This window comes from Chiloscyllium punctatum, chromosome 24, assembly GCF_047496795.1.
Source record: "Chiloscyllium punctatum isolate Juve2018m chromosome 24, sChiPun1.3, whole genome shotgun sequence".
NCBI lineage: Eukaryota > Metazoa > Chordata > Chondrichthyes > Orectolobiformes > Hemiscylliidae > Chiloscyllium > Chiloscyllium punctatum.
Genome location: NC_092762.1, coordinates 36,854,095 through 37,429,622, shown reverse-complemented (window position 1 = coordinate 37,429,622; position 575,528 = coordinate 36,854,095). Strand labels below are relative to the sequence as shown.

Genomic DNA, 575,528 nt, shown 5'->3' with positions numbered 1-575,528 from the left:
CACAGCATCGCCCTCTGATGTGAGGGGCACTGCTTGTCACTGGCCACTCGGGTGTTTTCCTATCTTCCTGGTGGTGGAAATCGAATAAAGATTCGTGCACCTTGTGTCTCTCACACACACACACCATGGGTGCTGGGAAAAAAATAATAAGCAGTACCACAGTTAGGCAGGAGTGTGGGGGTATGAAAGAAAAAAAAATCTAACAAAGACACCTCCCTCGAGCTGTTCAGGGTGAAGTGGGCACCACAGGGAGTGGAGTGTTTTATTTTAAAAAAAGAAAAAGAAAACAAGATACAGCCTTGAGGGAGAGGGGAGATTGGTGAGAAGGCATGAGAAATGGAGGACCGGTGTCAAATATTGTGGAATTCAGTATTGAGTGCTGGAAACTGTAAAGTGTCTCAGTAGAAAATAAAGTGTTGTTCCTTGAGCTTGCATTGTGATTCTTTGTAATATTACAGCAGGTCCAGCACAAGGATTGTAGGAGAGCAAAGTGTTTTATTAATTCATTCACAGGATGAGGGTATCACTGGCTGGGCCAGCATTTATTGCCCATCCCTAATTGCCCAGAGGGCAGTTATGATTCAACCACATTGCTGTGGGTCTGGTGTCATATGTAGGCCAGAGCAAGTAAGGATGGCAGTAATCCGCCCTAAGGGACCTTAGTGAATTAGATGGGGTTTTCCGACAATTGACAATGGATTCATGGTCATCTTTGGACTCTGAATTTCACATTTATTGACTTCCAATTCCACCGTCGGCTGTGGCGGGACTTAAACACGGGTGCCCAGAACATTATTTGGGTCACTAGATTAACAATCTGGCAATAATACCACTAAGCTGTAATATTCTCCATTCTATTGAATAGCAAGTGATATGGCATCACCTCCCTCGTTGCTTGGCGTGGTCGTCCTGCTAGTTTTCATGAGTATAGGACAGATCCTAGTGGCCCTAAAGCTGGGAGCTGAGCGCTTTGGATACAAAATTGTTCAACCTCCCTGGGTAATCTGCTGACCCTCACTCCCCATCAAATCAGGATGATCGATCTGCTTCAATATAGTTGCAGGTAAGTGACCAATAGCAGCACAGCAGAGGATTTTAATGGATCTCCAGGGTTACCAACAGTGATCAGATGGATTCGGAGAGGTTTCATGACATGACTGCTCCCCCCTCCCCCCTCCCCCCTCCCCACTTCAGCCTTCTGACTTGTTGTATAAACAGCCTTTATTCTTGTTCAGAACATTTTTCCATCTAGTCAAGCGATGCTTTCAAGAAAAATGGCAACGAAACAAAAAAAAAATCCTTTATTCTGTCATAGCTATACAGTCCAGAAAGATCCTTCAGTCCAACCCGTGCTGCTAAAATCCCAAACTAAACCATTCCCCCCACACCAGCTCCTGCCCCACACCTTCAAACCTTTCTTATTCAAAAGGCATTTAGATAAGTACATAAATGTTGTAACTGTATTCACATCCACTATTTCTTCCTATTTTCCCAGGATCACATACAGCAACGATCTAGAGAGCAATTTTCAATCGCTGGAGGATCAAGGCCAATCATTGAGCATTACCGACTCTCTCATCACCCTCAACTTAGTGATGATAGTGGATGCAGATCTGACCATGGAGAGCAGTGAGGTATTCGCATGTTGTTCAGTATTCTGCAGATCAACGGCTTTTCACATCCAGTCAAGAATGGTGGTGGACAAGCAATTGGAGACTTCTATCAAAAAATTGCCATCCCTTAGTTTGAAGGGGCCCAGTATATGAATCAACATCAAGGTCGCCCTATCCAGAGAGATTTGGAGGAATATGCAAAATATTGCAGAGTGTGAACTTGTTCACTTCAGCAGGAAGAATAAGCAAAGTAGCTTATTACTTACATTGAGAAATATTGCAGAACTCTGGTTCAGAGGGAGCTTATTGTCACAAGATGCTTTTATGCAGGTTAGTGTGATCAGGGCAAGGTAATACATGAAGGAAGCAAACAGTAAAAGGGAAATCAACAATAAATGGGAACACAGTGAGAGGAGAAGATGGTATGGAAGCGCACAGGTCCCTAAAAGGTAGCAGTATAGGTAGATGGCATATGGAATGCTCTCCTTCATTGGAGAAGGGATAGAATACAGAATAGGGATGTAATGGAACTACAGGACAGTGGTGAGGCCACACCTGGAGTACTCTGTAGTTCTGGTCACTACATTCCAGGAAAGCTCTAAATTGCTCGGGGAGCCGGGTGGGGTGGGGGGAAAAAAGAGAAGGGAGGAGGAGGAAAGGAGGATTTACAAGAACATTACCAGGGCTGGAGAATTGTCATGACAATAGGAGACTGGAGAGGTTGGGGTTGTTTCCTTGGAATAGAGAAGGCTGAGGATGTGACAAGATTGATGCATACAAAATTGTAAGGGGTAGAAAGGGTGAACAGGAGGAGCCTGTTTTCATTGGCAGAGAGTTCCAAAAACCAGGGATTATAGATTCAAGCTGAGAGGACCTGAGTAAAAACATTTTCTGCAGATGGTGGTGGGTGTCTGGAGGTCACTGGCCGAGTTACCAGTGGAGGCAGAGACTCTAAGCTAATTTTACAAAGTACCTGCATCTTCACTAGTGCTGTAAGCTGCAGTAAGACCTGTTTTGTTCAGGAAGATGGGACTGGAAAAGGGCACCTAGTGTCTTTGGGGCAATAGGGTCACATGGACTGCATGTACCCTTCTGCGCTGTATCATTTCTATGGCTTTGGCATGGAAACTTTTTAATAAACAGCCCACTTTTCTTCAAAGGGAATGGAATATGGTAAACATGTACAGGGCATTGGAGAGACTGCATTCAGATTACTCTGCAGAGTTTTGGCCAATGTATACAATATCTCACAGGACCAGGCTGTTCAGCCCACCACACTTGCACTGATTCCCAATGCTGATGGTTTTTGGCCCACAATTCATGGTTGCTCTCCCTCTGTTCACCTCCTGTCTGTGTGAGGATCAAGATGGCCCTTAACATTGAAAGTAGGTATGGGAGCAACAGCAGTGGTACGTTTCCTAGGCACCAACCATCCTCTTGGGGGAAAGAGGTACAGGAAAAACACCTCCACTTTCCCCTCTCACCTTACTGAAGGTGTACAGTGTTCACTCCCTGGATTCTTGGAGTGAGGTGATTTGGGGAAAGGTTGAACAGGGAAAGCATTTCTTCTTATGTTTAGAAAAGTTAGAGGCAATTAGAAAAGAGATGCTGAGGGGACATGACAGTGTCAGCACTGAAAGAATGTTTCCTTTCATGGAAAAGGACGAGAGTGAGGAGATGTGTTAAAATAGGGGCCCTCTAGTTAAGATGGAGATTAGGAATGAGGTTTTTCTCTTTAGGGTTGAATTATCTTCAGGGAAAGGTTTGGTCATTGACTAGTTTCAGGAGGGTGGAGGAGTGATTTTTTTTGAATACCAAGGGAGACAGTGTATCAGGACTAGGGAGGAAACTAGAGTTGAAACCACAATTAGATCAGCAATCTTACCAAATGCTTCCCTCCTGCTCTTAAAACATGTGCCTGTGTTGGAGGCAAGAAACACCCAGGCACAGGGACTCAGTAAATAGGAGGATACAGAGTAGCATAGAGGAACAAGACAGCCTTTGTGGACACATCTCATCCCTGAGGGATGTTAAAAGACTAGCTCAGTGTAATTAGATTTGTCAGTTCAATCTCAGATATGTTTCTTTAGGGACTGTATTCAATTAATTTTTTTGGAGCAAGGAGATGGAGTCAGGGCTTGCTCTAGCCACTCCATAGTGACCTGGTATTGTAATCTCTAGGCACCACCTCTATCAGGGCAGATCCTGAGCCTTGGAATAGTGGTAGGCTATTCCATTCTGAGCCTGCTTTGTAGCAATCTGCAATAACAGCTGGCCCTATCTTGGCCTCAACTCCATTTTTCTGCCCATTTCCCATAACCCTCCAACCTCTTAATGAATAGGTTCATTATCCCAGCATGCACTGCAGTATGGGGGTGATCAAAGATAGTCATAATCCTAGAGAGTATGAAGGTCTTTTCCTAAGGGATAGGAGGTTATAAAACTAATTGTTGCTTCCTCCTACAGGACATCTGCAGCACAGCTTGCTGTATGGCAAACAGGCCTACAGAAGGAAATTGAATTATGTTAAATAAAGCCACAACAAAATTTTCCTACCTTCTAAAAAAGGAGACCATACACATTCCTGACTAGGCAAGGCAATGGTGATATTTAACCAAAATCAGGAGAGAATGCAGTTCCGGGCCTATGCCATAACTAGACCCAGAAACAGATTGGAGTGGAGTCTATGGTTTATCACCAGGTTACTCCTGTACTGATGACTGAACCAACTCAAATGGAGCACTACAGGGCATTAACAAAGCCAGAATATACCACTCCAGTCAAGCCCCAACAAGGCCAGATCAGAATAAAGCCTCAGCAAGTTCAGGTATCTGTTCCTCACACCAACTGGGAAAGGAATTGCTATCCTGAAGGACACAGCTGCATGAAGCAAGTGAAGCCAGAGTCAATTTGGTGTGTATGAACACAGGACAGACATTAGCCTAAGAATAAACAAGCACAGTAGGCCATTCAGCCTAAGATACTGGGACAGGCTCAGATCATATGACTCCGTATCATGCTCCCATTTTCTTCCTCTACCCTTCAGCTTTCAGAGAACCATCTCAATGTTTTGGTCTCAACTGCTGAGAAAAAAATTCTCTAGTCCCCCACCCAAGTGGTGAGCCATTTCCCCGGACCTCGATCTTAAAAAGTGACCAATTAGGTATCCTTCAGGGAGTGACATCTGATTCTAGATAGTCAGGACTAAAAAACTAATGAGGGAATATGGTTCGTGGCAAATAACATCAAGTGCACACCCATTGTGGAATTCAAAACAATTAGCACCACTGCCAGTGATGTTAAGCAAAAACTCAACCTGCTGGCTGGCCAGCTTTCAGCTGGTGTGGGGGCATTGGTAAATGCAGTGTGGTTATGAAATGGAGGGTTTGTCAATTGAAGTTGAGCATTTAGCCAGTGTAGATTGGCACAACTAGAGGGTCAGTGAAGAGTCCAGGTATATTCATCCAAGTGTTCAGAGCCAAGTCCTGGAGTGGGGGGGGTGGGCGGGCAGTGTTGGGATGGTCATGTGACCAGTGACAAGAAATATTAGACAGGGTCTCACCCATTCACCCACAAATGGTCCAGGAAGGAAAAAAAATATTCAAAATTCATTCAGTCAGGTTTGGACAGCAAGTTAGAACAAGCTAAGGCAGGAAAAAGGAGCACTCGAGTGGGGAATAACCGCCAACCTATTGAGCCAGCTTAGCACGTACTAACATTGCTGAATATCAGCCACTCTAGGGGATCACCACTGACCAGAACCACAAGCATGTTGCTACAAGAACATGGCAAGGCTGGGAATTCCAGTTGGGGAACTCCAAGCCACTCACCATTTGGTCTGACAACTAATTGCTGTCCCTTCCCTAAATACTGAACCACAATTCAAACTCACTTCCAACAAGACTGCACAGCTTTGTTATAGACACACACCAGGGACTGGTTTCTGTCTGGTTTATTTGTATTCAAGGTCTACAGTTCAATCTCATGACACTGGGGACAGACTGGGCTGGGTTCTTCATTCTGTACACTGCAGCCATCAGCATCAACAGGAACACCAGAAACCCAACAGCTACTCCAATCAGAACAGGAGATCCAGCAGCACCTATGGGGAAAGGAGGAAGGGGGTTCAGATATTGGAAAAGATGCTCAGTGAACTAAACAAGGAACATCACTTACCATTCTCATTAAGCAGCAGCTTCGACTGGCTGTTCTCAACTTCCAGGAGAACAACTGGACCACGAGCACTTACCAAGGTCCCCTCATGGAGGAGAGCACTCCTGCGTGTCCCTGTTGGAGGGGGACAGGAGATGGTTAGAATCCATGTTGACACTACAGCCAGGATGCTGTATCCTTGGTCATTGGATATAGGGGGATGTTCAGATCATGGAGGGGTGGGTCTCAGCTTAATAAAGAGAGCATCAAGGAACTCACTTGTGCCACATCTGGTTGTACAGTCATCTTGAGAGGAGGGGGAGCAAACCTCAGCACTGCAGTGCAAGTAAACCTAGAAAGGAAAGAGAGATGTTATGGGAGCTTCCCATAGATCAATAGCCCAGGTTGTAGTACAGAGACACAGCAAGAGGATTTCATGAGCTTGGCCTCATTCCTTCCATTTGGTTACCTGTCCAGAGAGGGGCTGCTCAGACACTCCATCCAAGAAAACAAACGTCTTCACTTCAAACCGCTTGTGATGGGTTGGGAACTGCAGGCCAGAAGAGAGACCTACTGGGTGTAGGAGGGTCAGATAGTCATCACCTTCATAGGGACACCTGAAACACAAGGTCAGGTGACCAAGAGGTTTAAACCAGAAATAGACTGCAAATAAAAAAACCAGGTAGCAACTGCAAGGAGGGGCAAAAATATCACAATCCCATCTTCCACCAGGAAGTAACAGACATGGTCTTGGGTCTTGAGATCTACTTTGTCATAGACTTTTAGAACATAAAGCATATTGAAAAGCTCAAAATGGACAGGCCAGTTATCTTTCAGCTCATTTTGACAGAACTAAAGTTAGAGTCCTTAGTTGCAATCCACAACAGAAATGGATTAGTCATTGGAGGAAACATGAAATAGCACTGATAGGAAACCTGTGATTGTGGAGAGAGATTTCTAGAAACTATATGACAAGGTGTCAGTGTAGGGGCAACATTAACCAAGATAAATGTTTGGTCAGCTGACCCATCAGGTTGAAACAGCAGGGCCTTCAGTCAGTGGAGGGAAGATGGATTTGATCTGAGAATCATAGGAGACTTCACAAAGTGGATGCTGAAGAGATGTTGCTCGAGTGTCCCTAAAATAAGGGAGGAACGAGGAGTATTCTTTTGAAGGTAGGGCAGGAGGTTGAGCTGTCAGTCAATCTTACAATCCTCTTCCAAAGAGGAAAGGCCTTGGCAACATTAAAGCACATTCTTAACTAAAGGACAAGTCCAAGATCATGAAGGAAGATCAAATAGCAAGTGGAATTCACAAATGAACGATGATTGGAAGAAAACGCACAAGTATTGACACTGTACATAATGTTATACACATTTTAGTGACAATTACAAGAATGCACATCACCCCATTCATTCAGAGTCCTTACCCATCCACCAGGAGACTCCACTGCACCTCATGGTCAGGGGCTGGCACAGGAGTTGCCCAGCAGTCACGCAGTCTCAGGACTATCATTGGGTCAGTGCGATCCTTCACACGAATCTCAACAAACACCGACTCCTGAAGGATTCTCTGAATGGGGTAGTCACTGTCCCTGTACCACCAGCTGTAGCTGCCATCTAACAGACAAAAATAAAAAGGAGAACAAACCAAAACACAGTCACTCCCCTGAAGGGATACAATTCCCAGGGCTCCTATTACCAGGGCAGCACTACCTGTTGCTATTCGCAGCTCCAGCCTCAGGATCCCATCTTCAGAAGCAGCTAGTGGTGGAGGGAGGGTGTAAACCGAGACATTGATTTGTAAGCCTGCCTCATGCTCCCCCTTGTACTTGCACTGGATGTGCAGCCTGTCGAGAGACAGAAATAGGTGGAGGAGTTTCAGTCAGTAACACTTCCCTCTCCATACCAACAAATCCCACTGCCCTCTCACCTGAAGGTGCTGTCCCGGGTTATTGAGCCCAGTGGCCCCCTCTGAATCATCCTCTTCCCCAAGACATCCGTTTCATACACAAAGCTCCCATTCTCCTCCTGCAAGGGAAGACACTGTTTAATAGGGAGCTGGCCCGTTCAAAAGGGACAGAATGCTGGAGCCTCCAATACTCACCCGCTGGATCGAGCCACAAGAGGTAATTGGGAAGCGGAAGGCTACAAGTTCTGCTGTGACGAGCTTAGGCCTGCACTCAGCTTCATGTCCATCTTTCACGTACAGAGATGACAGGTTGAGGGCAGGACGGGTCAGGTTCCTGGTGATTGCTACAATGAACTGACCATCTGCTGTGCACACTGCAATGAAATACAAGAGATAAATAATTATTCTGAATTGAAGTCTGTAACTGTCTCACCCAGAGAAAATCATACTGGTTTGTGGAATTGTACAGAGACCTGCACCAAGCAGTGCTGGGTAAAACCAGGACTAATTGGAAATTGTTTGAAGGTGGGAAAGTCACCGTAGAGCATGGAGTCTCAGTTTCTAAAAAGTCTGGATCAGAACAGAGCTGGAGGGAGGCTAAAACTGTTGGACGGGATTCAGAGGGACAAGATTTGTATGCATTCGGAAAGGAAAGACTATTCGAGATGGTCAGCATGGCTTTGTGGAAAGTTCTCACTAACTTGACTTTATTGAAGAGGTGACAAGAGACTGAAGATTGAAGTGTGTTAATCTCTACCATTGTAAGCTTTTACTAAGGTTCATGTGGTAGCCTTGTTAGTAAAGTTAGATCACATGGAATAAAGACAATACAATGCCAAGTTGGCTTCAAAATAGAGCCCGATAGAGGCTTACCTCAAGGGTCAGTAGCCTCCATTTCTCAGCAGCAGAGTGGAGAGAGGGGGTTGGCAGCTGCTAGGAAGGTAAACTCTCCTCAAAAGGAAGAGGGACTGACAGAACTGTTGAGTATAATTTGTGGGGTTGCATTACCTGAAACACTTTAGATGGTATCTCCTAACCATCCTCCAATCAAAAAATGTTTGCGTACTGGATTGCTTAGGTACACAGCTTTCTTTTAAAAAAAAGCACTTTGGAATAGATTTCAAGCAGTTGAATGCTTCTATAGGAGAAGCAAGAGGCAAGGGTTACCAGTGCCTCCACTGACTTCATCTGCAGCAAGTGCACCCAGCTCCTCTGAAACCAGAGAACTGGAGCTGATGGACTTCAGATCATTCAGGAGGCTAAGGGGGGGGGTGGGCGGGGCAGTAATTGAGATGGGTTGAGTTACACCTCATACAGGAAATGGTAGATGGGTTCGCAAGGGGATGGAAAAACAGGTAGAGTGCAGGGATCCCTGTGGCGGGGGGGGGGGGGGGGAAGAAGAAAGAAGATGGAGACTTATCAGGGTAAGCCATGGGGCATGGGGTACAGCTCTCTGGCACACAATCTGTCCCTGTTTCTCAGAATGGGAGAGGAGAACATTAGTCATTGGGGACTAGTTAGGGGGACACATGGGAGATTTGTGGGAACCAGAGAGACTGAGGGTTGGGATGTTGCCTCCCAGGTGTCAGGGTCTGATATCGGATCAGATTTTCAGGATCCTTAAGGGAAGAGAGCAGCCCCAAGTTGTGTTCCACATAGGAAAAAAAGGTAGGAAGGGAATGTGGATGCAAGACAAATTTGGGAAGCTAGGGTGAAAGCTTAGCTACAAAGTTCTGGTTGTTAACTGTGCCATGTTCTAGTGAGGGGAATAGGGAGAGTTGAACAAATGGCTACAGGGATGGTGCTGGAGGTTTCCAGATACTTGGATATTGGGCTCATTCAGGGTAGGTGGAGCCTCTACAAGTGGCATGGTAGAGATCTGACCAAGTGGTACCCATATCCTGATCAGGGGAAATTGGATAATGCTTTTCAGGAAGATTTAAACTAATTCAGCAGGGGAAAGAAACCCAAATTCTCACTGGTGCACAGAAAGTTCAGTGGTGAGGTCAGAAATAAGGTTGAGGCTGTGTGTTTGAAGTGTGGAAGGTGGTTTGAATTGTGCCTACTTCAATGTCAGGAACATCTTGACCTGGCAGCATGGTTGGGTACCTGGGACTAAGATGTTGTGACTATTTTAGAGACAAGGAGAGGGTTGGTGTGACTATTTTAGAGACAAGGAGAGGGTTGTTGCAGGTTCTGGAATTTTAGACATTCAATAAAAACAGGAAAGGTGGTAAAAGAGGGGGGAGGCATGGCATTGTCAGTGACTAGCAGTAGTACAGAGGCAGAAGGGACATTGGAGGACTTTTCTACTGAGTAGTATGGGCTGAAGTTAGAAACAGGAAAGAGGTCACCCTGTTGAGAGAGTTTCCCATAGGCCTCTGAATAGTCCTGGGAGATGCAACAAGGATTCTGGATAGGAGCAAGAGTAACAGTTAAGCCAGATACACCTGTACAAACAGTTGGCATAAACATCTGTTTCCCACTTCTACAGAAACACAGGAACAAACCCCAATTAAAAGGGCTTAGTGATAAGATGCTGTGAGGGAAAGGTACAGATGGAGGGGGTAGATAATGATGAAGAACGAATATGCCTAACAATGACCTACAGTGGGATGAGGTCAAACAGCCATGAGGCCAGAAATAAGCATTTTGTCACAGACAAGGCAAGAGATAAACAGGAGTAATGGGGCTAGTCTTAGGGAAGTGGAGGATGTAACCAGGGGAGGAGCTAGCTAAAACAAAAGAAACCAAAATTATATAAATATTGTGTATGAATTGAATTTGATGTGTGTATGTCCTCTGGACATCACACCCACTTGCAAGTGTGAAATAAATGACACTACTGTTTCAGATCTCGTCTCAAACTGAAATTATTGAAGTGAGTGAGCTTTGTTTCTCAAAGTTAATACAAGAAGTAAACCAGATTTTAGTCCAACTATTACACTAGGTGTGAACATCACTATCTCATGTTTTGATTATACAGCAAAAAGACAACTGGGTTATTTCCCTATCTGCAGAAAGAGCGTCGCTTTCTCGCCCATTCAATCCCGTATGCACCCTTTATCTAATAAAGAATGGCGGGTCATTTCCTCAATCCCAGGAGGATTTGTTGCTCAACTCCCGAACCCCAGACACGGCCATTCGGGGTGGGCTCCTCTCCGGGAGGAGGCTGGGCTCCTTACCTGGGCTGTCTCTCAGGTTGTAGAAACAGGATTGCCCACTGAGACTCGGGGACTGAAAGCAGCAGCCCTGCTTGATGCACTCAGTGCTGTTGATAGTGGCCAGGCCACACGGCAGCCTCCAGCCCGGCTCCGGAGGACACACAGCAGAGACCAAGAAGGGCCGAGCGGCCCAAAGGTACAGACACCAAACCAACCAATGTCCCATCGCGCTGCCTGAATCTGTGCCCGCCCCTGAGCACCAACCCGCTTTATAGCCGCTAATTGGTGAGGAAACCAATCGCAGTGCAGCAGCTCCCTGCCCCACGGGGGTGGTCCCCATCCCAATAAATCGATTCTTTCTGTCTAGGTTATTGCAATCTGTGAGTGACCTGGGAACATACGGCTTATTAAACAATTCAGAGGCACCGTGACTCAGTGGTTAGTCCTGTAGCCTCACAGACCAAGGTACTGGGGTTCGATTCCAGCCTCGGCTGTGTGGGATTTGCATATTCTCCCATCTCTGGGTGGGCTTTCTCCCACTGTCCAAAGATGTGCAGGTTAGGTAAATGCGACATGTGAAATTGCCCATATGTTCAGGGATGTCTAGGTTAGGTGCATTAGTTAGGGTAGTGAACTTGTTGGGCCTGTTCCCACACTATGTGGGTTGTGTGATTTGATTTGCTCATTCGTTTAGGCAAACCATTCCTACTACACTTTAAACTTGATATTTCAGATAATGCATAATTTAATTCAGGTTTTCAACACCAGGTCTATCAATTTGAACTTCACCTGTGGACAGCGAAAGGCAAATTAAAGATGGGGGAAACAGGTCCATTGGGAGGGTCCCTCTTCAGAATTTGTCCTTTGGTATCGAGCTAACGTTTCCCCATGCTACTCTCCCACCAGGGTCACTCAGCTCCTGACCTCATGACAGCCTTGGTTCAAACATGGATAAAAGAGCTGAATTCCAGAGGGAAGGGGAGAGGGACGGCTCTCGACAATAAGGCTGCTTTTGACTGAGTGAGGGAGCACTCACTCAGTCTCAGGGACAAATGGACGGAATCACTGACTCAAGTTCTGGGAAAGATGGTCCGCTCTCTGGTCCTTGATAAAGGGTTACAGAGAGAAGGCAAAAGAATGGAGTACATATTAGCTACAATCGAATGGTGAAGCAGATCGATGGGCTAAATGGCCTGATTCTGCTTCTATCCATTATGGTTTTACGAATCTATCAACCCCTCCTTGGGAAGGATATATCAGCAAGTTTTTTTCCTGGACAGTGCAAATTTTCTATGCTCACTGTTTCCACAGATTGCTTTATCCTCTGGAATGATGGTACTTCACACTGGAAACATCATGCTTTATTCCAGTCAAGACTCTACTTTTCAGGTTCACACGTGAGCTTTGAATTTTCATGTGGGAGTTTATCCCTGATTTTTCTTTGTACACTGTGGTGTTACTGGTGAGTCTGTAACACTAATCCATAGACAGATACATGTTTCTCAAACATTTCATGTCTTACACACGAAGAACAAAAGGCCTAAGGGTACAAGTAGACTAGTCAGTCTGTAATGGCTAATCTATATCCTCAACCCCACTTTCCTGCCTTTCCCCATCATTTACAGATTAAAAATCTGTCTCCCTCCATTGAACAACCTGATCTCAATAGCCCTTGACAGGGAAGAAATTTTGTGGTAAGGATAAATTATACAAGAAGGACAGGTCGCACCTTAATAGGTGGGAGACCATGATTCTGGCAGGCAGATCTGCCACTGCAACAGAGGTATTGGGGCGGGGGGGGGAGATAAACTGGAAATTCAAGAAGGAAGTTAAAGGGAATGTGAGAATAAGAGAAGACAACAGAACCAATGGAGTAGAAGACTCAAGAAGGGATCCTATAGTATGGTCAAGTGAAACAGGAATTGAAAGGAAGAGTGTGGGGAGTAACAAATTTAAAATGTTATATATGAATGCATGAAGCATAAGAAATAAGGTGGTTGAGCTTGAGGCTCATTTGGAAATTGGCAGGCACAATGTTGCGGGGAAAACTGAGACGTGGCTTCAAGTGGACAGGGCCTGGGAAATAAATATTCAAGGCTACACGTGGTATCAAGAGGACAGACTGACGGGCCGAAGGGGTGGGGTGGCCCTGTTAGTGAGGAATGATATTCAGTCCCTTGCAAAGGGGGATATAGATCAGGAGATGTCGAGTCAGTATGGATAGAGCTGAGAAATTCGAAGGGTAGAAAAACCCTTATCTACAAGCCCCCAGACAGTAGTCTAGCTGTAGAGTGAAAGTTGAATAAGGAGTTGAAATTGGCCTGTTGCAAAGGTATTACTACAGTTGTTATGGGGGATTTCAACATGCAGGTAGACTAGGAGAATCAGGATGGTACTGGACCCCAAGGAAGGGAGTTTGTGGAGTGCCTCCAAGATGGATTCTTAGAACAGCTTGTACTGGAGCCTACCAGGGAGAAAGCAATTCTGGATCTGGTGTTGTGCAACGAACCGGATTTGATCAGGGACCTTGAAGTAAAGGAGCCATTGGGAGGTAGTGACCATAATATGAGAAGTCTTAATCTGCAATTTGAGAGGGAGAAGGGAGAATCGGAAGTGTCAGTATTGCAGTTGAACAAGGGGAACTATGGAGCTGTGAGGGAGGAGCTGGCCAAAGATCAATGGTTCAATACCTTAGCAAGGATGGCAGTGGAACAACAATGGCAGGTATTTCAGGGTATAATGCAGAAGGTACAGGATCAGTTCATTCCAAAGAGGAAGAAAGACCCTATGGGGAGGCAGGGGCAGCCAAGGTTGACGAGGGAAGTTAAGGACTGTCTAAAGATAAAAGAGAAGAAGAATAACACAGCAAAGGTGAGCGGGAAGCTGGAGGACTGGGAAACCTTTAAAAAGCAACAGAGGATAACTAAAAAGGCAATACATGGAGAAAAATGAGGTACGAAGGCAAACTGGCCAGAAATATAAAGGAGGATAGTAAAAGCTGTTTAAGGTATGTGAAAAGAAAACAATGTTTAAGACTAAAATTGGGCCCTTGAAGACAGAAACAGGTGAATTTATTATGGGGAACAGGAAATGGCAGAAGAGTTGAATAGGTACTTCGGATCTGTCTTCACTGGGGAAGACACAAGCAATCTCCCAGATGTAATTGTGGCTGAAGGACCTAGGGTAATGGATGAACTGAAGAGAATTTATATTAGGCAGGAAGTAGTGTTGGATAGACTGTTAGGTCTGAAGGCTGATAAGTCCCTGGGACCTGATGGTCTACATCCCAGGGTAATTAAAGAAGTGGCTTGAGAAATTGTGGATGCATTTTCCAATGTTCTATAGATTCAGGATCAGTTCCTGCAGATTGGAGGGTGGCTAGTGTTGTCCCACTTTTCAAGAATGGAGGGAGAGAGAAAACAGGGAATTATAGACCTGTTAGCCTGTAGTCAGTGGTGGAAAAGATGCTGTAGCCAATTATAAAAGATGAAATTACAACTCATTTGGAACCCAGTAACAGGATATGTCAGAGTCATCATGGATTTACGAAGGGGAAATCGTGCTTGACTAATCTTCTGGAATTTTTTGAGGATGTAACGATGAAGATGGACAAAGGAGAGACAGTGGATGTAGTGTACCTGGACTTTCAGAAAGCCTTTGATAAAGTCCCACATGGGTGATTAGTAAGGCTAATAGGATAAAATTAGGGCACATGGTATTGGGGGCAAAATACTGACTTGGATTGAAAATTGGCTGGCTGACAGGAAGCAAAGAGTAGCGATAACTGGGTCCCTTTTGGAATGGCAGGCGGTGAGCAGTGGGGTACCACAAGGATCGGTGCTGACCGCAGCTGTTTACAATATATATTAATGATATGGATGAAGGCACGAAAAGTATTGTTAGCAAAATAGCTGATGACACAAAGCTGGGTGGCACGGTGAAATGTGAGAAGGATGTTATGAGAATACAAGGTGACTTGGACAGGTGAGGTGAGTGGACAGATACATGGCAGATGCAGTTTAATGTGGATAAGTGTGTGGTTATCCTCTTTGGTGGCAGGAACAGGAAGACAGATTACTATCTAAATGGAGTCAAGTCAGGTAAAGGGGAAGTACAATGAGATCTAGGTGTTCTTGTACAGTAGTCAATGAAAGCAAGCATGCAGGTACTGCAGGCAATGAAGAAAGCTAATGGAATGCTGGCCTTCAGAACAAGAGGAATTGGGTATAGGAGCAAAGATATCCTTCTGCAGATGTACAGGGCCCTTGTGAGACTGCACCTTGAGTATTATGTGCAGTTTTGGTCTCCAGATTTGAGGAAGGGCATTCTGGCTATTAAGGGAGTGCAGGGTAGGTTGCAAATGTGTTGCTGGAGAAGCACAGCAGGTCAGGCAGCATCCAAATGGTTGATTGGAAAGTATGCATTCCTGAGCCCCCAATGGTCAAGACCCTCTTACTTAAAACGCATTTGGACACATATCGAGGACACCTTATGACCTTTTCTACTTTTTCATTCCCACATTCATTTTGCAAGTGACATAAGATAATGATACTTTCTGTTTTTGTATTGACAAATTGGTTGTTTGGTCTCACTCTGAAGCAGAATTAGAATTTTTCATCAACATTCTCAATTATTAACATCCACTGGACTTAAAGCCACACCACAAAGAAAACATTCATTTCCAAGACACCATACTATTTACAATTGCTACAAAATAATGCTGTTTTCCCACTTCCTGTGTTTTTTTTGATGCAGGAATGGTACCTGGGGATGCACCAACAGTGAACCACTTTTCTGCTCAACTCAACTGCAGAGCGTGGTCCTGAAGCAGCAGGTTATTGTAAGCTGAGTCCTCACCATAGCTCATCTTGGTGTAAGATCCATCAGGTAGATTTGCTGCCACCACCCTCTTTCCTGGGAGTGACCTACATAGCCACTTTGGTCTGTGTGCTGGAGGGCATAGTCCTGGCATCTAATGAGAAGACAATCTCATCTCAAACACTGTTTTTCCCTCTCTACCTGCTACAGACCCAGTCTAGCAGTGATAACCTTTAGGACTCGATCAGTAACGCTGATCCTGTCCCTCTTCCTTCCCACCTGCCCACTCCACCCTCCTTTCTGACCTATCACCTTCTCCCTCAACTTCATCTACCTTTCTCGTCCTCAGCTACCTTCCCCCAGCCCCACCCTCCTCCTCCTGATATTGCTCACTCAGAGTACATTGTATACCTGTGCCAACATCACTGATTTTTCCCAAATGGTGTCGAAGACAGAAGAATGTGATTTCAGCAGCCTAGGTGTGGGGCACAGTACATGGTAATCAGTAGGAGGTTCCTTGCTCATGTTTGACTTGATGCCCTGAGACTTTGTGGGACCTGGAATCAATGCAGAGGAATCCCAGGATAGCTTCCTCCTGACTCTATGCCATTGTGTTACAACCTTTGCTAGGCCTGTTCTGCCAGCAAGACAAGATGTACCCAGTAATGTCCAGAACATTGTAAGGTATGATTCCAAGAGTATATCAGGCTGTTACTTGACTATGAGACAACTCTCCCACTGTTGACACTAGCCCTGAGATAAGGAAGACTTTGCAGGTTTAAATGGGCTGAGTTTATAATTTAGTTCCAATTTCCAGTATCCACATTTTGTTTTTTTGCAGAGTTTATCTGGTGTCATTTCTAGTGTCACATTATTAGTAAGTGGTCTGTTCAGTTTCATTTTGATACCTCAGTGGTTTGAAACAACCGAAAGACTTACTCAGTCACATGGCCCCAAGCCAAGAACTATCCCCTCGTTATCAAATTTCAATTAAAGATCCTGTGAGCCACAAATCCCATAAAATAATGGAGAACAAAGGACTCTGTTTCACTGAGTACTGATTCATCAGATTGGATTGTGTCACAACTACAGAATCAATCTGCAAAAACATAGGATTATGAAGCCACCTATTCACCCACCAACCCGGTGGCACAGTGGTTAGTACTGCTGCATCACAGTGTTAGAGACCAGTGTTCAATTCCTGCCTCAGGCGACTGACTGTGTGGAGTTTGCACATTCTCCCAGTGTCTGTGTGGGTCTCTTACCACAGTCCAAAAATGTGCAGGTGAGGTGAATTGGCTATGCTAAATTATTAGGTGCAGGGGAATGGACCTGGGTGGTTTGCAGGTCAGTGTGGCCTTGTTAGGCTGAAGGGCCTGTTTCCACACTGTAAGTAATCTAATGTAAAACAAAACATTCCCTACAGCAATCAACTGTCCATTCTGAACAATTCAGAGACTAATGCTGATTTTTTTTTTAAAAGATCACCTACTTGAATTTAATTACTTGTTTTATTACTAGCCCTCACATTGAGTTATTAAAAAACTTAATTCACAAAAATCTATTTAAATGGACACCTTTTAAAAAGAAATGTTCATTTTGTTTTAGAGAGAAACGTAGCCATGAGGGAAGGGCTTTTCTTTTTAAAAACGAATAATGTTGTGCTCAACTCAGCAGAATAGATGAGTCGGTAAAGGAAGCCAGTTTTTCCCCTCTTCATGTAGAGGGGTAATAATTTTGGAACAGCCTGGCTGTCAATGTCCTTCGTTGGGAACTTCACCGGTGGGTCTGATCATAACAGGCAGCTTCTTATTTGGCAAAGGTTCAAAGTGGAATGATCAGAATTTCTCCTTTGCCTGTATTGAGCAAGGCCTGTTATGTAAGTGAATCATTCTGCAAGCCTAATTAAATCTTAAATTGGTTTGTCTCTTATAGCACAGTCAGGATTTATTAAATATTGTCCAAAAGCAGAACCATCTCATGGCAAATATGACTTAAGATGTACAAGCAAATGCTGATTGTGGTGGTACCTTTTTCAACCAATGCCTGTTACAGTCAAAGGGATAAGCTATTTACCAATCTGACATGTATAATTTGAAACAATTATGGTTCACAGCGAGATATTGCTAACCCGATATGGAAGGTAGGAAAAAAGGGCGGACTGGTGATGCTGAAGATCAGAGTCGAAGAGTGTAATACTGGAAAAGCACATCAGAGGAGCAGGAGAGTCAACGTTTCAAGCACAAACTCTTCATCTGGAATGAGGGAGTGGCCCAAGCAGGCTGAGAGATAAATGGGAGGGTGCAAAGGTAACTAAGGATGTGATAGGTAGATGAAGTTAGGGGAGGAGATGATAGGCTGGAGAGGAGGGTGGAGCAAACAGGTGGGATAGGTCAAGAGGGCACTGTTAAGGGAATGAGAAAACTAGTGAAATCCACATGGAATCAGAGGATCCCAAGATGGAAGATAGGCATTCTTCCCCCAGGCTTTGGCAGTGGAGGTGGCCCTGGGCCTGCATGTCCTTGGCAGAGTGGAAGGGGGAATTAAAGTGTTCAGCTACAGGCTGGCAGGACAACAAGCCACACACACATGAACCAACCCCACTGGCCTGTGGCTGAACACTAACTTCCACTTTTTGTGTCATCTGCAAGCTTACGAACCAAGTCTTATGCTCACATCTAAATCATTTACATCAATGACGAAAAGTGGAGGATTCAGCATTGATCCTTGTGGCACTCTACTGGGCACAGGCCCCCAGTCTAAAAACAACCCTCCACCACCCTCCTTGGTCTTCTACCTTTGAGCCAGTTCTACATCCAAATGGCGTTGGGAGAGTTCCTCAGCTTCTATGAGGAATTACTGTTGCATTGTTTTGAAACTTTAATGAAAAGGAGAAACACATCAGGGGTTTACACGAGAGGAATTCAGACAAAAAGATCATAACCACATGGTCAGAGACAGTAACTGACAGCAGTGAATCTCCATAGTTACTGCCTTTGCAGTTGGAGTTCAATATCTCTGGACATCCCGAGTGCATCTAGGAAAAATAAAACAGTGACATTAGCTGCTGACCTTGGAGGAACAGAAATTCCTAGTTGAAGTGTAACCTTGCTGCAAGTCTACAGTAGTAGACAGGGGGGTTTTGATTATATGTTGAGATCTGTGTATCGATTAAGTTTTAAAAATCAAAACTAGAAGTACTAAGTTAACTTGGAACAGTGATTTTTTTTTTTAAAAAAGTGTAATATGGTGCTATTTCAGTCTAGCTTGTGAGCAAAGTACAGGGATGCACTCTTCCTGTAAGATGGGAGATTAGGGAGAGAGTTTCCACATGACTGATTATGTCTGCAGGATGTGCCTTGGGTTGCAAAGGCTCCGATCCCATGGATTTGCAGTTAAGGGCATGAGGAATTTACACAAGCTCGGGATTGATGGATGGCAGTTATAGGAAGGGAGAAAAGCCACAGATCAGTCAGGTAGCTGGGTTACACCAGGAAAGGTAGTAAGGGGAGACAGGTAGTGTAGGAGGCTGGTGATCCCAACCTCAAGTCCATTTTGTGAAACAATATAAAAGGGGGTGATGGACTCTGGAATGTCACATGAACAGCCAGGTTTCTGGTATCAAGATCACATAGGAGCCAATGAGGGGTATAGCAGGTTCCAAGCAATCAATTATTACAGGGGACTCGAGTCAGAGATGCAGAGAGGTTTCTGCAGCCAGAGAGAGAGAGAGAGAGAGAGAGAGAGAGAGAGAGAGAGAGAGAGAGAGAGAGAGAGAGAGAGAGAGAGAGAGAGAGAGAGAGAGAGAGAGAGAGAGAGAGATCATCCCTGGTGCCAGAGAGGGTGCAAAATATTCTCAAAAGGAGAGGGTCCAGCAGGAGGACCTGGAGGGTAGTAATATTGGATTACTCCTGGTGCTACAAGCTAGTGAGGGTAGGAATATTAGAATAAAGCAAATAAATGCTGACTGAGGAGTGGTGCAGTGTAAAAAGTGTTATTATTTTGGATTATTGGAAATTCAGGGTGGAAGTGGCCTGAGTAAGTAGACTAAGGAGGGCTTAAAAACCCAGGATATGCATGTTAGATAGAGGTGAGTTACTGAGTGGTGCATGGATCACTTCCAACAGTATTCTGTTGGTAAGGTGGAGCAGAAAGCAAGAGCGAGCACTTTGCAAGGGGCAATGAAGCCCAAGTGACTTCATTTTACACAAGACTGCAGAGTAGAATGGATAAAGAGTAGCCTAGGTAGGGAGTCCTCAAGTGAGCCCAAAGCTAGTCTATGCTAATCGGAAAGTGCTAAAAAGGCTTTTCAGGCTACACTAGACATGGTCAGAAGTTGGACTTCCTGCTGGAAGCGTCAGTGCTTCCAAAGCTTAGTGATTAAAGTAAACTTGTTGGACGAGACATTTGGTGTCATATGACTTACCTTGTCTAACACCAGCACCTCCACATATACACTAGGCTTGGCAGGGGGCAAGATCAATCTCAAATGAGACTCCTACATAACATCAATCATGATGGCTGTATACACTGAGGGGGGGGGGGAAGAAAGGAAGCACACTTGGGTAATTTAGCAATTTAAAGATTAAATTGAAATGGAACTGTTATTGTGGATAGATTCTGAGGAGTGGCTGGGGGTTCAGGACAAGCAAGAATGATATCAAGGGACAGAGTAGGCCTGACAGTGCAACACATTCAAATACAAGCTGAAAATCATCAAGCTGGATGCAAGTTTGGAAAACTCCATTCAAATAACTAATCCAAGCTGTCTGAAGGTGTTTAACGTTTAGAATTAAAACTGGAATAGAATGTTGCTATCTCTAATAGAGATTAGTTTCAGCCCATCCCTCACCAACAGGATTTGCTGATTGCTTTGACAGTTCATAAAGGACTCCTAACACATTTCCCCATCAGATTTATTTCTGTTCAGGGTTTACAATTCATCACATGGAGAAACAGCAGCAGCTCTTTGTCTCATGTACATTGCAACCATCACTACCAGCAGGGATAGAGACACCATCAGGAGGCCAATAGCTGCTCCATGAAGGACCCAAGGGGTCCCAGCAACATCTATGGAGAGAGGAGAAGAAACAAAATGAGATCAGAGGATGGTTTCCTTTGCTAGAGGTCACAGGTGACCTATTGCAAAGGCTTCACTCACCATTTGCTTCAAGTTGATTCTTTGCAATGTAACTGCTCCCTCCCAGGAGGATCGGGCCAGGTGCACTCACTACTGTCCCCTCATGGTCATGGGTACTCCTGCGCTGCCCTGTTGGAGACAAAGTTAGACTGTTCTGACCCAAGCTAGGGGAGTTAGTATGAGAGCTTGCTCCAAGATCAGAAACGTGGCTGTGGAGAAACATCTACATCATCCAGCTCTGCAACAGGTAGCAATTAGAAAATGCTTGCCTACCTCCTCCAAAGTTGGAATTTAGTGAAAAAACAGATACTGGCAGGGTTAAGTTGTTGATTTCAGTCAGACTGCACAGGACTCCAAACAAGAAATTCAACCATTGATATTGAGAAAACCCCTTGTAATTATGACAAGTGACAGACTTAGTGTACATAACCATTGTTAATCAACATTGGTTGAGTACTGGTTCATGTTCAACACCATTCATTCAATTTGTTTGACCATGAGGGTTAATTTAGTAAAAAATAGGCAGAGCAGCTTTTATTCAATTCCATGCTGGGAGCTTGTTCAAGCTCATGTTCCCCTTTGGGAAGGAACAAGTTCCTGCCAGACAGTTACATCTCCAATGGGATTCCTCAGATCAGTAGCATGCATTCCTATTTTTGCAACCATTAAATGCAGGCCTGTTTACTTATGCGTATTGAAGGGGACAAGTCAGTGCTCAGATGGATTATGTTGCCTTTTACATATAGCAGGATCAGGCCTCCGTTATTAGAAACTCCTTAACAAGGAAGTTACTCAAAATTCTAAGCTGAACATTGTCCTCCTGTTCAGTCCCTCTGAAGCATTCAGCAGCCCCTCAACCTATTCTACCATTTGGCAACACAGTGGCTGTTTGGATTGAACAGAGTGGAGTCACTTCTAGTACATGGATATTGCCGACTGGTCAGCATTTATTACCCATCCCTAGTTGGGAAAATCAGTGATGTGAGCTGCTGGAGTCCATCATGCCCAGAACTGAACGTGGAGGAAATCTTGACCTTCAGAACTCATTGTTAAACTGAACCTAGCTCTTGTCTGAAAGAATCCTTCAGCGGCCTCCTTTTCAGACCCCACCCAGCCTTGGAGTCACTATGATCATCTCATTCTAACTTTTCAGGAGAGACGCAACTATTTTTGATCACTCATTATCCTAGGAGTCAATAGGAAGTTTGACCTGTTTCTATAGTGTCTTGAAAGAGGACTACTAATTCTTACCCACTGGGCATTACATCCTTTTGTAAAAATGGACAGTTCAGAGGATGTGGGCATCTCAGGCTGGGCCAGAATTTATCACTAATCCCAGTGGTCTAGAGTCAAACAAACATCAGGATAATACAAGGGAGAGACATCCTTCTCAAGAGCTTTTTTGAAAAACAAAGTTGACAGCAGTTAGATGGTCACCATTAGGGAGCTTTTTATTCTAGCTCCTCCTTGACATCCAGTTTCATCACTGTTTAGATTAGAACATTAGCCTGGAGGTCTGAATTGCTAGGCCAGTGACATTACCCGCCACCATTTCTCTCTTCACACCTTTTACCCAACTCAAATTTAGCTATTGCACAGTCACCTGAAATGGAGGAGTCAAGGGATTTAATGAACTGAATCCCAACATCCACTTAGTGCTAGCTTAGATAACCAATTCATGCTTTGTTTTAAAAAAGGCCCTTTTCCTATATTACACCCCTGCACTGGGAAGTTTGATAAGCTTTAATGGGGCATCTTCAGGTCATATGATATCTACAGGTCATCTTGAACCATAGCTCACCACATTCTCAAAGGCCAAACACCATTTGTCTTTAAATAAAAAGAAGAAGGAACTCACTTGGACCACATATGGGTGTACAGTCGTCCTGAGCAGAGGGAGAGCAAACCTCAGCACTGCAGTGCAAGTAAACCTAGTAAGGAAGGAGAGATGTTATGGGAGCGTCCCATAGATCAATAGCCCAGGTTGTAGTACAGAGACAGCAAGAGGATTTCATGAGCTTGGCCTCATTCCTTCCATTTGGTTACCTGTCCAGAGAGGGGCTGCTCAGACACTCCATCCAAGAAAACAAACGTCTTCACTTCAAACCGCTTGTGATGGGTTGGGAACTGCAGGCCAGAAGAGAGACTGACTGGGTGTAGGAGGGTCAGATAGTCATCACCTTCATAGGGACACCTGAAACAGGAAGGTTTAGTCACTGACAGGAGTGAGTGATCCACTGCAAGACCATCTTGGTAATATTAGTCAGCAGTAACCAAGACTAGAGTGATGCTTTTGAAAGGCAGAGTTTTCCCTTGTTCTAACCCAGTTGGTTCTTCCTGGGTGAAGAATGTGGGATATCAAGAAGTTTTAAATGGAAATTCTGAACTAAGAATTGTTACAACTTATGTCCTGATGCACAAGTCAGGTGATAAGATGTGAAGTGAGTGCTCCAAGTGACCCCAAAGTACATTTGACTCGTCTTTCCAGAACACTCATGCACAGGCTTAGCCAGCTACAAGAGCCTTTAAGTGGCAATGGTGGTGTCCTTAGTACTGGGATGGTGGTCTGCATCCAAGTTATACCTATTCAGGGTCGGGTCAGGATCATTAGTAGGACAGAGTCCAATTACAACTACAAGGAACTGCAAAGGATCTCAGGTTACAGAGTTTCTCCAGTGTCCATTGTTCCTGGTCTTTATTGGGCTAGACAGCAAGTTGAGCTGTTCTTCCACTAGATGTTCATTCCAGGAGAACATGAGCAGTTGCTAGTTTTTAAAAATGTGACCCGATTCGGTGCAAAGTTTTGCTGTTGTTGATTAGATCAGATCTAGATTAGATCCCCTACAGTGTGGAAACAGGTCCTTAAGCCCAACCAATCCACACAGACCCATTTCCTGCTGACTAATGCCCCTAATACTATGGGCAATTTAGCATTGCCAATTCACCAGACCTCCACATCTTTGGATTTGAGGGGAAACCCAGAGACATGGGGAGATCGTGCAAACTCCATGCAGACAGTCACCCGAGGCTGGAATCAAACCTGGGATGCTGGTGCTGAGACACAGCAGTGCTAACCACTGAACTGCCCCTGATCTACTGCAATTCAGCCACTATTAAGCAGGCTGATAGTTGGAGATTAGTTCATGACTCACTGGATCAATTGCTTTAGTGTAATGGCTTTGACTGAGGACATAGAAACATTTACCCAGTAACCCTGACAGGGAGTAGAATGATGTTGGCGTCTGATAAACTAAAGCCATTAGCCTATCCATTTACTTACCCATCCACCAGGAGACTCCACTGCACCTCATGGTCAGGGGCTGGCACAGGAGTTGCCCAGCAGTCACGCAGTCTCAGGACTATCATTGGGTCAGTGCGATCCTTCACACGAACCTCAACAAACACCGACTCCTGAAGGATTCTCTGAATGGGGTACTCACTGTCCCTGTACCACCAGCTGTAGCTGCCATCTAACAGACAAAAATAGGAAGGAGAACAAACCAAAACACAGTCACTCCCCTGAAGGGATACAATTCCCAGTGCTCCTATTACCAGGGCAGCACTACCTGTTGCTATTCGCAGCTCCAGCCTCAGGATCCCATCTTCAAAAGCAGCTAGTGGTGGAGGGAGGGTGTAAACAGAGACATTGATTTGTAAGCCTGCCTCATGCTCCCCCTTGTACTTGCACTGGATGTGCAGCCTGTCGAGAGACAAATAGGCAGTGGAGTTTCAGTCAGTAACACGTCCCTGTCCAGACCACAAATCCCACTGCCCACTCACCTGAAGGTACTGTCCCGGGTTATTGAGCCCAGTGGCCCCCTCTGAATCATCCTCTTCCCCAAGACATCTGTTTCATACACAAAGCTCCCATTCTCCTCCTGCAAGGGAAGACACTGTTTAATAGGGAGCTGGCCCATTCAGAGGGACAGAATGCTGGAGCCTCCAATACTCACCCGCTGGATCGAGCCACAAGAGGTAATTGGGAAGTGGAAGGCTACAAGTTCTGCTGTGACGAGCTTAGGCCTGCACTCAGCTTCATGTCCATCTTTCACGTACAGAGATGACAGGTTGAGGGCAGGACGGGTCAGGTTCCTGGTGATTGCTACAATGAACTGGCCATCTGCTGTGCACACTGCAGTGGAATACAACAGGTCAGGACAATAAATCTGTTCTAATTCAAGCTGGTAGTCTCACTCACTGAATAAAAATCCTTTTGGACTGCAGAAAGGTCAGTGTACAGGGGCTCTACAGTCACCGTGCTGGTGAAACCAAACTAGTTAGGAACTAGACTGAAGGGAAATCAGAGGGTCAGAGAAAGGGGATCTGAACTGAGCCAAACAAGACAGCAATATGTTAAGGGGATTCTATGTGATAAAATGTAGATCTCTGGAAAGAATGACTATTGGGGATAGTGAGAATTTCAGTCATGTTGACTAAGCTTTTTTTTGAAGAGGTGGCAAAGATTAAAGAATGACAAATGTTGTCTGTGCAGCCTCAGCTAGAGTCTGCATGATAGACTGGTTAGCAAGGCTAGATTACATGGGATCCGGTGCAGCTAGTCAATTGGATACCAAATTGGTATGAAAGTAGATACAGAGGGTATGTTTTTCAGACAAGGTGGTGATCAGTGCAGGGTCCACTGCTTGGTTATTGATATAATTAATCCAGACATGCATACAGGAGACTTGGGTTTGACACCAGAATAGTGCCATGGACAGTGAAGATTCCCCTCAATGTAACAGAACCTGGATCTCATTGACCAAGGATAGACAAGTGCTGTTTAATTTAACAAGCTGATGCTGCATTTTTGCAAGTCCTGCCCTTGTTTGCCTTGCACAGTAAGGCAGTAGAGTATTGTCAAACAGACCTAGGGTGCAGGTACACAGTTCCTTGAAATGCATCACAGGTCGACAGGGTGGCATTTAGTAGGCTTGCCTTCAGACAACATTGCATATGGAGTTAGGATGCCATGTTTGACTGTATAGGATTGGTGAGGCTACTTTGGAACATGCATACAATTATGGTCACTCTTCTGCAGAAAGGATTTGTTAGTCTTCAGAAGACGCCGAAGAGATTCTGAAGGGCGTTACTTCAAAAAGAGGGAGACTATAGATTTATAATCAGAGGGGCATCAATAAGGTGATTAGTCAAGGTCTTTGTACCTGGGTTGATGTCTAGAACAAGAGGGCCTAGGTCTAAGCTGAGGGGAAAGGCTTCAAAAGGGACTGGAGGTAGCTTTTTCATGCAGAGGGCATTGTGCAAGCTAGAGGAGAAGTAATAGCTGTACACACCTCCACAACATTTAACACCATCTGAATGGCAGTATGATGAAAGGGTTTAGAGGGATACAGGCCAGATTGCAATGTCAGGTTGGACAATTTGGGCTGAAGGGTCTGTTGCCATGCTATGTGGCTCAATCTAAAATGAAATATTGTACACAACTGGGCACAGCACACCATGTGGAGTCATACATACAGCACAGAAACAGACCCTTCGCTCCAATTTGAACATGCTGACAAGATATCCCAAACCAGTTAGTCCCACCTGCCAGCACCCAGCCCATATCTCTCCAGACCCTTCCTATTCATGTAGCCATACAGATTCGTTTAAAAGGTTGCAATTGTACCACTTCCTCTGGCAGCTCATTCCATACATTTAACACCTTGTGTAAAGATGTTGCCCTGTAGGTCTCATCCTTCCCCACCTCACTAAATCTATGCCTTCTGGTTCTGGACTCCCCCAACCCCACAGGAGAGACTTCATCTCTTATCCATGCCCCTCCTATTTTAGAGACTTCTAAAAAGGTCACCCCTCAGCCACTGATGCTCCAGGGAAAACAGCCTCCACCTATAGCTCAAACCCTCCAATCCTGGCAACAGGATAAGTATTTTCTGAACACTCAGTGTCAGATCCTTCCAATAGGATGGAGACCAGAATTGCACACAATATTCCAACAGTGGCCTAACCAATGTCCTGTATAGTCACAGAAATGCAGCCCCTCCTTTATCTGAATGCAACTCCATCTGCCACTCCCCAGTCCATCAGGATCTTGATCAGATGGGCTACTAATCAGAGGTAAACTTGCTTTGTTGTCCACTACACTTCTAGCTTTAGTGTTATCTGCAAGCTTATTAACTATACCTCAGTTAAAGCCAAAATCATTTATATTAAGCAAAGCAAACTAGTGGACCCAGCACCAATCCTCAAGTTGATAGAGATAAGATTCAACTAGGTAAAACAATTGCAGATGCTGGAAACCAGAGTCTAGATTAGAGTGGTGCTGGAAGAGCATAGCAGGTCAGACAGCATCGGAGGAGCAGGAAAAGTGTTTCAGGCAAAAGCCCTTCAGCAGGAATAGGCCAAGTCATTAGAGCATCTTCATAGTTCAGGGTTCCTTGATTGATCTGGAATCAAGTATTGCTCCTCAAGCAGCAGGTTTTTCCATCAGTCTATTTCTGATTTCATTTTTGTTTAAAAACCTCAAAGGGAGTCAGTTATTCATTCATGGGACATGGATATCACTGGCTGGCCACATACAAAGTGAAGTTACTTTCATGCAAGACTTACTGGGAATAAAGCAACATTTGTTATTCACTCAAGGTAGTGAGGTATTACTACATGTTAACATCAAAGCTAGTTTGATCTTTCTAGAGATGACATCCAGAGGAGACCACCACCTTAGCACACCATGACAAGTCATTGTCAATTTGTTTTTTTTTGGCTAGAACATACTCCTGTAATGGAGAAAAAAAAAGACAGTCCACAATTACTTTGAACCATTAATCTCATCAACCTGGAAATCTCCATAAATTAGATCAGAATCATGTTTTTAGGGGGAAAAACACACCCTTAAGCAGAGCAAGAAAAACAGGTCGAGCCTTCACAGCTGAAGTCAATTCCTCAGAACAGGCTGAGGGGATATTTGTAGTGAAGTGTTTATATACCCACTATTCTCTATTGTATAACAGGACAGTAACAAAATCTTCCATTATTTCCTCATCAACTAGTTAGTTTCCCCCTTGAAGTTCCCGCAAGGAGATCACAGGTTCAAGTCCTAAATTTAAAACAAAGTTACTGTTGTCACATGTAAGATATGACAGCACACTATCCAGTCAAGCCATTATAAATATATAGGGAACAGAATGCAAGAGTAAAACAGATGTTAAGAAAGATTAACTTGAATAAGGAGCTAGCCCCCAACAGTATTTCCACTCTTCCCTGCAATCCCCCCCCCCCCAGTAGAGAGCAGGGGCAGAAGGCAAACAAGACAACTCCACATCGAAGAACAAAAATAGTATAACCCGGATTATTTCTTCAGTATTAGGGTGAAGTGTCCCCCTCAACTCCCGAACCCCACACTCGGCCATTCGGCGTGGGCTCCTCTCCGGGAGGAGGCTGGGCTCCTTACCTGGGCTGTCTCTCAGGTTGTAGAAACAGGATTGCCCACTGAGACTCGGGGACTGAAAGCAGCAGCCCTGCTTGATGCACTCAGTGCTGTTGATAGTGGCCAGGCCACACGGCAGCCTCCAGCCCGGCTCCGGAGGACACACAGCAGAGACCAAGAAGGGCCGAGCGGCCCAAAGGCACAGACACCAAACCAACCAATGTCCCATCGCGCTGCCTGAATCTGTGTCCGCCCCTGAGCACCAACCCGCTTTATAGCCGCTAATTGGTGAGGAAACCAATCGCAGTGCAGCAGCTCCCTGCCCCACGGGGGGGGTTCCCCATCCCAATAAATCGATTCTTTCTGTCCCGGTTATTGCAATCTGTGAGTGACCTGGGAACATACGGCTTATTGAACAATTCAGAGGCACCGTGACTCAGTGGTTAGTCCTATAGCCTCACAGCCCAAGGTACTGGGGTTCGATTCCAGCCTCGGCTGTGTGGAGTTTACATATTCTCCCATCTCTGGGTGGGCTTTCTCCAAAGATGTGCAGGTTAGGTAAATGCGACATGTGAAATTGCCCATATGTTCAGGGATGTCTAGGTTAGGTACATTAGTTAGGGTAGTGAAGTTGTTGGGCCTGTTCCCACACTATGTGGGTTGTGTGATTTGATTTGCTCATTCGTTTAGGCAAACCGTTCCTACTACACTTTAAACTTGATATTTCAGATAATGCATAATTTAATTCAGGTTTTCAACACCAGGTCTATCAATTTGAACTTCACCTGTGGACAGCGAAAGGCAAATTAAAGATGGGGGAAACAGGTCCATTGGGAGGGTCCCTCTTCAGAATTTGTCCTTTGGTATCGAGCTAACGTTTCCCCATGCTACTCTCCCACCAGGGTCACTCAGCTCCTGACCTCATGACAGCCTTGGTTCAAACATGGATAAAAGAGCTGAATTCCAGAGGGAAGGGGAGAGGGACGGCTCTCGAAAATAAGGCTGCTTTTGACTGAGTGAGGGAGCACTCACTCAGTCTCAGGGACAAATGGACGGAATCACTGACTCAAGTTCTGGGAAAGATGGACCGCTCTCTGGTCCTTGATAAAGGGTTACAGAGAGAAGGCAAAAGAATGGAGTACATATTAGCTACAATCAAATGGTGAAGCAGATCGATGGGCTAAATGGCCTGATTCTGCTTCTATCCATTATGGTTTTACGAATCTATCAACCCCTCCTTGGGAAGGATATATCAGCAAGTTTTTTTTCCTGGACAGTGCAAATTTTCTATGCTCACTGTTTCCACAGATTGCTTTATCCTCTGGAATGATGGTACTTCACACTGGAAACATGATGCTTTATTCTAGTCAAGACTCTGCTTTTCAGGTTCACACGTCAGCTTTGAATTTTCATGTGGGAGTTTATCCCTGATTTTTCTTTGTACACTGTGGTGTTACTGGTGAGTCTGTAACACTAATCCATATGTTTCTCAAACGTTTCATGTCTTACACATGAAGAACAAAAGGCCTAAGGGTACAAGTAGACTAGTCAGTCTGTAATGGCTAATCTATATCCTCAACCCCACTTTCCTGCCTTTCCCCATCATTTACAGATTAAAAATCTGTCTCCCTCCATTGAACAACCTGATCTCAATAGCCCTTGACAGGGAAGAAATTTTGTGGTAAGGATAAATTATACAAGAGGGACAGGTCGCACCTTAATAGGTGGGAGACCATGATTCTGGCAGGCAGATCTGCCACTGCAACAGAGGTATTGGGGCGGGGGGGGCGGGGGGGGAGATAAACTGGAAATTCAAGAAGGAAGTTAAAGGGAATGTGAGAATAAGAGAAGACAACAGAACCAATGGAGTCGAAGACTCAAGAAGGGATCCTATAGTATGGTCAAGTGAAACAGGGATTGAAAGGAAGAGTGTGGGGAGTAACAAATTTAAAATGTTATATATGAATGCATGAAGCATAAGAAATAAGGTGGTTGAGCTTGAGGCTCAATTGGAAATTAGCAGGCACAATGTTGCGAGGATAACTGAGACGTGGCTTCAAGTGGACAGGGCCTGGGAAATAAATATTCAAGGCTACACGTGCTATCAAAAGGACAGACTGACGGGCCGAAGGGGTGGGGTGGCCCTGTTGGTGAGGAATGATATTCAGTCCCTTGCAAAGGGGGATATAGAATCAGGAGATGTAGAGTCAGTATGGATAGAGCTGAGAAATTCGAAGGGTAGAAAAACCCTTATCTACAAGCCCCCAAACAGTAGTCTAGATGTAGAGTGTAAGTTGAATAAGGAGTTGAAATTGGCCTGTTGCAAAGGTATTGCTACAGTTGTTATGGGGGATTTCAACATGCAGGTAGACTAGGAGAATCAGGATGGTACTGGACCCCAAGGAAGGGAGTTTGTGGAGTGCCTCCAAGATGGATTCTTAGAACAGCTTGTACTGGAGCCTACCAGGGAGAAAGCAATTCTGGATCTGGTGTTGTGCAACGAACCGGATTTGATCAGGGACCTTGAAGTAAAGGAGCCATTGGGAGGTAGTGACCATAATATGAAAAGTCTTAATCTGCAATTTGAGAGGGAGAAGGGAGAATCAGAAGTGTCAGTATTGCAGTTGAACAAAGGGAACTATGGAGCTGTGAGGGAGGAGCTGGCCAAAGATCAATGGTTCAATACCTTAGCAAGGATGGCAGTGGAACAACAATGGCAGGTATTTCAGGGTATAATGCCTAAGGTGCAGGATCAGTTCATTCCAAAGAGGAAGAAAGACCCTATGGGGAGGCAGGGGCAGCCAAGGTTGACGAGGGAAGTTAAGGACTGTCTAAAGATAAAAGAGAAGAATAACACAGCAAAGGTGAGCGGGAAGCTGGAGGACTGGGAAACTTTCAAAAAGCAACAGAGGATAACTAAAAAGGCAATACATAGAAAAAAAAGAGTTACGAAGGCAAACTGGCCAGAAATATAAAGGAGGATAGTAAAAGCTGTTTAAGGTATGTGAAAAGAAAACAATGTTTAAGACTAAAATTGGGCCCTTGAAGACAGAAACGGGTGAATTTATTATGGGGAACAGGAAATGGCAGAAGAGTTGAATAGGTACTTCGGATCTGTCTTCACTGGGGAAGACACAAGCAATCTCCCAGATGTAATTGTGGCTGAAGGACCTAGGGTAATGGATGAACTGAAGAGAATTTATATTAGGCAGGAAGTAGTGTTGGATAGACTGTTAGGTCTGAAGGCTGATAAGTCCCTGGGACCTGATGGTCTACATCCTAGGGTAATTAAAGAAGTGGCTTGAGAAATTGTGGATGCATTTTCCAATGTTCTATAGATTCAGGATCAGTTCCTGCAGATTGGAGGGTGGCTAGTGTTGTCCCACTTTTCAAGAAAGGAGGGAGAGAGAAAACAGGGAATTATAGACCTGTTAGCCTGATGTCAGTGGTGGAAAAGATGCTGTAGCCAATTATAAAAGATGACATTGCAACTCATTTGGAACCCAGTAACAGGATATGTCAGAGTCAACATGGATTTACGAAGGGGAAATCGTGCTTGACTAATCTTCTGGAATTTTTTGAGGATGTAACGATGAAGATGGACAAAGGAGAGCCAGTGGATGTAGTGTACCTGAACTTTCAGAAAGCCTTTGATAAAGTCCCACATGGGTGATTAGTAAGGCTAATAGGATAAAATTAGGGCACATGGTATTGGGGGCAAAATACTGACTTGGATTGAAAATTGGCTGGCTGACAGGAAGCAAAGAGTAGCGATAACTGGGTCCCTTTTGGAATGGCAGGCGGTGAGCAGTGGGGTACCACAAGGATGGTGCTGACCGCAGCTGTTTACAATATACATTAATGATATAGATGAAGGCACGAAAAGTATTGTTTGCAAAATAGCTGATGACACAAAGCTGGGTGGCACGGTGAAATGTGAGAAGGATGTTATGAGAATACAAGGTGATTGGACAGGCTAGGTGAGTGGACAGATGCATGGCAGATGCAGTTTAATGTGGATAAGTGTGTGGTTATCCTCTTTGGTGGCAAGAACAGGAAGACAGATTACTATCTAAATGGAGTCAAGTCAGGTAAAGGGGAAGTACAATGAGATCTAAGTGTTCTTGTACATCAGTCAATGAAAGCAAGCATGCAGGTACAGCAGGCAATGAAGAAAGCTAATGGAATGCTGGCCTTCAGAACAAGAGGAATTGGGTATAGGAGCAAAGATATCCTTCTGCAGATGTACAGGGCCCTTGTGAGACTGCAGCTGGAGTATTATGTGCAGTTTTGGTCTCCAGATTTGAGGAAGGGCATTCTGGCTATTAAGGGAGTGCAGGGTAGGTTGAAAATGTGTTGCTGGAAAAGCGCAGCAGGTCAGGCAGCATCCAAATGGTTGATTGGAAAGTATGCATTCCTGAGCCCCCAATGGTCAAGACCCTCTTACTTAAAACGCATTTGGACACATATCGAGGACTCCTTATGACCTTTTCTACTTTTTCATTCCCACATTCATTTTGCAAGTGACATTAGATAATGATACCTTCTGTTTTTGTATTGACTAATTGGTTGTTTGGTCTCACTCTGGAGCAGAATTAGAATTTTTCATCAACATTCTCAATTATTAACATCCACTGGACTTAAAGCCACACCACAAAGAAAACATTCATTTCCAAGACACCATACTATTTACAATTGCTACAAGATAATGCTGTTTCCCCACTTCCTGTTATTTTTTTTGATGCAGGAATGGTACCTGGGGATGCACCAACAGTGTGCCACTTTTCTGCTCAACTCAACTGCAGAGCGTGGTCCTGAAGCAGCAGGTTATTGTAAGCTGAGCCCTCACCACAGCTCATTTTGGTATAAGATCCATCAGGTAGATTTGCTGCCACCACCCCCTTTCCTGGGAGTGACCGACATAGCCACCTTGGTCTCTGTGCTGGAGGGCATAGTCCTGGCATCTAATGAGAAGACAATCTCATCTCAAACACAGTTTTTCCATAAGACCATAAGACATAGGAGTGGAAGTAAGGCCATTCGGCCCATCGAGTCCACTCCGCCATTCAATCATGGCTGATGCGTATTTCCGCTCCACTTACCAGCGTTCTCCCCGTAGCCCTTAATTCCTCTAGACAACAAGAATCTATCAATCTCGGCCTTGAAGACATTTAGCGTCCCGGCTTCCACTGCACTCCGTGGCAATGAATTCCACAGGCCCACCACTCTCTGGCTGAAGAAATGTCTCCGCATTTCTGTTCTGAAATGACCCCCTCTAATTCTAAGGCTGTGTCCACGGGTCCTAGTCTCCTCGTCTAACGGAAACAATTTCCTAGCATCCACCTTTTCCAAGCCATTTATTATTTTGTACGTCTCTATTAAGTCTCCCCTTAATCTTCTAAACTCCAACAAATACAATCCCAGTATCCTCAGCCGTTCCTCATATGCTAGACCTGTCATTCCAGGGATCATCTGTGTGAATCTCCGCTGGACACGTTCCAGTGCCAGTATGTCCTTCCTGAGGTGTGGGGACCAAAACTGGACACAGTACTCCAAATGGGGCCTAACCAGAGCTTTATAAAGTCTTAGTAGTACATCTCTGCTTTTATATTCCAACCCTCTTGAGATAAGAGACAACATTGCATTCGCTTTCTTAATCATGGACTCAACCTGCATGTTTCCCTTTAGAGAATCCTCGACTAGCACTCCCAGATCCCTTTGTGCTTTGGCTTTATTAATTTTCTCACCATTTAGAAAGTAAATGTGCCAACATCACTGATTTTTCCCAAATGGTGTCGAAGACAGAAGAATGTGATTTCAGCAGCCTAGGTGTGGGGCACAGTACATGGTAATCAGTAGGAGGTTCCTTACTCATGTTTGACTTGATGCCCTGAGACTTTGCGGGACCTGGAGTCAATGCAGAGGAGTCCCAGGATAGCTTCCTCCTGACTCGATGCCATTGTGTTGCCACCTTTGCTAGGCCTGTTCTGCCAGCAAGACAAGATGTACCCAGTAATGTCCAGAACATTGTAAGGTATGATTCCAAGAGTATATCAGGCTGTTACTTGACTATGAGACAACTCTCCCACTGTTGACACTAGCCCTGAGAGAAGGAAGACTTTGCAGGTTTAAATGGGTTGAGTTTATAATTTAGTTCCAATTTCCAGTATCCACATTTAGTTTTTTTGCAGAGTTTATCTGGTGTCATTTCTAGTGTCACATTATTAGTAAGTGGTCTGTTCAGTTTCATTTTGATACCTCAGTGGTTTGAAACAACCGAATGACTTACTCAGTCACATGGCCCCAAGAACTATCCCCTAGTTATCAAATTTCAATTAAAGATCCTGTGAGCTACAAATCCCATAAAATGATGGAGAACAAAGGACTCTGTTTCACTGAGTACTGATTCATCACATTGGATTGTGTCACAACTACAGAATCAATCTGCAAAAACATAGGATTATGAAGCCACCTATTCACCCACCAACCCGGTGGCACAGTGGTTAGTACCGCTGCCTCACAGTGCTCGAGACCGGTGTTCAATTCCTACCTCAGGCGACTGACTGTATGGAGTTTGCACATTCTCCCAGTGTCTGTGTGGGTCTCTTACCACAGTCCAAAAATGTGCAGGTGAGGTGAATTGGCTATGTTAAGTTGTTAGGTGTAGGGGAATGGACCTGGGTGGTTTGCAGGTCAGTGTGGACTTGTTAGGCCGAAGGGCCTGTTTCCACACTGTAAGTAATCTAATGTAAAACAAAACATTCCCTACAGCAATCAACTGTCCATTCTGAACAATTCAGAGACTAATGCTGATTTTTTTTTTGAAGATCACCTACTTGAATTTAATTACTTGTTTTATTACTAGCTCTCACATTGAGTTATTAATAAACTTAATTCACAAAAATCTATTTAAATGGACTCCTTTTAAAAAGAAATGTTCATTTTGTTTTAGAGAGAAACGTACCCATGAGGGAAGGGCTTTTCTTTTTAAAAACGAATAATGTTGTACTCAACTCAGCGGAATAGATGAGTAGATAAAGGAAGCCAGTTTTTCCCCTCTTCATGTAGAGGGGTAATAATTTTGGAACAGCCTGGCTGACAATGTCATTAGTTGGGAACTTCACCGGTGGGTCTGATCATAACAGGCAGCTTCTTATTTGGCAAAGGTTCAAAGTGGAATGATCAGAATTTCTCCTTTGCCTGTATTGAGCAAGGCCTGTCATGTAAGTGAATCATTCTGCAAGCCTAATTAAATCTTAAATTGGTTTGCCTCTTATAGCACAGTCAGGATTTATTAAATATTGTCCAAAAGCAGAACCATCTCATGGCAAATATGACTTAAGATGTACAAGCAAATGCTGATTGTGGTGGTACCTTTTTCAACCAATGCCTGTTACAGTCAAAGGGATAAGCTACTTACCAATCTGACATGTATAATTTGATACAATTATGGTTCACAACGAGATATTGCTAACCCGATATGGAAGGTAGGAAAAAAATTGTGGCTCGAAGAGCTGCTTTTTTTGAGGTATTCTACGACATCGAGATGTACAGCATGGAAACAGACCCTTCGGTCCAACACATCCATGCCAACCAGATATCCCAATCAAGTCCCACTTGCCAGCACCCGGCCCATATCCCTCCAAACCCTTGCTATTCATATACCCATCCAAATGCCTTTTAAATGCTGAAGTTGTACCAGCCTCCACCCCTCCCTTTGGCGTGTGCGTGCGTCTTTCCCCTCTCATCCTAAACCATGCCCTCTAGTTCTGGACTCCCCCACCCCAGGGAAAAGACTTTGTCTATTTATCCCTCAATTTTGTAAACCACTATAAAGGTCACCCCTCAACCTCTAATGCTCCAGGGAAAACAGTCCAGCCCTATAGCTCAACTCCTCCAACCCTGACAACATCCTTGTAAATCTTTTCTGAACCCTTTCAAGTTTCACAACATCTTTCTGATCGGAAGGAGACCAGAATTGCACACAATATTCCAAAAGTGGCCTAACCAATGTCCTGAACAGCTGCAACATGACCTCCCAACTTGAATACTCAATACTCTGACCAATGAAGGAAAGCATACCAAATGCCTTCTTCACTGCCCTATCTACCTGCGACTCCACTTTCAAGGAGCTATGAACCTGCACTCCAAGGTCTCTTTGTTCAGCAACACACCCTAGGACCTTACCATTAAGGTGTATAAGTCCTGCTAAGATTTGCTTTCCCAAATGCAGCACCTTGCATTTATCTGAATTAGACTCCATCTGCCACTTCACAGCCCATTGGCTGATCTGGTCAAGATCCTGTTGTAATCCAAGGTAACCTTCTTCACTGCTGTCGCAAAGCCACTCGCTGATGGACATTGATAATTCTCAGGAAGAAAGGGCGGACTGGTGATGCTGGAGATCAGAGTTGAAGAGTGTAGTACTGGAAAAGCACATCAGAGGAGCAGGAGAGTCAACGTTTCAAGCACAAACTCTTCATCAGGAATGAGGGAGTGGCCCAAGCAGGCTGGGAGATAAATGGGAGGAGGGTGGCTCCGGGGGGGGGGGGGGGGGAGGGGTGCAGAGGTAACTAAGGATGTGATAGGGAACTAAAGATGAAGTTAGGGGAGAAGGAGATAGGTTGGAGAGGAGGGTGGAGCAGACAGGTGGGATAGGTCAAGAGGGCGGTGTTAAGGGAATGAGAAAACTAGTGAAATCCACATGGAATCAGAGGATCCCAAGATGGAAGATAGGCATTCTTCCCCCAGCCTTTGGCAGTGGAGGTGGCCCTGGGCCTGCATGTCCTTGGCAGAGTGGAAGGGGGAATTAAAGTGTTCAACTACAGGCTGGCAGGTCAGGACAGACACACATGAACCAACCCCACTGGCCTGTGGCTGAACACTAACTTCCACTTTTTGTGTCACCGGCGAGCTTACTAACCAAGTCTTATGCTTACATCCAAATCATTTACGTCAATGACTAAAAGTGGAGGATTCAGCATTGATCCTTGTGGCACTCTACTGGGCACAGGCCTCCAGTCTAAAAACAACCCTCCACCACCCTCCTTGGTCTTCTACCTTTGAGCCAGTTCTACATCCAAACGGTGTTGGGAGAGTTCCTCAGATTCTACGAGAAATTACTGTTGCATTGTTTTGGAACTTTAATGAAAAAGAGAAACACAGCAGGGGTTTACACGAGAGGAATTCAGACAAAAAGATCATAACCACATGATCAGAGACAGTAACTGACAGCAGTGAATCTCCATAGTTACTGCCTTTGCAGGTGGAGTTCAATATCTCTGGACATCTGAGCACATCTAGGAAAAATAAACAGTGAAATTAACTACTGACCTTGGAGGAACAGAAATTCCTAGTTGAAGTGTAACCTTGCTGCAGGTCTACAGTAGTAGACAGTGGGGTTTTGATTATATGTTGAGATCTGTCTATTGATTAAGTTTTAAAAGTCAAACTATAAGTACTAAGTTAACTTGGAACAGTGATTTTTTTTTTAAAAAAAAGAGTAATATGCTGCTATTTCAGTCTAGCTTGTGAGCAAAGTACAGGGATGTGCTCTTCCTGTAAGATGGGAGATTAGGGAGAGAGTTCCCACATGACTGATTATGTCTGCAGGATGTGCCTTGGGTTGCAAAGGCTCCGATCCCATGGATTTGCAGTTAAGGGCATGAGGAATTTACACAAGCTAGGGATTGATGGATGACAGTTATAGGAAGGGAGAAAAGCCACAGATCAGTCAGGTAGCTGGGTTACCATCAGGAAAGGTAGTAAGGGGAGACAGGTAGTGTAGGAGGCTGGTGATCCCAACCTCAAGTCCATTTTGTGAAACAATATAAAAGGGGGTGTTGGACTCTGGAATGTCACATGAACAGCCAAGTTTCTGGTATCAAGATCAGCTCTAATGTAATGAGGGGTACAGCAGGTTCCAAGCGATTGATTATTACAGGGAACTCGAGTCAGAGGTGCAGAGAGGTTTCTGCAGCCAGGTAGAGAGATGTCAGAATGTTGTGTTGCCTCCCTGGTACCAGGGAGGGTGCAGAATATTCTCAAAGGGAGGAGGGTCCAGCAGGAGGTCCTGGAGGGTCGTAATATTGGATTACTCCTGGTGCTACAAGCTAGTGAGGGTAGGAATATTAGAATAAAGCAAATAAATGCTGACTGAGGAGTGGTGCAGTGTAAATAGTGGTTTTTTTTGGATTACTGAAAATTCAGGGTGGAAGTGACCTGTGTAAGGAGACGAAGGAAGACGTAAAACCCAGGATATGCATGTGAGATAGAGGTGAGTTACTGAGTGGTGCATGGACCACTTCCACCCGTATTCTGATGGTAAGGTGGAGCAGAAAGCAATAGCGAGCACTTTGCAAGGGGCAATGAAGCCCAAGTGACTTCATTTTACACAAAGGCTGCAGAGTAGAATGGATAAAGAGTAGCCTAGGTAGGGAGTCCTTAAGGAGTGAGCCCAAAGCTAGTCTATGCTAATAGGAAAGTGCTAAAAAGGCTTTTCAGGCTACACTAGACATGGTCAGAAGTTGGACTTCCTGCTGGAAGCGTCAGTGCTTCAAAAGCTTAGTGATTAAAGTAAACTTGTTGGACTAGACATTTGGTGTCATATGACTTACCTTGTCTAACACCAGCACCTCCACATATACACTAGGCTTGGAAGGGGGCAAGATCAATCTCAAATGAGACTCCTACATAACAATCATGATGGCTGTATACACTGAGGTGGGTGGGGGAAAAGAAGGGGAAGAGAAGATTGGTGTGAAATTGAATCAGAAAGTTAAGGGTAGGTTAAGGTGTTGGAGGTGGGGGGGGTAAAAGGAAGCAAATTTGGGTAATTTAGCAATTTAAGATTAAACTGAAATGGAACTGTTATGGTGGGTAGATTCTGAGGAGCGGCTGAAGGGTTCAGGACAAGCAAGAATGATATCAAGTGGCAGAGTAGGCCTGACAATGCAACACATTCAAATACAAGCTGAAAATCATCAAGCTGGATGCAAGTTTGGAAAACTCCGTTAAAATAACTAATCCAAGCTGACGGAAGGTGTTTAATGTTTAGAATTAAAACTGGAATCGAATGTTGCTATATCTAACAGATATAGTTTCAGCCCATCCCTCACCAACAGGATTTGCTGATTGCTTTGACAGTTCATAAAGGACTCATAATACATTTCCCATCAGATTTATTTCTGTTCAGGGTTTACAATTCATCACATGGAGAAACAGCAGCAGCTCTTTGTCTCATGTACATTGCAACCATCACTACCAGCAGGGATAGAGACACCATCAGGAAGCCAAGAGCTGCTCCATGAAGAACCCAAGGGGTCCCAGCAACATCTATAGAGAGAAGAAACAAAAATGAGATCAGAGGATGGTTCTTTTGCTGGAGGTCACAGGTGACCTATTGCAGAGGCTTCACTCACCATTTGCTTCAAGTTGTTTCTTTGCAACGTAACTGCTCCCTCCCAGGAGGATCGGGCCAGGTGCACTCACTACTGTCCCCTCATGGTCATGGGTACTCCTGCGCTGCCCTGTTGGAGACAAAGATTAGACTGTTCTGACCCAAGCTAGGAGAGTTGGTAGGAGAGCTTGCTCCAAGATCAGAAATGTGGCTGTGGAGAAACATCTACATCATCCAGCTCTGCAACAGGTAGCAATTAGCAAATGCTTGCCTACCCCCTTCAAAGTTGGAATTTAGTGAAAAAAAAACAGATACTGGCAGAGTTAAGTTGCTGATTTCAGTCAGACTGCACAGGACTCCAAACAAGAAATTCAACCATTGATATTGAGAAAACCTTTTAGTAATTATGACAAAGTGACAGACTTGAAGTGTACATAACCATTGTTAAATCAACATTGGTGTTAGGAAATATTAAGTACTGGTTTGTGTTCAGCACCAATTTGTTCTAATTGGAGGTTTAATTTAGTAAACATTAATACGCAAAGCTAGCTTTTATTCATAATTCCATGCTGGGAGCTTGTTCAAGCTCATGTTCCCCTTTGGGAAGGAACGAGTTCTTGCCAGACAGTTACATCTCCAATGGGATTCCTCAGATCAGTAGCATGCATTCCTATTTTTGCAACCATTGAATGCAGGCCTGTTTACTTATGGGTATTGAAGGGGACATGTCAGTGGTCAGATGGATTACATTTCTTTTTACATATAGCAGGATCAGGCCTCTGTTATTAGAAACTCCTTAACAAGGAAGTTACTCAAAAATCTAAGCTGAACATTGTCCTCCTGTTCAGTCCCTCTGAAGCATTCAGCAGCCCCTCAACCTATTCTACCATTTGGCAACATGGTGCCTGTTTGGATTGAACGGAGTGGAGTCACTTCTAGTACATGGATATTGCCGACTGGTCAGCATTTATTACCCATCCCTAGTTGGGAAAAACAGTGATGTGAGCTGCTGGAGTCCATCATGCCCAGAACTGAACGTGGAGGAAATCTTCACCTTCAGAACTCATTGTTAAACTGAACCTAGCTCTTGTCTGAAAGAATCCTTCAGCGGCCTCCTTTTCAGACCCCACCCAGCCTTGGAGTCACTATGATCATCTCATTCTAACTTTTCAGGAGAGACGCAACTATTTTTGGTCACTCGTTGACTCCGAGGAGTCAATAGGAAGTTTGACCTGTTTCTATAGTGTCTAGATAGAGGATCACCTAGACTAGATTGTTTGTTTACGTGTGGTTTGAAGAACTGTTGGGAAAGCTCCTGTACATTCATTCAAATAGTTGCTCTACCTGCAAACCAACCATGGTCCATAGGAGACAGATCCTGTCACTGCTGTTATTTCTTGACAAAAGTCACTTCTACTCCTGCTAAAGGAGGATAGCTCGTTCTGCAGTGCTATACTAATTCTTACCCACTGGGCATTACATCCTTTTGTAAAAATGGACAGTTCAGAGGATGTGGGCATCTCAGGCTGGGCCTGAATTTATCACTAATCCCAGTGGTCTAGAGTCAAACAAACATCAGGTCATGCAAGGGAGAGACATCCTTCTCAAGAAGATTTTTGAAAAACAACGTTGACAGCAGTTACATGGTCACCATTAGGGAGCTTTTTATTCTAGCTCCTCCTTGACATCCAGTTTCATCACTGTTGAGATTAGAACATTAGCCTGGAGGTCTGAATTGCTAGGCCAGTGACATTACCTGCCACCATTTCCCCAACTCAAATTTAGCTATTGCACAGTCACCTGAAATGGAGGAGTCAAGGGATTTAATGAACTGAATCCCAACATCCACTTAGTGCTCGCTTAGATGACCAATTCATGCTTTTGTTTTAAAAAGAGAGAGGCCCTTTTCCCATATTACACCCCTGCACTGGGAATTTTCATAAGCTTTATGGGGGCATCTTCAGGTCATATGACATCTACAGCTCATCTTGAACCATAGCTCACCACATTCTCAAAGGCCAAACACCATTTGTCCTCAAATAAAAAACAAGGAACTCACTTGGACCACATATGGTTGTACAGTCGTCCTGAGCAGAGGGGGAGCAAACCTCAGCACTGCAGTGCAAGTAAACCTAGTAAGGAAGGAGAGATGTTATGGGAGCTTCCCATAGATCAATAGCCCAGATTGTAATACAGAGACAGCAAGAGGATTTCATGAGCTCGGCCTCATTCCTTCCATTTGGTTACCTGTCCAGAGAGGGGCTGCTCAGACACTCCATCCAAGAAAACAAACGTCTTCACTTCAAACCGCTTGTGATGGGTTGGGAACTGCAGGCCAGAAGACAGACCTACTGGGTGTAGGAGGGTCAGATAGTCATCACCTTCATAGGGACACCTGAAACAGGAAGGTTCAGTCACTGACAGGAGTGAGTGATCCACTGCAAGACCATCTTGGTAATATTAGTCAGCAGTAACCAAGACTAGAGTGAAGCTTTTGAAAGGCAAAGTTTTCCTTGTTCTAATCCAGTTGGTTCTTCCTGGGTGAAGAATGTGGGATATCAAGAAGTTTTAAATGGAAATTCTGAACTAAGAATTGTGACAACTTATGCCCTGATGCACAAGTCAGGTGAAAAGATGTGAAGTGAGTGCTCCAAGTGACCCCAAAGTACATTTGACTCGTCTTTCCAGAACACTCATGTACAGGCTTAGCCAGCTCCAAGAGCCTTTAAGTGGCAGTGGTGGTGTCCTTCGTACTGGGATGGTGGTCTGCATCCAAGTTACACCTATTCAGGGTGGGGTCAGGATCATTACTTGGACGGAGTCCAATTACAACTACAAGGAACTGCAAAGGATCTCAGGCTACAGACTGTTTCTCCAGTGTCCATTGTTCCTGGTCTTTATTGGACTAGACAGCAAGTTGAGCTGTTCTTCCACTATGTTCATTCTAGGAGAACATTAGCAATTACTAGTTTTTAAAAATGTGACCCAACTCAGTGCAAAGTTTTGCTGTTGCTGATTAGATCAGATCTAGATTAGATCCCCTACAGTGTGGAAATACGTCCTTAAGCCCAACTAATCCACACAGACCCATTTCCTGCTGACTAATGCCCCTAATACTATGGGCAATTTAGCATGGCCAATTCACCAGACCTCCACATCTTTGGATTTGAGAGAAAACCCAGAGACATGGGGAGATCGTGCAAACTCCATGCAGACAGTCACCCGAGGCTGGAATCAAACCTGGGATGCTGGTGCTGAGACACAGCAGTGCTAACCACTGAACTGCCCCTGATCTACTGCAATTCAGCCACTATTAAGCAGGCTGATAGTTGGAGATTAGTTCATGACTCACTGGATCAATTGCTTTAGTGTAATGGCTTTGACTGAGGACATAGAAACATTTACCCAGAAACCCTGACAGGGAGGAGAATGATGTTGGTGTCTGATCAACTAAAGCCATTAGCCTATCCATTTACTTACCCATCCACCAGGAGACTCCACAGCACCTCATGGTCAGGGGCTGGCACAGGAGTTGCCCAGCAGTCCCGCAGTCTCAGGACTATCATTGGGTCAGTGCGATCCTTCACACGAACCTCAACAAACACCGACTCCTGAAGGATTCTCTGAATGGGGTAGTCACTGTCCCTGTACCACCAGCTGTAGCTGCCATCTAACAAACCAAAACACAGTCACTCCCCTGAAGGGATACAATTCCCAGTGCTCCTATTACCAGGGCAGCACTACCTGTTGCTATTCGCAGCTCCAGCCGCAGGATCCCATCTTCAGAAGCAGCTAGTGGTGGAGGGAGGGTGTAAACCGAGACATTGATTTGTAAGCCTGCCTCATGCTCCCCCTTGTACTTGCACTGGAGGTGCAGCCTGTCGAGAGACAGAAATAGGCAGTGGAGTTGTAGTCAGTAACACGTCCCTTTCCAGACCAACAAATCCCACTGCCCACTCACCTGAAGGTGCTGTCCCGGGTTATTGAGCCCAGTGGCCCCCTCTGAATCATCCTCTTCCCCAAGACATCTGTTTCATACACAAAGCTCCCATTCTCCTTCTACAAGGCAAGACACTGTTTAATAAAGGAGCTGGCCTGTTCAGAGGGACGGAATGCTGGAGCCTCCAATACTCACCCGCTGGGTCAAGCCACAAGAGGTAATTGGGAAGTGGAAGGCTACAAGTTCTGCTGTGACGAGCTTAGGCCTGCACTCAGCTTCATGTCCATCTTTCACGTACAGAGATGACAGGTTGAGGGCAGGACGGGTCAGGTTCCTGGTGATTGCTACAATGAACTGGCCATCTGCTGTGCACACTGCAGTGGAATACAACAGGTCAGGACAATAAATCTGTTCTAATTCAAACTGGTAGTCTCACTCACTGAATAAAAAATCCTTATTGGACTGCAGAAAGGTCAGTGTACAGGGGCTCTACAGTCGCCATGCTGGTGAAACCAAACTAGTTAGGAACTAGACTGAAGGGAAATCAGGGTTAGAGAAAGGGAATCTGAACTGAGCCAAACAGGACAGCAATATGTTAAGGGGATTCTACGTGATTAAATGTAGATCTCTGGAAAGAATGACTATTGTGGATAGTGAGAATTTCAGTCATGGTGACTAAGCTTTTTTTGAAGAGGTGGCAAAGATTAAAGAATGACAAATGTTGTCTGTGCAGCCTCAGCAAAGAATCAGCTCGAGTTTGCATGATAGACTGGTTAGCAAGGCTAGATTACATGGGATCCAGTGCAGCTAGCCAATTGTATACCAAATTGGTATGAAAGTAGATACAGAGGGTATGTTTTTCCAGACAAGGTGGTGATCAGTGCAGGGCCCACTGCTTTTTGTCATTGATATAATTAATCCAGACATGCATACAGGAGACCTGGGTTTGACACCAGAATAGTGCCATGGACAGTGAAGATTCCCCTCAATGTAACAGAACCTGGATCTCATTGACCAAGGATAGACAAGTGCTGTTTAATTTAACAAGCTGATGCTGCATTTTTGCAAGTCCTGCCCTTGTTTGCCTTGCACAGTAAGGCAGTAGAGTATTGTCAAACAGACCTAGGGTGCAGGTACACAGTTCCTTGAAATGCATCACAGGTAGACAGGGTGGCATTTGGTAGGCTTGCCTTCAGACAACATGGTGTATGGAGTTAGGATGCCATGTTTGACTGTATAGGATTGGAACATGCATACAATTCTGGTCACGTCTGTAGAAAGGATTTGTTAGTCTTCAAACGACTCCAAAGAGATTCTAAAGGGTATTACTTCAAAAAGAGGGAGACTTTACATTTATAAATCAGAGGGGCATCAATAAGGTGATTAGTCAAGGTCTTTGTACCTGGGTTGATGTCTACAACAAGAGGGCCTAGGTCTAAGCTGAGGGGAAAGGCTTCAAAAGGGACTGGAGGTAGCTTGTTCATGCAGAGGGCTTTGTGCAAGCTAAAGGAGAAGTAATAGCTGTACACACCTCCACAACATTTAACACCATCTGAATGGCAGTATGATGAAAGGGTTTAGAGGGATACAGGCCAGATTGCAATGTCAGGTTGGACAATTTGGGCTGAAGATTCTGTTGCCATGCTGTATGACTCCATCTAAAATGAAATATTGTACACAACTGGGCACAGCACACCATGTGGAGTCATACATGCAGCACAGAAACAGACCCTTCACTCCAATTTGAACATGCTGACAAGTTATCCCATACCAGTTAGTCCCACCTGCCAGCACCCAGCCCATATCCCTCCAGACCCTTCCTATTCATGTAGCCATACAGATTCCTTTAAAAGGTTGCAACTGTACCACTTCCTCTGGCAGCTCATTCCATACATTTACCACCTTGTGTAAATATGTTGCCCTGTAGGTCTCATCCTTCCCCACTCACTAAACCTATGCCTTCTGGTTCTGGACTCCCCCAACCCCACAGGAGAGACTTCATCTCTTATCCATGCCCCTCCTATTTTAGAGACTTCTAAAAAGGTCACCCCTCAGCCACTGATGCTCCAGGGAAAACAGCCTCCACCTATAGCTCAAACCCTCCAATCCTGGCAACAGGATAAGTATTTTCTGAACACTCAGTGTCAGATCCTTCCAATAGGATGGAGACCAGAATTGCACACAATATTCCAACAGTGGCCTAACAAATGTCCTGTATAGTCACAGAAATGCAGCCCCTCCTTTATCTGAATGCAACTCCATCTGCCACTCCCCAGTCCATCAGGATCTTGATCAGATGGGCCACTATAATCAGAAGTAAACTTGCTTTGTTGTCCACTACACCTCTAACTTTAGTGTTATCTGCAAGCTTATTAACTATACCTCAGTCTCAGCCAAAATCATTTTCATTAAGCAAAGCAAACTAGTGGACCCAGCACCAATCCTCAAGTTGATAGAGACAAGTTTCAACTAGGTAAAACAATTGCAGATGCTGGAAACCAGAGTCTAGATTAGAGTGGTGCTGGAAAAGCATAGCAGGTCAGGCAGCATCTGAGGAGCAGGAAAAGTGTTTCAGGCAAAAGCCCTTCAGCAGGAATAGGCCAAGTCATGAGAGCATCTTCATAGTTCAGGGTTCCTTGATTGATCTGGAATCAAGTATTGCTCCTCAAGCAGCAGGTTTTTCCATCAGTCTATTTCTATTTCAGATTTAGTATTTGTTTAAAAACCTCACCAAAGGGAGTCAGTTATTCATTCATGGGACATGGATATCACTGGCTGGCCCCATACAAAGTGAAGTTACTTTCATGCAAGACTTACTGGGAATAAAGCAACATTTGTTATTCACTCAAGGTAGTGAGGTATTACTACATGTTAACATCAAAGCTAATTTGATCTTTCATTCTAGAGAGCAACCAGATGACATTCAGAGGAGATCACCACCTTGACAAGCCAAAAACAAATTTACAATGACTAGAATATACTCCTGTAAATGGAGAAAAAAAGACAGTCCACAATTACTTTGAACCATTAATCTTATCAACCTGGAAAGCTCCATAAATTAGCTCAGAACCATGGTTTTTAGGGGCAAAAAAAACCACACCCTTAAGCAGAGCAAGAAAAACAGGTCCAGTCTTCAGAGCTGAAGTCAATTCCTCAGAACAGGCTGAGGGGATATTTGTAGTGAAGTGTTTATATACCCACTATTCTCTATTGTATAACAGGACAGTAACAAAATCTTCCATTATTTCCTCATCAACTAGTTAGTTTCCCCCTTGAAGTTCCCTCAAGAGATCACAGGTTCAAGTCCTAAATTTAAAAACTGTTATCACATGTAAGATATGACAGCACACTATCCAGTCAAACCATGATAAATATATAGGGAACAGAATGCAAGAGTAAAACAGATGTAAAGAAAGATTAACTTGAATAAGAAGCTAGCCCCCAACAGTATTTCCACTCTTCCCTGCACTTCTCTCCCCGCCCCAGGAGAGAGCAGGATCATAAGGCAAACAAGACAACTCCACATCGAAGAGCAAAAATACTATAACCCGGATTATTTCTTCAGTATTAGGTTGAAACGTTCCCCTCAACTCCCGAACCCCAGACACGGCCATTCGGGGTGGGCTCCTCTCCGGGAGGAGGCTGGGCTCCTTACCTGGGCTGTCTCTCAGGTTGTAGAAACAGGATTGCCCACTGAGACTCGGGGACTGAAAGCAGCAGCCCTGCTTGATGCACTCAGTGCTGTTGATAGTGGCCAGGCCACACGGCAGCCTCCAGCCCGGCTCCGGAGGACACACAGCAGAGACCAGGAAGGGCCGAGCGGCCCAAAGGTACAGACTTTTTTTTTATTTCAAAAATATACTTTATTCATAAATGATTTGATGGTCTGTACATTGGATCATGCCATACATATGTCCATATTTACAAACACAGATTCGACTTTATTCTTGTCCTTTACAATCCTGTGCATTTTTTCAATCTTGTATATATACATATATTTGGCTGAGGCATCAGCAGAGCCCAAAAAAACGTCTGTATGGGCCCCCTGTTCTCCAAAGGTACAGACACCAAACCAACCAATGTCCCATCGCGCTGCCTGAATCTGTGCCCGCCCCCTGAGCACCAACCCGCTTTATAGCCGCTAATTGGTGAGGAAACCAATCGCAGTGCAGCAGCTCCCTGCCCCACGGGGGCGGGGGGGGGGGGGGTCCCCCATCCCAATAAATCGATTCTTTCTGTCCCGGTTATTGCAATCTGTGAGTGACCTGGGAACATACGGCTTATTAAACAATTCAGAGGCACCGTGACTCAGTGGTTAGTCCTATAGCCTCACAGCCCGAGGTACTGGGGTTCGATTCCAGCCTCGGCTGTGTGGAGTTTACATATTCTCCCATCTCTGGGTGGGCTTTCTCCCACTGTCCAAAGATGTGCAGGTTAGGTAAATGCGACATGTGAAATTGCCCATATGTTCAGGGATGTCTAGGTTAGGTGCATTAGTTAGGGTAGTGAACTTGTTGGGCCTGTTCCCACACTATGTGGGTTGTGTGATTTGATTTGCTCATTCGTTTAGGCAAACCATTCCTACTACACTTTAAACTTGATATTTCAGATAATGCATAATTTAATTCAGGTTTTCAACACCAGGTCTATCAATTTGAACTTCACCTGTGGACAGCGAAAGGCAAATTAAAGATGGGGGAAACAGGTCGATTGGGAGGGTCCCTCTTCAGAATTTGTCCTTTGGTATTGAGCTAACGTTTCCCCATGCTACTCTCCCACCAGGGTCACTAAGCTCCTGACCTCATGACAGCCTTGGTTCAAACATGGATAAAAGAGCTGAATTCCAGAGGGAATGGGAGAGGGACGGCCCTCGACAATAAGGCTGCTTTTGACTGAGTGAGGGAGCACTCACTCAGTCTCAGGGACAAATGGACGGAATCACTGACTCAAGTTCTAGGAAAGATGGACCGCTCTCTGGTCCTTGATAAAGGGTTACAGAGAGAAGGCAAAAGAATGGAGTACATATTAGCTACAATCAAATGGTGAAGCAGATCGATGGGCTAAATGGCCTGATTCTGCTTCTATCCATTATGGTTTTACGAATCTATCAACCCCTTCTTGGGAAGGATATATCAGCAAGGTTTTTTTTCCTGGACAGTGCAAATTTTCTATGCTCACTGTTTCCACAGATTGCTTTATCCTCTGGAATGATGGTACTTCACACTGGAAACATGATGCTTTATTCTCGTCAAGACTCTGCTTTTCAGGTTCACACGTCAGCTTTGAATTTTCATGTGGGAGTTTATCCCTGATTTTTCTTTGTACACTGTGGTGTTACTGGTGAGTCTGTAACACTAATCCATATGTTTCTCAAACGTTTCATGTCTTACACATGAAGAACAAAAGACCTAAGGGTACAAGTAGACTAGTCAGTCTGTAATGGCTAATCTATATCCTCAACCCCACTTTCCTTCCTTTCCCCATCATTTACAGATTAAAAATCTGTCTCCCTCCATTGAACAACCTGATCTCAATAGCCCTTGACAGGGAAGAAATTTTGTGGTAAGGATAAATTGTGGGTGGCACGGTGGCACAGTGGTTAGCACTGCTGCCTCACAGCGCCAGAAATCCAGGTTCAGTTCCCGCCTCAGGCAACTGACTGTGTGGAGTTTGCACATTCTCCCCGTGTCTGCGTGGGTTTCCTCTGGGTGCTCCAGTTTCCTCCCACAGTCCAAAGGTGTGCAGGTCAGTTGGATTGGCCATGCTAAATTACCCGTAATGTTAGGTAAGGGGTAGATGTAGGGGTATGGGTGGGTTGCGCTTCGGCGGGGCGGTGTGGACTTGTTGGGCGGAAGGGCCTGTTTCCACACTGTAAGTAATCTAATTTAATCTAAATCATACAAGAGTGAGACCATGATTCTGGCAGGCAGATCTGCCACTGCAACAGAGGAGGGGGGGGGGGGGGGAGAGATAAACTGGAAATTCAAGAAGGAAGTTAAAGGGAATGTGAGAATAAGAGAAGACAACAGAACCAATGGAGTAGAAGACTCAAGAAGGGATCCTATAGTCTGGTCAAGTGAAACAGGGATTGAAAGGAAGAGTGTGGGGAGTAACAAATTTAAAATGTTATATATGAATGCATGAAGCATAAGAAATTAGGTGGTTGAGCTTGTGAAAAGAAAACAATGTTTAAGACTAAAATTGGGCCCTTGAAGACAGAAACGGGTGAATTTATTATGGGGAACAGGAAATGGCAGAAGAGTTGAATAGGTACTTTGGATCTGTCTTCACTGGGGAAGACACAAGCAATCTCCCAGATGTAATTGTGGCTGAAGGACCTAGGGTAATGGATGAACTGAAGAGAATTTATATTAGGCAGGAAGTAGTGTTGGATAGACTGTTAGGTCTGAAGGCTGATAAGTCCCTGGGACCTGATGGTCTACATCCCAGGGTTATTAAAGAAGTGGCTTGAGAAATTGTGGATGCATTTTTCAATGTTATATAGATTCAGGATCAGTTCCTGCAGATTGGAGGGTGGCTAGTGTTGTCCCACCTTTCAAGAAAGGAGGGAGAGAGAAAACAGGGAATTATAGACCTGTTAGGCTTAAGTCAGTGGTGGAAAAGATGTTGTAGCCAATTATAAAAGATGAAATTACAACTCATTTGGAACCCAGTAACAGGATATGTCAGAGTCAACATGGATTTACGAAGGGGAAATCGTGCTTGACTAATCTTCTGGAATTTTTTGAGGATGTAACGATGAAGATGGACAAAGGAGAGCCAGTGGATGTAGTGTACCTGGACTTTCAGAAAGCCTTTGATAAAGTCCCACATGGGTGATTAGTAAGGCTAATAGGATAAAATTAGGGCACATGGTATTGGGGGCAAAATACTGACTTGGATTGAAAATTGGCTGGCTGAGAGGAAGCAAAGAGTAGCGATAACTGGGTCCCTTTTGGAAAGGCAGGCGGTGAGCAGTGGGGTACCACAAGGATCGGTGCTGACCGCAGCTGTTTACAATATATATTAATGATATGGATGAAGGCACGAAAAGTATTGTTAGCAAAATAGCTGATGACACAAAGCTGGGTGGCACGGTGAAATATGAGAAGGATGTTATGAGAATACAAGGTGACTTGGACAGGCTAGGTGAGTGGACAGATACATGGCAGATGCAGTTCAATGTGGATAAGTGTGTGGTTATCCTCTTTGGTGGCAGGAACAGGAAGACAGATTACTATCTAAATGGAGTCAAGTCAGGTAAAGGGGAAGGACAATGAGATCTAGGTGTTCTTGTACATCAGTCAATGAAAGCAAGCATGCAGGTACAGCAGGCAATGAAGAAAGCTAATGGAATGCTGGCCTTCAGAGCAAGAGGAATTGGGTATAGGAGCAAAGATATCCTTCTGCAGATGTACAGGGCCCTTGTGAGACTGCACCTGGAGTATTATGTGCAGTTTTGGTCTCCAGATTTGAGGAAGGGCATTCTGGCTATTGAGGGAGTGCAGGGTAGGTTGCAAATGTGTTGCTGGAAAAGCGCAGCAGGTCAGGCAGCATCCAAATGGTTGGTTGGAAAGTATACATTCCTGAGCCCCCAATGGTCAAGAACCTCTTACTTAAAATGCATTTGGACACATATCAAGGACTCCTTATGACCTTTTCTACTTTTTCATTCCCACATTCATTTTGCAAGTGGCATAAGATGATACCTTCTGTTTTTGTATTGACAAATTGGTTGTTTGGTCTCACTCTGGAGCAGAATTAAAATTTTTCATCAACGTTCTTAATTATTAACATCCACTGGACTTAAAGCCACACCACAAAGAAAACATTCATTTCCAAGACACCATACTATTTACAATTGCTACAAGATAATGCTGTTTTCTGACTTCTTGTTATTTTTTTTGATGCAGGAATGGTACCTGGTGATGCACCAACAGTGTGCCACTTTTCTGCTCAACTCAACTGCAGAGCGTGGTCCTGAAGCAGCAGGTTATTGTAAGCTGAGTCCTCACCATAGCTCATCTTGGTGTAAGATCCATCAGGTAGATTTGCTGCCACCACCCTCTTTCCTGGGAGTGACCTACATAGCCACCTTGGTCTCTGTGCTGGACGGCATAGTCCTAACATCTAATGAGAAGACAATCTCATCTCAAACACTGTTTTTCCCTCTCTACCTGCTACATACCCAGTCTAGCAGTGATAACCTTTAAGACTCGATCAGTAACGCTGATCCTGTCCTTCTTCCTTCCCACCTGCCGACTCCACCCTCCTTTCTGACCTATCACCTTCTCCCTCAACTTCATCTACCTTTCTCATCCTCAGCTACCTTCCCCCAGCCCCACCCTCCTCCTCCTGATATTGCTCACTCAGAGTACATTGTATACCTGTGCCAACATCACTGATTTTTCCCAAATGGTGTCGAAGACAGAAGAATGTGATTTCAGCAGCCTCGGTGTGGGGCACAGTACATGGTAATCAGTAGGAGGTTCCTTGCTCATGTTTGACTTGATGCCCTGAGACTTTGTGGGACCTGGAATCAATGCAGAGGAGTCCCAGGATAGCTTCCTCCTGACTCTATGCCATTGTGTTGCCACCTTTGCTAGGCCTGTTCTGCCAGCAAGACAGGATGTACCCAGTATTGTCCAGAACATTGTAAGGTATGATTCCAAGAGTATATCAGGCTGTTACTTGACTATGAGACAACTCTCCCACTGTTGACACTAGCCCTGAGATAAGGAAGACTTTGCAGGTTTAAATGGGCTGAGTTTATAATTTAGTTCCAATTTCCAGTATCCACATTTTGTTTTTTTGCAGAGTTTATCTGGTGTCATTTCTAGTGTCACATTATTAGTAAGTGGTCTGTTCAGTTTCATTTTGATACCTCAGTGGTTTGAAACAACCGAATGACTTACTCAGTCACATGGCCCCAAGCCAAGAACTATCCCCTCGTTATCAATTTTCAATTAAAGATCCTGTGAGCCACAAATCCCATAAAATAATGGAGAACAAAGGACTCTGTTTCACTGAGTACTGATTCATCAGATTGGATTGTGTCACAACTACAGAATCAATCTGCAAAAACATAGGATTATGAAGCCACCTATTCACCCACCAACCCGGTGGCACAGTGGTTAGTACTGCTGCATCACAGTGCTAGAGACCAGTGTTCAATTCCTACCTCAGGCGACTGACTGTGTGGAGTTTGCACATTCTCCCATTGTCTGTGTGGGTCTCTTACCACGGTCCAAAAATATGCAGGTGAGGTGAATTGGCTATGTTAAATTGTTAGGTGTAGGGGAATGGACCTGGGTGGTTTGCAGGTCAGTGTGGGCTTGTTAGGCCGAAGGGCCTGTTTCCACACTGTAAGTAATCTAATGTAAAACAAAACATTCCCTATAGCAGTCAACTGTCCATTCTGAACAATTCAGAGACTAATGCAGATTTTTTTTTTGAAGATCACCTACTTGAATTTAATTACTTGTTTTATTACTAGCTCTCACATTGAGTTATTAATAAACTTAATTCACAAAAATCTATTTAAATGGACACCTTTTAAAAAGAAATGTTCATTTTGTTTTAGAGAGAAACGTAGCCATGAGGGAAGGGCTTTTCTTTTTAAAAACGAATAATGTTGCACTCAACTCAGCAGAATAGATGAGTAGATAAAGGAAGCCAGTTTTTCCCCTCTTCATGTAGAGGGGTAATAATTTTGGAACAGCCTGGCTGACAATGTCATTAGTTGGGAACTTCACCGGTGGGTCTGATCATAACAGGCAGCTTCTTATTTGGCAAAGGTTCAAAGTGGAATGATCAGAATTTCTCCTTTGCCTGTATTGAGCAAGGCCTGTTATGTAAGTGAATCATTCTGCAAGCCTAATTAAATCTTAAATTGGTTTGCCTCTTATAGCACAGTCAGGATTTATTAAATATTGTCCAAAAGCAGAACTATCTCATGGCAAATATGACTTTAAGATGTACAAGCAAATGCTGATTGTGGTGGTACCTTTTTCAACCAATGCCTGTTACAGTCAAAGGGATAAGCTATTTACCAATCTGACATGTATAATTTGATACAATTATGGTTCACAACGAGATATTGCTAACCCGATATGGAAGATAGGAAAAAAATTGTGGCTAGAAGAGCTGCTTTTTTTTAGGTATTCTAGGACAGAGATGTACAGCATGGAAACAGACCCTTCGGTCCAACGCATCCATGCCAACCAGATATCCCAATCAAGTCCCACTTGCCAGCACCAGGCCCATATCCCTCCAAACCCTTGCTATTCATATACCCATCCAAATGCCTTTTAAATGCTGAAGTTGTACCAGTCTCCACCCCTCCCTTTGGTGTGTGCGTTCGTCTTTCCCCTCTCATCCTAAACCATGCCCTCTAGTTCTGGACTCCCCCACCCCAGGGAAAAGACTTTGTCTATTTATCCCTCAATTTTGTAAACCACTATAAAGGTCACCCCTCAGCCTCTAATGCTCCAGGGAAAACAGCCCAGCCCTATAGCTCAACTCCTCCAACCCTGGCAACATCCTTGTAAATCTTTTCTGAACCCTTTCAAGTTTCACAACATCTTTCTGATCGGAAGGAGACCAGAATTGCACACAATATTCCAAAAGTGGCCTAACCAATGTCCTGAACAGCTGCAACATGACCTCCCAACTTGAATACTCAATACTCTGACCAATGAAGGAAAGCATACCAAATGCCTTCTTCACTGTCCTATCTACCTGTGACTCCACTTTCAAAGAGCTATGAACCTGCACTCCAAGGTCTCTTTGTTCAGCAACACTCCTTAGGACCTTACCATTAAGTGTATAAGTCCTGCTAAGATTTGCTTTCCCAAAAGGCAGCACCTTGCATTTATCTGAATTAAACTCCATCTGCCACTTCTCAGCCCATTGGCTGATCTGGTCAAGATCCTGTTGTAATCCAAGGTAACCTTCTTCACTGCTGTCGCAAAGCCACTCGCTGATGGACATTGATAATTCTCAGGAAGAAAGGGCGGACTGGTGATGCTGGAGATCAGAGTTGAAGAGTGTAGTACTGGAAAAGCACATCAGAGGAGCAGGAGAGTCAATGTTTCAAGCACAAACTCTTCATCAGGAATGAGGGAGTGGCCCAAACAGGCTGAGAGATAAATGGGAGGAGGGTGGCGTCGGGGGTGGGGGGGCAGAGGTAACTAAGGATGTGATAGGTAGATGAAGTTAGGGGAGAAGGAGATAGATTGGAGAGGAGGGTGGAGCAGACAGGTGGGATAGGTCAAGAGGGCAGTGATAAGGGAATGAGAAAACTGGTGAAATCCACATGGAATCAGAGGATCCCAAGATGGAAGATACGCATTCTTCCCCCAGGCTTTGGCAGTGGAGGTGGCCCTGGGCCTGCATGTCCTTGGCAGAGTGGAAGGGGGAATTAAAGTGTTCAGTTACAGGCTGGCAGGTCAGGACGGCCACTCACATGAACCAACCCCACTGGCCTGTGGCTGAACACTAACTTCCACTTTTTGTGTCACCGGCGAGCTTACTAACCAAGTCTTATGCTTACATCCAAATCATTTACATCAATGACTAAAAGTGGTGGATTCAGCATTGATCCTGGTGGCACTCTACTAGGCACAGGCCCCCAGTCGAAAAACAACCCTCCACCACCCTCCTTGGTCTTCTACCTTTGAGCCAGTTCTTCATCCAAATGGCATTGGGAGAGTTCCTCAGATTCTACGAGAAATAAAGTTCCAAAACAATGCAACAGTAAATGAAAAAGAGAAACACATCAGGGGTTTACACGAGAGGAATTCAGACAAAAAGATCATGGCCACATGGTCAGAGACAGTAACTGACAGCAGTGAATCTCCATAGTTACTGCCTTTGCAGTTGGAGTTCAATATCTCTGGACATCGGAGCGCATGTAGGAAAAATAAACAGTGAAATTAACTGCTGACCTTGGAGGAACAGAAATTCCTAGTTGAAGTGTAACCTTGCTGCAGGTCTACAGTAGTAGACAGGGGGGTCTTGATTATATGTTGAGATCTGTCTATTGATTAAGTTTTAAAAATCAAAACTATAAGTACTAAGTTAACTTGGAACAGTGATTTTTTTTAAAAAAAAAGATTAATATGCTGCTATTTCAGTCTAGCTTGTGAGCAAAGTACAGGGATGTGCTCTTCCTGTAAGATGGGAGATTAGGGAGAGAGAGTTCCCACATGACTGATTATGTCTGCAGGATGTGCCTTGGGTTGCAAAGGCTCCGATCCCATGGATTTGCAGTTAAGGGCATGAGGAATTTACACAAGCTCGGGATTGATGGATGGCAGTTATAGGAAGGGAGAAAAGCCACAGATCAGTCAGGTAGCTGGGTTACACCAGGAAAGGTAGTAAGGGGAGACAGGTGATCCCAACCTCAAGTACATTTTCTGAAACAATATAAAAAAGGGGGTGGTGGGACTCTGGAATGTTGCATGAACAGCCAGGTTTCTGGTATCAAGATTGGCTTGAATGCAATGAGGGGTACATCAGGTTCCAAGCGATTGATTATTACAGGGGACTCGAGTCAGAGGTGCAGAGAGGTTTCTGCAGCCAGGTAGAGAGATGTCAGAATGTTGTGTTGCACCCCTGGTACCAGAGAGGGTGCAAAATATTCTCAAAGGAAGAGGGTCCAGCAGGAGGTCCTGGAGGGTGGTAATATTGAATTACTCCTGGTGCTACAAGCTAGTGAGGGTAGGAATATTAGAATAAAGCAATTAAATGCTGACTGAGGAGTGGTGCAGTGTAAATAGTGGGTTTTTTTTGGATTACTGAAAATTCAGGGTGGAAGTGACCTGTGTAAGGAGACGAAGGAGGGCTTAAAAACCCAGGATATGTATGTTAGATAGAGGTGAGTTACTGAGTGGTGCATGGACCACTTCCAACAGTATTCTGATGGTAAGGTGGAGCAGAAAGCAATAGCGAGCACTTTGCAAGGGGCAATGAAGCCCAAGTGACTTCATTTTACACAAAGACTGCAGAGTAGAATGAATAAAGAGTAGCCTAGGTAGGGAGTCCTCAAGTGAGCCCAAAGCTAGTCTATGCTAATAGGAAAGTGCTAAAAAGGCTTTTCAGGCTACACTAGACATGGTCAGAAGTTGGACTTCCTGCTGGAAGCGTCAGTGCTTCAAAAGCTTAGTGATTAAAGTAAACTTGTTGGACTAGACATTTGGTGTCATATGACTTACCTTGTCCAACACCTCCACATATACACTAGGCTTGGCAGGGGGCAAGATCAGTCTCAAGTGAAACTCCTAGATAACATCAATCATCATGGCTGTATACAGTGAGGTGGGGGTGGGGGTTGGGGGGAGAAGATGGAGGAAGTGGTCAAAGATTAGTGTGAAGCTCAAATGGCAATTGAGGGCATAGAAGTAGAATCAGAAAGTTAAGGGTAGGTTAATAAGGTGTTGGAGGTTGGGGTGGTGGGGGGGGGTGAGGAGGAAGCACATTTGGGTAATTTAGCAATGTAAGATTAAACTGAAATGGAACTGTTATTGTGGATAGATTGAGGAGTGGCTGTAGGGTTCAGGACAAGCAAGAATGATATCAAGTGGCAGAGTAGGCCTGCCAGTGCAACACATTCAAATGAAAGCTGAAAATCATCAAGCTGGATGCAAGTTTGGAAAACTCCATTCAAATAACTAATCCAAGCTGACAGAAGGCGTTTAATGTTTAGAATTAAAACGGGAATAGAATGTTGCTATATCTAATAGAGATATAGTTTCAGCCCATCCCTCACCAACAGGATTTGCTGATTGCTTTGACAGTTCATAAAGGACTCATAATACATTTCCCCATCAGATTTATTTCTGTTCAGGGATTACAATTCATCACATGGAGAAACAGCAGCAGCTCTTTGTCTCATGTACATTGCAATCATCACTACCAGCAGGGATAGAGACACCATCAGGAGGCCAATAGCTGCTCCATGAAGAACCCAAGGGGTCCCAGCAACATCTATGGAGAGAGGAGAAGAAACAAAATGAGATCAGAGGATGGTTTCTTTTGCTAGAGGTCACAGGTGACCTATTGCAGAGGCTTCACTCACCATTTGCTTCAAGTTGTTTCTTTGCAACGTAACTGCTCCCTCCCAGGAGGATCGGGCCAGGTGCACTCACTACTGTCCCCTCATGGTCATGGGTACTCCTGCGCTGCCCTGTTGGAGACAAAGATTAGACTGTTCTGACCCAAGCTAGGGGAGTTAGTATGAGAGCTTGCTCCAAGATCAGAAATGTGGCTGTGGAGAAACATCTACATCATCCAGCTCTGCAACAGGTAGCAATTAGCAAATGCTTGCCTACCCCCTCCAAAGTTGGAATTTAGTGAAAAACACAGATACTGGCAGGGTTAAGTTGTTGATTTCAGTCAGACTGCACAGGACTCCAAACAAGAAATTCAACCATGGATATTGAGAAAACCCCTTTTAGTAATTATGACAAAGTGACAGACTTAAAGTGTACATAACCATTGTTACATCAACATTGGTGTTAGGGAATGTTAAGTACTGGTTTGTGTTCAGCACTAGTTTGTTCTAATTGGAGGTTTAATTTAGTAAACATTAATAGGCAATGCTAGCTTTTATTCATAATCCCATGCTGGGAGCTTGTTCAAGCTCATGTTCCCCTTTGGGAAGGAACAAGTTCTTGCCAGACAATGAGATTCCTCAGATCAGTAGCATGCATTCCTATTTTCGCAACCATTAAATGCAGGCCTGTTTACTTATGGGCATTGAAGGGGACAAGTCAGTGCTCAGATGGATTATGTTGCCTTTTACATATAGCAGGATCAGGCCTCCGTTATTAGAAACTCCTTAACAAGGAAGTTACTCAAAAATCTAAGCTGAACATTGCTTCAGAGGGACTGAACAGGAGGACAATCAGCAGCCCCTCAACCTATTCTACCATTTGGCAACACAGTGGCTGTTTGGATTGAACAGAGTGGAGTCACTTCTAGTACATGGATATTGCCGACTGGTCAGCATTTATTACCCATCCCTAGTTGGGAAAAACAGTGATGTGAGCTGCTGGAGTCCATCATGCCCAGAACTGAACGTGGAGGAAATCTTCACCTTCAGAACTCATTGTTAAACTGAACCTAGCTCGTCTGAAAGAATCCTTCAGCGGCCTCCTTTTCAGACCCCACCCAGCCTTGGAGTCACTATGATCATCTCATTCTAACTTTTCAGGAGAGACGCAACTATTTTTGGTCACTCGTTATCCTAGGAGTCAATAGGAAGTTTGACCTGTTTCTATAGTGTCTTGAAAGAGGATCACCTAGACGAGATTGTTTGTTTACGTGTGGTTTGAAGAACTGTTGGGAAAGCTCCTGTACATTCAAATAGTTGCTCTACCTGCAAACCAACCATGGTCCATAGGAGACAGATCCTGTCACTGCTGTTATTCCTTGACAAAAATCACTTCTACTCCTGCTAAAGGAGGATAGCTCATTCTGCAGTGCTATATTAATTCTTACCCACTTGACATTACATCCTTTTGTAAAAATGGACAGTTCAGAGGATGTGGGCATCTCAGGCTGGGCCAGAATTTATCACTAATCCCAGTGGTCTAGAGTGAAACTAACATCAGGATAATACAAGGGAGAGACATCCTTCTCAAGAGCTTTTTTGAAAAACAACATTGACAGCAGTTACATGGTCACCATTAGGGAGCTTTTTATTCTAGCTCCTCCTTGACATCCAGTTTCATCACTGTTGAGATTAGAACATTAGCCTGGAGTTCTGAATTGCTAGGCCAGTGACATTACCCGCCACCATTTCTCTCTTCACACCTTTTACCCAACTCAAATTTAGCTATTGCACAGTCACCTGAAATGGAGGAGTCAAGGGATTTAATGAACTGAATCCCAATATCCACTTAGTGCTAGCTTAGATGACCAATTCATGCTTTTGTTTTGTTTTAAAAAAGACCCTTTTCCTATATTACACCCCTGCACTGGGAAGTTTGATAAGCTTTATTGGGGCATCTTCAGGTCATATGACATCTACAGGTCATCTTGACCCATAGCTCACCACATTCTCAAAGGCCAAACACCATTTGTCTTCAAATAAAGACAAAAGGAACTCACTTGGACCACATATGGGTGTACAGTCGTCCTGAGCAGAGAGGGAGCAAACCTCAGCACTGCAGTGCAAGTAAACCTAGAAAGGAAAGAGAGATGTTATGGGAGCTTCCCATAGATCAATAGCCCAGGTTGTAGTACAGAGACAGCAAGAGGATTTCATGAGCTTGGCCTCATTCCTTCCATTTGGTTACCTGTCCAGAGAGGGGCTGCTCAGACACTCCATCCAAGAAAACAAACGTCTTCACTTCAAACCGCTTGTGATGGGTTGGGAACTGCAGGCCAGAAGACAGACCTACTGGGTGTAGGAGGGTCAGATAGTCATCACCTTCATAGGGACACCTGAAACAGGAAGGTTCAGTCACTGACAGGAGTGAGTGATCCACTGCAAGACCATCTTGGTAATATTTGTCAGCAGTAACCAAGACTAGAGTGCAGCTTCTGAAAGGCAGAGTTTTCCCTTGTTCTAATCCAGTTGGTTCTTCCTGGGTGAAGAATGTGGGATATCAAGAGGTTTTAAATGGAAATTCTGAACTAAGAATTGTGACAACTTATGCCCTGATGCACAAGTCAGGTGATAAGATGTGAAGGGAGTGCTCCAAGTGACCCCAAAGTACATTTGACTCGTCTTTCCAGAACACTCATGCACAGACTTAGCCAGCTCCAAGAGCCTTTAAGTGGCAGTGGTGGTGTCCTTAGTACTTGGATGGTGGTCTGCATCCAAGTTACACCTATTCAGGGTGGGGTCAGGATCATTACTAGGACAGAGTCCAATTACAACTACAAGGAACTGCAAAGGATCTCAGGCAACAGACAGTTTCTCCAGTGTCCATTGTTCCTGGTCTTTATTGGGCTAGACAGCAAGTTGAGCTGTTCTTCCACTATACGTTCATTCTAGGAGAACATTAGCAATGGCTAGTTTTTAACAACGTGACCCAACTCAGTGCAAAGTTTTGCTGTTGCTGATTAGATGAGATCGAGATTAGATCCCCGACAGTGTGGAAATAGGTCCTTAAGCCCAACCAATCCACACAGACCCATTTCCTGCTGACTAATGCCCCTAATACCATGGGCAATTTAGCACAGCCAATTCACCAGACCTCCACATCTTTGGATTTGAGAGAAAACCCACAGACATGGGGAGATCGTGCAAACTCCATGCAGACAGTCACCCGAGGCTGGAATCAAACCTGGGATGCTGGTGCTGAGACACAGCAGTGCTAACCACTGAACTGCCCCTGATCTACTGCAATTCAGCCACTATTAAGCAGGCTGATAGTTGGAGATTAGTTCATGACTCACTGGATCAATTGCTTTAGTGTAATGGCTTTGACTGAGGACATAGAAACATTTACCCAGTAACCCTGACAGGGAGTAGCATGATGTTGGTGTCTGATGAACTAAAGCCATTACCCTAAACATTTACTTACCCATCCACCAGGAGACTCCACTGCACCTCATGGTCAGGGGCTGGCACAGGAGTTGCCCAGCAGTCACGCAGTCTCAGGACTATCATTGGGTCAGTGCGATCCTTCACACGAACCTCAACAAACACCGACTCCTGAAGGATTCTCTGAATGGGGTAGTCACTGTCCCTGTACCACCAGCTGTAGCTGCCATCTAACAGACAAAAATAAAAAGGAGAACAAACCAAAACACAGTCACTCCCCTGAAGGGATACAACTCCCAGTGCTCCTATTACCAGGACAGCACTACCTGTTGCTATTCGCAGCTCCAGCCGCAGGATCCCATCTTCAGAAGCAGCTAGTGGTGGAGGGAGGGTGTAAACAGAGACATTGATTTGTAAGCCTGCCTCATGCTCCCCCTTGTACTTGCACTGGATGTGCAGCCTGTCGAGAGACAGAAATAGGTGGAGGAGTTTCAGTCAGTAACACTTCCCTCTCCATGCCAACAAATCCCACTGCCCACTCACCTGAAGGTACTGTCCCGGGTTATTGAGCCCAGTGGCCCCCTCTGAATCATCCTCTTCCCCAAGACATCCGTTTCATACACAAAGCTCCCATTCTCCTCCTGCAAGGGAAGACACTGTTTAATAGGGAGCTGGCCCGTTCAAAAGGGACAGAATGCTGGAGCCTCCAATACCCACCCGCTGCATCGAGCCACAAGAGGTAATTGGGAAGCGGAAGGCTACAAGTTCTGCTGTGACGGGCTTAGGCCTGCACTCAGCTTCATGTCCATCTTTCACGTACAGAGATGACAGGTTGAGGGCAGGACGGGTCAGGTTCCTGGTGATTGCTACAATGAACTGGCCATCTGCTGTGCACACTGCAATGAAATACAAGAGATAAATAATTATTCTGAATTGAAGTCTGTAACTGTCTCACCCAGAGAAAACCATACTGGTTTGTGGAATTGTACAGAGACCTGCACCAAGCAGTGCTGGGTAAAACCAGGACTAATTGGAAATTGTTTGAAGGTGGGAAAGTCACCGTAGAGCATGGAGTCTCAGTTTCTAAAAAGTCTGGATCAGAACAGAGCTGGAGGGAGGCTAAAACTGTTGGACGGGATTCAGAGGGACAAGATTTGTATGCATTCGGAAAGGAAAGACTATTCGAGATGGTCAGCATGGCTTTGTGGAAAGTTCTCACTAACTTGACTTTATTGAAGAGGTGACAAGAGACTGAAGATTGAAGTGTGTTAATCTCTACCATTGTAAGCTTTTACTAAGGTTCCATGTGGTAGTCATGTTACCAAGGTTAGATCACATGGAATAAAGACAATACAATGCCAAGTTGGCTTCAAAATAGAGCCCGATAGAGGCTTACCTCAAGGGTCAGTGGCCTACATTTCTCAGCAGCAGAGGGGAGAGAGGGGGTTGGCAGCTGCTAGGAAGGTAAACTCTCCTCAAAAGGAAGAGGGACTGACAGAACTGTTGAGTATAATTTGTGGGGTTGCATTACCTGAAACACTTTAGATGGTATCTCCTAACCATCCTCCAATCAAAAAATGTTTGTGTACTGGATTGGTAAGGTTACCTGCTTTTTTTAAAAGCCAATCACTTTGGAATAGATTTCAAGCAGAGGGGAAAGATGGAGACTTACCAGGGTAAGCCATGTGGTACACGTCTCTGGCACACAGTCTGTCCCTGTTTCTCAGAATGGGAAGGGGGAACATTAGTCATCAGGGACTAGTTAGGGGGACACATGGGAGATGCGTGGGAACCAGAGAGACTCAGGGTTGGGATGTTGCCTCCCAGGTGTCAGGGTCTGATATCGGATCAGATTTTCAGGATCCTTAAGGGAAGAGAGCAGCCCCAAGTTGTGTTCCACATAGGAAAAAAGGTAGGAAGGGAATGTGGATGCAAGACAAATTTGGGAAGCTAGGGTGAAAGCTTAGCTACAAAGTTCTGGTTGTTAACTGTGCCATGTTCTAGTGAGGGGAATAGGGAGAGTTGAACAAATGGCTACAGGGATGGTGCTGGAGGTTTCCAGATACTTGGATATTGGGCTCATTCAGGGTAGGTGGAGCCTCTACAAGTGGCATGGTAGAGATCTGACCAAGTGGTACCCATATCCTGATCAGGGGAAATTGGATAATGCTTTTCAGGAAGATTTAAAACTAATTCAGCAGGGGATAGAAACCCAAATTCTCACTGGTGCACAGAAAGTTCAGTGGTGAGGTCAGAAATAAGGTTGAGGCTGTGTGTTTGAAGTGTGGAAGGTGGTTTGAATTGTGCCTACTTCAATGTCAGGAACATCTTGACCTGGCAGCATGGTTGGGTACCTGGGACTAAGATGTTGTGACTATTTTAGAGACATGGAGAGTGGGTTGTTGCAGGTTCTGGAATTTTAGACATTCAATAAAAACAGGAAAGGTGGTAAAAGAGGGGGGAAGCATGGCATTGTCAGTGACTAGCAGTAGTACAGAGGCAGAAGGGACATTGGAGGACTTTTCTACTGAGTAGTATGGGCTGAAGTTAGAAACAGGAAAGAGGTCACCCTGTTGAGAGAGTTTCCCATAGACCTCCGAATAGTCCCGGGAGATGCAACAAGGATTCTGGATAGGAGCAAGAGTAACAGTTAAGCCAGATACACCTGTACAAACAGTAGGTATAAACATCTGTTTCCCACTTTTACAGAAACAAACCCCAATTAAAAGGGCTTAGTGATAAGATGCTGTGAGGGAAAGGTACAGACGGAGGTGGTAGATAGTGATGAAGAAAGAATATGCCTAACAATGACCTACAGTGGTATGAGGTCAAACAGCCATGAGGCCAGAAATAATTATTTTGTCACAGATAAGGCAAGAGATAAACAGGAGTAATGGGGCTAGTCTTAGGGAAGTGGAGGATGTAACCAGGGGAGGTGCAGTGTAAAACAAAAGAAACCAAGTTTTATAAATATTGTGTATGAATTGAATTTGGTGTGTATGTCCTCTGGACATCACACCCACTTGCAAGTGTGAAATAAATGACACTGTTTCAGACCTCGTCTCAGACTGAAATTATTGAAGAGAGTGAGCTTTGTTTCTCAAAGTTAATACAAAAACTAAACTACACCAGATTTTAGACCAACGATTACACTAGGTGTGAACATCACTGTTTCATGTTTTGATTATACAGCAAAGAGACAACTGGGTTATTTCCCTATCTGCAGAAAGAGCGTCCCTTTCTCGCCCATTCAATCCCGTATGCACCCTTTATCTAATAAAGAATCGCGGGTTATTTCCTCAAACCCAGGATGATTTGTTGCTCAACTCCCGAACCCCAGACACGGCCATTCGGGGTGGGCTCCTCTCCGGGAGGAGGCTGGGCTCCTTACCTGGGCTGTCTCTCAGGTTGTAGAAACAGGATTGCCCACTGAGACTCGGGGACTGAAAGCAGCAGCCCTGCTTGATGCACTCAGTGCTGTTGATAGTGGCCAGGCCACACGGCAGCCTCCAGCCCGGCTCCGGAGGACACACAGCAGAGACCAAGAAGGGCCGAGCGGCCCAAAGGTACAGACACCAAACCAACCAATGTCCCATCGCGCTGCCTGAATCTGTGCCCGCCCCTGAGCACCAACCCGCTTTATAGCCGCTAATTGGTGAGGAAACCAATCGCAGTGCAGCAGCTCCCTGCCCCACGGGGGGTTCCCCATCCCAATAAATCGATTCTTTCTGTCCCGGTTATTGCAATCTGTGAGTGGCCTGGGAACATACGGCTTATTAAACAATTCATGAGGCACCGTGACTCAATGGTTAGTCCTGTAGCCTCATAGCCGAAGGTACTGGGGTTCGATTCCAGCCTCGGCTGTGTGGAGTTTACATATTCTCCCATCTCTGGGTGGGCTTTCTCCAAAGATGTGCAGGTTAGGTAAATGCGACATGTGAAATTGCCCATATGTTCAGGGATGTCTAGGTTAGGTACATTAGTTAGGGTAGTGAACTTGTTGGGCCTGTTCCCACACTATGTGGGTTGTGTGATTTGATTTGCTCATTCGTTTAGGCAAACCGTTCCTACTACTCTTTAAACTTGATATTTCAGATAATGCATAATTTAATTCAGGTTTTCAACACCAGGTCTATCAATTTGAACTTCACCTGTGGACAGCGAAAGGCAAATTAAAGATGGGGGAAACAGGTCGATTGGGAGGGTCCCTCTTCAGAATTTGTCCTTTGGTATCGAGCTAACGTTTCCCCATGCTACTCTCCCACCAGGGTCACTCAGATCGTGACCTCATGACAGCCTTGGTTCAAACATGGATAAAAGAGCTGAATTCCAGAGGGAAGGGGAGAGGGACGGCTCTCGAAAATAAGGCTGCTTTTGACTGAGTGAGGGAGCACTCACTCAGTCTCAGGGACAAATGGACGGAATCACTGACTCAAGTTCTGGGAAAGATGGTCCGCTCTCTGGTCCTTGATAAAGGGTTACAGAGAGAAGGCAAAAGAATGGAGCACATATTAGCTACAATCGAATGGTGAAGCAGATCGATGGGCTAAATGGCCTGATTTTGCTTCTATCCATTATGGTTTTACGAATCTATCAACCCCTCCTTGGGAAGGATATATCAGCAAGTTTTTTTTCCTGGACAGTGCAAATTTTCTATGCTCACCGTTTCCACAGATTGCTTTATCCTCTGGAATGATGGTACTTCACACTGGAAACATGATGCTTTATTCTAGTCAAGACTCTGCTTTTCAGGTTCACACGTCAGCTTTGAATTTTCATGTGGGAGTTTATCCCTGATTTTTCTTTGTACACTGTGATGTTACTGGTGAGTCTGTAACACTAATCCATATGTTTCTCAAACGTTTCATGTCTTACACATGAAGAACAAAAGACCTAAGGGTACAAGTAGACTAGTCAGTCTGTAACGGCTAATCTATATCCTCAACCCCACTTTCCTGCCTTTCCCCATCATTTACAGATTAAACATCTGTCTCCCTCCATTGAACAACCTGATCTCAATAGCCCTTGACAGGGAAGAAATTTTGTGGTAAGGATAAATTATACAAGAGGGACAGGTCGCACCTTAATAGGTGGGAGACCATGATTCTGGCAGGCAGATCTGCCACTGCAACACAGGTAGTGGGGGGGGAGATAAATTGGAAATTCAAGAAGGAAGTTAAAGGGAATGTGAGAATAAGAGAAGACAACAGAACCAATGGAGTAGAAGACTCAAGAAGGGATCCTATAGTATGGTCAAGTGAAACAGGGATTGAAAGGAAGAGTGTGGGCAGTAACAAATTTAAAATGTTATATATGAATGCATGAAGCATAAGAAATAAGGTGGTTGAGCTTGAGGCTCAATTGGAAATTGGCAGGCACAATGTTGCGAGGATAACTAAGACGTGGCTTCAAGTGGACAGGGCCTGGGAAATAAATATTCAAGGCTATACGTGCTATCAAGAGGACAGACTGACGGGCCGAAGGGGTGGAGTGGCCCATTTGGTGAGGAATGATATTCAGTCCCTTGCAAAGGGGGATATAGAATCAGGAGATGTAGAGTCAGTATGGATAGAGCTGAGAAATTCGAAGGGTAGAAAAACCCTTATCTACAAGCCCCCAAATAGTAGTCTAGATGTAGAGTGTAAGTTGAATAAGGAGTTGAAATTGGCCTGTTGCAAAGGTATTACTACAGTTGTTATGGGGGATTTCAACATGCAGGTAGACTAGGAGAATCAGGATGGTACTGGACCCCAAGGAAGGGAGTTTGTGGAGTGCCTCCAAGATGGATTCTTAGAACAGCTTGTACTGGAGCCTACCAGGGAGAAAGCAATTCTGGATCTGGTGTTGTGCAACGAACCGGATTTGATCAGGGACCTTGAAGTAAAGGAGCCATTGGGAGGTAGTGACCATAATATGAGAAGTCTTAATCTGCAATTTGAGAGGGAGAAGGGAGAATCGGAAGGGTCAGTATTGCAGTTGAACAAAGGGAACTATGGAGCTGTGAGGGAGGAGCTGGCCAAAGATCAATGGTTCAATACCTTAGCAAGGATGGCAGTGGAACAACAATGGCAGGTATTTCAGGGTATAATGCAGAAGGTACAGGATCAGTTCATTCCAAAGAGGAAGAAAGACCCTATGGGGAGGTAGGGACGGCCATGGTTGACGAGGGAAGTTAAGGACTGTCTAAAGATAAAAGAGAAGAAGAATAACATAGCAAAGGTGAGCGGGAAGCTGGAGGACTGGGAAACCTTTAAAAAGCAACAGAGGATAACTAAAAAGGCAATACATGGAGAAAAAATGAGGTATGAAGGCAAACTGGCCAGAAATATAAAGGAGGATAGTAAAAGCTGTTTAAGGTATGTGAAAAGAAAACAATATTTAAGACTAAAATTGGGCCCTTGAAGACAGAAACAGGTGAATTTATTATGGGGAACAGGAAATGGCAGAAGAGTTGAATAGGTACTTTGGATCTGTCTTCACTGGGGAAGACACAAGCAATCTCCCAGATGTAATTGTGGCTGAAGGACCTAGGGTAATGGATGAACTGAAGAGAATTTATATTAGGCAGGAAGTAGTGTTGGATAGACTGTTAGGTCTGAAGGCTGATAAGTCCCTGGGACCTGATGGTCGACATCCCAGGGTAATTAAAGAAGTGGCTTGAGAAATTGTGGATGCATTTTCCAATGTTCTATAGATTCAGGATCAGTTCCTGCAGATTGGAGGGTGGCTAGTGTTGTCCCACTTTTCAAGAAAGGAGAGAGAAAACAGGGAATTATAGACCTGTTAGCCTGATGTCAGTGGTGGAAAAGATCCTGTAGCCAATTATAAAAGATGAAATTACAACTCATTTGGAACCCAGTAACAGGATATGTCAGAGTCAACATGGATTTACGAAGGGGAAATCGTGCTTGACTAATCTTCTGGAATTTTTTGAGGATGTAACGATGAAGATGGACAAAGGAGAGCCAGTGGATGTAGTGTACCTGAACTTTCAGAAAGCCTTTGATAAAGTCCCACATGGGTGATGAGTAAGGCTAATAGGATAAAATTAGGGCACATGGTATTGGGGGCAAAATACTGACTTGGATGGAAAATTGGCTGGCTGACAGGAAGCAAAGAGTAGCGATAACTGGGTCCCTTTTGGAATGGCAGGCGGTGAGCAGTGGGGTACCACAAGGATCGGTGCTGACCGCAGCTGTTTACAATATATATTAATGATATAGATGAAGGCACGAAAAGTATTGTTTGCAAAATAGCTGATGACACAAAGCTGGGTGGCACGGTGAAATGTGAGAAGGATGTTATGAGAATACAAGGTGACTTGGACAGGCTAGGTGAGTGGACAGATACATGGCAGATGCAGTTTAATGTAGATAAGTGTGTGGTAATCCTCTTTGGTGGCAAGAACAGGAAGACAGATTACTATCTAAATGGAGTCAAGTTAGTTAAAGGGGAAGTACAATGAGATCTAGGTGTTCTTGTACATCAGTCAATGAAAGCAAGCATGTAGGTACAGCAGGCAGTGAAGAAAACTTATGGAATGCTGGCCTTCAGAACAAGAGGAATTGGGTATAGGAGCAAAGATATCCTTCTGCAGATGTACAGGGCCCTTGTGAGACTGCACCTGGAGTATTATGTGCAGTTTTGGTCTCCAGATTTGAGAAAGGGCATTCTGGCTATTGAGGGAGTGCAGGGTGGGTTGAAAATATGTTGCTGGAAAAGCGCAGCAGGTCAGGCAGCATCCAAGGAGCAGGAGAATCGACGTTTCAGGCATGAGCCCTTCTTCAGGAATCCCGAAACTTCGATTCTCCTGCTCCTTGGATGCTGCCTGACCTGCTGAGCTTTTCCAGCAACACATTTTCAGCTCTGATCTCCAGCATCTGCAGTCCTCACTTTCTCCTGCAGGATAGGTTCACAAGGTCAATTCCCGGAATGGCAGGACTATCATATGTTGAAAGATTGGAGTGACTGGGCTTGTATACACTTGAGTTTAGAAGGATAAGAGGGGATCTGATTGAGACGTAGAAGATTATTAAAGGATTGGACACTCTGGAGGCAGGAAACATGTTTCTGCTGATGGGTGGGTCCAGAACCAGAGGACACAGTTTAAAAATAAGGCGTAGGCCATTTAGAGCAGAGTTGAGGAGAAACTTCTTCACCCAGAGAGTGGTGTATATATGGAAAGCTCTGCCACAGGAATCGAGGGTTATTGGGCTAAGGCAAGGATACTGTTTGTGAATGGTCAGCCATGATCATAATGAATGGTGGTGCTGGCTCGAAGGGCTGAATGGCCTACTCCTGCACCTATTGTCATAAATTCTCCTTCATCTGCCTTACATATTTGACCACTCTTCTTCTGAGAATGTGGCTTCTGGCTTTAGAATCTCTCAGGGAAACAATCTTTCCACACATCTTTCCTGAAGAAGGGCTGATGCCCGAAACGTCAATTCTCCTGTTCCTTGGATGCTGCCTGACCTGCTGCGCTTTTCCAGCAACACATTTTCAGCTCTGATCTCCAGCATCTGCAGTCCTCACTTTCTCCTCGAATCTTTCCATACATGCCTTGTCAGACTCCCCCCAAAACATTTTATGTTTGGTTCAACAAAGTCACCCCCCATTCTTAATTCTAGTGAACAGCATATTTCTCCAAACAAGGACAAAGAATTCAAAACAGTTGAAAAGTCATGCACTGAAGAGGGTTTACTTATTACTTCAATGATACATCACCCTTAAGCCCTTCCAGTTTAAGTGTGATTCACAAGTTGGGACTAATCTGTCTAAAGACAAAAATAAATTCATTCATCAAGGATGTGAACATCACAGAACAAGAGGCCAAGCTTGTGTTCATACTTTACTGCAAGTCAAGGTGAGATAGGGAAAGCTGAGTGACACACAGTCTTCAAGATCAAAGGATGACATACTTGCATCTGAAAGCATTAATATTGATCAAATGCTGCAGCTGACAATGACAATTGGCATAGAGTCTAACTAAGGATGGTGAAGAATCGAATCCAATTCCTCCTATCAGTGTCTAATGTAGATCAAATCATTGTCATGTATAAGTGGTTACAAAGATTTAATAAAAAATAATCTTGCTAATGACAGTTCTCTCTTCTAATTAGATCAGAGGTAGCCATTCTCATTACACTTGGTTACTTGAGTCTTGGAAAGGATTGGTAATGGTGAAGCCAATGACAGATGATGGAGAGCAACAGAGACAATGTCATTTTTAAAATCAGAACAATCCACACTCTGAAGGAATGTGAGGCATTATAGTTACTCAAACAGTTTGATTGTCAGTCATTAGTGATTGTCATTAAATGAGCACTTACACTTAATGACGAAATGTCATTCCAGGAAGTGCATTTAGCGTACAAATGGGGAAATTTCAGTCAAATCACAAGGAGACTACGGACAAACTACTGTTTCAGCATAAAATGGCAGGGGTCACAAATTAGCAATTGGTGATTTGCAAATCAAGCCTATGTGTTACTGCAAGCTGCTTTATTTTTTAACATCAATAACATTCATTCTACACACTGCCAAGTTTCTCTAGCACCAAGCCATGAACATGCACCCTTCATAATCTCCAGGCCAGTGAGGACAGCAGCCAAATGGTTGGTTGGAAAGTATGCATTCCTGAGCCCCCAATGGTCAAGAACCTCTTACTTAAAACGCATTTGGACACATATCGAGGACACCTTATGGCCTTTTCTACTTTTTCATTCCCACATTCATTTTGCAAGTGACATAAGATGATACCTTCTGTTTTTGTATTGACAAATTGGTTGTTTGGTCTCACTCTGAAGCAGAATTAGAATTTTTCATCAACGTTCTCAATTATTAACATCCACTGGACTTAAAGCCACACCACAAAGAAAACATTCATTTCCAAGACACCATACTATTTACAATTGCTACAAGATAATGCTGTTTTCCCACTTCCTGTTATTTTTTTTGATGCAGGAATGGTACCTGGGGATGCACCAACAGTGTGCCACTTTTCTGCTCAACTCAACTGCAGAGCGTGGTCCTGAAGCAGCAGGTTATTGTAAGCTGAGTCCTCACCACAGCTCATCTTGGTGTAAGAACCATCAGGTAGATTTGCTGCCACCACCCTCTTTCCTGGGAGTGACCTACATAGCCAACTTGGTCTCTGTGCTGGAGGGCATAGTCCTGGCATCAAATGAGAAGACAATCTCATCTCAAACACTGTTTTTCCCTCTCTACCTGCTACAGACCCAGTCTAGCAGTGATAACCTTTAGGACTCGATCAGTAACGCTGATCCTCTCCTTCTTCCTTCCCACCTGCCGACTCCACCCTCCTTTCTGACCTATCACCTTCTCCCTCAACTTCATCTACCTTTCTCATCCTCAGCTACCTTCCCCCAGCCCCACCCTCCTCCTCCTGATATTGCTCACTCAGAGTACATTGTATACCTGTGCCAACATCACTGATTTTTCCCAAATGGTGTCGAAGACAGAAGAATGTGATTTCAGCAGCCTCGGTGTGGGGCACAGTACATGGTAATCAGTAGGAGGTTCCTTGCTCATGTTTGACTTGATGCCCTGAGACTTTGTGGGACCTGGAGTCAATGCAGAGGAATCCCAGGATAGCTTCCTCCTGACTCTATGCCATTGTGTTGCCACCGTTGCTAGGCCTGTTCTGCCAGCAAGACAAGATGTACCCAGTAATGTCCAGAACATTGTAAGGTATGATTCCAAGAGTATATCAGGCTGTTACTTGACTATGAGACAACTCTCCCACTGTTGACACTAGCCCTGAGATAAGGAAGACTTTGCAGGTTTAAATGGGTTGAGTTTATAATTTAGTTCCAATTTCCAGTATCTACATTGTGTTTTTTTGCAGAGTTTATCTGGTGTCATTTCTAGTGTCACATTATTATCAAGTGGACTGTTCAGTTTCATTTTGATACCTCAGTGGTTTGAAACAACCGAATGACTTACTCAGTCACATGGCCCCAAGCCAAGAACTATCCCCTAGTTATCAAATTTCAATTAAAGATCCTGTGAGCCACAAATCCCATAAAATAATGGAGAACAAAGGACTCTGTTTCATTGAGTACTGATTCATCAGATTGGATTGTGTCACAACTACAGAATCAATCTGCAAAAACATAGGATTATGAAGCCACCTATTCACCCACCAACCCGGTGGCACAGTGGTTAGTACCGCTGCCTCACAGTGCTAGAGACCTGTGTTCAATTCCTACCTCAGCCGACTGACTGTGTGGAGTTTGCACATTCTCCCAGTGTCTGTGTGGGTCTCTTACCACGGTCCAAAAATATGCAGGTGAGGTGAATTGGCTATGTTAAATTGTTAGGTGTAGGGGAATGGACCTGGGTGGTTTGCAGGTCAGTGTGGGCTTGTTAGGCCGAAGGGCCTGTTTCCACACTGTAAGTAATCTAATGTAAAACAAAACATTCCCTATAGCAGTCAACTGTCCATTCTGAACAATTCAGAGACTAATGCAGATTTTTTTTTGGAAGATCACCTACTTGAATTTAATTACTTGTTTTATTACTAGCTCTCACATTGAGTTATTAATAAACTTAATTCACAAAAATCTATTTAAATGGACACCTTTTAAAAAGAAATGTTCATTTTGTTTTAGAGAGAAACGTAGCCATGAGGGAAGGGCTTTTCTTTTTAAAAACGAATAATGTTGTACTCAACTCAGCAGAATAGATGAGTAGATAAAGGAAGCCAGTTTTTCCCCTCTTCATGTAGAGGGTTAATAATTTTGGAACAGCCTGGCTGTCAATGTCCTTAGTTGGGAACTTCACCGGTGGGTCTGATCATAACAGGCAGCTTCTTATTTGGCAAAGGTTCAAAGTGGAATGATCAGAATTTCTCCTTTGCCTGTATTGAGCAAGGCCTGTTATGTAAGTGAATCATTCTGCAAGCCTAATTAAATCTTAAATTGGTTTGCCTCTTATAGCACAGTCAGGATTTATTAAATATTGTCCAAAAGCAGAACTATCTCATGGCAAATATGACTTTAAGATGTACAAGCAAATGCTGATTGTGGTGGTACCTTTTTCAACCAATGCCTGTTACAGTCAAAGGGATAAGCTATTTACCAATTTGACATGTATAATTTGATACAATTATGGTTCACAACGAGATATTGCTAACCCGATATGGAAGATAGGAAAAAAATTGTGGCTAGAAGAGCTGCTTTTTTTTAGGTATTCTAGGACAGAGATGTACAGCATGGAAACAGACCCTTCGGTCCAACGCATCCATGCCAACCAGATATCCCAATCAAGTCCCACTTGCCAGCACCAGGCCCATATCCCTCCAAACCCTTGCTATTCATATACCCATCCAAATGCCTTTTAAATGCTGAAGTTGTACCAGTCTCCACCCCTCCCTTTGGCGTGTGCGTTCGTCTTTCCCCTCTCATCCTAAACCATGCCCTCTAGTTCTGGACTCCCCCACCCCAGGGAAAAGACTTTGTCTATTTATCCCTCAATTTTGTAAACCACTATAAAGGTCACCCCTCAGCCTCTAATGCTCCAGGGAAAACAGCCCAGCCCTATAGCTCAACTCCTCCAACCCTGGCAACATCCTTGTAAATCTTTTCTGAACCCTTTCAAGTTTCACAACATCTTTCTGATCGGAAGGAGACCAGAATTGCACACAATATTCCAAAAGTGGCCTAACCAATGTCCTGAACAGCTGCAACATGACCTCCCAACTTGAATACTCAATACTCTGACCAATGAAGGAAAGCATACCAAATGCCTTCTTCACTGTCCTATCTACCTGTGACTCCACTTTCAAAGAGCTATGAACCTGCACTCCAAGGTCTCTTTGTTCAGCAACACTCCTTAGGACCTTACCATTAAGTGTATAAGTCCTGCTAAGATTTGCTTTCCCAAAAGGCAGCACCTTGCATTTATCTGAATTAAACTCCATCTGCCACTTCTCAGCCCATTGGCTGATCTGGTCAAGATCCTGTTGTAATCCAAGGTAACCTTCTTCACTGCTGTCGCAAAGCCACTCGCTGATGGACATTGATAATTCTCAGGAAGAAAGGGCGGACTGGTGATGCTGGAGATCAGAGTTGAAGAGTGTAGTACTGGAAAAGCACATCAGAGGAGCAGGAGAGTCAATGTTTCAAGCACAAACTCTTCATCAGGAATGAGGGAGTGGCCCAAACAGGCTGAGAGATAAATGGGAGGAGGGTGGCGTCGGGGGTGGGGCAGAGGTAACTAAGGATGTGATAGGTAGATGAAGTTAGGGGAGAAGGAGATAGGTTGGAGAGGAGGGTGGAGCAGACAGGTGGGATAGGTCAAGAGGGCAGTGTTAAGGGAATGAGAAAACTAGTGAAATCCACATTAAATCAGAGGATCCCAAGATGGAAGATAGGCATTCTTCCCCCACGCTTTGGCAGTGGAGGTGGCCCTGGGCCTGCATGTCCTTGGCAGAGTGGAAGGGGGAATTAAAGTGTTCAGCTACAGGCTGGCAGGACAACGAGCCACACACACATGAACCAACCCCACTGGCCTGTGGCTGAACACTAACTTCCACTTTTTGTGTCATCTGCAAGCTTACGAACCAAGTCTTATGCTCACATCTAAATCATTTACGTCAATGACGAAAAGTGGAGGATTCAGCATTGATCCTTGTGGCACTCTACTGGGCACAGGCCCCCAGTCTAAAAACAACCCTCCACCACCCTCCTTGGTCTTCTACCTTTGAGCCAGTTCTACATCCAAATGGCGTTGGGAGAGTTCCTCAGCTTCTATGAGGAATTACTGTTGCATTGTTTTGAAACTTTAATGAAAAGGAGAAACACATCAGGGGTTTACACGAGAGGAATTCAGACAAAAAGATCATAACCACATGGTCAGAGACAGTAACTGACAGCAGTGAATCTCCATAGTTACTGCCTTTGCAGTTGGAGTTCAATATCTCTGGACATCCCGAGTGCATCTAGGAAAAATAAAACAGTGACATTAACTGCTGACCTTGGAGGAACAGAAATTCCTAGTTGAAGTGTAACCTTGCTGCAGGTCTACAGTAGTAGACAGGGGGGTCTTGATTATATGTTGAGATCTATCTATTGATTAAGTTTTAAAAATCAAAACTATAAGTACTAAGTTAACTTGGAACAGTGATTTTTTTTTAAAAAAAAGAGTAATATGCTGCTATTTCAGTCTAGCTTGTGAGCAAAGTACAGGGATGTGCTCTTCCTGTAAGATGGGAGATTAGGGAGAGAGAGTTCCCACATGACTGATTATGTCTGCAGGATGTGCCTTGGGTTGCAAAGGCTCTGATCCCATGGATTTGCAGTTAAGGGCATGAGGAATTTACACAAGCTAGGGATTGATGGATGGCAGTTTATAGGAAGGGAGAAAAGCCACAGATCAGTCAGGTAGCTGGGTTACACCAGGAAAGGTAGTAAGGGGAGACAGGTGATCCCAACCTCAAGTACATTTTCTGAAACAATATAAAAAAGGGGGTGGTGGGACTCTGGAATGTTGCATGAACAGCCAGGTTTCTGGTATCAAGATTGGCTTGAATGCAATGAAGGGTACATCAGGTTCCAAGCGATTGATTATTACAGGGGACTCGAGTCAGAGGTGCAGAGAGGTTTCTGCAGCCAGGTAGAGAGATGTCAGAATGTTGTGTTGCACCCCTGGTACCAGAGAGGGTGCAAAATATTCTCAAAGGAAGAGGGTCCAGCAGGAGGTCGGTAATATTGGATTACTCCTGGTGCTACAAGCTAGTGAGGGTAGGAATATTAGAATAAAGCAAATAAATGCTGACTGAGGAGTGGTGCAGTGTAAGTGTTTTTTTTGGATTACTGGAAATTCAGGGTGGAAGTGACCTGTGTAAGGAGACGAAGGAGGGCTTAAAAACCCAGGATATGTATGTTAGATAGAGGTGAGTTACTGAGTGGTGCATGGACCACTTCCAACAGTATTCTGATGGTAAGGTGGAGCAGAAAGCAATAGCGAGCACTTTGCAAGGGGCAATGAAGCCCAAGTGACTTCATTTTACACAAGACTGCAGAGTAGAATGAATAAAGAGTAGCCTAGGTAGGGAGTCCTCAAGTGAGCCCAAAGCTAGTCTATGCTAATAGGAAAGTGCTAAAAAGGCTTTTCAGGCTACACTAGACATGGTCAGAAGTTGGACTTCCTGCTGGAAGCGTCAGTGCTTCAAAAGCTTAGTGATTAAAGTAAACTTGTTGGACGAGACATTTGGTGTCATATGACTTACCTTGTCCAACACCTCCACATATACACTAGGCTTGGCAGGGGGCAAGATCAGTCTCAAGTGAAACTCCTAGATAACATCAATCATCATGGCTGTATACAGTGAGGTGGGGGTTGGGTATTGGGGGGAGAAGATGGAGGAAGTGGTCAAAGATTAGTGTGAAGCTCAAATGGCAATTGAGGGCATAGAAGTAGAATCAGAAAGTTAAGGGTAGGTTAATAAGGTGTTGGAGGTGGGGGGGGGTGGGGGGGGGGGTGAGGAGGAAGCACATTTGGGTAATTTAGCAATGTAAGATTAAACTGAAATGGAACTGTTATTGTGGCTAGATTGAGGAGTGGCTGAAGGGTTCAGGACAAGCAAGAATGATATCAAGGGACAGAGTAGGCCTGACAATGCAACACATTCAAATGAAAGCTGAAAATCATCAAGCTGGATGCAAGTTTGGAAAACTCCATTAAAATAACTAATCCAAGCTGACGGAAGGTGTTTAATGTTTAGAATTAAAACTGGAATAGAATGTTGCTATATCTAATAGAGGTTTAGTTTCAGCCCATCCCTCACCAACAGGATTTGCTGATTGCTTTGACAGTTCATAAAGGACTCCTAACACATTTCCCCATCAGATTTATTTCTGTTCAGGGATTACAATTCATCACATGGAGAAACAGCAGCAGCTCTTTGTCTCATGTACATTGCAACCATCACTACCAGCAGGGATAGAGACACCATCAGGAAGCCAATAGCTGCTCCATGAAGAACCCAAGGGGTCCCAGCAACATCTATGGAGAGAGGAGAAGAAACAAAATGAGATCAGAGGATGGTTCCTTTTGCTGGAGGTCACAGGTGACATATTTCAGAGGCTTCACTCACCATTTGCTTCAAGTTGTTTCTTTGCAATGTAACTGCTCCCTCCCAGGAGGATCGGGCCAGGTGCACTCACTACTGTCCCCTCATGGTCATGGGTACTCCTGCGCTGCCCTGTTGGAGACAAAGTTAGACTGTTCTGACCCAAGCTGGGGAGTTGGTAGGAGAGCTTGCTCCAAGATCAGAAACGTGGCTGTGGAGAAACATCTACATCATCCAGCTCTGCAACAGGTAGCAATTAGCAAATGCTTGCCTACCCCCTCCAAAGTTGGAATTTAGTGAAAAACACAGATACTGGCAGGGTTACGTTGTTGATTTCAGTCAGACTGCACAGGACTCCAAACAAGAAATTCAACCATGGATATTGAGAAAACCCCTTTTAGTAATTATGACAAAGTGACAGACTTAAAGTGTACATAACCATTGTTAAATCAACATTGGTGTTAGGGAATATTAAGTACTGGTTTGTGTTCAGCACTAGTTTGTTCTAATTGGAGGTTTAATTTAGTAAACATTAATAGGCAATGCTAGCTTTTATTCATAATCCCATGCTGGGAGCTTGTTCAAGCTCATGTTCCCCTTTGGGAAGGAACGAGTTCTTGCCAGACAGTTACATCTCCAATGGGATTCCTCAGATCAGTAGCATGCATTCCTATTTTTGCAACCATTAAATGCAGGCCTGTTTACTTATGGGTATTGAAGGGGACAAGTCAGTGCTCAGATGGATTATGTTGCCTTTTACATATAACGGACACCTGATCCTGCTATTAGAAACTCCTTAACAAGGAAGTTACTCAAGAATCTAAGCTGAACATTGTCCTCCTGTTCAGTCCCTCTGAAGCATTCAGCAGCCCCTCAACCTATTCTACCATTTGGCAACATGGTGGCTGTTTGGATTGAACGGAGTGGAGTCACTTCTAGTACATGGATATTGCCGACTGGTCAGCATTTATTACCCATCCCTAGTTGGGAAAAACAGTGATGTGAGCTGCTGGAGTCCATCATGCCCAGAACTGAACATGGAGGAAATCTTCACCTTCAGAACTCATTGTTTAACTGAACCTAGCTCGTCTGAAAGAATCCTTCAGCGGCCTCCTTTTCAGACCCCACCCAGCCTTGGAGTCACTATGATCATCTCATTCTAACTTTTCAGGAGAGACGCAACTATTTTTGGTCACTTGTTGACTCCTGGGAGTCAATAGGAAGTTTGACCTGTTTCTATAGTGTAGAGAAAGTTGATCACCTAGACTATATTGTTTGTTTACGTGTGGTTTGAAGAACTGTTGGGAAAGCTCCTGTACATTCAAATAGTTGCTCTACCTGCAAAGAAACCATGGTCCGTAGGAGACAGATCCTCACTGCTGTTATTCCTTGACAAAAATCACTTCTACTCCTAAAGGAGGATAGCTCATTCTGCAGTGCTCTAATTCTTACCCACTGGACATTACATCCTTTTGTAAAAATGGACAGTTCAGAGGATGTGGGCATCTCAGGCTGGGCCAGAATTTATCACTAATCCCAGTGGTCTAGAGTCAAACAAACATCAGGTCACGCAAAGAGAGACATCCTTCTCAAGAGCTTTTTTGAAAAAACAAAGTTGACAGCAGTTAGATGGTCACCATTAGGGAGCTTTTTATTCTAGCTCCTCCTTGACATCCAGTTTCATCACTGTTGAGATTAGAACATTAGCCTGGAGGTCTGAATTGCTAGGCCAGTGACATTACCCGCCACCATTTCTCTCTTCACACCTTTTACCCAACTCAAATTTAGCTATTGCACAGTCACCTGAAATGGAGTAGTCAAGGGATTTAATGAACTGAATCCCAACATCCACTTTGTGCTAGCTTAGATGACCAATTCATGCTTTGTTTTGTTTTAAAAAAAGACCCTTTTCCTATATTACACCCCTGCACTTGGAAGTTTGATAGGCATTATTGGGGCATCTTCAGGTCATATGACATCTACAGGTCATCTTGACCCATAGCTCACCACATTCTCAAAGGCCAAACACCATTTGTCTTCAAATAAAGACAACAAGGAACTCACTTGGACCACATATGGGTGTACAGTCATCCTGAGCAGAGGGGGAGCAAACCTCAGCACTGCAGTGCAAGTAAACCTAGAAAGGAAAGAGATGTTATGGGAGCTTCCCAGAGATCAATAGCCCAGGTTGTAGTACAGAGACAGCAAGAGGATTTCATGAGCTTGGCCTCATTCCTTCCATTTGGTTACCTGTCCAGAGAGGGGCTGCTCAGACACTCCATCCAAGAAAACAAACGTCTTCACTTCAAACCGCTTGTGATGGGTTGGGAACTGCAGGCCAGAAGAGAGACCTACTGGGTGTAGGAGGGTCAGATAGTCATCACCTTCATAGGGACACCTGAAACAGGAAGGTTTAGTCACTGACAGGAGTGATCCACTGCAAGACCATCTTGGTAATATTAGTCAGCAGTAACCAAGACTCGAGTGAAGCTTTTGAAAGGCAGAGTTTTCCCTTGTTCTAACCCAGTTGGTTCTTCCTGGGTGAAGAATGTGGGATATCAAGAGGTTTTAAATGGAAATTCTGAACCAAGAATTGCTACAACTTATGCCCTGATGCACGAGTCAGGTGATAAGATGTGAAGGGAGTGCTCCAAGTGACCCCAAAGTACATTTGACTCGTCTTTCCAGAACACTCAGGCACAGGCTTAGCCAGCTCCAAGAGCCTTTAAGTGGCAGTGGTGGTGTCCTTAGTACTTGGATGGTGGTCTGCATCCAAGTTACACCTATTCAGGGTGGGGTCAGGATTATTACTAGGACAGAGTCCAATTACAACTACAAGGAACTGCAAAGGATCTCAGGCTACAGACAGTTTCTCCAGTGTCCATTGTTCCTGGTCTTTATTGGGCTAGACAGCCAGTTGAGCTGTTCTTCCACTATACGTTCATTCTAGGAGAACATTAGCAATGGCTAGTTTTTAACAACGTGACCCAACTCAGTGCAAAGTTTTGCTGTTGCTGATTAGATCAGATCTAGATTAGATCCCCTTCAGTGTGGAAACAGGTCCTTAAGCCCAACCAATCCACACAGACCCATTTCCTGCTGACTAATGCCCCTAATACTATGGGCAATTTAGCACAGCCAATTCACCGGACCTCCATCTTTGGATTTGAGGGGAAACCCACAGACATAGGGAGATTGTGCAAACTCCATGCAGACAGTCACCCGAGGCTGGAATCAAACCTGGGATGCTGGTGCTGAGACACAGCAGTGCTAACCACTGAACTGCCCCTGATCTACTGCAATTCAGCCACTATTAAGCAGGCTGATAGTTGGAGATTAGTTCATGACTCACTGGATCAATTGCTTTAGTGTAATGGATTTGACTGAGGACATAGAAACATTTACCCAGTAACCCTGACAGGGAGTAGCATGATGTTGGTGCCTGATGAACTAAAGCCATTAGCCTATCCATTTACTTACCCATCCACCAGGAGACTCCACTGCACCTCATGGTCAGGGGCTGGCACAGGAGTTGCCCAGCAGTCACGCAGTCTCAGGACTATCATTGGGTCAGTGCGATCCTTCACACGAACCTCAACAAACACAGACTCCTGAAGGATTCTCTGAATGGGGTAGTCACTGTCCCTGTACCACCAGCTGTAGCTGCCATCTAAGACAAAAATAAAAGGAGAACAAACCAAAACACAGTCACTCCCCTGAAGGGATACAATTCCCAGTGCTCCTATTACCAGGGTAGCACTACCTGTTGCTATTCGCAGCTCCAGCCTCAGGATCCCATCTTCAGAAGCAGCTAGTGGTGGAGGGAGGGTGTAAACAGAGACATTGATTTGTAAGCCTGCCTCATGCTCCCCTTTGTACTTGCACTGGATGTGCAGCCTGGCGAGAGACAAATAGGTGGAGGAGTTTCAGTCAGTAACACTTCCCTCTCCATACCAACAAATCCCACTGCCCACTCACCTGAAGGTACTGTCCCGGGTTATTGAGCCCGGTGGCCCCCTCTGAATCATCCTCTTCCCCAAGACATCCGTTTCATACACAAAGCTCCCATTCTCCTCCTGCAAGAGAAGACACTGTTTAATAGGGAGCTGGCCCGTTCAAAGGGACAGAATGCTGGAGCCTCCAATACTCACCCGCTGGGTCAAGCCACAAGAGGTAATTGGGAAGTGGAAGGCTACAAGTTCTGCTGTGACGAGCTTAGGCCTGCACTCAGCTTCATGTCCATCTTTCACGTACAGAGATGACAGGTTGAGGGCAGGACGGGTCAGGTTCCTGGTGATTGCTACAATGAACTGGCCATCTGCTGTGCACACTGCAGTGGAATACAACAGGTCAGGACAATAAATCCATTCTAATTCAAGCTGGTAGTCTCACTCACTGAATAAAAAAATCCTTACTTGCTTGTAGAAAGGTCAGTGTACAGGGGCTCTACAGTAGCTGTGCTGGTGGAACCAAACTAGTTAGGAACTAGACTGAAGGGAAGTCAGAGGGGCAGAGAAAGGGAATCTGAACTGAGCCAAACAGGACAGCAATATGTTAAGGGGATTCTATGTGATAAAACATAGATCTCTGGAAAGAATGACTATTGGGGATAGTGAGAATTTCAGTCATGTTGACTAAGTTTTTTTGAAGAGGTGGCAAAGATTAAAGAATGACAAATGTTGTCTGTGCAGCCTCAGCAAAGAATCAGCTCGAGTCTGCATGATAGACTGGTTAGCAAGGCTAGATTACATGGGATCAGTGCAGCTAGTCAATTGGATACTAAATTGGTATGAAAGTCAATACAGAGGGTATGTTTTTCAGACAAGGTGGTGATCAGTGCAGGGTCCACTGCTTTTTGTCATTGATATAATTAATCCAGACATGCATATAGGAGACTTGGGTTTGACACCAGAATAGTGCCATGGACAGTGAAGATTCCCCTCAATACAACAGAACCTGGATCTCATTGACCAAGGATAGACAAGTGCTGTTTAATTTAACAAGCTGATGCTGCATTTTTGCAAGTCCTGCCCTTGTTTGCCTTGCACAGTAAGGCAGTAGAGTATTGTCAAACAGACCTAGGGTGCAGGTACACAGTGCCTTGAAATGCATCACAGGTAGACAGGGTGGCATTTGGTAGGCTTGCCTTCAGACAACATTGTGTATGGAGTTAGGATGCCATGTTTGACTGTATAGGATTGGTGAGACTACTTTTGGAACATGCATACAATTCTGGTCACTTCTGTAGAAAGGATTTGTCGGTCTTCAAAAGACTCTGAAGAGATTCTGAAGGGTGTTACTTCAAAAAGAGGGAGACTTTTGATTTATAAATCAGAGGGGCATCAATAAGGTGATTAGTCAAGGTCTTTGTACCTGGGTTGATGTCTAGAACAAGAGGGCCTAGGTCTAAGCTGAGGGGAAAGGCTTCAAAAGGGACTGGAGGTAGCTTTTTCATGCAGAGGGCATTGTGCAAGCTAAAGGAGAAGTAATAGCTGTACCCACCTCCACAACATTTAACACCATCTGAATGGCAGTATGATGAAAGGGTTTAGAGGGATACAGGCCAGATTGCAGTGTCAGGTTGGACAATTTGGGCTGAAGGGTCTGTTGCCATGCTGTATGACTCCATCTAAAATGAAATATTGTACACAACTGGGCACAGCACACCATGTGGAGTCATACAGCACAGAAACAGACCCTTCACTCCAATTTGAACATGCTGACAAGATATCCCAAACCAGTTAGTCCCACCTGCCAGCACCCAGCCCATATCCCTCCAGATCCTTCCTATTCATGTAGCTATACAGATTCCTTTAAAAGGTTACAATTGTACCACTTCCTCTGGCAGCTCATTCCATACATTTACCACCTTGTGTAAAGATGTTATTCATTCATGGGACATGGATATCACTGGCTGGCCACATACAAAGTGAAGTTACTTTCATGCAAGACTTACTGGGAATAAAGCAACATTTGTTATTCACTCAAGGTAGTGAGGTATTACTACATGTTAACATCAAAGCTAGTTTGATCTTTCTAGAGATGACATCCAGAGGAGACCACCACCTTAGCACACCATGACAAGTCATTGTCAATTTGTTTTTTGGCTAGAACATACTCCTGTAATGGAGAAAAAAAGATAGTCCACAATTACTTTGAACCATTAATCTTATCAACCTGGAAATCTCCATAAATTAGCTCAGAATCATCGTTTTTAGGGGCAAAAAAAATAGCACACCCTTAAGCAGAGCAAGAAAAACAGGTCCAGCCTTCACAGCTGAAGTCAATTCCTCAGAACAGGTTAAGAGGATATTTGTAGTGAAGTGTTTATATACCCACTATTCTCTGTTGTATAACAGGACAGTAACAAAATCTCCAATTATTTCCTCATCTACTAGTTAGTTTCCCCCTTGAAGCTCCCTCAAGAGATCACAGGATCATGTCCTAAATTTAAAACAAAATTACTGTTGCCACATGTAAGGTATGACAGCACACTATCCAGTCAAGCCATTATGACTATATAGGGAACAGAATGCAAGAGTAAAACAGATGTTAAGAAAGATTAACTTGAATAAGGAGCTAGCCCCCCAACAGTATTTCCACTCTTCCCTGCACTCTTTCCCCCCACCCCCCCCAGTAGAGAGCAGGGGCAGAAGGCAAACAAGACAACTCCATATCGAAGAAAAAAATTGCATGACCCGGATTATTTCTTCAGTATTAGGTTGAAGTGTCCCCCTCAACTCCCGAACCCCAGACACGGCCATTCGGGGTGGGCTCCTCTCCGGGAGGAGGCTGGTCTCCTTACCTGGGCTGTCTCTCAGGTTGTAGAAACAGGATTGCCCACTGAGACTCGGGGACTGAAAGCAGCAGCCCTGCTTGATGCACTCAGTGCTGTTGATAGTGGCCAGGCCACACGGCAGCCTCCAGCCCGGCTCCGGAGGACACACAGCAGAGACCAGGAAGGGCCGAGCGGCCCAAAGGTACAGACACCAAACCAACCAATGTCCCATCGCGCTGCCTGAATCTGTGCCCGCCCCTGAGCACCAACCCGCTTTATAGCCGCTAATTGGTGAGGAAACCAATCGCAGTGCAGCAGCTCCCTGCCCCACGGGGGGGTTCCCCATCCCAATAAATCGATTCTTTCTGTGCCGGTTATTGCAATCTGTGAGTGGCCTGGGAACATACGGCTTATTAAACAATTCCGAGGCACCGTGACTCAGTGGTTAATCCTGTAGCCTCACAGCCTCAGGTACTGGGGTTCGATTCCAGCCTTGGGTGTGTGGGATTTACATATTCTCCCATCTCTGGGTGGGCTTTCTCCCACAGTCTGAAGATGTGCAGATTAGTTGAGTTGGATATGCTAACTTGCCCCCAGTGTTCAGGGATGCCTAGGTTAGGGGAGTGGGGACTTTTTGGAGGTTTGGTGTGGCATGTTCCCACAGGTGCCACTAACTCTGACTAAACCCCCTTAGGAAAGCGTAGTTGCCGACTATGGCGTTTTCACGTATTTTTGGCGTATAGTGTGTGTCATGCCTCCCCGCTGGCCCCACCCGTAAGCCCAGCAGTCCTGGCTGTTGGGTGACCAAACAACCAGGAAAAGTACGAGACTGCCGTGGTCTAGACCGACCTGCTCTCAAAAAACCAGTATGAGTCTTCCATTTTCAATGGAGCTGTCCGGCTGGGAAGCGTCCCGGAAAAACAACCTCCCTGCAGCCTCACCCACAGCCACGAGCTGTGATAAGTCATTAGGTTGTGCATGTTTAAAACCTGCAACAAGGTCCATCTCGGTGCTGACCGAGACAACGATCTTGAGACGTTACCTCCTACCTTACATGGAGCTGAGACCGGTCACCCCTCCCAGGGAGCTGGCTCACCCTGTAACGGGTGACATAGATAACATTGAAGAAGGCACCATAAGGGCAGCCCACCCTGTGGTTGAGACAAGCATAACCACCCAAACCTTCGACAACAAAAGTTATCGAGACATAATGCAGGGCACAGACCTAAAAAAAGACTATAAATGAGACTGGCGAGGAAACAGCTGATGCAACTGCCTTCATGGAAGGAGTTGTTATCGAGCCACTATGCGACAGAACATCTGTCTCGGAGGTAATCATCCACTATCCCATCGATGGGCTGTTCTGCAAGGACTGGGACACCCTCTTCCCCACAGTGAGTCTGTTTAAGACCCATGTGACTAAAGTGCACAGAATAAAGAACATCCGAACAAAATGTTCACGCTGCAATAAAGCAGGAGATTACCATTCAATCACCTGCCATTATCCAAAATGCAAGGGATCAAAACAACCCCCAACTGGGGACTTTGCAGCACGTGTGACCAACGGTTTTCAACTAAGTCGGGCCTTGGTCAACACGAGAGGCACAGACAGCCGGTTCTACGAAACGAGAAACGCCTCAAACCGGCACCCAAAGTCAAGAGCAAACCTGGGAGAAGTGACTGCAGGAGGAGGTGGCACTCTGAGGGATTTGGAGGTGAGACTTGCAGGATGCAAATTTATAAACCAATCCATCGCTAGTATCCTTAAAACCACAACACCAAAGCAAATCTCAGACAAACGCAGGCTCCTGGCAAACACCCCGACGGAGGTCACAACCATCAGCGAGTCAACGACAGGTATAGACTCACACGATTCTGAGGCAGAGAGTGTCCAGGAAAATTCCGACAATAAAGCCCAACGCTAAAGAGCCAGCCGAAGAACACTGGCTTCGATCCCTAAACATAGGGACGTAGATGACCAGCTTTCACAAGCTGAGGAGCTCTTGAACGCAAGGAATGACCCGGACACACTTGCCCTCGGAATCGGACTAGTGGGGAGTATTACCGACCTACGAATGAATAGTAGGAAAAGACAGGACAAACACAAGAGGCCTCAAAAAGATCGGGCCAAGAGAGACAAAAGGCCCAGCAGCAGTACCGGAGCCAAAGAATGGTGGGCAGCACGTAAAGCGCTGCTTCGAGCAACACAGCAGCTTTACAAAACCAACTGGAGCCAACTAGCTCACGAGATCATGGGGGCGCCGACCTCATCCACTTGTCCTCTCTCAAAAGAGGAGTTGGTGACATGTTTCCCTGAGAAACTGTCAGCACCAAATAAAAAATCAAACATAAATAAGTGTGCCCCATACACTGGCAGAGTTGATGACGGGTCCTTGATGAAACCCATAGAGGTAGAGGAGGTTGAAGCGGCCATCAAGGGGATAGACGAGAACAGTGCCGCTGGACCAGACGGCCTGAAACCGCAGGACATAAGAACAATCCATGAGTAAGGGGAAACTCATCTACCCCGCCTCTTCTCCCTGTGGCTAAAGTCAAACACGATACCTGATTCACTAAAAAAAGAGTCAAACGGTCCTGATTCCTAAATGTAGGGCCCTGATTCCTAAATGTAGGGTCCTGATTCCTAAATGCAGGGGTTCTGATTCCTAAATGTAGGGCCCTGATTCCTAAATGTAGGGCCCTGATTCCTAAATGTAGGGGTTCTGTGATTTGTTCATTCGTTCGGGCAAACCCTTACTACTTTTTCAGATAATGCATAATTTAATCCAGGTTTTCAACACAAGGTCTATCAGTTTAGGCTTCATCTGTGGGCAGCGAAAGGCAAATTAAAGATGAGGGAAACAGGTCCATTGGGAGGGCCCCTCTTCAGAATTTGACTGAGTGAGGCATCAAGGATTCTGAGCATGGACACAGACTCCAAGAAGCTCCAGGAAGGATGGACTCACGCTCTGGTCCTTGGTAAGGATTACAGGCAGAAAGCAGGGGAATGGAGTTGTGAAACATATTAGCTGCATCAAATAGTGCAGCACACCTGGGTGGCCAAATGGTCTCTTTCTACTCCCATATATTATGGTCTTCTGAATCTGTCAACAGTTCCTGGGAGGGTTATGTCAGCAAGGTATTTTCTGGAGAATGCAAATTTTCAAATCCCACTGTTTCCACAGCTTGCTTTACCCTCTGCAATGGCTATAGTTCGCACTGGAAACATGCTTCGTTATTCTAATCAAGACTCTGCTTTTCAGAATGATATTTCAGCTTTTGAATGTTCATCTGGGAGCTTATCCTTGATTTTTCTCTGTTATGGTGTTACTGTTGTGTTTGTAACACCAATCCGCAAGAAATCCCTTTTCCTCGAATCTTTCATGTCTTAAAGGTGAAAGCTATAAAATCTAAGGGTGTAAATTGGCTCTTCAGTCCACTGAATCATGGAATTATGGCTAATCTGAATTCTCAACTCCACTTTACTGTTTTTCCCCATCATTTACAGATTAAAAATCTGTCTCTATTTAACAACCCAACCTCAACAGCTCTCTGCTAGTCATTCTTCCATTGATTATCCTAGATGCACAACACCAGTTAACATGTCACATGTAATGGAACAATTGACAGCACTAACTCAGTACCCCTGTATCCCACAAGGGATAGTGTGAGATGGGGAAAGCTGACTGACACTCTCAGTCTTCGTAATGTCTTGAGACAAGATCAAAGGATGATAATGTACTTCCATCTGAAAGCATTAATATTGATCAAGTGCTGCAGCTGGCCGATGATTGGTTCAGAGAGTAACTATGGATTGTGAAGAATCTGATCTAAGTCCTCCCACCAGTCTCTAATGTAAATCAAATCATTGCCACATGTAAATGGTTACAGCGATGTAATAAACAATAGCCTTACTACCTACAATACTCTTCCAGTTATGATGTGGAGGAGCAGGTCATGGACTGGGGTGGACAAAATTAAAAATCACACAACAGCAGGTGCTCCTTCGGCAGCGCTCCGAAAGCTAGTGCTGCCAAATAAACCTGTTGGACTATAACCTGGTGTTGTGGGATTTTTAACTCTTCTAATTAGATCAGAAGGTGGCCATTCTTAATACACAAGGCCACTTGGGTCCTGGATAAATGAATTAGTGTATTAGTTATGTGAAGCCAATGACATCATGTAAAGCACTAGTGACATAATCTTTTTATAAAGATATTTTTATTGAAAAGGAAAAGATTTTAGGGTTTTTTTACAAAATTACAAACTAACACAAAATAGTGTAACCACTTTACAATATAAATGGAGAAAATTAACAACTAATTTACTATACAAACTACCAAAATAAAAAGTAAGAAAAAAGACTATATATAAAAAAAACGACAGTATCGTACATTACTAACAACAAAACAAAAAAAAGGGTAAGTAAATAAATAAGCATTCAAAATAAAATTATATCAAGTCAGGGCAACTTTTCACGCACAGGGTGGTACATGTATGGAATGAGCTGCCAGAGGAAGTGGTGGAGGCTGGTAAAATTACAACATTTAAAAGGCATCTGGACGGGTATATGAATAGGAAGGGTTTGGAGGGATATGGGCCGGGTGCTGGCAGGGGGACTAGATTGGGTTGGGATATCTGGTCGGCATGGACGGGTTGGACCGAAGGGTCTGTTTCTGTGCTGTACATCTCCATGACTGTATGACTCTAAATCACAACAAGACCCGTATTTATATGGGATTTTTCCTCCTAGGGGCCCAAGAACCAACAAACATCAACCTCACAGCTAAACAAAGACCCAAGACAGTAAGGCCAATACATCTGCATCGGTGTAGTTCAAGAAGGGCCGCCATGTTCAATAACATAAGTCCATTTTTTGGTGCACCATATTCGTAAGGAGGTCCAGGGGAATATGTTCCATAACTATCCTACGCCAGTTCGAAAATCCTAGGGGACTTTCCCGATACCCAGCTTACTAAAATATTTTTCCTTGCACAGAAGGAGAGGATAGTAAACAGTTTGTTCCCATATGCATCTAGCAGTCATTTTTCTAAATCAGGGACAATTTGCACTCTGACAGAATGTGATGCATTATAATTGCTCAGACAACTTGATTGTCAGTTGTACCTAATGGCGAAATGTCATTCCAGGTGTAGTGGGAATTTAGTGTAAAAATGGGGAATCACAAGCAGGCTGTGGGCCAGTTACTGTTTCAGCATAAAATGTTAAGGTCACAAATTACACAAACAGAAGACTAGAAGAACACCAGCAAGCCAGGCAGCATCAGGAGGTGGAGAAATCCTTGTTTTGGATATAACCCTTCTTCAGGAATGGAGGTAGGAGTAGGGGAAGTTGCAGATAAAGAGAGGTGGAATTATTATGGGTGGGAAGAGGGGCATAGTATTGAGGGAGTGATAGATGAATACAGGTGGTGGGTACGACCTGGTTAATCGATGGGATGGATGAATCCAGTTGGTGTCTGGAAGGAAGGGTCGGTAGGTGGAATAGAAGGGAGGAGGGAGGAGGCAGGGCTGGAAATGGAGTCAGGGGATGGGAAGGGAGGTTATTTGAAATTGGAGAACTCAATGCTGAGTTCTTCGGGCTGTAGGCTGTCCAGGCAGAAGATAAGGTGTTGTTCCTCCAGTTTGCGGTTGATTCACTGTGGTAATTGAGGAGGCCGAGGATGGACATGTAGGAGACGGAGTAGGAAAGGGAATTGAAATGGGCGGTGACCGCGAGGTCAGGTCGGCCCCTGCGGGCCTGGTTGAGATGCTCAGCAAAACGTTGCCTAAGTTTACAAATTAGTCCTCAGCCTCAATAACTTTTTCTTAACTCTTTCCATTTCCTTCAAATCCAGGAGGTGGCCATGGACACTTACATGGATCCTAGCTACACCTGCCTCTTTGTAGGCTACGTTGAACAATTCCCCTTCAGCACATACACAGGTACTGTTCCCCAACTCTTCCTCTGCACTGATGACTGCATTGGTTCTGCATCCTGCACCCAAGCTGAACTGGAGCAGTGAGAGCCATAGAGATGTACAGCATGGAAACAGACCCTTCAGTTCAACTTGTCTATGCTGACCAGATATCCTAACATTCTGTATCCAAATGGATAGTTCTCCCTGTGTTCCATGAGATCTAACTTTGCTAACCAGTCTCCCATTGGGAACCTTGTCAAACACTTACTGAAGTCCATATAGATCACATCCACCATTCTAGTTCATCAACTTTACCAACAACTCCACCCTGCCTTGAAATTCACTTGTCACCTCCCTCCCCTTTCTTGATCTCTCTATCTACGGTGACAGTTTACAGACCAACATTACCTACAAACCCACAGAGTCCCATAACTACCTGGACTACACCTCCTCCCACACCATAACCTGCAAAAGCTCCAACCTGTTTTCCCAATTTCTCGGTCTCCATCATGCCTGCTCTGATGAAAAGAGGTTCACCTCCCAAGACTCCCAAATGTTCACCTATTTTAAATAATGTGCTTTCCAGCCCTGTCATCCAGACAGCTTCTGCTGCACCTCCTTCATTCCCTGCTCCATTGCTGTAAACCCCACCCTCCCCTACAAATATAATAAAGACAGGGTTCCCCAGTCCTCACTTTCCACTCTAAAATTCCACGCATCCATGGCATCATCCTCAAACACTTCCACAACTCCAACTAAACTCTACCACCACTATTTTCCCCTTCCCACCCCTCTCTGCCTTCCAGAAGGACTGTTCCCTCCTTCTCTCCTTTTTTAACAACACCCTCCCCACCAAAACACTCAGCATCTACGTTCCCCCCACCCCCACAAGTACCTTTGTTCTGAACCAGGCCACACCCCCTCAAAACATTTCAAGAAGGTAGCCTAACGTTTCTACTTGTTTTGAACAGGTATCGAGTGAATATTCCAGGAGGGATGCAGCTGGTCAAAACCCCTTAGTTTTAAACAAAGCTGAATTTATTTACAGAGTACCAAATGAAATACAAACAAAAGAGAACAGAATGCAAAATAACTTAACCTATCCAAAAACCCAATCGACTCCATTGCAACTTATTAACGCTGTTCTACCTAGTTGCAACATCCTCATACAAACCCCCTTGGCAAAAAAAGGTCAAGTCAAACACAGGTACCAACAGGAGAGATATCAGAGAGAGAGAGAATCAGCATGGAGCTGTTTCCTTGACCAACAGCCTCAAAACTGACTGTATACTAAAGCCAAACCAAAATAACCAGAGAAAAGCTGAGCTGGGTGAACTGACCACTCCCCTTTCACTGTACAAGTTTTTTTTAATTAAAAAAAACTTCTTCAGATAGATAAACCCAGACATTTCGGAACCTGTGTCTTTACAACCCCTCTGAAAAAAAAACAAGGACAACATAACCTTGTTAAAAGGAGCAGCAACATCACACCTTTCCCTGCAACTGTGAAAGATGCAAAACCTGCTGGTACACACCTCCTTCATCTCCATCCAGGGCCCTAACATTCTTCCAGGTGAAACAGAGGTTCAGCTGCCTCTCCTCCAACCTAGTTTACTGTATCCAGTGCTCCCGATGTGGTCTTCTCTGCACCGAGGAGACCAAACGTAAACAAAGGGAACATTTCACTGAGACTCTCAGCTGGGCCCACAGGGGCTGACCTGACCTCCCAGCCATCATGCATTTCAATTCCCATTCCCACTCCCTCTCCCCCTCCGACATGTCTATCCTCAGCCTGCTCCATTGCCGCAATGAATCAGACTGCAATTTGGAGGAACACTTTATCTTCAACTGGGCGGCCTACTGCCTAGAGGACTGAACATTGAGTTCTCCGATTTCAAACAACCTTCCCACCCATCCCTGGACTCCATTTCTAGCCCGGCCTCCTCCATTCCATCCCTCCAATCGACCCTTCCTTTCAGCTACATTGGTCTGATCCAGCCCATGTAGGAAAGGAGCCAAATGGCTGATTGAAAAGTGTGCATTACTGAGCACCCCATGCTCAGGAACCTCTGATTTTAAAAGTACTCGGAGACCTATTCAGGGCTCGTCTTAACATTTTTTACTTTTTCATTCCCGCGAACTCATTTAGCGGGTGATACTCGACTCAATACCAGCTGCAGAAAGCAGTCCTGAAGCAGCTAGTTATTAGAAGCAGAATCCTCACCACAGTTCATTTTGGTGTAAGATCCATCAGGTAGATTTTCTGTCACCATCCTCTTTCCTGAGAGGAATCTATAGAGCCACCTTGGTCTCTACATTAGAGGAAAACCTCCTGGAGTTAAAGAGATGACACTCTTGGCTTAAACAATATCTTTCTCGCTCCACCTACTGCTGACCTAGTCTAGCAGTAATATCCTTTCGGACTTGATCAGTAGTGCTACTGCCAAGCCACTCTTGGTGGATGACATTGATATTCCTCACCCAGGGTATATTCTATACCGTTGCTAACGTCTTTGATTTTTCAAAATGGTGTTGAACATAAAGGACAATGGATGCAGTAGCCTAGAGGTAGGTATAGGACATGTTAATCATCAGGAGGTGGTTTCCTTACCTATGCTTGATTTGATGCCATGAGACTTTGTGCGGAGTATGCCTAGGATAGCTCCCTCTCCACTGTATATCACTGTGGTGCCAGGGAGACAGGACTAGCCAGGGCTGGTGATAGTGTCATCCAAAACATTGAGGTATAATTCGGAGAGTGTGAAACAATTAGGCTGTTTCTTGACCAACCATCAATCATTTCTCCGAGTTTTAGCACTAGCTCTCAGCTAAGAAAGGCTGGGCAGGGTTAATAGGGCTATGTTTATAGATTGGTTTCTTATTTCCACTAGCCAGGATTCTTTATTTTGTTGCTGAGTTTATTTTTATCCCATCTCTCCTTAAAATAATTTAGGGAACTCCAACCAGAATGTTATGAATTTGCCCAGGTATCCAACAGTACAAACCAGTACCAAGAGAAGAGTCCCAACTTTATTAGGAACAAAGTTACAATAATCATCACCAATCAGCTCCTGAAGATTGCAATACTTCCCAAGTCTCTTGTAGATCTATGCCATTGCTCTCTCCTGGACTCTGCAAAGCTTTCTCTCCATCCTGCACCCCTCCCTTCTCTCTTCCCTCCCCCTATCTCTGCTGGTTGCCATGTTGGTCTCCTTGGTAGGTCTCAGACAATTCCAACAGCAACTTCAGGTGAACCCGGTTTAGTGACTTTATTTTCTGGAACTTTCTACAATTCTGGCCAAATTGGAGATTACTTAAATCATTTACAGTAGTCAGTCAGTTTTTTGGATGATATGCTACAGTTAGTTTCTGGATGTAGCAAGAATCAATACCTTAGATCAGGGCCCTCCTTTGCTCCATGGATAAGTTATTGGGGTATGTCTGTCATGATGACATCAATATCATGTAAAAGTTATTCGCATCTGGCTGCTGTGTGAGATTTGTGATTGGTGAGTTTGACTTAGCAAGGGATGCTGGGTACACTAGCAGATTGGCAAAGCTAATCATCTGCATTTTTAGGCAGGAGGCTACTACAGCTAAATAGCTTACTCAGGCAAGTGACACCAGCCAGAGAACTCTCCCCTAGTTATCTCCTGATTTTCAGGGACAGATCCTCAGTGCTACAAGTCAAAAAAGGTAGGACAAAAGGATTCTTGACTCACCCTGAGCACTGATATTTTTTGATGTGGAGGGTGTTGGAACTATAGAATCTCAACCAAATCTGGAGTCTTGAAGGATTGTGAAGCCACCTATTAACATTCCTCATAACCTCAAATGCAATGGCAGCAGTATTCAACTATCCATTCTGAACTATCTTTCAGAGACCCTCTTGAAATAAATTGCTACTAATCCTCATTCAAACCAATCAACTCCTTTTATTCACAAAAGCTAGTTAAATTGGCACCTTGTTTAAAAAAAATTACCTGGTTTTTGGGAAGAATGTCCACATGAGGGAAGGGGTTATTGTTGAAGAAGATCTTCTGTTCAACTAAGGGGGTAGGTGAGTAGGTAAGGGTCATCTGTCTGCAGCTGGAGCTTCAGTAATTTTAAAGAGCCTGCCTGACACCGTTACTAGGTAGAGAACCTCATGCTGGGATCTGATCCTACAGGCAGAATCTCATGCCTGCTATATTTAGCATGGTAGCCTTGACACAAAAAGGCTGAAAGGACAATAGCAGAGTTTTTGCCTACAATAGCAAGAACTGTTATTAAAAGTAAGTGAATCATACTATGAGCCCAGTTATACATTCTGCTTTTGGACAATCATCTCATAGCAAATATGATCTTGACATGTACAAGCAAAAAGACTGGCTTGTTGTAAAAGCAACACCCTAATGCCTGCTACAGTCAAAGGGTTGTGGTTTGCAATCATCTGAAGTTTGGGCAGCTGCTGCCAAGGCAGTGGGGAGAGACCACTGACATCTGTCTGCCAATGAACAGGGGGCCCACTCAGTAATTGGGCTCCATGGAAGCCTCAGCTAGATATATGGATGGTAAAGTGTACAGACCTGTATATAATGAATGATTAATTCCAACCTGTGTACAGAAATGCAAGGTGCACCTATGAATGGCACCAATTGTACAGATTAAGATATCTTATGAATAAAGTATATTTTTGAAATAAAAAAATCTGTCAGCAGGTGATGAGGGATTCTGACCTGACATCATTGGCATAAACTATCCCCCATTCACCTGGTAGGTAACATTTGTGCCTTGCATGGATGGCAGCTGTTGTCACCTACATAGAAGGATCATCCTAACCAGATCTACAGCTGATTAGACCATAAGACATAGGAGCAGAAGTAAGGCCATTTGGCCCATTGAGTCCACTCTGCCATTCACTTATGGCTGATGGGTATTTCAACTCCATTTACCCATATTCTCCCTGTAGCCCTTAATTCCTTGTGACATCAAGAATTTAATCAATCTCTGCCTTTAAGACATTTAGCGTCCCAGCCTCCACTGCACTCTGCGGCAATGAATTCCACAGACCCACCACTCTCTGGCTGAAGAAATGTCTCCGCATTTCTGTTCTGAATTTACCCCCTCTAATTCTAAGGCTGTGTCCACGTGTCGTAGTCTCCTCACCTAATGGAATCAATTTCCTAATGTCCACCCTCTCCAAGCCATGTATTCCCTTGTAAGTTCCTATTAGATCTCCCCTTAATCTTCTAAACTCCAATGAACACAATCCCAGGATCCTCAGCCATTCCTCATGCTAGACCTACCATTCCAGGGATCATCTGTGTGAATCTCTGCTGGACATGTTCCAGTGCCAGTATGTCATTCCTGAGGTGTGGGGACCAAAACTGGACACAGTACTCCAAATGGGGCCTAACCAGAGCTTTATAAAGTCTCAGTAGCACAATGGTGCTTTTATATTCCAACTAGAGATAATTGACAACATTGCATTCACTTTTGTAATCACAGACTCCACCTGCATGTTTATCTTAGAGAATCCTCAACTAGCACTCCCAGATCTCTGTACTTTGGCTTTGAATTTTCTCACTATCTAGAAAGTAGTCCATGCTTGTATTCTTTTTCCAACTTGCTCACAATTGTCCAGGAAATGACTGATGGAATTCTCTCCCAAACCGTCTAGATCCTTCTGCAGCTTTCCCACTTCCTCAATGCTACCTGCCTGTCCACTTAACTTCATATCATTGGCCAACTTTGCTAGAATGTCCCCAGTCCCTTCAGCCAGAAGATTAATATAATGTGAACAGCTGCAGCCCCAACACTGTATCCTGCGGGACACTGCTTGTCACCAGCTGCCATTCCAAAAGAGAACCTTTTATCCCAACTCTCTGCCTATTGTCAGACAGAGAATTGTCAATCCATACTAGTAGCTCACCCTGAACACCATGGGCCCTCACCTTGCTCAGTAGCCTCCTGTGTGGCACCTTAGAGGCCTTTTGGAAGTCTAGGTAGATAACATCCACTGGGTTTCCCTGGTCTAACCTACTTGTCACCTCTTCAAAGAATACCAACAAGTTTGTCAGGCATGACCTCCCCTTAAATCCATGTTGACTTGTTCTAATCAGACCCTGCTCTTCCAAGAACTTAGAAACCTCATCCTTAATGATGGATTCTAGAATTTTACCACCAACGACTGAGGTTAGGCTAATTGGCCTATAATTTTCCATCTTTTGTCTTGATTCTTTCTTGAAAGAGGGGGTTACAACTGATCTTCCAATCATCCAGGACTTTGTGACTCCAGTGACTTTTGAAAGATCTCAACCAATGCCTCCACTATTTCCTCAGCCACCTCCCTCAGAACTCTAGGATGTACCCCATCAGGGCCAGGAGATTTATTAATTTTAAGACCTTTTAGCTTTTCTAGCACTTTTTGTAATGGCAACCATACTCAACTCAGCCCCCTGACTCCCTTAATTGTTGGGATATTACTCATGTCTTCCACTGTGAAGACTGAGGCAAAGTACTTGTTAAGTTCTCCTGCTATTTCATTATCTCCCATCACTAGTCTTCCAGCATCAGTTTGAAGTGACCCAATGTCTACTCTTGCCTGTTCTCTCATGTATGGAAAGAAACTTTTACTATTGTTTCTAATATTACTGGCTAGCCTACCTTCATATTTGATCCTCTCCTTCCTATAGGGCGGCACGGTGGCACAGTGGTTAGCACTGCTGCCTCACAGCGCCAGAGACCCGGGTTCAATTCCCGCCTCAGGTGACAGACTGTGTGTGGAGTTTGCACATTCTCCCTGTGTCTGTGTGGGTTTCCTCCGGGTGCTCCGGTTTCCTCCCACAGTCCAAAGATGTGCAGGTCAGGTGAATTGGCCATGCTAAATTGCCCGTAGTGTTAGGTAAGGGGTAGATGTAGGGGTATGGGTGGGTTGCGCTTCGGCGGGGCGGTGTGGACTTGTTGGGCCGAAGGGCCTGTTTCCACACTGTAAGTAATCTAATCTAATCTATTTCTTTGTTATCCTCTTTTTGTAGCCTTCCCAATCTTGATTTCCCAGTGCTCTTGGCCACTTTATGGGATCTTTCTTTATAGATTTCCTGACTTCCTTTGTCAGCCATGGCTGTCTAATCCCTCCCCAGATAATCTTTTCTTGGGGGATGAACTTCTGTACAGTGTCCTCAATTATACCCACAAACTCCTGCCATTTTTTCTGTCTTCCCTGCTAGGCGCTGCTTCAAGTTGATTTGTCAGTTCCTCTCATGCCCTCATAATTACCTTTATTTAACTAACACCATTACATCTGATTTTGCCTGCTTTCAAACTGCAGACTGAACTCTACCATATTATGATGCTGCTTCCGAAGTGTTCCCTTACTTTAAGATTTCTTTATAAAGTCTGGTTCATTACATAGAACTAGGTCCAGAATAGCCTGCTCCCTTGTGGGCTCCATGACAAGCTGTTCCAAAAGAATCCATCCTGTAAGCATTCCATGAATTCCCTTTCTTTGGATCCACTGGCAACATTTACCCAGTCCACCTGCATATCGAAGTCTCCCATGATCACTGTGACCTTGCCTTTCTGACATGCCTTCTCTATATCCCGGTACATGTTGCGTGCCTGCTCCTGACCACTGTTGGAGGTCTGTACACAACTCCAATTATGGAGTTTTGCCTCTGTGGTTCCTCAATTCCACCCACACAGACTCCACATCTGACACGGTCATTCAGTGCAATAGATTTATTGTTTTTAACTAAAAAGGCAACCCTGCCCCCTCTGCCCACCTCCCTGTCTTTTTGATAACAATCTAGGGTTTTCAACTTAACTGCCAGTCCTGACCACCCCCCCTGTAACCACATCTGTGATGTGTACCACAATCATTTACGATTATGGTGAACAGAGAGATGGCATGGGGCAGGGTGACACCAGGCACATTAGACACAAGATGACCACTGGATCACAATGGAGAGAAACAGCAGAGCACATATGGACAGTGTGTAGGGCTAGAATGCCAGCATAATACACTCAACCCAGTTGATTAGTTTGAGGATGTGTGTTGGTGAGGAAGGAGGAAGAAAGAAAACACATGAATAATGAACACTGCCCAGCGTGTCTGGGCCCAGCCAACACCTCTTATAGAAATGCAAAGAGGTTGATACAGACTCAACACAAAATGCTAATAAGGTAAAAACAATGACTACAGATGCTGAAAATCAAATACTGGATTAGTGGTGCTGGAAGAGCACAGCAGTTCAGGCAGCATCCAACGAGCAGCGAAATCAACGTCTCGGGCAAAAGCCCTTCATCAGGAATAAAGGCAGTGAGCCTGCAGCATGGAGAGATAAGCTAGAGGAGGGTGGGGGTGGGGAGAGAGTAGCATAGAGTACAATGGGTGAGTGGGGGAAGAGATGAAGGTGATAGGTCAAAGAGAAGAGGGTGGAGTGGATAGGTGGAAAAGAAGATAGGCAGGTCGGACAAGTCAAGGAGACAGTAAGTGAGCTGGAAGTTTGAAACTAGAATGAGGTGGGGGAAGGGGAAATGAGGAAGCTGTTGAAGTCCACATTGATGCCCTGGGGTTGAAGTGTTCCGAGGTGGAAGATGAGGCGTTCTTCCTCCAGGCGTCTGGTGGTGAGGGAGCGGCGGTGAAGGAGGCCCAGGACCTCCATGTCCTCGGCAGAGTGGGAGGGGGAGTTGAAATGTTGGGCCACGGGGCGGTTTGGTTGATTGGTGCGGGTGTCTCGGAGATGTTCCCTAAAGCGCTCTGCTAGGAGGCGCCCAGTCTCCCCAATGTAGAGGAGACCACATCGGGAGCAACGGATACAATAAATGATATAATGATATTGGTGGAGGTGCAGGTGAAACTTTGATGGATGTGGAAGGCTCCTTTAGGGCCTTGGATAGAGGTGAGGGAGGAGGTGTGGGCACAGGTTTTACAGTTCCTGCGGTGGCAGGGGAAAGTGCCAGAATGGGAGGGTGGGTCGTAGGGGGGTGTGGACCTGACCAGGTAGTCACGGAGGGAACGGTCTTTGCGGAAGGTGGAAAGGGGTGGGGAGGGAAATATATCCCTGGTGGTGGGGTCTTTTTGGAGGTGGCGGAAATGTCGGTGGATGGTTTGGTTGATGCGAAGGTTTGTAGGGTGGAAGGTGAGCACCAGGGGCGTTCTGTCCTTGTTACGGTTGGAGGGGTGGGGTCTGAGGGCAGAGGTGCGGGATGTGGACGAGATACGTTGGAGGGCATCTTTAACCACATGGGAAGGGAAATTGCGGTCTCTAAAGAAGGAGGCCATCTGGTGTGTCCTATGGTGGACCTGGTCCTCCTGGGAGCAGATACGGCGGAGGCGGAGAAATTGGGAATACGGGATGGCATTTTTGCAAGAGATAGGGTGGGAAGAGGTGTAATCCAGGTAGCTATGGGAGTCAGTGGGTTTGTAAAAAATGTCAGTGTCAAGTCGGTCGTCACTAATGGAGATGGTGAGGCCCAGGAAGGGGAGCGAGGTGTCAGAGATAGTCCAGGTAAATTTAAGGTCAGGGTGGAATGTGTTGAAGTTGATGAATTGCTCAACCTCCTCACGGGAGCACGAGGTGGCACCAATGCAGTCATCAATGTAGTGGAGGAAGAGGTGGGGAGTGGTGCCGGTGTAATTACGGAAGATCAACTGTTCTACATAGCCAACAGAGAGACAGGCATAGCTGGGGCCCATACGTGTGCCCATGGCTATGCCTTTGGTCTGGAGGAAGTGGGAGGATTCAAAGGAGAAATTGTTAAGGGTGAGGACCAGTTCAGCCAAACGAATGAGAGTTAGTGGAAGGGTACTGTTGGGGATGTTTGGAGAGGGAAAAAACAGAGGGCTTGGAGGCCCTGGTCATGGCAAATGGCGGTGTAGAGGGATTGGATATCTATGGTGAAGATGAGGCATTGGGGGCCAGGGAAACAGAAGTCTTGGAGGAGGTGGAGGGCGTGGGTGGTGTCTCGAACATATGTGGGGAGTTCCTGGACTAGGGGGGATAGGACAGTGTCAAGGTAGGTAGAGATGAGTTCAGTGGGGCAGGAGCATGCTGAGACAGTGGGTCGGCCAGGCTTGTGGATCTTGGGAAGGAGGTAGAACCGGGCAGTGCGGGGTTCCCGGACTATGAGGTTGGAAGCTGTGGGTGGGAGATCTCCTGAGGTGATGAAGTTCTGTATGGTCTGGGAGATGATGGTTTGGTGATGGGGGGGTGGGGTCATGGTTGAGGGAGCAGTAGGAAGAGGTGTCCTCGAGTTGGCATTTGGCTTCAGCAGTGTAGAGGTCAGTGTGCCAGACTACCACTGCGCCCCCTTTATCCACTGGCTTGATGGCGAGGTTGGGATTGGAGCAGAGGGATTGGAGGGCTGCGCGTTGTGAGGGTGAGAGGTTGGAGTGGGGGAGGGGGAACGACAGGTTGAGGCGGTTAATGTCCCGGCGGCAGTTGGAAATGAAGAGGTCGAGGGCAGGTAATAGGCCAGCGCGGGGTGTCCAGGTGGATGCAGTGTGTTGGAGGTGGGCGAAGGGGTCCTCAGAAGGTGGGTGGGAGTCCTGATTGTGAAAGTAGACTCGGAGGCGGAGGTGACGGAAGAATTGTTCGATGTCACGTCGTGTATTAAATTCATTGATGCGTGGATGGAGGGGGATGAAGGTGAGTCCTTTGCTGAGGACTGATCGTTCGTCCTCAGTGAGGGGGAGGTCTGGGGGAATGGTGAAAACTCGGCAGGGCCGGGAGCTGGGATCTGGTGTGAGTGTGGAGCTGGGAGTGGGGTCGGAGCCAGTACCTGGAGTGGGTGTGATGGTGGGGGGAATGGGGGTGGAGGCATGAGCTGGGGTAATGTTGCCCTCGGAGTTCGGGGTGTGGGGATAGTGAATGCTAATAGCCAGGGCTGAAGTATAGTCCTTCTCAAGAGCACCCATTACTACAATGGATTTCCATACCCACACTGAAACTGCAAGGACTATTGAAACTATGATTCTACAAGGATTACCATAAACTATGTTACAGGTCAGTGACTTGTATACATCTTGTATCACAAGATGAAAGTTTGACATGTACTCTGGGTTGACAGAAGACTTGCAGCTAACCACATGTCTCCCCAGAGCTCAGTTTATTGCACAAGGAAATACCAGTCATTGAGTCCTGATTCGACTCTGTTTTCCATCCAACAATGGCATTCCCAATGCTAGATGGGAATTCAGAGCAATCCTGCCATGGCACTTAATGTGCTAGTATAACCAGACAGTAAATCAAATGAGGACAGCCAACTTAATGCTCTAGATCCAAAACTAGGACATCTACAGATTCAGGATATTTGGTGGAAAGGTGACCCAGCTCTGAAACCCCGCATATCACTAAGACATGGCTGCAATGGAGTAGCTATCTTCTGCATGGAAACTGGTGATTGAAGGTCAGAGTCAGATGTACAGCACAAACAGACCTTTTGGTCCAACTCCATGCCAGCCAGATATCCTAAAATAATCTTAACCCATATCCTTTAAACCTTCCTATTCATGTACCCATCCAAGATGGCTTCTACAGGCTGCAATTATACCAGTCTCTCCCATATCCTCTGGCACTTTGCCATACACACCCTCAGCATGATGTTGCTCATTAGGGTAAGATTTAGGTGCCTTTTAATCCTATGCCCTCCTGACTCCCCACCCCAGGGAAAAGACTATCCTATCCATGCCCCTCAATTCTAAGCCTCTATGAAGTCACCCCTCAGACTGACTCCAGGGAAAAAACAGCCCCAGCCTATTTAGCTTCTCTTTATAGAAATCCTCCAACCCTGGCAACATCTTGTTAATCTTCTGAACCATTTCAAGAATGCACCAATATTCCAGAAGTGACCAGTGTCCTGTACAGACAAGACTTCCCAACTCAATGCTCTGACCATTAAGTAAAGCATACCAAACACCTTCACTATCCTATCTACCTGGGACTTCAGGTCCCTTTGTTCAGCAACACTGCTGAAGACCTTACCACTAAGGTATACAAGTCTTACATGGATTCGCCTTTCCAAGAATAAAAATGCAGCACCTCATTTAAAACTCCATGTCATTCCTAGACTCACCTGATCAAGATCTTGTTCTGAGGTAACCTACACTGTCCACACCTCCAATTGAGAGGGCATGTGCAAACTTATGTTCACATCCAAATCATTTAAATACAAAAACCAGTGGACCCAGCAAAGATCCTCATGGCACACTGCTGGTCACAGGTCTCCAGTCTGGAGTAACCCTCTACTGTATCAGAGTCTTAGTTTTATCAATTGGCTAGTTTGCTCTGTATTCCAGGGAATCTAACCAATCAAGCATGAGGAACCTTGTCAAACACTTGACTGAAGTCCATGATGTGAAGTCCATAAAATAGGAGATGGTAACTACTTTTGTTGATTAGGACTCAGATCCCAAACATAAGGGCAAAGCTAAAAAGGTAGAAGTTGGGATTAGTTGATTTGGCAGTAGTAAATAGCTACAAACCAGGATGGGGATAATTATGTAATAAAAACAAGTTACATATGGGAGTAGTGTACAGTGCCCCTCTAGTAGACCTTGGAGAAAGGAGAAGCATAAAGGAATAATTACTTGAGACACAAGGACGACTGGGGTGATTTCACACCAAGCCTGGAAAGTAGAGAAAGAGTAATGGGCACCCAAATTGGGAGGCCTCAGCATAACTGAACTAACTTCATATTAAAACAGGATGCATTGAAAACTAGTGAGCAGGCTGTATACTAGACTGGGCATGGAGCCATGGGGAAAGACCATTCCTGCGGCTCCTTGTGGTCATGGAATTATGCATTAGCTTGAGGCTACTCATGCTGGAGGGCCATTACTGTATAGAAGCTGGTTGATAAATTCAGGACAGATCAATAAAATGCTGTGGCAGATGTCTAAAGTGTTCAATGTAAGCCATCCTGGGATGACACGTTACCAAATGCTGGATCCACACTTTGAAGGGAAAGATGCACAAGGAGAAAAAGAGTGTGCAAAGGTACATAGCAATCAGGTTTGGACTGAGTGGAGATTAGAGGGTACCAAACATAAAATAGCAACAAGTTTCCTTTGTCTCATACCTCATCAGGAATGATCCTGAGACTGGATGATGAGTCTTTTGTAGATCTCAGGATACAGTGAGACATCCCAGATTTAAGCTAGGAAATGGTAGCAAGGAGAAAAATGCAAAGATGAGCAAACAGTTAGAGCTACAGGCTGGGAAATGTCCAGGTCCTGAGAGCCTTCACCTTCTGGAGATAGAGGAATTGGTTTTCATTTCCAAAATATTCTTCATTTGAGTTTAATATATGCAACTAATTCAGAAGGAATTAATCTGGAAGGAAGCAAAAAACTACAGGCTGGAAGACTGATAAGACAACTAGGTATTATCCTGAGGAGAAGAATATGAGGGCAGCTAGAGGTTTAAGATCAAACCCTGATATGGAGTGTTATGAATGAGGAAAGGCTGGACATGCATCTAATAGCATGGAATCTCAATGATGTTGGGTGAAGATTTCAAATTGGGGTTTGCCATTTAAACCTAAATTTCCCCTCCCTATTTTAGGATCTCTGGAACATTCCTTGATGAGTTAGTCAGAATCTATCCACACCTGCCTTCAATATTAGTAATCCAAGTAAGTAGTGGGTGAAAACATTTCAGGGTAAATAGGAATGATATTCAAGGGGAGTGTTATTAACCTGTATTCAGTGGCTAAGCAGCTCCAAACACTATTGTTCCAATGGAGGCCAAACTATTGGATTGGTTTAATTTGCTTTGGAAGATTCCACAAATCAGTTCAAGTAACTGAACCAAGCTGACTGAAGTGGTGTGATGTTTGGTGGATTCTGGATTAGATCCAACAGCATAGCTTCAGTTCCCAATCCCTCAAGCAACAGAATTTGCTGATGTTTGCTCTGACAGTTCAAGGACTCATAACATTTCCCCATCAGATTTATTTCTGTTCAGGGCTTACAATTCGCCACATGGAGAAACAGCAGTAGCTCTTGGTTTCTTCATGTACATTGCAACCATCACTACCAGCAGGGATAGAGACACCATCAGGAAGCCAATAGCTGCTCCATGAAGAACCCAAGGGGTCCCAGCAACATCTATGGAGAGAGGAGAAGAAACAAAATGAGATCAGAGGATGGTTTCTTTTGCTAGAGGTCACAGGTGACCTATTGCAGAGGCTTCACTCACCATTTGCTTCAAGTTGTTTCTTTGCAATGTAACTGCTCCCTCCCAGGAGGATCGGGCCAGGTGCACTCACTACTGTCCCCTCATGGTCATGGGTACTCCTGCGCTGCCCTGTTGGAGACAAAGATTAGACTGTTCTGACCCAAGCTAGGGGAGTTGAGAGCTTGCTCAAAAATCAGAAATGTTACTATGTGAAGAACCATCTGTACGTCATCCAGTTCTGGAACAGGTAGCAGATGCTTACCTACCCCCCCCCCCCCCCCCCCCCCCCACTCAATCTGATGTTTTAGTGAAAACTGAAACCTTCATACTTTGAAGTCACTGCTTTCACTCAAGCGGCACTGGCCACTGAAGTTGGAAAGAACCCCTTTTATGCAACTGTATTTCACTGGTCAGCGAAAAAGAAATATACTTAACTATTGTTCAGTGGTTTATTTGGGAATGGGAAGTGCCAGGAAGGAAGCTCAATATTGCTGTTGGTCTCACCTGGAGGTTTGTGACAAGCAAAGCAAGCATTCACAATGCTTGTTCAAAACAACTATTCCCTCACATACAGTTGAGCAAGTTCTTGCTGTGGATGGTTATATCTCTGGTCCTTCAGAGAAGGGCCATGATTCTGTGACCATTAAATCCAGGCCTGTTTTCTTATTGACATTGAAGGGGACAAGCCAATGCTTCAGACATGGATTTCAGTTCCTATTGAAATAAAAACCCCTTTGTCTGTCTGTACAAGAGGGATCAAGCCTCAGACAGGACAGCAGAAATTCCTTCAACAAGCAAGCTACTCCAAATCTGAAGCAGATGGCTTCCCAAGTCAGTGACCAGGAGGACATTCAGCCCCTCAGCTTATTCTACTATTTGGCAGTAAATCAGATTGGGTTCTTGACTCCTTCATTCACTTGTGGGACATGGCCCAGCCATTTGTGCTCATTTATTGCCAATCCCAAAGTTGCCCAAAGGTGATGAGCAACCATTGTCTACCCCTCAATCATGCCTAAAGTCTGCCTTAGTGGGCCTGCTATTGAATTGCAACAGTTTAAGGGGGCCTGAATCTCCAGTGGATCACTCATTTGATAGAGTGAGCCTAGCTCTAACCAGAGGTCATCCTACAGCAGTCACCTTATCTGACCCCTCCCCCTCAGCACCACTATGATCATCCATCATTCTAGCAGTCCATACAAACCTTCTGAATGGGTTTGTATGGGAGTGTTTAGAAAGGCAGTGACCCAGACTGTACAGTTTAGAATGTCATCTCACTGGTGAGTGAAGGAACTGTTGGGAAGCCTTCAAGGTGCAGCAGTCACTTGGGAACAAACTATGATCCATATATGGTGAGTCTTTTATTGCTGTTCTTGTCTTCCTGCTAAAGTGGAAAAGCTCATTGTTTGAGCAACAAGAACACTTGCCCACTTGGTGTTATGTGCCTTCAACTGGTCCAGCCAAAGTTCTGACCCATCTGGAAGGCAAAATTCAGCCACTTTGCAGTGGCTCTGGAGTAGTCAAATGAAGGTCAGACCCAGCAAGGACAGAAGACTTCCTGGAAGGAAAGAACTTTTTGAAGAGGCTGACAGTTATATGGTCACCATTAACTAGCTTTAATCTAGAGACTTCTGGAATTAGCTACCGGTTTGGGGGGGGGGGGGGGGGGGGGGGTGTTGGATATTTGACCCAAGATCCCCAGAATATTTACCCTGGAGTGGTATTGCTAGGTCAGTGACATTAGCATCTATTTCTCTTTTCAAACCTTTACCCATCTCTGCAATCAAATTTAGCTATTGCACATTCACATGAAATGGAGGATCCAAAAAGGGATTTAGTGAACTGAATCCCAACAGTCACTTAGTGCTAGCTTAGATGACCAATTCATGCCTTCAGAGGAGAGCTACCTCCCTGACTTCATGTTATACTCTTGCACTGGAAAGTTGTTTTGTAACCTTTAAATGTTCAGTAAAGGTGACATCTGCCAATTTTCCTTTATTCATATGGCTCATTACATTCTCAAGAGACTGAAATACCCTTTGCTTCCCACAAAAGGGGAACTCACTTGGACCACATCTGGTTGTACAGTCATCCAGAGCGGAGGGAGAGCAAACCTCAGCACTGCAGTGCAAGTAAACCTAGAAAAGGAAGGAGAGATGTTATGGGAGCGTCCCATAGATCAATAGCCCAGGTTGTAATACAGAGACAGCAAGAGGATTTCATGAGCTTGGCCTCATTCCTTCCATTTGGTTACCTGTCCAGAGAGGGGCTGCTCAGACACTCCATCCAAGAAAACAAACGTCTTCACTTCAAACCGCTTGTGATGGGTTGGGAACTGCAGGCCAGAAGAGAGACCTACTAGGTGTAGGAGGGTCAGATAGTCATCACCTTCATAGGGACACCTGAAACAGGAAGGTTTAGTCACTGACAGGAGTGAGTGATCCACTCCAATAATACCTTGGCCATTTATGACAGCAGTAATCAAAGCTAGAGTGAAAGTTGGGGATTTTTCCCTTGTTGCAACCCAGTTGGTTCTTCCAGGTTAGAGAAAAGAACATTGTAAACTCACTACAAACTGATTCTAATTCAGCCATCAAGTTAGAATTGGTCCTATGGTGGTATTGTCCAAACTCAGGCCCTGATGCACACCAGTTGGAAAGATCATTTGGATCTTAATGATCAATTATTTCAACTAGTCTTTACAGAGTGCAGGTTTAGCCATGTTAACCAGGGCCATTTGTGGCTGCTGCATATATAGTTACTACTTGATCTGAAGAGAGGCATCTGTTCAGAGAGGAGTGGGTATAACATGGACAAACAAGTGGATTAATAAAAGGACTACATCGGATTCCTGGTTACAGATGCTGTGTTTCTCTAGCACAGATTGTATTGGACTTATTTCAGGAAAAAAAACAGCTGTTGAGTTGTGTACATCTGCACTAGTGGGAGATCACCATCTATACTAGTTTAGAGTGGGAAGTTAATGGAGTTCAGTATTTCAGCAATCAGGTGGGCTGATATGAGGTTAGATTGAGAACCTAGAGATGGATCAATTGCTTTGAATTTGTTGGACTCCAAGGCCATGGAAACATTTATCCATTAACCTGGGCAGGAACAGCTGATCATCATGGTCTGATGAACTAAAGCCATTACCCTATCCATTTACTTACCCATCCACCAGGAGACTCCATTGCACCTCATGGTCAGGGGCTGGCACAGGAGTTGCCCAGCAGTCCCGCAGTCTCAGGACTATCATTGGGTCAGTGCGATCCTTCACACGAACTTCAACAAACACCGACTCCTGAAGGATTCTCTGAATGGGGTAGTCACTGTCCCTGTACCACCAGCTGTAGCTGCCATCTAACAGACAAAAATAAAAGGAGAACAAACCAAAACACAGTCACTCCCCTGAAGGGATACAATTCCCAGTGCTCCTATTACCAGGGCAGCACTACCTGTTGCTATTCGCAGCTCCAGCCTCAGGATCCCATCTTCAGAAGCAGCTAGTGGTGGAGGGAGGGTGTAAACCGAGACATTGATTTGTAACCCTGCCTCATGCTCCCCCTTGTACTTGCACTGGATGTGCAGCCTGTCAAGAGACAGAAATAGGTGGAGGAGTTTCAGTCAGTAACACGTCCCTCTCCATACCAACAAATCCCACTGCCCACTCACCTGAAGGTGCTGTCCCGGGTTACTGAGCCCAGTGGCCCCCTCTGAATCATCCTCTTCCCCAAGACATCCGTTTCATACACAAAGCTCCCATTCTCCTCCTGCAAGAGAAGACGCTGTTTAATAGGGAGCTGGCCCGTTCAAAAGGGACAGAATGCTGGACCCTCCAATACTCACCCGCTGGATCGAGCCACAAGAGGTAATTGGGAAGTGGAAGGCTGCAAGTTCTGCTGTGACGAGCTTAGGCCTGCACTCAGCTTCATGTCCATCTTTCACATACAGAGATGACAGGTTGAGGGCAGGACGGGTCAAGTTCCTGGTGATTGCTACAATGAACTGGCCATCTGCTGTGCACACTGCAGAGAGAATGGGAATGTTCAGTTTCCCCATTGTGGAGGTGACCTCAATCATTGAGGGATGAAGCCTCAAAACTCCAAAAAAAAAAGCCAAAGTTTGAGTCTTTGGAGAGATTTAAAAAGACAGTAATCCAACATTTGCATGCAATCAAAACATCTTACATGATATCTATTACACAGTCACAGGATTCTAAATTTGAGACAGTCCTGAAGGGTTACACTTCACTTCCTGATGCTGCCTGGCTTATGTTCTTCCAGCCTCCTGCTGGTTTATTTTAGGTTCTTGCATCTGCAGTTTGTCTCAAATTTGAGACAGGCACACACGAGTTATCTGCACAGCAGAAAGATCTTTTGGTCCACCCCATCCACAAACTAGTTTAGCACCATATCCCTCCTGGAGGGATACACTTCAGCAGTGAAGGACATTCAGCCTCAGATCTTTAGGTCAATGTATGAGTGATTTCAGGGATACACAATGTAGTGTTGCTAAGCAGAGACAGTTCAGTATCCATGATCTTCATGGCTTCAAAGATCTTGGATTGTGTCACACTACATGTGGCCCTTCGACACAAGTAGAGGGGTCAATTTGCCATTCTTTAACAATAGAATTAATCAGCAATCTGTAGGCAGTTATAACCCCCCCCCCCCCCCCCCACCCCAGAGAAACAGACCTTGGTGTTCACCCTATCCATACCTGTCTAATGTTATAAACCTATAAGGTCACCCCTCAACCTGACACTCCAGGGAAAACAGCCCCAGCCTATTCAACCTCTAGCTCAAACCCTCCAACCCCAGCAACAGCCTTGAAGTCTTCTGAACCCTTTCAAGGATTCACCACACCCTTCCAATAGAGGGACAATTGGATACAATATTCCAATAGTGGCCTAACCAATGTCCTGTACAGCTACATGACATTCCAACTCCTGTACTCAATGCTCTGAGTAATAAAGGGAAGTATAGCAAACACCACCTTCATTTTGCTATCTGACTACTTTTAATTATAAACCTGCACTAGGTGATCTGTTCAGCAACACTCCCCAGAACCTTACTAGTGTCTAAGTCCTGTCCTGATTTGCCTTTCAAAATACAACACCTCACATTTAGAGACTAAGTCATGAGGGGCATGGATAGGGTAAATAGACAAGGTCTTTTCCCTAGGGTGGAGGGTCCAGAACTAGAGGAGCATAGGTTTCGGGTGAGGAGAGGTATAATAAGGGACAACTTATTCCAGGAGGTGGTGCAAGTATAGAATGAGCTGCCAGGAGGTAGAGTGCAGTTTGGTACAACTACATTTCAAAGACATTTGGCTGAGTATATAAATAGGAAGGGTCGAGAGAGATGCAGACCAAGTACTAGCAATTGGGACTAGTCAGTATATCTGGTTAGCATAGACAAATGGGACTGAATTCTTTCCATGCTGTACCTTTATAACTGTTAGTGTAATACCAGTTTTACAATAAGCAAGCTTCTGCCTTGTCTTAGAAGAAAAAGTTTAATACTGTGTTTGAAATTTCAATAGACAGGGACCAAACATGCTAAATTCAGAACACTACCTAGTATTGTCACAGGCACTGACAGATACTCAAGACAGTTTGATTAAAACAAGTTAGACATTCATGTTTAAAGAATCAATGCTGGAAGAAACATTTCATTATAACCCCCAAGAGGTAAAGATTTCAGGAAGCATAGGAATGTTTCAGTACAATATTACTGACTGTAGTTTTAGAGAAGCAAAAAGAAACACACTTATGCCAAAACATCCATCTTAACTAAACCAGTTGGTCTCAAAACAGGGGGGGCAGGTGAAAAGTGTTTGGGTTCCTGGCAGTGTCTATGTCCTGTGCAGATTCATGAAGGTGACAACAAGTGAACCCAGCAGCATCAGCAAGCTGGGCCCAAAGCAGACTCAGGAAGCGGGTTCAGGTCAGTGTAGTACCTGGTGGCCTCTGCACTGAGTGATAGTGCCAGAGAGAATGGTGACTTATGTCACAGCAAGGGCAGCACAGTGGCTCAGTGGTTAGCACTGCCTCACAGCACCAGGGTCCCAAGTTCAATTCCAGCCTTGGGCAACTGTGAGAGTTTGCACATTCTCCCCCATCTAATGGGTTTCCTCCCACAGCCCAAAGATGTGGGGGTTAGGGTGAATTGGCTATGCTAAATTGCCCTTAGTGTTAGATGCATTAGCCAGAGTGAACTAGGTCTGGGTAGGTTGCTCTTCAGAAAAGAGTGGGCTGGTTGGGCCAAAGGGCCTGTTTCCATTCTGTAGGGAATCTAATCTAAATGCAGCATGGCAAAGGGACATGACAGATCACAGAAAGGCTGAAGATAAACACTTCTGGCTTTTGTGATGTTTTGCTTTATTTTTCCATCTTACGTGATAGAGAGTAACCATGTGACTTTTTTTCCCCAAGACACAGTATATCAAATTAGAAATTGTGATAGCAGTTTGACAAGTCCTATCCTATTTATAGGCTCATTAAGATCTCCAGCATGAAACCCATTATAAGTCTCAATCCCCATTCCATAAGTTTTGCTTTCAACAAGCAATAATTATCCATGCTTTCTTAGAAAGCTAGAATACTACAGCATGGAAACAGATCCTTCAGCCAAAAGGAATCCATGCTGATCATGATACCCAGCTTGTTCCAATAAGCTGCATTTGGGGCATTATCCCCACAAACCCTTCCCATTTATGTACCTTTCCAAGGTTTTATCATGAACTGTTACTATTGTACCTGCCTCACTTTCTGACAGTCCATTCCATATAGATACCACTCTGCCCAAAGAGATTACCCCTCCAGTCATAAGTTTTTGCCTTATCTTGTAAGGGGAATACCCACCATTTGTGTTAATGGAAAAACATTTAGACTAATAGTTTGCCAATCACAAACAAGTGTTTAATTCACTCAAGTCTCTACTTGAAGTTCAAGATCTGATTTGCTTAAAGTGTTTATAGAAACACCCACTGTTAGGCAAACTGGCCCATAGCTGCTAGCACTTCCCTCAGACACCCAAGCTCACTGAAGGTTGATTTACAGCAATTTATCCCCAATGTGGGCAGGCAGGCTACATAGGCCCTGGCATTTATCTACCTAAGCACAATCTTAGGTGACATTCTCCATTGCCTCTACATGGAGGTTTTCAGATTCTTCCTTGGGAAGAAGAAGTGTTCCAAGCAACAACAGCAAATGTGGAGTTTCTACCCTCACAGTGAACAAAAATACCCTCTTAGCAGTTACAGCAAGTGATAACCACCTCAACACAACAAACTTTTATAGTATCATCACAAATTAACCTCTTTCAAAGAGATTATTGTTATTAAAAGTCTGCTTCTAAAATAATCTAATGAGACCAGGATAACATTATCCATCATCAAACCAACCAGCCGCTTCACTCGGGATTATCCCCTACTCGACGAGGGAGGGACAGAGTCATGTTCCCGGGTTATTTCCTCAGGGACAGGTCCCTTTACCTCCCTCCCACTGACTCCCCACAAACAGCCCGTCACCATTGCACAAGGAAACACCAACAAGTCCCGGGTTATTTCCTCAGTGCCAGCCTGGGGTGGTCCTCATGCTTCCCTTCCCTCCCCATTCGGGGTGGGCTCCTCTCCGGGAGGAGGCTGGGCTCCTTACCTGGGCTGTCTCTCAGGTTGTAGAAACAGGATTGCCCACTGAGACTCGGGGACTGAAAGCAGCAGCCCTGCTTGATGCACTCAGTGCTGTTGATAGCGGCCAGGCCACACGGCAGCCTCCAGCCCGGCTCCGGAGGACACACAGCAGAGACCAGGAAGGGCCGAGCGGCCCAAAGGTACAGACACCAAATCAACCAATGTCCCATCGCGCTGCCTGAATCTGTGTCCGCCCCTGAGCACCAACCCGCTTTATAGCCGCTAATTGGTGAGGAAACCAATCGCAGTGCAGCAGCTCCCTGCCCCACGGCGGGGGGGGGGGGGGGGGTCCCCATCCCAATAAATCGATTCTTTCTGTCTAGGTTATTGCAATCTGTGAGTGGCCTGGGAACATACGGCTTATTAAACAATTCCGAGGCACCGTGACTCAGTGGTTAATCCTGTAGCCTCACAGCCTCAGGTACTGGGGTTCGATTCCAGCCTTGGGTGTGTGGGATTTACATATTCTCCCATCTCTGGGTGGGCTTTCTCCCACAGTCTGAAGATGTGCAGATTAGTTGAGTTGGATATGCTAACTTGCCCCCAGTGTTCAGGGATGCCTAGGTTAGGGGAGTGGGGACTTTTTGGAGGTTTGGTGTGGCATGTTCCCACAGGTGCCACTAACTCTGACTAAACCCCCTTAGGAAAGCGTAGTTGCCGACTATGGCGTTTTCACGTATTTTTGGCGTATAGTGTGTGTCATGCCTCCCCGCTGGCCCCACCCGTAAGCCCAGCAGTCCTGGCTGTTGGGTGACCAAACAACCAGGAAAAGTACGAGACTGCCGTGGTCTAGACCGACCTGCTCTCAAAAAACCAGTATGAGTCTTCCATTTTCAATGGAGCTGTCCGGCTGGGAAGCGTCCCGGAAAAACAACCTCCCTGCAGCCTCACCCACAGCCACGAGCTGTGATAAGTCATTAGGTTGTGCATGTTTAAAACCTGCAACAAGGTCCATCTCGGTGCTGACCGAGACAACGATCTTGAGACGTTACCTCCTACCTTACATGGAGCTGAGACCGGTCACCCCTCCCAGGGAGCTGGCTCACCCTGTAACGGGTGACATAGATAACATTGAAGAAGGCACCATAAGGGCAGCCCACCCTGTGGTTGAGACAAGCATAACCACCCAAACCTTCGACAACAAAAGTTATCGAGACATAATGCAGGGCACAGACCTAAAAAAAGACTATAAATGAGACTGGCGAGGAAACAGCTGATGCAACTGCCTTCATGGAAGGAGTTGTTATCGAGCCACTATGCGACAGAACATCTGTCTCGGAGGTAATCATCCACTATCCCATCGATGGGCTGTTCTGCAAGGACTGGGACACCCTCTTCCCCACAGTGAGTCTGTTTAAGACCCATGTGACTAAAGTGCACAGAATAAAGAACATCCGAACAAAATGTTCACGCTGCAATAAAGCAGGAGATTACCATTCAATCACCTGCCATTATCCAAAATGCAAGGGATCAAAACAACCCCCAACTGGGGACTTTGCAGCACGTGTGACCAACGGTTTTCAACTAAGTCGGGCCTTGGTCAACACGAGAGGCACAGACAGCCGGTTCTACGAAACGAGAAACGCCTCAAACCGGCACCCAAAGTCAAGAGCAAACCTGGGAGAAGTGACTGCAGGAGGAGGTGGCACTCTGAGGGATTTGGAGGTGAGACTTGCAGGATGCAAATTTATAAACCAATCCATCGCTAGTATCCTTAAAACCACAACACCAAAGCAAATCTCAGACAAACGCAGGCTCCTGGCAAACACCCCGACGGAGGTCACAACCATCAGCGAGTCAACGACAGGTATAGACTCACACGATTCTGAGGCAGAGAGTGTCCAGGAAAATTCCGACAATAAAGCCCAACGCTAAAGAGCCAGCCGAAGAACACTGGCTTCGATCCCTAAACATAGGGACGTAGATGACCAGCTTTCACAAGCTGAGGAGCTCTTGAACGCAAGGAATGACCCGGACACACTTGCCCTCGGAATCGGACTAGTGGGGAGTATTACCGACCTACGAATGAATAGTAGGAAAAGACAGGACAAACACAAGAGGCCTCAAAAAGATCGGGCCAAGAGAGACAAAAGGCCCAGCAGCAGTACCGGAGCCAAAGAATGGTGGGCAGCACGTAAAGCGCTGCTTCGAGCAACACAGCAGCTTTACAAAACCAACTGGAGCCAACTAGCTCACGAGATCATGGGGGCGCCGACCTCATCCACTTGTCCTCTCTCAAAAGAGGAGTTGGTGACATGTTTCCCTGAGAAACTGTCAGCACCAAATAAAAAATCAAACATAAATAAGTGTGCCCCATACACTGGCAGAGTTGATGACGGGTCCTTGATGAAACCCATAGAGGTAGAGGAGGTTGAAGCGGCCATCAAGGGGATAGACGAGAACAGTGCCGCTGGACCAGACGGCCTGAAACCGCAGGACATAAGAACAATCCATGAGTAAGGGGAAACTCATCTACCCCGCCTCTTCTCCCTGTGGCTAAAGTCAAACACGATACCTGATTCACTAAAAAAAGAGTCAAACGGTCCTGATTCCTAAATGTAGGGCCCTGATTCCTAAATGTAGGGTCCTGATTCCTAAATGCAGGGGTTCTGATTCCTAAATGTAGGGCCCTGATTCCTAAATGTAGGGCCCTGATTCCTAAATGTAGGGGTTCTGTGATTTGTTCATTCGTTCGGGCAAACCCTTACTACTTTTTCAGATAATGCATAATTTAATCCAGGTTTTCAACACAAGGTCTATCAGTTTAGGCTTCATCTGTGGGCAGCGAAAGGCAAATTAAAGATGAGGGAAACAGGTCCATTGGGAGGGCCCCTCTTCAGAATTTGACTGAGTGAGGCATCAAGGATTCTGAGCATGGACACAGACTCCAAGAAGCTCCAGGAAGGATGGACTCACGCTCTGGTCCTTGGTAAGGATTACAGGCAGAAAGCAGGGGAATGGAGTTGTGAAACATATTAGCTGCATCAAATAGTGCAGCACACCTGGGTGGCCAAATGGTCTCTTTCTACTCCCATATATTATGGTCTTCTGAATCTGTCAACAGTTCCTGGGAGGGTTATGTCAGCAAGGTATTTTCTGGAGAATGCAAATTTTCAAATCCCACTGTTTCCACAGCTTGCTTTACCCTCTGCAATGGCTATAGTTCGCACTGGAAACATGCTTCGTTATTCTAATCAAGACTCTGCTTTTCAGAATGATATTTCAGCTTTTGAATGTTCATCTGGGAGCTTATCCTTGATTTTTCTCTGTTATGGTGTTACTGTTGTGTTTGTAACACCAATCCGCAAGAAATCCCTTTTCCTCGAATCTTTCATGTCTTAAAGGTGAAAGCTATAAAATCTAAGGGTGTAAATTGGCTCTTCAGTCCACTGAATCATGGAATTATGGCTAATCTGAATTCTCAACTCCACTTTACTGTTTTTCCCCATCATTTACAGATTAAAAATCTGTCTCTATTTAACAACCCAACCTCAACAGCTCTCTGCTAGTCATTCTTCCATTGATTATCCTAGATGCACAACACCAGTTAACATGTCACATGTAATGGAACAATTGACAGCACTAACTCAGTACCCCTGTATCCCACAAGGGATAGTGTGAGATGGGGAAAGCTGACTGACACTCTCAGTCTTCGTAATGTCTTGAGACAAGATCAAAGGATGATAATGTACTTCCATCTGAAAGCATTAATATTGATCAAGTGCTGCAGCTGGCCGATGATTGGTTCAGAGAGTAACTATGGATTGTGAAGAATCTGATCTAAGTCCTCCCACCAGTCTCTAATGTAAATCAAATCATTGCCACATGTAAATGGTTACAGCGATGTAATAAACAATAGCCTTACTACCTACAATACTCTTCCAGTTATGATGTGGAGGAGCAGGTCATGGACTGGGGTGGACAAAATTAAAAATCACACAACAGCAGGTGCTCCTTCGGCAGCGCTCCGAAAGCTAGTGCTGCCAAATAAACCTGTTGGACTATAACCTGGTGTTGTGGGATTTTTAACTCTTCTAATTAGATCAGAAGGTGGCCATTCTTAATACACAAGGCCACTTGGGTCCTGGATAAATGAATTAGTGTATTAGTTATGTGAAGCCAATGACATCATGTAAAGCACTAGTGACATAATCTTTTTATAAAGATATTTTTATTGAAAAGGAAAAGATTTTAGGGTTTTTTTACAAAATTACAAACTAACACAAAATAGTGTAACCACTTTACAATATAAATGGAGAAAATTAACAACTAATTTACTATACAAACTACCAAAATAAAAAGTAAGAAAAAAGACTATATATAAAAAAAAACGACAGTATCGTACATTACTAACAACAAAACAAAAAAAAGGGTAAGTAAATAAATAAGCATTCAAAATAAAATTATATCAAGTCAGGGCAACTTTTCACGCACAGGGTGGTACATGTATGGAATGAGCTGCCAGAGGAAGTGGTGGAGGCTGGTAAAATTACAACATTTAAAAGGCATCTGGACGGGTATATGAATAGGAAGGGTTTGGAGGGATATGGGCCGGGCGCTGGCAGGGGGACTAGATTGGGTTGGGATATCTGGTCGGCATGGACGGGTTGGACCGAAGGGTCTGTTTCTGTGCTGTACATCTCCATGACTGTATGACTCTAAATCACAACAAGACCCGTATTTATATGGGATTTTTCCTCCTAGGGGCCCAAGAACCAACAAACATCAACCTCACAGCTAAACAAAGACCCAAGACAGTAAGGCCAATACATCTGCATCGGTGTAGTTCAAGAAGGGCCGCCATGTTCAATAACATAAGTCCATTTTTTGGTGCACCATATTCGTAAGGAGGTCCAGGGGAATATGTTCCATAACTATCCTACGCCAGTTCGAAAATCCTAGGGGACTTTCCCGATACCCAGCTTACTAAAATATTTTTCCTTGCACAGAAGGAGAGGATAGTAAACAGTTTGTTCCCATATGCATCTAGCAGTCATTTTTCTAAATCAGGGACAATTTGCACTCTGACAGAATGTGATGCATTATAATTGCTCAGACAACTTGATTGTCAGTTGTACCTAATGGCGAAATGTCATTCCAGGTGTAGTGGGAATTTAGTGTAAAAATGGGGAATCACAAGCAGGCTGTGGGCCAGTTACTGTTTCAGCATAAAATGTTAAGGTCACAAATTACACAAACAGAAGACTAGAAGAACACCAGCAAGCCAGGCAGCATCAGGAGGTGGAGAAATCCTTGTTTTGGATATAACCCTTCTTCAGGAATGGAGGTAGGAGTAGGGGAAGTTGCAGATAAAGAGAGGTGGAATTATTATGGGTGGGAAGAGGGGCATAGTATTGAGGGAGTGATAGATGAATACAGGTGGTGGGTACGACCTGGTTAATCGATGGGATGGATGAATCCAGTTGGTGTCTGGAAGGAAGGGTCGGTAGGTGGAATAGAAGGGAGGAGGGAGGAGGCAGGGCTGGAAATGGAGTCAGGGGATGGGAAGGGAGGTTATTTGAAATTGGAGAACTCAATGCTGAGTTCTTCGGGCTGTAGGCTGTCCAGGCAGAAGATAAGGTGTTGTTCCTCCAGTTTGCGGTTGATTCACTGTGGTAATTGAGGAGGCCGAGGATGGACATGTAGGAGACGGAGTAGGAAAGGGAATTGAAATGGGCGGTGACCGCGAGGTCAGGTCGGCCCCTGCGGGCCTGGTTGAGATGCTCAGCAAAACGTTGCCTAAGTTTACAAATTAGTCCTCAGCCTCAATAACTTTTTCTTAACTCTTTCCATTTCCTTCAAATCCAGGAGGTGGCCATGGACACTTACATGGATCCTAGCTACACCTGCCTCTTTGTAGGCTACGTTGAACAATTCCCCTTCAGCACATACACAGGTACTGTTCCCCAACTCTTCCTCTGCACTGATGACTGCATTGGTTCTGCATCCTGCACCCAAGCTGAACTGGAGCAGTGAGAGCCATAGAGATGTACAGCATGGAAACAGACCCTTCAGTTCAACTTGTCTATGCTGACCAGATATCCTAACATTCTGTATCCAAATGGATAGTTCTCCCTGTGTTCCATGAGATCTAACTTTGCTAACCAGTCTCCCATTGGGAACCTTGTCAAACACTTACTGAAGTCCATATAGATCACATCCACCATTCTAGTTCATCAACTTTACCAACAACTCCACCCTGCCTTGAAATTCACTTGTCACCTCCCTCCCCTTTCTTGATCTCTCTATCTACGGTGACAGTTTACAGACCAACATTACCTACAAACCCACAGAGTCCCATAACTACCTGGACTACACCTCCTCCCACACCATAACCTGCAAAAGCTCCAACCTGTTTTCCCAATTTCTCGGTCTCCATCATGCCTGCTCTGATGAAAAGAGGTTCACCTCCCAAGACTCCCAAATGTTCACCTATTTTAAATAATGTGCTTTCCAGCCCTGTCATCCAGACAGCTTCTGCTGCACCTCCTTCATTCCCTGCTCCATTGCTGTAAACCCCACCCTCCCCTACAAATATAATAAAGACAGGGTTCCCCAGTCCTCACTTTCCACTCTAAAATTCCACGCATCCATGGCATCATCCTCAAACACTTCCACAACTCCAACTAAACTCTACCACCACTATTTTCCCCTTCCCACCCCTCTCTGCCTTCCAGAAGGACTGTTCCCTCCTTCTCTCCTTTTTTAACAACACCCTCCCCACCAAAACACTCAGCATCTACGTTCCCCCCACCCCCACAAGTACCTTTGTTCTGAACCAGGCCACACCCCCTCAAAACATTTCAAGAAGGTAGCCTAACGTTTCTACTTGTTTTGAACAGGTATCGAGTGAATATTCCAGGAGGGATGCAGCTGGTCAAAACCCCTTAGTTTTAAACAAAGCTGAATTTATTTACAGAGTACCAAATGAAATACAAACAAAAGAGAACAGAATGCAAAATAACTTAACCTATCCAAAAACCCAATCGACTCCATTGCAACTTATTAACGCTGTTCTACCTAGTTGCAACATCCTCATACAAACCCCCTTGGCAAAAAAAGGTCAAGTCAAACACAGGTACCAACAGGAGAGATATCAGAGAGAGAGAGAATCAGCATGGAGCTGTTTCCTTGACCAACAGCCTCAAAACTGACTGTATACTAAAGCCAAACCAAAATAACCAGAGAAAAGCTGAGCTGGGTGAACTGACCACTCCCCTTTCACTGTACAAGTTTTTTTTAATTAAAAAAAACTTCTTCAGATAGATAAACCCAGACATTTCGGAACCTGTGTCTTTACAACCCCTCTGAAAAAAAAACAAGGACAACATAACCTTGTTAAAAGGAGCAGCAACATCACACCTTTCCCTGCAACTGTGAAAGATGCAAAACCTGCTGGTACACACCTCCTTCATCTCCATCCAGGGCCCTAACATTCTTCCAGGTGAAACAGAGGTTCAGCTGCCTCTCCTCCAACCTAGTTTACTGTATCCAGTGCTCCCGATGTGGTCTTCTCTGCACCGAGGAGACCAAACGTAAACAAAGGGAACATTTCACTGAGACTCTCAGCTGGGCCCACAGGGGCTGACCTGACCTCCCAGCCATCATGCATTTCAATTCCCATTCCCACTCCCTCTCCCCCTCCGACATGTCTATCCTCAGCCTGCTCCATTGCCGCAATGAATCAGACTGCAATTTGGAGGAACACTTTATCTTCAACTGGGCGGCCTACTGCCTAGAGGACTGAACATTGAGTTCTCCGATTTCAAACAACCTTCCCACCCATCCCTGGACTCCATTTCTAGCCCGGCCTCCTCCATTCCATCCCTCCAATCGACCCTTCCTTTCAGCTACATTGGTCTGATCCAGCCCATGTAGGAAAGGAGCCAAATGGCTGATTGAAAAGTGTGCATTACTGAGCACCCCATGCTCAGGAACCTCTGATTTTAAAAGTACTCGGAGACCTATTCAGGGCTCGTCTTAACATTTTTTACTTTTTCATTCCCGCGAACTCATTTAGCGGGTGATACTCGACTCAATACCAGCTGCAGAAAGCAGTCCTGAAGCAGCTAGTTATTAGAAGCAGAATCCTCACCACAGTTCATTTTGGTGTAAGATCCATCAGGTAGATTTTCTGTCACCATCCTCTTTCCTGAGAGGAATCTATAGAGCCACCTTGGTCTCTACATTAGAGGAAAACCTCCTGGAGTTAAAGAGATGACACTCTTGGCTTAAACAATATCTTTCTCGCTCCACCTACTGCTGACCTAGTCTAGCAGTAATATCCTTTCGGACTTGATCAGTAGTGCTACTGCCAAGCCACTCTTGGTGGATGACATTGATATTCCTCACCCAGGGTATATTCTATACCGTTGCTAACGTCTTTGATTTTTCAAAATGGTGTTGAACATAAAGGACAATGGATGCAGTAGCCTAGAGGTAGGTATAGGACATGTTAATCATCAGGAGGTGGTTTCCTTACCTATGCTTGATTTGATGCCATGAGACTTTGTGCGGAGTATGCCTAGGATAGCTCCCTCTCCACTGTATATCACTGTGGTGCCAGGGAGACAGGACTAGCCAGGGCTGGTGATAGTGTCATCCAAAACATTGAGGTATAATTCGGAGAGTGTGAAACAATTAGGCTGTTTCTTGACCAACCATCAATCATTTCTCCGAGTTTTAGCACTAGCTCTCAGCTAAGAAAGGCTGGGCAGGGTTAATAGGGCTATGTTTATAGATTGGTTTCTTATTTCCACTAGCCAGGATTCTTTATTTTGTTGCTGAGTTTATTTTTATCCCATCTCTCCTTAAAATAATTTAGGGAACTCCAACCAGAATGTTATGAATTTGCCCAGGTATCCAACAGTACAAACCAGTACCAAGAGAAGAGTCCCAACTTTATTCGGAACAAAGTTACAATAATCATCACCAATCAGCTCCTGAAGATTGCAATACTTCCCAAGTCTCTTGTAGATCTATGCCATTGCTCTCTCCTGGACTCTGCAAAGCTTTCTCTCCATCCTGCACCCCTCCCTTCTCTCTTCCCTCCCCCTATCTCTGCTGGTTGCCATGTTGGTCTCCTTGGTAGGTCTCAGACAATTCCAACAGCAACTTCAGGTGAACCCGGTTTAGTGACTTTATTTTCTGGAACTTTCTACAATTCTGGCCAAATTGGAGATTACTTAAATCATTTACAGTAGTCAGTCAGTTTTTTGGATGATATGCTACAGTTAGTTTCTGGATGTAGCAAGAATCAATACCTTAGATCAGGGCCCTCCTTTGCTCCATGGATAAGTTATTGGGGTATGTCTGTCATGATGACATCAATATCATGTAAAAGTTATTCGCATCTGGCTGCTGTGTGAGATTTGTGATTGGTGAGTTTGACTTAGCAAGGGATGCTGGGTACACTAGCAGATTGGCAAAGCTAATCATCTGCATTTTTAGGCAGGAGGCTACTACAGCTAAATAGCTTACTCAGGCAAGTGACACCAGCCAGAGAACTCTCCCCTAGTTATCTCCTGATTTTCAGGGACAGATCCTCAGTGCTACAAGTCAAAAAAGGTAGGACAAAAGGATTCTTGACTCACCCTGAGCACTGATATTTTTTGATGTGGAGGGTGTTGGAACTATAGAATCTCAACCAAATCTGGAGTCTTGAAGGATTGTGAAGCCACCTATTAACATTCCTCATAACCTCAAATGCAATGGCAGCAGTATTCAACTATCCATTCTGAACTATCTTTCAGAGACCCTCTTGAAATAAATTGCTACTAATCCTCATTCAAACCAATCAACTCCTTTTATTCACAAAAGCTAGTTAAATTGGCACCTTGTTTAAAAAAAATTACCTGGTTTTTGGGAAGAATGTCCACATGAGGGAAGGGGTTATTGTTGAAGAAGATCTTCTGTTCAACTAAGGGGGTAGGTGAGTAGGTAAGGGTCATCTGTCTGCAGCTGGAGCTTCAGTAATTTTAAAGAGCCTGCCTGACACCGTTACTAGGTAGAGAACCTCATGCTGGGATCTGATCCTACAGGCAGAATCTCATGCCTGCTATATTTAGCATGGTAGCCTTGACACAAAAAGGCTGAAAGGACAATAGCAGAGTTTTTGCCTACAATAGCAAGAACTGTTATTAAAAGTAAGTGAATCATACTATGAGCCCAGTTATACATTCTGCTTTTGGACAATCATCTCATAGCAAATATGATCTTGACATGTACAAGCAAAAAGACTGGCTTGTTGTAAAAGCAACACCCTAATGCCTGCTACAGTCAAAGGGTTGTGGTTTGCAATCATCTGAAGTTTGGGCAGCTGCTGCCAAGGCAGTGGGGAGAGACCACTGACATCTGTCTGCCAATGAACAGGGGGCCCACTCAGTAATTGGGCTCCATGGAAGCCTCAGCTAGATATATGGATGGTAAAGTGTACAGACCTGTATATAATGAATGATTAATTCCAACCTGTGTACAGAAATGCAAGGTGCACCTATGAATGGCACCAATTGTACAGATTAAGATATCTTATGAATAAAGTATATTTTTGAAATAAAAAAATCTGTCAGCAGGTGATGAGGGATTCTGACCTGACATCATTGGCATAAACTATCCCCCATTCACCTGGTAGGTAACGTTTGTGCCTTGCATGGATGGCAGCTGTTGTCACCTACATAGAAGGATCATCCTAACCAGATCTACAGCTGATTAGACCATAAGACATAGGAGCAGAAGTAAGGCCATTTGGCCCATTGAGTCCACTCTGCCATTCACTTATGGCTGATGGGTATTTCAACTCCATTTACCCATATTCTCCCTGTAGCCCTTAATTCCTTGTGACATCAAGAATTTAATCAATCTCTGCCTTTAAGACATTTAGCGTCCCAGCCTCCACTGCACTCTGCGGCAATGAATTCCACAGACCCACCACTCTCTGGCTGAAGAAATGTCTCCGCATTTCTGTTCTGAATTTACCCCCTCTAATTCTAAGGCTGTGTCCACGTGTCGTAGTCTCCTCACCTAATGGAATCAATTTCCTAATGTCCACCCTCTCCAAGCCATGTATTCCCTTGTAAGTTCCTATTAGATCTCCCCTTAATCTTCTAAACTCCAATGAACACAATCCCAGGATCCTCAGCCATTCCTCATGCTAGACCTACCATTCCAGGGATCATCTGTGTGAATCTCTGCTGGACATGTTCCAGTGCCAGTATGTCATTCCTGAGGTGTGGGGACCAAAACTGGACACAGTACTCCAAATGGGGCCTAACCAGAGCTTTATAAAGTCTCAGTAGCACAATGGTGCTTTTATATTCCAACTAGAGATAATTGACAACATTGCATTCACTTTTGTAATCACAGACTCCACCTGCATGTTTATCTTAGAGAATCCTCAACTAGCACTCCCAGATCTCTGTACTTTGGCTTTGAATTTTCTCACTATCTAGAAAGTAGTCCATGCTTGTATTCTTTTTCCAACTTGCTCACAATTGTCCAGGAAATGACTGATGGAATTCTCTCCCAAACCGTCTAGATCCTTCTGCAGCTTTCCCACTTCCTCAATGCTACCTGCCTGTCCACTTAACTTCATATCATTGGCCAACTTTGCTAGAATGTCCCCAGTCCCTTCAGCCAGAAGATTAATATAATGTGAACAGCTGCAGCCCCAACACTGTATCCTGCGGGACACTGCTTGTCACCAGCTGCCATTCCAAAAGAGAACCTTTTATCCCAACTCTCTGCCTACTGTCAGACAGAGAATTGTCAATCCATACTAGTAGCTCACCCTGAACACCATGGGCCCTCACCTTGCTCAGTAGCCTCCTGTGTGGCACCTTAGAGGCCTTTTGGAAGTCTAGGTAGATAACATCCACTGGGTTTCCCTGGTCTAACCTACTTGTCACCTCTTCAAAGAATACCAACAAGTTTGTCAGGCATGACCTCCCCTTAAATCCATGTTGACTTGTTCTAATCAGACCCTGCTCTTCCAAGAATTTAGAAACCTCATCCTTAATGATGGATTCTAGAATTTTACCACCAACGACTGAGGTTAGGCTAATTGGCCTATAATTTTCCATCTTTTGTCTTGATTCTTTCTTGAAAGAGGGGGTTACAACTGATCTTCCAATCATCCAGGACTTTGTGACTCCAGTGACTTTTGAAAGATCTCAACCAATGCCTCCACTATTTCCTCAGCCACCTCCCTCAGAACTCTAGGATGTACCCCATCAGGGCCAGGAGATTTATTAATTTTAAGACCTTTTAGCTTTTCTAGCACTTTTTGTAATGGCAACCATACTCAACTCAGCCCCCTGACTCCCTTAATTGTTGGGATATTACTCATGTCTTCCACTGTGAAGACTGAGGCAAAGTACTTGTTAAGTTCTCCTGCTATTTCATTATCTCCCATCACTAGTCTTCCAGCATCAGTTTGAAGTGGCCCAATGTCTACTCTTGCCTGTTCTCTCATGTATGGAAAGAAACTTTTACTATTGTTTCTAATATTACTGGCTAGCCTACCTTCATATTTGATCCTCTCCTTCCTATAGGGCGGCACGGTGGCACAGTGGTTAGCACTGCTGCCTCACAGCGCCAGAGACCCGGGTTCAATTCCCGCCTCAGGTGACAGACTGTGTGTGGAGTTTGCACATTCTCCCTGTGTCTGTGTGGGTTTCCTCCGGGTGCTCCGGTTTCCTCCCACAGTCCAAAGATGTGCAGGTCAGGTGAATTGGCCATGCTAAATTGCCCGTAGTGTTAGGTAAGGGGTAAATGTAGGGGTATGGGTGGGTTGCGCTTCGGCCGGGCGGTGTGGACTTGTTGGGCCGAAGGGCCTGTTTCCACACTGTAAGTAATCTAATCTAATCTATTTCTTTGTTATCCTCTTTTTGTAGCCTTCCCAATCTTGATTTCCCAGTGCTCTTGGCCACTTTATGGGATCTTTCTTTATAGATTTCCTGACTTCCTTTGTCAGCCATGGCTGTCTAATCCCTCCCCAGATAATCTTTTCTTGGGGGATGAACTTCTGTACAGTGTCCTCAATTATACCCACAAACTCCTGCCATTTTTTCTGTCTTCCCTGCTAGGCGCTGCTTCAAGTTGATTTGTCAGTTCCTCTCATGCCCTCATAATTACCTTTATTTAACTAACACCATTACATCTGATTTTGCCTGCTTTCAAACTGCAGACTGAACTCTACCATATTATGATGCTGCTTCCTCAGTGTTCCCTTACTTTAAGATTTCTTTATAAAGTCTGGTTCATTACATAGAACTAGGTCCAGAATAGCCTGCTCCCTTGTGGGCTCCATGACAAGCTGTTCCAAAAGAATCCATCCTGTAAGCATTCCATGAATTCCCTTTCTTTGGATCCACTGGCAACATTTACCCAGTCCACCTGCATATTGAAGTCTCCCATGATCACTGTGACCTTGCCTTTCTGACATGCCTTCTCTATATCCCGGTACATGTTGCGTGCCTGCTCCTGACCACTGTTGGAGGTCTGTACACAACTCCAATTATGGAGTTTTGCCTCTGTGGTTCCTCAATTCCACCCACACAGACTCCACATCTGACACGGTCATTCAGTGCAATAGATTTATTGTTTTTAACTAAAAAGGCAACCCTGCCCCCTCTGCCCACCTCCCTGTCTTTTTGATAACAATATAGGGTTTTCAACTTAACTGCCAGTCCTGACCACCCCCCCTGTAACCACATCTGTGATGTGTACCACAATCATTTACGATTATGGTGAACAGAGAGATGGCATGGGGCAGGGTGACACCAGGCACATTAGACACAAGATGACCACTGGATCACAATGGAGAGAAACAGCAGAGCACATATGGACAGTGTGTGGGGCTAGAATGCCAGCATAATACACTCAACCCAGTTGATTAGTTTGAGGATGTGTGTTGGTGAGGAAGGAGGAAGAAAGAAAACACATGAATAATGAACACTGCCCAGCGTGTCTGGGCCCAGCCAACACCTCTTATAGAAATGCAAAGAGGTTGATACAGACTCAACACAAAATGCTAATAAGGTAAAAACAATGACTACAGATGCTGAAAATCAAATACTGGATTAGTGGTGCTGGAAGAGCACAGCAGTTCAGGCAGCATCCAACGAGCAGCGAAATCAACGTCTCGGGCAAAAGCCCTTCATCAGGAATAAAGGCAGTGAGCCTGCAGCATGGAGAGATAAGCTAGAGGAGGGTGGGGGTGGGGAGAGAGTAGCATAGAGTACAATGGGTGAGTGGGGGAAGAGATGAAGGTGGTAGGTCAAAGAGAAGAGGGTGGAGTGGATAGGTGGAAAAGAAGATAGGCAGGTCGGACAAGTCAAGGAGACAGTAAGTGAGCTGGAAGTTTGAAACTAGAATGAGGTAGGGGAAGGGGAAATGAGGAAGCTGTTGAAGTCCACATTGATGCCCTGGGGTTGAAGTGTTCCGAGGTGGAAGATGAGGCGTTCTTCCTCCAGGCGTCTGGTGGTGAGGGAGCGGCGGTGAAGGAGGCCCAGGACCTCCATGTCCTCGGCAGAGTGGGAGGGGGAGTTGAAATGTTGGGCCACGGGGCGGTTTGGTTGATTGGTGCGGGTGTCTCGGAGATGTTCCCTAAAGCGCTCTGCTAGGAGGCGCCCAGTCTCCCCAATGTAGAGGAGACCACATCGGGAGCAACGGATACAATAAATGATATAATGATATTGGTGGAGGTGCAGGTGAAACTTTGATGGATGTGGAAGGCTCCTTTAGGGCCTTGGATAGAGGTGAGGGAGGAGGTGTGGGCACAGGTTTTACAGTTCCTGTGGTGGCAGGGGAAAGTGCCAGAATGGGAGGGTGGGTCGTAGGGGGGTGTGGACCTGACCAGGTAGTCACGGAGGGAACGGTCTTTGCGGAAGGTGGAAAGGGGTGGGGAGGGAAATATATCCCTGGTGGTAGGGTCTTTTTGGAGGTGGCGGAAATGTCGGTGGATGGTTTGGTTGATGCGAAGGTTTGTAGGGTGGAAGGTGAGCACCAGGGGCGTTCTGTCCTTGTTACGGTTGGAGGGGTGGGGTCTGAGGGCGGAGGTGCGGGATGTGGACGAGATACGTTGAGGGCATCTTTAACCACATGGGAAGGGAAATTGCGGTCTCTAAAGAAGGAGGCCATCTGGTGTGTCCTATGGTGGACCTGGTCCTCCTGGGAGCAGATACGGCAGAGGCGGAGAAATTGGGAATACGGGATGGCATTTTTGCAAGAGATAGGGTGGGAAGAGGTGTAATCCAGGTAGCTATGGGAGTCAGTGGGTTTGTAAAAAATGTCAGTGTCAAGTCGGTCGTCACTAATGGAGATGGTGAGGCCCAGGAAGGGGAGCGAGGTGTCAGAGATAGTCTAGGTAAATTTAAGGTCAGGGTGGAATGTGTTGGTGAAGTTGATGAATTGCTCAACCTCCTCACGGGAGCACGAGGTGGCACCAATGCAGTCATCAATGTAGTGGAGGAAGAGGTGGGGAGTGGTGCCGGTGTAATTACGGAAGATCAACTGTTCTACATAGCCAACAGAGAGACAGGCATAGCTGGGGCCCATACGTGTGCCCATGGCTATGCCTTTGGTCTGGAGGAAGTGGGAGGATTCAAAGGAGAAATTGTTAAGGGTGAGGACCAGTTCAGCCAAACGAATGAGAGTTAGTGGAAGGGTACTGTTGGGGATGTTTGGAGAGGGAAAAAACAGAGGGCTTGGAGGCCCTGGTCATGGCAAATGGCCGTGTAGAGGGATTGGATATCCATGGTGAAGATGAGGCATTGGGGGCCAGGGAAACAGAAGTCTTGGAGGAGGTGGAGGGCGTGGGTGGTGTCTCGAACGTATGTGGGGAGTTCCTGGACTAGGGGGGATAGGACAGTGTCAAGGTAGGTAGAGATGAGTTCAGTGGGGCAGGAGCATGCTGAGACAGTGGGTCGGCCAGGCTTGTGGATCTTGGGAAGGAGGTAGAACCGGGCAGTGCGGGGTTCCCGGACTATGAGGTTGGAAGCTGTGGGTGGGAGATCTCCTGAGGTGATGAAGTTCTGTATGGTCTGGGAGATGATGGTTTGGTGATGGGGGGTGGGGTCATGGTTGAGGGAGCAGTAGGAAGAGGTGTCCTCGAGTTGGCATTTGGCTTCAGCAGTGTAGAGGTCAGTGTGCCAGACTACCACTGTGCCCCCTTTATCCACTGGCTTGATGGTGAGGTTGGGATTGGAGCAGAGGGATTGGAGGGCTGCGCGTTGTGAGGGTGAGAGGTTGGAGTGGGGGAGGGGGAACGACAGGTTGAGGCGGTTAATGTCCCGGCGGCAGTTGGAAATGAAGAGGTCGAGGGCAGGTAATAGGCCAGCGCGGGGTGTCCAGGTGGATGCAGTGTGTTGGAGGTGGGCGAAGGGGTCCTCAGAAGGTGGGTGGGAGTCCTGATTGTGAAAGTAGACTCGGAGGCGGAGGTGACGGAAGAATTGTTCGATGTCACGTCGTGTATTAAATTCATTGATGCGTGGATGGAGGGGGATGAAGGTGAGTCCTTTGCTGAGGACTGATCGTTCGTCCTCAGTGAGGGGGAGGTCTGGGGGAATGGTGAAAACTCGGCAGGGCCGGGAGCTGGGATCTGGTGTGAGTGTGGAGCTGGGAGTGGGGTCGGAGCCAGTACCTGGAGTGGGTGTGATGGTGGGGGGAATGGGGGTGGAGGCATGAGCTGGGGTAATGTTGCCCTCGGAGTTCTGGGGTGTGGGGATAGTGAATGCTAATAGCCAGGGCTGAAGTATAGTCCTTCTCAAGAGCACCCATTACTACAATGGATTTCCATACCCACACTGAAACTGCAAGGACTATTGAAACTATGATTCTACAAGGATTACCATAAACTATGTTACAGGTCAGTGACTTGTATACATCTTGTATCATAAGATGAAAGTTTGACATGTACTCTGGGTTGACAGAAGACTTGCAGCTAACCACATGTCTCCCCAGAGCTCAGTTTATTGCACAAGGAAATACCAGTCATTGAGTCCTGATTCGACTCTGTTTTCCATCCAACAATGGCATTCCCAATGCTAGATGGGAATTCAGAGCAATCCTGCCATGGCACTTAATGTGCTAGTATAACCAGACAGTAAATCAAATGAGGACAGCCAACTTAATGCTCTAGATCCAAAACTAGGACATCTACAGATTCAGGATATTTGGTGGAAAGGTGACCCAGCTCTGAAACCCCGCATATCACTAAGACATGGCTGCAATGGAGTAGCTATCTTCTGCATGGAAACTGGTGATTGAAGGTCAGAGTCAGATGTACAGCACAAACAGACCTTTTGGTCCAACTCCATGCCAGCCAGATATCCTAAAATAATCTTAACCCATATCCTTTAAACCTTCCTATTCATGTACCCATCCAAGATGGCTTCTACAGGCTGCAATTATACCAGTCTCTCCCATATCCTCTGGCACTTTGCCATACACACCCTCAGCATGATGTTGCTCATTAGGGTAAGATTTAGGTGCCTTTTAATCCTATGCCCTCCTGACTCCCCACCCCAGGGAAAAGACTATCCTATCCATGCCCCTCAATTCTAAGCCTCTATGAAGTCACCCCTCAGACTGACTCCAGGGAAAAAACAGCCCCAGCCTATTTAGCTTCTCTTTATAGAAATCCTCCAACCCTGGCAACATCTTGTTAATCTTCTGAACCATTTCAAGAATGCACCAATATTCCAGAAGTGACCAGTGTCCTGTACAGACAAGACTTCCCAACTCAATGCTCTGACCATTAAGTAAAGCATACCAAACACCTTCACTATCCTATCTACCTGGGACTTCAGGTCCCTTTGTTCAGCAACACTGCTGAAGACCTTACCACTAAGGTATACAAGTCTTACATGGATTCGCCTTTCCAAGAATAAAAATGCAGCACCTCATTTAAAACTCCATGTCATTCCTAGACTCACCTGATCAAGATCTTGTTCTGAGGTAACCTACACTGTCCACACCTCCAATTGAGAGGGCATGTGCAAACTTATGTTCACATCCAAATCATTTAAATACAAAAACCAGTGGACCCAGCAAAGATCCTCATGGCACACTGCTGGTCACAGGTCTCCAGTCTGGAGTAACCCTCTACTGTATCAGAGTCTTAGTTTTATCAATTGGCTAGTTTGCTCTGTATTCCAGGGAATCTAACCAATCAAGCATGAGGAACCTTGTCAAACACTTGACTGAAGTCCATGATGTGAAGTCCATAAAATAGGAGATGGTAACTACTTTTGTTGATTAGGACTCAGATCCCAAACATAAGGGCAAAGCTAAAAAGGTAGAAGTTGGGATTAGTTGATTTGGCAGTAGTAAATAGCTACAAACCAGGATGGGGATAATTATGTAATAAAAACAAGTTACATATGGGAGTAGTGTACAGTGCCCCTCTAGTAGACCTTGGAGAAAGGAGAAGCATAAAGGAATAATTACTTGAGACACAAGGACGACTGGGGTGATTTCACACCAAGCCTGGAAAGTAGAGAAAGAGTAATGGGCACCCAAATTGGGAGGCCTCAGCATAACTGAACTAACTTCATATTAAAACAGGATGCATTGAAAACTAGTGAGCAGGCTGTATACTAGACTGGGCATGGAGCCATGGGGAAAGACCATTCCTGCGGCTCCTTGTGGTCATGGAATTATGCATTAGCTTGAGGCTACTCATGCTGGAGGGCCATTACTGTATAGAAGCTGGTTGATAAATTCAGGACAGATCAATAAAATGCTGTGGCAGATGTCTAAAGTGTTCAATGTAAGCCATCCTGGGATGACACGTTACCAAATGCTGGATCCACACTTTGAAGGGAAAGATGCACAAGGAGAAAAAGAGTGTGCAAAGGTACATAGCAATCAGGTTTGGACTGAGTGGAGATTAGAGGGTACCAAACAAAATAGCAACAAGTTTCCTTTGTCTCATACCTCATCAGGAATGATCCTGAGACTGGATGATGAGTCTTTTGTAGATCTCAGGATACAGTGAGACATCCCAGGTTTAAGCTAGGAAATGGTAGCAAGGAGAAAAATGCAAAGATGAGCAAACAGTTAGAGCTACAGGCTGGGAAATGTCCAGGTCCTGAGAGCCTTCACCTTCTGGAGATAGAGGAATTGGTTTTCATTTCCAAAATATTCTTCATTTGAGTTTAATATATGCAACTAATTCAGAAGGAATTAATCTGGAAGGAAGCAAAAAACTACAGGCTGGAAGACTGATAAGACAACTAGGTATTATCCTGAGGAGAAGAATATGAGGGCAGCTAGAGGTTTAAGATCAAACCCTGATATGGAGTGTTATGAATGAGGAAAGGCTGGACATGCATCTAATAGCATGGAATCTCAATGATGTTGGGTGAAGATTTCAAATTGGGGTTTGCCATTTAAACCTAAATTTCCCCTCCCTATTTTAGGATCTCTGGAACATTCCTTGATGAGTTAGTCAGAATCTATCCACACCTGCCTTCAATATTAGTAATCCAAGTAAGTAGTGGGTGAAAACATTTCAGGGTAAATAGGAATGATATTCAAGGGGAGTGTTATTAACCTGTATTCAGTGGCTAAGCAGCTCCAAACACTATTGTTCCAATGGAGGCCAAACTATTGGATTGGTTTAATTTGCTTTGGAAGATTCCACAAATCAGTTCAAGTAACTGAACCAAGCTGACTGAAGTGGTGTGATGTTTGGTGGATTCTGGATTAGATCCAACAGCATAGCTTCAGTTCCCAATCCCTCAAGCAACAGAATTTGCTGATGTTTGCTCTGACAGTTCAAGGACTCATAACATTTCCCCATCAGATTTATTTCTGTTCAGGGCTTACAATTCGCCACATGGAGAAACAGCAGTAGCTCTTGGTTTCTTCATGTACATTGCAACCATCACTACCAGCAGGGATAGAGACACCATCAGGAAGCCAATAGCTGCTCCATGAAGAACCCAAGGGGTCCCAGCAACATCTATGGAGAGAGGAGAAGAAACAAAATGAGATCAGAGGATGGTTTCTTTTGCTAGAGGTCACAGGTGACCTATTGCAGAGGCTTCACTCACCATTTGCTTCAAGTTGTTTCTTTGCAATGTAACTGCTCCCTCCCAGGAGGATCGGGCCAGGTGCACTCACTACTGTCCCCTCATGGTCATGGGTACTCCTGCGCTGCCCTGTTGGAGACAAAGATTAGACTGTTCTGACCCAAGCTAGGGGAGTTGAGAGCTTGCTCAAAAATCAGAAATGTTACTATGTGAAGAACCATCTGTACGTCATCCAGTTCTGGAACAGGTAGCAAATGCTTACCTACCCCCCCCTCCCCCAAAATCTGATGTTTTAGTGAAAACTGAAACCTTTATACTTTGAAGTCACTGCTTTCACTCAAGCTGCACTGGCCACTGAAGTTGGAAAGAACCCCTTTTATACAACTGTATTTCACTGACCAGTGACATAGAAATATACTTAACTATTGTTCAGTGGTTTATTTGGGATCGGAAGTGCCAGGAAGGAAGCTCAATATTGCTGTTGGTCTCACCTGGAGGTTTGTGACAAGCAAAGCAAGCATTCACAATGCTTGTTCAAAACAACTATTCCTCACATACAGTTGAGCAAGTTCTTGCTGTGGATTGTTATATCTCTGGTCCTTCAGAGAAGGGCCATGATTCTGTGACCATTAAATCCAGGCCTGTTTTCTTATTGACATTGAAGGGGACAAGTCAATGCTTCAGACATGGATTTCAGTTCCTATTGACATAAAAACCCCTTTGTCTGTACAAGAGGGATCAAGCCTCAGACAGGACAGCAGAAATTCCTTCAACAAGCAAGCTACTCCAAATCTGAAGCAGATGGCTTCCCAAGTCAATGACCAGGAGGACATTCAGCCCCTCAACTTATTCTACTATTTGGCAGTAAATCAGATTGGGTTCTTGACTCCTTCATTCACTTGTGGGACATGGCCCAGCCATTAGTGCTCATTTATTGCCAATCCTGAAGTTGCCCAAAGGTGGTGAGCAACCATTGTCTACCCCTCAATCATGCCTAAAGTCTGCCTTAGTGGGCCTGCTATTGAATTGCAACAGTTTAAGGGGGCCTGAATCTCCAGGGGGTCACTCATTTGATAGTGAGCCTAGCTCTAACCAGAGGTCATCCTACAGCAGTCACTATCTGACCCCTCCCCCTCAGCACCACTATGATCATCTAGCAGTCCATACGAACCTTCTGAATGGGTTTGTATGGGAGTGTTTAGAAAGGCAGTGACCCAGACTGTACAGTTTAGAATGTCATCTCACTGGTGAGTGAAGGAACTGTTGGGAAGCCTTCAAGGTGCAGCAGTCACTTGGGAACAAACTATGATCCATATATGGTGAGTCTTTTATTGCTGTTCTTGTCTTCCTGCTAAAGTGGAAAAGCTCATTGTTTGAGCAACAAGAACACTTGCCCACTTGGTGTTATGTGCCTTCAACTGGTCCAGCCAAAGTTCTGACCCATCTGGAAGGCAAAATTCAGCCACTTTGCAGTGGCTCTGGAGTAGTCAAATGAAGGTCAAACCTAGCAAGGACAGAAGACTTCCTGGAAGGAAAGAACTTTTTGAAGAGGCTGACAGTTATATGGTCACCATTGACTAGCTTTAATCTAGAGACTTCTGGAATTAGCTACCGGTTTGGGGGGGGGGGGGGGGGGGGGGGGCGTTGGATATTTGACCCAAGATCCCCAGAATATTTACCCTGGAGTGGTATTGCTGGGTCAGTGACACTAGCATCTATTTCTCTTTTCAAACCTTTACCCATCTCTGCAATCAAATTGAGCTATTGCACATTCACATGAAATGGAGGATCCAAAAGGGATTTATTTAGTGAACTGAATCCCAACATTCACTTTGCTAGCTTAGATGACCAATTCATGCCTTCAGAGGAGAGCTACCTCCCTGACTTCATGTTATACTCCTGCATTGGAAAGTTGTTTTGTAACCTTTAAATGTTCAGTAAACTGACATCTGCCAATTCTCCTTTATTCATATGGCTCATTACATTCTCAAGAGACTGAAATACCCTTTGCTTCCCACAAAAGGGGAACTCACTTGGACCACATCTGGTTGTACAGTCATCCAGAGCAGAGGGAGAGCAAACCTCAGCACTGCAGTGCAAGTAAACCTAGAAAAGGAGGAGAAGAAATTTTAAGGGGATCGTCCCATAGAAGAATAGCCCAGGTAGTACAGGGACAGCAAGAGGATTTCTGAGTGGGGCCTCATTCCTTCCATTTGGTTACCTGTCCAGAGAGGGGCTGCTCAGACACGCCATCCAAGAAAACAAACGTCTTCACTTCAAACCGCTTTTGATGGGTTGGGAACTGCAGGCCAGAAGAGACACCTACTGGGTGTAGGAGGGTCATGTAGTCATCACCTTCATAGGGACACCTGAAACAGGAAGGTTTAGTCACTGACAGGAGTGAGTGATCCACTCCAATAATACCTTGGCCATTTATGACAGCAGTAATCAAAGCTAGAGTGAAAGTTGGGGATTTTTCCCTTGTTCCAACCCAGTTGGTTCTTCCAGGTTAGAGAAAAGAACATTGTAAACTCACTACAAACTGATTCTAATTCAGCCATCAAGTTAGAATTGGTCCTATGGTGGTATTGTCCAAACTCATGCCCTGATGCACACCAGTTGGAAAGATCATTTGGATCTTAATGATCAATTATTTCAACTAGTCTGTACAGAGTGCAGGTTTAGCCATGTTAACCAGGGCCATTTGTGGCTGCTGCATATATAGTTACTACTTGATCTGAAGAGAGGCATCTGTTCAGAGAGGAGTGGGTATAACATGGACAAACAAGTGGATTAATAAAAGGACTACATAGGATTCCTGGTTACAGATGCTGTGTTTCTCTAGCACAGATTGTATTGGACTTATTTCAGGAAAAAAAACAGCTGTTGAGTTGTGTACATCTGCACTAGTGGGAGATCACCATCTGTACTAGTTTAGAGTGGGAAGTTAATGGAGTTCAGCATTTCCGCAATCAGGTGGGCTGATATGAGGTTAGATTGAGAACCTAGAGATGGATCAATTGCTTTGAATTTGTTGGACTCCAAGGCCATGGAAACATTTATCCATTAACCTGGGCAGGAACAGCTGATCATCATGGTCTGATGAACTAAAGCCATTACTGGATTAGTGGTGCTGGAAGAGCACAGCAGTTCAGGCAGTATCCAACGAGCAGTGAAATCGACATTTCGGGCAAAAGCCCTTCATCAGGAATAAGCTATCCATTTACTTACCCATCCACCAGGAGACTCCACTGCACCTCATGGCCAGGGGCTGGCACAGGAGTTGCCCAGCAGTCCCGCAGTCTCAGGACTATCATTGGGTCAGTGCGATCCTTCACACGAACCTCAACAAACACCGACTCCTGAAGGATTCTCTGAATGGGGTAGTCACTGTCCCTGTACCACCAGCTGTAGCTGCCATCTAACAGACAAAATAAAAAAGGAGAACAAACCAAAACAGTCACTCCCCTGAAGGGATACAATTCCCAGGGCTCCTATTACCAGGGCAGCACCACCTGTTGCTATTCGCAGCTCCAGCCTCAGGATCCCATCTTCAGAAGCAGCTAGTGGTGGAGGGAGGGTGTAAACCGAGACATTGATTTGTAAGCCTGCCTCATGCTCCCCCTTGTACTTGCACTGGATGTGCAGCCTGTCAAGAGACAGAAATAGGTAGTGAAGTTGTAGTCAGCAACACTTCCCTCTCCATACCAACAAATCCCACTGCCCTCTCACCTGAAGGTGCTGTCCCGGGTTATTGAGCCCAGTGGCCCCCTCTGAATCATCCTCTTCCCCAAGACATCCGTTTCATACACAAAGCTCCCATTCTCCTCCTGGAAGAGAAGACACTATTTAATAGGGAGCTGGCCCGTTCAAAGGGACAGAATGCTGGAGCCTCCAATACTCACCCGCTGGGTCAAGCCACAAGAGGTAATTGGGAAGTGGAAGGCTGCAAGTTCTGCTGTGACGAGCTTAGGCCTGCACTCAGCTTCATGTCCATCTTTCACGTACAGAGATGACAGGTTGAGGGCAGGACGGGTCAGGTTCCTGGTGATTGCTACAATGAACTGACCATCTGCTGTGCACACTGCAGAGAGAATGGGAATGTTCAGTTTCCCCATTGGTGGAAGTGACCTCAATCATTGAGGGATGAAGCCTCAAAACTCCACAAAGACAAAGGTTGAATCTTTGGAGATTTAAAAAGACAGTAATCCAACATTTGCATGCAATCAAAACATCTTACATGATCTCTATTACACAGAGACAAGATTTGAGACAGAGTCCTGAAGGGTTACACTTCTCTTCCTGATGCTGCCTGGCTTACATTCTTCCAGCCTCCTGCTGGTTTATTTTAGGTTCTTGCATCTGCAGTTTGTCTCAAATTTGAGACAGGCACACACGAGTTATCTGCACAGCAGAAAGATCTTTTGGTCCGCCCCATCCACAAACTAGTTTAGCACCATATCCCTCCTGGAGGGATACACTTCAGCAGTGAAGGACATTCAGCCTCAGATCTTTAGGTCAATGTATGAGTGATTTCAGGGATACACAATGTAGTGTTGCCAAGCAGAGACAGTTCAGTACCCATGATCTTCATGGCTTCAAAGATCTTTGTTTGTGTCACACTACATGTGGTCCTTCTACACAAGTAGAGGGGTCAATTTGCCATTCTTTAACAATAGAATGGATCAGCAATCTGTAGACAGTTATAACCCCTACAGTGTGGGAACAGGCCATTTGGCCCAACAAGTCCACACTAACCCATTTCCCTACCCTATTGCTCAATATTCCCTGACTAATGCACCTAGCCAACATATCCCAAAACATATGGGCAATTTAGCCTGTCCAGTTCACCTAACTTGCAGGCCTTGACTGTGGGAGGAAAGCAGAGCACCTGGAGCAAGCCCTGCAGACATGAGGGAAGTGTGTAAACTCCAGTCACCCAAGGCTGACACTGAATCTAGATTCTGGTACTGAGGTAGTGCTAACCACTGAGCTGCTAGTATGGCATTATACAATTCCGACTTTGGAAGTGAAACCAGTCTGACTTCATGTTAGGAGTCATGGAAACTAACTAAGGCATCCCTTAAACATCTGACTGAAGAGGTCTGTCTTCTGCTGACAAAGAGTAGTTATCTTGGGACAGTAACTGAAATCCCACAATTTCTTTGAATCAAAACCTGCATCTCCACTCATGCTGATCAAAACCACCAACATCTAGGTTTGTTCAATAATTTGAATCTACTGTATGACCCTTTCATCTTTTAGTTACCAAGCAAGTGTCCAATACATTCTCCTCCCTAACACCTGAAAAAAAAGGAGCAGAGCTCTGAAAGCTGGTTTTTAAACTAAAGCTGTTGGATGATAACATACTGTTATTTTATCTTGGGCTGGCCAAGCCTGGCCAACTCAGGCACCTCCACATCATTCATACCCATCCAGATGCCTTTTAAATGTTGGCAAGGCACTAGCCTCCACTGCCTCTGGCAGCTCATTCAATACACCACCTGCTACCCTCAGGCCCCTCTTAAGTCTTCTGGATACCCCCCCCACCCCAGAGAAAGAGACCTTGGTGTTTACCCTATCCATACCTGTCTAATGTTATAAACCTATAAGGTCACCCCTCAACCTGACTCCAGGGAAAACAGCCCCAGCCTATTCAACCTCTAGCTCAAACCCTCCGACCCCAGTAACAGCCTGAAGTCTTCTGAACCCTTTCAAGGATTCACCACACCCTTCCAATAAAGGGACAATTGGATACAATATTCCAATAGTGGCCTAACCAATGTCCTGTACAGCTACATCATGATATTCCAACTCTATTACTCGGAGCATTGATTACAGAAGGAAAGTACAGCAAACACCACCTTCATTTTGCTATCTGACTATTAATTATAAACCTGCACTTGGTGGTCTGTTCAGCAACACTCCCCAGAACCTTACTAGTGTCTAAGTCCTGTCCTGATTTGCCTTTCAAAATACAACACCTCACATTTAGAGACTAAGTCATGAGGGGCATGGATAGGGTAAATAGACAAGGTCTTTTCCCTAGGGTGGAGGGTCCAGAACTAGAGGAGCATAGGTTTCGGGTGAGGGGGAGGTATAATAAGGGACAACTTATTCCAGGAGGTGGTGCAAGTATAGAATGAGCTGCCAGGAGGTAGAGTGCAGGTTGGTACAACTACATTTCAAAGACATTTGGCTGGGTATATAAATAGGAAGGGTCGAGAGAGATGCAGACCAAGTACTAGCAATTGGGACTAGTCAGTATATCTGGTTAGCATAGACAAATGGGACTGAAAATTCTTTCCATGCTGTACCTTTATAACTGTTAGTGTAATACCAGTTTTGTAATAAGCAAGCTTCTGCCTTGTATTAGAAGATAAAGTTTAATACTGTGTTGTTTGAAATTTCAATAGACAGGGACCAAGCATGCCAAATTCAGAACACTACCTAGTATTGTCACAGGCACTGACAGATACTCAAGACAGTTTGATTAAAACAAGTTAGACATTCATGTTTAAAGAATCAATGCTGGAAGAAACATTTCATTATAACCCTCAAGAGGTAAAGATTTCAGGAAGCATAGGAATGTTTCAGTACAATATTCCTGACTGTAGTTTTAGAGAGGCAAAAAGAAACATTTATGTCAAAACATCCATCTTAACTAAACCAGTTGGTCTCAAAACAGGGGGGGCAGGTGAAAAATGTTTGGGTTCCTGGCAGTGTCTATGTCCTGTGCAGATTCATGAAGGTGACAACAAGTGAACCCAGCAGCATCAGCAAGCTGGGCCCAAAGCAGACTCAGGAAGCGGGTTCAGGTCAGTGTAGTACCTGGTGGCCTCTGCACTGAGTGATAGTGCCAAAGAGAATGGTGACTTATGTCACAGCAAGGGCAGCAGAGTGGTTAGTACTGCCTCACAGCACCAGGGTCCCAAGTTCAATTCCAGCCTTGGGCAACTGTTAGTTTGCACATTCTCCCCCATCTCATGGGTTTTCTCCAGGTGCTCTGGTTTCCTCCCACAGCCCAAAGATGTGGGGGTTAGGGTGGATTGGCTATGCTAAATTGCCCATAGTGTTAGATGCATTAGCCAGAGTGAACTAGGTCTGGGAAGGTTGCTCTTCAGAAAACAGTGGGCAGGTTGGGCCAAAGGGCCTGTTTCCATTCTGTAGGGAATGGAATCTAAATGCAGCATGGCAAAGGGACATGACAGATCACAGAAAGGCTGAAGATGAACACTTCTGGCTTGTGATGTTTTGCTTTATTTTTCCATCTTAAGTGATAGAGAGTAACCATGTTACATTTTTTCCACAAGACACAGTATATCAAATTAGAAAATGTGATACCAGTTTGACAAGTCCTATCTTTTTATAGCCTCATTAATACCTCCAGCATGAAACCCATTGGAAGTCTCAATCCCCATTCCATAAGTTTTGCTTTCATGAAGCAATAATTATCCATGCTTTCTTTGCAAGCTAGAATACTACAGCATGGAAACCGACCCTTCAGCCAAAAGGAATCCATGCTGATCATGATACCCAGCTAATTCCAGTAACCTGGATTTGGGGCATTATCCCCACAAACCCTTCCCATTTATGTACCTTTCCAAGGTTTTATCATGAACTGTTGATGTTGTACCTGCCTCACTTTCTCTGACAGTCCATTCCATATAGATACCACTCTGCCCAAAGAGATTACCCCTCCAATCATAAGTCTTTCCCCTTACAAGATAAAAGCAATACCACCATTTGTGTTAATGGAAAAACATTTAGACTAATAATAGTTTGCCAATCACAAACTAGTGTTTAGTTCACTCAAGTCTCTACTTGAAGTTCAAGATCTGATTTGCTTAAAGTGTTTATAGAAACACCCACTGTTAGACAAACTGGCCCATAGCTGCTAGCACTTCCCTCAGACACCCAAGCTCACTGAAGGTTGATTTACAGCAATTTATCCCCAATGTGGGCAGGCAGGCTACATAGGCCCTGGCATTTATCTACCTAAGCACAATCTTAGGTGACATTCTCCATTGCCTCTACATGGAGGTTTTCAGATTCTTCCTTGGGAAGAACAAGTGTTCCAAGCAACAGCAGCAAATGTGGAGTTTCTACCCTCAGTGAAAAAAAATACCCTCTTAGCAGTTACAGCAAGTGATAACCACCTCAACACAACAAACTTTTATAGTATCACCACAAATTAACCTCTTTCAAAGAGATTATTTTAGAAGCAGACTTTTAATAACAATTTAATGAGACCAGGATAACATTATCCATCAAACTAACCAGCCGCTTCCCCTACTCGACGAGGGAGGAGCAGAGTCATGTTCCTGGGTTATTTCCTCAGGGGCAGGTCCCTTTAACTCCCTCCCACTGACTCCCCACAAACAGCCCTTCACCATTGCACAGGGAAACACCAACAAGTCCCGGGTTATTTCCTCAGTGCCAGCCTGGGGTGGTCCTCATGCTTCCCTTCCCTCCCCATTCGGGGTGGGCTCCTCTCCGGGAGGAGGCTGGGCTCCTTACCTGGGCTGTCTCTCAGGTTGTAGAAACAGGATTGCCCACTGAGACTCGGGGACTGAAAGCAGCAGCCCTGCTTGATGCACTCAGTGCTGTTGATAGTGGCCAGGCCACACGGCAGCCTCCAGCCCGGCTCCGGAGGACACACAGCAGAGACCAGGAAGGGCCGAGCGGCCCAAAGGTACAGACCCCAAACCAACCAATGTCCCATCGCGCTGCCTGAATCTGTGCCCGCCCCTGAGCACCAACCCGCTTTATAGCCGCTAATTGGTGAGGAAACCAATCGCAGTGCAGCAGCTCCCTGCCCCACGGTGGGGGGGGGGGGGGGGGTTCCCAATCCCAATCCCAATCCCAATCCCAATCCCAATCCCAATAAATCGATTCTTCCGGTCCAGGTTATTGCAATTTGTGACTGGTCTGGGAATATACGGCTTATTAAACAATTCAGAGGCACCGTGACTCAGTGGTTAGTCCTATAGCCTCACAGACCAAGGTATCTGGGTTCGATTCTAGCCTGAGGTGACTGGCTGTGTGGGATTTGTAAATTCTCTTTGTCTCTGGTTGGGCTTTCTTCCACTATCCAAAGCTGGGTGAGATTGGACGCTACATTGCCTATTGTTTTCCGGGATGTGTAGGTTAGGGGTACTAGTCAGTAGAAATGGCGGGTTGGTGTGGACTTGTTGGGGCCAAACACTCAGGGATTCTGTGGTTCCTTCTGCATTTCTTTGTTCAATCTCCTAACCTGTCTAAATCTTTCAGCAGCCTCACTATATCCACAATACTACTTCCCCTCCACCCATCATATGCAAACTTAGCCAAAGTAGTCTCAGTTCCTTTATCCAGAACATTAATATATAAAGTGAAAAGTAGGTTATGGCTAATCTGTATTGCCAACTCCACTTTCCTGTCTTTCCCCATCATTTGCAGATTAAAAATCTGACTCCTGCTATATAAGAATCCAGTATCAATAGCTCTCTGCTGGTCATTCTCAACAGTTCATCTTAGATACGCACCACCACTTAACATCCCACCTGTAAAGGAACAATTGACAGTACTAACTCAGTACCCCTGTATCCCACAAGGGATAGTGTGAGATGGGGAAAGCTGACTGACACTCTCAGTCTTTGTAATGTCTTGAGACAAGATCAAAGGATGATAATGTACTTCCATCTGAAAGCATTAATATTGATCAAGTGCTGCAGCTGGCACGATGATTGGTTTAGAGAGTAACTACAGATTGTGAAGAATCTGATCTAAGTCCTCCCACCAGTCTCTAATGTAGATCAAATCATTGTCACGTGTACAGTAAATGGTTGCAGAGATGTAATAAATGGTAGTCTTACAAACAACAATATTGTCTTCTGTTTGGATTGGAAGGTGGCCATTCTCATTACATTAGGCCACTTTGGTCCTGGGTAAGTGAATTGTTAAAAGTGAAGCCAATGACAGATCACACATAGCAATAGAGATACAATCATTTTTTAAATCAGGAACAATTTGCTCTCTGAAGGAATATGATCATTATAATTGCTCAGATAAGTTGATTGTCAGTTCCACTTAATGAGTAAATGACATTCCAGGACGTTCAGTGGGAAATTAATGTATAAATGGGGAAATTTCAGTCAAATCACAAGACTACAGGCAAATTACTGTTTCAGCATAAAATGGCATAGGTCACAAATTAGCAGTTGGTGATTTGGAATCCAAGCTGATGCCTTAAAGTCAGCTGCTTTATATTTTAACATCAATGACATTCATTCTACATACTGCCAAGTTTCTCCAGCACTGAGCCATGAACATGTACCCTTCATAACTTCAGGCCATGTAGGGCAGCAGCCAAATGGTTGTTTGGAAAATGTGCAATACTGAGCATCCAATGGTCAGGAACCTCTTATTTTAAAAAAAGTATTTGGACACCTATTGAGGGCTTGTCTTGACATTATCTACTTTTGTGTTCCCTCTAACTCATTTAGTAGGTGACTTGACTCAAAACTGACTGCAAAGTGTTGCCCTGAAGCAATTGGTATTCTCACCACAGCTCATCTTGGTGTAAGATCCATTGGGTAGGTTTGGTGCCATCATTCTCTTTCCTGGGAGGGACCTACAGGGTTGCCTTGGTCTCTATGTTAGAGGGAAACCTGGAGTCTAACAAAAAGACTGTCTCTTCCTTCCCTCTCCACTTGCTGCAGACCCAGTCTAGCAGTAATGTCCTTTTGGACTTGATCAGATATGCTGCTGCTAAGCCACTCTTGCTGGTGGACATTGATATTCCTCATCTAGAATACATTCTATAACTTTGCCCATGACATTGAGTCTTCCAAATAATGTTGGACATCGAGGAATACGGATTCAGCAGCCTAGGGCACAATACATGGCAACCATGAGGACATTTCCTTGCCCACCTGATGCCATGAGACTATGTGGGATCTGGAGTCAATGGTGAGCAGTCCCAGAAAAGCTCCCTTCTGACAGTATACCACTATGCTGCCAGTGAGACAGACATGCCCAGCGCTGGTGATAGTTTCATCTAGAATACTGTGAGGTATGATCCTGAGTGTATGAATCAATTAGGCTGTTGCTTGACTGACTGAGTTACCTTTCCCAATTTTGGCACCAACTTCCAGATAAAGAAGACTTTGCAAGGTCAATGGAGCTAAGTTTATAGTTTGGTTTCTGATTTCCAGTATCCAGAGTTCTTTATTTTGTTGCTGAGTTTGTTGTTTCTCTTCTCTCCTTAAAATAATTTGGAGAACTCCAATCAGAATGTTATGAATGAATTTTCCCAGGTGTCCCCAATAGAGCATAGAACATTACGGTGCAGTACAGACCCTTCAGCCCTTGGCGTTGCGCTGTGGAGCCAATCTGAAGCCCATCTAACCTATACTATTCCATTTTCATCGAATATATTTATCCAATGCCTATTTAAATGCCCTTAAAGTTGGCGAGTCTACTACTGTTGCAGGCAGTACGTTCCACAGCCCTACTACTCTTGAGTAAAGAAACTACCTCTGACATCTGTCCTATATCTATCACCCCTCAATTTAAAGCTATGTCCCCTCGTGCTAGCCATCACCATCCAAGCAAAAGGGCTCTCACAGTCCACCCTATCTAACCCTCTGATTATCTTATATGTCTCTTATATACCTCTAAAAAAGGAGCCTCAAGTCCCTCAGCCTTTCCTCTTAAGACCTTCCCTCCATACCTGGCAACATCCTAGTAAATCTCTTCCCTTTCCAAAGCTTCCACATCCTTCCTATAATGCAGTGACCAGAACTGTATGCAATACTCCAAGTGCGGCTGCACCAGGGTTTTGTACAGCTGCAGCATGACCTCGTGGCTGAAACTCAATCCCTCTACTAATAAAAGCTAGCACACCTTATGCTGCCTTAACAACTCTATCTGAACAATACTGAAGCAATACAAACACAAGCCGCTACCAATGTAAAACAGTCCCAACTTTATTAGGAACAAAGTTACAACAATCTTTAATACTAAACATACTATCTCTAATCCTATTTAGCCCCTTAATGTTACAGTATTTCATTAGTCTCTTGTAAATCTATGTAGTTACTCTCTCTGCCTCTGTGAAGCCTCCTTCCTCTCTCTCTGGATGGAGAGCTAGCCTCATTGGAAGATCTCAGATGATTCCAACAGCACAGTTTGCTGTTTTTAATACCTGAGATGGTTTTCTAGAACTTTCTATAGTTCTGACCAATCAGGGAGATCATTTAATAGTTTGAAACAGTTAATCATTTGGATGGCTTGCTGCGGTTAGTTCCTTTGTGTGGCAGGATCCAATGTCTTTGTTTCGGCCCTCTTTTGTTTAGTGGATAAGTTGTGGGGGTATGTCTACCCAGGATAACTGCTGCCATTTACATTATGCTGATGTCATCACCCAGTTGCTGTGTCTGCACTTTGCCTGGGGTGTGTGTTACTACAACTGACTGGCTTACTCAGTCCAAGTGACCCTAGGCAAAGAACCATCCCCTATTTACCCCCTGATTTTCAGGTAAAGATCCTTGGAATGCTACAAATCACAAAAATGTAGGACAAAGGATTTTTATCTCACACCCTGAGCACTGAACTACAGGATCTCAACCAATCTGCAAAAAACCAAAGACAATCACCTGATGAAGGAGCGACGCTCCAAAAGCTAGTGGTGCTTCCAATTAAACCTGGTGTACTATAACCTGGTGTTGTGTGATTTTTAACTTTGTACACCCCAGTCCAACACTGGCATCTCCAAATCATTTTTTGAAATCAATTGTGTTACTAACTCTTCTCACTTTAGTAATTAATAAACTCACTTCATTCACAAAAGCCTAGTTAATTCGGCACCTGGTTTAAAAAAAAAGCATATCTGTACCCATGAGGGAAGGTGTTCTGTTTAAATTATCCATCTTGTGTTCAACTGAGGGAGTAACTGAATAGATAAGGGAAGTCAATTCATCCTGCTTCACTTCAGGCTTTAATGTACTGGGAAACAACCTGTCTCAGAATGACAGTGGAACAGCAATGGCAGGAGTTTGTGGGAGGGTAGGGGGTGGGGGCAGATAGGTTTGGGGGGAGGGATGGGAGTGGGGTGGGGGACAGGCAGGGGTGATGTTGGACAGGATGGGGGGCGGGGAGGGGTGGTGTTGGACAGGGCTGGGGTGTGGGGGCGGGGGCACTGTTGAACAGGGTTGGGCGTGGGCAGGGACGGTGTTGGACAGGGTTGTGGTGGAGGGCAGGGGGTGGTGTTGGACAGGGTAGGGGCACTGTTGGACAGGGTTGGGGGACGGGGGTGTTGTTGGACAGGGTTGGGGGGTGGGGAACGGAGGTGTGGTGTTGGATGGCATTGGCGGTGGCAGGGGTGGGGGTGGTGTTGGACGGGGTTGGGGTGGGGAATGGGGGGGCGGTGTTGGATGGCATTGGCGGTGGCAGGAGTGGAGGGCGGTATTGGACAGGGTTGGGGGTGAGCATGGTGTCAACGATTGATGGAATTGGGGGCAGGTGGGGATGGGAGTGGGGGTGATGTTGGACAGGTTTGTGGGGCGGTCGGGTGGGCGGGAACTTGCGTGCAGTGTCCTGCTGCCTTGACCCCTGAGCGGTGAGCGGACAACAGGAAACTCCGAGCTCCTGAGGAAAGGGATTGAATCAATTAACCAAATAATCAATTATCCGAATGAAATGTCTGCCCATCTCCTTCGGTAATCGAAGTTCCTCTGTACTTGGAGGTGTTTGGTAAAATAGGACAAAGTCAGCATGGTTTCATCAAGGGGAGGTCATGGCTGACAAATCCGTTAGAATTCTTCGATGAAGCAATGAGCAGGTTAAATCAAGGAGAGCTAAGGGATGTTATCTACCTGGACTTTAAGGAAGCCTTTGACAAGGTGCCGCATATGAGGCTGCTGGGTCCATGGTGCTAGCATGGAGAGAAGATTGGTTGTCTGACAGAAAGCAGAAAGTGGGGATATAAAGGTGTTTCTCAGGATGGCAGCTGGTATCAAGTGGTGTTCTGCAAGGCTCAGTGTTGGGACCATAACTCTTCACTTTATACATTAATGATCTAGATGAAGGAACTGAGGGCATTCTGGCTATGGTTGCAGACATTATAAAGATAGGTGGAGGGACGGGTATCATTGAGGATGCAGGAAAGCTGCAGAAGTATTTAGACAGGTTAGGAGAATGGGCAAAGAATTTGGTAACGTCATGGATTATTTTGTAAATGGTGAGAATATTCAGAAGTCTGAAGTGCATAGGGCCTTGGGAGTTTTAGTCCAGGATTCTCACAAGGTAAGTTTGCAGGTTGAGTCAATAGTTAGGAAGGGAAATGCAATGTTGGATTTATTTTGAGAGGACTTTTATATACAAGTGGAATATACCTGAGGCTTAAAAGACTCTGGTTAGACCACATTTGGAGAATTGTGCAGTTTTGGGCCCCATATCTCTGGAAGGATGTACTGACCCTGGCATGTGTTCAGAGGAGGTTCACAAGAATGGTCCCTGGAATGAAAAGCTTAACAATTGAGGAATGTTTGAGGACTTTGGGTCTATACACAGTGGAGTTTAGAAGAATGAGGGAGGATCTGATTGAAATATACAGAATACTGAGTGGCCCGGGCAGAGTGGATGTTGGGAAGATGTTTCCATTGGTAGGAGAGTCTAGGACCCAAAGGTACAGCCTTAGACTAAAGGGAAGACCTTTTAGAATAGAGATAAGGAGAAATGTCTTCAGCCAGAGAGTGGTGAATCTATGAAATTCATTGCAACAGAACGCTGTGGAGGCCAGGTCATTGAGTAGATCTAAGATGGAGACAGATAGGTTCTTGAGCATGAAGGGGATCAAGAATTACAGGCAGAAAGTGGGAGAATGGGTTTGAGAAATTTATCAGCCATGATTGAGTGGTGGAGCAGACTTAATGGGTTGAACGGTCTAACTTCTTGGACTTATAGTGGGAACCTCACTGGGGTTCTGGTCATAATAGGCAGCATCTTCTTGGTCACAACATTGAGAATGCCTGCTATATTTACTACGGTAAGCACTACAACCCTTTTCACAAAAATTGAGTGGACAATAAGCAGATATTTTGCTTACAAAGAGCAAGGTTTGTGAAGTAAGTAAATCATACTGTGAGCCCAATTAAATGTTAAATTAGTTTGTGGGTCTCTCTTATAGCACTGTTAGGATTATTTGCTTCATGTTGTCAATATCTGCTATTTGATTCTGCTTTTGATGTTCAGAGATACACAAGCAAAGGCTGCCTGTGTTGAAAAGTAACACCCTGATGCCTGCTACAGTCAAAGGGATCAGCTGTTTGCTATCATCTATCACTCTGGCAGCAGGTAATGTGGGCTAGAGCCTTGACATCATTGGCACAACCTCACCCCATTAGTCTGGTAGGCAGCAGTATAGATAACAGCTGTTGTCATTTACTTAAGGTAAAGGCTCATCCTACAGAACTACAGCTAGATCAGAGGCACGTTCAGCAAGAAAGCCATAGTCATTATGTACAATGACAGGGAACGTTTAGTGTGCTAGTATAACCAAAAGACAGATCAAATGAGGACACCAACTTAATGGCCTATATCCAGAACATCCTTTGATTCAGGAATGACCTGGCTCAGAAACTCTGCATACTGTTAAGACTGGCATTCCATGAGTTGCTATCTTCCACGATGGAAGTTCCTATGATTAAAGGTCAGCCACTCGTGGAGAAGCTATTTGAAAAGGCAGGCTTTAAGGGTGCTCCATGTAAGGAGGGACATGCAGGGTGAACAGGAAGGGATTCCATGTAATGGAGGGACATGCAGGGTGAACAGGAAGGGATTCCATGTAATGGAGGGACATGCAGGGTGAACAGGAAGGGATTCCATGTAAGGAGGGACATGCAGAGTGAACAGGAAGGGATTCCATGTAATGGAGGGGCATGCAGGGTGAACAGGAGGGATTCCATGTAATGGAGGGACATGCAGGGTGAACAGGAAGGGATTCCATGTAATGGAGGGACATGCAGGGTGAACAGGAAGGGATTCCATGTAATGGAGGGACATGCAGGGTGAACAGGAAGGGATTCCACGAAGGATAGCAAAGATTAAAAACTTCTGGCAGAGAGTGTTTACAGTTACATTCAGAGATGGTGCATGAATGGAATAAGCTGCCATAGACTGATCCAGTTACATTTAAAAGGCATCTGGATGGATACATGAATAGAGGGGAATAAGTGCCTAGATTTATCTAGGATACCTGGCTGGCATGGACTAATTGGACCAAAAGGTCTGTTTCTGTGCTGTATCCTTGACAGATAGAAGCACTGCATAAATCCCTAGGTTTTTCAAATTTAAACATTTAAACTGCTACAAAAAGTAGGATGAACTGATCACAAAATGAAGTGGGAAATGGTAACCATATTGGGACTCCATACAAGTATGTAACACTAAGGGTAAAGTTGGAAGCTTGACATGAGTAGTTGCTTTGGCAACAGTGATAAATGGCTCCTGTTCAAAACCCGGATGGATATATAATTATGTAATAAAGACATAATTAGAGGGTCTATGTGCACCACACCCATAGTAACCTTGCAGTAAGGTGGAGCATGAAGGAAGACTGAGCACTTCACAACAGACTGAATGATAATCACTGGGGACCTTATTCTATACCAAGCCTAGAAAGCAGCATGAGTAATGATAGCCTAACTGGAGTCCTTAGAATAGCTTTGGATTAACTTCCTAGACTAAGGATGCTCTGAAAACTAGAGAGCAGGCTGTGAAGTAGACCTTACAAGGAGCCATGAGGCAAGATCAATCATTTGAATTCAGCCTCTCCTCAGTAGGCAGTTATGGAATTACTGAGGGGTGCGAGTGGTCAAAGATTAGCGTCAAGCTCAAGAGCAATTGAGGGCATAGAAGCCAAGTTAGCAAATTAAGGGGTAGGTCAATAAAATGCTGTGGCAGACATTATCTCAGTGATCCATCCATTCCAGAATGGAAAATTACCAAATATTGGATCCCCGGTTTGGAAAGGGAAGATGGAGAAGGAGGGTTGTGCAAAGGTAAACAGCAATCAAGTTTGGGAAAAGTTGAGATTAAACGGTACCAGAAAAATGATAACACCAATAGCCACATGTTTCATAAATCTTCCCTTAGAAAGTCTTGTACCTCATCAGGAATGATCCAAATATTGGGTGATAATGGGTATTTTGTAGTTCTCACTGAGGATACAATGTAACATCCCAGAATTGGTTCTAAACTAGGAAGTGGTAGTGAAGAGAAGCAAATTAATACTAAATAAACAGTTGGGGCTACAGGCTGAGAAGGATCCATGTCCCGAGAGCATTCATCCTTTGGAAAGATACTGGATACATTTGTTTTAATTTGAAATAGCCTTCTTTTGGGAGAGGGACTGGAAGAGAAATGCAATCAATTAAAGAAACTACAGGCTGGAGGAGTGACAAAGATATATCTAGGTACTCTATGTAGTGAAGTACATTAGTGTAGTTGGGAGATTTGAGATCAAACCATGAAATGGAGGAATGCTATTGAATGAGGAAGGCTGGACATGCACCTGAAGAGCAAGTTGTCTCAATCAAGTTGAGAGGGTGGGCTGTGTCTAGTTAGATATCAGCACATTTCCTCTTGGGTGGGTGTGAGGAAGGATTTCATATTAAAGATTAGTCATTTAAAATATTGTCGGGTAAAGAATGTTGTGTTCGACTCTTAGTCCTTTCTGGGTGAATTATTCAAGAGTACTCAGAGCACATGATAGAAACATAGGTGGAGATCATTCAGTCCTTGAACCTGCTACGCCATTCTGGATCACAGCTGCTCATCTACCTCAATACCATATTCCTGCCCTATCTCCATATTCCTTGATGTCGTTCATAGCTAGAAATTTATCAATCTCTGTCTTAAACTTACTGAGCTCCAAGAGCCCTCTGGGATAGAGAATTTCACAGATTCACCACCCACTCGGTAAAGAGGTTTTTCCTTATTTCAAACCCGAATTGCCTGCCTGTTAATCTGAAGACTGTCTACCTGGCAGCATTCTCTGTTAGCTGTGCAATTATGTTGCCACTCCAAGGGTCCACTCCGGGTGCTCAGGTTTCCTCCCACAGTCAAAAGATGTGCAGGTCAGGTGAATTGACCATGCTAAATTGCCCGTAGTGTTAGGTAAGGGATGAATGTAGGGGTATGGGTGGGTTACGCTTCGGCGTGTCAGTGGGGACTTGTTGGGCCAAAGGGCCTGATTCCTCACTGTAATGTAATGTAATCTAATCTAATCTAATTGGCATGGCGATGCCATACCCAACCTGGATTTCCGGTTTCAGAAGTTACTGCCCTCTGGCAGAAGAAAACAAATTAATGAGAAATAGTCCTTTGGTTGTCCTGTTAATGAATTTTGTAAAGAAGTGAAGGCTTCAGAATGATGAATGGGTTTGGGGAAATTAATCAGTGTATGAGAGTCAGGTCTCATTCTTCTCCTGGGGATTAGTTTAATACACTTTTTGTTTTCTGTCAACTGTGGGCATCCAGTCATTTTTTACAATGACAATACTCCAGCTGAGATGGTACAACTATCAGGAAAGCTGGAAATAGACTGGGGCTCTCACAGTAGGAAATAGAGATTGAGCGGTGACTTGAAGATCTTTGCAATTATGAAAGGCTTTGATTAGGTGGAAGTCACGTGGGTGTACAGTACTTAATACAAAACAAATCCAAATGTAGCATTTACAATATTTTGCCTTGACATTGGTATTATTTCATGGGACAGAAACCCTAAAGTGGAAGTTGGGACCCAAAATGGAATCACGAGCTGAAATTGCTTGCTCCCCTCCCACTGGCCTTCTCCCTCCACAACACTCAACAAGGAATTGGAACAACGTTTATTGGAAATGAGGTCATAGTAGGAAGAGATTTGGGAAGCATTGCTGTAGGCACTGGTTGTCTTACTTGAGCCTGTGAGAGACTGCGTTGTCTCCTTTTGGGATGTCCCATTGAGCATGAAGTGCCAAATCAGGTTAAAAATGCTGGTGACCAATCAGAGGCCGGCAGCAGGGCGTTGCCTCAGGAGATGGGCGTGGGGCATGAGATTCCACCTGATGTTCCCATTTGTAGGAGAATCCAAAGTGGTGAGTGGGGGGGGTGGGAGGAGCATGAATACAAAATAGTCACCGACCAATCAAGCAGGGAACTCTGGAGAAACATCTTTACACAGAGATAGTGAAATTGTGGAACTGGCTACTAGATGGATTGATTGATAGGCATATATATATGTATGCGTGTGCATGCACATAAGTCAAAATGTGTGGTGCTGGAAAAGCACAGCCGGTCAGGCAGCATCCGAGTAGCAGGAAAGTCGACGTTTCAAGCATGAGCTCTTCATCAGGAATGATGATGAATCCTGATGAAAAGCTTATGCTCGAAACACTGATTCTCCTGCTCCTCGGATGCTGCCTGACCTGTTGTGCTTTTCCAGCACCACACTCTTGCTTCTGATCTCCAGCATCTGCAGTCCTCACAAACTGCCTGAATGCACATAATTAAGGGTATAGTTGTAATCAGCAACTTCTGCTACATGTGGCAGTGAGTTCAGAAGAGCTTCCAACTAACAGCCAGGTTCAGAAATCTTTCAATCCTTAGACATTGTGAAGATTACACCCCATTGCTTTCCCAAACCAATCTCTCCCATTGGTTAAAATATTAACTTGTAATGAAATGTGTGAAGAGATAGAAAGTTTGCAGGTGTGTGAAAGACAACGTAATCATATCACAGTGGTGAGGTTTTCTGTGAATCTGTGCCAGTAGTTGTCCATTTTTTCTTCATCTGTGGGAGATTGCATCACTGACTGGTCCCAGCATTGATTGTCTGTCCCTAGTTGCCTCTTGAGAAGGTCGTGGTGAGTTGCATTCTTGAACTGCTGCAATCCCTGTGCTGTAGGTTGACTCACAATGCCCGTTGGGAGGGAATTCCAGGATTTTGACCCAGCGACACTGAAGGAACTGAAGGTGATATATTTCTAAGTGAGGATGTGACTGGCTTGGAGGGGAATTTGCAGGTGTTGGTGTTCCCATGTACCTTGTCCTTCGAGATGGAAGTGGTCGTGGGTTTGGAAGGTGCTGTAAGAGGATCTTTGGTGAATTTCTGCAGTGCGTCTTATGGATAGTAATAATCACATGACACCAGGTTATAGTTCAACAGGTTTATTTGAAAACACAAGCTTTCGGAGTGTCACTCATTCTTCAGGTAGTTCGTGGGAGAGGATGCGTCGGACACAGAATTTATTAGTAAAAGATCAAAGACTCATGCAACTGATGTGAATGTAACAAGCAAACCTAAGTGTTGTTAAATCTTTAATCAGATGGAATGGAGAGGCAGTTTTCAATTGATTAATGTGTAACTCTCAGAATTTGTTTCAAGTCACAGCCCCGAGATAATTTAAGGTCTTATCAGTATAAAAGAGTGACATCTCAGGTCAGAATAATGCATTTAATGTCTGAGGCCTTGATTAGAATCTGTCTGTGTCTTAACCTGGAGTTAGACTGGTTTTATTTCCAATGTAGGAATTTATAAAATGCCATTTTGACTGACTGTCTACACATTGTATGCTTTTTGAACAATATAGCATGTACCTGCAAATACAAATTCACCACAGAGATTTATGTGCGCATGTGTGTGTATGTGACAGAGAGTAGTGTGTGAGTGCTTGAGAGAGAGTGTATGTGAGTGTGAGGAAGTATGTGTGTGAGGGAGTGTGCATAAGCGTATGTGTGAGTGTGTGTGTATATGTGAGAGTATGTGTGTAAGTGTATAGTGTGGAGTGACATGAACCCAAGATCCCGTTGAGTCCGCCCTCATGGGTACTGAACTTGGCTATCAGCCTCTGCTCTACGTTGTTGTGTATCCCAAAGTCCACCATAGAGGATGTTTATCCAAAGATCCGAGGCCGAATGTCCTTGACTGCTGAAGTGATTTCCCCACTGGGAGGCAACACCCCTGTTAGGTGATTGTTGCACGGTGTCCATTCATCCATTGTTGTAGTGTCTGCTTGGTGTTGCCGATGTACCATGCCTCTGGTCATCTTTGTCTGCAGCACATGAGATAGATGACGTTGGCCAAGTCACCTGCTGTGTACATGGTGGGTGGTATCCTCACGTAAAACGGTAGTATCTATGTCAATGCTTTGTCATATCTTGCAGTGATTTCCATGACAGGGTTGTATGGTGAAGTTGATGTTGAGGCCATTGGGCTGTAAGATTACCAGGCATCCTCCACTGTCAGAGTGACATCAAACAGAAACCTGAAGAAGAGCACCTTATACTTCGCCTGGGAAGCTTACAGCCCAATGGCCTCAACATCAACCTCACCAGCTTCAAGGTCCCTCCTCCCACAATCTGATCCTATATCTAGCCCCACCCCTCTTCCCCGCCTCCTTGACCTGACTTCACCTGTCCACCTTCGTACTCACCTATCTGCTCCACCCTTCCCACTGATCAATCACAATAATCCCCTACCTGTATCCACCTATCACCATCCTACCTACCCTTCCCCTAGCCCTGCCTCCTCCTTCAATTTAATTCCTGGCTCCCCTCCCCCTTCCCAGTCCTAATGAAGGGTTTTACCCTGAAGCATTGACTTTGCTGCTCCTCGGATGCTGTCTGACCTGCTGTGCTTGTCCAGATTCACACCTATTGACTCATTCATCCCCATGACTTGGCCCCATGTTCCAACTATTCATTGACAAACTCATCCATTGATGTGACATACCTGCTTTCCTGCTTCGAATGCAAAACAGAAAGAATCAGTATCCATTTGGATGACACTTGGTCAAACAGAAATTTTACTCTCATTTCCAATATTTTTATACCTGTTCAGGAGAAATGTTCAAAGAGAATGGAAGCACTTCTCTTGTTTTGGGGCAGTTTATTGGGACTCAGGCAAGCCCTCCATGAATTTATTCAATGGCAGGAAACAAAAAAAAACAATGGCCTGCTGTTGTTGGAAATCTGAAACAAAAACTAGAAACAGCATCTCATTTTCCGCTTGGGGACCCTGAAGCCTTCAGGACTCAATATCAAGTTCAATGATGTTAGGCCCTGAGCACCTTCTCCCATGTCCTTACCCCAAAGCCCACACCCCTGTCATCACAGAGGCTACATTCATCCACCCAAGGTCCCTAATAGTAGTTTTTCTTTCTCCCTGGCTCACCATCATCCATTAGCCATTTCTTTGCCTGAAATGACAGCACAGAGGCTGGTATCCCTTCACCAAGTCACTCTTCATTAACATGTGCACTGTACATGGGCTCTGACCAGCCAGCTCAGAGCCACTCCCTAACCTGAGTATCTTGCTGAATCCCCTGTTTATGTCTGTCAGCCAGGGTTCCCTGATTGGCCCAAGCTAACAACCCCAATCAAGGATCTCATCATCGATGAGATCAACCTGACCCTTGTTCCAATCACTACACTGCCCAGTTGCCTTTTTCTCTCTCTTTGGGCTCCATTTCCACCCATCATTTACTGCTCTGCCTAGCCCACCCCAACCCCTTGTCTTCAGCATTTATACCAATCTTTTCCACAGGTCCAGTCAGTTCTGAAGGGTCATTGGACCCAAAACATTAACTCTGCTGATGCAGTCAGGTCTCCAGCTATTGCGATTTTTGTCACTGAATGGCAGTGTAAGGTCAAAGGGCACAGTGCCCTGCACTTGTTCCTGATTTGTATATTCAATGATGATACTGTGGCTCTAAGAGGTATATTTTGTCTTTTTTTTGAAGAGAGGTTTTAAGGCCAAGGTGCAAAGCTGTCTATTGAAAGCCTGTTAAGCTTGGTTTTTTAAAAAAAAGTTGGAACAATAGAAGCAGTCTGAATGGGTGGGATCAAACTCCCACAGAACCAGGATTTTTAGTTTCAGTTTTTTATTCACAGTGGTTTTAGCTGGGTCTTGAAGTTGGGTGGAAGCTGCAGTACATCTCTCCCTGCTATTCTCTCTCTCTCATAGTTATCACTTGATGTTTTCCTCCTAGCCTGTGAGACAGTCAATTTTACTAAACTTGCCTTTTGCCAAGGGGGTGTTGATGGATTGTTTCAAAATTGGAACAGTTACTGGCTAGTACTGAAATGTTCTATTATTCTGTTAAGTTTTCCAATAGAATTGAGTTACTCCAATTTCTCTTTCTTGTGTTGTATTTTAACTATACTGTATAAATAAAGTGTGTTTTGAGTAGTTGGACCAATCAAGTTGCATCTGGAATTCAACACCTCACACACCTTTAAAACAAGAAGAAGTTAAGACCTGGACTATTTTCTGAATATATTTTAAGGGGGTTTGGTCTGGTCCACAGCAGCTCATAGAATGTCACATTACAACATCACTGCTGAATATGGGAGCTTGTTGTGCACAAATTGGCTACTATATTTCCCACTTTATAACAATGAATGTGCTTCTGAAGTATTTCACTGACTATTAAATGCTTTGTGTTGTGAAAGATGCTATACAAATGCAAGTTCTTTCTTTTTTTCCTTTGTTGTTTCACACTGAATGTAGCTCCAAAGCTGTCCCAAGTTCTGGTTGATTCTTTTTAAGGCCACTTTTGGGATGGAAGGGGTAATCAGGAGTATATTTAGCATGAGGGATGTGAGGACTGCAGTACCAGCATCTTTTGAGGGTTATGGATCTTGCGAATGAGTTTGATTGTGGAGAATTACTTCAAGCTGCATGGAGCTTTGAGAAAAAGAACAGTTGGTCAATTTTTAAACATTTCTTTGTACCCGGACTACACAATGAGAACGATGGTGCCAATTGTATTCAGTGATCTGGGGTACGAATAAGAAGGATGCATTGACTGTGATGATGATTGAGCAGCCAGTGTAGCTGTGTTCTGTACCATCTACCCACACAGCAAGTTCCTCTGACAGACTCTCGCAAACCTGTGCTCTCCGCCACTAGAAAGAAAGGCTTCAAAAGCAGGCAAATACCACCATCCAAACCACACTCACTTCCACATCACCATTCATTCACTGTCACTGGGTCAATAGTCCAGAGAGCCTTACTCAACAACACTGCAGGAATATTTAACACCACAATTGTTCAAGCTTTCTCCCCACCCCTTCTCAAGCATATCCAAGATGGGTAAAGCGCTGCCAGTGATAGACATTGGAATGAATAAAAAGTATTAATACTGTAATGGATGCAAGGGCCCAGCTTTGCTCTCAATTTATGAATAAATAAACTCTGATGAAGCAAAGTATGGTGACAGGAGAGGAACTGAAATTAAAGCTGATACTGCGGTGTTTTGAACTGCCCAGTCTAGAAACTGACCCTTCAGACACGGGCTGAGAGTTAGAGCCATTAATAGGAATTAGATTGGCTCTAGCCCTGTCAGGACAATCATAGCTGTTGGACAGTCACTGAACAGCCGTAAAAGCAATCAACTCTTCCGGTTCCGAAGAAGTGTAACTGGTGTTTCTCTCTGCACGATACAGCAATTTCTGTTTCTGTAACTCTGCCAGGTTATTACCCAGGCAGGGAACTTAAAAGTGATACTAATCATTGACCTTTGTGTTTGAATGTTATTACTGTGTTCTGATGGCCCTCTCTCTCTGTGTCTTAGTCCTGGTTGTAGTGGTGACCTGTGTGCTGACAGTGAGCAGTATTTAAGGAGCATTAATAATAAACTCTTCATTTGGTTGGCACTGTATCTGAAACTTCAAAACCTTGCAATTACACACCACACACCAGGATTGTAAAACACTTTATTTGAATGACTCAGCAACTTAATTTCTCAGCAAAATTATATTTAAGCCCGATGCAGTGATCCATTTATATGTTTAATGATTGTTCTGCTTTTCACAGGTTTTCTGGGACTGAGCTAATTACTGATTCACACCAGATGTCAGTGGGATGCTGTATACACGTTCTTATTTTTAAGGCAGTGTCAGCTCTGAGTCAGATACTGGTAGGTTTCATGTGTGCACTAAAATGACTTTTTGATGCCAGATTGAGGCATTGACTCATTGTAACAATGGTTAGCCTTTCAGTGAGACATTATTCCCGAGATCTTTCTGTGTTCAGTGGTTTCTGGTATCTCCTTATACAGTCAGTTCGCAGAGTGTCCTGACCAGCAATATTCATTGCCAATCCATCACTCTATTTGAGACTCAGTTCTGCAAAGTGGATCACAATGTGGAATGACAGTGCATTCAATGCTGTTCATATTATGTCAAATGTTTGGAGATGTTTGTGAGAAAGAGAATGGTGTGGTAAGTGTTTTGTAAGTTCAATTCTCTTTTGACATTTTTGATTGGCCAATGATGGGGGCATTAATGGTCTAATTTCATTTTAGTGGCTAATCCAGTATGATCCCATTGAAGGCAGATCTCCTCTCTTGCCTAGGGTTGAGCGGGTGCCTGGTCTCTAACAGTCCCCTGAGTGCTGCGGGAGCTGTCACAGTGAGGTGCTCACCAGATTGTGCTCCCACATGCTCGGGGTGCTGGAGGCAGCCATGCTAATGCTTCCTCTGAGGCCTCAGTACTTTCATCCTCAGAGATCAAGGAGGTGTCTTCTTTCCCTGTGGAGCTGTTAAATCAGCTTTGAGTACCAATTGGAAAAAGCACGGAGGGTGGCAGTATATCCCAGCATCACGAATGACAGTCTTCAGCCAATTCAGTATTGTGTTCTGTTTTGGTCACCTTGCTGTAGGAAGGATATTATTAAACTGGAAAGAGTGCAGAAGAAATTTACAAGGATTTTGCCAGGACTCAAGGGACTGAATTATAAGGAGAGATTGGACAGGATAGAACATTTTTCTTTAGAGCATAGGAGAGAAGTTCTAAATTGGAGAAAGGCTAATTTTGACGGTATTAGGCAAGAACTTTCAAAAGCTGTATGGGAGCAGATATTCGCAGGTACAGGCATGGCTGGAAAATGGGAAGCCTTTAGGAATGAGATAACGAGAATCCAGAGAAAGTTTATTCCTGTTAGGGTGAAAGGAAAGGCTGAGAGGTATAGGGAATGCTGGATGACTAAAGAAATTAAGGGCTTGGTTAAGAAAAAGAAGGAAGCATATGTAAAGTATATGCAGGATAGATTAAATGAATCCTTAGAAGAGTATAAAGAAAGTAGGAGTATACTTAAGGGGGAGATCAGGAGGGCAAAAAGGGGACATGATATAGCTTTGGCAAATAGACTTAAGGAAAATCCAAAGGGTTTTTACAAATACATTAGGGACAAAAGGGTAACTAGGGAGAGAATAGGGTCCCTCAAAGATCAACAAGGCGGCCTTTGTGGGGAGCCGCAGAAAATGGGGGAGATACTAAACGAGTATTTTGCATCAGTATTTACTGTGGAAAAGGATATGGAAGATACAGAATGTAGGGAAATAGATGTTGACAGTTTGCAAAACATCTATATTACAGAGGAGGAAGTGCTGGATGTCTTGAAATGCGTAAAGGTGGATAAATCCCCAGGACCTGATCAGGTGTACCCGAGAACTCTGTGGGAAGCTAGAGAAGTGATTGCTGGGCCTCTTGCTGAGATATTTGTATCATCGATAGTCACAGGTGAGGTGCTGGAAGACTGGAGGTTGGCTAACGTGGTGCCACTGTTTAAGAAGGGTGGTAAAGACAAGCCAGAGAACTATAGACCAGTGAGCCTGATGTCGGTCGTGGGCAACTTGTTGGAGGGAATCCTGAGGGACAGGATCTACATGTATTTGGAAAGGCAAGGACTGATTAGAGATAGTCAACATGGTTTTGTGCATGGGAAATCATGTCTCACAAACTTGATTGCGTGTTTTGAAGAATTAACAAAGAAGATTGATGAGGGCAGAGTGGTAGATGTGATCTATATGGACTTCAGTAAGGCGTTCGACAAGTTTCCCCATGGGAGACTGGTTAGCAAGGTTAGATCTCATGGAATACAGGGAGAACTAGCCACTTGGATACAGAACTGGCTCAAAGGTAGAATATAGAGGGTGGTGGTGGAGGGTTGTTTTTCAGACTGGAGACCTGTGACCAGTGGAGTGCCACAAGGATTGGTGCTGGGTCCTCTACGTTTTGTCATTTACATAAATGATTTGGATGTAAGCATAAGAGGTACAGTTAGCAAGTTTGCAGATGACAACAAAATTTGAGATGTAGTGGACATTGAAGAATGTTACTTCAGATTACAACAGGATCGTGACCAGATGGGCCAATGGGTTGAGAAGTGGTAGATGGAGTTTAATTCAGATAAATGTGAGGTGCTGCATTTTGGGAAAGCAAACCTTAGCAGGACGTATACACTTAATGGTAAGGTCCTAGGAAGTGTTGCTGAACAAAGAGACCTTGGAGTGCAGGTTCATAGCTCCCTGAAAGTGGAGTCACGGGTAGATAGGATAGTGAAGAAGGTTACTTAGATTAGATTACTTACAGTGTGGAAACAGGCCCTTTGGCCCAACAAGTCCACACCGACCCTCCAAAGCGCAACCCACCCATTCCCCTACATTTACCCCTTTACCAAACACTACGGGCAATTTAGCATGGCCAATTCACCTGACCTGCACATCTTTGAACTGTGGGAGGAAACCAGAGCACCTGGAGGAAGCCCACGCAGACACGGGGAGAATGTGCAAACTCCACACAGTCAGTCACCTGAGTCAGGAATTGAACCTGGGTCTCTGGCGCTGTGAGGCAGCAGTGCTAACTACTGTGCCACCATGCCGCCGTGTTTGGTATGCTTTCCTTTATTGGTCAGAGTATTGAGTACAGGAGTTGAGAGGTCATGTTGTGGCTGTGCTGGATATTGGTTAGGCCACTTTTGGAATATTGCGTGCAATTCTGGTCTCCTTCCTATTGGAAAGATGTTGTGAAACTTAAAAGTGTTCAGAAAAGATATACAAGGATGTTGCCAAGGTTGGAGGATTTGAGCTACAGGGAGAGGCTGAACAGGCTGGGGCAGTTTTCCTTGGAGCATCAGAGGTTGAGGTTTATAAAATCATGAGGGGCATGGATAAGATAAATACACAAAGTCTTTTCCCTTGGGTCGGGGAGTCCAGAACTAGAGGGCATAGGTTTAGGGTGAGAGGGGAAAGATATAAAAGAGACCTAAGGGGCAGCTTTTTCACGCAGAGGGTGGTACATGTATGGAATGAGCTGCCAGAGGAAGTGCTGGAGGCTGGTACAATTGCAACATTTAAGAGGCATTTGGATGGGTATATGAACAGGAAGGGTTTGGAGGGATATGGGCCAGGTGCTGGCAGGTGGGACTAGATTGGGTTGGGATATCTGGCTGGCATGGACGGGTTGGACCGAAGGGTCTGTTTCCAAGCTGTAAATCTCTATGACTCCATGACTCTATGATGTAGGGGGGTTCTTATAGAAGTGTATAAAATCATGAGAGGCATGGATGGGCTGAATCCACTCAATCTTTTTCCTAGGGTTGGGGAATAAAAGCCTAGAAGGCATCAGTTTAAGGTTAGAGGGGAAAGAATAAAAGGGAACCTGAGGGACAACCTTTTTACACAGAGGATGGTACACATATGGAATGAGCTACCAGCAGAAGCGGTTGAGGTGGGTACATTAACAACATTTAAAAGGCATTTGGACAAATACATGGATAGGAAAGGATTAGTAGGATATGAGCCAAGTCCAGGGGAAGAGCGTTAGGGACCAGTTAGGGCTGTGCTGTGGGACACCATTCACTCCTTATTGAGAAATAGCTGACGACATTGCAGACTGCAAATATACTGAAGATGTGCACTCCAGAATTAGCCATGCTTCCAGCCAAGCTGTTCCAGTATAACATTGGTATCTTCTCAGCAAGGTGGAAAATTGACTAGTTATGTCCTGGACACAAAAAAAAAATCCATACTTAGCCAATTCCTGCACCATCATCCGAATCTCAATCATTAGCAAAGGTCTGCAATGTGTCATTCTCACTGCTAAGGTTTGGTCAGCAGAATAAAAACACGTTGTAGGAAGAAGTGGGCCAGACTCACCTTCGCAGGCTGTGACTTGCAGGTATTGTGAATCCTGTATCACTAGTTATGGTTCTGTGGGTCAACCCTAAAGCCACATCTGTGACTGCACATCTGGCAGGTGTTTCCAAGTGGGTGGAATTGGTCTACAGCCGTGAAATCACCGGTGCTTCTTTCTCTGGTTCCTTTTCCACCCTTCAACTTGTTGGCGAATATTCTCAAAGATTTGTGTCTCTTTGCACCGAGTTTCTTCCAAGTCTGTTTCTTCTGAACAGTGGTCTCCCATGCATTGACACTTGTGGTGCATTTCTTGAGAGAAGGCCTCAAAGGAGTTTTTTAAACATTTTCCTTCATCTTTCTCTCAATCAAGTGCCTCCCTTGAGCTGGATGAAGATGATTAGCTTTGGAAGTCAGAACTCTGACGTCTTAAGCACATGGCCAGGCCATTGGAGTTAGTTTTGGATGATCATGGCCTCAATGTTGCTGAAGGAACAATGATGTTAGTGTGCCTATCATCCAAGCTGGTGCAGAGAATCCATCTCAGTGTTGCTGGTTCGTCTCAAGGACTTTGAGGTAGTCCAAGTTTCAGAACCATATTGAAGAGCAGGAATGATGACTGATTATATAAAATAAATAATTTGTCAGAGAGTTAACATCTTCACATTTATGTATGATACAAAGCTAAGCAGGAATGTGAGTTGTGAGCAAGACATAAAACAGCTTCAGGGGGATTTGCACAGACTTAGTGAATGGGCATGAACATGGTAGATAATGTAATGTGGAAAGCTGGGAGGTTGTCCACTTTGGTAGGAGTAGCTGATGTGCAGAGTAATTCTTAAATGGTAAGAAATCTGGAAGTGCAGATACACAGAGGAACGTGGGTGTGCCCTTGTCAATAACTTACATCAAAGTGCAACGAGCCATGTGGAAGGCGAATGGAATGTTAGCTTTTATTGCAAAAGAATTTGAGTGCAGGAGTTGTGAAAACAAAACAAAATGTTGGAAATCACAGCGGGTCAGGTAGCATCCATGGCGAGAGAGAATGATAGAGAGCAAGCTAATATTTCAAGTCCACATGACTCTTCATCAGAGCTGAGGAGGGGGAAGCATTTATGTCATAGTGGGTTGGGCTGGAGCTCTGGGGGAGGAAGACTACTGATTGTGCAGATTGAGTGATCAGAATGTGAGAAGGGCAGAACAATGGTAAGTCAAAAGGCCAGATTGGAAAGACCAGCTTGTCCCACTGGAGTGAGGGAAGAGGAGAGAGGATATGGTGAGAGAGAATGCAACAAGTAAAGCTCAAAGGGAAGGACTGCTATGTCACACTCACTTTATCTCTGCTACTGTGCCTACCGCCCACCCAACCTCAGGATCTACACCCTCACTGTTCCATGTAGCATATTCCCTCACTTGCACCTCACCCATTTCGCCCCGGCTATGGATTCCGTATGCCCTCTGCACTGCCTCCTTACCTTTCCCCAGCACCACCAACTGTGCCACCCACTGTCATCTCACTCAATCCAGTCATGGTGCCAAGAACAAAGAGAAGTATAGCACAGGAAGATGCCCTTCAGCCCTGCAGATCTGTGATGATCATAATGCCCTAACTAAACTAATAAACAAAACCCTCTACCTTTATTCAGTCCTTATCCTTCTATTCTCTTCCTATTCATGTAACCATCAGATGCCCCTTAAATGTCCCCAATGTGCCTGCTTCCACCACCTCTTCTGGCATGTGTGTTCCAGACTCCTATCACTCTCTGCATGAAAAACTTCCCTAACACATCTCCCTTAAACTGCACCCCCACCTTGAACCTGTACTCCCTTGTAAATGAAACTTCAACTCTGAGAAAAACCTCTGATTACCTATCTATCTATGCCTCTCATAATTATGTAGACCTCTACCAGGTCTCCTCTCAGCTGCCGTCTTTCCGGTCAAAATAATCCTAGCTAATGCCTCAACTTTTCCTCATAGCCAGTGCCCTTGAGACCAGGCGACATCCTGGTGAACCTTCTCTGCACTTTCTGTGAAGCTTCCACATCCTTCTGGTAGTGTGGCGACCAAAACTGCATGCAATACTCCAAATGCAGCCGAACAAGGGTTTTATATTGCTGCAACATGTTTTGCCAACTCCTGTACTCCATGCCCGGCTGATGAAGGCAAGCAAGCTGTATACCTTCTTAATCCCCCCTGGACACCTGTGTTGCCACTTTTAGGGAACTGTGGATTTGCACACCCAGATCTGTCTGTATGTTAATGTCTGTAAGGGTTCTGCCATTCATAGTATCATTGTGCAGACACAAACAGCTAATGATAGCACAGAGGGGGATGGTGAGGTGCCGGACTCTTTGCTCTTTACCCTCCTGTGAGGCCTTCAAATGGGACTTTTCAATTTCAATGTTGGAAGGGTCCTTGCTGGACATCTCACCCAAATTTCCCATCACTCAAATTGTTCAGGGGCCTGGGAAGATTCTGTCAAACATTTCTATCAAGCAGAACTCATCCATCGATTAGTTGCTCACTGACACTCTTACAGCCTACAGTATGGAAGCAGGCCATTCAGCCCATCAATTCCACATCGACCCTCTGAACAGTGTCCTACCCACCCTAACCTATACCTATAACTCTGCATTTCCCAAGGCAAATCCACCTAACCTGCACATCATTGGACTATGGGAGGGAACTGGTGCCCCCGAAGGAAACTCACGCAGACACAGGTAGAATGTGCAAGCTCCACACAGACAGTCACCCGAGGCTGGAATTGAACCCAGGTCCCCGGAGCTGTGAGGCAACTGCTGGCACTTTCTCAGTTTCCACTTTGTTCTCACTGAATTGGCTTTGCTGGATTCTGGTTCATTTTGGTCACGTGAAGCAATTCTTTCATGCCATAATGAGTAATCTCAACAAGTCCCTTCTCTTAGGATTCTGCCATGGGTCTATAGATCATTCTGCTATAACGCAACAGTTGTGTTCCTCTGCCACATCACGCATTAGGAAATGGCGCTGTTGAAGATCCCTAAAAGAAAATCACTATACCCGTTCAGCAGAAAGTTTTCTTCATCCAACAACAGCCCCAATTCATCAGTCACATTATAGCCAATTTGTGCTGATGAAACGTGCATTATAGCAGAACAATCTGTACAAAGCCCAGTGAAATCCTCAAATGGTTGTCCTGACCATTTGGTTGATAATGGTTCATTCCTGGACCAGTTGTTCCTTGGTATAAATCAAGCTTCTTCTGCTACTTATGAGATCATGACATATGAGCAAACTCAAAGTGAGATGTGTTGATTGTGAATTGCATATACATTTTTGACACCCATTGCTCTTTGTGTTGGACCTGTCCATAAACGATTCCTGTCAAACTCAAGTTGGCTGAATCATCGCTTACCCACAAAAATTCCTCTGGTGTCACATTTTCTTGAAGTGACCTATGTGACGATGCTGCTCCTTTAACGAGGTTACGCTGTCCTTGTTTTTTTTTCATGGGGTAGTAAAGGCAGAGGTTCCAATATGTCTGGATATATCTACTTGAAAAGGCTTTGAAGTTTTTGTTTAAAAGCACTTATACAATGAAAGGAGTTTGGCCAGTTGTCCCAATTCAGGGTTTTGTTTTCTGGTTTGGTTTTAGCAAGCAGTCTGTCTTGAAGCTGCTTGTCAAGTTTTAGCTGACGTTCCAAAGAAACAGTTTGAAGCTTATTCTCTCTCTCTTTCTCTTTCTAGCATCTGTCTCCTGTGAGAACCTGTGTTTGATTTTACCCGCTTTTTGCCAAGGGGGTGTTTATGGGAATGTTGCAGCATTAAGCTGCAATGGAGTCGAGTGGGTTTTCAGATAGGTTGTTATAAATTCGGTTCTCTTTTGTTCAGGTTTTATTCAGTAGTGTAAACAAACTCTGTTTTGTTTTAAACCTAGTGATTGGGCTAGCTACAACACACCTGGAGTATTCACTTTACACCTGCTTAAAGCAACTATCAAATTTAAGATTTGGGCTACTTCCTTAAAATGTTTTAAGGGAGTTTGGCCGGGTCCATAATACCTTTAGTTTTGTAGAAGTAACATTCTTTTGTTATAGCTGGGCACTACTTGTGCTTATAAGACACCTGTTCCATAGTGCTGTCACTTATTCTTAGTGTCTATTGATTGGCTATGCTCTGTATATCTTTAGAATCTCTATAACTGATAAGATGAATAGGTTCTGGTGCTCTCCTGTGGTAATACTGGCCGCCTCCTCTCAGGATTTGTCAGTGACTGTTACTGGTTTCCGCTTCAAATACAATTTGAACAACTTTTTCCAAAGTAAAATCTTTTATGGATTGTAATAACTTCAGAATGGCCCATTGACTCGCACACGTGTTAGACTCCTTGGTCCGGACTGGGCGGCATGGTGGCACAGTGGTTAGCACTGCTGCCTCACAGCGCCAGAGACCTGGGTTCAATTCCTGCCTCAGGCGACTCTCTGTGTGGAGTTTGCACATTCTCCCCGTGTCTGTGTGGGTTTCTTCCAGGTGCTCCGGTTTCCTCCCACAGTCCAAAGATGTGCAGGTCAGGTGAATTGGCCATGCTAAATTGCCCGTAGTGTTAGGTGAAGGGGTAAATGTAGGGGAATGGGTCTGGGTGGTTTATGCTCTGGCGGGTCAGTGTGGACTTGTTGGGCCGAAGGGCCTTTTTCCACACTGTAAGTAATCTGATCTGATAAAGATACAAGAATCATTCCAACAACAATTCTATCTCTGAAGAAATAAAAACAGAACTCCACAGATCTAGCAGTGTCTTTGAAGAGAGAAACCAAGTTAACATTTTGAACTTGAGATAACTCTTTGGATTTAATCATGTATTTACTTGTTCAGCTTAAGATTTAGTATTTATGTTGGCAGCAATTCTAAATATGTCAAATTCTATGTTCCATTTGGGGCATCCCTGATAATAAATTATAATTATGTTTCCGACTATGTCTATTAAGGTTGATTATTGCTATTCCTTTAAAGATGTTTCAGCATGGATGAGTTGGACCGAAGGGTCTTCTTCCACGCTGTACATCTCTATATTTCAAATTCTGCAGTGTTTAAATGCTGCTGAACTTCTGGCTTGAAAGCTTTTAATCTTGTAGTACGTTAACACTGTTTTAAACTCTTTCTTTGAAAGATTTTACTTCCACTGTGTTTCCTTTATTTTACAAACTTTTAATCCATGCAGTATGATAAAACTGAAAATGTGTTACTGCAGCAGGTCAGGCAGCATCCAAGGAGCAGGAGAATCGACATTTCGGGCATGAGCCCTTCTTCAGGAAGAAGTGCCTAACCAATGTTCAATTCTAGTCTCCTTTCTATCGGAATAATGTTGTGAAACTTGAAAGGGTTCAGAAAAGATTTATGAGGATGGTCTGAGCTATAGGAGGAGGCTTAATAGGCTGGAGCTGTTTTCTCTGGAGCACGTGGAGGCTGAGGGGTGACATTATAGAGGTTTATTAAATCATAAGGGGCATGGATAGGGTGAATAGCCAAAGTCTTTTTCCCAGGTTAGGGGATTCCAAAACCAGAGGGCATAGGTTAAAGATGAGAGGGGAAAGATTTAAAAGGGACTTGAGGAGCAACGTTTTCATGCAGAGAGTGGTGTGTGTGTGGAATGGGCTGGCAGAGGAAGTGGTGGAGATGGTACAATTACAAAGTTTTAAGGCATCTGGATGGGTACATAAATAGGGAAGGTTTAGAGGGATATGGACCAAATGCTGGCAAATGGGACTAGATCAGTTTACGACATCTGGTCAGCATGGATGAATTGGACCGAAAGGTATTTTTTCGTGCTGTATAAGTATGACTCTATAGGTAATTCCTCCTCATCTCTGTTGCAATCTGTGACCCATATCCTAAAACTATGACCTCTTGTTCTAGACTGTCCCACATGAGAAAACATCTGCTCTGTGTCCACTTTATCAGTCCCCTTTAGCCAATTAGATCTCCTCTCATTCTCCGAAGACTATTAACCTAAACTGTTCAATTTCTCTGAGACAAGCTTTTCACTTCTGGAATTTATCATCTTTGAACTGCCTCCAATGCAATTATGTCCTTCCTCACATAACAGGGGCCAGAACTGTTCACAGTACTTCACATGCTGTCTCACAATTGCAACATTACTTCCCTACTTTCATACTCCATTCCTTTCGCAATAAATGCCAAAACTCCATTTGATCTCCTTAGTTTTGCACTCCTTCTGCAGGTAAAATGGAGGCTTCCCTACCTTTCATGGTCTAAATCATGTATGTTTGCCCTCCACCAAATTTCCATAAAATATTTTATAGTTGCAGCCATAATAAATCTTCCTAGGGGTGAGGAAATCCTGCCAACAGCTGGGGTCACCATTTACAGATTGGGTTCCCAATGGTCTTGGTTGATATTAAGGGTTTTCATGTTTCTTTAGAGAATATCCTTGAATCTGGGTATAGGCTCCTTCTCCCACACAGCATGTCCTTGGGGAATACAGCCAACTGCTATTCTGTGAACATCAGAGAACATCTCTGGGACACACGCATAACACAACCCACCACTCTGTGGCCGAACACTTTATCTCCCCCTCCCACTTCCACAGGGACATGCAGGTCCTGGGCCTCCACCATCGCCAAACCATTATCACCCAACGCCTGGAGGAAGAATGTTCCACCTTGGGGCCCTCCAACCACATGGGATCAATGTGGATTTCACCAGTTTCCTCATTTCCCCTCCCCCCACCTTATCACAAATCTAACCTTCCAACCCAGCACCGCCCTCTTGATATATCCTACCTGTGCATCACCTTTCCAATTTGTCACCTTCACCCCCAACTTCATCCACCTATCACATTCTCAGCTACCTTCCCCCAGCCCCAACATCCTCCCATTTATCTCTCAGCCCCCTGGCCCAAAAGCCTCATTCCTGATGAAGAGTTTATCCTCAAAATTCCAATTCTCCTGTTCCTCGGATGCTGCCTGACCGGCTGTGCTTTTCCAGCGCCACCCTCTCGATCCTGTGAACTTGTCCAGTGAAGTCTTTGGCGGCAAATTTTCAAGTAATGTCAAGATGGAAAAAAAAACATCTTTAAAGATATAAAAAGGCAGAGGGAGCCCAAAGTAAGCCTAGGTGCCTTAGGGAATGAAGTTGGAGAAATAATAACGGGGAACCAGGAAATTCCAGAGGAGTTGAATAAATACTTTGCATCAGTCTGAAATTCCAAATTTGGAAATTGCTACTTAGTCAAGGGGCAAATGAAGGAGAAGAGATAAACATAATAACTGTCACTGGAGAAAAGGTGTTGTGAAACTAATGGGGATAAAGACCAACAATCCCCCTGGATCTGTTGGGATACATGCTGAAATAATGAAAATAGTAGCCACAGAGATAATGGATGCACTTCCAAGAATCCTTAACTCTAGAAAATTTCCAGAGGATTGGAAAACTACCAATTTATCACATTATTTGCAAAGAGATGGAGACAAAAACAGGTAACAATATTCAAAATGTTAGTTTGCTTTCTCTCCATGGATGCTGTCTGACCTGCTGTGATCTCCAGCAATTTTGTTTTCACGTAACTATAGGTTAGTTAGCTGTATTCATTGGAATTTAGAAGAGTGAGAGGCAACCTTACTGAAATATACAAGATATTTAGAAGAATCCAAAGATGCGCAGGTTAGTTGAATTGGCCGTGCTAAATTGCATAGTGTTCATGGATGTGTAGGTTCGGTGAATTGGCCATGCTAAATTGCCCATAGTGTTCATGGATGTGTAGGTTAGGTGAATTGGCCATGCTAAATTGCCCATAGTGTTCATGGATGTGTAGTTTTGGTGAATTGGCCATGCTAAATTGCCCATAGTGTTCATGGATGTGTAGGTTAGGTGAATTGGCCGTGCTAAATTGCCCATAGTGTTCATGGATGTGTAGTTTTGGTGAATTGGCCATGCTAAATTGCCCATAGTGTTCATGGATGTGTAGTTTTGGTGAATTGGCCATGCTAAATTGCATAGTGTTCATGGATGTGTAGGTTCGGTGAATTGGCCGTGCTAAATTGCCCATAGTGTTCATGGATGTGTAGGTTAGGTGAATTGGCCATGCTAAATTGCACAGTGTTCATGGATGTGTAGTTTTGGTGAATTGGCCATGCTAAATTGCCCTTGGTGTTCACAGATGTGTAGGTTAAGTGAATTGGCCATGCTAAATTGCCCAGTTAGGTGCATTAGTCAGAGGCAAACGTGAGTAATAGGGTACGGGAATGGGTCTGGGAGGATTACTCTTCGGAGGGTTGGTGTGGACTTGTTGGGGTGTTGGTTTGGTTGGTTGAAACAGCGCTCAGATAGCAATGGCTCTTTCAGTCATCTGGAGGTGGAAGAAGTGACTTTGGGTTTTTTTTTTACAAAAGGCAAATAAGACCAAGCTGTGGGAATTAATAGACAAGCTGGATTTAAATTTACCTCCCAACATGAGGAAAGATGAGATGGTTACAGCGATAGCTCAGCATTTAAATTTACTGGAAACATCATCTGGATCAGTCGAGATGGCTAAAATTCAATTACAAATGACATAGCTTTGATTGGCGGGGAGAGATGAGGAAAGAGCAGCAGAAATGGAACAGTTCGAGTTACGCTTACAATCGCAAGACAGAGAAAAAGAACAAAGGGCTCCAGCAGAAGAGAAAGAAAAAGAGAGAGAGTTTGAACTTCAGAAATTAGCACTTAAAAAGGGAAGTCAGCTTAAAAGGCTGGAGATAAAGGCTGAGGGTAAACTTAGTGAGGAAGAGAGTGAGGATGAGAGTTCCCCTGGTAGTTAGAAGCCTGGTGAGAAATTGTTTAAGTATATTAAAGCATTGCCTAAATTTGATGAGAAGGACGTGGATGCCTTTTTCATCTTATTTGAAAAAGTGGCTAAACAAATGCAGTAGCCAGTGACCATGTAAGTTTTGTTGATCCAAACCAAACTTGTAGGTAGGGCTAGTGAAGTATTCACATCACTATCAGAGGAGGTATCTGGGGAGTGTGAGGAGGGGAAGAAAACCATCTTAAGTGCATATGAGCTTGTACCAGAAGCCTGCAGACTTCAGGAATCTCAGGTGGGACCCTGGTCAAACCCACATTGAGCTTGAAGGGATCAAACAGTACTTTTGATAGATGGATAAGAGCTTTAAAAATACAGCAAACTTACTTAGAGAAACGATTATTTTGGAGGAGTGCAAAAACTCACTGCCTGACATACTGTGAATTCATGTGGAAGAGCAGAGAGTTAAAACAGCAAGGTTAGCAGCTGAAATGGCTGATGATTATGAGCTGATCCATAAAACACAGTTTGGCTTCCAGATTCAATTTCAATCCATGAGGGATAGAAGTTGTGGAAAAGAGAAATCCTCATATGGAAAGGGAATGATAGGTCTCGGTGAAGATCATAAAGAGAACTTAGAGGGGGTAATAAGGAAACCCTTGAAGGGGGTCAAAGAAGGTAAAAAGCTCCAATATTTTCATTATGATAAAGTAGGCCGCATGAAATCACAGTGCTGATAGGCTAGGTGAAGCACTGGGAAGCCAGATATAGGAAGACAAGCTTAGCCTGGGAGGTTTGTTGGCATGGTAACAGAAAGCACAGTGGAGGCTGGATAGCTGCACCAGAATGTACAAGCTGATTGGAGGTTGGTTAAGGAGAAAGTGCTAGATCTGCTTAAAACATATACATGCAAGGGTAAAGTTTATTCACACAGGCCAGGAGTAGCAGGTAAAGAGATTACAATATTAGGGGACACAGGATCCGTTCAGCCTGTGATACTGAAGAATGAGGTGATATGTACTCCTGAAGGACTATTGCCAGAAAAGGTATTGGTAATGGGAATTCACGGAGAGACCAAAAGCACTCAATTATGTAAAGTGAGGTTAGATTGTCCAGAGAGGAGTGGAGAATTTGTGGTAGAATTACTGGATAAACTGTCAGCTCCAGGAATACAATCAGTCGTTGCAAATGATATAGCTGATTCACCGGTAGGCATGCTGCCTACTGTAGTTGAAAAGCCAGTTGAGACTCAAGCAACTGAAGCAATGCAGGATTCTTATCTGGGAATCTTCCCTGACTGTGTAGTAATGAGGTCACAGAGTCACCAGCTGAAGGAGGAGAGATCAAAGGGTACAGGTAAGGAAACTGAAGTAGCTTTAGCAGAGACAGTGTTCAATCAGTTAGTTGAGATAAATAAACAACCATACAAATATCTTTACCTCTGCAAAGTTCGTTGAGTTGCAGTAGAAAGATGAAAATTTAGAGTTGCATCAAAAGACATACGCAGAGAAAGAGTCTGAATATATCTGTGTGTGTTATTACCTGAGAAATGGTGTCTTATTGAGGAACTGGTGACCATCACATATTCAAGCAGATGAGAAATGGGTAGAAATTAATCAAAATATCTTGCCAGTGGGGTATAAAAAGGAGGTGCTGCGAGTGGCACATGAGCTTTCACTTGGAGGTCATTGAGGGGGGAGGAAAACACAGGCTAAAAGACACTTTTACTGGCCTGGACTACACAAAGATGTACAGAGGAGCCTTGATTATCCGAACGACAAGGGCGGGCAGTATTTTGTTTGGTTCATCGAATTCTGGATAGTCAAATGTCGGATAACATTATTTAGCTGAGCATCAGGACCTTGTGATTTTGCCAGATAATCTGATATTCGGATAATTGAATGCTGGATAATCGAGGTTCCTCTGTAGTTGAATTTTGCCAGATGGGCAGGTGGGACTAGATTGGGTTGGGATATCTGGTCAGCATGGATGGGTTGGACCGAAGGATCTGTTTCTGTGCTATGCATCTCTATGATTCTATAATTGGAAAACAACAGGCAGTAATAAAACCTGCACCTTTAATACCTATGCCAGCACTTGAGGAACCTTTCACAAGAATCTTAATTGATTGTGTAGGTCCCCTGCCTCAAGCAAAAAGTGGGAATCAGTACTTGTTAACAATAATAGATGCATTGACGAGATTTCCAGAGGCTGTTCCATTACACAATATCACAGCTCAAAAGATTGTAGAGGGATTAATCAATTTTTTTACTACATATGGACCAGAGATAGTCAGGTAAAAGATCAAACTTTACATCCAAACTATTTAAGGAATTTTGTTTAGATTAGATTACTTACAGTGTGGAAACAGGCCCTTCGGCCCAACAAGTCCACACCGATCCGCCGAAGCACAACCCTCCCAGACCCATTCCCCTACATTTACCCCTTCACCTAACACTATGGGCAATTTAGCATGGCCAATTCACCTAACCTGCACATTGTTTCGACTGTGGAAGGAAACCGGAGCACCCGGAGGAAACCGATGCAGATACGGGGAGAATGTGCAAACTCCACACAGACAGTCGCCTGAGGCTGGGAATTGAACCCGTGTCTCTGGCGCTGTGAGGCAGCAATGCTAACCACCGTGCCGCCCAGTTATGGAGAGCTTAGGCATAAAACAATTCAAATCTACTGCAAACCATCCAGAATCATAGGGAGCGCTAGAAAGGTAGGATCAAACACTAAAGGCCATGTTGAGGGCTTACAGTCAGGATTATCCCGATGATTGGGATGATTGTGCTTTTTACCATCAGAGATGCACCAAATGAATCAACCAAATTCAGTCCATTTTAATTAGTGTTCGGGGCATGAAGTGAAAGGACCATTAAAATTGATTAAGGAGAAATTAGTAAGTCAGAATTCAGAGACCACCCATTTGGATTACATATTACATTTTAGAGAATGATTAAGTAGAGCTGGAGAGTTGGCTAGGCAGCATTTAAAAGTATTACAACATGCAATGAAACAGGAAGCAGATAAGAAATCAAAAATCTGCAATTTTGCAATTGGAGCTAAGGTATTAGTGTTACTTCCAGTAATAGGTGAACCTTAAAAAGCAAGGTTTAGTGGACGTTATCAAAAGGAAAGGAAATTGAGTAAGGTGAATGACTTTATAGGATTCCAGATGGGAAGAAATCTCAGAGAGTGTGTCACGTGAATATGCTGAAAAGGTATTTTGATAGGGAAAGAAAGCAAGAGGAGAAGGTAATAATGATTACAGCACAGAAAGACGAAGCAAATTCAGAGGATTCTAAATTGGACATTCCTCAAATTAAACTAGACAATGAGGAAATTGTCAAAAATTGGGATAAGAAAACCTAAATGACCTGAAAGAGTAATTACTATCACATGGGGAGATATGTGGAAATAAATTGGGAAGTATGAACCTAAATGTGCATGATGTAGATACAGGACATGCTGTTCTGATTAAACAACATCCTTATAGGCAAAACCCTCTAAAGTTGGCACAGGTTCAGAAGGAGATAGAATGCATGCTCCAAGATGGCATAATCAAAGTGAGTTACAGTGACTGGAGCTCACCCATAGTAATGGTGCCAAAGCCAGACGTTATCCAATGATTATGTGTGGACTATTGCAAAGTCATGCCATTACAAATACTAATGCACATCCATTTCTGCAGTTGGAGGACTGTATTGAAAAAGTGGGACAAGCAACTTACATTTCTAAGTTGGACTTACTCAGAGGCTACTGGCAGGTACCCCTGTCGGAGAGAGCAAAGGCAATTTTGGCTTTTGTAACGCCAAATGGACTGTATCAGTTTAAAGTCATGCCATTTGGTATGATAATGCTCCAGCCACATTTCAGACACTAACCAATAGTTGCTGGATTACCCAACTATGTTGTGTACACAGATGACCTGGTGATTTTTTAGTCACTCATGGAAGGAACATTTACAGCATTTATCAGACTTGTTTGATCGACTTCGGAAGGCAGGCTTGGTGGTAAACCTGGCTAAAAGTGAATTTGCCAAAGCCCAAGTCACCTTCCTGGGCCATGTTATTGGACACAGACAAATGGCCCCATGGGATTAATTGGGGAAATTCCCATCCCATCGACAAAAAGAGCTGTTCCTGAGATTGAGTGGATTTTATCAAAAGTTTGTGCCGAACTTTAGCAGTGTGGCTACTCCACTCCCAGAATTGCGAAAGAAAGGCAAGAAGTTTCAGTGGACAGCGAACTGCCTGAAAACGGTGTTAACTACTGTATTAGCCATGCCTAATAACGCAAAGTCGTTCAAGGTGGCTATTGATGCCAGTGCTCCTGCTGTGCTCCTGCAGGAAGACAACGAGAAGATAGAAAGACCTATCGGGTATTTCTCTGGGAAATTGAATGTTCATCAGCAGAAATATTCAACAGTTGAGAAAGAGACTTTATGCTTGGTGTTGGCACTACAACATTTCAGTGTTTATGTTACCAGTAACGCGTCTGAGACAATCGCATATATTGATCATAACCCATTGACGTTTGTGGAGACATTTAAGGATAAAAATGCCAGATTGTTTTGATGAAGCTTGGAATTACAGCCATTCAATTTGACAATTGTGCATGTGGCAGGTCGAGAAAACGTGATTACTGATGACTTGGATGTGAAACAGAGACATTCAGTGGTGGGAGAACCACAGACTGAATCCGAATGTGGTTGTGCATGTTTGCATGTTTATAGTTAGTGAATGTATAGTGTGTTTAAGTACTAACCAATTGAAAAAAATTTTTTTAGGGTTTTGAAAGTGAAGCCATATTTAGATATTGATGGTTCATTTTTCTTTTAAGGGGGATGATGTCACAACGCTTTTTGCACGTTCTCCCGTGTCTGCGTGGGTTTCCTCCGGGTGCTCCGGTTTCCTCCCACAGTCTAAAGATGTGCAGGTCAGGTGAATTGGCCATGCTAAATTGCCCATAGTGTTAGGTAAGGGGTAAATGTAGGGGTATGGGTGGGTTGCGCTTCGGTGGGTCGGTGTGGACTTGTTGGGCCGAAGGGCCTGTTTCCACACTGTAATGTAATGTAATATAATCTAATCTAATCTAAAAAAAATGCTGGTCTGGTACAAGGTTACTTTGCTTTTGAGTTTTTTTTAAGAGAGGGAGTAATTGGCCAGGCTCCATTGTGCCTGAAGTTTGAAGGGTTCATTGGGACCTTGTTGTTTACCCGAACAGATAGAGCTTCAGGCCAAAAGCTCGAAAAGCCTTTCGAAAAAAAACTGATACAGTCAAGGGGGTGGGGCCAACTCTCCAGCTGTGTAGTTCAATTCAGGAGAGAGTTGAATAAGAGTCACAGGGGAAACTGGAGGCTTCTGTCTGTCCTTCTGCCCTTATGATTTAGAACTGTAGGTTGCCTGTGGTCATTGTTTACTGGTTGTGCGAAAGGATGTGTGTACTGGGGCTGTTGCAAGTATTTTTGGAACTGTATCACTAAGTCGGGTTTGGATAGGATAAGTTATCCGGTATTCTGTTTTCTGTTGTCTTTCATTCCGCAATTTTGTAAATAACTTTTATTTGTTTAAAACCTGGTAGTCTACCTAACTAATTTACTCCGGGAATATCCACTATACATCTAGCTCAACAAATAGCAAAGCTACGGTTTTGCCTACCTGCTTATAAGTGTTTCGAGGGGTCTGGCCGAGTCCATAACACGGGAGGTTGTTTCTCCTTGTGGGAGAGTCTGGGGAAAGGGAGCACAATCAGAGGGTCACACATTTACGACAGAGATGGGGGAAGAATTCCTCTTCTCAGAGGGTTGTGAGCCTGTAGAATTTTTTTTACTGCAGAAAGCAGGCACAACTGAGTCACCTAAAAGCAAGGGAGAGGCAAGTGTTGACGTGGAACTGATGAGAAATGGGAGTGGAGTAGCAATGGTGGAGAGCAAAGAAATGGCATCGAAACTAAGTTTTCACATCAGTTTTCACAGTGAGAAGAAACAACCAGCATACTAGACTTCAAGAGAGTCAGGGAACAGAGGTGACTACATTAACCATCACTAAGGGGAAGGTGCTGGTGAAGCTGAAAGCTCTGAAGACGGATAGATCAGCCGCTCAGGCTGGACTACATCCCAGGATTCTGAAGGAAATAGCTGAGAAAATGTGGAGGAATTGGTGGTGATCTTTCAGGAATCACTGGTGTCAGGAAGGATCTCAGAGAACTGGAAAATAGCTAATGTTTAAAAAGGGATGGAGGCAGAAAATAGGAAGCTATAGGTCAGTTAGCCCAGGAAGCTATAGGTCAGATAGCCCAGGAAGCTATAGGTCAGATAGCCCAGGAAGCTATAGGTCAGTTAGCCCAGGAAGCTATAGGTCAGATAGCCCAGGAAGCTATAGGTCAGTTAGCCCAGGAAGGTATAGGTCAGTTAGCCCAGGAAGCTATAGGTCAGTTAGCCCAGGAAGGTATAGGTCAGATAGCCCAGGAAGCTATAGGTCAGATAGCCCAGGAAGCTATAGGTCAGATAGCCCAGGAAGCTATAGGTCAGTTAGCCCAGGAAGGTATAGGTCAGTTAGCCCAGGAAGCTATAGGTCAGATAGCCCAGGAAGCTATAGGTCAGTTAGCCCAGGAAGCTATAGGTCAGTTAGCCCAGGAAGCTATAGGTCAGATAGCCCAGGAAGGTATAGGTCAGTTAGCCCAGGAAGCTATAGGTCAGTTAGCCCAGGAAGCTATAGGTCAGTTAGCCCAGGAAGCTATAGGTCAGTTAGCCCAGGAAGCTATAGGTCAGATAGCCCAGGAAGCTATAGGTCAGTTAGCCCAGGAAGCTATAGGTCAGATAGCCCAGGAAGGTATAGGTCAGTTAGCCCAGGAAGCTATAGGTCAGTTAGCCCAGGAAGCTATAGGTCAGTTAGCCCAGGAAGCTATAGGTCAGATAGCCCAGGAAGCTATAGGTCAGTTAGCCCAGGAAGCTATAGGTCAGATAGCCCAGGAAGCTATAGGTCAGTTAGCCCAGGAAGGTATAGGTCAGTTAGCCCAGGAAGCTATAGGTCAGTTAGCCCATGAAGGTATAGGTCAGTTAGCCCAGGAAGCTTGGTCAGTTAGCCCAGGAAGCTATAGGTCAGATAACCCAGGAAGCTATAGGTCAGTTAGCCCAGAAAGCTATAGGTCAGTTAGCCCAGAAAGCTATAGGTCAGTTAGCCCAGGAAGCTATAGGTCAGATAACCCAGGAAGCTATAGGTCAGTTAGCCCAGGAAGCTATAGGTCATTTAGTCCAGGAAGCTATAGGTCAGTTAGCCCAGGAAGCTTGGTCAGTTAGCCCAGGAAGCTATAGGTCAGATAGCCCAGGAATCTATAGGTCAGTTAGCCCAGGAAGGTATAGGTCAGTTAGCCCAGGAAGGTATAGGTCAGTTAGCCCAGAAAGCTATAGGTCAGTTAGCCCAGGAAGCTATAGGTCAGATAACCCAGGAAGCTATAGGTCAGTTAGCCCAGGAAGCTATAGGTCAGTTAGCCCAGGAAGGTATAGGTCAGTTAGCCCAGAAAGCTATAGGTCAGTTAGCCCAGGAAGGTATAGGTCAGATAACCCAGGAAGCTATAGGTCCGTTAGCCCAGGAAGGTATAGGTCAGTTAGCCCAGAAAGCTATAGGTCAGTTAGCCCAGGAAGGTATAGGTCAGTTAGCCCAGAAAGCTATAGGTCAGTTAGCCCAGGAAGCTATAGGTCAGATAACCCAGAAAGCTATAGGTCAGTTAGCCCAGGAAGGTATAGGTCAGTTAGCCCAGGAAGCTTGGTCAGTTAACCCAGGAAGCTATAGGTCATTTAGTCCAGGAAGCTATAGGTCAGTTAGCCCAGGAAGGTATAGGTCAGTTAGCCCAGGAAGCTTGGTCAGTTAGCCCAGGAAGCTATAGGTCAGTTAGCCCAGGAAGCTATAGGTCCGTTAGCCCAGGAAGGTATAGGTCAGTTAGCCCAGAAAGCTATAGGTCAGTTAGCCCAGGAAGGTATAGCCTGACCTTAGTTGTTGGTTAGATTTTTGAGTCTGTTATTAAAGATAACATTTTGGAGTACTTGCATGTACATGGGAAACTAGGGCTGAGTCAGCACGACTTTGATAAGGAAAGGCCATACCTGACAAATCTTTTAGAAGTTTTGAGGAGGTAACAAGCAAGTTAGACAAAGGAGAGTCAGTGGATGTGATCTACAGAGGAGCCTCGATTATCTGAACGACACAGCTGGGGAGTATTTTGTTCAGATAATCAAATGTTCGGATAATTGAATGTTCGGATAATCAAATGCCAGATAACACAATTTAGCCCAGCATCAGGACCTTGCGATCTTGTCCAGATAATCTGAAATTCGGATAATCGAATAATTCGGATAATTTGAGGCTCATCCATATTTGGATTTTAAGAAGGTCTTTGACAAGGTTCTGCACAGGAGGCTGCTAAATATGAGCCCCTGGTGTTCAGAGCAAGGTACTTGCATGGATAGCGGATTGGCTGACTGGCAGAAGGCAGAGTGTGAGGATAAAGGGGTCTCCTTCTGGATGGCAGCTGGTGACTAGTAGAGTTCTGCAGGGCTAGAATGCAAGGGCAGAGATGTACTGCTAGGGTTGTGTAAGGCTCTGGTCAGACTATATTTCGAATACTGTAAGCAGTTTTGAGCCCCGTATCAAAGAGAGAACGTGGTGGCCTTGAAGGGGGTCCAGAGGAGGTTTACAAGAATGACCCCAGAAATGAAGGGTTTGTCATATGAAGACCGGTTGAGGTCTGTACTCTTTGCAGTTCGGAAGGATGAGAGGGGTTCTGATTGAAACAGAATACTGAGAGGCCTGGATAGAGTGGACATGAAGAAGATGTTTCCCACAGTAGGGAACTAGGAGCCGAGGGCATAGCCTCAGGGTGAAGGGATGACTCTTTAGAACTGGGAGGAGGAGGAATTTCTTCAGCCAGAGGGTGGTTAATCTATGAAAGTCATTGCTGCAGAGGGCTGTGGAGGCCAAATCATTGAGTGTATTTAAGACAGAGACAATTAGGTTGTTGTTTAGTAAGGGGGAATCAAGGGTCACAGGGAAAAGGCAGGAGAATGGGGTTGAGACATACGTCAGCCATAATCAAATGACGGAACAGACTCGATGGGCCAAATAGCCTAGTTCTACTTCCACGTCTTATTGTTAAATGTAGTCAAGGTTGAGACAGAGTTTTAATCATGAGGAAAAGGCAGAAAATGGAGTTGAGGATGATCAGATCAGCCAAGATCACACTGAATGGCGGAGCTGACTTGCCTGTTCCTACATCTTACTGTCTGATGGCCTTGTCTTTCCAATTGTCGCTGTAGATACCAGAGACAGACATTATTGAGCCTTTTTTCTTGGCGGGTGTTGGTTGGGTTTCCTGGTCAGAAAGCTGAGGGTGCAGACCTCCTGGAAAAGCACCTTGCTCCTGAAAGTCACTTGGTTGTTCCTAGCTGCCCATTTTGTTGGGAGTGACTCCCTGGTCAATGAGCCTGCAGAGTTCTGTCAGTGATACCAAAATATTTTTAATCAACCTCTTCTGAGATGTTATTACACACCTCTGGCTCAGGTGGGACATGAACCCAGGCCTCCTGGCTCAGAGATAGAGACACTACCACTCTGCCAGAAGTTGAGTCTGAGCACGGTGGGAGACACCTTTGATACTCAGTAGCACAACAGAATCTGTGTTTCTGTAGGATACCACTGTTGCAACCTTTACATCCTCTTCTCTCCACCAACATTGCACTCCCACAACAACTCTGCCTGTTCATGTCCAGCTTCCGGACTTTGTGCTGCTGGTTGAATCCCAGCCAACATCTTCCCATTCCACATTACCTGCACAGCTCAGGAAAGCTTATCAACTAGGTTAGTACCCAAGTCCCTACTTGCCTATGGGAGACAAGACTTATACAATGGGCTGGAAAGTTCAAGAAAAGATTACTTTTAAGCATGGAATTCAGAAAAAGGTCACTGAATGAGTATAATCCAATTTCCAGAAAACCATGAAAATGAACAACCAGGACAGTCAAACAAAACAGAAAGTGGAACCAACATGAAAAACCAAGTTGCTTAACAAAACCAAGTGTGCAAATTTCAGCCATGGAATCAAGGTACAAATCTGATTAACAGAGAAACTATTCAGAGTGTAAGTGATTTGGAAAAATCTCCAGGATAGGAATTGAGTGCTTCCAAGAAATCTTTGGATGCATTCAATCACATGAAGAACAAAAGACATATTTTTCAACATACAAGACTTTGCAAATGGAGACCAACTCATCTGGAAAGCTAACAGCAAAAGGGATCATTAAAACTACAAAACTGCCATGAGAACATTTACTTAAACCAGTTGAGAAATAATCAATTGTACTTCAAAATTTTTTTATATTCCCATTCCAATTCCTCGGATTTAGTCACATTAATAACATTTCCATTTAATCACATCTAGATTTTATTTTTGATTACTATACAGTTTTGCATATTAAATTTCACATTGTTCCAAACAGTTAAATACAGTCGACTCCACTTGGGTGCATGTGGCAAGAGCAGTTTCAAGTTCTATAATTTAGCTTTGTTAATTTTCCTTCCATTTGTTTACAGTCCCAATCCTCTAATGAAACATTGGCATTTAATACTTGTTTTTCCCTCTTACAAATTGGTGGATTTCTGCTAACCATCAATGGGAGTAAACTGTCAGGTTATCCACATCAGTGGTACAGATAGTCAAGTTCTTTGATCTTCTAATTAGAACTGTACAATTTCATTACCACATGACATCTCAGTTAGTTGTTGGAAGATGGTCCACTTGTGAAAGTGAGCCTTAAGGAGAACAGTTCTGCATGCACAAGGTGAAAAGGACAGCAAGTTTTATTGCCAGATGCTTCGAAGGGGGGTTGACTGTAATGCACACCTCAAACAACTTCCCTCACACAAAACAAAACATTCTGTTGGTGTTGGATTCTTTAATATAGAGCAAACATTGTACAGCGTGTATAATTTGTCCCGTATGAGTCCAGAGACTATGTATCACCAAATAAGCATTTGGACACCTCAGACAAGCATATTGTGAGGTGTGTGTGTGTGTGTGTCTGTGTGTGTGTGTGTGTCACCACAAATTAACAGTAATTATAAGATGTCATAACAAAAATATATGCATTAAATTTTCTTTTACTAAAGTTGTCAATGGGAACTGATTCTTCTTGTTTTAAAAAAAAACACAAAGCATTTTTAACATAAAAGTTAGACAATCATTTGCAATTTGTATTCCAAAGTACTCATTGTCCATGCTCCAATATGTTTTAATACTAGGTATCTGTTTATCTGGCTGAATGTTGTAAAATAGTCTTTTGGACAATGTGTTTAAAAGCCCCTCAAGAACCAATGTATGCTATAGGATTTTGGAAGGGGTATAATACAGAAGAAATTACTAAGGGTTTCCAACCCTTTACAACACCAGCACTAAACAACAAAGAACACAAATTGATTACAAAGCCTAATGCCTGACACATGAAGGGAATCTGCACTCTGATATTGATTTTGCCTCTCAGCTACAGAGAGCTGGAGTCCCAAAGTCTCAGAAATCCAGAAGCACATTACAGACATGGTGCTCAGACCTTCAGGGAAGTGCACATCACGCTTACACATGTGCTACACCGAAGAATTTATGTGAGATCACTCGTGCCACAGGCCTCTGGAATGTGTTGAATAAAATGGGACTACTTTATTAACTAATGAGCATGCTCGCACTATCGTATCCATCTCTAACCAGGTTAGGGAAATCTAAACATGGTCCAAAGCCATTCCCAAGGCATTGTGTTCAAAAATAGATATATGTGTTTATAGATCTATACATATACTGATTTCTCCAATAATAGGCTGGGAATTTTCAATAATAGTTCATGGAGAGCAACAAAATGGGAAAGCATTTTAGAGAAATTTGATTGTCTTGCTTACTCCCATTTTTAATGAAGTTTCCATTAACAAAAACAATAACAACAACTTTTGTAGTGATATCGTTTGGTGCAATCTTTGGTAATGCCTGGAATCACCATGGAAACAAATAATGTGATCAGGAACATGAGAGGAATGAAGTGAGTTCCCAGGATTTCTGAGTTACTCTCTCACACAAATACACACCGTACACACAAACACACTCGTACACATAAATACACACCTGTACACACAAACACACACCCGTACACACAAAGACACTCGTACACATAAATACACACTCGTATACACAAACATACAGACAGGCTGTCTACAGGCAAACTCACATACAAATGCACACACACACGCACACACTTATGCAAGTACAGGTGTACGCACAAACGGGTAAATACAGATGGACTCAAGCAAACTTATAAAGGGAAATGCATACAAAACTTTATTCAAACACAGGAGCACTCACACATTCAAACACACACACATACATTCTAAAAAAACATAAACACGCAGGCACTTCAGCAAACACATTCAAACCAAGTGAACTCAGCTCAGCTCAGGAACAATCAGATCCACAGCTTCAAGTGGTGTACTTTTTAAAATCAAGTTTGGACACTTGCACAAGTCAGATTTGACCTGGATTGTATTTAGAATGACTTAAGAATCACTAAGTTTGCATGACACCATTTGTATCTGAATCTTTAATCTGGACAATCAGTTGATTCAGATTTGAACTGATTAGAATCTGGAGCAGAAAGTGGACTGAGAATCTTCACCTAAACAGCAATGTTGCAATTGGTCTCTAGGCTCATTGAGCCTTTGGATAGATGTAAAAAGGAATTGCAGACAGATTGCAGTCGGATTAAAAAAAACACCATCAGTTAACTACTTTTACAATGATCTGTAATCAGCTTGGAGCTATAGAACATGCAGACAAAAATAAAATTGTCCCATTGTATCACGTCATACATATACGCTGAGAGTAGTGCATGGTGCCTGGCAGTGTATAGAATAGGTTGATCTGGTTCAAGACTAACTGTGATGTAGAAAAGTGTTTCAAAATTAGGGATGCAATGATTCAGAAAATCCAAACTGTACAGACAAATTTTCAGGCTGACTAAAAGATCTCAGCTGCCAGTTTGACATTGATAATACCGAAATCTCAATGTAGAAAAACCAAAGTTGATTTAACATTGACTGTATATATACATTAACAGAGTCTTTCAAAGTTAATGAAAATTCAGTGGTCAACCATCTTGTATGCCTAAGAAAGGAGTTCAGTGCTCAGTTAAAGATCAGTCAATGTATGGTCTGGAGAAATGGACTAAGCAGTACATGCGCTGAAGGAATCCAGTCAAATGGTTCCTGGCTGTGGAGGAATTACTGGTTTCATTTCACTAAAACTGTAGCTGGAGCAGCAAGAAATAAAAAAGCATGTCGGACAAAAACTAGCATTAATCTAGTTTCAGGGGTTTTCGTGAATGATTTAGCCCATTATTTAACAGCAAGGGTACCCCACATGATGCTGAATATTCCTCTACTAACCCCACTATGTTTGTTCAGCAATAGATTCTCTACAGGATATCATAACCCCTTTGGCAAACTGGTTATGATCCAAAATGACCAAACGACAGTATTAACATTAGTTTATTTTTGCTTATTCGGATCATTTAAGGCATCATATATCACCAATAAGTAGAGAGATTGAACTCAATGGCACTGTGGCTCAATAAAGGACAGAACTTATTCACATTGATATGACTTAGATGAGAAAAGGTGGGACTCACTGTACTAAAGCGAAATTCCAAGCATCATATATTTGTGTACAGTACAGTTTCCAAGTTGATCAGATGACAGAAGAATGAACTTGATGAGAAAGTTTTACTATGAGTTTTGACTATGTACTTTTTAACCCTTAGATTACCAGCAGATTCCCAGAAACATCTCCTTTGGCTGACTTAGTCTGTTTTTGGTTGAGGTTTTAGAAATTCATTCAAGTATGTGAGTAGCATTGGCCAGACCAGCACTTATTACCCATCCCTAATTGCCCAGAGGGCAATTAAGTGTCAATCTGTAGGTATGGAGTCACATGTAGGCCAGATCAGTTAAGGATGGCAATTTCCTTTCCTAAAGGACATTAATGAACCAGATGGATTTTTGTGACAATTGACAATGGTTTCATGATCATCATTAGATTCCTAATTCCAGATATTTATTGAAATCAAATTCCACCATCAGCCATGGCAGGATTTGAACCTGGGACCCTAGAATATTAACAGCGTCTCTGGATTAATTGTCCTGTGATAATATCACTAGATCATCACCTCCCCTAGAGATCAGCTACAATACAAACCTATTTACAAAAGGTAGGCCTGGCTTTATTACTGTAACACTATGACCCAATTATTACATGACACAATTAAATTCTGATTTTGAAGAAACTAAAATGATTCAATCCACCCATCCCTTTTCTCCCCGGTCGTGAGGCCTTCACTCTGTTTTGAAATTTGAACTTAATTTATGTTTGAACTTAAAAACAAAACCCTTTTGTTTTTAAAAAGAGGTTTAAGTCCTCTTTAAAAAATGTTCAAGTCCTTCCTCTCAACTGTTCACTTTTGGTGAGAGACAAAGAAAGAAAAAGTCCCAAAGAAATGTAGGCTAAGGTTGGATTGGCCATGGGACATTGCCCATAAAGTTCAGATATGTGTGGGCGAGCAACGGGGAATGTAGGGTTACAGGGATAGGGTGGGTCTGAGTGGGCAGTGTTTCGGCAGGTCAGTGTGGACTCGATGGGCCAAATGGTTTGTTTCCACACTATAGTAATTCTGTGATTCTATCAGTTACTTTTAAAGGACATAGTTTAAGCCATTTCTGAACTCTGGGTCTGCTGACTTACAGAGTGATCAGGGCAACCTTTGATCACTGACAAGCACTGCTTCCTGCTCAACAGCTTGGACAGGCGTCACTTTACAGAGATCAATTGTGAGTTTGTTTTCTTTCTGCATTGAGAGATGGTTGCCCATGGCTTGTTTATAACAACTCTCATATTGCTCGTGGATGATTGCAATGGGACATTACAGCACCATCATGTCATCGCCAAGGTAGACTCAGTGAAGCTCTACTGTACTCAATGGATGATGTTTCGGGTACCATTCAGCTAATTAGCTCTCAGCTTTTATTTAGGCCCTGACCGAATGCCAATGAAAATGCAGGTCTTTGCTAAATTGCGATGGATTGGCTGCAATCCTTGCATCCCCAATTAAAGCATGTGTTACGTTAGAAGACATACAGTGCATCTGAAGACTATGAACATATAACATTCCGACTGTACAATGAGAAGGATAAGACAGGGCGCGATCACATCACGACGCAGCACTGACAACGTTGCTTCTCCTTCAAATCCTCCACCTCGTCTACTGCCTCTTTACCCTTCCCAGCCGCCTTCTCCTCAGCACCCTGGGCAGCGGTGGTGCCATTGGGAGGGGCCTGGCTCTCCCCTGGCCTCTCGCTCTTGCCATCAGCATCCTCAATCACCACAAGCTCTGCTTTGCCTGTTCCATCATACCCAAGCACCTTCTTGGTCTCATTCTCGTCCTCGACGTCCTGGTAACCCATGAAGATCATGGTAACCGGCTGGTCTTTGCTAGGCTCTGCGCCATCCCCCGGAGTTTTCTGAAGGATTTTAAGGCTCTCTCCGGCCATCCCATCCGGCTTTAGCTTCTCTGGGGTCTGACCGTCGGCCTGGAGCTGACCATGAGGTCCTTTCCCCTCAGGAGCCAGTGCTTTATTGAAGTCTGTCACCTTGTCAGCCTTCTGTATCAGCTCGTCCACCTCGGTGCTAGTGAGAAGGTGGACTCCGTTCTCCACTGCTCCGTCACCTTTGCGCATCTCATGGATAACCTTGAGGTCATCCTCATAGACCTTGACTCCTTGTTGCTTGAGGTTCTTGGGAGACACGCTGCTGGTGGACAGGACTTTGGTCTCCCCTGTTACATTGTCCTTCTCCACCGTAATTTCCACCGCAAACATCGCTGCAAATAACAAAAGGAGCTGAATGTCAGCAAATAGGGAACAAAAAAATACAGTCACTGCATGTTAAGGACTGGTGGCAATGGTTCCATAATCTGATGGGTAAATCTCTCCCACCACAGCTCTTCAAATAACAAAAGACAGCAAACTTTGTTTGAACCGACACCTTCCCCAATGACCTGAAATCTCATGAGCCGGCAAAACATATAAACCTTAAATGCATATTTATTGTATTATTGCGATCTCCCCAGTGTCTGAGTAATCAGATGAGGGTGCAAATGAGAAAGCTCTCTACTGATAATATTTAAGGCAAGGTTAGATCATTATTTATGCTGTAAATAAAGTATAACGGTCATATGTTATGTTTGTATTACTTGGCATGTTTTTATATTGATTAGGCGTACCTCTCGATTATCCGGAATATTGCTTCAGCAGGTACACTACTTGTTCCCCAGGTGCTGGTTAATAAAATATTTGTAGTAATAACTCAAATGTTCCATAGACAACACCTTCCAAACCCATATCATCTATCAGGTAGCTGGCCAAATGCAGCTAATGCATGGAACACTACCCTCTGGCAAGCTCCCCTCCTAGTCACTCACCTCCCTGTGTTGTTCCTTCGGTGTCACTGGGTCAAATTTCTGGAACTCCCTTCTTCACAACCATGTGGGCGCTGACAACCCATGGACTGTAGCAGTTCAAGAAGGTGGCTCACCCCAAAGGGCAATTCATAGAATCCCTACAGTGCAGAAAGAAAGCCATTCGGCCTACACCAACCCTCTGAAATGCATCCCACCCAGACCCACCTCTTACCCTATCCCCGTAACTCTGTTTCCCCATGGCTGTTCCACTTAGCCTGCACATCCCTGGACAATTCAGCGCGGCCAATCTACCTAACCTGCACATCTGAATGTCCAAACTCCACACAGACAGTCACCCGAGGGTAGGATCGAACCCGGGTCTCTGGAACTATGAGGCAGCAGTGCTAACCACTGAGCCACCCAATGAAGGACAGCAACAAACACCAGCCCAACCAGTGAAACCCACATTCCATGAGTGAAGAGAAGTAAAACCAATTTGGTCTTCCACATTGACCTGAAAGTGAAAATCAGGTCTGAGCTTAGGTCCTCACTGAAACAACTGCAGCTTCAACGGTGCAGCACTCCCTCAGCACCTTAACTCACAGAAGTTTCATCCCAATCTACAAGCTGAAGTGACTGCAGTGGGGCCAAGAGCGAGAACCTGCTAGGTTAAGGATCAGATTGTCACTTCTGAAACAATCGACGTTTCGGGCAAAAGCCCTTCATCAGATTCCTGACTAATAGAGTTTTAGAGTCATTATTGCAGTGAGGAGGTCATTCTATCCATTGAGATTATACTAACCCTATGAAGCAAACCTGCTAATCCTATTCCCTCACTCCATCCACACAGTCCTGTTACAAATGTCCATCCGATTTTCTTCTGACATCACTACTCTGAATTCACTGCTCTCACAGGCAGTCAGTCATCGTTAATTGCTGTGTCTCATTCCAAAAATCTTCGAGCTGTGTCCCCTTGTCATTGGACCATCAGGTAATGGAACAATTTCTCTTTGACCATTTTAAACATAGAACTTCGACCATTCTAGTGCAGTCCAGGCCCTTCGGCCCTCAATGTTGCGCCGACCTGTGAAACCAATTTGAAGTCCATCTCTCCACCACTATTCCATTTTCATCCGTATGTCTATCCAATGACCATTTCAATGCCCTTCAAGTTGGCAACTCTACAACTGTTGCAGGCAGTGCGTTCCATGCCCCTACTAATCTCTGAGTAAAGAAACTACCTCCGACATCTGTCCTATATTGATCACCCCTCAATTTAAAGCTATGTCCCCTCATGCTGCCCATCACCATTGAGGAAAAAGGCTTTCACTGTCCACCCTACCTAACCCTCTGATTATCTTGTATGTCTCAATTAAGTCACCTCTCAACCTTCTAACGAAAACAGCCTCAAGTCCCTCAGCCATTCCTCGTAAGACCTTCCCTCCATACCAGGCAACATGCGAGAGGTTCCCATGGGGGACTGGTTAGCAAGGTTAGATCTCATGGAATACAGGGAGAACTAGCCATTTGGCTCAAAGGTAGAAGACAGAGGGTGGTGGTGGAGGGGTGTTTTTCAGACTGGAGACCTATGACCAGTGGAGTGCCACAAGGATCAATGCTGGGTCCACTACTTTTCTTCATTTATATTAATGATTTGGATGTGAGCTTAAGAGGTATAATTAGTAAGTTTGCAGATGACACCAAAATTGGAGATGTAGTGGACAGTGAAGAATGTTACCTCGAATTACAATGGGATCATGATCAGATGGGCCAATGGACTGAGGAGTGGCAGATGGAGTTTAATTTAGATAAATACGAAGTGCTGCATTTTGGGAAAGCAAATCTTAGCAGGACTTATACACTTAAGGGTAAGGTAAGGTCCTAGGGAGTGATGCTGAACAAAGAGACCTTGGAGTGTAGGCTCAAAGCTCCTTGAAAGTAGAGTCGCAGGTAGATAGGATAGCGAAGAAGGCGTTTGGTATGCTTTCCTTTATTGGTCAGAGTACTGAGTACAGGAGTTGGGAGGTCATGTTGTGGCTGTACAGGACATTGGTTAGGCCACTGTTGGAATATTGCAAGCAATTCTGGTCTCCTTCCTATCAGAAGGATGTTGTGAAACTTGAAAGGGTTCAGAAAAGATTTACAACGATTTTGCCAGGGTTGGAGGATTTGAGCTATAGGGAGAGGCTGAACAGGCTGGGGCTGTTTTTCCTGGAGCATTGGAGGCTGAGGTGGTGATCTTATAGAGTTTTATAAAATCATGAGGGGCATGGATAGGATAAATAGCCAAGGTCTTTTCCCTGGGGTTGGGGAGTCCAGAACTAGAGGGCATAGGTTTAGTGTGAGAGGGGAAAGATATAAAAGAGAACCAAGGGGCAACTTTTTCACGCAGAGGGTGGTACATGTATGGAATGAGCTGCCAGACGAAGTGGTACAATTGCTACATTTAAAAGGTTTCTGGGTGGATATATGAATAGGAAGGGTTTGGAGGGATATGGAGGGTGCTGGCAGGTGGGACTAGATTGGGTTGGGATATCTGGTTAGCATGGATGATTTGAACCGAAGGGTCTGTTTCCGTGCTGTGCATCTCTATGACTCTGTGACTCTATCTTTCCTATAATGTGGTAACCAGAACTGTACGCAATACTCCAAGTGTGGCTGCACCAGAGGTCTGTACAGCTGCAACATGACCTTGTGGCTCCAAAACTCAATCCCTCTACCAATAAAAGCTAACACACCGTATGCCTTCTGAACAACCCAATCAACCTGGATGGCATCTTTCAGGGATCTATGTACCTGGACACAGAGATCTCCCTGCTCATCTACACTACCGAGAATCTTACCATTAGCCCAGTACTCTGTATTCCTGTTACCCTTCCAAAGTGAATCACCTCACACTTTGTTGCATTAAACTCCATTTGCCACCTCTCAGCCCACCTCTGCAGCTCATCTATGTCCCTCTGTAACCTGCAACATCCTTCGGCACTACCCACAACTTTACCGACCTTAGTGTTATTTGCAAATTTACTGACCCATTCTTCGACACCCTCATTTAGGTCATTTATAAATATGATAAACTGCAGAGGGCCCAAAACAGATCCTTGTGGTACACCACAAGTAACTGAACTTCAGGATGAACATTTCCCAACAACCACCACCCTCTGTCTTCTTTCAGCTAGCCAATTTCTGATCCAAACCACTAAATCACCTTCAATCCCACGCCTCTGTATTTTGTGCAACAGCCTACCATGTGGAACCTTATCAAACACCTTACTGAAATCCATATACACCACATCAACTGCTTTACCCTCAACCACCTGTTTGGTCACCATCTCAAAGAACTCCAAAAGATTTGTGAGCACGACCTACCTACACAAAACCATGGTGACTAACCCTAATCAACCTATTCCTTTCTAGCTGATTATAAATCCTATCTCTTTTAACCTTTTCCAACACTTTACTCACAACTGAAGTAAGGCTCACTGGTCTCTAATTTCCAGGGTTGTCTCTACTCCCCCTCTTGAACAAGGGGACAACATTTGCTATCCTCCAATCTTCTGGCAATACTCCTGTAGACAATGATGACATAAAGATCAAAGCCAAAGGCTCTGCAATCTCTTCCCTGGCTTCCCAGAGAATCCTTGGATAAATCCCATCTATCCCAGGGGGTTTATCTATGTTCACACTCTCCAGAATTGCCTTGTGAACCGCAATCTCGTAGCCTGTATCTCAGTGTTCTCCTCGACAACATTTTTACAGTGTAAAAATTTTCCAGAGGAAAAATATTCATTTCGCGCTTCTGTCTCCTCGGACTCCAAGCGCAACTTTCCACTACTATTCTTGATTGGCCCTAATCTTTCTCTTGTCATTCTTTTATTCCTGATATACTGATAGAAAACTTTAGTGCTTTCCTTGATCCTATCTGCTAATGACTTCTCACGTCTTCTCCTTGCTTTTCTTAGCTCTCCCTTTAGGTCTTACCTGGCTATCAAGCACCTGAACTGAGTCTTTGGTCTCATCTAACATAAGCCTTCTTCTTCCTCTTGACAAGAGATTCAACTTCTTTCATAAACCACAGTTCCGTCACTCAACCACTTCCTCCCTGCCTGACAGTTACATAATTATCAAGGACACGTAGAGCTGTTCCTTGAATAAGTTCCACATTTCAACTGTGCCCATCCCCTGCAGTTTCCTTCCCCATCTTATGCATCCTAAATCTTGCCTGATCACATCATAATTGTCTTTCTCTCAGCAATAACTCTTGCTCTGCATTATATACCTATTCCTTTCCATCACTAAAGTAAACATAACCGAATTGTGGTCACTATCACCAAAGTGCTCACCCATCTCCAAATCTAGCACCTGGCCCAGTTCGTTACCCATTACCAAATCCAATGTGGCCTCGCTCCTTATTGGACTGTCTACATACCGTGTCAGGAAACCCTCCGGACAAAAACGGACCCATCTAAAGTACTCAAACTATCGTACTTCCAGTCAATATTTGGAAAGTTGAAGTCTCCCATAACAATTACCCTGTTACTCTCACTCCTATGCAGAATCATCTTTGCTATAGTTTCCTCTACATCTCTGGAACAATTTGGAGGCCTATAGAAAACAGGGAGACCTCTCCTTTCCTGTTTCTAATCTCAGCCAATACTACCTCAGTAGATGAGTCCTCAAACATCCTTTCTGCCATTGTAATACTGTCTTTGTCTAACAATGTCACACCTCCCCCTCTTTTACCATATTCCCTGTTCTTACTGAAACATCTAAACCCTGGAACCTGCAACAACCATTCCTGTCCCTGCTCTCTCCATGTCTCCGAAATGGTCACATCATTGAGGTCCCAGGTACCAACCCATGTTGCATGTTCATCCACCTTATTCCGGATGCTCCTGGCGTTGAAGTAGACACACTTCAAACTACCTTCCTGCTTGCTGGTACACTCTTGTGACCTTGAACCGTCACTTCTGACCTCATTACTCTCAACCTCCTGGACACTGGAGCTTCTATTCAGGTTCCCAAACCCCTGCTGGGTTAGTTTAAACCCTCCCAAAGAGCATTAGCAAACATCCCTCCCCCCCCCACGCCCAGGATATTGGTACCCCTCTGGTTCAGGCGTAGACCGTCTCGTTTGTAGAGGTCCCAACCACACCAGAATGAGCCTCAATTATCCAATTATCAGAAACTCTCCCTCCTGCACCATCCCTGTAGCCATGTGTTCAACTCCTCTGTCTTCCTATTCCTCTCCTCACTGGCATCTTACCTTGAAGACCTCGATTAGATCTTCCCTTTGCTGCAGGCACATCTCCAACTACATTTTGTAACTAACATCCCCAATCCCTGAAACTATTCCAGTAAATCTTCATATGAATCTCTCAAGGACCCTTCTATCCTTGCTAAACATTAGTGAATAGGATTGGGTGCAATTCTTATTAAGGCCTCAGTCGAACTTAACAAAGGACCGCAGAAACTTGTCTGCTTTTGTTTTCAATACCCCAGTGTTGGAAACTCAAGAACCCACATTAATTTACTCACCACCTTCTCACTAGATCACCCCGAACAGTTCAGGAATCTCCAGGTCCCTCTGCCTCCGATTTAACGACCATAGATTTAAATTGACCCACCCAAGAAAGTGAATCTCTTTTGAGAAAATGAGGGAAACGTTTTTTACCTCTCCAAAATCAAAAGAGAAAATGCTGGAAAATCTCAGCAGGTCTGCTAGAGCTGAGATTTTCCAGCATTTTCTTTTTTGGTTTCAGAATTCAGCATCTGCAGTAATTTGCTTTTATCCAGTTTTTTTTCCTCTCAGAGGGTTGTGAGTGTTTGGAACTCTCTCCTTGACCAGACACTGGAAGCAGAATTGGTGAATCTTTCTTAAGGCAGAGTTAGACAGATCCTTGTTCAGAATGGGGTGGGGGTGGGGTAGGAGAAGTTAGGAATGAGGATTTGAGGTTACAGTCAGATCAGTTATATTCTTCTTGGAGGGTGGAATAGGTTCAAAGGGCTGAATGGTCGACTTGTCCTCACTGCTCAGTGACAGAGAAGGAAGAGCGATGTCGCTCCAAGTCAAGATGGTGACTGAGGGGACAGGGGGCTTGGCGATTTTCTGCCCTTATCCTCCTGGTTGACAGAAGATGGGAACTTGGAAGGCATAGTCTATGGAAGTTTTGTGAGTTATTTTGTTACTTGAAGAGCAGTAGGGGAGGTATCCAAGGGATTTTATGTTTGTTTCTCTATTCTGTAAAATTGTTCCTTTATCTTAAGGAGCTCTGAGACTAGAAACCGAGGGCACAGCCTTAGAGTGAAGGACAACTCTCGAACTGAGATGAAGAGGAAATTCTTCAGTCAGAAGGTGGTGAATCTGTGGAACTCATTGCCGCAGAGAGCTGTGGAGACCAAGTCATTGAATGTATGCAAGACAGATGGACATGTTCTTGATGAGTAAGGGTATCAAGAGTTATGTGAGAAGGCAGGGGAATGGGATTGAGAAAAATCTCAGCAATGATCAAATGGGCCGAATGGCTAATATCATGTGGTCTTGTGGTGTGTACAAGATCAGCTGTCAGTATTTTCATTTTGAGGCTCTGTCATGTAACTTGAATTACCTCAACAGAATGGTGCTTGTAATTATTGCTGCACAGAGGAAACATAATACACTGAACCAATCACAACTCTGAGCAATACTTCACAGAGGGATATCTTCTTCCTCCTGATTGTTGTTTATCTTTGATATATGATTGGAGATAGTTTTCTGCAGTCACTGATTAAGGATATGATCAAAATTAGCTACTGCAGAGAGACGCTGCACAGGAACATGTGATGACATTTGCAATTTTTAAACATTTAACTTATCCTCCGTTGCCACGGAGAATACATCCTTCCCCGACCTCCTCACTTCCTATCGATCCCTCAGTCCCTGTTGATCCCTTACTCCCTATAACTCTCTCAGTCCCTGTAACTCTCTCAGTCCCTGTAGCTCTCTCAGTTCTCTCCCTGTTGATCCTGGAATATGTCACTGCAGCTTGCAAGCAGTTTAGCCATCCAGCAGTACGAGCACAGCTCCAGCAGGTGGCAGACATTACCACTAATCCATAGAAAGTGACGACTGTAGATGCTGGAGATAAGAGTGGAGAGTGTGTTGCTGGAACAGGTCAGGCAGTGTCCGAGGACCAGGAGAGAAGACGTTTTGGGCGTAAGCACTTCATTAGGAATCTTGGAGGGATTGGGGGAATGGGGTGGAGTGGAAGGATGGGTGCCCAAAGGGGCTGAGAGATAAATAGGAGGGGGCTGGGGTTTGGGAATGTGATAGGTAGATGGAGGTGGGGGGTGATGGTAATAGGTTGGAGCAGAGGGTGGAGCGGATAGGTGGGATAGGCTTGGATTTGGTGGTGGAAGTGGCCAAAGGCTTGCATGTCCTTGGCAGAGTGAGAGGGGGAGTTGAAGTGTGGAGTGGTGGGGTTGTTTGGTACGTGTGTCCTAGAGATGTTCTTTGAAACATTCTGCAAGTTTGCATCCAGTCTCCCCAATGTAGAGGAGACCACATCGAGAGCAGCAGTCCCGCAGCTTGATACTGGCCAAATACCACAGGACTAGGCTGGACTGGGCTGGGCTGGGCAGGACTGGTCTGGTCTGGTTTGAGCTGGTCTGGGCAGGGCTGGTCTGGTCTGGGCAGAGCTGGTCTGGTCTGGTCTGGTCTGGTCGGGGTAGGGCTGGTCTGGTCTGGGCAGAGCTGGTCTGGTCTGGTCTGGTTGGGGTAGGGCTGGTCTGGGCAGGGCTGGTCTGGGCAGGTCAGAGCTGGCCTGGTCTGGTCTGGTCTGGGCAGAGCTGGTCTGGTCTGGTCTGGTCTGGGTAGGGCTGGTCTGGGCAGGGCTGGTCTGGTCGGGGTAGGGCTGGTCTGGTCTGGTCTGGTCGGGGTAGGGCTGGTCTGGGCAGGGCTGGTCTGGTCTGGGCAGAACTGGTCTGGTCTGGTCGGGGTAGGGCTGGTCTGGTCTGGGCAGAGCTGGTCTGGTCTGGTCTGGTTGGGGTAGGGCTGGTCTGGGCAGGGCTGGTCTGAGCAGGTCAGAGCTGGCCTGGTCTGGTCTGGTCTGGGCAGAGCTGGTCTGGTCTGGTCTGGTCTGGGTAGGGCTGGTCTGGGCAGGGCTGGTCTGGTCGGGGTAGGGCTGGTCTGGTCTGGTCTGGTCGGGGTAGGGCTGGTCTGGGCAGGGCTGGTTCTGGGCAGGTCAGAGCTGGCCTGGCCTGGGCTGGGCTGGCCTGGGCTGGGTTGACTGGCCTGGGCTGGCCTGGGCTGGGTGGACTGGTTGCTCTGCAAACAGATTGGGCTACAAAATCTGAAATATCCTGTTGTCCCAGGGGCTTTCAGAGCCAGGGTCATCTCGAGGGTATCTCCTTTATAGCAAACACTCAAACGTACTGCAGAGTGATACAAGACATTTACTGAGATGGAATATGTCGGAGCTCAGGCATGAATACCCCGATCTCATATCCCCAGCAAATATCCCCCAGCTAATATCCCACACCTATTGTCCCCCTTCAGCCACCAGGCTGCTCCCTGCTTGTTTACCCTCACACCCTGTTACAACAAATAGGAAATCAACAGGTTTCATTTTAACAAGTACTATTCATAAGTACCAGGGAGTGTAACTTCCTGCCGTTGGTTATAATCTCTGCCCACTGACTGTGACCGGTGGATATGGTGACAACTCTCCTGACCTTCTGGACAGGGTAAAGACTCTCTGACCTTTGACCCTCTGGACAGGGTGAAGACTCTGCTCTGAACAGGCAGGATGTCCCAAATGTCGTCAAGACTTGAACTAACAGGGGTCAGTGTGACACTGCAAGACTATGTAGTGAGCTGACAATTCTTACAAGACCACACAGAGACTCACATAATAACATTCAAAGGGCCCACGCACTACAAAATAAAACTGAAGTTACATTCAAAGTTTGTGAGAAGATTTGTAGCTCGGGTGCTTGTTGTTGTGGTTCTGTTCGCCGAGCTGGGAATTTGTGTTGCAGACGTTTCGTCCCCTGTCTAGGTGACATCCTCAGTGCTTGGGAGCCTCCTGTGAAGCGCTTCTGTGATCTTTCCTCCGGCATTTGTAGTTCTATGAACACCAACTAGCCACGAAACGACACGACCAGCTATCCTTAGTAGCCACACATTCAGATGACAAGCAACATGGGTTCGACTGGAACAACATTACTATTATAGGACAAGCCAAACAGAGAACAGCCAGGGAATTCCTAAAGGCATGGCACTCATCCACAGATCCAATCAATAAGCACATCGACTGGACCCAATATACCGACCACTGCAGTGGACAGCTGGAACTGACAACCGGAAGCGGCAGATTCAAATCACTATAAATGCCGGAGGAAAGATCACAGAAGTGCTTCACAGGAGGTTCCCAAACACTGAGGATGTCACCTAGACAGGGGACGAAACGTCTGCAACACAAATTCCCAGCTCGGCGAACAGAACCACAACAATGAAGTTACATTGGCCCTGGCCTTTGACTGAGCTGTCTGAATGTCTTTGTGTTTATCATTTCATGGGATGTGGGTAGCAATGTCTGGGCCAGCATTTATAGTCCATCTCCAATGCCTTGAAGGAGGTAGTGAGGAGCTGCCTTCTAGAATGGTTGCAGTTCTGAGGGTGTAGGGCATCCACAGTGCTGTTCCACCAGGAATTTCATACCAACGTTTAAGTACAGTCTCTCTGGCATATGAAAGATGCATTTTCACCTGATAATGTTACTGGAAACCCAAACCTCGTCAGTAGATTTTGTAATTGTTTATGAGTGGGAGTCACTGGCTGGGTGGAGTGATATATGTTTGCATGTTTCTTTGAGTGTGTGCTTGGCTGGGGGTTTCTGGGTATAGGGGTGCATGTCAGCATTGGCGTGAACGTCTGTTGCGGGAGTACACGTGTGAGCACATATAATGGGACTCTCGGAAGGTATACTGCCTCCCAGGTGCCAGGGTCCGGGATGTCTCTGATTGAATCTACAAGATTCTGGCGGGGAGGATGAGCAGCTAGAGTTGGGGTACACATTGGCACCAATGACATAGCTAGGAAAAGGAATGAAGTTCCAAAAAGTGATTTCAAAGAGTTAGGTTGGAAGGATGAGTAGAGTAGTAATCTCAGGATTGCTACTGGTGCCATGTACTAGTGAGGCGAGGAACAGGGAGCGAGTGCAGCTAAACACGTGGCTACAGCGCTGGTATAGGACGGAGGGCTTCAGATATGTCGATCATTGGGGTACCTTCTGGGGAAGGTGGGAACTGTACATGAAAGACGGGTTGCACTTAAACTGGAGGGGCACCAACATTCTGGGCAGATTTGCTAAAGCACTTCAGGAGGGTTAAAACGAGTTTGGCAGGGGGATGGGAACCAGAGGTACAGGTCAGATCAGAAGAGAAGCTAGTTGTTGAATGGGCAGAAATAGAATGCAGAGAGTTTGTGAGAAAGGATACACAGTTGTTAGAGCAAAGGGATGGGTTAAAGTCTGTCTGTTTCAATGCAAGGTGTGTCAGGAATAAGAGTGATGAACTTAGAGCATGGATTAGCACTTGGAACTACGATGTTGTGGTCATAACGGAGATGTGGATTTCACAGGGGTAGGAATGGTTGCTGGATGTTCCGGGGTTTAGATCTTGTGAAAAGAACTGGGAGGGGAGCAAAAGAGGAGAGAGAGGAGCATTGTGAGAGAGTGCATCACAGCTGCAGAAAAGGAGGCTGTTGAGGAGGATTTGTCTACTGAGCCAGTATGAGTGGACGTCAGTAACAGGAAAGGAGCAATCACTTTATTGGGTGTTATCTATATACCCCCCAGTAGCAGCAGAGAGATGGAAGAACAGATTGGACAGCAGATCTTGGAAAGGTGCCGCTGTAACAGAGTTGTTGTTGTTATGGGTAGCTTCAACTCACCCAATATTGATTGGAACCTCGTCAATGCAGATGGTCTGGATGGAGCCAATTTTGTCCGGTGTGTCCAGGAAGGATTCTTGACTCAATTTGTAGATAGGCCGACTAGGGGAGAGGCCATATTGAATTTGGTGTGAGGCAACAAGCCAGGCCAGGTGTCAGATCTCTCAGTGGGAGAGCATTTCGGTGACAGTGACCACAACTGCCTCACCTTTACCATAGCCATGGAGAGGGATAGGAACAGACGGCATGGGAAGGCATTTAATTGGGGGAAGGGAAATTATACTGCTGTGGTGAAGGAGGCTTGGATGGTGAGAAGAGGAGCTTCTCATCAAGCGGAAGAAGGAAACTTACTTAAGGTTGAGGAAGCAAGGTTCTGGCACAGCTTTAGAGGGTTACAGGGTGGCTAGGAAAGAACTCAAAACTGCACTGAGGAGAGCTGGAAGGGGCCATTGAAAGCCTTCGGAAAGGATTAGGGAAAACTCAAACCATTCTACACTTACGTGAGGAATAAGAGAATAATCAGAGAGAGAAGTAGGGCTGATCAAGGACAGTGGAGGGAACCTGTGCCTGGAGTCTGAAGAGGTAGGGGAGCCCCTAAATCAGTTTTTTGCTTCAGTATTCACTAGAGAGAGGGACCTTGTTGATAGTGAACACACCGTGGACCAGGTTAATAGGCTTGAACAGGAAGTAGATGTACTGGAAATTCTGGGAAGCATCAAGATAGGATTCTTGGCAGTGTGGAGGAACAGTGGGATCTTGGGGTCCAAGTACATAGATCATTCAAAGTAGCCACCCAAGTTGATAGGGTTGTTAAGAAGGCAGATGGTGATTGAGTTTAAGAGATGCGAGGTTTTGCTGCAACTCTATAAAACCCTGGTTAGACCACACTTGGAATATTGTGTCCAGTTCTGGTGCCTCATTATAGGAAGGACGTAGATGCTTTAGAGAGGGTGCAGAGGAGATTTACCAGGATGCTGCTGCCTGGATTGGAGGACATGTCTTATGAAGAGAGGTTGAGTGATCTTGGGCTTGTCACACTGGAGAGAAGAAGGAAGAGAGGTGACTCGGTAGAGGTGTACAAGGTAATGAGAGGCATAGATAGATTAGATAGCCAGAGACTTTTCCCCAGGACAGCAATGGTTGTCATGAGGGGTCATAGTTTTAAGGCGATTGGAGGAAGGTGTAGGAGAGATGTCAGAGGTAGGTTCTTTACACAGAGAGTGGTGGGTGTGTGGAATACACTGCCAGAAACATTAGGGACATTTAAGCGACTGCTGGACAAGCACATGGGCGGCAGTAAATTGAGGGGTGTGTAGGTTAGATTGATCTTAGACTAAGTTAAGTCCTCGGCACAACATCGTGGACAAAGGGCCTGTACTGTGCTTTATGTTCTGTGTTCTATGTTCATATGAACATGGTTATATGTGCAAGCATGTGTTTAAGCATGTGAATATGTGTCTGTGTGTGAATAAGTGTATGTGTGTGAATATGTGTACATGAATCTATGTGTGTGTGAGAATATATATATGTGTGTACATGTATTTGTGTCATACAGTCATAGAGTCATACATGGAAACTGACCCTTTGGTCCAACTAGACCCACCAACCATGTTGCCAAAGTAAACTAGTCTCACTTGCCTGCATTTGGCCCATATCTCTCTTAACCTTTCCTATTTGTGAACTTTTCCAAAGATCTATTAAATATTCTAACTGTACCTGCATCCACCACTTTCTCTGGGAGTTCATTCCACATACAAACCATTCTCTGTATAAAATAACCTTAAAAATACACCTCCTAGTTTTGAACTTCCTCACCCTAGGGAAATGACCTTTGCTATTCACCTTATGTATGCCCCTTATGATTTTATAAACCACTATCAGGTTGCCCCTCAACCACCTGTGCTCCAGTGAAAAATATCTAAGTCTACCCAACCCATTTTTATAACTCAAATCCAGTCCCAGCAGCATTCTGATAAACCTTTCCAGTTTAATAATATCCTTCCCATAGCAGGGCAACCAGAACTGTACACAGTATCCCAGAAAAGGTCTCACCAACATCCTGTACAAACTCAACATAGAACATAGAACAATACAGCACAGAACAGGCCCTTCGGCCCTTGATGTTGCTCCGACCTGTGAACTATTCTCAGTTCGCGCCCCCTACGCAATCCCAAAATCATCCATGTGCTTATCTAAGGACTATTTAAATCTCCCTAATGTGGCTGAGTTGACTACATTGGCAGGTAGGGCATTCCACACCCTTACCATTCTCTGAGTAAAGAACCTGCCTCTGACATCTGTCTTAAATCTATCACCCCTCAATTTGTAGTTATGCCCCCTCGTACACGCTGACATCATCATCCTAGGAAAAAGTCTTTCACTGTCTACCCTATCTAATCCTCTTGTATGTCTCTATCAAATCCCCCCTTAGCCTTCTTCTTTCCAATGAGAACAGACCTAAGTTTCTCAGCCTTTCCTCATGAGACCTTCCCTCCAGACCAGGCAACAACCTGGTCAATCTCCTCTGCACCTTTTCCAATGCTTCCACATCCTTTCAGCATTTTGTATAGTTGCAGCATGACATTGCGGCTCCAGAACCCGATCCCTCTATGAATGAAACCTAACACATCATATGCCTTCTTAACAGCACTATCCACCTGGGTGGCAACTTTCAGGGATCTATGTACATGCACTCCAAGGTCCCTCTGCACATCCAGACGACCAAGAATCTTTCCATTGATCCAGTAGTCTGCCTTCCTGTTATTCTTCCCAAAATGCACCACCTCACATGTAGCTGCATTGAACTCCATTTGCCCCATCTCAGCCCAATTCTGCAGTTTATCCAAGTCCCCTGCAACCTGTAACATTATTCCAAACTGTCCACTACTCCACCGACTTTAGTGATGTCAGCAAATTTACGAATCCATATATGCCTGCAGCTAAGTCATTTAAAAAATGACAAACAGCAGTGGTCCCAAAACATATCCTTGTGACACCACACTAACAACTGGACTCCAGGCTGAATATTTTCCATCAACCACCACTCGCCGCCTCCTTTCAAAAAGCCAGTTTCTAATCCAAACTGCTAAATCACCCTCAATTCCATGCCTCTGCATTTTCTTCATCAGCCTACCGTGTGGAACCTTATGAAAAGCTTTACTGAAGTCCATGTATACCACGCCAACTGCCCTACCCTCATCTACATGCTTGGTCACCTTCTCAAAAAACTCAATGAGGTTTGTGAGGCACGATCTGCCCTTGACAAAACCATGTTGACAATCTGAAATCAAATTTTTGCTTGCTAGATGATTATAAATCTTATCTCTTATAATCTTTTCCAAAACCTTTCCTACACCAGAAGTAAGGCTCACTGCTCTATAATTACCTGGGTCATCTCTGCTGCCCTTCTTGAACAAGGGCACAACATTTTCAATCCTCCAGTCCTCAGGTACTAAACCCATAGACAATGATGACTCAAATATCAAAGCCAAAGGCTCTGCTGTCTCCTCCCTAGCTTCTAGGTAAAAACAATGACTGCAGATGCTGGAAACCAGATTTTGGATTAGTGGTGCTGGAAGAGCACAGCAGTTCAGGCAGCATCCGAGGAGTAGCAAAATCAACGTTTCAGGCAAAAGCCCTTCATCAGGAATTCCTGATGAAGGGCTTTTGCCTGAAACGTCAATTTTGCTGCTCCTCGGATGCTGCCTGAACTGCTGTGCTCTTCCAGCACCACTAATCCAAAACCCTCCCTAGCTTCCCAGAGAATCCTCGGATAAATCCCATCCGGCCCAGGGGACTTGTCTGCTTTCACTCCTTTGCGAATTGATCCTTTCTAGTCTAATATCTCGTACTTCATTCTTCTCCTCTGTAATATTCTCTTTTTCCTGAGTGAACACTGATAAAAAATGTTCATTTAGCACCTCTCCGATCTCTACAGGGTCCACACTTAACCTCCCACTTCCTATTCCTATCCTAGTCATCCTTGTAGTCCTTACATACCTACAGAAAGCTTTCGGGTTCTCCTTTATTCTATTTGCTAAAGACTAATGTCTTCTCTTTGCTCTTCTTAACTCTCTCTTTAAATCCTTCCCAACTGATCTGTAACTCTCCATCACCTCATCTGAACCATTTTGCTTCATCAACACATAAACCTCCTTCTTCCGCTTAACAAGAGATGTAATTTCTGATTAAACCACGGTTCCCTTACCTTATCACTTCCTCCCTGCCTGACAGGGACATACCTATCAAGGACATGCAATATCTGTTCCTTAAACCAGCTTCGAACGTCTGCATCCCCTGCATTTTGCTACCCCATTCTATACATCCTAATTCTTGCCTAATCCCATTGTAATGGCCCTTGTCCCATTGATAACTCTTGACCTGTGGCATGTACCTATCCCAACTCTTATACTCAATGGTTTGAGCAATGGTGGCAATCGTGTTAAACTCTTTCTTAACCACCCTGTCTACCTATGATGCAAATTTCAAAGAATTATTCCTGAATGCTTGAGTCTCTCTGTTGTACAAAACTACCCAGGGCCCTACCATTAATTGTATAAGTCCTGCTCTTGTTTGTTTTACCAAAATGCAATACCTCGCATTTCGACAAATTAAGCTCCATCTGCCACTCCTCAGTCCATTGAATGTGTGTAAATATATATGTGTATGTGTGTGAATATATATGTATGTATGTGTGCGTGTGAATATATATGTGTATATGTGTGAATATATATGTCTATATGTGTGCATGTGTGTGAATATATATGTATATGTGACTGAATATATGTATATATATGTGCGAATATATATGTATATATGTGTGCGTGTGTGAATATATATGTGTGTGTGAGCGTGTGTGTGTGTGCATGAATGTGTGTGTGTGTGTGTGTGTGTGTGTGAGCGTGTGTGTGAGCGTGTGTGTGTGTGTGTGTGTGAGCGTGTGTGTGTGTGTGTGTGTGTGTGTGTGTTGGGGTGTGGCGGGTGTCTGAATGTGGGGCAAGAGCTACACTGGTGCCTCAGTCTGTTCCCTATACTTTCTGACCTTCAGTCAGTGTACTATTGTATTTAATCCTGGTCTGATCCACAATGTTCTCTCTCCTCTGCCCCTTTTCTATCAATAGTTTCCTTCAGGTATTTTGTTGTGAGACAGTTGAAGACCTAATCTGATGGAGATGGTGAAATGGCATGAATCCAGTGACCTTTTGACCCATTGTGCCCCCAGCAGCACTGAAGGGACTGGTCTCACGTTGTTTGATTGGGTCCTGCTGAAGGGTCCCGCTATGGGTGGGCCCAATGCCTGCTTGGTTGGTGCTTCTCAAATTGACTTGGGGCGGGGGGTGGTGGTGAGACAGGGTCTAGAAGAGGATGACACCATTGTAATGCACCTATTGCAGGATTTAGGGTGCTGCTAGGGAGGCCTGGGAAATGTTTTACCCTCATTTTCCAGGGGATATTCTGTAAATATTTCTGCATCGTAGGCTCCTGATCCTGGAATTGAGCCATTGTTGCAGTCAGTGTACATTCAATAATCCCAGCCTGGTGAGATTTCAAAGACTGACACAGTTTTATTTTGCGAATCAGGCATTCAAATGTTGTTGAGTGAGTTACACAAGATGAACAAGTGCACTTTAATTGTTCCTTAAACTGTTGCCCCAGTTCCTTAAGGTTTTCCTTGTTTCCCCTGTTCCTTAACCTGTTCTTTCTGTATTCCTTAAGATTTTCCCTGCTCCTACACCTGTTTTTCAAGTTCTTCAATTTTTTTTCCCTGTTATTGAGCCTGTTCCTTTCCCTATTCCTGTCTTGTGTTTCTTGGACAGTATGCAGGGGCCTGGGGCTGCATGTCTGTGTGCCAGCCAGCAGCATGAAGAACTAATAACTCCTCAAGATACCTTGTAGAAGTCTTGATTGCATTAAACATCCTCCATCCCCATCGGCTCACGCTCAATTAGTCACCATCACCCCTTCTCTTTTGGTCCACAATCAGCGTACCCTTTTAATTTGCTTTATCAGGGTTGGTCACCCTGGTTTCATGTTAAGATAGACACCCCAGAGCTGGTCAATAGGGTGCAGCTGGTTACTAGTCACTGGTTACTGGTTACTAGATGTTCTTACCAGCTTTCAGCTTCTCCGTGCTTCCTTCAGGTTTGTTGGCCAATGGGCTGCTGTGATGCTTTGCCGACTCTGTAAGAGTAAGGTGGAATTAGACAAGCCGACAGGACTGGGTGGTTGCCTGGTGTGACAGAGCCATCTATGGGTTATCTCAAACTCTCAACTTGTTAAAGCTGAACTCGTGGCATTCATTCTACCAACCTGCCAGGTTCAAAGGTTGCAATCTGAGGTCACCTTAAAAAAACATGCTATTGGTAAATAAAGTTTCCTATCACAAGGGAACTTTACACTTTGCTGAAGTTTGATAGGAACAGAGGTTGTGATATGTTTGAAGACTGCAAAAAGGACCTATTGTGCACATTAATCCTCAGTGAGATTGTCCGGTTTATACATGATAAAGTCTGCAGAGTATACAAGGACTCTGAGTAGGCGATAGTCCATCAGGTTGCATTCAATTTTATTTTGAGTTTTAACTGCAGGTTATGAGTTATATGACTCCCATATTTCATTTCATAGACTCATAGAGCATGGAAACTGGTTCAACCGGTCCATGCTGACCATACTTCCAAACTAAATGAGTCCCACTTGCCCTTATTTGGCTCACATCTCTCCAAACCTTTTCCATTCATGAACTTATTCAAATGTCTTTTAAATGTACCTGTATCCACCACTTCCTCTGGAAGCTTGTTCCACACATGAACCAGTCTGTGTTCTTTTTAAATCGTTGTCCTCTCACCTTAAAAATATGCCCCCTACTGTTGAACTCCTCACCTTTCGTATTCACCTTATCTATGCCCCTCATGATTTCCTTCGTGATTTGTTTGAAGATGCTCAGGAATGACTGTGAGCACTGTTAGAGCTTGTTGATCATGTGCCTATGACTTAATCAAAACTTATAAAACTTGGGAATGATGCAAACTGCCTTGCCCACCTCAGAACAGTGTTCCAGCATAACCAGTATCTTCATTTACTAGTGTTACTGGTGAATTGCTACCTTATCTCTCTGCACTTGCTATTTGAATGGAGCTTCTAACCTGTTTATTTCATGCAATCCAGCTTATTTCAATCAGGTTAGCCTACAGAGCAGGAAACATGAAGCTGTTGGATGAGGTCTGGGATTATTAGTTCTGCACTCCGAGTGGGAACCCAGACACATGGGGATTACAGTGTTCCCAGCTCTTATTTGTTCCCTGTGTGAGTGGTGCCTCCATAATTGAATTAAGTATGATGTAGTGTTCATCACTATCTGCTAATTAAAGAGATTAGAGAAGGGAGATGAGCAGAGAGAGAGAGAGAGATCGTTGGAAAGATACAGAGAACTAGAGAGGGAAAAATGGAGAGAATTAGGCTGAGACAGACAAGGATGACAGTCATGGTTTGGAGATGCCAGTGTTGGACTGGGGTGTACAAAGTTAAAAATCACACAACACCAGGTTATAGTCCAACAGGTTTAATTGGAAGCACTAGCTTTCGGAGCGCTGCTCCTACATCAACCACCTGATAATGGAGCGGCGTTCCAAAGGATAACAGTGATATTAATGCAGATATAGAGAAAGAGAGAGAGAAGGAGAGAGACAGCAAGAGAGAATTAGTGAAGAAAGACAGAGAGAGACAGGATTGTGGGAAATAGATGGAGAGGGTGAGTGACAGAGAAAACGAGAGAGCATTAGTGAAGAGAGACATGGACAGACACAGATTTGATGGAGATAGAGAAAATAGGGGAGAATTACTGAAGACAGCAAGTCAGAGACAGAATGAGACTGATTAAGTGAGTGAGAGAGGAGTACATGTGAAGCCATCATTGGATATAAAGCATACCTTATGTTGTGATTACCTGGTTTACTAAAGGAAGGGTTAACCCCAGAGAGATGGAGATTGAGTGAAAGCACTATGAAAACTCTGCTTGTCCCCCAGGAATGGTGTGATATGAGGTTGAGTTTGGTGTTGTGATCGCAGTGGTGATCTCATCTGGGGCAGCAGGTGCATCGAGCCAGCTTGTTGGTTCATTGTTGGGTATCAACCTACCTTGGCACCAGATAGTCTAGACCAGACACAGGCACACAGGGTATAATTACACATTTTGCAAAGACACTGGCACTGCGTAGCGTCACATTATCACGGAGTCACACCTTAGGGAGACCATCTCAAACTTAAACTCAACAAAAACTCTGCTGACTGAGAGTGTTGCTCAGCTTTAACCTCTAGGCCTGTTTCTACTGCCCAAGCTCTCAGATACTCTGATAAAAGACAGTTAGGCGAAGGTGAGGACTGCAGACACTGGAGATTAGAGTCGAGAGTGTGGTGCTGTAAAAGCACAGCAGGTCAGGCAGCATCCGAGGAGCAGGAGAACTGACGTTTCGGGCAAAGGCTCTTCATCAGGAATGAGGTTGGGAGCCTTAGGGGTGGAGCGATAAATGGGAGCGAGGTGAGGCCAGGGGAAAGGTAACTGAGAGTGCGATAAATAGATGGAGGTGGGGGGTAAAGGTGGAACGGATAGGTGGGAAGGAAGATGGACAGGTAGGACAGGTCATGAGGATGGTGCTGAGCTGGAAGGTTGGAACTGGGATAAGGTGGATTTCACCACCTTCCTCATCCACCTTACCTGCCCATCCTCCTCCCCACCTATTCACTCCACCCTTCCCTCTGACCTACCACTTTTACTCCCACCTCCATCCACCTATTGTGCTCTCAGCTACCCTACCCCAGCCCACCCCCTTCCCATTTATCACTCTGCCCACTTGGCCCACAAGCCTCATTCCTGATGAAAGGCATTTGCCCGAAAAGTCGTTTCTTCTGCTCCTCGGACACTGCCTAATTTCCTGTGCTTTTCCAGCACCACACTCTCGGCTCTAAAAGACAGTTAGCTTAAAATGTTCACTCCATTTCTCTCTCCTCTCTGGCCTCGTGACCATTTCCAGTATTTCTGACTTTAATCTATATCACCTCTTCCTGTCCCCAACACATCGAATCCAAAACATTGAGTCTCATTCACAACTGCCTCCACAAGTCTAACCCAGTCCTCCAGCCATTACCATCAGCCTGTGTAATTCTGACTCCCCCATTAGCCTCGCTCCCTGAGACTCCCTCTCTGATTCCCTCTCAATTGCTGCATCTATTCTCACCTTTGACCTCCATTGTCTGTAGTGTGCGTGCTCTAAGTGTTGCTTGTTTATATTCATGATTTCTCCCTCTCATTCTCCCAATACTCGGCTCCCCTCATGGATGATCCCGGATTCTCGGAGCGGAGCCGAGCTTCATAGGTATATGAAGTGGGTGATTCCTGATCTTCAAAATACAGCCTCAACATCCTGGAGGTGCCATGGAAACAGCTCCCCCAGCCTCCTGTGCATTTGGCAGCTCTAGCTCAAATTTGAGCTACAGGGATAGACTAAATAGGCTGTTTTCCCTGGAGTGTCAGAAGCTGAGGGATGACCTTATAGAGGTTTATAAAATCATGAAGGGCATGGATAGGGTAAATAGACAATGTCTTTTCCCTGGAGTGGACGAGTCCAGAACTAGAGGGCATAGGTTTAAGGTGAGAGGGGAAAGAGATAAAATGGATCAAAGGGGCAACTTTTTCACGCAGAGGGTGGTGTGTGTATGCAGTGAACTGCCAGAGGAAGTGGTGGAGGCTGGTACAATTACAACATTTAAAAGACATCTGGATGGGTATATGAATAGGAAGGGGTTGGAGGGATATGAGCCAAGTGCTGGCAAATGGGACTAGATTAGGTTGGGATATCTGGTCGGCATGGACGAATTGGACCGAAGGGTCTGTTTCTGTGCTGCACATCTCTATGACTCCATGGCAGGTGAACCTGGACATTCTACCATCTAACCCTAGCCCATTCTGCAAAGGATCCTTTTGCTGACCTGTATCATGTCAATGATGCCAATCCAGCTTTTAAGCCCATCATAAAACTGCTAACTGAAAACAACTAAACATTCACACAGAAGGAGGCCTTTCGGTCCATCAGACCTGCACCAGTTCCATCCTTTGTGCCAATCTCCCGCCGATTCCCCTATCCCTGTATCCCATTTCTATCCAAATAACCGTCCTCTCAAATGCCTCAATTGAATCACATTTCCAGGCAATGCATTCCACACACTAACTACTCACTGAGTGAGAAAGTATATCCTTGCTTCAGCCTTGCTTCATTTCCACATCCCTTTCATTTTATACCCTCTTATTCTTGTTCCTTTTACAGTTTCTCCCTTTCTACTCTATCCAGCTCGGTCCTGATTCTGAAACCATTGAACAGACCTCCTATCAACCTCTTCTCTCCACGGTCAACAGCCCCATCTTCTCCAGTCCTCAAAACTGGAATTCCTGGGACCACAATGATAAGTCGCTGGGCCTTTACCAATACATTCACATGCACAGTAACGTTTTCACATTAATAATTCACAACCACTGCCCACTGCAGTGGGAGGGCAGGGACTAAACAAAGACTGAGTTGGAGGGGAAAATAATATACTCCAGCCCCCTAAGGTGCCCACCTCTCTCTACAGGCATCAAGGGTATTAGTAATTTGATGTGGGAGACGGACACTAATTAGATGACCTTTGGCTTTCTGGTCAACAATACACTTCATAACAGACCAGTGCTTCCCAGACTGTCACTATGGAAGTTCTGTTTAGTTAGGAAATGAGAGACATTTTTGAATTAATCTGACCAGGGATATCATTACACTCCTCTGGAGCATGTTGGACTTGGAGCTGGGCATCCCGGTCCAGGGGTAGGGTCACTGCCACTGCACCACTAGAGACTCCGTTGGAAGTGAAAATCAAGAGAGAAATTGCAAATCCAATTTTATCTAATTAATCAACTTACACCCATCTCTGCCTGGAGTTACTGAGTTAACATGATTAATATCTGCTTACTCATGGGAATAAGCTTCAAGCCGGGGTGAGAGTTTAACTGCGGCTCCATTAACCCTCTGTATACACTTCTTTACAAAAATTTGAAGATGATTGCACCTTACAGTTTCTGTGCGCTGCGAGAGAGTGTGATGATAATTGACTGCTGTTTACAAGCTTTTTGGCATTCTCATCTATTCCAGCTGACGGAGGGTCACTGTAACAGATACTCAATCTCCCTGAGCCAAACATCAACCGCCAAAAGCAGGTGCAAACAACCCCAATGAGGTGGTGTGTTTAACCTGAAAGAAAGACCATGCTCTCAGGTTGTTCAGCAAATATATAATGAGGGCCTGGGATCCTGTTGCTGCTCTAATGGGAATATGAATGGTCCTTCTCAGGTCTCTTTGTTGTAACTGGATTCTAATGAGGAATATCAAATTCCACTATATTTTCTCCAAAGTCTATATGGAAGTGCTTTGGATCTTTATTATGAATGAAGTCTGCACAGAGTAAATGTGAAGTCCTATAAACACGTTCCACACTCTGCACGATTAGCATCAACTGTTTCAAATTGTCATGAATAAAACTACTCACCACTGCCTTTGTTTGGAGAAACCTGTGAGGGGAATAACGAGACGGATGTTAATGGACATTTGAAGTTATATTTATTTATCAAATGGCACTGTTCTCTCACTGGACCATCTCTCAGAGATGTGGAACATTAATCTGGGCATTAACCTTTCAGTGACCCAATATGAGTCAGAGCCAAAGCTGGAGACACAGGTGCACATAGGCAGGGGGTGTGAGTGTAAGGAGCCAAAAGAGGCAGAAGAGGGTAGTGACGGTTCTTAAGACTGTGAGGAGGACTTCCCCTCTCAGTGCCATCCCATTATACCATTTGTGAGGTCAGTATTGCAGCCACCCTGTCAGGAAATTAGGACCAAAGTCAAGCCATGATCTGATATGGACCACCACAAATTCTGAGGGTTGCATTGACATGGTTTGTACTGCCCTGAGTGTTGAGGGTGACAAAGTGATCTAACTGAAATACTTCAGCATTTTGATGGAGTGATGGGTGAAATTGGGAAGCATTGCTCACAGAAAGGTCAGTGAAAAATGAAAAACTGTTCAGGAACAGCATAGAATCAAAGCAGTGAATGGAGGTGGAGATAAAGATCAGCCAGGACACAACTGAATGACAGTATACCTTGAAGCACTGAATGGCCTCTTCAAAACCATCCCTTCCCACAACTTGATTCATTGAATCATAGAATCCCTACAGCATGGAAACAGACCCAACAAATCCACAACAACCCTCTGAAGGATATCCCATCCAGACCCATTCCCCTATTACTCTACATTTGCCCCTGACTAATGCACCTAACCTACACATCCCTGAACACTATGGACAATTAAGCATGGCCAATTCACCTAACCTGCACAGCTTTGGACTGTGGGAAGAAACTGGAGCACCCGGAGGAAACCCACGCTGACACAGGGAGAGTGTGCAAACTCCATACAGACAGTCGCCGAAGGCTGGAATTGAACCTTGGTCCTGGCACTATGAGGCAGTAGTGCTAACCACTGAGCCACCGTGCCACAGTTTCAAAGGTCCCTGTGTGAAAGGGGTGTATTATAAAATTGTCTAATGCCCAGAGAGAGTGCAGTGCTGTATTCTCAGCCAGCATGCACAGGGAATCGCTGAGCTGTTTTCCAAGACTGTCAGAGTGCCATGTTTGGTCAGGGATGTGACGGGAGATCCTCGGCAATGTTTGGCGAGCTCTTTGTCAGGCCTATATAACAGGCTGCACCATCGTTGACAGGTTCTGTGTTTGGTTTATTGAGGAGAATATTTCTGGCCAGTGGGCTGTATAGGAGGCTCAACACCCAGAGGCAAGGCTCAGGAGGGTGGGCAGGAGTGTTCAGTCACTTGGTGTACACTGCTCACAGTGTGGACCTGTCTGTGCCTGGACTGGGAATGAAGTTAGATGGAGTTGTCATGCTTGGGTCAGCCTGATTTCACTGGAGGATTTGGATTGTTGGAACTGAGTTGAAAGTCTGGTGACATTTCATAATTTAATAACCCCACCCTCCCACCCTCTGTTCCCTCCAGTCTGGGGCACTAAGGCCCAGTCAGGACCTCCTGGCCACCAAACCGCATCACTGCAATGAAAACTGTAACAACCTGACACACTGTCACTGGGGGGTGAGAGAACTCCCCTTCCTCCTTCCTGTCCGGAGAGTCTAAATGTGAATGGGGTTGGCGGGTGGAGGGAGGGGTTGGTAAATCTCTCCTGCCGAACCCTGAGGAAACATCGCCAATTGCTTCAGGTATCTGCCTGTTGTAGTGATGCCATTGTGTCTGTCGTCAAAACTTTGTTTGGAAAGGAATAACATTTGAACCCTTCAATTGTCATGATGTGAAGTGCTTTAATCGTTGTTTGCTGGCATATAGGTTCCTGCAGGTAGGCACCTGCCATCAATGCCCCAAGCTTGGCATCTCTCAGAGGGTCTTCCTAATTTTCCACAGGTCATTCCCATTGGGAATCTCCTGGCGCCATTAAATTGCACTTGTTTGGGGAAAAGCATTGGAGCATACATTGTGTGTTTGCAAGCAGTACGGTGACTTGCAGTGCTTTAGAAATGTAAAAACTTTCTAAGAATTGCCACTTCAAGACACAGTGAACTCTTCACTGCCTCAGGATCATCCCCATTGCCTAACAACCATGGCTCACCACTTCCCACCTAACCCCTCCCCCTTCTTATGGGAAGAGTCAGTTTCCATTGGGTTAGGACTTCCTCTTGCTTGCTCCTCTTTATACAAAGGCAGGGAGGGTCGGCAGGAATCCCAAGCTCAAGCCTATTCGACATGGGGTTGCGTCACCAATTCCTGAGCTTGGCGGCTCCAATCTAACCAGTGTTTTTAAGAAGAGAGAAAAATTGCTACATTTCCAATGCACTGATCACTCAGATGGAGGTCATACCCACAACAGACATTGCCCCATTCCCTCCTCCATTATCGAATCCTCCCCCTCGGTACACACCTTCTCCTCAGCTTTCAGCTTCTCCTCAATGCTGTTTTCTTTCGAGATGACAATTTCGCCATTTTCAAGTAATTCAAGCTCCCTCTCCAGCCTGAAAGGGATTAATGTACTTTCATTAACAGAGGGATTAATGTACATCAATATGCCAGAAGCATTAATCCATTAAGACACAGGCACTTCCCAGGGATCCTGTTGCCGTGGGTTACCTATTTAGTTAGTTTGATGAATTAGAACATGGAATGGCTTCTGCCCTCACTAACGGAGTGACCTTCTAATGGTTTCATCCTCTTGCTATCTGGCTCAATGCCAACTGGTAATATTTTTCTCTCTTTTATTTTTACACTCTCAAAATACTGCATGATAAATCACGACACACACACACACACACAAACACACACAGAGACATAGACATAGACACACACACACAAACACACACACACATACACACACAGACACACACACAAACATAACTGAATTCCAATGGCAATCATCATTTACTACTGCACAGCAATATTCACCCTGAATAAACAATTTAATTGGCCAAACGAATCAGAAAAGATTTAACAGCGTGTTACCAGGACTGGATGGTTGCAGCTATAGGGAGATGCTGGATAGCTGTGGTCTATTTTCCATGGAGCATTGGAGGCTGAGGGGTGACCTCGTAGAGATTTATAAAATCATAAGGGGGCATAGATAGGCCAAGGTCTTTTCCCTTGGGGGTGGGGGAGTCCAAAACTACAGAGTGTTTCAGGCGAGAGGGGTAAAATTTGAAATGGGACCTGAGGGGAAACCTTTTTACATAGAGGGTGATGCGTACATGAAATTAATTGTCAAAGGAACTGGTAGATGCAGGTACGGTTACACCTTGAAAAAGACATTTGGACAGGTACATGGATCCAACATGGGACATGTTTAGAGGGCTAAAGGCCAAACACAGGCAAGTGGGACTAGTTTAGTTTGTAAACATGGTCAGCATGGACATGCTGTAGTGAAGGGTCTGTTTCCGTGCTGTATGACTCTTATGACTCTATTCTGTTTGTTGGGATCTTGCTGTAGGTGAATTGGCTGAAATTGACTAAATTGAGTGAATGTACTGTAACCGTGAAGTTCTCTCGGTCATCTTGAGACTGTAAAAGATGCTGGAGTTTGTTCTATCAGGAAAGTGTCTGATGCTGGTTACTCCAATCGCCAAACTATTGTCAACGCATGCACTGCTGGTGTCTCACCTCGCACAATGACATCAGCTCCAATGCACGTGCAGACCACCCCTCCCTTCCTTCATGGCAATTTGTTTTCAAAAGCAGAGACAAATCTCCCCCAAGTTCTCTTGGTTGCTTCTCACCACTCAGTCTGTGAAGGGGGAGGGCGTGGAAGGTGAAAATCTCTGTGAAGACTGGTATCTCTTCAGCAAGTCCCCCTCTATGTACACATAGGTAATACATGACACTGACCCAGCTAGCTCTGAGCCAGCTGTCAGAGTGAGCAGAACCCTTGATACTCCTGTCAGCCAGGGCTCCTTGATTGGATCAGGTTAACAGCCCCAATCAGGGAACTCATGTTCTATGAGGTCCACCTGGCTGACCTTGTTACATTCACTACACTGAGGCCAAGTGGAACGGGGCAATGGCTGGTGGTTATAGGTCATTTGAGAGTAAGGGAGTGAGTGTGATGCAGTGGTTGTGCCCCTGCCCTGGACCAAGACGCCCAGTTTCAATCCTCCCTGTTCCAGACGTGGAACATCTCTGACTAGGTTGATTAGAAAAATAGGTTCAAGTGAAATTTAAGGTAGTGTGACAGGCTCTTGTGCCACAGTGGTAGTGTTCCTATCTCTGAACCAGGATGCTTGGGTTCAAGTCTGACCTGTTCCATTGGTGTGTAACAGCATACCTGAGCAGATTCATTAAACATATCTGATTGAGTGAGGGATCAAGTAATTGGTGATTATGGAGTTGCTGGTGTGTGAGTTGGAATAAATGCTGACAGGAAAAGCATATGCCTGGACTCTGTCTAACCAACAATGTAATCTCTGGTGTTTATTGAAGGGAGTTTAGTTGTAATAACTTACTCCTTTGGTACTGCAGATCAGTGTCAGTCTAGAGTGTGAGTTCAAATGGTCATCGGACTGATGATGGAGGAGGGTATAGAGCGTTATAATGGGAATGGAGAGAAGATGGGAGGAGGCAGACTGCAGCATTAACACTGGCATGGAGTGGTTGGGCCAAATGGCCTGCTTTCTGGGCTGTATATCCTGTGACTGACTGCCTTAGGGATAGGAGGGCTCCCACTTCGTTGTCAGGTTTTGTGATGGAGAAATGTAATTGATATTTGCTGGGCTTTCAGACATTAACTGGTTGCTGGATCTACAATTCTTAAAGCTGATCTTACAGGGAACATCGCAAATCATCATACATGGCACAATGGGTGGCATGGTAGCTCAGTGGTTAGCATTGCTGCCTCACAGTGCTAGGGACCCGGTTTGATTCCAGCCTCGGGTGACTGCCTGTGTGGAGTTTGTACATTCTTCCCGTGTCTGTGTGGATTTCCTCCAGGTGCTCCAGTTCTCTCTCACAATCCAAAGATGCGCAGGTCAGGTGTATTGGCTATGGCAAATTGCCCATCGTGTTAGGTGCATTAGTCAGGGGTAGGGGAATGGTTCTTAGTGGGTTACTCTTTGGAGGGTCGGTGTGAACTTGTTGGGCCAAATGGCCTGTTTCCACAGTGTAGGGATTCTATGAATAGGTTGGGCACTTCCTTAGTGGCTGGTATGCCTGACCAAATGGATATTGGTCACTTTGCGTTTGTCAACTGGAGTATCTAATAACAATCCGAGAGCTGGTGAGAAACGAGTTCAGCTTGTGCTGTTAGTTCCGTCTGGTTTTACTGGGTCTAGATTGGCTGAACCAAGTGAACCAGCATTGTTGTAGCCAATAACAGCTCTGAGAGGCTAGGAGGACCTCGAAATAGGCCAAAGAGACCACAGGTCGCTGTGGGTCTTGGTACCTCCCACCTCCTCTGCCCCATCTCCCACTGTCCCAGGACTGACCTGCAGCTAGATAACTGGACGAACAAAATTGGGAGTCATCCGACTGGTAGCTAAACTATCAGAGTCCAAACAAAGAGCAATGCTGAACGTAGCTCGGGCCCCACACTGGGCACATATTGTGATAACAGGCCCCTGGGGCAGTAGGGATTGAATATTCCCCTCCACAGGTTTACACACCCGGTGATTTTCTCTTAAAAGCAAATTTCCCACATTCGACTCCATAGCAACTGGGAGATTGTGAATACTCCTGAATGCCTTCATCTGCCCTTCACACTCATAAGCCTCAGTCTAACACATTCCTGCGTGCTGAGTGTGACTGAACGAATTTGTCACGTTTGGCAGGAGCAGAGAAGATTGGACAGACAATGTGATCTCCCTACATTGGGGAAACGAGATGTAGACTGGGTAACTGCTTTTCAGAACACCTACATTGTGTCCATAAAAAATGACTGTGAGTTTCCAGATGCCTGCCACTTCAACACACCACCCTGTTCCCTGGCCAACATCTCTGTCTCAGGCTTGCTGCTGTGCTCCAGTGAAGCTCAGCGCAAGCTGGAAGAACAACATGTCATTTTCCACTCGGGAACTCTACAGCCTTCTGGACTCAGGCTCGAGCTCAACAACTTTAGGGCTGGAGGCACCTTCTTCCATGTCCTTACCCCCCCACACCAGGCCTTGTTATCACAGGTGAAAATGTGTTGCTGGAAAAGCGCAGCAGGTCAGGCAGCATCCAAGGAGCAGGAGAATCGACGTTTCGGGCATCAGCCCTTCTTCAAGAAAGGCTCTTAAGCCCTTCTTCTCTCTCCAGCACCTGAAGTCCTCACTTTCTCCTCGAAGATTTTAATCTACTGCGAATCCTCTTGCAAGGATGCCTTCCTTGAAGAAGCTCTCTTCCTCCCTCTACAAGGATTTCAGTGAGTCCCTCTCTCATTGTACACCCCAGGTCATCTCCTCTTGGATGCTGCCTGACCTGCTGCGCTTTTCCAGCAACACATTTTCAGCTCTGATCCCCAGCATCTGCAGGCCTCACTTTCTCCTTGTCATCACAGGGTCTGCTAATACACACAACTCATTGTTAGCCACTAATAGTCCCCATTTGTAGCTACTCATTCTCCGAAGTAAAATCTGAAAGAACTGTGGATGCTGTAAATCAGAAACAAAAGCAAAAATTGCTGGAAAAGCTCAACAGGTCTGGCAGCATCTGCAGACAGAAATTGGAGTTATCGTTTTGGGACCCTTTCTCAGAACTCTGATTTCTCTCCACAGATGCTTCCAGACCTGCTGAGCTTTTCCAACAATTTCTGTTTTTGATTCATTCTCCTAGGTTGATAGTTATCTACTCCTTTGTCTGTCCAACTGTTCTTCACTCTCTTTGGGTTCTATCTCCACCTGAACTGAACTGTGACCAGAGTTCGAGTGAAGAGGGTAAAGTCAACAAGACTTTAAACTAGGAAGTCGGAGGAAAAGGAAGGGTACAACTCCAAGAAACAGAATAACCAATGGGAAGCAAAGCTGCAGGTTAATGTCTGTGGAGGTGGATTCAACTGCATGGGAAAACATGATATAATTGGAACGAAAGGAGAACTCAGGAGAGATTATTAAAGTCTCCAGCACACAAAATAGGACAGTGTTTGGAAAGGGCTAGGAATTATGGAGGATGTGGCTGCAAGGGGATCAGGACTGGGGGCTAAATATCCCAGAATATACATCCTATCGAAAAGAGAGGCAGGTGGGCAGAGGGGGTGGGTTGTCTTGTTAGTAAGAAATGAAACTAAATCAACAACAGTAAGTGAAATAAGGTCAGATGATGTTGAATCCTTGAGGGGAGAGGTGAGGAGTTGCAAAGGTAGAAAAAGCATAATGGGAGTTATGTCCAGGCCACCAAACTGTGGTCAGAATTTCAGGCACAAGATATACCAAAAGATAGAAAAGATGTGTTAGAAAGGCAAGGTTACAATGTTCACGGGGGACTTCAATATGCAGCTGGGCTGGGAAAATCAGGTTGGTAGTGGATTGTAAGAAAAGGAATTTGTGGATTGTCGATGAGATGGCTTTTTGGAGCAGTTTGTGGTGTAGCCCAGTGGGGAACATGCATTACTGGATTTAGTGACATGCAATGTGGCAGACTTGATCAGGGAGCTTAAGGTGAAGGAATCCTTTGGAGGCAGTGATCATAATATTGAATTTACTCTGCAATTTGAGGGGAGAAGGTGGAATCAGATGTAAAGATATGACAGTTGAGAATGTGTTGCTGGAAAAGCACAGCAGGTGAGGCAGCATCCGAGGAGCAGGAGAATTGGCGTTTCGGGTGAAAGCCCTTCATCAGGAATGAGGCTGGGAGCCTCGGGGGTGGGCAGATAAATGGGAAGGGGTTGGGGCTGGGGTGAAGGTAGCTGAGAGTCCAATAGTTGAATGAAAGTGGGGATAATAGTGATAGGTCGGAGGGGAGGTTGGAGTGGATAGGTGGGAAGGAAGATTGACAGGTGGTACAGGTCATGAGGACAGTTGTGAGCTGGAAGATTGGAACTGGGGTAAGGTGGGGGGAGGGGAAATGAGGAAACTGCTGAAGTTCACATTGATGCCCTGTGGTTGAAGGGTGCTGAGGCGGAAGATAAAGTGTTTGTCCTCCAGGCATCAGGTAGTGAGATAGCGACAATGGAGGAGGCCCAGGACCTGCATGTCCTCGGCAGAGTGGGAGGGGAAGTTGAAATGTTCAGCCACGGGGCGGTGGGTTTGATTGGTGCGGGTGTCCCGGAGATGTTCTCTAAAGCTCTCTGCGAGAAGGTCTCCAGTCTCCCCAATGTAGAGGAGATCGCATCGGGTGCAACGGATACAATAAATGACATGTGTGGAAATGCAGGTGAAACTTTGATGGATGTGAAAGGCTCCTTTGGGGCCTTGGATGGAGGTGACGGGAGAGGTGTGGGCGCAGGTTTTGCAATTCCTGAGGTGGCAGGGGAAGGTGCCAGGCTGGGAGGGTGGGTTGTTAGAGGACGTGGACCTGGCCAGGTAGTCGCGGAGGGAACGGTCTTTGCGGAAAGCGAAAAGGGGTGAGGAGGGAAATATATCCCTGGTGGTGGGGCCCGTTTGTAGGTGGTGGAAATGTCAACGGATGATGCGATTTGACCGTTGAGAAATGGCAACTACAGAGGCATGGGGGAGGAGCTGGGTAGAATTGACTGGGAGAGGAGTGTATCAGGAAAGACAGTGGAACAGTAATGGCAGGTGTTTCTGGGATTCATCCCGAGGGAAAAGAAACATGGTACAGGGAGGATGAGGCAACCATGGCTGACTAGGGAAGGCAGGGATAGCATAAAAGCAAAAGGAAAAACAGATAATGTGGTGAAGGGCAGTGGGAAGCCAGAGGATTGGGAAGCTTCGAAAGATGAACAGAGAGCAACAAAGAAAGAAATAAGGAGAGAGAAAATTAAATATGAGGGCAAGCTAGCCAGTAATATTAATAAAGATTGCAAGAGTTTCCTGTTGATATATAAAGAGCAAAAGAGAGGTAAAAGTATGCATTGGGAAACTGGAAAATGATGCTTGAGAAGTAGTAATGGGGAACAAAGAAATGGCAGAGGCTGAGGGGTGACCTTATCGAGGTTTATAAAATCATGATGGGCATGGATTGGGTAAGTAGACAAGGTCCTTTCCCTGGGGTGGGGGAGTCCAGAACTAGAAGCCATAGGTTTAGGATGACGGGGGGAAGATTTAAAAGGGACCTAAGGAGCAATCTTTGACACAGAAGGTGGTGCACCTATGGAATGAGGTGTCAGAGGAAGTGGTGGAGGCTGGTACAATTAGAACATCTAAAAGGCACCTGGACGGGTACATGAATAGGAAGGGTTTAGAGGGATATGGAGGACGTGAGGACAGCAGATGCTGGAGATCAGAGTCGAAAAATGTATTGCTGGAAAAGCACAGCAGGTCATGGAGCATCCATGGAGCAGGAGAATCGACGTTTCGGGCATAAGCCCTTTGCCACACGTTTCAATTTTAGAGGGCCAAGTGCTGGCAAATGGGACTAGATTAATTGAAATGTTGGGTCGGAATGCACAAGTTGGACCAAAGGGTCTGTTTCCATGTTGTACATCTCTGACTCAATGACTGTATGACTGAACAAATACTTTGAGTCAGTCTTTGCAGTGGAAATCATGAGTAATATCCCAAAATGTCAAGAGAGGTGGGAGGTAGAGCTGAGTATGCTGGCCATCACCAAGGAGAAGGTGCTAGAAAAACTGAAAGTTCTGAAGATGGATAAATCACCTGGACCTGATGAGGTCTGAAGGAGATAGCTGAAGAGATAGTGGAGGCTTTAGATGATCTTTCAGGAATAACTGGAGTCTAGAGGGTAAAGAGGACTGGAAAATTGCTAATGTAACCCCGCTGTTTAAGAAAGGAAAAGGAAGATGGGAAATTATAGGCCGATTAGCCTGACCTCAGTTGTTGGCAAGATTTTGGAGTCCATTGTGAAGGATGAGATCTCTGAATACTTGGAAGTGCACAGTAAAATAGAGCAAAGTCAGCATGGTTTCATCAAGGGAAGGTCATGCCCAACAAATACATTAGAATTCATTGAGGAGGTGACGAGCTGGTAGACAAAAGAGAACCAATGGATGTTAACCATCAGGACTTCCAGAAGGCCTTTGATAAGGTGCTGCACAGGAGGCTGCTGGGTAAGCTAAGGGCCCATGGTGTTGGAGGCAAGGTGCTAGCCCGGATAGAAGCTTGGCTGTCTGGCAGGAGGCAGAGAGTGGGGATAAAAGGGTCCTTCTCAGGATGGCAGCAGTGACAAGGGTGTTCTACAATGATCAGTGTTAGGACCACAACTTTTCACTTTATACTGTACATGAATGATTTGGATGAACAAACGCAGGGCATTCTGGCTAAATTTGCAGATGATACGAAGATAGGCGGAGGGACAGGTAGTGTTGAGGAGGCGGGGAGGCTACAGAAAGATAGACAGATGAGGAGATTGGGCAAAGAAATGGCAGACAACATGGTAAAGAGTGAGGTCATACACTTTGGTAGGAAGAATTGAGGCAGGGACTATTTTCTACATGGAGAGAAAATTTATAACTCTGAAGTACAAAGTTACTTGGCAGTCCTAGTCCTGGACTCTCTCAAGGTAAACGCAGTTTGAGTTGGTAGTTAAGAAGGCAAATACAATGTTGTCATTAATTTTGAAAGGACTAGAATATAAAAGCAAGGATGTATCTGTGAGGCTTTATAAGGCACTGGGTCAGACAACATTTGGACTATTGTGCTCAATGTTTGGGCCTATACCTCAGGATGTATTGACCCTGGACCGTGTTCACAGGAGAATGATCTGAGGAATGTAAAGCTTAATATATGAGGAACATTTGAGGGCTTTGGGTCTATCCTTGATGGAGTTTAGATGAAGGCATTCTGACTGAAACTTATAGAATACTGAAAGGCCTGGACAGAGTGGATATTGGGATGATGTTTCCATTGGTAGGAGAGTCTAGGCCCCAAGGGCACAGCCTTAGAGTAAAGACCTTTTAGAATGGAGATAAGGAGAAATTTCTTTAGCTAGAGAGTGATGAATCTGTACAATTTACTACCACAGAAGGCTGTAGAGGCCAGGTCATTGAATATATTTAAAACTGAGATAGGTAAGTTCTTGATTGCCAAGGGGATCAAAGGTTATGGGAAGAAAGTGGGAAAATGGGATTGAAAAACCTATTGGCCATGATTGAATGTAGAGCAGATTTGATGGGCTGACTGTGTTAAAGAGTGTGGTGCTGGAATTGCACAGCTGGTCAGGCAGCATCCGAGGGGCATGAGAGTCAACGTTTCTGGCATAAGCTCTTCATCAGGAATGTGGGGGAGGCCCAAGGGGGCTGAGAGATAAAAGGGGGGTTGGGGGGGGGGGGGGGGAGCTGGGAATGCAGATGAAGGCAGGGGGTGATGGTGATAGGTTGGAGAGGATTGTGGAGCGGATACATGGGAACGGAGATGGACAGGTAGGACAGTTCAAGAGGGCAGTGCCAAGTTGGAGGGTTAGATCTGAGATAAGGTGGGGGGGAGGGGAGAGGAGGAAACTAGTGAACTCCACATTGATTCCGTGTGGTCGGAGGGTGCCAAGGTGAATTATGAGGTGTCGGGGGGGTTCTGTCCTTGTTGCAATTGGAGGGGTGGGGGTCAAGGGCGGAGGTGTGGGAAGTGGATGAGATGTGCTGGAGGGCATCGTTGGCCACGTGGGAGGGGAAATTGTGTTCCTTGAAGAAGGGAGCCATCTGGGATTTTCTATGTTGGAACTGGTTCTCTTGGGAGCAGATGCAGCGGAGGCGGAGGAATTGGGAATAAGGGGTAGCATTTTTACATGAGGAAGGGCGGGAGGAGGTGTCATCCAGGTAGCCATGGGAGTTGGTGGGTTTGAAATAGATACCCATGTTGAGTTGATCATCAGAAATGGAGTTGGAGAGGTCCAGGAAGGGGAGGGAGGTGTCCGAGATTGTCCAGGTGAACTTGAGGTCAGGGTGAAAGGTGTTTGTGAGGTTGATGATTCGTTCAACCTTCTCATGGGAGCACGAGGTGCACCAATACAATCATCGATGTAGCGGAGGAAAAGATGGGGAATGGTGCTAGTGTAGCTGCAGAAGATGGACTGTTCCACATACCTGACGAAGAGGCAGGCATAACTGGGGCCCATGTGGGTGTCCACCGCTATGAGGATTCAAAGGAGGAATTATTGGGGGTGAGGACCAGTTCAGCCAATCGAACGAGTATGTTGATAGCAGGGTAATGGTTGGGTTGGTGGGAGAGGAAGAAAGGGAGGGCTTAGAGGCCTTTGTCATGGCAGATGGATGTGCACAGGGACTGGATGTCCATGGTGAAGATGAGGCATTGGGAGCTGGGGAACCGAAAGTCATGGAGGAGGTGGAGGGCGTAGGTAGTGTCTCAAATGTATGTGAGGCTATCCTGGATGAAGCGGGAAAGCACGGTTTCAAGATATGCAGAGATAGGTTTGGTGGGGCAGGAGCAGGTGGAGACGATTGGTCGACTGGGGCAGTCAGGTTTGTGCATTTTGTGTAAGAGGTAGAACTGGGTGGTGCGGGGATCCCGGATTATGAGGTTGGAGGCTGTTGGTGGGCGATCCCCTGAGGATGAGGTTGTAAATGGTCTGAGAGAGGATAGTTTGGTGATGGGTGGTGAGGTCGTGGTCGGGGGGGGGAGGGCACAATAGAAGGAGGTGTTTGTGAGTTGGCGCCTCTCTCCAGTGGTGTTGAGGTCGGTGGGGCCAAACTACCACAGCGCCCTTGTCTGCTGATTTGATGGTGAGGTTGGGGTTGGAGTGGAGGGAGTGGAGGGCTGCACGTTGTGAGGGCAAGAGGTTGGAGTGAGGGAGGGATGTGGACAGGTTGAGGTGGTCAATGTCACGGCGGCAGTTGGAAATGAAGAGATTGAGGGCAGGTAACAGACCAGCACAGGGTGCCCAGGTGGATGAGGTGTGTTGGAGGTGAGCGAAGGGGTCCTCGGAGAGAGGGCAGGAGTCCTAATGGAGAAAAGTAAACATGGAGGTGGAGGCAGTGGAAGAAACGTTCAATGTAGCAATGTGTGTTGAATTCATTGATCCGGGAGCACAGTGGGATGAAGGTGAGGCCTTTACTGAGGACTGATCATTTATCCTCAGTGAGGGGGAGGTCTGGGGGGATGGTAAAATATGGCAGGGCTGGGAGCTGGGACCTGATGTGGGCTGGAGTTGGGAGTAGGGGTGGACACTGTCTCTCAAGTGGCTGTGCTTATGATATCATCGGCGACATCACCAACAGAAGTGCCACACACCATAGGGATCATGGGTGTGGAGGCGGTACATTCGGTGGCATCCGTGGGGGCGGAAGTGACGTTCTGTGTGACATTCATGCGGTGGCTGCGTGTTCATTGGTGGTGTTCCAGTGAGTGACGTTGGAAGTCGCTGAGATGGTGGTAACTGCAGGGGTGGAAGTGACATGCTGGGTAGACTTTGCGGTAGTTTCGGTGACAGTGGTTCTTGCATCGCTCACGGAGGTGATTTTCCTGCACCTCCACATGTCATCTACTGTGTCCGTTGCTTCCGATGTGGTCTCCTCTACATTGGGGAGACAAGACGCCAACTTGTGGAACGTTTCAGAGAACATCCCTGGGACACATGCACTAAACAACCCCACTACCCAATGGCTGACCACTTTAACTCCCCCTCCCACTCCGCCAAGGACATGTACGTCCTGGCCACCTCCACTGCCAGATACTAGCTACCCGATTCCGGGAAGAACAATGCCTCATTTTCTGCCTTGAGAACTTCCAACCGCATGAGATCAATGTTGATTTCACCAGTTTACTCATCTCTCCTCCTCCCCCACCTTATCCCAGATTCAACCCTCCAACTTGGTACCGCCCTCTTGAACCTGTCCATCTTCTTCCCCACCTATCCGCTCCACCCTCAACTCCGACCTATCACCATCACCCCCCACCTTCATCTACCTATCGCATTACCAGCTACACACCCTCCAGCCCCACACTCCCCCTCCCATTTATATCTCAGCCTCCTTGGGCCTCCCCCTCATATTCCTGATGAAGGGCTTATGTCCAAAATGTTGACTCTCCTGCCCCTCAGATGCTGTCTGACCGGCTGTGCTTTTCCAGCACCACACTTTTTAACTCTGATCTCCAGCATCTGCAGTTCTCACCCTGCTCCCAGTTGATGGGCCGAATGGCCTAATTTATGCTCCAATGTCTTACGGTCTTATGGCCTTAGCCCCACCTCTCGTTTACTCCTTACTCCTTACCCTCACCTACCTTCTGTATTTAAAAAAAAATTACCCTAGTTGCCATCAGTTCTGAAAAAGAGTCACTAGACCTGAAATGTTAATTTTGATTTCTCTCCACAGATGCTGCTGGACCTGCTGAGTTTTCCCAAAAATGTCTGTTTTGTTTGTGAGAGGAATATTTAATCTGGGTTACCTGAACATAATCCACAGCATACTGTCACACCTCTCAAACCTCCGGGCTTCAACATAATGCTCATTGCTATTTCTGGCTTTATGTTCAAGCAGAACTCTATACCTGTAGTGCATAGTATCAATACTGTCACATATTCGAGCACATGAATGCAATATGAGTGAGCAATATCGCTACTTTCCTTCTTATTGCCTGTTAGTTTAATAACATGCAAATATTAATCCAGTATCACTGACCTTTGTATTAACCTATCACTGCTGGGATCGTAATGCAGTAGGGATGAATATGTTAGTCCAGTGAGCTGGTGCGATCTTTCATCCATCCACCCACCACCCCCTCACACTGTCTCCCAGCCTGCCCCCTCTCATCTCCCTCCTCAGCATCAAACTCCATTTCCAACAGCAAATTCGGTCTCCCTTTCTGTGGATTATGGGACCAAAAGAAAACTGTAACCTTTGATCCCTTTAACTCCAGGAACTGCTGCCTGTTCTCCAAGTGGGTTGAATATTCCATATGATGCTCTCTTCTTGAGCATCAGCAGCTCACAAATGGGTTGGGAGTTAAAGTCATCCTTTATATCTTCCACGTTTCTTGCAGATATAGCTTAAGTGGAAACCAGTCTTCTCCTTGAGAATATCCTGCCTCTTGTCTCCATGAATCACAACTGTGAGACCAACACACAGCCAGGCTCACACTCCAGGCTGGACTTGGCAGCAGCTTCATTTGGGAGACTGCAAGGTAACTAGGGTAACTGTGCATTTCTGAAAATGTCCCCCATCAAGACTGGTTTCAAATGTCAAGGGAGAAAATGACTGCATTTATATGGAGTCTTTCACAGCCTCACAATATCACAGCCAATCAGCGACTTTGGAATTAGAGTAACTGTAATAATGTGGAAATCAATTCAAGCTGAGCAATGTCCTCAAGCAGCCATGACATACTGTAGTGCGTTTTGTGTGTGTGTGTTTGCATGTGAATGTTTATGTGCATTTGTGTGTGGCTGTGTGTGTAACTGCATGTGTGTGTGAGACTGTGCATATGTGACTATGTGTGTGTATCAAGCTATCTACAGCACATGGAGTGCAGTGGTTCAAGAAGGCAGTACACCATCACCTTCTCAAGGGCAACTAGGGATGGGCAATAAATGCTAACCCAACCAGCACTGTTCATATCCAATGGAAAGATTAACCTTAACCTCAAAGTGCTAATCCTAACCAGTAAACCATAACCATAATCATTAAGCTAAATCAATTGTCCTCAACCAATCAACGAACCTTAACCATGACTGCTCAACCACTGCATCAAACAAACCACTAACATTAACCACCAAACCCATCCAATAACCTGGACATATTAACCTCGTGGCACTAACCTTAGTTCACATTGTGAACAGCGAATACAGTAAACTAGATTGTGTGAAGTGCAGAGAAAGCTCTGCTTCACCTGAAGGTTTATTTGGGGTCTTGGATATGAAGAGGGAGGAAGTAAATGGGCTGGTATTACACCTTTTGCAACTGCTTCGGAAGGTGATGTGGGGAGGGGTTGAGGCATGGACCAGGGTGTCCTGGAAGGGTTTATAGGGGATTTGGGCCAAATGCTGATAAATGTGACTGGATTAATTTCGGATATCTGATCGGTGTGGACGAGTTGGACTGAAGGGTCTGTTTCTGTGCTGGATATCTCTATGACCTTGGGTTGGCATGGACAGGAAAGGGAGGGGGTGGGGGGCATTGTTGGAGTAGTGGGAGTAGTGCCTGAGAGGGATAGGTGTAAATTGGGTTTGGCTGCATCTTGCAGTGACATTGTGGAGCACTCTGTGACTCACACTTTGACACAGAAAATGCTGACCGTTTTTACGGGTAGCATCCAGTTCCATCGATCCTTTTATGAGAACAGAATGAGCCAAAAACTAAAATGGAGTAGAACAGCCCGGTCTCTGCATCATCAAACTTTGACTAACCTTTGTAGACAGGCATCATGAGGTCGACCTCGAGTACATGCCCATGAATGTGTGAACCACTTCTTTAAGTGGCTCCGAAAATGGTCCATCAGTTGGCACCTTATTCCCATCTCTCTGTTGGGATGTAGAACATTGGCCCCCACATTAGAGCTCTCCTGCCTCTCCTCCCCACTCCAGCCTCTCCCAATTCGCCTGCCACGAGGTCCAGTTTTTATCTGGGGCCCTCTGGAAAGGACAACAGGGCTAAGGGTAGCAACACTGACCTTCAGATTCCACACAATACCAGCTTCAAAGCGCTGTTGGAAGATATCAACAGGACCTGCAGCTTATTAGAGCTAATTGCTTCCATGCAGCCAAGCCAACAATTTATAAATCATTCCAGTCGCTGTTATGTGTAGCCTGTGTACAATGAACTGGCACCACAAAACACAGGCCTCAATGTCACTATGGAAACAGTCAGCCTTGTCTTTGACAATCTACATTCCAAGCATCCCTGAGCTGAGTCCGTGACTTTGATTGGAACTGCATTTCTGATTGGGCAGGTTGCCATGTGGATTTCTCATCTGAAGACCTTGCAGCTAAATGTTCTTTTCTGACAAAACATTCACTTTGTCTTATGGCCTTCAGGAAATTGAGGGGAGGTGATCGCCTGACACTGTCAAAAAGTGTGGCACTGGAAAAGCAGGTCAGGCAGCATCCGAGGAGCAGGAGACTCAATGTTTCGGGTGTAATCCCTTCATCAGGAGTGTGTTTAGATTAGATTAGAATATTTACAGTGTGGAAACAGGCCCTTCAGCCCAACAAGTCCACACCGACCCGCCGAAGCGAATACCACCCAGACCCATACTCCTACATTCACCCCTTCATCTAACACTACGGACAATTTAGCATGGTCAATTCACCTAACCTGCACATTTTTGGATTGTGGGAGGAAACCGGAGCACCCGGAGGAAACCCACGCAGACACGGGGAGAATGTGCAAACTCCACACAGAGAGTTGCCTGAGGCGGGAATTGAACCCAGGTCTCTGGCGCTGTGAGGCAGCAGTGCTAACCACTGAGCCACCGTGCCGCCCACAAATCTAGGTTTGTGTTAATCTAGGTAATGTTCTGCAGACCCATTTTGAATCCCACCATGGCTCAGATGGTGGAATTTGAGTTCAATAAAAATCTGGAAACAAGAGTCTAATGACCATGAATCCATTATCAGGAAAATCCCATCTAGTTCACTAATGAAGGAAACTGCCATCCTTACCCGAACTGGCCTATATGTGACTCAACACCCACAGCAATGTGGTTGACTTTTAGCCGCCCTCTGGGTAATTAGGGATGGGTAATAAATGCTGACCTAGCCAGTGATGCCCTCATCCCATGAATGAATAATTTTAAAAAAGCGAGTTTGTGTATCCTTTGACATCAGACCATCGTATCTGGTTTAACACAGACATCATTTGTTCTTTGGCCCTTAACTAAGACAGAGCTTAAAAATGTGTTGCTGGAAAAGCGCAGCAGGTCAGGCAGCATCGAAGGAACAGGAGAATCGACGTTTCGGGCATAAGCTGATGCTGCCTGACCTGCTGGGCTTTTCCAGCAACACATTTTTAAGCTCTGATCTCCAGCATCTGCAGTCCTCACTTTCTCCTCCTTAACTAAGGCACAAAACTTTGGATTAATTGGGAACATTCAGCCCCTTACGCCTGTTACCATTCAGTTACGTTGTCTCTGATCTTTACTATTATTCCATCCTCTATACCAAAAATCCACCAATCTCCACCTTGAATGGTCCAAGTAAGAATTCCACATGTCTACCAGTCTCTGTGCAAAAAGGTTTATCTTGATTTTTTTCCTCTCGCCCAATGGCCCAACTTTAATTCATAAGCCATCAAGAGTTTCTAATGGGCAGCTTTTATTGTTGATTTGTTTAAACAGTAGAAAGGGGATTGGTGAGAGCTGTCTGCCCTGACTATTAGGTTAAAAACAAGGACTGCAGATGCTGGAACCCAGAGTCTAGATTAGAGTGGTGCTGGAAAAGCACAGCAGGTCAGGCAGCATCCGAGGAGCAGGAAAATCGACGTTTCGGGCAAAAGCCCTATTAGAAAGTGTGGATTAGTTCCATAGATGGGGTTTTCTGAAGGTTTGTTTACTCAACTCAATCACTGGTAATCAGTACAAATGGGGAAACAATTCGCCTTTACCAATAAACAAGTCAGTCAAATTGTTCAATTTTTATTGAATGCCAGCCAAACTTTATAATTCAGGTGTGTGTTTGAAAAATTCCCCTCAAATACATTTTTGCAGATTTTGATTCTAAAAGATGTTATACCATAACAGATATCATGGATGACAACAGGTCAATAGCTTCCCTGAAATTCCTGTTTTTTCCAGTGGATATACACTGAAGAGTATCCTCAGCGTGCAGGGCTAGGGGAGGGCATGCAAACAGTGCTGGTCACTGGGCTACATGAGGGAGTGTATCTGAGACAGGGACCACATGTTTGTATCAGAGTGAGAGCAGCAGAATGTGAGTGTCTGAGAGAGAGAGAGAGAGAGAGAGAGAGAGACAGGATGTGAGTTTGAGAGAGGGAGAGACAGAATGTGAGTCTGAGAAAGAGAGAGACAGGGACACAGAATGTGAGTCTGAGAGAGGGAGAGACGATGTGAGTCTGAGAGAGAGAGAGAGACAGAATGTGAGTCAGAGAGGGAGAGAGACAGGATGTGTGTCTGAGAAAGAGAGAGAGAGAGAGACAGAATGTGAGTCTGAGAGAGGGAGAGACAGAATGTGAGTCTGAGAGAGAGAGAGAGAGACAGAATGTGAGTTTGAGAAAGGGAGAGAGACAGAATGTGAGTCTGAGAGAGGGAGAGAGAGAATGTGTGCAAGAGAGGGACACAGAAAGTGTGTGTGTGAGAGAGGAAGAGAGATAGAATGTGCGTCTGAGGGAGAGAGAGAGATAGAGAGAATGTGTATGTGAGGGAGGGAGAGACACTGAATGTGCGGGAGTGTTTCCTTTTGCATATATGAGAGAATGTGGATACACACAAGCGCACACACACAGATACGCACACACATAAACGCACACACACACACACATAAACACACACACACACATAAACACACACACAGGTACATACACATAAACACACAGACATACACACAGATACACACAGCCCACCCCACACACACACTCCAACACACACAGATACACACAGAGACACACACAGCCCCCCCACACACACACACTCCAACACACAGATACGCACACACATAAATACAAACACACACACATAAACACACAGACACACACACAGATACACACACACACTCCAACACACACAGACACACACACAGATAAACACAGACACACACACAGCCCCACACACACACACACACTCAAACACACACACAGCACCCCCCAACACACATACCTACATACACACACACAGCTCCACACACGCGCACACAGAGGCTCCCCCACACATGTGGTATCACTGGCAAGTGCAGTTGCTGCTGCCTCCCTTGAACTGGTGGTCAACCACCTTGTTGAACTGCTGCATGGACAACCAGATGAGGCTGTGGGTGGGGGTTCCTGGATTTTAAATGGAATGGTGTGTGGCTTAGTGGGGAAATTGCTGTAGGCGATGTTCACCACATCTGCTGCCCTTCTTCTGCTAAGTCTTTACAAAGGTCTTATGACACTAATCTGAAAGAGATTGGGTGACCTCTGCCTGGTGTTTAGTCTTGGTCACTGTCTTTATTGCTGGTTGCGGGATCTCAACGTATACAAACTGGTTGTCACCTTTCATGATTGTGCACTGTTGACTACACTTCAAGAAGAAATGATTGTCAACCACTTTTGGGATGGCTTTTGAAAGGTGCTATCAAAATGAATGTGGTTCGAGAGAGGGAGAGAGACAGAATGCGGGTGTGAGAGAGGGAGAGAGAGAGAATGTGTGTGTGAGAGAGGGAGAGAGAGAGAATGTGTGTGTGAGAGAGGGAGAGAGACAGAGAATGTGTGTGTGAGAGAGTGAGTGAGAGAGAGAATGTGTGTGTGAGAGAGGGAGAGAGAGAGAGAATGTGTGTGTGTGAGAGGGAGAGAGAGAGAACGTGTGTGTGAGAAAGGGAGAGAGAGAGAACGTGTGTGAGAGAGGGAGAGAGAGAGAGAATGTGTGTGCGAGAGAGGGAGAGAGAGAGAGAATGTGTGTGTGAGAGAGGGAGAGAGAGAGAATGTGTGTGTGAGAGAGGGGGTGAGAGAGAGAATGTGGGTGTGAGAGAGGGAGTGAGAGAGAGAATGTGTGTGTGAGAGAGGGAGTGAGAGAGAGAATGTGTGTGTGAGAGAGAGAATGTGTGTGTGAGAGAGGGAGTGAGAGAGAGAACGTGTGTGTGAGAGAGGGAGAGAGAGAGAATGTGTGTGTGAGAGAGGGAGAGAGAGAGAATGTGTGTGTGAGAGAGGGAGAGAGAGAGAGAATGTGTGTGCGAGAGAGGGAGAGAGAGAGAGAATGTGTGTGTGAGAGAGGGAGTGAGACAGAGAATGTGTGTGTGAGAGAGGGAGTGAGAGAGAGAATGTTTGTGTGAGAGGGAGTGAGAGAGAGAATGTGTGTGTGAGAGACGGAGAGAGAGAGAACGTGTGTGTGAGAGAGGGAGAGAGAGAGAATGTGTGTGTGAGAGAGGGAGAGAGAGAGAATGTGTGTGTGAGAGAGGGAGAGAGAGAGAGAATGTGTGTGTGAGAGAGGGAGAGAGAGAGAATGTGTGTGTGAGAGAGGGAGTGAGAGAGAGAATGTGGGTGTGAGAGAGGGAGTGAGAGAGAGAATGTGGGTGTGAGAGAGGGAGTGAGAGAGAGAATGTGTGTGTGAGAGAGGGAGTGAGAGAGAGAATGTGTGTGTGAGAGAGGGAGTGAGAGAGAGAATGTGGGTGTGAGAGAGGGAGCGGGAGAGAGAATTTGTGTGTGAGAGAGGGAGTGAGAGAGAGCATGTGTGTGTGAGAGAGGGAGTGAGAGAGAGAATGTGTGTGTGAGAGAGGGAGAGAGGGAGAATGTGTGTGTGAGAGAGGGAGAGAGAGAGAGAATGTGTGTGCGAGAGAGGGAGAGAGAGAGAGAATGTGTGTGTGAGAGAGGGAGAGAGAGAGAATGTGTGTGTGAGAGAGGGAGTGAGAGAGAGAATGTGGGTGTGAGAGAGGGAGCGGGAGAGAGAATTTGTGTGTGAGAGAGGGAGTGAGAGAGAGAATGTGTGTGTGAGAGAGGGAGTGAGAGAGAGAATGTGTGTGTGAGAGAGGGAGAGAGGGAGAATGTGTGTGTGAGAGAGGGAGAGAGAGAGAGAATGTGTGTGCGAGAGAGGGAGAGAGAGAGAGAATGTGTGTGTGAGAGAGGGAGTGAGACAGAGAATGTGTGTGTGAGAGAGGGAGTGAGAGAGAGAATGTGTGTGTGAGAGGGAGTGAGAGAGAGAATGTGTGTGTGAGAGAGGGAGAGAGAGAGAACGTGTGTGTGAGAGAGGGAGAGAGAGAGAATGTGTGTGTGAGAGAGGGAGAGAGAGAGAATGTGTGTGTGAGAGAGGGAGAGAGAGAGAATGTGTGTGCGAGAGAGGGAGAGAGAGAGAGAATGTGTGTGTGAGAGAGGGAGAGAGAGAGAATGTGTGTGTGAGAGAGGGAGTGAGAGAGAGAATGTGGGTGTGAGAGAGGGAGTGAGAGAGAGAATGTGGGTGTGAGAGAGGGAGTGAGAGAGAGAATGTGTGTGTGAGAGACGGAGTGAGAGAGAGAATGTGTGTGTGAGAGAGGGAGTGAGAGAGAGAATGTGGGTGTGAGAGAGGGAGCGGGAGAGAGAATGTGTGTGTGAGAGAGGGAGTGAGAGAGAGAATGTGTGTGTGAGAGAGGGAGTGAGAGAGAGAATGTGTGTGTGAGAGAGGGAGAGAGGGAGAACGTGTGTGTGAGAGAGGGAGAGAGAGAGAGAATGTGTGCATGAGAGAGGGAGTGAGAGAGAATGTGTGTGTGAGAGAGGGAGAGAGAGAGAATGTGTGTGAGAGAGAGGGAGTGAGACAGAGAATGTGTGTGTGAGAGAGGGAGTGGGAGAGAGAATGTGTGTGTGAGAGAGGGAGAGAGAGAGAACGTGTGTGTGAGAGAGGGAGTGAGACAGAGAATGTGTGTGTGAGAGAGGGAGAGAGAGAGAATGTGTGTGTGAGAGAGGGAGAGAGAGAGAGAATGTGTGTGTGACATTCCCTGTAGAGGTCTTGCCTCAGGAAAATGCTGTGCTTATATATAGCCAATAGGTGTCAGTGTAATCAGACTGAAGCCAGGAGAGAGCCTGAGGCTGGTGTCATTCCAGAAGCTTATGTTTGCCAGGACATCAATGGATGTTGTAAAGGGAGCAGTGGGAAGACTGTCCAACAATATAAAAAACAAGAGGAAATAGATAAATGGGACAAGACTAGTGTCAGCAACTTCCCCTCAACAGCAAATACAAGACAAAATTGCTATTTTGAGATAAGATCAAAATGTGTTGTGTTTTATTTACACAGAGACTGTAATGGTTCAATTACTACTTTCTTCAGTCAAATATAAAGCTGCTGCTCGAAAACCAGGGAGTTTGTCAATTACATGTTTTCAGTTTTAGCATCTGAAATGCCAGAGATAGTCCTTGTTCCCTGGTCTGATGTAGACCACAGAGTCTCGCTGCCTGGTCATTTAAATTGCAGGAGTTCAGTCTGGGTACATCAATAACAGTGACCCATTCACAGAAATGGTGTTTTTACGCAGGCAGGGTGTACTATTTTTCATTTTGTGTAGTGAGGGAATATTGATGGCTATGACAATGGTGAGGTATTCAAGTACATTTGTAATTAAAATCAATTATTCTGTTTCACTCCATTGGGTACTTTAGCAAGCGTTGAAGAGGATACACTCTCTGTCCCTAGTTAGTGACCAGTCCATTCACAACACTGAGGGATCAGCCCATTCACAACACTGAGGGATCAGCCCATTCACAACACTGAGGGATCAGTCCATTCACAACACTGAGGCATCAGTCCATTCACAAGACTGAGGGATCAGTCCATTCACAACACTGAGGGATCAGCCCATTCACAACACTGAGGGATCAGCCCATTCACAACACTGAGGGATCAGTCCATTCACAAGACTGAGGGATCAGCCCATTCACAACACTGAGGGATCAGTCCATTCACAACACTGTGGGATCAGCCCATTCACAACAATGAGGGATCAGTCCATTCACAACACTGAGGGGTCAGTCCATTCACAAGACTGAGGGATCAGTCCATTCACAACACTGAGGGATCAGCCCACTCACAACAATGAGGGATCAGTCCATTCACAACTCTGAGGGATCAGTCCATTCACAACACTGAGGGATCAGTCCATTCACAACACTGAGGGATCAGTCCATTCACAACACTGAGGGGTCAGCCCATTCACAACACTGAGGGATCAGACCATTCACAACAATGAGGGATCAGTCAATTCACAACACTGAGGGATCAGTCCATTTACAACAGTGAGAGATCAGTCTGTTCACAACAATGAGGGATCAGTCCATTCACAGAGTGATCATTCCATTCAGAAACGTAGGCCATGGGGGAAGGAGAAGAATGCCATCTGAAGCGAACACAGTGTTTAAACACACAGTTAACTACATCTGCTGGCAGACTCTGTGTGGATTTCCCCCTCCCTCCCATGGGGTTACTGAGGCAGCCTCTAGTGTCAACAGTGAGGCTGATCCCGAGATGGTACTCCCAGTGGCTTACTGTTACTTGGCCATTCCAAAATGGCCAAAACAAAAATTTCAGAGGTGGTGAGCCTGATGGCAGTGGGAAGAGATCTTTGCCCTCGTGACGCTGCCAGCACATTGGGAATTAGGCATGGCACCTTAGTGTTCATCAAAGTGGAGCCATAAGATCATATGTTTGATATCCCTCCACGTCCAGGTGTGAATTGATGAATCTGGTTACTTGTGTTGGTAGCATAGAATTTGGATGGAGATCATTCAGCTGTGCTGGTTCTCTGGGAAAGACATCTAGCCCTGATCTGATTTAATGATGGAGTGGGCTCAAAGGGCCAAATGGCCTACTCTCATTTGTATGACACTGCAATGCCCATTGTCTAATGAGACAATGAGTGGATCATCTCATTTAGAATACAAAAGCAGTCACGTGATGTGTATCCTCAGATCAAGGCTCTAGCTTCGTGATTTGAAAACAGGTGAGCAAGGCTATTAACTCCACCTTAAAATCCTTTTAGGGAAGCTCAACTTTCATATTTACAGCATCCAGCTATTTCCCAAAGGATTCCAGAACACCCCCCTCACTGCTGTATCTCCATGATCCGTGTCCCAAACAGCCCTTGTTGAAAAGAGCTTGCCAATTTAAGAGCTAAATCTTTCCTTCACTCATTGGAGACGACCCCCCCCCCCCCCCCCCCCCCTTGCGTGTTAAGGCTGAGTTCTGGAACTACCTTTCTTTCTTGTCAGCTATCTCACAAACCAGTCAAGGTTGAAAAGCCTCTTCAGTCTTTCCTCATTTTTCTCACTGTTAGCTTTTCATCCTGAGTAGAAGGGTATCCAGAAACTATGATGAATAGTCCTCAAGTCCTCCTTCTCCATGCCACAGCTTCATTCAAGGACTTAATTATCTCCATCACTCCAGTAGCAAGGCTGCTCTGAGGAAACTCCACTCTTTTTGGAGAGGGGAGACAATTGACAAGAATGGTATTTGATATGGATTGTTAAGAAGGATGAAAGCAAAGTTGGTTTTGGCACAAAGCAACAACTAACTCTTGTGATTCTGATGACATTGGCGCTCAACTGCTCCTTGCTGTCTCACTGCATCAATTATCCTCTATGAGGAAGCAATTATTCTATTTACTCTATGTGCAACATGCAAGCTTTGGAGTAGAAAATAAATTAGGGATGCTTTGCTTCAGTTACACAGGGAATTGGTGAGACCACATCTGGAGTACTGTGCACAGTTTTGGTCTGCTTATTTAAGAAAGAATATAAATGCATTCAAGTCCAGAAGATTAATTTCACCATTATCTGGGATGGAGGTGTTATTTTATGAGAAATATTAGATAGGCTTGGCCTGTATCCATTGGAGTTTAGAAGAATGAGAGGTGATCTTATAAGAGTCTTGACAGGGTGGTTACCGAGAGGACTCTTCAATGTGTAGGAGACATTCAAACTAGGGGATGCAGTTTTAGAAAATTAGTCATTTAATACCAAAAGGAGGAGAATTTCTTTCTCACAAAGGGACATGAGAGGGAAATGGGTCAAATGCTGGCAAATGGGGTTAGATTAATTTAGGATAACTGGTCAGCATGGATGAATTGGACTGAAGGGTCTGCTTCTCTGTTGGACATCTCTATGACTCTATAAGTCATTAGAGCATTCTTTTCTCAATGGCAGAGATTGGGCCACTGAATATTCTTAAAGTGAAGGTTGACCAACTCTTGACTAACAAGAGAATCGAGAGGTGAGAGCGAAAGGTGGCAATGTGAGATGGAGGCGATAATTGGTTCAGCCATGATCTTGGAGAAAGTGAGGACTGCAGATGCTGGGGATCAGAGCTTAAAAATGTGTTGCTGGAAAAGCGCAGCAGGTCAGGCAGCATCAAAGGAGAAGGAGAATCGACGTTTTGGGCATAAGCCCTTCTTCAGGAATGAGGAGGGTGTGCCAAGCGGGCTGAGATAAAAGGTAGGGAGGAGGGACTTGGGGGAGGGGCGTTGGGAATGCGATAGGTGGAAGGAGGTTAAGGTGAGGGTGATAGGCCGGAGAGGGGGTGGGGGCGGAGAGGTCGGGAAGAAGATTGCAGGTCACGAAGGCGGTGCTGAGTCCGAGGGTTGGGACTGAGAAAAGGTGGGGGGAGGGGAAATGAGGAAGCTGGAGAAATCTGTATTCATCCCTTGTGGTTAGAGGGTTCCTAGGCGGAAGATGAGGCGCTCTTCCTCCAGGTGTCGTGTTGCCATGGTCTGGCGATGGAGGAGGCCAAGGACCTGCATGTCCTTGGTGGAGTGGGAGGGGGAATTAAAGTGCCCGCCCATGGGGCAGTTGGGTTGGTTGATGCGGGTGTCCCAGAGGTGTTCTCTGAAACGTTCCGCAAGTAGGCGGCCTGTCTCTCCAATGTATAGGAGGCCACATCGGGTGCAGCGGATGCAGTAAATGATGTGTGTGGAGGTGCAGGTGAATTTCTGATGGATATTGAAGGATCCCTTGGGGCCTTGGAGGGAAGTGAGGGGGGAGGTGTGGAACGTTTCAGAGAACACCTCTGGGACACCCGGACCAACCAACCCAACCGCCCGTGGCTGAACACTTTAATTCCCCCTCCCACTCCGCCAAGGATATGCAGGTCCTTGGCCTCCTCCATCACCAGACCATGGCAACATGACACCTGGAGGAAGAGCGACTCATCTTCCGCCTAAGAACCCTCCAACCACAAGGGATGAATACAGATTTCTCCAGCTTTTCTCAGTCCCAACCCTCAGATTCAGCACCGCCTTCTTGACCTGCTTCTTCCCGTCTTCTCTGTCCCCACCCCCACTCCAGCCTATCACCCTCACCTTAACCTCCTTCCACCTATCGCATTCCCAACGCCCCTCCCCCAAGTCCCTCCTCCCTAACTTTTATCTTAGCCTGCTTGGCACATCCTCCTCATTCCTGAAGAAGGGCTTTTGCCCGAAACGTCGATTCTCCTTCTCCTTTGATACTGCCTGACCTGCTGTGCTTTTCCAGTAACACATTTTTAAGCTCGGCCATGATCTTACCAAGAGCAGGTATGAGGGGCTACATGGCCCACTCCAGCTCATTTGTTCAGGCAGAAATAGAGCAAGCTGGTCAAAGCAGTGGATATCCAACCATGATGGTGCCCAGATTATATCTCCAAAATGGGAGCGCTGAGTTAAATGCTATTATATTCTCCATAGTTCAATATCCTCATCCAATAAAAATAACAGGCATCTCAGAGCTTGTTGATAAAACAGCAGCAGAAATCAACTCAGAGTCAGCTCAGACAGTTGGGAATGCAATTGATGTCCAGTGACTGAGTATGAAAGTCCATTAACATCTCATACAACCTTGTGCTTCAATGTAGAGCAATATTAACTTCCAATTAAAGAAAAATCTATGCAAGATATACCGCACAAGGTCAGGCAAAGAGAAGAAAACTTGTCCTCATAAACTACAGATGGTTAAAGACATTGGTTTATAGTAAGAGCTTCCATTGCAAATGAATCTTCCAAAGTGCTCCGTGATTGCAAATGGTAATTGAGCAGATGGCTGTGGAAAAGTGACCTTGCTGAATGTTTCATTACTTTGGTAAGTTGGATCCAATGTGGGTTTACAAACAGTAAGGTGAACTATCTGACTCCGTGATCTCAGTTATCAGATATTCCACAGACAATAACTTTTGCGAAATGAATGCCCTGCTTTTATACATTAATTTTTCTTCTACTCACAAAGTGGGAACTTCCTTGTGCATGAGGACAATAGTGTCCTGTTGTTTATTTATTTGTATGAAATGAGGGTGTCATTGGTCAGATCAGCATTTATTTCCCACCCCGAATTTCCCTCAGGAAGGTGACAGTGAGTCAACATTTTAAATTGCTGCTGAGCTTGTCTTTTGGTACACTCGCAATGCTGTTAGCGAGGGATTTTCAGGATTTTTGACCAATGACACCGATGGAATGGCGATAAAGTTCCTAATCTGTATGGTGAGTTCCTGTCTATCTGCTTTGTCACAGTGTTATCAAAGGAGACTTGGTGAACTTCTGCATTGCATCTTGTAAGCAGGACACACTGCTGCTACTGAGCATCGGTGGTGAAGGGCATGAATACGAAGGTGATGGATGTGGTGCCAATCAAGCGGCTGCTTTGTTCTCAATGGTGTCAAGTTTCTTGTGTGTTGTTGGAGTTGCACCAATCCAGGCAAGTGGGGAGTATTCCATCACATTCCTGACTTGTGCCTTGTAGATGGCTTTAGGGAGACAAGAGGTGAGTGACTCACTGCAGGATTTTTAACCTGTGATCTGCTGTTGTAACCACAGCATTTAAATGGCTAGTCCAGTTCAGTTTCTGGTCAATGGTAACCCCCAAGGATGTTGGACCTGAGAGATTCAATTGTAAGGCAATTGATTGTCAAGGGGAATGATTAGACTGTCTTGTACTGGAGATTGTCATTGCCTGGTGTTTGTGTGGTGTGACTGTTACTTGCCACTTTCAGCCCAAGCCTGGATATTGTCCAGATCTTGGTGCAGTTGAACTTGGACTGCTTCAGTATCTGAGGAGTTGGCAATAGTGCTGAACATTGTACAATCATCAGAGAACATCCCCACTTCTGACCTTATGTCGGAGGGAAGGTCATTGATGAAGCTGTTGAATATGGTTGGACCTAGGACACTACACTGAGGGGCTCCTGGAGCTGCGACAATGGACTTCCAAAAACCACAACCATCTTCCTATGTGCCAGGTATGACTCTAATCAGCAGATAATTTGTCTCCTGATTTACATTGACTCCAGTTTTGCAAGGGCTCTTTGATCAAATGCAGTCTTACATCAAGGGCTGTCAGTCTCCACTCACCTCTGGAGTTCATCGCCATATTTGGATCAAGGCAGTAGGTTCAGGGAACTGCACTTTAGAACAGACTTGATGGCTTAGGAAAGGTTATAGAAAAGATTTACTGGAATAGTTTAATGTGAAGAAAGATTACACTCAGTTGGACATCAAGGGTTCTCCTTCTAGCTCAAAATAAGCGGAGATGTGGCACTAGGGTGGCACGGTGGCTCAGTGGAGAGCACTGCAGCCTCACAGTGCCAGGGGTCCAGGTTCGATTCCAGCCTTGGGCAACTGTGTCTGTGTGGGTTTCCTTCAGGTGCTCCGGTTTTCACTCACAATCACAAAGTGATCCCCATAGTGTTCGGCGCATTAGTCAGAAGGAAATGGGTCTGGGTGGGTTGCTCTTCAGAGGGTCAGTGTGGACTTGTTGGGCCGAAGGGCCTGTTTGCACACTGTAGGGAATGTAATCTAATGTAATCATGCAATTGAGATGGTTAAAATCTGACAGGGTTTAGAAAGAGCAAATAAAGAGGAATTGACATGGTAGCTCAGTGGTGAGCACTGCTGCCTCACAGCACCAGGGACCAGGGTTTGATTCCAGCCTCAGGCAACTGTCTGTGTGGAGTTTGTACATTCTCCTTGTGTCTGCGTGGGTTTCCTCCCACAATCCAAAAGATCTGCAGGTTAGGTGAATTGGCCATGGGGAAATTGCCCATAGTGTTCAGGCATGTATAGGTTAGGTGCATTAGTCAAGGGTAAATGTAGAGTAATAGGGTAGGGGAATGGGTCTGGGTGGGATATTCTTCAGAAGGTTGGTGTGGATTTGTTGGGCCGAAGAGCCTGTTTCCACACTGTAGGGATTCTATGGTTCTATTCTCAATGGCAACAGCTCACAAGGTGATCGGCCCAAAGACTAGAGGCAAAATGATGAGAAACATTTGCATTTTGTGTGTAGTAAGAATTGGAATTACACAGGCTGCTGGAGTGGTGCAGCAACATTTCTAAGAATGTGGGGAATTGGGAAACAATTGGACGAATCAGATTGCTTTTTAAAAGGGCTAGTACAGATTTGATGGTCTGAATGGCCTCTTTCTTTGTTGTACTGTTCTATGGATTTGCTATCGTATGACTTAGTGATACAATGGGTGAATTTGTCCCCAGTACTGGCCATTCCCCACATGTGGTCAAGTCACATACTGCGGCTGAGAATAGTGTAGGTTTGAGCTCTGCTGTCCCATAGCTTATAAGTGTTCACAGCAGCTTAAACAATGCCCATCTGAATAGCTGGTCCCCATCAACTGGTCTTGTAGTATTTATGAAGGGGAAAAGCATTGGATAGGAGAACGAGTCAAAGTGAACTGGATGTTTACTTAACATCGTTGGCATAGAGTACATTCACTTCTCAGGCTTATTCCTCCAATCAATAAGATCATGGATACTCTGAGCTCCAGGTACAGACCTCGCATTACACAGGCCTCCCACACCAGTGTGTCTGTCAGAGAGCTGGCCTGGCACTGAATGGCCTTACTGAGCTGTGGTTCTGGAATGGTCCACGTCTTAGGGATATTTGCTATCAGAGTCTGCCCTTGTCTCATCTGGAATTGCAGAATAAAATGGAGTTTGGGAGTCAGAAGCTCATTGTGAGTGCCTCACTGTGGGCCTTGAGAACAGACATCACCCTGTCTCACAGACGGAACAATGACAGCTTAGAATGTGATCTCAAACAGGACTGGAGAGTGCTGTCTGCCGTTCAAACTGATTTCAGGCTGCCCTGGGGGACAATGGGATTGGGTGGGAGGGCTAGACACCAGCCCTACTCAATGGCCAATGTCACTACTTCCCAGGGGAGTCCAGAACCAGGAGGTCACCATCCATGGAGATTGGATAGACCAATATGGACTAAGATGAGGACAAATTCCTTCACCCAGAGAGTCGGGAGCCTGTGGAATTCTCTGCTACAGAAAGCGTTGAGGCCAAAACATTGAATGTTTTCAACAGGAGTTAGATATAATTCTCATGGCTAAAGGATCAAAGGGTGTGAAGGAGAAAGCAGGAACAGGATTGGGTGATCAGCCATGATTGTAATGAATGATGGAGCAGGCTCGAAGGCCGAATGGCCTACCTTTGCTCCGACTTCCTCTGTTCCAATGTCTACAGGAAGGAAAGAAGGAGGGACACTTCTTGTGATGCTCAGGGGTGCCCTCTCTGAAGACATCACTCTGTAACTGCCCCATTCAATCTCTGAAACCACAATCTCTAACCACCTCCTTTACTAAGGTCCCTGATCCCTCGCTGATTAAGAACCCCAAAATTATCTCTAATTCTTGTTGTCCTGGATGGTGGTGGAAATGTGATGGTTGCATTGTTAAAGCTGCTTCTAGTGTATTATTGGTGTGAGGAAGCCATTTTTAGCCGATCAACCATTTTACAGGAGGGACGGGGTGCGGTTGACTTGATGAGGGCCCTGGATTATAAACCCAGTGATGTAACCATTTCACTGCTGTAGCAGCAATTGCTGATTGGTTAATATTCTCAAGTCACAGCAGTAAAGCTCTGGGTCCAGTCCTTGGACATAAAATTCAAAGTCACCACTTCCACTGAGGGAGGTTTTGGTTCTTGTCTGGGGAGGGAGGGATGTTTTACCTGTTTCAGGTGAATGTAAAATACCCTAAGACATTATTTCAAGAATGGCAGAAGCCTGACCAACATGTATCCCTCAATCTAAAACCCAGAAAAACTGTCTGTTCAGTTATCAGACCATCTCACTGCTTCAAATATATGTAAATATTGTCCTGCACAAGGAAGAAACACTTTGGGTTTTGTTTTGGTAACTGCAGGGATGCGAGATTTCCATGTTTCATGGGGATCACTGAATCCCTAGAGGATTCCAGAAAAAGTGGCCATTTGGCCAATTGGATCTGAACCCCTTCTGTCAGACCCACCTTATTCCTGTAACCTCACATTTACTTGTATCCTCACATTTACCCTGGGGTTAATCCAACTAATCTCACATCCCTGGACACTATGGGCAATTTAGCATGGCCAATTCACCTGACCTGCACATCTTTGGACTATGGGAGGAAACCGAAGCACCCGGAGGAAACCCACCCAGACACAGGGAGAATGTGCAAACTCCATACATATAGTCACCCGAGGCTAGAATTGAACCTGGGACCCTGGTGCTGTGAGACAGCAGTGCTAACCACTGTGTCTTGCTTTAGATTAGATTAGATTAGATTACTTACAGTGTGGAAACAGGCCCTTCGGCCCAACAAGTCCACACCGCCCCACCGAAGTGCAACCCACCCATACCCCTACATTTACCCCTTACCTAACACTACGGGCAATTTAGAATGGCCAATTCACCTGACCTGCACATCTTTGGACTGTGGGAGGAAACCGGAGCACCCGGAGGAAACCCACGCAGACACGGGGAGAACGTGCAAACTCCACACAGAGAGTCACCTGAGGCAGGAATTGAACCCAGGTCTCTGGCGCTGTGAGGCAGCAGTGCTAACCACCGTGCCACCGTGCCACCTTTGCTTGTTCTTCATATGCAACGACTGTACAGAACTATTTTAATAACTGTGTATGTACATAAAGATTTTTAATGAATAAAGTATGTTTTGGCAAATAAAAAGTCCCAGATGATTTGACCATTGTCACATTGTGGTATGTGGGATCTTTCTGTGCGTGAACTTGACTGCCAGCTTTCCTATATTGCAACCAATTAATAGTACTTAATGAGCTTTGACAAGTCTGATGGTCACAAAATAAATACTTTTCTGACCAAAACAAAAAACCAAAAACAACCATGGAGGCTGAGAATCAGAAACAAATTCAGGAATTGCTGGAAAAACCCAGCAGGCCTGGCAGCATCTGTAGGAATAAAAACAAAGTTATTGTTTTGGGTCCAGTGCCCTTTCTTCCGACTCTTTTGTTTCTAGATACTCTTCTCCTAGAGTGTGAGTCTGTGCAACCTTCTACACTTAGAGGCTGAAGCCCAGTCATAGATTGATACATTGGTAGGGCCTGTTTATGCAAAAGCCCTCAACAGCAGTTCAAGCCATTGCCCTTAATCACCTCTCCTCACACAGCAGCCTGTAACCCTATCTGTCTCCCTTCCAGCATCTCACGGCTACGGACAGGGAAATCTCTTTCACCAGCTGAAACGCAGCAGCCAAGGAGCAGAACAAACCGATCTTACCTTCAACATCCTACCCTTCCCAATCTCCTAATCCTGTCCCTTCTAGCCCACCTCTGCAGTGCATAGTTCAGAGTTTATTGCAGATAATAACTGATTCCCAATGAAAGATCGAGATGGCTCATGAGGACAGATATAAAATGCATTCTAGCGAATCTAATGTTAGACAGTTCACCAAAACTGCTTCTGACAGTTTGCAAAGAGCTCTCAAAATACCTCTGAAATCGTTTTGAAATATCGAACAGAAATATTCAGAAAGAGTGTACCTGTTCATTAAAGGAAATAAGGTTTCTCCACAGAAGCATTAAATCTTGTATAATTGAGGAAAGAAGATAGCAAATTAAAAATGACCATTTCTGAGAGACCATTATAGGATCTTGAAATTCATGTTGTGTCATTATTAGACTGTGAGAAATAGGAACAGGAGTAGGCTATTCTGACCATTGAGCCTGCTCCACCATTCAAAAAGATAATGCCTGATCTGATATGTGTCATGTCCACTTTCCTGCCCTTTCCCTATATTGGTTGATTCCCAGACTGATCAAGGATCCATCCATCTCAGTCTTAAATATACAGGAGGACTAGCCCTGTCCCACAGCTCTCTGGGGCAAGGAGTTCCAAAGACATAAATTTAAGGTGAAGGGTGGAAGATATAGGGGGGATGTCAGGGGTAGGTTCTTTAACCAGAGAGTGGTGGGGGCATGGAATGCGCTGCCTGTGGGAGTGGCAGAGTCAGAATCATTGGTGACCTTTAAGCAGCAATTGGATAGTTACATGGATAGGTGCTTAAGCTAGGACAAATGTTCAGCACAACATTGTGGGCAGTATTGTTCTATGTTCTATGTTCTAACCCTCTGAAAGAAGAAATTCCTCCTCATCTTAGTCTTAAGTTAGCACCTTTTAATGCACTCAATACAACTATTTACAACAATTGAAGCACACCTGGATAATATTTAATGGATCACTAATGAGTGGGGTGTGAAATGCCTTTATCTTATTTTCTGTCTTTCCTTGGCTCCCACTATTAAAGACTGAAAGAATTCAATTTGGAACATAAATCTGAATCCTATTTCAACAACAAATGAATAGATGCCACTTACCCAGTGCTTCTGACCAGAGTTGCTAACTCTTGTTGGCCATAATCCTGCAGAATTTGTCATGTGATCTTCTGTCGCCAATGCCTCCCACCTCCCCCCAACCCCCGGCCCCGCCATCACCCCGCCTCCCAATCACAGACTGCTTGTCAGAAATAATTTTCACCAATATTTCTTTCACTAAGAAACAAACATGAGAAAATGGACACATTGTTTTTCATGAATGACTCAACGACATATTTGTCTCCCGACCTGCTCTCAGTGGTGCACTGGTGGTTAACTTACAACTTCATAGACTCCAGTGCAAACTTAGAAGTTGCAAAGTGAGCTGAGGGGCTTCGTGAGGATAAAGTGGAAGCCAGAACAAGTTGGCGAGATCAGGAATGATGTGCAAGAGGTAGAGGACTTGATCGAAAAGGGTGTGTATTAAGAAGAGTTCTAAAGGTGCACTAAACATGGTGAAGCAATGGGCACCCAGAGGGACAAGCTAGTGAAAAAATAATGACATTTGGAAATGAATGTACTGGATGTCCATTCTGAAATATTCAAAATAAGTTGGACCGGATTGTCTTGTTTGCTAGTTTTCCCTTTTGGACTATGGGGTGAGCCTGAGGCCTTGGCAGCTGAGGACTTTCAGGATGACAGGCCTTCTGCATATTTCCTATTTCCCATACTTCCTATTTCTAAACCTGTAAATCAACTCCTGTATGTTTGCAGGCCCAAGTTTGAAAAAAAGTGGTTCAATGTTTAAACCTCGCTTAGATTTGCCACAACGCAACAGTCATACTCTGTCCTTTCCTTTCCCAACTGGAAAAAGATTTGACCAACATTCCTCCACATTTAGAAATTTCGGCATGTGATAGGATCTCTGTAAATGACTGGTTTTGTGTTATGTCTGAGTGTTCCAGAAGTATTTGTGTTACTACTGCAGGAGATTTGAGATGAGTCCATAGGTTGCTGATAGAGCATGGCTATGTAATGTGTTAAAACATCCGACTGGATCAGCAGGAGTTGACAGCTCATGCAGGGCTCCCTGTTGTTCAGTGCCACCTTAGTAGTCATGGTTACAAGTGTGTGTGAGCCATGTGTCTCAATTCTTGTGCAATTTAGTCCAACCTGCACTTTCCTGTGTTAGTCAGAGGCTGTAAATCAATACTGAGGAGATGATGGTAATGTCACTGGGTCAGTAATCCAGAACCTCAGGATAATATCTGGGCACAACAGTTCAAATCCCATCATAGCAGATGGCAAAATCTGAATTCAATATTAAAAAGCTACTCTGATGCCAATCTGCCATCCTTACGTGGTCTGGCGTCCATGTGACTCCAGCGATATGGTTGGCTCTTAACTGCTATCTTGCCAATAAATATTGGCCCAGCCAGCATGAGAAAAAGGATCTGCCAACGTTACCTGGTCTGACTGAACATGACCCATACTCAAAGTAGTATGAAGTAGGAGATAGTGAGGACTGTAGATGTTGGAGAGTCAGAGTCAATTAAGTATGGTGCTGGAAAAACACAGCAGGTCAGGCAGCATCTGAGGAGAAAGAGGGTCAACGCTTGCAGCATAACGCTTTCATCAGGATCTTTGAAATGGACTAACCAGCCAGTTATCTTAAGTGCTGTTATAGATGGGTGAATCAGCGAGCTGTATCTCTCAGATGGTTTCCTACACTGCATCTCCATCCCTCCATTGCCATGTAATCTCTTGAGAGACATCAAAACCCAAGGCAACTAAGAGGACACCAGGAGACAGTACCAGTTGTGATTAATGATAAATGATTCTTCAAACATTCACTCCTGATACAGAAACAGGCCCATGGTTGAGAGAATTAAAGAATCTGGTTCTGACCACATCAAAAGACCACATGCCCATCTTTTTAGCTTTATTTCTAATTTTCCTAACCTATGCGATGTATATCTAGAGCGTAGCGTAACTTTTGTTTCTTCATTTTCTCTTTTTTTTGTACCTAGGATTTGTACCTAAGATGGCATCGTGTGTTGTACCATAAGACCATAAGATACAGGAGCAGAAATTAAGTCATTCAGCCTATTGAGTCGGCTCTGTGATTCGATCATGGCTAAAAGTTTCTCAATCCCATTCTCCTGCTATCTCCACATAACTCTTGATCCCCTTGATCCCCTAGATCAGTCTTAAATATATCCAATGACCTTCCCTTCACAGCCTTCTGTGGCAGTGAATTCCATAGATTAATTACTCTCTGGCTGAAGAGGTTTCTCCTTATCTCCATTCTGTGCCCTTGGGTCCTAGTCTCTCCTACCATGGAAACATCTTCCCAACGTCCGTTCTGTCCAGGCCATTCAGTATTCTGTAAGTTTCAATTACATCCCTCTCTCCTCCTTCTAAACTCCATTGAGATTAGACCCAGAGTTCTCAAATGTTCATTAGCTTTTCATTCCTGGGATCATTTTCGTGACCCTCCTGTGAGCACTGTCACTGAAGGAGCAGAAGACCCTATTTTAGATAAAGCATTCCACTTGGTACTAATTATAGGATAGCGGTAACTTGGTCTTTTCAGCTTTATCTCTCTTACATAGGAATTAAGGATAAGATTGCCTGCCAGTTACCTCTGGATGGTTTCCTCCATCTGTTTAGTTTTGTCATTGTCCTCCTGGAGCTGTTTCTTCATCCCCTCGTCTTCCTCTGCCACCGATGATGGAGTTCCCTCCAGCAGCCATCGTTCCCGCAGAGCCTTGGACTGTGATAGGAAAGCAATGAAAATCAGGTGGATTCATAGTAACAGGACATGGTGCTGTCTGACCTCCACATCTGCCTCAATTTGAGTGCGGTTCCAATTTCTAAATCCCTTCTAAATTTGAAAGTGTGCCTGCAGATTTTAAACCCCATTCTATACTGAGAAAGTTCCCAATAGAAAATTAGGAAACTTCTTATTATCTATAATGAAATAAAACCTTTGCACCTGTGCAATTTTCTGACTGCATTTTACTTGGCCATTTCATTTCTTTGTCATACTTCTGCCTCAATTTCTAATTTGTAATTGCCAAGGAGACTGCCCTTGTGAACATGCCATGCTGCAATTACACCCAACAATCAGTGTCGACATTCTCGTCCCTCTGTCTTTCAAATTTTTTGTGCTTCCTCAAATGCCAAGCTTTTTGTCATTTAACGGTAACCATAACGCCAAATCAAAGTATCAGACAGAAACAAGGATACAGTGTACAACATTTAAAATGGGGATTGTATTACATCTTTACAACTTCATCCCTTTATTTCCAGCCATCAAACCCTGCTGCACACACTCATCCCCAAGATACAGAGTATCACAAGAGATTGGTTTGCACATCATTATTGGTCAGAAGGGTCAGAATTTCAATAGATATTTCTTCTGCACATTTTAGTGTTTGAAGAGTAGGCTATATTTTGACACTGCTGATTCTAATGAACTGCAGTCAAAATGCCAGTCACAATAATATTGTTTTTCAAATCATCTTCACATCTATTTGTACATGGACTCAGCTCTACCTGTGCAGCATCTCTGTCAGAATTCCTGTTCAATTCAAAGCCAATGGATTGAGCCAGGTCTTCCTCCAGTTGAAGACTCCTGTCTCACAATAAGTTCCACCACTCACCCATCTCCCAGTCCTCATGGATCTTCATGGGCTACATTCCCTTCAAATCTTCAGCACATTCTAATGCTGTGAACTCTTCCAGCCTCTTGCATGGCCCTAATTCCTCCAAAGGCCTTACAACTATGCAATCCCCTCTCTTTAATAATAGATATAGCATCAAAAAATGGATTAGACAACTTGGCCTGTCGAGCCTGCTCTGCCATTTAGCAGGATCATTGCTGATTGCATTTGAATTCCATATTCCCGACTACTTACTGATTCCTTCTGCCATAAAGGTGTTTAATCCATCACCCTCTGGGGCAATGAGTTCCAAGGTCTTACAGCCCTCTGAGAAAGAAAAAAAATCCTCATCTCTGTTGTAAAAGGGTTACTCCTAAATCTCTATACAGTTGTTCCTAATTCTGGTCTCATCAACAAAGGGAAATAACTTTTCCACATTCCCATTGTGAAGACCATTCAATACTCTACATTCTTCAGTCAAGGCATTCCTTACTCTAATAAACTCCAGTGCAACAAGCCCAATCTATTCAAGCTGTCCACTGATTTCAGGTACCAATCTAGTAAATCTCCTTTAAATCACCTCCAAACACATTTATACCTTAAGGAGACCAAAACTACACACAGTGTTCAAGATGCGGTCTCACTAATGCCCTATATAAATGAGGAATAATATCCTTGTTTTTATGTTCAATTCCTCGATAAGGATAGCATTATTTTAGCTTGCTTAATTACTTGTTGTACCTTCATGCACTAAAACACTTCAATCTTCGCGTTTGATGCAGTTATTATCTGTTTAAGTAAAACTGTTTTTTTATATATTCTTCCTGTAAAAGCGAACAACCTGTAATTTTCCCACAGTTTACTCCATCTGCCAGGCCCTTCTTCCCACTCACTCAATCTACCTATATCTGCCTGCAACCTTCTTCTCTCCTCTTCATACTTTCCTAACCATCTTTGGGTCACCGGCTGATTTCACCCCCACGCATTTGCTTCTCCTACACAATAAACTGGAAGAAGTTGAGGCCCTGGCACAGACCCTTGCCAATCAGGCGTTGGACCATTTATGAGATATTCCCTGTTTTCTGTCAGCCAGCCAATCTTCTATTTGAAGTAACCTGCTTCATGATTGATTGAGACATGTCTCCTAAGACCCATGTCAAACTAACGAGTTTATTTTTTTCCGTATCTAGTCCCTTCTTGAACAGAGAAGTAATCTTGCTAATATTCTGCCTCTCCAGAATCTAGAGACTCAATACAGCACAGTGGCTCAGTGGTTAGCACTGCTGCCTCATAGCACCAAAGACCTGGGTTCAATTCCAACCTCGGGTGACTGTCTATGTGGAGTTTGCACATTCTCCCTGTGTCCGTGTGGTTTTCCTACTGGTGCTCTGGTTTCCTCCAATAATCCAAAGGTTTGCATGTCAGGTGGATTGGCCATGTTAAATTGCCCATAGCGTTCAGGAATGTGTAGGAATAGTGCATTGGTCAGGGTTAAATATACGATGGGGAAATGGGTCTGTGAGGGTTACTCTCTGGAGGATTGGTGTGGACTTGCTGGGCCAAAGAGCCTATTTCCACACTGTAGGGATTCTACAAAAAAAATTTCTAAAGTTGTTAATCTTTGGTGCTTCTTTATTCAATGCCTGCCAATGAAAGGTCAATGCCTGTCTCTTTATAAGTTGCACTGGTGAATTCCTTTAGAAGATAGTCTCTTGTGGTGTAAGGGTAGTGTCCTCTACCTCTGGCCCAAGGGTTCAAGTCTTAATTGCCCTGGGGATGTGTTATAGAACATAGAACATGACAGTGCAGTACATGCCCTTCAGCCCTTGATGTTATGCCAACCTGTGAAACCAATTTGAAGCTCATCTGACCAACAATATTCCACTCTCATCCACATGCTTATCCAATGACCATTTAAATGCTCTTAAAGTTGGTGAGTCTACGACTGCTGCAGGAGTGTGTTCCACACCCCTACTACTCTCTGAGTAAAGAATCAACCTCTGATATCTGTCCTATATCTATCAACCCTCAATTTAAAGCTATATCCCCTCATGCTAGCCATCACCATCTGAGGAAAAAGGTTCTCCCAGTCCACCCTATCTAACCCTCTGATTATCTTATATGTCTCAATTAAGTCACCTCTTGACCTTCTTCTCTCTAAAGAAAACAGCCTCAAGTCCCTCAGCCTTTCCTCATAACACTATCCCTCCATACTAGGCAACATCCGAGCAAATCTCCTCGGAACCCTTTCTAAAACTTCCACATCCTTCCTATAATGTGGTGACCAGAACTTTACGCAATACTCCAGTGCAGCCTCAGCAAGACCTCATAGTTCTGAAACTCAATCTCTCTGCTAATAAAAGCTAACACACCGTATGACTTCTTAACAACCCTATCAACCTGGGTGGAAACTTTCAGGGATCTATGTACATAGACACCAAGATCTCTCTGCTCATCTTTACTACCAAGAATTTTACCATTAGCCCGGCACTCTGTATTCCTGTTACGCTTTCCAAAGTGAATCACCTCACACTTTTCCGCATTAAACTCCATTTGCCACCTCTCAGCCCAGCTCTGCAGCTTACCTGTATCCCTTTGTAACCTACAACATCCTTCGGCACTACCCACAACTCTACCGACCTTAGTGTCATCCACAAATTTACTAACCCATCCATCTACGTCTTCATCTAGGTCATTTATAAAAATGACAAACAGCAGTGGACCCAAAACAGATCCTTGTGGTACACCACTAGCATCTGAACTCCAGGATGAATATTTCCTATCAATCACCACCCTCTGTCTTCTTTCAGTTAGCCAATTTCTGATCCAAAATCCCATCCCTCCGTATTTTGTGCAATAGCCTACCATGGGGAACCTTATCAAATGCCTTACTGAAATACATATACACCACATCAACTGCTTTACCCTCATCTACCCGTTTGGTCACCTTCTCAAAGAGCTCAATGAGGTTTGAAAGGCATGACCTGCCCTTCACAAAATCGTGTTGACTACCCCTAATCAACTTATTCCTTTCTAGATGATTATAAATCCAATCTCTCATAGCCATTTCCAACATTTTACCCACAACCGAAGTCAGGCTCAGTGTTCTATAATTACCAGGGTTGTCTCTACTCCCCCTCTTGAACAGGGGGGCAATATTTGTTGTCCTCCCATCTTCTGGCACTATTTCTGTAGACAATGACGACATAAAGATCAAAGCCAAAGGCTCTGCAATCTCCTGTTAAGCTTCCTAGAAAATCTGAGGATAAATCCCATCCAGCCCAGGGGACTTAACTATTTTTACACTTTTCAGATATTGCTAACAACTCCTCTTTGTGAACCTCAATCCCATCTAGTCTAGTAGCCTGTATCTCAGTATTCTCCTTGACAGCACTGTCTTTTACTAATCTGAATACTGAGGAAAAATATTCATTTAGTACTTCCCCTATCTCCTCAGACTTCATGCACAATTTCCCACTACTATCCTTGATTGCCCCTAATTTTACTATAGTCATTCTTTTATTCCTGATATACCTATAGAAAGCTTTAGGATTTTCCTTGATCCTATCTGCTAATGACTTCTCGTGTCCCCTCCTGGCTCATCTTATCTCTCTCTTTGGGTCTTTCCTGGCTGATGTGTAACACTCAAGCGCCCGAACTGAGCCATGACATCTCATCCTAACATAAGCCTTATTCTTCCTCTTGACAAGAGATTCAACTTCCTTAGTAAACCACAGCTCCTTTGCTCAACAACTTCCTCCCTGACTGACAGGTACATACTTATCAAGGACATGCAGTAGCTGTTCCTTGAACAACTCCACATTTCAATCGTGCCCATCCCCTGCAGTTTCCTTCCCCATCCTGTGCATCCTAAATCTTTCCTAATCACCTTAATTGCCTTTATCCCATTCCATCACTGAAGTAAACATTACCGAATTGTGGTCAGCATCACCAAAGTGCTCACCTACCTCCAAATCTAACACCTGGCCAGGTTCATTACCCAGTACCAAATCCAATGTGGCCTCTCCCCCTGTTGGCCTGTCTACGTACTGTGTCAGGAAACTCTCCTGCATACATTGGACAAAAACTGACCCATCTAAAGTACTTGAAGTATAGTATTCCCAGTTAATATTTGGAAAGTTAAAGTCTCCCATAACAACTACCCTGTTACTCTCACTCTTATCCAGAATCATCTTTGCTATCCTTTCCTCTACACCTCTGGAACTGTTCGGAGGCCTACAGAAAACTCCCAACAGGGCGACCTCTCCTTTCCTATTTCTAACCTCAGCCCATACTACCTTAGTAGATGAATTGCCAAATGTCCTTTTTGCCGCTGTAATACTGTCCTTGACTACCAATACCAACCCCCAACCCGAACAGTGGGTTTAAACTAATTATAATGTGCCTCAGCAGGTTGATTGAAAGAAGGTGCTTGGTTCCTTAAGATGAGAGGCTGTTCTGGCACAGTTATTGTGTTCCTATCTCTGGGCCAAGAGGCCAAGGCTCAAGTCCAACCTCCTTTATAGGTGTGTAACAATAGCTCAGAACAGGTTTATTAGTAAATCAGAAAGAAGGCTCCTTTGGACATAGGAATCTTTGATCTATCATTCGGTAATCACAGGTATTAAAATTGGGGCAGTGTATCAGTTGGTCAAGGTTAGATCCTATCTGCCACACTAAAGTTACTGGGGAATTTTCAATGAAGTAGTGGTAATAATAAACTACCAACTTGGAACAGCTGTATTTCTGAACTGCGAACTATCTGGATACTTGGCAGAGGATTTCCAACAGGACATCACTCAGGGATACTTCTGAAATGAAATGTGAGCAGCAAAGATATTAATTTGAAGTTTCTCCATTACTCAGTCTGAAATAACTTGTCAGGTGACACAAACAGGTTAAAATAACAGGATGAAGGGGTTCATTGCCAATACTGACAGCATGACACACCTTTATCAAGAACATATGCTGCAATTTCCCATATTGCCATTGAACCATAGCATTATCTATAAACGTACACAATGACACCTTTGTGATGATATACTATAGATTAACAGCATTCAATAATAATACCATTACATAATGTTATGATGCACGGGTAACTCCCTATAGTAACTCCATTATATAATGTTATATACAGTCAGAAACTCTGTATCACGACAGGTTATTAAATACAGATGTTGACTTCCTATCGTAACTAAATGGGTCAATATTGTTACGTACAGACACTAACTGTTATAATGTTATTGCATATACTGTAGTTAGCAAATACCTTTAGTAATATTATGATAGATTATGGTACACAGATCGTGCCTCCCTACAGTAACATGATGTATATAATGTAGCATAGTCAGGTAACCACAAATGCTTATGGTAAACAACTTTAAGATAACTAGTGGGCGGCACAGTGGTTAGCACTGCTGCCTCACAGCGCCAGCGACCCGGGTTCAATTCCTGCCTCAGGCGACTGACTGTGTGGAGTTTGCACGTGTCTGCGTGGGTTTCCTCCGGGTGCTCCGGTTTCCTCCCACAGTCCAACGATGTGCAGGTCAGGTGAATTGGCCATGCTAAATTGCCCATAGTGTTAGGTAAGGGGTAAATGTAGGGGTATGGGTGGGTTGCGCTTCGGCGGGGCGGTGTGGACTTGTTGGGCTGAAGGGCCTGTTTCCACACTGTAAGTAATCTAATCTTAAAAAAAAACTAGATCAAGAAACATAGAAAATGTGAGCTAATGCACTTTGCCAGACCTGTTACATGCAAAGATTGTATCTTGTAAATGACTAGCTATTCTATCCATAGCTGCAGAAACGTTGAAAGGCTGCAGAGCAAGTTGAGAAAGATGGTGAAAATTGTCTGTGAGTTAATAAACAGAGGAGCACAATGTCACGTCAGCTGGTAACATTTTTTTCACTGGGTCAAGAAGGTTTTGGGTTCATGTCCAATTTCACTGCCATTAGAACAAACTTTCAATGCTGACACTGCTTTCAATGCTGTACTGTCGGAGGCACCGTGTTTAATGTTTGATCATGAACACACACGTAGTGATTCCCAATGGTAAAATCATGCTGAAATATTATGTCAAACTGGGCCTGTAGGACCCTGTAGGAACATCATGCTACAATACTACTGTGTACTAACATAGTGTTATAATAGTCTCATATTCTTAGCCATTGCTCACTGTAACACCAATACACAATGTACACACACATTTCCTGTGGCACAGTATTGTCCCACACACTGGCCCAATCATTCACTGTGTTAACATCATTATACAGTGGCCTGGATCTTTTGATAGAAATAGTTATGAGACTACCAGCATTCACACTTAGTAAGGAGTAAATTGTTCAGTGACCTCTGGAATGTACACACGCAAAGTTAGATGTGTGAATCTGAAAGTAGATGTCTGATTTCTCCACTTTGTCTAAAGGCTTTTCTACAGTGGAACCTCACTGAGAGACTGACATTCAAATATACAAATGGCAAGACATTCATGCATTTACCCATTACTTACTTCCTAAACAAATCGGCATAGTCAGATATAAATTGTTTTAATTCATTTAAAATTTTTGATTATATTAGTAACAGTCAAACAACCTCTCAGGCACTTATTTTTGCAATTACTTCAGAGATTAATCATTGCTGGAGATACCTTTTCTCAGGAGGTTAAGGAATTATAGGTTGGATTTTCACAGCATTGGGAATTCTAAGTAGATCTTTAAAAACGGGGTGGTTCGTGCCTAGATGTGGGTCTCTTAACCTGATTTCAGCTATATCCAGGTTTTGCCAAGTTGTGATTCACACAAGAGGGAATTCTAAACTCACCTTGGCCAACTTGAACTCAATACTGAGTTCAAACAGACCCAATTTTGGCCTTAACCCTCAGTTCTAGGATCATGAATTGATGGAGTAGATGTAACTGAATGAATAAATGATTTATTGTCAAATATAGTGAGGCAGATACAGCGAAGAGTGTTCTGTTGCCACAATAGAGCACCATTTTGAAGTACAAAAGGGGGAACAGCAAATACTTAAACAGAATTCATCTTCATCAGCCAGGTTCCTAAACATGGCTCCAGGACAACAGGAAGGTCCCCTCTTTGGGTCTACTGCTGCCAGGGGTCCCTGCTCCTTCATGCCTTGCTACCAATTCCAGGAGTCTACATATTGGGCCTGGGAAGCCAGGAATCCCTGGTCAGGTCATCATCGATGTTGTTGCAGCCTCCCTGCAATGTCAAGAAGGTGAAGAAAAGAAGAAGAAAAGAAAAAAGGATGAAAAGGGAGAGAGAGAAAAGAAAAGGCCGTGGCTGGCTTTAAACAGATGGGCCCACCATGCCTGTGCTGCCATCTTGAATAGCTAGGCCCGTTGTCTCCTGCTGCATGCTTCGTACTACAGGGCCCTGTTTTGAGGATGCGGTAAAGGCCTTAAAAGAGAAGGAAACAATAGAAGCAAAAGAAAAAAAAAAGAAGCAGATGGAGGTGGGTGAGCTCCAGAGCAGGAGCTCAACCATAGCTTCTCCTTCTCCATCACAAGACCAAGGAAGTTCTGCACAACTGCTGAGATCTGGAACATTTTTAAATTCCCCATTCTTTAAATTTAAGAAGAAAGACTCTCTGCTCGATCAGCAGGTGTAGGTTAAAAACAAAACCCACCAGCATCTGACAGTTTCACTGAGAATATTCAGTTTCAGACAAGCTCTTTGTTCACATTTCCCCAAGACTATCATCATGTCATTACGAATGCTTGGCTAAGTTTCAAAAGATACAATTATCTCAGTGATGGATCTAAGTTCACGGATTGACACACAACTTCAAGAGGCTATTAAAGGATTAGCTGTCTTTGATGTTGGGTCTGAAAGACACCTATTTTTATGAGAAATTAACCATTTGAGGAGATTGGATAGATTTTGTGAATGGGAGTTTTTTTTTCATTATCAAGTGTGCACAAATGAGAGCAAAATGAGTTTATTTTTCATCTCCACATTACTCTGGGGGATCTGTACATGGTAGGCAGAAGTGAGGACTGCAGATGCTGGCAACCAGAGTTTAAATTAGAATGGTGCTGGAAAAGCCCAGCAGGTTAGGCAGCATCTGAGGAGCAGGAAAATTGACATTCGAGCAAGAGCCCTTCATCAGGAATGTGTACATGGTGGCTACTGGGTAAGTGGTTATGAAAAGACCATGGGATATATAAAGGGCCATAGGAAATGGGAGGGAGTGCTGAGGAGTGGTGAGGGCCTAACAGTTATTAGAACAATTGAAAGGAAATGCCTCAAAACTAGCCTTTTAACTAGGCTGCCTCAGCTTGGTGGCTGAAATCTGGCTTTCTAGAGACTCATTACAGTACAGGAGGGAAAAATTCAGCTCAATGCGGTATCTCTGAGCCTATCCAAATAATTCATCAAGCTTTCAATATTCCTGAGCTATGGTCTCAAGTCATGTTTTGAACATGAAAGTTGGAGTCAAAAAGTGTGATGCTGGAAAAGCACAGGAGGTCAGGCAACATCCGAGGAGCAGGAGAGCTGACATTTTGGGTATAAGCCATTCATCTGACACGAAAGTTGGATCTGACCGAATGTAGCTGCATTTTAACATATGCCTCTGTAAAGGTGTGCAAATGATGACCCTCTCCCATTCCCAGTGAAACTGTCAGGTGCTGGGACCTCTGGAGCTCGCTGTCAGTCACTATCTCTGATGCTACAATATTTTAGGTCGTTATCTGTCTCAGGAAGGATTCTTTGAGCTTATTGTTTGAGGGGCCACTCTCCCCTTTGCTTTGCTCCCACACAACTCTGATCCTCATGAGGCAGCAAATCACTGGAAAGAAATGCCAACAGTTGCTGCTCAAAATGCCAATCATCCCAATGGGCAACGTTAAATAATGACAAACCTTGTTCCTTCACCACTGACCATAAAATCAAGGCAACTATTACTAATGTACAACCACAGCAAATCCCCCTTCACAGTATCATTGAGCAATGTTATCCTATACAGACACCGTGAATAATCATAGTAATGACAGTATCCATATCTATAAACATAATTCCCTGCTGCAATGGCCACAGCCCAGTGTAGTAATGTAAGATTTACAGTGATTCAAGCACTGTGGAGGTAGACATATGTTTTCGTAAAGGTCAATGTGAATCTTGCCTCGTATATTGCACCATTAGGGTCTCCATGGAGACAGTGCAGAATATTTTTGAGGGGGTGGTGGGGGTAGGGGTGGGGGCGTGTGAATGTCACAGTACACATAGGAAATAATAGAAAGGATTGAGTTGATTTCCTTCACAGTTCAGGAATTATGGAGGAAATACAAGAGCTGGACCTCTGCAATGATTGGAATGAGGTAGGCAGGTGGATCTCAATGAATATGAGTTCCCTGATTAGCCCAAGGTAACAGCCCCAATCGGGGAGCCCTGGCTGTTAGATATAAACAGGAGTTTTAGGGATTCTCCTCTCTCTAGGGATTGGCTCTGAGCTAGTCAATCAGAGTCCACGTACTTGAAGAGTAGCATACCCTTTTGGATAGACTCAGAGACACCTTATTGGGTTGAATAGTCCCTTCCTGTACAGTAATGAGTCTCTAGAAAACGAAACTTTGGTCACCATGCTGAGGCAGTCTGGTTAAAGGCTAGTTCTGAGGTTCATCTCCTTTGTTTTAATAATTGTCAGGCCCTCACCACTCCTCAACACCTATTCCAACTCCCATGTAAATGAAGGGTCACTTGGTGATTGGATACAAGTGTCTGTGGAGTTATTTCAACCTCAGTCCTTGGTTCAGTCCCTCACCCATACACTTGTGAGTGAAGGTATCGGATGTGGCTGTAGAAATGGAGAAATAAGAAGGATGCTTTCAAGTTAATGGGTTAGAGAAACATTTCTACTGCCTGTTCAAGGCAGATACATAGCACCTTACCTGGGACTGAATTCCTTCGGACGCTGGCGATGGGGTGGGATGGGGGAGGGTAGGTTCACAAGTATTATGACAAAACGTTCATAGAGGGATGGATATCAGTCTGAGATATGAGAGAGAAGAATCAAAGTGCTTTCCATTCTCCAAGCCTCCAAGAACTGGACATTTTTCACTACATCATTAAACCTATCGTGGCTCAGTATTATACTTACTTTTATATGAACACTTTTGCGAATCACCTTCAAAGATTTCTTTACATTAAAGTCACTACACAGATATAAAGTTGGGAGTCGTGCTGGGATAAAGAGTAGTTCAAGAAGAGGAGGGATCTTACAGGGACTAATGGGAAGCACATTAATATGCCATTGGACTTCAGGCAGATGGAATGTGCATCATACAGTTGGTGAGCTGTAGACACAAGTCACCAAATGGAATGATAATATGGTGGTGAAGACAAAGATCTAATTCTAAGACAAGGAGGATTGGCAAGTTAATATTCCCAGCATTAAGATAATCTGGAATGATAAGGAAACTGAAAAAAGGAGGTGGAGAGACAGTATTCATTTAAGAAATTATAGCACTGGGCAGAGATTATGTTGCTGAGGGGTGAAAAACAGAATATATTAGGTTAGAATTAAAGAACAATAGAGTATTAAAGTATGAGTGTATATTACAGGCAGCAAATAGTCACCTCCATCTCACTCAATGTCCCTAAATGATCTAAGCAGTTCTCTGACATTCAGCACTGGATGATCAGGGCGGCACGGTGGCACAGTGGTTAGCACTGCTGCCTCACAGCACCAGAGACCCGGGTTCAATTCCCGCCTCAGGTGGAGTTTGCACATTCTCCCCGTGTCTGCGTGGGTTTCCTCCGGGTGCTCTGGTTTCCTCCCACAGTCCAAAGATGTGCAGGTCAGGTGAATTGGCCATGCTAAATTGCCCGTAGTGTTAGGTAAGGGGTAGATGTAGGGGGTGGGTTGCACTTCGGCGGGGCGGTGTGGACTTGTTGGGCCGAAGGGCCTGTTTCCATACTGTAAGTAATCTAATCTAATCTAATCAGATACTCACTGTAATAAATATTTGGGAGAGGAAACCATTGCCTTCCACACCAGTCACACACTCCATTTCTAAATCATTACCTCCATCCTGTTTCTGCGAATTATCTGAGAGTAAACCACTCACTGCTCATGACCTTGGTGTAAAACTTGACTCTGGGATGAGTTCTGACCACACCTACTAGCATCAATGAAAAACTATCAATTCCCACCTCTGTATAATCACTCAAATCCACGCCTGCCTCAGTTCAATCAGCTGCAACCCTCATTCGGGCCTTTGTTAGCTCTAGACCTCTCTACGTCAATGCATTACTCCTGCACATCTTTGGACTGTGGGAGGGAACTAGTGCACCCAGCAGAAATGGGGAGAATGTGCAAACTCTGCACAGATGTCTGAGACTGGAATCAAACCTGTGTCCCTAGTGCTGTGAGGCAGCGGTGCTAATGACTGATCTATTGCATTGTCCAAAGGTGTAAGTACCTTTAGTTTATCTCCTCAAACCAATGGCCTTGTGGAAATCTTCGACAAGACCCTCGAAAAGTTAGAAAAGAACTGAAGACAAAGCACGGATGAAACTGGGATCCCCTCCAGCTGTGTCTCAGATTTACTGTTAAGAAGGAAAGAGAGAGAGAGAGAGAGAGAGTGAGAGAGTGAGAGAGAGAGAGAGAGAGAGAGAGAGATAAAGAGAGGGGGAGGGAAAGTCAATAACTGATGGCATAAATTTCCAAAGTCCAGTGGAAGATGGCTACCCTGGAGATGTCAAGGGCGTGGAGATTCAGGGTGACTAAAGAATCACCTGACAATGGAGTTGCCTCGTGGTTTTATCTTCAAAACCTGAATGAAACAAACAGTTCTTTCAAGACTTTCAGAATGAGGTATCCAAATTGGTAGTTGAGGGCTTATGGAAAGCCAATTATCACAACAACTTGGACCTAACCCCAAGTGCTGCTGGCAGATATTTACCCAAGGATGAACACGCCAATGGGAGTTGGAAAGGGTCTTCACAGGAATCATTACAATGTTTGGATTGCTTGCAGCCTCATGGACCCAGTGAAGATATCACAGAGAATCCCTACAGTGTGGAATCAGGCCATTCAGCCCATCATAAAAAACATGAAGAAACTGTATTAGACCGGAAACGCTCACTCTTTCTCTCCCCACAGATCTGCTCAGTTTCTCCAACGCTTTATGTTTTCATTTCTGATATGCAGCATGTGCAAAATTGCACTGTCATTGATGTAGTAAACTCACACCCAATACACTGTGACCCTTCAGATGTTATTACTTATAGTACAGGATGAAGGCTCATCTGTTGCAGGGAGGGGATTGCATCTGTCAAATTTGGGGCCATGACAAACTTGGAGCTATTACTTTGGATTGTTGCTGGAGATGGGGTGATGAATCCTCAGGAAAACAAAGTCATAACTAATAAACCTGGGCCTCACCCAGGGAGCGAGCCAGGCTCTTTTGGATTATTCTCATTACTGATGGTTTATTTCAGATTTTAAGTCATACCTCCTCTTACTAATCCAGTCGTGATACGTCTCACAGTTAGTATGTAGTTAAGAGACATGCATCTGATAATCATAGGATCCCTATAGTGTGGAAGCAGGCCATTCAGCCCACCAAATCCATACCACCTCTGTCAAGAGTGTCCCACCCAGACCCATCCCATCCCTGAAATCCTGTATTTCCCATGGCCAAACCACCTGACCGGCACATCTTTGGACTGTGGGCAGAAACCAGAGCACTCGGAGGAAACCCACGCATACACGGGGAGAATGTGCAAACTCTACACAGACAGTCACCCGAGGCTGGAATCAAACCCGGGTCCCTGGTGTAGTGAAGCAGCAGTGCTAACCACTGAGCCACTGTACCACCCTTGTGCTATCATCCTTCTGTTATAGCTTGTGACCTGAGGGGATAAAACAGGGCTTTCCAATGTGGAGCTGAGGAAACTGAGTGCTGAAATTGAGCTGAAATGTTGGGATTGTGAATTCTCTGGTTGCAATAACTGAGCCACCTCCTGACTTCCTTCCGCCCCCAATTCTCACAGCGGATTCACATCAGTTTTCCAACATCAAAATAAGGAGACAATGGGATAAAGTTTGGGAAGCACTAGTGTATAGGTTTCATACTCCATCTGAACTGGCCACACACTGATGGAAGCATCTTGTTCTTTGTAATCGAATACTTAATGGCAGCCCAGATATGGAGGTGCTGGGAAATATAACATGTGTACATACTAATGCACTGTAATGAGCATTTATTGGATCTTTCATGTTACCTAAGTCCCAGTTATGAGGGATAACATAAGCATTGCCACAGTTGGTAAATATACCCTGCTGCAGGCAAAACACACACCAAACCAGACCAAAACAGAGGAACCAACTGGTTCTAGTGAAGCTCTGAGCCAGAGGCTATTTCCTGGGCGGTGAGCCATGTGCTCTGTAATAATCTCCTGCTCACAGTCACAGACTTCCCACAAACATTTGTATTTATAGCAAAGCCTCAAGAGAGACTCTGTCAGTGGAATAGTGGAGGAACAGACAGGAACAGAGTGTTTTCTCTTTGGGCAGTCACTGTTGTTTCGGGGGCAGCTGTGAGATATGGTCCATCCATTTCATGGGCACAGAAACCCCAAGGTGCTGCTCACTGAAGTGCCAACTGTCCTGGTGACATGCCATGTACCCCTCAAATTGAAGGAAACCTAGGGAAGGGAAAGATGCCGTACTGTCTGGTAATCTTGTCAGCACAGCTTTATTATTTATGAGACGGAGCACCGCAGGGTAGAGGCACAATGATATGAGGCTCAATGGAACTAAAGTGTCGTGCTCAAAAGAGGATGTGTAACAGGGCGATTGAGAGTCAGTCTGGTCACTGCATGCTGATCAGGCCCATGTTAAGTAACAATACATGGCCTTTTTAAATAATAACATATTTAGATCGCAAAAAGTAAACTTTTCCTTGAAAGCTAAACGCAAAGCAAGTTTCAATGGAGAGAAGAAAGGGCTATGAGGCTTGCTGAGTCTCATGCTTATAGTGAGCTGTCTCAAAGTAGGATTGTTCAAGGGTTGTTTCTAGGGTAAAGGAGCCTCAGACATGCAAGGATCTTCTACAGATACACAGAGTCAATCCTGTACTAATACAACTAGGCAATGATATCTCCTACACTCATACTCTCACACAAACACAAGCACACATATACACGCTCTCATACACAGGCACACAATCACATTCTCAAACACACAACACACGCACACTCTCACGGCACTCACATATATTTCCCACACCACCCTCTTACACATATACACAAATACACATACACACTATGATACACATACTCACACACTCACTCTCTTTCTCTCTCTCTCACACACACACACACACACAAAGATACACATACTCACTCTCATAAAAACACACAAAGATACACATACTCACATATTCACTCTCTCTCTCACACATGCATACATGCACAAAGATACACACATGCACATACACAGACACACACACACACACAGACACACACACACACACACTCACACACACTGATTGAAATACCCAGTGCTGCTTCACAGCCAGAGTGGAGACTGAGTGCCCTTGTCAGTTTTGAATATGCCAGATCAGAGCCCATTTTCCTAAGATACAGGCCACACTGTAGAGAACCACAATGGCCTGTATTTATGTCTCAAATATTTATACAAGTTCTTCCTAGTTTACACCTGATTTACCATTTTATACTTGATCGTAAATTCTGTCAACCAGTATTGTTGGAATAAAATGGAGGGATTCCTGATGAAAGGTTTATCCCCGAAACGACGATTCTCCTGCTCCTCGGATGTTGCCTGACCTGCTGTGTTTTTCCAGCACTACACTTTTCGACTCTGATCTTCAGCATCTGCAGTCCTCACTTCTTCACGTTCTCCCTGTGTCTGTGTGAGTTTCCCCCAGGTGTTCCAGTTTCCTCTCACAGTCCAAAGATATGCAAGTTAGGTGGACTGGCCACGTTAAATTGCCCATTGTATCCAGGGATGTGCAGGCTAGGTGGGTTAGCCAAGGAAAATGTGAGGTTATGGGATTGTGTAGGACTGTGGGTCTGGGTTGGATGCACTTTGGAGGGGTGATGTGGGCTTAATGGGCCGAATGGCCTGCTGCCACACTGCAGGGATTCCATAATAAGGGAGTTGGGATAGGAGGAGACAAGAAAAGGAGAATGAACAAAATGTTAGATTTACGCAACACCTTTCACTTCTTCAGAAAGTGCAGCCAAAGTGCTTTACGGTGAATTATTGCAGAAGTGAAGTCACTCTTTGTGGACAGGCATGACACATAACTGGTGCACAGCAAGATCCCACAAACTGCAATGAGGTAAATGCATTTGGTGCCATGGGTTACATATCGATTGGGTAATCCACTTTGAAGAGTGTCATAAATCTTTAACACAGCCAGGTACAGGTTCTTTATGGGGGCTAGAACTCCGGAAACCCAGATTCAAGGGCAATTGTTGGAATTTAAATTAATAATTCTGGAACTGAAGCTGGTTCTTTTGTGATGGGTGATCTTGACAATTATCCAAGAGCTGTGTAAAAACCAATCTGATTTGCTGATTCTCTTTAGGGATGCTGTTGTCACTTGTTCAGGTCAACATGTGACTCCAGACTAAAGACAGTATGATTGGCTCTTGACTGTCCTCTGAGGTTACTAAGCAAGCAGCTCAATCCAATTTGGGATTGGGCAAAAAATCTGGCCTTGCTACATCTCATGAAGATATTTATATGTGAAAATGGCACGTCTGACAATACAGATCTTCATTTCAGTATGAACTTAGGATCCTCCAGATTTAAGGAGCTGGAACTGATCACTTGACCCAACTAATTTAGACTCCACACAAACCTCCTCGTCAAGTAATGACCTGCTCCTTGCCTGCATTTCAGCATTCCCATTCTGAACTGAGCTATTAATCTGTTCAAAGTTATGGTGTCATAGAGATGTTACGTTTAGTGTAACGATGGAAAGGGATAGGTACATGCCACAGGTCAAGAGTTATCAATGGGGCATAGGCAATTATAATGCGATTAGGCAGGAATTAGGATGAATAGAATGGGGTAGCAAAATTCCGGGAATGCCGACAATGGAAATGTGGAGCTGGTTTAAGGAACAAATGTTGCATGTCCTTGATAGGTATGTCCTGTCAGGCATGGAGGAAGTGATAAGGTAAGGGAACCATGGTTTACAACAGAAATTGCATCTCTTGTTACAAAGAAGAAGGAGGCTTATACGTTGATGAGGCAAGATGGTTCAGATGAGGCGATGTAGAGTAACAGATCAGCTCAGAAGGATTTAAAGAGAGAGTTAAGAAGAGCAAAGAGAGGACACGAGCAGTCTTTAGCAAATAGAATAAAGGAGAACCCTAAAGCTTTCTGTAGGTATGTGAGGAATAAAAGGATAATTAGGGTAGGAATAGGGCCAATCAAAGACAGAAGTGGGAAGTTGAGTGTGGACCCTGTAGAGATCGAAGAGGTGCTAAACAAACATTTCTCATCGGTTTTCACTCAGGAAAAGAAGGGTATTGTAGAGGAGAAGAATGAGGTACGAGATATTAGACTAGAAAGGATCGAGGTTAGTTACAGGTGTTATAAATTCTAGAAGGAGTGAAAGTAGACAAGTCCCCTGGGCCAGATGGGATTTATCCGAGAATTTCTTCTGTGAAGAAGGCATACGGTGTGTTAGGTTTCATTGGTAGGGGGATTGAGTTCCGGAGCCACAATATCATGCTGCAACTATACAAAATGCTGGTGCAGCCATACTTGGAATATTGTGTACAGTTTTGGTCCCCATATTTCGGGAAGGATGTGGAAGCATTGGAAAAGGTGCAGAGGAGATTTACCAGGATGTTGCCTGGTCTGGAGGGTGGGTCATATGAGGAAAGGCTGAGAGACTTGAACCTGTTCTTGTTGGCAAGAAGAAGGCTAAGAGGGGATTTGATAGAGACATACAAGATCAAATTAGATTCCTTACAGTATGGAAACAGGCCCTTCGGCCTAAGTAGCCCACACCGACCTCCGAACAGTAACCCACCCAGACCCATTCCCCATATTTACCTCTGACTAATGCACCTGACTATATGGACAATTAAGCATGGCCAATTCACCTAACCTGCACATCTTTGAACTGTGGGATTCAACTGGGCCACCCAGAGGAAACCCACGCAGACACGGGGAGAATGTGCAAACTCCACACAGACAGACACCCAAGGTTGGAATCAAACCCAGGTCCCTGGCGCTGTGAGGTAACCACTGAGCCACCATGCCACCCTTGATCAGAGGCTCAGATAGGGTGGACAGTGAAAGTCTTTTTCCTAAGATGATGACGTCAGCTTGTACGAGGGGACATTAGTACAAATTGAGGGGTGATAGATTTAAGACAGATGTCAGAGGCAGGTTCTTTACGCAGAGATTGGTAAGGGTGTAGAATGCCCTACCTGCCAATGTAATCAACTCAGCCACATTAGGGAGATTTAAACAATCCCTAGATAAGCACATGGATGATTTTGGGATAGTGTAGGGGGACGAGCTGAAAATAGTTCACAGGTCAGCACAACATTGAGTGCTGAAAGGCCTGTTCTGCGCTGTATTGCTCTATGTTCTATGTACAGCACAGAAGCAGACCCTTTGATCCTACCCTTCCATGCTGACCAGGTAACCCAAACCAATCGAGTCCCATTTGACAGCATTTGGTTCACAAACCCTTCCAATTCACACTCCCATCCAGATGCCTTTTAAATGCTGTAATTGTACCAGCCTACACCACTTCCCCTGGCAGCTCATTCCATTCACGCATTACCCTCTGTGTGAAAACAATGCCCCTCAGGTTTCTTTTAATTCTTGCCCCTCTCACCTTAAATCTATGTCGTCTAGTTTTGGATTCCCCTACTCTGGGAAAAATACCTTTGTTATTCTCCTTATCCATGTCCCTCATGATTTTATAAACCTCGATAAGGTCATTCCTCAGCCTCCGATGCTCCGGGGATAATAACACCAGCCTATTCAGCTTGTCTCTATAGCTCAAATCCTCCAACCCAGGCAGCATCCACATAAATCTTTCCTGAATCTTTTCAAATTTAACAACAGCCTTCCTAAAGCAGGGAGACCAGAATTGTACGCAGGATTCTAAATGAGCTAAAACGAGTTTAAATACAATTATTTATGTCCATTCAGAGAAGTTCTGACTTGGGAGAAGGCAACCTTTCAGTGGCAGTGAAGGAGCAGTCTTTGCACACAAAACACACCAAAGCTGTCTTATTGCAGTGGAAGTGAAATCACCTGATCCGGTGCCAAGGGGCGGTGATGTACTGAGGAGACTAGGATCTGCAACTTTCCTGCATATTCCCATGGGGTCATGTCTCAGCTGGAATGAAATGAAACACCTGCCAATGAGCAAGTAGTTGGCAGTCACAAGAGAAAGTTCAGAACCTGGAATATCTGCCTCTCAATCCTTTAATTGCTTTTGGCCGCCTGTTTTAATTTAAAAGAATCTTAAAGGGACACTCTCTCTCTCTCATTGAAGACAGCCAAAAAACCAAAAGCTTTTGCATTCATTTAGCACCTTTGGCAAAGTCAGGACTCTCTGAAGTACTTTATAGTCAATTAAGTAAACTGTAGCAAAAACAGAAATTGCTGGAGAAACTCAGCAGGTCTGGCAGCATTTGTGGAGAGAAAGTGGCGTTATTGTGTCGGGTCCAGTGACTCTTCTTCAGAAATAAACTGCAGTATTGTATAAAAGTAGCACACAGCAATGTGATAATCCGTTCTCGGGTGTTAGACTCCAGAAGATCACCTTCCGTGGTTTCTCTTCCTGCCCCAACCTTGTAATCTCTGGAATCTATTCTCTCAGGGATCGATCCTTGGCCCTCTTCTACATCTCATCTCATAAAATCTCAGCAAAACAATTGAAGAATAAAGGTAAGCCATTCAGGACTGAGATGAGGAAGAATTTCTTCTCTCAGAGAGTTATGAACTTGTGGAACTCTCTACCTCAGGAAGCTGTCGGGGCCAAATGTTAGATATGTTCAAGAGGGAGCTGGACATGACCTTTGCAGCTAAAGGGATCAAGGGGTATGAAGAGGAAGTGGGAATGGGATACTGAAATTGGATGATCAACTATGATCATATTGCATGATAGTGAAGGCTGGAAGGGCTGAATGGCCTACTCCTGGACCTATTTTCTACGTTCTATGTAACACAACGCAAGGGTCTGCATGCACTCTGATGACATAGCACCACCTCACCAGTTCAATCAACACAATCCTACTGCTGCCTATGAGTGGAATTCCTGGCCTAGATTTTAAAACAACTTAATTTGCTGTGATCTCCCAAAAGTTTTATATAAACCCAAGGTCTTTTTTTCTCTCTCTTAAGTGCTGCCTTCTAGTCCTCCCAGGCGACCATGACTGTCTTTCTCCATAAAAGTAAACACATCTAAAGCTCTACACTCAATATCCAAACCTACACTAAATCCCATTCACCTACTACCCTTATGCATAACTAACTCTTATTCTTACGTGAAAATTCCTTAATTGACTCCACTCCCTGTCTCCATGTACTCCGCCAGTGCTGCATTCCTCCCAGATCTTTGCATTGATCTAATTCTGGCCCCTTGAAATTTCTCAGTTACCTTTATTCCACCATTGACTGCAGTGCCTTCAGGTGCTTAAACCTCAAGGCCTCGGATTCCCTCCCTATCTCTATCTCATTAAAAATCACTGCTTTAAAAGCTGCATTTCTTCAGGCTTTCCGCTACCAATCCTAAAATCTCCTGATGTCAGATTTTGTCTGATAACATTCCTGCAAAGCCTGGTGGGACATATTCATTACATTAATGGCGCTAGATAAACACCAAGTTGTTGTTGAATCGAGATGCTTTGAAACTGGAGTACCCACCAGCCATGCCCCTGTCAGGGGTCAAGAATCAGCCCCTTTGACCCTTAACCTTCAAATTCCGACCCATCTCTCTCCAGTGGGTGTAACCATCACAAAGCAAGATTTATTTTACACTGCTCGTTCATTCATCTTGTAACTGCTGCTCCTCAAAACGCAGATCCATGCAATAGCTGGAATGTGTTTAATTAGTGGAAAATGAAACAAGATGTTCAAGGTTGAGGTAGTGTCCAGAATGACTCAGCCTTTGTATTCAATTCACTGCATTCAAGGAAGTATCCCTTACTTCCAAGAATTGACTGAGTTATTTAACATATTGGAGTAATTGCCAGTTTTGGGGAATTATAGCCTGTGGAAGTGGGAAGTAGGAGGGTGAATGGGATAGTCTGGGTAGTAATTCCAGATGGAGAATGGTTGCAAGCTGATTGGCCCAGTATTCCCATACAGAGTTACTGTCTGGGGATAGGAAGATTAAAATCCATATCCTGGCATCACGCAAAGATGCTCTCTCTATATTATAGGACCTCTCTGATTTTATCCTATTGTCTGAATTTTGCCAAGTGGGTTAACTAAATCTTCGCTGAGTCAGCTTGGGGTTAAATGCTTTCCCCTGTCAGTGCAGTTAAAAGGGCAACGTAATCTTCAGGGAACAGTGCTTAACCACTGTTCCACTGCCACCCCTATCCAAAACATCCTGACTCCAAACCTCATCTAGAATATTGCAGAATACCAACAGCTTGATGAATGATTGGGTATTTATGCAGGTGATTCCCAACCTTATCACCAAGGTAACTGAAGGCGCAGTCATCAGTGGTGAAGTGATACAAAGTGGGCATCATGGACTGCAGTGTGTGACAGTGCAAAAGGAGGCCACTCATCCCATCATGACTGCACCAGCTTTCTGAATGAATGTTAAGACTCAGTGCCATGCTCCTGCCTTTTCCCCATGGCCAAGCTCATTATTTCCATTGAATCCAATGACTTCTTGAATGCCTCCATTGAACCTGTCTATACTACATTTCCAGGCAGTGCTCTTGCTGAGTGAAAAAAGTATTCTGTCACCTTGTATTTGATTTTGCAAATTACCTGATATTTATGCATTGTTCTTCCTGAGTTTCTCTCTATTTACACAGTGCAGACTCCTCACGATTCTGAAAAGTTTTGTGAAATTGCCTCTGAGCTGCCCTGTCTCTAAAGAAAACAGTCCCAACTGCACCAAGCTATCTTCATAGCTAGCACAAGCAGCAGTTTGAGGGGGTGGATGAGATGACAGTGATGGGGAGGGCTGACACCGTGAAGAAAATGGAAAACAAAGATAAACATTTCAAACCGGAAGTGTTGCCAGGCCAGGAGCCAGAATATAGGAGTAATAGGTGAACAGGAGTTGGTGCAATTGAATTTACAATCAATCAGGGAAGATTTGCTTGAGTTCAAATCTACAGAGAGCAGTATGTAAGAAACTAACCTGGGAACATTTCATTTCACAAGATCTCTCTCAGCAACATCATCAAGTACTACACATCAGGGTCTACATAGACTCTGATGCCATAGTGCCACCTCAATCAACTTCTGTTGCCTCTGGTTTCACACATTGGAAACATTTGAGTAATTGTCTAAAAGTTACAATGGAGGTGGAGTTAAACAATGTTATACAGTTGGAAGACTGAATTCTTGGTGCTGGAAAGAAGAGGAGTTGGAAGTACTTATTCAGTGTCAAATCAGACAACTTATTGTGAATGGTCTGTGAAGGAGATGAATGACTATTTTGTAATGGCAACCAAAGATGGTGGTCTTCTCAACCATTAACCGGAGGAGATTTGTACTTGCCCAGTTGTAGAGATTAGAAACACAAGGTATAAAACCTTGAGTGAGTGGTGGGAATCTGGAAAGGTAGTGGAGGCTGGAAACTTTACAATCCTTAAAATATATTTGGATGAGTACTTTGAATATTGTAACATTCAGAGGTCTGGGACAAGTGCAGGGAATTGGGATTAGCGCACTTTTAGAGGTAGTTATGTCAAGTTCTGAGTGACCTGCAGTCTGTATATTTCTATAGGCCTACTCCGATAGAATTCCCACTATCCTTCCTCTTGCTCACAATGTCCTGAGGGAACTTATTTTTTAATTTCTTCATGGGATATGGGCACGTTGGCGCACCCAATAATTGTTGCCCATGCCTAAGTTCTCTGGAACTAAGTGGCTTGCTTGGACCATTTTCAGAGGGCAGTTCAGAGTGAACCACTTTGCTGTGGGTCTGGAGTCACATGTAGACCAGACCAGGTAGGGGCGGCAGATTTTTTTCCCTAATGCACATTGGTGAACTAGATGGGCTCATATACCAGTCAATAGTTGTTTCACAATCACCATTACTGATAGTAACTTTCAAATTACTGATTAAATTAATGGAATTTAAATTCCAAATGGTGGGATTGGAACCATGTCCTCAGAGCTTTAGCCTGTACCTCTGGACTATGAGTACAGTGACACTTTCACTTCATCACCACTGCTCTCCTCCCTGCAGTTTGCCAACACAATTCCCACTTGTGAAGCTGTGATAGCCCAGGCTGAGGGGGCGAAGGAAAGAGACTAAATTCTCTGGATGAAGTAATGAAATCTGTGCCCTTACTGACCTTACTCAAAGGCAAAAGTGAGGACTGCAGGTGTTGGAAATCAGAGTCTCGAATAGACTGGTGCTGGGACAGCACAGCGAGTCAGGCAGCATCCGAGGTGACCTTCTCCCCAGCCCCACCCCCCTCCCATTTATCTCTCCACCCCGGAGGCTCCCTGCCTTCATTCCTGATGAAGGGCTTTTGCCCAAAACGTCGATTTTCCTGCTCCTCGGATGCTGCCTGACCTGCTGTGCTTTCCCAGCACCACTCTAATCCTGACCTACACAACGGACATTTCCTCACATTCCAGTGAGTTTTTTTTTTCTCTGTTTCCTGCTGTGTTTTTAGTCTGCTCAGGCTGAGGTTTAATTTCTTTCCTTCATTACACTTGAAGGAGACAGATACACATTAGAATGATCACATACTTCTGAATACTGTACTGCACAGTGGGATGAGAATTTCCCAATTATCCCTCCTAACCCATAACCTGCTGAGAAAGGGCTTAGACTGGGAGAATCTGTTCCCCACTCAAGCTGAGAATAATCATCAAATTCGAGCACCTTCTCACACAATGTGGCGGAAATCCAAAAGTCTCTGGGGCAATTATAAATTTCAATCTTGAGATATGATCAATCGATTTTTGCCTTTTGCTTGGTGATGGAATCAATAAAAACAAACAAATATGTTAAAGAGAAATGAGCTCCAGCATGAATACGATTGAAATCAGTGTTGGGACCGAGCTGCTGACTGTGATGAATTAATTCCTGGAGGGTTCATCATGTGATATTTCCCATGTTCTACAGTCAGCCAATCTACCATCCTTGTGATACACTGGGCCTTCTCATGCTAATTTGAAAACATTGCTTAAACCTTTTGAGCATAAGAGATGGGGCATCATGTTGAGGTTGTACAGGATATTGGTGAGGTCTCTTCTGTGTGCAGTTCCAGTCACCCTGTTATAGGAAAGATATTAACCTGGGAAGGTTCAGAAAAAAAATTACCAGGATGTTACCGGGAATGGAGGATTTTAGATATAAAATTAGACTGGAAAGATTGGGACTTTTTTCACAGGAGTGTAGGAGGTTAACGGGTAACTTTATTGAGGTTTATAAAATCATGAGGGGCTTTGATAAGGTGCATGACAAGGGTCTTTTCCACACAGTGTTCAGAAACAAGGGGCGTATTTTAAAGGCGAGAGGAGAAAGATTTGAAAAGGACCTTAGGGGCAATTTATTTTACACAGAAATAGGTCGGCGTGTGGAATGAATTCCAAGCAAAAGTGGGGGATGTGGGCACAATTAGAATGGTTAAAAATTATTTGGTTAAGTTACACAGTCATAGAGTCATAGAGAAGTACAGCACAGAAACAGACCAACTCGTCCATGCCGACCAGCTATCCCAAACTAATCTAGTCCCATTTGTCAGCACCCAGCCCATCTTTCCTATTCATATACAGTACCCATTCAGATGCCTCTTAAATGTTGTAATTCTACCAGCCTCCACCACTTCCCCTGGCAGCTCATTCCACACACCTACCACCCTCTGCATGAAAATGTTCCCCCTTAGGTCTCTTTTATGTTTTCCCCTCTCACCCTAAACCTATGCCTCAAGTTCTAGGCTCCCCACCCCAGAGAAAAGGCTTTGTCTATTTATCCTATCCATGCCCCTTATGATTTTCTAAACCTCTATTCAGCCTCTCCCTATAGCTCAAATCCTCCAACCCTCGCAGCTTCCTTGCAAATCTTTTCTGAGCCCTTTCAAGTTTCACAACATCCTTCCAATAGGAAGGAGATCAAAATTCCAAAAGTAGCCTAACCAATGTCCTGTACAGCCACAACATGACCTCCCAACTCCTGTACTCAATGCTCTGACCAATAAAGGAAAGCATACCAAACACCTTCTTCACTATCCTATCTACTTGAGACTCCATTTTCAAGGAACTATGAATCTCTGCTCCAAGGTCTCTTTGTTCAGCAGCCCTCCCTAGGACCTTACTATTAAGTGTATAAGTTCTGTTAAGATTTGCTTTCCCAAAATACAGCACCTCACATTTATTGAAATCAAACTCCATCTGCCACTTCTCAGCCCATTGGCCCATCTGATCAAGATCCTGTTGTAATCTGAGCTAACCTTCTTCGCTGTCCACTACACCTGCAATTGTATTGTTATCTGCAAATGTATTAACTATATCGCTTATGCTCACATCCAAATCATTTATGGAAAAGCACAGCAGGTCAGGCAGCATCCAAGGAACAGGAGAATCGACGTTTCGGGCATAAGCCCTTCTTCAGGAACCCACAGAGTTGTTGGGTACACCTGATCAGGTCCTCCCTATTTCAGAGTACACTCTGCTTCATAGCCCTTCTTCCTGAAGAAGGGCTTATGCCCGAAACGTCGATTCTCCTGTTCCTTGGATGCTGCCTGACCTGTTGCGCTTTTCCAGCAACACATTTTCAGCTCTGATCTCCAGCATCTGCAGTCCTCACTTTCTCCTCCAAATCATTTATATAAGTTATGTAAAGTAGTGGACCCAGCACTGATCCTTGTGGCACTCCCCTGGTCACAGGCTTCCAAGTCTGAAAAACAACCCTGCACCACCACCATCCTCTGTCTTCTACCTTTGAGCTGGTTCTGTGTCCAAATGGCTGGTTGTCTCTGTATTCCATGAGATCTAGCGTTGCTAACCAGTCTCCCATGGGGAACCTTGTTAAATGCCTTACTGAAGTCCATCTAGATCACATCTACTGCTCTGCCCTCATCAATTCTCTTTGTTACTTCTTCTAAAAACTCAATCAAGTTTGTGAGACATGATTTTCCATGCACAAAGCCATGCTAACTATCCTTAATCAGTTACTGTCTTTCCAAATACATGTAAATCCTGTCCCTCAGGATTTGCTCCAACAACTTGTCCACCACCGATGTCAGGCTCACTGGTCTATAGTTCCCTGGCTTGTCCTTACCACCTTTCTTAAACAGTGGCACCACATTAGCCAGCCTCCAGTCTTCCGGCACCTCACCTCTGATTATCGATGGTACAAATATCTCAGCGGGGAGCCTAGCAATCACTTCTCTAGCTTCCCACAGAGTTGTTGGGTACACCTGATCAGGTCCTCCCTATTTCAGAGTACACTCTGCTTCATAGCAAAGACCTTTCACTGTCTTCCCCCCAGCCCTCTCCAAGCCTGTCCCGGGGAGGGGTTACCAATGCTCCAGGATTGGTCTGGAGCCAATAGGAAAAATTTAGAGGGATATGGGACCAAGCACAGGCAGGTGGGAGTAGTTAATTTGAGATTATGGTTAGTGTGGTCTGGTTGGATTTAAGGGCCTATTTCCATGCTGTATCACACAACGACTATATGATATTTGACTGTCAACCAAACACTTGCTTCTCCTTTTTAAATGTTTTTACATCTGGCGATTCGAAACTTTCAAATAAAATGGCAAATAAAATTCCATTCTTTAAAATGTGATTTATGTGATCTTTCTGCAAGATCATACTCAGCAGGTATTTGGGGATTAATCTTCAATTCCTGGAGAGTCCAGGCCAATCCTGAATCACTGGCAATCCTTCCCCTGGGACGGGCTTGGAGAGGGCTGAGGGTGAATGGTCTTTGCTATGAAGTAGAGATATTTTTAACAGCGTACTTTGAAAATGAGGAGGATATTCCAGGCTATAAATCTAAAATAGTTATTAATTAATCCAATTATTCTTTCTACTACTTTTTATCGCTTGTTAGGGGTAGGAATGATTCATTGTAAGGTTTGCCTCAAATCAGGCTTTAGCCACAACAGAAATAGGGTTTTAAACACTTCAACCTTTTAATAAACCTCCTTCCCACAGAACATGCTTACAGTGAGGCACACATTGCCATAAGGGGTAGCTGAGGCAGTTACATGGTAATTTAGATGAGCAATGAGGAAGAAGGGAATAGAAGACTTTCTTAATCATGTTGTATGATAGAGGACTGGGAAGTGTGCAGAGATGCAGGAGCGGTTTCATGTAGACCATAAACACTGAAGGGCCCAGGTCTGGGTACCAGGATCAGATTGTTCCAAAATCCTGGAACTCCCTCCCCACCAAGAGCATTATGGTTCTTGCCGAGGCACATGGACTGCAGCGGTTCAAGAGGGCAGCTCACCATCACCTTCTCAAGGGGCGGGCAATAAGTAGGAGAAAGTGAGGACTGCAGATGCTGGAGAGTCAGAATCAAAACGTGTGGCGCTGGAAAACCACAGCAGGTCAGGCAGCATCCAAGGAGCAGGAGATTCGATATTTCAGGCATAAGCCCTTCATCAAGAATGCTTATATCGACTCTCCTGCTCCTTGGATGCTGCCTGATCTGCTGTGCTTTTCCTGTGCCATACTTTTCAACACAGTAGCCCAGTGATGCTTCCATTCCATGAGTGAATCACAACAAAGCGGTGGCTAGCCCCAAGCTGGGAAATTCCACAAGCTACTAATCCCAAAGCACACATTGCAGCCCTCTTTGTGGTGAATACCCACAGACTAGATTACTTTGCTAGAGACTATTTCTTGCTTTCCACAGAGTTTGTATCTCCACTCTAGCCAGGGGCTGGGCTGGCTTGCTCTTCGTTATGTACATAAACAGTCTGTTCAGAAACGTTATGCCACACCTCAGGAAGCAGGTAGGTTTTGAACCAGTGCATCATAACAGCCATCATTAACTATTCAAGTAAGGTTTGTCTGTGAGGTGACTGACTGTATGGAGTTTGCACATTTTCCCCGTGTTTTTCTCCAGGTGCTCCGGTTTCCTCCCACAATCCAAGGATGTGCAGGTTAGGTGAATTAGCCATGCTAAATTGCCCATAGTGTTCAGGGATATGTAGGTTAGGTGCATCAGTCAGGGGAAATGTACAGTAATAGATGTAGAGGAATTGGTCTGGGTGGGATACTCTTCTGAGATTCAGTGAGGACTTGTTGGGCCAAATGGCCTGTTTCCACACTGTAGGAATTCTAATTCTAATATCTTTAAACACATCCATCAACAAAATCCCTTTTAGATGCTGACAGAGGCTCACTGACTCCAGAATCAAAACAACAGTGACTACACTTCAAAAGTAATTCACGAGCTATAGTGTTCTTTGGGACATTGTGAGGCTGCAAGAAGTGTTGTACAAACACAAGACTTTCTTTGTTTCTTCAGCCAAGTTATCAAAACAGCGGGTCATTCTGAAGTAAAACCAAAACAGACACCAGGTCAGTCAGAGTCCACAGAGGGAAGACTTTTGTCAAAGTCTCACTTGTTCCAAACATTGGCTTGTACTGAGAACAAACAGTTTTTCTCTCCACAGATCCTGGCTGACCTATACTTTGTTCTTATGTGTTATTTTAAAAAAAAATTGCAATTAGATCAACAATGATGACAGACATCCCAGACCTCCCAATAATAGGGTAGGGAATCCAATATAGACACAGTGACTGACTTTAAATAAACAATGTTGAATAATTTAGTAGTTTGAGTGGTGAACACTGTTCAGTTCCTGACTAAGTTAAATATTTCTTTGTCATGTAGAGTCTATGGGCCTCAACCTTAATTTGAGAAATGTTGCTTTTTGCCAGTACAATTGGTGGGAACTCATAATATTGACATGGGGAGAGGGTCTATTGAACAGGCAGGGTCTGATCCAGACAGATTGAATCTTGAATATTAAAACAGCCCAGAGACTTAAGAGTGGGTGGTTTTCGTGTGGTTTGCTTTGTGTTTCAAATTTCTCACTCTTTCATTCGATACAACTAAATGAGTGAAAATGCTGCTGCACTGCTTTACCTGAAGTGGGGGGGGGGGGGGTGGGGGGTGGGGGGGGTGGGGAGGGGTTGTCCCTCAGTATACATCAAAGAAATGAAACCTTATTTTTAGTCAGAAAATAAGATTTCCTGTTTCCTGCAGTAAGAAAACTAGAATGCGGATCAGATTGTGCAGGAATCAACAGGAGACATTCTGAGGGACCAAGCGGCTGCTGTTGTTTTGATTTCCTTCATGTTGTGGGCTGCAGCTGACTGTCATTAAAGCCAGCTCAATGCTTCCTATCTCGAGTCATGCCTCGTAAAAATGTCCCATTAGCAGCATTTCCACCACATACCAATCAATCATCCTTCATTACTGCCAGCACTTTGAAAACAAACTGCGATATATTCTTTCTGAAGGCAAACAAATGTGACAATCAGTCACGCCCCATTCTGGAATCACAATGGCATAACCACCCTCAATGTCAACATCTTGGGGGTTACTATTGACAACTAACTGATTTGGACTAGTTACATATAAACACAGTGGCTACAACAGCAGTTAAGGCTAGGAATACTGCAGGGAGTAACTCACCTCCTGACTCCCCAAAGCCTACCCAACATGGCACAAGTCAGGAGTGTAATGAAATACTCCCCAGTTGCCTGGTGGCCGTAGCTCCAACAACACTCAAAAAGTTTGACACCATCCAGGACAAAACAGCATCACATCCACAAATATTGACTCCCATTCCCGTTGACACACAGTAGAAGCAATGTTTAGATGTTTTGCAGAAATTCGCTAAGGGTCCTTAGACAGCACCTTTCAAAGCATGACCACTTTCATCTCGAAGGACAAGGGCAGCAGATAGAGAACACTATCATATGCATGTTCCCCTTCAATTCATTCACCATCCTGCTCTGGAACTGTATTATCATTCCTTTCCCGTCACTGGGTTAAAAATCATGGAACTCTTTTCCATAAAGGGTTGTGGGTGACCCTATACCAAATAGACTGCAGCTATTCAAGAAGGCAGCTTACCACCACCTTCTCAAGGGCTACTAGGAATGGGCAAGAAATGCGGGTCCAGGCAGTGACACCCACAGAAGAATAAATAATTACCCATCTCACAGTATAAGGACCCTCTGTTCAGTGACTGCTTTAGCAAGACACAAGATGCAACAACAATGCCAGTTCTTCCTCAGGAGGCTTAGGAAACGTGGCATGTCTATAAGGACCCTCACCAACCTTTACAGATGACCCATAGACAGCATACCTTCCAGGCCTGGTATGGCAACTGCTCTGCTCAGGACCGTAAGAAACTACAGAAGGTGGTGTGCACAGGCCAGACCATCACAGAAGGCAACCTTCCATCTATGGACTCATTGCCGTGGAAAGGCAGCCACCATCATCAAAGACCCCCCCCCCCCAACCTCAGCCCAGTTATACTCTCTTCCAAATTCTTTTATTGGGTAGATGATGCAGAAGCTTAAACACACATCCCAACAGGTTCAAGAACAGCTTCTTCCCTGCTGTTATTAGCCTTCTGCATGGACCTAGGAGAAAGTGAGGACTGCAGATGCTGGAGATCAGAGCTGAAAGTGTGTTGCTGGAAAAGCACAGCAGGTCAGGCAGCATCCAAGGAACAGGAGAAGCGATGTTTCGGCCATGAGCCCTTCTTCAGGAATTCCTGAAGAAGGGCTTATGCCCAAAACGTCAATTCTGAATGGACCTCTCTAATTTCAAGCCCGATGTTGATCCTGCTGTGTGCCCCTCCTGTGCAGCTGTAACCCCATATGTCTCGCTCTGTCTGAGCACCCTGTGATCTGTATGTCCTTGTTTGCTATGATCTGCCTGTACTGCTTGCAAAACAAACTTTTAAATCAAATCAAATCCACAACAATGTGAAAGACTCTAAATGTGACAATGGTTAAGCATATCTTGGTTGGATAGACTGTGAGTATACATTGGTTAATGATGGATAGATGAATAAGGGGTATGCGTTGGTTATAAGCTGAGAATGCACGGGGTGCAGAGACAGTGAGTTAGCTAGGACACCCTGTCTAACAGCAGGAGGTTATGAGAGCACTGGCAGGGAGTGGGACTTTAAATCTGGGAGCAGCACTTGGCACAGCAGTCCCAAGATAGTGCTTTTAAATATTTGAAACCCCCCTTTACAAATTCCATTATCATATGAGATTGCAACACTAGCAGGGAAAGAAATGTAAATGCTAGACTCGCATTTTAATCACGATGTCAGCTCGTTCTTCATCTACTTGAAGGGAGATGAACTTCAATCCCATTGAAAATCTATTCTTAATCCAATGTTAGGTTTATCCCACATTAAACTGACACTTCATCTCAGACAGACATCAAAGATTCTGCCATTCTATTAAAAAAAATGATTTCTCTCTGGCGTCCAGGCCAATATTTATCCCTCAACCATTATGATTACAATAGATTAACTGCTCATGCCTCTCACTGTGTTTGATGTGTTCAACTTGTGTTTTTACATTCTAAAGATGACTAACACTATGCAGCGACTGTAAACCACTTTGGGATGTGCTGAGGTTTGGAGCTACCCAAATGCAACTCTTGCCTTCTTGAGTTCCCGTAATATTCCTCCTTTTCCAGCAGCTGTTTAATTCCTTTTGGCTGAAGGGTTTTGGACTCTTGTTTTGTGTAGGGTTCGTAGCAACAGGGGTTTCCACATTTTAACTAGCCCCTGTGGTTGGGTGTGGTGATAACATGTGGAACAAGAGTTATCCAGTCACTGGACAGAGTCCCAGCCAGAGACAATTGTTTAATATTTGCAGAAAGTGCTATATTTGCGTCTTCCGAAGTTGTTCCAAAGGTTAAACCAAATGTGCTCCAATGACAAACATTTTTTTTTATTCTGTACTTGGCCCATATTCAAGAAAAGCAATAAAATTTTTGATGAGCTGAATTTGTTTTTGGAAGGAACAGGGTGAGACCATTCAGCCCTCTCATTTCAGTTCGCTGAAGCAGTTCTTCAGGTTTGATTTCAGTTCCTTCATCATATAATGGAGTCGGTTACACCTTTACACTCATCTCTTTGTCTAGTTCCTCTTCAGAATGCAGTGGTGAACTGTGGCAGTCCATGTGCTGTAGTAGATCCAAGTGCTGTTAGGGACGGAATTCTAGGATTTTGACACTGCCATGCTGAAGGAGTGGTGTTATATTTCCAAGTCAGGATAGTGCGTGGCTTGGAGGGGAACTCGCAGGTGGGGGTGTTCACATGTATCTTCTGCTCTTATCCTTCTCAATGGAAGTAGTTGTGGGTTTGGAAGGTGCTGTCTAAGGATCTTTGGTGAATTTCTGCAGTGTATCCTGTCGATAGTACACACTGCTGCTACTGAGCGGTGGTTGTGACGGGAGTGGATATTTATGGATATGGTGACTGGTGCCAAGCTTCTTGAGTCGTGTTGGAGCTGCACCCATCCAGGCATGTGGGGAGTATTCCATCACACTCCCGACTTGTGCCTTGCAGATGGTGGACAGGATTTTGAGTCAGGGGGCGGATTACTCGCCACAGTATTCCCAGCCTTTGACTTGCTATTATAAGCACATTATTTTCATGGTTAGTCCAGTTTAGTTTCTGGTTAATGCAAGCCTCTGATGGTAGTGGAGGCGGTGGGGGGGGGGGCGGGGGGGGGGGGGGTGTGGTAGAGTCATCAATGGTAAGACCATTGAATGTCAAGTGTCATGGTTAGATTTTCTCTTATTGCAGCTGGCTGCCATTTGTGTGATGTTAGTATTAGTTGCCATGTATCAGCCCAAGCCTGGATGAGGTCCAGGTCTTGCTGCATTTGATATTGCTTCAGTATCTGAGGAGTCACGAATGGTGTTGAACACTGCACAACCATCAGCGAACATCCCCACTTCTGACCTTATGGTGGAGGGAGGGTTATTGATGAAGGAGCTGAAGACGTTTACAGATAGGACACTGCCCTGAAAGTGGTTAACACTGTTACCTCACAGTGCCAGGGACCTGGGTTCGATTCCACCCTCAGGCCACTGTCTGTGTGTTGTTTGCTCATTCTCCCTGTGTCTGCGTGGGTGCTCTGGTTTCCTCCCACAATCCAAAGATGTGCAGGTTAGTGTCTGGGGATGTGCAGGCTAGGTGGGTTAGCCGTGGGAAATACACAGTTACTGTGTCTGGGTGGGATGCTGTTCAGAGGGTTGGTGTAGACTTGATGGGCTGAATGGCCTGTTTCCACACTGTAGGGGATCCTATGATTCTGAGCAACTCCTGCAAACATGTCTTTGAGCTGAGATAACTGACCTCCAACAACCGCAGCTCCTTTCCTTTTGTGCCAAGTATTACTCCAATCAGCAGAGAGCTTTCCCCCTGTTTTTCATCCCTATAGTTTTGCCAGGACTCAGCCCACCCAGAAGAATGAAGACAGCAGATGCACGGCAACATCATTATCTCTGAGCTACACAGCCTGACTTAGAATCATTGAATCCCTGCAGCGTGGAAGCAGGCCATTCAGCCCAACAAGACCACACCAAACCCACTGTACAACATCCCACGCAGACCCAACCCTACATTTCCCATGGCTAACCCACCTAACCTGCATCCCTGAATACTATGAGCAATTTGCATAGCCAATTCACCTAAGCTGCATATTTTCCGACTGTGGGAGGAAACCTGGGTATCTGGAGGAAACCCAAAGGGTTATGCGGAGAATGTGCAAATGCCACACAGACGGTCCTCCGAGGATGGAATCAAACCCAGGTCCCTGTTGCTGTGAGGCAGCAGTGCAAACCGCTGAGCCACTGCATCACAACTTGGAAGCATATGGCCATTCCTTCACTGTGTCTGGCTCCAAATCCTGGAATTCCCTTCCTAACAGTGTAGAGCACATTGCAATACCACAAACACGACAGTAGCTAAAACGCTGCAGCTCACCAACACCTTCCCCAAAGCAATAAATGTTGCTCTAGCCAGTGACACCCACCAATTGTTTTTAACAACAGACCATTTTGGTGCATTTTGATTTTGTTCAAAACGTTTTCACCTGAAGAATTGCACAATCTGCTATGCGCATTCTCCATTATAGTTTAATCAGGTCTTGCTAATTTTAGATACTTTTATGATGTATTTGTTCACAAGCCCTGGAATGCTGTTCATGCATTGATATCACCTGATTATACTTAAATACACAAGGTCATAAGTTGTTTGAGACTGAGCTATTCCCGGGACAGTAAACAGGTTTTTAAGCACACGGAGACTCCCACTCTAGTACAACCTTCACCAGACATAAGGGTCCTTATTCTGCTTCATTAAAACCAACTAAATCACAATGAGACAAGTTGGCATGCAAATAAAAATAAAACACAGCCAATCACAATTCACATTTAATGATCCTTTACTTCTAAAGAAAGTACAACGTCTGATTCTACGTCATATGAAGTAAGTTAAAAATCACACAACACCAGATTATAGTCCAACAGGTTTACTTGGAAGTACTAGCTTTCAGAGCGCTGCTCCTTCACCAGGTAGCTGTGGAGCAGGACATTAAGACACAGAATTTATAGCCTTATGGTCCTGCTCCATAGTTACCTGATGAAGGAGCAGTGCTCTGAAAGCTAGTACTTCCAAATAAACCTGTTGGACTCTTACCAGGTTTTGTGGGATTTTTAACTTTGCACACCCCAGTCCAACACCGGCACCTCCACATCATACAAAGTAAGAGACATTTGCGTTCAAGATCTTCCAAAGTGACATCTAATGAAATATTCATTGAATCTGGTCGGCCGTACATCTCTATGACTCTAAGTGTCATCACTGTTCAGATGTAAGAAACGTGGCAGCCAACGTCTGCAGAGCAAGTTCCCACAAGCAGCAGTGAGATAATGGCTAGATAATTAATTGGCTTTTAGATGTCGGTTAAGGAACAAATGCTGGCAAACGATAAAAGTTAAACTCCCTTCTTTTCTTTGAATAATACCAAAGTATCTTTCACATCCATCCAAGAATGCCGACATGGTCCAACATCTATCACAACACCTCCCTCAGTACTCAATACAAACAAATCCATGTTTTATTTGCTCATTAGATGTGGGTTAGAGTCACTTCAGGGCCAGACTGGGTAAAGACAGCAGATTTGATTCCCTACAAGGACATTAGTGAAGCAGATGGGTTTTTGCAATCATCAACAGTGGTTACCATTAGAGGCCAGTTCTTTTTTTTATTGAATTGGTTTCACTACAGAGGTATTCAAACCCATGCGGCCAGAACCTACCAGTCCAGGGACATTACCACAACATGGCCACTTGCGTCAAGGCCCAACTCCTTCAATCAGTCTTCGTAACTGAGGTTTCTCCAACCTGGAACCATTCTTATAAACCATACCTGCATTCCCTCCAAATGTATTCACATCTTTCTTCTAATATGGTGCCTACAACTCTACATAATACTCCAGCAAGGGTCTTGCACAAGTTCAACATCACCACTTTGTTTTGGTACTCTATGACTCCTAAAGATGAGAACACGGAATTCTTTATTAACTGCCCTCCTTACCTGTCCTGCCACCTTCAATGATCTGTGCACATACACACATGGGTCCCTCTGCTCCTTTCGAGTCACACCCCCTATCTTATATCGTCTTTCAGTGTTCTTCCTGCCAAAGTACATCACCTTGTCCTTCTCTGCATTGCAACTCATCTGCTATCAATCACCCACTTTACCAACATATTCATGTCCTATGGAATTCCACACTGCCCTCCACACAGTTTATAATTCCTACAGCATCTGTTCCATCTGTTAGTTTTTTGTAATAAAAACCAAGGTCTGAGTGGTATAAATCAGAGGACTGTTGGCACCACTAGTGGCAGAAAGGTGTAGCAGCACCGTGACACGTTTACACAGAAAGCTCACATTATAAGTGTTGGTGTAGGAATAGATCATGGAAAAGTGTTATTGAGTCTTTGAGGCTAGGATGGTGAATATATAAGATGGTGAATAATGGGGGCGGTTAGTAGCCCTGATCAAATGCCTGTTTGCATGAATGTTGGTGTTTACTTTCTTGTGGAACTAATTCTGTGTGCGGAGTTATGGTTCTCATGAAAAACAACTTGGTTTGGATTATATATCAATGGAAGCATCAAAACCTAAACTACCATCTCATTCTGCCCCACAGCAGGACTATGATGTGCATTTTTTTTTTGACTTAGGGTGAGTCATGTTTGACACCGAGTGTAGAAAAATACATCCTAGGTGAGGAAGACACAACTTTTGACACAAGCAGCAAATTGCATTTATATAGTGCCATTAATTTTTTTGAGCCATCCCAAGGTGGGCATAGTCAGACAAACTGTTACACTGAGTCAATGAAGGGACACAGCCAAATGCTTCATTGAAGAGGTTGGTTTTTTGAAAGAACTTACAGAAGCACTGAGAAAGAAAGAGGCTGAGAGTTTTTTTTTTGGGAGGGAATTGCAGAACCTGGTGTCGTGAGCTGGACCTCAGAATATGAGTTCCCTGATTGTGGCTGTTAATCTGGTCCAATCAGGGAGCCCTGGCTGACAGAAAAGAACAGGACTGTCAGAGGTTCTGTTCATTCTGACAGCTGGCTCTGAGGAAGCTGGACCAATGTCAACTGCTATGTATATATAAAGAAAGGGTGACTTGGTGACGGGATACTGGCCTCTGTGGAGTTATTTCACCTTGCACCAAGATAGCTCCAGAGCTTGGTTCCCAAAGGGTGGGGACACACAGATATTGTTGCAACCATTAATGCTGGGAAGGCTGCAGGTGATTACAGCATTAGGGACGGATGAGGACGTCACAGAAGAGACAGAACAGGACATTACAAATCCTAAAAAAGAGGTGATGGTCGGCCAGAGGCCAGTGTCAGTCAACGAGAGTGATTTTGGGTAATTAGGCATTAGACTTGATCCGAACACTATTGTGTCTTTGATGTGCTGTGATATTGTGTTCATTATGCTGTCCTTCAATCAGTGGCCTTGACTGAGCTGTCTGTGGTCATTCAACCAATGATAATTTCTCAACCATTGTTTTATTGCAAGTCTGACTTGAATGAAATCATCAAAACTTTGTCTGTCTAGCTGCAGTTCCTCCAGTCAATCAAATCTTGTTCCTGGCGTGCACCTTTGATTGGTAAAAGCCATTAGAGCTTAACATCCAAATGAACAGTCTGTGCAATAAGCAAAGTGGAGGCTTACGTGTCATTAATGTATGTCTTCATACCTCCAAATCCTTAGGGTGACATGGATCCCGACAGAATGTTACAACTTTGTAAGATCAAAGTGACGGGCAACATTCATGTCTCTCAGTCCTCAGGCAGCTCTAGGACATTTGTGTTAAGGAGAAGAGAAATGTGTCGCTGTAATCCATCTAATAATTCCTTGTGACGTTTTAAGTATTCATTTATCAAACTTCGCATCGCTGTTTCTTGGCAAGTGCAGCTGCAGTTCGGATCATTACATCATGCAGGCGTTGTCAAATCCTTGTGTGCAATGTCATAGTAGCCGTAACAGTGAGAAGGCACGTACACACTGACCTTTAATGTTTCTATATATTCCACCAATCCATGAGGCTAGTGAAAATGAACAACTACATGGGTTATGATCCCAATTGGTCTGAGTTAGAAAGTTAACATTTCAAATTGCACTCCACAGAGAGCTAAGCTAGGCCATTATTGTGCCGCTATTTGTGGGACTTCTGTTACATGCAAATACATCACAACAGTGACTACACTTCAAAGGTTCTTCAGTGGGTGTAAATCATTGATGTCCTGAGGCTATGAAGGGTGCTATATGAATGCAAATACTTCTACCTTTCTTTCTCCTATCTATCAGTTAAGGTTTTGCTACTGACACTGAAATAACTCACAGAGGCCGGAATCCCAGAACCAAGTCACCTTTTATTTACACATGGAGAATCCTTGACACTGATCCAACTCCCTCAGAGTCAGCTCCCTGTCTGAGCAGAACCACTGTCACTCCTATTCTATCTGTCAGGCAGGGCTCCCTAATTGGACCAGGTTAACAGCCCCAATCAGGGAGCTTGTATTCTATGAGGTCCACCTGGCTGACCTCATTACACAGAGTCCGAGCACACAGGCTATTTCTTTTTCTTTGTTGCTTCTCCTGGGGTATTTTAGCACTGGGTCAGGCTCTTCTGACTCTGACTTGGATGCGGGTGACGTGTAACACACAGTAACTCATCTCTTGCACCCAGAACATCTCAGAAGAAATTCATTCCCTTCTTCAGATGGCAAAGGCATTGAGACCGCAATGATCCGCTGGGTCCATCTCTGATATTGAGGTATCTTCAACGCTTGACGGAGAGGGAGAACTCACGGGTTTAAGAACAGTTGAAAAAGCAGTCGAGGAGCCGGGCACGTCTTGCTCCCACACCGTTTGTCATTTTGCAGCTTTCATATGGTTCACGTGTTTGGTCAGCACTGACCTGGATTTTATACATCATTGAACCTGACTTTGCATCAACCATGTCTCCTACCCATGGAGGGCCATGCCCGTGGTTCCTGCACCAAACATCGTCTCCTGAAGTCAACTGCCTCTCTTACTTAGCGGAATCTTGTGTCCAGCATTGGTGTTCCTGATGCCATTTCACCCTCCCCTCTCTCAGGTCCAGGAAGATCAGATTTAACCTGCTACTGGAGCTATCCCTGTAGTTGGATGAGGAGTGGTCCTATAATCAAATAGAGACCAGGGCACTCTGGTATCAACTGAAGCTAAATGCTGTTTCTTTAAGCCTACCTTCAAAGTTTGGACTGCTCTTTCTGTCAGGCTATTGGATAATGGATAGTATGGAGCTGACATTATGTGTCGAATACCATTCAGCTTTAGGAAATACTCAAATTTCCTGCTGGTAAATGTTATCTGTGACCAAAGCCTCAGACAGCCCGTATATTGCAAAAGATGCATGTCGGTTTTCTCTTGTGCTCCCTGTGTTTGACAAGTGAACTCTGCATGTCCAGCCACTTTGAGTGGGCGTCCACATAACTGAAACATTGAGCCTATGAAAGGACCTGCATAGTGAACGTGTAACCAAGTCTAGGGTTCACCCGGTCATTCCCATGGATATAGGGGAGCTGCTGATGATAATTGTTGTCTTTGTTGGCACCCCGGGCACTGCCACACCAATGCAGCTATGTCTGCATCCAATCCTGGCTACCAGACATAACTTCTCACCAACATCTTCCATTGTCAAGACCCCTGAATGATCCTAACGGAGTTCAGCCAGTATCTGGCAGCGTCCTTTGCTCAGGGCAATCACTCTTGTTCCCTAAAGCAATATGCCGTCCTTTAATTAATCTGGTCCCTCCGGGTCCAAAAAGCATTTGACTCTGGTTGTGACTGCCCTACGGTTTCCCCCGTCACACCCATCTTTTTCCAGTTTTGCAAGGACTGGATCTTTCTGCATCCAAAGCCTGATATTGTCAGCTTTGACTAGAAGAGTGTCTGGAAAATCTAAAACCATCATGTACTCTTCATGTGGCCGCACCACCGGGGGTGTATCTGCCAGCAGGAGGCAGCTCAGTGCAACCACATCTGCGACTTGGCCTCCCAGGTACTGTCCCGAATTGTAATTACATGCACTTAGGATGAGAGCCCAGAATTTGGCCGAAGCTATGGGTGGCACTGTTGTCTTTAGGTAGATTCAGCAGGGGTTTGTGGTCTGTTATTGTGACACATTTACATCCATAAAGCTAGTGGTGGAACCTCCTGATTCAAAACATGACTGCCAGACCTTCCTTCTCTCTCTGGATGTATTTACACTCTTCATTAGCCAAAGTCAAGGATGCACATGCTGTTGAGTGCTCCCCTCCAATGGGCTACATATGAGCTAATACTATCCCAATGCCATACAGGGAGGTATCGCATGTCAATACCGGATCTCACTTGTGATCATAGTGTGCCAGCACTTTAGAGGATGAGAGCTGTTTCTTCACTTCCCTGAAAGCTATAGCTTGGCCATGTGACCATTTCCAAGGTTGACCCTTTTTGAAGAGGTGATTCAAAGGTACCAGGATAGAGGCCTGATTATGTATGAACTTTCTGTAATAATTCGCCAGCTCAAGGAAAAACCTAAGTTTCGGTACAGACATGGGAGCTAGGGCACCTTTGATCGCCCTTACTTTTATCCTCCAATGGATGTAGCCAGTTCTAGTCGACTCTGTAGCCCCAGTAAGTCACTTCGGGTGCCTGGAACACATATTTTTCCCTTCTAAGAACTAAGTCCAAGTTCTCTGAGTGCCCCTTATTGATCCTCCCTGTTACTGGCGCATCATTGATATAAAAGGTGACCTCGGGTAGACCTTGTAAAATGTTCTCCATTGTCCTCTGGAAAATGGCACAGGCTAACAATACCCCAATATGGCAGTCTCATATATTTGTACAAACCTTTATGGGTATTAATTGTGGCATACTTATGTAACTGCTATTGCAAATACATATGGCTCCTGTCCAGCAATGTGAAGGTCAGCTCCCCCGTGCCAGTTTTGGGTATAAGTACTCGAAGCGAGGTGTGTATCTGGCTGCGAGAAACCATTTGCCATTTGTTTAAAATCCCCACAGCAGCAAACCGAGAAGTCAGGCTTCACAATCAATATAACTGATGCTGCCTGTTCCACAAACTAGACTGGTTCGATAGTTCCTCTGCTTTCTTGCCTCCTGACTTCTCCCTCTACTTTTTCCTGTTAGACAAATGGCACTGGGTGGGCCTGGCAGAATTGTAAAATTTGCCTTATGGTCAACAGATAAGGTGGCATTCCTCTTATTTATTCATTTTGTTTGATGTGGGCATTGCTGGCTGGACCAGCATTTATTGCCCATCCCAAGTTGCCCCTTGTGAAGGTGGTGGTGAGTTGCCTACTTGAACCGCTGTAGTCCACTGGCTGTGGGTTAGAACATAGAACATAGAACATAGAAGAATACAGCGCAGTACAGGCCCTTCGGCCCTCGATGTTGCACCGATCAAAGCCCACCTAACCTACACTAACCCACTATCCTCCATATACCTATCCAATGCCCGCTTAAATACCCATAAAGAGGGAGAGTCCACTATTGCTACTGGCAGGGCATTCCATGAACTTACGACTCGCTGAGTGAAGAACCTACCCCTAACATCAGTCCTATATCTACCCCCCCTTAACTTAAAGCTATGCCCCCTTGTAATAGCTGACTCCATACGTGGAAAAAGGTTGTTCCACAACACTCTTTGGGAGGGAATTCCAGGATTTTGACCCAGTGACAGTGAAGGAACGGCAACATACTTCCAAATCAGGATGGTGAGTGGCTTGGAGGGGAATGTAAAGGTCCTGGTATTCCCATGTATCTGTTGCCTGTGTCCTTCTCGATGGAAGTGGTCATGAATTTGAAACGTGCTGTCTGACAATCTTCGGTGAATTTCCGCAGTGCATCTTGTAGAGAATACGCACTGCTGCTTGGATCCTTTGATAGTCCCCAGACCTTCCTGAAAAACCTCTGGGCATTCGGACTTTACTCAGGCAGCTATTTTCGAATTGAAAAATGTTGAGCCAATCAAGGTGAATCTTTCTCAACTAATTTCGCCCCATGAAGCTTGTGCCTTTGCCTTTTACTGCAAGCAATGGGAACTGAACCAGCTGCTTCCCAGAAGAAACTGGGAACTCTGTAAAGGTACCCCAGTATAGGTTCACAGTCTGGTCAAGGTTTTGTGCAAACTTAAGAGTTGGAGTCCAGAGTAAATTTTGTTAAAGACTGTTCTGCTATCACTGAAATGGCTGTGCCAGTATCAACCTCCATTGGAACTGGCTGACCATTTAAACAGACCTTTATTTTGATCGGTTATGATTTGGATGTTGCTATGAAATTTAGCTGTTCCAAACCAGGTGTAGGTGGACTTTCCAGGATGTGAACTCTCATGAAAACTGGTCTATGGTTCTTTTACTCATTTTAGGTCTAGTGGGATTCTTTTGCTGTCTCAAGTCTGCATATGGTAGCAATTACAAAGACTTGCTGACTTGGATCCTGAAGAAAATTTTAACCATTTGGCCGAGGCTTTGTTTTGGAGTTTTGCTGTAGATTGACCTAGAGTCCCTCTGCTCAGGATATGTCCTGAGTGAGGCTATACAATTGCCTTTACTCAAGTGGTACGCCTCAAGCTCAGTTGGACTGGAGAACATGTCACCTCCATTGGAATACATTGTAAGTCATGTGCCCCACTTGCTGCATTTTCCAATGATAAAGCCATTTATAGTGCCTGGTTGAAGTCCAATTAGGAACCGCTATTAGGCACTTTTGCATGTTACATCATTACTCCCGCATACCAAACGGTCTCTCAGCATCTCATTAAGGTTAAATCAAACTTGCAGCTGCCAGTCATCTTAATCTCATCACAAATCCTGATTCCCCTGATTCTTGAATTACTGAATAAGTCTAATAGGGTCTTAGAATTAGAAGACGTTTGGTGTCATAATATTCCTTAACTAACCCTGCCAACTCTTGAAAGGTTTTAGTACCTGGTGCCTTAGGTTCCTAATAACCAAAAGGCTGCGGGTCCACAAGCTGTCAGGAACCTGGAACAAGTTACACATTCTTTTACGTCCGGCACCAGTCTTCAACGGCGGGATCAAGCTTCCCAAATAGCAACATGATGCCAGAAATGCTTACCCTAACTCAAAGATGAGTATTGAAAGACAATTTCTTCAGGAGCATGCTTTTCACTCGTCACCACTGAAATGACTCCACAGAGGCTGGTATCCTGTCACCAAGTCACCTTTTCTTTATACAAGGAGAATCCTTGACAATGATCCAGCTCCCTCAAAACCAGCTCTCAGAGTGAACAGAACCTCTGACACTCCTGTTTATATCTGTCAGCCAGGGCTCCCTGGGACAAGATTAACAGCCCCACTCAGGGAACTCATATTCTATGAGGTCTACCTGACTGACTTCATTGCCATCATTGCAGAAACAATTTCCATTCACACACTAAAATGATTGGCGAAAACCCAACTATAAAATACAAAATGAACATGACATTTAAATAACACCTTTCCCACTCATGAGGTGTCCCAACCAATTAACTACACTGAAATTCAGTTCCTGTCATAATGTCGGAAAAATCGCAGCCAATTTGCTCACAGCAAGCTCCCACAAACAGCAAGGTGATGATAAACAGCTGACCTGTTTCAGTGATGTTGAGTGATTGATATTAATTTCCTTCTTCAATTAGTGTCACAAGAGCTTTGATTGCCATCTTGCAGCTGAGTGGAGGTGGACTGAGGCATGATGGGTAGTCCAGAAGGACCCTGGGTTTAACAACTCATCGACGGGATCACTCCGACAGTACAGCACTCAGTCCTGCACAAACACGTCAGCTTTGATGCTCAAAGTTTGGAGGTGGACTAACTCACAACAAACCAGCTCATTAAAGTTCATTTGATAAACAAAGTTGAAATTTCATCTTACACGTTGTAATTTAACTCCCGCTTTACAAATCCAGTGTGTGAGAGGGAGTATGTGTACGTGTGTGTGTGTGTGTGAGTATATGTGTGGGCAACAGGGTAGATACTTCCTCAGAGACCAGAGATCAACAATGGCAATCAATCAAGGCAAGTACAGGGTGGCATTTGTGATCGTTTCTCTGCTGATTTCAACACTGTCCTTGTCATCCTTTCTAAACTGGAGCTCATCTCCTATATGTGTCTGAATTTGTATCACGTTGGTCCACACATCATCCCTGAAATAGACAGATCAACATCAGTTCATGTGTTGACCAATGCCTTGTTTTTAATTTTCAATCTCATTTTTCAAATCCCCCCATGACTTCAAATCCCCACTGTGTGGAAAGAGGCCATTTGGCCCACTGTGTCTGCACCGACACTCGAAAGAGCATCCCATCATCACCCACCCTCAACCCTATCCTTGTAGCCCTGCATTTCCCATGACAAATCCACCTAACCTACACATTCCTGGACACTAGGGACAACTTAGCAACCCATTTAACCTGCACCTCTTTGGACTGCAGGAAGAAACCAGAGCACCTGGAGGAGATCCATGTGGACACGGGGAGAAATTGAAAACTCCACACAGACAGTCGTCCAAGGCTGGAATTGTATCCAGGACGTTGGAACTGTGAGGCAAATGTGCTAACCACTGTATCCACTCCACCCCTTCCTATCGCTGTAATCTCCTCCCAATCCATGTTGTCTGCATTCCTCTCATTATAGCCCCTGGTGCATCCCAGATTTCTTGTGCTCTACTGATATTAGCTGTGCCTTCATTCACCTTGGCTCCAAAGCTCTGGAATTCCCTGCCTAATGTTCATTTTACCTTACAATCTCTGAGCTCAGTTCAGGCCACCTGTTTCCTTATGTGGCTCAGTGTTAAAGTTGATCATTGCATCTCTGAAATTGATGACACTAAAGTCACTATTGAAATGTAAATTGGTGTGGAAATTTTGGTTGCATTCAAAAGGGTAGCAGCAGAGAAGTAAATTGGCAATGTCATTTTTCTCTCATTTTCTAACTAGTGGAGTCATCAAGCAAGGACTGAAGGTAATGGAACCAAGGGAAGGATGTTTAACAGCAGTGATATCAAGATCATCCAATATTACTCACACACCCAAAGGAAAAACTAACTTCATGTGGACGAACACTCACTTGTCAACTCACTTTCGCTCACCTCAACTTGTGTAACAATGAAGTTTATTTCTATCCTGATCTAATACTTCCCTAACCTTCGATGACTGTTTTGGCCTGGCTAAATTAATTTCCATTACCAACAGATTGTCAGATTAATGAAAGGAAGTCAGCCTTATGTGTCTGCGTTTGTCCCGTGTCCCTTGGACTCAAATCGAAAGCAGATGCTTTGAAATGTCTTGGCTGTGAGTATTACGCAGATCTTACAGGAAACCAGTGAATCCAGCTCCAAGCATACTGTTAACCCTGAAACTCATTTTAATGATGGGGCAAGATTAATTCACAGAGCTAGGGATTCAGATACATAGTTTCTCTTAAAGTTGCATTGCAGGTAGACAGGGTGGTGAAGAATACTGGATTAGTGGTGCTGGAAGAGCACAGCAGTTCAGGCAGCATCCAACGAGCAGCGAAATCAACGTTTCGGGCAAAAGCCCTTCATCAGGAATAAAGGCAGTGAGCCTGAAGCACGGAGAGATAAGCTAGAGGAGGGTGGGGGTGGGGAGAGGTACCAGGGTGGTGAAGAAGTCATTTGACATGCTTGCCACCTTTGCTGAGACCACTGAGTGTAGAAGTTGTGAGGTCATGTTGAGGCCGTACACGACATTGGTTCAGCCACAATTCTGGTCTCCCTGCTATAGGAAGGATGTTATTAAATTAGAAAGGGTACAGAATAGATTTACGGGGATGTTACTGTGAATGGAGAGTTTGAATTATAAGGAGAGGCTGGATAAGTTGGGACTTTTTCCCTGAGTATAGGAGGTTTAAGTCCTTATAAAATCATGAGTGCATGGATAAGGCAAATGCCAAAGACCTTTTCCCTTGGGGTGGGAAATTCAAAACTAGACAGCATAGGGTTTAGGGTGAGAAGGGAAAGATTTCAAAGGGACCTGAGGGGCAACTTTTTCACTCAGAGGTTAATGCATTTATGGAACGAGCGCCAGAGGAAATTGGAGATGTGGGTACAGTTACAACATTTAAAAGTCATTTGGACCGGTATATGAATAGGAAAGGTTTAGAGGGATATGGGCCAAAAACAAGGAAATGGGAATTGTTCGGATTGGGAAACTGGGTCAGCATGAACGAGTAGGGCCGAAGGGTCTGTTTCTGTGCTCCATGACTCTCTGAGGACTAAGGCTGTCCAAACTGAGGTGGTGGCAATGAGGCAGTTTAACTAAGAGTTGGGATACGCTGAAAATCTTTCATTGACATGACCTCCATTTAACAGAGCTGATAACCTAGTGATATTACAGCATTCCCTAGCTGAGCCATGTGAAAAGACCGCAAACTCACCAAAGCAGGAGCATTGATAACAGAGGACGAACTTTTCTCTGGGCCTCAAAGGAAGCCTTTCTCCCTTCCCCAAGTTTCCTCTTGGAGCCTGTTCACTGGGCTATCTCCTCCCTTGCTCTCCGTCATGGCATCCTACTGGCAAATTTTGATGGCCAGAAAATAGCTTTGCATGGACTGCGTAATCAGAAAGTCTGCTGATGGCAGATAGGTCATAGGTCAACAAGGCCATAGTGAATACAAACTACAGGCTCTATTTCCCAAGGGTTAAAATTGAAAAGTACGGCCATTATCCTGAACCCATATCAAACCTTGTTCGATCACAGAGAGAGCATGGTTTGTAGTCCTACATTATAAAATGGATCATGAGGGCCCTGGAGCAGGTGTTCAGACGGTCTATAACGATGATTTCAGAAAGAAGTGTCGCTTGTCATGACTGCGATCATAAACCTAGGTCACCTAAGAACAGATCCAAGTTTTAAATTTCAACATGTGTTATTCCTTAAAAGGGTGACTGAAACAACAAAAAAAGATGCAAATCCGTGGCTGTCTGGATGGAGAAACTCTGGAATGCCACACCTGTAGGTGTCAAAGAAACTTCAAAGGGAGAAAATGCAGCACAAGGTGAACTGTAATCACAAAGAATTTATCTCCAACTGTGAACTGCTTGGAATAAAAGAAATGACAGTCCGGCAAGAGCCCTGTTTTGACTCTTCCCCTTTCAGTAATATTCAACCCTGGTTGATGTGTTCTCGTGGGAGAAGGTGGGCTAATGAGCTGAGATCCTCCTGGTGATAGTCTCGATTTGTGTGCCACTGTGCAGTGAAGGTCACAGTTGAATAATCACCACTAGCCACATCTGTATGGCAGTTAAATATTCTCTTGTCCTGAGCACTAGAAGCTACCTAATCTGTCAAAAGAATTTCAACTGACCTGTAAAACCAAGAATCCTAAAATCAATTTCCAACTATCAACGTTCCACTAACTATCTCTCATGAACAATTCAAGGACAGAATTGTATATCTTTTAACTTGTTTTTTTCAGACGCACCTCTTCTCTAATTTGTGTGTAAATTATTATCTCTTTGTGCGTTTTGTCAATAATAAACTTATTCTTTTATCCACTTGAGAAAGTTGGGTTATATTGGCTCCTAGTAAAACAGAAAATTACTTGTGTCTGGGAGAAAGTTGTCCACAAAGGAAGGATGCTTCTAGGATTAACCGTGCAATGACCAAACAAGGGGCCCCATTCCCCATCACCTTGGGACCCAGCTCTCCACCCGGGAATGTAACGATTTGGTGTCTCCTGCCTGGACTGGGGATCTTTTCCTAAAATCTGATTGTATTGGGTTACATTCCAGGAAAGGATCTAAAGGCTGGCTTTCCTTCCTTTTAGAGGCTGAGGATTGACCCAACAGTGGTTGTCGCAATCAATTCAGACTTTAATAGAATGGAGAGGAGAGAGACAGCACTGATTCGGCCTGGTTAGAATGAACCTGTTTTCTCGCTTATTTCTGAGGTGCTCCTAGGTATACATGGTCTTCAGGCCACACCTTTCAAATCAAGTTCAGGTAAGTAATGAAGTCCACTAACGGTTAGTCATGCCCGTGACATAATTGGGATGATACTTCTCCTGCCAATACTCCAGAAAGTAAGGAATCTATTCAAAACAAAAAACAGAAATTGCTGGCAAAACTCAGCAGGTCTGGCAGCATCTACGGAAAGAAAGCAGAGTTAATGTTTCGAGTCTGGTAACTCTTCATCAGAACTGTTAGCAATGAGGAAATAAATGTGATCTATTCATGTTGGCTAAGGTCCCACCTGTGCCTCAGTTACTGATAGGGCTTCTGTGCTTCCTGAAGACAATTCAGACATGGGAGACTTCACAGGCATGCTCAAATCTGGCTTTGCCTCACAATAATAATGCTATGCATTGTGATAGGGAATGCTGATCTTTGACCTTTCCTCAGCAAATGGCACAGACATTAGTCAAGGGTAAATGTTGAGTAATGGGGATTAGGTTTGGGTGGGATACTCTTCAGAGGGTTGGCATGAACCTTTTGGACCGAAGGGCCTGTTTCCACAATGTAGGGATTCTAAGATTCTCAGAAATATCTTGGCCTCTCCCAAGTCTGGACTCTTGAGAATCTTTGATTCTTACCAGGTCAGCGTTGGTGGTAACTCCTCCAGCCACCGAAGCCCTTCGGCCTGAAATTTCTTCCCTAAACCACGCTAACATTCTCTCCTTCATTGGATTGCTCTGTAAATTCTACAACTTTGACTATGCTCTTAGTCAGCTGTCCCCATATCTGCTTAAGTGGCTCAGTGTCACACCCTGTGGGACAATTTTTCTGTAAAGAGTCACATTATGCCTGACCCTGCTAAAGGCACAATGTAAATGCAGGTCCTTGTCAGGCAAAGTGAAGAAAAAGGGATTGATGTCAATGCTCTGAAAGACCAGGACTCGACGGCTGAAGCCAGTGCTGTCAATCAAGCCTAATACATCGTCCCATTGAGCAAGTGTTCGACTCTTACCAGTATTTATAGAAAGCATTCTGAATGTATGCATCACAGAGTGGTACGGCATTTGCTCTGCCCAGGACCATGAGAAACTACAGAGAATTGTGAACACAGCCTGGTCCATCATGGAAGCCAACCTGCCATTCATTGACTCCATCTATAATTCTCAATGCCTAGGGAAGGCAGCCAACATCATCAAAGATCCCTCCCACCCTGGTTATACTCTCTTCTACCCTCTTCCACTGAGCTGAAGATGCAAAAGCTTAAAACAAAATAAATGCTGGACATCACAACAGGTCAGGCAGCATCCGCACAGAGAGCTCTGATGTAGAGTCATCGAGACTTGAAACGTTAGCTTGCTTTCTCTCCATGGATGCTACCTGACCTGCTGTGACCTCTAGCATTTTTTGTTTTCAGATCAGATTCCAGTAGTAATTTGCTGATACTAAAGCTTAAACAGATTCAAGAACAGCTTCTTCCCTGCTGTTATTAGACTGCTGAATGGACCTCTCAAATCTCAAATTTAATATTGATCTCGCTCTTTATGCACCTTCTCTGCAGCCGTGACATTGTATTCCTCGCTCTGTTCGATTACCCTAACACACTTTTTCTGGTATGATCTGCCTGTACTGCATGCAAAACAAAACTTTTCACAGTATCTAGGTACGTGACATTAATAAATCAAATCAAATTAAAAAATTAAGGAATACCATTAAAAAGAACTGCCAGAATGTTTTCCCATCAGATCGTTATCCAATTCCCTTTCAGAAGCCCAGATTTAGCTTGGTTCCAGCACACTGTAGGTGGAACATTCCAGACCCACTCGCTGTGTGGAATTGAAATGTTGACATAAGACCACGGTCTGTCAGTTCATTTGCTCCATTCTGGCAGTGGCTTGATAATGGAATCCTAATCAATCTCACTCACTGAGTGTAGAACAGACCCAGACAGCAAGTGAGGGAAAATCCAGTGGCAGAGAGCTTTCCGAATCTTAGCTCCAGAGTCACTCAATCCTCCCACACATGCTACACTCATATGTTATAATGTGGACGTACCAATGTTGGACTGGAACGGACAAAGTTAAAAATCACAGAACACCGGGTTATAGTCCAACAGGTGTCGTGTGATGTTTAACTCATATGTCATGTCACGTCTCTAGTTACCAACAGTTATCCAAAATTTTATTTGCCAAAAGACATCCATTTTTAAATTTAAAACAAATGCATCAAGCTCGTCACAATATCTGTTGTTTATTTACTCTGGTCTATCCCTTTGACTATGTTTCTTTTAATGAGGGGTGAGATAGGGGCCTCACAGTCTAAGGGAATTTAGGAATCCCTGTCCAGCTTGAACGGTAACAGAGATCTATGGCTGGCACATAATCTCAAAATTCTGGTTGTCTCTGCATCGTTCAGGTGTTGGGGTGGCATGGTGGCTCACCGTGCCAGGGACCCGGGTTTGATTCCAGCCTCGGGCAACTATCTGTGTGGTGTTTGCACATTCTTCCCGTGTCTCCATGGGTTTCCTCCCATAATCAAAAGATGTGCAGGTTAGGTGAATTGGCCATGTTAAATCGCCTATAATGTTCAGGGATGTCTAGGTTAAGTGCATTAGTCAGGAGTAATGGGGAATGGGTTTGGGTGGAATACTCTTAGAGTGTTAGTTTGGACTTGTTGGGCTGAAGGGCCTGTTTCCACATTGTAGGGATTCTAGGTTTTCCTATTGAGCTCTAGCTGACACCAATATAGGGCTGAAGTGTGTAGTGTATTTTTTTCTGAAATGTTTTTGAATAGTTTATCTTATTGTGGCTGCACTCCACATTATGTTCTTGTGTTCTGTGTTTATCTGTTTCACTATACTCTGTAGGGACCAGACAGAATATTATAACTTGGTTTATTCAGCTCAGCTCTGTGAAGGCTCCCTTTATGAATATTCAAAGAGGTTTTTTTCTCTCTGTTCAGCCTATTAGCCAAATCCCTCTAAAGTAAGCACTTAACTCAGAGCTGTTCGATAGAAGTCACTTCCTATTTCACATCCGCCCATCAAACACTATCGGGAAGGACTGAGTGAGTGCTTCAAAGGAATTCTGAGGCTTTTAAAAGGATTTGGCTGGTGAGAGTTAGATTTCTCTGCAGGGGTTGTTGAACTGAGTGAGTTCTAAAACCACAGATACCCTCTTAGCGAATATTTTAGATGAAAGTAAAATTAAACAATGACAAGAAACAAACCCACAGTGTCTGCAAAGTGCCAGTCATGACAGAGCCAAGGATACGGGCAACAGGGAACTGTGCCCAACTATTCAATGCCACTTACAGACTATGCTCCAATAAGAGGGAAATTGACAGTAATTTCACTGCTGTCCCATTTATCACAGAATGACTGGGAAAGGTCAACTGTTTTATAGCTTCCATAAGCTTATTACATCTGCAACAGCACTCTGCATTGCCCATGTTGTTTGTTTTTGATTCATTTATTCAACTCCCTGAACATACATTTCTCATGCATTTCTTATACCTCTTCAATCAGCTTGAGCTGAGTATTACGACTCTTGCTTCCACATATCATGGGATCATGTTCCACTTCGGAGCACAGTTTAATACTCCAGTGCAGTACGAAAGGAGGGCTGCAGTCAGAAGGTTCACTTATTTGAATGAAATGTTGACTTGAGGTCCCATTTTGACCCATAGGTGGACCTATGGCAACATCAACAGAAGGGGAAGTGTCCTGCAACCTTAGCATAAAATGACAATAAAGACATCTGGAACTTTACTAATTATTGTAAAGAGATAGATTCCTGTAACTTTATCCCACTAAGTGAGAAAGTTGAGTGACTTTACCTCCCTAAATGAGGAAGAAGAAGGCTTATGTTAGGATGTACAAAGTTAAAAATCACACAACACCAGGTTATAGTCCAACAGGTTTATTTGGAAGCACTAGCTTTCAGAGTGCTGCTCCTTCATCAGGTGATTGTGGAGCATAACATTATAAAAAACTTCACAGACCAAGTACAGTAATGCATTCCTCGTAATACTATCTTTTAAATGAGAGAGTCATCTAAGGTTATTGTACAAATAAGTGTATACTGTAACTTTCCTGTGACACAATCCTGTAGCTTTACATGACTAATTGGGTTGAATGATTTGTGGAGTGGAGGGGGATTTGTGGGAGGGAGGTGACTGTCAGGAGTTGCTATAGATTGGGGAGTGATTGGGGTCCACGCAAACAAACAAGAGGCTTTCTCACACAGTGAGCAGTTAGTGACTCTGGAATGCAATGCCTGGAAATGTGGTGCAGACAGGTTCAAGAGGACATCAAACTTTTTTTATGGATAATAGTAGTGTGCAGGAATTTGGGAGAAGGTAGGGAATTGATACCAGATCATAGGCCAGACTAGATAACAGAGCTAGAACAGGCACGATGGGTCAAATAGTCTCCTTCTACCCCCTAATGATTGTGTGAATCTCTGATGACCTGGGGAAATTCATTGAAGAAGGGGAAGATTGAATCCCTTTATGTAGCTCCTGACTTTTCTTGTTGTAGGGTGATCAGCTCCTACCTTATCACTTTCCAGTCATGGATGGGGAGGCTCAGAGAGGGAGAAGGCACACAAATCAGTTTTTGGTTGCTGAATACAGTAAACAGTGTACTTCCAACTGCGATGCATACTTGCTGCCTGTATTTTTGGATTGTTAGTGTAGTGATTGTAACAAAGTCAGCTAGCTGGACCTCACAGATTAAGAGTTCCCTGATTGGGGCTGTGAGGCAGCAGTGCTAACCACTGAGCTACTGCTTGAAACAATAACTTTGTTTTTCTCTGCACAGATGCTGCCAAACATGCTGAGTTTCTCCAACTTCTTCTGTGTGTGTTTCAGGTTTCCCACATCTACAGTTCTGATAAAGTGCGATAGTTCTGTTCTCATGTGATCTTGTGTTTTAGGAAAATTGCGCAATACTAGCACCATTTAATCTAACGGTTTTGCAACTGCACTATATCCAATTCAGGTAAGGGAATTTGTGTTCTACAAATAACGGTCTAAATTCTTCAATCGCGTTAAAGGCAACTTGTGTTGAAGAAACATGCGTTTCAGCAGATCAGACTGTATTTGGCTTTCACTTCAGGATTTTTCATTGTACTGGTTTGTCTTTCCATGCTAGATGGCCAGTGTGAATCAGATCGGTGTCCGAATTTGATCATTGTTCCAGCTGGGGATCTGCATCCTTGTCCTGTCCCCAACTGGACGACATTCTGCTGTGTGAACCCCATGGGAGCAGTGCTTCAGGAGCTTTGGAGACAATACAATAGTTGCTCACTTTCACACAGTACAGACTGTGGCTAAACCCAATGATCAGCTACTGTCCCTCTGCATCATAAGAACTAGGAGCAAAAATACTCCAGTCCCTTCAGCCCACTTGACCATTCAATCCAATCATGGCTGATCTCATCTCAGCCTCAACCCCATTTTCCCGTCTGCTTTCCATTACTAGCTAAAGATCTATCTCCTCCTTAAATTGATTCAATTTCCTGGCATCTAACACAATTTAGGGCAGTGAATTTCACAGATCCACAAAGCTTTGACAGAAATAATTCCTCCTTCTATCGGTTTTAAATCTGATACCTCTCATCCTAAAACTATGACCTCTTGTTCTCGGGTTGTCAATCCCCTTTATCACTTTATATATCTCTCTTTTGTCATTGGGTGTCACAATGGTTTCCCACTGCCAGGGACCCAAGTTCAATTCCACCCTTGGGCAATAATCTGTGTGGAGTTTGCACATTCTCCCCAAGTCTGTGTGGGATTGGTCCGGTGCCCTCCCCCAGTCCAAAGATGTGCAGGTTAGGGTGGATTGCCCATGCTACATTGCTTACGGTGACCAGGAATGTGCATGGTAGGTGGATTAGCCACATCAAATGCAGGGTTACAGGGATGGGGCAGGGGTCGGGTCTAGGGGAGATACTCTTCAGAGGGTTGATGTGAACTCGATAAGCTGAATGGTCTGTTTCCATGCTGTAAGGATTCTATGCTTCATTTAAATTCTGAACAGCGTAAGCCTAAACTACTTAATCAGTCTTCATAACACACGCCTTTCAGAATCAGAGGAAAGATTAATCTGATTGGCCACAATACATTGCTTATAATTAGTCCTTTCATATAATTAAAAGGCCTAGGGTTTCAAAAGAGCTATGAGATCAATTTATTCTTCCTTCCAATGATTTGAAAATGTGTTGTGTTCTGTCATTTAGAAATCCTGAGTTTCATGAATGTTCCAAAGATTAAAATTTCTGATCTTTTGTCTAATCTGGAGCTATCCTGTAATGAACCGTATCCACCAATTCTCCTTCCTTTCCAGCTCACCTCCCTCCCTGCTATGACACCCCCAGCACTGCTTTAGTGCTGCCCTGCAGCCAGCATCCTTTCAAATGAATTTCGAATGATAAATGTTGCTATAACAACATTCAGGCTTTGAGATGGTTGTTCCTGTCCAACTGTTAAAGGACCATGAGCCTTGTTGGGAAATACTTGGCATATCAATTTAAAGGAAAAAACCTGCAATTATGTATTATTTCACAAACTCAGGATATTGCAAAACAAGTTACACTCAATGAATTATAATGACCAATTTGGGTACAACATTGCCTGAGTGATAGCAAACAGGGAGAAATGATTAACAACTATTTATTTGAGCAGGAGGAGGATGGTTTGTCCTGGGGTTCTGCAGAGTAAACACTGAGACTGTTTTGTTTTCATTAAATATATTAATGCTCTGAACCTTAATGCGCAGGGGACAATTGAAAGTTTGCACATAGTAGCAAAACTTAAAAGCATTGCAAACTGAGCAGGACAGTGTACAGCTTCAAAGAGATTGACAAGTTGTGGAGCATGGAGAGACCAGTTAATCCAGCAGACAGTATCCTCGGCTTTATCAATAAATTCTAGAGTCAGACAGCACGGAAACTGACCCTTTGGTCCAACTCATCCATGCCGAACGGATATCCCAATAAGACCTAGTCCCACTTACCAGCATGTAGCCGATACCCTCATCAACACTTCCTATTCATATACCCCATCCTTTTAAATTGTATCAGCCTCCACCACATCCTCTAGCAGCTCAGTCCATATATGCGCCACTCTCTGCACGATAAAGTTACCCTTCACGTCCCTTTTGAACCTATGCCCTTTAGTTTTCGACTCCCCACCTCAGGAAAAAGATCTTGGCTATTCATCCTATCCATGTACCTCATGATTTTATAAACCTCTATAAGGTCACTCCTCAGCCTCTGATGTTCCAGGGAAAACAGCCCCAGTCTGGAGTTCAAACCCTCCAGTCCAGGCAACATTCTTGTAAATCTTTTCTGCACCCTCTCAAGTTTAGCATCTTTCCTCAAGAAGGGAGACCAGAATTGTAAGTAGCATTCCAAAAGTGGCCTCACCAATGTCATGTACAGCCACAATATGACGTCCCAACTTCTATATTCAATGCTCTGACCAATGAAGGCACACATACCAAATGACTTCCTCACCAACCTGTACACCTGTCGCTCCACTTTCAAGTAACTATGTGCCTGCACTCCGAGGTCTCTTTGCTTGGTAACACTCCCCAGGGCCATACCATTAAGTGCATAAGTCCTGCTCTGATTTGCCTTTCCAAAATGCAGCACCTCACATTTACCTAAATTAAATTCCATCTGCTACTCCTCAGCCCATTGGCCCTTTTGATCAAGATCCTGTTGTATCTGAGGTAACATTCTTCGCTGTCACTACACCTCCAATTTTGATGTCATCTGCAAACTTACTAACTATATCTCCTATGTTCACATCCAAATCATTTACGTAAATGACAAAAAGCAGTGGACCCAACACCAAACGTTGCGGCACACCATTGATCATGGGTCTCCAGTCCGAAAAACAACCCTTGATCACTGTTCTCTGTCTCTTACCTTGAAGCCAATTTTGAATCCAATTGGCTTGCTCCCCCTAGATCCCATGTAATCTAAACTTGCTAACTAGTCTTGTTCAAGAAGGGAATAGGGATAATCCTGGGAATTATAGAGCAGTCAGTCTTACATCTGTGTTTCTGAGAGACAGGATTTATGAATACTTAGAAAAACAGAGTTTGATTAGAGATAGTCAGCATGGCTTTGTGAGGGGCAGGTCATGCCTCACAAGACTTACTGAATTCTTTGAGGATGTGACAAAGCACATTGATGAAGGTAGAGCAGCGGATGTGGCCTACGTGCATTTTAGCAAGGCGTTTGATGAGGATCCCCATGGTAGGCTCATTCAGAAAGTAAGGAGGTATGGGAAACAGGGAAATGTGGCTGTCTGGATACAGAATTAGCTGGCTGACAGAAGATAGAGAGTGGTAGTGGATGGAAAGTCTGGTATTCGATAACCTGTGGTGTTCCACAGAGATCTGCTCTGGGACCTCTGCTGTTTGCGATTTTTATAAATGGCTTGGATGCGGAAATGGAAGAGTGGGTTAGTAAGTTTGCCAACAACACAAAGCTAGAGGAGTGGTGAAAGGTATGGAGGGCTGTTGTCGGCTGCAAAGGGACAGTGACAGGATGCAGAGCTGGGCTGATAAATCGCAGATGGAGTTCAACCTGGAAAAGTGCGAAGTGATTCATTTTGGAAATTTGAATTTGAATGCAAAGTTGCCACTCAAGTCCATAGGGTTGTTAAGAAGGAGTATGGTGTGTTGGCTTTCAATAATGGCGTTATTGAGTTTAAGAGCTGTGAGGCTATGCTGCAGCTCAATACAGCCCTGGTTAGACCACACTTGGAAAACTGTGTTCAGTTTTGGTCACCTCATTATAGGAAGGATGTGGAAGCTTTAGAGAGAGTGCAGAGGAGATTTACCAGGATGCTGCCTGGACTGGAGGGCATGTTTTATGAAGAAAGGTTGAGGTTGTTAGGGCTTTTCTCATTGGAGCAAACAAGGGTGAGAGGTGACTGGATAGAGGTGTACAAGATGATGAGAGGCATAGAGTGGATACCCAGAGACTTCTTCCCAGGACAGAAATGGCTATCATAAGGGGGCATAATTTTAAGATGACTGGAGGAAGGTATAGGGGAGATGTTAGAGGCAGGTTCTTTACACAGAGAATGGTGGGTGTGTGGAATGCACGACCAGCAGTGGTAGTAGAGTCGGATACATTAGGGACACTTAAGAGACTTGGATAGTCACATGGAAGATCGCAAAATGAAAGTAATGTAGGTTCGTTTTGATATTAGAGTAGGATAAATGGTCGACACAACATCAACAGCCGAAGGGCCTGTGCTGTGCTGTACTGTTCTATGTTCTGTGTTCAGTCTGCCTTTGTCAATTAACTTGCCAAAGTCCATAAAGAAACCATCTATTGCTCTGCCTTCATCGACCTCTTTCTCCATAGAGCAGACCATTGTGGTTCATCTTCAGCTGAATGATTGTGTACAGTTCTGCATCTACAGTTAGGAAGGACATTGGAGATTGGAGACAGTTTGAAGAGGTTTATGAGAATGATTCTAGGATTGAAAAACTTCAGTTATGTCAACGCACTGAAGAGGTTGGGACTGCTTTCTTTGGAGAGGGGAGTGCAAGAGGTGATTTAATCAAAGTTTTCAAAATCATGAAGGGCCTGGACAGAATAGATAGGGTGCAGCCACACTTAGAATATTGTGTACAGTTCTGGTCATCATATTTCGGGAAGGATGTGGAAGCATTGGAAAAGGTGCAGAGGAGATTTACCAGGATGTTGCCTGGTCTGGAGGGAAGGTCTTATGAGGAAAGGCTGAGAGACTTGGGTCTGTTCTCATTGGAAAGAAGAAGGCTAAGGGGGGATTTGTTCGAGACATACAAGATGATCAGAGGATTGGATAGGGTAGACAGTGAAAGTATTTTTCCAAGGATGATGACGTCAGCTTGTATAAGGGGCATAACTACAAATTGAGTGGTGATAGATTTAAGACAGATGTCAGAGGCAGAGAGTGGTAAGGGCGTGGAATGCCCTACCTGCCAATGTAGTTAACTCAGCCACATTAGGGAGATTTAAACAATCCTGAGATAAGCACATGGGTGATGATGGGATAGTGTAGGAGGACAAGCTGAGAATAGTTCACAGGTCGGTGCAACATCAAGCGCTGAAGGGCCTGTTCTGCGTTGTATTGTTCTATGTTCTATGTTCTAAACTGCTCCTACTCGTAAAAGAATCGAGAATGAAAGGGCACAGATTTAATGTAATCGGTGAAAGGATTAAAAGTGATAGGAGACAAAGTATTCTCACTCAGCAACTAGCTCAATTATGGATTAGCTTAGATTCCCTACAGTATGGGAGTGGGCCCTTTGGCCCAACAAGTCCACACCGACCCTCTGAAGAGTAACCCATCCCCCCTACCCTATATTTACCCCTGACTAATGCACGTAACATAATGGGCAAGTTAGCATGGCCAATTCACCTGACCTGCACATCTTTGGATTGTGGGAGGAAGCCAGAGCACCTGGAGGAAACTCACATGACATGGGGAGAACGTACAAACTCCACACAAAAAATCACCTAAGGCAGGACTTAAACCTAGGTCCCTGGCACTGTGAGGCAGCAGTACTAACCACTGAGCCACTGTACCACCCAATGGAATTCATTGCCTGGAATTGTGAGGGAAGCAGGGTTAATTGAGGCATTCAAGAGGGCATTAGACAATTATATGAACAGAAACTATGTACAGAGTTGTGACAGGACAGTGGCATGAAGTGAAATGCTCAAAAACATAAGAACTAGGAGTAGGCTATTTAGCCCGTCATGCCTGGTCTGCCATTTAATACTGCCATGGCTGATCTGAACTCGGTTTCAACTCCACTATCCTGCCCACTCCCAATAATCCTTCAACCCGTTGCTAATTAAAATTCTGCCTATCTCCTCCTTAAATTTACTCAATGTCCCAGCATCCCCTGCACCTTGGGGAGGTGAATCCCACAGATTCATGACCTTTTACTTGAAGTGATTTTCCCTTTCAATTTGCTACCCATTATCCTAAAACTATGACCTCTCTCCATCTAGATTGTCCCACGTGAGAAAACATCCATACCATACTGACTTTGCCAACATCTTTTAGCATCTTCTACACCTCAGTTGGGTCTCTTATTCTTCCATGAGAGAACAGATGCAGACATGGTGGGCTGAATGGCCTTCTTGTGTACCATTACAATTCTGTGAAGTGCTTTTCAACTACTGCAATGAGGACTTCCAGCATAGCAAGATCCCAACAGCCAAAATGTAATGGATAATCAGTTTTAGTGATGTTGATTGAGGGATAAATATTGGGCAAGGACACTGGAGTAAATCTCCAATGACCTTCTCTGAAGGATGCCATCTTGTCTCAACCTGGGGATCAGCAAGACCCTGGTTTTTACATATCACCCAAGTCAGGCACGTCCGAGTTACAAATGACCAAGTATGCCACACTAGACTCTGCCATTCAGCTCAATCAGTCCATTCTATCCTGAAGCATACAATGTTGCCTTGATCTGTGAGCAATTACACCCAAACTGGTGGGAAGGAATCGGTGGAAGCTTTCCTGGAAATTGGAGCCCAGCCAAGGTGTGACGCCAGAGGGAAATGGAAAGGTTTGCCTCCCTTCACATTCCAAGTCTCTGTACAATGTTCATGTAGCTGGGCTGGAGTCAGACTTTCATTTCTGCTCGATAGCTGTTCCTGCCTTGGTTGATGCAGCTGTGTTTTGTCATTGTCCTAACCGAAAGGACAGGAAAGAGGAAGACAATTTTAACACCTCCTCACCACTCTGGGAACTGTCAGTTGGCTGCACGTACATAGTCAGACTGTGGCGACGGCTCCAGGAACCATAAAAAAATGCTGTTGATTGATGAGCCTAAAGCCTGTGTGTGAAACCGAAGGGAACAGACACCAATGTTATTGCTGAATTCAAAAGGTCAGGCTGTGATTTGGCCTTGCATCCCCTCCAGAATGACATGTTTTACAGGAAAGGATTAGATCTCTTCAATGTTGAACAGAAGACCACATCTCCAGATCCATTCCTGTGGAGGGTGGTTATGCCTTTCAGATCTGCTGGGAGCCACACAGACTCAATGAGCCAATTGTGCACTACATCCATTCTGGGTACACCATTCGATAGCTTCATCACATTGAGGAAACTGACTATCAGGAAAACTGTAAGAGTTTTTTTTAGATATATAATGTGCAAATGAGAGGTAAAAGTGGACATTGGGCTGCTGGAAAATGTTGCCAGAGAGATAGTCATGGGGAACAAGGAAATCACTGAGGAACTGAATAATTACTTTGTTTCAGTCTTCACGGTGGAAGCCACAAGTAATAGCCCAAACATTCAAAAGAGTCAGGGGGCAGAGCTGGGTATGGTGGCCATCACTAAGGAGAAGGTGCCAGAAAAACTGAGAGCCCTGAAGGTGGATAAATCACCTGGACCAGATGGACTACATCCTAGAGATCTCAGGAAGACAGCTGAAGAAATAGTGGAGGCATTAGTAGTGATCTTTCAGGAATCACTGGAATCAGGGACGGTCCTAGAGGACTGGAAAATCGATAATGTGACACCCTTGTTTGAAAAGGGAGGAGCAAAAGAAGGAAAATTCCAGACTCAAGTGTGGGTAAAATCTTGGTATCCACTGTGAAGGATGAGATTTCTGAATACTTCTCAGAACAAGTGGTGTTCTGCTGGCTTAGTGTTGGGATCACAACGTTTCACTTTATACATGTGTGATCTAGATGAAGGAACTGAAGGCATTCTGGTTAAGTTTTGCAGACCATACAAAGACAACTAGAGGGACAGGTAGCATTGAGGAGGTGGGGAGGCTGCAAAAGGATTTGGACAGGTTAGGAGAGTGGACAAAGAAGAGGCAGATGGAGTACAACGTAGAAAAGTGTGAAGTCATGCACTTTGGTAGGAAGGATAGAGGCATGGACTATTTTCTAAATGTGGAGAAAATTCAGAAATCTGAAATGCAAAGGGGCTTGGGAGTTCTAGTCCAGGATTCTCTCAAGGTAAACTTGCAGGTTGAGTCAGTAGATAGGAAGGCAAATGCAATGTTGGCATTTCTTTTGAGAGCTGAAAATGTGTTGCTGGAAAAGTGCAGCAGGTCAGGCAGCATCCAAGGAGCAGGAAAATTGACGTGTCGGGCATGAGCCCTTCTTCAGGAATGAGGAGGGTGTGCCAAGCGGGCTAAGATCAAAGGTAGGGAAGAGGGACTTGGGGGAGGGGCGTTGGGGATGCGATAGGTGGAAGGAGGTCAAGGTGAGGGTGATAGGCCGGAGTGGGGGTGGGGGCGGAAAGGTCAGGAAGAAGATTGCAGGTTAGGAAGGTGGTGCTGAGTTCGAGGGTTGGGACTGAGACAAGGTGGGGGGAGGGGAAATGAAGAAACTGGAGAAGTCTGAGTTCATCCCTTGTGGTTGGAGGGTTCTTAGGCGGAAGATGAGGTGCTCTTCCTCCAGCCGTGGTGTTGCTATGGTCTGGCGATGGAGGAGTCCAAGGACCTGCATGTCCTTGGTGGAGTGGGAGGGGGAGTTGAAGTGTTGAGCACGGGGTGGTTGGGTTGGTTGGTCTGGGTGTCCCAGAGGTGTTCTCTGAAATGTTCCGCAAGTAGGTGGCCTGTCTCCCCAATATAGAGAAGGCCACATCGGGTGCAGCGGATGCAGTAAATGATGTGTGTGGAGGTGCAGGTGAATTTGTGGCAGATATGGAAGGATCCCTTGGGGCCTTGGAGGGAAGTAAGGGGGGAGGTGTGGGCGCAAGTTTTGCATTTCTTGCGGTTGCAGGGGAAGGTGCCAGGAGTGGAGGTTGAGTTGGTGGGGGGTGTGGACCTGACAAGGGAGTCATGGAGGGAGTGGTCTTTTCAGAATGCTAATAGGGGAGGGGAGGGAAATATATCCCTGGTGGTGGGGTCCGTTTGGACGTGGCGGAAATGACGACGGATGATACGATGTATATGGAGGTTGGTGGGGTGGTAGGTGAGGACCAGTGGGGTTCTGTCCTGGTGGTGATTGGAGGAGCGGGGCTCAAGGGTGGAGGAGCGGGAAGTGGAGGAGATGTGGTGGAGAGCATCGTCGATCACGTCTGGGCGGAATTTGCGGTCCTTGAAGAAGGAGGCCATCTGGGTGGTACGGTTTTGGAACTGGTCCTCCTGGGACCAGATGCGGCGGAGACGAAGGAATTGGGAATATGGGATGGCGTTTTTACAGGGGGCAGGGTGGGAGGAGGTGTAGTCTAGGTAGCTGTGGGAGTCGGTCGGTTTATAGTAAATGTCCGTGTCGATTCGGTCACCCGAGATGGAAATGGAAAGGTCTAGGAAGGGGAGGGAGGAGTCTGAGATGGTCCAGGTGAATTTGAGGTCGGGGTGGAAGGTGTTAGTAAAGTGGATGAACTGTTCAACCTCCTCGTGGGAGCACAAGGCAGCGCCGATACAATCATCGATGTAGCGGAGGAAAAGGTGGGGGGTGGTGCCAGTGTTGCTGCGGAAGATGGACTGTTCCACATATCCTACGAAGAGGCAGGCATAGCTGGGGGCCATGCGGGTGCCCATGGCTACTCCTAAAAAGGGAAGTACTTTTGAGGCTTTAAGATTCTAGTTAGACCAAATTTGGAGTGTTGTGCACAGTTATGGGCTCCATATCTCAGGAAGGATGCACTGACTCTGGAGTGTGTTCAGAGGAGGTTCATAAGAATGGTACCAGGAATGAAAAGCTTAACAACTGAGGAATGTTTGAGGACTCTGGGTCTATACATAATGGATTTTAGAAGGATAAGGGGGTATTTAATTGAAACATTGAATGGCCAGGACAGACTGTATCTTGGGAAGATGTTTCCATTGGTAGGAGAGACTAGGACCCGAGGGCACAACTTAGAATAAAAGGAAGACCTTTTAGAATGGAACGTCTTCAGCCAGAGAGTGGTGAATCCATGGAATTCATTGCCACAGAAAGCTGTGCAGGCCAGGCCATTGAGTGTATTTAAGACTGAGATAGCTAGGTTCTTGAAGATTAAGTGGATCAAGGGTGATGGGGAGAAAGCAGGAGAATGGGGTAGAGAAACTTATCAGCCATGATTGAATGGTGGAGCAGACTTGATGGGCTGAATGGGCTAATTTCCACTCCTCTCTCTTATGGTCTCATCCATACTGTTACAATCTACATGAAACTGCATAGCAATTTATTCCTGTGAAGGTGGTGACCTGGGCCTGACATATAGCCAGCTGCAGGAGATCTTCCTTCCTTTATTCTTTTGTGGGATGTGGGCATTACCATCGAAGTATGTGGGTGCAGTACCACATGTGGACCAGGTTGGGTAAGGATGACAGATCTCATCCCATAAGTGAAGCAGGTGGGTTTTTGCAAAAATTGATGATAATTATCATGGTCACCATCACTGAGACTAATCTTTAATTGTGTGTTTTGTTGAGGCTCCCCAGTTGAAGGGTCTCGATCATGTAGAGTCCCTACTTCAGGGAGCTGGAGGTGAGACAGAGTCAGCCCTGTCGATCTCAGAGACGGATTGGAAGCAGTCACTGGGGTGGATGGTCAGTCTGTACTCAATCTCAGTTGATTAGAAAACCCCCTTTGGACTGCACACAAGTTATGGGATGGAGTTTGAACCCATAGCCCACAGCTTTAATTGAGACCTCAAGATTATTTCGACCTTCATCCTCAACACCCAAGTTTTCAGGAAAGAGCCGTACCTCCCAAAATAACTCAGCAGATCCCCAACAGTCTATACCAATCACTTTGAGTCATATATACAAAAGGAGGTAGAGTTTGGAACTCTCTTCCACAAATGGCACCGGATGCAGGATCAATTGTTAATTTTAGATTTGAGATGGATAAATTATCTTATTAAGTTAAGGTATTCAGGGATATGGGTCCAAGGCAAGTCTGTGGAGTTAGACCACAGATCAACCTTGATGTCAATGAACGGCAGAACAGGGTCAAGGGGCTGAATGGCGTACTCCTGTTCCTATGTTCGATATTGATCTGAAGCAGCGCTGTACATGCAATCAGGAGCCATTGGTTGAAATAAGCCCTTTCCAGGAATTAAGCTTGGAACAATCTTCTCAATAAAGAAGACAATGAGATGAGAGAGAAGCATGCATGATTTCCAATCCTGGTTGGACATGTCAATGTGCTGGGATGGATATTGGAACGTGGACTGAGTTATTGTTCCAATGTCATTTCCCATTGGCTCCATACAATGACACCACAGTCTTCCAACATTGTACTGCTGGAGTGATTGTTGCTGATTTTAGGGCTAGGTTTTATGCCAATGTACAGTCCACTCTCTCCCACCCCCCCATCCCCCATCGCAGCAATAACCCGCTGGCCAGGCCATCAATGGCCTCATAGAGACAGAGGAGCTGAGAGTGTGGGAGGAGTGAGAGCGACAGGCCCAAACTGCTTTTGATATACCCTGTATGCAGTTCAAAGGAGCCAAGGTGGGTTTTCTAATCTACTGAGCTCGACAACAGATTGACCGTCCACCCCAGTGACTGCTTACAATCCATCTCTGAGATTGACAGGGCTGACTCTCTCTTGCCTCCAGCTCCCAAGAGTGGGGACTCTGCATGACCGAGATCCTTCAACTGGGGCAAATGTCTTGAATCAGGGTATTTCCTGACTTGAAAGAAATGTCCCATTAGCGAAAATGCAGCCCAGATTGGAAAACTCCTGCCCCGAAAAAGAAGGACAGAGTTAATATTATGCCCAGGACTGAAATCATACTGACTCAAGGATAGTGAGATGTTGCTAGGCACCTTGAAAGCAGAGTGAGAGATACGGTTGGTGGTCAATTCTCAATTCAGATTGGCTTTGAGGTTCATCTGTGATCAGCTCAATTTGGTGTGATCAACACAGGGATGTTGTTATTTTAAATGGCAGGCGGTATTTGATCCTCTCTGTTTGGTACTACTGGGTATCATCGAAGACAAGTCCTTGGAACAGGAGGGAGCCACTGAGTGCCTTGGGCATTCTCTGCTATCCAATTTGATCCCAACTGACCCACAGCCCAATTCTATTGAACTGAGCTTGTTCACTAACATTGTCCTTTTTGTCTTAAAAACTTCGGTCAAACATCCACAATGTTTTGAGGAAGTTCTACAGGCCAACTTTGTTTTCAAAAAATTCTTTCCTGAATTTGACCACTGGTCTTGTCAGACATCTACTAATTATAAAAACAAACTATGTAAGTCAAGAAAGGGATTGTTTCTTGTCCTTGCCAACAGTTTTACAGTTCTTCTATGGGACGTGAGCATCGCTGGTCAAGCCTGCATTTATAGACAGGCCTGTCTACAATTGTTCTGGAGAAGCTTTGCTGAGATACCGTCTCGAACCTCCATCTGATGCAGATATGTCCACAGTGTTTTTAGCAAGAGATCAATGAACATTAATATAATTTAATGGATCAATTCTCTCGTTGTGGCTTGCTAGGTTTTGTGGTGGAAAAAGGTGTTGTTGCATTCATTAATTATTTCAAGAATTTTTATTTTAATTCATTGCTGGTTTGATCAGCAATTATTGTCCATCGCTTTGCCATGAGTCTGGAGTCACGTGTAGGCCAGACCAGGTAAAGGGGAACAGGTTTACTTTCCAAAAAGGTTCAATTTTTTCTTTGCAATAATCAACAACGGTTACCTGGCCACCATGAAATCAGCTGTTAATTCCACACACTGATTTAATACAGCTTTCACCACTGGGGGATTTGAATCCAAATTGGCAGAGAATTAGCCCTGGGGTGGGTTGGAACCAGTTGTCCAGTGACATTGACACAGTTGATTGATTACAGATGATTGACTGTTACATGCTTTGTGTTGATCAATAATTGTAGAAGATAAGGGTTCTGAAAGAGTTAATGCCTATGCAGTCTGGAGCTCCACCCAGTTTGATGAAGTCACACAACATTTGGGTGGAGAATGATTTGAAATCTGTCTTCTCCACCTTCTGTTAATAATATTTAATATGCCTAAGAGGGAATGTAATCCCTACATACTTAACATTACGTAATCAACTACATTCTATCATGATAGACAAGTATTGCTTCAGCTTGTGATCCATTCTCCACCCTGGACTATGGAAGAACCTCTTACACCTGGATAGGAGGGTGGATTGGTGGTAACGTGCACTCGGTCCAACCACAGACCAACAGTGGTTGATCGCAAGAGATAGAATATAACATGGTGACCATGCTGGGTATCATGGATCACTACAAAAGATGGTTTAGAAGGGACTCTCATGTACGTGGGGGACTGCAGGTCACACACTGGGGACTTTCAACCTAAAAATTACAGTCAGACTTTTCAGGAGTGAAATCAGAAAACACATCCACACATGAAGACTGAAAGATGGGGTGGCTGGTGACTTAATGTTGCCTCACAGCATCAGGAACTCGGATTCAATTCCATCCTTGGGTGACTGTCTGGGTGAAGTTTGCATACTCTCCCCAAGTCTGTATGGGATTCCTCCAATGATGTGCTGATTCAGTTGGTTGGCTATGGGAAATGCAGAGTGAGGGGGTGGGACTGGGAGGGATACCCTTCAGAGGGTTGGTGTGGACTGAATGGCCTGTTACCACACTGTAGGGATTCTATGCTTGGAATTTTCATCTGAAAATGACAATCAGTTCTGGGCGATTGTGACATTTAAAGCTGAGACAAGTAGACTTTTGCTCACCAAAGGTATTAAGGGAAATGGAGAAAAGTGCAGTGATCCTTGCAGACCAACAAGGATCTCATTTACACTTCCTTCTCCTAGCCACATGTATACATCTTTATCAAGCAATGTTTTCTGGTGAGACTGTTGTGAAGAGGGAAGCACCTACTCATGGCAGAAGATGAACAATAGATTAGATTACATTACAGTGTGGAAACAGGCCCTTCGGCCCAACAAGTCCACACCGACCCGCCACCCACCCATACCCCTACATTTACCCCTTACCTAACACTATGGGCAATTTAGCATGGCCAATTCACCTAACCTGCACATCTTTGGACTGTGGGAGGAAACTGGAGCACCCGGAGGAAACCCACGCAGACACAGGGAGAATGTGCAAACTCCACACAGTCAGTCGCCTGAGGCGGGAATTGAACCCAGGTAGTCTGGCGCTGTGAGGCAGCAGTGCCACTGTGCCACCCATGAGTTCATCAATCTGAAACTTTAAATTTGTTTCTCTCTCCACTCTTAATGTAGTTCCCACATTTTCTGTTTCTAATGGTGCGATCCTTTGTCCCTGCAGGTAGTATCTCAAATCCCACTATTAGAATTCATACTCAATTCTCAAAAAACTAAGAGTTTTAGATTTTTTTAAGAGAGGTGGTGATTGCTGGCTAAGCCAGTGTTTGTCCCTATTGCCTGCTTACCCCGGAGAAGATACTGGTGAGATGCTTTCTGGAACCGCTGTATCACAGTCCTGTTAGGGAGGGAATTCCAGGATTTTAACCCTGCAACACTGAATGAACTGTGATATATTTCCAAGTCAAGATGGTGCGTGGCTTGGAAAGGAACTGGAAGGCGGTGGTGTTCTCATCTATCTGCTGTCTTCAACCATACGGGAAGTGTCTTGTATTGTGAAGGGAATTGATGCAAGTGTGTGGGAGTTATGCTTCAGTTGTACTGGCCAATAATCAAATTGTATCTGGGGTGCTGTGTACAGTATTGGTCACCATACTTATAGAAATATGTTAATGCACTGGAAACAGTTCAGAGAAGGTTTACTCGACTAACACCTGGAATGAGCAATTGCCTCATGAAGGAAGGTTGAATATGCAAGACTTGTGTCCTCTGGAATTTAAAGGTAGAGGTGATTCAATGGAAATAAATAAGATCCCTGAGGGGACTTATCTGGGTGGATGTGGAAATGATGATGTTTCCTCTTTGGGAGAATCCAGACTAAGCGGTCACTTATTTAAGATAGAGGTGAGGAAAGATATTTTTTTCTCATGAGTCTTTGGAATTCTCTTCCTCAAAAGACAATGGATGCAGAATGTTTAAATATTTTTAAGGCAGAGGTAGATAGATTCTTGACGATCAAGGGTCTGAAAGTTTATCAGGGATATGCAGCAATGTAAAATCAGAACAGCCTTGATCTTATTGAATGGTGGAGCAGACTTGAAGGACCAAATGGCCTACTCCTGCCATGCAGTGTGATAGTTCTGTGGTAAAGGCAGAAGCCACAATGTGCAATACTCCTGCACAAGGAATCTCTTGCATCATGAGGGGATCCCTGCCCATGGAGATCTTCCTGACTGAAGGATCCTCCCACAGAAAACCAGGCAGGCCTCTATTCTGACTCCAGGTAGAAGGCAGCTGTCATCATGTTTTCCTACTGCCTGATCTTCATGGCTGTAGTTATTTCCTTTCAACCCATCGATGAAAAAGCTCTTGTCACCTGTTAAAATCTGATGATGCAAATGATGGGGTTTTTGACTTGAATCCTTATGCTCTTTCTGATTCATTTACTTGTAAAGTACTGGTTTAAAATACCAGATTCGTAAACAATATAAACTCTCATAAAGCGAAGCAAGTTTGTGGGATTATAGTAAGCTGTACAAACGTTGGAGTGTTTTTAAGGTTGTTCTTGTTGTTAGTTGAACTAGTCTGGGGAAGATTTGGTACAGGCTGGAATAGGAATGATATCCTCGGTGATCAATATTATATAAAAACAATGTCAAACAAGATGGGGGAGGAACTCTGATTGAGAACCAGTTCAGAGACAGTGAACGGTGGTGATTCGAGGCTTCTATTCCTGCCTTCAGCTGGATCTAGCAGACTCAGTTGCTTTTGAATGATTCTTTTGTCAACTCTGTGATTATGGACACTGCATAATCCCAGTTATCAACCCCATTTTTGGATTGAAAATTGCTAAATGTTCATAACAGATCCACTGATATCTGACATGGCAGGGAATAAGAGTAACAAATGATCTCCACCCAAAATGTAGATCCGTCTGTTCTTCCCAGGGCCTGTGAAGTATTTTCTGCCTTTGTTTCAAGCTTCCATGATTTGAAGTTGCTCGCTGTAATCTCCATTTCGGAAATGTTGTTGCTTGTCGGCATTTCCCTTTATTGTGTGCATTTCGAAAGCTACTAAGACCGTTCTGAATGTTTTTAACTTGAGAAGAGAGCTTTACAGAGAAGAAGATAGCTATGGAGCAAACACAGTCTGCTTCAGAGAAGTCTGAGGGGATTTCAGGAATTTGACTCAGTACAATAAACTCCAGGGAACACATCTGCTCCATTGCTGGCTGACTCTATTAATCTCACCTCTACATGAATGGGAAACCAAACAATATCACAGAAGTTTCCAGAAACGTTAGTGCAGCCATATAGTGCAATAGTACTGGAGGCCTCTAATGTGTCTAGGATGTGGTAATCAAGAAAGGACAGGTGCAGACTTACCATAGACTACTCTCTAGTATCTGTCTCATTCTTAGATACTTGCATCTGCATCAAGAATGGGCACCTCAGCACCTCACTCTACCACAAGCCCATGGATAACCTCACAATGCTATACTACGCATACACAGAATCTATTCAGATGAGGAGGAACGTGACAGACACCTGAAGGTACTCAAGGATGTCCTTATAAGAACAGGGTATGATGCTCAACTCATCATCCACCAGTTCTGATATGCCACATCAAGAAACCATAATAAGCCCCTCAGGAGACAGACACGGGTTGCAACCGATAGGGTACACATCGTTGTCCAGTACTTTTGGGGATCTGAAAAACTATGCTATGTTCTTTGCAGCCAGTACACATTATCGATGAGGATAAGCACCTCGCCAAGACCTTCCCTATGCCTCCACTTCTCACCTTTAAACAACCACCAAATCTTAAACAGACCATTGTTTGCAGCAAACTGCCTAGCCTTTAGGACAACATCAACCACAACACCATACAACCCTGTCATGGCAACCGCTGCAAGACGTGTCAGAGTATCAACACGGGTAACACCATTACATGTGGCGAAACCACCCACCGTGTACGTGGTACGTACTCATGTGACTTGGCCAACGTTGTCTATTTCATATGCTGCAGGTAAGGATGTCCCGAGGTACATTGGTGAGACTGAGCAGACTGCTATCACAACGGTTGAATGGACACCACACAACAATCACCAGGCAGGAGTGTTCCCTTCCAGTCGGGAAACATTTCAACAGTCTGGGACATTTGGTCTTGGATCTTCAGGTGACCATCCTCCAAGGTACACTTTGAGATAGGCAACAATGCACAGTAGCTGAGCAGAGGCTGATAGCCAAGATCAGGACTCATGAGGATCACCTCAACTGAGACCTTGGGTTCATGTCACACTACAGGTGACCCCACTACACTATATACACTCTCTCTCCCTCTCACACACACACCCACACACCCACACTGTTATATACTCACACATTCATGCAGACCCTCTCTCATCCACACACACATACAGCACCCACAATCACACCCACGCACGCATTCTCTCACAGGCTTATACTCCATCACATTCACACACCCACTTTACCAAGCTTGCACACATGCAAACACACGCTGTCTCATGTGCACTCACATTCATACACACGCACTCAGATGGACACACTCTGTCTCTCTCCTGCACGCACACACACGGACCCCTTTATGGGGGGAATTTGTATTTGCAGAATGATACTAACAGGTACATTCTCCTTTGCTCAAAAAATGCAAAACCTGCAAAAAGTCAATGCAGGCAGCGAATCCATGTAGTATTTGTAAATTCTACTTTGGAAATAGAAGTTATCTGGCTCAAGATTGGTCTGACTTACACCATTAAGGCATTGTCTGAGCTGAGATGTCACCTATTGTTATAAAACCTTAAGTTATCTTGAAAATGTGGCTTAAACATTGTTCTGGGATTTACATATTAAAAGACCGAAACTAGCAAATCCATTCTAAAAGATGAAAGACTTAACAATCTAGGTTTGTTCAATGTATCACTGTGATCCTTTGCTATAAATTCTGTGTCCTATGGTCCTGCTCCACAGCTACCTGATGAAGGAGCAGCGCTCCGAAAGCTAGTGCTCCCAAATAAACCTGTTGGACTATAACCTGGTGTTATGTGATTTTTAACTTTAGTTTTGGGATCCACAGTGTATGAAACACAGCAAGATAGGAAATAGGATGATAAGGAGGCCATCAGCCCTTTGAGCCTGCTCCACCATTCAAAATGATCATGGCTGATCTTCCAACTCAGCCCCCTTTTCCCACTTTCTCCCCGTATCTTTGATCTTCTGAGCCCTCAGAACTATATTAAACCCCATCTTGAAAATATTCAATGCTCGTACCTCAACCACTTTCTGTGGTAAAGAGTTACCCTTTGTTCAATATAGACATTTATCTTTACTAATGAAACACCAGTAAAAGGCATTGGGAAAACTAGCAACCACAAAAGCCAGGCTTGCGCAAAACCACACATTTAGAGCTGCTCAAATTGGTTTGGACAAAGCCGTAATATCAGGGGGCACCAGCTGCACCTGGTGATAGTGCTCAGTCAATGTCATCTGGATGCCATGTTGTTTCTCATGGCAACTGGTAAAAAGACATCAGCAACACGAGAAAACCTAAACAGTTCAGTTCAACACAGCACAGGAACAGGCCCTTCAGCCCACAAATTCGCAAAGAGCAAATCATTCTGTAAATTTGAAATCATCTGATGATGTTGGTACTTCAAGGACAACAGCCTTTTTTAGATCTGGATGTGGCCCACAGTTCCAACTCACTGTCCCCCACCAATTCCTCCCCTACCCAGGGCAATTGAAATGAAATAGGAAATTAACCCAGTTCTTTCTTGATCTAACCCACTCTGCCTTCAAACAGTAGGCAACAAGACTAAGACTAGGGTAGTCCCCTTATTATCTGGACTGGGAGTTGATGGCTTCATTGGAACTGGACATGCTCGTTTAACCTGGATCTGGGCAGGTTAAGGTCGGGCGGGGTTTACTGCTCAGTCAAGCTGCACATGAGAACCTCCCAAAGAGAAAATGTTTTACCATTTTATTCAAGTTCATCGGCCCTGGGGAGCAGCAATCCTCTCTCATGCTCATTCCTCAAGGTAGCTCGCTTGTCAAGTTTCTCTTTTGCTTCCATGATCTATTTACTTGATGGAGAGAGTCAATCTCAGCTCCCACCAGCTGGATAGACAGGAATTCCGGCCTCAAAGAAAGAAACTGTAAAACTTGGGGAATGACACAAGCCTTCCGTACCTGAAAATGGAACTTGGATTTGGACCAGTATGTTCACTTCCCAGCTCTACTTTATTTCACTGTTTCTGTTTCATTTGAACCAGAGTAATGGCCTGAAGCCTGAAGAAGAGGGTACAATAGTTTTTTGGAGGTAAGCACATGAGCTGCTTGCTCACTGAGCTTCCCATTCTGACCAAAAACTGTAAACTTGTAACCTTGAATTTTGATAACTGTCAGAAATCTCTCCTGCTGTAAATCCTGGGAGTGATGGATACATGATGTGAATGCTGCTCAGTATTTTGAAATTAAAAATCACACAACACCAGGTTATAATCCAACAGGTTTATTTGGAAGCACTAGCTTTCGGAGCACCGCTCCTTCATCAGGTGATGAAGAAGCAGCGCTTTGAAAGCTAGTGCTTCCAATTAAACCTGTTGGACTATAACCTGGTGTTGTGTGATTTTTAACTTTGTACACCCCAGTCCAACAATGGTGTCTCCAAATCAGTGTTTTGAAGAGAGATATTGCTTTTGGCTTATTTGTTTCTCCCTCTGGTACTTCGTCCACGTGATGCACTGGTATCTGACAATCCTTTGCAGATAGTACTCAAGCAGGAGGCTGGAAGAACACAGCAAGCCAGGCAGCATCAGGGGATGGAGAAGTCAACATTTCGAGTATAATCCTCCTTCAGGAATTCCTGAAGGAGGATTATACCCTAAATGTTGGCTTCTTCACATCCTGAAGCTCTGTTGCTTGCTGTGTTCTTTCAGCCTCCTGCTTGGCAATTTTGGATTCCAGCAGTTGCCGGGTTTTTTTTGCCTCTAATTCCTTGTAGATTACTGCGGTGACCCAGAGTGCTATACATGACCAATAGCAGTCCCAAGGGAATTCTCCAGATTTTTATTTTCCACTAATGGTCTCTCCCAGGAGATTACTCTGGGAGGTAGGAAGGTGTTTATACGTCTGGCATTATAGTTGTGAAACAGGTCTGATGGTATATCCTGATGAAGGGCTTATGTCCGAAACATTGATTCTCCTGCTCCTTGGATGCTGCCTGACCTGCTGAGCTTTTCCAGCACCACACTCTTGACTCTGATGGTATATCTGACCTTTTCCTGTTCCTTGTTGCTGTAGATTTGGAATGAAGGTGGTGGAGTGATATTGTCACTGGTGATTCTGAGGCCCAGACTAAGGTTTTAGGGACATGGATTCAAATCTTGCCCCACCAGCTGGTTAGTACATCCAAATAAAAAGCCAGTCTTCTTAATTGTGACCACGATAATGTGACGATACAATGGCTTTGAGAGGTTATTCTGTTTTTTTTTAAAGAGAGGTTTTAAGACAGAAGTGATGAGCTGTCTGTTTGGAAAACCAGTAGACTAAATAGCTTGTGCAGCCTTAGAGTTTTTTTTTTATTTGGAATAATAGAAGCAGCCTGAATGGGTGTGGTCAATCTCAAATCAAATAAGTTTTAGTTTCTTAGTTTTTCACACATAGCAATTGTTTTGGGATCCACTGCTGCAGTATTTCAGAATTTCAGTCATTTAGAATTGTCTTGATGTTTCTCCTCCTGGGCTTCTACAGTTGCACATGAAATAATCTGTTTGCTTGAATTTGTCTTTAGATAAGGCTGTGTTTATGGAATATTACTATATTGGAACAGTTAATTAGTAATAGCTACTGGATCAATTATTATGTTAAGTTGTCCAATAGAGTCATAGCTAAGCCAATTATTGTCTTTATTCTTTCTTTTCTCTATATTGACCACAGTTTATGAATAAAGTGTGTTTTATTTTACGCTGGTTAGTTTGACTAACTGAATTGCATCTGGAATGCAAAACTTTGTATATTTATCTTTAAAATAAGAAAAAGTTGAGTTATAGGTTACCTTCTTAATATATTTTGAAGTGGTCTGGTCTGGTCTATATCAACAACTATCATTCATTTATAAAAATCCATCTTGTTCTTTAATGTCCTTCTGGGGTGGAAACTTTCCATCCTAACTCCATATCCAAAACAGTGTGCTTCATTCTTAATCGCCCTTTGAAATGGCTGAGGAAGCCTTTCAGTTCCAGGACAATTAGGGATGAGCAATAAATGCTGCCCTTGCCAGCTGCTCCCATGTCTCATGTAAGAATCCAAGAGATACTTTTCAAGCTGGGATCTCGATCCTTGAACACCAGTTACTGATTCCACACTCGTCTGGCCAACCGTGATGAGTTGAGATTAGATAGTGCCACCATGATACATTTAACGGTAATGGCTGCCTCAAGTAAGGGACTCCTGCCTTTGGTCATGCCTCCTCCTGTTGAAGGAGGGGGGAGACCAGAGATAGAGGCGTAGAGTGACAATCCTCCAGTGATTCCTTTTACTTCTCTTGGACTTGAGCATCTCACTTTGGGCTGCAAACTCTAAATGAATGACAGAGAGGGGGAGCAGTTTCGTCCAATGACCTCCTGCATTTATCTGCCTCAGCTGGTAAAACAACCTTCTTCCTGGCCTACCCTACATTCTGGATATTTTTATAACTCGTATAGGAAAGTATTCAGTGATAATTGAGGGAAAAAAAACACACACACATGAATTATTGATAACTCGATGATTATTCTCCAGATTTGCCCTGGAGATCAGTTGTCAATTTCTGGAGACTTGAACTCAATCCGTGAGCATTCGGCAATGACAGCCTTTCTCCCTCCTGGTTAATACCAACCAATTCAAACCGGGAACAGATGGAGTGTGGCTCCCCATTAGTCTGCAGCATGCACCATGGGACATTCCTTCACTAAGCCATCAGAGACTCCAACTCTTTGCAGATACAATTGCAATACCAAAAAAAAAATTTGCTGGGTCACCAAATGATTCTTGATGACATTTGCAAGCCACTGTGCTGTTCTGAAACTGCCTTCTAAAGGATAGGGTTCAATGTGGTTAACCAGATCAGAGCCGGTTTGACTGCTATCCGGCCAGGGTAGAGTTACTAGACTGAGAAAGCTATCGTGGTTGGGCACATCAGAATTGGGAGGGGTTCAGAACCAGAGTTTTGAATTTCCTCAAAGACTCCTGTCATTTCCATTAGGTCATGGCAGGGTCACCACCTGCACTCACTTAAAGTGGGGCGGGAACATGCAGGAAATTAAAATTTCTCTGTCTTTGGCATTTTGTATAGCTGAGTGAGATCCGAAGCTTGTGCTAAGTGAATTCATGCACCATGGCAGGGGACTACTGAAGAGTCAGGAACCTTTAACAGGTCAGTTTGAAAGTTGCTGCCAATGCCTCCTCATGTCTCACGTGTCCCCACCATTTTCTTTCATATGCCCAAACCACCCCTGGGGTCTTCTATCCCTAATGTCCTTTCCATACCCCCTTCTGTGACCACTACCCATCCATATTCCAGGCCCACTCTCCCAATGGACATTATATAATTCCAATCACCCACTCAGGTCTGGACCATCCTCGAAGCAGTCATCATATGCATTTGAGAATGTCCCTTGGGGAAAAGAAACTATTGAGATCTTAAAAGTACCAAACAGCCACCGTCATTCATCGTTTCAATGTCAAAAGCTTTCATCAAGCCCATATCCCTTAATCTTGTGTAAGCATTAAAAACCAACATCAAAGAAATAATTACTTATTATAAGATAATACGTATGTCAATCAAACAAGCTATACAATTCCCTGCTAGGCATGTGAATGTTGCCTGCTGAGCTGAGGGCAGTATCTGTTCCTGGAGCTTAGCCAAGCAACTGGATCTGCAGCAGTAGTCCGAGTAGATGACCAGATGACTTTTCCAGATTACCACATTTCCATTTGTCTTCCTAATTATTTGCTGTGCCTGCAGGCTAACGTTTGTGATTCAGTTACCACAACACTCAAAATCCTCTTTACTACAGCGTTCAGTCTTTGTTCTCTATTTAAATATTGTGTTTTGCTCATTCTGCTACCAAAGTGAACAGCCTCACATAGTTTTCACATTATACTTGATTTAACAAGTTTTAGCACTCACTTAACTTATGTTCCTTATATAGTTATGAAAAACGTAACTAATCCTTATAGTTATAAGGAATAAGTTTGTATCACCCTTCCAAGTTGCTTTCCCACCTAATGTTATATCACCATCTATTGTGGCTACAATATACTCACTCCCTTTATTCACCTCATCAATACAGACTGTAAACACTTCAGCCACAACACCATAAGCTCTTAACTTGTGTGCTGACGTTTTATGTGGTAATTTTTTGCATTTCAGAAACCCAAATTCATTACATTTACTGGTTCCCCTTTATTGCCACTGGTTATTACATACTCAAAGAGCTTGAATAAATTTGTCAGATATGGTTATCCTTTTAGAAAACCACTTGGCACTACTTGATTGAATTATGATTTCCTAAATGCTCTACCATTAATTTTATATTGCAGCACTATCCCAATGATAGATGTTAGACTATCTGCCCCGATTTTTTCTCTCTCCATCCTTTCTAAACATTGGTTTAGAAAATCTGTCATTTTCTAAAACATTGAGAACCTGTCACAATCTATGGATTTATGGAAGATTACAACCAATGCATCTATTACATTTGCTGCCACTTCTTTCAAGACCCTAGGAAGCAGATAACTACAGACTTGTTAGCCTTCTGTCACATCAAGTTTTGAGATTCAATTAGATTCCCTACAATGTGGAAACAGGCCTTGCAGCCCAACAAGTCCACACTGACCCTCCAAAGAATAACCCACCCAGATCCATTTTCCCTCTGACTAATGCACCTAACACTATGGACAATTTAGCATGACCAATTCACCTAACCTGCACATCTTTGGCTGTGGGAGGAAACCGGAGCACCCGGAGGAAACCCACGCAGACACGGGGAGAATGTGCAAACTCCACACAGACAGTCGCCTGAGGTTGGAATCGGATCTGGTCCCTGTGCTGTGAGGCAGCAGTGCTAACCACTGAGCCATCGCCCCTCTAGTTAATGCAATTGTTTTATTTTTCTCTTTGAGATGGTACTACTCTTGAGATGATTTGAATATCTTATGCTGTGAAGATAGATACAAAATACTTGTTCAAAGTCCTTATGATTGCTTCATTTACCACTAATAATTTCCAAGTCTCACTCTTTACAGGGGACAAAGTTAAAAAAATCACACAATACCACGGTATAGACCAACAGGTTTATTTGGAGGTAGTAGCTTTCGGAGCGCTGCTTCATCATCAGGTGGGTTTTGCAGTGCTTTGAAAGCTAGTACCTCCAAATAAACCTGTCGAACTATAACTTGGTGTTGTGTGATTTTTAACTTTAAGCACCCCAGTCCAACACTAGCTCCTACAAATTTTTAAAGGGGGGTGCTGACTTTAGTTATTCTCCTCTTTTTCACAAAAGCGTAGAAGCTCCTACTGTCTATCTTTACACTTCTTGCTCGTTTATTCTAATATTCCAATTTCTCCCTGTATCAGTTCTTTAGTCATCCTGGCTCAGTTTCTGAAAGTCTTTTTACTCAGCATCCCTATGGTGGAGTCTTTCTTTCTCTGACATCAATGACCCTCACTAGATTGGGCTTTTTGCAACAGTGTGGAGTTTCTTGATCACATAGCCCAGCCAGGTAAGTACAGTAAATATAGAACATAGAACAATATAGCGCAGGAGGAGAATGGGAGCACTCCCATAGGATTATTACCGTTTAGATTTATTCAAGGTACTACACACGTTTGCCTGAGCATAAATTTAGTTAAATAAAATGGTTGGCATCGATCTTCAATAAGGGGGTGTACCTTCAGGTGCTGGAGTTGCCTTCGCTCATCCTCCAGCTGTCGTTTCTTGTTTTCTATCTCTGTCTGCCGCTTCCTCTTCTCCTGGGAATGAGAGAGAGCAAGAAGGAATCAGTTCAAAAGACTTGCTAAATAATTCCCCGTTCACTTACTTAGTCTGTTGTCTCTCTCAGTTTTCCTGAAAAGAACATCCTGAATGGGGAACTGCTGCTGGATTCGCATTATGTTGCATTAAATTCAGTGATTGGTTAATTGTGGATTTTCACACAGAAGGTGATGAATGAATTCATACAGGCTTTTAACATCAGGGATTGGTTTCAGTTAAACATTATTATCGTGAAATATCGCTTTTTTTAAAAAAGGTTCCAGTAAATTCTGAGTAACAATGGCAGCTTTTAATAATTCCAAACAAAACTGCTGCTTCAACCGCCTGTCTCCCCTCCCCACTCCCACATTGTCCCAATACACCCCCTTCCCCTCTCCCTCCCATCCCCACTCTCCCACCCCCCTCCCCCACTCCCTCCCAGCCCCACTCTCCCACCCCCCACTCTCTCTCCTCCCCACTCTCACACTCACTCCCCTCTCACTCTCTTCCCTCCCCACTCCCAACACCCACTCCCCCACTGCCCCACTCCCTCCCCTCCCTACTCTCCCAACCACCCCACTCCCTCTCCTCCCCACTCCCCCATGCATCCACTCCTTCCCCTCCCCACTCACCACCCCCATTCCCACAGTCTCTTCCCCAATCAGAGAAGGAGAAATCAGATACATGTAGTTAAGGTATTACTCCAGGTTGCTGAATCTAAAATCGAGGGACATTAGATAAGGATAAGGGGAGTGACACTTCAGTCTGAAGTGAGAAGAAATCCTCTTACTCAGTGTTGTAAATCTTTGTCCTTCTCTCCCAGCATGCTATGGAAGCTGAATTGTTGAATATGGTTAAAGTTGAGACTGATAGATTTCTGCTGACCAGAGTGTCCAGGATTATGGGGCTGGGGTGGGTAAAATACAATGAATTCTTCAATTAGCTAGGATTGCACTGAACGGTGAGGGAAGCCCCATAGGCAGTATGGTCTACTCCTGCTCTGATGTGCTATGTTCCTTGATCCATCATTCTTAATATCCAGGAGAAAAATGCAAGATGATCCCCATCGTGATTACTGAGCGAACTGACTAATAGCTTAGGAGTGGGTCTGGGTGGGTTGCCCTTCCGAGGGTCAATGCAGACTCAATGGGCTGAATGGCCTCCAACTGCACTGTAGGGATTCTATGATTCTATAAAGACTCAGTTAGGCAGATGTTTGCTGACACCATTGTAAAGGGGACTTTGTTTGATTGACAGATTTATTACTGTTGAAGTCCGTTTTAATTAGTTGTGTGTAGTTTTAACTAAGGTCAAAGTTTCTTCAATGAAATTTAGGAAATAATTCACTTATGAGACATGGCTGTCACTGACTTGGCCAGCATTTATTGCTCATCCCCAACTGCACTCAAACTAAGTAGTTTGCAAAGCTATTTCAGGGGGCAATTAAGAGTAAACCATAATGCTGTGAGTCACATGTAGGTCAGACTGGTTAAGAGTGGCAGATTTCCCTTCTTAAAGGACATTAGTAAACCAGACGGCTTTTTATAAAAATGAACAGTGGTCATCATTAGATTCAGTTTTTAATTTCAGAATTTATTGAACTTTTTTGGGCGGCACGGTGGCGCAGTGGTTAGCACTGCTGCCTCACAGCGCCAGAGACCCGGGTTCAATTCCCGCCTCAGGCGACTGACTGTGTGGAGCTTGCACATTCTCCCCGTGTCTGCGTGGGTTTCCTCCGGGTGCTCCAGTTTCCTCCCACACTCCAAAGATGTGCAGGTCAGGTGAATTGGCCATGCTAAATTGCCCATTGTGTTAGGTAAGGGGTAGATGTAGGGGTACGGGTGGGTTGCGCTTCGGCGGGGCGGTGTGGACTTGTTGGGCCGAAGGGCCTGTTTCCACACTGTAAAGTAATCTAAACTCAGATTTCACCAAGGTGAGATTCAAACCCGTGCCCCAGAACATTAGCACGGGATTCTGGATTATTCGTCGGTGATTTTATCACTACACATCCACCTCTCCATTTCACAGGTAGCATTTCAATGACAGTTTTATTACGTTCTATGATGTCAGTTTTCAATATCTATCTGCTTATTTGAACAATATCAAAGGTTCTTTTTTCAGTGAGATGCTCATTGGCTGTGTTTGATTGACAGTTTTATGATCAAGTGGGCATCAAAGTGGAACAGGAGGCCATGCGTATATCCCATTTCATCGTGCCAATGTGGGGTTGCTCAGTGTTGGAAAACTCAGGGGCCAGCTCACCAACTTAACTTTCGAGGTAGGTCATCCGGATTGGAAAACAAGAAGCACTTTTTGACTTGATGTAAAAACCTGGAACTCACTCTCCCTAGGTATTTAGATACTAGGGAATAAATGGAGCTTTCCAGACTGTGATTAACGGAGCTGGTTAGTTAATGTCATGGAGCCAAAATGTATAAGGTTGCAAAAGGATTTGCAAAAATGGTTTCAGAGATGAGGATCTGAGGTAGAGGTTTGGAGAAGTTAGGACCAACTTCCTTGGAGAAAAGAAGGTTTGAGAGGAGATCTGATTGAGGTGTTCAAAATCTTTGGTAGGTCAGGACAGAGTATATAGGATCAGGGATCAAGAATGAGAGGACACAGACCTAATGTCATTGATATACTATGATGGCCATTGATATGTACCAACAGATTCAGGAGCAGCTTCTTCCCTACTGTTGTTAGACTTCTGAACAGACTTCTCAAATTTTAAATTTAATGATGAACTCACTCTTCCTCTGCAGCTGTAACACTGCATTCCTTGCTCTGTTCTATTACCCTAACGCACTTTGGTATGGCATGATCTGCCTGTACGACATGCAAAACAAAAGTTTTCACTATACCCAGGTGCACTTGACATTAAAAAATCAAATCAAAAAAACATTGAATAATAATATCAGATCAGATGAATGAAAACTAATTTTCCTAAACAGTTAAAGTTTTCCTGTGGAAAGTGTTCAGCTGAGGCATTCAAAAGGGAATTGGCCTTTTAGATTAGATTACTGACAGCATGGAAACAGGCCCTTCGGCCCAACAAGCCCACACCGACGCGCAACCAACCCAGACCCATTCCCTTACATTTACCCCTTCACCTAACACTATGGACAATTTAGCATGGCCAATTCACCTCACCTGCACATCTTTGGGTTGTGGGAGGAAACCGGAGCACCTGGAGGAAACCCACACAGACACAGAGAGAATGTGCAAACTCCACACAGTCAGTCACCTGAGGCAGGAGCCGAACGCGGGTCTCTGATGCTGTGAGGCAGCAGTGCTAACCACTGTGCCACCTTGCCGCCCACATTTAAAAGGAAACAAGATTCAAGGTTTTGGGGGTGGGGGTAAGGCAGAAGAACAGCAGTAAATGTCTCAGCCCAAGAGTTGGTGTCACAAAGATGGGTTTAGTGCCTCCTTCTGCATCACAACAAATCTGTGAATTGGTTTCAAGGTGTCAATTAACCATGACCTGCTGGAAGAATGGAGCAGAATTGAGGGGCTGAATTGTGACTCCGACACTTACGGAGCTTATTCAGGGTGGAGGAGAGGATACTGGTGAGGAGAATCTCCTTTAGAGCAACAAACGTGGGACAATGGTTCCAGCACTGGTGGCCATGAAGTAAACGTAGTACCAGCCTCTGTTGAGGCATCTTTCAATGTGTGGGACCACTGGCCCACCTTGAAACAAAGCTGGTTTGATGATACCATTCCTTTTGAGCTCAGGTCATTAACATATTGTCGGCTTCACCCTGAGCCAATTCTCTTGGCCGTTCGCCATTGTCTTCCACTCTCGGGGGAAGGCTGAGGGGGCAGGTCCCAATATCAGATATTGGCCAAATGCTGTTGGCACTGCTCTGTTCCGTACACTAGCAATTTGGCAACTGAGTAAACTGGTGTGTTGGTGTGATGAGCATGCTTCTTTAATCTGTATTTCAGTTCTTTCTACAATGCAGTCTGCTCAACAAAAGGTTGAAAGAAGCCTTTCAGGTTAAGAGTCTCAAATCTTTCAAAGCTTGCTTGAAGACTCATTTATGAAGGGGGATTGATATACATTACATCAGAAAATTCGCAGCATTGAATGAAATATTAGGGCTCATATCAGCACTTTTCACATTTCAGAAGAACATAGCACTCAAATAGTTATCTGATTTCAGTTTTCACTTTGCCATTTCCAACTCAATGCCCTTGTCCTCCTGTCCCATTGAAAATGGGAATATGTTTCTGATCAAACCCTCATCTTTATTCTTTCATCAGATGTGTCAGGATTTGTTGCTCATCCCCAATTGCCTTTGAACTGAGCAGTCGCTATGTCAGTTCAATGAGAAGTTAAGAGTCAAGCACATTGTTGTGACTCTGGTGTTACATGTAGGCCAGGATGGTAGGTTTCCCTCTAGAAACAATATGAGTAAACTGATAGAACATTTTTTTTAAAGCAGTCACCATTACTGAGGTTATCTTAATATTCCAAATTTATGAACCAAATTCAAATTAAACCCACAGCTATTGTGGGATTTGAACCCATGGCTAAGTAAAATCGAGGTTTCTGGATGACTAGTAATTACCATTAGGCCCCATCTTCCCAAACTCTTGTCACTAATTGAGGGCGGTATCTGGTTCTGGTGATCATGACATGGTGCAGGTGACCGAACTCTGTATTCAGAGGAGAGAAACCCCATAAGATTCATCCCTTGTTCCAGGAGCCTCAGTTATGGAGAAAGACCAGAGAGATACTTGCAAATAATGTTCATGGCAATAACAGAAGTAAGGGAAAGGGCAGGAGGTTTCCTGAAGATGTGAGGAGAAACCTTTTCACTCAGAGGGTGGTGGGAATCTGGAACTCACTGCTACTAAGGCAGAAACCTTCAAAACGATTGACCAGTTGGGTCAATGGGCTAAGGCATGGCTGATGAAGTTCAATTTGATAAATGTGAGGTAATGTATTTTGGTAAAACAACCAAAGGCAGGACTTTGAATTAAAAGTAGAGCCTTGGGTATAAAAGAGAGGTAGGGGTTTAAGTGCACAATTCTTTGAAGATTGTGCCACATGTAGACAGGTTAAGAAGGCATTTAGTACGCTAGCCTTCATTGCTCAGACTTTTGGGTATAGGAGTTGTGATGTCATGTTGAGGTTGTACAGGACGTTGGTGAGGCCTCTTCTGGAGTACTGCGTCTAGTTCTGGTCACCCTGTTGTAGGAAGGATATTATTAAGCTGTAGAGAGTTCATCAGAGATTTACCAGGATGTTGCCAGGAATGGAGCATTTGAGTTATAAAGAGAGGCTGGATAAGTCGGGACTTTTTTCATTGGCGTGTATGTGGTTGAGGGGTGACCTTACAGAGGTTTATAAAATCATGAGGGGTATGGATAAGGTGAGTGGCAGATATCTTTTCCCTTGGGTCAGAGATTTCAAGACTAGGAGGAATATTTCTAAGGTGAGAGGAGAAAGATTTAAATAAGGCATGAGGGCAATATTTTGGAGTGGTTTGTGTGTGGAATGAACTTCCAGAGGCACAGTTACAATGTTTGAAGACACTTGGATAAGTATATAAGTGGAAAATGTTTGGAGGGATATGGGCCTGGAGCAAGCAGGTAGGATTCGTTTAGTTTGGGATTATGTTCAGCATGGACTGGTTGGATCTGTGACACTATAAGTATTTAGATATGCACTTATAATGTCAATGCAGGCAAGACTATGGGCTAAGTATTGAATTGGAATACTTAGGTGGCTGATGGGCCAAAGGGCTTTATACTGGCTGTAGATCTCTCTGACGTTATGTATGAATTGAAGCACGTGGAACTCATATACATCCCTCCATTGCATCGGCTGCGTGGTAATTATTAACAAAGCTCCCTGGCTGGTTATGAGCAAAGACAATTATTTCTCAAACGAAAACATTTTCACAGATTAGAAGTAGATAATTCCCAGGAAAACACAAGGAGGTTCCACACACAATAAAAGGAAACAAAGGTCGCTGTTAAATCTGCAAAAAGGTTAACAGGAAAAGGGATCGTGCACAACAGCAACAGCCTGAGAAAAAAGAATTTTTCTAACTGCATTAAACACCAGAAACCCAACAGACATGTTATATCATTAAGAGATTCACAAAGACTGATTTAGACGGAACGTTCAATGTACAGTAGAAATAGCAAATGAATATTTTATATTAGCCTTTACTTTTGAAGAAAAAGATCAAATAGTGCTGTTAAAATTAAAATTATTCACATTAATAGATGATGAATCTGAAATAAGAAGCTTTCAATAGAGATCAGGCAGTCTACCTACATGCTAATACTCATGAGTCCGTCAAGATAGAAGGAAAGCACTGAGACTATCATTTACCTCAACGGGAACACTGTTCTGAGACCAGAGGATTGGCAGTACCAAGCAGTTACCACAGGGACATTTTGTGTGTGCACATCTGTGTCTGTGTGTATGTTCCTATGTGTATGTTTGTGTTTCTGTGTGCATGTCTGTGTGTATGTTCCTATGTGTATGTTTGTGTTTCTGTGTGCATGTCTGTGTGCGAGTGTGCCTGTGTGTATGAACCTGAATTGTAGTTCCAGTGTCCAGGAGTTTAAGAGTAGTGAGGTCAGAAATAAGGTTTCAAGGTTGAAAGAGTTGACCGGCGTGCAGAAAGGTGGTTTGAAGTGTGTCTACTTCAACACCAGGAGCATCCGGAATAAGGTGGATGAACATCAGCATGGCTTGGTACCTGGGACCTTGATGTTGCAATATTGTGGCCATTTCGGAGACATGGAAAGACTGGGACAGGAATGGTTGTTGCAGGTTCTGGGGTTTAGATGTTTCAGTAAGAACAGTGAAGATGGTAAAGGGGTGTGGGGGTGTGGCATTATTAGGCAAGGACATTATTACGGTGGCCGAAAGGACATTTGAGGACTCATCTATTTAAGTAGTATGGGCTGAGGTTAGAAACAGGAAAGAAGAAGTCACCCTGGTGGAAGTTTTCTGGAGGCCTCTGGATTGTTCGAGGGATGTAACGGAAAGAATAGCAAAGATGGATAGGAGTGAGAGTAACAGGGCAGTTGTTATAGGGGACTTTAATTTTCCAAATATTGACTAGAAACATGATAGTTCGAGTACTTTAGATGTGTCAGTTTTTGTCCAATATGTGCAGGATGGTTTCTTGACATGGTATGTAAACAGGCCAACAAGGGGTGAGGCCACAGTGGATTTGGTACTGGGTAATGAACCCAGCCAGGTGTTAGATTTGGAGGTAGTGACCACAATTCGGTCATGTTCACGTTAGCGATGGAAAGGGATAGGTATATAATGCAGGGCAAGAGTTATTGCTGGCGGAAAGGCAATTATGATGCGATTAGGCAAGGTTTAGGTTGCATAGGATGGGGAAGTAAACTGCAGGGGATGGGCACAATTAAAATGGGGAGCTTGTTGAAGGAACAGCAACTGCGTATCCTTGATAAGTATGTACCTGTCAGACAGGGAGGAAGTGATCGAGTGAGGGAGCCGTGGTTTACTTAAAGAAGTTGAATCTCTTGTCAAAAGGAAGAAGAGGCTTATATTAGGATGAGGCATGAAGATTCAGGGTGCTTGAGAGTTAAGTGCTTGCCAGGAAAGATCTAAAGAAAGAGCTAAGAGCCAGGAGGGGACATGAGAAGTATTTGGCAGCTATGATCAAGGAAAACCCTAAAGTTTTTTACAGGTATATCAGAAATAAAAGAATGACCAGAGTAAGATTAGGGCCAATCAAGGATAGGAGTGGGAAGTTGTGTGTGGAGTCTGTGGAATGTGGAAAGTGTTAAATGAATATTTTTCATCAATATTCAGACTGGAAAAAGACAATGTTGTTGAGGAGAATACTGAGATACAGGCTACGAGACAAGACGAGATTGAGGTTCATAAGGAGGTGTTAGCAATTCTGGAAAGTGTGAAAATAGATAAGTCTGCTGGGCCGGATGGGATTTATCCTAGGATTCTCTGGGAAGCCAGGGAGGAGATTGCAGTGCTTTGGCTTTGATCTTTATTTTGTCATTGTCTACAGGAATAGTACCAGAAGACTGGAGGATAGAAAATGTTGTCCCCTTGTTCAAGAAGGGGAGTAGAGACAACCCTGGTAATTCTAGACCAGTGAGCCTTACTTCAGTTGTGGGTAATCTGTTAGAAAAGGTTATAAGAGATAGGATTTATAATCATCTAGAGAGGAATAATTTGATTAAGGGTAGTCAACACGGTTTTGTGAAGGTAATTCGTGCCTCACAAACCTTTTGAGATCTTTGAGAAGGTGACCAAACAAGTGGATGAGGGTAAAGATGTGGTGCATATGGATTTCAGTAAGGCATTTGAAAAGGTTCCCCATGGTAGCCTATTTCACAAAATACAGAGGCATGGGATTGAGGGCAATTTAGCAGTTTGGATCAGAAATTGGTTTGCTGTCAGACAACAGAGGGTGATGGTAAATGGGAAATGGTCATCCTGGAGTTCCGTTATGAAGTGGTGTGCTGCAAGGATCTGTTTTGGGAGTACTGCTGTTTGCCATTTTTGTAAATAACCTGGAATGAGGGTGTAGAAGGATGGGTAAGTAAATTCACAGATGACATTAAGGTCGGTGGTGTTGTGAATAATGTGGAAGGATGTTGCAGGTTACAGAGGGACATAGGTATCTGCAGAACTGGCTAAGAGGTGGCAAATGGAGTTTAATGTGGAAAAGTGTGAGGTGATTCACTTTGGAAGGAGCACTAATGACAAGACTCTGGGTAGTATAGATGAGCAAAGAGGTCTTGCTGTCCATGTACATAGATCTCTGAAAATTGCCACCCAGGTTGATAGGGTTGTTAAGAAGGCATATGGTGTGTTAGCTTTTATTGGTAGAGGGATTGAGTTTTGGAGTCACGAGGTCATACTGCAGCTGTACAAAACTCTGGTGCAGCTGCACTTGGAGTATTGCATACAGTTCTGGTCACTGCATTATAAGAAGAAAGTGGAAGCTTTGGAGATGGTTCAGAAGAGATTTACTGGAATGTTATCTGATATGGAGGGAAGGTTTTATGAGGAAAGGCTGAGGAACTTGAAGCTGTTTTCATTCGAGAGAAGAAGGTTGAGAGGTGAATTAATTGAAACATATAAGATAATCAGAGGGTTAGATAAGGTGGACAGGGAGAGCCTTTTTCCGACGATGGTGATGGTTAGCAAGATAGAACATAACTTTAAATTGAGGGGTGATAGATTTGGGACAGACGTCAGAGATAGTAGCATGGAACGCACTGTCTGTAACAGTAGTAAACTCAGTAACCTTAATAGCTTTTAAATGGTCATTGGATAGACATGTGGATGAAAATGGAACAGTTTAGGATAGATAGACTTGAGATTGGTTCCACAGGGCGGTGCAACATTTGAGGGCCAAAGGGCCTGTACTGCGCTGTAATGTTCTATGTTCTATGAGGTGTCCATTACCAGTCCTGCTGGGATTTACTAATGTACAAATGCAGTAGCATTGGCTGGGCAGAATTCCAATCTGATTCCAGAGTTCTCTGCTCCCACCACATGCCCTGGATATTAAGATCAAATCTATTAATGGTAACAATACATATATATTTTAGTAGGGGCTTATTATTGTGATGCATTGTAATTACTAATATACTTCCAATGATCCAATGATCACTGCTAGAAGTTGCTGATAGACATCAATGAAGGACAACATTGGGCTTGGTTATATCCCCAAAACCCCGTAGAAAACCCAGCTCCCCCACCCTCCCTGGAGTCCAGTGCTCTTCCACTGCCCAACACCATCTCTCCCAAGTGTGAAAGTGGATCCTTATGTGAGGTTGTACAGCTCTTCTCAAACGGTGGCCCAGTAGCAGACTGAAAAGGAGGGGAAGAGAATGGGCGATGGGAAGGAGAGGTGAAAGGTATGCACTGACCAGGTCACCATGCACCTTGTAACAGCCAATCAGGAGACGCATGTCCCAAAATTGAGTGGGACGTTGCTGGATGGGTTGATGTAGGATAAGGTCCATGTTCTCATGGAGAGTAAATGTATCAGTTACCAGTTTGATCCATCCCATTCCACAGGCAGTTTAAACTATAATCCAGACTCACATCCCAGCCAGCAATTAAAGCCAAGTTTCATTTATTCATTCACAGCCTATTACTTATACAGGTGAGATATTACAACATCTGGAGGGGACACTCTATCTTCGAAATGGAGTTCTGTTGGAAGCAGATATAGGAGGAGATGGAGATTGTTGATTAAAGTACTTTCATTGAGTGGGGTGATCAGTCAAACTCATGTCATCCTCTGGCCAAAAGCCAGGATTAAATGGTTCTCATATTGATTACCATTCTCCCATGGGCTGAACCAGAACCACCCTCAGTCTGTACTGAGACAGCTGGTTTTGGAAGTGGGAGAGACGGTTCAGGACATTGGGTAACTGACAATGCCCAGTATTCCCTGATTAATCATTTGAGATGTTGGGAACTGTCGAGGTTGAGAGAGAGGAACATCGTTTCCAGTTGTAGCATCCGTTTATTGGGCTGCATGTTGGGTGTGGGTGGGGCGGGAGGGGGTGTCAGCTGAGGAGGGAACCGTTTAAAAAGAATATAGGTGCTTCAGGATTTAGGCATTGTTGGCAAAACTGTATCTGTAGCTCGTCCCATGGGATGGAGGGCAGCTGCTGGTGGTGCAGGTTGTACCAGCTCAGTGGGAAGTGAAGGGTCACTCATCTTGGTATTTGACTGGAATCACATCCAGGCCAGACCAGATAAGAACAGCAGTATCCCTTCCCAGTGCAGCATAAGTCAACCAAGGAGATGCCTTCCGTCTCTGTGATTACACCTCACCTCACATCAGTTTTGTTTCTGGAACCTGAGAACCGTATCTCAGCTGACAGACCCAGTGCAAACATTTACCACAGACAGCAACTTCCAAACCCACAACCACGTCCATCTAGAAGGTCAAAAGCAGCAGATACGTGGGAACAACACCTCCTGCAAGGACCCCTCCTGCAAAAACTCTTTGTCCTAACTTGGAAATATACTGCTGTTAAAATGGGTTCAAATCCCAGAATTCCATTGTGGGTCAACAAACACCAAACGGACAGCAAAGGTTAAGTCAGCAGTTAACCACCACCATTTCAAAGGCAATTGGAGAAGGGAAGCAAATACTAGTCCAGCAACTCATGTCCTTATCTTGGAAAAAAACTTGTAAAAAGTAGTGAGCGAGTGCAATGCTGTTGCAGAGACAACCTCGAGGGAGCACCGCACTATCGGAGGGCCAGTGTTGAGCAAGCACTGCATTGTTGGAGGGTCAGTGCTGAGGGAGTGTCACATTGTTGGACGGTCAGTGCTGAGGGAGCACCGTACTGTCAGAGGGTCAGTGCTGAGGGAGTGTCGCACTGTCAGAGGGTCAGTGCTGAGGGGATATCGCACTGTTGGAGGGTCAGTGCTGAGGGAGCACCACACTGTCGGAGGGCCAGTGCAGAAGGAGTGTAGAACAGTTGGAGGGTCAGTGCTGAGGGAGCACCGCACTATCAGGACGTCAGTGCTGAGGGGGCACTGCACTGTCAGAGGGTCAGTGCAGAGGGAGTGTAGCACAGTGGGAGGGCCAGTGCTGAAGGAGCACCGCATCGCACTGTCAGAGGGTCAGTGCTGACGGAGCACCGCACTGCCAGAGGGTCAGTGTTGAGGGAATGCTGCACTGTCAGATGGTCAGCGCTGAGGGAGTGCCACACAGTCGGAGTGTCAGTACTGAGCGACCACTGCATTTTTGTAGAATCAGTATTGAGGGACTGCCGCACTGTCAGAGGCTCAGTGCTGAGGGAGCACCATACTGTCAGAGGGTCAGTGCAGAGGGAGTGTCTCACTGTCAGAGGGTCAGTGCTGAGGGAGCGCTGTACTGTAAGATGGTCAGTGCTGAGGGAGTGCTACACTGTCAGAGGATCAGTGATGAGGGAGCGCCTCACAGTCATAGGGTCAGTGCTGAGGCAGTGCTGCACAGTCAGAGGGTTAATGCAGAGGGAGTGTAGCACAGTGGGAGGATCACTGCTGAGGGAGCACCACACTGTCAGAGAGTCAGTGCTGAAGGAGCATCGCACTGCCAGAGGGACAGTGTTGAGGGAATGCTGTACTGTCAGAGGTCAGTGCTGAGGGAGTACCACACAGTCGGAGTGTCAGTACTGAGAGATCACTGCATTTTTGTAGAGAGAGTACTGAGGGACTGCCGCATTGTCAGAGGGTCAGTGCTGAGGGAGTGCTGCACTGTCAGAGGATCAGTGCTGAGGGAGTGTCTCACTGTCAGAGAGTCAGTGCTGAGGGAGCACCTCACCGTCAGAGGGTCAGTGCTGTTGGAGTGTCGCACAGTTGGAGCGTCAGTGCTGAAGGAGCGCTGCACTGTCAGAGGGTCAATGCTGAGGGAGTGCTGCACTGTCAGAGGGTCAGTGCAGAGTGAGTGCAGCACAGTGGAAGGGTCACTGCGGAGGCAGTGCTGCACTGCCAGAGGGTCAGTGCTGAGGGAGTGTTGCACGTCAGAGGGTCAGTGCTGAGGGAGCGATGCACTGTCAGAGGGTCAGTGCTGAGGGAGTGCCGCACTGTCAGAGGGTCAGTGGTGAGGGAGCACCGTACTGTCAGAGGGTTAGCGCTGAGGGAGTGTCTGACTGTCACAGGGTCCATGCTGAGGGAGCGCTGTACTGTCAGAGGGTCAGTGCTGAGGGAGCGCCTCACTGTCAAAGGGTCAGTGCTGAGGGAGCACTGTACTGCCAGAGGGTCAGTGCTGCGGGAGCATTGCACTGTCAGAGGGTCAGTACTGAGAGAGTGCCTCACTGTAAGAAGGTCAGTGCTGAGGCAGCACTGTATTGTCAGAGGGTCGGTGCTGAGGGAGTGTCGCACTGTCAGAGGGTCAGTGCTGAGGGACCACCTCACTGTCAGAGGATCAGTGCTGAGGGATGTGCTGCACTGTCGGAGGGCCAGTGCTGAGGGAGCACTGTACTGTAAGAGGGTCAGTGCTGAGGTAGTGCTGCACTGTCAGATGGGTTAGTGCTGAGGGAGCGCCTCACTGTCAGAGGATCAGAGCTGAGGGAGTGCCGCACTGTCAGATGGTCAGTGCTGAGGGAGCGCCTCACTGTCAGAGGGTCAGTGCTGAGGGAGTGCTACACTGTCAGAGGATCAGTGATGAGGGAGCGCCTCACAGTCATAGGGTCAGTGCTGAGGCAGTGCTGCACAGTCAGAGGGTTAATGCAGAGGGAGTGTAGCACAGTGGGAGGATCACTGCTGAGGGAGCACCACACTGTCAGAGAGTCAGTGCTGAAGGAGCATCGCACTGCCAGAGGGACAGTGTTGAGGGAATGCTGTACTGTCAGAGGTCAGTGCTGAGGGAGTACCACACAGTCGGAGTGTCAGTACTGAGAGATCACTGCATTTTTGTAGAGAGAGTACTGAGGGACTGCCGCATTGTCAGAGGGTCAGTGCTGAGGGAGTGCTGCACTGTCAGAGGATCAGTGCTGAGGGAGTGTCTCACTGTCAGAGAGTCAGTGCTGAGGGAGCACCTCACCGTCAGAGGGTCAGTGCTGTTGGAGTGTCGCACAGTTGGAGCGTCAGTGCTGAAGGAGCGCTGCACTGTCAGAGGGTCAATGCTGAGGGAGTGCTGCACTGTCAGAGGGTCAGTGCAGAGTGAGTGCAGCACAGTGGAAGGGTCACTGCGGAGGCAGTGCTGCACTGCCAGAGGGTCAGTGCTGAGGGAGTGTTGCACTGTCAGAGGGTCAGTGCTGAGGGAGCGATGCACTGTCAGAGGGTCAGTGCTGAGGGAGTGCCGCACTGTCAGAGGGTCAGTGGTGAGGGAGCACCGTACTGTCAGAGGGTTAGCGCTGAGGGAGTGTCTGACTGTCACAGGGTCCATGCTGAGGGAGCGCTGTACTGTCAGAGGGTCAGTGCTGAGGGAGTGCCATGCTGTCACAGGGTCAGTACTGAGGGAGTGCTGCACTGTCAGAGGGTCAATGCAGAGTGAGTGTAGCACAGTGGGAGGATCACTGCTGAGGCAGTGCTGCACTGCCAGAAGATCAGTGCTGAGGGAGTGCTGCACTGTCAGAGGGTCAGTGCTGAGGGAGTGCCGCACTGTCAGAGGATCAAGTGCTGAGGGAGTGCTGCACTGTCAGAGGGTCAGTGCTGAGGGAGCGCTTCACTGTCAGAGGGTCAGTGGTGAGGCAGTGCTGCACTGCCAAAGAGTCAGTGCTGAGGGAGAGCTGCACTATCAGAGGATTAGTGCTGAGGGAGTCCTGCACTGTCAGAGGGTCAGTGCTGAGGGAGCACTGTACTGTTAGAGGGTCAGTGTTGAGGGAGCGCCTCACTGTCAGAGAGTCAGTGCTGAGGGAGCACCGTACTGTCAGAGGATTAGTGCTGAGGGAGCACCGCACTGTCAGAGGATTAGTGTTGAGGGAGCACCGCACTGTTGGAGGACCAGTGCTGAAGGAGCACTGCACTGTCGGAGGGCCAGTGCTGAGGGAGCACCGCATCGCACTGTGAGAGGGTCAGTGCTGAGGGAGTGTTGCACTGTGGAGGGTCAGTGCTGAGGGAGCACCGCACTGTCGGAGGGTCAGTGCCGAGGGAGTGTTGCACTGTGGAGGGTCAGTGCTGCGGTAGTACTGCACTGTCAGAGGGTCAGTGCTGAGGGAGCGCCTCACTGTGAGACAGTCAGTGATGAGGGAGTGCTGCACTGTCAGAGGGTTAGTCCTGAGGGAGCACTGAACTGTCGTAGGGTCAGTGCTGAGGGAGCACCGCACTGTTGGAGGGCCAGTGCTGAGGGAGCACCGCATCGCACTGTCAGAGGGTCAGTGCTGAGGGAGCGCTGCACTGTCAGATGGTCAGTGCTGAGGGAGCGCCTCACTGTCAGAGAATCAGAGCTGAGGGAGTGCTGCACTGTCAGAGGGTCAGAGCTGAGGGAGTGCTGCACTGTCAGAGGGTCAGTGCTGAGGGAGTGCCGCACTGTCAGGTGGTCAGTGCTGAAGGAATGCTGCACTGTCAGAGGGTCAGTGCTGAGGAAGTGCCACACTGTCAGAGGGTCAGTGCTGAAGGAGTACTGCACTGTCAGAGGGTCAGTGCTGAGGGAGTGCTGAACGGTCAGAGGGTCAGTGCTGAAGGAGTGTCACACTGTTGGAGGGTCAGTGCTGAGAGAGTGGGCACTGTCGGGGGGGCAGTGCAAAGGGAGCATCGCACTGTCAGAGGGTCAGTGCTGAGGGAGTATTGCACAGTTGGAGGGTCAGTGCTGAGGTAGCACCGCACTGACAGAGGGTCAGGGCTGAGGGAGTGCTTCACTGTCAAAGGATCAGTGCTGAGGGAATGCTGCACTGTCCAGGGTCAGTGCTGAGGGAGTGCTGCACTGTCAGAGGGTCAGTGCTGAGGGAGTGTTGCACAGTTGGAGGGTCAGTGTTGGGAGAATGCTGCACTGTCGGAGGGATGGTGCTGAGGGATTGCCACACAGTCCGAGTGTCAGAACAGAGAGATCACTGCATTTTTGGAGAGGTAGAGCTGAGAGAGTGTTGCACTGTCAGAGGGTCAGTGCTGAGGGAGCGCCTCACTGTCAAAGGGTCAGTGCTGAGGGAGCACTGTACTGCCAGAGGGTCAGTGCTGCGGGAGCATTGCACTGTCAGAGGGTCAGTACTGAGAGAGTGCCTCACTGTAAGAAGGTCAGTGCTGAGGCAGCACTGTATTGTCAGAGGGTCGGTGCTGAGGGAGTGTCGCACTGTCAGAGGGTCAGTGCTGAGGGACCACCTCACTGTCAGAGGATCAGTGCTGAGGGATGTGCTGCACTGTCGGAGGGCCAGTGCTGAGGGAGCACTGTACTGTAAGAGGGTCAGTGCTGAGGTAGTGCTGCACTGTCAGATGGGTTAGTGCTGAGGGAGCGCCTCACTGTCAGAGGATCAGAGCTGAGGGAGTGCCGCACTGTCAGATGGTCAGTGCTGAGGGAGCGCCTCACTGTCAGAGGGTCAGTGCTGAGGGAGTGCCGCACTGTCAGATGGTCAGTGCTGAAGGAATGTCGCATTGTCAGAGGGTCAGTGCTGAAGGAGTGTCGCACTGTCAGAGGGTCAGTGCTGAAGGAGTGCTGCACTGTCAGAGGGTCAGTGCTGAGGGAGTGCTGAACGGTCAGAGGGTCAGTGCTGAAGGAGTGTTGCACTGTTGGAGGGTCAGTGCTGAGGTAGCACCGCACTGACAGAGGGTCAGTGCTGAGGGAGAACTGCACTGTCAGAGGGTCAGTGCTGCGGGAGCACTGCACTGTCAGAAGGTCAGTGCTGAGGGAGTGCTGCACTGTCAGAGGGTCAGTGTTGAGGGAGCACTGCACTGTCAGAGGGTCAGTGCTGAGGGAGTACCACACAGTCGGAGTGTCAGTACTGAGAGATCACTGCATTTTTGTAGAGAGAGTACTGAGGGTCTGCCGCATTGTCAGAGGGTCAGTGCTGAGGGAGTGCTGCACTGTCAGAGGATCAGTGCTGAGGGATGTGCTGCACTGTCAGAGGGTCAGTGCTGAGGGATCACCGCACTGTCGGAGGGCCAGTGCTGAGGGAGCACCGCACTGTCAGAGGATCAGTGCTGAAGGAGCGCCTCACTGTCAGAGGATCAGTACTGAGGGAGTCCCGCACTGTCAGAGGGTCAGTGCTGAGGGAGCGCTGCATTGTCAGAGGTTCAGTGCTGAGGGAGCACCACACTGTCAGAGGGTCAGTGCTGAGGGAGCACCGCACTGTCGGAGGGTCAGTGCTGAGGGAGCACCGCTCTGTCAGAGGGTTAGTGCTGAGGGAGTGCCACATTGTTGTACGGTCAGTGCTGAGGGAGAGTCGCACTGTCGGAGGGTCAATGCTGATTGAGTGCTGCACTGTCGGAGGGTCAGTGCAGAGGGAGCACCGCACTGTCGGAGGGTCAGTGCAGAGGGAGTGTTGCTCTGTTAGAGGGTATGTGCTGAGAGAGTACCGTACTGTTGGAGGATCAGTACTGAGGGAACAGGAACTGTTGGAGCGTCAGTACTGAGGAAGTGCTGCACTGTTTTTAGGGTCAGTGCCAACTATAATTAATTATATTTCCCCACACTCTGCTTTCCATCAGGACTCCATTCACTCGTCCAGCTTTTCCATCTCTGTCACTTCTGAACTCCAAGATACAATCTTCACCGGGATGTTTCTGAAAAACTTTTTACTTTGCCTGACCCATCTCACACTCCTGTTCTCCCTCCTTCCTCTTCCTCTCAGAACAATAGGGTTCCCCGTGTTTTTACTTTCCACCCCACCGGACTCCACAATACCCCTCCTCCATTTTCACCACCTCCATGGGGATGTCACTAGCAAACACACCTTGCCATCCCTCCATTGTTTGCATTTTGCAGGGACTGTTCCCTCTGTGACTACCTGGTCCCCTCCTCCATCACCTTCTCATTCCCCCATCACACTTTCCCATCCAGTCACGGGAAGTGTAACACTTGCCCTTTGCCTTCCTCCCTCTTCACTTCCTGCCCAGTGAAGGGTGGTACAGTGGCTCAGTGGTTAGCACTTCTGCCTCATGGTGCCAGGGACCTGGGTACAATTCCACCATCGGGTGACTGTCTGTGTGAAGGTTGCATGTTCTCCCTATGTCTGTGTGAGTTCCTCTGGGTGTTCTGGTTTCTTCCCACAGTCCAAAAAGTGCAGAATAGCTGGATTGACCATAGTGCTCAGGGGTGTATAAGTTAAATGTATTTGCAATGGGAATTGTAGAGTGGAGGGGTGAGTCTGGGTGGGATGCTCTTCAGAGGGTTGGTGTGATTCAATATGCCAAACAGCCTGGTTCCATGCTGAAGTAGCATTTCACTTCACTGTTTCTTAACCTAGTCTTCTGTTTTGCCACTCACAAGGTGGTTTCCTTAATAGCAGGGAGATAAAACACAGACTGGGTACTGCTTTCCTTCTCCCTCTGTTTTGTCCATGACAGTGACCCTGACCTTCCAATTGCTCACCAAGTGAATGCACCATCTTGTTCTCATTCTGTCCTGGACCTGTTACAATGTTCCAGCGAATCCCAGTGCGAGCTGGAGTTACAACATCTCATCTTCCATGTTGTCACTTTACAGCCTTCAGAGCTGAACGTTGAGCTCAACGACTTTAGCATGAACTCTGTCCTCTGCGTTGATTACAGCCCTCCCCTCCTCCAGTGTCCTGTCTGTGTGGATTTGCTGTTAGCAAAACCAATCTATTTTTGACTGTCCACAGCTATCATTACTATCTCTCCATTCCATTATTAGCACTCACTTCATTGTTCACTCTCGGAACCCTGATCATATGTTCCACTCACTCCTACTCCCCAACAGTACCATCATTCCCCAGTGCCCTTCAGTGCTGAAGAAGAGTCATATTGAACTCAAAATGGTAGTTCTCTTTCTATCTTCACAGATGCTGCTGAGTTTCTCCAGCATTATGTTTTTATTTTGGATTTCTTGCACCCATAATAGTTTTCTTCTAGTTAAGGGTGTCACGGTCCCTTTAAATTATATTTAAAAGCAGCTCGATAACAGTAAATTCTTATGAGTGGAAGTTTTGTGGCAATCTGACAGATGGTCACCCTACTGCTTCTTATATCCTCTGTCATTTTCTGAATTCTTATTTCTCGATTTTACTAATTTATTACTGATTTTTTATTTCTTTATTTTTCTAATTTTTGCCACTGAAAATTTGTACTTAAGATGCTGTACCTAGGGACCTTGGTACCTTATATGGCTCCATAAGTGGTGACTTATAAAGTTTTCATTGTACTTGAGTACATGTGACAATCAAGCTCATTCTAATTCTGAGGAAGGCTCACTGGACCCGAAACATTAACTGATTTCTCTTCACAGCTGCTGCCAGACTTGCTGAGCTTTTCCAGTAATTTCAGTTTTTGTTTCTAATTCCAATTCTAACAAGATAAGATTTAAAGGGCAGGACTTTTAACTGCTTTAAGAGTCTGACAGCTCTCTTTGACAAGTGTTTTTGTCAAAATGTCTTGACATATTTGACAGGTCCTTTTGCAGGGTGCTTCTGAAAGTTTTAACAGGTCTGTTCAGAGCTCCATTGAGCATGGCTCATTGATATGTTTATGCATTTTATACACATATTTATACCTACTTTTAATAAACCCAGAAAGGTCCTTACCTCCCTTAAAAGGGCACCATGCCACTCCCAAATGTGTCTAATGAATCAGGCCAGAAAGGTACACCACCACTTCAATCCTTTAGGTTTCACACTCCAAGGCTGACAAAATCCCATTTCAATGGTTGTAAATGTTAATTTAAATGACTAGCTGCCCACAAAAAGGACATGTCACATCCCAACCCAACCACTTTCCTGCTCCCACTAAACTGGGAAATGCTGTGTTTGGGAATGAGAATTACAAGTTGGGCCTCATCCATTCTGGTCAGGCCTCTCTCCACTGTGGTGATAAATCTAGGCCTGGGTTTGGGATAATGATCTAAAATGCCCGACTGCTTTCTGCTCCAAAGCAGTAAAAGTCAACTAATCAGCCCAAATTCTCTTACAAATTCCTTTGAATCAGGAGGTAAAGGATTTGCTCTGTAATCCTTTCATTTAACTCGACAAATAGAAAGATCACCTGCTCCCTGCAACATTCCCCAACTGATATTTTTTCTGTTAATTTGAAACACTTCTTGCTTATCTGACTATTAATTCCCTCAATTGTATCTGAAAAATGGAGCCTTCAGGATTTCAAGATACTTTAGTCAGAATCATTGGCGACCTTTAAGCAGCATTTGGATGGGTACATGGATGGGTGCTTAATCTAGGTTAGAAGTTCGGCACAACATCGTGGGCCGAAGGGCCTGTTCTGTGCTGTATTGTTCTATGTTCTATGTTCTATGTTCTATTTTATACATCTATCTCATTAAACAAACATTTCCAAGGAATGCCTTTTGTTTGCTTCAGACCCTCAAAGAACATAGGAGGGCTACGTTCTAATGAAGCCCGAAACATCGATTTTCCTGCTCCTCAGATGCTGCCTGACCTGCTGTGCTTTTCCAACACCACTCTAACCTAGACTCTGGTTTCCAGCATCTGCAGTTCTTGTTTTTACCTCAAAGAACATAGAACGATCCAGCACAGGAACAGGCCCTTTGGCCCACCATGTCTGTGCCATCCATAATGCCATTCTCACCTAGTCTTATCTGCCTGCGCATGGCCCATATCCCTGTATTCCCTGCCTATTCATGTACCTGTCTAAATGCCTCTTGAACTTTGCTGTTGTATCTGCTTCTACCCACCTCCCCAGCAGTGTGTTTCAGGCACCTAACAACCCTCTGTCTAAGAAACCTTTCCTCGCACATCTTTGAACGTTCCCCCTCTCACCTTAAACCTGTGCCTCCTAGTACTCAACATTTCTACCCTGGGAAAGAGACTCTGATTATTCATCCTATCCATGCCCCTCATAATTTTATAAACTTCTATCAGGTTGGCCCTCAGAGTCTGATACTCTCGCGACAACAATCCAACTTTGTCCAGCCGCTCCTTATACCTAACGCACTCTGATCCAGGCAACATCCTAGGAAACAAAAACAGAAATTGCAGGAAAAGCTCATCAGGTCTGGCAGCATCTGTGGAGATGAATCAGAGTTAACCCTTCATCAGAACATGTCCAGTAACCCTTCATCAGGACAAAGCCCCCACATTCTTCCTAGAGTGCAGTGACCAGAACTGCACACAATACTCCCAACTGTGGCCTGACCAAAGCCTTATACTGCTCGTTGGATGCTGCCTGAACTGCTGTGCTCTTCCAGCACCACTAATCCAGTATTTGGTTTTCAGCATCTGCAGTCATCGTTTTTACCTTGTAAGGTAAGTGTGCCTTACGCCTCCTTTACCAACTTATCTACTTGTGCTGGTACTTTCGCTCGATTGGAATTGTGCTCCAGGCTTGAATAGAGGCCTAGAGTGTCAATGAGGAGAAAGGCTGGTCTGAATCCAAGAATCCGAACTCATTCTCATTATGAGGCTGTCTGTCTGTCACAGCTCCACATGTGGTTTGCCCAGTAGCTGCAGAGGTGGGTGGTGACACATGAAATACGGGAGGGATGTACAGTGGGGACTGGTGGTAGCATAGTGAGATACTGGGATGTTGGAGGGTGCAATCCTGCTCATCCTTAAGCAGAGCAATTTGTTTTTTTAATTGAAAGTGGAGTCACAGGTAGACAGGGCAGTAAAGAAGGCTTTTGGCAAACTGCCCTTCATCAGTCAGGGCATTGAGTACAGAAGTTGGGAAGTTATTTTGCAGTTATACAGGTCATTGATAAGGCCACACTTGGAGTATTGTGTTCAGTTTTGGTCACTTTGCTCATGGAAAGATGTTATTAAACTGGAAAGAATACAGAAGGAATTTACAAGGATGTTGCCAGAACTCAAGAGTCAGAGTTATGGGGAGAGATTGGGCAAACTAGGAGTGTGGGAGACTGAGGGGGGATCTTACTGAAATGTAGAAGATCATGAGAGGCAAGGATAGGGTGAATGCACTCAGACTTTTTCCCAGGGTTGGGGAATCGAGGACTGGAGGGCATCAGTTTAAGGTTAGAGGGGAAAGAATAAAAGGGAACCTGAGAGGCTACATTTTTACACAGAGGGTGGTATGCATAGGGAATGAGCTGCCATTGGAAGTGGTTGAGGTGGGTACGTTAACAACATTTAAAAGGCATTTGGACAAATACATGGATAGGAAAGGATTAGAAGGATATGGGCCAAGTGCAGGGAAATTGGGTTAGTGTGGATGGATATTTTGTTCGGCATGGACCAGTTTTGGCTGAAGGTCCTGTCTCTGGACTCTATGAAAGGAAAGCAAACATCTGCTTCAGGTGGTAAGGAGTGTGTGTGGTTCTTATTCTATGGTAAATGGTGGATTAGTGACCTCAGGCCTGTATTAGCTAATGGCTTGAGTCAGCTTTGTCTGGGAGACTGATTATTGAAGATCTGGTGTAGCAGGTCCCAATCCCTGAATGTGGATGTCGATCCTCCTGTGCAGAATTGAGAAGCTACTGAGTGCTGGAGCTGCCATCTTTTAGATAAGACATTAAACCGAGATTCTGCAGCTAAATTTGAAGAGATAAATAATCCCAGCAGCTGCCATACTGACTCCCTGGCTCCATTAAGACATTGAAGCACTTTAATGGATGCCTACAAAAAGGGTATTGTGTGTTGGCAGTGCAAGTTTCTATTCACTTGTGGGATGTGGACATTGCTGGCCAGGCCAGCATTGGTAGCTGTCCTTTGAGAAGGTGGTGGTGAGCTGCCTTCTTGAACCACTGCAGTCTACCTAGTGTGGGCTGACTCATAATGCCTTTAGGGAGGGAATTCCACGATTTCGACCAGTGACAGTGAAAGAATATATATTTCCAAGTCAGGATGGTGAGTGGCTCAGAGGGTGGTATTCCCACGTATCTGCTGCCCTAGTCATTCTAGACGGTAGTTGTCATGGGTTTGGAAGGTCTGAGGATCTTTGGTGAATTTCTGCCGTGCATCTTGTAGATAGTACACACTGCTGCTACTGAGCGTCGGTGAGGCACAGAGTGGATGCTTGTCGATGCAGTGCCAGTCAAGGGCGCTGCTTTGCCTTGGATGGTGTCAAGCTTGAGTGTTGTCGGGGCTGCACTTATCCAGAGCAAGTGGGAAGTATTTCATCAGACTCCTGACTTGCTCCTCATTGATGATGGACAGGGGGTTCAAGAGGCGAGTTAGTTGCCGTAGGATTCCCAGCCTCTGACCTTCTCTTGTAGCCACTGTCACTGAGGGCAATTGAAGGAAGACATCGTTGACAGATTTTTCAATCAGGCTTCCTGTTCGGACAGGAAAAAGCCCATTTCAGGCTTGGAGATGAGTACCCAGTGGTTGGCCAAGGGCAGAGCTCCAAATGAGGGACCCTTTCTGTCTGTCCATCCAGCCTTGTGTAGGTGCAGCTACTGCCTCCAATGTGGTCATTAAGGATTTAAGGATATTGCTGAGATCCATCTCCATTTTGAAGCAGCCTTACCTTCCAAGCTGCAAGACCTTTGGTCAAGCCACCACCTCTAAGAGCCTGCCCACCATCTGAGTAGTGATTGGCTGCTCTGGGGGTTGGATTAATCACCTGGAAACAGCTCCCATCTCTTGTTAAATAACAGAGCACTGCGAAGATTTTAAATAAAAACTGAAAATGTCGCAGACACCGAGCAGGAGAGAGAAACAAGAGTTAACATTTTGAGTCCACTCTGACTTTTTTGGGATCTGAAAGGGGCCAGAAAACAATTTTTCTTGCTGTCAAGAAAAGTGGAGGAGGAGCAAGTGGAACAAATGGTGCCCATCGCAAAAACCAAGTGCTTGCTAATGGCAGTACAGGAGCGATATAGATGAAGAAAAGGTGTTAATGGTAGGCGTTAATAGGACTGCTACACTAAGAGCAAACTCATACAAGCAATATGGAAAGAGAGAGGGTGCAATCAAAATGCAGGACTATCAGAATTTGTTTAACAATCTTGAGTCCTCAAGGTTGTAATGTGACTGTGAAAAATGAGGTGTTGTTCCTCCAGCTTGCATTGGGCTTCACTGGAACAACAGACCCAGGACAGGTAATGTCAACACAGGAGCAAAGGTAGCTTATTGTAATGTCAAGCAAGTGGATGGTCAGGGTCATTCTCCCAGACAGAATGGAGGCATTCCAGCAAAGTGGCCTCCTCTCTACTCACAGAAATCTCAGCTGGTAAGTTAGCTGCAAACCGTAAACTCTACCATGAGAAAAAGAAGGTCACAATTTGGACATTGCAACATAAAATGATGGGCCCTTTTTTATCTCAACACTGTCAGGAGCAGAGGTAACACGCTGAAGAATTGCTTAAGCACTGGATAGCACTGGCCCTCCCCAGCGCCTGTGTTCTGAATCCCAGCCCCCATTATGTATCCTCAGTAGATTGATGGCAATCGATGGTGTATGGAAATCCCAGGGCTGGAGCTTGACTATGGAGGCAGCTCGCTTAAGTTGCAAAATTCCCCAAGTTATTGAAGCTAACTCACGTGACAGTGAGGCAAGGAATAGGGAGAGAGTGCAGTTCAACACGTGGCTGCAAGGGTGGTGTAGGAGGGAGAGTTTCAGGTATTTGGACAATTAGACTGCATTCTGGGGAAGGTGGGACCTGTACAAACAGGACGGGTTGCACCTGAACCAGAAGGGCACCAATATCCTGGGGGGTAGGTTTGCTAGCACTCTTCGGGGGAGGGGGGGGTTTAAACTAATTTGGCAGGGGGATGGGATCCGGACTTGTAGTCCAGCAAGTAAGCTAGCTGTGTGTCAGGATGTCCAAGACTGTAGGGAGGCTGTGGAGAAGGTAGCACTGACAGGGAATACTTGTGGACACAGAGATGGGCTCAAGTGCGTATACTTCAACACAAGGAGTATCAGAAATAAGGTGGGTGAACTTAAGGCGTGGATCGGTACCTGGGACTACGATGTTGTGGCCATCACGGAAACGTGGATAGATGAGGGACAGGAATGGCTGTTGGAGGTTCCTGGTTACAGATGTTTCAATAAGATTAGGGAGGGTGGTAAAAAAGGAGGGGGAGGTGGCATTGCTAATTAGAAATGGTATAACGGCTGCAGAAAGAAAGTTTGAGGGGGATCTGCCTTTGGGGGTAGTATGGGCTGAAGTCAGAAATAGGAAAGGTGCAGTCACCTTGTTGGGTGTTTACTATAGGCCCCCCAATAGCAGCAGAGATGTGGAGAAACAGATTGGGAAACAGATTTTGGAAAGGTGCAGAAGCCACAGGGTAGTAGTCATGGGCGACTTCAACTTCCCAAATATTGATTGGAAGCTCTTTAGATCAAGTAGATTGGATGGGGCGGTGTTTGTGTAGTGTGTCCAGGAAGCTTTTCTAACTCAGTATGTAGGTTGTCCGACCAGAGGGGAGGCCATATTGGATTTGGTACTCGGTAATGAACCGGGACAAGTGATGGGCTTGCTAGTGGGTGAACATTTTGGTGATGGTGACCACAATTCTGTGACTTTCACCTTGGTTATGGAGAGAGATAGGTGTGCACAACAAGGTAGATTTTACAATTGGGGGAAGGGAAATTACGATGCTGTTAGACAGGATTTGAGGAGCATAAGTTGGGAGCATAGGCTGTCAGGGAAGGATGTGGTGGAAATGTGGAACTTTTTCAAGGAGCAGATACGACGTGTCCTTGATATGTATGTACCGATCAGGCAGGAAAGAAATGGTCGTGTGAGGGAGCCTTGGTTGACGAGGGAGGTTGAATGTCTAGTAAAGAGGAAGAAGGAGGCTTACATAAGGTTGAGGAAACAGGGTTCAGACAGAGCAGTGGAGGGATACAGGATAGCCAGAAGGGACCTGTTGAAAGGGATTAGGAGAGCTAAGAGAGGGCATGAAAAATCTTTGGCGGATAGGATCAAGGATAACCCCAAGGCATTCTATGCGTATGTGAGAAACCTGAGAATGACGAGAATGAGGGTAGGTCCGATCAAGGACAGTGGTGGGAGACTGTGTATTGAGTCGGAAGAGATAGGAGAGGTCTTGAACAAGTACTTCTCTTCAGTATTTATGAACGAGAGGGACCGTATTGTTGAAGAGGAGAGTGTGAAACAGACTGGTAAGCTAGAAGAGAAACTTGTTAGGAAGGAAGATGTGTTGGGCATTTTGAACAACTTGAGGATAGACAAGTCCCCCAGGCCTGACGGTATATATCCTAGAATTATGTGGGAAGCAAGAGAGGAAATTGCAGTACCGTTGGCAATGATCTTCTCATCTTCACTGTCAACGGGGGTGGTACCAGGGGACTGGAGAGTAGCGAATGTTGTGCCCCTGTTCAAAAAAGGGAATCGGGATGACCCCAGGAATTACAGGCCAGTTAGTCTTACTTCTGTGGTAGGCAAAGTAATGGAAAGGGTACTGAGGGATAGGATTTATGAGTATCTGGAAAGACACTGCTTGATTAGGGACAGCCAGCACGGATTTGTGAAGGGTAGGTCTTGCCTTACAAGTCTTATTGAATTCTTCGAGGAGGTGACCAAGCATGTGGATGAGGATAGAGCAGTGGATGTAATGTACATGAATTTTAGTAAGGCATTTGATAAGGTTCCCCATGGTAGGCTTATGCACAAAGTCAGGAGGCATGGGATAGAGGGAAATTTGGCCAATTGGATAGAAAACTGGCAAACCGGTCGAAGTCAGAGAGTGGTGGTAGATGGTAAATATTCAGCCTGGAGCCCAGTTACAAGTGGAGTTCCGCAGGGATCAGTTCTGGGTCCTCTGCTGTTTGTCATTTTTATTAATGACTTAGATGAGGGAGTCGAAGGGTGGGTCAGTAAATTTGCAGATGATACGAAGATAGGTGGAGTTGTGGACAGTGAGGAGGGCATTTGTCGTTTGCAAAGGGACTTAGATATGATGCAGAGCTGGGCTGAGGAGTGGCAGATGGAGTTCAACCCTGTCAAGTGTGAGGTTGTCCATTTTGGAAGAACAAATAAGAATGTGGAATATAGGGTTAATGGTAGGGTTCTTAGTCAGGTGGAGGAACAGAGGGATCTTGGGGTCTATGTACATAGATCTTTGAAAGTTGCCACTCAGGTGGATAGAGTTTGTAAGAAGGCCTATGGTGTATTAGCGTTCATTAGCAGAGGGATTGAATTCAAGAGTCGTGAAGTGATGTTGCAGCTGTACAGGACTTTGGTTAGGCCACATTTGGAGTACTGTGTGCAGTTCTGGTCGCCTCACTTTAGGAAAGATGTGGAAGCTTTGGAGAGGGTGCAGAGAAGATTTACCAGGATGTTGCCTGGAATGGAGAATAGGTCATACGAGGATAGGTTGAGAGTTCTCGGCCTTTTCTCGTTGGAACGGCGAAGGATGAGGGGTGACTTGATAGAGGTTGAGAAGATGATCAGAGGATTAGATAGAGTCGACAGTCAGAAACTTTTCCCCGGATACAACAGAGTGTTACAAGGGGACATAAATTTAAGGTGAAGGGTGGAAGGTATAGGGGAGATGTCAGGGGTGGGTTCTTTACCCAGAGAGTGGTGGGGGCATGGAATGCGCTGCCCGTGGGAGTGGTAGAGTCAGAATCATTGGCGACCTTTAAGCGGCATTTGGATAGGTACATGGATGGGTGCTTAATCTAGGATAGAAGTTCGGCACAACATCGTGGGCCGAAGGGCCTGTTCTGTGCTGTATTGTTCTATGATTCTATGATTCTATGATTCTAAGCTGCCTCAGCAGAAAAGACCCTGAAACATTCTCTGGGTCTGTGATAGTTGCGATTACCAACCCTGGAAGCACAGCTAAGCAGCTCCACTGTAGATACAGACCATTTTAGAAAGCTTACCTCTGCCTTCTGGCACTTAATCCTAATAGCTTTAATAATTGCTAATCCCTCTAGCACTCATATCCCCCATACCCCTTCATCCTCTCACCCGCATCTCAATGGCTTCCCAACGTCCAAGCCTACTCACACCATTCTAACATCACCCTCTTACTCACCATGCCTCCTCCATACCAATCACCCAGGATCCAACATCTCAGAAGTCTTGGAGAGCTAAACATAATAGGCTACCTGATATAGCTCCTGCTTTTAGACATCTAATGGCGATAAAACCCTCCTTTCATAAAATCCATTCAAAACCCTTAAGTCTCAGCAAATTGTTCATCTCTGGTTTTAAAAAAAAACTTTTATTCAGACTCCAATTCAAAGACAGCCCTAATCAGAGTCAGAGTCAGCCTTTTAATAATCTTTCAAACCTGTCAAACGAAGTATGAATTCAGAACTCTGGCTGAGATAATTGTAACTTTGGAAATTGAGTCAAACATTCATAATGACAACCTTTGGAAAATGTCAAGAAAGACTTCTATTGAAACTGCGGAACTTTCTTAACCTATGCCTATCAATAAAAGCAGCCCAGCAGAGGATGTTACTTTACCCCTGAGTGTCAGCAGCTTTTATTAAAGAAAGAGGGGGGTATTTTTAAAAAACTGCTTTTTATGACAATTACACAGAAACTTATTTGCCAGATTATGACAATTCAGTCGACAAAATGGAGCTCCAATGAGTTTGGGTAGCTCTCCTCATAGAATCACACACATTCTCTTTTCCCCCACCAGCAAAAATTGAATCTCCAAGACCATAACACCTACAAACAGGAGCATTCAGTCCCTCAAGCCTGCTCCATTATTCAGTGGGGATCACGGCTGACCTGACACTCTCTGCGCCCACTTCCCTGCCTTTTCCCATCCCTCCCTATTCTCCTCCTCTCAAGAATCTCAGCCTTAAATATACACAAGGATTCTGTCCCCATAACTCCCAGTGGTAAGAAGTTCCAAAGACTCACAACCCTCCAAAGGAAGAAATTCCTCTTCATCTCAGTTTTAAATTGGCTCTCCTTTATTTGGAGACTGTGCCCTTTGGACCAAGACTCTCCCACGAGGGGAAACACCCTCTCAGCATTTATCCTTTTGAAACATGCAGGATTCTTATGGAACTTAAAAGAGATTGTGTCTCATTCTTCCAAGCTCCAGTGACTACACTCTCAACCTGTTGAACCTTTGCGCAAAAGACAATCTCTCCATGCCAGTGGTCATCCTAGTGAACCTTCTCTGTACTGACTCCAATGAAATAATATATTTTTTGAAATAAGGGAACCAAAACTATTCACAGTACTCCACATGTGAAGTTGCAGTAAGACTTCCCTGCTCTCATATTCCAAACCCGTTGAAATAAGGGCCAACATTCCATTGGCCTTCCTGATTACCTGCTGCCACTGCATGCTAGCTTTCTGTGTTCTGTGCCTAAGTCCCCCCAATTCCCTCTGTGTTGCAGCTTTCTGCAGAATTTCCCTATTGAAATAATACTTTCTTCTTCCTTCCAAAGAACAAAGAACAAAACAGCACAAGAACAGGCCCTCCAGCCCTCCAAGCGTGTGCCAACACATTTTGCCCCTCCATATTAAAACTGTCTTCACTTACAGGATCAGTATCCCTCCATTCCCCTCCTATTCATGTATACACTCATGGACTTCTTGAAGGCTGCTATTGTGTCTGCTTCCACCACCTCCTCTGGCAGTGCGTTCCAGGCACTCAGAATTCTTTGTGCGAAAAACTTGCCTTGCACATCTCTTTTAAACTTGCTCCCCCCTCCCCCTGCACCTTGAACCTCCCCACGCACCTTGAACCTGTATCCCCTAGTAATTGACCCCTCAACTCTGGGAAAAAGCCTCAGACTTTCCACTCTAACTGTGCCAGTCACAATCTTATAAACGTCTGTCAGGTCACCCCTCAACCTTCTATGTTCAAGTAAAAACAATCCCATTCTATCCAACCCTTCCTCATTGCTAAAATCCCCCATACTAGGCAACATCCTGGTAAACCTTTTCTGTACCCTCTCCAAAGCATCCACATCCTTCTGGTAGTGTGGTGACCAGAACTGTGCACAATATTCCAAGTGTGGCCTAAAGAAAGTTTTATAAAGCTGCAGCATAACTCGTCCCTCCTTATATGCAAACCCCCTTCCAATGAAGGTAAGCATGCCATAAGCCTTTTTTACAACTTTATCTATCTGCGCTGCCACCTTGAATGATCTATGGACCTAAACACCCAGATCCCTCTGCATATCAATACTCCTAAGAGTCTTAGCATTCACTGTATAATTTCCACCTGTACTTGACCTTCCAAACTGCATCACTTCACATTTGTCTGGATCAAACTCATCTGTCATTTTTCTGCTCATGCCTCCAACTGATCTATATCCTGCTGTATCCTTGGAAAATCTCATTATCTGCAACTCCACCAATCTTTGTATCATCCAACTTACTAATTAGACCAAATCATTTCTGTGGACCATGAACACCAGAGGTCCTCTATGGAACACCACCAGCCACCATCCTCCATCCCAAAAAGCATTCTTCCCCTGCTATCGTCTGTCTCCTATGACTAAGCCAACTCTGTATCCATCTTGCCAGCTCACCCTGGTACCATGTGACTTTTGTACCAGTCTGCCATAAGGCATCTTGTCAAAGACTTTACTGAAGTCCACGTACACAACATCAACTGCTTTTCCCTTAATCATCTTCACCACCTCCTCAGAAAACCCAATCAAGTTAGTGAGGCACAGCATCCCCTGCACAAAACCCGCTGTCTATCATTAATAAATCTATTTGCTTCAAAATGCTTGTAGATCTTGTCCCTGAGAACCTTTTCTAATAATTCTCCTACCACTGAGATGAGGCTCACAGGCCTGTAATTTCCAGGATTATCTCCGTGACCCTTCCTAAACAATCGGATAACATTGGCGATTTGCTAGTCCTCTGGGACCTCACCTGTGGCCAAAGAAGATACAAAGATGCCTGCCAATGTTCCAGCAACTGCCTCCCTCAATATTCTGGGATAGATTCCATCAGGACCCCAGAACTTAGTCATCTTTTTTCTTTCCCACAGTGTGGAAGCAGGCCACTCAGCCTATCAAGTCCATAGTGACCCCGCAAAGAGCACCCCATCCATACCTACCTCCCTAGCCTCTCCCTGTAACCCTCTATTTCTCACAGCTAACCCACCTAGCCTGCACATCCCTGGACACTATGGGTAATTAAGCATGGCCAATCCACCTAACCTGCACATCTTTAAACTATGGGAGGAAACCGGAGCACCCAGGGGAAACCCACACAGAAACGGGGAGAATGTGCTACCTGTACACAGTCACCTGAGGTTGGAATTGAACCCAGGTTCCTGATGCTGTGAAGCAGAAGTGCTAACCTGTATCCACCTTAATACTTTTTAAGATGCACAACACCTCTTCCTTTTTAATAGCAACTTTGTTTAGAAATTCGAAACTCCCTTCCCTGAGATCATCCTCCACCATTTTCTTTTCTTTGGTGAAAGTACTCATTGAGGACCTCACCAACTTCTTCTGGCTCCACACATACAATCCCTCCTTTGTCCTTGAGTGGGCCGACCCTTTCCCTGGTTACCTTCTTGCTTTTCTTAATCCTGTTTGCTAATAGCTTTTCACAACTTCCAAAATGAACAGCTTCACATTTTCCCACAATATACTCCATTTGCCAACTTTCTTCCAACTCTCTTAACCTATCAATATCTCTCTGTAGCCTGCTTAATTGGAAATACACTAGCTTTCGGAGCAACGTTCCTTCATCAGGTGATAGTGGAGGGCTCGATCATAACACAGAATTTATAGCAAAAATTTGCAGTGTGATGTAACTGAAATGAGACATTGGAAAAATTGATTGTCTGTTAAGCCTTTCATCTGTTAGAATACAGTGATAGTTTCACTACTTTCATGTGTAAATCACAAAACCCTTTTTTAAAAAGTTGTATTCTCGGGTTAGCTGTTAACAATGGTGATAGCTAGACAATATGTTGAAGGTGTTAGCCCCCTACACTGCAAATGTTTGCTATAAATTCTGTGTTACGATCGAGCCCTCCACAATCACCTGATGAAGGAGCATCGCTCCGAAAGCTAGTGTGCTTCCAATTAAACCTGTTGGACTATAACCTGGTGTTGTGTGATTTTTAACTTTGTACAGCCCCGTCCAACACCGGCATCTCCAAGTCTCTGTAGCCTGTTTGTATTCCTCTTGCGACCTGAGTTTCCACCTATTTTAATGTTGACTCCAAATGTGGCTACAGTACATTCACTGCCTTCCTCTAAGTCATTAACACATATTGTCTATCCATCTGATGGAAATGGAGGTGCAACCTCCTCAGCTAAGCAATGTCCACCATCTTTAGAAGTTCTGCAGAACCTACCAGCCTCTGTAAAAATTCAGCTCCTCAGGATCAGACCCATTCAAGGTTAATATTTCTTAACATAAGTCACAAGTGAATAATGACCCTACACTGGGTGACAATTGACAAGGAATCAGCACTTTGTTTTTTTTGCACAGTTTGTGCTTCCACAGATGGAGTTGCTATACAGAGACTTGCAGACTACAGCAAATTCTGAGGAGACATCAGTACACACTTCCGACAAAACCACCCGGAGAACAGCGGCACGCATGTAGCATTCTCACACTTGCAACAAGCCCCTCTTAGCTGTGACTCTATTCTCCCAGCTGTGTTAGTCATCCCACCAACCTCAGAGTCATAGAGTCATAAAGATGTACAGCATGGAAACAGATCCTTCAGTCCAACCTGTCCATGCCGACCAGATATCCCAACCCAATCTAGTCCCACCTTCCAGCACTCGGCCCACATCCCTCCAAACCCTTCCTATTCATACACCCATCAAAATGCCTCTTAAATGTTGCAATTGTACCAGCCTCCACCACTTCCTCTGGCAGCTCATTCCATACACGTACCACCCTCTGTGTGAAAAAGTTGCCCCTTAGGTCTCTTTTATATCTTTCCCCTCTCACCCCAAACCTATGCCCTCGAGATTTGGACTCCCCAACCCCAGGGAAAATACTTTGTCTATTTACCCTATCCATGCGCCTCATAATTTTGTAAACCTCTATAAGGTCACCCCTCAGCCTCCGAAGCTCCAGGGAAAACAGCCCCAGCCTGTTCAGCCTCTCCTTGTAACTCAAATCCTCCAACTCTGGCAACATCCTTGTAATTTTTTTCTGAACCCTTTCAAGTTTCACAACATCTTTCCGATAGGAAGGAGACCAGAATTGCACGCAATATTCCAACAGTGGCCTAAGCAATGTCCTGTACAGCCGCAACATGACCTCCCAACTCCTGTACTCAATACTCTGACCAATATAGGAAAGCATACCAAACGCCTTCTTCACTATCCTATCCACCTGCAACTCCACTTTCAAGGAGCTATGAACCTGCACTCTTTGTTCAGCAATACTCCCTAGGACCTAACCATTAAGTGTATAAGTCCTGCTAAGATTTGCTTTCCCAAACTGCAGCACCTCGCATTTATCTGAATTAAACTCCATCTGCCACTTCTCAGCCCATTGACCCATCTGGTCAAGATCCTGTTGTAATCTGAGGTAACTCTCTTTGCTGTCCACTACACCTCCAATTTTGGTGTCATCTGCAAACTTACTAACTGTACCTCTTATGCTCGCATCCAAATCATTTACGTAAATTACCAAAAAGTAGAGGACCCAGCCCCGATCCTTGTCGCACTCCACTGGTCACAGGTCTCCAGTCCGAAAAACAACCCTCCACCACAACCCTCTGTCTTCTACCTATCAGCCAGCTATGTATCTAAATGGCTAGTTCTCCCTGTATTCCATGAGATCTAACCTTGCTAATCAGTCTCCCATGGGGAACCTTGTCGAATGCCTTACTGAAGTCCATATAGATCACATCTACTGCTCTGCCCTCATCAATCCTCTTTGTTACTTCTTCAAAAAACTCAATCAAGTTTGTGAGACATGATTTCCCATGCACAAAGCCATGTTGACTATCCCGAATCAGTCCTTGCCTTTCCAAATACATGTACATCCTGTCCCTCAGGATTCCCTCCAACAACTTGCCCACCACTGAGGTCAGGCTCACTGGTCTATAGTTCCCTGGCTTGTCTTTACCGCCCTTCTTAAACAGTGGCACCACATTAGCCAACCTCCAGTCTTCCAGCACCTCACCTGTGACTATCAATGATACAAATATCTCAGCAAGAGGTCCAGCAATCACTTCTCTAGCTTCCCACAGAGTTCTAGGGTACACCTGATCAGGTCCTGGGGATTTATCTACCTTTACACGTTTCAAGACATCCAGCACTTCCTCCTCTGTAATCTGGACATTTTGCAAGGTGTCACCATCTATTTCCCTACAATCTATATCCTCCATATCCTTTTCCAGAGTAAATACCAATGCAAAATACTTGTTTAGTATCTCCCCCATTTTCTGCAGCTCCACACAACGGCCGCTTTGCTGATCTTTGAGGGTCCCTATTCTTTTCCTAGTTACCCTTTTGTCCTTAGTGTATTTGTAAAAACCCTTTGGCTTCACCTTAATTCTATTCTCCAAAGTTATCTCATGTCCCATTTTTGCCCTCCTGATTTACCTCTTAAATATACTCCTACTGCCTTTATACTCTTCTCAGCATTCACTCGATCTCTCCTGTCTATACCTTACATATACTTCCTTCTTTTTCTTGTGGGTTTGAGTCCTAATCCGGCAACTTCAGCACCAAAGCTAGGTTAATGCACCAGACGAGCACTGAAGGCATGCTGCAGTGTAGGAGATGCTGTTTTGTTGACAGAGATTTGAAATGGAAGCACTGTTTGCTGCCTCAAAAGGCTATCTCCCTGATTTCCAAAACAATATTGATCACTCAACCAGCAGGTCATTTGATAGCATTGCATTGGTAAGCAATTCAGGGAGCAACTTTGTTCCCATGATGTTTCATCCAGGGACAGCGACAGACATCATGGAGCCTGGAACTGCTTTTGGCCTGGGAAGCCTCACCCCCTCCCTACCCCAAGCACAGCCACTCCACCCCGGTCCTGGTTATTAAATGTTGATGCCTTGTGCCCAGGTTACGTTCCAATGGAGACTAAGTTCACTAGCTGGTGTTTGAGGGCTCAGAGATCCTGCCAATTTGAAGTATTCCAGGCTTCGGCTCCACCTTCTGACCGCTCCACATATCCCCTCATTCTCCAAGACAGCAAAAAGCTGTCCATTCTGACCCTGAACACATTCAATGGCGGAACAGCCGTAACCCCTCTCGAGGGGGGAGAGGAATACAGTGGATTTGTAACCTGTTGATTTCTGCTCATCTCAGTGAGTGTTAACTGAGTCTCTTTCCCTAGGCAGGAAGTGGGTGGGTCAATCAATGACCTCCTTTCAACATCCAGTCCCCCTGGACACAATGTCCACCCCTTACAGATGTCCCTTCAGTTCCCCTCCCGCTTCTGGTATTCCCACCAATAGGTCCATCACCCTTTTGTTTAACCACCGCAGTCACACTCCCCCACACCCCTCACTGTCCTGAGCAACCCCCAATATCTGTCCCACTCCTGGACTCTCAGAGACTCCAATGGTTTGTTGTGCCCTGATTGGCTGAGATTAGACTGCTACTGGCCAATCATATGGGCTGGTAGCTGTCAAAGTGAGGATCTGACTCTCCAATGGAGGGTCTGAAGTCGCACCAACTCTGGCCCTTCATGTTCATTGGCTGTGGGGCAAGTGGTCTCGGTGGTGCAGTGTCTGACAACCAGTCTCTGAAGGTCGGCAGAATTTTAAAAACCATAGAATGCCTACAGTGTGGAAGCAGGCCATTTGGTTCGAGTCCATACTGACTCTCCGAAGAGCATCCCCACCCAGGCCCATGCCATCCCTGTAATCCTGCATTTCTCATGGCCAATCCACCTAGCCTGGACATCCATGCAGACACGGGGCAAATGTGCACACTCCATACTGACATTTGCCCGAGGCTGGAGTCGCACCCAGATCCCTGGTGCTAGAAGGGCTAACCACTGAGCCACTGTGTCACCCCAGCGCCAATCACAGCCTCAATCCTCTGACAAATCTTGTGTCCTAACAATGGAATGGAATTGGGATGCAATTTGTATGTTCCTCCATCAGAATCTGAGTACATCTTGACATTCTGAAAACCCAACCAGGAAAGGGAGATGACATTTATCTTGCTTGAGTGGCAAATTATCGATTCTGCACTCCTTAAATAAAATTCTGCATCTCTGCAGCAATTACAGGGACATCTGGAAAGAGTCTGCTCAAATGGAATATTGTATGCAATTCTGGTTTATAGGAAGGATGTTGTGAAACTAGAAAGGATTTAAAAAAGATTTACAAGGATGTTGCCAGGGTTGGAGGATTTGATCTATAGGGAGAGGCTGAACAGGCTGGAGCTGTTTTCCCTGGACCATCAAAGGCTGAGGGGTGACCTGATAGAGGTTTATAAAATCATGAGGGACATGGATAGGGTAAATTGACAAGGTCTTTTCCCTGGGGTGGGGAAGTCCAGAACTAGAGGGAATAGGTTTAGGGTGAGAGGGGAAAGAATTAAAAGGGACCTAACTTTTTCATGCAAAGGATGGTGCGTGTATGGAATGAGCTGCCAGAGGAAGTGGTATGATTACAACATTTAAGAGGCATCTGGATGGTATATGAATAGGAAGTGTTGAGAGGGATATGGGCCAAGTGCTGGGAAATGGGACTGGATAAGTTTCGGAAATCTGGTCAGCCTGGACGAATTGGACTGAAGGGTCTGTTTCCGTGCTGTACAGTTCTACAACTCTATGTCTTTGGGATCCAGACCTCCTCCCTTTATAAAGCTGTCAGATTTGTTAGCTGTGTTAATTAATCATTGAGACTTGCTGCTTTGTGCTTTCCTCTACCAGCCCCACATCAGCACTTTCCCCAGTGCTTCAGCACACATGTTACAGCTATCCCTGAATTCACAAGGTTAACTTAACTGGCAGGTTCCTTCACAAGAAAGTGATTAATTTTGCAGCACGCTTATCTCCAGACTTGTGCTTTCTAAGTCAGCAAGGTGAGATATGAAAAAAAGTTCTTTAATCAAACTGAAGCAGATGGGTCTTGAACCCGAGACTCTGGGTCCATGGGTAGGGATGCTGCACCACAATAGGGCCCTAGAAGGGGAGGAAAGGAGTGCCATACATTGGCTGGGAATCAAACATGGGCCTCCCATGTGGCAGGCAAGAAATCTACCACTGAACTACCAACATAATTCCCACTAGGCCCAGATAATTTGATTGACTCAATGCAATTGAAAATACCTTGAAAATATTTCAAATATCATTTAAAAATCAGGGATACAGAAGAATAATGGTGATTTCACTGGGATAATGATAACCCAGTAACCTCAGGTTAATTTTCTATGCGTACAGGTTCAAATTTCACAATGGTACTGGTGAAATGTCAATACATAAAAATGTGGAATAAAAAAATGCCAAACATGTCACCACTATTTATCAGAAAAAACTCAACTTGATCAACTTTAAAAAGACAATCTGTTGGCTTGGTCTGGCCTACACATGACCCACAGCAATGGGGTTGAATCCTACTTACCCCTGAAATGGTCAAACAAGGGATGGGTAATAAATGCCAGCCCAGTCCATGATGCCCAATCTCAATTGTACTTTGGAGTCATTGTTGCAAAAACTAACAGCTTCGGAAGAGGAGAGAAAAAATCTACAACAAAATAGATTCTGAAAGGGAAACACAGAATCCCTACAGTGCAGACAGAGGCCATACAGCCCATCAAATCTGCACTGACCCTCTGAAGAGTATCTCATTCAGACTCTCCTGTCACCACGTTTCACAGAACTAATCCACCTAACTTGCACATCTTTGAACTCTAGGAGGAAACTAGAGCATCTGGAGGAAACCCACAAGACACAGGGCAAAAGTGCAAATTCCACACAGACAGTTGTCTGAGGCTGGAATCGAACCTGAGTTCCAGGCGCTGTGAGGCAGTAGTTGCTAACCACTGAGCTACCACACTGTAAAGTAGAAACCTCGCTTGAAAGGCATATACATAGCAACCATCACAACCACCAGTACTCTCTCAACACTTCAAAGTTAATGGGGCACATTTTCTCATGTGTGATCCCCATTTGAATGCACTGGAACCACAGCAACCAATCTACATTCAGCAAGCTCCCACAAAACAACACAAGAATGCCCATGATTTACATCTTTTGTGAGGCTGTTGATTGGGATACAAATATTGATCAGGGAACCAGGGAAAGCTCTCCTGTTCTTCTTCAGCATAGGACAGAGGAATACACTCAACTAGGCACATGAGGCTTCAGTTTACCATCTCCTTTGGAAGGGGAGCTGCTCTCTCAGCAATGTATTGGGCTATCATAGACTCCCTATGATGTGGAAACAGGCCTATCAGCCCATCACCAACCCTCCAAGGAGCATCCCACCCCATCCCTGTGACCCTGCATTTCCCATGGCCAATCCACTGAACCTGGAGATCTTTGGATTGTGGGAGGAAACTGGAATACCAGTGAAAACTCACATAGACATGGGGAGAATGTGCAAACGTCACACAGTCACCCGAGACTGGAATCGAACCCAGGACCCTGGTGCTGTGAAGCCACCGTGCTACCTTCATCTTAACGTTCATGCATGAGGAGTGGGACGTGAACCCGGAGTCTTAGGATTAGAAGGTGGTGGCTGTGCGACCAAGTTGGCATCTAAAGCTGTGAGGCAGGTGGCACAGATGCTGTGACATCTACATCATGGGCCAGCATTAATGATGTGCCTGTCAGCACCTTCCTAATTTTAGTTAGCCCAACCCCGCTCCTAATCTTCACCTGGACATAAACAAGGTTCACTAACAATGTGAATGGTCTAAACTGGAGTGTTCCCACAGTCGTGAGAGCTTCACTGTACAGATAGTTCATTAGTTAGATAATCTATTTTCAATTTTCAACCATGTTTATTTTCAGTTTTATTATTTATACAAAGGAAAACAAATAAATGTTGTATGCCAGAGATATAGACAGACAATAATGGGGTCTACACCTAAAGGTCTTTAATTACAAGTGTTGGGCTGAAAATACAGATGATAGTGAGCGGGGGGATTTCACTGGAGAAAGTTAGTTATTGCTGGTGGCAAAACGTGAACCCAACGATGTGCATTGAAGCAGTAGGGTGCCATGGAAAGCAGCTTCCTGATTCATAATGGCACTCCTCACAGAAGGCTCGTTTCAGCCCAACCTCCACCCACCAGAATACAAACTAGGAGCAGGAGTCGACCATGCAGCTCCTTCAGTGAGCCTCCTCTGCTAATTTGTAAGACCGTGGTTGACTTCAGGATTCAACCCTACCTCTCTGATTGTTCCACATATCCCTTCATTCCCTGTATCAAAATTCTATCCATCATGTAAACCAACCTTCCATCCACTGACTCCATCTATAACTCCATCCACTGACTCCATCTGTAACTCCATCCATTGACTCCATCTATAACTCCATCCACTGACTCCATCTATAACTCCATCCACTGACTCCATCTATACCTCCAAGCACTGAATCCATCTATAACTCCATGCACTGAATCCATCTATAACTCCATTCACTGACTCCATCTATAACTCCATCCACTGGCTCCATCTATAACTCCATGTACTGAATCCATCTATAACTCCATCCACTGACTCCATCTGTAACTCCATCCATTGACTCCATCTATAACTCCATCCACTGACTCCATCTATAACTCCATCCACTGACTCCATCTATACCTCCAAGCACTGAATCCATCTATAACTCCATTCACTGACTCCATCTATAACTCCATCCACTGGCTCCATCTATAACTCCATCCATTGACTCCATCTATAACTCCATCCACTGACTCCATCTATAACTCCATGTACTGAATCCATCTATAACTCCATGTACTGACTCCATCTATAACTCCATCCACTGGCTCCATCTATAACTCCATGTACTGAATCCATCTATAACTCCATGTACTGACTCCATCTATAACTCCATCCAATGACTCCATCGATAATTCCATGCACTGAATCCATCTATAACTCCATTCACTGACTCCATCTATAACTCCATCCACTGGCTCCATCTATAACTCCATGTACTGAATCCATCTATAACTCCATGTACTGACTCCATCTATAACTCCATCCATTGACTCCATCGATAATTCCATGCACTGACTCCATCTATAACTCCATCCAATGACTCCATCTATAACTCCATCCACTGACTCCATCTATAACTCCATCCAATGACTCCATCTATAACTCCATCCACTGACTCCATCTATAACTCCATCCACTGACTCCATCTATAACTCCATGTACTGACTCCATCTATAACTCCATCCATTGACTCCATCGATAATTCCATGCACTGACTCCATCTATAACTCCATCCAATGACTCCATCTATAACTCCATCCACTGACTCCATCTATAACTCCATCCACTGACTCCATCTATAACTCCATCCATTGACTCCATCGATAACTCCATTCACTGACTCCATCTATAACTCCATCCACTGACTCCATCTATAACTCCATCCACTGACTCCATCTATAACTCCATCCATTGACTCCATCTATAACTCCATCCACTGACTCCATCTATAACTCCATTCACTGACTCCATCTATAACTCCATTCACTGACTCCATCTATAACTCCATCCACTGACTCCATCTATAACTCCATCCAATGACTCCATCTATAACTCCATCCATTGACTCCATCGATAACTCCATTCACTGACTCCATCTATAACTCCATCCATTGACTCCATCTATAACTCCATGTACTGACTCCATCTATAACTCCATCCATTGACTCCATCGATAATTCCATGCACTGACTCCATCTATAACTCCATCCAATGACTCCATCTATAACTCCATCCACTGACTCCATCTATAACTCCATCCAATGACTCCATCTATAACTCCATCCACTGACTCCATCTATAACTCCATCCACTGACTCCATCTATAACTCCATGTACTGACTCCATCTATAACTCCATCCATTGACTCCATCGATAATTCCATGCACTGACTCCATCTATAACTCCATCCAATGACTCCATCTATAACTCCATCCACTGACTCCATCTATAACTCCATCCACTGACTCCATCTATAACTCCATCCATTGACTCCATCGATAACTCCATTCACTGACTCCATCTATAACTCCATCCACTGACTCCATCTATAACTCCATCCATTGACTCCATCGATAACTCCATTCACTGACTCCATCTATAACTCCATCCATTGACTCCATCTATAACTCCATCCAATGACTCCATCTATAACTCCATCCAATGACTCCATTGATAACTCCATTCACTGACTCCATCTATAACTCCATCCACTGACTCCATCTATAATTCCATCCACTGGCTCCATCTATAACTCCATCCAATGACTCCATTGATAACTCCATCCACTGGCTCCATCTATAACTCCATCCACTGACTCCATCTATAACTCCATCCACTGGCTCCATCTATAATTCCTGCTGCCTTGGGAAAGTAAAGAATAATCAAAGACCCCTCCCACCTTGGTTGTGTATTCTCTTCCATTGGGCCGAAGGTGTAAAAGTTTGAATACACTTGCGAACAAATTCAAGACCAGGTTCTTTCCCCCTGTTATCAGAGTTTAGAACAGACCTCTCAAATGTTAATTCTGATCTCTCTCTGTGCACCTTCTCTGTGTCTGTTACACTGTATTGTGTTTTGCTACTCTGATACATTTTGAATGGCACAATCTGCCTGTGTAACATGCAAAACAACACTTTCCGCTGTATCTCAATGAGACAATAAAATAATTAATCAATCTACATTATTCAATGGGGGGAACAACCATAGCCCTTTGGGGGAGATAATACCATAGCTCACAACTTTCTGATATCTCTTCATCTCAGTTCTAAATGATCAGCCTCGCATCCTAAAACTGTGCCCCTGTGTTCTAGATATTTTAAGAATTGAACCATTTCTCAGCATCTTTCCTGTTAAGTCCCTTCAGACCTTTGTCTCAATGAGATTGGTTCTTACTCTTTGAAACTCGAGACACACTGTAGAAATTTGCACAGGCTGTCATCCTAGCACTATTGCATACTTACCTTACCTTTAATAAAGTTTACCTTTAAGGACTCCATGAACAATGAATGTACAATATTGCAAAGGTGCTTGACATTGTGTCTACTCTGGGTTTGCAACATGCGCTCACAGAAATCAGTTGCCTTGCTGTTCTGCTTTGTTACTTATAATGTGTTTTAATGTTTTCAATAAACTAATCCACACTGTTAATCAATATCCAATGAGGGATTAATGATGGATGAGGGCTTGATTATGGGATCATTATCAATAATAGCATGGAAACCTCACTCAGAGGAGATGTGGTCTCGTGGTAATGTCACTGGGGTAGAAATCTGGAAACCCTTATAAATTCTCTGGATTGAAGTCACCCCATTGCAGATGCTGAAATCTGGATTCAATAAAAACATGGACTAAAAATCAGACTAATGGAAACTATATAACCACTCGAATAAAAGCAAGGTACTCGCCTGCTGGAAATTAAAGAAAAACAGAAAATGCTGGAGAAACTCAACAGGTTATGTAATCTCTTTGGAGAGAGAAACAGAACTGACATTTCAAGTCCGATAAGACTGTTCTTCAGAGGTTCAGAGCTCGGACCAGGTAAAACTCACAGATTTCTATTCTGAAAGGACATTAATAAACCAGATTGGTCTTTATGACAATTGTCAGTCATTGAGTCATATGGCATGGAAACAGACCCTTCGGTCCAACTTGTCCATGCTGACCAGATTTCCCAATCTGATCATTCCACACACACACCACCCTCTGTGTGAAAAAGTTCCCCCTTTGCTCCCTTTTAAATCTTTACCCTCTCACTTTAAATGCTCTTTAGTTCTGAATTCCCCCACTCTAGGGAAAAAAATCTTTGCTATTCCCCTTATCTAATCCCTCATGATTTTTATAACCTCTGTAAAATCACCCTTTGACCTCCTGTGCTCCACGGAAAAGAGTCCCAGCTTGCCCAGCTTCTATTTCAAATTTTCAATTGAATTCAAATTTCACCATCTGCCAGGTAGGATTGAACCCTATGTCCCCAAAACATTAACCTAAGGTTCCAGATTTCTAGTCCAGTGACAATTCCACTCCCTGTGTTGTTGCTGTTGCAATACCCTGTCCCACCTCTGACTTTAAGGTACATTATTTATTTAGCCACTTTGGACATATTAATATCCTCACTCTCATCGATCAAACAGATCCCTCCATCAGCATTAAATTATTATAAATAAAATCGCCTTGCTCTTCTTCCCCTCTCAGAATACGATTGCTGCCAAGTAAAAGGGATAAATAATCTTTTGCATCCTGAAACTTCCCTTTTATGTAATATTCACATGGCATGCTTTTAATTCTGAAAATGGACAGAGAAATTAATTCAACATTGATAAGAAAGTTGTTTTGAAATAGAGAACAACACAGAGTCAATGTCAATACATTCACAACCCTTACAGAAAATGATTGGAAACAGTGCCTAATGCTGGAATGTGCAGAATCTCAATCAATGTTTGCAGGAAGACAATAAAAACAAGTGTTTTCAGTCAGGACCCTTTTAAACAGGGAAGGCCTTCAACAAAAAATGTATCCTATTCTAAAGATTAATGCAAAGATTAATCCCGCTCAGATACCTGAGCGATAGGTTAAGGCCTATAGGATGCAGCCAAGGTTAATAAGCAATGATAAGGTGACTCTGGACCTCACTGTTCCTGAGGTTGCCAATGAGCTGCTGGGTGGTACCATCATTTTTTAAAAATGTGATAATTTCACACATTTGCTCCATTTTAATCTCACTGGGGATCAGGAGCACCAGGAAATGGCTAGAGTGGGCTTTCCCTGGACAACACCTCTTTAGCAGAACGGGGTGAGGATCAGAGAAAGAAGAGAAGTTATATATAGACTCACCGCGATAGCTTGGAGCCTCTCCTGTTGAAACAAAGTCTCGGACATCCTGAGAAAGCAAGAAAGAAAAGGATTACTCGATGAGACAATGACAAAAAAAAACTGTGTTGCTGCAAGAAGGAAAGAGATATTGAGATAATTCATCAGTAATCTTAAAAAAAAACATTCAAACCTGTTCTGGTCCAGCCTCATGATGCCTGCCTGCATATGATCCAGCAGTAAAATGCAGTCTAAGTGACCACCAATACTTGACAATATTATTCAGCCAGTGTCTCGCATTACCATAATACCCAGAGTAGAAGTTGAGTCTCAAATAGAAGCAGCCCATTCTGACCTGCAGGACTGCCATACCAATCAATCACCGCAGGAATCACACCACCATTTTAGCTACAAGCTGAACAAATAAATGTAGATACTTGGAATCAGACTGCACAGAGGAGGCTCTTCAGTCTTTTGGCACATGCTTGCTCTTTATGAAAGCAATTCAATTAGCCACCTGCTCCTTCCTTATATATTCACACAAATTTACCTTTCAAACTATTTATCCAATTCCATTTTGAAAGTTTGCATTCACTCTGCTCCTACCTCCTCCCTGATTGCCAGCAGTGTATTCCAGGTAATACCAACTCACTGTGTAAAAACATTCAGATTCATCCACCCCTTGATTATTTTGTAAATTCTCTGCAATGTGCACTCTCTGACTGCCAATCCTCCACTAAGTTTCTCCTTATTTGTCAACCCCCCTCCCAGTTTTGAACAACGTAGCACAAGTATGATTTGAAGGAATTTGACGATGAGAAGGCTGTAGGATTTTAATGTGCTCCTGCAGTCAATAGCAGCAGCGATTTGTAAACTCCATGATGCATTAAGGTAACAAAGAAGCCAGTGTAACGAGTGAAGGAACAGCTCCTGTTCAGTGGAGGGGATTGACAGATATGAAGCTGAGATCACAGCGTGTAAAGTTCACCAGTGACATCTTTCCAACTTGTTTGACTGAGCCATGAGGATTAAACTGCACCCAGGGAGCAGTGTCAACATATCATAGATAATCATAGATTTTCAACAGTCTGGAGACAGGCCATTTGGCCCAACAAGTCCACACCGACCCTCCAAAGAGTAACCCACCCAGACCCATTCCCTATCTTACTACTCTACATTCCTCTGACTAACCCACTTAAGCCTACACATCCCAGAACACTATGGCCAATTTAGCATGGCCAATTCACCTAAGCTGCATATCTTTGGGCTGTGGGAGGAAACTGGAGCACCCGGAGGAAACTCATGCAGACACAGCGTAGTTACCAATTGGACAGAGAGACTCTCTGGGACTTTCACCCTTCATACAAACACAGAGTTAGATTGGGTTATAAACATGAGAGAAATTCAACTGGATAGTGCTGTGTTTGACTCTGGACAGGCTTCCTCCCTCTCACTGTGTAGAACTCCTCCCAGCTTTATTGGTCTATGAGGCAGACAAAGCATGTGCTTCCTGAGGCAACCATTCCTTGAGCAGCTCATCAGAGACTACAGCTTCAGAGGTGCTACTCCACATCAAACAGAGCTGACCAGGAGACTCCTCCACTGCCATGCACAGCAGAAGAAAGTGAAGTTTGATCGTTGACCTGGTTGGCGACATTAGGAATACACCTTTAGGCCATCCAGTCTGAGAGTGGGCCTTGAACCTGGAATTTCTGGCTCAGAGGTCAACCTGTTACCCACTACCCTATAGGGACCACTCTTCACCTCACTGCTATCAACACCCCTTTCCACTTCTTACTGTTTCACATGCTTGTCTGGCTTCCTGATTAATTCCACTCCATTTTTCTCCTCAGCCTGTCACCCCCAAGCGCGTTGAGAGGTTTGTTTTACAATCAGGAGTGGGATTCCCAGCTGACCTCCATCCCAGTTCCCAGGCATAGGATGTGCTGGGATGCGTTGCAGGAATGGGATCCAGCAAAACAACACAAACCTGCGAATGATCCTAGGGTTTCTGTTGCCTGTGCGGGTCTTGATGATATCTCAGCTGTTAGTGGCGAACTGAATCATTCAGCATTTTCCATCAGTTAACCATGACTTCTACTTGCCAGTCTTTGCCAGTGGGTTGTGAATCTTTGTGGTTATGGAAGGACAGCTTTGGCAATGTCTTGTCTCTCAATGATGGAGATTTTTAGGAAATTGTCCAACCACTCAGAGGAGCAGATTCCTTTCAGCAGAAAACACCAGAATATCGCTTCCCTTCTATGACTAACAATACCAAATGGCACAGATCTAGATGATTTCTCAGAAGAATTTTGTTGGTGGACTGTTTATTAGAGAGATACTGTTTTTCTGTTTTGGACTAAAGAGAGAATTTTAAAGTAGGTGAATACAAGGCACTGTCATGTGGTGTCTAACAGCACATTCCACCATGTTTTCTTGACAGAGACCTCCCTACACCACAAACATCCTCTGCCTGTCTCTAAGGCGTATTGAGGAAGTGTTGGGTAGCAGTAATACTGCCTTCCATTTTGGCTCCTGAACTTCCCAAGGGCACCATGAGTTTAGGAAGGCCTCTTAGGGGGAATATAAAGTGCAAAACCCATGATTAGTAAACACTCTCCTCCCTTGGAAATACCCTTGTGTTTCTCTTGGTTCTTTTTATTTCAGTTCCTTTGCTTATTTGTGAAATAACTTCACAGAGGCTGGTATCCCGTCACCAAATCGCTCTTTTTTCGCACATGCATAGTATTTGACACTGGTCTGGTTTCCTCAGAGCCAGCTGTCAGAGGGAACAGAAACTCTGGACTCCTGTTCATATCTGTCAGCCAAGGCTCCCTGATTGGTCCTGATTAACAATACCAATCAGGGAACTCAAATTCTATGAGATCATCTGGCTGACCTCATTACAATCACCGCAACTTGGTTCTGAAAATTGTCTCACTATTCCAAATCCAACCCCTTCATCAGACAGCTTGGTTGATTTGTATGATTCAAGGCTGGTAGCAGAATTTAGTTGGTTGGAGGATGGTACCAGAGCCTATCAATGAGAGAATGGATTCTCACAGTTCGCTATACATCGAAAGGACTTGATCAAAGAGCATTGATTATAGGAATTGGGATATCATGCTATGGTTGTACAGAACATTGTTGAGGCCACTTTTAGAGTCGTCTGGCTGCCCTGCTGCAGGCAGGGTATTATTAAGTTATAAAGGGTGTAGAAAAATTATACAAGGATGTTGCTGGAACTGAAGGGTTTGAGTTATAAGGAGGAACTAGGAAGACTGGGACTTTTTTCCCTGGAATGTAGGAGGTTGAGGGGTGATCTTGTAAAAGTTTATAAAATCATGAGGAGCATAGATAAGATGATTAGCAAAGATCTTTCCCCATGGAGTATAGAGTACAGAGTACAGAGGTTTAAAGTGAGAGGGGAAAGGTTTAAAAGGGACCTGAGGGACAACGTTTTCACGTAGAGGGTGGTGCGTGTGTGGAATGAACTGCCAGGGGAAATGGTAGAAGCAGGTACAGTTAAACATTTAAATGGCATTTGGACAGGGACAAGAATAGGAAAGGTTTAGAGGGAGATGGGCCAAAGGATTGGATTAGTTTGGAAAACCTGGTTGAATACATGGGTTGGACCGAAGGGTCTGTTTATGACTCTGTGACGCTATTTGACGTTCTATTGGACTGTGTGATTGAGAGCTAGATATTTTGTTAATACTGGTTTGCCAGTCTGTGTGATTGGGAGCTGATGAGCTAGTTATCAAATTATCTGAACATGATATGAATGTGGCAGTGATGTTGGGAGGACTGTTTTTACAAACCAAGCAGTTCCATTCTGTAGCAGAACACTGACATGCCCTCGTGTTTCAGATCGCTCTCCAATGCAGCAGTTCACCAGTACCCTGCAGAAGAATATTAACTTCATATATTATTCACATTCGTCAAGGCTACCTAATATCAGATTCGAAAAAGGGGTCCAATTGAATTCCCCACTGAAGTGGTTCTGCCTCGGAAGAAGTGTCACTTGTTCCCAAAACGGAGTACACCTTGATTGGGTTTACAGTAGATATTCCATCACTTCTCCCACCCCAGCTTGTGTGGGAGAGTCTGTGATCAGACAGTGAGTGGTTTACTCAGACAGAGGCTTCAGAGCTGAGAAAGTGAGGACTCCAGATGCTGGAGTGCCAGAGTTGAAAAATGTGGTGCTGGAAAAACACAGCAGGTCAGGCAGCATCTGAGGAGCAGGAGAATCGACGTTTCGGGCATAAGCCCTTCTTCAGGAATGAGGCTGGTGTGCCAAGCGGCCTGAGATAAAAGGAGGGGGGAGGGAATTTGGGGGAGGAGCGCTGGGAATACAATAGGTGGAATGAGGTGAGGGTGAGGGTGATAGGCTGGAGAGGGGGTGGGGGCAGAGAGGTCGGGAAGAAGATTGCAGGTCAAGAGGGCGGTGCTGAATCCGAGGGTTGGGACTGAGATAAGATGGGGGGAGGAGAAATGAGGAAGCTGGAGAAATCTACATTCATCCTGTGTGGTTGGAGGGTTCCCAGGCGGAAGATGAGGCGCTCTTCCTCCAGGCGTCGTGTGGCCAGGGTCTGGCGATGGAGGAGGCCAAGGACCTGCATGTCATTGGTGGAGTGGGAGGGGGAGTTAAAGTGTTCAGCCACGGGGCGGTTGGGTTGGTTAGTGCGGGTGTCCCAGAGGTGTTCCCTGAAATGTTCCGCAAGTAGGCGGCCTGTCTCCCGCATGTATAGGAGGCCACATCGGGTGCAGCAGATACAGTAAATGATGTGTGTGGAGGTGAATTTGCGACGGATCTAGAAGGATCCATTGGGGCCTTGGAGGGAGGTGAGGGGGGAGGTGCGGGCGCAAGTTTTGCACTTCTTGCGGTTGCAGGGGAAGGTGCCGGGAGTGGAGGTTTGGTTGGTGGGGGGTGTGGATCTGACGAGGGAGTCGCAGAGGGAGTGGTCTCTCCTGAATGCTGATAGGGGTGGAGACGGAAATATATCCCTGGTGGTGGGGTCTGTCTGGAGGTGGTGGAAATGACAGAGGATGATACAATGTATCCGGAGGTTGGTGGGGTGGAAGGTGAGGACCAGTGGGGTTCTGTCCTGGTGACAATTGGAGATTCAAGGGCGGAGGTGCGGGAAGTGGAGGAGATGCAGTGGAGAGTGTTGTCGACCACGTCGGAGGGGAAATTGCGGAGGGGAGCTGAGGCCCAGAATGGGAGTCAACAGCATTTCTTCCTAATGTCAGATATCTCCGGCATGGGATCTGTGGTCACTCAGTAACAGGAGTGTTCAGGAGCACCCCAGCCATCTCTCCACTCACTATTCGAGATGGGTGAGACTGGCAGTGTGAGTTGCACTGTGAGACCCATACTGAGATTACTCCCGACAGGAATTGCTGTCAGGCTTCCCTTTGAGAATCTGCCAGATTAACGCAAGAGCGAGAAAAACGGAAAGTGTTTTCATTTGTATTGCACCTTTTGCACCACCTTAGGACATCCCAAGGCACAGGTGAGTGCTGTAAACACAGCACCACCTTTATGCAGACTGCAGACTTGAGGGAAAATCCCTCTGGGTGTGTTACTTGTTAGGTGTCAGGGTAAGGGCATATCTTGTCGTGACCAGAAGAGAAAATTGGAAAGGAAGGAGGATAATCCAGGGTAGGGCAGCCAAGAACATAGTGTAGGAACAGGCAGGACTGATAATTAGAGTTAGGGTTAGGGTCAGTTAGGCACTATATTTGAAAGCAATGACATTGAGGATTGTAGATTTATTGCACATGTCACGTGCAAATTGGCAGAGAGAAGATTATTCAGGGAAGTTACCATGTGGAGAAGTCTGGCAGAGACAAGGCAGGGATTAGCCAGGAAGGTCATTGTATCATTATTGAAAAGGATAAATAGGGAGGGGACCAAGGTTTTTAAATTAGTAACAAAGTGACATGCAGCAGAGGGCGGGGGGAGTTTATGCAGAGAAGATGAAATTAATCTGAACATCAACAGAACAGAAAATACTAGGGTAAAGCACGTTCTCCCCATGGGTTACCTCCGGATGCTCCGGGTTCCTCCGGCAATCCAACGATGTGCAGGTTAGGTGGATTGACCATAGGAAATGCAGAGTTACAGGGACAGGGTAGATGGTGGGGTTGAGTGGGGTGGGATGGTGGAGGGAAGCATGGGTCTGGTGGGATGCTGTTCAGAGGGTTGGTTCAGACTCGATGGGCTGATTTGCCTCTTTCTGCACTGTGGGGATTTTCTGATTCTAAGAAAAGACTAAACTTAAGTGAGGAGTTAATTTATTGAGCTTGAATGCAAAAAAAAGTTAAAAATCAAATAAGAAGAACTGCTATTTAGAAGATTTAAACTCTCTGTAGTGTAACACACAGTGTCTTTAATGATTAAGGGATATTTTGGCTATCATATTTTGTGAGGAACCAGACTTAATAGGGATTACTGAGAAATATCTAGAGAAAAAAAAATCAGTGCTTGGATTTAAACATTTAACATTTAAACAAAGCAGGATACAACACATTTCAAAAGATAGAGAGGGATAAAAGGGAAGTGGAGGAGTTGTGTTTATTCAGGTGCACAGAATGGCTATCATCAAAAGTGTCAGCAAAGTCGACATTAAATCCATTAGACTACAAGACAAAGGAGCAGAAATTAGGCCATTCAGCCCATCATGTCTGTTCCGCCATTCAATCATGGCTGATAAGTTTCTCAACCCCATTCTCCCGCTTTTTCCCTGTAACCCTTGATCCCCTTGACAATTAAGAGTCTATCTATTTCAGTCTTAAATATACTCAATGACCTGGCCTCCAAAGCCCTCTGTGCCAGTGAATTCCATAGATTCACCACTCTCTGGCTGAAGACGTTTCTCTTTACCTCCGTTCTAAAAGGTCTTCCCTTTACTCTAAGACTGTGCCCTCGTTCCTCATCTCTCCTACCAATGGAAACATCTTCCCAACATCCACTCTGTCCAGGCTATTCAGTATTCTGTATGTTTCAATTAGATTTCCCCCCCCACCCCATCCTTCTAACCTTCATTGAGTATAAACCCAGAGTCCTCAAATGTTTCTCATATGTTAAGCTTTTCATTCCTATGACCATTCTCGTGAATCTCCAATTCAATAAAGAGAAACTAAAAGATTAATCAGACCAATTACTGTAGTCTACAGACTCACTGTTAGCACAAGGCAGTGTACCTTTAAGACAGTTAGATTGATATCATGATGTGTGATGTTTAAACATATAGGACCTAACTTCACTTCTAACATCAGTAGCAGTATATGAACCACAGGAATATTTTGCTTGCAGTTACTCTGTCTTTTCTTTATACATTCACTGCGCTCAGAGCCGAGTCCATTTGTCAGTGTGGGATTTCATTGCAGCGTAAGAGTGAATTATGGCATTCTGTCTCAACCTTACCCCAATCTTTATGTTATGTAGAAATAGATAGAAATTGCTGGTCTTCGGCAGTGGCCGGTTTGTGAAACCAAGAGGGTGTGAAATGAATAAAAAAGGATTTTTGTCTCCTTTTTAAAATAAATAGTTTGTGAAATTAAATGGTGCTGTTTTTTGTGGCGACCTATATGCATTTTACTGTATTTTCATAAATACAAGTAGCAATAAATTTCTTCCTACCTAATTCTTGAAGTAGCTAATCCCGTATCGGTCCTTACCCTAGTCTGGCTTCAGCTGTGTCTCGAATTGGTTGTTAGTGAATGACATGATTGGCATAACATGATGAGATAAGAGTGTGGATTGACACATCAAATTGTGATACTGTTGCCAACACAGAGACAGGGTTGAGGGAGAGACAGGACTGGCAGCTGAACATGCTGGGGTATCGGAGCTTCAGGCAGGTCAAGGGAGGATATCGAAGTGGAGGTGGTGTCATATGATTAATTAAGGAGTCGGTTACTGCAGTGAGGGATAATATCCTGCAGGAGTCTTCACATAAGGTTTGCTAGGTAGAACTTAAGAATAAAAAAGGTGGCATTCACATTGCTGGGAGGCCCCAGTCAGTGTTAATGTATCAAACATTCACTAAAGTGTGTAACAATAATAGGGTAATTACATTAAAGGATTTCAACTTTCCCAACATTAATTCAGGTTATCATAGTGTAAAAGGTTTAAAGGGAGAGGATTTCTTGAAATACATTCCAGAGAGCTGTTCATGTCCACACAGAAGGTCAAGCACATAGTGGTGACAGTGCTGGATGGAATTCTGGGTAATGAAAGTGATGGGTGACAGTGCGGGAGCGTTGTACTGACAGCAACAACAACACTGCACCTTCGAGGTTGATTTTGTGAATGCTCTGCAGAAAAGGGGTCTTGGATCGGGGTAAGGCAGATTTCATTAAATAAGGCAATAGCTAGCCAATATAGACAGGGATCAGCGAGTTCACTGCTTTTTGTCATTTATATAAATGTGAACATCGGAGGCATAGTTAGTAAGTTTGCAGACATCATCAAAAGTGGAGGTGTAGTGGACAGCAAGGAAAGGGTTACATCAGAGTACAACGGGACCTTGATCAGATGGGCCAATGGGCTGAGGAGTTTAATTTAGATAAATTTGAGCTGATGCACTTTGGAAAGGCAAATCAGGGCAAGACTTGTACACTTAATAGTAAGGTACTGGGGAGTATTGCTGAACAAACTGAACTGGGAGCGCAGGATCATAGTTCCTTGAAAGTAGAGTCACATGTAGATAGGATAGTGAAGAAGGCATTTGGTATGCTTGCCTTTATTGGTCAGAGTATTGAGTATAGGAGTTGGGAGGTCATGTTGCAGCATACAGAACTTAGGTTAGGCCACTTTTGGAATACTGTGTGCAATTCTGGTCTCCCTCCGTTGTGAAACTTGAAAGGGTTCAGAAAAGATTTACAAGGATGTTGCCAGGGTTGGAGAGTTTGAACTAAAGGGAGAGGCTGAATAGTCTAGGGCTGTTTTCCATGGAGCGAGGGACGCTGAGGGGAAACCTTATAGAAGTTGATAAAATCATGAGGGACATAGATAAGGTAAATAGACAAGATCTTTTCCCTGGGATGGGGGAGTCCAGAACTAGAGGGCATGGGTTTAGGGTGAGAAGGGAAAGATTTAAAAGTGACCTAAGGGGCAACTTTTCCACGCAGAGGGTGGTGTGTTTATCGAATGAGCTGCCAGAGGAAGTGGTGGAGGCTGGTTAGGTATATGAATAGGAAGAGTTTACACCCAGGACTGCTGTCCCTGGAGCAAACCAACATAAAATGGACTGGTCTCCTTTGAAAACAAGCTCATATCAGAATGAGGGAGAAAACTCATGAAGAGGAAAGACTGATCTAGCAACTCTCCAAGTGTCTGTCCTATCCTGTCCTATTTGCAGCAGAATCCATGAAGTCAGATCATTCACAGCAGCCACCAGCAGAATCTTCCCAAACATCCCACATGGTGGCAATAATTCTCTCCTTCTCAAAGGATGAACAAGATGGATTGGCAGAAACATGGAGGGTAAAAAACACAAATGGGGGACTTCAGTAAAACAACATAGAATAATATTCATCAAGGATTTTAATTATCCTCATATAAATTGACCAGAAGTTGTAGATAAAAGGGTTAAGGGAATAGTGTTTCTACCATGTGTACAGGACTCTATTCTCAAGGTAGAGGCTTATAGAGTCCTTCGGCCCAACGTCCCCATGCTGCCCATTTTTCACAATTTAAACAAGTCCCATTTGCCTGCATTTGGTCAATATCCCCCCATTCCTATCCCATTTACGTACCAGTCCAAATGTTTCTTAAATGACTAAATTGTATTCACCCCCGTATTCTATAGGTGTATAAGGGATATAAGAATTACCAGAGTAAGATTAAGGCCAAACAAGGACAGTGTGTGGAGTCTGAAGAGATACGGGAAGTGCTAAATGAATATTTTCGACAATAGTCACACTGGAAAAAGACAATGTTGTTGAGGAGAATACTGAGAAACAGGCTACCAGACTAGTTGAGATTGAGGTTCACAAGGAGGAGGTGTTAGAAATTCAGTGAAAATAGATAAATCCCCTGGGCCGGATGGGATTTATCCTAAGGATTCTCTGGAAGCCAGGGAGGAGATTGCTAAGCCTTTGGCTTTGATCTTTACATAATCATTGCCGACAGGAATAGTGCCCGAAGCAAACGTTGTCCCCTTGTTCAAGAAGAGGATTAGAGACAACCCTGGTAATTACAGACCAGTGAGCCTTACTGTGGTTGTGGGTAAAGTGTTTGAAAAAGTTATAAGAGATAAGAATAAGTTGATTAGGGATAGTTATCACGGTTTTGTGAAGGGTACGTTGTGCCTCACAGACCTCTGAGTTCTTGGAGAAGGTGACCAAACAGGTGGATGAGGGTAAAGCAGTTGATGTGGTGTACATTGATTTCAGTAAGGTGTTTGATAAGGTTCCCCACGGTAGGCTACTGCACAAAATACAGAGACATGGGATTCAGGGTGATTTTGCAGCTTGAATCAGAAATTGGCTGGCTGAAAGAAGGTGGTGGTTGCTGGGAAATATTCATCCTGGAGTTCAGTTACTAGTAGAGTACCGCAAGGATCTGTACTGGGTCCACAGTTGTTTGTCATTTTTATAAACAATGAGGGTTTAGAAGGATGGGTTCGTAAATTTGTGGATGACACTAAGGTCGGGACAGCTATGGATAGTGCTGAATGATGTTGCAGGTTACAGAGGGACATAGATAAGCTGCAGTGCTGGGCTGAGAGGTCGCAAATGGACTTTAATGCGGAAAAAGAGCAACAGGCATGCAGAGTACTGGGCAAATGGTAAGATGTTTGGTCGTGTAGATGTGTACATGGATCCCTCAAAGTTGCTACCCAGGTTTATAGGGCTGTTTAGAAGGCATATGGTGTGTTAGCTTTTATTAGTAGAAGGATCGGGTTTCTGAACCACGAGGTCATGCTGCAGCTGAGGTCATGCGGCTGCACTTGGAGTATTGCATGCTGTTCTGGTCACCGCATTATAGGAAGGATGTGGAAGCTTTGGAAAGGGTTCAGAGGAGATTTACTAGGATGTTGCCTGCTACGGGAGGGAAAGTCTTACGAGGAAAGGCTGAGGAGGGACTTGAGGCTGTTTTCATTAGAGAGAAAAAGGTTGAGAGGTGACTTAATTGAGACATTTAAGATAATCAGAGGGTTAGATCGAGTGGACAGTGAGAGCCTTTTTCCTCAGATGGTGATGGCTAGCATGAGGGGACAGAGCTTCAAATCGAGGGTGATAGATATAGGACAGATGTCAGAGGCAATTTCCTTACTCAGAGAGTAGTCGGGGCGTGGAATGCACTGCCTGCAACAGTTGTAGACTTGCCAACTTTATGGACATTTAAATGGTCATTGGATAGGCATAATGATGATAATGGAATAGTTTAGGATAGATGGGCTTCAGAGTGGTTTCACAGGGCGGCGCAACATCGAGGGCCAAAGGGTCTGTACTGCGCTGGAATGTTCTTTGTTCTATGTTCCACCACTATCTCTCACAGCTGGTTCCAGGCACTCACCACACTATGTGAAAAGATAGTCCCCTGGACTCTTTTGTATCTTTCCCCTCTCACCTTAAACCTATGCCCTTTAGTTTTATACTCCACAACTCTTAACTGCCTCTGGGTAATTAGGGATGGCCCAGCCAGCGACACCCGCATCCCATTGAAGAACAGAAATGAAGTTGATAATAAAGAGGGAGAAATATGACAAAACCAAACTAGTAGATTGGAGAAAAGCTTTTTTTGAGGGTTTTTATCTGAGGGGCCAAAACATTTTCTGAAAAAAAATAAAATGGGCAAAATGATGGGCAAACAAAGATGTAAAACACCAATGGGAAAGATTAAAAACAATGTTTCAACAAAGAGCAGTAGGAATATATGCTGTTACAAAGAAGCCCAAGCTAATCATTAATGAATCACCACACATGAATAAAGACATAATGGTACAATTGTGGGAAAGGACACAGATATACATTAGATGCACAGACAACAGTTAGCATCATGGAGAACACAAAAAATTAAAAGATAAGCCAAAAATAACAATTAGGAAGGTAGAGACACTACAAAATTAAATTGTCAAGGAACAGAAAACAAAATAGTAAACCATATGGCTGTTTAAAAACAATCCAGGGAGGAGATAACAAAGTTAAAACTGTTCATTTTTAATAATCTATTTTAGAAAGCTTTAGTGCCAGAGGCCTGAAAGATAGCCAGTGTAATTCCTATATTTACAAAGTGGGGGATGCAGAACATTTCCATAAAATTATAGACCTGTCAGTTTAATTTTAGTGGTAGGAAAAATAATGTCACCCTTACTAAATGATAGAATATCTAGAGGACAGGGCTATTCCAATGACTAGGCACCACGGATCTCAAAAGGAAAATCCTTGCTCGCTGTCCTTATGAATTTTTGAAGTGGTCACAGATAAAGTAGACAAAGGCAACACAGTAGACATCATTTATCTGGCTTTTCAAAAGGCCTATGACAGGCTTCCACAAAACAGGCTATGAATAAAATAATGGACAGTCAAAAGACAAGCAGCAGAATGAATGTCTGCCTGTTTCAAGACTGACTGCTGAGAAAATGGTTAAATGTGAGTTATTTGGAGTGTGGTGTACGGCAAGGATCAATACTGGGGTTACTGCTTTTCACAATTTACATCAATATGAACATTGAAAACTTACAATGCAATTTTTAAGTTTCCAGAAGCTGCCAAATTAGGGTGAGGTCAGTACTAAAAATCAAAATCACAGAATTTGTACAATGCACAAGAAGCCCTTTGGCCTGTCATGGATTAGTGGTGCTGGAAGAGCACAGCAGTTCAGGCAGCATCCAACGAGCAGTGAAATCGACGTTTCGGGCAAAAGCCCTTCATCAGGAAGGGCTTTTGCCCGAAACGTCGATTTCACTTCTCGTTGGATGCTGCCTGAACTGCTGTGCTCTTCCAGCACCACTAATCCAGTATTTGGTTTTCAGCATCTGCAGTCATTGTTTTTACCTCATTGTTTTTACCTTTGGCCTGTCATGCCTGTCCTAACTCTTCCAAAAGATATTTCACTTCATGCCCCTTCCCTGCTTTCTCTCCTTAACACCGCACATTGTTCCTTTTAAGATAATAGCCAAACTTCATTTTCAATGCACTCTCAGGCAGGGCATTCCAGATCTTAAGCAGTCATTGCATTGGTGTATCTCTTTTGCTGCTTTTGCCAATTACATTAAGTATGTTCTCTTTCACTCTGTGTCCTTTCATTCAGAGGAGGTTCACTAGATTAATTGCAGGGCTGAAAGGTTTGTCTCATGCAGTGAGATTGAGCAGTTTATGCCAATTCTCTCTGGCATGTAGAAGTGTAGGAGGTGATTTATTTGAGGTATATAGGATACTAGAGGTGATTGACAAAGTATACATAGAGCAGATGTTTCACATTGTGGGACAATCTAGAATGAGAGGTCAAATTTTTAGGATCATGTTAAGGCAGACTTAATACAGAGATAAGGAGGAATGGTTTATCTTAAAGGGTTGAGAACCTGCGGAATTCATGACCCCAGAACAGCAGTGGACACTGGGACCCTGAATACGTTTAAGGAGACAGAGTTTTAATCAGTAATAGGTTGAAGGATTATGGAGAGTGGGCAGGAAAGTGAAATTAAGGCTGAAATGAGATCAGCCATGATCATATTAAATCGTGCAGCAGGGTTGAATGACCTAATCCTGCTCCTACATAAGAACATAAGAAATAGGAGCAGAATTCGGCCATGTGGCCGTTTGAGCCCACTCCATCATTCAATAAGATCATAGCTGATCTTTTTGTGGCCTCATCTCCATTTATCCACCTTCCCACCATAACCCATAATTCCTTTGTTGTTCAAAAATCTATCTTTGCTTTAAAAACATTTAACCAGGTACCCTCAACTGCTTCACCGTACAGGAATTCTACAGATTCACAACCCTTTGGAAGATGTTCCTCTTTAACTCAGCCCTAAATCTATTCCCCCTTTATTTTGAGTCTCTGCCCGTAGTTCGAGTTTCACCCTTCAGTGGAAACAGCCTCCCTGCTTCTACCGTATCTATTCCCTTCATAATGTTATATGGTTCTAAACGATCCCCTCTCATCGTTCTAAATTCCATTGGGTATAGTCCCGGTCACTAATGATAGGACCTTGGGTAGTGTTGTAGAACAGAGAGACCGAGGGGTTCAAGTACATAATGTTTTGAAGTTTGCATCACATACAGACAGGGTGGTTAAGAAGGTGTTTCACATGCTTGCCTTCGTTGCTCAGACCTTTGAGTATGGGAGTTGGGAAATCATGTTGAGGTTGTATGGGACATTGGTGAGGCCTCTTCTGGAGTATTGTGTCTAGTTCTGGTTGCCCACTTATAGAGAGGATATTATTAATCTGGAGATTGTTCAGAACAGATTTACCAGGATGTTGCTAGGAATGCACGGTTTGAGTTATAAAGAAAAACTGGATAGGTTAGACATCTTTGACTGGAATGTAGGAGGTTAAGACGTTTATAAAATAATGAGAGGTATAGATAGTTGTCTTTTACCGAGAATGGGAGATTTTAAGACTAGGGGGCACATTTTTAAGGGGAGAGGAGAGAGACTTAAAAATGACACAAGGAGCAAACTTTTCACACAGAGAGTTGTTCACGTGTGGAGTGAACTTTCTGAGGAAATGGTGGATGTGGGTACAGTTACAACGTTTAAAAGACATTTGGTTGAGAATATGGATAAGAAAGGTTTGGACGGATATAGGCCAGGAGCAGGCAGGTGGGACTAGTTTAGTTTGGGATAATGGTTGGCATAGACTGGTTGAACCAAAGGGTCTGTTTCCATGCTGTATGACCCTATGACTCCATAAACCAACTCTCTATATACCAACTCATAAATCAACTTAGTGAACCTCCTCTGCATCCCCTACAGTGACAGTCCGAGTTCTTATGATTTCTAGCAGCTGACTAGCAAGCTACCAAAGGTCATGTAGCCAACTTGGAAAAACATTCCTGTAAACAGCCTCAAGGATATTTCTGGCTGAAACAATTTGGATGCATTTATCAGGCACACTCGGGAGTCTTTTTTATATAAAAACAACATCAGTTGATACTAAATAGCCTCCTAACACTGGAAAAGCTGATTTGTGGTCTTATTGCAGCCAAACCTATCACAAGTTCTTCTTAAAAGGAACATTCCTGATAAAAAGATCAGATGTTTCAGACAGAAAAATAATTTAACTTATGAACTCTCCTAAGAATTTTCCAAAGTACTGACAATAAACTGCTTTGAAATGCAATCTTTTTCTCCTTTGTTCATTTATGGGATGAGTATATCATTGGCTCGGCAAGCACTTAATATTCTTGAAAGTCAGCGGTGAAGGACTATCTTGAGCTGCTGTGAATCATGTAACAAAGAGGAATATGGCAAGTGATTCTTATTCAACAGTATCACACCAACGGTATTAAGATGAATAACTGACTTGCCCATCTGTTTCTTTTGGTGATGTTGGTTTAGGGAGGATCATTGTTCAGGACTTTGGCCAAATTACCTGCTACTGTCAGACAAAGACCCAATGATCTTCACTGTCAATCTGAAGGCTCAGGCATACTTTCAGTGACGTCTCACCCAAACGATGAGTAAACAGTAAAGATGGTGACAGTACTATTTGAATCTATACCTATCATGAGTGGTGAAACAGATGCTAGCTTCACATTAATTCAATGAAAACTCATTGTTGAGTCCATTCATTCCTTCTCCTGTTTTAAAATATCATTAATTACCACCATGTGACCATGAGAATAGCCATTGCACCGGAAGTGATCATCTGAAGTTTTGTAAAGTTATTCTCAGGACATGGGTGGCACAAGCTGTTGTGCGAGGGCAACAGGACCCTGGAGCAGCCTTGAAATTATGTCACAGAGCTGCATATCATTGAGTATAAATAGCACAGCATGGGCAGAGTTAATGCCCTCTGGAGGATGATTGCACACTACAACAACGCACTGCAGAATGAGACAGAGAGTCTTAAGAGGACATGCATGAAGAAGATAGTTTAGCCCTTAATCCATGTAACTGTAACTCAGAACCGGAATCGATCTGATTACCACACCCAAACAATAGTTAGTGTCAATGTATAATAGATAGTGTTACTTTGTGTTAGCCTAAATACAGTCTTAAAATTTACCTTCTCAATAATCTGTAACAAACCCAAGCTGACAGTGTGGCATCAAGCTACATGATAAAAGACTTGCAAAGCCTCATTTACTACCAATTCCTAAATGCCCACAGCCAATTGTGCGATTGTAATTGGAGTCACAGGGAGGCTCAGGTCAGATAAGAAGGGACTATCAGGTTTCCTTCTTCTATTCTGTGCTATTGGATTTTTATGATAACATGGCAGCTTTGTGTTTTTGTTTTGGTGTTAGCCCACCATTCAGGACATTAATATATATCAGAAAAAGAAAAGGTCCCAGTACCAACCCCTTCCTCCAAAAACCTTCCTCCAACCCAAAAAATATTCATTATCCATTTCTCTCTGATTTCTAGCACTCAATTAATTTGGTATCCATGTTGCTCTTGTCCCTCTTATATCACAATCTAGAACCTTCCTCCTAAGTCTGCTGTGTGGCGTTGTATCAAATGGTTTCTGGAAATCCATGTACACCACATCCACAACATCATCCACATTGAGCCTTTCTATTACTTCTTCAAAAATCTCCAGTAAGTTCGTTAAACATGATTCCCCCATTAGAAATGTATTTTGCGTCTTCTGAATCAACCTTTCTCCTATTAATTTTGCCCCAAATAATTGTCTCTCAATGTTTTCACCCACAACAAAAGTTAAACTGACTGGTCTGTAATTTCTGGGATTATCCTTGCAATACTTCTTGAACAAAACCGCTGTTTGCAATTCTCCAGTCTCCTGGAACTTTCTCCAGTCTCCTGGAACTTTCTCTGAGTCTGGGGAAGACTAGACCAGTGCCCCGCTGCAATTTCACACTCATGTCTTTCAAATGCATCACATCATGCTTTGTCAACTTGAAGTACTAACAGGCTATCCAACATTCCTTGCTTATCAGTGTTGGACTCTTGCCAACAGAGTTTCCTCTTCAGACACCTTCATCTGGGTAGAATCTCTCTCTTTGGTAACGACAAATGCAAGCATTCATTTAATACCTCATCCATTTGTAAATCTTGTTTCTTTACTCCTCCTTTTATCACTCTTATTATTTATAAGCCTATTGAAGACTTTGGGACACCAGCTTAGGTTTACTGCACATTTTTTCTCATAATTTCTCTTTGCTTCTCTTATTTGCTTTTTCACCTTCCCTCTTAACCTTTGTATTCATTATAGAGTCAAACCAGCATGAACACAGACCCTTTGGTCTGACCAGTCCATGCTGAACATAATCCTAAACTAAACTAGCCCCCCCTGCCTGCTCCTGGCCCGTATCCCTCCAAACCTTTCCTATCGATGTACTTATCCAAATGCCTTTCAGGATTGTATCTTATGATGCCTGTCACAAAGCGCACTTGTGCTTCTTTATCTGGATCTCTGTCTCTTTTGTTATCCATGGAGATGTGGATTTATTTGTTTTACCTTTTCCATTTGAGGCAATTTACCCCAACTGCCCCTGATTTGTCTCCTCTTTGAAGGGCGCCCGTTTTTCAGTTATTGTTCTTCCCACCAACCTCTCATTCCAGTTAATCTTGTTCAACTTTGTCCTTACTCCACTGAAGTCAGATCTCCATCAATTGAGTTGCTTACTCTGGATTAACCATTATCATTCTCCGTCGTGATCCTGAGCCTTCTGATACAATGATCACTGTCACTTAAACAATCTCCCATTGATGTTCGATTTAATTGGCACACTTCATTCCCAAAAACCAAGTCTGACAGACATCCTTCCTTGTTGGCCAGGACGCATACTGCTGTCGTGAATTCTGAACACAATCTAGAAACACATGTCCCTCACTGCCCATTACACTACAACTACCTCAGTCTTCTATGGATATTTAAAGTCTCCCCACTCTTTAATGCTGGCATGTCTCTGTAATTTCTTGTAGATTTGTTCCTCTAACTTCTTGCCACTAGTTGATGCTCTCATAGATTAGATTGGATTAGATTCCCTACAGTGTGGAAACAGATCCTTCAGCCCAACCAGTCCACACCGACCCTCCAAAGAGTAACCCACCCAGACCCATTTCCCTCTGACTAATGCACCTAACACTATGGACAACTTAACATGGCCAACTGGAGCATCTGGAAGAAACCCACGCAGGCACAGGGAGAATGTGCAAACTCCACACAGTCACCCGAGGCTGGAATTGAACCTGGGACCCTGGTGCTGTAGGGCAGTACTGAGCCACCGTGCCGCTTCTAAATAGACATAAAGGAGCATCCCTGGGTGGGCACGAGCCACCAACCTTTCGGTTAACAGCCACTTCACCCAGCATTGCAATCTTTTTGTTCCTTTGCTCCAGCCAAATAGATCCTGTCCTTGAAACCTCTGAGACTTCCTCTTTCTCCAGAATTGCAATGGTCTCCTTAACCAGTACTGCACTTCTAGCTATTCTGAACACATTACACCCAGGAATACTTAACATCCAGCCCTACCCTTCCTTGAGACATGTTTCTGTTATTGCTACAACATTTTTCCACATAGCAATCTGCGCCTGTAACTCCTCAAAATTATTTACTGCACTCCCCACATTCACAAAAATCCACATGAACCCTGATTTACACCTCATTTCTTACTTCCTTAGTCTGACCTCACCGATTAATTTGCTGCTGGCTCTACACCCATGATAACTGCATCTCAAAGTATTTGGCGAACCCTAGCATTATCCTCTACTGTCTTCCTTTGGTTCCCACTCCCCTACCAAGTTAGTTCAATGTCCTCTGAACAACACGAACAAAATGTCTGTCGAGGAACTTAGTCCCAGCTCTGCCCATCTGATTTGTCCAGGTACTATCTTCCCCAGACCCAGTCCCATGGCCCAGGAATCTAAAGACCTCCCTCCTGCACCATCTTTCCAGACACTCATTCACCTGTGTTATCCTTTGAATCCGTATTCACTCGCACATGAAACTGGAAGGAATGCTGAGATTACCACACCTGAAATCCCTAAATTCTGATTGTGGGACCACATCCTCATTCTTCCCATTTTGACACAATCTTGATGGTGTCAAGATTTTGAAGTGTTGTCGGGGCTGCACCCATCCAGGCAAGTGGGGAGTGCACCATCACACTCCTGACGTGGTTAAAAATCACACAACACCAGGTTATAGTCCAACAGGTTTAGTTGGAAGCACACTAGCTTTCGGAGCATCGCTCCGAAAGCTAGTGTGCTTCCAATTAAACCTGTTGGACTATAACCTGGTGTTGTGTGATTTTTAATTTTATACACCCCAGTCCAACACCAGCATCTCCAAATCATGACTCCTGACGTGTGCCTTGTAGATGGTGGACAGACTTTGGGAATTAGGATGTGAGTTATTTGGTAAGGATTCCTAGGAACGTAATGTTTGTGTATACTAGTTAGCTGTACTAAATTACTGTTCACTGTCACCATCTCCACTCAGTTTCAGACATTATGGGTGATCAGGTCAACATACAGCTGGAGGCAAATTCACATCACTTCAGGCTAAAGTTTATCCCCCAGTCACCATCACAAAAAAAAATGAGCTGATCATTTAACTCTTTCCAGGGCCTTAGTGGGTGATAGTGGCCATATTACAACAGTCATCAATATCACCTTGTAACCTAAGGGTGCCCTATTTACCACCATGCCAATTTGTTTTTATCATGAATACATTTCAGAAGTAGCATAGAATCCTTACATTGTGGAAGCAGGCCATTCATTCCATCAAGCCCACACTGACCCTCCAAACAGCATCCCCCCCAGACTCACCATCCTACCTATATTTCCTATATTTCCCATGGTTAATCAACCTAACTTGCACATCTTTGGACTGCAGAAGGAAACTGGAACACACCCATGCTGGCACTGGGAGGATGTGCAAACTCCACACCGACAGTTGCCCGAGGATGGGATTGAATGCAGGTCCCTGGTGCTCAGAGGCAATAGCACTAACCACTGGGCCACCATGCCACCTCAAAGTGCTATCCCTCTGTGGTATCCTCCAAATTTGCAACTCTCCAAGTTATCTGTGCCTTTTAATTTAGGTCTCTTATCATTTCCAATTGGCTGTGCATGAAGTTTTCTGACCATAAGCTCTGACAGCTCTAATGAATTGTCCTGTTGAGATCTGTTTGACACTGCCAGAGCTGCTGAGTTTTTCAAACCCTTCCTGTTTTATTCTGTAACTCCTGTGTTTGGCTGCAGAGGTGGGGTCACTGCTATGTCAGTCAGCAGTGCAGGCACAAAAAGGATCTAGAAGGCCACAAAGTGACCCAATCACTTTGTCCAGTAATTTTTACCTCGTACCAGGATTGGTTAGAGTCTTAGAGTCATAAAGTCCTCCAGCATGGAGATAGGCCTTTTGGCCCAAATTGGTCCTTGCTGACCAAAATGTCTATTCACGCTAATTCCATTTCCTTGCACTTGGCCCAAATCTTTCTGAACCTTTCCTATCCATGTGTTTATCCAACTGCCTTTTAAATGTTGTTAATGTACCCGCCTCAACTACTTCCGCTGGCAGCTCATTCCATATGCGTACCACTCTGTGTGTAAAAACATTGCCCCTCAGACTCCCTTTTATTCTTTCCCCTCTAACCTTAAACTGATGCCCTCTAATCCTCAATACTCCAACCCGGGGAAAAAGACTGAGTGCATTCACCCTAACCATGCCTCTCATGATCTTGTACACCTCCAAAAGCTCCCCTCTCAGTCTCCTACGCTCTACAGAAGAAAGCCCTAGCTTGTCCAACCTCTCCCCATAACTCAGACCATTGAGTCTTTGTAAATTTCTTCTGCACTCTTTCCAGTATAAGAACATCCTTCCTATATCAAGGTGACCAGAACTGAACACAATACTCCAATTGAGGCCTCTCCAGCTTGCAGTACAATTACACCATAACTTCAGTGTCTTAGACACACACTCTTTCCGAGACTTTCACCTGAAAGATGATAAAGGAAGGTCTCACACTGCAGCTGCTACGTTGTTTTTGGCAAATTAATTTCACACCGCCCTGGGCGCGAATGCACATTCACAGGACAGACTGTTCACATCACAAAGGGTTGCAAACCGCTGTCTTACCTCTGATCCCTTGCTGAATCCATCTGGCCAGCAGAGACAGTTGAGAGCTGGGGGGGGGGGATGAGAGGCAGGGTCACAGAGGATTGGAGTATTAGGGAGGCAGATGACTGGGTAAGAGCGACAGGGCATAGGTTAGGGGAGTATGGGGTGCGGTGCGTATCATGTAGCAGGGGGTTACTGAGAAAGAGCTGTTGATTAAGGGGCAGAGAGTGAGGGAGGGCATAGTGAGAGAGTGTGTAAAGCGAAGTTGGTATAAAGTGAGTGAGTGAGTGATAAAATGAGAGGGGTATATATTGAGGAGGGTATAAAGTGAACGGTTATACAGTGAGGGGTTATAAAGAGTGGAGGAGCTGCGCAAGGGGATACAGACTGAAGGGGACACAGAGTGAGGAGGGTATAAAGTGAAGGGTTATACAGTGAGGGGTTATAAAGAGTGGAGGAGCTGCGCAAGGGGATATAGACTGAAGGGGACACAGAGTGAGAAGGTATAAAGTGAAGGATAGGGTCGCCCATGGGGTAATGCTGTTGGATGGTACCAGGCTGGAGGACACAGAATCAGAGTATTTTTGGCCTGATCCCAGGATACTCCCTACTGAACGCCATCAATCAGGCTGACAAGGAGCAACTCTCTTCTACATTCCAGCCGACAGAGCTGGGGTTAGGCTAGGAGCTTTAGCAACACACTGCAGCAGCTGAATGTTTATTATCCCAGCACATTGGGGGCAGGGCCTGCTGTCTGTCCCCTTCATGTGGTTCTGATTAAAGTTCATGTCTTGGTCAAAGGAGGCAAGAGAGGAAACACAGGGAGAAAGAGCTGTAATTGGCGATGAGGGGTGCTGCAGCAACTCTGCAAGGTAGACCCAGCAGTGTGATCGTCCTGAAGAAGGGCTTATACCCGAAACGTTGATTCTCATGCTCCTTTGATGCTGCCTGACCTGCTGCGCTTTTCCAGCAACACATTTTTCAGCTCTGATCTCCAGCATCTGCAGTCCTCACTTTCTCCCAGCAGTGTGATCGACAGTAAAAAGTGGAAGTGCCTATTCTCACAATTGTACTTACCTCCATAGGAATGAGACCTCATTGACTTAGCATTAATTAAATTGTCAAGTGCTCAATGGTAAAGTAGTTTTTTAATTCTTTCATGGGATGTGGACATTACTAGCGAGGCCGGCATTTATTGTCCACATCTAATTGTCCTTGACCTGATTGGCTGGCACAATCATTTCAGAGGGCAGTTATGATCAACTACAGTTTTAAGATAAGGAGTAGGAGGTCTATCGAGGATTTGAGGAAAATTATTTCACCCAGCAGTGAGTGGATATTGAGAACTCAATGCCTGAAAGGGTGGCACAGGCGTGAACCATCAAGAAGTATTTAGATGAGCAGTTAAAATGCCATCTCATACAGGGCTATAGGCAGATGGATGATTGATATAACTGGTGCAGATAAGATGGGCTGAAGGGCCTTTAGCAGTTCTATAAAAGCTCACAGTGCTGTGAGTCATTGAGTCCTAGAGTCCTACAGCATGGAGACAGGCCCTTTGGCCCAAACTGGTCCATGCCAACCAAACTGTCCATCCATGCCAACGCTATTTCATTGCATTTGGCAGATATCCTTCTAAACGTTTCCTACCTATGTCTCTGTCCAAATGCCTTTTAGATGCTGTTAATGTACCCGCCTCAACTACTTCCACTGGCAGCTCATTCCAGCTCTGTGTTAAAAAAATTGCCTCTCAAGTTCCCTTTTATTCTTTCCCCTCTAATCTAAATTGATTCCTCTAGTCCTCGATTCCCCAACCCTGGGAAAAAGATTAAGTGCATTCACCCTATCCATGCCTCTCATGATCTTATGCACTTCTACAAGTGTCTGGAGTCACGTGTAGGCCAGACCAAGTAAGGATGGCAGACTTCCTTCCCTGAAGGACATTAGTGAACCAGACTTTTTAAAAATAAGATGACAGTCACCAACAGAGAGATGAGTTTTCCCAGATCAATTTTTCAAATCTCACCCTTGCCCTGATGGGATTTGAACCAGGGTCCGCAATGCATTAGCCTGAGCCCCTGAATTACTAGCTCACTGACGTTATCACTATGCCACCCTCCACCCTAAAGCAATACTACAGATCACAGGATGCACCACAACTCTTTCCAGTCAATGTGATACTTCTTAAAGTGTGAATGCAGGGAGCTGACAATATCACATTAGTTAAGTTCAGCTGAATGTCAGGGGCTGGGAGGGTGGCAGGATTAGTAGCTGGACAATAATCTTATTGTGGGAGTGAGGGCGTGGGGAACTGCAATGGGAAAACCTTCCTTTTCTGAAACTTATGCTCATGTTCATGGACTTGACTAGCATTAAAAAATCACCAAAAAAAGCCTCTGACCTAGAAATGACCCCGATGTTAGTATATGAATACTAAAGGCACTGGTGAGACTGCCTGAAAGCTGATGAGTTAACCTGCTCATCTTAAACAGGTACCAAACTGCTTTACCATACCAACTCGCAGTCCGTTCAGTCTGAGTTCCTGCCACTGTGTCCTTATCGGAGTGAATGGAGAAATGAAGGAAGACAACAGAAAGCCACAGAACAGAGGGACTTGTGAGTCTTCATCCACAAATCACAAAAAGCTAGTATCTCAGTTCAGTAATTAAAAGGGAAGACTAAAATGTTGGTCTTTGTTTCAAAGGAAATGGAGTATAAAAGTCAGGAGGTCTTGCAAAAACTGTACAAGTCAGACCCCAGGTACAATGCTTGTGAACAGTTTTGGGCTCTGTATATAAGGAAAGGTATACTGGCATTGGAGGCGATCCAAAGAAGGTTCACTTAGCTGATCCTGAATATGGAGGGACTGTCTTATGAGGAGAGGTTGAGGAGGTTGGACATGAACTCACTGGAGTACAGAAGAATGAGAGGCAATCTTATCGAAACGTACAAGGTTCCTATAGGAATTGACCAAGTAAATGTGGAGAGTGTGTTTCTCCTTGTGGGAGAGTCTAGAACAACAGGGAATAATCTCAGAGTAAGCGATCACACAGGGAAGACAGGGATGAGGAGGAATTTCTTCTCTTAAAGCGTCGTGAAAACGTGGAATTCCTTACCATTGAGGGCTGTAGTGGTTGGGTCATTAAGTATAATATTCAAGGCTGAGAATGATAGATTTTTAATCAGGAAGGGAATCAAGAGTCATGGGGGAAAGGCAGGAGTTTAGGATGATCAGATCAGCCGTTGAATGGTGGAGCAGACTCAATGGGTTGAATGGTCTACTTCTGCTCCTACATCTTATGGTCTTATGGTTGTACACCAACAATGGACACAGCCAGGATTTCCGGGACAATCCAATCAAGGAATAGGAGATTCCCCGCTAAATACTAACACCTCTGTTTGTATCATTTGTGACAGAAATCAGTATCGAAGTATTTTGATGTAAGTACTGTAAATCAGAACTTCCACAGGGCAAATTAATCTTTAACGAAACTAGATGGAGATCAGGAAGTCTCATATTTGTACAGCAACTTTGTGATGTCTCAAAACTCTTTACAATTAACAGCATACTTGCAAAATGTAGATATTCTTGTCAGAAACACCACAGCCAATTTGCACAAAGGAAACTCCAGCAGGCAGCAATATGGAACAATCCAAATTATGTTTATGTTAACAATGCTGATTGAGGGAGAGACGCTGGCGCACTAGAACTCCTCTGTTCTACAGTAGTGTAACAGACTCTTTCTCCTCCCACCTGTTAGGACAGATGGAACCTCCACGTAAGGTTTCTTTTAGAAAAACAACTCCAACAATGTAGCAATGCTTGGCTGCTGAGCTGGGAGCGGCACTCAGCCTTATGTGCCGAAACCTTTGGAGCAGGAGGCTTCGGAACAAAACGTATTTTGAGATATCTCACAGTTTTAGCCAATATCCAGCACTCCAGAGCAAAATCTAGAAATAGAACTGATAAGATTAAACAATCCTATGGATAAGGACGTGCTCAGGATGGATAAGGAGGATTTGTTTTGGCAAATCCATTTACCAACAATATTTCCCCAGCCAATGCAGGGAGTGAGACAGAATTCCCAACCTCTTTCCAGACTGCCAAATAATTTATGGATTGGCAATAAACGGACACCTACACTCACACATGCATGCAAAAACATACAAACAAGAATACACACAGAAACACACACACACACACACACAGAAACACGCACACACACACACAGACACACACACACACACACACACACGCACACACAAAATCAGCTTCATTAATTCTGATCTCACTCCAAAGTTCGGAACTCAGAATGTGGAGAAAACAGTTTTGAAAGCCAAAAGCGGTGACTATGGCAACTTTATTCTGCGAGCTCTAATCCCATCGCTGTGGCCAACTGTGAGCCTGCTAAAGCTTTCAACACAGCACTCAACACTGCAGAGGCTTCCTCTTCCTTCAATATTGTTTTGTCTGTTATTTTTGTTACAACTCCAATTTGCAGCTGGGCTGACTTTTGTATTGAGTGATCTCTGTATTATATGAACTGGGCAGGGGGCCTCAGGAAATGAAACCTTTCTGGAATTGAAGTCTGTGCTGGGCACAAAAAGTCCAGACTGTTGTGCCATAACGCTAGCAATCCATATTGGTGAGCTAATTTCCTTGCCCAAGTCCACTCTGCACAATGTCCAAGTTTAAGAGAGGCCTCAGATTTTAGGCATCCTCTCATTTTTCTCTGGTGTAGACCCAGGGGTGTGTGTAAGGGCCCAAGGAAGTGCTTTTGCTGGCTCAAAACCTTCTATTGTCCTTTTCTCTACCATAAAAGGTTTCAGAAAAGTGTTGTCAGTGTTGGAGACTTTGAGCTATAGGGAGAGGCTGAATAGACTGGGGATATTTTCCCTTGAGCATCGGAGGTTGAGGGGTGACCTTATAGAGGTTTATAAAATCATGAGGGGCATGGATAGGGTCAATAGCCACAATCGCTTTCCTAGGATAGGGGAAAACTAGAAGGCAGAGGTTTAAGGTGAGAGGGGAAAGATTTAAAAGGAACCTAAGGGGCAACATTTTTCATGCAGAGGGTGGTGTGTGCACATGATGAGCTGCCAGAGGAAGTGGTGGATGCCAGTACAATTACAAATTTTAAAAGGCATCTGGAGGGTATATGAATAGGAAGGGTTTAGAGGGATATGGGCAAATGCTGGCAAATTAATTTAGGATATTTGTTCAGCATGAACAAGTTGGACCGAAGGGTGTGTTTCTGTGCTGTATATCTCTATGACTCTATAACCTCTAGATGACATCAAGAACTACCAACAAAAAGACCAGAAGCAGGAATAGACCATTCATCTGTCGCATCCCCTCTGCCATTAAGTACAATAATGAGCAATCTTCTGTTTCAGCCCAGCTTGCCCCTTAGTTCCCCAACTGCAATATTTAAGAAGCATTTGGATGGGTATATGTTTAGGAAGGGTTTGGAGGGATATGGGGCAGGTGCTGGTAGATGGGACTAAATTGGGTTGGGATATCTGGTCGGCGTGGACAGGTTGGACTGAAGGGTCTGTTTCCATGCTGTACATCTCTATGACTCTATATTCCACAATTCCCTAAGAGAGCAAATTGCCTGACCCAGCCTTGAATCTATTCAACAATGGAGCATCCATAACCCTGGGGTCGACAATTCCAAAGATCCCGTTGGATGAAGATATTTCTCCCCATCTCAGCCATAAATGATCGACACCTCATCCTGAGACTGTGCCTCTGTATTTCTGATTCCCCGGCTAGAGGGGAAGCATCTCACAATGTGTGCTCTGTCAGAATCATTTGTGTATCAACGAGCTCACCTCCCATTCTTCGCAACTCTCGAGATTATAGACACAATTTTCTAAACAGCTCATCATAAGTCAGCTCATGAATCAATGTCAGGAACCTGTGCAGTCCCATCTTCAGGAAATTAAGAGCATAGGATCATAGAATCCTTACAGTGCAGAAGCAGCCCATTCAGCCCATCAAGTCCAAACTGATTCTCTGAAAAGAATCCCATCCAAACTCAGTCCATCCCTGAAACCCTGCATTTCCTATGGCTAATCCCCCTAGGTTGCACATCCATGGATACTCGAGGGCAATTTAGCATGGCCATTCCACCTACACACCTTTGGACTGAGAGAGAAAACTGGAGCACCCAGAGGAAACCCATGCAGACACGGGGAGAATGTCCACACAGTCACTTGAGGATGGAATCAAACCTGGGTCCCTGGTTCTGTGAGGCAGCAGTGCTAACCACTGAGCTACCCGTACTGCCCCACCGCCCCATCCTATATCTTTCCTTAAATATGCAGTCTAAAATTCCTAATATGTTCTTACCAAACTGCAATGCATTAGTAGCAAGGTTTACTTGCTCTTGTAATCGAAATCCCTCACAATAAAGACACACAGGTAACTTGCTTTTCTAATTGCTGGCCAAGACATTGTTCGAGCCTTTTGTCCTTCTTTTATGAGGTCAATCAAAGTGAATAAGTTCACACTTTGCTAAATAATATTCTTACTGTCACCTTGATGCCACTCACTTAACCATTTTGTACTGTTTTGTGTCTGCCTCACGGTTTACATCCCTAATTCATTTTGGATCATCAGCAAACTTGGATTCCTTGTCTCTTTGTCTAGGTCTGGAATATCGCTTGCAAATAGCTCAGATTCTATAGCATTGATCCTTGTGACATGTCACTAGTACAGGTTAGAAATACCACCTGTATTCTTCTCTCTAGTTCCTGTTATTGTGTACAATCATCTTTGGAACTGATATCCTTTTAAGAACTGAATGTACATATGAGCCAGGCAGCAGGATGTTCTCACAAGACCACAGGCTCTCTGCAATGTAACACTCAAGGCACAGACTGTGTCTGAACAGTACTCTCAAATGTATGTCACACTTTAACTGTAAATAAGTGTTTGATTTTGGTGAAATTATTTGTGTGGTTTCTGATTGCTCCCCTCCTCCTTTGGGGCTCGCAAGATTTCTTCCCTTTGCTGGGCTTTTGCCCATGGAGCCAATCACAATGAGCATTATAAAACCTCTACCTAAAACGGCAATCTGTGTCCTATTTACAAAAGTCAAAAATCACACAACACAGGTTGTGATTTCAAATAAACAGTTACATCTGAAATCACAAGTTTTCGGCGTGCAGCCCCTTCATCAGGTGTAAACCTGTGCCTGAGGAAGGTGCAATGCTCTGAAAGCTAGCGTGATTTGAAATTAACCTGTTGGACTGTGTCATGTGACTTCTGACTTTGTCCACTTCAGTCCAACACCAGTACCACCACATCAGGCACCACACAGGTGCCTGAAACAGGCAAATGCTTTGGACACCCATTGTCTAGGCCTTTTCAAAATGGTTGAAAAATGTGTTGCTGGAAAAGCGCAGCAGGTCAGGCAGCATCCAAGGAGCAGGAGATGCTTGGATGCTGCCTGACCTGCTGCGCTTTTCCAGCAACACATTTTTCAGCTCTAATCTCCAGCATCTGCAGTCCTCACTTTCTCCTTTTCAAAATGGTGCCAGCCATGTTACTTGGACAATAGATTATCTGAGTATCACTGTTTGTAGATCTTGCTGTATGCAAGTTGACTGCCACAATTTCCAATATCACAACAATGACTACACTGTACTCCATTGATTTTGCATAGCAAGTAACTCCTCTCATTCTCCTTCACATTATTTTCCTAATTAGTTAAGCACATGAAGTCACTGTCAGTAGACAAAGTCTGTGTCAGCTAAATTGATCATCATTTACTTTCGTCAGTGAAACAATGGTGTGATAAAACAGTGGAACTGCTCACCTTCCTCAGCTTTTTCTTCTTCCACTTTTACGAACTTTTAAATATCAAACCTCGTGTCACTGAGACTCAGTGTTTTGATCAGTCTCATCATGTCTTCAACTAAATTCAGCTAGAGTAAGATTTGAACTTTGAACCTTTGGCTGGCTTTCTCATTAAAAGCTGATTTATTCACTGTTTAGTCATCAAGGTTAGAGAAGCTGTCAACATAGTATCCAGTCCAGTTGGTAATCTGCTTGTTAAATTGGCTGCCTGTGTTTACATGATGTTGACATACTGGAACCTCACCACTGAGTTTGTCTACAAACTCTGTTCCTGGCGAAGTCCCGGCAATGAGATTTCTGGCTCTCTGCATAGACCAGATGTCAGGAAATTCATGGATACTGATAAACTTGAGCCCTGTTGATAAATGCTCTTAACTCAAAACCTAGCAACGAAATACCAATTGTGTGGAAAACAGATTGGATCAGTCATTCTTGTGCTGACCTGTACTGTTCCCTTTTCCCATTCCCACAGAACAATTTAAACTCTTCCATCCTCAGTTTTAAATCTGTCCAAGACCTCATTTGATTTAACTCTATGTTCCGTCTCCCACACTCTGCCACCAAATCAGAGGGCATGCCATATGCAGTGAGTTGAAACTGAACTGAACAGGTAAGTATTGTGGTGGCAACAGGAATTCAGAGATTGTAAATTCTGTGATAGGTAACTCACTTTCTGCCTTCCCAGTGCTTGTTCACCTTCTATATGTCAGGAGTGAGATATCGTCCGGTTCCCTGGATTACAGCAGTTCCAACAACACAGCACCACCCTATATAAATCAGCCTATTTGATTAGTACTCCATTCACCACTGTCTCATTGTGGTGAGTGAAGTGAGTATGTGCATGTGTGTGTACAACTGTTTATGTGTGTGAATGTGAATGTGTGTGTAACTATGAGTGTGTATCAATGTGTATGTGAGGGTGTGTAATAGTGTGACTGTGTGTGTCAATGAGTACAAGTCTAAATGTGAGTTAGTATGACTATGAATGTGAGTATGTTTGTTAGAACAAATATATTAATGTCTTTGTGTGAGTGAGTACGTATGAGTGTGTTTGAATGTGTGAGTGTAAATGTGTGTGCACGTGTGTGTGTGAATGTGTGTTTGTGTGAAAGCGAATGTGAATGCGTGTGCAGGCCCAATGTGTGTGTGCATGCGTGAGTATGTATCAATGTGTGTGTGAGGGTGTATATGTGTGAGTGTGAATGTGTGAGGGTGAATGCATGAGTTAGTATATATCTCTATATTTGACATGGGCAGCCAAAATAATTGTTAAAATCAATGGAGGTGGAGTTGAGGTTTATCAGATCAGCCATTCAATGGTGAAGCAGACTCGCTGAACTGAATGGGCTGAATAAACTGCTCCTACTTCTTCTGGTCTTATTGCATCATTTTTATGGAAAATATATGAGTATTTTAATATTGAGGAAAATGAATCAAGAGAGTCAGATGAAATTGTACAGTTAGCTCAAGTCATGTCTTTCAACACAAGTTGTGAATTTAGTTGTGTTTGGCTCTGTATTCTTCGCGCGTCAGGTTTAGTAACAGGTTCCATTGAAATGATTGACTCACAAATTGAAGGAGGATGGTGCAACTGGCAGTGAAAAACAGAGGCTCTGTCTGCTCCATGATGGATAATCCCATGACATTACTTTGAATGGAAGCCAAAGAGTTAAATCTGATGTCCTGACCAATATTTGTCCCTTAACCAACTTATGGAAACAGGTTATTCTATCATTATCACACTGCTGTATTGGGAATCTTGTTGTACACACATTACAAAAGAACTTAATTGGCTGTAAAACACTTTTGCTGAGGTTGTGAAGTTCAAGTCTTTACTTTTCCATTGTGTTGTCAATGAAAGCAAAGTCCTTTTAAGTTGCACAGGCTAGAGCTGGGAATAAAGGATGGAAAGCTGAAAGAAAGGAACATTCTACATTCCTACTGTGTACTCCCTTGCAGCTTTGAAACACTTGTAGTCATTCCAATATTAAACTATCACTGCAGAATGCAGTGCTGGAAATTCAATTAATAGACTTGGATCATAAGCTGGAAAAGACTGGCTGCTTTAACAATGTGGTTAGCTGGTTATTATATTAGATTCTGGGCTGAAGAAATTGATTTAAAGAATTGAAGAAGAAACCAAAATACCTTATAGAGGAGGTGTAAATCTTTAAAGAGATAGTTTTTTTTATATTGTGGGGTGTATTAAAGGAGTGAGATATTGTATGATGTCACGCTATGGACATAGAATAGTACAGCACAGGAACAGACCCTTTGGCCCATTATGTTGTGCTGAACTTGACACCAAATTGAACTAATCCAATCTGCCTGCACACAATCTATATCCCTCCATTCTTGCTTATTCATGTGCTGATCTAAAAGCCCCTTAAAAGCCCCTATCATATCTGCCTCTGCCACCAGACCAGGCAGAGCATTGCAAGCACCTGCCACTCTGTTCAAATTCTTGCCCCTCACATCTCCTTTAAATTTCCCCCATCCCACCTTAAATGAATGCCCCCTCAAATTAGACATTTCAACTCTGGAACAAAGATTCTGTAAACCCTAACTATTCCTCTCATAATTTTATCGACTCCTATCTATTATAAGAAATGCATTGTTAATCTTCTACACATCTGCTGGCAACTCTTCCCCTGTCAAATGAAAATTGTCTATATTAACTTATCATTCTGTAGTTACACCCTTCTGCCAGTGGAGGCATATTATTCTTCATATAGCAGCTATGGCTCAGTCATAGTATTCTTGTCTCTGTGCCAGAAGGATGCAGTTTCGGGAAATGTTCACGTGAGGTGTTACACAGCTCTGTGCTCTGAGGGGCTTAAAAAAACCCAAGGCACTTTTCACAGAGAGCTCATTTATATCACTATCATCATCTAAAGCAGTTGAACTGATGATTTATCAGAGTGGCATTTGTGGGAACTTGCTCCTGTAGTGTAATAGTGACAACAGTCCATGAAATGTACTTAACTGAACTTGAGGTGCTTTAGACAAAATGAACTCCAGAAATACAAGTTTTTTGTTCCTTTACTGTGGCATGTTTCACTCTGTAGGAATTGGTAACACAGATGGGTTGCAGAATGAACCTTCAAACACTATCTACTTGACTCAACTTATCCATTGATTAGATTGATTACAATAAAACCAAGAACTTCATCGCTCAGAACTTTGAGTATAGGAGTTGGGACCTCATATTGAGGTTTACAGGAAGTGAGGCCTCTTCTGGGGTACTGTGCCCTGTTATAGAAAGGAAATTATAAAGCTGGAGAGGGTACAGAAGAGATTTACTAGGATGTTGCCAGGTCAGGAGAGTTTGAGTTAGAAGGAGACACTGGATAGACTGGGACATTTTTTCACTGGAATGTAGAAGATTGAGGGGTGACCTTATAGAGGTTTATAAACTCATGAGGGGTATGGTAAGAGCATTTGCAGATAGCTTTTCCCTATTGTGGGGTATGTCAAGACTAGGGTGCATATTTTTAAGATGAGAGGATGAAGATTTTAAAAATATACCTTTTTACACAGAGAGTGGTTTGTATGTGGAGTGAACTTCCAGAGGAAGTCACAATCACAGCATTTAAAGTACATTTGGATAAGTACATGGATATGAAATGTTCAGGGGAATATGGGCCAATGCAGGCAGGTGGGGCAAGCTTAGATGGGATTATGGTTGGCATGGACTGGTTGGAACAAAGAATTTATTTGTGTGCTGTATGACTCTATGTCTCCGTAACTGCGGATGCTGGAGATCTAAATAAATTAAAATAAAAATTGCTGGTGAAACGTTTCAAGTCCAGTGACCCTTCTTCTGTTTCCTCTCCAAGGATGTGGCCAGACCAGCTGAGTTTTGCCAAGAATTTCTGGTTTTATTTGATTAGACCGACTGTCTGTTTTAACACACTGAATTTTCTTTCTCATTGAAATCCAACAGTGGATGGTTGGAACCCACCATTAGATGGGTCAAATTGAAATCACCCCATTACGTAGTCTCAGGCACTTTAACTGGAGCATGCCCATTGAGATACACACCAAATGCATTGATAGTTTACTGAATTACTGCCATTCATTTTTTTTTTGTCTTCTGGCTTGCTCAAGAATGGTTACAGAGAGAAAGCAAGGACACAACAAGTTCAAACCCCCTGAGATTCTCCTCTCTCTCCTAATATTAATCCGGACAGTGCGTTCATTTGAAGCTCTATGTTTGAGCTGTCACTCAGTCTGTTAAAATAATAAGATCAGGTTTTGAAAACTTAACTGTGAAGCTTCAAAACTGTACCGGCAACAGGACTGAAAGAACATGCCAAGTGCTACGTACTCACACGAATGTACCTGAATTATCCTTTCATCTTTTCATGAACTCATAACAACACCAACTTCATTGTCTACCCTGCAGACTGGACAGATTATTCCACCTCCAAGCACACATGCCAGTTTAGATTGAGCGAGTGCCAACTGAAACTTTATCTTCAAGCCTCCGCAGAATGAAAGATCCGTGCCCTACCCCCGAAATATTCTTGGCATTCTGCCTCTAACCTCAGCTGCAAATGTTCACTGGCTGCTGAGGAGAAATAGTTTGAGAATCAGTTTGAGTGGACAAATGCTTTCTTCAAATGGAAAGATGCAGCTAACTCCTGTAGGAAGTTTAGCAATGCAAGCAGGAGGAGGCGTCATAGAGTTTTACAGCCCTTCAGCCCAATTTGTCTATGCCACCCAGTTTTCACAATTAATCTCGTCCCACTTGCCTGTGTTTTTTCCATATCCCTCCATATCTATTCCATGTTCTTGTCAAATGTTTCCTAAATGATAAAACTGTACTTGCCTCCACCTCTACCTCTGGCAGCCTGTTCCAGACATTTGTTTTGTTTTTAGTATAGATTCCACCACCTGCAACAATTTGCTCTTACATTTTGTTAATCGACTGCTATGTCTCTTTGAAGAATACTCACCCTGAAAAAGATTTGCTCTTCCGCTAGACACTCACCACTCTCGTGTGAACAAATTCCCCTCTGGACCCTTTTGTATCTCTCCCCTCTCACTTTAAACCTATACCCTCCAGTTTAGACTTCCCCCACCATGGGAAGGCTGTTGGCTATCTACCTTATCTATACCTCTCATCATTTTACAGACCTCTATCAGGTCTCCCCTCAATCTCCTGCACTCCAGGAAAAGAAGTCCCAACCTATCCAGTCTCTCTCCTTATAACTCAAAACTTCCAGTCCAGGTAGCATCCTGGTAAATCTTTTCTGTACTCTTTCTAGTTTAATACGCTTAAGCTAACTTGCGATGGAAGCACAGCTCCCATCCTGCAGAAAACGGAACATTTCAGCAGCCTTGCACTTTAAGATATGGCAGTGATTATAGAGAGTACGTTGTTAAAGCAAAGTGGTTCGTTTTTATACCCACAAGCTGGAGATGGACCCTTCCCAAGCTCTTGTCTCTTCTGGTCCCTCAGGATATAAAAGCCAGACTAATCTGATTTTTATGGTCAAATATTAATGGACATGTGATCATTGACAAACTGAACTAATCTCGTCAACTGATCCTTCCAAAAGGATTCACCATTGTATCTTTTATTTAATTGGTGAACAGTTCTTTATTTCATAGTCTGATTAACTCGCTATGTGTATTGCTGTTTAACTGGTCTTCTGTTGAGTTATGATCAGACCCTCTGAAAATTGCCTCTGTTATGCACAAACATCACATTGTGAAGTCTGTGAAAGTCTTGTTTTCTCCCTGAAATTTTTGGACCATGATAAAATATGGTTTTTTTTAGCTCATTGTGTGCTGAATAAACTGAGGGTGATTATATCTCCCTGGGAGATGTTCACGATGAATTAGAGGTGATCCTAATGTGTGAATCCTGAAACATATTGAAAAAAACATGACATTATGTAAGCCTGCAGAGGCTAGATATTAATAAACTGTTATAGCTTGTATCATTGATATTTACACACAGCTGAATACTAGATGTCAAAGGTCATTGTTTTCAGCCACAATCTCCCATGGCCAATCCATCAGCACATTACTGGGCTATGGGAAGAAACTAGGGCACCCAGAGGAAACTCACACAGATGCAGGGAGAACATACCTGGGAGTGGAAGCGACCTCCAGTCCCTGGCGCTTTGAGGCAGTAGTGCTAACCACCCTTCACACCCACTGATGGATGTCTTCTGTTGTTACAGTCTTTTCTCTGCCAATCTCAACCAAAATCCCTTCACAAGAACACAGGAAAAAGGCAAAAGCAGGCCATTTGGCCCCTCAACCTTGGTCTTCCATTTAATATGATCATGGCCAATCTTGGGCTTTAATCACACCCCTGCACCAAATCACTGAATCCTTGATTCCCTCAGAGGCTAAAAATCTGTCTAACCTAGCCTTGAATGTATTCAACAATCACATCCACAACCTCCCAGGAGATAAAATTGCTAAGAATCACAGCCCTTCAAGTGAAGTCATGCAACTCCTACTATTTGGAGGCAGGTCATTTAGCTCATCAAGTCCACACTGAACCTTAGTACAACATCTATTATTCCCCTGGGTAATCCACCCAGCCTGCACATTCCTGGACACTATGTGGAATTTACTACTTAACCAAATCATCTTTGAACTGTGAGAGGAAATCAGAACACCCGGAGGAGACCCACACAGCAAATGCATAAACTCCAGACAGACAGTCGATTGAAGCTGGAATTGAACCTGGGTCCCTGGCACTGAGAGGTAGTGGTGCTAATCACTGAGTCACCATGGCATCGCAAATCATTTCTCCTCATCTCTATGCTAAATAGGTGGCATGGTGGCTCAATGGTTAGCGCTATTGCCTCACAGCACCAGGGTCCCAGGTTCGATTCCAACCTTAGGTGACTGCCTGTGTGGAGTTTGCACATTCTCCCTGTGTCTGTGTGGGTTTCCTCCCACAGTCTAAAGGTGTACAGGTCAGGTGAATTGGCCATGCTAAATTGCCCATAGTGTTCGGTGCATTAGTCAGAAGGGAAATGGGTCTAGGTGGGTTACTCTTCAGAGGGTCGGTGTGGACTGGTTGGGCTGAAGGGCCTGTTTCCACACCGTAGAGAATCTAATCTAAATAATTTCAGCTGTCTGCCTTTCCATCTATGTTTCAAAACTCTTAAAATCAATGTTAGTTCACCAAGCAATTAGTGGCCTCGCCGATCTCTTTTACCATGGCACTGACACTTTGTTTCTTTGATCTATTTGCCTATTTGCCTCTGCAAAATGCATTGGGATGCTTTTCTATATCAAAAATACCAAACAAGCTCAACATTCGTATTGTGATGTCTGTGTAATCATATATAAATCTGACTGTAAGACTTAACCGGGAAGTGATAATAGTCAGATATTTATCATCTTTGGGAATGGAGAGCATGTCAGAAATGTCTGTTGTGCTGTAAGCAACACCATAAAAAGGGGAGCTACATTATTATCATGGCATCAGATCATAAACAATTATCTGATAATAGATAATATCTGACAATGGTTAACTCTGCTGCCTCACAGCTCCAGGGAACAGGATTTAGTTCCAGCATTGGGTGACTGTCTATGTGGAGTTTGCACATTAGAACATAGAACATAGAACAATACAGCACAGAACAGGCCCTTCGGCCCTCAATGTTGCACTGACCTGTGAACTATTCTCAGTTCGCCCTCCCCTACACTATCCCAAAATCATCCATGTGCTTACCTAAGGACTATTTAAATCTCCCTAATGTGGCTGAGTTGACTACATTAGCAGGTAGGGCATTCCACACCCTTACCACTCTCTGCATAAAGAACTTTCCTCTGACATCTGTCTTAAATCTATCACCCCTCAATTTGTAAGTTATGCCCTCTCGTACAAGCTGACGTCATCATCCTAGGAAAAATTATTTCAGTATATAATTCTCGCATCACCTTGTATGTCTCTATCAAATCCCCTCTTAGCCTTCTTCTTTCCAATGAGAACAGACCCAAGTCTCTCAGCCTTTCCTCATGAGACCTTCTCTCCAGACCAGGCAACATCCTGGTCAATCTCCTCTGCACCTTTTCCAATGCTCCCACCCACATCCTTCCTGGAATGGGGCGACCAGAACTGTACACAATATTCCAAGTGTGGCCACATGGGCGTTTTATATAGTTGCAACATGATATTGCGGCTCCAGAACTCGATCCCTCCACCAATGAAACCAAACACACCGTATGCCTTCTTCACAGCATTATCCACCTGGATGGCAACTTTCAGGGATCTATGTACATGGACTCCAAGATCCCTCTGCACACCCACACGACCAAGAATCTTTCCATTGACCCAGTACTCTGCCTTCCTGTTATTCTTCCCAAAGTGCACCACCTCACATTTACCTGCATTGAACTCCATTTGCCCCATCTCAGCCCAATTCTGCAGTTTATCCAAATCCCCCTGCAACCTGTAACAGTCTTCTAAATTGTCCACTACTCCACCGACTTTAGTGTCATCCACCTATGCCAGCGTCTAAGTCATTTATAAAAATGACAAACAGCAGTGGTCCCAAAACAGATCCTTGTGGCACACCGCTGGTAACTGGACTCCAGGCTGAATATTTTCCATCAACCACCAATCGCTGCCTTCTTCCAGAAAGCCAGTTTCTAATCCAAACTGCTAAATCACCCCCAACCCCATGCCTCTACACTTTCTCCATCAGCCTACCATGTGAAACCTTATCAAAGGCTTTACTGAAGTCCATGTATACAACGTCAACTGCCCTACCCTCATCTACATGCTTGGTCGCCTTCTCAAAAAACTCAATGAGGTTTGTGAGACACGACCTGCCCTTGACGAAACCATATTGACTATCTGAAATCAAATTGTTGCTTGCAAGATGATTATAAATCTAATCTCTTATAATCCTTTCCAAAACCTTTCCTACAACATAAGTAAGGCTCACAGGTCTATAATTACCTGGGTCATCTCTACTGCCCTTCTTGAACAAGGGCACAACATTTGTAATCCTCCAGTCCTCCAGGTACTAAACCTGTTGAAAATGACGACTCAAGTATCAAAGCCAACGGCTCTGCTATCTCCTCCCAGAGAATCCTCGGATAAATCCCATTCAGCCCAGGAGACTTGTCTACTTTCACTCCTTCTAGAATTGATAACACCTGTTTGTAACTAACCTCGATCCTTTCTAGTCTAATATCTCATACCTCATTCTTCTCCTCTCCAATATTCTCCTTTTCCTGAGTGAAAACCAATGAAAAACGTTCATTTACCACCTCTTCGATCTCTACAGGGTCCACACTCAACTTCCCACTTCTGTCTTTGATTGGCCCTATTCCTACCCTAGTCATCCTTGTATTCCACACACACCTACAGAAAGCTTTATTCTATTTGCTAAAGACTGCTCATGTCCTCTCTTTGCTCTTCTTAACTCTCTCTTTAAATCCTTCCCAACTGATCCGTATCTCTCCATCGCCTCATCTGAACCATTTTGCCTCATTAACACATAAACCTCCTTCTTCTGCTTAACAAAAGATTCAATTTCTGTAGTAAACCACGGTTCCCTTACCTTATCACTTCCTCCCTGCCTGACAGGGACATACCTATCAAGAACACGCAACATTTGTTCCTTAAACCAGCTCCACATTTCGTTTGTCTGCAGCCCTTGCCTGCATTTTGCGACCCCATTCTATGCATCCTAATTCTTGCCTAATTGCATTATAATTGCCCTTACCCCATCGATAACTCTTGACCTGTGGAATGTACCTATCCCTTTCCATCGTTAAACTAAACATGGCTGAATTATGGTCACTCTCCCCAAAGTGCTCACCAACAACTAAATCAAACACCTGGCCTGGTTCATTACCAAGTACCAGATCCAGTGTGCCCTCCCCTCTTGTTGGCCCTTCGACATTCTGGGTCAGGAAACCCTCCTCTATACATTGGACAAAAACTGATCTATCTGACGTACTAGAGCTATAACATTTCCAATCAATGTTGGGGAAGTTAAAGTCCCCCATAATGACCACCCTGTTCCTTTCACTCCTACTCAGAATAACTTTGCTAATTCTCTCTCCTACCTCCCTGGAACTCTGCGGAGGCGATAAAAAACTCCAAGCAGTGTGACCTCTCCTCTCCTGTTTCTGACCTCAGCCCACACTACCTCAGTCGACGAGTCCTCATCAAAAGTTCTTTCAGCCACCGTTATACTATCTTTGACTAACAAGGCCATGCCTCCATCTCTTTTACCGCTTTGCCTGTTTTTAATGAAAGATCTAAACCCTGAAACCTGCAACATCCATTCCTCACCCTGCTCTTATCCATGTCTCCGAAATGGCCACAACATTGAAGCCCCAAGTACATATCCATGCTGCAAGCTCACCTACCTTATTTCGGATACTTCTGGTGTTGAAGTAGACACACTTCAAACCACTTTGCTGTCTGCTAGCACATTCCTGTGACCCTGAAATCTTGTCCCTGTCCTTCGTACTCTCATCCTCCTGTGCACTGCAACTACATCTCCAGTTCTCATCCCCCTGCTGATGAGAACCCATCCGAATAGCACCAGCAAATTTCCCACCCAGGATATTAGTACCTCTCTGTACATTCTCCCTGTGTCTGCAAGAGTTTCTTCCAGGTGCTCAGGTTTCCATAGATGTGCAGGTTAGGTGGAGAGGCCATGGGAAATGTAGGATTACATGTATAGGATGTGTGGGTGGGATGCTCTTTGAAGGATTGGTATGGATTGATGGGTCGAATGGTCTGTTTCTACACTGTAGGGATTCTATAAATATCGGAAGCCTTGGTTTCCTGATGGAGTTTCCCATATGTGGGAGGATAGGTGAGCAGAATAATCCTATTAGTTTTTGTTTTCTGTGCTGGACTGGAACCTAGTCTAAGATCAGGATTTGAAGACTTGCTACTTGCCAATGACAATATCCTTCGCTCTAAGAACAGGGGCTGTGCGTTCAAGGCCTTAGCACCAAGTTTCTCAATACCATTCTCCTGCTTTCTCCCTGTAACCCTTTGATCCCCTTGATACTGAAGAAGCTATCCATCTCAGTTTGAAATGTACCCAATGACCTGGCCTCAGCAGCCTTCTGTGGCAATAAATTCCATCGATTCCCCACTCTCTGGCTGAAGCCGTTTCTCCTTATCTCTGTTCTAAAAGTTCCTCCTGTTACTCTAAAACTGTGCCCTCAGGTCCTAGTCTCTCCTACCAAGGGAGACATATTTCCAACACCTACTCTGTCCAGGCAATTCAGTATTCCGTATGTTTCAATTAGATCCCCCGTCATCCTTATAAACTCCATTGAGTATAAACCCAGAGTCCTCAAATGTTCCTCTTATGTTAAGCTTTTCATTCCTGGGACCATTCTCGTGAACCTCCTCTGAACACAATCCAGGGCCAATACATCTTCCTGAGATATGAGGCCCGAAACTATGCACAATACTCCAAATGTGGTCTGACCAGAGCCTTATAGAGCCTCAGAAGTACATCCTTGCTTTCATATTCAAGTCCTCTCAAAATAAATGCCATCATTGCATTTGCCTTTCTATCTACTGACTCAACCTGCAAGTTTACCTTGACAGACTCCTGGACTCCTTTAGATTTCTGAATTTTCTCCCCATTTAGAAAATAACCTCTATTCTCCCTACCAAAGTGCATGGCCTCACAGTTTCCCACATTATACTTCATCTGCCACTTCCTTGCCCACTCTCCTAACATGTCCAAATCCTTCTGCAGTCTCCCTGCCTCCTCAAAGCTATTTGTCCCTTGACCTATCTTTGTATCATCTGTAAACTTAGCCAGAATAATCTCAGTTCTTTCACCTAGATCTAGGGACAGTGGGAGGAAACCAAAGCATCTGGAGGAAACCCATGCAGACATGGGGAGAGTGTGCAAACTCCACATTACAGTCGCCCGAGGCTGGAATGGAATCTGCGCTGTGAGGCAGCAGTGCTAACCACTATTGAACGGTGAACAAGATTGACAGGTCTATTCCTAACTCATGGACCCAAATGTACCTCCATGTATTTGCAAGGATGTTTAAAGGTTAAAAAAAGACAAAAGAAAGTAAAGAACTATGGATGCTGGAAATGAAACAAAAACAGAAAGTGCTGGAAAAACTCAACAGGTCCGGCAGCATCGGTGGAGAGAAAACAGAACAGTGACCCTTCTTCAGAACTCTGTTAAAAGGTAGGTGAGGAGGATGGTTGAAGTTGTTGGTGTGATGTTGATCAAATAGGTTACTTCATCCTGATTGGTGCCGAGCTTTGTGAGCGTTGTAGGAAGTGTTACTAACCACACAAGTATTCTATCTCACTCCTGCTCCCTATGTGGTAGATTGTAGAGGCTTTGGGGAATCAGAAGGACAATTACTTGCCACAGATTTCCCAGGCTTCGAATATCTGTTAGAGCCTCGGTTAACCTCTTCCTCAGCCCAATAGAGATTTTATGACACACTTCTGGAGCATGTAGGATTTGAACACTGGCCTCCTGGCTCAGAGGTCGGGGCACTACCACTCAGACACAACAACACCCACAGTCCAGTTACTTTTCTGGTTGTTGATAATGGTAAATGAGGGGTTACGGGAATGGGGTGAGGGTGGGGGTGAGTCTAGGTTGGATGCTCTTTGGAGTGTTGCCGAGGACTCAATGGGCTAAATGGCCACTTTCTGCACTCTAGACTATTCTGTAATGCTAAGGGCATTGATGACTGGTAATTGTCATATAAAGTACATTGTTACAAGGGTCATTGTTACATTGGTTCATGCAGTCTGAGGGTAGAGTCAAGGAGTTCATCTCCAGCTTCCAGAGAGAGTAGACATATCTGTACCAACCCCCTCAGCTCTTAATCACTATCCTGACCAAATCCTGACCATTGCTAGCATTCAAAAAGCCTTTTTGTTATCTAAGAACAGTGCCCGTTCTTTAGATTCTCTGAAGTGCTGTAACACGAGATAGACTCAAGACTCAAAGACGAAGGAGGATTGGCAACCTTACCCAGTGCCATCTACCTAGAGAGAGATGGAAAATACCAGAAGGTACCAGCTGTGGTCATTTGGGAAAATAGCACAGTCATGCTACTTAATATCAACAGAGTTTAGATTCGGTTTCTTGTGCTGGTTGGTGCCTGATACTTGTGTGCCATGAATGTTCAGCCCAAAGGTGAATGTTGTCCACGTCTTATTGTATCTGCATACAACAAGATTGCTGCAGTGTTAGAGGAGTTATCAAAGGAATTGAGTTGGAGTTTGAATGGCAGTGTCTTTTCCTACTGACTGTCTCAGGCTATGTCACTGACAATGAAACTAACAGTGTTAATGCCTTTAGCGATTGAGGGCCATATACACACACTATACATGTACTGTATACACAGCACTGTACAAACACACTGTATATACATTCACACTATACATGTACTGTATATACACACACTGTACAAACACACTGTATATATACACACTATATATGTACTGTATACACACACACTGTACAAACACACTGTATGTACATCCACACCATACATGTACTGTATACACATACACTGTACAAACACACTGTATATATATACAGACACTATATACGCACTGTGTATACACACATTGTACATACTGTATACACATATAAACACTACACATGCACTGTATATACACATACTATACAAATACACTGTATACACACTATACATGCACTGTATATACACACACTGTACATACATTTTGCATACATAATGTATATATAGGCATTATACTTACACATTACACACTATACACACTGCATACCCATTGTACACAAATGCTATAAACACTGTACTAGCGTTGTACACAGCCACTGTACAGACCCTTGCGATTCCATCCATTCTAAAGATTCTGTTATTGAGTTGCATCTGAAATTCACTCCAGCTGCATTGTTGGATTTACTGCAGGGTTTGTCCTGGCTCAGGATTCTTTGCTGCAGTTAATGCCACTTCATTGCAAAATCTACTTATGTGATTTGGTTGTATCCTCCATAAAACTGAATACTAATGCCATTAAATATGCAATAATCTCATGAATGAGTGTACACATAAAATATGGAATATCACAGTACGGTGTTGGGTGAGAAATCCGGCTGCTGGTTATTTTTGGCTGGCATTGTTTTGTGACTGGAAATTCAGAGTTTAGGTCAGAGGTATAAGTCCAACCGTAATCTTGATGGAGATTGTCCACTTACAGTCAGTTCTTCTATAAAGCTATTCTGTTCTGTTCTCGTGCAATCCCATGTTATAAGAAAATCGCATAATAGCAGCACCATTTAAAATAATGGAGCCAGAATATAACCAATACAACCAATAGCAGCTTTAAAATCTCATGCTTTAGAAACAGTGTCTGCAATTCATCAATGGTGTTAGAGAATTTGTGTGAACGAAGCATGTATTATAGCAGAATGACCTATACCTGTCAGTGAATTGTCCAGCCAGATTTCTGAGCAACGCCTGTTTTGAGTATCTCCAACGTAGGAAACTGCCACAGAACCCACTCAGCACAGGATTAGTGTTAGATGCCAAGACATGTCCTTTTTTTTGGAATTAGCTTCGAATTCTGGCTTCCAGAGGAGAGGTGGTGGCCTGGCGGCATTATCATGGGACAATTAATTCAGAGACCCAGATAATGTCCTGGGGATCCAGGTTCAAATCCTGCCATGGCAGATGGTGGATTTTGAATTCAATTGAAAAAATAATCTAGAATTAAGAGTCTAATCATGATCACAAATCGAGTTATTTGGAGGGCTGGGAGGAGCATTTGGTTAATTAATGCCCTTTAGGAAGGGAAACTGCCATCCTTACCTGATCTGGCCTCCATGTGACTCCAGACCCACAGCAATGTGGTTGACACTTTACTGCCCTCTGGGCACTGAGGAGTGGGAAATTAATGCTGGCCTAACCAGTGATGCCCTCATCCCATGAATCAGTAAAGGAAGAATCAAATTCCAGTAAATACAAAGTCCAAAAGCCACTTCAACAGCTATTGAGAATGAAATTAAGTGTTTAGACTTGCAAATGAGTGAGTGAGGAATTAGAATGGCTGGATTGTTGGGTGTAGGCTGCATGGTGAGTGAGGAGATATGATGACAAGTGGGTGCAGGATGAGGCTGGTAAATAGGTGAGAGGTATAGCGCACCAGTTGGGTAAGGAGGTAGGATGTCAGGTCTGTAAAGGGTAGATATAGGATTAGAGTAAATGGGTGATGGAATAAGGTGACAAGTGAGGGAGTACGATAGTGAGTGGGCAAGGTCTAGGGTGTGAAGGGGGTTGCAGGGTGGGTCAAGTGTTGGAGAGGGTCTCAAGATCCCCAGGGTGGGGGCTGGGCTGTGTGCTGGGGAGGGGTGAGTGATACGTGTCCAGGTTGCGTGGGCGGTGGGTGCAGTCACAGTGAGTGATCGATGCCGGGGTGGCCACTTAGCCTGGAGTTAGCTCCACCATTTCCTGGGGATCTATTCAGATGAGTCAATTTGAACCCTATTATGTCTCTGACTCTAACTCCAAATTTGAGACATTTGTGGAGGGCTTTTAGATCCAGAGTAATGACCCTTCTCAAGTTTAAACATCTTGGATAACTATTGCATATGACTTCCAAGAGGTCTCAGTGTGTATCTTATAGGATATGTCTGAAGACTGAAGGATTTGGGACAATGTGTCTGTCCCTAAAACAATGGGAATATGACAACAGGGCATTATGAAAGCCAAAAAGACTTACTTGGAAATTTTGCCATTACACCAGAAGGTTGACAGTGTGGGTGAGGAGCAATTTCTACACAATGTATCAAAGCAAAAAATGGTTGATTTTGTTAAAAACATCAACTTCAACTGAAGCATTTAAGACTCATTCCTTAGCTGAACCACACAGGGAAGTTCCAGTATGTTAACTTGCAGCAGTTTCAGGTAGGGAAATCTATTGTTTCTGGATTGCTGCAGAGTAATACATATCACTCCAGAATCTCAGAAAATTAAATCAGTCTTTGAGACATTTCCTCTTGTTTTCCTACAGTCAGACTCTTAACAAGCAGCAGGGTCACAACATGACCTCTGGATGCAACATGATCTTGGCATGTTGAACAATTAACACCATTCAATGGATAGAGCACATTTGGGAATGCAGAAGATTATGGGCATTAGAGCCTCCATTATTGACTATTAACCAATGGGTATTTATTCCCACAATAGATAAATTCATCTCAGGCAGAATGGACTATAATGGAGATATTTTTAATTAATCTGTCTAGATATATAATAAAACACCTTTGGAGCATGTGGGACTTGAACCCAAGCTATCTGGCTTAAAGATGGGTGGCACAGTGGCACAGTGGTTAGCATTGCTGCCTCACAGCACCAGAGACCCGGGTTCAATTCCCACCTCAGGTCTCTCTGTGTGGAGTTTGCACATTCTCCCCGTGTCTGCGTGGGTTTCCTCCAGGTGCTCCGGTTTCCTCCCACAGTCCAAAAATGTGCAGGTTAGGTGAATTGGCCATGCTAAATTGCACTGTAGTGTTAGGTGAAGGGGTAAATGTCGGGGAATGGGTCTGGGTGGGTTGCTCTTCGGAGGGTCGGTGTGAACGTGTTGGGCTGAAGGGCTTGTTTCCACACTGTAAATAATCTAATCAAGATAGGGAGATTTCCCCTGTACTCTTGTGGATCAACCACCCATATCAAATGGTATGGTTAGATATCAGCCAATGGAATTAAACATCAGGAGCAGGATATAATGCTGGCCAATCCAATGCCCACTAAGACAAATTATTATCTCCTACTTCTGACAGAACGAAATGCGATTTTCTATGGCTATCTTGCAGACCCAAAAGGCAGCAACTCCAAGAGTTCTGCAGTCCTTGTGTTCAGTCTCACGAAAAGTACTTTAACAGGATTTGAACATATAACCACCTGCTTCAGAGGGGCAAGTGATACCACTGGTTACAGCAAACACCAACCATCTTCCGCCTAGGAACCCTCCAACCACAAGGGATGAATGCAGTTTTCTCCAGCTTTCTCATTTCCCCTCCCCCCACCTTATCTCAATCCCAACCCTCGGACTCAGCACCGCCATTTTGACCTGCAATCTTCTTCCCGACCTCTCCGCCCCCACCCCCTCTCCGGCCTATCACCCTCACCTTAACCTCCTTCCACCTATCGTATTCCCAACGCCCGTTCCCCAAGTCCCTCCTCCCTACCTTTTATCTCAGCCTGCTTGGCACACCCTCCTCATTCCTGAAGAAGGGCTTATGCCCGAAACGTCGATTCTCCTGTTCCTTTGATGCTGCCTGACCTGCTGCGCTTTTCCAGCAACACATTTTTAAGCTCTAAACACCAACTGTACCAAACGTGGGAATGAGATACAGTCATCCTAGTTAGAATGAAGAGGCAGAATCTCGCATTCCTAAGTAAAAATATCCTCTCCTTCATAAATTGAAACATGTCATGCAGTAAATTAAACATTTCACTTTGCCAAAGAAACGGAACAGCTCATTCCATTGCAAACCAATGATTGAGAAATCTTACCTGTTGCCCAAACTCAGCGCCAGCTTTACCTGAGGTTAATTACTGTTGGTTGGTGTAAACTCTCAGTGCAAGATATGCAACACTGGAGTTCAATGGTCTGACACAGAGAGCATCAAAGCCAATTTATGGTAATGTTTTCAGCAAAACCTTGCCACAAAGCTTGTAGAAAACAGCCCCAATCAGATCGCCTGCAGAGGGGGAGACTCATTTCCCTGTCAGCAGCTCAGTGACATAACAAGGAAGCTTTCCCAGGAAGCATATTTCAAAGGTCAGCAGGGGTTAGGCAGCAGAACCCGCTGTAGGAAGACCCTTTCCACTCTCCCAACGTAATGGCTGTGCACTTGCACGGATTCTCTGCTGGTGGGAGATGCTTGACTTCTTCACAACCTGAGTCTGGCCCAGTTTACACGGATGATGATCAGTGAGGGGAGAGGAGAGGAAGACTACAGCCAGCTCATTCAACTTGAACTTTAAGGCTGGCTGATTCAGAAGTGTGTGGCAGTGTTAATCGTGTCGCATTTTGCAAATGTTCCCTGCAGCTTTTGAGAGAAAATTTAAAAGTAAACATATGGCACATCACTGTAAAATCATGTAAATCCAGCAAAGCACCCTGAACCTCAGAATGCTTTCAACAGACAAGACTTGGAGGTGCCAGTGTTGGACTGGGGTGGACAAAGTTAAAAATCACACAGCACCAGGTTATAGTCCAACAGGTTTATTTGGAAGCACTAGCTTTCAGAGCGCTGCTCCTTCATCAGGTGGTTGTGGAACAGGATCATAATACACAGAGTATATAGCAAAAGGGTTACAGTGTCATGGAGGTGCAATGATAAATTAAACAAATTTAGATTAAGTCTTTCTTCTTTTAGAATGGGATATGCTAGTTAAAGAATCGAAACTAGCATAACCCATTCTAAAAGAAGAAAGACTTAACCTAAAGTTGTTTAACATATCATTACATCTCTATGACACTGTAACCCTTTTGCTATATACTCTGTGTATTATGGTCCTGTTCCACAACCACCTAACGAGGAGGCAGCGCCTTGAAAGCTAGTGTTTCCAAATAAACCTGTTGGACTATAACCTGGTGTTGTGTGATTTTTAACAAGAGACAAGACATAAGGACCGAAGGGCTTGTAATGCGCTGTAATGTTCTATAACCAGTAAGAGAAACACATGTCTAGGGTCAATAGGAGGAGAAATTGTCACTGTTCTGAGAGGGAGGAGGTGGTTTGGAAGAGCTGGGATGAAGGCCTCCTCCATGACACACAGATGAAAACTACCATCCTGCGGTCACTGCTGACTCAGTTCACTGCACCGCAATCCCAGCACTGATCTGCTGGTGAGCTATGATCTTCAGGAAGTTCCAATGATTTCCCATCCTCCCAAAACACGGCCAGCAGCAGCAGCAAAGATACTCATTTTCTATCTCTAACAGCTACTGATTTTTAATTGTGACTGAGCAGAACATTTGGTGAAAGTCTCGGGCCTGCATGAGCCCAAATCTCAGAACTATTCAGTATCAAATTGAGCCAGAATGTTTGGAAGAAATAGCAACGTGGACTGAGGAGATGGTGGAGTGGTTTTCTGTTCTATTTCCTCACACCAGACATCAGATGGTGAGGCCTCAATTCATTGGGATCAGAAGGCCCGAAATGCTGTCAGGCTGCATGATGCCAATTATTCTATACCTTGCCACTGGCCATTCCAATATCTCCCAGCAGTTTGATTACTTCATTAGCTATCTCTGACAATATTGTCATTGTCCATCTTGCTGATCAACAATTCCAGGGTGCAGAGTGTAGGATAGTTGTCAGACCTACATTTACTTCATAATTTAATTAAGGTAGAAATTGTCATCATGCCTCAACTGACTACTGGTAAGACCATGCATGATGGATCTCACCTGCCTCACCAGATTGGTGAGCTCCAGTCAGTTCACAGCTTGCAGCAGGCTGGATCCAGAATGGCTGTTTGGATCTGACAGCAGGTCGGAGGTTAGGAATACTACAGCATGTAACTCAACTCCTGACTCCCTAAAACCTGCCCACTATCCTGCAAGGTACAAATTAGGAGTTTAATGGAATACTCCCCATTTGCCTGGATGAGTGCAGCCCTGACAACACTCAAGAAGCTTGACACTATCCAAAACAAAGCAATCCCTCTGATTGGAACCACATCCACAAACATCTACTCCCTCCACTACCAATGTTCAGTAGCAGCAATGTGTACTATCTACAAGATGCAGTGCAGAAGTTCACTAAAGATCCTTCTAAACCCATGACTACTTCCATCTAGAAGGACAGAGGCAGCAGATTCTTGGGAACACCACCCCCGGCAAGTTTCCCTTCAAGCCACTCACCATCTTGACTTGGAAGTATATCACCGTTCCTTCACCACCGTTGGGTTAACATCCTGGAATTCCCTCCCCAGTGGCATTGTTGGTCAACCCACAGCACGTGGACTGTAGCAGTTCAAGAAGGATGCTCACCATCACCTTCTCAAGGGCAGCTAGGGACAGGCATTAAATATTGGCTCTATCAGTGATGCCCACATTCCATGGACGAATGCTAAATGGGCTCTGTTCTCTAACCCTGGGTAAGTGTTGCAAGTCACAGGGTGATGATTACGCCAATAGCAACCTTCAGATTTAATCTGGAGCTGTGGACAGCACTCCATTAATGCTTACGCTCAGTAAGTGCAGTTTGCAATTCCTATTGGGCTGTCTCAATAGCAGCCTCAAAGTGAATTAAATTTGTAGTGGGGTTTGAATCAGTCACCGGGGCCTCTGTTCACATAGACAAGGGGTTAAATGCCTGTTTCAGAGGGGTCAATAAAAATGGGTTGAGGAAAAACTGTATTCCCTAGACTTTCAGCAACTACTTTCTGTTAACCACATTGGAGGCTTGGGAGGTGAATCAGGCCAAACAAATAGCCTCTGCATTGGCTGAATTATTGGGTCATCATCTCACACAATGGAAACACTGGACAGGAAAATATTTCAGCTGCTGTTATCAACGGATGATTGCTTCATCTGATTTTTCTCTTATTCTTAATGATTCTCAAAACTATTCTGTTTCAAGAAGAAAACTGAATATTGCCCACATATTGATAAGTAGCTGTGTACTCTCACTGTCTATTAAATGTGAAAATCCCCTTCATCTGTGATTTCAACATGTTCAGAAGATGCTTGATGTATTATGTCTAGCTCTGCTATAGGAAAGCAGAATCTTGAAATGCTTACAACATTGAGCAAAGAATCTACTAGGCTGGTAGCAGAAAGCAAAGGGCTAAAATTAGCAGAGCATTAGTGAGAACCATTTACTGATTCAAAAGATAACTGTAAACAGAAGTTAAATTGAATCATTCTGACCTCAGCCCTCAATCTGATGTAAACTGTCATGGTTGATATGCAAGAGAGGAAATGTCTAAGGTCAGGAACCATTAGTGCAGCCATTGGTGATATTGATTTGAGAATTGGTCCAAAATGCTGAGTTAGAGATCACAACTAAATGTACTGAGCGAAGGAACAGTTCCTCCACTGTTTATCTTCCACTGCGGCTGCAGTAGGTAGGAAGGAAAGAGCAGATGGAGCTGCCTCTCCTTTCCTTCGGTGCTGAACTACAGATGGAAACTCAACCATGAGGCTGCAAGGCACAATCTGATTATTTCTTAAAGAATTCCAGGATAAAACTCCACGATTTCCTCCAGATTTCAGCACATGCTCACATCGATTATCCAGGCCCTCCCTCATCAGGGGTCTCCATCAGCTGCTGGCTGTAGTTTACAAAACTAACATGGGGAAGGAGGGATTGGTAAAAGATGTGTGGGCTAGGAGAGGGGGAGACACAGACTGAGAGAGAGAGAGAGAGAGAGATACACACAGACTGAGAGAGAGAGAAACACAGTCTGAAGAGGAAGAGAAAGAGAGAAACACAAATTGAGAGAGAGACAAACGGACTGGGAGAGGGAGAGAGAGACAAACACAGACTGAGAAAGAGATATACAAACTGTGTGAGAAAGTTTGAGAAACAGATCGAAGAGGAAAAGAGAAACACAAATTGGGAGAGAGACTGAATCCTAAGTCAGGTCTGACTTCAGATGTGCCTTGTACAATGTGTCTATTTTGTGAATGGGTGATTTTGGTGCTGCTTCTCCTGAGGACTGAATCTCACCTCTTTGAAGCTGGAGCAGTCAGTGTGTGGTATTTCAGTCAGTGAACTGAATTGATTTTCAGTTTAATTCATAAACTTATAACTTGCTGTGCACTGTGAAAAGCCATCATTCTGTCCAAAAACTTTGATCAGAAGTTATTTCTAACACGTATTTTGTTAGATTGGTGTTTCTCCTGGTGGTTGACACTGAAAGTGTCAAAGTAGTTTGAATTAAAAATTACTTCTCCTTAAATCTTTCTACCTCTTTGACTTAAAAATGCTGTTATCCATCTCGTGATAAACACTGCCAGTATTTTATTTGGGGCACAGTGATACTAAGACACAAAGGTAAATGGAACAACATTTTACAAACACAAGGCCCTATCTCAAATTCAAATGCCATGTGGTCAAATGTCACATGATGAAAACTTCAGAACACCTCCAATCAGAGTTAGCAACCATTTCTTTGCTGATGCTAACAGAATGTAACAACCTCAAGATACTGTTGGTGATTTCACCATCTTGTCACCCTTTCAGGCAGCCATATTGAAAATGACTGACTTATACGAATATTGCTGAGGTCAATGTTTTTGTATTGGCTGCAGAGTACAGAAAAGCAAGAGGGATTTTTATTTTTAGTTTATTCATGGGACATCAGCATCGCTGGCTAGACCAGCACTTATTGGCCATGCCTAATTGCTGTTAGGGAAGTTAAGAGTTGCTGTGGGGTCATGTGTGGGTCAGAGCAGGTAAAGATGGCAGTTTGCTTCCCTAAAGTACATGGGTGACAGATAGATTTACCCCCAGCAATTTCACGTCACCATTGGAGTCTTAATTCCAGCTTGTTTCAAATTCAAATTACATCATCTTTCGCTGCCGGACTCAAACCCCCAGAACATTACCTGGGTCTCTGGATTAACAGTCCCGCAACAATACCACGAGGACGTCACCTCCCCACAACACAGTCACCATATGACTCCCATTATCATGTGTTAACTCTGATATCCGGTTTGGGGGTGGCACGGTGGCTCAGTGGTTAGCACTGCTGCCTCATGGTGCCAGGAACCCTGGTTCAATTCCTGCCTCTGGCAACTGCCTGTATGGGGTTTGCACATTCTCTCCGTGTCTGCGTGGGTTCCCTCCAGTTGTTCCAATTTCCTGCCACAGTCCAAACAAATGCAGATTTAGGTGAATTGGCAGTGCTAAATTGCCCATAGTGCCCAGGAATGTGCAGGCTGGGTGGGTCAGCCATAGAAAATGCAGGGCAGGGCTACAGGGGTGGGGTTGGTCTGGGAGGGATGCTCTTCAGAGAATTGGTGTGGACCAAATGGCCTGCTTCTACACTGGAGGGATTCTATGACCTCAACTGACTTAAAACAAACAAGGTCTCTGACTGATTGTTGTCACCTCAAAACCCATATCATACATCAAGCTTATCTTATCACAACATGCCAACTAGAAATTAGGACTTTGCTCTGAAGCTAGGCCCCATTTGATAATGAAGATTTTTAAATCAGCTATTATTGTGAATACATTAGATCTGATTGATTTGTTTTGAAGGGAAAGCTAAGACATTTGCACTCAGCGCTAATTTTAACTAATCTGTTGTTTGTTTGAGACACAGGTTGAACTCTGGCCCCTTCTGATACCAACACAGATCCCAGGTCCATCACATAGTGGCTTCAAAGACATCCCCTCATCCTCTTGGCCTCAGAACTGACCAAGGCGTGACTTACCCTCCTGTTGCCAGGTTTGTGCTTCTTCCTAAAAACGTAGTTCTGGGATACCTCATCCAAATACAACAAAAAAAGTAACACAAACGGAATGCAGACCTTGTATCTTCATGACCTCATAACGTCACAAAGCACTTTCCAGCCAATGAAGTCCTAGTGACGTACAATTACTGCTGTCAATTTAAGAAATTTGGCTGCCATTTTAATATACGAAAATTGGCAGCCATTTTGTGCAAAGGCCTAATAAACAATAATGGAATAAATTACCTCTAGTGTTGGTTGATAGATAAATATTGACTAGGAGATGAAGGGAACTCTTCAGCTGTTCTACCTAAAATGCCATGGGATCATTTATGTGAACACAAGAGAGCAGATGGAGTCTTGGTGTAATACTTCACCTGAAAAGTAACATCTCCAACTATGCAGCCCTCCCGATTGAGTTGTGAGTAGATTAGTTCAGTTTAGGAAACTTGGTCGGCATGGACCAGTTGGGCCGAAGGGTTGATTTCCATATTGCATGACTCTATGAAGCTATTCAAGCTTTTGGAGCAGGATTTGGAAACACAGCCTTCTGACTCACAGACAAAAAAGACCTCCTACGCTGCCGAGTATCACGATCTGCTGTTGTACCCGAACTTAGCTCACTTCAGAAGAAAACAATTCATTCTATGCAGCTATCCAAAGTAAAAAAAACAAGGTTCTAACAACTCAGCCACAGGTTCAGCTGAGACTGGATAAACAAAGCATTAAATCAATTGTAGTTTTGCTTTTGGTTGACGAATTCCTGATAATTTCTTTGATATCTGCTGCCTTAGGACAGAGTCTATAAATACATTCCTCAGCCCTTGGGATCTCCAGTTCATTCCACCCAGGACCAAAATTATTTTAAAATAAAGAGGCCAGCTGTACTTACGTTGCTGGGTGCTTGTTCAAGCATGACCATCCCCAAGTGAACCCAATCTTTACAGAGTTGAAATAATGTTCTGTGCTTTTGATTCACTTCAGCAATTCAAGAAAACTTTCACAGGGCACTGTTTGTTTATGTTTTGTGGGTGGTTATACAATCCAAACTCCTGGATGGTGAGGCCTCAGTGGATCCTGAAATTAGCCCTAGGCCTCAATAACATCAGTCTAATGGGCTTCAGATACGTGGCATCACCCAACAAGAAGAGCCATTTACTGCCATTTGCAGCTGAAATATTGCAGTTAGATCAATGAAATGTTTGGTCAATTGAGTCTGTCCACAACAGATGAGACATAGTGAATGAATTTGATGGGGAAATAGCACTGGTCATGAAATATGAGAACACCATGGACTAGGTTAATAGGCTTGAACAGATTAAGGAAGTGAACGTGCTGAAAATTTTGGGAAGCATCAAGGTCCCAGGGTGGACCAGATACGTCCAAGACTACTACGGGAAGCGAAGAACGAGATTTTTGCACCTCTGGTGATGATCTTTGCATCCTCATTCTCGACGGGAGTAGTGACGGCTGATTGGAAGGAGGTGAATGTTGTTCCGCTGCTCAAGAAAAGCAATAGGGAAATTCCTGGCAATTACAGACCAGTCAGTCTTATGTCTGCTGGACTGAAAAGGATTCTAAGAGACAGGATTTATGATTATTTGGAAAAAGATAGTTTGAACATAGAACATAGAACAGTACAGCACAGAACAGGCCCTTCAGCCTACGATGTTGTGCAGACCACTGATCCTCATGTATGCACCCTCAAATTTCTGTGACCATATGCATGTCCAGGAGTCTCTTAAATGTCCCTAATGACCTCACTTCCACAATTGCTGCTGGCAACGCATTCCATGCTCTCACACCTTTCTGTGTAAAAGAACCCGCCTCTGACATCCCCTCTATACTTTCCTCCAACCAGCTTAAAACTATGACCCCTCGTGTTAGTAATTTCTGCCCTGGGAAATAGTCTCTGGCTATTGACTCTAACTATGCCTCGCATTATCTTGTATACCTCAATTAGGTCCCCTCTTCTCCTCCCTTTCTCCAATGAAATATGTCCGAGCTCAGTCAACCTCTCCTCATAAGATAAGCCCTCCAGTCCAGGCAGCATCCTGGTAAACCCTTTCTGAACCCTCTCCAAAGCATCCATATCTTTCCTATAATAGGGCAACCAGAACTGGACGCAGTATTCCAAGTGCGGTCTAACCAAAGTTTTATAGAGCTGCAACAAGATCTCACGACTCTTAAACCCCTGTTAATGAAAGCCAAAACACCATATGCTTTCTTAACAACCCTGTCCACTTGGGTGGCCATTTTAAGGGATCTATGTACCTGCACACCAAGATTCCTCTGTTCCTCCACACTGCCAAGAATCCTATCCTTAATCCTGTACTCAGCTTTCAAACTTGACCTTCCAAAATGCATCATCTCGCATTTATCCAGGTTGAACTCCATCTGCCACCTCTCAGCCCATCTCTGCATCCTGTCAATGTCCCGCTGCAGCCTACAACAGCCCTCTATACTGTCAACGACACCTCCAACCTTTGTGTCATCTGCAAACTTGCTGACCCATCCTTCAATCCCCTCATCCAAGTCATTAATAAAAATTACAAACAATAGAGGCCCAAGGACAGAGCCCTGTGGAACACCACTTACCACTGACTTCCAGGCAGAATATTTTCCTTCTACTACCATTCGCTGTCTTCTGTTGGCCAGCCAATTCTGTATCCAGACAGCTCAGTTCCCCTGTATCCCATTCCTCCTGACCTTCTGAATGAGCCTACCATGGGGAACCTTATCAAATGCCTTGCTGAAATCCATATACACCACATCCACAGCTTGACCCTCATCACTTTTTCTAGTCACATCCTCAAAGAACTCGATAAGGTTTGTGAGGCATGACCTGCCCGTCATAAAGTCGCGTTGACTGCATTTAATCAAGCCATGCTCTTCCAGATGGCCATAAATCCTATCCCTCAAAATCCTTTTTAACACCTTGCAGACGACAGACGTGAGACTTACTGGTCTGTAATTGTCGGGGATTTCCCTATTTCCTTTCTTGAAAAGAGGAATTATATTTGCCTCCCTCCAGTCCTCAGGTACGACTCGAGTGGAGAGCGAGGATGAAAAGATCTTCGCAAGTGGCGAAGCAATTGCATTTCTCGTTTCCCAAAGCAGCCGAGGTCAAATCTGGTCCGGGCCTGGCGACTTGTCAATCTTAATGTTTGACAAAATTTGCAGCACATCAGCTTCCTCTATCTCTATCCATTTCAGCATGCACACCTGCTCTTCAAAGGTTTCATTCACTACAAAGTTCGTTTCTTTCATAAAGACAGAAGCAAAAAACTCATTTAGGGCTTCCCCTACCTCCTCAGACTCCACACACAAGTTCCCTATGCTATCCCTGATCGGCCCTACTCTTTCTTTGACCATTCTCTTATTCCTCACATAAGTGTAAAATGCCTTTGTGTTCTCCCTAATCCGTTCTGCCAAGACTTTCTCGTGCCCCCTCCTGGCTCTCCTCAGACCATTTTTAAGCTCCTTCCTCGCCTGCCTGTAATCCTGTAGAGCTGAGCTTGACCCTAGCTTCCTCCACCTTATGTAAGCTACCTTTTTCTTTTTGACGAGAAGCTCCACCGCTCTCGCCATCCAAGGTTCCTTTTTGCCACTTCTTGCCTGTCTCAGAGGGACATATTTATTCATCACTTTCAATAACTGTTCCTTAAACAGTCTCCACATGTCTATAGTGCCTTTACCATGGAACAATTGCTCCAAATCCATGCTTCCTAACTCATGTCTAATCGCATCATAGTTTCCTCTTCCCCAATTAAATATCCTCACATTTTGCCTAATCCTCTCCTCCTCTATAGCTATGTAGAATGTGAGGCAGTTGTGGTCACTATCACCAAAATGCTCTCCCACCACAAGATCTGATACCTTCCCTGGCTCGTTTCCGAGCACTAAGCCTAGAATGGTCTCTCCCCTCGTCGGCCTGTCAACGTACTGAGTTAAGAAACCCTCCTGAACACATCTTACAAAAACAGCTCCATTCAAATCTTCTGCTTGAAGGAGGTTCCAATCAATATTAGGAAAGTTAAAGTCACCCATTACAACAACCCTACTACGTCCACACTTTTCCAAAATCTGCTGACCTATGCTTTCTTCCATCTCCCTACTGCTACTGGGGGGCCTGTAGTAAACCCCTAATGAGGTGACTGCTCCCCTGCTGTTCCTAATTTCCACCCATACTGACTCGGTAGGCAGATCTTCCTCGATAATGGAAGCTTCTGTAGCTGTGATACCCTCTCTGATTAGTAGTGCTACACCCCCTCCTCTTTTCCCCTCCCCCTCCCTATTCTTTTTAAATGCTCTAAACCCTGGAACATCCAGCAACCATTCCTGCCCCTGAGAAACCCATGTCTCTGTTACGGCCACAGCATCATAGCACCAGGTACTGATCCATGCTCTAAGTTCATCACTTTTATTCCTGATACTCCTTGCGTTAAAGCAAACACACTTTAACTGATACCTTGGTTCCTTGCCAGGAAAATCCTTCCCACTATCCGCTCTACCTCATGCTATTGTTTGATTAAAGAAAAATTAAAGATAAGGTTCCCATGTTAGGCTCATTCATAAAGTCAGGAAGTATGGGACACAGGGAGATTTGGCTATCTGGATTCAGAATTGGCTGGCTGACAGAAGACAGAGGGTGGTTGTGGATGGAAAGTATTCTGCCTGAAGGTCAGTGTTGAGTGGGGTCCCGCGGAGTTCTGTTCTTGGGCCTCTGCTCTTTGTAGTTTGTATAAATGACTTGGGTGAGGAGGTTGAGGGGTGTGTTAGTAAATTTGCAGATGACACAAAGGTTGGAGGTGTCGTTGATAGTATCAAGGGCAATTGCAGGCTGTAGTGTGACATAGACAGGATGCAGAGCTGGGCTGAGAAATGGCAGATGGAGTTCAAACTGGATAAATGCGAAGTGATGCAATTTGGAAGGTCGAACTTGAGTGCTGAATATAGGATTAAAGACAGGATTCTTGGCAGTGTGGAGGAACAGAGGGATCTGGGTGTGCAAGTACGTAGGCCCTTCAAAGTTGCCACCAAAGTGAATAGGGTTGTTAAAAAAGTATATGGTGTTTTGGCTTTCATTAACAGGGGGATAACATCGTGGGCCAAAGGGCTTGTTCTGTGCTGTACTTATCTATGTTCTTTCTATGTTCTATAGTCAGCATTGTTTTGTGAGGGGCAGGTCATGCCTCACCAGCCTTAATGAGTTCTTTGAGGATGTAACAAGACAACTTGACGAAGGTCAAGCGTCGATGTGGTGTATATGGATTTTAGTAAGACATTTGATAGGTTCTTCAGGTAGGCTCAATCAGAAAGTTAGGAGGGTATGGGATACAGGGAAATTTGGCTGTCTGGATACAGAATTGGCTGGCTGAAAGAAGACAGTAAGTGATGGTGGATGGAAAGTATTCTGCCTGTAGGTCAGTGACCAGTGGTGTCCCGCAGGGATCTGTTCTTGGACCTCTGCTCTTTGTAGTTTTCATAAATGACTTGGATAAAGCAGTGGAAAGGTGGGTTAGTAATTTTGCCGATGACACAAATGTTGCTGGTGTTGTAGATAGTATTAGGGGCTATTGCAGGCTACAAGATGATATTGGCTGGATGCAGAGCTGGTCTGAAAAGTGGCAGATGAAGTTCAGCCTGGATAAATGTGAAGTGATTTTTCATTTTGGAATGTCAAATTTGAGTGCTGAATACAGGGTTGAAGACAGGATTCTTGGCAGTGTGGAGGAACAGCGGGATCTTGGGGTCCATGTGCATAGATTCCTCGAAGTTGCCACCCAACTTGATAAGGTTGTTTAGAAGGCATATGGTGTTTTGGCATTCAGTAAGAGGAGAATTGAGTTTAAGAGCTGCAAGGTTTTGCTGCATCTCTATAAAACCCTGGTTAAACCATACTTGGGAATTTTGTGTCAAGCTCTGGTCGCCTCATTATAGCAAGTATGTCGATACTTTCGAGAGGGTGCAGAGGAGATTTACCAGGACATTGCTGCCTGGATTGGAGGGCATGTCTTATGAAGAGAGGTTGAGTGAGCTAGGGCTTGTCACACTGGAGAGAAGAAGGAAGAGAGGTGACTTGATAGAGTTGTACAAGGTAATGAGAGACAGATAGATCGATAACCAGACTTTTCCCTAGGGCAGAAATGGCTGTCATGAGGTGACATAATTTTAAGGTGATTGAAGGAAGGTATAGGGGAGATGTCAGAGGTGGGTTCTTTAGGCAGAGAGTGGTGGGTGTGTGGAATGCACTGGCAGCAGTGTTGGTAGAGTCAGAGACACCAGGGACATTTAAGCGACTGCTGAATAAGCACATGGACGGCAGTAAATTGAGGGGTGGGTAGGTTAGGTTGATCTTAGATGAAAATAAATACTTGGCACAACACAGTGGCCAAAGGGCCTGTACTGTGCTGTACTGTTCTGTGTTCTGTGAAATTGAACAAGGAAGGTAACGATTTTGAGAAGAGGGAGGATGGTGTAACTTTGAGAAAAATGAGTTCATGAAGTGAAAGTCTCTGTTTATACCATTTATCCAGAGCTCCACCAATCAGCCACTGAAACACTGCCAAGTTTCAAGGCCATTCTTTTCAGAAGGTCACAAACTCTCTAAACTACAAACCTTCAATCAATGACCTCACCAAGATTTACCAAGATGTCACCGTGACTGGAGGAATTGAAATATAACGAGGGGCGAAATAGGCTGGGACTTTTTTCCCTGGAGTGTAGGAGGTTGAGGAGTGACTTATAGAGGTTTATGAAATTGTGAGGGGCATGGATAAGGTTAATAGCCAAGGTCTTTTCCCTAGGGTAGGGGAATTCAAAACAAGGGGGCATAAGTTTAAGGTAAGGGGGGATAGATTTCAAAGGGACCTGTGGAGGAACCTTTTCACACAGAGGGTGGTGTGTGTACGAAATGAATTGCCAGAAGAAGTGGTAGATGGAAGTGCAGTTACAACATTTAAAAGTCAGTAGGACAGGTATATGAACAGGAAAAATTGAGAGGGATATGGGCCAAGAGAGCAAGTTACAGAGAGACACAAGAAAGACAGAGACAGAGAGAGAAGTATTCTATTCTTCCTTGCTCAGGAGCGATCTCACTTGTCTCTGCAGTCAAAGCACATTGTAATGTGTGACTTTTAGAGATTAGTTATAAATGAACTGGCCACTTGTGTCTGTTGCCAATGAACCAAAGCATCTTGAGAAAGACAACGGAAGCAAGGCATTGGCCAGCAGAAGAGTCATAAAGATCATCTCAATAACTGAACTGGGCAAAAGTGACCAGTGAACTGTCTTGCTTGTTGTTTTTCTGTGTCTGTGTGTGTGTGTGTGTGTGTGTGTGTGTGTGTGTGTGTGTGTGTGTGTGTGTGTGCATGTGCATGCATGTGTGTAAAGTGCACTTTATAAGGGAATTAATGTTTTAATCAGTACTCTTATGTGCCAACAGCTTCTAACTGTTTACATGTAACTAGAGTCTAATTACGAATAATAAATAGCAACTTTTGTTAAGTACAGAAACCTGGCCTGTGCTTTTTGTTAATCTGAAAGTCAGGTAAATTGTGAAACTTTGCAAAGTTGGTAAAATCTTGAACTTTTGTGTTAAATTTGGGAATAGCAGTTCACTTCATCAGTGAGATGTAATTATGAATTCTGTCACACGGGTGGAGTTGAAGGCAGAGTCATAGAGTCATAGAGGTGTACAGCACGGAATCAGACCCTTCCATCAAACCCATCTATGCCGACCAGATATCCTAAACTAATCTAGGACCATTTGCCTGCATTTGGCCCAAATCCCTCTAAACCCTCTATTTATGTACACATCCACATGCCTTTTAAAAGCTGTAATTGTACCAGCCTCCACAACTTCCACTGGCAGCTCATTCCATACACGCACCACCTTCTGCATGAAAACATTGCCCCTTAGGTCCCTTTTAATTCTACCCCCCCACCCCCCACCCTAAACCTATGCCCTCTAGTTCTAGATTCCTCCAACCCAGGGAAAAAAACCTTGTCTATTTACCCTATCCATGCCCCTCATGATTTTATCAACCTCTATAAGGTCCTGATGCTCCGAGGAAAACAGCCCCAGCCTGTTCAGCCTCTCCCTATAGTGCAAATCCTCCAACCCTGGCAACACCCTTGTAAATCTTTTCTGAACCCTTTCAAGTTTCACAACATCCTTCCGAAAGGACCAGAATTGCACACAATATTCCAAAAGTGGCCTAACCAATGTCTTGTACAGCCGCAACATGACCTCTCAACTCATGTACTCAATACTCTGACCAATAAATGAAGGCATACTAAACACCACCTTCACTATCCTATCGACCTGCGACTCCACTTTCAAGGGTAGAAAGTGTACTGACAGTATGTAAAAACTGTGTGGTCCGATTAAATAGATGGCGAGCTGTTTCTGTGTGACAGAATATGGAATGAGCTCGCATTATTTGACAAGTACTGAGTACTGTACACAGTTCTGGTCTCCTTACGTGAGGAGGGATGCACTGGCACTGGAGGGGGTGCAGAGCAGATTCATTATGTTGAATCCAGAGTCGAGGGGGTTGGCTTATGAGGAAGGTTTAACTGGTCTGGGACTATAGTCATTGGAATTTAGATGAATGGGGGGGATGTTACAGAAACAATTAACATTATGAAGGGAATAAATAGGATAGAAGCAGAGAGGATATTTCCACTGGTGGGTGAAACTAGGACTAAGAGGCGTAGCCTCAAAAAAGGAGAAGCAGATTTCAGACTGAGTTGAGGAGGAATTTCTTCTCCCAAAGGATTGTGAATCTGTGGAATTCCCTTCCCAGTAAAGTAGTTGAGGCTACTTGGTTGAATGATTTTAAGGCAAAGATAGATTCTTGAACAATAAGGGAATTAAGGGCTATGCTGAGCAGGAGGGGAAGTAGAGCCAAGTACATGAAAAGATCAGAATCATATGTGTGGTGTTAGAAAAGCATAGCCGTCAGACAGCATCCAAGGAGCAGGAGAATCGATATTTCGGGCATAAGCCATGAAACGTTGATTCTCCTCTCCTTGAATGCTACTTGACCTGATGTGCTTTTCCAGCAGCACACTTATGACTCTGATCTCCAGCATCTGCAGTCCACACTTTGTCCTACATGAAAAGATCAGCCATGATGTTATTGAATGGCAGAGTAAGCTCGATGGATCAGATGGCCTATTCCTGTTCCTATGCCTTATGTTCTTAGGACAACTGCATTGTCTATGGGACCTGAACAGACATCACCAAAGTATTGCACCTTGCCCATGCAGGACATCTAGGTGCTGTTACAATCAAACAATATTCCCATAAAGAAGGCTGGTGGTCAGCAATGGATTGCTGTATAAAATAATTGATTAGAAATTGTGTAGTTTGCACACTAACTGGAAAAACCTGTTAAAATCATTTCCTGAACCTTTACAACTGACACCATGGTCAACAAATCGATAGCAACCATTCCAAGTTGACAGGATGTGGGCCATCGCTGGCTGGCCAGCAGTTATTGCTCATTCCTAGTTGTCTTTGAGAAGGTGGTGGTGAAGAGCCTTCTGGAACTGCCTTTAGGGAGGGAATTGCATCATTTTGACCCAGCGACAGTAAAGGAACGGCGATATATTTCCAAGTCAGGATGGTGAGGGGCTTGGAGGGGAACTTGCAGGTGAAGATGTTCCCATGTAAATACCACTCTTGCCTTTCCAGATAGTGGGTTTGGAAGGTGCTGTCTGAGGATCTTGGGTGAATTTCCAAATTGTTTTGGAGAAGGCTAGTTGTTCTGAGGAATCAAAGTTCTTTTTGCTTGTTGTTGATGTTGTAGTTAGAATACGGCTAGAAATTGCTTCACTTTCCACAGTCATCAGATTATTGAGTAGTGGTCTCGAGCAAGTTAACCAGAGTACATCAGAGGGGAAAATGTTCAAACAATCCATTCCTATCAACAATTCCAGAAGACATAAGAGCAGAAATAAGTCATCCAGCCCAATGAGTCCACTCACCATTCAATGAGGTAAAGTCTGATCTGATAAACCTTAACTACACCTTCCTGCCTTATCACACTCCTACCTCATGCACATTGATCCACCCCCATTCTCAAACCAGATAGATTCCAGCAGAGCATATGATTGGCTTATAAGTGTCACATGCCACTGACTTCAACTGTCTCCACTAACCTACTTACAGGGAGAATGCAGAAAAGTGGACATGAGGAATGTCACATCAGCAATGATTCTATTGAATGGCGGAGCAGGATCAAAGGGCTGAATGGCCTACTCCTGCTCCTGTTTCTTATGGTCTTTCCAGTAAGAATGTCAGGGAAAAAGAAAAATAAATCACAGAGTGACAATGTAGAGTAAAACTGTCTTTAGACAAGTGAAGAGACAGAGATGGAGCTGGCAAAAGACACAGGAGGAGCTGGGAGTAGGTACAGCAGGAGCTGGGAGGAGGTACAGGAGGAGCTGGGAGTAGGTACAGGAGGAGCTGGGAGTAGGTACAGGAGGAGCTGGGAGTAAGTACGGGAGGAGCTGGGAGTAGGTACAGGAGGAGCTGGGAGTAGGTACGGGAGGATCTGAGAGTAAGTACAGGAGGAGTTGGGAGTAGGTACAGGAGGAGCTGGGAGTAAGTACAGGAGGAGTTGGGAGTAGGTACAGGAGGAGCTGGGAGTAAGTACAGGAGGAGTTGGGAGTAGGTACAGGAGGAGCTGGGAGTAAGTACAGGAGGAGCTGAGAGTAAGTACAGGAGGAGTTGGGAGTAGGTACAGGAGGAGCTGGGAGTAAGTACAGGAGGAGTTGGGAGTAGGTACAGCAGGAGCTGGGAGTAAGTACAGGAGGAGCTGAGAGTAAGTACAGGAGGAGCTGAGAGTAAGTACAGGAGGAGTTGGGAGTAGGTACAGGAGGAGCTGGGAGTAAGTACAGGAGGAGCTGAGAGTAAGTACAGGAGGAGTTGGGAGGAGCTACGGGAGGAGCTGGGAGTAGGTACAGGAGGAGCTGGGAGTAAGTACAGGAGGAGCTGAGAGTAAGTACAGGAGGAGCTGGGAGTAGGTACAGGAGGAGCTGGGAGTAGGTACAGGAGGAGGTGAGAGTAAGTACAGGAGGAGCTGGGAGTAGGTACAGGAGGAGCTGGGAGTAAGTACAGGAGGAGCTGAGAGTAAGTACAGGAGGAGTTGGGAGGAGGTACAGGAGGAGCTGAGAGTAAGTACAGGAGGAGCTGGGAGTAAGTACAGGAGGAGCTGAGAGTAAGTACAGGAGGAGTTGGGAGGAGCTACGGGAGGAGCTGGGAGGAGGTACAGGAGGAGCTCGGAGTAGGTACAGGAGGAGCTGGGAGTAAGTACAGGAGGAGTTGGGAGGAGCTACAGGAGGAGCTGGGAGGAGGTACAGGAGGAGCTGGGAGGAGGTACAGGAGGAGCTGGGAGTAGGTACAGGAGGAGCTGGGAGTAAGTACAGGAGGAGCTGGGAGTAAGTACAGGAGGAGCTGGGAGGAGGTACAGGAGGAGCTGGGAGTAGGTACAGGAGGAGCTGGGAGTAGGTACAGGAGGAGCTGGGTGTAAGTACAGGAGGAGCTGAGAGTAAGTACAGGAGGAGCTGGGAGTAAGTACGGGAGGAGCTGGGAGTAGGTACAGGAGGAGCTGGGAGTAAGTACAGGAGGAGTTGGGAGTAGGTACAGGAGGAGCTGGGAGTAAGTACAGGAGGAGCTGAGAGTAAGTACAGGAGGAGTTGGGAGTAGGTACAGGAGGAGCTGGGAGTAAGTACAGGAGGAGTTGGGAGTAGGTACAGGAGGAGCTGGGAGTAAGTACAGGAGGAGCTGAGAGTAAGTACAGGAGGAGCTGAGAGTAAGTACAGGAGGAGTTGGGAGTAGGTACAGCAGGATCTGAGAGTAAGTACAGGAGGAGTTGGGAGTAGGTACAGGAGGAGCTGGGAGTAAGTACAGGAGGAGTTGGGAGTAAGTACAGGAGGAGCTGAGAGTAAGTACAGGAGGAGTTGGGAGTAGGTACAGGAGGAGCTGGGTGTAAGTACAGGAGGAGCTGAGAGTAAGTACAGGAGGAGCTGAGAGTAAGTACAGGAGGAGTTGGGAGTAGGTACAGGAGGAGCTGGGAGTAAGTACAGGAGGAGCTGAGAGTAAGTACAGGAGGAGTTGGGAGGAGCTACGGGAGGAGCTGGGAGTAGGTACAGGAGGAGCTGGGAGTAAGTACAGGAGGAGCTGAGAGTAAGTACAGGAGGAGCTGGGAGTAGGTACAGGAGGAGCTGGGAGTAGGTACAGGAGGAGCTGGGAGTAAGTACAGGAGGAGCTGAGAGTAAGTACAGGAGGAGCTGGGAGTAGGTACAGGAGGAGCTGGGAGTAAGTACAGGAGGAGCTGAGAGTAAGTACAGGAGGAGTTGGGAGGAGGTACAGGAGGAGCTGAGAGTAAGTACAGGAGGAGCTGGGAGTAAGTACAGGAGGAGCTGAGAGTAAGTACAGGAGGAGTTGGGAGGAGCTACGGGAGGAGCTGGGAGGAGGTACAGGAGGAGCTGGGAGGAGGTACAGGAGGAGCTGGGAGTAGGTACAGGAGGAGCTGGGTGTAAGTACAGGAGGAGCTGGGAGGAGGTACAGGAGGAGCTGGGAGTAGGTACAGGAGGAGCTGGGAGTAGGTACAGGAGGAGCTGGGTGTAAGTACAGGAGGAGCTGAGAGTAAGTACAGGAGGAGCTGGGAGTAAGTACAGGAGGAGCTGGGAGTAAGTACAGGAGGAGTTGGGAGGAGGTACAGGAGGAACTGGGAGTAAGTACAGGAGGAGTTGGGAGGAGGTACAGGAGGAACTGGGAGTAAGTACAGGAGGAGCTGAGAGTAAGTACAGGAGGAGCTGGGAGGAGGTACAGGAGGAGCTGGGAGTAGGTACTGGAGGAGTTGGGAGGAGGTACAGGAGGAGCTCGGAGGAGGTACAGGAAGAGCTGGGAGTAGGTACGGGAGGAGCTGGGAGGAGGTACAGGAGGAGCTGGGAGTAGGTACAGGAGGAGTTGGGAGTAAGTACAGGAGGAGCTGGGAGTAGGTACAGGAGGAGCTGGGAGTAGGTACAGGAGGAGCTGGGAGTAGGTACGGGAGGTGCTGGGTGTCGGTACAGGAGGAGCTGGGAGTAGGTACGGGAGGAGCTGGGAGTCGGTACAGGAGGAGCTGGGAGGAGATACAGGAGGAGCTGGGAGGAGGTACGGGAGGAGCTGGGAGGAGGTACGGGAGGAGCTGGGAGGAGGTACGGGAGGAGCTGGGAGGAGGTACAGGAGGAGCTGGGAGTAGGTACAGGAGGAGCTGGGAGTAGGTACAGGAGGAGCTGGGAGTAGGTACAGGAGGAGCTGGGAGTAAGTACAGGAGGAGCTGAGAGTAAGTACAGGAGGAGCTGGGAGTAGGTACAGGAGGAGCTGGGAGTAAGTACAGGAGGAGCTGAGAGTAAGTACAGGAGGAGTTGGGAGGAGGTACAGGAGGAGCTGAGAGTAAGTACAGGAGGAGCTGGGAGTAAGTACAGGAGGAGCTGAGAGTAAGTACAGGAGGAGTTGGGAGGAGCTACGGGAGGAGCTGGGAGGAGGTACAGGAGGAGCTCGGAGTAGGTACAGGAGGAGCTGGGAGTAAGTACAGGAGGAGTTGGGAGGAGCTACGGGAGGAGCTGGGAGGAGGTACAGGAGGAGCTGGGAGGAGGTACAGGAGGAGCTGGGAGTAGGTACAGGAGGAGCTGGGAGTAAGTACAGGAGGAGCTGGGAGTAAGTACAGGAGGAGCTGGGAGGAGGTACAGGAGGAGCTGGGAGTAGGTACAGGAGGAGCTGGGAGTAGGTACAGGAGGAGCTGGGTGTAAGTACAGGAGGAGCTGAGAGTAAGTACAGGAGGAGCTGGGAGTAAGTACGGGAGGAGCTGGGAGTAGGTACAGGAGGAGCTGGGAGTAAGTACAGGAGGAGTTGGGAGTAGGTACAGGAGGAGCTGGGAGTAAGTACAGGAGGAGCTGAGAGTAAGTACAGGAGGAGTTGGGAGTAGGTACAGGAGGAGCTGGGAGTAAGTACAGGAGGAGTTGGGAGTAGGTACAGGAGGAGCTGGGAGTAAGTACAGGAGGAGCTGAGAGTAAGTACAGGAGGAGCTGAGAGTAAGTACAGGAGGAGTTGGGAGTAGGTACAGCAGGATCTGAGAGTAAGTACAGGAGGAGTTGGGAGTAGGTACAGGAGGAGCTGGGAGTAAGTACAGGAGGAGTTGGGAGTAGGTACAGGAGGAGCTGGGAGTAAGTACAGGAGGAGCTGAGAGTAAGTACAGGAGGAGTTGGGAGTAGGTACAGGAGGAGCTGGGTGTAAGTACAGGAGGAGCTGAGAGTAAGTACAGGAGGAGCTGAGAGTAAGTACAGGAGGAGTTGGGAGTAGGTACAGGAGGAGCTGGGAGTAAGTACAGGAGGAGCTGAGAGTAAGTACAGGAGGAGTTGGGAGGAGCTACGGGAGGAGCTGGGAGTAGGTACAGGAGGAGCTGGGAGTAAGTACAGGAGGAGCTGAGAGTAAGTACAGGAGGAGCTGGGAGTAGGTACAGGAGGAGCTGGGAGTAGGTACAGGAGGAGCTGGGAGTAAGTACAGGAGGAGCTGAGAGTAAGTACAGGAGGAGCTGGGAGTAGGTACAGGAGGAGCTGGGAGTAAGTACAGGAGGAGCTGAGAGTAAGTACAGGAGGAGTTGGGAGGAGGTACAGGAGGAGCTGAGAGTAAGTACAGGAGGAGCTGGGAGTAAGTACAGGAGGAGCTGAGAGTAAGTACAGGAGGAGTTGGGAGGAGCTACGGGAGGAGCTGGGAGGAGGTACAGGAGGAGCTGGGAGGAGGTACAGGAGGAGCTGGGAGTAGGTACAGGAGGAGCTGGGTGTAAGTACAGGAGGAGCTGGGAGGAGGTACAGGAGGAGCTGGGAGTAGGTACAGGAGGAGCTGGGAGTAGGTACAGGAGGAGCTGGGTGTAAGTACAGGAGGAGCTGAGAGTAAGTACAGGAGGAGCTGGGAGTAAGTACAGGAGGAGCTGGGAGTAAGTACAGGAGGAGTTGGGAGGAGGTACAGGAGGAACTGGGAGTAAGTACAGGAGGAGTTGGGAGGAGGTACAGGAGGAACTGGGAGTAAGTACAGGAGGAGCTGAGAGTAAGTACAGGAGGAGCTGGGAGGAGGTACAGGAGGAGCTGGGAGTAGGTACTGGAGGAGTTGGGAGGAGGTACAGGAGGAGCTCGGAGGAGGTACAGGAAGAGCTGGGAGTAGGTACGGGAGGAGCTGGGAGGAGGTACAGGAGGAGCTGGGAGTAGGTACAGGAGGAGTTGGGAGTAAGTACAGGAGGAGCTGGGAGTAGGTACAGGAGGAGCTGGGAGTAGGTACAGGAGGAGCTGGGAGTAGGTACGGGAGGTGCTGGGTGTCGGTACAGGAGGAGCTGGGAGTAGGTACGGGAGGAGCTGGGAGTCGGTACAGGAGGAGCTGGGAGGAGGTACAGGAGGAGCTGGGAGGAGATACAGGAGGAGCTGGGAGGAGGTACGGGAGGAGCTGGGAGGAGGTACGGGAGGAGCTGGGAGGAGGTACAGGAGGAGCTGGGAGTAGGTACAGGAGGAGCTGGGAGTAGATACAGGAGGAGCTGGGAGTAGGTACGGGAGGTGCTGGGTGTCGGTACAGGAGGAGCTGGGAGTAGGTACGGGAGGAGCTGGGAGTCGGTACAGGAGGAGCTGGGAGGAGGTACAGGAGGAGCTGGGAGGAGGTACAGGAGGAGCTGGGAGGAGGTACGGGAGGAGCTGGGAGGAGGTACAGGAGGAGCTGGGAGGAGGTACGGGAGGAGCTGGGAGGAGGTACGGGAGGAGCTGGGAGGAGGTACGGGAGGAGCTGGGAGGAGGTACAGGAGGTGCTGGAAACAAACAGGAGGAGTTGGTGATTGAGTTGAAATGACATTATCACAAACCTGCACCATTTCCACCAGGATCGAAGCAGCTCAGGTAGTTACACATGTGTAACCCTTGTGTCTAGCATGATGACACATTGTAGAAGGTAAGATGCTGTATGGTGAGCAGGCCAGGATAGTTTGACAGTGATTAGAAAGATAGATTACGACTGAATAAGTGGCTGCAATGTTGATCATCCATCTTGTCCAGTTGATTTTTTTATTCCTGATGAAGGGCTTTTGCCCGAAACGTCGATTTCGCTGCTCGTTGGATGCTGCCTGAACTGCTGTGCTCTTCCAGCACCACTAATCCAGTATTTGGTTTTCAGCATCTGCAGTCATTGTTTTTACCACACAAGACCACAATCTGATCTTCGTAGTTCCCAGTATCATCCTCAGGAGATCTTTCTATCTGATTCAAGTTAAGATCACAACAGGGCTCGAGTATTTGATTCACGCTCAACATTTCCAAAACAGTGAGGCCTATTATGTAAGGCCTTGAAAACCGAGGTTAAAATGATGCTGGTGTCAATACAGCAGGAAATACTATCCAGCAAGTTAATCCCCGACTGATCCCAGATAACTTATCACCTCAGGAGTAAAATCAAGACTTCATCACTTCCTTCTGTTCCTTTAAAAACCTTCTCAAAATTTGAGAGTTTGATCATACTTTTGACTCTCATTTCAATCTCATTTCCACTGACCTCTTGATGCCCTCTTTGAACGGTTTGAAGGATTTTTTCCATGTGATGAATACTGTGTAAATATTTGTGGTGTTTTTGCTGTTGTGGGAATACAAATCATCATGGTTTCAAATTCACCTGTTGCAAATATCGGTCAGAAAGCCTTTTGGTGGTCTAACGTAATTCAGAGAAGATCAAACTGGATTAAGTTCCAATTGCACAATACTAACTATGGGTTAAGTCAACAAGTTTAGTGCACAGGATTAATATTTGATATGGCCTGGAAAGACAGAAATGAGATTGCTACTCATTGAACCAAGGCTGACTCGATCAGTTCATGCTGAATGAGCCAACACTGTGCCAGATTCACAGATGGTTGCCACATCCATATTCGTCACAGTCCCAGTTGAATAATGGAATTCTTACTCAGGAGCAAAATGCCACAGGAAGTGTTGCATAAGTGCAATTTTACTGAGGTACTCAAAATTAAAAGGTGTCTTAGTAAGGTGTGGTGGTCCACATTAAAAAACATAGAACAGAACAGTACAGCAGAGTACAGGCTCTTCAGCCCTTGATGTTGTGCCAACCTTTTATCCCACTGTAGATCAAACGAATCTACACACCCTTAATTTTACCATCATTCATGTGCCTATCCAAGAGTCGCTTAAATGTCCCTAATGTTTCTGACTCTAGCACCACTGCTGGCAGTGTATTCCACACACCTACCACTCTGTGTAAAGAGGTAAAAACCTGATGAAGGGCTTTTGCCCGAAACGTCGATTTCGAGGCTCCTTGGATGCTGCCTGAACTGCTGTGCTCTTCCAGCACCACTAATCCAGACTCTGTGTAAAGAACCTACCTCTGACATCTTCCCTAAAACTTCCTCCAATCACCTTAAGATTATTTCTCCTTCTGATAGTCATTTCTGCCCTGGGGAGAAGTCTCTGACTATTCACTCTCTCTATGTCTGTCATCATCTTGTACACCTCTATCAAGTCACTTCTTATCCTTCTCTGCTCCAATGAGAAAAACTGTGGCTCCTTCAACCTTTCTTCATAAGACATGCCCTCCAGCCCAGGCAGCATCCTGGTAAATCTCCTCTAAAGCTCCCACATCCTTCCGATAAGAGGCAATCAGAAATGAATATAATATTCCAAGTGTGGTCCAACCAGGGCTCTACAGAGCTGCAGTATAACCTTAAACGCAATCTCCCTGCTAATGAAAGCCAACACATTGTATGCCTTCTTAACAACCCCATCAACTTGGGTTGTTGAGAAAAGCCTGTATTTTCTTTTGTTTAACGTCCCTTTAAGACTAAGTGGACTGGGGGTATTCTGAAAGAGGGCTAATTGGTTAATTCCTGATAATGAAATCGTGAGGTTTAAAGAAATGTCCATGTGAGCTGAGGTTGCCATGGCAATGAGCAGGTAAGAATCAAGGCATAAATAGAAGACTAATTGCAGTGATGTTGGATTTTTCTGCCTGTTTTAGTGACTGACACCAAAAACACACAAGTAATTTGCATAAAATGAAAACAAGTAAGATTTTCTTCAAGTTTTTTTTTGCTTGACACTCTCATGAACGGACACAGGCATTGAAGAAAGCATCCAATAAAACAGCAGGGTGTGTGTGTGAGATAGAGTTGGAAACTGGAAAGAGTTGAAGATAGGGAAGAAATTCAATTATGGATTTGGCAAATCTAGAGAAGTTGGAGAAATGACCCTTGAGGACTCTGTGCCATCAGGGTTGGTGTGATCTGAGTGGAAGAGACTTAGTAGATGTGCCCTTGTCAATGGTAACCCTGGCCTGGGTTTTGAATGGCTGATAACTGCTAGCGAAAGTGGTTTAACAGCAGAAACAATTAGATGGGCAGTAAGAAATCTTACATAGCAGAGGCCAGGTTGGGAATGTGAGATTGCAAATGGGTGCCATGCTTCTGTTGGAGTTAATGTAAGTTCTTGGATTCAGCATACCTTTGTTGTAGGAACAATTCAAAGTGAAATTTACCTTTTTGTCCAAAATAACCTTCGCCAGCTAATTAATTATGCTGATTTTAGTTCATTTGTTAAAGTCAAGACTTTTATCCACGAAATCCTGTCCAACCATTTTCTTTCTATGGTGAGGATTACTTTTTACAAGGTATTGACTCTCTTTGCGGATGACAGCAAAGGTAACTTGACAAACACATTCCACCTTTGGAAGAAATGTATAAATCTATCATTGCTAAAAGAATAACGGGGAGACGAGGAGACATTTTTTCAACATTTAGAGAATAGAACTCTCTACCACTAGCAATGATGGAAGTTCAATCTAGGATAGCTTTTATAAGGGAATTAAATTTAAATGATGGGTCAGTTTTCGCCGAGAGAGAATTAATATAACACTCCATCAGTCATAGTTGGTTGAATTTACTGACAGTCTTTGTACTGTAGATTCATCAACCGTTCTATCCCTCCCTGCTTCCATCTTACTTCCGATCCCATTTTTTTCTGGTCGAACTGATTGCCTGTCAAAACCTCCACAACATACTCCCCGTAAACATTTCCTTTAATGTTGATTAAATTGGGCTGAAGTAATCTCGATAAGCCTCGGGGCTGACTTCATTCAATTAGTTAGCATCTCAGACACTCTGTGGTCTTCATCATTTGACCTTTCAAGGCCTACTGTCAAATTCAGAGCCTCACTCTGGAATAGGTGGCTGCCAGCCGATGTTACACATCGAGAGCTTGAAGTTACTTTGAAATCTTTGTCTGAGGAAGAAATGGGAGGCGACTGGGTCAGTGTGAACTGGTAAAGGGTGAGGGAAGGATTGGCAGAGAGTGCCAACTGGAAGAATCAAAGGAGATCACTGACAGGAACTAGGAATACAAAAGATGAGAAACAAATACGAAAACAAAGTGTTGGGGATCACAGTGGACCAGGCAGCTTTCTCTCCGCACATGCTGCCTGACCCGCTGTGACCTCCAGCATTTGTTGTTTTCAGAACAGATTCCAGCATCTGTAGTAATTTGTTCCAACACTAGAAACAAATAAGCACAGGGAAGACACGAAGAGAACACTGCATGCAATTCTGGTCTCCTTCCTATCGGAAGAATGTTGTGAAATCTGAAAGGGTTCAGAAAAGATTTACAACGATGTTGCCAGGGTTGGAGAATTTGAGCTATAGGGAGAGGTTGAATAGGCTGGGGCTGTTTTCCCTGGAGCATCGGGGCTGAGGGGTGACCTTATGGAGGTTTATAAAATCATGAGGGGCATGGATAGACAAGGTCTATTCCCTGAGGTGGGTGAGTCCAGAACTAGAGGGCATAGGTTTAGGCTGAGAAGGGAAAGATATACAAGAGGCCTAAGGGGCAATGTTTTCACACAGAGGGTGGCGCATGATTGGAATGAACTGCCAGAGGAAATGGTGGAGGCTGGTACAATTGCAACATTTAAGAGGCATTTGGATGGGTATATGAATAGGAAGGTTTTGGAGGGATATGGGCGGGGTGCTGGCAGGTGGAACTAGATTGGGTTGGGATATCTGGCTGGCATGGACGGGTTGGACCGAAGGGTGTGTTTCCGTGCTGCACATCTCTATGACTCTATGACTCAGTATGATTCATAAGTAACCACCAGTCATTTCCTTTCTAAAGCAAAAAGCAGGGAGAGTAATCTGCTGAATTCCTTGATATTCCAGAATTTCTTGAAGGAGATACCCAACACACTCCGTTCCTTCTTACCTTACCCTGTGAGGCAAGATCTCAAAACTCTTCTGTACAATATTTTACAGAGTTAGCGTTGAAAATAAAAGGAAGAAATGCAGTCAGCAGGGCAGACAAAGAAGATCAAATTCATCCAGAACAGAGCCATTTGATTGATCAACAGCGTAGCGACATAAACACATTTGAAGAAAATCTTCCCCTCTCCATTAGTAGGGAGTCCAGAATTACAGAGGGAGGACAGCAGCAGCAAGATTTCCTTCGAAGGTACTCAGTGAGGTTGCAAATGAACCAATTTCTAACAGAAAATTAACCTTCTCTGACAAGTTTCAATTAGTTTAGTTCAATTAGACTGGTGCAGAATTGATGTGCCGAAAAGCAGAATTCTTAAAGTTTGACTTGAAGTTTAATTCCGTGCAAAGAAAGCCCAGATACTCTCACGTTGCTGTTGTGAAGCAATTGACCTCTCCAGATAAACTAACGATGATTTGCAGAATGGAGCCATGCAGTAACTGTCAGTCAGAAACGCTCATCCCCTCGGTTCAGAAAGTACAGCCAAACAATGATCAATTTGGAAGCAGTTGGCCTGCATTGACCAGTCAAAGATTTGCAGAATGTATGTTTGACAAGGCAAGGGATGTCAAGGATTAAAGAACACGACACAATCACAGCTGAAAAGACTGAGAGGAAATGAAACAAATCAGGAAGTAGTAATTCTGAGAACCCAAGGTTTGTTTGAAAACCCTGTTGATTAAGGCTGGAAAGGGTCCCACGTTTTGTCATTAGCCAGAGATCCAGCTTCTGATAACTGACGAGTAACTGCTGTTTGAATTTGCTGTGCCTGGATGATGGATGAGAATAGCACTCGGATGTGATAGCTTTCATAGTCAATTGGTTCACCACCATTTCTTAATGAGGCTCACACATCAATCTCGGCTATCGCTGGAAGATATTGGAGATTGACCAACAACTGGGGAATTGGTACCAATTTCAGGAAAGTACAGAAGAAAATATCAGCGAGTGAAATCTAAACGTTACTTCAAAATGTTTGCATTATGAAGGCAGAGGATGAATTTGTGTAACACCCTTCACCATCTCAGGGATTCAACAAGATTCAAAATGTAATTACTGCTGTAATAAAGGAAAAGTGGTAACTAATGCGTACAGAGCAATCTCCCACAAATGGCAACGTGAAAGTGACTGTGACCTGTTTTGTAATGATGATTGAGGGATCAATATTCAGATATGACACCAGGAAAGATTCCCTTTCTTATCTTTAAAAGTAGAGTGGTGGATTCATTTAAAATCAGACAAGAGAGTTCAGTGTAGTGCCTATTTCTAAAGATATTGCTTCTGGTAGTGCAGCACTCTAAGTACCAACTGTGACTGTCAGACAAGGCATTGTGTTGAAATCTCTGGTATGGAACTTGAGAGTTCCCGCAGATACATTTTAGGCATCATTTGTAAAGTTCTATGCCTAATTTCAATGAGATATGGCCCTCTCCAAAGACTTGCTGTGCCTCATGTTGCTGTCACATGATGCAGTCCAGAAAGCCTCTTTGAAATGCAGTTTTATGCCTTGTAGGATCTTCGATCTGCTATGGAAACTGGTTGGTAATCCAGCAGTGTCAGAGGTCAAACCTACTGTGGTGGACCACTATGTAGACTGAGCAGTGGTCAGCGCCACTGAGCTCAATCAATATAGCAACAGCATGTCTGAGACTGGGTTTCGGTGTTTGACAGGGAATGGGCAAGGGAAGAGGGCATCAGTTTCTCCTGTTTGCAGAGCAAATGGGTATCCAAGAGCAGATGCTTGTGGTTTGACAGCACTGGATTTGTGTGTGTTAGGCCTCTGGTGGAATTTAGCACCAGGGAGCTCATCTTCAATGTGAAATGGCATCAGAGGTTGGTGAAACCTAAGATTAAGAAGATGAAGGAATGATTGATGAATGGCTTGGCTAGAGGAAATAAGGGGTAGACGAGTAACCAGACAACATTGCTTTAAAGTTTTAGGCAAAAGAGCAGGAGGAAAATGAAGATTTTGGTGTGTAGCAAATAATTGTGATGTGAAATGCACTTCTTTATAGGACAGAGGCATCAGATTCAATAAGGATTTATAAAAAGGAATTGGATAATAGAGGAAAAGACTGCACAGCCAAGGGGTCACAGCAAGAAGAATTGGATAGATTACTCAAAGCTGAAAATGTGTTTCTGGAAAAGCGCAGGTCAGGCAGCATCCAAGGAACAGGAGAAACGACATTTCGGGATGAGCCCTTCTTCAGGAATGAGGAATGCCCCCTGTAAAAATGCCATCCCATATTCCCAATTCCTTTGTCTCCGCCTCATCTGCTCCCAGGAGGACCAGTTCCAATACCAAACAACCCAGATGGCCTCCTTCTTCAAAGACCGCAATTTCCTCCCAGACGTGATCGACGATGCTCTCCACCACATCTCCTCCACTTCCCGCTCCTCCGCCCTTGAGCCCCGCCCCTCCAATTGCCACCAGGACAGAACCCCACTGGTCCTCACCTACACCCCACCAACCTCCATATACATCGTATCATCCGTTGTCATTTCCGCCACATCCAAACGGACCCCACCACCAGGGATATATTTCCCTCCCCTCCCCTATCAGTGTTCAGAAAAGACCACTCCCTCTGTGATTCCCTCGTCAGGTCCACACACCCCACCAACCCAACCTCCACTCCCGGCACCTTCCCCTGCAACCGCAAGAAATGTAAAACTTGCGTGCACACCTCCCCCCTTACTTCCCTCCAAGGCCCCAAGGGATCCTTCCATATCCACCACAAATTCACCTGCACCTCCACACACATCATTTACTGCATCCGCTGCACCTGATGTGGCCTCCTCTATATTGGGGAGACAGGCTACCTACTTGCAGAACGTTTCAGAAAACACCTCTGGGACACCTGCACCAGCCAACCCAACCGCCCTGTGGCTCAACACTTCAACTCCCCCTCCCACTCCACCAAGGACATGCAAGTCCTTGGACTCCTCCATCACCCGAAACGTCAATTCTCCTGCTCCTTGGATGCTGCCTGACCTGCTGCTCTTTTCCAACAACACATTTTCAGCTCTGATCTCCAGCATCTGCAGTCCTCACTTTCTCCTAGTAGATTATTCAAAAAGCTAGCACAGGCTTGACTGGCTGAAGGGTATCCCTTCATCCTACCAGATTTCATGTTTCCACAGGACAGCATTAAAAAATAAGGAACTACAAAAGGCAGAAAAATGACAGCAATCAACGGAAGATTTTTGATGAGGTATTTTTTGTTCTTGGCATGAAAATGGAAACAATGCTTTCGAACACTTCCGGGTCATTTGCTGCTTCTAAATCTCTTCTGCAGGTCACACTTGATCATGTCGTGCTTAATATTGCATTAAGATATGAACCCTGGGGAAACCGTGAATCAGACTACCTGACTCACAACTGCTTTAGCTCCTGTCTGACTTTATTCTGCTCTGGGATTGGGATAACAGAATGGAAGAATGTTCGCAGGCAGATACTGTCTCCAACGGTTGCTCAGTGAGATTAGCCAAGCTAATAACCTCATAACCTTATAACCTCATAAGGTTCACTTGCTTCAGGTAAATATCAATGCTCCTCTATTAATACTCTTCACCAACTTTAAGGAATTATTTGTCTTTCTACAGTGCCCCTTTCACAATCAGCAACTCACCAAGGCTCTTTCAACAACTCTACCACCATTAAGGATTCGGGCAACAGCCACATGGGAACATCACAACCTGCAAATTCCCCTCCAAGCCACTCACCGTCCTGAGTGTATCAATCTTCCTTCACTTTTGTTGGGTCAAAATTCTGCAACATCCACTCAAATAGCACTGCAGATCTACCGACACCACATGGACTGCAGCGGTGCAAGACAGCCGCTTACTTTCACCGACTCAAGGGCAATTAGGGATGGCAAATAAAAGCTCATCTTGTCAGTGAATCTCACATTCCCTGATTGAATAAATAATTTAAAGAATAAACCTTTGGCTATCACAGAGAATTTTCCATCCAATGACTAATATCTTTGGAGTACAGTTAGAGACATAGAATCATAGAGTACAGAAAATTACCCTTCGGTCCAAATTATCCACATTGATCAGATGTCCTAAAATGCTCCAGACCCATTTGCCAACGCTTGGCCAATATCCCTCTATACCCTTCCTATTCATGTTCCCATCAGATGACTTTTAAATGTTGTAATTATACCAGCCTCCGCCATTTCCCCTGGCAGCTCATTCCATACATGCAACACCCTCTCTGAATGAAAAAGCTGTCCATTCGGTCCCTTTTACATCTTTCTCCTCTCACCTTAAACCTATGCCCTCTAGGTTTGGACTCCCCTAACCCAGGGAAAAGACCTTGGCTATTCACCCTTTTTATGCCCCTTAGGATTTTGTAAACCTCTATAAGATCACTCCTCAGACTCCAACATTCCAGGGAAAAAAGCCCCAGCCCATTCAGCCTCTCTCTATAGCTCATATACTCCAAACCAAATCTTTTCTGCACCCTTTCAAGTTTAGCAACATTATTCCATAATGTAGCAATTACAGCAGTTTTTTTTACAAATTCCACAAATAGCAATGAGATATCAAAGAGATAATCTTATTTACAGTGAGGTCAACTGAGCGAAATAAATGCTGTCCAGGACTTCAGGGACAACTGACCTGTTCCTCATGAAATTGTACGGTCAAGTCTTCTGTGTCTCCTCAGAGCACAGAAGGATAGTGGGTTTGTGCAGCATTTCCTCAGTCTTGTAGCACAGGATCAGGCAAGATTATCTACTCAGCTATGAGAAGTGAGATTTAGAACTTCACTCTTTCGACGCAGAGACAAGAATGTGACATGCGATACTAATGATTGTTGGATTATTAATAAATTGGTTATATTGTATCACAAAGGATGAACTCCTGCAGTCTGCTTGCTTGGGGGTTTAATCTAACAGATGCAAAGCTCAGAGCTCACATGAATTGCTTCCCCACTCCTTTTGCTCATATAAGGCTTCCCATAGTGAGATTTTGGTTGCATCTGGAATTTTGCAGTCACAAGCTGGAATTTTGAGCTGGAATTTGGGGATTTGTGGAATTTTGAGACTGTGAGTTGGAATTCAGGGGTAGACAGGTCAGCATCGAGCAGCAGGAGAATCGACGTTTTGGGCACAGGCCCTTCATCAGGAATGTGGAAGGGGAGAGGGTGCTGAGAGATAAACAGGAGGTTGGGGGTGGGGCTGGGGTAAGGTAGCTGGGAGGGCGATAGGTGGATGCAGGTGGAGGATGATTGTCAGTGGGGAGGGTGGTGCAGATAGGTGGGAAGGAAGGTGGACAGGTAGGACAGGTCAAGAGGGTGTACCGAGTTGGAGGGTTAGATCTGGGATGAGGTGGGGGAGGGGAGATTTGGAGACTAGTGAAGTCAATGTTGATGCCGTGTGGTGGAAGGGTCCCAAGGCAGAAGATACTGTGACTAGCTGTTCATGTGCAATAACTATATCTTGTTACCTACAAGAAAACCTTCTAGTTAGACCAGTAAGTGATCTTCCTTGACTACACTAACACTGCAGTGTGCCACATGTAAAGGGGTTGGTGGGAGCAACCATCATAATGAACAACAGCTCATACAATATAGAGAGCTGTCACTGCCATATAACAGGAATGTACACATAGCGGAGTTGCTATATATTTGCTGTCCTTCTAGGTGGTAGAGGTTGCAGGTTTAGAAAGTGCTGTGATAGGAGCCTTGGTGAGTTACTGCAGTCTATCTTGCAGATGGTACAAATTGCTGACACAGCACATCCATGATGTAAATGAATGTTGAAAGTGATGGATGTGGTGCCAATCAAGCGGCTGCTTTGTCCTGGATGGTATCAAGTTTCTTGTGTGTTGTTGGAGCTGCACCCGTCCAGGCAAGTGGGGAGTATTCCATCACACTCCTGACTTGTGCCTTGTAGATGGTGGTCAGTCACTGGGGAGCCAGGAGGTTACTCATCTCAAAGTTTCTAGCCTCAGACGTGCTCTGGCAGCCACAGTATTTAGAACATCGAACATAGAACATAGAAAAGTACAGCACAGAACAGGCCCTTTGGCCCACGATGTTGTGCTGAGATTTAATCCTAATGTAAAATATAGTAACTTAACCTACACACCCCTCAACTCACTGCTATTCATGTGTATGTCCAGCAATCGCTTAAATGTCCCCAATGGCTTCGCTACCACCACCACACATTCCATGCATTCACAACTCTCTGCGTAAAGAACCTATCTCTGACACCTCCTCTATACTTTCCTCCTAATATCTTCAAACTTGTACCAGTCAATCCTGCTCTGGCGAAAGGTCTCTGGCTATTGACTCTATCTATTCCTCTCATTATCTTGTACACCTCGATCAGGTCTCCTCTCTTCCTCCTTCTGTCCAGAGAGAAAAGTCCGAGCTTATTCAACCTTTCTTCATACGGCAAGCCCTCCAGTCCAGGAAGCATCCTGGTAAACCTTCTTTGCACCCTCTCCAAAGCCTCTGTATCTTTCCTATAGTAGGACGACCAGAACTGGACACAATATTCCAAGTGTGGCTCACCAGGGACTCTTAGAGCTGCAGCAAAACCTCGCATCTCTTAAACTTGATCCCCCTGTTAATGAAAGCCAAAACACCATATGCTTTCTTAACAACCCTATCCACTTGAGTGGCAACTTTGAAGGATCTATGTACTTGCACATCCAGATCCCTCTGTTCCTCCACTCTGCCAAGAATCCTGTCTTTAATCCTATATTCAGCATTCGAGTTCGACTTTCCAAAATGCATCACTTTACATTTATCCAGGTTGAACTCCATCTGCCATTTCTCAGCCCAGCTCTGTATCCTGTCTATGTTGCGCTGCAGCCTGCAGTAGCCCTCTATACTATCGACGACACCTCCAACCTTTGTGTCATCTGCAAACTTACTAACCCACCCCTCAAGCTCCTCATTCAAGTCATTTATAAAAACTACAAAGAGCAGAGGCCCAAGAACAGAGCCCTACGGGACCCCACTCAACACTGACCTTCAGGCAGAATACTCTCCATCTACAACCACTCTCTGCCTTCTGTCAGCCAGCCAATTCTGAATCCAGATAGACAAATCTCCCTGTGTCCCATACTTCCTGACTTTATGAATGAGCCTACCATGGGGAACCCTGTCAAATGCTTTGCTGAAATCCACATACACCACATCCACTGCTCTACCGTCGTCAACCTGTCTTGACACCTCCTCAAAGAACTCAATAAGATTTTTGAGGCATGACCTGCCCCTCACAAAGCCATGCTGACTGCCTTTAATCACACTGTGCTTTGCCAAATATTCATAAATCCTATCCCTCAGAATTCTTTTCAAAACTTTGCTGACCACAGGCGTAAGACTGACTGGTCTGTAATTACCAGGGATTTCCCTATTACCCTTCTTGAAAAGTGGAACAACATTCGCCTCCTTCCAATCCTCCGGTACGACTCCCGTGGAGAGTGAGGAGGCAAAGATCCTCGCCAGCGGCTTAGCAACCTCCTTTCTCGCTTCCCGGAGCAGCCGAGGATAAATCCGGTCTGGTCCTGGGGACTTATCAATCTTAATGTTTTCTATATTCACAGTTCAGTTTCTGATTAATAATAACCCCTCTAGTGTTGGTAGTGGGGCATTTAGCAATGGTAATATCAAGTATCAAGAGACAATGGTTGGATTATCTCATGCTGGAGATGGTCATTGTCTAGTTACAGAGTTGAACATTGCAATTATATTCAACAACAACAAAAACACAAAGAACTGCTGTTGCTGGAAATCTGAAACACAAACAGGAATTGCTGGAAAAACTCAGCAGGTCTGACAGTATCTGTGGAGAGAGAAACAGAATTAATGAGTTGACTCCAGTGAATTTATGTCATAGAGTCATAGTGTCCCACAGCAGAGACAGGCCCTTTGGCCCAAACTGGTTCATACCGACCAAAATATCCATCCACAGAAGTCCCATCTCCCTGCACTCGGGCCAGATCCTTCCATCCCCTCCTATTCTTATATTTGTCCAAATGCTTTTTAAATGTTAATAATGTACCCACCTCAACCACTTCTGCTGGCAGTACATTTCAATGAGTACCACCCTCTGTGTAAAAATGTTGCCCCTCAGGTTCCCTTTTATTCTTTCCCCTCTAACCTTAAACTGAGTACAGACATTGGGAGGTCATGTTGCGGCTGTACAGACCATAGGTAAAGCCACTTTTGGAATATTGTGTGCACTTCTGGTTTCCCTCCTATTGAAAAAATGTTGTGAAACTTGAAAGGGGTTAGAGAAGATTTAGAAGTATGTTTCCAGAGTTGGAGGGTTTGAGCTATAGGAAGAGGCTGAACAGGCTGGGGCTATTTTCCCTGGAGCTTCAGAGGCTGAGGGGTGACCTTATAGAGGTTTATAAAATCATGAGGAGTCTGGATAGGGTCAATAGACAAGGTCTTTTCCCTGGGATGAGGGAGTCCAGAACTAGGGGGTATAGGTTTAGAGTGAGAGGGTTAAAATTTAAAAGAGACTGAAGTGGCAGCTTTTTCACACAGAGAGTGGCGCGTGTATAGAATGAGCTGCCAGAGGAAGTAGTGGAGGCTGGTACAATTACAACATTTAAAAGGCATCTGGATGGATATATGAATAGGAAGGGTTTAGAGAGATATGGACCAAGTGCTGGCAAATGGAACTAGATTAGGTTTGGACATCCGGTCGTCATAGAGGAATTGGACAGAAGGTTCAGTTTCCATGCTGTATATCACTATGACTCTATGATCTCCTCTCGTCCTCGATTCCACAATCCTGTGAAAAAGACTGAGTGCATTTACCTTTTCCATGCCTCTGACGATCTTATACACCTCTATAAGGTCCCCCCTCAATCTCCTATGCTCTAAAGACAAAAGTCCTAGCTTGTTGAATGTTACCCTATAACTCAGACTATTGAGTCCAGTCAACACTTTTGTAATTTTCTTGTGCACTCTTTCCAGTTTAATAACAACCATCGTATAACAATGGGAACCAAATCTGAACACAATACTCCAAGTGCTGCCTCAACAACATCCTGTATAACTGCAGCACATCTTCCCAATATCTATACTCAGTACCCTGACTGATGAAGGTCAGTGTGCCAAAAGTCTTCTTCACTGCCCCAACTACCTTTTTCATTTACACTGAGTACCTGAGGATAACACTTCAGTAATCTGTTTACATGGACACTAAACCTCCACTATTTCTAACTTCTACCATCTCTATATCAGAGCTATCCGTACAAGAATCAAGAGCCTCACGTGAGATCCATTTGCTACAATTTCACCCACTTACTTCATCTGTCAGTGTCTCTTTGTTATTTTTTGCTTCTGTCTACTTTACTTCTTGCACCTCACATCTTGAGTCTCAAACAAGCCTGGATAATGTCTTTTGTTGTTGTTATCCAAGCCATTACTAAACAAGAGTTTTGGCTCCAGCCCAAGTCCCTTTAGGATACCACGAACTGAAGTTCCAGCCCTGGGTCTTCATTCCAAAGGCAGGATCAAATGGGGAATCCAGAAATGTTGGGATCTGAGAGGTTATCTTGAAGGAGCTCATTGTGGAATTTTCTTGAGTGTTGCTTTTCCTTTCTCTGATGAGGCTATGTTTTCTGTTTGTGGGGATTATTACGACAAAGCAGAAAGTGCAGTAGAAATAATGAAACTTGACTAATTGCCAATTCCCTGATGAATATGAAGGAGGGGAAAGGAATTTCCCACTTGAGATTTAAAACTCAATAAAGAGTAGATAGCTGTGGGTTGAGATTAACCTTCGTCCCAATGATGGGCAGGAGTGGGCTGTGGAGTGTAAAGGGTTAATATGCAAATATGACAATTGTGAGCCAGTCATGATGGAAGAGATTACATAATAATGATATTCTAGAGGGTCATGGTACTGCATGGAATTCATGTGAAATCCAAGAATGTATAGAGTTCACAGAATGTAGAATAAACAGTCATCATAAAAATAATATATACTCTCTTCCACCCCCTTCCCTCAGGCAGAAGATATAAAAGTTTAAAAACACATACCAATGGATTTAAGAACATTTACTTCCCTGCTGTTAGCAGACTTTTGAATGAACTCCCGATATATTAGAGTTGATCTTTCTCTGCACTTTCTCTGTAACTGTAACACCAAATTCGGCATTCTGTTCTATTATCCGATGTACTTAAGTAAGATGTGATTTGCCTGGTTAGCACGCAAAACAATACTTTTCACTGTATCTCAGTTCAGTTCATGTGACAATGATAATAATAAATTCAATCAAGTAAATATAGACTCCAGCAGTCTCTCAAAAGTGATGTAGAACACTCAGTCTCTTTCAGCATTAAAAGGTGTGGGTGCTGAGGGGCTGGTTAAAGACTAAAGTTCAGGAGCCCATGCCCACAGCACCTATAATCAGCCTGCTGTTAATGTGATGATGGATTGTGCAGCGTACATGCAGCCTGCTCAGTGAGAGGAGTACCATATTAAATCAGGACCTTATAGAAATAGCTCCACAGAAGCCTGTATCCCGACACCAACTCACCCTTTATTTGCACCCGTGGAGCCCTTGACACTGGCTCCTCAGAGCCATCTCTCAGAGGGAATAAGATGTCTGACACTCCTTTTTCTGTCTGTAGCCAGTGCTCCCTGATGGCATCGGGAACTCATATTCTCAGAGGTCCACCTGGCTGACCTTGTTATAATCGCTACACTTTCACTATAATGAGGAGGTGGATTTAAATTTACCATCAGCTGGTCCCAGTTTCCCAGCGTTGGGGAAATCGAGTAGAGAATTAGAGGCATTGAAACAATGAGGTCTGCTCCCCCGCCATTAAATTTGGCAAGTCTCCACAAGGCGATGGCGGTATAGTGGTGAGCATAGCAACCTTCCAAGCAGTTGACCCAGGTTCGATTCTCAGCCGTTGTGGTGCAGTGCTTTCTAAACTGACTTTTAATGTGTGGGCTAGTGGCTCAATGGATATCATGTCTGATTACGGGTCAGAAGATTGTAGGTTCAACTCCTACCTAGCTTGATTGAGTTTTGTAACAACATTTAAAAGGCATTTGGATGGACATATGAATAGGAAGGGCTTGGAGGGATATGGGCCAGGTGCTGACAGGTGGGACTAGATTGGGTTGGGATAACTGGTTGGCATGGACGGGTTGGACCAAAGGTTCTGTTTCCATGCTGTACATCTCTATGACTCTATCTTTGGGTCTCCCTACTGTTTCCCTCTCAATTCTCTGAAAATGTCAGGGCAATGCTGTGAGGTTGGAGTTTCCTCAGGCCTCCAGGTTTGCAATAATGCTGATCCGAAAGTAACTCCAGGAATGAAGAATGTGGTTTACAAATGTAGATTCTGCATGAGTGAGTGATGGAAGAAGATTCACTTGATGTTAAGGGTTGGAATATTGTCTGTAAAGGAAGAATGTGCAGGGCTGCAGGAAGAAGGGCAGGAAGTGACACTCAAGTTGTTCCTTTGAGACAGCCAGTACATCATGATGGGCTTAAATGGTCTCAATCTTTACTATAACTCTTCTGTCATTTTTAAGTTAGGGCCAATTCTGCAGAGTATATGGAGAAAAACACCAGAAATCTCCAAACCTAGTTATCCAAGTCCTGTGCTCACTGCTCGAGAAAGTTAATTCTAGATATTGGATGTAGATTAGATCAACTGCAATCCCCACCTGTGAGGAAGAGAGACTGGTTGGTCTCTCCTCCTGTTGGCATAGGCGGAAAATTGTTCAACGACCAAGTCACCATAGCCATCCCAGAAACATCTCAGGGTGGATAAACAACGGGCAATGACCCACCCATGGTACCAACAGACACATGACTTCCATGGAACTGTACCTCAACACAAAAAGACAGGCACAGAACAGGGAGAAAACTGGACAAGAAAAGACGTATCAAAACTTCATTGACAGCAACTCCATCACCACGTGGCAACCATGCATCAGGGAGTAGGCAATGAGCAGGGGGACTATACATGAAGTAAAGGTGGGAAAGGATTGAAGTTAAAAAATAATGAGAAACCATTGAGTTGTCTCCTACATTGTGTTCAAAATTGAAAACCATTCTCTCATGATCATGTGGTGGCCTGTCTCTTGGTGTCACTCGTCCTTCGTGCGCCTGTCCCTAACCATGTCGAGTCAAGTAAAGATTAGATTAGATTACTTACAGCGTGGAAACAGGCCCTACGGCCCAACAAGTCCACACCGACCCGCCGAAGCGCACCCATTCCCTACATTTACCCTGCACCTAACACTACGGGCAATTTAGCATGGCCAATTCACCTGACGTGCACATTTTTTGGACTGTGGGAGGAAACCGGAGCAAACCCACGCAGACACGGGGAGAATGTGCAAACTCCACACAGACAGTCGCCTGAGGCAGGAATTGAACCCGGGTCTGTGGCGTTGTGAGGCAGCAGTGCTAACCACTGTGCCATCGTGCCGCCCCTAAGAATCTCCCTGATAGTGCCTCCTCCCAAATATTGACCCTTCTCTCCTGTTCAAGCTGCTGGTGAATTGTATTTCATTTGGGCCCACCTTAAGAGCAGTGACGACATTCTTCAAACTAAAGGCACTTAGTTTAATAGAAGGTCACCAGAAGCGATAGTAACATTGACCTAGACTCTCAACAGAGAGCTGTAGATCTGAACTCAATCAGAATTTGTCACCCTGATTAGTTCTGACTTCCCAGACAAGAATAAAGTTGGCTCAAAGAAAAATACCACAAATAGTGGAGCTCTGAAATAAAAACAGAAAGTTCTGGAAACCTTCAGTGGGTCCTGCAGCTTCTCTGAAGAGAGAAAGAGGGAAAAACATTTTCTTAGAGTCATAGAGTCATAAAGATGTACAGTATGGAAACAGACCCTTTGGTCCAACCCGTCCATGCCAACCAAATAACTCAACCCAATCTAGTTCCAACTGTCAGCACCCAGCCCATATCCCTCCAAGCCCTTCCTATTCATATACCCATCCAGATGCCTCTTAAATGTTGCAATTGTACCAGCCTCCACCACTTCCTCTGGCAGCTCATTTCATACATGTACCACCCTCTGTGTGAAAATGTTGCACCATAGGTATCTTTTATATCTTTCCCTTCTCACCTTAAACCTATGCCCTCTAGTTCTGGACTCCCCGACCCCAGAGAAAAGACTTTTCCTATTTACCTTATCCATGCCCCTCATGGTTTTGTAAACCTCTATAAGGTCACCCCTTAGCCTCCGACGCTCCAGGGAAAACAGCCCCAGGCTGTTCAGCCTCTCCCTATAGCTCAAATCCTCCAACCCTGGCAACATCCTTGCAAATCTTTTCTGAACCCTTTCAAGTTTCACAACATCTTTCCGATAGGAAGGAGACCAGAATTGCACACAATATTCCAACAGTGGCCTAGCCGATGTCCTGTACAGCCACATCATGAACTCCCAACTCCTGTACTCAATACTCTGACCAATAAAGGAAAGCATACCAAATACCTTCTTCACTATCCTTTCTACCTGCAACTCCACTTTCAAGGAGCTATGAACCTGCACTCTTTGTTCAGCAACACTCCCTAGGACCTTACCATTAAGTGTATAAGTCCTGCTAAGATTTGCTTTCCCAAAATGCAGCACCTCGCATTTATCTGAATTAAACTCCATCTGCCACTTCTCAGCCCATTGGCCCATTGGTCAAGATCCTGTTGTAATCTGAGGTAACCCTCTACACTGTCCACTACACCTCCAATTTTGGTGTCATCTGCAAACTTACTAACTATACCTCTTATGCTCGCATCCAAATCATTTATGTAAATGACAAAAAGTAGAGGGCTCAGCACCAATCCTTGTCGCACTCCACTGGTCACAGGCCTCCAGTCTGAAAAACAACCCTCCACCACCACCCTCTGTCTTCTACCTTTGAGCCAGCTCTGTATCCAAATGGCTAGTTCTCCCTGTATTCCATGAGATCTAACCTTGCTAATCAGTCTCCCATGGGGACCTTGTTGAATGCCTTACTGAAGTCCATATAGATCACATCTATTGCTCTGCCCTCATCAATTATCTTTGCTACTAAACTCAATCAAGTTTGTGAGACATGATTTCCCACGCACAAAGCCATTTTGACTATCCCGAATCAGTCCTTGCCTTTCCAAATACAGGTATATCCTGTCCCTCAGGATTCCCTCCAACAACATGCCCACATCAGGCTCACTGGTCTATAGTTCCCTGGCTTGTCCTTACCACCTTTCTTAAACATTTTCATTCAAATACGACTTCTTCAAACTTGACAGGAGATAGAAATGCGATGGGATTTTTGTTGATAGGAAGGAGGGGATGAAAGGGAATATTGGGATAGGAAAGGGAATGAGAGAGATTAAATGAAAGAAGATGTCATGGTACTAAAGGCAAAGGGATTGGAGCCGATTATAGGAAAGAAACGGAGGGCTAGTTCGTTCAGTTAGCTGGCTGTTTGGTCTGCAATGTAGCATAACAGCAACAGCATACATTCATTGCTTGCATTGGCTAGGGTTACCCTCTTTATCAACCCTCTTTTGCAAGGTGTGGTCACCCTCTGGTTAAATCACTGCCATTTCTCACACACACACACACACACACATGAGAAGCAAGATTCAGGCAGGCACATGTGAGTGAAGCATCATTAATAGACAATAGACAATAGACATAGGTGCAGGAGTAGGCCATTCAGCCCTTCGAGCCTGCACCGCCATTCAATATGATCATGGCTGATCATTCCTCATCAGTATCCTCTTCCTGCCTTATCTCCATAACCCTCGATTCCACTATCTTTGAGAGCTCTATCCAACTCTTTCCTAAATGAATCCAGAGACTGGGCCTCCACTGCCCTCTGGGGCAGCGCATTCCACACAGCCACCACTCTCTGGGTGAAAAAGTCATGGAGGACAGAGCTCCTGGTCTGAAACTACAGAACTCCATTTGAATCCTGAAGGCTACAAAATGCCCACACAAAGGACGAAGAGTTCTTTCAATCTGTGTTGGGCTTCACTGCATGAGGACTGAAATGTGAACCAGGTGGTACATCACAACAGTGAGTGATTAGAAGGTTAGGGACTGAGTGAAGGTGTTCCATAAGGCAGTTATCCAGTCTTTGTTTGATCTCCCCAGTTGCAAGGTTCACACCATAGACACCATAGATTGAATTGAAAGGAACATAAGCCTTGGTGGTGGATGAGGGCAGAGGTAAAAGGGCGAGTGTTGTACCTTGAAGTTTGGGAATGATCGAGGAGCAGACAGGGGTATCATGGAGTGAACAGACCCCTTTGAAATGCTGACAGGGGAAGGGAGGATATGGTCAGTGCTGGAAGTGGTGGCAGATGCATACACAACATTAACCTGATTTCTCTTTTTGTAGTTGATTCCAGATCTGCTGAGTTTCTTCAGGGCCTTCTGCATTGATAACGACCAGAGACTCTGCTCGAATAATACTGACTGGAAGTTGAAAGCTGGCAAGGTCACCAAACTTGCATGAGTTGTGTCATGCTCCAAGCTGGAGACAGGCTTCTCTATGTCATTTACAGTCGCAATAAATTTATAATCTGGAAAATGCCAATCAAATGTTTGGCTAGCACTCTGTAATGGTAGTTAAAACCTTGCTGAGTCATTGTCAAATCTAATCTTTTAATCTCCCCCTAAATCAGTCAAGGTGGCTCAGTGTGTGGCACTAGAAATGGTTTATTGCGAGTTCAAATCCCATTCTAAATGCTTGAGCATATGACCCAACTGAAACTCCAGCACAATTTAGACAGAGTACTATCCTACTGGACACACTGTCCTTTCGATGAGAGATCACTGTCACTGGTGGTGCAGCACAGTGCCTCAGTGGTGAGCAATGCTGTCTCACAGCACTAGGGACCTGGGGTTCAATTCCAGCCTGGGGGGGCAACTGTCTGTGTGGAATTTGCATCTTCTCTCAATGTCTGTGTGAGATTCCACTGGGTGCTCCAGTTTCCTCCCATAGTCTGAAGATGTGCAGGTTTGGTGGATTGGCCAGGTGTATGGTGTGTTAGCTTTCCTTGGTAGAGGGATTGAGTTTCGGATGCATGAGGTCATGTTGCAGCTGTACAAAACTCTGCTGCATCCGCACTTGGAGTATTGTGTACAGTTCTGGTTTCCGCATTGTAGGAAAGATGTGGAAGCATTGGAAAGAAGGCAGACAGGATTTACCAGGACGTTGCCTGGTATGGAGGGAAGATCTTATGAGGGAAAGCTGAAGGACTTGAGGCTGTTTTCATTAGAGAGAAGAAGATTGAGAGGTAACTTAACAGATACATACAAGATGATAAGAGGGTTAGATAGGATGGACAGTGAGAGCCTTTTTCCTTGAACGATGATGGCTCGCATGAAGGGACATCGCTTTAATTTGAGGGGTGATAGATATAGGACAGATGTCAGAGGTAGGCACTTTACTCAGAGAGTAGTAAGGGTGTGGAATTCCCTGCTTGCAACAGCAGTAGATACACCATCTTTAAGCGCATTTAAATAGTCATTGGATAAATATGTGGATGATAATAGAATAATGTAGGTTAGATGGGCTTCAGATTGGTTTCAGGGGTCGGCAGAACATTGAGGGCCAAAGGGTCTGTACTGAGCTGTAATGTTCTTTGCTCTATCTGCTATGCTAAATTGCCCATTGTGTGCAGGGATGTATAAATTAGGTGGATTAGTCATGGGAAATACAGGGTGACAGGGATAGGGTAGGGAGTGAGTCTGGGCGGGATAGTCTTCAGAGAGTCAGTGTGGACTTGTTGGGCCGAATGGTGTGTTTCTAAACTGTAGGGATGCTAAGATGTGTCAGATGAGAAAAGACTGAGATCCATCTTAGTTTCCTTCCACCATGTCGGCAGTCACATGGTACACCAATCATTTAGTCCACACCAGACTCTGGTCTGAGGTGAGAAACGCCCAGTGGAAATCACAGGTTTCTTTGTGGAATCTTGCTGAACGTTAATTGGCTTCCATCAGCTACAGTGAAACAATTAGATTAGATTACATTACAGTGTGGAAACAGGCCCTTCGGCCCAACAAGTCCACATCGACCCGCCGAAGCGCAACCCACCCATACCCCTACATTTACCCCTTACCTAACACTACAGGCAATTTAGCATGGTCAATTCACCTCACCTGCACATCTTTGGACTGTGGGAGGAAACCGGAGCACCCAGAGGAAACCCACGCAGACACGGGGAGAACGTGCAATCTCCACACAGTCAGTCGCCTGAGGCGGGAATTGAACCCGGGTCTCTGGCGCTGTGAGGCAACAGTGTTAACCACTGTGCCACATGTCTGAAATACATGGCTACATGTCTGAAATATTTCAGACATCAATGAAACTCTGCATAGGTGAAAAATGCAAACTTTGGACTTCTATTGAGTGCAATCCTTCTCCAAACTCACTGACCTGGCAAACTATTTGCAATTTAATGGAGAGTAATTCAGTCCTTTTCACCCCAGGTTCCACATTGCACACTCACTCCCCTATCACCGATGCACAGTGTGTGTCCTCTGCCAAATACAAAGTTGCCATGCCTCCTTCCAAACCCATGGACTGCTCCCAGCCTGAAGTGTTCCATCTCTAACAGCCAGATGGTGAAGTAGGAAGCCAAATGCCAATCTCATACTCAGTGCGACATTTATTTTGAGAATAAACAGTACAAAGGTCTACACCTCCACCATCAACAACAAGTGTTCCAGCAGTCACTCTTATATATGCCCAAAGTAGTTAATCAATCAATAACACACAATATTTGGAAACAATTTACAAATATTGAATTTGCGTGTTATACCATCATAAAACATGACATTCCTTTTCAAGAACCTCCAACATTGTCTTAACACAAGCACTCCTTTTTGCAAAGCAGGCGTGCATTAACCCATTTTATTTTGGCAATCTCTTTTTTTTTAAGCAGAAACGTCAGAAGCTGAGGGGTGACCTTATTAGAGGTTTATAACATCATAAGGGGCATGAATAGGATAAAGAGACAAGGTCTTTTCCCCAGGGTGGGGGAGTCCAGAACTCGAGGGCATTGGATTAGATTACATTACAGTGTGGAAACAGGCCCTTCGGCCCAACAAGTCCACACCGCCCCGCCGAAGCACAACCCACCCATACCCCTACATTTACCCCTTACCTAACACTACAGGAAATTTAGCATGGTCAATTCACCTGACCAGCACATCTTTGGACTGTGGGAGGAAACCGGAGCACCCGGAGGAAACCCACGCAGACACAGGGAGAACGTGCAAACTCCACACAGTCAGTCGCCTGAGGTGGGAATTGAACCCAGGTCTCTGACTCTGTGAGGCAGCAGTGCTAACCACTGTGCCAACTGTGCCGCCCACTAACAGTTTAGAATGAGAGGGGAAAGACTGAATGGGGATCTAAAGGGCAACTTTTTTCACACACAGGATGGTGTGTGGACAGAATGAGCTGCCAGAGGAAGTGGTACAGTTACAACATTTAAAAGGCATCTAGATAGGTATATGAATAGAAAGGGTTCAGAGGGATTTGGGCCAAGTGCTGGCAAATGGGACTAGATCTACACAGGATATCTGGTCGATATGGATGAGATGGACCGAAGGGTCTGTTTCTGTGCTGTATATCTCGATGATTCTATCTGTTATCATGAGCAATCATTAACCACTTTGTCACACCTTTTTGTGAGATGTAAATTATTCTGCAGATTGTGATTGTCTATACAGTATAAAGTCACACTCTTTAGGCTTACATTCTTCAAAAACCTTATAAACAGCGCTTTTCACAAGTACCAAATTTCTGCCTCTTTGTTGGATATTTGGAACAGTCCATCTTCCGCAGCTACACTGGTACCACTCCCCACCTTTTACTCCGCTACATCAATGACAGTATCAGCGCTGTCTCGTGCTCCCACGAGGAGGTTGAACAGTTCATCCACTTTACTAACACCTCCCACCCCGACCTCAAATTTACCTGGACCGTCTCAGACTCCTCCCTCCCTTTCCTAGACCTCTCCATTTCTATCTCGGGCGACCAACTCAACACAGACATTTACTACAAACTAACCGACTCCCACAGCTACCTAGATTACACCTCCTCCCACCCTGCCCCCTGTAAAAATGCCATCCCATATTCCCAATTCCTTCGCCTCAGCCACATTTGCTCCCAGGAGGACCAAATCCACTACTGAACAACTCCAATGGCCTCCTTCTTCAAAGACCGCAATTTCCCCTCAGACGTGGTTGTCGATGCTCTCCACCACATCTCCTCCACTTCCCGCACCGCAGCCCTTGAACCCTGCCCCTCCAATCACCACCAGGACAGAACCCCACTGGTCCCCACCTTCCACCCCACCAACCTCCAGATACATCGTATCATCCGCCGTCATTTTCGCCACCTCCAAACAGACCCCACCACCAGGGATATATTTCCCTCCCCACCCCTATCAGCGTTCCGGAGAGACCACTCCCTCCGCAACTCCCTCATCAGGTTCACAGCCCACACCAACCCAACCTCCACTCCCGGCACCTTCCCCTGCAACCGCAAGAAGTGCAAAACTTACGCCCACACCTCCCCCCTCACCTCCCTCCAAGGCCCCAATGGATCCTTCCATATCCGTCGCACATTCACCTGCACCTCCACGCACATCATTTACTGTATCGTTGCATCCGATGTGGTCTCCTCTACACTGGGGAGACAGGCCGCCTACTTGTGGGACGTTTCAGGGAACACCTCTGGGACACCCGGACCAACCAACCCAACCGTCCCGTGGTTAAATTTAACTCCCCCTCCCACTCCGCCAAGGACTTGCAGGTCCTGGGCCTCCTCCATTGCCAGACCCTGACCACACGACGCCTGGAGGAAGAGTGCCTCATCCTCCGCCTAGGAACCCTCCAACCACAAGGGATGAATGTAGATTTTCAAAGTTTGGGAGAAGATTTGTAGCTCAGGTGCTCATTGTTGTGGTTCTGTTCGCCGAGCTGGGAATTTGTGTTGCAGACATTTTGTCCCCTGTCTAGGTGACATCCTCAGTGCTTGGGAGCCTCCTGTGAAGTGCTTCTGTGATCTTTCCTCCGGCATTTATAGTGGTTTGAATCTGCCGCTTCCGGTTGTCAGTTCCAGCTGTCCGCTGCAGTGGCCGGTATATTGGGTCCAGGTCGATGGGCTTATTGATTGAATCTGTGGATGTGCCATGCCTCTAGGAATTCTCTGGCTGTTCTCTGTTTGGCTTGTCCTATAATAGTAGTGTTGCCCCAGTCAAATTCATGTTGCTTGTCATCTGAGTGTGTGGCTACTAAGGTACACATAATACTCCAAATGTGGTCTGACCAGAGCCTTATAGAGCCTCAGACGTACATCTCTGCTTTTATATTCAAGTCCACTCAAAATAAATGACATCATTGCATTTGCCTTCCTAACTACTGACTCAACCTGCAAGTTTACCATGAGAGAATCCTGGAATAGAACTCCCAAGTCTCTTTGCACTTCAGATTTCTGAATTTTCTCCCCACTTCGAAAACAGTCCATTCTTCTATTTTTCCTACCAGAATGTATGACCTCACACTCTCCCACATTGTATTCCATCTGCCACTTCTTTGCCCACTTTCCTAACCTATCTAAATCCTTTTGCAGTCTCCTGTCTCCTCAATGCTACCTGCCCCTCTACTTATCTTTGTAACATCTGCAAACTTAGCCAGAACGCCCTCAGTTCCTTCATCTAGATCATTAATGAGTAAAGTGAAAAGTTATGGTCCCAACACTGAGCCTTGTAGAACACCACTGCCATCCTGAGAAGGACCCTTTTATCCCCACTCTCTGCCTTCTGCCAGACAGCCAGGCTTCTATCCATGCTAGCACCTTGCCTCTAACACCTTACTCAGCAGTCTCCTGTGTGGCACTTTGTCAAAGGCCTTCTTGAAGTCCAGGTAGATAACATCAACTAGTTCTCCTTGATCGAACCGGCTTTTTCTTCCTCAAAGAATTCCATCAACTGCATCACAAAGACGCCTAAGAGTTTCTCTTTATGATACCAGTAGAAGTTTACTCGATCTGCTTTCAGCTGAATATAGTCTAATTTAAGCAAGATTGATCTAATTGTGAAATACTAAATACATCTTTCAATCCATGAATGCATTCATTAATTTTTACAGTTTCCCTTCCATATTGTTTAATTCTTTCAGCGGTTTCAAAAGTGGCCCTTGCTGAAATGCTTTTCCTGCAAAGAATGCAGCTTTTTTATCAATTTACCTAAATTTTCATTGCTGGCCAAGAACATTTTCAGAATGACTTTTCCTGCTGCAGTGAAGTCTATTCTAACATTGTGATTTCCAAGTTGATCCGCTGAGTCGCTGGGCCTTTAATCCTTTTCCACATGCATTTTATCTGTCTTTTGGCAGCAGACACTAAATTCCTCCCCATCTATCTGATAGGGTTCAAGTTCACTCCAAGATACTCGCCATCGTGACTTGGAACTATACCTCCATTCCTTCACAGCTACTGGGCCAACATTCTGAAAATCCCTTATTTAAATGACAGCAGTGTACAGATGTTTGACTTAAATGGCTCAAGAAGGAAAGTGACTGCCATCGTCTCAAAATTAACTTGGGATGGATAATGAGTTTTGGCCTGAGCAGCTTTGCTGACATTCCAAGAGATAAGTTTCGACTCAAACTCTGAGCCTTTCTGGTAGGACTTACTTTTACAAAGATGAAATGGAGACTACTGTTCAACTGGAATTAGTCCATTAATCTCTGTTGACAAGCCAAGCTACATCAGGAGAGTAAAGGTATATCTGACTCAATGCTTCAAAACTTCGACAACAAGCAGAGCTGAAACACATGGTTATAAATCACTGCTCCTAACACCGAAGACATTGATTTACTACATAATGCCTGTGTGCTCAGTGGTACATTTTAGGTTCTCTTATCTCAGTCTCTGAGTTACACAGAATGCCCCTTTGAAATTTTCAGGTAGCTAGTATTATCGTCTCCAACTTCAGAGATACACTGGTGCGATTATGTGCAACGATGACAACCACCTCACTTCCCCTGAACTTGTGGGCCGCACAGTGGCTCAGTGGTTCGTATAACTGCATCACAGTGTCAGAGACCCAGGTTCGATTCCAGCCTCAGGTGACTGTTTATATGGAGCTTCCACATTCTCCCTGTATCTGTGTGGGCCCCCTCTGGGTGCTCCAGTTTTCTCCCACACTCCAAAGATGTGCAGGTTAGCTGGATTTGGCATGGGAAATTCCCCATTGTGTACAGTCTGAGTGAGTTAGCAATGGGAAATATTGGTTTGGAGGGATGGTGGTTCTGGGTGGGATACTCTTCAGAGGGTTAGTGTAGACTTGATGAGCTGAATGGCTTTACTTCCACACTACTGGGACTCTATTGAAAATGGCTACAGTGTTACTGCTGAGGGCATTTCGAAAGCTGCAGTGCCTTTGTTGGAAGGCATTAATGTGGAATAGTGGCATCAATAATGATGGAAAATATTGTGCCGTGAGTGTAAGAATCTGGGATTCAGGGATATCCCTGGCAGATGCAGTGTTTGGGTCAGGAAGGAGCAGATGGAATGTGATGTGTGAGGAATGTTTGACTTCAGTGTTGTTCACTTGAAAGCAGGGGCTAAGTTCACTGCGATGTTATTGGGTGTGAAATAACTGCTGTGTTTTCCATTGGGATTTTCCACTGAGTGACAGTGGAAAGAATAAATCAGGAGCATGTCTTTTTATCTTTGCAGTGACAGTATGGGTTTAACTTCTGGGGGTGCAATTGATCCAATGCTAAGCCATAATTCCCGAGGAATCCTCCCCATTTCCCGCTACAAATCCAAACTGTTTCTCTCTAAGTTGTGTTAATGTGGAATGTCTGCTTGCTGTTTAGAGTTTATTTGGTTGCTGTGTTGATTTGCCTCAATCTCACTTGGGACTTCTGACGTTACTCCCCAGGCTTCAGCATGACATCCAGCTGCCACTACTGCTGGATGCAGTACTGAGAGTGTGATACACTACCAGAGGCATTGTCTTTCAGGTGTGATGTTAAACTGACACTTAGGGTGGCACGGTGGCTCAGTGGTTAGCATTGCAGCCTCACAGCGCCAGGGACCTGGGTTTGATTCCAGCTTCAGGCGACTGTGTGGAGTTTGCAGATTCTCCACGTGTTCATCCGGGTGCTCTGGTTTCCTCCCAGTCTAAGTGTTAGAGTTGTACAGCACAGAAACAGACCCTTCAATCCAACTCGTCCATGCAGGCCACTTATCCAAAATTAATCCAGTCCCATTTTCCAGCATTTGGTCCATATCCCTCTAAATACTTTGTATACCCATCCAGTTGTAATTGTCCCACCCTCTACCACTTCCTGTGGCAGCTCATTCCACGCATGCACCTCCCTCTGCGTTGAAAAAAGTTAGCTTGCATTTTGTGTCCAGTAGCAGGAAGAGCAGGAGCGATGACCAGGGTGCTGCTGGGAAGGTAAGTGAGTGCTTTAAAAACTTACCTCATGAATAGGTGGAACACACGCTGAGCAGGAGCGGACACAGGATGGCCGAGTAAGTGGGGTAATATATTTGGGCGGTTGCTTTACCCGAAACATGACTTAGTTAGTGTCTCCCACCCATTCACCTCACCTAATGACAAAAAAGAGCTCTATGCGCCGGATTGGTAAGGTAACTAGTTATTTTTCTTTATTTTCAATAGTCTCTTTGGGAATTTAGAATAGTGAGAATGAAGGTTAGAGAAGTTGAATGTTCCTCCTGCAGAATGTGGGGGAGGTAAGCGTCATGACTAGTGTCCTGCGGACTGCATCTGCGGGAAGCACACCCAACTCCAGCTCCTCGGAAACCGCGTTAGGGAACTGGAGCTGGAGCTGGATGAACTTCGGATCAATCAGGAGGCTGAGGGGTAATTGAGAGGAGTTACAGGGAAGTAGTCACCCTGGAGGCACAAGAAAAAGGCAGATGGATTACAGTCAGGGGATGGACAGGGATTCAGCAGACAGTGCAGGGACCCTCTGTCGGATACTGTTGGGGGGAGGGGGAGGTACTTAAGATGTAAGCCATGGGATACAGGTCTCTGGCACAGAGGCTGTTCGTGTCGCTCAGAAGGAAAGGCGGGAGAGGGGCAAGAGGAGCAGGGCATTAGTCACTGGGCGACTCCATAGTTAAGGGGACAGATAGGAGGTTTTGTGGGAACGAGAGAGACTCATGATTGGTGTGTTGCCTCCCAGGGATCGTGATGTCTCGGATTGTGTTTTTGGGATCGTTGAGGGGGAAGGGAAGCATGCTAATGCTGTTCGGGAGAGTTTAAACTAATTCAGCAGGGCATTAGGAACCTGAATTGTAGTTCCATTGTCCAGGAGGTTGAGAGTAGTGAGTCAGAAATAAGGCTTCAATGTTGTAAGGGTGCACACCGGCATGCAGGAAGGTGGGTTGAAGTGTGTCTGCTTCAACACCAGGAGCACCCGGAATAAGGTGGATGAACATCAGCATGGCTTGGTACCTGGGACTTCGATGTTGTGGCCATTTCGGAGGCATGGAGAGAGCCGGGACAGGAATGGTTGTTGCAGGTTCTGGGATTTAGATGTTTCAGTAAGAACAGGGAAGATGGTAAAGTGTGGCATTGTTAGGCAAGGACAGTATTACGGTGGCAGAATGGACATTCGAGGATTCATCGACTGAGGTAGTATGAGCTGAGGTTAGAAACACAAAAGGAAAAGTCACCCTGGTGGGAGTTTTCTGGAGGCCTCTAAGTTGTTCCAGGGATGTAACGGAAAGGACAGCAAAGATGATTCTGCATAGGAGTGAGAGTAACAGGGTAGTTGTTACAGGGGACTTTAATTTTCCAAATATTGACAAACTTTACATTAGATTCCCTACATTGTGGAAACAGGCCTTTCGGCCCAACAAGTCGACACCGACCCTCTGAAGAGTAACCCACCCAGACCCATCTCCCTCTGACTAATGCATAGCAGCAGTCCCTGTGTATATTTAGAAGAGTCAGTTTTTGTCCAATGCGTGCAGGATGGTTTCCTTACACAGTATGTAAATAGGCCAACAAGGGGTGAGGCCACATTGGATTTGGTACTGGGTAATGAACCAGGCCAGGCGTTAGAATTGGAGGTAGGTAAGCACTTTGGTGACAGTAACCACAATTTGGTTATGTTTACTTTAGTGATTGAAAGGGATAGGTATATACCGCAAGGCAAGAGTCATAGCTGGGGGAAAGGCAAATATGGTGCGATTAGGTAAGATTTAGGATGCATAGGATGGGGAAGAAAACTGCAGGGGATGGGCACGATTGAAATGTGGAGCTTATTCAAAGAACAGCTACTGCGTGTCCTTGATAAGTATGTACCTGTCAGACAGGGAGGAAGTGGTCAAGCAAGGGAGCCGTGGTTTACTAAAGAAGTTGAATCTCTTGTCAAGAGGAAGAAGAAGGCTTATATAAGGATGAGATGTGAAGGCTCAGTTAGCGCAGTTGAGAGTTACAAGTTAGCCAGGAAAGACCTAAAGAGAGATCTAAGAAGAGCCAGGAGGGGACATGAGAAGTTGTTGGCAGATAGGAGAATGGAAAACCCTAAGGCTTCCTATAGGTATATCAGGAATAAAAGAATGACTAGAGTAAGATTAGGGCCAGTCAAGTCCAGTAGTGGGAAGTTGTGCGTGGAGTCCGAGGAAATAGTAGAAGTGCTAAATGAATATTTTTCGGCAATATTCACACTGGCAAAAGATAATGTTGTCGAGAAGAATACTGAGATACAGGCTACGAGACTGGACAGGATTGCTAGCAATTCTGGAAAGTGTGAAAATAGATAAGTCCCCGGACCAGATGGGATTTATCCGAGGATTCCCTGGAAAGCCAGGGAGGAGAATACAGAGCCTTTCGCTTTGATCTTTATGTCGTCATTGTCCATAGGAATAGTGCCAGAAGACTAGAGGATAGCAAATGTTGCTCCCTTGTTCGAGAAGGGGAGTAGAGACAATCTTGGCAATTATAGACCAGTGAGCCTAACTTTGGTTGTGGGTAAAGTGTTGGAAAAGGTTATAAGAGATAGGATTTATAATCATCTAGTTAGGAATAAGTTGATATGGGATAGTCAACATGGTTTTGTGAAGAGTAGGTTGTGCCTCACAAACCTCATTTAGTTCTTTGAGATGGTGACCAAACAGGTGGATGAGGGTAAAGCGGTTGATGTGGTGTATATGGATTTCAGTAAGGCTTTTGATAAGGTAGGCTATTGCACAAAATATGGAGGCATGGGATTGAAGGTGATTTAGTGGTTTGGATCAGAAGTTGGCTAGCTGAAAGAAGACAGAGGGTGGTGGTTGATGGGAAATGTTCATCCTGGAGCTCAGTTACCAGTGGTGTACCACAAGGATCTGTTTTGGGGCCACTACTGTTTGTCATTTTTATAAATGACCTGGATGAGGGCGTAGAAGGATGAGTTAGTAAATTTGCAGATGACACTAAGGTCGGTGGAGTTGAGGATAGTGCCGAAGGATGTTGTAGGTTACAGAAGGACACAGATAAGCTGCAGAGCTGGGCTGAGAGGTGGCAAATAGAGCTTAATGTGGAAAAGTGTGAGGTGATTCACTTTGAAAGGAACAACAGGAATAAGAAGTACGAGGCAACGGTAAGATTCTTGGCAGTTTCGATGAGCAGAGAGATCTCAGTGTCCATGTATACAGATCCCTGAAAGGTGCCACCCAGATTGATGGGCTTGTTAAGAAGGCTTAGGTGTGCTCGCTTTTATTGGTAGGGGGATTGAGTTTTGGAGCTACGAGGTTATGCTGCAGCTGTACAAAACTGTCGTGCGGCCACACTTGGAGTATTGCGTACAGTTCTGGATACCGCATATAGGAAGGATGTGAAAGCTTTGGAAAGGGTTCAGAGCAGATTTACTAGAATGTTGCCTAGTATGAAGGGAAGGTCTTATGAGGAAAGGCTGAGGGACTAGAGAGGCTGTCTTTGTTGGAGAGAAGAAGATTGAGAGGTGACTTAATTGAGACATCTAAGATAATCAGAGGGTTAGATAGGGCGGACAGGGAGAGCTTTTTCCTCGGATGGTGATAGCTAGCATGAGAGGACATAGCTTTAAATTGAGGGGTGACAGATCGAGGACAGATGTCAGAGGTAGTTTCTTTACTCAGAGAGTAGTAGAGGTGTGGAATGTCCTGCCTGCAAAAGGATTAGACTCGCCAACTTTAAGGGCATTTAAATAGTCATTGGATAAACTTATGGACGAAAATGGAATAGTGGAGGTTAGATGGGCTTCAGATTGGTTTCACAGGTCGGTGCAACATCAAAGGCTGAAGGGCCTGTACTGCACTGTAATGTTCTCTGTTCTATGTTCTATGCCCCTTAGGTTCCCTTTAAATCGCTCCCCTCTCATCCTAAACCTATGCCCTCTAGTTTTGGGCTCTCCTACCCTGAGATATTCGCCTTATGTATAACCCTTATGATTTTATAAACCTCTGTAAGGTCTTCCCTCAGCCTCCAACACTCCAGGGAAAATAGATGTGCAGGGGAGGTGGGTTAGCTGTGGTAAAAATTCCCCTGTAGTTTCCAGGGATCTGCAGTGTTGGTGGATTAGCCACTGTTTTAAAAAACAATGTTTTTAAAACCGTGTTCTTCAGTGGGTTGAATATTCTCTGTGTGCACTATCAGGATTCTATGATTATGATTCCATCTGCTCCCTCACCTCGATATAATCGATCCCAGAGTATTATTCAAAGAGGAGCAAAGGAGCTCTCCCATGTATACTGGTGCAACATTTCCCCCTCAATCAACATCATAAAAGCAAAATATCTGGTCATTTTCACATCATCATGTTGTGGGAACTCAGTCTGCGAACACTGGCTGCCTGCCTTTGATATTGTCATGGAACACTTCTCAAGTGCTTCCTGGCCTGTTTCGGAATAATTTAAGACTGCAAAAGGTGCTAAAGAAATGAAAGTTCTTTTCTTTCTCACAGCTAGCACGTTAAATGCAGTACTTAATTACACAAGTGGCCCCCCGCGGAGACACCCACCACTTACTAACACCTAGACAACTTGGAGCCAAGTAGAAAAAACTGCAGATGCTGGAAATCTGAAATAAAATCAAATACGTGCTTGAGAAGCTCAGCAGATTTGGCAGCATCAGTGCAGAGAGAAACAGTTCATGTTTCCTATTGATGATTATTTGTTAGAATTTATGATGCAAATGTTATTGACCTGAAACATTAAATCTGTGTTTTCTCTCTCTCTACAGACATGCTGAGTTTCTCCAGCATGTTGTTCTTTATGGCAAAGAATTTAGCAAGGCCAGGGCTGAGAACATCACAATGGTGTCACTGAAGCTCAACCTACAACTGAGACTAATGTGAGATCTCATCCTTATTGGTCATCTTTGTATACCTTACCTATTACTGTACTGTACTGCAAGGCTGTCTGAACACTGGAGAAAGCTCAGATCACATTGACAAGACACCCTGACTCACCATTAATCATTAGAGACTCTACCAAGTGCTGGAGAATTGTATCAAGAGATGGCGACCAATAGTAGACTACTGCCTGTGGAGAGACCATATCCTTCATAAACAAGTGATGGCTAAACTGAAAATAGAACAAGTACAGTAATAACATTTCTATAGTCCTGACAGACTGTTCACATTCCATTGTTAGTGGATCCTAACCAGGCTGGTCAAACAGAAAAGAAAGGACATGAATTTTCATTGTGTTGAGAGTTTATTGACCATTTCAGCCCAACGATTCTCTCTCCCGATCAGCCCCCCTTTATATCCCATCAAGATATTTCTTTAAAAAAAACCTGTTCACAGCTGTTATGACACACCTCTGGAGCAGATAGGACTTGAACCTGGGCTCCTGGCTCAGAGGTAGGGACACAACCACTGCACTGCAAGAGCCCCTTTCTACACAGAAGGTGCTTTTAATCAACCTGCTTGGTCATGGTATGACAAACCTTTAATGTATATGGGTCTTGAACACATGCCTCCTGGATCAGAGGTAGGGACACTACCACTGCACCACAGATGAACCTGTCCTTTTGATCCAGAAGAATTAAATCACTTGCCATTTGACAGTTTCCCTTCTAATGTTAATTACTTGTTCTATCATCAATACTTTCTCTCTCCGAAGATTTGATCATGCCCAGAAGGGGTGGGGTCACTCCCAGCATAAAGCCCTTACTGATCACTCAGTGGAATATCTACCTGCCCTGTATACAACTTGGCAAAATAGATGGTCTCTCCACAAAATATGAAAGCTTCTCCCTTCCCAAAATCAAGTTTTTTTCACTCAAAGTAAGTTTAAGTTGGTGGTCGATCTGGAAGTTTGGTCCAACCAATTATTAGAGTGGTCACTCCTTGACCTGAGAGGAGAAGTGAGAAATTCAAGGCCCCACTTTCTGGTCTGAAGTTGTCAGGAAAGCTGTAGCCACCAAATGTACAGCATGGATACAAAGGCTGAATGGTCTCCTGTGTTGTATGAATTCTACCAGTATCGAATGGCTATATTCCAAATGCAATCTTTGGACCAAATGAGACCAAAAACAGCAACAAATTATTGTTACGGAAAGGTGAAACAAGGTAAAGTCGGTTCTGCTATAACGTGCATTTCTTTGACACTAATTCACGATAACATAATTGAAGAATTTAGACCATTATTTTAAGAACGCAAACCTTCTTTACCTGCATTGGCTATAACACAATTCCAATCCCATTGTTTAAATGATGCTGATATTATGTGATTTTCTTGTAGCGCTGGATCGCACGGAAACGGAATTATCACATTGTATCAGAACAGACTGCTCTGTAAAGTTGACAGTTTTGACCAGATCCTCAGTTCTAATTTCAAGAATCACTCTGTCTCTCCCCTATTCCACTCTTTGCCTTCTTGAATCTTATTTTCTAAGTGCCTTTTCACATGAGTCTTATTTTCCACTTGGCGTCATTTAGGTGGTGCCATCTTGTCACAAGTAGCATAATAACAGCAATTACAGAATCTGGGTTACTGTTCCCAAGTACATGATCATAAGCTTGTGTTACACATTATCTAAAATGGAGAGATAAACATTTTATGAGAGAAGTGTTTGGGGCGATGTCCACTAGCTTCACGAATTAACTGCTGAACCTCAGCTGCCTTATATTCTAGGATCACTCACAAATCACTGCCAAGTCATTCGCAGGCCAGGGTAGGCAGCTAGCTTTAGGGCCCAGGAGCTAGATAGACAGAGATCAGTTCACTTTCGGACTTGCTGTATGGTAACTTCTGTTAAAATATGTGTGTGTGAATACATGTGTATGAATTTGTGTATGTGTGCATGTGTGTTTTCATATGTAAACATGCATTTACATGTATATACTACAGTGCATACATCTGTGTGTATGTGCATACATACATGTTATGCCATTCTGTTAATTTGCACTTGTAGGTGTGCATGTCTGTTTGTGTTTATGTGTGCATTAGTGTGTATGGGTGTGTGTGTCAGAGAGCACATGTAAGTCTCTGTACGTGTGTGTGTGTTTATGGGAACTTGAGTGTTCATGAGTGTGTGTGTGATAGTGTATATGGCTATCTTTTTGTTTGTAAGTTGGACAGTGTGTATGTAGAGTAGGTTTATGGATGTCTGTGTGCGTGTGAATTTGTAGTGAAACCACATGTAAGTGTATGACAGTATTAGTGTGCATATGTGTGAGAATATTAGTGTGAATGTGTGTGAGAGTAAATGTGAGTGTGTGTGATATTAATTTGTGTGTGAGAGTATTATTACGTGTTTGAGTGTAAATATGAATATATGTGAGTATTCATGTGTGTAAATGTGTATGTGAGAGCATTAGTGTGTGTGAAAATATTAGTATGAATGTATGTGCAAGTGTAAACGTGAGTGTATATGAGAGTATAAGTGTGTGTTTGAGTGTGTGAGTGTAAATGTGAGTGTGAGAGAGTATTAGTGTGTGTGAGTATGTGTTTGAGTGTAAATGTGAGTGTGTGAGAGTATTAGTGTGTGTTTGAGTGTAAATGTGAGTTATGAGTACTACTGAGTGTGTACATGTGAGGATATAAGTGTCGAGAGTGTGGAGCTGGAAAAGCACAGCAGGTCATCCTGATGAAGGGCTTATGCCTGCAACGTCGATTCTCCTGCTTCTCAGATGCAGCCTGACCTGCTGTGCTTTTCCAGTGCTACGCTCTCAACTCTGATCTCTAGCATCTGCAGTCCTCACTTTCTTCTAGCATGAGTATATAAGTTTGAGTGTGTGAGACTGTAAATTTGTGTATGAGAGTACAAGGGTGTGTGTGAGAATATTAGAGTGTGAATGTGTGTGTGAGAGAGTAAATATAAGTGTATGTGAGAGTATTAATTGTAATAATATCGCCAAATAGTTTGCAGTTGCTTACCGTTGAGCCTCACATGTGACTGAGCAGTTGGGCAAAGTAACAAAGAGGAGATGTGTTCTTGTCACGCTGTTATCTCAGAAACAGCCAGCAGGAAAAGCAGGGCGAACATTGAAAAACGATTCTCTTTATTGGGAAGAGGGTCTCACTCAGTAAGAATGACAAGTTCCTGACTGGTTCTCTGTGGAACCAAGTGACCCAGATCTCTCCCAGTCTCTAGTTCACTGTCTGCTCACTGGCATGGACAGAAATGGCTGGCATGGAAGATCCTCGCCCAGGTTGGGCACAGTGTTTCTCTTACAGCTGACGACACACAGGGCCCAAACCCACTGCCCACAGGGACCCCCACTTCATGGGAGGGATAGCGAAGGGGAAAAGGGAGGTTTGTAAACGCCAACGCACATCTGTAACAGCACCATCTAAAAATGCCAAGCATTCAGCAAATTGCATATTTTATCAAAATAAAGCTTGTTCAGAAACACAGCCAGATATCCTATGCTAAGAAGCCTCTGCTAACTCAGGTACAATGAATAAATAATTCAACAAACAAATGGTTAATCTAAAACCTCAGGACACTCAGAAGCATGGATTCAGGGGTAAGGACTAAATAACTTTCTGTCTATCCTCTGCCCCTGTCCTTCATGGTCACAACATCATATTATACAGCACGGATAGTACATCACAATAATCATTTTCTGCTTTTTAATGATGCACAATGAATTTTCTCTGATAGAGTCATAGGTATCAACTGATACTGAGTATAAACTGCAAGGGGTTTCAGGCTGGTGCAGCCATGTTGAGATTCACTGGGAAGCACTGTTACATTCCCCATTTCAGAATGCAAAGTAAATAGACAATACATCCCATCGTCCTTCAAAGACATAGGTGCGAGCACATTGCAATCTCAGCTGAATTAACAACCACAAAAGCCTGCAGCCTCTCAAGCAGACACCCAGGCTAATGCATGGCTGTGCAATACTCAGTTCTCTTAATGAAATGCCCACAGACAGCAGTACAGTGATATACCCACTCCACCACCCCCTACCCTCCCACACCAGCCTGCTGGATCAATAGATTATTCCACAGGATCAGATTTAATTCACTTACTCCATTGTCAGTGCCATTTACTGTGCGGTGCTCCTGGTTATAAGAGGGCAGCCTGTCTGGGAAGCTGGTTGGAAGGACGTGCAGTCGGATCTGTGTGTGTCCACAGCCTGTGGGTGCTTATTTCCTACAGAAAGCACCCCTCTGCTTTGACAGTCTGCTGTTAGCGAGCGGCAGCTTCACATCTCATTGCCTTTGTCCTGTGTTCACTCAGCTCCATGATACAGCGGTGTCACTGCGCCCCTACTGGACAGTGCCTGCATTGCTCCGTCTGCCTTCTGGGCAGGGAGAGAACGAACTGCCAAAGATGATTTCCATACAATTAAATTAAAATACAGGAGCCATTCTGGGAGTGAGCACTTTAGATAATTTGTACCACAAAGGAACCGAAGCCTTCTTTAGTTCAGGCTAACTAATCATGTCCCAAATAGCAGAAATGTAATTAACAATAAAGGAAACGCTGCTGTTTGTGGAGTCCCCACCACAATCTCAGGATTTATAGAGTCATGCAGCATGGAAACAGAGACTTAGATCCATCCTGTCTTTGCCTACAATAATCCCAATCTCACCTGCCTGCACTTGGCCCACATCACTCCAAACATTTTCTAACCATGAACTTATCCAAATGTCATTTAAATGTTGTAACTGGACCCACATCCACCACTTACTCATAGAGTCACAGAGTCCTGTGCATGGAGTCAGACCCTTTGCCCCAAACTGGTCCATGCCGAACAACATGTCCATTAATGCTAACCCCATTCCCCTGCACTTGGCCCATATCCAAGTGTTTATCCAATTGCCTTTTAAATGTTGTTAATGTACCCGCCTCAACCACTTCCACTGGCAGCTCCTTTCATACGCGTACCACCCTTTGTTTAAAAAAAATTCCCCTCAGGTTCCCTTTTATTCTTTCCTCTCTAACCTTAAACTGATGCCCTCTAGTCCTTGATTCCCCAACCCTGGGAAAAAGACTGAGTGCATTCATCCTATTCATGCCTCTCATGCTCATATACACTTCCATAAGACTCCCCTTTGGTGCCCTACACTCTTAAAAAAAAACTCCTAGTAATTTCCTGTTTAACCTCTCCCTATAACTCAGACCATTGAGACCTGGCAACATCCTTGTAAATTTCTTCTTCACTCTTGCCAGTTTAATAACATCCTTCCTACAGCAACCTAAACACGATACTCCAAGTGTGGCCTCACTAATTTCCTGTACAACTGCAACATAACTTTCCAACTTTATACTAGTGCCCTGACTGATGATGGTCAGTGTGCCAAAAGCCATCTTCACTGCCCTATCTGTGATTCCACTTTCAGAAAACCATGCACCTGAACTCAAAGGTCCCTCTGTTCCACTACATTTCCTAGGGCCATACTATTCATTGTGAAACTCCTGCCTTAATTTGACTTTTCAAAATGCAAGACCTCCATTAAACTCCAATTGCCATTTCCCAGCCCACTTCCCCAGCTGATCAAGGTCCTGCTGTAATTTCTGATAACTTTCTCACTGTCCATCATACCATCTACTTTAGTGTCATCTGCAAACTTACTAATCATACCTTGTACGTTCTCAAGCAAATCATTGATGTAGGTAACAAACAGCAACGGGCCCAGTACTGACCCCTGAGGCACTCTACTACTCACAGGCCTCCAGTCTGACAAGCATCCTTCCATTATTACCCTTTGCTTCCGACCATCAAGCCAATTGTGTATCTAATTTGCCAGATCCTCCTGAATTCCATGCAATCTAATCTTCCACAGCAGTCTACTATGTGGAAACGTACCAAAGCCTTACTAAAATCCATATAGACTATGTCTAATGCCCTGGCTTCATCAACATTCCTGGTCACTTCATCAAAAACCTTGAACAAATTTGTGAGGCATGATCTTGTACACGCAAAGCCATGCTGACTATTCCTAATCAAACCCTGTCTTCCTGAATGCATGTATACTTTATCTCAGAATCCTCTGCAAATTCATTCCATACATGAACTTCTCTCTGTGTAAAAATGTTGCCTTCTCATGTCTTTTTAAAATATATTTCCTTTCACCTTAAAAGTACATTCCTAGCCTTGAAATCCCCCACCCTAGGGAAAAGACTCCTGCCATTAACCTTATCTATATCCTTCATGATTTGATAAGCTTCTGTAAAGTCTCCCCTCAAACTCATATGTGTGTTGTTAGAAGATAAGAAACAAGAGAATTTGTACACAGCAAGATCCCACAAACAATGAGTTCATTTGCTTTTTGTGATATTGGGTGAGGAACCAATATTGACTGAGGAACTAGGAACCATTCCTTGTTGTGGCCAGGTCCTAATTCAGCTTCCCCGTTCATTATGTTGTTGACCATAATGGATACCCTGAAAATATTAATCTCCTGAATGTGGAAGGGTGAGAGAGCTCCCCTTCTTGGTTCACCAAGCCTCTTACCTGCTTGCAACAAGGTGAATTCAAATAGACCTGAGCACAACTACCTGATGAAGGAGTGGTGCTTTAAAAGCTAGTGCTTCCAAATAAACCCGTTGTGAATTTTAACCTTGTCCACCCCAGTCCAGCACTGGCACCTCCAAGTCATACCTTACCTTGTGGATAACCTTCTTCTAGAAAAAATGAAACTACATTTTAAAAGGAGCCAACTTCATCAGGTTTTCTTGAATTAACAACAATAATGAGCTTATTTATTTCCAAACACGGGAGGAATTGTAACACAACACACGTACAGAAGTAGTCAAAAAGATAAATAAAATTTAAAAAGTCAAATATGTAGATCAATCTCTAAAATAGTTTGTGAAGAGCAGATTGTTAAATATTATGGCCGTCAGCATGGAGATTACTGATAGCATTGACTTTAGTAGTTGAATACTTTGTTCCATGATCCTTAGTTTTGTAGGTTGGTTGGGATTCTGTAGTTCTAATCCCTTTCAACTGTGCTTAAATTTGAGTACTCAGAATGAGAAATAGCCCTTCTGTTGTCCTGTTTCCTTTATAACCAGTTTGCAGTACTCAGAATGAGAAATAGCCCTTCTGTTGTCCTGTTTCCTTTATAACCAGTTTGCAGTACTCAGAATGAGAAATAGCCCTTCTGTTGTCCTGTTTCCTTTATAACCAGTTTGCAGTACTCAGAATGAGAGTAGGTCTTCCTTTACCTGCAACTCAGGGATGACTAGAGGATAGTTCTTTCACTGACTGCTACAGCACACTAAAGATCAAACACAAGCTGCTACACATGACAGATTTCAGTCCCACTAGCCTACTCATGGGCGGCATGGTGGCACAGTGGTTAGCACTGCTGCCTCACAGTGCCAGAGACCTGGGTTCAATGCCTGCCTCAGGTGACTGACTGTGTGGAGTTTGCACGTTCTCCCTATGTCTGTGTGGGTTTCCTCCCACGGTCACAAAGATGTGCAGGCCAGGTGAATTGGCCATGCTAAATTGCCCCTAGTGTTAGGTAAGGGGTAAATGTAGGGGTATGAGTGGGTTGCGCTTCGGTGGGTCAGTGTGGACTTGTTGGGCCGAAGGGCCTGTTTCCACACTGTAAGTAATCTACTTCAATGGTGTTGAACATGAATTTTAACTCCTGTTATAGAATCATAGTTTCACACAGCACAGTAACTTCAGTCCAACCAATCCATGCCGAACATAATCCCAAACTAGACTAGTCTTATTTGTCTGCTCCTGGACCATGTTCTTGTGCATTCTTCAAAGTCCAATGTTTGAAGTATCTTTGATATTTTAGATCTTTCATCAGTCTACCTCAACACACAGTTGGACCTGGCCACAACAAGGAATGGTTCCTCGTTCCTCAGTCAATATTGGTTCCTCAGCCAATATCACAAAAAGCAAATGAACTCATTGTTTGTGGGATCTTGCTGTGTACAAATTCTCTTGTGTTTCTTATCTTCTCACAGCACACATATGAGGTTGAGGGGAGACTTTACAGAGGCTTATCAAATCATGAAGAGTATAGATAAGGTTAATTTACATCAGAAAATATTATTCTCTGAATCAGCCCTCCTTCAAATGATACATTTTGAAATTGTAAGTACTTGTAATAGTACTTGGGGTTATGATCAGTCAGTGTAACACCATGATCTTCTTCAGTGCTAGGAGATCTTCTCTCTCCATCTCACAGGCAGACAGGGCCTCAGTTTAATGCACTGCCATAAAGACACTAGCTCTGAGGATGTACATAGAGCATAGAACACAGAACAGTACAGCACAGTACAGGCCCTTTGGCCAATGATGTTGTGTCGAGCATTTATCTTAATCTAATATCAATCTAACCTACACACCCCTCAATTTACTGCTGTTCATGTGCTTGTCCAGCACTCGCTCAAATGGCCCTAATGTCTCTGACTCTACTACCATCATTGGCCGCACATTCCACGCACCCACCACTGTCTGCTTAAGAACCTACCTCTGACCTCTCTCCTATAGCTTCCTCCAATCACCTTAAAATTATGACCCCTCATGACAGCCATTTCTGCCCTGGCTATCTAATCTATTTATGCCTCTCATTACTTTGTACACCTCTACCGAGTCACCTCTCTTCCTTCTTCTCTCCAGTGTGAAATGTCCGAAATCACTCAATCTCTCTTCATAAGACAAGCCCTCCAATCCAGGCAGCAGTCTGGTAAATCTCCTCTGCACCCTCTCTAAAGCATCTAAACCTTCCTGTAATGAGGTGACCAAAACAGGACACAATTTTCCAAGTGTGGTCTAACCAGGGTTTATAGAGCTGCAGTTGTATTTCTTAAACTCAATCCTACTGTTAATGAAAGACCAAATACTATACGTCTTCCTAACAACCCTATCAACTTGGGTGGCAACTTTGAGGGATCTATGCACATGGACACCAAGATCTTCCTCCACACTGCCAAGAATCCTGTCTTTAACCCTGTATTCAGCACTCAAATTCGACCTTCCAAAATGAATCACTTCACAATTATCCAGGTTGAACTCCATCTGCCACTTCTCAGCCCAGCTCTGCATCCTGCCAATGTTGTGTTGTAGCCTGCAACAGCTCCCGACACTATCTACAACACCACCGACCTTTGAGTCATCGGCAAACTTACTAACCCACCCTTCCACTTCTTCATCCAAGTCACTTACAAAAACTATAAAGAGCAAAGGCCCAAGAACAGATCCCTGCAGGACACCACTGGTCACTGACCTCCAGGTGGACTGACTTCCCGCTCCTCCACCTTGAACCCCGCCCCTCCAATCACCACCAGGACAGAACCCCACTGGTCCTCACCTTCCACCCCACCAACCTCCAGACACATCGTATCATCTTTCGTCATTTCCGCCACCTCCAAACAGACCCCACCACCAGGGATATATTTCCTTCCCCTCCCCTATCAGCATTCCGGAAAGACCACTCCCTCCGCGACTCCCTCGTCAGGTCCACACCCCTCACCAACCTAACCTCCAATCCCGGCACCTTCCACTACAACCGCAAGAAATGCAAAACTTGCGCCCACACCTCCACCCTCACTTCCCTCCAAGGCCCCAAGGGATCCTTCCATATCCACCACAAATTCAACTGCACCTCCACACACATTTACTGCATCTGCTGCATCCAATGTGGCCTCCTCTATATTGGGGAGACAGGCCGCCTACTTGCGGAACGTTTCAGAGAACACCTCTGGGACACCCGCATCAACCAACCCAACTGCCCTGTGGCCGAACACTTTAATTCCCCCTCCCACTCCGCCAAGGACATGCAGGTCCTTGGACTCCTCCATCGCCAGACCATGACAACACGACACCTGGAGGAAGAGCACCTCATCTTCTGCCGAGGAACCCTCCAACCACAAGGGATGAATGCAGATTTCTCCAGCTTTCTCATTTCCACTCCCCCAAACTTATCTCAGTCCCAACCCTCGGACTCAGCACCGCCTTCTTGACCTGCAATCTTCTTCCTGACCTCTCCGTTCCCACCCCCTCTCCGGCCTATCACCCTCACCTAAACCTCTTTCCACCTATTGCATTCCCAACACCCCTCCCCCAAGTCCCTCCTCCCTACCTTTTATCTTAGCCTACTTGGCACACCCTCCTCATTCCTGAAGAAGGGCTTATGCCTGAAACATCGATTCTCCTGCTCCTTGGATGCTGCCTGACCTGCTGCGTTTTTCCAGCAACACATTTTCAGCTCTGATCTCCAACATCTGCAGGCCTCACTTAATCCAGGTTTGTTCAATATGTCATTTCAGTTGCAGGACACCTGTAATCTTTTGCTATAAATTCTGTGTCTTATGGTCCTGTTCCACAACCACCTGATGAAGGAGCAGCGCTTTGAAAGCTAATTCTTCCAAATAAACCTATTGGACCATAACCTGCTATTGTGTGATTTTTAACTTTGTCCACCCAAGTCCAACACCGGCACCTCTAAGGTTATGTTATCCATGGTCATTTCATTTGTCTGCGATTTGGGATCTTCGCTAATGGCTAACAGATACTGTCTAAGGCAGCAATTAGGGAAAAGGCTTTAAGATATTGTTTAAAACAGTTGTACAATGAAAGGGGAGTGGCCAGTTCTCCCAGTTCAGGGATTACTCTAGTCTGGATTAGTTTTAGTTGAGGACCTAGAGAAACAGCTGCAGTGGAAAGAGGTTCCACGCCTCAGCAAATGATCTCTGCCGGTTCTCTCTTTCTCTCTCTCACACACACACTTTCTTTGACATCTTTCTAGTAAGAACCTGTGTTTGTATTTACCTTTTTGTTGAGGGTTGTGTTTATGGGATGGTGCAGGCGATTGGAACAGCTCTTTGTTAAGTTGTGGGGGATATTGTGTCAGTCGAGTTTTCAAAACATTGTTGTTTTCAATTCTGATTTCTTTTGTTTGTATTTTGTTGGTGGTGTGTAAATAAATGCTATTTTACTTGAAGCCGTGTTGTTTGACTGGCTGCGTCACCCCTGGGATATCCACCTTACATCTGCCTGAAACAACGAGAAAATTTAGGGTTCGGGCTACGTTCTTAAAATGGTTTGAGGGGATCTGGTCTGGTCCATAACATGTTTTAAAACTGGAGCATCTATTTTGAACATCCTTCCATTCACGAGTCTGCTGGTGTTTATCATTGTTCAATTGTGTTGCTTGGTAACTGAGTAGAACTGGCTCCCGGTCTGGCCTTTTCTACACCAGTATCTTCAGAGTCTAGACTGCTCTTCACACCTCTCCTTTCACTGAGGGTGGAGTGGTGAGCCTCTCACCTAGTCATTGCCTCCTTCTCAAGTCAACTTTCTGAAATCCTTCTTCACCAATTGATGTCCATTGACCAAACTTTATTCTTCCAGGAAATCATGCATTGCAAAGATTTCCTTCAATGCTCCAATCATTAAGTTGCTGTGGTTTGGATCAAGTCTTATACCATCAATACATCCTTGACAGGAACTAAATGCACCTTCCCTGTAAAATTGAACAACTCTGTCATGAGCCTTTTGTTACGACACGGCTGTGAACCCTTCTGCTAATTAAATCAAATGCACAAAAATATCTTACCTTGCCTCATAATCTGTTAAAGTATGAGTGTCGGAGAACTCCCAACTTCCCCTATTTAAAGAAAAAATGTCATTTTATTCTTTAACTCTAAAAGTGAACACTAGAACAACAACTATTTACAGCTGTAAGCCTCCTTTCCCTGAACTGCTTGTTATCTGCCTCCAACTCATGACTGTATGACTCTATCCCCTGTGCAGTTTCTGTAGGATTTCTCTCTGCATCAACGTTGCCATCTCTAACTGATGGTTGTACATTGATAAATCCCTCACTATTGTCGAGGCGGGGTCTTTCCAGCACATGCACTATACTCTGACCATCCATGCGGGCAGGATCATCTGACCTTTGTGCACTCTTTGTCAGATTTTGAACTGAATGAGATTGTCTGTTTTCTCTCAGGTGACACGGCTGGCTATTGGAATAAGAGACTGGCCCTTCTACAACAATACGATATTCTATTCCTACGTGGCCCACTAGCTGCTCTCGAGCGTGTATTTACTGTTCATTGTGCCTTGCCTGGAACTTCATTCCATCATTGTTATTTCATCATCCTTAGTCGTAACGTGTTGAGGCATTTTTGAGGTTTCTTTCAGTCCCAGGAACTTGTGGTCCATCTCAACCAGAACTTCATGTGAACCTTTCACAGCCCTGACAGCTGCTAATGCTTTCTTCCCTGTGGTCTTACACCTCTTTAAGTTTCCATTAAATGAAATAGATAGGTTTTGTGGGCTTTTGAACAATTCATTCAGAGGATGTGGGCATCACTGGCTGGGCCAGCAATTGTTGCCCATCCTTAATTAGCCAGAGGGCAGTTAAGAGTCAACCACAAGCCCAGCAGCTAAGAACAGCAGTTTCCCTCCCTAAAGGACATTAGTGAACCTGCAGGGGTTTTTCCAACAATTGACAATGACTTCATTGTCAACATTTCAGGTTGAATTCAAATTCCACCATCTGTTGTCGTGGGATTCAAACCCAGGTCCCCTCGGCATATATAAAATTTCACTGATATTTCACTTTCCGTAAACTTTGTGGTGATTTGACCTGTTGCCCTGAAGATCTGTGCCTCCTGGGCCTAGGAGTTTTGTATTAGTTAGTGTAGTTGTCATCAACATTAACCCTGGCCAGTTACTGGGTCCCTGAATTAACAATCCAGAGATAACACCACCTGGATAATGCATCCCCGTAAGGTAACTGTTCCTAGTCCCATGGACAGGACATACATTTGCAATAACTATAGTTAATAATTCTAGAGCAATGCTAATAGAATGTTATCTTTTATCTTGAGGGAGTGAATAAAGGGGTCAGGAGGTTATGCTTTAGTGATACAGCTCACTGGCAGCACAAAAGCAGAGTACTGCATACAGAATGCATCACCGTTTTGTGAAAAATCCCCTTACAGATTGAGCAAGGCTGGATAAATTGGTGATGTACTTTCCCATTGGATTCCCATGCTAGAAATTCACTCATGGCCCTTTGCCTTCCTGAGGTAATTGTGGTTCCTTCCTCTGGGATACTGTGTCCTAGAAATGTAATCGGCATTCGACAGAATTAATGTTGCTCATTTAGTGTAAGATCATGTGCCTTTCACACAACCCTGTCCCTCTGATTGTGACTCACTAGGATGTCATCCATTTAGAAAATGATTCCCAGTTTCCCTTTCTGGGATGTGAACCATTGCCATTAGGAAATTCTCTGGTACAGAATAAATTCCAAATGGTAGATGCTTGAGGGAATGCCAACAGAATGGCATAAATGCAGATGACAATCTTGATTCATGGTCTCAATAGATGGAAGCTAGTTTAGATTAGATTAGATTACTTACAGTGTGGAAACAGGCCCTTCGGCCCAACAAGTCCACACCGCCCCGCCGAAGCGTAACCCACCCATACCCCTACATGTACATCTACATCTACCCCTTACCTAACACTACGGGCAATTTAGCATGGCCAATTCACCTGACCAATTCACCTGACCTGCACATCTTTGGAGTGTGGGAGGAAACCGGAGCACCCGGAGGAAACCCACGCAGACACGGGGAGAATGTGCAAACTCCACACAGTCAGTCGCCTGAGGCGGGAATTGAACCCGGGTCTCCGGCGCTGTGAGGCAGCAGTGCTAACCACTGTGCCACCGTGCCGCCCACAGTTGCCGGCATACAGTTTTGTGGAAAACTGTCTGTTGCCAATTTTACCAAACCATCATTGACAGACAAACTAGGATGGATTTCCCTTCTGACTCCTTTGATTAACGGATCCACATGCAGTCTTTGTTTACTATTTGTCTTGGGAACAGTGACTCACTCCGAGTTCTTTCGGTCACTGGTGATAATGACCCTGTTTTTGTACTGTCTAACTGAGATTAGAAAGATGAGAAATGTTCCAGGTAGTGTGCAAACAGAGATGCTTAGCATCATCTTGCAGAGGAATGGAGGTTTGCTGCTTCCATTTGCCTAAACCTCTGATCAATTTTTGGAAAGTATTGCTGATACCCTCTTGTTTTCATCCTGAAGAAATTTATCCACTGTCTAAGAGACCTAGACAAATACATGCTCAATGATCCCTCGGCATGTATAAAATTTCACTGATATTTCACTTTCCGTAAACTTTGTGGTGATTTGACCCGTTGCCCTGAAGATCTGTGCCTCCTGGGCCTAGGAGTTTTGTATTAGTTAGTGTAGTTGTCATCAACATTAACCCTGGCCAGTTTTGAAACATCTGTTCCTGCATCAGGTTTAAATTCTGTTTGAAAGCCTGTTCCTTCAAGCTCATGGTTTAGAATCTGATTTGGAGGTGCTGGTGTTGGACTGGGGTGTACAAAATTAAAAATCACACAACACCAGGTTATAGTCCAACAAGTTTAATTGGAAGCATTAGCTTTCAGAACACTGCTCCTTCATCACAACCACCTGATGAAGGAGTGACGCTCCGAAAGCTAATGCTTCCAAATAAACCTGTTAGACTATAACCTGGTGTTGTGTGATTTTTAACTAGGTTTAGAATCTATTTGGTCTCATTGAGAAATGTTGCCTGCATCTTGTGTTCAATATTACTTTTTTCCTTGTTGAATTATTGCATGACTCTGGAAAATTTTCATTTTCCATTTTGTCTTTGAGCTCATAAAGGTTCTGATCATTCACATTACTTTCACAAATGCCCCACATGTAGTTCTCAGCACCCCCTGCTGGACAGCCATTGCATCTGTTTGGAGACACAGCTTGTACATCTTCCAATGGTGGTGGATGACCATTAATTTATGTCACCCTGGCCACCAGTCAGAAGTGTGAAGTTGTCATGTTAAACGCTGTGCATAGTGGTGGAAATTGAATAAAGATTTATACACCTTGTGTCTTTCACTGTGAAAAAAAAAGAAAAAAAGAAAAAAAGAAAAAAAAAGGAAAAACAATAAAAAAATGTTGTCCGTGCCCGGGTGTCCCTGGAGAAGGAGCAAACAGTGTTCACCAACACCCTCGAGGTTTTCAGGGAAAGGTGGGCACCGCAGGGAGTGGATTGTCTTATTTCCAACTTTATTTTGATTTAATCCCTCCCCTCCCCTTCACTGTTTGATCACGCGGCATTGCCCTTTGATGTGAAGGCCACTTGGGTGTTTCCTTTGTTCCTGGTGGTGGAAATTGAATAAAGATTGGTATACCCGTTGTCCTTCACTGTGTCTCACACCTGCATCCACGCACACAATGCTGGGGAAAAATAAGGACGACCGCAGTGTCATCAAAGTCTCCCGGAGACCTGTCTGGCCTTCACCCCCCCCCCCCTCCCCCCCAGAGATGGTAGTGATGAAAAGAGAAAAAAGAAAAACAAAACAAGAGTATCAGAAGTTCTACTTATTCTGAGAGCTGGTTCTGAGGAAGCTGGACCTTTTACAAGTACTATGCACATGTAAAAAAAATCACTTGGCCATCACCTCCCCAGAGCTCAGTGGTTTGTCATAACATCCTGAACGGGCTGATTGAAATAACTATAACAAGTCATTGCATTGAAAGTGACCCTTCCAGAGTACCTACGCATGGCTTCACTGTGTGATGAAATAGTTGAGGTAATCTCTGTCTCTATTGACTGCCCACACCTAACACAATTAAGTGTGAGTTTTCCTTTCTCTTTGTTGAAGTGTTCCAATTCTGTGTGTTTAGCTCCCAGAGTATTGCTGGCTTGTGGCAAGGCTTCAAGATAGGCTGTTCTGAGATTATTTATCCCCCTTCTGCTCTCCTCCCAGGACTCTCCCAGTTCTGTAACCATGTCATCAAAGTCTCCAGGAGACTTGTCCTGCCTTCACCCCCCCCCCCGCCGGTGGTCAGATCTGCTCCCCACCACATGGCCCTCGTTGCATTCAGTTTAGAAAGCTCTGGGAAAACAAAGTTCATCTGAGGAAAAGCAGGAGCAGGATTTGGAGGCTGAGGAAGAATTGGTGAGGCATTTGGTGGCACGGGGATGTGCTCAAACCCCAGAAGGAAGCTTTGAGAGTCTGCTCAGGATGACATCAACACTACAGAACACCTGATTCAGGCTCATTCCAGCGGAGACCCTGTGACATGGGAGAAACAACATGTCCTAGAAGATACTCTGAGCAGCTTGTGCTTACACATGCATTGAAAGTCTAGTCTGGAGCAGGGAACCTCTTGGAGAGGTGGTACATCTACCCAGAGATTTCACTGATAGACTGACCCTTACTACTCGTCAAAACCTCTGCCCCCTTCATTTTGGCCCCCTGTTAATAAGTGAAAGCTCACATGTCTGAGTTCTAATTTATAGAACTCAGTTCTATAACTAGAACTAAGAACTATAGAACTAAGTTCTTGTGGTATTCTCAGATTTCAATTTGAATGTATCAATAAGGATTGGTGTAAGAATAATGTGGGGCCTTTATTTGAAGATAAGGCTTAATGCAGATAATATTCACTGGGAGGCTTTGGGGCACATGTCTGACCTAGCTATGAGCTACTGTATACTTTTTTAATTCACTTGTGGGATGTGGGCATCGCTGGCTGGGTCAGTATTTGTTGCCCGGCTCTAGCTACCTTTGAGAAGGTGGTGGTGAGCTGCCCTCTTAAACCACTGCAGTCCACATGCTGTGGGTTGACCCAAAACGTCCCTGCAGAGGGAATACCAGGATTTTGTCTCAGCAACAGTGAAGGAACGGTGATATATTTCCAAGTCAGGATGGTGAGTGGTTTGGAGGGGAACTTACAGGGGATGGTGTTCCCATTATATCATGGCGAGGGATATGTAGGTTTAGACATGTTCCTTTAAAGATGAATGCACATCATATTAGAACACTCACACAGAAAAGCAGAGCACAATTACAGGTAGAAGACCCCCAATGACCCCATTCAATGCTCTGCTGGAAGCCTAGGTGTTTGTTGACAGGCCCTGTGTGGTGTTTCCCTTTTAGCTGACAAAGAGGACTGTTCTTTTGGCTTGTGTTTGGAAATGCCCTGGTGCCCATGGAAACGTCTTCTTGAGGTTGTTTAGATTAGATTAGATTGGAAACAGGCCTTTCGGCCCAACCAGTCCACACTGACCCTCCGAAGAGTAACCCACCCAGACCCATTTCCCTCTGACTAATGCACCTACCACTACGGGCAATTTAGCATGGCCAATTCACCTGACCTGCACATCTTTGGACTGTGGGAGGAAACCGGAGCACCCGGAGGAAACCCACGCAGACACGGGGAGAATGTGCAAACTCCACACAGTCAGTCGCCCATGTATCACAGTGCAGCCAGCCGCTGTCATTGTGCCCCGCAGTAAGATTCTTCCTCCAACCCAGGGACCATGGAGCCCAATGATGAGAGTGCCCATGAGGACTGGTACCTTCATCCACCCCTGGACCTGTGTCAGCTTCTGGCTGATGTTCATTGACTAGAAAGGGACCACCAGTTGGGGCAGAATCAGTGCACCCTCTAAAATCTCCATGGTGTGGCCCTAGTGTGCCCTGCATCTCCTCTCTGTCACAAACTGCATACACTGCAAATGTTGCCACGGAGCCTCTCAATGAAGTTGGCCAGTCTCTCCTCGGAGGTTAATGCACTCAGCGCCTGAGGGCTCACAAAATGGACTCATCCATTCTCCATGAGTCTTCACAGCCTCGGGGGACTCCGACGTCTGCTGCAGCTGGCCTCAGTGTACCTTCATTTCCTGTGAATCCTGATGCCCCAGCTCAACTGGACTGGGTTGATTTGAACTCTTAGACAAGACAAGACTCAGGTACAACATCCCCTTGCTCCATTGTTTTAGCAGACAGCGTTGGCACACCACTTGCAACATTGACTGTTAAATCTGGATGTTTCTGCTGCTCACAAGCCTCAGAAGCACACGGAGAGATAAGAAAGTTCAAGGGAATGCTTCTCCTGTCCCCTGAACATAGAGCATACAACAGTACGGGCCCTTCATACGATCTTCCATGTGCCTATCCAAGAGTTGTTTAAATGTCCCTAATGAATCTGACTCTACCAACACTGCTGGTAGTGCATTCCACACACCCACCACTCTCTGTGCAAAGAACCTACCTCTGACATCTCCCTTAAAACTTCTTGCAATCAATTTAAAATTATGCCTGCTTGTGATAGCCATGTCTGCCTTGGGAAAAAGTCTCTGGCTATCCACTCTATCTATGCCTCTCTTCATCTTGTCCACCTCTATCAAGTCACCTCGCATCCTTTTTCGCTCCAAAGAGAAAAGCCCCAGCTCCCCCAACCTTTCTTCATAAGACATGCCCTCTGACCCAAATGCAGCTGGGTAAATTTGAGCCCTCTCTGAAGATTTTACATCCTTCCTATAATGAGGTGACCAGAAAAGAACACAATATTCAATATGTGGTCGTCCCCCGGCTAATAAAAGCCAACACACTATATGCCTTCTTAATAACCTTATCAACTTGGTTGGCAACTTTGAGAAGGCTATGCACGTGGACTTCAAGATCCTGGTGTTCTTCCAGACTGCCAAGAATCCTGCCTTTAACCCTGTATTCTGTATTCAAATTCAACCTTCCAAAATGAATCACTTCACACTTTTCCAGGTTGAACTCCATCTGCCACTTCTCAGCCCAGCTCTGCAGCCTGTCAATGTCCCGTTGCAACCGACAACAGCCCTCCACACTACCCACAACTCCGCCAACCTTTGTGTCATTGGCAAACTTACCATACCAACCTTCCACCTCCTCATCCAAGTCATTTATAAAAATTACAAACAGCAGAGGTCCCAAAACAGATTCCTGCAGAACATCGCTGGTCAACGAGCTCTAGACTGAATACTTTCCACCTATTACCACCCTCTGTCTTCTATGGGCCAGCAAACTCTATATGCAGACAGCCAAATTTCTCTGTATCCCATGCCTCCTTACTTTCTGAATGAGCTTACCATGGGGAACCTTATCAAATGCCTTACTAAAATCCATATACAGCACATCCACTACTCTACCTTCATCAATGTGGTTTATCACATCCTCAAATAATTTAATAAGGTTTGTGAGGCATGACCTGCCCCTCACAAAGCCATGCTGACTATTTCTAATCAAGCCCTGCTTTTCCAAATAATTGCTGAAAATATGTTGCTGGAAAAGCGCAGCAGGTCAGGCAGCATCCAAGGAACAGGAGAATCGACGTTTCGGGCATCAGCCCTTCCTCACTTTCTCCTTTTCCAAATAATTATAAATCCTGTCTCTCAGAATCCTCTCCAATAATTTGCCCACCGCTGACATAAGGCTGACTGGTCTGTAATTCCCAGGATTATTCCTATTTCCTTTCTCAAACAAGGGAATAACATCTGCCACATTCACAAAAAATGGCACACTGCTCAAATCTTTATCATAAAAGAACTTTTTTTTTTCACAGATGACAAACTTCCAAAGAAGAGTTCCTGCAGATAAAAAATTCCAATCCAAAAGTTACACATTTACTGACCAATATCTCTCCCAACAGTGCTGGCAACCAGGTTGGACACATGACTATATTATCCAAACACATTCAAACCAATACACATATTATTTGATCATACCATTACATGTTCACATAGACTCATAGAGAAGTACAGCATGAAAACAAACCTTTTGGTCCAACTCGTCCTTGCTGACCAGATATCCTAAATTAATCTAATCCCATTTTCCATCATTTGGCACATAACCCCACCCCGTCACTCTGTTCCTATTCATATACCCATCCAGATGCTTTTTAAATGCTGTAATTGTACCAGCCTCCACCATTTCCTCTGGCAGCTCATTCCACACACTCACCACTCTCTGCTTGAAAACGTTGCCCTTAGGTCCCTTTTAAATTACACCCCCCCCCCCCCCCCGCCCCCCCCCCCCACACCTCACCCTAAATCTCTAGTTCTGGACTCCTCCAGCCCGGGAAAAGATCTTGTCTATTTACCCTATCCATGCCCCTCATGATTTTATAAACATCTATAAGGTCACCCCACAGCCCTGACACTCCAGAGCAAATAGCCCCAGCCTCAAATAAGCATTCAGCCTCTCCCTGTGGGGGGTTGGGGGTGAGAGAAGACATTGCTGTCACTCGGTTCTGGTCTTGCTGTGGGGCCAGTACCTGGGATACAGACTCTCCCTCCCTGTCTGTCCCTCCCTCCCTCCCGCCCCGTCTGTCTGTCTCTCTCTCTCACTGCATCTTTATCTGACTCTCACTCTCAATCTTTTGGTCTGTCTCTCTCTCTCTCCCTTTATTTCTAGGTCACTTGTGTTGGGCTCCCTCTGTCTCCTTGTCACCTTTAGTCTCCTTGTCCTTCGGTTTGTCTCCTCTCTCTCTTTCTCTCTCTCTCCCTCCCTCCCCCTCTCTCTCTCTCTCTGAATTCCACTGTCTCTGTAACCTCCCCATCCCTTCCTGACCTCTATCCCTCTGTCTGGGTCTGTCTGTCTGTCTCTGTTGGGGTCCTATGTTCAGGTGTCATACAGACTCACAAGCCCCTGTCACCCAGCACCTGTCCCGAGGGTTAGGTTTTCCAGAAATCACATCCAGCTCCTGTGCGGCACCATGTTAACAGGCTGAACCACCTCCAGCCCGGCCTGCTCAGTCTGGGGGCTAGCCTCCTCCTCACTCTCCCATTCTGTTGTCTCCACCTTCCTGGAGAACCTTTAGGCAATTGAATCAAGAACTACCCTAGCTGGCTCTCAGCCTGGCACATTTCAAACTTCCCTGAGAGAGAGAGAAACAGAGAGACAGAGAGAGAGAGAGAGAGAGACAAAGAAACAGAAAGAGAGAGACAGACAGAATCAGAGACAGAGACAGACAGAGGAACAGAGAGAAAGAGAGAGAGAATCAGAGAAAGAGAGGGAGAGGGAGAGGGAGAGAGAGAGAGAGACAGTCAGAGAAACAGCGAGAGAGAATCAGAGAGATAGGGGAAAACAGAAATAGAAAGATATATAGAGAGAGGCAGAAACAGAGTCAGAGAAGGAGAAAGCCAGAGAGAACCAGAGAAAGATAAACAGAATAATGAACTAGGGAGAGAGAGAGAGGGAGGGAGGGAGAGAGAGAGAGAGAGAGAGAGAAACAATGAGAATAAGTCAGAGAGAGAGAGATGGAGAGAGGGAGATAGAGAGAGAGAGACAGAGAGAGACTGAGACAGACAGAGGAACCCAGGCTTAGAGACTGAGATAGGAAAGAGAAAGGTTTGCCAGAAAAAGGGAGAGGCAGAGAGCAAGATGTACAAAGAGAGAGAGTTAAGGACAAGAAGGGAGACATAAACAGGGAGGGACAAAAGGAGAAAAATAGAGAGATGCAGCCAGAGAGAGTCTGACAGGGAGAAGGGCCCAATCAAGAAGGGAGAGATAGAAAGAACAAATTGGAAAGACAGAGGGAGGAACTGAGCAAGAGAGAGAAAGGGAGAGACAGACAATGAGAAAAACAATGAGAAGGGATTCAAAAAGCAAGAGAGAGAGGTTTGATAGTGCAGGAAGAGAGAGGGAGGGAGGGATAAATTTGGAACAAGCAGAGGGAGCCAGGCAGGAAGATCAGCTGGAAGGGTTGGGAAGAGAGCTGTGTGGGGTGAGGGATTGGGTGGGTGGGGCTGACATGGTATGCAGAACCCTGTTATAGCCACAGAATGTCCTAAAGCACGTTTCAGTCAAATAAACACTTTCAAATGGAGCAACTGTTGTTAAATAATGAGATGAATAAATAAATTACATCAACAAGTGCAATAATTTTAGAAAGTCATTGAGCTCCAAGCCTCACTGCACAGACATAGCTTGATAGATTGAGAACATTAATAAAGATTGGCACTTACCACAATAACGTTGCACTGTTAGAGAGTCCATCTTCTGGATGGCATGTTTCAATGAGGCTCTGTTTTGCCTCTTAGTTGAATGTACCACATCCTATTGCCGGACTTGAAGAGAAAATGTGAATGTTTCTGAGTTGATATACAAACAAAAGAAAGTAGAATTTACAATAACTTAAGTATTGGAAAACATAAAAAACTCCAAAACAGCAATGTAACTAAGGAGCTGTTCCAGTCCTGTAATATCCCATGGACATACCCCTTGGCCAAAAGGTAAATTGAAGTACAGATTCTTACAGGCAGGAGGGAACAACATCCAAAGAGATTTCAGAGAGGAAGTCAGTCAGGAGTCATTTGCTGAAGCTTGCAACCTTCCTGGACTCCAGCTTTTGGTTACTACCACAGCAAAACCAAACTAGAAAAAACCCCGAGCTGGGAGAACTGGCCAGCCTGCTGCCATTATTAAACTAGGCTCTTAAAAAATCAAGGCCAAAATAACCTTGTTAAAGTGTCAATATTGTCACACTGACCAATATGTTTAATGCTTTACTCTTTGTGAGAACTTGATAGGCACAAATTGACTCTCATGCTTCTCAAAGGTATGACTATATAGGCACAGCTCTCAAGCACTTTGAAATGAACTGAAGTCATGAGAACTGGTTTATAAACACAGGATCTGTCCTCTCGATCCTGCTTTACAGGTATAATACAGTACAGCCTCAGCACACAGGTTACCGGGACTCCTACTCCACTGAGCTTCATGCACGTGCTGAGGTGGACTAGGGGCTTGTTCAGGGAGAGGCCCTCTTGTGGTACTCCTGCCCCTGGACCTAAGAAGCCTGGGTTCAAGTCTCACCTGCTCTAGAGCTGTGCAATAACATCTCTGAACAGGTTAATTCAGAAAATAAATATAGGTTAAATCAAAAAAATCATGGGAATGTCCTGACCTCGTGTTCAGTTCCTGGAGGCAATCGGAGAGGTCACAAGCTCACATATTTGGGCTGTTGCTTTACCCAAAGCACTACTTGGGTAGTGTCTCCCACCCATCCTCCTCCTCTAACCAAATAAAAACGTTCTGTGCGTCGGTTGACAAGGTGACAAGTGTTTTCTTTTGTGTTTCATTTTTGCAGTGGTCTATTTGGGAATTTAGAATAGTGGGAATGGAGGTTAGGGCAGTTGTATGTTCCTCCTGCAGTTTGTAGGAGGTAAGGGTCACATCTAGTGTCCCTGCTGACTTCCTTTTTGGGAAGTGCACCCAACTCCAGCTCCTTGAGAACCGTTAGGGAACTGGAGTTGTAGCTGGATGAACTTCGGATCATTCTGGAAGGGGAGGGGGTTATTGAGAGAAGTTACAGAAAGGTAGTTACTCCACAGCCACATGAAGGTAGATAGATTACCGACAGGGGTAGGAAAGGGAACCTGCAGGCAGTGCAGGGATCTCCTGTGATGATTCCCCTCAACAACAAGTGGACCATTTTGGATACTGTTGGGGGGACAATTTACCAAGAGTAAGTAATAGGGTACAGGCCTCTGGCACAGAGTCTGACCCTGTTGCTCAGAGGGAAAGGGGGAAGAGGAGCAGAGCTTTAGTCATTGGGGACTCCATAGTTAGGGGGACAGTTAGGAGACTTTGTGGGAATGAGGGAGACTCACGATTAATGTGTTGCCTCCCAGGTGCCAGGATTCATGATGTCACTGATTTTAGGACCCTTGAGGGAAAGGGGGAGCAGCTCCAAGTCGTGGTCCACATAGGCACCAGTGACATAGATAGGTAGAAAGATGGGGGTCTAAGGCAGAAATTCAGGAAGGTAGGGTGGAAGCTTAGAGCTAGAACAAACAGAATTGTTATTAGATTCCCTACAGTGTGGAAACAGGCCCTTCGGCCCAACAAGTCCACACCGACCCTCCAAAGAACAACCCACCCAGTCCCATTTCCCTCCAACTAATGCACCTAACATTATGGGCAATTTAGCATGACCAATTCACCTAACCTGCACATCTTTGGACTCTGTGGGAGGAGACCAGAGCGCCCAGAGGAAACTCATGCAGACACGGGGAGAATGTGCACCCGAGGCTGGAATCGAACCTGGGTCCCTGGTGTAGTGAGGCAGCAGTGTTAACCAGTGAGCCACCGTGCCACCCCTGGTTTGTTGCCCGTGCCACGTGCTGGTGAAGTGAGGAACAGGGAGAGAGCGGAGCTGAACACATGGCTGCAGGGATGGTGCAGGAGGGAGGGTTTTGGATTTTTGGATAATTGGAGCTCTTTCTGGGGAAGGTGGGACCTCTACAAACAGGATGTACTTCACCTGAACCAGAAGGGTACTAATGTCTTGGTTGGGGGGGGGGGGGGGGGGGAAATTCCTGCTCTTTATGAGGGTTTAAACTAATGCAGCAGGGGAATGGGAACCTGAATTGTAGTTCCAGTGTACAGGAGATTGAGGGTATTGAGGTCAGGGATAGGTTTACAAGATCATGAGAGGGCACTGGCAATCAGGATGTTGGATTGAAATGTGTGTGCTTCAATGACAGGAGGATCCAGAATAAGGTGGGTGAACTTGCAGCATGGGTTGGTATCTGGGATTTCGATGTTGTGGCCATTTCAGGGACATGTCTGGAGGAGGAGCAGGAACGATTGTTGTAGATTCAGGGATTTAGAAGGTTCAGTAAGAACAAGGAAGATGATAAAAGGTGGAGGTGGGGTGGTGGAGGTGTGGCATTGTTCATCAAGGGTAGTATTACAGTAGCTGAGATAACTTTGAGGACACATTCACTGAGGTAGTTTGGGCTGAGGTTAGAAACAGGAAAGGAGAGGACATCCTGTTGGGAGTTTTCTATAGGCCTCCAAATTGTTTCAGGGATGTTAAGGAAAGGGTAGCAAAGACGAGTCTCAATAGGAACCAGAGTGGCAGGATAGTTGTTATGGGGGCCTTTAACTTCCCCAAAATTGACTGGGAATACAATAGTTCAAGTAGTTTAGATGGGTCAATTTATGTTCAACGTGCGCAGGAGGGTTTCCTGACACAGTATGTAGACAGGCCAACAATGCTATATTGGATTTGGTACTGGGGAATGAACCCTGGCAGGTGTTAGATTTGGAGGTGGAGAGCACTTTGGCGATATATGACCAAAGTCTGGTTATGTTTACAATAGCAATGGGCAGGAATATGTATATACCGCAGGGAAAGAGGTATAACTGGGGGAAAGGGAATTATAATGATATTAGGCAAGATTTAGGATGCAGAGGATGGGTAAGCAAACTGCAGGGGATGGACACTCTTGAAATGTGGAGCTTATTCAAGGAACAGCTACTACGGGTCATTGATAAGTATATATCGATCAAGCAGGGAGGTAGTTGTCGAGAGAGGGAGCCATGGTTTACAAAAGCAGTTGAAGTTTTTTTTCAAGAGGAAGAGGAAGGCTTATGTGAGGATGAGGCATGAAGGCTCAGTTAGGGACCTTGAGTTATAAGTTAGCCAGAAAAGAGCTAAAGAGAGGGCTAAAAAGAGCCAGGAGGGGACATGAGAAGCTGTTGACGGATAAGATCAAGGAAAACTCTAAGGCCTTCAATAGGTATATCAGGAATAAAGGAATGACTAGAGTAAGATTAAGGCCAATAAAAGATAAAAGTGGGAAGTTGTGTGCGGAATCTGAGGACATACTTTTCGTCAGTATTCACATTGGAAAAGGGCAATGTTTGTGAGAAGGTTTTAGCAATTTTGGAAGATCTGAAAATAGATAAGACCCCTGGGCTGGATGGGATTTACCCTTGGATTCTCTGGGAAGACGAGGAGGAGATTGCAGATTTGGCTTTGATATTTATGTCATCATTGTCAACAGGAATAGTGCCAGAAGACTGGAGGATAGCAAATGTTGTTCCCTTGTTTAAGAAGGAGAGTTGGGAGCACCCTGGTAATTGTAGGCTAGTGAGCCTTACTTCGGTTGTGGGTAAGGTGCTGGAAAGGGTTATAAGAGATAGGATTTATAATCATTTGGAAAGGAATAAGTTGATTAGGGATAGTCAACGTGGTTTTGTGAAGGGTAGGTCAGGCCTCACTAACCCTTTTGAGTTATTCGAGAAGGTGACCAAACAGGGGGATGGAGGTAAAGCAGTTGATGTGTTTATATGGATTTCAGTAAGACATTTGATAAGGTTCCACAAAGTAGGCTATTGCACAAAATATGAAGGCATGGGATTTAGTGAACTGGATCAGGAATTGGCGAGCTGAAAGAATACAGAGGGTGGTGGTTGATGGGAAATGTTCATCCTGGAGCTCAGTTACCAGTGGTGTACCGCAGGGATCTGTTTTGGGGCCACTACTGTTTGTCATTTTTATAAATGATCTGGATGTGGGCATAGAAGGATGAGTTAGTAAATTTGTGGATGAAACTCAGATAGGCATAGTTGTGGATAGTGCTGAAGGATGTTGTGGGTTATAGAGGGACATCGATAAGATGCAGAGCTGGACTGAGAAGTGGCAAATGCAGTTTAATGTGGAAAAGTGTGAGGTAGTTCACTTCGGAAGAAATAACAGGAATGCAGAGTACTGGGCTAATGGTAAAATTCTTGGCAGTGTAGATGAACAGAGAGGTTTCGGTGTCTAGGTATGTAAATCCCTGAAAGTTGCCACCCAGGTTAATAGGTTTGTTAAGTAGGCATATGTTATGTTGGCTTTTATTGGTAGAGGGATTGAGTTTTGAAGCCACGAGGTCAGCTTCAGTTGTACAAGAGACTGGTAAGGCCACACCTGGAGTACTGCGTACGGTTCTGGTCACGGTATTATAGGAAGGATGCGAAAGCTTTGGAAAATGTTCAGGGAGATTTACTAGGATGTTGCTTAATATGGAGGGAAGGTCTTATGAGGAAGGGCTGATGGAACCGAGCCTGTTTTCGTTGGAGATAATAAGGTTGAGAGGTGATTTAGGTGAGATGTACAAGATAATCAGAGGCTTAGGTAGGTGGACAGTGAGAGCCTTTTTCCTTGAATGGTGAAGTCTCATAGCTTTAAATGTAGGGGACATAGCTTTAAATTGAGGGGTGATAGATTTCGGACAGGTATCAGGGTAGTTTCTTTACACAGAGAGCAGAGAGAGTAGTAGGGGCATTGAAAGGCCTGTCTGCAACAGGAGTAGACTTGCTGATGTTAAGGGCATTTAAATGGGCATTGGACATACATATGGATAATAATGGAATGGTGTATGGGCATCAGATCAATTTCACAGGTCAGCACAACATCAAAGGCCGAAGGGCCTGTACTGCATTGTAACGTTTTAGATTACTTACAGTGTGGAAACAGGCCCTTTAGCCCAACAAGTCCACACTGACCCTCCAAAGAGCAACCCACCCAGACCCATTTACCACTTCACCTAACACTACAGTGCAATTTCGCATGGCCAATTCACCTAACCTGCACATTTTTGGACTGTGGGAGGAAACCAGAGAGAACCCGCACAGAGACAGGGAGAATGTGCAAACTCCACACAGACAGTTGCCTGAGGCAGGAATTGAACCTGGGTCTCTGGTGCTGTGAGGCAGCAATGCTAACCACTGTGCCACCATGTCATCATGTCCAATAGCCTATGTTCTTAGCCCCTCATAACTGTCATCCTGAATGGATGAGACATGAAAAAGACAAAATTAGACCCTTTGAAAGTTTTGCTGTTGTGTCTGAGCCTGCTCTGTGACCGTCAGCAACAAACAGGCAGACAGCCTGAACTCTGTGTTTCACCACCTCTGGTGTTGCAGCACCCTCTATTGAACAGCCTTGCTTTGCAGATCATTCCCCACAGTCCTGTGGTGATTGTCAGGATTCGAACATGGCTCAGAGCTGAAGGAAATATCTGAAATCTTTAAATGTTGTTCAGATTTTATTGAATTTAAAAAAACCCAGCGTGATGATGATATTAATATTCAGGAACTCTGACAGTCTCCAAAATTGAATACACATCCGACATAACTCACTGACTTTGTTTTGCAAAAATTTACTTTATTCATCTACATGTAAATTGAAATGGTTCAGCTGGGACATTGCAGAAAGTCCAGTGAATTATGACATTTTAGCATGAATCCAAGTGAAAGAAAATGATCTTTTAATAAACATTTCAAGCTTCCCTCAGCACATCGTCCTGGGCCCTGGAATATGCCAGTCTGCAACACTCAGTCAGGGTGACTCTTTGCATTGGGAGATGAATATGTTTCAGACAAATCCAAGAGCGTCTTTCACTAAGTTGGTGGTTGTGCAGGCGCGGCTGATGTTTGTCTTGGTGTGCATCCCAGGGAGCATCCTGTAAACTAGGGAGTCCCATATTACAAACACACATCACATACTACAACTACACCAAGAGTGCCTCACACCCAACAACCAGAGTTTTCCCACAATGGAGAGGGAATGGAGATCCGAAAAGCCCAGTTTCTACCTCATCTTGGTGATACACTCTTCCCAAATTTTTGTGCATACCATGCCCCATCTGAACTAGGTAACCAGCACCTTCAGGCAATCTGACCTGATGGTGAAGGGGATAGAGAATCAGTCAGCCCAGTTCCCAAAGAACATGACCTCACTCTTGCCTTGATTTACATGGTCTCCCAAGGCCAGTTTGAACCGGTCGCAGATGCTCATGAGTCTGCACATTGACAACGGACTTGAGCGGAAAATGGTGATGTCATCAATGTACAGGTCTCTGCTGCCAGGAATAGTCACCCCTCTCAGGCTCACATCCTTCCTGATGGACTCGACAAAAGTTTTACATGCAAAACACAAACAAAGCCGTAGAGAGTGGGCAGCCCTACCTGACTCCGGTTTTGATCGGGAAGCTTTTTGATTCCCACTCCATTGATTGAGACTGTGCGAACAATGTTGGTGTAAAGCAGTCAGATCAAATTGCAGATTCCCTTCACAAAGCCCATTTTGGAGAGCACATCCCGCACGTATGTGTGTGAAATCCTGTGAATGACCTCCTCCTGGTCCAGGCTGATGAGGCAGACATCCACCTCTTTGTCCTGCACGTGAGCAATTGTATCCCTGAGGAGCACGCGCTCTCCGAGATCGCCACATTTTAACCTATTCCAATTAATCATACTGGGGAAGTGCTCTCAGATAGCAATCTGTTCCCATTGGCTGAGGGAACTTTGGCAAGCTTTGACGAAGGAGCAGCATTCCAAAGGTTTGTATTTTCAAATGAACCTGTTGGACTAAAACGTGGTGTTGTGTGATTTTCAGCTGAGGGAATGTGACAGTGCAATGCTATATTGTCACTACTAGGTCTGGTGTTGTCCAGCTGGAAGCTCTCATGTGATCCTCAATGATATGGAGGAGCCGGTGTTGGACTGGGGTGGGTAAAGTTAAAAATCACACAACACCAAGTTATAGTCTAACAGGTTTATTTGGAAGCACTAACTTTTGGAGCACTGCGTCTTCAGGTATTGTGTAATTTTTAACGTGATCCCACAAGGCCAACGTTTTGCAGGACAAAGACTTTAAATTAAAAGGTCATTTATTTATACAGAAAAATCGGATTGCAACAGATTTATTTTTAACGGCTTCTCAAATTAAATTAACAGACACGGAACAAAAACAGAAATTGCCAGAGAAACTCAGCAGGTGTGGGACACTTCGTCAAAAATGAAGTTCTAAAGAAAAGTGATACCAGACTCAGAACAATAACTCCATTCCTCTCTCAGTAAATGCTGCCAGGCTTACTGAGTTTCTCCAGACGTCTCTCTGTCTGTTTCAGGTTTCCGGCATCTGCAATACTTTGAACAGAAGTCGATTATTTTTGCACACAACAGATTTTTTTTAAGAAACTCTTGAGCCTGAGCTCTATTAGTTGAGCCATGATGGAATTCCATGTCACTGACCTGGCTGTGATAGAGACTCTGAAATCCAGGCTCACCGAGATCATCGAAGATGGTGGTTAGGTTTTCGCTTCATGCTCCCCTCACCTGTGACATCATGCCAAGTGCCAGCTGAAGTCTGACCATGGATGTGATCATGCTTTACATTAGCAACACTAGCCTGTCATCCCTCTGACCCACCCCTCACATCCCAATCCACAAATACCGGCCTCTCATCCATCCCTCACATCCCAATCCATCAACATCGGCCTCTCATCCACCCCTCACATCCCAACCCACCAACACCAGCCTCTCACCCACCCCTCACATCCCAAACCACCAACACCAGCCTCTCACCCACCCCTCACATCCCAAACCACCAACACCAGCCTCTCACCAACCCCTCACGTCCCAACCCACCAACACCAGCCTCTCACCCACCCCTCACGTCCCAATCCACCAACACCGGCCTCTCACCCACCCCTCACGTCCCAATCCACCAACACCAGCCTCTCACCCACCCCTCACGTCCCAACCCACCAACACCAGCCTCTCACCCACCCCTCACGTCCCAACCCACCAACACCAGCCTCTCACCAACCCCTCACGTCCCAACCCACCAACACCAGCCTCTCACCCACCCCTCACGTCCCAATCCTCCAGCACCGGTCTCTCACCGACCCCTCACGTCCCAATCCTCAAGCACCGGCCTCTTACCCACCCCTCACGTACCAATCCTCCAACACCGGCCTCTCACCCACCCCTCACGTACCAATCCTCCTCCACTGCATTCAACCACTGAAGAGTGTTTTCTTCTTTCTTCATCGCTGGATGTGGGTGCCACTGGCAATGCTGGCATTTGTTGCCCACCCCTAGTTACCCTAGAATGGAATGGATTGCTGGGCCTTCTAAGAGGATGACTAAGAGTCATTTACGTTGCCATGTTTTTGGAGTCACATGTAGCCCAGACCAGATAAGAATGGCAGATTTCCTTCCTGAAAGACCATTAGGTATACCATTTATGTTTTTGCAACAATTTCTGATAGAACATAGAACATTGAACATTAAAGCGCAGTACAGGTCCTTTGGCCCTCGATGTTGCGCCGACCTGTGAAACCAATCTGAAGCCCTATCTGATACACTATTCCATTATCATCATTATGCCTGTCCAATGACCATTTAAATGCCCTTAAAGTTGGCAAGTCTACTACTTTTGCAGGCAGTGTGTTCCACACCCCTACTACTCTCTGAGTAAAGAAACTACCTCTGACAGCTGTCCTATATCTATCACCACTCAATTTAAAGCTATGTCCCCTCATGCTAGCCATCACCATCCAAGGAAAAAGGCTTTCACTATACCTTATCTAACCTTATGTAACCCTCTGATTTTCTTATATGTCTCACCTAAGTCACCTCTCAACCTTCTTCTCTCTAAGAAAAGCTGTCTCAAGTTCCTCAGCCTTTCCTCGTAAGACTTTTCCTCAATACCAGGCACCATCCTAGTAAATCTCCTCTGAACCCTTTCCAAAGCTCCCACATCTTTCCTATAATGTGGTGACCAGAACTGTGTGCAATACTCCAAATGTAGCCTCATCAGAGTTTTGTACAGCTGCAGCATAATCTAATCATTCTGAAATTCAATCCCTCTACTAATAAAAGCTCACACACCGTTTGCCTTCTTAACAACCTTATCAACCTGGGTGGCAACTTTCAAGGATCTATGTACATGGACACCAAGATCTCTTTGCTCATCGACACTAGCAAGTATCTTCCCATTAGCCCAGTATTCTGCATTCCTGTTACTTCTTCCAAAGTGAATCACCTCACACTTTTCCACATTAAACTCCATTTGCCACCACTCAGGCCAACTCTGCAGCTTATCAAGATTCCTCTGTAACCTACAACATCCTTCATCACCACACACAACTCTACCGACCCACAGAGTCATCCGCATATTTACTCACCCATCCTTCTACGCCCTCATCCAGGTTGTTTATAAAAATGAGAAACAACCGTGGCCCCAAAACAGATCCCTGCGGCATACCACTGGTAACTGGGCTCCAGGATGAACATTTCCCATCGACAACCACCCTCTGTCTTCTTTCAGCTAGCCAACTTCTGATCCAAACCACTAAATCACCTTCAATCCCATGCCTCCATATTTTGTGCAATAGCCTACCATGTGGAACCTTATCAAACACCTTACTGAAATCCATATACATCATATCAACCACTTTACCCTCATCCATCTGTTTGGTCACCTTCTCAAAAAAACTTTACCTTGGTAATCATTCTACATTTATGAGTTCCGGCCTGCTCTGCCATTCAATGAGACCCAACGGGATCTGGTGTGGCCTAATCTCCATACCTATAGACAGCCTTGACTACCCAAAACTTAACTCAGTCTCACGTAAGTTCAATGACCCAGCCTCCACTGTTTACTGGAGAAGAGTATTTCACAGACTAACAAGACTTCAGCTTTTAGCTTTAATACAAGAAACCTTAAGGCATCCTTTCAAGCTTCCATGGGGCTCATTCCTAGATTCTATAAGGCACATCCATGGGCTGGACAGGTTTGGTCTTCTTTAGTCTTCCCTTCCAGGGCCCTGTTATTGAAAACAATATCATTACTCTCTTCTCAAGGTTGAACTGGGCCATGAATGGTGATTTCATGATGGGCACACAGGTGAAGGGCAATGTCAACTGAGACAGTCCAGATGTCAAAATAACTTCTCAGGATTTTCATGCTTTTAATTTGATTTTTCCCCTGGATTCGATTCGAAATAGAGAGTCTGTTTTGGATGTGGAGTGAAATGTCTTGAATTTGGAGCTTGAAGCACAAAAGATGTGCACATTCCGAGGATTGGCCTAAGCTAAATTATCCTGTGGTGTCCAGAGATGTACAGGTTAAGGTGGATTGGCCATGTTAAATTATCCTGTGGTGTCCAGAGATGTACAGGTTAAGGTGGATTGGCCATGTTAAATTATCCTGTGGTGTCCAGAGACGTGCAGGTTAAGGTGGATTGGCCCAAGCTAAATTATCCTGTGGTGTCCAGAGATGTACAGGTTAAGGTGGATTGGGCATGTTAAATTATCCTGTGGTGTCCAGAGATGTACAGGTTAAGGTGGATTGGCCATGTTAAATTATCCTGTGGTGTCCAGAGATGTACAGGTTAAGGTGGATTGGCCATGTTAAATTATCCTGTGGTGTCCAGAGACGTGCAGGTTAAGGTGGATTGGCCCAAGCTAAATTATCCTGTGGTGTCCAGAGATGTGCAGGTTAAGGTGGATTGGCCATGTTAAATTATCCTGTGGTGTCCAGGGATGTACAGGTTAAGGTGGATTGGCCATGTTAAATTATCCTGTGGTGTCCAGGGATTTACAGGTTAAGGTGGATTGGCCCAAGCTAAATTATCCTGTGGTGTCCAGAGACGTGCAGGTTAAGGTGGATTGGCCCACGCTAAATTATCCTGTGATGTCCAGGGATGTACAGGTTAAGGTGGATGGGCCATGTTAAATTGCCCCCTCATGTCCAGAGATGTGCAGGTTAAGGTGGATGGGCCATGTTAAATTGCCCCCTCGTGTCCAGAGATGTGCAGGTTAAGGTGGATGGGCCATGTTAAATTGCCCCCTCGTGTCCAGAGATGTGCAGGTTAAGGTGGATTGGCCATGTTAAGTTGCCCCCTTGTGTCCAGAGATGTGCAGGTTAAGGTGGATTGGCCATGTTAAGTTGCCCAAAATGTCCAGGGTTGTACAAATTAGGTGGATTAGCCACGGAAAATGCAGTGTTAGGGGGATAGCGTAGGGAGGTAGGTCTGGGTGGGATGCTCTTCAGAGGGTCAGTGCAGACTCAATGGATTGAATGACCTTTTTCCTTACTGTAGCAATTCCATGATTCTAGTCAACCTTCAGAGGTGGGAAGTAGTTACAAGTAGGTACAAAAACTTATTTCTAGAAACACAATGGGAAGCAAAATCTTAAAGCAGCTCACTTGGCGAGGGGACCCGATATCAAAAACGGCCAACAGATCCTTCACTTACCCCTGGGCACATGGAAAACATCCTGCAGTAAGTCAAACATTTTGTGTTAAAAAGATCACTCATAACTGTACATCCCTACTGATCTCCAAATTAGATTAGAGACCCCAAATGTATTGCTAATGCAGTATTACAGGAAGAGATTTTAGCAATATAGAGTAGGATACATATGGAAGTATTTAAAAGGTTGGCAGTCCTGAAATTAGAGCCATCATTTCACAGAATCATCGAATCATTATGGTGCAGAAGGAGGCCATTCAGTCCATTTGTCCCTGTATTGGCTGTATTCTCTAGTATCAGTCTCCTGCCTTTTCCCCACATCTGAGCAGTCATTCAGCAATACTCTCCAGAATGGTTCGATTGAACCTGCCTCCACCACAGTTCCAGGCCCTAGGTTCTCACTGAGAGAAAAAGGCTTTTTTTCTCATATCATCTCTGCTTCTTTTACACATTACATTAAATCCTTTCCCTCTTGTTCTAGTTTCTTTTATGAGCAGGAACAGCTTCTTGCTATCTAGTTTGTCCAGCCCACTCATGATTTGTAAAACCTCTACCAAATCTCCTCTCAGCCTTCATGTCTCTCCAAGGAGAAGAGTCACAGCTTCTTCCATCTATCCCAATCACTGAAGTTTCTCAGTTCTGGGTTACAGGGAGAAAGCAGGAAAATGACACCAAATGAAAAGGGCCTTCAGTGAGCCAGTGCAGACACAGTGGCCTCCACTGCTCCATAACAATTCCGTGATTTATCGAAAATAAACTTGGAGGAAATGATTTGCATTTGGAAAAGTATAGGTCAACAAATGAAAGTTTCCTGATGAAGGGCTTTTGCCTGAAATGTTGATATTCCTGCTCCTCGGATGCTGCCTGACCTGCACCACTCTAATCTTGACTCTGATCTCCAGCATCTGCAGTCCTCACTTTCACCTAAATGAAAGTTAATATTAACTTCTTCTAGGCAAATTTTGTATAAGCAATGTGATTGAGTTATTTGATTAAGGATTGGATAGTTTTGATGAGAATCATGTGATTGATGGCTTGTAAATGGAACTTTTAAAATAATTTGAACAAGTACCATATAACAAACTAGTAAGCAAAATAAAATTCTAATGGGGTTAAAGTGACAGTGACATCAAGAACATAAACTAGACTATGGAACAAGAAACAAGTTGCACTTGTACACGGTTAATTAAGGACTGCCCAGTGATCAGTACCAGGGCCATTGCTGTTTCTAATATACAATCATGACCTGACCTCTTTACATAGCTTGCAGATGGAATGAAACTCATAATTATAGTGATCAAAGAGGAAGAGAAACAGCAAATTGAAGAGGATTAAGGCAGACGTGTAAAATGGGCAGACGTGCAACAGATTGAGTTTATTTTGACAAGACTGAAGTGATCCATTTGATCGGGAATGGGGAGAGCTGATGTAACGTACAAGAACAGAGTGGCCCAGGGTGTATCTGTCTCTGAGAGAGGCAGGATGATTTGGGCTGGCTGGAATCCTTGTCTTTATTTTTAAATTGGGGCTTAGGGCTGATCCATACAGGGGTCTGAGTGACGTGGGCAATGGTAGAATGGGTGGCAAAATCAGTCAAGAGGTCTGGCGAGCCCTATCTCAATGTCAGGATCATCTCACTCCATCTTTTATGTTTTTTACAAGTGGGATAGCACAGTTTTTGTTAGGTAGTAGAAGTTTTCAGTTGACAGGAATTGATATTTATAGAGTTATAGTGTCATACAACACAGAAATAGATTCTTCGGTTCAACTGGTGTATACCGACCAATTTTCCCAAGCTAAACAGCATGATGGCTCAGTGGTTAGCACTGCTGCCTCACAGCACCAGTGACTCAGGTTTGATTCTAGCCCTGGGCAACTGTCTGTGTGGAGTTTGCATATTCTCCCCGTGTCTGCGTGGGTTTCCTCTGAGTGTTCTGGTTTCCTCTCACAATCCAAAGATGTGAATTGGCCATGCTAACATGCTCATAGTGTTCAGGGATAAATATAGGATAGTAGGAAAATGGGTCTGACTGGGTTACTCTTTGAAGGGTCGGTGTGGACTTGTTGGGCCAAATGGCCTATTTCTACACTGTAGGAATTCTGTGAAACTAGTCCTACTTGCCTACATTTGGCACATAAACCTTCTAAACCTTTCTGTAGTGATTGTAATGGTGTCAGCCAGGCAGACCTCTTAGAATATGAGTTCCCTGATTGGGACTGTTAACCTGGTCCAATCAGGGAGCCCTGGCTGAAAAATAAGAACAGGAATGTCAGAGAGTCTGTTCACTCTGACAGCTGTGGGTATCAAGGCCTGACTTGTAAATAAAGGGGCACTTGGTGATGAGATACCGACCTCCGTGGAGTTGTTTCAGTGGCAACGAGAGAAAAGCACGCTCCTGAAGACTTTTGCTCATAATTGTTGTCTTTCAGTTTGGGGTAAGCACCATGTAGTTATTTGGGAAACTTAACTCGTTCAATTCTACTGTCAAAGACAGGGCCCAGTATGGGGCAAATATGCAATATTTTCTACAGGCAAATTACATTGGGATAGATGAAAAGTAATGAGTAATTCTCCTGACAGTTTGTGGTCCCACAGATTATTTGGTTATTAAGAGCCGAATGTTCCCTTAAAACCATTCAAGAGTTGACAGATTTAGCTAAGGAATACTACAACCCCAAGCCTCCTCTAATTCTGAGCCACTATCATTTTTACTTGGCAATTCCAGAACCAGAAGAACACATATATCAGGATTTTTGACTAGGTTGAGGCAACTGGCAGAGGCATGTAACTTTGGTTTAACCTTTAATGAGATGCTGAGAGACTGTTTGGTACATAGGATTAATGATATAACCGTGCAAAAGTATGCAAAAGCCCACCTGGACTTAAAAAGGCACGATAACGGGCTCTGACATTGGAAAATGCAGTAAGTGGAGCATATGCGTTGCATGGCATTTTGATGGAAGTGGACACCTTCACCAGTCCGACTGAGATTGTGGAACTCAATTGCTTAGCCTTATTCAGGACATATCCTGAACAGAGGGACTCTGGGTCAGTGCACAGCAAGATCCCAAAACAAAGCCAAGCCTCAACCAAACCGTTCAAATTTTCTTCGGGAAGCAGGCTGGTAAGCCATGTACGCAGACACGAGACAACAGCAGAGTCCCACCAGACATAAATTGAATAAAAGAACTCATAGACCAATACCCAGGAGATTGCACACCCTGGGAAGTCCCCCTACACCTGGTTTGGAACAGTTAAATTTTTTGCAACATCCAAATCAAAACCAATCAAAATAAATGTCTGATTAAATGGTCATCGGGTTCTAATGGAGGTCGATACCAGCACAGCCATATCAATAATAGCAGAACCAGTCTTTAACAAAAATCAGTCTGGTCTCCAACCTTTCAATTTGTACAAAACCCCGACCAGACTAAGAACCTATACTGGGGAACCTTTACAGATTAAGGGTACAACTTCGGTTCCGGTCTCGTATGAGAAGCAACTAGCTCAGTTACCACTGATTGGAGTAACCATGAAATTGGTTGATAAAGATTCAACTTGATTGGCTCAATTATTCAATTAGAAAATGGCTAATTAAATGAAGTCCTAATTAAATACCCATAAAATTTTCAGAAAAAAGTCGAGCGACTATCAAATTGAATTGAATTGAATCTATTGTCGCATGTACCGAGGCACGGTGTCTTGAGAGCAATCAGACAGATCACAGAGTTAAGTAGCATAGATAGTAAATAATAGGCAAACAGCAGCAAAAACAAAAACACAGGTACAGGCCAATGTTCAGAGTTTGTGAGTCCATTCAGTAATCTAACAACAGTAGGGTCGGAATTCTTTTGAAAGCGGCTGGTATGTGTGTTCAGGCTTCTGTACCTTCCCCCCCCCCGATGGTAGAGGTTGTAGAAAAACATTGCCAGGGTGGGATGGATCATTGAGAATGCTGGCGGCCTTTCCTTGACAGTGAGCCTGGTAGATGGATTCTACAGTTGAGAGGTTGGCCTTTGTGATTGCCCGGGCTGAGTTCACCCCTCTCTGCTTCCTTCTCCAATTTTGAATGGTACGGTACCATACCAGGTAGTGATACATCCAGACAGAATACTCTCGATGGCGTACCTATAAAAGTTGGCAAGAGTATTCACCATCATGCCGAATTTCCTCAGCTGCCTGAGGAAGAAGGGACGTTGTTGGGCCTTTGTAACCAGTGCGTCCATATGAAGAGTCCAAGAAAGCTTGTTGTGGATGACCACTCCCAGGAGCCTGACACTGTCCACTCATTCCACCTCAGTGCTATTAATGTATAGGGAGGCATGTGTAACATTCTGCCGAAAGTCAATAATGAGTTCCTTGACTTTGCCAGCATTGAGAGCTAGGTTTTTCCCATTGCAGCATTTTTCCAGGTCTCCACCTCCTGTCTGTAGTCTGGTTCATCACCAGCTGAGATTCGACCAACTATGGTGGTGTCATCAGCCAATTTGCAAATGGCATTAGTCTGGTATTTGTGATGCAGTCCTGTGTATACATTGAGTACAATAGGGGGCTGAGTACATACCGCTGGGGGGCTCCATTGTTGAGTGATAATGAGGATAAAATATTGTCCCCAATCTTTACTGATTGTAGCCTGTAGGTCAGGAAACTGAGGATCCAGTTGCAAGTTTAATAATCAGTCTCAAGGGGATAATAGCATTGAAGGCTGAACTGTAGAAAATGAGTAGGATTCTTACGTAGCTGTTCTTGGTATCAAGATGTTCTAGACAGGAGTGAAGGGCAAGTGATATGGCTTCTGACGTGGATCGGTTGGTCTGATCGGCAAATTGAAGTGGGTCAAGAGTAGTGGGGAGGCTAGAGTTGATTAATGCCATGAGCAGCCTTTCAAAGGAGCTAAGGCCAACTCAGATGTCGACCAGGAAGCAATTCCACGATTCTGCAAGGCCCACCCAGTGCCACTTGCTTTATGGACAAAAGTGGAAGCAGAAATCAAAAGACTGGAAAGAGAAGGAATGATCAAACCAGGGCAGTCTGCAGATTGGGCAGCACCGGTCATACTGATTGTGAAGCCCTAATGGGTTGGTTCACCTTTGTAAGGATTTTAAACAAATGGTAACCTGCTTCTCACGGCTGGATAAATACCAATGCTTTGCATAGAGGATTTATACTCAAAACTGGCAGGGCGACTGTCCTTCACGTAGCTGGGCATGAGCCATGCGTACCTGCAATTGCGGTTAGATGAGGATTGCCAGAAGTATGGGATAATTAATACCAATATACAAGACTGCCACTTCGGGTATCATCAATCTGTGCAATCTTTCAGCAGATGATAGGGAATATTTTACAAGGTCTAACCTAACTCACTATTTATGAGATGATGTGATAATAGAAGGGAAGACCAATAAGGAGCACCTAGACAACTTGGACATAGTCCTTTGATGTTTCTCCCAGGTGGTTGTATGCCTTAGAAGGGGGAAATGTTTGTTCCAGGCACCCCAAGTGACCTGCTTGAGCTACCCAGTAAACAAGATCGGGTTACACCCATTGGAATATAAAGTGAGGGAGAGTAAAGGTAGCCTGGCTCCCATGCCTGTACTGGAGCTTAGGTTGTGCTGGGGAATTATTACAGAAAGTTCATACATAACCCAGCCTCGATCATGCTACCTTTGCATCAACTCTTTAAAAAGGGTCAACATTGGAAATGGTCGCATAGCCAAGCCATAGCTTTGAGGGAAGTGAAGGAACAGCTATCAACATCTAAGATGTTGGCATACTATGATCCCAAGCAAGATCTAACATTGACATACAATGCCTTCCCACATAGTATTATGGTAACATTAGCTCATAGGCGGCTCAGTGGAGAGGAACGCCCAATAGCATATGCATCCAGAACATTGGCTAATGCAGGATTCGAATACGGCTAGATGAAGTGGAATGTTTGGTGCTCATATTTGGAGTCAAGAAATTGCACCCATACCTTTACGGATGTAAGTTTGTAATAATAACGGACCACAAATTCCTGCTCGGTCTACTTAGAGAGGACAAGGCAGTGCTGCCTGTAGCTTCAGGCCAAATTTAGCAGTGGGCTCTAATACCAACCACATACAATTACAAGTTGGAATACTATCGTCCTGAGATTAGAGATAAGATGTTAAATCTAAATGTTGCTTACTTTATATATTTTTTTAATCATCTATGTGTGTTATTCCTAATTAACGTGATTAAATCGTGATGATCATTTGTTTTCTTCTTTTGAAGGTTTTTCCCAAGTAAAGAAAACAGTTGATGGTCCTGGATCTGAAAGCGTTCCTCCAGGAAAGGACTCATCCACAAACAGCCAAGCAAAGCATTTTTCACTTAAAGATATGACAATCAGAATTGTCAAGTCACAAACAGGGACGACGGAGGGCATGCTGAGGAACTGGCTTCTCAGAGAAAGCCTGGCCCAGCATCAGGGTTGGATGGGAGCAGTTCCTCAGTTACTGTTCACACCACGGTGCATCCATCCTTGAGAACAATGCCAGCAGATATGGTGATCAAAAGTGACATTGACACAAATGTCCACTCTGACCAAGCTGCTGTGGACTCATTGTCAGCGTACAAAATGCCAGATCTGAAGACCCCCTCCAATCAGGGCCCTATGAAACAGCCAGATGGAGCTTGTCTGATCCAAGATACCATTCTACACCTCACCTTCTGATAAATCTCCAAATTACTATTTCTGGTACTCTCCTTACTGGCAGATTCAAAATAACCCCCTCTGTACTCCCATTGGCACAGGGCAATCTCCAGTCCCTCAAAACCCAGCAGAGATGTCGGAGCCAGCAGACGTGGAACCCACTGCCTTTGGCCATGTCTGAATGTGCTCATATCCCGCCTATACCCGTGATGACAGGGCTCTGTATGATATTTTCTTCCACATTCCTGATCCTCACATCTCCAAGAAGGAGCTGCTGAGTGTGCCAGATGAAGACAGTGAGTTCTGGGGCACACTGCATTTCACTGGGATAGATGCTGCTGAGGAGCTATTAAGTAAGCGGAGGTTCAGGGACACTTCCATGAAAATCCTGTCTGAGACAAAGATTGGAGGCTCTTAATGGGCTGAATGCATTGGCTAATGTTTACAGCAATAAATACATTTTAAAGAGTTTAGCTTTAGCATTCTCAAAAGATGTGTTGCTGGAACATGTGATAAAGTTGATTTGTTTAGGTAAAGAATGGGAGTAAGGATTATCACTGAAGGTTTAACCCTGGCTCGTCCACAACACACACAATTCAGTGAAAATTTGAGTCAAAATTCAGCCTTTGTTAGGAAATTAGCAGGTCGTGGCTCATAAAAGCCGTAAAATAAAAAGGCAAAGATTAAAGAGTGTTGCTATTAATCTATCGGACACTTATATATGCTGTTGGAATAACGAGATTGTGAAAGTGGTGGATATGGGGAAAGGTGGGGGTTACCTCCTTGTTGGAGCTGGGTCTCCATTCATTAACCTGGTGACTTGGTTGAGAGAACATCTTTACCTCAGGCTAGATTAACTAAGATAATGACCACTTACAAATCAGAGGAATTATTGAGTTTGGGGGTCACAAACTTGCACATGTGCAATGACCAAACGGCAATGGGAAGCCTGTATTTTAGTTTTGTGAGCCATCCTTCTAAGGCCAAAATGAACAGTAGCCAATCAAAAAGAGGGTTCATTGGTCTCCTATTATGACATAATCAGGCTCCAAGAAATGGCCATGCGATCTCAGGTCGTCATGGGAATGAGTAGCTAGGAAACAAAAGGTAAATAGTAAGCTCATTGCACTGGGGTTGGCCCAGACAGCATTTTCTATTTGGGAGTGCACTGGAAAATGAAGGTAGTGAGGAAACAAAGCAAGGTTCTTTCCGAATGAAACAGTTGTCATTTTAGCAATCTTCAAATGTGTCCTGTTGTTGAAGCAATGCTCGCAGAAAAGAGCAGAATTTGTGTTACAATGTCTGCTATATTGTTTAAAAGAGCAGAGAGTGGAATCAATAAGGAGAAGGGATTTTCAACTGGATGATACCCATTTCTATTGTTAGAATGAGCCAAAACCCACCAGATTGTTGAAAGGGGTTTAAAAAAGGGAGTCTTCGGGGTGTTTGTACAATCAGGACTGTTGCAATCTGAATGAGAGAGAGTTCATTGATAGAGTCATAGAGTCCTACAGCAGGCTGTTTGGCACAAACTCATCCATGCTGACCAAAATGTCCATCCACGCTAACCTCATTACCCTACACTCGGCCTATATCCTTCTAAACCTTTCCTATCCATGTATTTGACAAAATGCCTATTAAATATTGTTAATTTACCCACCTCAAACACTTCTGCTGGCAGTTCATTCCATATGCATGTAAATAAGTTGCCCCTAAGGTACAATGATTCTATTTTCTCCTTCTCAAATTGCAGAGTAAATCCAATCATATTATGATGACTGATTCCTAAGGGTTCCTTCACCTTAGGTTACCTTATCAAGCGTGCCTCATTGCACATCACTAGAACATAGAACATAGAAGAATACAGCGCAGTACAGGCCCTTCGGCCCTCGATGTTGCGCCGATCCAAGCCCACCTAACCTACACTAGCCCACTATCCTCCATATGTCTATCCAATGCCTGTTTAAATGCCCATAAAGAGGGAGAGTCCACCACTGCTACTGGCAGGGCATTCCATGAACTCACGACTCGCTGAGTGAAGAATCTACCCCTAACATCTGTCCTATACCTACCACCCCTTAATTTAAAGCTATGCCCACTCGTAATAGCTGACTCCATACGTGGAAAAAGGTTCTCATGGTCAACCCTATCTAAACCCCTAATCATCTTGTACACCTCTATCAAGTCACCCCTAAACCTTCTTTTCTCCAATGAAAACAACCCCAAGTGCCTCAGCCTTTCCTCATACCATCTTCCTACCATACCAGGCAACATCCTGGTAAACTTCCTCTGCACCCGTTCCAGTGCCTCCACATCCTTCCTATAGTATGGTGACCAAAACTGCACACAATACTCCAGATGTGGCCGCACCAGAGTCTTATACAACTTTAACATGACCTCAGGACTCCGAAACTCAATTCCTCTACCAATAAAAGTCAGTACACCATATGCCTTCTTCACCGCACTATTTACCTGGGTGGCAACTTTCAAAGATCTGTGTACATGGACACCAAGATCCCTCTGCTCATCCACACTACCAAGTATCCGACCATTAGCCCAGTACCCCATCTTTTTGTTACTCTTACCAAAGTGAATCACCTCACATTTAGCTACATTGAACTCCATTTGCCACCTTTCTGCCCAGCTCTGCAGCTTATCTATATCCCACTGTAACCTGACACATCCTTCCTCACTGTCAACAACTCCACCGACTTTCGTATCATCCGCAAACTTGCTCACCCAACCTTCTAGCCCCTCCTTCAGGTCATTTATAAAAATGACAACCAGCAATGGTCCCAAAACAGATCCTTGCGGAACACCGCTAGTAACTGCACCTTTACCATCAACTACTACCCTCTGTCTTCTTCCAGCCAGCCAATTCCTAATCCAAACCTCCAACTCACCCTCAATGCCATAACTCCGTATTTTTTGCAGTAGCCTACCATGGGGAACCTTATCAAATGCCTTACTAAAATCCATATACACCACATCTACCGCTTTCCCCTCATCCACCTCCTTAGTAATCTTCTCGAAGAATTCAATAAGGTTTGTGAGGCACGACCTGCCCTTCACAAAACCATGCTGACTATCCTTGATCACATTATTCCTATCCAGATGTTCATAAATCCTATCCTTTACAATTCTCTCTAAGACTTTGGCCACACCAGAAGTGAGACTCACCGGCCTATAGTTACTAGGGTTATCCTTACTCCCCTTCTTGAACAAGGGAACCACATTTGCTAGCCTCCAGTCTTCTGGCACTATTCCTGTAGACAACGAGGACATAAAAATCAAGGCCAATGGCTCTGCAATCTCTTCCCTTGCTTCCCAGAGAATCCTGGGATAAATGCCATCAGGCCCAGGGGACTTATCTATTTTCACCCTTTCCAGAATTTCTAACACCTCTTCCCTACATACCTCAAAGCCGTCCATTCTAATTAATTGTGACTCAGTATTCACATCGGCAACAATGTCCTGTTCCTGAGTGAATACTGATGAAAGGTATTCATTCAGTGTCTCCCCAATCTCTTCAGCCTCCACACACAACTTCCCACTACTATCCTTGACTGGACCTATTCCTACCCTAGGTAAAAACAATAACTGCAGATGCTGGAAACCAAATTCTGGATTAGTGGTGCTGGAAGAGCACAGCAGTTCAGGCAGCATCCAACGAGCAGCGGTGCAGCCTGAACTGCTGTGGTCTTCCAGCACCACTAATCCACTATTCCTACCCTAGTCATTCTTTTATTCCTGACATACCTATAGAAAGCCTTAGGGTGTTCCCTAATCCTACCAACTAAGGACTTCTCATGTCCCGTCCTTGCTGCTCTTAGCTCTCTCTTCAGAACCTTCCTGGATACCTTATAACACTCAATCGCCCCAATTGAACCTTCACTCCTCATCTTTACATTGGCCTAAATCTGACATTGCCTGTTCCCTGGTGGGCTCTACCACAAGCTGCTCCAAAAAGCCATTCTAGTAGACATTCCACAAATACCTTTTCTTGCAATCCATGACCAACCTGATTATCCCAGTCCACCTGCATATTGAAACTCTCAATGCTCACTGTGACTTTGCTTTTCCTACAAATCTTTTCTATCTCCTGCTGTATCTTGCACCCAGCTCCTGACTACTGTTTGGAGGACTGTACATAGCTGCAACTATGTTTTGTTTTTACCTTTGCAGTTCTTCAATTCTAACCACACTATCTGATCCTGCTTTGTTTCTTCCCATTCATTTAATTTCATATCTTACTATTAAGGCAACCCCCCAGCCCCTCTGCCCACCTGCCTATCTTGTTGTTCGGATGTAACTCCTTGAATATTCAGCTCCCAATCCTGACCCCCTTGCAGCCACATCCCCATAATTCCCACTACATCTTACCTGTCAATTTCGATTTGTGCCACAATCTCATTTACCTTATTCCTTATCCAGCTTGCATTCAGATAATGCACCTTCAGTTCTGTATTAACCCTCTCTCTTCTCATCACTTGTCCAGTGTGCTTGAAGTTTGATTGTTAACCTTTTCCATACACTCGCCTGTTTGTGTCTGAGCTGGAGATTTTAATAACCTCTCCTGAGCCCTGCAATCTTACCTCCTCCTTGAATTTGGGTTTTCTAATTTGTCCTGTAACTGAACCTTCCTTGTCTCTCCACCAACACCCTCCCCATTCCCCCAACCCCATCCCACTCCCCCAACTCCAAATTTAGTTTCAAGCCCTGTCTACAGCCCAAGTTATGCAATTCATTAGGACTCTGGTCCCAGCATGGTTCAGATGAAGACCGCTCCATCCGAACAGGTCCCTTATTCCCCAGTACTGGTGCCAATGTTTCATGAATTCAAACCCATTTCTACCACACCAATCTCTGAGCCATGCATTATCTGCTTAATCTTATTGACCTCATGCCAATTAGCTTGTGGCACAGGTAGTAATCCAGAAGTTATTATCTTTTGGGTTCTACTTTATAATTTAGCTCCCAGCATTCCATACTCCCTTAGCAGAACCTCTGCCCTAGTTTTATTGATGGCGTTAGTACGTACCTGGACCACAACCACTGGATCTTTACCCTCCCACTCCAAGGTCGTCTGCAGCCCAGATGAGATATCCCAAACCCAAGCACCAGGCAGGCAACACAGCCTCTGGGACTCTCGATCCTGGTCACAGAGGACAATGTCTATGCATCTAACTATACTATCCCCAATTACAACAACACTTGTCTTCTCTCCCTCCTTTTATTTGGATGCAAAATTGACAACAAATTAGGGTAACTGCCAGTGAATGTTTTTTATGGGTGGAAAGTGATTTCCAACGGTATTCCACAGGGATCAGTGTTGTCTTCCATGCTGCTTGTGGATATATGTTAATGAGTTAGACTTAAACGTGAGAGACATTGAAGTGGATGTCAACAATGGGAAGATATCTGTAATTTGGTGAGTGGGCAGAAAGGTGGCACATGGAAATTAATCTGAAGAAGGAAGATTTCCTCAGAGTAGAAGAGGATCTTGATCAGATGGGCCGATTGGCCTCGAGTGGCAGATGGAGTTTAATTCAGATAAATGTGAGGTGCTGCATTTTGGAAAGGCAAAGCAAAGCAGGACTTATACACTTAATAGTCAGGTCCTGAGGAGTGTTGCTGAACAAAGAGACCTTGGAGTGCAGATTCATAGTTCCTTGAAAGTGGAGTCTTAGGTAGATAGGATAGTGAAGAAGGTGTTTGGTCTGCTTTCCTTTATTGGTCAGGGCATTGAGTATAGGAGTTGGGAGGTCATGTTGCTGCTGCACGGGACATTGGTTAGGCCACTGTTGGAATATTGTATGCAATTCTGGTCTCCTTCCTGTAGGAAGGATGTTGTGAAACTTGAAAGGGTTGAGAAAGATTTAGAAGGATGTTGCTGGGGTTGGAGAGTTTGAGCTATAGGGAGAGGATGAATAGGCTAGGGCTGTTTTCCCTGGACTGTTGAAGGCTGAGGGGTTACCTTATATAGGTTTATAAAATCATGAGGAACATGGATAGGATAAATAAAGGTCTTTTTCCTGCGATGGGGGAGTTCAGAACTAGAGGGCATAGGTTTAGGGTGAGAGAGGAGAGATTTAAAAGAGAACTGAAGGGCAACATTTTCATGCAGAGGGTAGTACGTGTATGGAATGAGCTGCCAGAGGAAGTGGTGGAGGCTGGTATAATTACAGGATTTAAAAGGCATCTGGATGGGTATATGAATAGAAAGGGTTTAGAGGGATATGAGCCAAGTGCTGGCAAATGGTACTGGATTAATTTTGGATATGTGGTCAACATGGATGTATCGGACTGAGGGTCTGTTTCCATGCTGTACAGCTCTGTGATTCTATGACTGTAAATGTGGGTAATGGTTGGTGGATTTTTTTTATGAGTACAAAGTAGTTTCCAGTGGTGTTCCACAGAGATGAGTGTTGTGTTCCATGCTATTTGTGGATATGTGTTAATGAGTTAGACTTAAATGCGAGAGGCATTCTTCGGAAATTTGTAGCCAACTTGAAGTGTATGATGTGTAATTGGCAGTGAAGACGATGTCAACAATAGGAAGCTAACAGTGGTTTGGTAAATGGGCAGAAAGGTGACACATGGAAATTCATCCGGAGAAACAAGGTTACCTCAGAGTAGAATGGGATCTTGACCAGATGGGCTGATGGGCCACGGAGTGGCAGATGAAGTTTAATTTAGATAAATGTGAGGTGTTGCATTTGAGGAGGGCAAAGGCAACAAGGGGATGCACCATAAGTGGGTGAGTATTGAGAAGAGTGGCAATAGTGGCTCCATGGTTAACTCTGCTGCCTCACAGCACCATGGGGATCCAGGTTCAATTCCACTGTCTGCATGGATTTCCTCCAGGTGTTCTGCATTCCTTCCACAGTCCAAAGATACGCAGGTTAGCCATGCTAAATTGCCCATAGTATCCAGGGATGTGCAAGCTCAGTAGATTAAGCATGGGAAATGCACGGTTACAGGATTGGGATATAATAGGTTTGAGTGGGATGCTCTTCGGAAGGCCGGAGTGGACTGAGTAGGCCGAATGGCCTGCTTCCACACTGTAGGGATTCTAACACCTTCTGAGTGACAGAGCTTTGAGTGCACGTCCACAGGTCCATGAATGTGCAGGACAGGTAGATAAGGTGATCAAAGGATATGGGCTACTTTTCTTCATTTAGTGAGGCATTGAATATAAACAGCCCTAGGCATGGTCTTTTCAAGGGATCCTGTCTCCAGTGTTGCAAGATGATGACTGATCTATTGTGCTCCACCAGGTTAGATAACGCTCTTGGCTCAATGTTTAATGCTCCAATAGGTGTGAGATAGAATTCTAAGGTTGCTATTGGAGAGCAGAGGCTCACAAGAGGATTGAGTGCAAGGTATCGCTGTCAGCTATCTCATGTGCAATCAGTGTCTATCCATGTAGTGATGCGGTCTCTGACATACCTGCCTCAGGTTTATACTACTCAGCAGTTTGTGTGTCACCACAGAATCCTTACAATCCAGATAGAGACCATTCAGCCCATTGTGTCAATGCTGACCATCCAAAGAGCAGCCCACTCACACCCTGCACCTCCATATTTATCAAAGTCAATCCACCTAACCTGCACATCTTTGGACTGTGGGCTGAAATCCTCACAGGCACATGGAGAACGTGCAAACTCCACACAGCCAGTTACCTGAGGGTGGAATCAAACCCAGGTCCCTGGCACTGTAAGGCAGCAATGTTATCCACTGGGCCACTGGATTTTCATCGCATTCAAGAGCATTACACATCTGATAGCTTTTCATTAAAAGCTTGCATGCGGCAAAAATGCAAGCAGGTAAGGTGGCTTTTTGGGTTGAGCCACCTTTCCAGGCAAATTGCACGTGCTTCTCCCAGCAGATTGACAGGTGTCAGCCAATATAGCTGCCTTGCCTGGACTGGTTTGACCCTGTCAGACATTGCCCCCTGCTAACACTGTGAGTGTGACAAATAACAGGCTGCATCTGACTAGGACTACTCATTAGTTGGTGAATATGTGGCAGCATGCTCTTTACACTGTCATGGTTTACACCAAAGAATAGTTTGTTTATAAAAGGAGCAATGTTAGTGTTAGTGAGTAGGGTTATTTTCACTGGAACCTGGAGGATGTCTACTCTGTCAGTTCCATACATACAGAGTAAAGTTTGTGAACACAGTGGTTCCCTATTTTCCAATAAAGTTGTGTCCATGAACATAATTCCAACAAATTCAGGTATTAATGAGTATTCATAACATGGCAATTCATGCAAAACAGGTTTGTGATGACATAATTCTAAAGAAGGGTCACTGACCCCAAAATGTTCAGTCTGCTTTTTCTCCACAGACGCTGACAGACCTGTTGAGCTTCTCCAGTGATTTCAGTATTTGCTCCTGATAGTGGAGATCAGGAAAGCTGAGGTCATTGCAAAACTTTAACATGCTGTCAGGAAATTAAACTCTTCCTTCCCATCCAATGATAATCTGCTACTCTCCCTTCTGTATGGCACAGTGGCTCAGTGGTTAGCATTTCTGCCTCACAGCGCCATGGACCCAGGTTCGGTTCCATCCTTGGGTGACTGTCTGTGTGGTGTTTGCATGTTCTCCCTGTGTCTAAGAGGATTTTCTCTGATTTCCTCCCACAGTCTGAAGATGTCCAGGATTGGTCATGGGAAATTGCTCATGATGTGCAGGCTAGGTGGGTTAGTCACTGAAAGTTCAGGTTGATAGGGATAAGGTAATGGGGCGGGCCTGGGTGGATGCTCTTTTGGAGAGTCAGTGTGGACTCAGTGGACAGAATGGTCTGCTTCCACACTGGAGGTATTCTGTGCAAAGCTAAGGCCAGCCTCAAATTATTCCACACAATATTTTCAATATTACAGGGGGTCATTGGCGACTTCCAAAGAAGAGTCACTGGACTTGAGATGTTACATCTGCTTTCCCTCGAGAGATTTTGCCAGTTTCTCAGAAATTTCCTTATTTCTTTCAGATCTTCAACATTCACAATTCTTTTGTTTTATTTTATTAGAGATGTATTGAGTTTCAGTGAGGTATGAAAAGTGCAAGTGTCCGCTTCAGCCAACAGATGGCATCATTACACTAGCAATAAACATGTGAACAAGAACAACCTGGACTTTTAGGCCGTAAACTCTCCAGTCCAGAATGCTTGAGACCAAGTTATTTTGATTTTTATTTTCTGGATTATAGAATGATGTTAAAATGTATATCCCCATGATTGTCTACCAGAAAACACTGGTTAGCAGCGCCGGAGACCCGGGTTCAATTCCCGCCTCAGGCGACTGACTGCGTGGAGTTTGCACGTTCTCCCCGTGTCTGCGTGGGTTTCCTCCGGGTGCTCCGGTTTCCTCCCACAGTCCAAAGATGTGCAGGTCAGGTGAATTGGCCATGCTAAATTGCCCGTAGTGTTAGGTAAGGGGTAGATGTAGATGTAGATGTAGGGGTATGGGTGGGTTACGCTTCGGCGGGGCGGTGTGGACTTGTTGGGCCGGAGGGCCTGTTTCCACACTGTAAGTAATCTAATCTAAAAAAAAATCTAAAAAAACAATATTGGTAAAAATATGCGTGAATTACGTTGTTTAAAATGCAGCAGTTTGAAAATCTTTGAGCTACTAACTACAATACACTGTGGGAATGCAACTGTTGAATTAGTGTGCTTCATGATTTTCTACACATTAACCTACATCACAGAGAGTTCATATTAAGTTGGAGGTTTATCAACTGCTATGTACTCTAAAATGACACACCAGAGTCACATATACAGTTTAAGATTAGATTAGATTCCCGACAGTGTGGAAACAGGCCCTTTGGCCCAACAAGCCCACACCAACCCTCCGAAGAGTAACCCACCCCCCTTCTGACTAATGCACCTAACACTATGGGCAATTTAGCATGGCCAATTCACCTGGCCTGCACATCTTTGGACTGTGGGAGGAAACTGGAGCACCCGGAGGACACCCACACAGACACAGGGAGAATGTGCAAACTCCACACAGACAGTCGTCCAAGGCTAGAATCGAACCTGGGACCCTGGTGCTGCTAACCATTGAGCCACTGTGCCACCCCAGGTGTGTGCTCACTTAGAATATGATTACATTGCCATATAGTTGTCTTGCTGACTAATACAGCGAGATGGGGAGCTCTTTTTGAACATCACATGTCATAATATCATCCAGCTGTCTTTAAGGTGTACAATAATGGGCTGCTCTGGAAGTTTAGATCACATGCAATCCTGGGGGAGCTGGCAGATTGAATACAAAATTGGCTTGATGGTAAGAAGCAGAGGGTAATAGTGGAAGGATGCTTGTCGGACTGGGAGGCCTGTGACCAATGGAGTGCCTCAGGGTTCAGTGCTGGGCTCATTACTGTTCAATATCTGTATCAATGATTTGGATGAGAATGTACAAGACATGATTAGTAAGTTTGCCGATGACACGAGGCAGTATCGTGGATAGTGAGGAAGGTTATCAGAAATTGCAGCAGGTCTTCGATCAGCTGGGGAAGTGGGCCAAGAAATGGCAAATGGAGTTTAATAAATGTAAGTGTGAGGTCTTGCATTGTGGAAAGTCAAATCAAGGTAGGAGTTTCATGGTGAATGGTAGGGTCTTAAGGGGTGCACTGGAACAGAGGGACCTTGGAGTTCAGATGCACAGTTCTCTGAAAGTAGAGTCACAGGTAGATAGGACAGTGAAGGCAGCTTTTGGCACACTGGCCTTCATCAATCAGGGCTGGGAGTATAGAAGTTGGGAAGTTATGTTGCAGTTATGTAGGATGTTGGTGAGGCTGCACTTGGAGTATTGTGTTCAGTTTTGGTCACCTTGCAATGGAAAGGATGTTATTAAACTGGAATGAGTGCAGAAGAAATTTACAAGGATGTTTCCAGGACTCAATGGGTTGATTTATAAGGAGAGTTTGGACAATATAGAACATAGAAAATTACAACGCAGCACAGGCGCTTTGGCCCTCAATGTTTCCCTAACCTGTGGAACCAATCTGAAGCTACCCTATCTAACTCTCTGATTATCTTATATGTCTCAATTAAGTCATCTCTCAACCTTCTTCTCTTGAACGAAAACAGCCTCAAGTCCCTCAGCCTTTCCTTATGAGACTTTCCCTCCGTACCAGGCAAAATCCTAGTAAACCTCCTCTGATCCCTTTCCAAAACTTCCATATCCTTCCTATAATGCAGTGACCAGAACTGTACACAATATTCCAAGTGCGGCCGCACCAGAGTTTTGTACAGCTGCAGCATGACCTCATGGATCCAAAAATCAATCTACCTATAAAAGCCAACAAACCACATGCTTCTTAACAACCCCATCAAACTAGGTGGCAACTTTCAGGGATCTATGTATATGGATACTGAGATCTCTCTGCTCATCTACACTGCCAAGAATCTTACCATTAGCCCAGTACTCTTTATTCCTGTTGCTCCTTCCAGAGTGAATCACCTCACATTTTTCCACATTAAACTTCATTTGCCACCTCTCAGTCCGGCTCTGCAGCTTATCTATGTCCCTTTGTAACCTGCAACATCCTTCAGCATTGTCCACAACTCCAAGCTAGGACTCCAAGCTAGGAATGGATAGGGTGAATGCACTCAATATTTTTCCCAGAGCTGGGGAATCAAGGATTCGAGGGCATCAGTTTAAGGTTAGAGGGGAAAGAATAAAAGGTAACCTGAGGGAAAACTTTTTTACACAGAGGGTGGTACACATATCGACTGAGCTGCCAGAGGAAATGGTTGATGTGGGTTTATTAACAACATTTAAAAGTCATTCGAACAAATATGTGGATAGGCAAGGTTTGGAAGGATATGGACCAAGTGTAGGGAAATAGGGTTAGCATGGACAGACATTTTGGTCAGCACAGATCAGTTTGACCCAAAGGGCCTGTCTCCATGTTATGACTCCATAATACGACATCTCCCTTTTCTCTTTGAAGAATGGAATACCTGCTAAATCTGACAAATATATATAAGGACGCACATCAGTATTTAATCTTTATACATTAAGATAAAGCTTTGTGGATGTCCAACACAAATGTATCAAGTCGAAATTTCGGGCAAGAGCCTTTCATCATAAATTCCTAACGAAGGGCTCTTGCCCGAAATGTTGATTCTCCTGCTCCTCGGATGCTGCCTGACCTGCTGTACTTTTCCAGCACCACATTCTCAACTCTAATCTCCAGCAACTGCAGTCCTCGCTTTCGCCACAAACGTATCAAGCCCTTTTATGATTATCAGTACTCAGAAGTATAGTTTCACTCTGTGATAGTCTATCTGTCATGGTGGGTGCATCATGTATGCATCATGCTTGGGCAGCTGTCTGGGGTGACACATTCAGTTTCAGAGTCATTGTCTTGCATAGTTGGTCATGCACAATTCAGACGTCTCAACTCAGTCATTGTGGAATTTGACTAATATTGTTGACAATATGGTATAATCTGGGTTGTTGAACCTTTCCACAGGCCCATGTATTCGCAAGAAGTTCTTGGACTCAGATGCTTTGACATTGTACAATTTGGAATACCCATCTGCATGCACATTATTCACAATCTTGCTCCATTTGTTCCCGTGTTTCCAGAAATGCTTCATGTACATTTGTTCGAATAGTAACAGTGGTTAACACTGCTGCCTTACAGCACCAGGGACCCGGGTTTGATTCCAGCCTTGGGCAACTATCTGTGTGAAGTTTGCAGATGCTCCCTGTGTATGTATTCGCTTCCTCTCGGTGCTCTGGTTTCCTCTCACAGTCCAAAGATGTTCAAAGTTAAAAATCACACAACACCAGGCTATAGTGTTGTGTGATTTTTAACTTTGTACACCCCAGTCCAGCACCGGCATCTCCAAAAGATGTGCAGGTTAGGTGAACTGGCCATGTTAAATTGCCTACAGTGTTCAGGGATATGTAGGTTAGGTGCATTGATCTATAGCAAGCACTTCCTTTGAGATGTTCCCTCAAGCTAACACAGACTGTTAACACCTGTTGCAGGACTGTGCATTACCAACCTGAAGTTACACTCTCCTGGGATTACATCAAGGTTCATAAATGTGCAGCACACAAACTTGCAAATTGTCTACACTGTTGTTTACATTCCACAGGAGCTTCTTCAACCACTGTTCATCTAAGATTATCACAGTGTCCTTCAAGCCCTCTGTCCTTTATATACCCAGTGGGTTTCACGTTGTATAGTCCCAAATTGTCCCAAAAGGATTGGAATGTTTTCAATGTGGTCAGGTTTTGTGTTCTATCAGGAGGTACAGAGTGTCCTGCAGTGAGGTCTAACCCATTCCATCACAGCTAGAGCTGACTGCCTCCGAGACAGAAGGTAGGCCATCAGAAAGAGTGAGAGGATTGTGTGTGGAGTGACGTTGCTCACAACACAGCACATTAGAAGAAAAGAGGCAATAATATCCAACTATTAGACTCCTGACATCTCGAGCAAGCTGCTGGGAAATGGGAGGAACTTTCTGAGTAAATGGACGATGTTTAGTGATGGTGGCCGTAAGTCACAATCCCAGACCTGTCACAATGCAGCAACTCAGCCAAGCCACACGTGTCTCTTTAGCCATGCAGCTGAATCAGAGGGGAAGAGGAGGCAAGGGCCCAGTGGTTTTATTGATGTTAATCCAGAGACCCAGGCGATATTCTGGAGACTTCGAATCGAATGCTGCAATGGCAGATAGTGGAATTTGAATTCAATAAAAATAAATCTGGAATTAAGGATTTAATAATGACGACAAAGCCATTGTTGATTGTCAGAAAAACCCATCTCGTTCACTAATGTTGTTTAGGGAAGGAAACTGCTGTCCTTACCTAGTCTGGCCTACCTTTAAATCCACACCAACAGCGATGTAGTTCACTCTTAATGTCCCTCTGGGTAATTAGGGATGGGCAATAAATGCTGACCTAGCCAGTGATGCCCTCATCCGATGAATAAGAAAAGTGTTATTATATTTAGTATTTCAATTGTAATCTGAAGGATTCCAGCCTTGTTATGATGGACTTTATGGTAAGTGATCTCCAGTGAGACTAACTAAAGACCACACGAAGCAGGGATGTTCAAAGGACAGTTGTAAGATGATTAAAGAATTTGACATAAATGCTGCACTAACAGAATGAATACTGGGTAAAACAGTCAGAATGTGTCACACGTATCAAATGTGAAAGAGGGGTAACTAATGCAACACAATCAGAACAAAACTATATATTAATTTGGGATCGATAAGCTACTGAAGAAACAATTATTGTAATGACATATTAACTGAAGAAAGACCTCGAGGCTGCAATTGTTAACTTGACAAGAATCAAAAATAAAATCATGGACCATATTAACAACTCAAAGCTGCCTCGGGAGAAACAAATGATCTGTAACTTGCTGTACTGTTCAAGCAACTTAATCATAACAAGGGAATAGATCAAAACATGTCAGAGCAAGAGCATGTGAGCAAGAGCAAGAGCAAGAGCATTAATGTGATCAACATCATGAAGTATTACAGCCTGATGTTGGTCCAGACTGACTTGTGACAGTTATTTAGAAATGAGAGCTAAGATTAGATTAGATTCCCTACAGTGTGGAAACAGGCCCTTCGGCCCAACAAGTCCACACCGACCCTCCGAAGAGTAACCCACCCAGACCAATTTCCCTCTGACAAAACACTTAACACTATGGGCAAATTAGCATGGCCAATCTACTTGACCTGCACATCTTTGGACTATGGGAGGAAACTGGAGTACACAGAGGAAACCCCCACAGACACAGGAAGAATGTGCAAATTCCACACAGACAGTTGCCCAAGGAGTTGAACACAGTTCCCTGGCACTGTGAGGCTGCAGTGCTAACCACTGAGCTACCATGCCACCCATCAAAATTAGGACAAGATTAAAAGGAAGACAGCTGATTGGTGGATCTTGAGAATCAAAAGAAAGTCATATAAATACAAATTTACACAGTGTTCAAGGAGTTCACATGTAAAATGAAGTGCAGCTGAAAAATAGACCCTTTTATCTCCCAAAGCCAAAACTGGTTGCTCTGAATTTTATAAACTAAAACAGAAATTGCTGGAAAAGCTTAGCAGGGCTGGCAGCATGTGTGGAGAGAAATTTGAGTTAATATTTCGGGTTAGGTGAGCCTTCTTCGGATACTAGGTAAAAACAATGACTGCAGATGCTGGAAACCAGATTCTGGATGAGTGGTGCTGGAAGAGCACAGCAGTTCAGGCAGCATCCAAGTAGCTGCGAAATCGACGTTTCGGGCAAAAGCCCTTCATCAGGAATAAAGACAGTGAGCCTGAAGCGTGGAGAGGAGGGTGGGGGTGGGGAGAGAGTAGCATAGAGTACAATGGGTGAGTGGGGGAGGGGATGAAGGTGATAGGTCAGGGAGGAGAAGGTGGAGTGGATAGGTGGAAAAGGAGATAGGCAGGTAGGACAAGTCCGGACAAGTCATGGGGACAGTGATGAGCTGGAAGTTTGGAACTAGGGTGAGGTGGGGGAAGGGGAAACGAGGAAACTGTTGAAGTCCACACTGGTGCCCTGGGGTTGAAGTGTTCCGAGGCGGAAGATGAGGCATTCTTCCTCCAGGTGTCTGGTGGTGAGGGAGTGGCGGTGAAGGAGGCCCAGGACCTCCATGTCCTTGGCAGAGTGGGAGGGGGAGTTGAAATGTTGGGCCACGGGGCGGTGTGGTTGATTGGTGCGGGTGTCCCGGAGATGCTAATTTCTCTCCACCCCCACCCTCCTCTAGCTTATCTCTTCACCCTTCTTCGGATACTGCCAAACCTGCTGAGTTTTTGCAGCAATCTCTATTTTGTTTCTGATTTACAGCATCTGCAGTTCTTTCCATTTTTAGTTAGCTCTGAATGTTATGTTTGCTACACCCCATTGTGGTTGCACAATGGAAAGCAAACCCACTTTTCCAGGAGTTGTTCACAAAGTTAAATATTTTATCAAAGTTCACAGAATCCCACAATTTAGGTTGATAGAAAGCACAGACCAGATTTTTTTGTAGTTAACCATAATTACTATTTAGAGTCATAGAGATGTGCAGCACGGAAACAGACCCTTCGGCCCAACCTGTCCATGCCGACCAGATATCTCAACCCAATCTAGTCCCACCTGCCAGCCCTCGGACCATAATCCTCCAAACCCTTCCTATTCATATACCCATCCAAATGCCTCTTAAATGCTTTAATTGTACCAGCCTCCACCACTTCCTCTGGCAGCTCATTCCATACACGTACAACCCTCTGCGTGAAAAAGTCTTAGGTCTCTTTTATATCTTTCCCGTCTCACCCTAAACCTATGCCCTCTAGTTCTGGACTCCCCGATCCCAGGGAAAAGACTTTGCTTATTTATCCTATCCATGCCCCTCATAATTTTGTAAACCTCTATAAGGTCACCCCTCAGCCTCTGACGCTCCAGGGAAAATAGCCCCAGCCTGTTCAGCCTCCCAACTCCTGTACTCAATACTTTGACCAATAAAGGAAAGCATACCAAACGCCTTCTTCACTGTCCTATCTACTTGTGACTCCACTTTCAAGGAGCTATGAACCTGCACTCCAAGGTCTCTTTGTTCAACAACACTCCCTAGGACCTTACCATTGCTTTCCCAAAATGCAGCACCTCACATTTATCTGAATTAAATTCCATCTGCCACTTCTCAGCCCATTGGTCCAACTGGTCCAGATCCTGTTGTAATCTGAGGTAACCCTCTTCGCTGTGCACTACACCTCCAAGTTTGGTGGCATCTGCAAACTTACTAACTGTACCTCTTATGCTCGTATCCAAATCATTTATGTAAATGACAAAAAGTAGAGGGCCCAGCACTGAACCTTGTGACACTCCACTGGTCACAGGCCTCCAGTCTAAAAACGACCCTCCACCACCACCCTCTGTCTTCTACCTTTGAGCCAGCTCTGTATCCAAATGGCTAGTTCTCCCTGTATTCCATGAGATCCAAGCTTGCTAATCAGTCTCCCATGGGGAACCTTGTCGAACGCCTTACTGAAGTCCATATAGATCACATCTACTGTTCTGCCCTCATCAATGTTCTTTGTTACTTCTTCAAAAAACTTAATCAAGTTTGTGAGACGATTTCCCACGCACAAAGTCATGTTGATTATCCCTAATCAGTCCTTGCCTTTCCAAATACATGTACATCCTGTCCCACAGGATTCCCTCCAACAACTTGCCCACTACCAAGGTCATGCTGTTCGGTCTGTAGTCCCCTGGCTTGTCTTTACTGCCCTTCTTAAACAGCTACACGTTTGCCAATCTCCAGTCTTCTGGCACCTCACCTGTGTCTATCGATGATGGTCTGCATCAGGATGGTCTGCACCTGAACCTGAGGGGCACCAGTATCCTTGGGGGGAGGTTTGCTAGTGCTCTTGGGGGGGGTTTAAACTAACTCTGCAGGGGCATGGGAACCCAGACTGTAGCTTTAGGGTGCAGGACCTGGAGTGTAGGGAGGTTAGGAATATGGCATCAATCTTAAAGGAGGGTGCCTGTAAACAGAAGAGTGGCTTGAAGTGTGTATACTTTAATGCCAGAAGTATACGAAATAAGGTAGGTGAACTTGCAGCGTGGGTTGGTACCTGGGACTTCGATGTTGTGGCTATTACGGAGACATGGCTAGATCAGGGACAGGATTGGCTGTTGCAGGTTCCAGGGTTTAAATGTTTTAGTAGGGTCAGAGGTGGGGTAAAAGAGGGGGGGGGGGTGGCTTTGCTTGTCAAAGATAGTATTACAGCGGTGGAAAGGAAGATGGACGAAGATTTGCCATCTGAGGTAGTTTGGGTTGAGGTTAGGAATAGGAGAGGTGAGGTCACCCTGTTAGGAGTCTTTTACAGGCCTCCTAACAGTCCTAGAATTGTTGAAGAAAGGATTGCGAAGATGATTCAGGAGAAGAGTGACAGTAATAGGGTGGTTGTTATGGGGGACTTTAACTTTCCTGATATTGATTGGGAAAGCTATAGCACAAGTTCGTTAGATGGGTCAGTGTTTGTCCAATGTGTGCAGGAGAGTTTCCTGACACAATATGTAGATAAGCCAACAAGAGGTGAGGCCATACTGGATTTGGTTCTGGGTAACGAACCAGGCCAGGTATTAGAACTAGAGGTAGGTGAGCACTTTGGGGACAGTGACCACAATTCGGTGATTTTTACTCTAGTGATGGAGAGGGATAAGTGTGTACTACAGGGCAAGAGTTATAGCTGGGGGCAGGGAAATTATGATGTGGTGAGGCATGACTTAGGATGTGTGGATTGGAAAAGTAGATTCCAAGGCAAGAGCGTAATTGATATGTGGAACTTGTTCAAGGAGCAACTATTGAGTGTCCTTGATAAGTACGTACCTATCAGGCAGGGAGGAAAGGGTCGTGTGAGGGAGCCGTGGTTTAATAAGGAATTGGAATCCCTTGTTAAATGGAAGAGGGCGGCCTTTGTAAAGATGAGGCGTGAAGGTTCAATAGGGGCGATTGAGAGTTATAAGGTTGCCCGGAAGGACCTGAAGAGAGAGCTAAGAGCAGCAAGGACGGGACATGAAAGGTCCTTAGTTGGTAGGATTAGGGAAAACCCTAAGGCTTTCTATAGGTATGTTAGGAATAAAAGAATGACTAGGGTAGGAATAGGTCCAATCAAGGATAGTAATAGGAAGTTGCGTGTGGAGGCTGAAGAGATTGGGGAGGCACTGAATGAATACTTTTCGTCAGTATTCACTCAGGAACAGGACATTGTTGTCGATATGAATACTGCGGCACGAATAAGTAGAATGGATGGCTTTGAGATATGTAGAGAAGAGGTGTTGGAAATTCTGGCAAGGGTGAAAATAGATAAGTCCCCTGGGCCTGATGGCATTTATCCTAGGATTCTCTGGGAAGCAAGGGAGGAGATTGCAGAGCCATTGGCCTTGATGTTTGTGTCCTCGTTGTCTACAGGAGTAGTGCCAGAGGACTGGAGGCTAGCAAACGTGGTTCCCTTGTTCAAGAAGGGGAGTAGGGATAATCCTAGTAACTATAGGCCAGTGAGTCTCACTTCTGTTGTGGGCAAAGTCTTAGAGAGAATTGTAAGGGATAGGATTTATGCACATCTGGATAAGAATAATGTGATCAAGGATAGTCAGCATGGTTTTGTGAAGGGCAGGTCGTGCCTCACAAACCTTATTGAATTCTTTGAGAAGGTGACTAAGGAGGTAGATGAGGGGAAAGCGGTAGATGTGGTATATATGGATTTTAGTAAGGCATTTGATAAGGTCCCCCATGGTAGGCTACTGCAGAAAATACAGAGATATGGCATTGAGGGTGAGTTGGAGGTTTGGATTAGGAATTGGCTGGCTGGAAGAAGACAGAGGGTAGTAGTTGATGGCAAAGGTTCATCTTGGAGTGCCGTCACTAGCGGTGTTCCGCAAGGATCTGTTTTGGGACCATTGCTGTTTGTCATTTTTATAAATGACCTGGAAGAAGGGTTAGAAGGTTGGCTGAGTAAGTTTGCAGATGATACGAAAGTCGGAGGAGTTGTAGACAGTGAGGAAGGATATGGCAGGTTACAGCGGGATATAGAGAAGCTGCAGAGCTGGGCAGAAAGGTGGCAAATGGAGTTCAATGTAGCTAAGTGTGAGCTGATTCACTTTGGTAAGAGTAACAAAAAGATGGGGTACTGGGCTAATGGTCGGATACTTGGTAGTGTGGAAGAGCAGAGGGATCTTGGTGTCCATGTACAGAGATCTTTGAAAGTTGCCACCCAGGTAAATAGTGCGGTGAAGAAGGCATATGGCGTACTGGCTTTTATTGGTAGAGGAATTGAGTTCCGGAGTCCTGAGGTCATGCTGCAGTTGTTTAAGACTCTGGTGCGGCCGCATCTGGAATATTGTGTGCAGTTTTGGTCGCCATACTATAGGAAGGATGTGGAGGCACTGGAACGGGTGCAGAGGAAGTTTACCAGGATGTTGCCTGGTATGGTAGGAAGATCCTATGAGGAAAGGCTGAGGCACTTGGGGTTGTTTTCATTGGAGAAAAGAAGGTTTAGGAGTGACTTGATAGAGGTGTACAAGATGATTAGGGGGTTAGATAGGGTTGACAGTGAGAACCTTTTTCCACGTATGGAGTCAGCTATTACGAGGGGGCATAGCTTTAAATTAAGGGGGAGTAGATATAGGACTGATGTTAGGGGTAGGTTCTTCACTCAGCGAGTCGTAAGTTCATGGAATGCCCTGCCAGTAGCAGTGGTGGACTCTCCCTCTTTATGGGTATTTAAGCGGGCATTGGATAGGTATATGGAGGATAGTGGGTTAGTGTAGGTTAGGTGGGCTTTGATCGGCGCAACATCGAGGGCCGAAGGGCCTGTACTGCACTGTATTCTTCTATGTTCTATGTTCTATGATACAAATATCTCAGCAAGAGGTTATTCCAACCACACAGGTTCGAGCAACAGGCCAACAACTATGAACTGTCGACCCATTATTCTACAGTTAAAGTTCTAACCCCTGTATGAAACCTCCCCTGCACACACATGCAGAAGGACACAGAATGATAAAATAAACCTAGGCATTCTGAGTGGAGAGGTAGACTGGGAAGACAGTTCATCGGTCATTGTCATAGAGCACACTCAGATGATCCTTTGGCTTGCCTGGACATGCTATTCCGTGATCTCTTTCTTCTTCAGGAGCTTCTCACTTCCTTTCAGGAGTGACGAGTTTACAAATTATAAAGTCTCCTTGCCAGTGAGAATATCCTTTATTGCCACATACATTCAATATAAAATACAGAGAACAGTGTGTACTGCTGCTCATACTTGAGCACCATTCACAGAATAAGACAAAAGATGATAACTAAAAGAGAGCCCAACCTCTCCTACTCTGCTGAGACAGCATACCACTGCCAAGTTCCCACTCCCCGATTCCCAATCCACACCATACCACAGACAGTGTACCCACACTGGGCTATACAAGCCCACACCATACCACAGACAGTGTACCCACACTGGGATATACTACCCCACACCATACCAAAGAGAGTGTCCGCCTCAGGCGACTGTCTGTGTGGAGTTTGCACATTCTCCCTGTGTCTGCGTGGGTTTCCTCGGGTGCTCCGGTTTCCTCCCACAGTCCAAAGACCTGCAGGTCAGGTGAATTGGCCATGCTAAATTGCCCGTAGTGTTAGGTAAGGGGTAAATGTAGGGGTATGGGTGGGTTGCGCTTCGGCGGGTCGGTGTGGACTTGTTGGGCCGAAGGGCCTGTTTCCACGTTGTAATGTAATCTAATCTAATACTAGCCCACACCATATCACAGACAATGTTCCCTGACTGGGCTATACTAGCCCACACCATTACACCGAGAGTGTCCCCACTCTGGGCTATACTAGCCCACACCATACCGCAGAGAGTGTCCCCACTCTGGGCTATACTAGCCCACACCATACCACAGAGAGTGTCCCCACTCTGGGCTATACTAGCCCACACCATACCACAGAGAGTGTCCCCACTCTGGGCTAGACTAGCCCACACCATACTGCAGAGAGTGTCCCCACTCTGGGCTTTACTAGCCCACACCATACCACAGAGAGTGTACCCACTCTGGGCTAGACTAGCCCACACCATACCACAGAGAGTGCCCCCACTCTGGGCTATACTAGCCCACACCATACCGCAGAGAGTGTCCCCACTCTGGGCTATACTAGCCCACACCATACCACAGAGAGTGTCCCCACTCTGGGCTAGACTAGCCCACACCATACCACAGAGAGTGTCCCCACTCTGGGCTATACTAGCCCACACCATACCACAGAGAGTGTCCCCACTCTGGGCTTTACTAGCCCACACCATTACACCGAGAGTGTCCCCACTCTGGGCTATACTAGCCCACACCATACCGCAGAGAGTGTCCCCACTCTGGGCTATACTAGCCCACACCATACCACAGAGAGTGTCCCCACTCTGGGCTATACTAGCCCACACCATACCACAGAGAGTGTCCCCACTCTGGGCTAGACTAGCCCACACCATACCGCAGAGAGTGTCCCCACTCTGGGCTTTACTAGCCCACACCATACCACAGAGAGTGTCCCCACTCTGGGCTATACTAGCCCACACCATACCACAGAGAGTGTCCCCACTCTGGGCTATACTAGCCCACACCATCCCGCAGAGAGTGTCCCCACTCTGGGCTATACTAGTCCACACCATACCACAGAGATTGTCCTGCTCTAGGCTACATCTGCCCAGGCGATATCGCCATCAAGAGACTATTCCATGTGGAAACAAGATTCTCGCTCTGAGCTTCACAGACTGTCTGACCGTCTCTGTAGCCATACTGCTCCTGAAAACACCACTGCTCTGGACCCCATTAAACGTACCCCCTTGTTGAAAAGCTCTCTTTATCAGATAAGTTTGAGGGAATAAAAGAGAGGGTACAAGGAAAAATGAAGAAAAGATAAACACAGAGGACAAGCCCAGGCACAGTTGCCTTCTCTGTGCCACCATCTTGAGATGTTTATGGTTAAAAGCCACAGATTGCTGCAACTGATAAACAGAGGCCATCTTGACACGTTGCTGACATTTGGATATTAAAATGGGAAAAAAAATCTGTGTTTTACTGTCAATGAATTAATTCACAGCACCTCAAAGCATTTCCACGTGTTTCAATCTTGGGTGGTTCTCAGCCTTCAAGCCCATCAATCCCTCTGTAGGATTGTCATGTGAATGATCCCACTTAGCATTGGATTTACAGCACTTTATGCTAAACGTGTCCACTGATAGCTAATGACTGTGATGTTGAGGTTATCAAATGTTGAGATGATGCTTAACCGTATTCCAAACCCTGGAATGGGCTTGTGAGGAAGCGCATGGGTCTTCCAGAGTTTAGTGGATAAGAGATAACTTAGCGTCATAGAGTCAGAGAATTTTGCAGCATGGAAACAGACCCTTTAATCCAATTCATCCATTCCGACCAGATATCCTAAATTAATCTTGTCCAATTTACCAGCACTTGCCACATATCCCTCTAAACAATTCCCCTTCATATATTCATCCATAAGTCTTTTAAATGTTGTAATAATACCCTCCACCCTTTCCTCTGGAAGCTCATTCCATGCATGCACCCCCCTCTGCATGAAAATGATGCCCCTTATGTCATAGCGTCATCGAGTCATTCTTTTAAATCTTCCCCCTCTCACTTTAAACCCATGTCCTCTAGTTTTGGACTCACCTACCCTGGGAAAAAGGACCTTGGCTATTCACCCTATCCATGGCACTCATGATTTTGCAAACCTCTGTAAACATCTCTGTAGAGATGTTCCCTAAAGTGCTCTGCTAGGAGGCGCCCAGTCTCCCCAATGTAGAGGAGACCGCATCGGGAGCAACGGATACAATAAATGATATTGGTGGATGTGCAGGTGACACTTTGATGGATGTGGAAGGCTCCTTTGGGGCCTTGGATGGAGGTGAGGAAAGAGGTTTTGCAATTCCTGCGGTGGCAGGGACATCTCTGGGATACCCGCACCAATCAACCACATCGCCCTGTGGCCCAACATTTCAACTCCCCCTCCCACTCAGCCGAGGACATGGAGGTCCTGGGCCTCCTTCACCGCCACTCCCTCACCACCAGACGCCTGGGGGAAGAACGCCTCATCTTCCACCTCGGAACACTTCAACCTCAGGGCATCAATGTGGACTTCATCAGTTTCCTCATTTCCCCTTCCCCCAGCTCTAAACTTCCAGCTCAGCACTGTCCCCATGACTTGTCCTACCTGCCTATCTTCCTTTCCACCTATCCACTCCACCCTCCTCTCTGACCTATCACCTCCATCCCCACCCTCACTCACCTATTGTACTCTATGCTACTTTCTCCCCACCCCCTCTCTCCTCTCATTTATCTCTCCACCCTGCAGGCACTCTGCCTCTATTCCTGATGAAGGGCTTTTGCCCGAAGTGTCGATTTTCCTGCTCCTCAGATGCTGCCTGAACTGCTGTGCTTTTCCAGCACAACTCTAATCTAGAATCTGTTCAACCTCTCCCACTAGCTCAAACCCTCTAATGCTGGCAACATACTTGCAAATCTTTTCTGAACCCTTTCAAGGTTCCCAACAACTTTCATATAGCAAGGAGATAGGAACTTAATGCAGCATTTCAAAAGTGGCCAACCAAGGTTCTATACAGCCGCAATATGACCTCCCAATTCCTATACTCAATGAACTGACCAATAAAGGCAAGTATACCAAATAACTTCTTTACTAAGTTAGCTACCTATGAGGAACTTCCAAAGGACTATGAACCTGCACTCCAAGGTCTCTGTTTGGCAACACTCCCCAGGACCTTCCCATTAAGTATATAAGTCCTGCCTGATTTGCCTTTCCAAAATACAGCAACTCATATTTATCAAATTTAAACTCCCATCTGCCACTCCTCAGCCCGAGTGTCTGGACAAATGTTTCCTCCTTTTTTGAAACTTTTGTCCTCAAAATGGTGGTAGAAGTTGTTGAACATTCTTAAGCTGGAGGTAGGTAGGTTCTTGTTAAGCAATGTTTAGGGGATTCGCAGAGGTAGGTGGGAAAGTGCCGTGGTAATCAGATCAGTGATGATCTTATTTAATGATGGAACAGACACAATGGGCTGAATGGCCTATTTCTGCTCCTGATTCTCTGTATCTTCAGATAACAACGATCCTTCAAGTCCTTTTGGGCTTTATAACCATAAACAGCCATATCACACTTTTGAAACTATTTTAGGACATTGAGTGGCCTGAGCCACCTAATGACAGGATGTGGTTAATTAAACATAAGATTACAGCCTTGATGATGGTTCAATTGATGCAAACAACTCATATGGGAAGCTTTAAAATGTAGTAAGCAGATTAATTATGACATTAATTAAACTCAGCTTGCTTCTCATGCTCCCAAGAGGAATTACAATATGTCACAACACAAGACTGAGCTCCTCCAGTGATTACCCTGGGATTTTGGTTTTGTGGGGAGGGGGGGGGGAATGTGTGGTTACAAAGTCCCTGAACTGTTAGATTGCCATAAAAATAACCCAGCCCTTGAGCAGTGAGTGTGTTCTAACTGCTGCTAGGCCTCCCCCTGACTGCACTGCCCCAGGGCAACCAGATGGTTCACTTCAGTTCATCACGTGGCCGCAGGATAGTGACCCAGGAAATTTGCACATTCAGACGTGGGGGCCGATGACACCACATTCATGACAGAGTGAAAGGATGAACTAAATGATTCAAATAGAGCCCAACCTAACAAAGGAGAGCTTGGAAAAGCCAGGGTTCAAATGACTGCCACATCCAACATTCTCACCCCATTGCCGAGTCCAATTCCACACCTATCCAAGATCTCTACCCCCACTTTCCAGTAGCAAGGAGATTGGAACTCAATGCAGTATTCCAAAGTGGCCTAACCAAAGTTCTGTGCAGCCCCAACATGGCCTGCCAACTCCTATACTCAATGCACTGACCAATAAAGGCAAGCATACCAAACATCTTCTTTACCATCCTATCTCCCTATGAGGAACTTTCAAAGGACTATGAACCTGAACTCCAAGGTCTCTTTGTTTGGCAGCACTCCCAGGACCTTCCCATTAAGTATATAAATCCTGCCTGATTTGCCTTTCTAAAATACAGCAACTCATATTTATTTAAATTAAATTGCCTCCTTCCCAATTCTAATCTTCCGTACATCTCCATCAGTTGCTCAGGAGTTTTATACATTTGAGTTAAGCTCTGGAATGCTTTCCTTAAGCTGTTTTCCCTCCCTCACACTCCCTGCTGTAAATAAATTTAAAATGTCCCTCTTTTTCCAAGTTTTTAGACATGTCCTTATCCCTGCTTCTTTGGCTCAGGGACAACTTTTTTCCCACACTGCATTTCTGTGACACACTGTAAATGGTGCTGTTTGTGGTTGCTTTCAGGAGCAGATTTATTCGGAAAGCGTATATTTCAAAGGTAATCAAAAAATAAGCTGAACTAAAGCTCCAGAGACAGGACCGATAGCAACTTGCACTTGGAGTTGTGAAGGTGGTTCTGTCCTCTCATTGTCATCTACAGGGAAGTTGACAGTTCCAGTGTCCTCACTGTAGACTGTAGGAATGGTCAACTATTCAAGGTTATAGAGAGTTTGACAGGAGATAGAGTATAACATCAGGAGTACTGCTATGCACCCCATTTTGGGGCAAGAATATCTTTATTCCTGCATAGGATGTGGGCAAGTATTTGTTGCCCATTGCTAATTTCCCTTGAACTGAACTGATTGCTATGCTACATCAGAAGGGTAGTTAGGAATCAAGCACACCCATGACTGGAGTCACATGTAGGTCAAACTGGGTATGGATTGCAGCTTTCCTTCCCAAACTGAAGTGAGCTTTTTATAACAACATCACCACTAGACTAGCTTTTGATTACAGATTGGACTGAGTTCAGGTGTCACCATTTGGCATAGGATCATTGAGACGTACAGCACAGAAACAGAGCCTTCAGTCCATTTCATCCATGCTGACCCAGATATCCTAACCTAATCCAGTCCCATTTTCCAGCACTTGGCCCATATCCTTCTAAAGGTAAAAACAATGAGGTAAAAACAATGGAAACCAGAGTCTGGATTAGAGTGGTGCTGGAAAAGCACAGCAGTTCAGGCAGCATCCGAGGAGCAGTAAAATCGACATTACGGGCAAAAGCCCTTCATGAGGAATACAGGCAGAGAGAGGAGGGTGGGGGTGGGGAGAAAGTAGCACCCCAGTTCCAAACTTCCAGCTCAGCACTGTCCCCATGACTTGTCCTTCCTGTCTGTCTTCTTTTCCACCTATCCACTCCACCCTTCTCCCCCCCGCAACCTATCACCTTCATCCCCTCCCCCACTCCCCCATTGTACTCTATGCTACTCTCTCCCCACCCCCACCCTCCTCTAGCTTATCTCTCCACACTTCAGGCTCTCTGCCTTTATTCCTGATGAAGGGCTTTTGCCCGAAACGTCGATTTTACTGCTCCTCGGATGCTGCCTGAACTGCTGTGCTCTTCCAGCACCACTCTAATCTAGACCCCATATCTTTCTAAATCCTTCCTATTCATATAGCCATCCAGATGCCTTTTAAAAGCTGTAATTGTACCAGCCTCCACCACTTCTTCTGGCAGCTCATTTCATACACGCATCACCCTCTGTGTGAAAAAGTTGACCCTTAGGTGGAAAGCATACCAAACTTCGCTATCCTATCTATCTGCAATTCTACTTTCAAGGAGCTATGAACCTGCACTCCAAGGTCTCTTTGTTCACCGACATTCCTCAGGGCCTTACCATCAAGTCCTACTCTGATTTGCTTTTCCAAAATGCATTTATCTAAGTTTAACTCCATCTGAGATTTGAACAGATATCCCCAGAAGGTGAACTTGGATTACTTATGCATTAACATTACCACCATGTGACCTGATACCATAAAACCACAAGAAGACAAATATTCAATAATCTGGGCTATGTCTCTCATTCTGATAATAAAATGGTCAGAGTTCCATTGGCACTTGTCTACCCTCACCTGATTTGCTGCTACTATAACATTGATTGAGCTGACCGAGAGTTGTACAGCAGCCAATGTCGCCATCCAGAATTTACACCTCACCTCTGCCACCTGAATTTCACAATATCACCAGCTATATGATGAAAAGTATTGGCTCTGATGTATATGGGGAGCCGGGTTGGGAATGGGATGTATGGTAGCATCCAAACTGATGGGAAACTTGAACATCAGTTGACCAGCCAGGATGGGAGTTTGTCACCCCGGGATAATCTGTGGCAGAATCTGGCTGTAGCCAGGGAATAGGGAATGGGGTGAAGGCGAGAGACTTGTGGCAAGATGACAAGGGGTGATTGATGGGAATGAGGCAAGATGCCGGAAGGGGAAAGGGATCGTAGGATAAAGTCATAGAATCATGGAGTCATACAGCACAGAAGCATGCCCTTTGGCCCATCTTGTCCATGCTGACCAGATTTTCTAAACTGAATGAGCCCCATTTGCCAGCATTTGACCCATATCGCTCTAAACCTTTCCTATCGATACACCTGCCCAAATGCCTTCTAAATGTTGTACCATCTACCATCTCCTCTGGCAGCTTGTTCCATATGCACGCCACCCTCTGTGTGAAAAAGCTGTCCATCAGGTCCCTTTTAAATCTTTCCCCTTTCACCTTTAAACCTATGCCCTCTAGTTTTGGACTCCCCTATCCTGGGAAAAAGATGTTGCTTATTCACCTTATCCATGTCCGTCATGATTTTATAAACCTCTGTAAGGTTACCTCTCAGCCTCCGACGTTGCAGGAAATAATGTCCTTGTCTATCCAGCCTCTCCTTATAACTCAATCCTTAGAGTCTCGGCAATATACTTGTAAAATGTATTTGCACCCTTTCCAGTTTAACATCACCCATCCTGTAGCAGGGCGACTAGAATTGCGCACAGTCTCCAAAAGTACAGGGATTGGTGAAACTATTTAGATGGGGCGGAGTTGGTGAATGTCATTCTGTTCCCCTGAGCTCACAAGCCATGCTGGAAAAGCTCATACCAACTGATTCTGACTGTTCCCAACTCTGTTCAGTTGTCAGATTCCCTGATCTTTGGGAAGCCGTAGGTATTAGAAATGAATTTGTGGTTAACTTAGAGACTTTCAGTCTTATTAACATGGCACTCTTCAACAGAGACAGTCAGTCATCCCAAATTCTCACCCAGCCCCATAACCATGGAGAAGGCATGTTAGTGTCAGATTTCCGATTGTGGATTTTTTTCATCCTCTCTCCTTATCCCTTATGAGCATTAATATTGAATCAGAACTAGGCACAGGGATCAATCATTCCACCCCTCGAACTTGGAGACTGTGCAGATTATAACCTCAAATCTGTCACCTTGCCTACCCCCTGATAACCTTTAATCCTCATGTTTGGCAAAAATTTACATTTTCCTTCAAAGGCTCTGACTATAGCACCTTTTTGAGGAAGTGAGTTCGGCAGACTCATGAACATCTGATTAAAAGTTAACTCACTTTTTCTCTGTTTTGAATGGGAGACCCTTGAATTTTAAATAGTGACTTCTGGTTGTAATATTAGATCAGAAAGATTAGCCACAGATATGCTGGCCTTGCAGGTTTCCCTGCAGTGCACCAGGCTGCTGTTGACAGCTGTACCTCAGTGTTAATACATTGCTGATACAGCATAGCTAGATTGTGAGGTTAAATCGGCCATGGAATTGATTGATTGCCTGTATATGGGGTGGAGGAATTCAATCTGATTCTAACGGAGCTGTAGTTTTTATAAAAAGGCAATTATAGTTTCTCTAGGAGACTGCAGAAAAATGGAAGCAATTTTCCAGTCATCAGTTGTGACGTTTCTTTCTGATGACGATCCAGATTCCATGCCTGGCCAGCTGTCCACTTTGGATTGAGGGATATTCTCATGGGATACAGAGACTGACCCACAAGGGAAAGGCATGTCACTCTGGATCATGACAATGCCAGGACAGAGGAATCGAGCTGTCTGATTAGCACAGAGGGCAGGATCTTCCCAGCCCCAGAATGACAGGGAGGAAGTTGGCTCGGGGTGTCGAGACAGGGTCCCGTCAACATCGAGACCAGAATGCCGGCGTTTTTCAACAAAGCCTCACATGTCAGGATGAGATTCGTGCCTGTGAGTGTCCAATTAGCCGGAATAATTGCCCTCTATCACCCTCATTACTACCCATTCTCATCTATGTTTTAACTTTATTTCTTTATTTTTCTAATTTAGACGATGAAGAACTGCAATATAGAGCTTTTAGCTTTTTTCTTTATTTCTCTATTTTATTACCTAAGATTTGCAACTGGGTACTTTGTACCTAAGATGGTGCTGTGTGTTGGTGACATTGTACATTTTTCACTGTATTCCTGTACTGGAGTACATGTGTCAATAAAACCTAATTCTAATTCTAATTCTCATTAATATCCAGGCTTCCATTCCTCCACCAGTTGGATAGAAGCTAGATATTGAGAATACCAACATGAGTTGTCCTCAGTGGGTCTCCCGTCGGACTGGGGATCCTGGTACAGCCCATGGAGCAATGGCTACAGTCACTCGGGCATTTAGGCTTGTTTCCTTGTTCAGGGGGTGAGGGACTGAATATTGGCCCACCCCCCCCCCCCCCCCCCCACCATCTGTCTTGGCTTTCTCTGCCCTACCTGTGGGCTGTTTTCTCCTGGGAAAGAGGCAAAGGCAAGGATTGAGTGAGCTGAAAGTGGCTGGGACTGCAGTTAGTGCTGGTGTAGCGGGGGGAAGGGTGGTGAGGTGCCCCGGGTGAGTGAGGAGGAGGGACAGGAGCCGTGCAGCGTCAGTAGTCAGGGCTATTGGGTAGGTGAAGGTGGGTAAGGGAAGATGTTGCCGGCAATAGTGACCATGGTAGAGCATGAACCTTGGCAAGAGGTGGAGTTAGAGTGTGTGTGAGGTATTAGAAGGAAGATGGTTGGCCTTACCCTGATAGAGTGGAGAAAGACATTGACTGCCCTGCAGCAATGGGGGGGGGGGGGGGGGGGGGTTGGGCATTTCTCTGGTCAGTTCCTGTGGCAAATCAGGCCAGCCTGGCAAGGTTTGATGCAGTGGTGCCATCTGCCAGACCCTGGGGAAGATGACGGCCCACCTCTGACCCACCCTGTTCACCAGGAGCTCCAGATCCCTGCCAAAGAACAATGTACCACTTTCCCCTTACCTTCCCCCCCCACCCCACCCACCTCAATCACCCAAAGTACATGATTTTAGGACAGATGTCTAACCTCTTCATCCAAGAGGTAGTTAATTTTAATGTTTGACATAGTTGAAGCAGGAAAGGCAGAGATTAAGGGAGGAATACCACACCATAGAATCCCTATAAGTATGGAAACAGGCCATTCAGCCCATCAATGCCACATCGACCCTCCAAAGAACATCCCACCCAAATGGAACCCCATCCCTGTAACCCCACATTTCTGATGGCCTACCCACCTAACCTACATATCCCTGCATACTTTGATCAATTTCCCATGGCCAACCCACATAACCTACACATTCCTGTACACTTTGGTCAATTTCCCATGGCCAATCCACATAACCTACACATCCCTGCACATATGGGCAATTTAGCGTGGCCAATGCATGTAACCTGCACATCTTTGGATTGTGGGAGAAAACCGAAGCACCCAGAGGAAACCTACACAGTGTTCAATGTGCAAACTGTACACAGACAGTCACCCGAGCGTGGAATCAAATGCAGAACCCTGGCGCTGCGAGGCAGCAGTGCTAACCACTGAGGCACTGAGCTGCCCAAAGGAACTAGGTATTGTAGACACAGAAAGTGGTGAATACTGAAGGAACACTGAATCATAGAATCACACAGCACAGAGACAGGTTATTTTGTCTCCCGCATCACTGATAGTTCATAGGTCTGTTCAAGTTCCTCCCTCAAACCAGCTTTCTCCTCACAAGCCTTAATGTAGTTTTTCTTGAGGATATTTTTGAAGTGAAGTCTGCATCAACCACAGTCCAAATCGTAACGATCTTCTTTTTATATATTGTACAGGGTGTGTCATTGGCTAGGCAAGCATTTATTGTTCATTCGGAGTTGCCCTGAAGAGGGTGGTAGTGAGCTGCCTTCTTGAGCGTCTGCAGTCCGAGGGCTGTGGTGTAGTGCCATTATGGAGGAAGGCCAGGATTTTTGAAGAGTGACTACTGAAGGTGGCACAGTGGTTAGCACTGCTGCCTCACAGCGCTAGAGACCCGGGTTCAATTCCCGCCTCAGGCGACTAACTGTGTGGAGTTTGCACGTTCTCCCTGTGTCTGCGTGGGTTTCCTCCGGGTGCTCCGGTTTCCTCCCACAATCCAAAGATGTGCAGGTCAGGTGAATTGGCCATGCTAAATTGCCCGTAGTGTTAGGTAAGGGGTATGGGTGGGTTGCGCTTCGGCGGGGCGGTGTGGACTTGTTGGGCCGAAGGGCCTGTTTCCACACTGTAAGTAATCTAATCTAATCTGAAGGAATGGCAAAAAACTTTCAAGTCAGGGTAGTGTGTGGTTCGAACAGGGACTTGCAGGTGGTGGTGTTTCCATCTATCTTTTGCCCTTGTGCTTCAAAGTGCTCAAGTTCATGGATTTAGAAGATGCTCCTTAAGGAACCTTGGTGAATTTCTGCAGTGCATCTTGGAGATGGTGCACTCTGCTACTACTGAGCATCAATGGGGAGGGAGTGGATGTCAGGCCAATCAAGTGGGGGTTGCTTTGTCCTGTGTGATGTTGAAATTCTTGAGTGTTATTGGAGCTGCACCCATTCCATTACACTCTGAGTAGACTGATGGAGTTTAATTTGGATAAATGCGAGGTCATAGACACAGAGTCATAGAGATATACGGCACGGAAACACACCTTCGGTCCAACTCGTCCATGCCAACCAGATATCCTAAACTAATCTAGTCCCATTTTCCAACACTTCGCCCATATCCCTCTATTCATATACCCATCCAGATGTCTTTTAAATGTTGCGATTGCACTAGCCTCCACCACATCCTCTGGCAGTTCATTCCATACACACACAACAAACGCGGACAAGAACTGTACTCTTAATAGTAAGGCTCTGGGTAGTGTTGTGGAACAGATACTTCGGGGTTTAGGTATATAGTTCTTTGAATATTGTGTCATAGGGAGACAGGTGATTAAGAAGGCATTTAGTACTCCTGCCTTCATTGTGTAGGCCACTGAGTGTAGGAGTTGGGATGTCATGTTGAGGCTTTACAGGACATTGGTGAGGCCACTTTGGAGCACAGTGTCCAGTTCTGGTTGCTTTGCTTTAGCAAATATATTATTAAAGTGGAGGGAGTTCAGAAAGGATTTACCAGGATGTTGCTGGGATTGGAGGATTTGATTCATAAGGATAGGCAGGATAGGTTGGGACTTTTCTCACTGGAACATAGGAGGCTGATGACGGACTTTGTCAATGTTTATAAAATCATGAGGGGCATAGGTAAAGGGAATAGCAAAGCTGGGGGAGTTCAAACTGAGGGGCATATTTCTAAGGTAAGAAGAGAAGATTTTATAGGGACCCGAGTAGCAACTTTTTCACACAGGTCGGTGGTTTGTTTGTGGAACGAACTGCCAGAGGAAGTGCTAGATACACGGACAGTTACAAAATTTAAAAGACACTTGGACAGGTACATGAATAGGAAAGGTTTAAAGGGATATGGGCCAAACACAGACAATTGAACTAGTTTAGGTTGGGAAACCTGGTTGGACCAAAGGATGCCTCTATGACTCTATGCTCTTCCTTCTGGCATCCATTTCTGGCTCATGCCCTACTGAGATTTCTTCCTGGCTCTACTCCCATCGGGACCTATTCCCACCTTTGCTCCTACTGGGATGAATTCATGTTCTTTACTGCCACTGGGATCGATACCAGAATCTGCTATACACAGGGATCTGTTCCAGTCTCTGTTTGGCTCCGCCTCTACCTTTGCCTCATGTTTATTAGTTGATTTTCTCTGTTTTGCTTGTTCCTTATTTGGATCTGAATCTGATCTAAGTGAAAGCTGGAGAGTGACTGGCACAAGCCAAAGGGAGGGTGCTGTGTGCAGGATTTTCTTCAGCGGGGGAATGGGACAGAAAGCGGGCCATTAGGCAGGACACCTCACTTTCACAGAATGACACCCCAAATCATACCTTCACTACTAGTGATGTCATACACAAGAGCTAACCTTACCTGAGAGGACATTAATGGTGCATGTTTGTGACTGCAGATGCAAACACCATCTGCCTGGGAATTGGTAAATGACTAAAGAGCCAGGTCCATGCACTTCATCATCTGTTATTCTGGTTGTTGTGTGATACAATGATAATGGGCTTGCTGACAGGTCAGAATGATCTTCCTCAATCAATGAGGCCACAGCAGAGTCAAGCAGGAAGCTGGGGAGCTCCAGTCATGGAGAGCGTTGGGAACTGGATTTCCAAATTCACATGTTCTTCACCAACATGCACCACATATCATTCACAAAGCCGTCATGACCTGCAGCCTAGAATGTAACTCTCTTGGAGGGATTGGTTTACTCGGAATTGAAATGATCCACGCTTCAAGTGGCAGAGTCATTCAGAAGGAAGCAGGAAGTATGGAAAATTAGATGTGGCATCAGGAGACTCCTCCTATCCCTACATTAGCCTGAGTAAATTCTGGTTATGAAGTGGAGGATGGGTTATCTCCACCTGCACATATGACCTTTATGATGTCAGTTACCAGTGACTCAATTACCATCAAATGATCTATTCCTGTGCGGACTTCAACTAACTCAGTACCAGGAAGGACAAAGGGTTCTTAGAGATCAGAAGTAGTGACATCTGAGGTAGAGACCCTAGCTTTCTGCCAAGAGGACAGGGTTCATAATGTGGAAGCAGGCCATTCAGCCACACCAACCCTCCAAAGAACATCCCACTCTTCTTACGAGAATTTGTAAGAAGCATCCAGGAGAGTTTTCTAGAGCAGTTTGTCAATAGTCCGACGAGGGAAGGGGCCATATTGGACCTGGTACTGGGAAACAAGCCAGGACAGGTGGTAGAAGTTGGGGTGGGGGATTTCTTTGGGAACAGTAACCACAATTCTGTAAGTTTTAGAATACTCATAGATAAAGATGGGAGTGGTCCTAAGGGAAGACACTAAACAGAGCCAAGGCCAATTATATCAAAATTAGGCAGGAGCTTGGAAATGTGGATTGGATACAGCTATTTGAAGGGAAGTCCATATTTGAGATGTGGGAGGCCTTCAAAGATAGGCTAAAGATAGTGCAACTGGATTAGTGGTGCTGGAAGAGCACAGCAGTTCAGGCAGCATCAAACGAGCAGTGAAATCGACGTTTCAGGCAAAAGCCCTTCATCAGGAATAAAGGCAGTGAGCCTGAAGTGTGGAGAGATAAGCTAGAGGAGGGTGGGGGTGGGGAGAGAGTAGCATAGAGTACAATGGGTGAGTGGGGGAGGAGATGAAGGTGATAGGTCAAGGATGAGAGGGTGGAGTGGATAGGTGGAAAAGAAGATAGGCAGGTCGGACAAGTCCGGACAAGTCAAGGAGACAGTTACTGAGCTGGAAGTTTGAAACTAGGATGAGGTGGGGGAAGGGGAAATGAGGAAGCTGTTGAAGTCCACATTGATGCCCTGGGGTTGAAGTGTTCCGAGGCGGAAGATGAGGCGTTCTTCCTCCAGGCGTCTGGTGGTGAGGGAGTGGCGGTGAAGGAGGCCCAGGACCTCCATGTCCTCGGCAGAGTGGGAGGGGGAGTTGAAATGTTGGGCCACGGGGCGGTTTGGTCGATTGGTGCGGGTGTCTCGGAGATGTTCCCTAAAGCGCTCTGCTCGGAGGCGCCCAGTCTCCCCAATGTAGAGGAGACCACATCGGGAGCAACGGATACAATAAATGATATTGGTGGATGTGCAGGTGAAACTTTGATGGATGTGGAAGGCTCCTTTAGGGCCTTGGATAGAGGTGAGGGAGGAGGTGTGGGCACAGGTTTTACAGTTCCTGCGGTGACAGGGGAAAGTGCCAGAATGGGAGGGTGGGTCGTCCCTCACCACCAGACGCCTGGAAGAAGAACGCCTCATCTTCCGCCTCGGAACACTTCAACCCCAGGGCATCAATGTGGACTTCAACAGCTTCCTCATTTCCCCTTCCCCCACCTCATCCTTCAAACTTCCAGCTCAGCACTGTCCCCATGACTTGTCCGGACTTGTCCGACCTGCCTATCTTCTTTTCCACCTATCCACTCCACCCTCTCCTCCTTGACCTATCACCTTCATCTCCTCCCCCACTCACCCATTGTACTCTATGCTACTCTCTCCCCACCCCCACCCTCCTCTAGCTTATCTCTCCACGCTTCAGGCTCACTGCCTTTATTCCTGATGAAGGGCTTTTGCCCGAAACGTCGATTTCGCTGCTCGTTGGATGCTGCCTGAACTGCTGTACTCTTCCAGCACCACTAATCGAGTGTTTGGTTTTCAGCATCTGCAGTCATTGTTTTTACCTTAAAGATAGTGCAAGATAAGCATGTCCCATTGAAGGGCAAGATTCGTGAACCGTGGATGACAGGAGAAATTTTAAAACTAGCCAAGAGGAAAAGGGAAGCGTACATAAGGTCTAGGCAGCTAAGAACAGAATGGCCCTAGAGGAATATCGGAAGAGTAGGACAAGTCGTAAACGAGGAATCAAGCTGGCTAAAAGGGGTCCTGAAATATCTTTAGCAAACAGAATTAAGGAGAATCCCAAAGCATTTTATTCTTATATAGAAGCAAGTGGGTAACTAGAGAAAGGATTGGTCCACTAAAGGGTAATGAAAGAAGGCTGTGTCTAGAACCTGAGAGAATGGGTGAGATTCTGAATGATTATTTTGCATCAGTGTTCACTGAGGAGAGGGACATGATGAATTTTGAGATTGGAGATAGACGTTTGATTATCTGGATCACGTTGACATAAGTAGGGAAGATGTGTTGGGTATGCTAGAGATTATTAAGGTGGACAAATCCCCAGGACTGGATGGGATCTATCCCAGGTGGCTGAGGGAGGCAGAGAGGAAATAGCTGGGGCCCTGACAAATATCTTTGTGGTATCCTGAAACACAGGTGAGGTGATGGAGGACTGGAAGGTTGCTCAGCTTGGTTAGTAGGGATATTACAGACCAGTGAGCCTGACGTCAGTGATAGAAAAGTTGCTGGAGAGAGTACTGAGGGATATGATCTATTTATAGTTAAAAAAGAATAGGCTTATCAGTGATAGGCAACATGGTTTTGCGTGGGGAGATCATGTCTTACCAACTTAATAGAGCACTTCGAGGAAGTGACCAAGTTGATAGATGAAGGAGGGGCTTTTGATGTCATATACATGGACTTTATTAAGGCATTTGATAAGGTGCCCCATTGTAGACTAATGAAGAAGGTGAAGTCACATGGTGTGCAGGGTGTTCTAGCTATGTGGATAAAGAACTGGTTGAGCAACAGGAGACAGAGAGTAGGAGTTGAAGGAAGTTTCTCGAAATGGAGAAAGGTGACCAGTGGTGATCCACAGGGGTCAGTATTGGGGCCACTGTTGTTTGTAACATACATAAATGATCTAGAAGAGGGCACTATTGGTATGATCAGCAAGTTTGCAGATGACACGAAGATTGGTGGAGTAGCAGAAAGCATAAGGGACTGCCAAAGAATACAGGAGGATATAGATAGACTGGAGAGTTGGGTAGAAATGTGGCAGATGGATTTCAATCCAGACAAATGTGAGGTGATGCATTTGGGCAAATCTAATTCTAGAGCGAATTATACAATGAACGGAAGAGCCTTGGTTGTGGTTCTGTTCGCCGAGCTGGGAATTTGTCTTGCAAATGTTTCGTCCCCTGTCGAGGTGACATCCTCAGTGCTTGGGAGCCTCCTGTGAAGCGCTTCTGTGCTGTTTCCTTCGTATGTGGCGCTTAGGCGGTTGGCACAGGATTCCCATATCCTGGCTTGTCTTAGCGTCTCTCGCCCGTAGGTGTTCAAAGTTTGGGAGAAGATTTGTAGCTCGGGTGCTCGTTGTTGTGGTTCTGTTCGCCGAGCTGGGAATTTGTGTTGCAAACGTTTCGTTCCCCTGTCTAGGTGACATCCTCAGTGCTTGGGAGCCTCCTGTGAAGCGCCTTGGGGAAAAATTAATGTGCAGAGAGATCTGGGAGTGCAGGTCCATTGTATCCTGAAGGTTGTTGCACAGGTGGATAGAGTGGCCAAGAAGGCATATAGCTGAAAATGTGTTGCTGGAAAAGCGCAGCAGGTCAGGCAGCATCCAAGGTTTTTTTTTGTGGAGGGAGGAAGAGAGCTTCCTTGGATGCTGCCTGACTTGCTGCGCTTTTCCAGCAACACATTTTCAGCTCTGATCTCCAGCATCTGCAGTCCTCACTTTCTCCGAGAAGGCATATAGTATGCTTGCCTTCATTGGATGAGGTATTGAGTATAAGAGCTGGCAGGTCATGTTAAAATTGTACAAGACATTGGTTCAGCTGCATTTAGAATACTGTGTACAGTTCTGGTCGTCACATTACCAAAAGAAGATTTACAACGATGTTGCCTGGTATGGAAGGTGCTAGCTATGAAGAGAGGTTGAGTAGGTTAGGTTTGTTTTCACTAGAAAAAAGGAGATTGAGGGGGGACCTGATTGAGGTTTACAAAATCATGAAGGGTATAGATAGGGTGGATAGAGACAAACTTTTTCCCAGGGTGAAGGGGATTCAATAATGAGAGGTCATGCTTTCAAGGTGAGAGGTGGAAAGTTTAAGGGGGAATACACGTGGCAAGTACTTCAGACAGAAGGTGGTCGGACATCTGGAACGCGTTGCCAGCAGAGGTGGTAGAGGCAGGCACGGTAGGTTCATTTAAGATGTATTTGGACAGATGCATGAGTAGGTGGGGAGCAGAGGAATACAAATGCTTAGGAATTGACCAACAGGTTTAGACAGTACATTTGGATTGGCTCAGGGTTGGAGGGCTGAAGGGCCTGTTCCTGGCCTATAAATTTTCTTTGTTCTTTGTCCACTCAGACCCATTCCCTACTTATCCCAGTTTTCCCATGGTCAATCCACCTATCCTGCACATCTTTAGACTGTGGGAGGATAACAGAGCACCAAGAGGAAATCCAGGCAGATGCAGGGAGAGTGCACAAATGCTACACAGATAGTTGCCTGCGGGTGGAATTGAACTAGGATCCCTGGCATTGTAAGGTAGCAGTGCTAATCACTGAGCCACGAGGTTGCAAACTGTTTCAACAGTATGAGCAGGACCTTAACAGTCAAGTGCGGCTGTCCTTTCTGAATTGTAGATTAGATTAGATTTCCTACAGTGTGGAAACAGGCCCTTTGGTCCAACCAGTCCACACCGACCCTCCGAAAAGTAACCCACCCAGATCCATTTCTCTCTGACTAATGTTAATGCTAAAGCTATGGACAATCGAGCATGGCCAATTCACCTGACCTGCACATCTTCGGACTGTGGGAGGAAACCGGAGCTCCCAGAGGAAACCCACACAGGCACAGGGAGAATGTGCAAATCCACACAGTCACCCGAGGCTGGAATCAAACCTGGGATCCTGGTGCTGTGAGGCAGCAGTGCTAACCATTGAGCCACTGTGCCACCCAGTTCTTTTTTTGAAAGATCAGGCAGCATCCGGGGAGCAAGTGGGTCATTGTATCGGGAAACTATTCGATAGCAGGAAGGATTTTCACTGAATACTTGAAAATCTCAGTGAGTGGGCAATGACCTGAGTGATAATAGATAAAAGGATACAAAAGATTCGTAGTGCACACAATCTTGAATTACTGGAAATGGAGCCAAGCTACTGTGAATAAGAATTTGCTGTACTTTATTAAGACAGTCCAAAGTACCCCATTCCCACACTAACTAACAGGGTCTGATGGCTTTAGGGGATGGTCCACCTCTATGCATCAGTTCACCAAGCCTGCCCGGCACTGTGAAATTACATTTCTCAATTAACTGCATGAAATAACCTCTTTCTGCCCTCAATCAGGCTTTATTATTGATTCATCAATTAGAATTCACTGCTGCACTGAGCCACCCCATCACATGTGTTTATATGCGACAGGTCTCGGAGCAGAGACTGGGGTCCACAAACACTGCTTCATTTAACACAACACATACAGCCTCCACCAATTACTTGGGTGGTCTGTACCAATGACACCATTTACTGATCTTTAATTTCAAATCCCTCAAAACCTTCATTAAACCAAATTCAACCAATCACAGTTTTGAAAGTTTCAATAGATCTCTCCTCAGTACAGTTTGGTTATCCGAACATCAATATCTGAATTTCGGATTATTTGAACGAGTTGTCAAGGTCCCATAAATGCTTCCTTTGTTTACAATCAGATCAGTTATCTGAACAATCAGTTATCTGAACAATCAGATTAGATTAGAATTAGAATTAGAACAATACAGCACAGAACAGGCCCTTCGGCCCACGATGTTGTGCCGAACTTCTATCCTAGATTAAGCACCCATCCATGTACCTATCCAAATGCCGCTTAAAGGTCGCCAATGAATCTGACTCTACCACTCCCTCGGGCAGCGCATTCCATGCCCCCACCACTCTCTGGGTAAAGAACCCACCCCTGACATCTCCCCTATACCTTCCACCCTTCACCTTAAATTTATGTCCCCTTGTAACACTCTGTTGTACCCGGGGAAAAAGTTTCTGACTGTCTACTCTATCTATTCCGCTGATCATCTTATAAACCTCTATCAAGTCACCCCTCATCCTTCGCCGTTCCAACGAGAAAAGGCCGAGAACTCTCAACCTATCCTCGTACGACCTACTCTCCATTCCAGGCAACATCCTGGTAAATCTTCTCTGCACCCTCTCCAAAGCTTCCACATCTTTCCTAAAGTGAGGCGACCAGAACTGCACACAGTACTCCAAATGTGGCCTAACCAAAGTCCTGTACAGCTGCAACATCACCTCACGACTCTTGAATTCAATCCCTCTGCTAATGAACGATAATACTCCATAGGCCTTCTTACAAACTCTATCCACCTGAGTGGCAACCTTCAAAGATCAGTTATCTGAACAAATTACTCCCCACCATTCTTGTTCAGATAACCGAGGTTGTTCTGTATACACAACGTGTTGGAGGAGGGGCCTACAGTGACAGCAGATTAGAAATTAGAACACCATGTGATAAATTTAAGACAGATGTCAGAGGCAAGTTCTTTACTCAGAGAGTCTTAAGGGCGTGGAATGCCCCACCTGCTAATGTAGTCATCTCAGCCACAGTAGGGAGATTTAAACAATCCTTAGACAAGCACATGGATGATGTTGGGATAGTGTAGGGGGACAAGCTGAAAATAGTTCACAGGTCGGCACAACATCGAGGGCCGAAGGGCCTGTTCTGCGCTCTATTGATTTATGTTCTATGTCATGGGAATTGTATCACACACACTGTATGCACACACACAGCACACAGCAATCACACTGTACCCACACTCACACTGCATGTGCACGCAGTAAACACACTGTACTCACACTCATGCTGCATGCGCACATAGCAATCACACTGTACTCACACATTGTAATCAACCTACTCACATATAGTAGTCACACTGTATGCACATTAGCACATTTTTGCTTGCATTTGGAAAAGCATGTCCTAATTAGGGACAGTCAGCGTGGCTTTGTGCAGGGCAGGTCATATCTTACTAACTTGATTGACTTTTTCAAGGAGGCGATGAACGTGATCAACGAGGGTGGAGCAGTGGATGTTGTCTACATGGATTTTAGTCAGGCTTTCGACAGGTCATGGTAGGCTCATCCAGAAGATTAAGATGCACGATATCCATGGTGACCTGGTCATGTAGATTCAGAATTGGCTTGCCCACAGAAGACAGAGGGTAGTGGTAGAGGTTGTTTTTCAGGCGGGAGGTCCCTGATGAGTGATATTCTGCAGAAATCCATACTGGGACCCCCGCTGTTTTTTACATAAAGATAAATGATTTGGATGGGTGGGTTAGTAGGCCCCTCCTCCAACGTGTTGTGTCTACAGAACAACCTCGGTTATCTGAACAAGAATGGTGGGGAGTAATTTGTTCAGATAACTGATTGTTTGCAGACAATAGAAAGATCGGTGGAGTTGTGGATAGTGTTGAAAGTTGTCAAAGGATATAGCAGGAAATATAGGAGAAGAAATGGCAAATGGAGTTTAACACATGTAAGTGTGAGGTACTGTATTTTGGAAGATTAAATGTTAAGGAAAAGTATACAGTTAATGGCAGGACTCTGAACAGCATCAATGTACAGAGGAATCTTGGGGTCTCTGTCCATTGCTCCATGAAAGTGATCATGCATGTAGATAGATGGTAAAACATTTATATGGCATACTTTCCTTTATTGGTTGGTGAATTGAGTACATGAGTTAGGATGTCATGTTGCAGCTTTATAAGACTTTGGTTAGGCCACATGTAAAATACAGTATTTAATTCTGATTGCCATGTTACAGGAAGGCTGTGGATGCTTAGGAGAGGGTGCAGATTAGGTTTAACAAGACACTGCCTGGGTTAGAGAGTATGAGCTCTAAGGAGAGGCAAGAAGAACTCAAGTTGTTTTCTCTAGAGTGGCAGAGGCTGAGGGGAAACTTGATAGAAGTGTATAAAACTTGGAGATGCATAGATAGAGTTGACAGTCAGAACCATACAGAACCTCATCACCTCAGGAGATTTCCCACCCACAGCTTCCAACCTCATAGTCCGGGAACCCCGCACTGCCCGGTTCTACCTCCTTCCCAAGATCCACAAGCCTGACCATCCTGGCCGACCCATTGTCTCAGCATGCTCCTGAACTAATTTCTACCTACCTCGACACTGTCCTATCCCCCCTGTCCAGGAACTACCCACATATGTTCGAGACACCACCCACGCCCACCACCTCCTCCAAGACTTCCGTTTCCCCGGCTCCCAACACCTCATCTTCACCATGGATATCCAATCCCTCTACACCTCCATCCGCCAGGACCAGGGCCTCTAAGCCCTCCGTTTTTTCATCTCCCGACGTCCCCAACAGTAACCTTCCACCGACACTCTCATTCGTTTGGCCGAACTGGTCCTCACCCTTAACAATTTCTCCTTCGAATCCTCCCACTTCCTCCAGTCCAAAGGGGTAGCCATGGGCACCCATATGGGCCCCAGCTATGCCTGTCTCTTTGTTGGCTACGTAGAATAGTCGATCTTCCATAATTACACCGGCACCACTCCCCACCTCTTCCTCCGCTACATTGATGACTGCATTGGTGCCACCTCGTGCTCCCGCGAGGAGGTTGAGCAATTCATCAACTTCACCAACACATTCCACCCTGACCTTAAATTTACCTGGACCATCTCTGACATCTCCCTCCCCTTCCTGGACCTCTCCATCTCCATTAATGATGACCGACTTGACACTGACATTTTTTACAAACCCACCAACTCCCACAGCTACCTGGATTACACCTCTTCCCACCCTACCTCTTGCAAAAATGCCATCCAGTATTCCCAATTCCTCCAACTCCGCTGTATCTGCTCCCAGGAGGACCAGTTCCACCACAAAACACACCAGATGGCCTCCTTCTTAAGAGACTGCAATTTCCCTTCCCACGTGGTTAAAGATGCCCTCCAACACATCTCGTCCACATCCCGCACCTCAGCCCTCAGACCCCACCCCTCCAACCGTAACAAGGACAGAACGCCCCTGGTGCTCACCTTCCACCCTACCAACCTTCGCATAAACCAAATCATCCACCAATATTTTCGCCACCTCCAAAAATACCTCACCACCAGGGATATATTTCCCTCCCCACCCCTTTCCACCTTCCGCAAAGACTGTTCCCTCCGTGACTACCTGGTCAGGTCCACGCCCCCCTACAACCCACCCTCCCATCCTGGCACCTTCTCCTGCCACCGCAGGAATTGCAAAACCTGCGCCCACACCTCCTGTCTCACCTCCATCCAAGGCCTTAAAGGAGCTTTCCACATCCATCAAAGTTTTACCTGCACATCCACCAATATCATTTATTGTATCCATTGCTCCCGATGTGCTCTCCTCTACATTCGGGAGACTGGATGCCTCCTAGCAGAGCGCTTTAGGGAACATCTCCGGGACACCAACACGAATCAACCACACCGCCCTGTGGCCCAACATTTCAACTCCCCCTCCCACTCTGCCGAGGACATGGAGGTCCTGGGTCTCCTTCACCACCAGTCGCTTGGAGGAAGAACGCCTCATCTTCCACCTCTGAACACTTCAACCCCAGGGCATCAATGTGGACTTCAACAGTTTCCTCATTTCCCCTTCCCCCACCTCACCCTAGTTCTAAACTTCCAGCTTAGCACTGTCCCCATGACTTGTCCTACCTGCCTATCTTCTTTTCCACCTATCCACTCCACCCTCCCCCACTCACCCATTGTACTCTATGCTACTTTCTCCCCACCCCCACCCTCCTCTAGCTTATCTCTACACCCTTCAGGCTCTCTGCCTTTATTCCTGATGAAGGGCTTTTGCCCGAAACGTTGATTTTCCTGCTCCTCAGCTGCTGCCTGAACTGCTGTGCTCTTCCAGCACCACTAATCCAGAATCTGGTTTCCAGCATCTGCAGTCATTGTTTTTACCTCGTCAGAATTTTTTTCCCAGAGTTGAAATCTAGGGGGCATACATTTAAAGTAAGAGAGGGAAAGTTCAAAGGCCATGTGAGGGAAGTGGTAGGAGGCTGAACCACACTGCCAGGAGTGGTGGTGGTGGCAGATCCGATAAGGGCGTTGAAGGAGCTTCTTGATAAGCACATGGATATGCAGGGAATGGAACGATATGGACCAAGGGCAGGCAGAAAAAATTAGATCAATTTGGCATCATGTTTGGCACAACCTTATGGCTGAAGGGCCCATTCCTGTGCTATACTGCTGTATGTTCTCATCACATTTTACACACACTTATACCCTTCTCACACTCACACTGTACTCACATTGACATCGTATTCACACTCATAGAAAGCTCACACTGTAATCGCACCCATGCTTTGTTCAGTGTCCTCATACTCACACTTACCCATACTGCACTGAGTACTCACACCCTATTCTGTCAGCAGCAATACGGTACCCATACTCACATCCACACTACACTCATGTTATACTGTAGCTACACAATATGTGCACTGCATCCAGACTGCCTCCTTCTTCCCCACATCTTTGTACTCCTCTGAAAACAGCCAAAGACCCCATTTCCCTTGGTCTTGCTAGTGACATGACATTAGTGAGCTTTGATTCCAAATAGTCTCCTGGGAGGTTGAGCAGGGGATGGGCAGTGAGTCAGGGAGAGAGCAGGGATTGAGGATGGAAACTGACTTGGAGGTAGGCTGGAGGGGGTAGACAAGACAGTCTGGGGTGTGCAGTGGGTTGGCGATGGGTAGGGGCAGTCTGTGGTGTGGGGTATGCAGGACTTTGGCAATGGGCAGGGACAGTCTGTGGTGTGGGGTATGCAGGACATTGGCGATGGGTAGGGGCAGTCCGTAGTGTGGGGTATGCAGGATGTTGGCAATGGGTAGGGGCAGTCTGTGGTGTGGGGATTGCAGGACATTGGCAATGGGTAGGGGCAGTCTGTGGTGTGGGGATTGCAGGACAATGGCGATGGGTAGGGGCAGTCTGTGGTCTGGAGTTTACAGTCGGTTGGCGATGGGTAGGGGCAGTCTGTGGTGTGGGGTATGTAGGACGTTGGCAATGGGTAGGGGCAGTCTGTGGTTTGGAGTGTACAGTTGGTTGGCAATGGGTAGGGGCAGTCTGTGGTGTGGGGTAAGTAGGACATTGACGATGGGTAGAGACATTAATCGAGTTTCATGAAGATTGATTTATAGGCCCAGATTATGAGTAAAAGTGAAGCATAACATTGCAAGGTGAAAGAATCTGGAATGTGTTGCCTTTCACTTGAAGAATTGATCTTCACATACCGGAAAGAATGGTTTGGTTGTTCCTGCAGGGAACGTGGGAACGAGGGGGATGTGAACTGGGATATCATGACCTCATTTGAATCTCGTGTCAGGCAGAGGCTGGAGGGGGGATGTCAAAGGTCATCATTGATGACTGTTAAGTGGATGTGAGCTGAAAGCATGAAATTTACTGCAGAATTGCTTTAATTCTGAGTGTGACGGTGATGTATGACAGGAGCTGCGCTGGGAATGCCGTGGTATTCTGCATTGGATTGTAAATGAATTCCCAGGGAATTTGGGCATTGATGAAGCAATCTTTGAACAGTCTGACTGGCATCAATTCAGAAAATTATTTTCAAATAAACAGTTAACATTCTATTTATTTATTTATTTATTTAAGGTTGTGTCACTTGTACCTAGGACCAGTGAGAAGTGGATAATGTTGCCATGTGAACTATAGGGAGAGGCTGAATAGTCTGGGGCTGTTTTCCCTGGAGTGTTGGATGCTGAGGGGTGACCTTATGCAGGTTTATAAAGTCATGAAGGGCATGATAGGGTGAATAGCCAAGGTCTTTTCCTCAGGGTAAGGATGTCCAGAACTAGAAGGCGTAGATTTAAGGTGAGAGGGGAAAAATTTAAAAGGGACCTAAGGGGCATCTCTCTGGGGACTTCTTTCACTGGGGTGTAGGAAGTTGATTAGCAACCTTTTGGAAGTTTATAAAATAATGAGGCGTACAGATAGAGTTAATTGTAGCTGTCTTTTCCCCAGAATGGGGGATTTCAAGTCAATAGAACATAGGACATAGAACATAGAACAATACAGCACAGAACAGGCCCTTCGGCCCTCGATGTTGCACCGACCTGTGAACTATTCTCAGTTCGCCCCCCCCACACGACCCCAAAATCATCCATGTGCTTATCTAAGGATTGTTTAAATCTCCATAATATGGCTGAGTTGACTACATTAGCAGGTAGGGCATTCCATGCCCTTACCACTCTCTGCGTTAAGAAATTGCCTCTGATATCTGTCTTAAATCTATCACCACTCAATTTGTAGTTATGCCCCCTCGTACAAGCTAACGTCATCATCATGGAAAAAGTCTTTCACTGTCTACCCTATCTAATCTTCTGATCATCTTGTATGTCTCTATCAAATCCCCCCTTAGCCTTCTTCTTTCCAATGAGAACAGACCCAAGTTTCTCAGCCTTTCCTCATAAGACCTTCTCTCCAGACTAGGCAACATCCTGGTCAATCTCCTCTGCACCTTTTCCAATGCTTCCAAATCCTTTCTGTAATGGGGCGACCAGAACTGTACACAATATTCCAAGTATGGCTGCACCAGCATTTTGTACAGTTGCAGCATGACATTGCGGCTCTGGAACTCAATCCCTCTACCAATGAAACCTAACACACCATATGCCTTTTTAACAGCACTATCCACCTGGGTGGCAACTTTCAGGGATCTATGTACATGGACTCCAAGATCCCTCTGCACATTCACACTACCAAGAATCTTTCCATTGACCCAGTACTCTGCCTTCCTGCATCACCCCACATTTAGCTGCATTGAACTCCATTTGCCACATCTCAGCCCAATTCTGCAGTTTAGCCAAATTCCCTGCAACCTGTAACATTCTTCCAAACTGTCCACTACTCCAATGACTTTAGTGTCATTTGCAAATTTACTAATCCATCCACTTATGACAGCTTCTAAGTCATTTATAAAAATGACAAATAGCAGTGGTCCCAAAACAGATCCTTGTGGCACACCACTAGTAACTGGACTCCAGGCTGAATATTTTCCATCAATCACCAATCGCTGCCTTCTTTCAGAAAGCCAGTTTCTAATCCAAACTACTAAATCCCCCTCAATTCCATGCCTCTGCATTTTCTCCATCAGCCTACCATGTGGACCTTTATTAAAGGTTTTACTGAAGTCTCTGTATACCACGTCAACTGCCCTACCCTCATCGACATGCTTGGGCACCTTCTCAAAAAACTCAATGAAGTTTGTGAGGCATGACCTGCCCTTGACAAAACCATGTTGACTATCTGAAATCAATTTGTTGCTTGCTAGATGATTATAAATCTTATCTCTCATAATCCTTTCCAAAACCTTTCCTACAACAGAAGTAAGGCTCACTGGTCTATAATTACCTGGGTCATCTCTGCTGCCCTTCTTGAACAAGGGCACAACATTTGCAATCCTCCAGTCCTCAGGTACTAAACCAGTAGACAATGATGACTCAAATATCAAAGCGAAAGGCTCTGCTATCTCTTCCCTAGCTTCCCTGAGAATCCTCGGATAAATCCCATCTGACCCAGGGGACTTGTCTACTTTCACTCCTACAATTGATAACAACTGTTCATAACTAGCCTCGATCCTTTCTAGTCTGATATCTCGTACCTCATTCTTCTCCTCTGCAATACCCTCCTTTTCCTGAGTGAACACCGATGAGAAATGTTTGTTTAGCACCTCTCCGATCTCTACAGGGTCCACACTCAACTTCCCATTTCTGTCTTTGATTGGCGCTATTCCTACCCAAGTCATCCTTTTATTCCTCACATACCAATAGAAAGCTTTAGGGATCTCCTTTATTCTATTTGCTCAAGACTGCTCGTGTCCTCTCTTTGCTCTTCTTAACTCTCTCTTTAAATCCTTCCTAGCTGATCTGTAACTCTCCATTGCCTCATCTGAACCATCTTGTCTCATCAACACATAAGCCTCCTTCTTCTTCGTAACAAGAGGTGCAATTTCTGTAGTAAACCACGGTTCCCTTACCTTATCACTTCCTCCCTGCCTATCAAGGACATGCAATATTTGTTCCTTAAACCAGCTCCACATTTCGTTTGTCTGCAGCCCTTGCCTGCATTTTGCTACCCCATTCTATGCATCCTAATTCTTGCCTAATCGCATTATAATTGCCCTTGTCCCATCGATAACTCTTGACCTGTGGCATGTACCTATCCCTTTTCATAGCTAAACTAAACGTAACTGAATTATGGTAACTCTTCCCAAAGTGCTCACCAACAACTAAATCAAACACCTGGCCTGGTTCATTACCAAGCACCAGACTCAGTGTGGGCTCTCCTCTTGTTGGCCCTTCGACATTCTGGGTCAGGAAACCCTCCTCTATACATTGGACAAAAACTGATCTATCTGACGTACTAGAGCTATAACATTTCCAATCAATGTTGGGGAAGTTAAAGTCCCCCATAATGACCACCCTATTCCTTTCACTCCTACTCAGAATAACTTTGCTAATTCTCTCTCCTACCTCCCTGGAACTCTGCGGAGGCCTATAAATAACTCCCAGCAGTGTGACCTCTCCTCTCCTGTTTCTGACCTCAGCCCACACTACTTCAGTAGACGAGTCCTCATCAAAAGTTCTTTCAGCCACCGTTATACTATCTTTGACTAACAAGGCCATGCCTCCATCTCTTTTACCGCTTTGCCTGTTTTTAATGAAAGATCTAAACCCTGAAACCTGCAACATCCATTCCTCACCCTGCTCTTATCCATGTCTCCGAAATGGCCACAACATTGAAGTCCCAGGTACCTATCCATGCTGCAAGCTCACCTACCTTATTTCGGGTACTTCTGGCGTTGAAGTAGACACACTTCAAACCACTTTGCTGTCTGCCAGCACATTTCTGTGACCCTGAAATCTTGTCTCTGTCATTTCTACTCTCATCCTCCTGTGCACTGCAACTACATCTCCAGTTCCCATCCCCCTGCTGAGCTAGTTTAAACCCACCCGAATAGCACCAGCAAATTTCCCACCCAGGAGATTAGTACCCCTCTGGTTCAAGTGAAGACCGTCCTGTTTGTATAGGTCCCACCTTTCCCAGAATGAGCCCCAATTATCCAAAAACCTGAAACCCTTCCTCCTGCACCATCCTTGCAGCCACGTGTTTAGTTGATATTCTCCCTATTTCTTGCCTCGCTATCATGTGGTAACAAACGAGAGATAACAACTCTGTTTGTTCTAGCTCTCAGCTTCCACCCTAGCTCCCTGAGATCCTGTCTTACATCCCTATCCCTCTTTCTACCTATGTCATTGGTACCTACATGGACAACGACTTGAGGCTGGTTACCCTCTCCCTTCAGGATCCCAAAGATACGATCCGAGACGTCACGGACCCTGGCACCTGGGAGGCAACACACCAACAATGATCTCGTTCGCTCCCTACAAACCTTCTATCTGAGCCTCTAACTATTGAGTCCCCAATGACTAACAGTCTCCTCCGTTCCCTCCTTCCCTTCTCTGCAACAGGGACTGGCTCTGTATCAGACACCTGGGCCCCACTGCATACCCCTTCTAAGTCATCCCCCTGAACAGTATCCAAAACGGTATACATGTTTTTCAGGGGAACGACCACAGGGGATCCCTCCACTGACTGTTATTCCCCTTTCGAGTAGTCACCCAGCTTTCTTCTTGCCTATGAGTAACTACTTCCCTGTGACTCCTATCTATCACAGCCTCTGCCTCCCGAATGATCCGAAGTTCCCGCTCCAGTTCCCTAACACGGTCTTGGAGGAGTGAGAGTTGGGCGCACTTTCTGCAGATGTACTTGGATGGGACACCATTGGCATCCCTGACCTCAAACATCCTGCAGGAGAAACATTGCTCTCCCTGCACTGCCATCCCTGCTCGGCCCCTAGTCACAAAGTAAAAAAAAGGCACTTACCTGATATGTCCCTGGTCTTTAAGGTTAGAGGAGGTGGTTGGGTGGGAGGCCCTACAAAGCTAGGGTCTCAGGTTGAGAAAACACTGACTTAAATAGCAGGACGGAAATAAAAATAAGAAGTTCCTCCTTTCCCAGAAACCTCTGCTCTCTGACTTCAAATTTAAAAGCACAAATCAGTGACTCATTGCTCCCAGCAGGCCCCTGGTGCAAGCTCCCACCCTTTGAGTTGCTGTTGCCGCTACCGCTGAAAAACAGAAAAAAGAAAAAAAGGGGGCACATTTTGAAGGTGAGAGGAGAAAGATTTAAGACATGAGGGCATTCTTTTAACACAGTGAATGGTTCACATGTGGAATGAACCTCTTGAGGAAATGATGGATACAACATTTAAGAAACATTTGGATAAGTATATAAATAGGGGAGGTTTGGCAAGATATGAACCAAGAGCTGGGAGTTGGGGCTAGTTTAGTTTGGGATTATGTTTGGCTGGACCAAAATGCCTGTTTCTGTGCTGTATGACTCTGTGGCATTTTGGCACCATCCTGGATTACTGAATAATTCTATCAATGGGAAAATATTGAATAATTTAAGATTACATTGAAATTGCTAAAACTGAAAAAGTTTCATCTTTCCTCCTCCCGTAGACTTCACCATTCCTGCTCCAACATCATCCCAGGGCAATGGGCCTGGGCAATGTGTTCCTTTCCAGCCACCACTTGCACCGTCTCCGAGTTGGAGGTGGTCAGGCTGCATGGGTCCCACACCTCCTTCGAAGTTCCCCAACACAGTATCCCTCGGAATGGAATTTTTCCTTGGCCTTATCCTGTTGCCAAGGAGAACCAGGTCTGACCAAGCTTCCTTTCACTGGGCATGTCTTCTCAGTAAATCAAGTAAAATGGAGCCACTGAATTCAGACAATCTCTCACTAATTACCCTCTTTGGAGGAATTGTCATGTTGCCATAGTCTTACCACACCACAGGGCTGCTCTCTCATTGGAGAGAAAAGACTGGTGGTGGTTTAACCTGAGGGTCACCATTCCTCAGGCGAGAGGAGGAGGTTGACAAGGAGAGCCCTTCATGGTAACCTCAACAGGTGATGAGATTTGAGAGTTGGGAATCACACTGCTTTGCGAGCCAACTGAGCTAAACTGACCTCCTCTTTAGAGGAATAGATGCTGAAATTATAGATGAGAATTATAAACAAGCCTTCCTCTGCTACAACTGTCAAAGTCTTCCCTGGTTTTTGGGTGTGGAGGGGGCACCGTATGTGGTGCACCCATACTGCTTTCTGCTCCAAATAAGGCAGGTACAATAGTCCCGGTGACTCCAGCAGTGCTCCAGTCTCAGTGCAGGCAGTGAGATTGGTGCACCCAAAGCATCGTTTCAGATCGTGGTTGCTTTTACCTTATTGTGCCCTGGACTGACAGGGACTGGCACTGCCATGCCCACACCTGCTCTAGGTGGTTGTTTATTGCTCTGCCCTTCCTTTGGGGACACGGCAACAGTCCTCAGCAAATCGAAGAACTTACATCATCAACTTGCAGAAATACTGCGGGGTATTTCCCAAAAACCTCACAGTTGAAAACATTCCAAACATTAAGCTGCCATAAAAGGAGGACACCTAGTCCTTCATACAGTGATACTGGTGGGAATTAGGGCATTTCTAAATCCGGCAGTGTCTCCATCCATTCCACCTCTGTCCTTGCTATTGGTGCGCTCTATGCTTCGAATCAAACCTGTATTTCACTGCCCAGTAGACCCAGACAGTTATTGGGTGTAGTCCTTTTTGAGGGCTCTCTCTCTCACATCGAGGTCACGTAATCCAACTGAAGAGAGATGGGATCAGTTTGGACTATATTCACTGGAATTTAGAAGAATGAGGAGGAATCCCATAGAAACCTATAAAATTCTAACAGAACTAGACACAGGAAGGATGTTCCTGATGACCAGGGAATCAGGAACCCAAGGGATCACCATCTCAGGCCTTTTCGGAATGAGATGAAGAGAAATGTCTTTGCCCAGAGAGGGGTGAGACTGTGGAATTCTCTGCCATGAAAGCAGTTGAAGTCAAAACTGAACATTTTCAAGAAGGAGATAGATACAGTTCTGAGAGTTAAAGGGATCAAAGAGTATGGGGAGAAAAAGGGGACAAGGAACTGATTTGGATGATCAGCAGAGCTCATGTGGAATGGTCGAGTATGTTCGAAGGGCCAAATGGCCTATTCCTGCTCCTACTTTCCTAAGACAGCTTCCCAAGGTTCTGATTTTCATCTTCAACTTCCCTTCACAACCATTTCCTGAAACACAGCTTGCTAACCTGGGCTCCAGGTTAGATAGTTGAATTCTGATGTTCTCAATGTTGCACTGAACACTTCCCCTGAATACATCACATCACTGCCCTGAGCTTGCCTCTGATTGTCTCCCTAATCTCTTTAACAAGCTGAAAGTCAGCTGAACTCAGGTGGTTCGTTGCACAACTATTTTCTTGATCTGACCCTCGGAGCTTCCCCAGCACCATCAATGGTCCTCCAACAGATCAAGTGTTTCATTTGTCAATCACTTTTCATCTGTGTGAGGGCTCACAGCAGCCAAATCACTAATCTGAGACTATCACCCTTTACAGCTTCTCTTTGAACCCAGTCTCAGAGTTTATTACATCGAAATCAATCCCTAATTGAAATTGAAGTCACATGGGATTGCTTTATTCACATTAGAGGTCCAATATACTCACAGTTATGTGTTCAAATCTCTAATCATTGTTCAGATCATTTTCAAGATGGGTTTGACCATGTGGATACCTGCCACTTTGATTGTACTTATATGGGTTTAATAACTGTGCATGCAAATGCAATGTGTACATTACGCGAGTATATGAATTTAGTAACATCTGTGAATGCATGTGTTTGCCTTTGTGTGTATGTGTATGTGAGAGCATGTGGGTGTGTTCATGTGTCTGTGAGTGTGAATGTGTGTGTGTGTCTGTGTATATGTCTGTTCATGTGTCTGTGAGCGTGCATGTGTGCGCGTGCATGTGCCAATGTGAATTGTGGGCGTGCATCCATGTGTATGCATGTTTGTGTGCACAAATGTGTGCATGTGTGCACATGCATGTATGTATGAACATGTATGTGTGTGTGCATGTGCGTATGTAGTCGCACATGTGTTTGTGCCCTTGTTTACTTGTGTACATGCACAGTAAATATTTGTGTGCGCAATTGCTTGTGTTGTGAGGTTGGGTAGCGTAATTGTGTATGGGAGCCAGGAAGTTAGGATTTAATGTCGAAGAGTGTGACATAAGGGGGCCCTTGGTCCACAAGCCTCATTCCTGAAGACGGGCTAATGCCCGAAACATTGATTTTCCTGCTCCTCGGATGCAACCTGACCTGCTGTGCTTTTCCAGCACCACTCTCAACTCTGATCTTCAGCATCTGCAGTCCTCGTTAGAATTTCTCCTAGTTAGAATTTAGTGTTTGTAAAATTATAAAATAGGGAAACCATTGTGTGGTCCCTTTAAGAGATGTCGTTTCTTTGGTGATTAGAGATTAAAATGGATGTCTGTGAGCAGCAGCGTGAGTTTGCCAGGACACAGAAAGAGTACAAACTAAAACATTTGCATCAAAATACTGTACAGTGAGTAGGGCAAGCTACAGTTTTTACCAAGACAACAGTTTTGAATTTAGCCAATCAACTTGGACCAGGCACTTCGATGCCACAAATTATTCAATTTAAATCTGATGGTTTTGACAACATAGGATCAATCTTATGTAAGAAATATCAATATGCATCAAGGGGGTTTAAAAGAAGGGGTCAGTTGGACAAAGAGCTCAGAGCTAACTGCCATCTGCCAAAGCTAGCAGCTGTCAGCTCAAGAGAGAGAAATTGGTTCTCACAGTCATCCACGTATTAGAGAAAGCACCATCTAAATAATAACATGACCAATGATGGAGAATCAAAGGCATTCCTGACAGAACAACAACATAAGAAAGCACAGCACATTCCAGAAGATACATAACCTGGCTGCAGTTTCAAAAGACTAAATTCTGGGTTTTTCTGTATGTGAGTGGGACTTTTACTTATTGGAACAGCATACCATTAGAATCTTGTTTTGTTCAGTAACCGTTAGTAGTGAGAAGGGATTTATTCAGTTTGTCAATAGTTTAGTTAATTTGTTCACTGTACATTGTTACTTGTTGACTTGAAAGTGATTTATTTTATTTAGAAGTTTCTAAAAAGGAGGGTGCATCACTTTACACACTCTCTTTACAGATTATAGGGCAAGGCGCTGCTCTTTGGGGGTTTCAGTTTTAGTTCTCAGTTGAGGCAGTCAACCTCTGCTTTATAGCACGTGCATGACTGTGGACATGCCTGTGAGATATCATCTATTGGTCTGAGTGTGGCCAAGGCTTTTCTTGCCCTCTAGCTCTCCTCAGTCGATTTTTGATATCTTTCCTAGCTACCCTGTAATCCTCTAAAGCTATGCCAGATCCTCGCTTCCTCAATTTTAAGTAAGCTCCCTCCTTCCTGTTGATGGGAAGCTCTTCTCTTGTTATCCAAGGCTCCTTCACCTTACCTTACCTTTCCTGTTTCAGTGGATAAAGCCATCCAAGTGCTCCTTAAACTGCATCCACATTTCTATCGTGCCTTTCCCGTAGAACAATTGTTCCCAATTTATACTCCACAGTTCCTGTCTAGCAGCAGTATAACTTCCCCTCCCCCTTATTATGTTCCTATCCCTCTCCATGGCTATGGTAAAAGTAGTTGTGGTCACTGTCACCGAAATGCTCTCCCACTGGGAGATCTGACATCTGGTCTGGCTCATTGCCTCACACCAAATCCAATATGGCCTCTCCCCTAGTCGGCCTATCTACACATCGAGTCAGGAATCCTCCCCGGACACACCTGCCAAAATCAGCTCCACCCAGACCATCTGCATTGACAAGGTTTCAATCAATATTCAGGAAGTTGAAGTCACCCACAATAACTCTGTTACAGTGGCACCTTTCCAAGATCTGCTGTCCAATCTGTTCTTCCATCTCTTTGCTGCTACTGGGGGTAAAACAATGACTGCAGATGCTGGAAACCAGATTCTAGATTAGAGTGGTGCTGGAAAAGCACAGCAGTTCAGGTAGTATCTGAGGAGCTGGAAAATCGACGTTTCAGGCAAAAGCCCTTCATCCGGAATACAGGCAGAGAGCCTGAAGGGTGGAGAGATAAGTGAGAGGAGGGTGGGGGTGGGGAGAAAGTAGCATAGAGTACAATAGGTGAGTGGGGGAGGGGATGAAGGTGACAGGTCAGGCGGGAGGGGAGGTAGAGTGGATAGGTGGAAAAGAAGATAGGCAGGTCGGACAAGTCATGGGGATAGTGCTGAGCTGGAAGTTTGGAACTGGATCGAGGTGGGGGAAGGGGAAATGAGGAAACTGTTGAAGTCCACATTGATGCCCTGGGGTTGAAGTGTTCCGAGGTGGAAGATGAGGCGTTCTTCCTCCAGGCATCTGGTGGTGAGGGAGCGGTGGTGAAGGAGGCCCATGACCTCCATGTCCTCGGCAGAGTGGGAGGGGGAGTTGAAATGTTGGGCCACGGGGCGGTTTGGTTGATTGGTGCGGGTGTCCCGGAGATGTTCCCTAAAGCGCTCTGCTAGGAGGCGCCCAGTCTCCCCAATGTAGAGGAGACCGCATCGGGAGCAGCGGATACAATAAATGATATTAGTGGATGTGCAAGTAAAACTTTGATGGATGTGGAAGGCTCCTTTAGGGCCTTGGTTGGAGGTGAGGGAGGAGGGGTGGGCGCAGGTTTTGCAATTCCTGCGGTGGTAGGGGAAGGTGCCAGGATGGGAGGGTGGGTAATAGGCGGAAAGGGGTGGGGAGGGAAATAAATCCCTGGTGGTGGGGTCCATTTGGAGGTGGCGGAAATGTCGGTGGATGATTTGGTTTATGCGAAGGTTGGTAGGGTGGAAGGTGAGCACCAGGGGCTTTCTGTCCTTGTTACGGTTGGAGGGGTGGGGTCTGAGGGTGGTGGTGCGGGATGTAGACGAGATGCGTTGGAGGGCATCTTTAACCAGTAGGAAGGGAAATTGCGGTCTCTAAAGAAGGAGGCCATCTGGTATGCTCTGTGGTGAAACTGCTCCTCCTGGGAGCAGATACGGCGGAGACGGAGGAATTGGGAATACTATTGGGGGGGTCTATAGATAACACCCAATAAAGTGACTGCTCCTTTCCTGTTACTGATGTCCACCCATACTGGCTCAGTAGACAAACCCTCCTCAACAGCCTCCTCTTCTGCAGCTGTTTTGAGGCTATAAATTCTGTGTTACGATCGAGCCCTCCACAATCACCTGATGAAGGAGCGTCACTCCGAAAGCTAGTGTGCTTCCAATTAAACCTGCTGGACTATAACCTGGTGTTGTGTGATTTTTGCATTGAAACAGACAGACTTTGACCCATCCCTTTCCTGTAACAACTGTGAATCATTCCTGACAGACTCTCTGCATTCCATTTCTGTCTGTTCAACAACTACCCTCATCTCTGACCTGTACCTCTGGTTCCCATCCCCCTGCCAAACTCGTTTTAACCCTCCTGAAGTGCTCTTGCAAATCTCCCGCCCAGAATGTTGGTGCCCCTCCAGTTTAAGTGCAACCCGTCTTTAATGGACAGGTCCCACCTTCCCCAGAAGGTACCCCAATGATCGACATATCTGAAGCCCTCCCTCCTACACCAGCCCTGTAGCCACATGTTTAGCTGCACTCGCTCCCTGTTCCTCGCCTCACTAGTACATGACATCGATAACAATCCTGAGATTACTACTCTGCTTGTCCTTCAACCTAACTCTCTGAAATCACGTTTTGGAACCTCATTCCTTTTCCTCGCTATGTCATTGGTGCCAAAGTGCACCACAACTCTAGCTGCTCACCATTCAGAATCTTGTCGACTCAGTCAGAGACATCCCGGACCCTGGCACCTGGGAGACAACATACCTTCCAAGAGTCCCTTCATGACCACAGAATCTTCTGTCTGTTCCTCTAAATATGAAGTCTCCTACCACTAGCGCTTTTTTATTCTCCCCCCCACCTTCCCTTCTGAACCACAGAGCTAGGCTCAGCGCCAGAGACCTGGCCACTCTGGCTTTCCCCTGGTAGGTCGTTCCCCCCAACAGTATCCAAAACAGTACACTTATTATTGAGGGGACCAGCCACAGGGGATCCCTGCACTGCCTGTCTGTTCCCTTTCTGTCCCCTGACCTTTTTCCTGTACCTGAGGTGTGACTACCACCCTGTAACTCCTCTCAGTTACCCCCTCAGCCTCCCAAACGATCTGAAATTCATCCAGTTCCACCTACTCATGACACAGTTTCCAAGGAGCTGGAGTTGGGTGTGCTTCCTGCAGATTAAGTCAGCAGGGACACTGGTGGTGATCCTTAACCTCCCACATTATACAGGAGGAGCATTCAACTGACCTAATATCCATTCCCACTGTTCTGAATTCCCAAACAGACTATTGAAAAAAACCCACTAGTAACCTTACCAAACTGGCGCATAGAGGTTTGTTTTGGTTAGAAGAGGATGGGTGGGAGACACTACCTAAGTCGTGTTTTGGGTAAAGCAACCACCCAAATATATTACCTCACTTACTCAGCGGTCCCATGTCTGCTCCTGCTCAGCATGTGCTCCACCTACTCAAGAGGTAAGCTTTTAAAGGATTAATTTGCCTTCCCGGCAGCTCCCTGGTCCTTGCTCTTACTGCTCCCACTGCTTCTGTAAATATATAATCGGTCTGTTCATAAGTCTGATAACAGCAGGAAAGAAGCTATTCTTAAATCTGTTGGTACATGTTTCCAAACTCTTATATCTTCTGTCCAATGGGAGAGGGTGGAAGAGAGTATAACTGGGGTGGGAGGGGCCCTACAGTGTGGAAGCAGGCCATTTGGCCCATCGCATTCACAATGATCCTACAAAGAGCATTCCAGCCAGACCCACAACCTTATGCCTGTAACCCTGCATTCCCCATGGCTAACCCACCTAGCCTGCACACCCCTGAACACTATGGTCAATTTAGATGGCCAATCCACCCTAAATCTGCACATCTTTGGGCTGCTTCCAGGCTGCTTTCCTGAGGCAGCAGGAAGTGTAGATGGAGTCAATGGAAGGAAGGCTGGTTTTAGTGATGGACTGGGTTGCATTCACACCTCGGTAAAAACAATGACTGCAGATGCTGGAAACCAAATTCTGGATTAGTGGTGCTGGAAGAGCACAGCAGTTCAGGCAGCATCTGAGGAGCAGTAAAATTGATGTATCGGGCAAAAGCCTGATGAAGGGCTTTTGCCTGAAATATCGATTTTACTGCTCCTCAGATGCTGCTTGAACTGCTGTGCTCTTCCAGCACCACTAATCCAGAATGCATTCACACCTCTTTATAATTTCACATGGTCTTGGGCTGAACAGTTGCCACTCCAAGCTATGATGCATCCAGATATGATACTTTCTATGGTGCATCGATAAAAACTGATAAGAGTCACTGTGTAAATGCTGAATTTCCTTAGCCTGCTGAGGAAGTCGAGGCATTGGTGTGCTTTCTTGACTGTAGAGTCAATGTGGATGGACCAGGACAGACTGTTGGTGGGTTGAGGAGTCTAGAAGGAAGTGCAATGAATACACGTTGAGTGGACAGGATCCACAAGTCCTGTCAGCAGTCATTGCTCTGTTTGCAGCGAGAGTGCTACTGAGGGGAATGGACCAGCAGAAGGAGGACAAAACAGAGGCATAATAGGTCTGAAGGAGCAAGCAGTCGCATTCTCATCCCCCTGCACCGAGACATCCATCTCCAGGAAGTAATCACGCAATCGGAAGCCTCAGACTTGCAGCTTTAATGTGCAAATTACATCTCATTCCCATGGCACTCTGACCTCCCTCCGTGCAATTACTTCCTGTGAGTTGATGAATTGCAGACACTGAAGGGACTCCAAGCACCCAGGTTAATTCCATTGTCCTTAAAAAATGTTTTTTAAACTACAGCTTCTCTGTAATTTCCGTTCAGTAAGAAGAATGGGGTCAGCTTCTCCAATCTCTCATGCATTTCAAGCTTTTGCATTTGAATGCACCGCTTTCTTTAAAATCTTCCCTCCTAACGTACACTGCCAGAATCGGATACAATCTTCCAGCTAAGGCTGAACTAATTTGTTGTGTGTTCTAACTTCCCTGCTTCACTGTTCTGTGCTCGCATTTATAAAGCCAGCAAACCATTTCCCGAACCTGTGCTGCTGTCTTCAACCATTGGTGTTGTTCTGATTACTGTAGAGACTGGCAACTTTTAAAACACATTTGGATTCCCAGTCAACAACTTAAAGGAATGGTACTCAAGAGTTTAATTTTTAAGAATTTTACTATAACAAACAAACCAAATTCAGCATTGACTAAACATTACTTGGTAGGTAGTTAATATGCTAAAGTACAGAAAGGTTTCCATTATTGTGGTCTAAACTCAACTACTAACCCCATGCTGTATATATAATTTGTAGAACACTCTGTTGAATTGCCGTCTTTTAAAGTCACTCAGAGCTTCCAACACTTCTGAGTCACAATGTCCAGTCACTCTCCAGGGTCTTTTCTCTCAGTCTTCCAAGAAATCCCAAACTGACATCCCATTCCAGAGGATTTCTTACCACGGCCATAACAACAGTAGCTCCTGGTCCTCACTTACCATCCCACTGGCATCCACATCCAAAGGGTCAGAGGCCATAATTCCTGTCACCTCCATTGGGATGCCACCATATTCCCATCCTTCATAAACCTTTCATAGGGGCAGTTCCCTCCAGTACACGGGGTCAGTCTCCCAACCCCTCTACACAGCTCCATGGCACCTTCCCATGTAACTGCAGGAAGTGTAACATCCTGCCTGTTTATTTGCTCCCTCCTCAGTATCCAAGGGGCCAAACACAACTTCCAGGTGAAGCAACGCTTTATCTGCATTTTCACACAATCTAGTCTACTGCATTCGCTGCTCACAATGTGGTCTCCTCTGTACTGGGGAGACAATGTGTAGACTAGGTAACCACTCCACAGAACACCTACATTCTGCCCGCAGAAAAGACCCTGAGCTTCCAGCTACCTGCCACTTTAACACATTACCCTGTTCCCTGGCCAACCACTCTCTCTGGCTTTCTGCAGTGCTCCAGTGAAGCTCAGTGCAAACTGGAAGAATAACACCTCAATTTCCGCTTGGCAACCCATCAGCTTTCAAAACTCAACAGTGAATTCAATAATTTTAGGGCCTGAGGCATCTTCTCCTATGTCTTATACCCACTCCACACCTTGCCATCACATGGGTTGCTTTCACCACTGCCGGCCCATGTTCAACCACCAAAGGTCCCATTAGCAGCTTTTCTTTCTCCCTGGCTCACCATTATCCATTCCGTTGTCTGTCCCACTGCTGTGCTCTGTCTCTTTAGACATCCTCTCCACCTATTATCAGTCATTGGATCCGAAATGAATATCTGTTTTGCTTTCAGATTTCTGTGGTTCCTTGTTTTTCAAGCTTTCAAATTCTTCAAGCCCTGGGGATCAATACCACAGCTGTTCCACATGGAAGCCAGCACAGAAGTAATTTCCCTGATGCTCTCAGTCAGTGTTATCACTCGGTCTCCCCTCCAATTGTCCCTGTTCAAGGGATCAAGGAATACAGGGAGAAGAGAGGAGAATGGGGTTGAGAAATCGGATCAGCCATGATTGAATGATGGAGCAGACTCAATGGGCTGAATGGCCTAGATCTGCTGCTATGTCTTATGGTATTATGTTCTGGGGACAGAATGTCTGTAATAACAAGAACATCTTGTGGCTCAGTGATCGGTACTGCTGCCTCACAGCCTCGGGCGACTGTCTGTGTGGAGTTTAGATGTTCCCTCGTGTCTGTATGGGTTTCCTTCAGATACTCCAGTTTCCCACCATAGTCTATTACTGGGCAAGTTAGGGTAGATTGGCCATGCTAAATTGCCCCGTAGTGCACAGGGATGTGCAGGTCTAGATTAGAGTGGTGCTGGAAAAGCACAGCAGGTCAGGCAGCATCTGAGGAGCAGGAAAATTGACGTTTCAGGCAAAGGCCCTTCATCATGAGGTTTCCAGCATCTACAGTCCTCACTTTTGCCACAGGGATGTGCATGCTAGGTGGATTAGCCATAGGAAATACACGGGTATGGGAATAGGGTGGGAGGGGTGTCTCTGGGTGGGATGCTGTTTGGAGCAGTGCAGCCTCAATGGGCTGAATGATCTGCTTCTACACTGTATGGATTCTATGATTCTAAATTGCCCACAGTGTCCAGGGATGTGCAGGCTCGGTGGATTAGCCATGGGAAATGCAGGGTTACAGTATAGAGCTGGGGTGTCAGTGTTGACTTGATGGGCTGAATAGCTGTAGAGATTATTTTCAGATATTAACCCCAGCATGTGCATTTCAATGTCTCTATGTCTCAATCAGTTCTCCGTCTGCAGCTGCCTGTTGTTGGGGTTCCTGCGTTATGAACTGGATGGTCAATGTTAATGATCCAATTGAGCTGATGGACTCCTCTCTTGCCTCGATTGTGTTGGGAGGGCCCGAGTGTCTGATCCGTGCTTCGATCTATTGCTCCAGCTGGGAGCCAGTGACACTGAAACCACGAGGCTTCATGAGCCTGAAGGTCAATGGGGGCAGTGATTAACGGCCGTGAACCAGGGATAACTCTAACCCTGCCAAGGCTGCATTCTGAATCAACATGATTGGTTTGCCGAAACTGAATATCTTTCAGGGTCAAAGTAGCACAAGACCATCCGGAGGAAAATGATTGACTCTCTGGAGCAAGGTCAGCTCAAACAGGAGCATTCTTCGACTCATTCTTACCCAATGATAAATTGCAGGCAAACACACCGTGTATGAGATGCTGCTGGCTGCTTAGGGAGGCCAGGAGAATTGCAAATTGCAGGCTGCAAAGGCATTAAATTCTCTTCATTTGCATTCATTTATCAAGCATGTTATCAAAATGTGACAGTGAATCAGGCACCGAAAGGTCAGGCTTCCTCCTTTCATATGATGCTATTAACTATTGATGCAATTCCATTTTAATTAAAATGTGGTCCATTGCTCTAGCTGGGGAAATAATCAAATCAGGAAACAGACTGGCATAGAGACTTGTAAATTGAGTTAAGGAGTGAATAGGAATTGATGAAATAAGTGGGAAAGGCAAATAAAATGGAGAAAGATGGTTACAGAATAATACAAATTCAAGTCAGATAATTAGACAATAAAGCAGCATGTCAGTGGCAGATAATTATCAACCATTGTGTGTTAGTAATGGGATAAACTGGTTTACAAGCTGTGTTTGTTGAATTAAACATGACATTTGGAATTCATGGTTTTCATATTTGACCTTTCTGGAGCTTGAGAAGTTAAACTAACAACTAACAATTAAATAGAGTCACAGATTCTTCAGCTTTCGATATCACACATATTACAGACATTGTTCTAATCCAGAATAAACACCACACCCTATCTACTAATTACTTCGTCTCTTCAAGAGATTCTTTAAGTATATTAAATGAAAAAATAACTAGAGAGACAATAGGACCCCTCAAGGACCAAAGTGGACACGTACGTCTGGGACCGCAGAAGATGGGTGAGGTTCTCTTCCTCTGTGTTTACCGTGGAGGAAGACATGAAGACTTGGGAACTTGGGAAAGCTAGTGACGATATCTTGAGGACAGTCTATCTCACAGTAGAGGAGATGCTGGACATATGAGAATATATGAAGGTGGATAAATCTCCTGGTCCAGACCAGATATATCCAAGAAACCTGCAACAGGCTAGAGAAGAAATTGCAGGGGCCTTGGCTGACATATCTGCATCATCATTAGCCATGGGTGAGGTCCTGGAAGACCAGAGGGTAGCAAATGCTGTGCCCCTATTCAAGAAAGGCTGCAAAGAAAAACCTGGGAACTATAGGCAGTCAGCCTAACACCTGTGACAGGTAAGTTACTCGAGAACATTCTAAGAGATAAGATATACATGCATTTGGGAAGACAAGGCTTGATTAGGAGTCGTCAGCATGGCTTTGTGCTTGGAAGATCATGCTTCACAAATGTGTTCGAGTTCTTTGATGAAGTGACCAGGAAGGTTGATGAGGGCAGGGTGGTTGATGTAGTCTGTATGGATTTCAGTAAGGCCTTTGACAAGGTAGGTTGGTCTGGAAAATTAGATTGCATGGAATCTGGGGAGAGCTGGCAAATTAGATACACAATTGGCTTAATGGTAGGAAGCAGAGGGTAATGGTGGGAGGATGCTTGTTGAACTGGAGATCTGTGACTAGTGGAGTGACTCAGGGGTCAGTGCTGGGTCCAATGCTATTTGTTATCTATATCAATGATTTGATGAAAATGTACAAGGCATGATTAGCAAGTTTGCAGATGACACTAAAATAGCCGGCATTATGGACAGTGAAACAGGTTATCAGAAATTGCAGCAGGACCTTGGTCAGCTGGGGAAGTGAGCTGAGCAATGGCACATGGAGTTTAATATAGATGTGTGAGGTCTTGCATTTTGGAAAGTCAAATCAAGGCAGGAGTTTCATGTTGAATGGTGGAGACTTAAAGAGTATGGTGGAATAGAGAGAACTTGGAGTTCAGGTGCACGGTTTTCTGAAAGTAGAGTCACAGGTAGACAGGGCAGTGAAGAAGGCTTTTGGCACACTGGCCTTCATCAGTAAGGGCACTGAGTATCAAAGTTGGGAAGTTATGTTGCAATTTTACAGCATGCTGGTGAGGCCACACTTATTGTGTTTAGTTTTGGTATTCAACATTCAAATTCGACCTTCCAAAATGAATCACTCCACATTTATCCAGGTTGAACTCCATCTGCTACTTCTCAGCCTAGCTCTGCATCCTGTACTGATAAATGTGTTGCTGGAAAAGTGCAGCAGGTCAGGCAGTATCCAAGGAGCAGGAGAATCGATGTTTCGGGCATAAGCCCTTCTTCAATACCTTGCTATTGGAAGGATGTTATTAAAGTGGAAAGAGTGCAGAGATATTGAAGCCCTTCTTCAATACCTTGCTATTGGAAGAATGTTATTAAAGTGGAAAGAGTGCAGAGGAAATTTACAAGGATGTTGCCAGGAGTCAATGGCCTGAGTTAAAGGGAGAGGTTGGACAAGCCAGGGCTTTTTTCTTTAGATTATAGGAGACTGAGAAGGGATCTTATAGAAGTGTATAAGATCATGAGAGGCATGGATAGGATGAATGCACTCAGTCATTTTCCCAGGGTTGGGAAATCGAGGACTCGAGGGTGTCACTTGAAGGTTAGAGAGGAAAGAATAAAAGGGAACGTGAGGGGTAACGTTTTTACACAGAGGGCGGTACACATAGGGAATGAGCTGCCAGCAGAAGTGTTTGTTAACAACATTTAGAACACGGAGCATAGAACAGTACAGCACAGTACAGGCCCTTCGGCACACCATTTTGTGCTAAGCATTTATCTTCATCTAATATCAACCTAACCTACACACCCCTCAATTTACTGCTGTTCACGTGCTTCTGCAGCAGTTGCTTAACTGTCCCTAATGTCTCTGACTGTACTACTACCACGGGCAGTGCATTCTGCACACCCACCGCTCTCTGTGTAAAGAACCTACCTCTGACATCTCTCCTACACCTTCCTCCAATCGCCTTAAAATTATGACCCCTCATGACAGCCATTTCTGCCCTGGGAAAGGTCTCTGGCTATCTACTCTGTCTACTGTATCTATGCCTCTCATTACCTTGTACACCTCTATCAAGTCACCTCTGTTCCTTCTTCTGTCCAGTGTGAAAAGCCCTAGCTGACTCAACCTCTCTTCATAAGACATGCCCTCCAATCCAGGCAGCTTCCTGGTAAATCTCCTCTGCACCCTCTCTAAAGCATCTACATCCTTCCAATAATGAGGCAACCAGAACTGGGCCAAGTGTGACCAAGGGTTTTATAGAGCTGCAGCAAAACCTTGTGGCTGTTAAACTCAATCCCCCTGTTAATGAAAGGCAAAACATCATACACCTTAATAACCCTATCAACTTGGGTGGCAACTTTGAGGGATCTATGTACGTGGACTCCAAGATCCCACTGTTCATCCACACTGCCAAGAATCCTCTCTTTAACCCTGTATTCAACATTCAAATTCGACCTTCCAAAATGAATCACTCCACATTTATCCAGGTTGAACTCCATCTGCTACTTCTCAGCCTAGCTCTGCATCCTGTACTGATAAATGTGTTGCTGGAAAAGTGCAGCAGGTCAGGCAGCATCCAAGGAGCAGGAGAATCGATGTTTCGGGCATAAGCCCTTCTTCAGGAATGTGGAGGGTGTGCCAAGCAAGTCATCTTGTAGCCTACAATAGTCTTTGACACTATCTACAAGACCAGTGACCTTTCTGTCATCGGCAAATTCACTAAACCACTTCTTCATCCAAATCATTTATAAAAACAGAACAGTTCCCTGCAGGACGCCACAGGTCACCGATCTCCAGACGGAATATTTTACGTCCACTTCCACTCACTGTCTTCTTTCAGCCAGCTAATTCTGTATCCAGACAGCCACATTTCCCTGTATCCCATACCTCCTAACTTTCTGAATGAGCCTACCATGGGGAATCACATCAACTGCTTAAACATCATCAACTTGTCTCATCACATCCTCAAAGAATTCAATAAGGCTTGTGAGGCGTGACCTGCCCCTCACAAAGACGTCCCAACTATCTTTAATCAGACTATGCTTTTCCAAATAGTCATAAATCCTATTTCTCAGAATCTCTTCCAGTATCTTCCTTACCACAGACTTATGACTGACTGGTCTGTAATTCCCAGGGATTTCCCTAGTCCCTTTCTTGAACAGTGGAACAACATTCTCCTCCCTCCAATCAGCCAGTACTACTCCCATGGGGAGTGAGAATGCAAAGATCTTCACCAGAGGCACAGCAATCTCATTCCTCACTTCCCGTAGTAACCTTGGATGTATCTAGTCTGGCCCTGGTAACTTATCTGTCTTGATACTTCCCAGAATTTCTAGCACATCCACTTCCTTAATATCAATGTGTTCAAGCCTATTAACCTGATCCCCGGTGTTTGCACTATCAACAAGGTCCCTCTGTCTCGTGAATACTGAAGCAAAAAACTCCATTACAGCCTCCCCACCAGACTCCAGGCACAGGTTCCCTCCACTATCTCTGATCGGCCTTACTTTCTCTCTCTCTCTCTCTGATTATTCTCTTATTCCTCACACATGTGTAAAATGCCTTTGGGTTTTCCCTAATCCTTCCCACCAAGGCTTTTTCATATCCCCTCCTGTTCTCCTCAGTCCATTTTTTGCGTTCTTTCCTAGCTACCCTGTAATCCTCTAAAGCTGTGCCAGATCTTTGCCTCCTCAACCTTATGTAAGCTTCTTTCTTCCTCTTGACAAGAAGCTCCTCTTTTCTAGTCATCCAAGGCTCCTTCACCTTACCATTCCTTGCTTGTTTCAGTGGGATAAAGCTATCCAAGTGCAACAAGTGCTCCTTAAACAGCCTCCACATTTCTGTTGTGCCTTTCCCGTAGAACAATTGTTCCCAATTTATACTCCACAGCTCCTGTCTAATAGCAGTATAATTTCCCTTCCCCCAAACCTTCCCATATTGTCTGTTCCTATCCCTCTCTATGGCTATGGTAAAGGTGAGGCAGTTATGGTCACTGTCACTGAAATGCTCTCCCACCGAGAGATCTGACACCTGGCTTGGCTTGTTGCCTAGCACCAAATCCAATATGGCCTCCCCTCTAGTCGGCGTATTGAATCAGGAATCCTTCCTGGACACACCACACAAAATCGGCTCCATCCAGACCATCTGCACTAAGGAGGTTCCAATCAATCTTGGAGAAGTTGAAGTCACCCCTAACAACAACCTGGGCCTGTTTCTATGCTGTATGACTTGAATTCTGTAACATCCTTGTAAATCTTTCCTGCACCATCTCACATTTAACAACATTGTTCCTGTAGAACGGTGATGAAAATTGTACACAAAAGTGGCCTTGCCAATGTCTGTACAGCCACCACATGACATCCCAACTCCTATACTCAATGTTCTGACCAATGAAGGCAGGCATACCAAAATCCTTCTTCACTGCCCTGTATACCTGTGATTTAAAAGGCGCTTGGACAAGTCCATGGCTAGGAAAGGTTTAGCAGGATATAAGC

General features: G+C 44.8%; 8 protein-coding genes across 10 annotated transcripts; all 8 read right to left on the bottom strand.

Moving 5' to 3' along the window:
- Positions 1–5,575: 5,575 nt before the first annotated feature.
- Positions 5,576–11,180, bottom strand: LOC140494859 (zona pellucida sperm-binding protein 4-like). The gene is made up of 9 exons (XM_072594532.1): positions 10,862–11,180; positions 7,872–8,050; positions 7,698–7,795; positions 7,481–7,614; positions 7,195–7,384; positions 6,235–6,382; positions 6,045–6,117; positions 5,790–5,900; positions 5,576–5,715 (listed from the first exon to the last, which is right to left on the bottom strand). Exons 1-9 carry the CDS (start codon positions 11,178–11,180, stop codon positions 5,576–5,578), a joined length of 1,392 nt encoding a protein of 463 aa, XP_072450633.1.
- Positions 11,181–20,568: 9,388 nt separating this feature from the next.
- Positions 20,569–28,411, bottom strand: LOC140494858 (zona pellucida sperm-binding protein 4-like). Its single transcript, XM_072594531.1, has 9 exons — positions 28,207–28,411; positions 24,752–24,930; positions 24,579–24,676; positions 24,365–24,498; positions 24,079–24,268; positions 22,845–22,992; positions 22,657–22,729; positions 20,820–20,927; positions 20,569–20,728 (listed from the first exon to the last, which is right to left on the bottom strand). Exons 1-9 carry the CDS (start codon positions 28,409–28,411, stop codon positions 20,592–20,594), a joined length of 1,272 nt encoding a protein of 423 aa, XP_072450632.1. The 3' UTR covers positions 20,569–20,591.
- A 10,901-nt stretch (positions 28,412–39,312) lies between these two features.
- Positions 39,313–47,627, bottom strand: LOC140494857 (zona pellucida sperm-binding protein 4-like). Its single transcript, XM_072594529.1, has 10 exons — positions 47,579–47,627; positions 47,176–47,350; positions 43,716–43,894; positions 43,542–43,639; positions 43,325–43,458; positions 43,061–43,250; positions 41,828–41,975; positions 41,640–41,712; positions 39,603–39,710; positions 39,313–39,516 (listed from the first exon to the last, which is right to left on the bottom strand). Exons 1-10 carry the CDS (start codon positions 47,606–47,608, stop codon positions 39,380–39,382), a joined length of 1,272 nt encoding a protein of 423 aa, XP_072450630.1. The 5' UTR covers positions 47,609–47,627; the 3' UTR covers positions 39,313–39,379.
- Positions 47,628–57,412: 9,785 nt separating this feature from the next.
- Positions 57,413–61,699, bottom strand: LOC140494382 (zona pellucida sperm-binding protein 1-like). Its single transcript, XM_072593575.1, has 5 exons — positions 61,564–61,699; positions 61,347–61,480; positions 61,061–61,250; positions 57,601–57,708; positions 57,413–57,509 (listed from the first exon to the last, which is right to left on the bottom strand). Exons 1-4 carry the CDS (start codon positions 61,611–61,613, stop codon positions 57,687–57,689), a joined length of 396 nt encoding a protein of 131 aa, XP_072449676.1. The 5' UTR covers positions 61,614–61,699; the 3' UTR covers positions 57,413–57,509; positions 57,601–57,686.
- A 15,216-nt stretch (positions 61,700–76,915) lies between these two features.
- Positions 76,916–84,229, bottom strand: LOC140494856 (zona pellucida sperm-binding protein 4-like). Its single transcript, XM_072594528.1, has 9 exons — positions 83,925–84,229; positions 81,271–81,449; positions 81,098–81,195; positions 80,883–81,016; positions 80,600–80,789; positions 79,370–79,517; positions 79,184–79,256; positions 77,144–77,251; positions 76,916–77,052 (listed from the first exon to the last, which is right to left on the bottom strand). Exons 1-9 carry the CDS (start codon positions 84,127–84,129, stop codon positions 76,916–76,918), a joined length of 1,272 nt encoding a protein of 423 aa, XP_072450629.1. The 5' UTR covers positions 84,130–84,229.
- A 19,521-nt stretch (positions 84,230–103,750) lies between these two features.
- LOC140494855 (zona pellucida sperm-binding protein 4-like) lies at positions 103,751–111,844 on the bottom strand. The gene is made up of 9 exons (XM_072594527.1): positions 111,640–111,844; positions 107,826–108,004; positions 107,652–107,749; positions 107,435–107,568; positions 107,150–107,339; positions 106,234–106,381; positions 106,045–106,117; positions 104,004–104,111; positions 103,751–103,912 (listed from the first exon to the last, which is right to left on the bottom strand). The coding sequence occupies exons 1-9, from the start codon at positions 111,842–111,844 to the stop codon at positions 103,773–103,775; spliced, it is 1,275 nt and encodes a 424-aa protein (XP_072450628.1). The 3' UTR covers positions 103,751–103,772.
- A 19,634-nt stretch (positions 111,845–131,478) lies between these two features.
- Positions 131,479–140,435, bottom strand: LOC140494853 (zona pellucida sperm-binding protein 4-like). Its single transcript, XM_072594526.1, has 9 exons — positions 140,231–140,435; positions 135,616–135,794; positions 135,443–135,540; positions 135,226–135,359; positions 134,942–135,131; positions 133,932–134,079; positions 133,744–133,816; positions 131,732–131,839; positions 131,479–131,640 (listed from the first exon to the last, which is right to left on the bottom strand). Exons 1-9 carry the CDS (start codon positions 140,433–140,435, stop codon positions 131,501–131,503), a joined length of 1,275 nt encoding a protein of 424 aa, XP_072450627.1. The 3' UTR covers positions 131,479–131,500.
- A 39,420-nt stretch (positions 140,436–179,855) lies between these two features.
- Positions 179,856–472,085, bottom strand: palm1a (paralemmin 1a). 3 transcript variants are annotated; one of them, XM_072593634.1, is made up of 8 exons: positions 471,884–472,085; positions 366,575–366,620; positions 323,081–323,161; positions 245,324–245,454; positions 210,931–211,021; positions 208,481–208,502; positions 203,027–203,095; positions 179,856–185,403 (listed from the first exon to the last, which is right to left on the bottom strand). In XM_072593634.1, the coding sequence occupies exons 1-8, from the start codon at positions 471,898–471,900 to the stop codon at positions 184,730–184,732; spliced, it is 1,131 nt and encodes a 376-aa protein (XP_072449735.1). In that variant the 5' UTR covers positions 471,901–472,085; the 3' UTR covers positions 179,856–184,729. The 3 variants fall into 3 exon arrangements, with proteins under 3 accessions (XP_072449735.1, XP_072449736.1, XP_072449734.1); XM_072593635.1 differs by lacking the exon at positions 471,884–472,085 and adding an exon at positions 413,159–413,270; XM_072593633.1 differs by lacking the exon at positions 471,884–472,085 and adding an exon at positions 366,744–366,786.
- Between the last annotated feature and the right edge of the window lie 103,443 nt (positions 472,086–575,528).

Excerpts from the sequence above, each read along its gene's own strand:
- LOC140494853 (XM_072594526.1), bottom strand. The coding sequence starts at position 140,435 with ATGGGACATTGGTTGGTTTGGGGTCTGTACCTTTGGGCCGCTCGGCCC. Across the intron at positions 135,132-135,225 it reads GGAGCTGCGAATAGCAACAG|ATGGCAGCTACAGCTGGTGG; the intron begins GTGGTGCTGCCC and ends TTTGTCTGTTAG. Across the intron at positions 133,817-133,931 it reads AGCAGCCCCTCTCTGGACAG|GTTTACTTGCACTGCAGTGC; the intron begins GTAACCAAATGG and ends CTCCTTTTCTAG.
- LOC140494857 (XM_072594529.1), bottom strand. The coding sequence starts at position 47,608 with ATGGGACATTGGTTGGTTTGGTGTCTGTAC. Across the intron at positions 43,895-47,175 it reads CAACCTGAGAGACAGCCCAG|TGTGCACAGCAGATGGCCAG; the intron begins GTAAGGAGCCCA and ends ATTCCACTGCAG. Across the intron at positions 43,251-43,324 it reads GGAGCTGCGAATAGCAACAG|ATGGCAGCTACAGCTGGTGG; the intron begins GTAGTGCTGCCC and ends TTGGTTTGTTAG.
- LOC140494859 (XM_072594532.1), bottom strand. The coding sequence starts at position 11,180 with ATGGGGACCACCCCCGTGGGGCAGGGAGCTGCTGCACTGCGATTGGTT. Across the intron at positions 7,615-7,697 it reads ACCCGGGACAGCACCTTCAG|GCTGCACATCCAGTGCAAGT; the intron begins GTGAGAGGGCAG and ends GTCTCTCGACAG. Across the intron at positions 7,385-7,480 it reads GGAGCTGCGAATAGCAACAG|ATGGCAGCTACAGCTGGTGG; the intron begins GTAGTGCTGCCC and ends TTTGTCTGTTAG.
- LOC140494382 (XM_072593575.1), bottom strand. The coding sequence starts at position 61,613 with ATGATTCAGAGGGGGCCACTGGGCTCAATAACCCGGGACAGTACCTTC. Across the intron at positions 61,481-61,563 it reads ACCCGGGACAGTACCTTCAG|GCTGCACATCCAGTGCAAGT; the intron begins GTGAGTGGGCAG and ends GTCTCTCGACAG. Across the intron at positions 61,251-61,346 it reads GGAGCTGCGAATAGCAACAG|ATGGCAGCTACAGCTGGTGG; the intron begins GTAGTGCTGTCC and ends TTTGTCTGTTAG.
- LOC140494855 (XM_072594527.1), bottom strand. The coding sequence starts at position 111,844 with ATGGGACATTGGTTGATTTGGTGTCTGTACCTTTGGGCCGCTCGGCCC. Across the intron at positions 107,340-107,434 it reads GGAGCTGCGAATAGCAACAG|ATGGCAGCTACAGCTGGTGG; the intron begins GTAGTGCTGCCC and ends TTTGTCTGTTAG. Across the intron at positions 106,118-106,233 it reads AGCAGCCCCTCTCTGGACAG|GTTTACTTGCACTGCAGTGC; the intron begins GTAACCAAATGG and ends TTCCTTTTCTAG.
- palm1a (XM_072593633.1), bottom strand. The coding sequence starts at position 366,778 with ATGCAGGCAGGCATCATGAGGCTGGACCAGAACAG. Across the intron at positions 323,162-366,574 it reads AGAGGCTCCAAGCTATCGCG|GAGAAGAGGAAGCGGCAGAC; the intron begins GTGAGTCTATAT and ends TCTCATTCCCAG. Across the intron at positions 203,096-208,480 it reads TTCTCCAAACAAAGGCAGTG|AGTCGGCAAAGCATCACAGC; the intron begins GTGAGTAGTTTT and ends TTACTCTTACAG.
- LOC140494856 (XM_072594528.1), bottom strand. The coding sequence starts at position 84,129 with ATGGGACATTGGTTGGTTTGGTGTCTGTACCTTTGGGCCGCTCGGCCC. Across the intron at positions 81,450-83,924 it reads CAACCTGAGAGACAGCCCAG|TGTGCACAGCAGATGGCCAG; the intron begins GTAAGGAGACCA and ends ATTCCACTGCAG. Across the intron at positions 81,017-81,097 it reads ACCCGGGACAGTACCTTCAG|GCTGCACATCCAGTGCAAGT; the intron begins GTGAGTGGGCAG and ends GTCTCTCGCCAG.
- LOC140494858 (XM_072594531.1), bottom strand. The coding sequence starts at position 28,411 with ATGGGACATTGGTTGGTTTGGTGTCTGTGCCTTTGGGCCGCTCGGCCC. Across the intron at positions 24,931-28,206 it reads CAACCTGAGAGACAGCCCAG|TGTGCACAGCAGATGGCCAG; the intron begins GTAAGGAGCCCA and ends ATTCCACTGCAG. Across the intron at positions 24,269-24,364 it reads GGAGCTGCGAATAGCAACAG|ATGGCAGCTACAGCTGGTGG; the intron begins GTAGTGCTGCCC and ends TTTGTCTGTTAG.